The sequence below is a fragment of the Mustela erminea genome, chromosome X (assembly GCF_009829155.1).
Source record: "Mustela erminea isolate mMusErm1 chromosome X, mMusErm1.Pri, whole genome shotgun sequence".
NCBI lineage: Eukaryota > Metazoa > Chordata > Mammalia > Carnivora > Mustelidae > Mustela > Mustela erminea.
In genome coordinates this window covers 47,957,021-48,533,736 of record NC_045635.1, presented here as the reverse complement: position 1 = coordinate 48,533,736, position 576,716 = coordinate 47,957,021, and the positions used below count along the sequence as shown (strand labels likewise).

Here is a 576,716-nt window from a genome sequence, read left to right as displayed (position 1 = left end):
GTTCAATTTTGGGAGTTTATAGTTTTCCAGGAATACATCCATTTCATCTAGGTTGCTTAACTTATTGGCATATCTGTTTATAATAATTTCTAATGATTTTTTTCTATTACCTTGGTGTTAATTGTGATCTCTCTCTTTTCATTCATAATTTTATTAATTTGAGCCTTTTCTCTTTTATTTTGGATGAATTTGGCCAATGGTTTATTGATCTTATTGATTCTTTAAGTAGAAAACATCTGAGTGAATAAATGAATGAATGAATGTGCTTAGTGCCCCTGTGTTACTTGTAAAGTTGGTGTTTCATTGATGCATCTACTATATCTCTAGTTTCTATCTCATTGATTTCTGCTCTAATCTTGATTATTTTCCATTCTTGTGTGTGGAGCTTGCTTAATTTGTTGTTGATTCTCCAGGTCTTTAAGATGTAGAGACAGCTGGTGTATTCTAGATTTTTCAGTTTTTTTGAGGGAGGCTTGGATAGCTATGTATTTCCCCCTTAAGACTGCCTTTGCTCTATCCTATACGTTTTGGATAGAACTGTCTTCATTTTCATTGGTTCCATAAATTTTTTAAGTTTTCCTTTGATATCCTGGTTTATCCAAGCATTCTTAAGCAAGGTGGTCTTTAGCTTCCAGGTGTTTGCATTTCTTCCAAAGTTTTCCTTGTGGTTGAGCTCCAGTTTCAAAGCATTGTGATCTGAGAATATGCAGGGAATAATCTCAATCTTTTAGTATCAGTTGAGCCCTGATTTGTGACCCAATATGTGGTGTATTCTGGAGAAGATTCCATGTTGTTTTAGGGTGGAATGTTCTGTATATATCTATGAGGTCCACCTGGTCCAATGTGTCATTCAATCCTCATGTTTCTTTATTGATTTTCTTCTTGGATGATCTGTCTATTACTGAGAGTGGTGTGTTAAGATCCCCTACTATTAATGTATTCATCTGAAAATGGCTCTTTGTCTTGATTAACAGTTTTCTTATGTAATTGGCTGCTGCCATATTGGGGGCATAAATATTTACAATTGTTAAATCTCTTTAAGAATTATGTAGTGTCTTTCCATATCTCTGACTACAGTCTTTAGTTTAAAATCAAGTTTATCTGATATGAGAACCACTACCCCAGCCTTCTTTTGAGGTCCATTGGCATGAAAGATGCATCTTCATCTCTTCACTTTCAGTCTGGATGTATCCTTAGGTTCAAAATGGGTCTCTTGTAGACAGCATATGGATGGGTCCTGTCATGTTATCCAATCTGCAACCGTATGCCATTTAATGGGTGCATTAATGCCATTCATGTTGAGAGTGATTACTGAGAGATACCTTTTTATTGACATCGTGTTACCTGTGAAGTCTTTGTGTCTATAGATTGTCTCCATATATTTCTGTTCAATGATATTCTTGGCATTTTTTCCTTCTTTTATAAAACCCCCTTAATATTTCTTGCAGTGTTGGCTTGGTGGTCACATACTCTTTTAAACCTTGCCAGTCTTCAAAGTTCTTTATCTCTCCATCCATTTTGAATATCAGTCTTGCTGGATAAAGTAGTCTTGGCTGCATGTTCTTCTCATGCAGTGCCCTGAATACATTTTGCCAGCCCTTTCTGGCTTGCCAGGTTTCTGTGGACAGGTCTGACATTATTCTGATGGGCTTTCCTCCATACATAAGGGATTTTTTTCCCTCTACTTGCTTTCAAGAGCTCCTGTCTAAAATTATGATTCATCATTTTCACAATCAGGTGTCTTGAGGTCTTTCTAGATTCTATAATCTTGGGGGCAAACATTTCTGCCTCTAGGACTGGAACGCTGGTTCCATTTGCCAGATTTGGTAAACTTTCATGGAGAATTTGTTCAACTATATCTTCTAGTCTTCTTTCTTTCTCCTCTGCCTCAGGGATTCCAAATTTTGATGCTGGAACATTTTGTGGTGTCATTTATTTCCCTAATTCTGTTTTCATGGCTTCTAAGCTGTTTGTTCCAGGCTTTTTCCTGATTCTTTTTCATCTTTTGGTGAGACATGTCATCACCTCCAGAACTGAGGTATTGTGGAATTCTCTCATCAAGAGAGCTGTTATGGGCAGGGGTTTGTGCTAATCTTCTGGGGCAGAGGCCTTCTGCACTGTAAGTGAAATAATTATGACTGAGAGTGACAGTTCTACTGGAATGCAGGGGAGTAAGAGTTAGTGTAAGCAAATTGGTAACCAGTGTCCACTCTGTACTGTGTTGTGCAGGTACCTCTGTGTTTATTCTGAGAGGTGGGGGAGGAAAAGATCATTTGCTAACTCCTTTGTTCCCAGAGAGTTTTCTCCATGAATGGTTCCTTTCAGGGACCTACTCAGAGAAAAGTAAATAATCTCTCAAGTGTGTGCACCAGGTGCTGTTCAATTCACTGTTTACAGGGTATATGCCACCTAGGTGATTGCCTGTTTTCTATCCAGGCACAGTTAAGGTTTTATTCCAGCTAGTGCATCTGGTCTTTAATACTCCAGTATCTAAGCCATTCTGGTTGAAAGAACTCTGAAAAGTCAGGCTCTCTCACTTTCTAAACCAATGGTTATGGGGAAGCATTCTCTTTGCACATTCCTCTATGTGTTCTTCCCTCTATTGCCCTTCTTCTTGACCAAGGCTTCCTCCTCTCCGCAGTACCCAGGATCCATTTCTCCCATAAATCATTTCTTGCACTTACCACCTTCTTTGATATGGACTCTTCTCTTGTGGGGTTTGTTCTGTGAATCCTTAGGTCAATTTATGAGGTATTAGGATGTTTTGATAGTTATCTAGTTGTATTCTTTGGATGATGTGATCCTAGAATCCTCCTACTCCACCACCATCTTCCTGTGTCTTTTGGCATTTGTGATTTTTCCAGATTATTTCTTGTACTTAATTTCTGGTTTTATAGTTGCTGTGGTCAGAAAATGTGAATGATATAACTTTGGTGGTTTTGAGTTTGTTGAGGCTTGTTTTGTGGGCTAATATGTGATCTATTCCAGAATAGTACCTTTAACAAATGATTTGAAAAAATTGGAAGTCCACTTGTAGAAAAATGAAACTGGTTCCTCAAAAAGTTGAAAACAGAGCTACCCTATGACCCAGCAATTGTACTATTAGATATTTATCCCAAAGATACAAATGTAGGAGCAGGGGCAAGGTGGTGGAGAAGTAGGAGATCCCATTTCAACTGATCTCCTAAAGTGAGCTAAATATATACCAGAACACTCTGAACACCCATGAAATCACCCTGAGATGTAAGATTATGCACTTCTGGATCTCTATGGGAGCAGAAGACATCAGTGGAGAGGTAAAGCAGAGTGGGAATGCTTGGACTGATATTGGAGGATAAGCAGAAGGGAGAGGGAACCACCAGAAGTGACCTTTGGAAATAACAACCCAACACAAAAGTGCCCTGTGATTGTGGACCAGCATTAACTTAAAGTCTGGTTGAAGGCACTCTAAAAGAGCAAAAGAGCTTAAGGGGTAACTGGTGGAATTGGGCAATCATAGGCATGGCCTATGGGTCCATGGACCCAGCTAGGCCACCACTGGTGACCACCTGTGCCAGAGAGTGCAACAGAGCATTTGTGGTCCCTGAGCTCACAGCTTTCAGATGCTTGCACCTCTGCTGGGCTGGGCCCACTCCTGCCCATGTTTGAGAGAGTCTGTGCTCTACATATCCTGTGCTACCTCAGGTTGTGAGCACACACCCCTCCCCACCCCCCACCCACCCTGTCCCTGAGCAGCCTATGGCTGAGAGAACCCGGCGCAATCTCTGGTAGGGATCCCTCGGGGGTGGCAGCCTTCTGTGACCTGCACAACCATGAAGTCTGGACTCCAGACAGCAGTCGCCGCAAAGGCAACCATGGGAAGTGGGCTTCCTGGACCAATATCACTCATGGTTTTAGTGGCATGGGAGTACAGAGACAAGCAGGCGCTTTGGGCGACCCCTGGAACAGTGGCTGGGGGCACGCACAACCTGTGGGAAGTTGTGGTGTTCAGTGGAGTTTGCAGACGGGGATTCTGTGTGTTCTGGACCACCCAGAGGAGAGTGGCCTGAGGCTTCTCTCTGAGGTGGAGGTCTGGGTGCAATGTGCTTTCCACTAAACCTCTGAAAAGCCAAGCCACAAAAAGCCACCAAAGAATAACGAACTTCAGAGAACAGAAGTCTGAATAACCAGTTTCCACAGAGCCCAGCCCCTTGATAGGGGGCAGAATGACTCAACCCAAGTAAGACTGATTGAAAAACAATGAAGCAGCACCCCCACCAAGGCAAGCAAAAAGAATGAGAGGACTACCACAGGATCCCCATTAAACTGTAAAACCCCAACATCAGGGGAAAACAATATATTAAACTCCCAGTATTGCCCTAAAACCTGTATATTTCATAGATACAACTTTTTTTAAAATTCGTTCTCACAATTCTTGTTATTTTTAATTGTTTTACCTTCTTATATTACAACTAGAGGTTTAATACAGCATATTCCAGAATAACCCTTTTTTTTAAGATTTATTTATTTATTTGACAGACAGAGATCACAAGTAGGCAGAGAAGCAGGCAGAGAAAGAGAGGGGAAGCAGGCTCCCTGATGAGCAGAGAACCCGATGCGGGGCTCGATCCCAGGACCCTGAGATCATGATCTGAGTTGAAGGCAGAGGCTTTAACCCATTGAGCCACCCAGACACCCCTCAGAATAACCTTTTAACTTGAATTTTTTTCATACATATGCCTGTGTTTTTCTTTTTCTTTTATATTTTTTAAATATACATATAGATATAAGCTTCAAGGTAATCCTTTTTTCCTAATCAATACTACCCCTATATATAAACCAGTTTTAATCTCCCTTTATCTCTGGAAAGTTGAGTCCTTTAACAAAGATATCAAGATACACCCAGGAAGAACCAAAGATACAAATGTAATGATCTGACAGGGCACATGCATGCCAATGTTTATGGCAGCAATGTCTGTGGACAATGTATGTAGCCAAATTATGGAAAAGGCTGGGATATACATGAACAGATGAATGGATAAAGATGTGATTGAGATATATATACATATGTATACATATGTATATATATATGTATATATATACACACAGACACGATGGAATATTACTGAACTATCAGAAAGGATGAGTATATACCATTCACAATTACTTGGATGGCGCTAGAGGTTATTTTGCTGAGAGAAATAATTTAATCAGAGAAAGACAATTATATAGTTTCACTCATATTTGGAAAATAAGAAACAGTTCAAAGGATCATAGGGGAAGGGAGGGAAAACTGAACAGAAACTCATCAGAGAGGGAGAAAAAGCATGAGAGACTCTTAACTATAGAAAACAAACTAAGGGATGTTGGAAGGGAGGTAGGTTAGGGTATGGGATAATTGGGTGATAGGTGTTAAAGGGGGTACATGATTATGAGCCCTGGTTGTTATATGCAACTGATGAATTATTGAACTCTACACTGAAACTAATGATAAGATTAAAGTAATTAATTGATCAGTGATGATAATGATATTCACTGGACTTCAGAAAAGGGTACAAGACATCAGTGAAACCCTTGACAAAGATAAATAATAATACATCAGAGATGAAGAACTCAATAAATAAAGTTAAAAATATTAAAATGGAATAAAAAGTAGGCTACAAGAAACAAAAGAATGTAACAGTGACTTGGTGGATAGAATAATGGAAAGCAACCAACTTAAATAGGTGAGAGACAAACAAATACTGCATAATGAGAATAGACAGAGTATTCAGTGACTACAACAAATGTAATAATATTTGCCTTGTAGGAATCCAAGAGGAAGAAGAGACTGTCATTTTTCCATTGGACATTCTTTCCTACTTTGTTGAAGATTAGTTGACAATAGAGTTGAGGGTCCATTTCTGAATCTATTCTGTTTCATTGATCTATGTGTTTGTATTTGTGCCAGTACCATAATATCTTGATGATTATAGCTTTAAAATACATCTTGGTGTCCAGCATTGTGATGCCAACAGATCTGGTTTTCTTTTTTCTTTTTTTTTAAGATTTTATTTATTTGACAGACAGAGATCACAACTATGCAGAGAGGCAGGCAGAGAGAGAGGGAGGAAGCAGGCTCCCTGCTGAGCAGAGAGCCCGATGCGGGGCTCGATCCCAGGACCCTGAGATCATGACCTGAGCTGAAGGCAGAGGCCTTAACCCACTGAGCCACCCAGGCGCCCCCAGATCTGGTTTTCTTTTTCAGCATTCCTCTGGCTATTCAGGGTTTTCTCTCCTCATGTACAAATTTTGGGATTATATTTTCCAGCACTGTAAAAAAATGTTGATGGTATTTGGATAGAGATGGCATTGAAAATGTAGATTGTTCTGGGCAGCATAGACATTTTAACAATATTAATTCTTCCAATCTATAAGCATGGAACATTTTTCCAACTCTTTGTGTCTTCCTTAATTTCATTGATGAGTGTTCTGTAGTTTCTAGAGTACAGATACTTTACATCTTTGTTTAGGTTTATTCCTAGGTATCTTAGGAATTTGGGCGCAACTGTAAATTGATCAGTTCTTTCTCTTTCTCCTGTCTCTTTGTTAGTGTAAAGAATGCAACTGATTTCTGTGAATTGATTTTGTATCTTGCCATGTTGCTGAATTCTTGTACGAGTTTTGGAAGGGTTTTTAAAAATTTTTTTAATTTTTAAAATAAATATATAATGTATTATTAGTCCCAGGGGTACAGGTCTGTGAATCGCCAGGTTTAAACACTTCACAGCACTCGCCATAGCACATACCCTCCCCAATGTCCATAACCCCACCACCCTCTCCCTACCTCCTCTCCCTCTGGTCACCCTCAGTTTGTTTTGTGACAGTAAGAGTCTCTTATGGTTTGTCTCCCTCCCGATCCCATCTTGTTTCATTGATTCTTTTCCTACCCCCCCAAACCCCCATGTTGCATCTCCACTTCCTCATATCAGGAAGATCATATGATAGTTGTCTTTCTCTGATTGACTTATTTTGCTAAGCATAATACCCTCTAGTTCTATCCACGTCATCACAAATGGCAAGATTTCATTTCTTTTGATGGCTGCATAGTATTCCATTGTATATATATGTACCACTTCTTCTTTAACCATTCATCTGTTGATGGACATCTAGGTTCTTTCCATAGTTTGGCTATTGTGGACATTGCTGCTATAAACATTCGGGTGCACGTGCCCCTTCAGATCACTACATTTGTATCTTTACGGTAAATACCCAGTAGTACAATTGCTGGGTTGAAAGGTAGCTCTATTTTCAACTTTTTGAGGAACCTCCATGCTGTTTTCCAGAGTGGTTGCACCAGCTTTCATTCCATCCAACAGTGTAGGAGGGTTCCCCTTTCTCTGCATCCTCGCCAGCATCTGTCATTTCCTGACTTGTTAATTTTAGCCATTCTGACTGGTGTGAGGTGGTATCTCATTGTGGTTTTGATTTGTATTTCCTTGATGCCAAGTGATGTGGAGCACTTTTTCATGTGTCTGTTGGCCATCTGGATGTCTTCTTTGCAGAAATGTCTGTTCATGTGCTCTGCCCATTTCTTGATTAGATTATTTGTTCTTTGGATGTTGAGTTTGCTAAGCTCTTTATAGATTCTGGACACTAGCCCTTTATATGATGTCATTTGGAAATATCTTCTCCCATTCTATCAGTTGTCTTTTGGTTTTTTAACTGCTTCCTTTGCTGTGCAAAAGCTTTTGATCTTGATGAAATCCCAATAGTTCATTTTTGCCCTTGCTTCCCTTGCCTTTGGCGATGTTCCTAGGAAGATGTTGCTGCGACTGAGGTCGAAGAGGTTGCTGCCTGTGTTCTCCTCAAGGATTTTGATGGATTCCTTTTGCACATTGAGGTCCTTTCTCACATTGTGTCTATTTTCATGTGTGGTGTAAGGAAATGGTGCAATTTCATTTTTCTGCATGTGGCTGTCCAATTTCCCCAACACCATTTGTTGAAGAGTCTGTCTTTTTTCCATTGAGTTCTTGCAGTTTTGAAGTGGAGTCCTTTAGGTTGTCCACATAAAGTAACATGTCATCTGCAAAGAGTGAGAGTTTGACTTCTTTGCCAATTTGAATGCCTTATATTTCTTTTTTTTTTTTAATTTCTTTTTTTGTTGTCTGATTGCTGAGGCTAGGACTTCTAGTACTATGCTGAATAGCAGTGGTGATAGTGGGCATCCTTGCTGTGTTCCTGACCTTAGGGGAAATGCTCTTGTTTTTTTTTTCCTATTGAAGATGATATTTGCTGTGGGTCTTGTGTATATGATCTTTATGATGTTGCAGTATTTTCCCCCTATCCCTACACAGTGGAGAGTTTTAATCAAGAAAGGAAGCTGTGTTTTTTCAAATGTTTTTTCCACGTCAATTGAGAGGATCATGTTTCTTGTCTTTCTTTTGTTAAATGATGTATCATGTTGTTTGATTTGTAGATGTTGAACCTCCCTTGGTCATGGTGATGAATTTCACTGGATTGTAGTGAATAATCCTTTTAATGTACTGTTGGATCCTGTTGACTATTATCTTGGTAAGAATTTTGGCATCCATGTTCATCAGGGATATTGATCTGTAATTCTCCTTTTTGATGGGGTCTTTGGTTTTGGGATCAAGGTAAAGCTGCCCTCACAGAATGAGTTTGGAAATTTTCCTTCCATTTCTGTTTTTCCAAAGAGCTTCAGAAAAAATAACTATTAGTTCTTCTTTAAATGTTTGGTAGAATTCCCCTGGGAAGCCATCTGACCCCATACTCTGTCTCTGGGAGATAAAAAAAAATTATGTTATTGTAGTCATCATACATGCGTCATCATTAGTTTTTTTATGGGCATGTTCAGGTTTTCTATTTCTTCGTGTTTCAGTTTTGGTAGTTTGTTTCTAGGAATGCATCCATTTCTTCTAAATTGCCTAATTTGTTGACATATAGTTGCTCATAACATGTTCTTAAAATTGTTTTTTTATTTCCTTGGTGTTTGTTGTGATCTCTCCTGTTTCATTCATGATTTTATTAATTTTGATCTTTTTTTTTCTTTTTGATGATTCTGGCTAGGGGTTTATGAATCTTAGTCATTTTTTTTTTTCAAAGAATCAGTTTTGTTGATTAGTTCTACTGTTATTTTGTTTTTTATTTTATTTATTTCTGTCCTAATCTTATTATTTTTCATCTCTTTCTTGGTTTAGGCTTTGCTTGATGTTCTTTCTCCAGCTCCTTTAGGTGCAAGGTTAGCTTGTGTATTTGAGACTTTTCTAGTTTCATGAGAAAGGTTTGTAGTGAAATGTGCTTCCCTCATAGGAGTGCTTTTGTTGCATCCCAAAGGTTTTGAACAGTTGTTTTCATTTTTATTTGTTTCCATGAATTTTTAAAGGATTTTTTTTTAAATTTGAGAGAGAGTGAATTATAGAGTGAGCACAAGCTGTACAGGGATATAGGCAGAGGGACAATCAGTCCCCCCATTGACCAAGAAACCTGATGTGGGGCTCAATCCCAGGACCCTGAAATCATGACCTGAGCCAAAAGCAGACACTTAACTGACTGAGGTACCCACATACCTTTGTTTCCATTAATTCTTAAAATTCTTCTTTAATTTCCCAGTTGACCCATTCATTCTTCAGTAGAATGCTCTTTAAACCCCAAGTTTCTGAGATCCTGAAAAACAGATTTCCTGTTGTGATGGAATTCAAGTTTCAAAGCATTGGTACCTGAAAATATGCAGGGAATAATCCTAATATTTTAATACCAGTTGAGACCTGATTTGTGACCTAATATGTGACCTATTGTGGAGAAAGTTACATGTGCACTTGAGAGGAACATGTATTCGGTTGCTTTAGGATGCAATGTTCTGTATATATCTCTGAAGTCCATATGGTCCAGTGTGTCTTTCAAAGCCCTTGTTTCCTTGCTCATGTTCTCCTTAGATGATCTGTCCCTTGCTATGAGTGGGGTGTTAATGTCCCCTACTATTCTTTGTATTATTATCAATGTATTTCTGTACTTTCAGTATTGATTGGTTTACATAATTGGCTGCTCCTATGTTAGGACCACACATATTTATAATTGTTAGGTCTTCCTGTTGGATATACCCTTCGGATATTATATCCTCTTCTTCTGTTACTACAGGCTTTGGTTTAAAATCTACTATGTTTGATATATGCATTGCTACCTCAGCTTTCTTTTGAGGTCCATTAGCATGATAAATTTTTCTTCACCCTCTTACTTTCAATCTGGAGACATCTTTGAGTCTTAAATGAGTCTCTAGTAGACAGCATTTGGAAGGGTCTTGCTTTTTTATCTAATCAGATACCCTCTGCCTTTTGATTCAGGCATTTAGCCCATTCACATCAAAGTAACTATTGAAAGATACAAATGTAGTGTCTTGTATTACCTGTAAAGTCACCGCTTGTGTAGATTTTCTCTGTTCCTTTCTGCTCTATGTTACGTCTCTTTTTGCCTACAGGATCTCCTTTAATATTTCTTGCAGGGCTCACTTGGTGATCATAGATATTTTTAGTTTATTTTCTTTTTCCTGGAAGCTCTTCATCTGTCCTTCCATTCTGAATATCAATCAGCCTTGCTGGATAAAGTTTTCTTGGCTGGATGTTTTTTCTCATTTAACACCCAGAATATATCATGCCAGACATTTCTGACCTGCCAGATCTCTGTGAATAGGTCTGCCAATCTAATGTTTCTACACTTATAGGATAAGGACCTCTTTTCTTGAGCTGCTTTCTGGATTTACTCTTTATCTCTGAAATTTTCAAGCTTCAGTATTATGTGTCAGGGTGTTGATCTATTTTTATTGATTTTGAGTGGAGTTCTGTGTGCCTCCCGGACTTGAATGTCTGTTTCAGTCCTCAGATTAGGGAACTTCTTATCTTTGATTTGCTCAAATACACCTTCTGCCTGTTTGTGTATCTGTCTGTCTCCTTCATCTGGGACCCTAATTGTTCTAATATTGATTCATTTTATGTTATCACTGATTTCCTGACACCTCCTTTCATTATCCATTAGCTGGTTTTCTCTTTTCCTCAGCTTCCTTCATTTCCATCATTTTGTCTTCTATGTCCCTGACTCTCTCTTCTGCCTCATTTACCTTAGCCACTAGAATGTCCATTTTAGGCTGCATCTGAGTTAAAGCATTTTTAACTTCAGCCTGATGAGATTTTACTTCTGTTATTTGTGCACTCTGAGATTCTCTGGTATCCTTTATGTTTTTTTCAAGCCCACCTAGTATTTTATAGTCATTCTTCTGAATTCTAGGTACAACATTTTCCTTATATCTAGATCAATACAAATCTATGGCAGAGAGTTTTCCTCTGATTCTTTCTTTTGTTGTGAATTTCCCCTCCTAGTCATTTTGTCCAGAGAAATAGATGAGGGAGAGAACAGAATCAAAAGTATCTACTACAACCCCAGCAAAATACACCCTAGGAAAATCTGAAGAGATCTAAAACAAACAAACAAAAAAAAAAAAAAAAAGAAAAAGGAAAAGGGAGAGGAAAAAAAGAGAGAGAGGTTATAATTTCACAGGTGGCCATAACAGGGTGATCCAGTTGATCTTAGGTGTATTTTGTTCTTTTGTTGCAGGACACTACATCCCAATATTGTAAATAAAGAAAAAAATATATATATATAAATAAATATATATATATATACAAACATAAAATGACTACTTGAAAGGAAGCCAAAAATGAAGAATATATCTATAAAATGTAAATGTAAAAATGAAAATTAAAAATGACTCAAAATCAAGTTGATAAAATAAGAAACTAGTTGAAAAGGGACAAAAAGAAAAAAGAGAAGTAAAAGAAAATATTAAACTGAAAGACTAGACTCATGAGGAAAAAAATCTCAAATCCCATGTAGTATTTTCCCCTAGTGCAGGAGTTTTTCAGTTCTATGTGATCCATAATCTTATTATTCATCTGATGTTCCTGTTGGTCTTCTGGGGGAGGAGACTGTTGTTCTGATTCTTTGGTCTCTTTGTCTAAGCAGAATTACACTGCTCCTTGTCAGGGTGCCTGGCTCAGTGTAAGCTGCTTTGTGTTGCTTTTTGTGGCTCTAGATCCCTGAAGCCTTCCTGAACCACTTTAGAGGATGGAAAAATTGAAAATAAAAATGGTGGCACCCCAATCTCCAGCACCAGAGGTGAATGATCCTGACCCCCAGTCCAGTGCACCTTCAGCAACAAACTTTCATTCCCTTTTGTGTTTGTCATACTCTGCAGACTCCTGTGGTGCACACTCATGCTGATATATTTGGGAGAAGGAGTTTCTCCATGGTTCTGTCACTAGCTGGGCCCCTGCTTGGAAAGTAGTCGCTCCATTGAGGCTTGGCTGGTGGTTTATGGGAATCTTAGGAACTCTGCCACAGTCAGACACCCCCATTATTTCTGTGACTCTGGGGATGCCAAGACCATACATTTCCACCTAAAATTCTGTCCCTCTTTGCCATCTAAGCAACTTTCAGGCACGAATGTCCCTCACACAGCAGACCTCTAATAGTTCTGTGCTCTTTCTTGTAGCCAGCTTACAGAAGCTCCCTCCCTCTGTGGTTTATTTTGTGATATATTCCCTCAGATTCACTCTCCACACCACTTACCTTGTAAAAAGTGGTCACTTTCCTATTTATAGAGTTGCAGCAATTCTTTTCTTAGATCTTAGATCTCAGGTTGAATTCACAGGTGTTCAGAATTGTTTGATAGGTATCTCCCTCAATTCAAGGCGCCAGATGAAACGAGGGTCCCCTACTCTTTTGCGATCTTCCCTCTGACTCATCATCATTACTTTAAGTTCCATATTGGGCATATTATTTGTTTCTCTTCCTCTTTGATTTCCTGCTGTGATTATGCCCTTTTCTTTAATTTTGGACACATTTTGCTGTTTCCTCATTTTGTCTATCTATTTGTGCCTTTTTCACAAGGCACAAATTTGTTAGGAAAGTCAGCTACATCTTCTGCTCCAGAATGTAATTGCTTTATGAAAAAAATTTCCTATTGTTCCCCACAGTGCAATGTCCCCTGTCCACCAGAATCTGGCACTTATCTGGAATCTCTGATGTGTTTTTGCATCCTACTAGTGTGTCTGCATTGTTTTTACTTTCAATCCAGATGGATACATTAACTAAGTTCCTGTTTTATGCTTTCTCTCTGTGATGGTAGTGAGACACAGGCAGGCTGACTCTCAGTGGGTATAACCACAGATGGTTTTGGGGGTGGGGTGGCCCTGTTAGTGAAATTTGCACTGAGCCTCTCATCCTAGGACTGGTGGCTTCATGGGACTGAGCACATATGTGCAGCAACTCAGCAGGGCAAGTGAAGCATTAATAAAATTTGTGCTAAGCCCAAGGCCAAGGCCAAAGCTAGCAGAATTAGAGTGGGCAAGTCCTTGGGCACACTATTAGTAAGTTAAGTAGCAGCTGTCTGTGCAACATGGCCTGTCAAAGGTGGTCTGTGTTTATACCGGAGTTCAGTAGAGGAAAATGCTGTCTTCCAGCTCCTTCATTCCCAGAAATCCTCAAATAATCTCTGAAATCAATATAAACAGCTCTCCTTCTCATAGTGCAAGCTTTTACTTCTAAATTGCCTCTCCTTGGCCTGTTGTTTCCCTATAGGCAGGGACCTATCACTTGTCCTCCAGTCTCACACAGTGTTGAATCAGCTAACTTTAATACTTCAGGCTCTACGACCTGCTGGTTATACAAATTGCACAAAATTAAGCCCCCTTTTATTTCATGGTCAGACCTTATGGGGCTTTGTTTTCCATGTCTGGGGTCACTGGTGTTTTCCAGTCTCTGAGACAGCTGCTCCCTCCTTCCTTCAGGCTGTTCCTCACCACTATTTCTACCTTTCCTAACATGTCCCATGAACCTACTACTCTACATTTAGTTGTGGAGTTTGTTCTGCCAGTGCTCCTATCCTTCTCCTGTTTATTTTCTCAAATGTGAGTGATGTATAGTTGTAAATCTAGGAGAAAGTGAGTTTAGTGTCCTCTTAATCTGACATATTCTCAAAATGTAAACAAAACTTTTATTTTGATGAGGTCCATATAACCTATTTTTGCTTTTGTTTTTGTCATTTTAGGGATATATCTTGAGAAATGTTGCTATGGCCAATTTCAGATAAGTTACTGCTCATATTCTCTTCTAAAAATTTTATGATTTCAGATCTCACATTTAGGTCTTTAATACATTTGGAGTTTTATTATTTTGTACAGTATAAGAAAGTGGTCCAGTTTCACTCTGCATTTTTTCCAGTTTTCTCAAAAGGATTTTTAAAAGAGACTCTTTTTTTCCCTATTGCATACTCTTGCCTTCTTCATTGTAGATTAATTGATTGCATAATCAAGTGTTTATTTCTGGGCTATTCTTTTCCACTGGACTATGTGTACATTTTTGTTACTGTACCATATTGTTTGGGTAACTACCATTTATTAGTACATCTTGAAATATGAGATTTTGATATTATAATTTTGTACTTCTTTTTTTTTTAACTTAATTTTATTTTTTCAGTGTTCCAAGATTTGTTGTTTATGCACTACAGCCAGTGCTCCATGCAATACATGCCCTTCTTAATACCCACCACCAGGCTCACCTATCCCCCCACCCCACCCCCTCCAAAACCCTCAGTTTGTTCCTCAGAGTCCATAGTCTCTCATGGTTCATCTCCCCATCTGATTTCTCCCAATTCACTTTTCCTTTCCTTTTCCTAATGTTCTCTGTGTTATTCTTTATGCTCCACAAGTAAATGAAACCACAAGATAATTGACTTTCTCTGCTTGACTTATTTCACTCAGCATAATCTCCTCCAGTCCTGTCTATGTTGATACAAAAGTTGGGTATTCTTCCTTTCTGATGGAGGTGTAATATTCCGTTGTATATAAGGACCATATCTTCTTTATCCATTTATCTGTTGAAGGGCTTCTTGACTCTTTGTACAGTTTGGCCACTGTGGCTATGAAGATTGGGGTACAGATGGCCCTTCTTTTCACTGCATCTGTATCTTTTGCATAAATAACCAGGAGTGCAATTGGAGGGTCATAAGGTAGCTCTACTTTTTTTTTTTACTTTTTTATTTTTTATAAACATATGTTTTTATCCCCAGGGGTACAGGTCTGTGAATCACCAGGTTTACACACTTCACAGCACTCACCAAAGCACATACCCTCCCCAATGTCCATAATCCCACCCCCTTCTCCCAAACCCCCTCCCCCCAGCAACCCTCAGTTTGTTTTGTGAGATTAAGAGTCACTTATGGTTTGTCTCCCTCCCAATCCCATCTTGTTTCATTGATTCTTCTCCTACCCACTTAAGCCCCCATGTTGCATCACCACTTCCTCATATCAGGGAGATCATATGATAGTTGTCTCTCTCTGCTTGACTTATTTCGCTAAGCATGATACGCTCTAGTTCCATCCATGTTGTCGCAAATGGCAAGATTTCATTCCTTTCGATGGCTGCATAGTATTCCATTGTGTATATATACCACATCTTCTTGATCCATTCATTTGTTGATGGACATCTAGGTTCTTTCCATAGTTTGGCTATTGTGGACATTGCTGCTATAAACATTCGGGTGCACGTGCCCCTTTGGATCACTACGTTTGTATCTTTAGGGTAAATACCCAATAGTGCAATTGCTGGGTCATAGGGCAGTTCTATTTTCAACCTTTTGAGGAACCTCCATGCTGTTTTCCAGAGTGGCTGCACCAGCTTGCATTCCCACCAACAGTGTGGGAGGGTTCCCCTTTCTCCGCATCCTCGCCAGCATCTGTCATTTCCTGACTTGTTGACTTTAGCCATTCTGACTGGTGTGAGGTGATATCTCATTGTGGTTTTGATTTGTATTTCCCTGATGCCGAGTGATATGGAGCACTTTTTCATGTGTTTGTTGGCCATCTGGATGTCTTCTTTGCAGAAATGTCTGTTCATGTCCTCTGCCCATTTCTTGATTGGATTATTTGTTCTTTGGGTGTTGAGTTTGCTAAGTTCTTTATAGATTCTGGACACTAGTCCTTTATCTGATATGTCGTTTGCAAATATCTTCTCCCATTCTGTCAGTTGTCTTTTGATTTTGTTAACTGTTTCCTTTGCTGTGCAAAAGTTTTGATCTTGATGAAATCCCAATAGTTCATTTTTGCCCTTGCTTCCCTTGCCTTTGGCGTTGTTCCTAGGAAGATGTTGCTGCGGCTGAGGTCGAAGAGGTTGCTGCCTGTGTTCTCCTCAAGGATTTTGATGGATTCCTTTCGCACATTGAGGTCCTTTCTCACATTGTGTCTATTTTCATGTGTGGTGTAAGGAAATGGTGCAATTTCATTTTTCTGCATGTGGCTGTCCAGTTTTCCCAGCACCATTTATTGAAGAGGCTGTCTTTTTTCCATTGGACATTCTTTCCTGCTTTGTCGAAAATTAGTTGACCATAGAGTTGAGGGTCTATTTCTGGGCTCTCTATTCTGTTCCATTGATCTATGTGTCTGTTTTTGTGCCAGTACCATGCTGTCTTGATGATGACAGCTTTGTAATAGAGCTTGAAGTCCGGAATTGTGATGCCACCAACGTTGGCTTTCTTTTTCAATATCCCTTTGGCTATTCGAGGTCTTTTCTGGTTCCATATAAATTTTAGAATTATTTGTTCCATTTCTTTGAAAAAGATGGATGGTACTTTGATAGGAATTGCATTAAATGTGTAGATTGCTTTAGGTAGCATAGACATTCTCACAATATTTATTCTTCCAATCCAGGAGCATGGAACATTTTTCCATTTCTTTGTGTCTTCCTCAATTTCTTTCATGAGTACTTTATAGTTTTCTGAGTATAGATTCTGTGCCTCTTTGGTTAGGTTTATTCCTAGGTATCTTATGGTTTTGGGTGCAATTGTAAATGGGATTGACTCCTTAATTTCTCTTTCTTCTGTCTTGCTGTTGGTGTAGAGAAATGCAACTGATTTCTGTGCATTGATTTTATATCCTGACACTTTACTGAATTCCTGTATAAGTTCTAGCAGTTTTGGAGTGGAGTCTTTTGGGTTTTCCACATATAGTATCATATCATCTGCGAAGAGTGATAATTTGACTTCTTCTTTGCCGTTTTGGATGCCTTTAATTTCCTTTTGTTGTCTGATTGCTGGGGCTAGGACCTCTAGTACTATGTTGAATAGCAGTGTTGATAATGGACATCCCTGCCGTGTTCCTGACCTTAGCGGAAAAGCTTTCAGTTTTTCTCCATTGAGAATGATATTTGCGGTTGGTTTTTCATAGATGGCTTTGATGATATTGAGGTATGTGCCCTCTATCCCTACCCTTTGAAGAGTTTTGATCAGGAAGGGATGCTGTACTTTGTCAAATGCTTTTTCAGCATCTATTGAGAGTATCATATGGTTCTTGTTCTTTCTTTTATTGATGTGTTGTATCACATTGACTGATTTGCGGATGTTGAACCAACCTTGCAGCCCTGGAATAAATCCCACTTGGTCGTGGTGAATAATCCTTTTAATGTACTGTTGAATCCTATTGGCTAGTATTTTGTTGAGTATTTTCGCATCTGTGTTCATCAAGGATATTGGTCTATAGCTCTCTTTTTTGATGGGATCCTTGTCTGGTTTTGGGATCAAGGTGATGCTGGCCTCATAAAATGAGTTTGGAAGTTTTCCTTCCATTTCTATTTTTTGGAACAGTTTCAGGAGAATAGGAATTAGTTCTTCTTTAAATGTTTGGTAGAATTCCCCCGGGAAGCCGTCTGGCCCTGGGCTTTTGTTTGTTTGGAGATTTTTAATGACTGTTTCAATCTCCTTACTGGTTATGGGTCTGTTCAGGCTTTCTATTTCTTCCTGGTTCAGTTGTGGTAGTTTATATGTTTCTAGGAATGCATCCATTTCTTTCAGATTGTCAAATTTGTTGGCGTAGAGTTGCTCATAGTATGTTCTTATAATAGTTTGTATTTCTTTGGTGTTAGTTGTGATCTCTCCTCTTTCATTCATGATTTTATTTATTTGGGTCCTTTCTCTTTTCTTTTTGATAAGTCGGGCCAGGGGTTTATCAATTTTATTAATTCTTTCAAAGAACCAGCTCCTAGTTTCGTTGATTTTTTCTATTGTTTTTTTGGCTTCTATTTCATTGATTTCTGCTCCGATCTTTATGATTTCTCTTCTCCTGCTGGGCTTAGGGTTTCTTTCTTGTTCTTTCTCCAGCTCTTTTAGGTGTAGGGTTAGGTTTTGTACCTGAGACCTTTCTTGTTTCTTGAGAAAGGCTTGAACCGCTATATATTTTCTTCTTAGGACTGCCTTTGTTGTGTCCCACAGATTTTGATCCGTTGTATTTTCATTATCATTTGTTTCCATGATTTTTTTCAATTCTTCTTTAATTTCCCGGTTGACCCATTCATTCTTTAGAAGGATGCTGTTTAGTCTCCATGTATTTGGGTTCTTTCCAAACTTCCCTTTGTGGTTGAGTTCTAGCTTTAGAGCATTGTGGTCTGAAAATATGCAGGGAATGATCCCAATCTTTAGATACTGGTTGAGTCCTGATTTAGGACCGATGATGTGATCTATTCTGGAGAATGTTCCATGTGCACTAGAGAAGAATGTGTATTCTGTTGCTTTGGGATGAAATGTTCTGAATATATCTGTGATGTCCATCTGGTCCAGGGTGTCGTTTAAGGCCTTTATTTCCTTGCTGATCTTTTGCTTGGATGATCTGTCCATTTCAGTGAGGGGAGTGTTAAAGTCCCCTACTATTATTGTATTATTGTTTATGTGTTTCTTTGATTTTGTTATTAATTGGTTTATATAGTTGGCTGCTCCCACGTTGGGGGCATAGATATTTAAAATTGTTAGATCTTCTTGTTGGACAGACCCTTTGAGTATGATATAGTGTCCTTCCTCATCTCTTATTATAGTCTTTGGCTTAAAATCTAATTGATCTGATATAAGGATTGCCACTCCTGCTTTCTTCTGATGTCCATTAGCGTGATAAATTCTTTTCCACCCCCTCACTTTAAATCTGGAGGTGTCTAAGGGCTTAAAATGAGTTTCTTGGAGGCAACATATAGATGGGTTTTGTTTTTTATCCATTCTGATACCCTGTGTCTTTTGACAGGGGCATTTAGCCCATTCACATTCAGGGTAACTATTGAGAGATATGAATTTAGTGCCATTGTATTGCCTGTAAGGTGACTGTTACTGTATATTCTCTCTGTTCCTTTCTGATCTACCAATTGTAGGCTCTCTCTTTGCTTAGAGGACCCCTTTCAATATTTCCTGTAGAGCTGGCTTGGTGTTTCCAAATTCTTTCAGTTTTTGTTTGTCCTGGAAGCTTTTAATCTCTCCTTCTATTTTCAATGACAGCCTAGCTGGATATAGTATTCTTGGCTGCATGTTTTTCTCGTTTAGTGCTCTGAAAGTATCATGCCAGCTCTTTCTGGCCTGCCAGGTCTCTGTGGATAAGTCAGCTGCCAATCTAATATTTTTACCATTGTATGTTACAGACTTCTTTTCCCGGGCTGCTTTCAGGATTTTCTCTTTGTCACTGAGACTTGTAATTTTTACTATTAGGTGACGGGGTGTGGGCCTATACTTATTGATTTGGAGGGGCGTTCTCTGAACCTCCTGAATTTTGATGCTCGTTCCCTTTGCCATATTGGGGAAATTCTCCCCAATAATTCTCTCCAGTATACCTTCTGCTCCCCTCTCTCTTTCTTCTTCTTCTGGAATCCCAATTATTCTAATGTTGTTTCGTCTTATGGTGTCACTTATCTCTCGAATTCTCCCCTCGTGGTCCAGTAGCTGTTTGTCCCTCTTTTGCTCAGCTTCTTTATTCTCTGTCATTTGGCCTTCTATATCACTAATTCTTTTTCTCCCTCACTTATCCTAGCAGTGAGAGTCTCCATTTTTTATTGCACCTCATTAATAGCTTTTTTGATTTCAACTTGGTTAGATTTTAGTTCTTTTATTTCTCCATAAAGGGCTTTTATATCTCTCGAGAGGGTTTCTCTAATATCTTCCATGCCTTTTTCGAGCCCGGCTAGAACCTTGAGAATTGTCATTCTGAACTCTAGATCTGACATATTACCAATGTCTGTATTGATTAGGTCCCTAGCCTTCAGTACTGCCTCTTGTTCTTTTTTTTGTGGTGAATTTTTCCGTCTTGTCATTTTGTCCAGATAAGAGTATATGAAGGTGCAAGTAAAATACTAAAAGGGTGGCAACAACCCCAGGAAAATATGCTTTAACCAAATCAGAAGAGATCCCAAATCGTGAGGGGGGAGAAAGGGGATAAAAAGAGGTTCAAAAAGGAAGAAAGAAAAAAAAAGAAAAGAAAAGAATTAAAAAAAAAAAAACGAATAAAGAAAAATATAAAAGAGAAAAAATATATATATTAGATAAACTAGTTAAAAAACGTTAAAAAAGAAAAGGGTAAAAGTTAAGAAAAAATTTTACCAGAAGGCGAGAAAAAAAAATGAAATAGAAAAAAATTAAATTAACTGCAAGACTAAAAAAAAATCACAGGGAGAAAGCCATGAGTTCCGTGCTTTGCTTTCTCCTCCTCTGGAATTCTGCTGCTCTCCTTGGTATTGAAACCGCACTCCTTGGTAGGTGAACTTGGTCTTGGCTGGATTTCTTGTTGATCTTCTGGGGGAGAGGCCTGGTGTAGTGATTCTCAAGTGTCTTTGCCCCAGGCGGAATTGCACGGCCCTTATCAGGGGCCGGGGTGAGTAATCCGCTCGGGTTTGCTTTCAGGAGCTTTTGTTCCCTGAGCGCTTTCCGTAGAGTTCCGGAGGACGGGAATACAGATGGCGGCCTCTTGGTCTCCGGCCTGGAGGAGCCGAGAGCCCAGGGCCCCACTCCTCAGTAGGCCCTCAGAGAACAGCGCCCAGTTACTCCAGTCTGCCTGACCTCCGGCTGCGCTCCGAGCTCACCGAGCCTGTGACCGGTTCCAGATAACACCGAGCTGTGAGCTTACTGTCGGCTCTGTCTCTGTAGCCGGCTTTCCCGTTCCAATACCCGCAATCTCTGCGACACTCAGACACCCCCGATCCTTCTGTGACCCTGCGGGACCTGAGGCCACGCTGACCCCACGTGGGCTTCGCCCCGGTTTAGCCTCTGGAGCGATGTCCGTCAGCGGAATAGACTTTTAAAAGTCCTGATTTTGTGCTCCGTTGCTCTGCCGCTTGCCGGGAGCCAGCCCCTCCCCCCGGGTTCTATCTTCCCGTTGCTATGGATTCACTTCTCAGCTGGTCCTACCTTTTAGAAAGTGGTTGTTTTTCTGTTTCCAGAATTGCTGTTCTTCTTCTCTTCGATCTGCCGATGGATTTTCAGGTGTTTGCAATCTTTAGATAAGCTATCTAGCTGATCTCCGGCTAGCTGAAGTAGTCTCAGCCTGCTACTTCTCCGCCATCTTGACTCCTCCCGTTCGGGTAGCTCTACTTTTAATATCTTAAGGAATCTCCACAGTGTTTTCATTTTATACTTATTTTTCAAGATGACTTTGGCTATTCAGGGCTGTTTGTAGTCTCATACAACTTTCAACTATTTGTTCTACTTATATGAAAAAATTCTGCTGATAGTTTGATAGAAATTACATTAAATCTGTAGATTTCTTGAGGTTGGTATGGATATTTTAGCATTATTTGTTCTTCCAATTCACAAGCGTGGGATATCTTACCATTTCTTTGTATTATGTTCAATCTCTTTCATTAATATTTTCTAGTTTCAGTCTAGTCTTTTAACTTTTCCAGTCTAGTTGTTTTTAACTCCTTGATTAAGTTCATTCTTGGTATTTTATTTGTGTGTGATTGTAAATAAGATTGTTTTCTTAATTTCTCTTTCTCTTATTATTTTATAGAAATGCAACAGATTTCTGCATATTGAACTTGTGGCCTGTGACATTACTGAATTTATCATTTCTAGCTTTTTTTTTTAAATAGATGTTTCAGAGTTTTCTATATTTAGTATCATGTCACCTGCAAATAATAATCATTTCCTTTTCCTTACCAATTTGTGTGCCTTGTTTTATTTTTCTTGAATGCATGCAGTGGCTAGAACTTCTAGTACTATACCGAATAAATGTGGTGAGATTGGACATTCTTGTATTTTTCCTGTCCTTAGGGGAAAAGCTTTCAGTTTTTCACCACTGAGTACCATGTAAGCTGTGGGTTTTTTATACAAGGCCTTTATTATTTTGAGTTATGGTTCCTCTAATCCAACTTTATTGAAGGCTTTTTTTCACGAATTGAGTTTGCACTTTGTCAAATTTTTTTCCTACATTTATTGATATAATCATATGGTTATTATTCTTTCTTTTATTGATATGGTGTATCAAGTCGATTGATTTGTGAATATTGAGCTACCTTTCCAGCTCAGGGATAAATTTCACCTTATCATGGTGAATGATTTTTAATGTATAGTTGGTTTCCATTTGTTAGTATTTTTTAAGGATATTTGAATCTGTGTTCATCAGAGGTATTGGCCTATAGTTCTTTTTTAAATGTTTTTAATCTGGTTTTATTGTAATTGTTCTCTTAGAAGAGAAACAGCAAGGAATATCACAGAAAGACAAATATTATAACAGCATATTATGAAAAATTGCATGCAAATAAATTTCACAAATTAGAAAAGGATAAATTCCCAGAAACATTATACCCTCCTAAAACAAAAACAGGGAAAAATGGAATATTTGAACAGACTGATAACCAGCAGTTAAGTGGAATTAGTAATCAAAAAATTCCCAACAAACAGTAGTACAGACGCAAATGGCTTCACAGGTCAATTATATTAAACAATGAAGAATTAATACCTAGCCCCTAAAACTGTCCCCAAAATTATAAAAGAAACAAAAACTTCCAAATACATTGTATAAGGGCAGCATTACCCTGATAACAAAACTGGACAAGCACAGTACAGAAAGAAAGACAATGAAAAGAAGAAAACAACAACAATAACAACAGCACAGTATCCCTAATATTCCAAATATTTCCAACCAAATATCAGCAAACAACATTCAAGGAAACCTTAACATGTTTATTTATGTCTATGATGTTGGATTTCTTCTGGGAATTCATATATGTTAATCATCCAACATGATAAACCATGTTTAAAAAGTGAAGGATTATCAGGATACATGCATAAAAAAGCATTTGATGATATTCAGTATCAATTCATGATAAAAGCTTTTGACAAAGGGCATTTAGAGGGAACATATCTCGCCATGATAAAGGGCATATATGGGAAAACAGGACAACTACATGTCAGAGAATGAAACTGGAATTCCTTGCACCATACAAAAAAAAATAATGATCAAATGAATTAAGGACCTAAATGAGGGACACAAACTAATATAATCCCTAGAGGAAATTATAGGCAGTAATTTCTTTGACAACAGTTGTAGAAAGATTTTTTTCTAGATATGTCTCCTTAGGTAAGGGATACAAAAACAAAAATAATCTATTGGGATTTGATCAAAATAACAGTTTTTGAAGAAAAAGGGAACCTTCAATAAAATGACATGGTAATCTATTGAATGGGAAAAGATATTTGAAATGATACACCTGAGAAAGGGCTAATACAAAAAATATATTAAAAAGTCATGTAACACTATACATCATAACACAAGTAATGTAATTTAAAAATGGATAGGTGACCTTAGTAGATGTTTTTCCACTGGTAATGGGTCAACAAAAATAGATAAAGGTTCTCAATATCGCTAAGCATCAGGGAAATACAAATTAAAACCACACTGTTATATCCCCTTACAGTAGTCAGAAAGGTAGTATCAAAAAGGGTAAGAAATAACAAGTGTTGGTGAGGAAATAGAGAAAAAGGAATTAATGTAGTGATTCTCAGAAAGCAAATTGGTGCAGGTATTGTAGAAAACAGTATGGAAGTTCCTCAAAAAATTAAAAATAGAAATAACATATGATCTAATATTTCCACTTCTGGTTATATACCTACAGAAAATGAAAACAGAATATTTCACATATGTAAGATATTTTATATATTGTGGAATATTACTCAGACATAAAAAGGAATGGAGCCTTGTCACTTAATACAAGATGAATGGACATTAGAGGGTATTATGTTAAGTGAAATAAATCAAATAAAGACAAATTGCATGTGGTTACATTTATATGTGAAATATGGAAACAAAACAAACAAAATAAAAAATAAAAAGACTCATGGACAGTCTCTTCAATAAATGGTACTGGGAAAACGGGACAACTATAAGTAGAAGAATGAAACTCGACCATTCTCTTACACCGTACACAAAGATAAACTTAAAATGGATAAAAGACCTCAATGTGAGACAGGAATACATCAGAATCCTAGAGGAGAACCTAGGAAGTAATCTCTTCGATATCAGCCACAGCAACTTCTTTCAAGATATGTCTCCAAAGGCAAAGGAAACAAAAGCGAAAATAAACTTTTGGGACTTCATCAAAATCAAAAGCTTCTGCACAGCAAAGGAAACAGTCAAAAAAACAAAGAGGCAACCCATGGAATGGGAGAAGATATTTTCAAATGACAGTACAGACAAAAGGTTGATTTCCAGGATCTATAATGAACTCCTCATACTCAACACACATGAAACAGATAATCATATCAAAAAATGGGCAGAAGATATGAACAGAGACTTCTCCAATGAAAACATACAAATAGCTATCAGACACATGAAAAATTGTTCATCATCACTAGCCCTCAGGGAGATTCAAATTAAAACCACATTGAGATATCACCTTACACCAGTTAGAATGGCCAAAATTAACAAAACAGGAAACAACATGTGTTGGAGGGGATGTGGAGAAGGGGGAACCCTCTTACACTGTTGGTGGGAATGCAAGTTGGTGCAGCCTCTTTGGAGAACAGTGTGGAGATTCCTCAAGAAATTAAAAATAGAACTTCCCTATGACCCTGCAATTGCACTCCTGGGTATTTACCCCAAAGATACAGATGTCGTGAAAAGAAGGGCCATCTGTACCCCAATGTTTATAGCAGCAATGGCCACGGCCGCCAAACTATGGAAAGAACCAAGATGCCCTTCAATGGACGAATGGATAAGGAAGATGTGGTCCATATACACTATGGAGTATTATGCCTCCATCAGAAAGGATGAATACCCAACTTTTGTAGCAACATGGACGGGACTGGAAGAGATTCTGCTGAGTGAAATAAGTCAAGCAGAGAGAGTCAACTATCATATGGTTTCACTTATTTGTGGAGCATAACAAATATCATGGAGGACAAGGGGTGTTAGGAGGGAGTTGAGGGAAATTGGAACGGGAGGTGAATCATGAGAGACTATGGACTCTGAAAAACAATCTGAGGGGTTTGAAGTGGCAGGGAGGTGGGAGGTTGGGGTACCAGGTGGTGGGTATTATAGAGGGCATGGATTGCATGAAGCACTGGGTGTGGTGAAAAAATAATGAATACTGTTTTTCTGAAAATAAATAAATTAATTAAATTTTAAAAAAAGACTCATGGATATAGGAAATTAAAGGCTCATTACCAGAGAGGGAAGATTAGTGGCTGAAGAAAGAGTTGAAGGTGATTAACAGGTACAAATAAATGTCCAGTTATAAAATAAATAATCCATAAGTATGTATTATACAACATACTCTATATTGTCAATATTATTGTAATAACTGTGTGTGGTTTCTCATATTAATTAGACTTATCATGGGGATCGTTACATAATGTATGATAACATCAAATAATATATATACATCATATATTAATATATGTTAATATATTGAATATTAATTATACTTCTATAAAAATATTGACAAATCCACAGGTAGATAGGCCAAGAAGTGAAGAGATTCAAATTAAAAACTATATACAGGGGCGCTCAGATCATGATCCCAGGGTCCTGGGATCGAGCCCTGCATCGGGCTGTCTGCTCCGCGGAGAGCCTGCTTCCTCCTCTCTCTCTGCCTGCCTCTCTGCCTACTTGTGATCTCTGTCTGTCAAATAAATAAATAAATCTTAAAAAAACCCTATATACATATATAAACAAATATATGTATATTTGATATGTATACCTATATAAATATGTGTATTTATTTGTATATATATATGTGTGTATATATACATATATATGTACAAATAAAAGAGGGACATAACCATTACCATGGAAACATGAAGTCATATAATTCTACTTTTTAAATATTCAGAAGGGTACAAAATGGATAGAAAGAAGAAATGGATTTTTTTTCCTTTAAATATAACTGGCCAAGATGCAATTTGAGAAATTAGGTAAAGAATCAGGAATAAAACAAAATATCTACTCTCTCTATTTTCTTAAAATTTTATTTGTTCTTCTTTTATTTATTTTAATTAATAAATTAATTAATAATTTATATTTTCAGTGTTCCAAGATTCATTGTTTATACACCACACCCAGAGCTCCATGCAATTCATGCCCTCCTTAATACCCACTACCAGGCTCAACAAACACACACACGCCTCCTGAACAAAACCCTGTTTGTTTCTCAGAGTCCAGTCTCTCATGGTTTCTCTCCCCCTCTGATTTCCCCAAACTCACTTCTCTCCTTCTCTAAATGTCCTCCATGTTATTCTTTATGCTCTACAAGTAAGTGAAACTATATGATAATTGACTCTCTTTGCTTGACTTATGTCACTCAGCATCATCTCCTCCAGTCCTGTCCATGTTGATACAACGATGTGTATTCATCATTTCTGATGGAGGAACAATACTCCATTGTGTATAATGACCATATCTTCTTTATCCATTCATCTACTGAAAGGCATCTTGGCTCTTTCCACAGTTTGGCGACCATGGCCATTGCTGCTATGAACATTGGGGGTGCAGATGGCCCTTACTTTCACTCCCTTTGTATCTATGGGGTAAATACCCAGTAGTGCAATTGCAGGGTCATAGGGTAGCTCTATTTTTAATTTCTTTTTTTAATTTTTTTTCAGCGTAACAATATTCATTGTTTTTTCACCACACCCAGTGCTTCCTGCAATCCGTGCCCTCTCCAATACCCATCACATGGTTCCCCCAACCTCCCACCCCCACCCCTTCAAAACCCTCAGATTGTTTTTCAGAGTCCATAGTCTCTCATGATTCACCTCCCCTTCCAATTTCCCTCAACTCCCTTCTCCTCTCCATCTCCCCATGTCCTCCATGCTATTTGTTACGCTCCACAAATAAGTGAAACCATATGATAATTGACTCTCTCTGCTTGACTTACTTCACTCAGCATAACCTCTTCCAGTCCCGTCCATGTTGCTACAAAAGTTGGGTATTCATCCTTTCTGATAGAGGCATAATACTCCATAGTGTATAGGGACCACATCTTCCTTATCCATTCGTCCATTGAAGGGCATCTTGGTTCTTTCCACAGTTTGGCGACCGTGGCCATTGCTGCTATGAACATTGGGGTACAGATGGCCTTCCTTTTCACTACATCTGTATCTTTGGGGTAAGTACCCAAGAGTGCAATTGCAGGGTCATAGGGAAGTTCTATTTTTAATTTCTTAAGGAATCTCCACACTGTTTTCCAAACTGGCTACACTAACTTGCATTCCCACCAACAGTGTAAGAGGGTTCCCCTTTCTCCACATCTCCTCCAACAGTTGATTACTGTTTTATTAATTTTGGCCACTCTAACTGGTGTAATGTGGTATCTCAGTGCAGTTTTGATATGAATTTCCCTGATGCCTAAAGATGATGAACATTTTTTTTTTCATGTGTCTGTTAGCCATTTGTATGTCTTCATTGGAGAAGTGTCTGTTCATGTCTTCTGTTCATTTTTTGACATGATCATCTGTTTTATGAGTGTTGAGTTTGAGGCGTTCTTTATAGATCCTGGATATCAGCCCTTTGTCTGTAGTGTTAATTGCAAATATCTTTTCTCATTCCGTGGGTTGCCTTTTTGTTTTGTTGATTGTTTCTTTTGCTTTGCAGAAGCTTTCGATCTTGATGAAGTCTCAAAAGTTCATTTTTCTTTTTGTTTCCTTTGCCTTTGGAGACGTGTCTTGAAGGAAGCTGCTGTGGCTAATGTCGAAGAGGTTACTGCCTATGTTCTCCTCTAAAATTTTGATAGATTCCTGTCTCACTTTGAGGTCTTTCATTAATTTTGAATTTATCTATGTGTATGGTGCAAGAGAATGGTCAAGTTTCACTCTTCTATACATAGCTGCCCAATTTTCCCAGCACCACTTATTGAAGAGACTCTTTCTCCACTGGATATTTTTTTTCTGCTCTAACAGAGATTATTAGACCATAGAGTTGGGTCCATATCTGGACTCTCTACTCTGTCTCACTGGTCTATGTGTCTGTTTTTGAGCCAGTACCGTGCTGTCTTAGTGATCACAGCTTTGTAGTAAAACTTGAAACCAGGCAACGTGATGCCCCCAGTTTTGTTTTTCTTTTTCAAAACTTCCTTAGCAATTCTGAGTCACTTCTGGTTCTATACAAATGTTAGGATTGTTTCTTCCAGCACTTTGAAAAATGCCTGTAGAATTTTGATCAGGATGGCATTGAAAGTATAGATTGCCTTCAGCAGTATAGACATTTTTACAATGTTGATTATTCTGATCCATGAGCATGAAATGCATTTCCATCTTTTGTATCTTCTTCAATACAATTCTGTAGTTCTTAGAGTATGGATCCTTCTCCTCTTTGATTAGGTTTATTCGCAGATATCTTATGGTTCTTGGTGCTATTGTAAATGGAATTGATTCTTTGATTTCCCTTTCTATAGTTTCATTGTTAGTGTATAAGAAAGCAGCTGATGTCTGTGCATTGATTTTGTATCCGGCCTCATGGCTGAATTGCTGTATGAGTTAAAGTAGTTTGGCGGTGGACTCTTTTGGGTTTTCCATATAAAGTATCATGTCATCTATGAAGAGAGAGAGATTGACTTCCTCTTTGCCAATTTGAATACCTTTTATTTTTTTTTTGTTGTCTGATTGCTTTTGCTAGGACTTCTAGTACTATGTTGAACAAGAGTGGTGAGAGTGGGCATCCTTGTTGTGTTACTGATCTCAAAGGGAAGGCTGTCAGCGTTTGTCAGGATGATATTTGCTGTGGGTTTTACATAGATTTTATGAAATTGAGGAATGTTCCCTCTATCCCTATACTTTGAAGTGTTTTAATCAGGAATGGATGCTGCATTTTGCCAAATGCATTTCTGCATCAATTGAGAGGACCATGTCATTATTCTTTCTTCTCTTATTGATTTGTTCTATATGAATTGATTGGTTTGCTAATGTTGAACCACCCTTACATCCCAGGGATAAATCCCACCTGGTCCTGGTGGATAATCCTTTTAATATACTATGGGATCCTATTAGCTAAGATCTTGTTGAGAATTTTAGCATCCATATTCATCAGGGTTCTTGGCCTGAAATTCTCCTTTTTGATGGGGTCTTTGTTGGGTTTGAGGATCAGGGTAATGCTGGTTTATTAAAAAGAGTCTGCACATCCTCTCCAACACATGTTGTTTCCTGTTTTGTTAATTTTGGCCATTCTAACTGGTGTAAGGTGATATCTCAATGTGGTTTTAATTTGAATCTCCCTGAGGGCTAATGATGATGAACATTTTTTCATGTGTCTGATAGCCATTTGTATGTCTTGATGGGAGAAGTGTCTGTTCATATCTTCTTCCCATTTTTTGATATGTTTGCCTGTTTCGTGTGTGTTGAGTTTGAGGAGTTCATTATAGATCCTGGATATTAACCTTTTGCCTGTACTGTCATTTGCAAATATCTTCTCCCATTCCGTGGGTTGCCTCTTTGTTTTTTTGACTGTTTCCTTTGCTGTGCAGAAGCTTTTGATTTTGAGGCAAAACAGGAAACAACATGTGTTGGAGAGGATGTGGAGAAAGGGGAACCCTCTTCCACTGTTGGTGGGAATGCAAGTTGGTGCAGCCTCTTTGGAGAACAGTGGAAAATTCCTCAAAAAATTAAAAATAGAACTTCCCTATGACCCTGCCATTGCACTCCTGGGTATTTACCCCAAAGATACAGATGTCGTGAAAAGAAGGGCCATCTGTACCCCAATGTTTATAGCAGCCATGGCCATGGTCGCCAAACTGTGGAAAGAACCAAGATGCCCTTCAACGGATGAATGGATAAGGAAGATGTGGTCCATTACACTATGGAGTACTATGCCTCCATCACAAAGGCCTCCTCTTGATCCTTTTTCTCTATCAGTTTGTCCTCTAGATCACTAATTCTATCCTCTTCCTTGGTTACCATAGCTGTTTATTTAGATAAGTTAATTAGCTGAGTATTTCGATTAGGTTGGATCTCATTGATTGCATTTTCAACTTCTACCAGGTCAGCTTTCATGTCTGACCTTAGAGATTCTATGTTGTCACCAATGGTTTTCTCTAACCTAGCCATTGCCTGGATAATTGTTACCCTGAACTACTTTTCCAACATACTGTTTATGTCTATATTCAATCGTTCTGATGGAGAAGGCATAGTTTCTGAATTTTTCCTCTCTTGTGTGTTCCTCCTCCTAGTCATTTTGGTGACAGGTGGTTGAGGGGATGTATAGCTGAATATATCAACCATGATCCAGGCAAGGTGCACCCTGGAACATTTTGGAGCAATCAGAAGTCACCACCAAAAAGAAGGAAAAAAGAAAAAAGAGATAAAGAAAGAGAGACTGTGGGGAAAAGAAGAGAATACCAAGCCAGAATGAAACACTAAAGTAAGATTTATAAGGTATATAAACAAAAACGGACAAAGAAAAAGACCAACAAAAATAAATGACAAGAAAAAAAAAACAGCCAAAATCAACCCCATGAATAAAATTTATATAATACCAAAACAGAAACAAATACACAGAAACACTGACAGAAGAAAAAGTTGGGAGGGTCGTTATAAATCCTTGATGTCAACGAACAAGGTTGTTTTTTGTCTTCTTGGGTGTGTCTTGCTATCTGTTTTAATGGACTCAACTTTCCAGAGATAAGGGGGATTAAAACTGGTTTATAGATAGGGGTAGTATTGATTAGGTAAAAAAAGATTATCTTGAAGCTTATATCTATATGTATATTTTTTTTTAAAAAAAGAAAGAACAATAAAAAGATATCCAGGTATATGTATAAAAAAAGTTCTAATTAAAATGTTATATGGAATATGTTTTATTAAACATCTACTTGTAATGGTAAGTAGGGTAAAAAAATTAAAAGAACAAGAATAATGAGAATAAATTTTTAAAAAGCTGTATCTATTAAATATACAGGTCTTTGGGCAATACTGGGAGGTTAATATATTTTTTCCCCTGTTATTGGGGTTTTACACTTTAATGGGGACCCTGTGTTTGTTGTCCTCTTGTTCTCTTGGCTTGCCTTCTGGGGTAGAGCCTGACCCATTGTTTTTCAGTCAGTCTGCTTGGGTTGATTTTTTTCTGCCCCCATCAAAGGTCTGAGCTCTGTGGAAACCATTTTTTCAGGCTTTTGTTCTCTGCAGGCTTTTGTACTTTGGGGGCTTTTTAAAATTTTTTTTGGCTTTTTGGAGGTTTAGTGGAAAGTGTACTGCACCCATATCTCCACCTTAGAAAGAAAGCTCAGTTTGCTCCCCTCTGGGTCCAGAAGACACAGACTCCCCCCTCTCCAAGCTCCTCTGTTCAGAGCAAAGTGCCATAGGTGATGCACACCCCCAGTCACTGTTTCAGTGGTCGCCCGAGGTGCCCGCCTGTTTCTGCACCCGTTTGCCACTAAAACCATGACAAGTTTTGGTCAAGGGTGCCTGCTTCCAGTGGCTGCATTTGCTGGGACTGCTGTCTGGGTCCAGGCACACAGCTTGTGCTCAAAACCCATGTTCACACAGGTCACAGAAGGCTGCACAGACAGATCCTGACCAGAGATTGTGCTGGGCTGTCCCAGGTAAGGGCTGGGAGCATCCAGACCCTCAGCTGGTGGCAGGAGGCCGTGGTTCTAAAATGTGCTGGTTGGCACCCATATGAAGCTCTCTCAGGTGGAGGTGGGAATGGACTCAAACCTTGTGGTCATGCAGGACTCACAGGGTGCAGAAGACAGTGAACCTAAGGAGTGCTTGTTGGTGCCCACAATAAACTCTTTCAGGCACAGTCAGGAGTGTGCTCAGACCCCACAGTTGCACAGGGTGCACAGAGTGCAAAAGGCCATGGACCTAGAGAGCAGGGGCTGGATCCCGCACCAGACTCTTTCAGGTGTGAGTGAGAGTTCACCCAGCTGAGTGGTGGTGCAAGCAGCAGAAAGCTGGGGTCTCAGGGACCATGGACTGATGTCTCCACCACAATCTCTCTGGCATGGGCATTCACCCGTGGGGGCTGTCCTGGGTCTGTGAGCTGAGGCCTGTGCCCATGAATGCCCAATCCCACCAGTTTACCCCCAATATCTTTTACTCTTTATGAGTGCTTTTACCCAGTCTCCAAGTTAATGCTGGTCCCCAGTCACAGGACACTTTCATATTGGAATTTTACTTTCCAGTGTGTCACTTGTGGTAGCTCCCTCCCCATTCTGTATACTCTTATATCATTCCAGGCATTCCCACTCTCCTTTACCTCTCACTGACATCTTCTGCCCCTGTAGAGATCCAGAAGTGTATAATCTTACATTTCAGGCTGATTTTCTGGGTGTTCAGAGTGTTCTGGTAGCTATTTAGCTCACTTGAGGGCACCAGTTGAAACAGTGTCTCCTACTTCTCCACCATCTTGCCCCATCCCCCCACAATCTCCAAATGTCTACTCTCCTTACTTGTAGTTCACATAGTATTGAACTGTTCTAATCAGAAAAATTTAAATGGAAAGGAAATACACGTATTCACATTGGAACAAGAGAAATTAAGTGGCTTCTGTTTGCAAGAGGCATGATTTTATATGTACAAAACTATAAGGCAATTAAAAAACTGTTAAAAGTAATAAATTTAGGAAATATAACACAGTAGGAGTATCCTAAGCATACCTTGCCCCACTAATAACCCTAGATAATGGCCACACCAATGTAGTAACCTAGAAAACAAGCTAAAAGCTGTCAGAAAAGACTCTCCATACTTAATTATACATAAGAGGCCAAATTGAAAAAGGTAGGAAAAGTGGAGACATAGCCAGAAACCAAACTCCCAGGAGACTAATCACAAACAGATGGACTCCACAAGCCCAGAGAAGGAGGATTGAAACCCACATTAGGCCTTCCAGAAATGAAGGATCAACACTGGGAAGAGGTGTCCCTATAACTTTGATTTGCATACTAAGGGTATAACTTTACAGGGTTTTACAATCAATGGGGCTTAATTCTAGGTACTTTAAAAATCAGGAGCATTTGCGCTGTGAGAGTCAGAGGGCAGTAGGTGATAGAGCTCCACCATTCAAAAGAAAAAATATATATAATAATCCAAGCTGCAGAGATACAGAATTGAAACAGCAGTTTGGTGGAGGAAGAGCAAGATGGTGGAGAAGGAGACCCTATTTCAACCAGTCCCCTAAAGTGAACTAAGTGTCTACCAGAACATTCTGAATACCCATGAAATCAGCCTGAAATGTAAGATTATACACTTCTGGATCTCTATGGGGGCAGAAGACATCAATGGAGAGGTAAAACAGAGTGAGAATCCTCAGATACATATTGGAGGATAAACAGAAGGGGGAGGGAGCTACCAGAAGTGACCCACTGGAATATAATACTCCAATAAAAAAGTGACCTGTGATTGGGGACCAGCATTAACTGGGAGTCTGGTTAAAAGCACACAAAAAAGAGCAAATGATCTTAAGGGGCAACTGGTGGAATTGGGCAGTCACAGAAATGGGCTGAAGTGCATGTGTCCAAGACAGTCACTGCTGGTGACCATCCATGCCAGAGGCTGTCCTGTCGGGCCTTCAGTCTGTGGTCCCTGAATCCGTAGCTTTCCACTGCATGCACCACCATTCAGTGTGGGTGCACTACCATCCCTACCTGAGAGAGCTTGTTTGGGCTGATGCCAGCAGGCATTCTCTAGGATCCAAGCTTCCAAGACCTGTGCGACCATGGGGTCAGAGCACAGCTGGCATGGGCATCCACTCCAAAGAAGAGTCTCAGGAAATGCAGCCCCTGGAAGTGGGCTCCCTGGACTAATATTGCTCGTGGTTTTAGTGGCACAGGGAGCAGAGACAAGCGAGGACCTCAGGTGACTAGTGAGACTATGGCTAGAGGTGTGCACCTGGGGTGGTTGTGCTGTTCAGTGGAGCTTGCAGTGGGGGAATCTATGTCTTCTGGACCACCTAGAGAGGAAGAGTCTGAGGCTTCTCTCTGAAATGGAGATCTGGGTGCAGACAGATTCTTTCTTTGCTCTGACCCTCTGAAAAGTCACAAAAAGCCACCAAAGAACAAAAACCTCCAGAGAACCAAAGCCTGAAAAACTGGGTTCCACACAGCCTAAGTCCATGATAGTGGGCAGGGCGACTCAACCCAAGCAAGACTGATGGGAAAACAATGCAGCAGGCCCCTTCCCCAGAAGACAAGTCCAGAGAATAAGAGGACAACCACCACAGCATCTCCATAAAACTGTAAAATCCCAACATCAGGGGAAAACAATATATTAAGCTTATTGCCCTAAAACCTGTATATTTCATAGATACAACTTTCTTTCATTCTCTCTTTTTAAAATTCATTCTCATGATTCTTATTCCTTTAATTTCTTTAATCTGTTTACCATTGCAACAAGAAGTTTAATACAACAAATTCCATATCTTTTTAACTCGAAGTTTTTTTCATACATATACTTGTGTTTATTTTTCTTTTCTTTTTTTTTTAAATATACAGAAAGATATAATCTTCAAGGTAATCCTTTTTCCCTATTCAATACTACCACTATATATATATGTGTTGCCAAAGCGAGCACAATACTACCACTATATATAAACCACTTTTAATCTCCCTGTGTCTCAGGAAAGTTGACTCCTTTAACAAAGTTAATAAGATACACCCAGGAAGAACTGAAATAACATTCCTCACCCACATTGAGGATTAATAACCCCCCTCCCATCTTATTCTTCAGTCACTGTTTCTGTGTATTTGTTTTTGTTCTGGTATTACATAAATCTAATTATTGGGATTATTTTGGCTTGGTTCTTCTACTTTTTTGTCATTTAGTTTTGTTGGTCTTTTTGTTCATTCATTTTGTTTATGTACCTTATAAATCATACTTTGGTCATTCATTTTGGTTGATTTTTCTCTTTTTTTTCTGTTTCTCTCTTTTTTACTTTTTTATTTCTTTTTGGGGGTGACTTCTGATTGCTCCAAAACTTTCCAGGGTGCCCTTTGCCTGGATTCTGGTTGATCTATTCAGCTATTCATTTCCTTAGCCACCTCTCACCAAAATGACTATGAGGAGAAACACCCAACAGAGGAAAAATTCAGAGACTGTGCCCTCTACCAGAGTACTATAGGATATGGACATAAACAATATGTTGGAAAGGTAATTCAGAGTAAAAATTATCCAGGCAATGGCTAGGCTGGAGAAAATCATTGGTAACAACACAGAATCCCTAAGGGTGGACATGAGAGCCTACCTGGCAGAATTTTAAAATGCTATCAATGAGATCCAGTCTAACCTAAATACTCTAACAGCTAGGGTAACTGAGGCCGAAGATAAAATTAGTGATCTAGAAGACAAAGTGATAGAAAAGAAAGATTAGGAGAAGGACTTGAACAAACAGCTGAAAAGCCATGAAAAGAGAATTAGGAAAATATATGATGCCATGAAACATTTCAATGTTACAATTATTGGGATCTCTTGGCGGGGAGGAGAAAGAGAGTAGACTAGAAGATATAGTTGAACAAATTCTGGATGAAAATTTCCCCCATCTGGGGAATGGAACAATTGTTCATGACCTAAAGGCAGAAAGGACACCCACCCACCAAGATCAATGAATATAGACAGACCTCCAGACACTTAGTTGTGAAATTCATGAATCATTACTTTGGACAAGAGGTCTTAAGGGCAGCTAGGGGGAAGAGATTTTTTTATGTACAGAGGAAGGTCCATCAGAATAATGTCAGATGTGTCCACAGAATCCTGGCAAGCCAGAACGGACTGGCAAGACATATTCAGGGCAATAAATAAGAAGAACATGCAGCCAAGAATACTTTATCCAGCAAGCCTGAATTCAGAATGTATGGAGAGATAAAGAGCTTCCAAGACAGGCAAAGTATAAAGCATTAAAGTGACCACCAAGCCGGCACCACAAGAAACATGAAGGGAGGCTCCATAAAAGAAGAAAGGACGCCAGAACAACATAGAACAGAAATTTACAGAGACAATCTATAGAAAAAAGGACATCGCAGGCATCATGATGTCAATAAAAACATATCTTTCAATAATTACTTTCAACATGAATGAACTAAATGCTCCCATAGAAAAGGACATGGTTGCAGATTGGATAAAAAAGTAGGACTCATCCATATGCTGTTTACAAGAGATCCATTTGGAAGCTAAGGATACAGCCAGACTGAAAGTGAAGGGATGGAGAATCATTTTTAATGCCAATGGGCCTCAAAAGAAAGCTGGAATAGTGATTTTCATATCAGATAAATGAGATTTTAAACTAAAGACTGTACTCAGAGATACAGAAGGACAATACAACATTCTTAAAGTGCCCATCTACCAGGAAGATCTAACAATTGTAAATATTTATGCCCTCAATATGGGAGCAGCCAATTACATAAGAAAACTGTTAATCAAGATAAAGAGTCATATTGATATGAATACATTAATATTAGGTGATCTTCACACACCACTCTCAGTAATAGATCATCCAAGCAGAAATATCAAAAAAGAAACAACAGCTTTGAATGACACATTGGACCAGATGGACTTCATAGATATATGCAGAACATTCCACCCTAAAACAACAAAATACTTATTCATATCAAGTGCACATGGAACTTTCTCCAGAGAAGACCACATACTGGGTCACAAATTAGGCCTCAACTGATAGCAAAAGATTGAGATTGTTCCCAGCATATTCTCAGACCACAATGCTCTGAAACTGGAACTCTACCAAAAGAAAAAGTTTGGGAGGAATTTAAGCAGTTTGAAGTTAAAGACCATCCTGCCCAAAAATGTTTAGGTTGACCAGGAAATCAAAGAAGACCTTAAACAAATCATGGAAACCAATGAGAATGGAGACACATCAGTTCAAAACCTATGGGATATGGGAAAGGCTGTCCTAAGGGGAAAATACATAGCCATCCAAGTTTCCCCCCCAAAACTGAAAAATCCCAAATATACCAGCTCTCTTTACAGCTTAAAGAACCTGAAAATGAAGAATAAATTAAAAGAACCCAAAACAGAAGAAGGGAAATAAACAAGATTAGGGCAGAGATTGATGAAATAGAAACTAAAGATACAGTAGAACATATCAACAGAAATAGAAACTTTTTCTTGAACGAATTAATAAAATCAATAAACCACTGTCCAAACTAATCCAAAAGAAAAGAAAGAAGACACAAATCAGTAAAATTATGAATGAAAGGGGAAAGATCAGGACTAACACCAAGAAAATAGAAGCTATCATCAGAAATTATGATCAACCATTATATGCCAATAAGTTAAACAACCTAGAAGAAATGAACGCATTCCTGGAAACCTATAAACTTCCGAGACTGAGTCAGGAAGAAACTGACATCCTGAATAGGCAAATACCTAGTAACAAGATAGAAGCAGTGATCAATAACCTCCCCAAAAACAAGATCCCAGGACATGATGGATTCCCTGTGGGATTCTCCAAACATTCCAAGTAGACGTAATAGCTATTCTCCTAAAGCTGTTTCAAAAGAAACAGAATGAAAACTTCCAGACTCTTTCTATGAAGCCAGCATTACCCTCATCCTCAAACCAGGCAAAGATCCCAACAATAAGGAGTTTTCCAGACCAATATCCTTGATGAATATGGATGCCATGATTCTCAACAAGATCCTAGCTAATAGGATCCAAGAGTACATTAAAAAGATTATCTATCATGACGAGGTGGGATTTATCTCTGGGTTGCAATGGTGGTTCAACATTCGCAAACCAATCAATGTGATAGAACAAATCAATAAGAGAAGAGAGAAGAACCATGTGGTCCTCTCAATTGATGCAGAAATGCATTTGACAAAATATAGCATGGACCCATTCTTGATTAAAATGCTTCAAAGTATAGGTATAGAGGGAACATTCCTCAATTTCATAAAATCCATCTATGAAAAACCCAGTGTGAATATCATTCTCAATGGGGAAAAGATGACGACCTTCCCTTTGACATTACGAACATGACAAGGATGCCCTCTCTCACCACTCTTGTTCAACATAGTATTAGAAGTCCTAGCAACAGCAATCAGACAACAAAAAGAAATAAAAGGTATTCAAATTGGCAAAGAAGAAGTCAAACTCTATCTCTTCGCAGATGACGTGATACTTCACTTGGAAAACCCCAAGGACTCTACCCTCACACTATTAGAAATCATATATCAATTCTGTAATGTGGCAGGATACAAAATCAATGCACACAAATCCATCGCTTTCTTATACACTAAAAATGAAACTATAGATAGGGAAATTAAATAATTGACTCCATTTACTACAGCACCAAGAACCATAAGATATCTGTGAATAAACCTAACCAAAGAGGTAAGGGATCTGTACTGAAGGAAGTACAGAACACTCATGAAAGAAATTAAAGACAAAAAATGGAAAAGCATTCTATGCTCATGGAATGGAAGAACAAACATTGTAAAAATGTCTATACTGCCGAAGGCAGTCTTTACTTTCAATGCCATCCTGATCAAAATTGCACTACCACTTTTCAAAGTGCTGGAAGAAACAATCCTAACATTTGTATTTAACCAGAAGGGACCCTGAATTGCTAAAGAAATGTTGAAAAAGAAAAACAAAACTGGGGGTATCACGTTTCCTGGTTTCAAGCTTTACTACAAAGCTGTGATCACCAAGACAGCTTGGTACTGTCACAAAAACAGAGAAATAGTCCAGTGGAACAAAGTAGAGAGTCTAGATATGGACCTGCAACTCTATGGTCAACTAATCTTCGACAAAGCAGAAAAAGTACCCAGTGGAAAATAGATAGTCCCCTTCAATAAATGATGCTGGGAAAATTGGGCAGCTATGTATAGCAGAATGAAACTTGATGATTCTCTTACACCACGCACAAAGATAAACTTGAAATGGATAAAAGACCTCAACGTGAGGCAGGAATCTATTGAAATCCTAGAGGATAACATAGGCAGTAACCTCTTTGGCATCGGCCACAGCAACTTCTTTCAGATGTCTCCAAAGGCAAAGGAAACAAAAGCGAAAATGAAGTTTTGGGACTTCCTCAAGATCAAAAGCTTCTGCACAGCAGAAGAAACAGTCAACAAAACAAAGAGACAACACACAGAATGGTAAATGATATTCACAAATGACACTACAGACAAGGAGCTGATATCCAAGATCTATAAAGAACTTCTCAAATTCAACACCCCAAAAAACAGATAATCACATCAGAAAATGGGCAGAGAACACGAACAGATACTTCTCCAAAGAAAACATACAAATGGCTAACAGACACATGAAAAAATGTTCATCATCTTTAGCCATTCGGGAGATTCAAATCAAAACCACATAGAGATTCTACCTTACACTGTTTAGAATGGCCCAAATTAACAGGACAGTAAACAACAAATGTTGGGGAGGATATGGAGAAAGGGGAACTCTCTTACATTGTTGGTGGGAATGCAAGGTGGTGCAGCCACTTTGAAAAACAGTATGGTGATTCCTTAAGAGAATAAAAATAGAGCTAACCTATGACCCTACAATTGCACTACTGGGTATTTATCCCAATGATACAGATGTACTGAAAGGAAGGGTCATCTGTACCCCAATGTTCATATCAGCAATGGCCACAGTCACCAAACTGTGGAAAGAGCCAAGATGCCCTTCAACAGATGAATGGATAAAGAAGATACGGTCCTTATATACAATGGAATATTATGCCTCCAACAGAAAGGATGAATACCCAACTTTTGTATCAGCATGGACGGAACTGGAGGAGATTATGCTGAGTGAAATAGGTCAAGCAGAGAAAGTCCATTTTCATATGGTTTCACTTACTTGTGGAGCATAAGGAATAATATGGAGGACATTAGGATAATAAAAGGAGAAGTGAATTCAAGGAAATTGGTGGGGTAGGGAGCATGGGAGACTGTGGACTCTGAGAAACACTAAGGTTTTACAGGAGAGGGTTTGGGAGAATGTGTGAACATGTTGGTGGGTATTAAGGAGGGCAGGTATTGCATTGAGCACTGGGTGTGGAAAAAATAAAAAAATAAAAATAATAAAAATAAAAATAAATAAATATAAAATAAAATTGAATTACTGAAAAAATAAAATTAAATTAGAGAAAAAATAAGAAACATCAGTTTGGAAAACAAATCTCAGGTATATGGGAAGGAGATTTATTTACTAATCTGTGAGTAAGCTCCGGAGGAGCAGGGATCTTTGTATTTTTCCTTAGAAGAAAAAATATGGTGGGTTCCACTTCTCTCCCCCATAGGATACCAGACATCTGTGGGAACAAGATAAATCCCCTCCCACATAGCTTGTTAGCAAGACATGCCTTGCCTTTATGTTCCATTGCAAAGTTGCTCCATCCAACTCACTCAACTAGAGGAATTCCTATAAAGTTGCTCCATCCATGGCTCATTGTGCACACAGCTACAACAGCAATCAATGCCGTTCCAAAATGCCTCTTGCCTTGCGGAGAGGCAAACACAATCAGATACACCAATTTGACTGCATCCCCAGAAGTGAGGTCAGGGAAAGCATGTCATCTTACTGCTGGCCTCATCCATCAACAAAAGCATTTCATGGACAAATAGAAAGACTGACTATCACTTGTTATCACCACAACCCTGGCAAACAGGTTGAGAGCAAGCATCTGCTCTGATCTGACTACAATTTTAAGATGGCCCCACAATGGCTCCTTAACAGCAATATCCCAGCCCACAACAGGCAAAGTGGAACTTTGCAGCTGACTGAACAGAAGGCAAATATGGTTCAAACACAATATTAGGGCACACACTAAATTTACATAGGAGATGCCCCTGTAGGGCCTGATTCTGGCAGACATGGAACATTGCACTACATAGCATGAGAGGACCTCTTCTTCATAAGACTGCTACTTTCAAACTCAGGAGATGTAGAAGACTTTCCTAATACACAGAAACAAACACAAAGAATTAGACAAAATGAGGAGACAAAAAATATGCTCCAATGAAAGAATAGGACAATATTACAGCAAAGAGATAAATGAAAGAGAGATCCGCAATATGATTCACAGAGAATTTGAAGTGATGGTCATAAAGATACTTATGCAACTTGAGAAATAAGAGGAAGATCTCAGTGAGACTTTCAACAAAGCTAGAAAATTTATATTACAAAATGAATCAATTAGAGATGAAGAATTCAATAACTAATATAAAAAATACACTAGGTGGATTTATTAGCAAATTAGAGAAAACATAATAATATATCATTGATCTGGATAACAGAGTAATGAAAAGCTACCAGGCTGAAGACAAACAAAAAGTCTTAAAAAATGAGACTAGTTTAAGGGAACTAATTGACATTATCAAACAAAATAACATGCACATTATAGTGATCCTTAAATGAAAAGAGAGTGAAAAGAGGATAGAATATTTATTTTAAGTAATAATCTCTGAAAAGTTCCCTAATCTGGGGAGGAGAACAGACATCTAGTTCCAAGAGGCACAAAGACTCTAATCATCCAAAGGAGGTACGCGCCAAGACATAAAAATGGCAAATGTCATCATAAAGAGAAAAATTTTGAAGTAGCAAGAAAAAGATAACAATTATATACAAGGAAAATCCCAGCAGGATATTAGCTGAATTTTCAGTAGACAGTTTGTAAGTCAGAAGGGAGTGGCATAATAGATGCAAAGTTCTGAAAGGAAAACAAACAAACAAAAAAACCCACAACAACCCTGTAACCAAGAATACTCTATACAGCAAGGCTATGATTCAGAGTAGGAGATAAGGAGTCTCCCATGTAAACAAAAGTTAAAGGAGTTTATCACCACTGAACCGGACTTATAAGAAATGTTAAAGGAACTCACCTGTGTGCAAATGAAAGACAATAATGAGGAGTAAGAAAGCTAGGAAAGGAAAATTCTTAACAGAAAAATAGAAACACAATAAAGATAATAAATAGGACACTAAACTTACCTCGCTGTCACGGATAAGACTAAGTAACACTCATATCACAACATACTACCCAGAAAAGGACACAAATACTGACAAATTCCATACCTAAATGTAGAGAAAAGGTCACATTAAAAATAGTAAGAAGACTATGGACTCTGAAAAACAATCTGAGGGGTTTGAAGTGGCGGGGGGGTGGGAGGTTGGGGTACCAGGTGGTGGGTCTTATAGAGGGCACAGATTGCATGGAGCACTGGGTGTGGTGAAAAAATAATGAATACTGTTTTTCTGAAAATAAAAAAAATAATTAAAAAAAAAGAGTAAGAATGGCAAGGACTCAGTGGGAAACTAGTTCCCTCACTCTACATTGGTCTGCCTGCCAGAAGGAGGGGGCTGCATGTGTGGGTACGGGTGAAAAACAGATTATCATACCTGTGAGACTACAAAGGGAAGAGAAATTGCCACAGCATTTGACTTTGATAATCAAAGGGTCAAATTTCATTACTGCTTGCAACCAGCAAGACTGAAATATTAGAGCTTTAAAAATCAGAAGACGTGGCTCTGAGAGAGGCTGGAGGGGGTAATAAAGATGAATTCCTGCCCTTAAGAAAACAGCACAGAAAAGAACCCATAGAGATACAGTTTGGAAATAGTAGGTTGAAAAATCCCTGGGGATTATGGGATATGGGAGTTAGTTACTAGTCTTAGATTCCTGAGTGATTTTCCTGGAATAAAGGAGCTGTCAGGCACCATTTTCTACCCTGACCCCTCATCATAAACACACAATCACCCATGGAATCAAGCACAGCACTCACATTCATACACTACCTAACTTACTTACACCAAGTTCTGTCCCCTTCACCCAGGCTTGCCTTAGACCTAGTACTGTGGATCCCTTCCACAGAACTCCTGTACAAAGCCTGTCAACACTGTATCTTTCTCCCACAGAAGGGGCTCTTACCTTAATAAAACTGCACCCACTGCCAGAATGTGCTTTGTGGGGCAGTCACCAATGAACCCAGTATCTGTACTGTCTGTGTGCCCACACCAGATGAGGAAGCAGGTGTACAATTTCAGGCACCATGCCCCCACCTACCCCATGCACTTTGCAAAGTGGTCTCTACCAGACAGGTCTTGTACATTCCATGTGGAGGAGGACCTGCAATATCTAGTTAAAAATGCATCTATCACACACGACTTTTAACATCAGATATAGCTGACTAACATACAGAAACATACACAGAGAGGCAAAATGAAAACACAAAGGAATATGTCACAAATGAAAGAACAAGAAAAAAGCACAGCAAGATACTGTACTTTGTAAATATATCAAAACAAATCGTACTTGGTACTTATCAAAAACAAATAGTACTTGGAAAATGGTACTTGCAAAATGGATATAAGTGAAATGGCTCATAGAGAATTTGAAGTAATGATCATAAAGATACTCACTGGACTTGAGAAAAGAGTGGAGGATATCAGTAAGATCCCTAAGAAAGAGATAGAAAACACAAAAAAAGAAGAACTCAGAGATGAGGAACACAATAAATCAAATTATGAATACATTGATGGAATCATTAGCACACTGGAAGAAGCAGAGTAACAAATTAATGACACAGAAGACAGAGTAAATTGAAAGTAATCAAATTTTAAAATCGAGGGAAAGAGGATTATGCAGAGTGAGAATAGACTTAGGGAAATCAGTGACTCTGTCATGTATAATAACATTTACATTAATGGATTGAAGAGAAAAAAAAGTGGGCAGAAAATTTAATGAAGAAGTAATATCTGAAAACATACTTAATTTGCAAAAGGAAACAGATATCTGGATCCAAGAGGCAGGGATACCTTATAAAAAAAAAAAAAGAATGTAAAGAGGTCCACTAAAAGACACATAGTAATCAAAATGGCAAAAAGTTCTGATAAAGAGAGTACTTTAGAGGAAGCAAGAAAAAAGAAAACAGTTACATACAAGGAAAACCCCATGATGCTATAAAAATTTTAATAAAAAAATAAAGTATTTTTAAGAAAGTGGAAAGGAAAGACCATTAGTGAGATTATGAAAAGTAGGAAAAACATGGGTAATTAAAGTAAGTATTTCTGTAAAAGAATAAACCAATCAACCAAAACCAAAAGGCTGTTCCATTAATCTATACATCTGTTTTTTTTTTTCTGCCAGTACCATACTATCTTGATAATTACAGTTCAGAACAGAGAACTCAGAAATAGACCCTTAACTCAATGGCCAACTAATCTTTGACAAAGCAGGAAAGAATATACAATGGAAAAAAGTCCCATCAACAGATGGTACTTGGAAAATTGGACAGCCACACATAGAAGAATGAAACTGGACCATTTCCTTAAACCACACACAAAATTAAACTCAAAATGTATGAAAAATCTAAATGTGAGAGAGGAATCCGTCAAAATCTTAGAGGGAACACAAGCAGCAAACTCTTCCACCTCAGTCACAGCAACTTATGGCTAGACACATCTCCAAGGGCAAGAGAAACAAAAGCAAACATGATCTTCTGTTACTCAATCAAGATAAAAAGCTTCTGCACAGCAAAGGAAACAGTCAACAAAACAAAGAGACAACCTACAGAAAGCAAGACTATATTTGCAAATGTTTTACCAGATAAAGGGCTAGTATCAAAGATCTATATAGAACATATAAAACTCCACACCCAAAAAACAAATAATCCAGTCAAGAAGTGGGCAGAAGATATGAACAGATATTTATCCAAAGAGGACATATGAATGGCTAACAGTCACATGAAAAAAATGTTCAACATCACTCAGCATCAGGGAATTACAAAACAAGGTAGGAGTATGGAAAGATGGAGGAGGAGTAGGATACCTTATTTCAACTGGTCCCCTGAATTGAGGTGGATATCTACCAGACCACTTTGAACACCCATTAAATCAGCCTGAGATTTAAGATATACCTGGATCTCTACAAACAGAATATTTCCAGCAGTTGGTTTAGAGGTATGAAGCAGGGAGCCTTGATTCTGTGGGCAGAATTGGAAGGCAGTGTCTTGGATATGGGGAGGGGCTGTCTTGGCTCCTGCACCACCAGAGCACAAAAGCCTCTTACACCAGGGACTGGGCACAGACTTGCAGACCGGTAATAGCAGGGAAAAGACTTTAGGGCAGCCCCTCAGACTGAAACCTGGAGCTGTGGGGGCACATGTGCGAACTGGGGGTGGCTGGTGGTTTTCGAAGTACAAAGGGCAGAGACATACCTGGACCTGGAAGCAAGGGCTGGGAGTGTTGCTGTGGGACATACAACCCAGGACACTGTGGTTTATAGGAGCACAGACAAAAATGAAGTCAGTGTGGCCTGGAGGGCTCTCTGGAGACCAGACTGCAATCTCTCTGTTCTAAGACAAAAGTTTGGATACAGTTACTTCTGCTCTGACTCTTGGAAGAGATATGCAAACCTATCAGGGAAAGCCCACAGAGAACAAAAGCCCTAAAAAAACCCCAAAAAACAAAAAATGGCTTTCACTAAGCTAATCCCCCCACAGCGGGTAGGGCAACTGCCCAAACAGGGTTGCCTGAGTAACAGTGCAGCTTGCCCCTCCTCCAGAAGATAGGCTGGAAGAACAAGAGGCCAACAACTCTAACGTCCCTATAAAACAGCTGCATCTTGCTTAGATTGCGGTTAATAATCTGGAAAATACACAACCCCTCTATTACCCATTAACAGAATGACTATGAGTAGGAACCCCCAACAGAAGAAAAATTCAGAGACTGTGACATCTGCCACAGACCTAATGGATATGTGTATAAGCAAGATGTTGGAAATAGTCTTCAGAGTAACAGTTATGCAGACAATAGCTAGGATAGAGAAAACCATTAATAGCAATGTGGACTCTTTAAGGGCAGAAACAAGAGTAGATCTGGCAGATCTTAAAAATGCTATCAGTGAGATCCAATATAATCTAAATACTTTAACAGCTAAGGTAAATGAGGCAGAAGAACGAATTAGTGATCTAGAAGAAAAACCAATAGAAAAGAACAACAACAACAACAACAGGAGGAAACCTAGAGCAAACAGCTTAAAATTATTGAAAACAGAAATAGAGAAATAAATGACACCATGAAAGTTTACAATGTCAAAACTATTGGGATCCTTGAGGGGGTGGAGAGACAGAGAGGGAGAAGTAGAAGATATCTCTGAGCAAATCGAAGCTGATAATTTTCCTAATCTGAGGAATGCAACAAGCATTCATGTTCTAGAGTCAGAGAGGACCCATCCCAATCTCAAGGAAAACAGACCAACCCCTAGAAATGTAATAGTGAAACTTGTAAATCTTAAAGCTAAGGAAACCATCTTAAGGGCAGTCAGGGGAAGAAATTCCTTTTGTACAGAGAGAGGAACATCAGAATAACTTCACACTTGTCCACAGAGACCTTGAAAACCAGAAAAAAGTGACAAGAAATATTCAGGGTACTTAATGAGAAGAACATGAGGCTAAGAATACTTTATCTATCAAGGCTGTCATTCAGAATTGATGGAGAGTTAAAGAGCTGCCAGAACCAGCAAAGACTGAAAGAATATGTGACCACTAAGCCAGCCTTGCAAGAAATATTAAATGGGGTTCTATAAAAGGAGAAAGAACCCAAGAGTGATAAAGAACAGAAATTTACAGAGAAAATCTATACAAATAAGGACCTCACAGGCAACATGATGACAATAAAATAATATCTCTTTCAATAATGACTCTCAAAGTGAACAGCCTAAATGCTCCCATGAAACACCACAGGGTTGTAGAGTGGAGAAAAAGACAGGACCGATACATATGCTGTCTAAAAGAGATGCATTTTGAACCTAATGAAACATCCAGACTGAAAGTGAAGGGATGAAGAACCATCTTTCATGCAAATGGGACTCAAAAGAAAACTGGGGTAGCAATTCTCATATCAGATAAATTAGATTTTAAACTAAAGACTATTCAGAGATACAGAAGGACACTGCATCATTCTTAAAGGGTCTATCCACCAAGAGGATCTAACAATTGTAAATACCTATGCCCCCAATATGAGAGCAGCCAACTACATAAACCAACTGTTAAAATAAAGAGATGTACTGATGTGTGTGTGTGTGTGTGTGTGTGTGTGTGTGTGTGTAACATTTATATAAGAATATAAGAATATAACATTTATATAAGAATAATTGTAGGGGGGCGCCTGGGTGGCTCAGTGGGTTAGGCCTCTGCCTTCGGCTAAGGTCATGATCTCAGGGACCTGGGATCAAGCCCCGCATCAGGCTCTCTGCTCAGCGGGGATCCTGCTTCCCTCCCTCTCTGCCTGCCTCTCTGCCTACTTATGATCTCTCTCTGTCAAAAAAATAAATAAAATCTTAAAAAAAAGAATAATTGTAGGGGATCTGCACACATCACTCTCAGCAATAGACAGATCATCTAACCAGAAAATCAACAAAGAAACAAGAGCTTTGAATGACACATTGGACCAGATGGATCTCATAGATATATACAGAATAATCTACCCTAAAATAAGAGAATACTCATTCTTCTCAAGCACACATGGAACTTTCTCCAGAATAGACCACATACTGGGTCACAAATCAGGTCTCAACCAATACCAAAAGATTGAGATAATACTCTGCATATTGTCAGACCACAGTACTTTGAAACTGGAACTCAATCACAAGAAAAAGCTTGGAAAAAAATCAAACACTTTGAAGGTAAACACCATCCTGCTCAAGAATGTTTGAGTCAACCAAGAAATCAAAGAATATCTTTTAAAAAATCACAGAAACAAATGAAAGCGAAAACACTTCAGGCCAAAACCTATGGGAGATGGCAAGGGCAGTCCTATTCTGGAGAATGTTCCATGTGCACTAGAGAAGAATGTGTATTCTGTTGCTTTGGGATGAAATGTTCTGAATATATCTGTGATGTCCATCTGGTCCAGGGTGTAGTTTAAGGCCTTTATTTCCTTGCTGATCTTTTGCTTGGATGATCTGTGCATTTCAGTGAGGGGAGTGTTAAAGTCCCCTACTATTATTGTATTATTGTTGATGTGTTTCTTTGATTTTGTCATTAATTGGTTTATATAGTTAGCTGCTCCCACGTTGGGGGCATAGATATTTAAAATTGTTAGATCTTCTTGTTGGACAGACCCTTTGAGTATGATATAGTGTCCTTCCTCATCTCTTATTATAGTCTTTGGCTTAAAATCTAATTGATCTGATATAAGGATTGCCACTCCTGCTTTCTTCTGATGTCCATTAGCATGGTAAATTATTTTCCACCCCCTCACTTTAAATGTGGAGGTGCCTTCGGGCTTAAAATGAGTTTCTTGGAGGCAACATATAGATGGGTTTTGTTTTTTTATCCATTCTGATACCCTGTGTCTTTTGACAGGGGCATTTAGCCCATTAACATTCAGGGTAACTATTGAGAGATATAAATTTAGTGCCATTGTATTGCCTGTAAGGTGACTGTTACTGTATATGGTCTCTGTTCCTTTCTGATCTACTACTTGTAGGCTCTCTCTTTGCTTAGAGGACCCCTTTCAATATTTCCTGTAGAGCTGGTTTGGTGTTTGCAAATTCTTTCAGTTTTTGTTTGTCCTGGAAGCTTTTAATCTCTCCTTCTATTTTTCAATGATAGCCTAGCTGGATATAGTATTCTTGGCTGCATGTTTTTCTCGTTTAGTGCTCTGAAAATATCATGCCAGCTCTTTCTGGCCTGCCAGGTCTCTGTGGATAAGTCAGCTGCCAATCTAATATTTTTACCATTGTATGTTACAGACTTCTTTTCCCGGGCTGCTTTCAGGATTTTCTCTTTGTCACTGAGACTTGTAAATTTTACTATTAGGTGACGGGGTGTGGGCCTATTCTTATTGATTTGGAGGGGCGTTCTCTGAACCTCCTGAATTTTGATGCTCATTCCCTTTGCCATATTGGGGAAATTCTCCCCAATAATTCTCTCCAGTATACCTTCTGCTCCCCTCTCTCTTTCTTCTTCTTCTGGAATCCCAATTGTTCTAATGTATCGTCTTATGGTGTCACTTATCTCTCGAATTCTTCCCTCGTGGTCCAGTAACTGTTTGTCCCTCTTCTGCTCAGCTTCTTTATTCTCTGTCATTTGGTCTTCTATATCACTAATTCTTTCTTCTGCCTCATTATCCTAGCAGTGAGATCCTCCATTTTTGATTGCACCTCATTAATAGCTTTTTTGATTTCAACTTGGTTAGATTTTAGTTCTTTTATTTCTCCAGAAAGGGCTTTTATATCTCCAGAGAGGTTTCTCTAATATCTTCCATGCCTTTTTCGAGCCCGGCTAGAACCTTGAGAATTGTCATTCTGAACTCTAGATCTGACATATTACCAATGTCTGTATTGATTAGGTCCCTAGCCTTCAGTACTGCCTCTTGTTCTTTTTTTTGTGGTGAATTTTTCCGTCTTGTCATTTTGTCCAGATAAGAGTATATGAAGGTGCAAGTAAAATACTAAAAGGGTGGCAACAACCCCAGGAAAATATGCTTTAACCAAATCAGAAGAGATCCCAAATCGTGAGGGGGGAGAAAGGGGATAAAAAGAGGTTCAAAAAGGAAGAAAGAAAAAAAAAGAAAAGAAAAGAATTTTAAAAAAAGAAAACGAATAAAGAAAAATATAAAAGAGAAAATATATATATATTAGATAAACTAGTTAAAAAACGTTAAAAAAGAAAAGGGTAAAAGTTAAGAAAAAATTTTACCAGAAGGCGAGAAAAAAAAATGAAATAGAAAAAAATTAAATTAACTGCAAGACTAAAAAAAAATCACAGGGAGAAAGCCATGAGTTCCGTGCTTTGCTTTCTCCTCCTCTGGAATTCTGCTGCTCTCCTTGGTATTGAAACCGCACTCCTTGGTAGGTGAACTTGGTCTTGGCTGGATTTCTTGTTGATCTTCTGGGGGAGGGGCCTGGTGTAGTGATTCTCAAGTGTTTTTGCCCCAGGCGGAATTGCACCGCCCTAACCAGGGGCAGGGCTGAGTAATCCGCTCTGGTTTGTTTTCAGGAGCTTTTGTTCCCTGAGCGCTTTCCGTAGAGTTCTGGAGGATGGGAATACAAATGGCGGCCTCCTGGTCTCCGGCCCGGAGGAGCCGAGAGCCCAGGGCCCCACTCCTCAGTGCGCCCTCAGAGAACAGTACCCAGTTACTCCTGTCTGCCTGACCTCCGGCCACGCTCCGAGCTCACTGAGCCTGTGGCTGGTTCAAGGTAACCCCGAGCTGTGAGCTTACTGTCGGCTCTGTCTCTGTAGCCTGTTTTCCCGTTCCAATATCCGCAAGGTCTGCGACACTCAGACACCCCCGATCCTTCTGTGACCGTCCAGGACCTGAAGCCACACTGACCCCGCATGGGCTTCGTCCCGGTTTAGCCTCTGGAGCGATGTCCCTCAGCGGAACAGACTTTTAAAAGTCTTGATTTTGTGCTCCGCTGCTCCGCCGCTTGCCGGGAGCCAGCCGCTCCCCCGGGGTCTATCTTCCCGTCGTTTTGGATTCATGTCTCCACCGGTCCTACCTTTCAGAAAGTGGTAGTTTTTCTGTTTCCAGAATTGCTGTTCTTCTTCTCTTCGATCTGCCGATGGATTTTCAGGTGTTTGCAATTTTTAGATAAGCTATCTAGCTGATCTCCTGCTGGCTGAAATAGTCTCAGCCTGCTACTTCTCCGCCATTTTGACTCCTCCGGCCAGCAAAGGCAGTCCTAAGGGGGAAATACATAGGCACCCAGGCTTCACTAAAAAAAAAAAAAAAAAAAAATAGAAAAAACCTAAATACACAAACCCTTTTTACACCTTAAAGAACTGAAGAATGAAAAAGAAATGAAGCTTAACCCATGCATGAAAAGAGATATTATTAAGATTAGAGGAGAGATCAATAAATTAGAAAACAGAAATACAATAGAGAAGATCAATGAAACTAGAAGCTGATTCTTTGAAAGAATTAGTAAGATTAAAAAAAAAAAACACTGGACAGACTTACCCAAAAGAAAAGAGAAAGGGCCCAAATTAATAAAATTATGAATGAAAAAGGAGAGCTCGTGATTAACACCAGGGAAATAGAAATAATCATCAGAAATTATTATCAACAGTTCTATGACCATAAATTAGGCAACCTGGAAGAAATGGATGCATTCCCGAACCCTCTAAACTACCAGGAGTGCAACAGGAGGAAACTGACAAACTGATTAGACCAATAACCTGTACAAGATTGAAGCAGTGGTCAAGAACCTCCCAAAATTAAGAGTCCAGGACCTGATGGATTCCTTAGAGAATTCTACCAAACATTCAAAGAAGAAATAATACCTATTTTCCTGAAAGTGTTTCAAAAAATAGAAACAGAAACAAAACGTCCAAACTCATGCTATGAGGCCAATTTTACCTTGATTTCCAAACCAGGCAAAGACCCCATTAAAAAGGAGAATTTCAGACCAATATCCCTAATGAATATGGATGCCAAAATTCTCAACAAGGTCCTACATAATAGGATCCAACAGTACATTAAAAATATTATCCACCATGACCAGGTAGGATTTATCCCTGGGATGTGAAGCTGGTTCAACATTTGCAAATCAATCAATGCGAGAGAACACATTAATAAGAGGAGAGAGGAAACATTTGATCCTCTCAATTGATGAAGAAAAAGCATTTGACAAAATACAGCATGTGTTCCTGATTAAAACTCATCTGAGTATGGGGATAGAAGAGACCCTCCTCAATTTCAGAAAATTCATCTATGAAAAACCCACAGCGAATATCATTCTTTTTTTTTTTAAAGTTTTTATTTATTTATTTGACAGACAGAGATCACAAGTTGGCAGAGTCAGGTAGGGAGGTGGGAAGCAGGCTCCCTGCTGAGCAGAGAGCCCAATGCAGGGATAAATCCCAGGACCCTGGGATCATGACTTGAGCTGAAGGCAGAGGCTTTAACCCATTGAGCCACCCAAGCACCCCCCTACCTCATATATTAATGGCAGATGTCTTACTTCAGACTGTCAAAGGCATTATGGATGAAATAATATCACAAATCTATCTATGAAAGACCCACAGCAAATATCATCCTCAATGGGAAAAAGCTTGCAGCCTTCCCATTGAGATCAGGAACAAGACAAGGATGCCCATTCGCACCACTATTGTTCAACATAGTACTAGAAGTCCTAGCAACAGCAATCGGACAACAAAGAGAAATAAAAGGTATCCAAATTGGCAATGAAGAAGTCAAACTCTCTCTATTCACAGATGACATGATACTTTATGTGGAAACTCCAAAAGTCTCCACACCCAAATTACTAGAACTCATACAGCAATTCAGTAATGTGGCAGGATACAAATCAAGGCACAGAAATCAGTTTTCTTCTTATACACTAACAATGAAACTGTAGAAAGAAAAAATAAAAAATCGATTCCATTTACAATAGTGCCAGAAACAATAAGTTGCCTTGGAAAAATCCCAACCAAAGAGGTAAATGAACTATACTCTAGGAACTATAGAAAACTCATGAAAGAAATTGAACAACACACAAAAAGGTGGGAAAACATTCCATGCTCATAGATCGGAAGAATAAATGTTAAAATGTCTATGCTGCCCACAACAATCTATACTTTCAATGTCTTCCTGATCAAAGTACCAACAGCAGTTTTCAAAGTGCTGGAACAAGCAATCCTAAAATTTGTATAGAACCAGAAAAGACCCCAAATCGTCAAGGAAATGTTGAAATAGAAAAACAAAGCTGGGGGCATCACATTGCCTGATTTCAAGCTCTATTGCAAAACTGTGATCACCAAAACCTCATGGTACTGTCACAAAAAAGACACAAAGATCAGTAGAACAGTGAGCCCAGATAAGGACCCTTGACTCTATGGTCGAGTAATCTTTGAGAAAGCAGGAAAAAATATCTGATAGAAAGTCTCTTCAATAAATGGTTCTGGGAAAACTGGACAGCTATATGTAGAAGAATGAAACTCGACCATTCTCTTACACCATAAACAAAGATAAACACAATGTGGATGAAAGACCTCAATGTGAGATAGGAATCCATCAAAGTCGTAGAGAAGAACATAGGCAGGAACAACTTTGACTTTGGCCACAGCAACTTCTTTCAAGACACATCTCCAAAGGCAAGGGAAAGAAAAGCAATAGTGAACTTTTGGGACTTCAAGATAAAAAGCTTCTGCTCAGTAAAGAAAATAGTCAACAAAACAAAGAGTCACTTCACAGAATGGGAGCCAATGTTCGTGAATGACACTACTGACAAAGGGTTGATATCCAAGATCTATAAATAACTTCTCAAACTCAACACCCAAAAAACAAATAATGAAGTAAAACAAAAACAAAAACAAAAATGGGCAGAAGACATGAACAGGCACTTCTACAAAGAAGACGTAGAAATGTCCAACAAACATATAAAAATTGTTCATCATCACAAGGGGCGGCTGGGTGGCTCAGTGCGTTAAAGCCTCTGCCTTCAGCTCAGCTCATGATTCCAGGGTCCTGGGATCAAGCCCCGCATAGGGCTCCCTGCTCAGCGGGAAGCCTGCTTCCTCCTCTCTCTCTCTCTGCCTGCCTCTCTGCCTACTTGTGATCTCTGTCTGTCAAATAAATAAAAAAAATAAAATAAAAATGTTCATCATCACTAGCCATCAGGGAAATTCACATCAATACCACAATGAGGTACCACCTTACACCAGTTAGAATGGCAAAACATGAAAAAGAAATAAGCAATAAATGTTGGAGAGGCTGTAGAGAAAGGGCAACACTTGTACACTGTTGGTGGAATTGCAAGTTGGCACAGCACTTTGAAAAACAGTGTGGTGATTCCTCCAAAAATGAAAAAAATAAAGCTACCCTATGATCCAACATTTGCATTACTAGGCTTTTACCACAAAGATACATATGTAGTGAAAAGAAAGGACATGTGCATCCCGATGTTCATAGCAGCAATGTCCACAATAATGAAACTGAAGAAGGAACCAAGGTGCCATTCTACAGATGAATGGATAAAGAAGATGTGACCTAAATATATAATGAAATATTACTCAGCCATCAGAAATGATGAATACCCAACTTTGCATCACCACGGATGGGACTGGAGGAGATTATGCTGAGTGAAATAACAAGCAGTGGAAGTTATTTATCATGTGGTTTCACTTACTTGAGGAACATAAAGAATAGCATGGAGGACATTAGAAGAAGGAAGGGAATATTGAAGGGGGGAGGTCTCATGAGAGAATGTGGACTCTGAGAAACAAACTGAGGATTTTAGAGGGGAGGGAGGAAAGGGGATGGTTTGGCCCAGTGATGAGTGATGATGGCATGGATTGCATGGAACACTGGGCGTTATATGCAACAAGAATCATAGAACACTACATGAAAACTAATTATGTATTGTATGGTGACAAACATAACATAAAGAACAAAAAGAAACAAACATCAAAACCACAATAAGGTACACCCTCACTCCAATCAGAATGGCTAAAATTAACACATCAGGAAACAATGGATATTGGAGACGATGTGGAGAAAAGGGAACCCTCTTACACTGCTGGTGAGAATGCAAGTTTGTACAACCACTCTGAAAAACAGTATGGAGTTTCCTCAAGAAGTTTTAAAAAGATCTATCCTATGTCTCCGCAATTGCACTACTAGATATGACCCAAAGTTACAGATGCACCCCAATGTTTATAGCAACAATGTCCATAATAGTCAAACTATAGAATAAGCCCTGATGTCCACTGACAGATGTATGGATAAAGAAGATGTGGTATACATATACTGGAATATAACTCAGACATCAAGAAAACGGAATCGTACCATTTGAAATGACATAGATGGGATTAGAAGAGGGCATTATGGTAAGCAAAATAAGTTGACCATGGAAAGTCAAGTATTATATAATTTCAATTATATGTGGAATTTAAGAATCAAATCAGAAGATCATAGGAGAGTGGAGGGAAACATAAAATAGGGTGAAATCAGAGAGTGAAACAAACTATAAGAGACCTTAACTATAAGAAACAAACTGAGGGTTGCTAGAGGGAAGGTGGGTGGGGGTGGGGTAACTGGGTGATGGGCATTAAGGAGGGAATATGATATAAGGAACACTGGATGTTATAAGCAACTGATGGTCTCTCAACTCCACCTCTGAAGCTAATAATACATCATAAGTTGATTAATTAAATTTAAATAATGTAAAAAAATTTTAAAAACCATAAAATATGACAACATATACCTAAAACATTAGGATAAAGGAGTTAAGAATGGGTTTGAAAATAAGCAATCATTAACTTCATATAGACTGGAATATGCAGGAGATATCATATACAAACCTAATGGTAACAAATCAAAAACCATTAATAGATATATAAAGAATAAAGAAACCCCAATATATCAGTAAAGAAAAGTAAAAACCATGAAAGAGAAGAAGAGAAGAAAGTAGGAGAGAAAAACTACAAAAACAACCACAAAGCGAAAAATATGAGCAAATTAACATATCTATTAATAACTATTTCAGGTATTTTTTTTAAAAGATTTTATGTATTTGACAGAGAGAGAGCACAAGCAAGCAGAGAGAGACAGGGAAGCAGGCTACCCGCTAAGCAGATAGCCCAATGCAGGGCTCGATGGAGGACCCCAAGACAATGACCCGAGCTGAAGGCAGAGGCTTAAACCACTGAGCCACCCAGGTGCCCATATTTCAGGTATTTTTAAGATTCTATTTACTTATTTGACGAATAGAGAGACAGAGGGCTTGAGTGCACAAGCTGGGGGAATAGCAGGCAGAGGTAGAGGGAAAAGCAGACTTCCTGCTCAGCAGAGAGCCAGAAGACATGGGCTTTGAACCCAGGGTTCCAGGATCATGACGTGGGCCAAAGTCAGGTGCTTAAAAGACTGAACTGGCCAGGAGCTCCTATCAAACACTACTTTGAGTGCAAATAGACTAAATACTCCAATTAAAAGAGAGAAAGTGAATGAGTGCTTAAAAAAAAAATCTATATGCTGCCTACAACAGACTCATTTCACACCTAAAGACACCTGCAGATTGAAAGTGAGGGGATAGAGGGGCACCTGGGTGGCACAGTGGGTAAAAGCCTCTGCCTTTGGCTCAGTTAACGGTCTCATGGTCCTGGGATTGAGCCCTGCATTAGGCTCTCTGCTCAAGAAGAAGCCTGCTTCTTCCTCTCACTCTGCCTGTCTCTCTGACTATGTGTGATCTCTGTCTGTCAAATGAATAAATAAAATCTTTTAAAAAAGGAGGTGAAGGGATAGAGAAATAGCATCATGCAAATGTATGTCAAAAGAAAGCCAGACACAAAAACAGATACATAGACTAATGTAGAGTAGAGACCCCAGATATGGATCCATAACACTATGGTCAAATTATCTTCGACAAAGCAGGAAAAAATATCCTGTGTGTGTAGGGGGGAAACATTATCTTCAATAAGTGATACTGGGAAAGTTGGACAGCTATGTATACAAAAATAAAACTCGAACACTCTCTGATAGCATTCACAAGGATAAACTCAAAATATATGAAAGACCTCAATGTGAGACAGGACTCCATCAACATACTAGAAGAGAAGATAGGCAGTAACCTCTTCGACATCAGCCACAGCAGCTTCTTTCAAGACACATCTCCAGAGGCAAAGGAAACAAAAGCAAAAATGAACTTTTGAGGCTCCATCAGGATCAAAAGCTTCTGTACAGCAGAGGAAACAGTCAACAAAACAAAGAGGCAACCCACAGAATGGGAGAAGATATTCACAGATGACACTACAGAAAATGGGCTGATATCCAACATCTATATAGAACTTCTCAAACTCAACGCCCCCCCCCCAAAAAAAAACCAGATAATCCAGTCAAGAAGTGGGCAGAAAACATGAACAGACACTTCTCCCAAGCAGACATACAAATGTCTAGCAGACATATGAAAAAAATGTTCATCATCATTCAAATCAAAAGCACATTGAGACACCACCTTATGCCAGTTAGAATCGCAAAGATTAACAAGACAGTAAACAACAAATGTTGGAGAGGATTTGGAGAATAGGGAACACTCTTACACTGTTGGTGGGAATGCAAGTTGGTACAGCCACTTTGGAAAACAGTGTGGACATTCCTCAAAAAAGTAAAAATAGAGCTACCCTGTGACCCAGAGATTGCACTACTGGCTATTTACGTCATCGATACAGATGCAGTGAAAGGAAGGGCAAGTGAACCCTAAAGTTCATAGCAGTGATGGCCACAATTGCCACGCTGTGGAAAGAGATGAGATACCCTTCAACAGAAAAATGGATAAAGAAGAAGTGGTCTATATATACAATGGGATATTAGTCAGCCATTGGAAAGGATGAATACCCAACTTTTGAATCAATATGGATGGGACTGGAGGTGATTATTCTGAGTGAAATAAGTCAAGCAGAGAAAGTCAATTATCATACAGTTTCACTTACTTGTGGAACATAAGGAAAAACATGGAGGACATTAGGAGAAGGAAACCCAAGGGGAAGGGATGGAAATTAGAGGGAGAGAGGAACCATGAGAGACTGTGGGCTTTGAGCAACAAACGGAGGGTTTTAGAGGGGAGTGGGTGTGGGGATGTGTGAACCTGGTGGTGGCTATTGATAAAAAGCAAATAATACAATCAAGAAAGGGGCAGAGGACATGAACAGACATTTCTGCAAAGAAGACATCCAGATGGCCAACAGACACATGAAAAAGTGCTCCACATTACTCGGCATCACAGAATTACAAATCAAAACCTCAATAAGATACCACTTCACACCAGTCAGAATGGCTAAAATTAACAAGTCAAGAAATGATAGGTGTTGGCGAGGATGCAGATAAAAAGGAATCCTCCTACATTGTTGGTGGAAATGCATACTGGTGCAGCCACTCTGGAAAATAGGATGGAGGTTCCTCAAAAAGTTGAAAATAGAACTACCCTATGACCCAACAATTGCACTGCTGGGTATTTATCCTAAAGATACAAATATAATGATCTGAGGGACATGCTCACCCAAAGGTTTACAGCAGCATTGTCCACAAGAGCCAAACTACGGAAAGAAGCTAGATGTCCATCAAGAGATGAATAGATAAAGAAGATAGAGTATATATATTCACAGTGGAATATTATACAGCCAACAACAACAAAAAACCATGAAATCTTAGCATTTGCAACAATGTGGCTGGAACTGGAAAGTATTATACTAAGCGAAATAAGTCAATCAGAGAAAGACAATTATCATGTGATCTCTGATATGTAGAATTTGAGAGGCAGGGCGTGCAGTTGGGTGGGAATAGGGAGGGCAAAAAATGAAAAAAGATGGGACCGGGGAGGGAGACAAACTATAAGAGACTCCTAATATCAGGAAACAAACAGAGTTGTTAGGAGGTGGGTAGGGAGGGATAGGGTGGCTGAGTTATGGATATTAGGGAGGATATGTACCATGGTGAGTTCTGTGAATTTTGTAAGACTAATGATTCACAGACCTGTACCCTTGAAGTAAATAATACATTAAATGTTAATAATAAAAGTATAAAGAAAGAAAGAAGGAGAGAAAGAAAGAAAGACGTAAAATGGATGCTCTAACAGCTAGAGCAAATGAGGCAGAAAAGAGACTTGGTGCCATACAAGACAAAATGATGAAAAGGAAGCTGAAGAAAAAAGAAAAATAACAGATGGAAAATTAGAAGGGTTTTCAAGAATCAGTGATACCATAAAGTGAAACAATATTAGAGTAATTGGGGTCCCAGAGGAAGAAGAAAGAGGGGCAGAAGGTATGTTTGAGCAAATCATAGCTGAGAACCTCCCTAATCTGGGGAAGAAAACAGACCTTAATTTCAAAAAGGCATAGAAAACCCACCTCAAAATTAATTCAAACAGATCAACACCCCAGGATCTAAAAGTGAAGCGTGCAATATTCAGAGATAAATAGAAAATCATGAAAGTGACTTAAGAGAAAAGGTCTTTAACATGTAGGTGTATAAACATCAGACTGGCAACAGACCTATCCACAGACACCCAGTACTTGTAAACAATGAAGAAAAAAAAAAGAATAAAAAGGAAAACTAAGAAATAAATAATGTATGTAGAATAAAAGAAAATGGATGAATAAATAATTTATTGTTTATTTGAATGAATGAATGAACAATTAAATATTTAAATAAAGATTTTTTAACTACTTATTAAAGTCCCCCTCTCTTGCCACAAAAGTAGTGATAGTCAAACTTTTAAGCCATGAACACTAATCACTTAAAAAAGTGAGAATTCCTTGTTTAAACATTTATTGAGAGTCTACTGTATCACTGAGGAACCAATGATGGAGAAAATGGGCAGAGTCTGTGCCTTCGTACATTGGTATTGTAATGGACAAAACAACCAATGGGCAGATAAGCTAATGCATACATGTGCTTTGAATAAACAAAAATTAAGGTAAGGTGATGAATCTGTCAGGAGTTGCTATTTCATAGAGGATAGTTCAGAAAGCCTTTTGGGGGAATGCAATCTGAGTTGAGACCTAAATGAATTGAGGGAATGAACTAGAAGAAGATCTAAAATGTGTCCCTTTCACACAGAAGAAACAGCAAATGCAAGGGTCCTCAAGAATGCATTTCTTGGGGCGCCTGGGTGGCTCAGTGGGTTAAAGCCTCTGCCTTCCGCTCAGGCCATGATCCCAGGACCCTGGGATCGAGCCTCACATCGGGCTTTGTGCTCCGCAGGGGGCCTGCTTCCTCCTCTCTCTCTGCCTGCCTCTCTGCCTACTTGTGATCTCTGTCAAATAAATAAATAAAATCTTTTTTTTTTAAAGAGTTACAGAAGAGTTGGAAAGGTTTAAAAAAAAGAATGCATTTCTTATGCTCAAGGAACAATAAGGAGGGCAGGCTACCTTCAGCTGAATGAGCAAGGGAGAAAGTGATAAAAAGCATATGTCTACAATATATGATCATTTATGTATAAATTACATACAATGTAACTATATTTTTGTCTATTATAAAATATTCTCAGAAATATAAATTGTATAAACATTAAATAAAGTAATACAAACAAAGTTTTTAGTATTTTCTTCCCACAATCTAGCAGATAACCTTGTGCCTCCACAACTGAGGGACACCCACCCCACACTGGAGAGCTTTGCTCTGTTGGAAACAAAAGATATAACTTAAAACCATGGAGTTGCATCTCAATCAACATAAAAATACAGGCATCCTTCATTTTATTGCACTGTACTTTATTGAATTTTGCAGATACTGAGTTTTTCACATATTGAAGGTTAGTGTCAAGGCAGCATCAAGCAAGTTTATCTGCACCATTTTTCCAAAAGCATTTGTTCATTGTGCTTCTCTGTGTCACATTTCAGTAATTCTCACAGTATTTTAAACTTCTTAATTATTATTATATCTAGTATGGAGATCTGTAATCAATGATCTTTGATGTTATTATTGTAATTGTTTTGGGGACACCAGAAACCACATCCATGTACGATGGTAAACTGAATCAATACATGTTCTATGTCCTGACTGCTCTACCAACTGACCATCTCCACATCTCCCTCCCTCTCAGCAGGCCTCCCTATTTCTTATGATACATCAGTATTAAAATTAGGCCATTTAATAATGGCCTCTAAGCATTCAAGTGAAAGAAAGAGCTTTACATACCTCACTTTAAATCAAAAGCTAGAGAGTCAAGAATGGTCAAAACCTAGGCCTCTTATATCAGTTAGCCAAATTGTGAATGGAAAGTGAATGTCCTTGAAGGAAATTAAAAGTACTACTCCAGTGAAAACACAAATAATAAGAAAGCAAAACAGCCCTACTGCTAATTTGGAGAACGTTTTAGTGGTCTGGATAGAAGATCAAATGAGCCACAACATTCCCTTAAACCAAAACCTAATCTGGAGAAAGACCTTGACTCTATGCAGGTCTGTGAAGGCCGAGAGTGGTGAGGAAACTGTAAAAGAAAAGCTTGAAGCTAGCAAAGTTTGGTTCATGACATTCAAGGAAATAATCTATCTCCATAATATAAAAGTGAAAAGTGAAGCAGCAAGTGCTGATGTAGAAGTGGCAGCAAGTTATCCAAAAGATCTAGCTAAGAAAACTAATAAAGGTGGATACACTAAATAAAGTCTCAGTTTAAATGAAGCAGCTTTCTAGGAGAAGAATTTGCATCCAGGACTCTCATCGCTGAAGAGAAGTCAATGCATGGCTTCAAAGATTCAAAGGAGAGGCTAACACTAATTTTTTTGTTTGGTTTGGTTCTTTGGCTTTTGTGGTTTCTTAAAATTTTCACTGTGTTATGTTAGTCACCATAAAATACATCGTTAGTTTCTGATGTAGTGTTCCAAGATTCCAGTTTACATATAACACCCAGTGCTCCATGCAATACATGCCCTCCAGGCCTCCAGCCAACACCAGGGTCACACATTCCCACCACCAGGTTCACACATCCCCTCTAATACCCTCAGTTTGTTTCTCAAAGCCCACAGTCTCTCATGGTTCCTCTCTCCCTCTGATTTCCATCCCTTCCCCTTGGGTTTCCTTCTCCTAATGTCCTCCATGTTTTTCCTTATGTTCCACTTATTTCACTCAGAATAATCACCTCCAGTCCCATCCATATTGATTCAAAAGTTGGGTATTCATCCTTTCCAATGGCTGACTAATATCCCATTGTATATATAGACCACGTCTTCTTTATCCATTTTTCTGTTGAAGGGTATCTCATCTCTTTCCACAGCGTGGCAATTGTGGCCATCACTGCTATGAACTTTAGGGTTCACTTGCCCTTCCTTTCACTGCATCTATATTGATGACGTAAATAGCCAGTAGTGCAATCTCTGGGTCACAGGGTAGCTCTATTTTTACTTTTTTGAGGAATGTCCACACTGTTTTCCAAAGTGGCTGTACCAACTTGCATTCCCACCAACAGTGTAAGAGTGTTCCCTATTCTCCAAATCCTCTCCAACATTTGTTGTTTACTGTCTTGTTAATCTTTGCGATTCTAACTGGCATAAGGTGGTGTCTCAATGTGCTTTTGATTTGAATGATGATGAACATTTTTTTCATGTGTCTGCTAGACATTTGTATGTCTGCTTGGGAGAAGTGTCTGTTCATGTTTTCTGCCCACTTCTTGCCTGGATTATCTGTTTTTTTGGGGGGCGGGGTTGAGTTTGAGAAGTTCTATATAGATGTTGGATATCAGCCCATTTTCTGTAGTGTCATCTGTGAATATCTTCTCCCATTCTGTGGGTTGCCTCTTTGTTTTGTTGACTGTTTCCTCTGCTGTGCAGAAGCTTCTGATTTTTTTTTTTTTTTTACCAAACTCAGTGTTCCATGCCCTCTATAATACCCACCACCTGGTACCCCAACCTCTCACCCCCCCCCCCGCCACTTCAAACCCCTCAGATTGTTTTTCAGAGTCCATAGTCTCTCACGATTCACCTCCCCTTCCAATTTGCCCCAACTCCCTTCTAACACTTCTTGTCCTCCATGATATTTGTTATGCTCCACAAATAAGTGAAACCATATGATAATTGACTCTCTCTGCTTGACTTATTTCACTCAGCATAATCTCTTCCAGTCCCATCCATGTTGCTACAAAAGTTGGGTATTCGTCCTTTCTGATGGAGGCATAATACTCCATAGTGTATATGGACCACATCTTCCTTATCCATTCGTCCGTTGAAGGGCATCTTGGTTCTTTCCATAGTTTGGCGACCGTGGCCATTGCTGCTATAGACATTGGGGTACAGATGGCCCTTCTTTTCACGACATCTGTATTCTTGGGGTAAATACCCAGGAGTGCAATGGCAAGGTCATAGGGAAGCTCTATTTTTAATTTCTTGAGGAATCCCCACACTGTTCTCCAAAGAGGCTGCACCAACTTGCATTCCCACCAACAGTGTAAGAGGGTTCCCCTTTCTCCACATCCTCTCCAACACATGTTGTTTCCTGTTTTGTTAATTTTGGCCATTCTAACTGGTGTAAGGTGATATCTCAATGTGGTTTTAATTTGAATCTCCCTGAGGGCTAATGATGATGAACATTTTTTCATGTGTCTGATAGCCATTTGTATGTCTTGATTGGAGAAGTGTCTGTTCATATCTTCTTCCCATTTTTTGATATGTTTGCCTGTTTCATGTGTGTTGAGTTTGAGGAGTTCATTATAGATCCTGGATATCAACCTTTTGTCTGTACTGTCATTTGCAAATATCTTCTCCCATTCCGTGGGTTGCCTCTTTGTTTTTTTGACTGTTTCCTTTGCTGTGCAGAAGCTTTTGATTTTGATGAAGTCCCAAAAGTTTATTTTCGCTTTTGTTTCCTTTGCCTTTGGAGACATATCTTGGAAGAAGTTGCTGTGGCTGATATCGAAGAGATTACTGCCTATGTTCTCCTCTAGGATTCTGATGGATTCCTGTCTCACGTTGAGGTCTTTTATCCATTTTGAGTTTATCTTTGTGTACTGTGTAAGAGAATGGTCGAGTTTCATTCTTCTATGCATAGCCGTCGGATTTGCTCAGCACCGATTATGGAAGAGACTCTCTTTTTTCCACAAGATATTTTTTTCTACTCTGTCGAAGATTATTTGACCATAGAGTTGAGGGGTCTGGGGTCTCTATCTCCAGTCTCTACTCAGTTCCACTGGTGAATGTGTCCTTTTTTGTGCCAATACCATGCTGCCTTGGTGATCCCAGATTTGTAATAAAGCTTGAAATCAGGCAATGTGATGACTCTAGCTTTGTTTTTCTTTTTGAACATTTCCTTACTGACTCAGGGTCTTTTCTGCCTCCATACAAACGTTAGGATTGTTTGTTCCAGCACTTTGAAAAATGTCATTGGTATTTTGATTGGGGTGGTATGGAAAGTGTAGATTGCTCTAGGCAGTATAGACATTTTAACAATGTTTATTATTCCGATCCATGGGCATGGAAAGACTTCTATCTTTTTGTATCTTCAGTTTCTCTCAGGAATGTTCCGTTGTTCCCCGAGTACAGATCCTTTACCTCTTTGGTGAGGTTTATTCCAAGGTGCCTCAGGGTTCTTGGTGCTATAGAAAACGGGATCGTTTCTTTAATTTCATTTTCTATATTTTCATTGTTATTGTATAAGTAAGTGAGTGATTTCTGTGAATTCATTTTATTTCCTGCCACTCTACTAAGTTGCTGTATGAGTTCTACTAGCTTACGTGTGGAGTCCTTTGGGTTTTCCATATAAAGTATCATGTCATCTGCAAAGAGAGAGAGTTTGACTTCTTCCTTGCCAGTTGAATACCTTTTATTTCTTTTTGTTGTCTGATTGCTGTTGCTAGGGCTTCTAGTACTATGTTGAACAACAGTGGTGAGAGTGGGTATCCTTGTCATGTTCCTGATCTCAGTGGAAGGGCTCTCACCTTCTCCCCATTGAGAATGATATTTGCTTAGGATTTTTCATAGATAGATTTCATGACGTTGAGGAATGCTCGCTCTATATATTCTTTGAAGAGTTTTAATGAGGAAAGGATGTTGTATTTTGTCAAATGCTTTTTCTGCATCCATTGAGATGACCATGTGGTTCTTCTCTATTCTTTTATTGATTCATTCTATCACATTGATTGATTTGAGAATGTTGAACCACACTTGCATCCCAGGGATAAATCCAACCTGGTCATCGTGGATGATCTTTTTAATGTACACTTGAATCCTATTAGCTAGGATCCTGTTGAGAATCTTAGCATCCATATTCATCAGGGATATTGGTCTGAAATTCTCCTTTTGGATGGGGTCTTTTCCTGGTTTGGGGATCTGGGTAATGCTGGCTTCATAGAAAGAGTCTGGTAGTTTAGCTTATGTTGCTATTTTTTGAAACAGTTTCAGGAGAATAGCAACTATTCCTTTCTTGAATGTTTGGTAGACTTTCCCAGGGAAGCCATTAGGTCCTGGACTCTTGGTTTTGGGGAGGTTTTGGATCACTGTTTTAATATCATTACCATATATTGGTCTACTTAAGTTGTCAATTTCTTCCTGTTTCAGTATGAGAAGTTTATAGGTTTCCAGGAATGCATCCATTCCTTCTAATTTGCTTAACTTATTGGCATATAACTGTTGATAATAATTTATGATGATTGTTTCTATTTTCTTGGTGTTAGTCATGAACTCTCCCCTTTCATTCATAATTTTATTACTTTGGTTCTCTCTCTTGTCTTTTGGATTAGTTTGGCCAGTAGTTTATTCATCTTATTAATTCTTTCAAAGAACCAGCTTCTAGTTTCATCATTCTACTATATCTCTAGTGTCTAAGTCATTGATCTCTGCTCTAATCTTAATTATTTTTCTTGATTTGTTGTTGATTCTCCAGTTCTTTAAGGTGTAAAGAGAGCTGGTGTATGCTGGAGTTTTCCTTTTTTTAAGGATTTTATTTATTTATTTTACAGACAGAGATCACAAGTAGGCAGAGAGGCAGGCAGAGAGAGAGGAGGAATCAGGTTCCCCACTGAGCAGAGAGCCTGATGTGGGGCTCAATCCCAGGACCCTGGGATCATGACCTGAGCCGAAGGCAGAGGCTTTAACCCACTGAGCCACACAGCCCCCCCCCTTTTTTTTTTGATTGAGGCTTGGACCAATGTGTCTTCATTCTCATTGGTTTCCATGAATTAAGTTCTTCTTTGATTTCCTGGTTGATCCAAACATTCTTGACCAGGATGGTCTTTAGCTTCTAAGTGTTTTAATTCCTTCCAAAGTTTTGCTTGTGATTGAGTTCCAATTTCAAACCTTGTGTTCTGAGAATATGCAGGGAATCATCTCAGTATTTTGGTATCAGTTGAGCCCTGTTTTGGGACCCAGTATGTAGACTATTCCAGAGATAGTTCCATGTGTGCTTGAGAAGAAAGAGTACTCCGTTGTTTTAGGGTGGAATGTTCTGCATATATCTATGAGGTCTATCCGGACCAAGGTACCATTCAAATCTCTTGTTTCTTTGTTGATTTTCTGCTTATATGATCTTTCTATTGTTGCAGTGACATGTTAAGATCCTCTACAATTAATGTATTCATATCAATAGGACTCTTTATTTATAAGATTAACTATTGGCTTATGTAGTTGGCTGTTCCCATGTTGGGGCATAAATATTTACAACTCTCTGATCTTCTTGGTGGATAGACCCTTTAAGAATGATTTAGTGCCCTTCTGCATCTCTGACTGCAGTCTGTAGCTTAAAATCTAGTTTGTCTGATATGAGAGTCACTACCCCAGCTTTCTTTTGAGGCCCATTGGCATGAAAGATGCTTCTCCATCCCTTCGCTTTCAGTATGGATGTATCTTTATTTTCAAAGTGTGTGTCTTGTACAGCATATGGATGCGTCCCGTCATTTTATCCAATCTGCAACCCTGTGCCCTTTTATGAGAGCATTTAGGCCATTCATGTTGAGAGTGATTATTGAAAGATAAGTTTTCATTGTCATCATGTTGCCTATGAAGTCCTTGTTTCTATAGATTGTCTCTGTAAATTGTCTCTTGGGTTCCTTCTTGTTTTATAGAACCCCCTTAATATTTCCTCTAGTGCCGGCTTGGTGGTCACATCCTCTTTTAAACCTTGCTGGTCTTGGAAGTTCTTTATCTCTCCATCCATTTTTGAATGTCAACCTTGCTTGATAAAGTATTCTTGGCTGAATGGTCTTCTCATTTAGTATCCTAGTATGTCTTGCCAGCCCTTTCTGGCTTCTCAGGTTTCTGTGGACAGGTCTGACATTATTCTGAGTGTCCTCCCTCTGTACATAAGGAATCACTTCCCCCTAGCAGCCCTTAGGAAATGTTCTCTGAATTTATGAGTCATGAATTTTACAACCAAGTGCCTGGATGTCTTTCTGTCCTCATTGATCTTGGGGTGGAGGTGTCCTCTCTGCTCCTAGGACACAAACACTGGTTCCATTCCCCAGATTAGGGAAGTTTTCACCTAGGATTTGTTTAACTATGTCTTCTATTCCTCTCTCTCTCTCTCTCCACCTCCTCAGGGATCCCAATAATTCTGACATTGGAATGTTTTATGGTGTTATTTCCCTAATTCTGTTTTTATGCCTTCTAAGCTTTTTGCTCCTGGCCTCCTCTTGATCCTTCTTTTCTACCAGTTTGTCAACTAGATCATGCATTCCTTCTTCTGCCTTATTTACCCTAACTGTTAGAGTATTTAGATTAGATTGGATCCCACTGATAACATTTTTAAATTCTGTCAGATCAGCACTCACTTCTGTCCTTAGAGGTTCTATATTGTCACTAATGGTTTTCTGCAACCTAGCCATTGCCTGGATAATTGTTACTCTGAATTCCTTTTCCAACATACTGTTTATGTCCATTTCCAATAGTTCTGTGGTAGAGGGCACAGTTTCTGAATTTTTCCTCTGTTGGATGTTCCTCTTCCTAGTCATTTTGGTGAGAGGTGTTTGAGGAGATGTTTGGCTGAATATATCAATCACGATCCAGGCAAGGTGCACCCTGGAAAGTTTTGGAGCACTCGGAAGTCACCATCAAAAAGAAAGGAAAAAGAGAGAAACAGGAAAAAAAAATGAAAAGAGAGAAAACCCCACAAAAATGACTCCCCAGTGTGAGATTTATAAGGTACATAAACAAAAACAAAGACAAAGACCAACAAAATAAATGACAAGAAAAAAAGAAGAACCCAGCAAAAATGAACCCCAGGAATAAGATTTCTATAATACCAAAACAAAAGCAAATACACAGAAACACTGACAGAAGAATTTGCTGGGAGGGTGGTTATAAACTCTCGATGTGGGTGAAGGAGGTTATTTTGGTTCTTCCTGGGTCTATCTTGTTAACTTTGTTAAAGGAGTCAACTTTCCAGAGATGCAGGGAGATTGAAAGTGGTTTATATATAGGGGTAGTATTGAACAGGGGAAAAGGATTACCTTGAAGCGTATATGTATATGTATATGTATATGTATATGTATATGTATATGTATATGTATATATAAAAAAGAGAAACACAGGTATATGTATAAAAAAAAGTTAAAGTTAAAATGTTATTAAAGAATATCTTGTATTAAACTTCTAGTTGTAATGGAAAGTACATTAAAAAATTAAAAGAACAAGAATCATGAGAACAAATATTAAAAAAGAGAAGTTGTATCTATGATATATACAGGTTTTAGGGCAATACCAGGAGCTTAATATATTGTTTTCTTTTGATGTTGGGGTTTTACACTTTTATTGGGACCCTGTGGTGGTTGTCCTCTTGTTCTTTTGACTTGTCTTCTGGGGGTGGGGCCTGCTGCACTGTTTGCCATCAGTCTTGCTTGGGCTGATTCGCCCTGCCCACCATCAAGGGTCTGACCTGTGGGACCTATTTTTTCAGGCTTTTGTTCTCTGGAGGTTTTTGTTCTTTGGTGGTTTTTTGCGACTTTTCAGAGGGTCAGAGCAAAGAAAGAATCTGTGTGCACCTAGACCTCCGCCTGAAAGAGAAGCCTCAGACTGTTCCCCTCTGGGTGGTTCAAAATATACAGACGCCACCTCTGCAAACTCCGCTGAACAGCACAACCTCCCACAGGCAGTGAGCACCCTAGCCACCATCCCAGTGTTCTCCCGAGGCCCTTGCTTGTCTCTGAACCCCCATGCCACTAAAACCGTGAGCTATATTGGCCCAGGGAGCCCACTTTCTGGTGGCTGCCTTTGCCGGGACTACTGTCTGGAGTCCGGGGCCATGCTGGGTGTGCTCAGGCCCTGCAGTCACGCAGGTCGCGGAAGGCTGTGAGCCAAGGGATTCCGACCAGAGATCATGCCAGGTTCTCTCAGGAGCGGTCTGGGTGCACTCAGATCCCTCAGCCAGTCTCAGAAGGTGCAGTCCTAGAGAACGCCAGCTGGAGCCCACACCAGTCTCTCTCGGGCAAGTGCGGATGTGCACCCAGCTCGAGTGGTGGTGCATACAGTGGAAAGCCATGGGCTCAGGGGCCATGGACTGGAGTCCTCACTGGACTCTCTCTGGCATTGGAGGCCACCAGCGGTGACTGTCCTGGGAACATGGGCTTAGGCCCACGCCCATAACTGTCCAATTCTACCAGTTGCCCCTTAAGATCTTTTGGGTTTTTTTGGAGTCTTTTTAAACCGGACTCTAAGTTAATGCTGGTCCCAAATCGCATGACACTTTCCTATTGGGGTATTACTTTCCAGAGGGTCACTTCTGGTGGCTCCCTCCCCAGTCTGTTTATCCTCCAATATCAATCTGAGTGTCCCCACTCTGCTTTACCTCTCCATTGATGTCTTCTCCCTCCATAGAGATCCAGAAGTGTATAATATTACATCTCAAGCTGATTTCCTGGGTGTTCAGAGTGTTCTGGTAAATATTTAGCTCACTTCAAGGGACTGGATGAAACAGAGTCTCCTACTTCTCTGCCATCTTGCTTGCCCCTCCTTCTGAAAACAGACTGATAAGTTCTTTATAAATTTTGAATACTAGCCCTTTATCTGATATGTCCTTTGCAAATATCTTCTCCCATTCTGTCAGTTGTCTTTTGGATTTGTTGACTGTTTCCTTTGCTGTGGAAAAGCTTTTGATCTTGATGAAGTCCTAATAGTTCGTTTTTGCCCTTGCCTTTGGTAATGTTTCTAGGATGAAGTTGCTGCAGCTGAGGTCAAATAAGTTGCTGTCTGTGTTCTCCTCATGGATTTCAATGGATTCCTTTCTCACATTGCAGTCTTCCATCTGTGTTGAGCCTATGTTTGTGTGTGGTGTAAGGAAATGGTACAGTTTCATTCTTCTCCATGTGGCTGTCCAATTTTCCCAACACCACTTGTTGTCTTTTTTCCACTGGACATTCTTCCCTGCTTTGTCGAAGATTGGTTGACCATAAAGTTGAGGGTCTATTTCTGGGCTCTCTATTTTGTTCCATGGATCTATGTCTCTGTTTTTGTGCCAGTGCCATACTGTCTTGTTGATTGCATCTTTGTAATGAAGCTTGAAGTCTGGAATTATGATACCACCAACGTTGGTTTTCTTTTTCAACATTCCGGTGGGTATTCAGGGTCTTTTCTTGTTCCGTATAAATTTTAGGATTATTTGTTCTATTTCTTCGAAAAAAGTTGATGGTATTTTGATCGGTATTGCATCAAATGTGTAGATTGCACTAGGTAACATAGACATTTTCACAGTATTCCTTCTTTCAATCCATGAGCATGGAAAATTTTTCCATTTCTTTGGGTAGTCCTCAATTTCTGTCATGAGTACTCTATAGTTTTCTGAGTACAGATTCTTTGCCTCTTTGGTTAGCTATATTCCTAGGTATCTTATGGTTATGGGTGCAATTGTAAATGGGATTGATTTTTTAATTTCTCTTTTTTTCTGTCTTGTTGTTGGTGTATAGAAATGCAACTGATTACTGTGCATTGATTTTATATCCTGACATTTTACTAAATTCCTGTATTAGTTCAGCAGTTTTGATGTGGAGTCTTTTGGGATTTCCACATAAAGTATCATATCATCTGCAAAGAATCAGTTTTGCTTCTTTGCCTATTTGGATGCCTTTTATTTCTTTTTGTTCTATTGCTGAGGCTAGGACTTCTAGTACTATGTTAAATAGCAGTGGTGATAGTGGACATCCCGCCATGTTCCTGACCTTAGGGGAAAGGTCTCAGTTTTCCCCTATTCAGAATGATATTTGCTGTAGATTTTTCATAGATGGCATTGATGATATTGAGGCATGTATCCTCCATCCTTATGCTGTTAAGAGTTTTAATCAAGAAAGAATGCTGTGTTTTGTTAAATGCTTTTTCAGCATCTATTGAGAATATCATATCATTCTTGTTCGTTCTTTTATTAATGTATTGTTTCACATTGATTGATTTGTGATGTTGATCCAAACTTGCAACCCAGGAATAAATACTACTTGGTCATGGTGGATAATCCTTTTAATGTACTGTTGGATCCTATTGGGTATAATTCTGGTGAGGATTTTTGCATCCATGCTCATCAGGGATATTGGTCTATAACTATCCATTTTAGTGGGGTCCTTGTCTGGTTTTGGGATCAAGGTAATGCTGACCTCATAAAATGAGTTTGGAAGTTTTCCTTCCATTTCTATTTTTTTTTTTTTTGGAACAGTTTCTGGAAATAGGTATTAATTCTTCTTTAAAGGTTTGGTAGAATTCCCCTGGGAAGCTGTCTGGCCCTAGGCTCTTGTTTGATGGGAGATTTTGATGGCTGCTTCAATCTCCTTACTGGTTGTGGGTCTGTTCAGGTTTTCTATTTCTTCCTGGTTCAGTTTTGGTAGTTCATACTCTCAAGAATGCATCCACTTCTTCCAGATTGTCAAATTAACTGGCCTATAGTTGCTCATTATATGTTTCTATAATTCTTTGTATTTCTTTGGTGTTCATTGTGAGCACTCCTCTTTCATGATTTTTAAATTTTAGTCTTCTCTCTCTCTCTCTCTGTTAAGTCTGGCTAAGGGGTTATCAATCTTATTAATTCTTTCAAGGAATCAGGTCCTAGTTTTGTTGATATGTTCTACTGTTCTTTTGGTTTCTCTTTCATTGATTTCTGCTCTGATCATTATGATTTCTTTTCTCCTGCTGGGTTTAGGCTTTCTTTGCTGTTCTTTCTCCAGCTCCTTTAGGTGTAGGGTTAGGTTGTGTGTTTGAGTACTTGTTTCTTGAGAAAGTCTTGTATTGATATATACTGTTCTCTCAAGATCACCTTTGCTGCATCCCAAGGATTTTGAACCATTGTGTTTTCATTTTCACTTGTTTCCATGAATGTTTTTAATTCTTCCTTAATATCCTGGTTGGCCCATTCATTCTTGTATAGTATGCTCTTCAGCCTCCATGTATTTGAGTTCTTTCCAACCTCCCTCTTGTGGATCAGTTCTAGTTTCAAAACGTTGTGGTCTGAAAATATGCAGGGAATGATCTCAATCTTTTGTTACCAGACCTGATTTGTGATCCAGGATGTGATCTATTCAGGCGAATGTTCCATGTGCACTGGAGAAGAATGTGCATTCTGTTGCTTTGGGATAGAATGTTCTGAATATGTCTGTGATGTCCATCTGGTCCAGTGTGTCATTTGAAGTGTTTATTTCCTTTTTGATCTTTTGGTTAGATGATCTGTCCATTTCAGAGAGGAAGATGTTAAAATCCCCTACAATTATTGTATTATTGTCCATGTGTTTCTTTGATTCTGTTATTAATTGGTTTATGTAATTGGTTGATCCCATGTTACGGGTATAGATGTTAAAATTTTTAGATTGTTTTTTGTTGGAGAGAACTTTTAGGTATGATATGGTGTCTTTCCTCATCTCAAATTATGGTCTTTGGTTTAGAATCTAATTTGTCTGATATAAGGATTGCCACCCCAGCTTTTTTTATTATTATTATTATTTTTTTATATCCATTAGCATGGTAAAGTGTTTTCTGCCCCCTCACTTTAAATCTGGATGTGTCTTTGGGTCTAAAATGAGTTTCTTGCAGACAGCATATCGATAAATCCTATTTTTGTTTTGTTTTGTTTTAATCCATTCTGATCTCCTGTATCTTTTGAGTGGGGCATTTAGCCCATTTAAATTTAGGGTAACTATTGAAAGATATGAATTTAGTGTCATTTTACTGCCTGTAAGGTGAGTGTTACTGTATATTGTCTCTGTTCCTTTCTGGTCTGTTACTTTTATGCTCTCTCTATTCATAGGGGACCCCTTTCAATATTTCCTGTAGGGTTGGTTTGGTGTTTGCAAATGCTTTTAGTTTATGTTTGTCCTGGAAGCATTTTCTTCCTCTTATTTTCAATGACAGCCTAGCTGGATATAGCATTTTTGGCTGCATATTTTTCCCGTTTAGTGCTCTGAATACATCATGCCAGTCCTTTCTGGCCTGCTAGGTCTCTGTGGATAGTGCTGCTGCCAATCTAATATTTCTACCATTGTAGGTTATGGACCTCTTGTTCAGAGTTGCTTCCAGGATTTTCTCTTTGTCCTGAGACTTGTAAGTTTTACTATTAGATGATGGATCATGGGCCTATTTTTTATTGATTTCAGGCGGTTCTATATGCCTCCCGTTTTGGATTTGTTTTGTTTTAATTTGGCAGAGAGAGATCACAAATAGATAGAGAGGCAGGCAGAGAGAGAGAGAGAGGGAAGCAGGCTCCCTGCTGAGCAGAGAGCCCAATTCGAGACTCGATCCCAGGACCCCGAGATCATGACCTGAGCCGAAGGCAGCAGCTTAACCCACTGAGCCACCCAGGCACCCCTGCCTCCTGTATTTTGGTGTTTGTTTCCCATCCCAAATTAAGGAAGTTTTCTGCTATAATTTGCTCCAATGTACCTTCTGCCCTTATTATTCTTCTGGAATCCCAATTATTCCAATATTGTTTCATCTTATGTTATCACTGATATCTCCAATTCTCCCCTCACTATCCATTAGATATTTATCTCTCTTTTTTCTCATATTCTTTACTTTTCCTCTTTTGGTCTTCTGTATCACAAATTCTATCTTCTGCCTCATTTATTCTAGCATTAACAGCCTCCATTTTTTATTGTACCTCATTAATAGCCTTTTTCATTTCAACTTTGTTAGATTTTAGTTCTTTTATTTCTTCAGAAAAGAATTTTATTTCTCCAGAAAAGGATTCTCTAGTTTCCTCTATGCTTTTTTCAAGCCCAGCTAGCTTCTTTATAATTGTCATTCTGCACTTTAGTTCTGACGTCTTATTAATGTCTGTATTGATTAAGTCCCTAGCAGTTGGTACTGCCACTTGTTGCTTTTTATGAGGTGAGTTTTTCTGCCTTATCATTTTGTCCAGAGGTGAATAGACAAATGAGGGAGTGAAATGCTAAAAGGGTAACAATGACCCCAGTAGTATGTACACTAACCAAATCAGAAGAGACCAGCAGCCAAGGAGGAAAGAAAGCAGAAAAAGAAAATAAAAAAGAATATGATCACACTGGTGAAAAAGACAGAGCCACATGCTACTTGATTTGGGGTGTATTTTGCTTTGTTAAAAGAAACTGCCTCCACAATTATTGAGGAAAAAAAAATATGTGTGTGTGTGTGTGTGTGTGTGTGTGTGTGTGTATACCTGATTTTTAACTTTAATGAAAGTTAAAAATGATTTAAAAAAAGGAATATGCTCAGACTGGAGACTAGAACAAAGCTAAATGTTAGATTTAGGATGTATTTTGGTCTGTTAGAAGAAACTGTACCCCAAAATTTTAAAGAAAGAAAAACTTATATGTGTACAAGAAATAAGGTTAAGTAGAGTGAAGGGATAGAATAAGAGTATAAAATGAAAATTGAAAATGATTTTTATTTTATAAGATAGAATAGTTAATATAGGAAAGAGAAAAAACTTCACAAAATAGAAAAAGAGAAAATACCAAAAATTTAAAAAAAAAATTTGAAATACTAAAGAATCATTGGGAAAAAGCCATGAATTCTATGTGCTGTATTCCCCTAGCTTTGGAGTTTTGCTGTTCTCACTGATCGGTAAAAGGGGTCTTGGCTGAATGTTCTTGCTGATCTTCTGGGGGAGGGGACTGTTGTAGTGATTCTCAAATGTCTTTGCCCAAGGCAGAATTGCACTATTCTTGCACGGGGCAGGCTAAGGTATCTGTTCTGGTTAGCTCTCGGCAGCTTTTGTTCCCTGAAATGTTTCTGTACAGCTTTGGAAGATGAGAATGATGATGGCGGCCTTCCAATCTCCAGCCCCAGAGGAGTCAAGAGCTCAGGGTGACCCCTCTTCAGTGTGCCATCAGAGAAAATAATCACTCCTGTCTCCTTGGTCTCCAGGCATGCTCCATGCTCAACTGGCCTGTGATGGAGAATTTCTATCTCTGGCACATGGCCCCATTTGGAGTCTCAACACCCAACAGATTCCTGCAGCATGCTCCCATGCCACTCCTGGTGGTGCAAGGGAATTCTCCCTAGATCTGCCACTTGAGGGAACCTTGCTCAAAGAATAGTGGTCTGGCTTTGTATCTGCTCATGGTTTATGGCAACCCTGAGCTGAGAGCTCCCCTCCTCAGCTCCATCTTTGCAGCCAGCTGCCCCATTCAGATACCTGGGAGCCCTGCCGCACTCAGGTACCCTGGTCGTTCTGTGATCCCCGAGTCTCCTGAGACCACACTGACTCAGTGAGGATCCCACTCCACACATAGCTACTGGAACGATATCCCTCCATGGGGCTGACTTCTGAAGGTTCTGATATCGTGTTCCACTGCTCTCTCACTTGCCAGGAGCCAGCTGATGGAGGCTCCCTAACCCCGCATTCTATCTTCCCATACTTCACCTAGGATTCACTTCTCTGAACATCCTGGTGTCCAGAAAGTGGTTGCTTTTCTGTTCATAGAATTGTTGTTATTCTCCTCTTTGATCTCCTGTTGGGTTTGTAGGTGTTCAGAATAGTTTGATAACTATTTAGTCGAATTCCTGGGACAAGACCGAATTTAGGTCTCCTACTCCCCCACCATCTTGCTCCTCCCTTCTATTTAAAACAATTCTAAACAAGGGAGAGGAAGACGGCCACAGAGTAGGTGGACACTTGTCTCACCTCATCCACTAACACAACTAAATAACTATCAAATCATCCTAAAACCCAAGAGATAGACCTTGTGCCTGAAAGGAAAAAACAAAACAAAACAAAACAAAACAGACTTAAAGAGAGATCAGGGGAGAAGGGGCAAGATGGCAGAGTGCAGGCATGTCAACCGGTTTCCTGAATTTAGCTGGATATCTACCAAGCCAGTCTGAACAAATGAAATCAGCCTGATATGTAAGATTATACATCTGGATCTCTATGGGGGAAGAGGATATTCAGACCAGAGGTACAAAGGATGGAGTTGTGATTGCATGAGAGCTAATCAGACCGAACTTAAAAATGTTATAAATGAGATACAGTCAAAACTAGATATTCTAAGAGCTAGGGTAAATGAGACTGAAGAATGAATTCGTGATCTAGAAGACAAACTGATAGAAAGGAAGGAAGAGGAGGACGACTGGAACAAACAGCTTAAAATCCATGAAAACAATGTTAAAGAAATAAACAACACCATGAAGTGTTCTAATGTCAGAATTATTGGGATCCCTGAGAGGGTAGAGAGAGAGAGAGGACTAGAGATATATTTGGAATAATCATAGCTGAGAACATCCTTAATCTGTGGTATGGAATAAGCCTTCATGCAACCAGGAGTTCTTTACCCAACAAAACTGTCATTCAGAATGGATGGAGACATAAAGCACTTCTAGGACTGGCAGAGAATGAAAGAATGTGTGGCCAATAACTAAGTTGGCCCTCCGGGAAATAAGGAGAGTTCTATAAAAGAAGAAAGAACCCAAGAGTGATATAGAACAGAAATTTACAGGACAATCTATAGAAATAAGGACTTCACAGGCAACGTGAGGACAATAAAATCACAACTTTCAATAATCACTCTCAATGTGAATGGCCTAAATGCTCCCATGAAACAGCACCGGGTTGCAGATTGGATAAATTGGAAGGACCCATCTATATGCTGATTCATTTTGAACATAAAGGTACATCCAGACTGGAAGTGAGAGGATGGGGAATGATTTTCATACCAATTGACCTCAAAAGAAAGGTGGGGTACCAATTCTCATATGAGAAAAATTAGATTTTAAATTAAGGACTGTAGTTAGAGATACAAAAGGATACTACATCATTCTTAAGGGGTCTATCCAGCAAGAGAATCTAAGTATTATTAAATGCATGCCGCCAACATGGGAGCAGCCAAATACATAAGCCAACTGTCAACCAAAATAAAGAGAAATATTGAAAAATAATATGTTAATAGTAGGAGACCTCAACACCCCACTCTCAGCAGTACACAGATCATCTAAGCCGAAAATCAGCAAAAGAAGAGCTCTGAATGACACACTGGGTCAAATGGACCTCATAGATATATACAGAACATTCCACCCTAAAAACAGACTACTGATACTTCTCAAACACATATGGGACTTTCTCCAGAATAGACTACATACTGGGTCACAAATCAGGTCTCAACTAATACCAAAAGACTGAGATGATTCCCTGCATATTCTCAGACCACAGTGCTTTGAGACTGAAACTCAATCACAAGAAAAAGTTAGGAAGAAATTCAAAGATTTGGAAGCTAAGGACCTTCATGCTTCAGAGTGCTGGGGTAAACCAGTAAATCAAAGAAGAAATTAAGATTTCATGGGAATCAATGAGAAGTCCAAAACCTATGGAATATGGCAAAGGCAGTCGTATGGAGGAAATACATAGCTATCCAAGCCTCACTCAAAAAAATAGAAAAATTCTGAATTCACCAACCGACTTTATGCCTTAAAGAACTGTATTTAAGAAAAAAGAAAAGAAGAAGAAGAAGCCTAAGCCATGCACAAGAAGGGGAAAAAAATTAAGATTAGAGTAGAGATCAATGAATTAGAAACCAGAAGTATAGTTGAGCAGATCAATGAAACTTGAAGATGTTTCTTTGAAAGAATTAATAAGATAGTAAACCACCGGTGAGACTTATCCAAAAGAAAAGACAAAGGACCCAAATTAATAAAATTATGAATGAAAGAGGAGCTATCATTAGTAATATCAAGAAAATAGAAACAATTATCAGTAACCATACACTAATAAATAAAGCAACCTGGAAGAAATGGATGCCTTCCTGGAAACCTAGAAACTACTAAGAAACAGGAAGAAATTGACAACATGAATAGACCAATACCACTAACGAGATGGAAGCTGTGATCAACCCCCCTCCCCAAAAGGAATCCAGGACCTGATGGATTTTCTAGGGAATTCTATCAACATTCAAAGAGCAAATAATACCTATTCTCCTGAAGCTGTTTCAAAAAATAGAAAGAGAAAGAAAGCTTCCACACTCTTTCTATGAGTCCAGCATTACCTTGATCCCAAAACCAGGCAAGGACCTAATCAAAAAGGAGAATTTCAGACCAATATCCCTGATGAATATGGATGCCAATATCTTCAACAAGATCCTAGCTAATAGAATCCAACAGTACATCAAAAGGATTATCTACTACGACCGGGTGGCATTTATCCCTGGGATCCAAGTGTCATTCAACATTTGCAAATCAATCAGTGTGATAGAACACATTAATAAGATGAGAGACAGGAACCATATGGTCCTCTCAATTGATGCAGAAAAAAGCATTTGACAAAACACAGCATCCTTTCCTGATTAAAACTCTTCAGAGTGTACGGATAGAGGGAATATTCCCCAATTTCATAAAAAGGAAATCCACGAAAAACGCACAACAAATATCATTCTCAATGGGGAAAAGCTTAGAGCTTTTCCCTTAAGATCAGAAACACGACAAGGATACCCACTCTCACCACTGTTGTTCAACATAGCACTAGAAGTCCTAGCCTCTGCAATCAGACAACAAAAAGAAATAAAAGGTATTCAACTGGCAAGGAAGAAGTCAAGCTCTCTCTCTTCACAGATAACATGATACTTCATGTGTAAAACCCTAAAGCTCCACCCCCTAATTCCTAGAACTTGTACAGCAATTAAGTAATGTGACAGGATGGAAAAAAATTCAATGCACAGAAATCAGTTGCTTTCCTATACATTCACAATGTCACTGCAGAAGGGGAAATTAGGGAATTGATTCCATTTACAATAGTACCAAACCCACAAGATTCCTTGGAATAAAACTAACGAAAGAGGTGAAAAATCTATACCCTAGAAACTGCAAAACACTATGAAAGAAACTGAAGAAGAGACAAAAGGATGGAAAAACATTCCATGCTCATGGATTGGAAGAATAAACACTATTAAAACACTATTAAAATGTCTATGATACCCAGAGCAATCTATACTCTCAATGCCATCTTGATCAAAATACCAACAGCATTTTTGAAAGTGCTGCAAAAAACAATCCTAAATCTTGTATAGAACCAGAAAAGACACAAAATTGTCAAGGAAATGTTGAATACTAAAAACAAAGCTGGGAGCATCATGTTTCCTGATTTCAATCTCTACTATAAAACTCTGATCATGATGACAGCATGGTACTGGCACAAAAACAGACACATAGATCAGTGGAACAGAGCAGTGAGCCCAGATATAGACCCTCAAGTCTATGGTCAACTAATCTCCCACAAAGCAGGAGAAAACATCCATAGGAAAAAAAGGTAGTCTCTTCAATAAATGGTGCAAGAAAAATTGGACAGCTATATAGAGAAGAAGGAAACTCAACCATTTTCTTGCATCGTAACAAAGATAAACTTGAAGTGGATGAAAGACCCCAATGTGAGACAGTAATCCATCAAAGTCCTAGAGAAGAACATGGGCAGTAACCGCTTAAATATCGGTCACAGAAACTTCTTTCCAGACACGTCTCCAAAGGCAAGGGAAAACAAAGCAAAAATGAACTTTTGTGACTTCACCAAGAGAAAAAGCTTCTGCACAGTAAAGGAAATAGTCAACAAAACAGAGAGCCACCCATGCAATCGGAGAATATATTTGCAAATGACACTTAAGACAAAGGGCTGATAGCCAAGATCTATAACGAATTCCTCAAACTCAACCTTCCAAAAACCAGATAATCAAGTAAAAAAAATAGGCTGAAGACATGAACGACACTTCTCCAAAGAAGACATACAAATGGCTAACAGACACATGAAAAAATGTTCATCATCATTAGCCATCAGGGAGATTCAAATCAAAATCACATTGAGATACCACCTTACACCAGTTATAATAGCAAAATTTGACAAGGGAATAAATAAAAGATGTTGTAGCTGTGGTAGAGGAGTGAGAACCCTCTTACACTGTTGGTGGGAATCATGTTAGTCCAGCACTTTGGAAAACCGTGTGGAGTTTCCTCAAAAAGTTAAAAATAGAGCTACCCTATGGTCCAGTGATTGCACTACTAGATATTTACCCTAAAGGTACAGACATAGTAAAAGGAAGGGGCACATGCACCCTCATGTTCATAGCAGCAATTTCCACAATACCCAAACTGTGGAAGGAGCCTAGATGCTCTTCAGCAGACAAATGGAGTAAGAAGATGTGGTCCATACATAACAATGGAATATTACTCAGACATCAGAAAGGAAGAGTACCCGACTTGTGCAAGAACATGAATGAGACTGGAGGAATTATGCTAAGTGAAATAAGACAAGCAGAGAAAGTCAATTATCAAATGGCTTCACTGATTTGTAGAATATAAGGAATAGTATGGAGGACCTTAGGAGAAGGAAGGGAAAAATGAAGAGGGGGAATAAGAGGGATGGGGACAAACCAAGAGAGACAATGGACTCTGGGAAACAAACTGAGGCTTTTAGAGGGGAGGGAGGTCGGGGATTGGTTACCCTGGTGATGGGTATTAAGGAGGGCATGTATTGCACAGAGCACAATGAATCATGGAACACTACATCAAAAACTAATGATGTCCTCCATGTTATTCCTTATGTTCCACAAGTAAGTGAAACCATATGATAACTGACTCTCTCTCTGCTTGGCTTATTTCACTGAGAAGGAAGGGATAAGTGAATTGGGGAGAAACTGGAGGGGGAGATGAACCATGAGAGACTGTGGACTCTGAGAAATAAACTGAGGGCTTTGGAAGGGAGGGGGAGGGGGGTTAGGTGAGCCTGGTGGTGGGTATTTAGGAGGGCAAGTTTTGTATGGAGCACTGGGTGTGGTGCATAAACAATGGATCTTGGAACACTGAAAATGTTTAAAAGAAATTAAAAAAAAATAAATTGTTTTTAAAAATCAAAAACAAAAACCCTTGATGATGTACTGTCAGGTTATTAACATAACATAATAAAAAATAAGGAGAGAGAAGAGGTCACATTGAAGTATCTCAAGTGTGGAGATGTGGCTAAGGAGAGAAATGGATTGTGTGTGCTGCTGAGGGGAGGGAGCTGTGTGTCACATAGCAGGGTGGGGAAGAGAAGCAAATAATGGATTGCAGAAGGAGAACATTTCCCCAAAGCCACTGGCTTGGGAAAGAAGAAGGGCTGAATTTCATGAGTTCTTGCAAATAGGAGGGCTTAAAGCCTGAAACCTTAAAGGTCAGTAGGTTTGTTTAGTGGGGATAGAGCACAGAGGACACTGTCCTGTTCCAGTAGAGAAGGCCGGCAAAGACAGGGACAGACACCAAAGAAACAACGATCTGAAGAGTGACTGTATGACATAGCAGGGAGATTATTTACTCTTCTTGGAGTGCATCCCTGATAAGCAACATGCACAAAGACACCTTTCTAGGAATAAAGGATCTGGCTGGCACTGTTTTACTCCCCTGCTCTCAGCATAAACACAGAGCCACTTGTGGGAAGCAAGAAAGCACTGAAGCAGATGCTGGCTACCAAACTTGCTTACACCAAGCCCCACACCCCTGTGCTCAGGTGGAAGTGCCTTCTCAGTCTTACTTTCCTCAGTCCCAGGGCAACAGATCCTTATCACAGATGACCAACACAAAACCCTACCCACACCACATATGCAGACCAGAGAGTTCTGCAGGGCCTCAGTTCTGGTAGAGGTGGTGACAGATCTCATTTCAAAAACAGATCAGAGCAAATCTAGTTAAAGCTCAGTACATTCAAGTCAGAGACCAAACTGTCCACAGCAGGAGACGAGACCTTTTGTAGACCAATAGCATGAAGCATATAGCAGACAAAACAAAACAACAGCGTACATGCAGCACACACCACACTACCTGAAGTGCCAAGCCCTAGACAGTACATGACCTCTTCTACAAAAGGCCATTTCCTTCAGAAGCATAAGACATAACTGGCTTTTCTAACAGAGAAAAAGGCAGAGACTTAGATAAAATGCAATATTGGAGGAGATTATTCCAAATGAAATAACCAGATAAGGCTACAGACAGAGATGTAAGTGAAACAGTTATAAGTAACATCCCTGATGGAGAATTTACAGGAACAGTCCAAAGAAACACTGGGCTTGAGAAAGGAAGAGAAAACGCCAGTGAGACACTTACACAGAAATAGAGTTTTAAAAAAAGAACCAATCAGAGATGAAGAATAAAATAAATGAGATTAGAAACAAACTTGATGCAATGAACAGCAGGCTGGAAGAAGGAGAGGAAGGAAATAATGACCCAGAAGACCAAGTAATGGAAAGCAATGAAGTTGAACAAAAGAGAGAAAGAAGAGTTATGAAATAAGAGAATATTATTTCATTCATTCACTTAGGGATCTCAGTGACTCCATTAAATGTAACAACATTAAAATTATAAGAATCCCAAAGAAAAGGAGAGAGAAAAGGAGGCAAAAATTTATTTGAAGAAAGAAGAACTGAAAATTTCCCTAATCTGGGCAAGAAAACATACATCCAGAACTAGGAAACAGAGAGAACTCCTTACAAAATCAACAAAAACAGGACAACACTAAGACATATTGTAATTAAATGTGCAAAATATAGTGGTAAAGAAGAAATCTTAGAAACAAAAAGGCAAAAGAAGTCTTTAAATTACAAGAGAAAACACGTACCTGTACCTGGAGATTTCTCAACAGAAACGTAGCAAAACAGGAGGGAGTACCATGATATTTCCAAAGTGCTGAATGGGAAAAATCTGCAGCAAAGAATACTCTATTCATCATGGCTATTATCCAGAATAGAAGAAGAAATAGATTCTCTGATAAACAAAAATAAAGGAATAAAGGAGGTCATGACCACTAAACCAGTCCTGCAAGAGTATTATAGGGGACTCTTTGAGGGTCGAGACCACAAAAGACAAAAGAAGAAAGGATCAGAGAAAATCTCCAGCAACAATGACAAAACTACTAATAAAATGACAGTAAATACATACCTACCAATTACTTTGAATGTAAATAGATTAAATGGCCTAATCAAAAGCCATAGGGTGTCAGAATGCATTAAAAAAAAATACCTATCTATAAACTCTCTACAAGAGATTGATTTTAGACCTTAAGACTTGTGCAGATTGAAAGTGAGGGGATGGGGAGAAATTTTCATACAAATGGATGTTAAAAAAAAAAAGTATAGCAGTACATATATCAGACAAGCTAGACTTAGAAATGGGCTGTAACAAGAGACAAAGAAGGGCACCATATAATCATAAAGGGGACAAAACAATAAGAAGATGTTAACAATCATAAATATTTATTTACACAACATGGCAACCTGCCAATATATAAAATAATTAATAACAAGCACAGGGGAACTAACTGATAATAATACAATAATCATAGGAGACTTTAACACCCCACTTTTGTCAGTGGACAGATGATCTAAGGAAAATTAACAAGGAAATGTTCCTTTGAATGACACTGGACTAAATAAACTTAACAGATATATTCAGAACAGTCCATCCTAAACCAGCAGAACACACATTATTTTCAAGTGCACATGGAACATTCTCCAAAACAGATCACATATTAGACCACAATATAGGTCTCAACAAATACAACATGATAGCAGTCATGCCATGCATCTTTTCTGACCACAGCTCTGTGAAGGCAGACATCAACCACAGGAAAAAATCTGGAAAGACCACCAGTATGGGCAAGTTTTATATCATTCCACTAAACAATGAATGGCTTAACCAAGAAGTCAAAGAAGAAATAAAAAGTACATGAAAACAAATGAAAATGAAAACACATCAGTCCAAAATTTGGGGGATGTAGCAAAATGGTCCTAAGAGGAAAGTATATAGCAATGCTGGCCTAACTCGATAAGAAAGAAAAATCTCAAATAAACAACCTAACCTTATACCCAAAGGACATAGAAAAACCTATAACCAGCAGAAAGAAGGAAATACTACAAATTAGAGCAGAAATAAATGATACAAAAACTAAAAAGAAAAAAGCAAAAACAAAAACAAAATGGAACAGATCAATTAAACCAGGACCTTTTTTTAAAAAAAGTTTTAATTAACTAACTAACTAACTAACTAACTAACTAACTAACTAACTAATTTAATGCGGGAGGAAGGGGGAGGGAGAGAGTGCACACTGGGGGAAAAGAAGAAGGAAAGCAAAAGGGACAGGTTGATAATCTCTAGCAGACTCTGCAATGATTGGAAAGCATGATGCAGGGCTTGATCCCAGGACCCTGTGATCACAACCTGAAGTGAAATCAAGGGACAGATGTTCAACTGACTAAGCTACCCCCAGGAGCTGGGTTTTTTAAAATTTTATTTTCATATAATTTATAAACCTCTAGACAGATTTATTGGAAAGAAAAGAGAAAAGATCCAAATAAATAAAATCACAAATAAAATAGAAGTAACAATATCACAGAAATACAAACAATTCTAAGAGAATATTGAGAAACTGTGTGCCAACAAATTCAACAACCTGGAACAAATGGGTAAATTCCTAAAATCATATAAGCTGCCACAACTGAAAACAGAAGGAATAGAAAACTTGAACAACCTGATAACTAGCAAAGAGCAACCAAGAAACTCCCAACAAAAGGAAAGGACCAGATGTCTTTACAGGCAAATTCTATGAAACATTTAAAGAAGAGTTAATACTTATTCTTCCCAGCTATTAAAAAAAGCAAAATCAAAAACAAAAAGGAAAAAACAGAGAAGGAAAGAATAATTCCAAATCCATTCTGTGAGGCCCTGATATCAACAGCAGATATAGACACCAAAAAAGCAGAGCAGTAGTCCAATATCCCTGATGAACACAGATGCAAAAATTCTCAAAAAAAAAAAAAAAGCTAGCAAATCGAATCCAACAATACATTTAAAAAGTCAGTCACCACTGTCAAGTGGGGTTTATTCCTGAGTGGTAAGGCTTGCTCAGTATTTGCAAATCACTCAGTGTGATACACCACATTAATAAAGTGAAGGATAAAAATCATATGATCTTCTCAGCGGATGCCAAAAAAAAGCACTTGGCAAAGTACGGTGATCTTTCATGATAAAAACCCTCAACAATTTAAGGATAAAGGAACATACCTCAATATCATTAGGGCTATCTATCAAAAGCCCATAGCTAATATCCTCAATGTGGAACAACTGAGAGCTTTTCCTCTATGGTAAGGAACAAGGCAGGGATGTTCACTCTCACCACTGTCATATAAAATAGTACTGGAAAGACTTAAAAAGAAAATAATACTGGAGGTCTTAGCCAAAGTAACCAGACAACAAAAAGAAATCAAATGAATCCAAATCAGCAAGGGAAGAAGTCAAACTTTCACTATTCACAGATGACAGAACACTATATATAGAAAACCTGACAGACTACACACACACACACACACACACACACCTGTTAAAACTTATATAAAAGCTCAGTAAATTCTCAGGATACTAATTAATGTAGAGAAATCTGTGCCATTTTTGTACAATAATATAACAGCAGAATGATCAATTAAGGATATAATCCCATTTACAATTACACCAAAAATCACAAGATTCCTAGGAATAAACTTAATCAAAGAAGTGAAAGAACTGTATTCATAAAGCTATAAAACACTGATTAAAATTTTAAAGTTCTTTCCATAGTTTGGCTATTGTGGACATTGCTGCTATAAACATTCGGGTGCACGTGCCCCTTTTGATTGGGGCATCTGGGTGGCTCAGTGAATTAAGCCTCTGCCTTTGGCTCACATCATGATCTCAGCATCCTGGGATCGAGCCCCACATCAGGCTCTCTGCTCAGCAGGGAGCCTCCTTCCCCCACTCTCTGCCTGCCTACTTGTTATCTCTCTCTCTCTCTGTCAAATACATAAATAAATAAAAGCTCTGAAAAAATCAAAGTTGACACAAAGAAATGGAAAGGCATTCCATTTTCATGGATTGGCATAAAAAATAAAAAACACTGTTGAAATGTCTATAGTAGAGGGCCAGCAAGATGTTGGCAGAGTAGGGGACCTCATCTCATCTTGTCCCTGGATCAAACTATTCGTGCCACACACAAATTCACCCTGAGATATAAGAAAATATATCTGGACCTGTACAAGCAGAGAAATGAGTACTTTTTGAAAAGTAGGAGGTGCAGAATTGTAAACCTGCAGGGAAAGAGCAGAAGACAAATGAATGGGGGAGGGGGCCTCCATAAGTCAGTTACAGGAAAGTGATATAACACCGGAGAGCAAAACCAGAATCTTTAGAAATCTGCTCCAGTGAGAGACATCCCTTTCTGAGGAGGGTGCAGGGGATGAATAGGGCAGAATTCAAGGTGAGTCTTTGTGGTCTTAGGATCCCAGGACACTCTAAAAGAAAGGGGGAGACTGAACTGCTAAACTGTCCAAACAGTGGAGCATAGAAACTGGTTATGTTCAGCAAGCCCAGAAGGAATTCTGAGATCTGGACACCATAAACCATGAGTAGGGCCAGTAGGGAGATTGCTCTTTGCCTGAACACCCCGAAAAGGTCTGGAATGTGGGGGCCTTTTACCATCCCCTGGCAGAGATGAAATGGCTGGGACCATGACTGGACAACAGCTCTCAGGGGGGCAACAGTCCCAAAAAGGACAGTAGGGTGGCACCTAGCTGTGACCTGGAAGCATCAGAGTGAGGTTTGCCATAAGCCCAGAACCACCCCCAGCTGCAGAGACAGGAGGTGCAGCGACTCTCATGGGCCCCAGGGATTCCCACTGGGTGAGTTGCACTGGGGGCGACGCACATGAGTCTGTGGAGTCTAGGATGTGCCGAGGTGGAGACGGTTTGTTCTGGCAGGTTTATTGAGAAGGGGGAGTCTGCAATCTTGTGGCTCCAGAATGGAGATCTTTAAGTGACCATATTTGCTCTGACCCTCTGAAAGGGTAAGGAAAGCTGCCAGGGAACAAAAGCCACAGTGATGATCATCTCACTTAAGGGCCATCCCTGACAAGGGGTGGGGCAATTACAAGCAGTCAAGGATGCCTGAGAAGCTGAGCAGCAGGCCCTTCCCCCAGAAGACCGGCTGGAAGAACGGGTGAATGATGAGCTTATGGATCCTACAAGACTATAAAACTCCTACATCAGGGGAAAATATATTGTGCTCCAAGTGTTTCTTAACAACTCAACTTTCAGGATAAAATGTTGTGTTTCTTCTTATTTTTCACTTTTCCTTTTTTATTTCTTCAACTTTTTCTCATTTGAAATACATTCTTATTAAGTCGCTTTTTAACTTTGTTTTTTTTCACATCTACATTTTACTTTATTTTATTTTATTATTATTATTTTTTAAAGAGGACACACAAGCAGGGAGAGTGGGAGAGGGGAAGCAGGCTTCCTGCTGAACAGGGAGCCTGATGTGGGGTTTGATTCCAGGACCCTGGGATCATGAGCTGAGCTGAAGGCAGATGCTTAACCAACTGAGCCACTCAGGCGCCCCCACAACTAGATTTTATAGATTCTAGTGCCCCATTCTAGTCCCCTTTCCCTTCTATTCTATATATATATATATATATATATATATATATATCTCCCATTCTAGTGACCCCATTCTAGTCCCTTTTTAATTATATTCTTTATATATACATATATACATATACATATACATATACATATACATATACATATACATATATATTCTGATTTCTTCACAATTTTGAGATACAGTGTTTTCTAACACAGAGGTCAAAGACCAATTAACTGAGAGATCACCCTACTTTGTCCACAATCTCTCTCTACTTTGTTGTACTTTCTCTCCTCTAACCTTTTTTATTGTTTTGGATTTTGTTGGCTTTGTTAACCTATCTGTGGTAGCTTCTAATCACTTCAGATTTTTTCTAGGGTGTATTTTGCTTTGATCTTGGTGGATATCAGAATAACATTAGACCTATCAAGAAAACTGGGAGGACAGAAAAAGCTGGAAAGATATATTCAGGATACTAAATGAGAAGAACATGTAGTCAAGAATACTTTATCCAGCAAGGCTATCATTCAGAGTGGAAGGAGAAATAGAGTTTCCAGACAGACAGAAACTGAAAAAATTATTTGACCGCCAAGCCAGCCTTGCAAAAAAATATTACCAAGGATACTGTAAGTGAAGAGAGAACTGAGGACTAACATAGACCAGAAAGAAACTGACAATCTACAGAAACAGGGACTTTTCAGGCAATACAATGGCACTAAATTCATATCTTTCAGGAGTTACTCTGAATATAAATGGGCTGAATGCCTCCATCAAAAGACACAGGGTGTCAGATTGGATAAAAAGGAGGATCTATCCATATGCTGTCTATAAGAGACTCATTTTGAACCTAAAGATTTCTCCAGTTTGAAAATGGATGGATGGAGGACCACTTACCACACTAATGGATCTCAAAAATACCTGGAGTAGCAATCATCATATCAGACAAATCATATTTTAAACCAATGTCTATAGTAAGAGAGGTAGAGGGACACTATATCATACTTAAAGTGTCTATCCAATGGAAAAATCTAACAATTGTAAATATATGTGCTCCCAGCTTGGCAGTAGACAATTATATAAACCAACTGATATTGAAGGTAAAGAAACACATTGATTATAATACATTAGTATTAGAAGACTTCAACACTCCACTTACAGCAATGGACAGACGGACAGTCTAGCAGAAGATCAACAAAGTACCAAGGGCTTTGAATGACACCCTGAACCCCATGGACTTCGTAGATATATGCAGAATATTCCCTCCTGTAACAACAGAATACTCATTCTTCTTGAGTGCACATGGAACTTTCTCCAGAATAAATCACATACTGGGTCACAAATCAGGTCTCAACTGATACGAGAATATTGAGGTTATTCCCTGTGTAATTTTGGACCAGAATGCTTTGAAACTGGAACTCAATCACAAAGAGAAATTTGGAATGAACCCAAATGCTTGGAGGTTAAAAAGCATCTTGCTAAGGAATGAATGGGTCAATCAGGACATTAAAGAACTTAAACAACTCATGCAAACTAATGAAAATAAAAACACATTTCTTCAAAATCTTGGGGTACTGCAAAGGCAGTCCTAAGAGGGAAATACGTAGCCATCCAAGCTTTCTCAGATAGTTAGAAAAATCCCCAATACACAAGTTAACCTTGCTTCTAAAGGAGCTGGAGAAAATAGCAAAGGAAACCTAAACCAAGCAGGAGAAGAGAAATAATAAATATTAGAGCAGAAATCAATGAAATAGAAACAAACAAACAAAACCAGTAGAAAGGATCAACAAAACTAGAAGCTGCTTATTTGAAAGAATTAATAAGATCAATATACCTCTGGCTAGATTTATCCAAAAGAAAAAAAGACCCAAATCTATAAAATCATGAATGAAAGGGGAGAAATAATGATGAATACCAGGCAAATAGAAGGAATCATTAGAAATTATCAGGAACTATATGCCAACAAGTTAAGCAATCTTGAGGAAATGGATATGTCCCTGGAAATTTATGAACTACCAAGACTGAAAGAAGAAGAAATAGGCAATCTAAACAGACTCATAACCAGTAAGGGAATTGAAGTGGTAATCAAAACTCTCCCCCACCCCCAAAGAAAAAAAGACTCCAGTGCCAGATGGCTTCCAAGGGAATTCTACCAAACACTTAAAGAAGAAATTATACCTATTCTATGGAAGCTTTTTCAGATAAAAGAAATGGAGGAACACTTCCAACTCGTTTTATGAGGCCAGAATTACTTGGATCCCCAAACTATGCAAATACCCCCATCAAAAAGAAGAATTAGAGAACAATATCCCTGATGAACATGGATGCCAAAATACTCAACAAGATACTAGCCAATGGGATCCAACAATTCATTAAAAGGATCATTCACATAGGGAAGTTCTATTTTTAATTTCTTGAGGAATCTCCACACTGTTCTCCAAAGAGGCTGCACCAACTTGCATTCGCACCAACAGTGGAAGAGGGTTCCCCTTTCTCCACATCCTCTCCAACACATGTTGTTTCCTGTTTTGTTAATTTTGGCCATTCTAACTGGTGTAAGGTGATATCTCAATGTGGTTTTAATTTGAATCTCCCTGGGATGCCTGGGTGGCTCAGTTGGTTAAGCAGCTGCCTTCAGCTCAGGTCATGATCCCAGCCCCCTGGGATCGAGTCCCACATCGGGCTCGGTCCCACATTTGCTCGGCAGGAAGCCTGCTTCTCCCTCTGCCTCTGCCTGCCATTCTGTCTGCTTGTGCTAGCTCTCTCTCTGACAAATAATTTGAATCTCCCTGAGGGCTAGTGTTGATGAATATTTTTTCAAGTGTCTAATAGCCATTTGTATGTCTTCATTGGAGAAGTGTCTGTTTATATCTTCTGCCCATTTTTTGATATGTTTGCCTGTTTTCATGTGTGTTGAGTTTGAGGAGTTCAGTATAGATCCTGGATATCAACCTTTTGTCTGTACTGTCATTTGCAAATATCTTCTCCCATTCCGTGGGTTGCCTCTTTGTTTTTTTGACTGTTTCCTTTGCTGTGCAGAAGCTTTTGATTTGATGAAGTCCCAAAAGTTTATTTTCGCTTTTGTTTCCTTTGCCTTTGGAGACATATCTTGAAAGAAGTTGCTGTGGCTGATATCGAAGAGATTACTGCCTATGTTCTCTTCTAGTCTGATGGATTCCTGTTAAGGTCTTTTATCCATTTTGAGTATGTCTTTGTGTACGGTGTAAGAGAATGGTCGAATTTCATTCTTCTACATATGGCTGCCCAGTTTTCCCAGCACCATTTATTGAAGAGACTGCCTTTTTTCCACTGTATATTTTTTCCTGTTTTGTCAAAGATTAATTGACCATAGAGTTGAGGGTCCATATCTGGGCTCTCTACTCTGTTCCACTGGTCTATGTGTCTGTTTTTATGCCAGTACCATGCTGTCTTGGTGATCACAGCTTTGTAATAAAGCTTGAAATCAGGTAACGTGATGCCCCCAGTTTTATTTTTGTTTTTCAACATTTCCTTAGCGATTCGGGGTCTCTTCTGATTTGATACAAATTTTTGGATTATTTGCTCCAGCTCTTTGAAGAATACCGGTGGAATTTTGATCAGAATAGCATTAAAAGTATAGATTGCTCTAGGCAGTATAGACATTTTAACAATGTTTATTCTTCCGATCCAAGAGCATGGAATGGTCTTCCATCTTTTTGTGTTCTTCAATTTCTTTCATGAGTGTTCTGTAGTTCCTCAAGTACAGATCCTTTACCTCTTTGGTTAGGTTTATTCCCAGGTATCTTATGGTTCTTGGTGCTATAGTAAATGGATTCGATTCTCTAATTTCCCTTTCTGTATTTTCATTGTTAGTGTATAAGAAAGCCACTGATTTCTGTACATTGACTTTGTATCCTGCCACGTTGCTGAATTGCTGTATGAGTTCTAGTAGTTTGGGGGTGGATTCTTTTGGGTTTTCCATGTAAAGAATCATGTCATTGTACTCCTGGGTATTTACCCCAAAGATACAGATGTCATGAAAAGTAGAGCAATCTGTACCCCAATGTTTATAGCAGCAACGGCCACGGTTGCCAAACTATGGAAAGAACCAAGATGCCCTTCAATGGACGAATGGATAAGGAAGATGTGGTCCATATACACTATGGAGTATTATGCCTCCATCAGAAAGGATGAATACCCAAGTTTTGTAGCAACATGGACGGGAATGGAAGAGATTATGCTGAGTGAAATAAGTCAAGCAGAGAGAGTCAACTATCATATGGTTTCACTTATTTGTGGAGCATAACAAATATCATGGAGGACAAGGGGTGTTAGGAGGGAGTTGGGGTAAATTGGAAGGGGAGGTGAATCATGAGAGACTATGGACTCTGAAAATCAATCTGAGGGGTTTGAAGTGGCAGGGGGTGGGAGGCTGGGGTACCAGGTGGTGGGTATTTTAGAGGGTATGGATTGCATGGAGCACTGGGTGTGGTGAAAAATTAATGAATACTGTTTTTCTGAAAATAAATAAATCAATTTAATTAAAAAAAAAAAGGGTCATTCACCTTGACCAGGTGGGATTTATTCCTGGGATGCAAGTGTGGCTCAACATTCACAAATCAATCAATGTGATAGAGTACATTAATAAAAGAAAGTACAATAACTGTATTCTCCTCTCAAGTGATGCAGAAAAAGCATTTGAATAAGTATAACATCCTTTCTTGATTAAAATTCTCCAAAGTGGGGCACCTGGGTGGCTCAGTGGGTTAAGCCGCTCCCTTCGGCTCAGGTCATGATCTCAGGGTCCTGGGATCGAGTCCTGTGTTGGGCTCTCTGCTCAGCAGGGAGCCTGCTTCCTCCTCTCTCTCTCTCTGCCTGCCTCTCTGCCTACTTGTGATCTCTCTCTGTCAAATAAATAAATAAAATCTTAAAAAAAAATCTCTCCAAAGTGTAGGGATAGAGGAAACATACCTCAATATAATAAAAGCCATGCATGACAAGCCCATAGTGAATAATATTCTCAATTGGGAAAAACTGATATCTTTTCCCTTATGTTCAGGAGGATGATAGGGATGCCCACTCTCACCACTGTTGTTCAATACAGTACTAGAAATTCCAACCTCAGCAATCAGACAACAAAAAGTAATAAAATGTATGAAAATTGCAAAGAAGAAGTCAAATTCTTACTCCTCACAGATTATGTTACTTTATGTGAATGGAAAAATGGACCACTGGGACTGCATCATGATTAAATGTTTATGCACAGCAAAGGAAACTGTAAACAAAACTGAAAGTCAACTGATGGACTGGGAAAAGACATTTGCAAATGACATATCAGATTAAAGGACTAGTATCCAACATCTATAAAGAACTTATCAAACTCAGCTCCCAAAAAACAGATAATCTAGTCAAGAAATGGGCAGAAGACATGAACAGACATTTCTACAAAGAAGATGTAAAAATTCCTAACAGACACATGAAAAACATCACTTTGCATCAGTGAAGCACAATTCAAAACCACAATGAGATATCACCTCACTCCAGTTAGAATGGCTAAAATCAAACAGACTGGAAATAAAAAGTGTTGGCGAGGATGAGGAGAAATGGGTATCCTCTTACACTGTTGATGAGAGTGCAAGCTTGTAAAGCCATTCTGGAAAAAACGTATGAAGCCCACTGGGTCCTCAAGAAATTAAAAATAGATCTACCTTATGATCCAAAAATTGCACTGTTAGATATTTACTCAAAAGATACAAATGTAGTGACTCAAGGGATACCTGCACCAAGTATTCATAGTAGTAATGTCCACCATAGCCAAACTGGAATGTGTCGAGATGTCCCTCAACAGATGAATAGATACAGAACGTATGGTGTATATGAATGTATATGTATATGTGCAATGAAATATTACACAACCATCAGGAAGGATGAAAACTTACTGTTTACATCAATGTGGACAGAAATGGAGGGTACTATGCTGAGCAGAATAGGTCAATCAGAAAAAGACAATTATCATATGGTTCACTCTTATGTGGTATATAAGAAACAGCACAGGAGATCATAGGGGAAGGGAGGGAAAACTGAATGGGAAGTCATCTCAGAGGGAGAAAAAGCATGAGAACTCTAAACTATAGGAAACAAACTGAAGCTTGCTGGAGGGGAGGTGGGTCGGGGATGGTGTAATTTGTTGACGGGCATTAAGCAAGGTATGTGATATGATGAGCACTGGGTGTTATACAGAAATGATAATTTATTGAAAAGTACATCTGAAACTAAGGGTGTACTATCAGTTGGTTAATTGAATTTAAATAAAAATAAATAAAGAAAGAAAATGATTCCTCCCTGGCAGCATATAGATGGGTGTTTCTTTTTTTTTAATCAAATGTGATGCCCTATGTCTTTTGATTGAAGTGTTATTCCATTTACATCCAAAATAATTATTTATAGTTACATATTTATTGCCATTTTGTTACTTGTTTTCCCATTGTTCCTGTAAATTCTCTGATCCCTTCTTGTCTTTGTCAGTTTGGATTATTTTTTGTTTGGTTGGTTTTTTAAAGATTTTATTTATTTACTTCAAAGAGAGATTGAGATAAAGCCCAGTAGCTGGGGGGAGGGTCAGAGGGAAAGAGAGAAGCGTCCGTTGTGGAACTCCATCCCAGGAGCCTGGGATCATGATCTGAGCTGAAGGCAGATGATTAACTGACTGAGTCACTCAGGCATTCTGAACTCTCTTTTCATTCAAAGATTAGTCTTTAATATTTCATTCAGTGCTGGCTTATTGCATATGACCTCACTTAGGTTTTTTTGTCAAGGAATTTATTTATGTCTCCTACTTTCCTGAGTGATAGTGGTCCTGAAGAGAGTATTCTTACTGCAGATTTTTCCCACGTAGCATTTTGATTATATCATGCCACTGGCTTCTGTCTCACTAAATTTCTGTTAAGAAACTTCCAACTAGCCCCATGTGTTAAGAACTTCCTTTTAAGTTAAGGACTTTTTTTGCATTGCTCTTTTAAAGATTTTTTTTGCAGCTATGTTTTACAAATTTAATTATAATATATCTTGATGTTGGCCAGCTTTTGTTGATTTTGATAATTCTTTGTGCCTCCTGGATCTAGATGTCTATTTCTTTCCCAAAATTGAGGATGTTTTCGGGTATTATTTCCTGAAATACATTTTCTTCTCATTTTTCCCTCTTCTTATACTGGGGTTCCTATAATCTGACTGTTACTACATTTAATGGAGGTACTGAGTTCTCTGTCTGTTCTCTTGTTCCATGATTACTACTCTTTTTTGTTCAGCTTCCTCATCTTCCATTATTTTGTTTTTTTTTTTTATATAATTTTTTATTTTTTATAAACATATATTTTTATCCCCAGGGGTACAGGTCTGTGAATCACCAGGTTTACACACTTCACAGCACTCACCAAAGCACATACCCTCCCCAATGTCCATAATCCCACCCCCTTCTCCCAACCCCCCTCCCCCCAGCAACCCTCAGTTTGTTTTGTGAGATTAAGAGTCACTTATGGTTTGTCTCCCTCCCAATCCCATCTTGTTTCATTTATTCTTCTCCTACCCACTTAAGCCCCCATGTTTCATCACCACTTCCTCATATCAGGGAGATCATATGATAGTTGTCTTTCTCTGCTTGACTTATTTCGCTAAGCATGATATGGTCTAGTTCCATCCATGTTGTCGCAAATGGCAAGATTTCATTTCTTTTGATGGCTGCATAGTATTCCATTGTGTATATATACCACCTCTTCTGGATCCATTCATCTGTTGATGGACATCTCGGTTCTTTCCATAGTTTGGCTATTGTGGACATTGCTGCTATAAACATTCGGGTGCACGTGCCCCTTTGGATCACTACGTTTGTATCTTTAGGGTAAATACCCAATAGTGCAATTGCTGGGTCATAGGGCAGTTCTATTTTCAACCTTTTGAGGAACCTCCATGCTGTTTTCCAGAGTGGCTACACCAGCTTGCATTCCCACCAACAGTGTAGGAGGGTTCCCCTTTCTCCGCATGCTCGCCAGCATCTGTCATTTCCTGACTTGTTGATTTTAGCCATTCTGACTGGTATGAGGTGATATCTCATTGTGGTTTTGATTTGTATTTCCCTGATGCCGAGTGATATGGAGCACTTTTTCATGTGTCTGTTGGCCATCTGGATGTCTTCTTTGCAGAAATGTCTGTTCATGTCCTCTGCCCATTTCTTGATTGGATTATTTGTTCTTTGGGTGTTGAGTTTGCTAAGTTCTTTATAGATTCTGGACACTAGTCCTTTATCTGATATGTCGTTTGCAAATATCTTATCCCATTCTGTCAGTTGTCTTTTGATTTTGTTAACTGTTTCCTTTGCTGTGCAAAAACTTTTGATCTTGATGAAATCCCAATAGTTCATTTTTGCCCTTGCTTCCCTTGCCTTTGGCGTTGTTCCTAGGAAGATGTTGCTGCGGCTGAGGTCGAAGAGGTTGCTGCCTGAGTTCTCCTCAAGGATTTTGATGGATTCCTTTCGCACATTGAGGTTCTTCAACCATTTTGAGTCTATTTTTGTGTGTGGTGTAAGGAAATGGTCCAATTTCATTTTTCTGCATGTGGCTGTCCAATTTTCCCAGCACCATTTATTGAAGAGGCTGTCTTTTTTCCATTGGACATTCTTTCCTGCTTTGTCGAAAATTAGTTGACCATAGAGTTGAGGGTCTATTTCTGGGCTTTCTATTCTGTTCCATTGATCTATGTGTCTGTTTTTGTGCCAGTACCATGCTGTCTTGATGATGACAGCTTTGTAATAGAGCTTGAAGTCCGGAATTGTGATGCCACCAATGTTGGCTTTCTTTTTCAATATCCCTTTGGCTATTCGAGGTCTTTTCTGGTTCCATATAAATTTTAGAATTATTTGTTCCATTTCTTTGAAAAAGATGGATGGTACTTTGATAGGAATTGCATTAAATGTGTAGATTGCTTTAGGTAGCATAGACATTTTCACAGTATTTATTCTTCCAATCCAGGAGCATGGAACATTTTTCCATTTCTTTGTGTCTTCCTCAATTTCTTTCATGAGTACTTTATAGTTTTCTGAGTATAGATTCTGTGCCTCTTTGGTTAGGTTTATTCCTAGGTATCTTATGGTTTTGGGTGCGATTGTAAATGGGATTGACTCCTTAATTTCTCTTTCTTCTGCCTTGCTGTTGGTGTAGAGAAATGCAACTGATTTCTGTGCATTGATTTTATATCCTGACACTTTACTGAATTCCTGTATAAGTTCTAGCAGTTTTGGAGTGGAGTCTTTTGGGTTTTCCACATATAGTATCATATCATCTGCGAAGAGTGATAATTTGACTTCTTCTTTGCTGATTTGGATGCCTTTAATTTCCTTTTGTTGTCTGGTTGCTGAGGCTAGGACCTCTAGTAATATGTTGAATAGCAGTGGTGATAATGGACATCCCTGCCGTGTTCCTGACCTTAGCGGAAAAGCTTTCAGTTTTTCTCCATTGAGAATGATATTTGTGGTGGGTTTTTCATAGATGGCTTTGATGATATTGAGGTATGTGCCTTCTATCCTTACACTTTAAAGAGTTTTGATCAGGAAGGGATGCTGTACTTTGTCAAATGCTTTTTCAGCATCTATTGACAGTATCATATGGTTCTTGTTCTTTCTTTTATTGATGTGTTGTATCACATTGACTGATTGGCGGATGTTGAACCAACCTTGCAGCCCTGGAATAAATCCCACTTGGTCGTGGTGAATAATCCTTTTAATGTACTGTTGAATCCTATTGGCTAGTATTTTGTTGAGTATTTTCATATCTGTGTTCATCGAGGATATTTGTCTATAGCTCTTTTTTTGATGGGATCCTTGTCTGGTTTTGGGATCAAGGTGATGCTGGCCTCATAAAATGAGTTTGGAAGTTTTCCTTCCATTTCTATTTTTTGGAACAGTTTCAGGAGAATAAGAATTAGTTCTTCTTTAAATGTTTGGTAGAATTCCCCCGGGAAGCCGTCTGGCCCTGGGCTTTTGTTTGTTTGGAGATTTTTAATGACTGTTTCAATCTCCTTACTGGTTATGGGTCTGTTCAGGCTTTCTATTTCTTCCTGGTTCAGTTGTGGTAGTTTATATGTTTCTAGGAATGCATCCATTTCTTCCAGATTGTCAAATTTATTGGCGTAGAGTTGCTCATAGTATGTTCTTATAATAGTTTGTATTTCTTTGGTGTTAGTTGTGATCTCTCCTCTTTCATTCATGATTTTATTTATTTGGGTCCTTTCTCTTTTCTTTTTGATAAGTCGGGCCAGGGGTTTATCAATTTTATTAATTCTTTCAAAGAACCAGCTCCTAGTTTCGTTGATTTGTTCTATTGTTTTTTTGGTTTCTATTTCATTGATTTCTGCTCTGATCTTTATGATTTCTCTTCTCCTGCTGGGCTTAGGGTTTCTTTCTTGTTCTTTCTCCAGCTCCTTTAGGTGTAGGGTTAGGTTGTGTACCTGAGACCTTTCTTGTTTCTTGAGAAAGGCTTGAACCGCTATGTATTTTCCTCTCCGGACTCCCTTTGTTGTGTCCCACAGATTTTGAACTGTTGTATTTTCATTATCATTTGTTTCCATGATTTTTTTCAATTCTTCTTTAATTTCCTGGTTGACCCATTCATTCTTTAGAAGGTTGCTGTTTAGTCTCCACGTATTTGGGTTCTTTCCAAACTTCCTTTTTTGGTTGAGTTCTAGCTTTAGAGCATTGTGGTCTGAAAATATGCAGAGAATGATCCCAATCTTTTGATACTGGTTGAGTCCTGATTTAGGACCGAGGATGTGATCTATTCTGGAGAATGTTCCATATGTACTAGAGAAGAATGTATATTCTGTTGCTTTGGGATGAAATGTTCTGAATACATCTGTGATGTCCATCTGGTCCAGTGTGTCGTTTAAGGCCTTTATTTCCTTGCTGATCTTTTGCTTGGATGACCTGTCCATTTCAGTGAGGGGAGTGTTATAGTCCCCTACTATTATTGTATTATTGTTTATGTGTTTCTTTGATTTTGTTATTAATTGGTTTATATAGTTGGCTGCTCCCACGTTGGGGGCATAGATATTTAAAATTGTTAAATCTTCTTGTTGGACAGACCCTTTGAGTATGATATAGTGTCCTTCCTCATCTCTTATTATAGTCTTTGGGTTAAAATCGAATTGATCTGATATAAGGATTGCCACTCCTGCTTTCTTCTGATGTCCATTAGCATGGTAAATTATTTTCCACCCCCTCACTTTAAATCTGGAGGTGTCTTTGGGCTTAAAATGAGTTTCTTGGAGGCAACATATAGATGGGTTTTGTTTTTTTATCCATTCTGATACCCTGTGTCTTTTGACTGGGGCATTTAGCCTGTTAAATTTCAGGGTAACTATTGAGAGATATGAATTTAGTGCCATTGTATTGCCTGTAAGGTGACTGTTACTGTATATTCTCTATGTTCCTTTCTGATCTACCACTTGTAGGCTCTCTCTTTGCTTAGAGGACCCCTTTCAATATTTCCTGTAGAGCTGGTTTGGTGTTTGCAAATTCTTTCAGTTTTTGTTTGTCCTGGAAGCTTTTAATCTCTCCTTCTATTTTCAATGATAGCCTAGCTGGATATAGTATTCTTGGCTGCATGTTTTTCTCGTTTAGTGCTCTGAAAATATCATGCCAGCTCTTTCTGGCCTGCCAGGTCTCTGTGGATAAGTCAGCTGCCAATCTAATATTTTTACCATTGTATGTTACAGACTTCTTTTCCCGGGCTGCTTTCAGGATTTTCTCTTTGTCACTGAGACTTGTAAATTTTACTATTAGGTGACGGGGTGTGGGCCTATTCTTATTGGTTTGGAGGGGCATTCTCTGAACCTCCTGAATTTTGATGCTCATTCCCTTTGGCATATTGGGGAAATTCTCCCCAATAATTCTCTCCAGTATACCTTCTGCTCCCCTCTCTCTTTCTTCTTCTTCTTCTGGAATCCCAATTATTCTAATGTTGTTTCGTCTTATGGTGTCACTTATCTCTCGAATTCTCCCCTCGTGGTCCAGTAGCTGTTTGTCCCTCTTTTGCCAGCTTCTTTATTCTCTGTCATTTGGTCTTCTATATCACTAATTCTTTCTTCTGCCTCACTTATCCTAGCAGTGAGAGCCTCCATTTTTGATTGCACCTCATTAATAGCTTTTTTGATTTCAACTTGGTTAGATTTTAGTTCTTTTATTTCTCCAGAAAGGGCTTTTATATCTCTCGAGAGGGTTTCTCTAATATCTTCCATGCCTTTTTCGAGCCCGGCTAGAACCTTGAGAATTGTCATTCTGAACTCTAGATCTGACATATTACCAATGTCTGTATTGATTTGGTCCCTAGCATTTGGTACTGCCTCTTGTTCTTTTTTTGTGTTGAATTTTTCCTTCTTGTCATTTTGTCCAGATAAGAGTATATGAAGGAGCAAGTAAAATACTAAAAGGGTGGCAACAACCCCGGGAAAATATGCTTTAACCAAATTAGAAGAGATCCCAAATCGTGAGGGGGGAGAAAGGGGATAAAAAGAGGTTCAAAAAGGAAGAAAGAAAAAAAAAGAATAAAGAAAAAAAGGAGAAGAAAAGAATTTAGAAAAAAGAAAACAAATAAGAAAAATATAAAAAAGAAAAAATATATATATTAGATAAACTGGCTAAAAAAGTTAAAAAAGAAAAAGGTAAAAGTTAAAAAAGAAATTTAACCGGAAGGTGAGAAAAAAAACAAAAAATGAAAAAGAAAAAAATTAAATTAACTGCAAGACTAAACAAAAATCACAAGTAAAAAGCCATGAGTTCCGTGCTTTGCTTTCTCCTCCTCTGGAATTCTGCTGCTCTCCTTGGTATTGAAACCGCACTCCTTGGTAGGTGAACTTGGTCTCGGCTGGATTTCTTGATGATCTTCTGGGGGAGGGGCCTGTTGTAGTGATTCTCAAGTGTCTTTGCCCCAGGCGGAATTGCACCACCCTTATCAGGGGCCGGGGTGAGTAATCCGCTTGGGTTTGCTTTCAGGAGCTTTTGTTCCCTGAGCCCTTTCCGTAGAGTTCCGGAGGACGGGGAATACAAATGGCGGCCTCCTGGTCTCCGGCCTGGAGGAGCCGAGAGCCCAGGGCCCCACTCCTCAGTGCGCCCTCAGAGAACAGTACCCAGTTACTCCCGTCTGCCTGACCTTGGCCGTGCTCCGAGCTCACCGAGCCTGCGACCGGTTCAAGGTAACACCGAGCTGTGAGCTTACTGTCAGCTCTGTCTCTGTAGCCGGCTTTCCCGTTCCAATACCCGCAAGCTCTGCGACACTCAGATACCCCTGATCCTTCTGTGACCCTGCAGGACCTGAGGCTACGCTGACCCCACGTGGGCTTCGCCCCTGTTTAGCCTCTGGAGCGATGTCCCTCAGCGGAACAGACCTTTAAAAGTCCTGATTTTGTGCGCCGTTTCTCCGCCGCTTGCCGGGAGCCGGCCCCTCCCCCCGGGGTCTATCTTCCCGTCGCTTTGGATTCACTTCTCCGCCGGTCCTACCTTTCAGAAAGTGGTTGTTTTTCCGTTTCCAGAATTGCTGTTCTTCTTCTCTTCGATCTGCCGATGGATTTTCAGGTGTTTGCAATCTTTAGATAAGCTATCTAGCTGATCTCCGGCTAGCTGAAGTAGTCTCAGCCTGCTACTTCTCCGCCATCTTGACTCCTCCTCCGCTAGTAATTTTTTAAGGATATGTTTTTATTGACTTCATGTTGCCTGTGAAGTCTTTGTTTCTGTAAATTTTCTCTGTAAATTTATGTTCTATGTTACTCTTGGACTCTTTCTTCTTTTATAGACCCCCCCTTAATATTTCTTGTAGTGCCAGCTTGGTGGCCACCTACTCTTTTAAACTTTGCCAGTCTTGGAAGTTTGTTATCTCTCCATCTATTATGAATGTCAGTCTTGCTGGATAAAGTATTCTTGGCTGCATGTTCTTCTCATTTAATTCCCTGAATATGTCTTGCCAGTCCATTCTGGCTTGCCAGGTTTCAGTGGACAGGTCTGACATTATTCTGATGTACTTTACTCTGGAAGTAATGAGTCTCTTTCCCTTAGATGCCCTTAGGACTTCTTATATAATATTAGATTCATGAAATTGACAATTAAGTGTCTGGAGGTCTTTGTAGACTTGTTGGTCCCGGGAAGGTGTCATCCCTGCCTCTAGGACATGAACACTTGTTCCATTCCCCAGATTAGGGAACTTTTCATCCAGTATTTTTCCAACCATATCTTCTAGTTTTCTCTCTCTCTCCACCCCGTCAGGGATCCCAATAATTCTGACACTGAAACACTTCATGGCATCATTTATTTCCTTAATTCTGTTGTCATGGCTTCCAAACTGTTTGTTCTGGGCCTCCTCCTGATGCTTTTTCTATCAGTTTGTCTTCTAGATTATGAATTTGATCTTCTGCCTCAGTTACCCTAGGTGTTAGAGTATTTAGATTAGGTTGGATATCATTGATAACATTTTTAAGTTCTGCCAGATCAGCTCTCACTTCCGCCCTTAGAGATTCTATGGTGCCCTAATGGTCTTCTCCAACCTAGCCCCTGGCTGGATAATTGTTACCCTGAATTCTATTTGTGACATATTGGTTATGTCCATATCCAATTGTTCTGTGACAGAAGTCACAGTCTTTGAATTTTTCCTGTGTTGGGGTTTCCTCCTCCTTATCATTTTGGTGAGAGGTGGTTGAGAGGATGTATAGCTGAACATATCAACCACAATCCAGGCACGGTGCACCCTTGGAGGTTTTGGAGCAATTGGAAGTCACCACCAAAAAGAAAGAAAAAGGAAAATAGAGAGAAAAACAGAGAGAAAAAATGAGGAAAAACATCCAAAATGATCACCCAAAGTAGGATCTGTAAGATACATAGATCAAAATGAAAAATCAAAAATACCAACAAGTATAAAGTAAACAAAAATTAAGGGAAAACCCAGCCAAAATGAACCCTAAGAATAAGATTTATACAAAAATATAATACACAGAAAAACAAAAAATACACAGAAACAGTGACAGAAGAATAAGATGGGCAATGGTTATAAACCCTTGATGTGGGCACGAATGCTTATTTCAGCTCTTTCTGGATGCATCTTGTTATCTTTGTTAAAGGAGTCAACTTTACAAAGATACAAGGAAATTAAAACTGTTTTATTTATAGGGGTAGTATTGAATAGGGAAAAAAGGATTACATTGAAGCTTTTATGTGTATATATATATATATTTTTTTAAAGGAACCCAGGTATATGTATGAAAAAAGTTCAAGTTAAAAAGTTATTATGTAATAAGTTGTATTAAACATTTATTTGTAATGGTAAGTAGGTTAAAAAAATAAAAGAAGAAGAATGATGAGATCACAGTTTTAAAAAAAGTTGTATGTATAAAATATGCAGGTTTGGGGGCAGTACTGGGAGCTTAATATATTGTTTTTCCCTGATGTTGGGGTTTGGGAGTTTTATGGGGACCCTGTGGTGGTTGTCCCCCTTGTTCTTGTGGCTTGTCTTCTTGAGGAGGAGCCCCCCGCATTGTTTTTCAGTCAGTCTTGCCTGGGCTGAGTTGCCCTGTCCCTTTCAAGGAGTTGGGCCCTGTGGAATCCAGTTTTTCAGGCTTTTATCCTCTGGAGGTTTTTGTAGCTTGGTGGCTTTTGTGGCTTTTCAGATGGGTAGTGCAAAGTAAACTGTCAGCACCCAACCCTCCATCTCAAAGAGAAGTCTGCTCCCCTCTGGATGGTCCAGAACACACAAACTCCCCCTCTTCAAACTGCACTGAACACCACAATCTCCCACAGGTGGTATGCACTCCCAGCCACCATTTCAGTGGTAATCTGAGGCCCCTGCTTGTCTCTGCATCCCCGTGCCACTAAAACCATGAGTCATACTGGTCCAGGTGAGTTGCCTGGACTGCGTCTGGAGACCATGCCGATGCTGGTTGCATTCAGACCATGCCATGGCCCAGGTCATGGTTGACTGAGGGTCCAGGGACCTTCAGCAGGAAACTGCACTGGGTTCTCTCAGGTGCGGGCAGGGGTGCCTGCAGCCCTGGTGGTGGTGCAATCAGTGGAAAGCCATGGCCTCAGAGACCACCTACAGGAGCTCCAACCAGGTTTTCTCAGGCACTGGCGGGCACTGGCTTTGATCACCTGGGATGGTGGGCTTATGTTCGTGTCTGTGGCTGCCTGATTCCACCACTCGCCCTTTAAGACCCTTTGTTCTTTTTGAGTGCTTTTAACCAGACTCCAAGTTAATTCTGGTCCCCAAGCACAGGATACTTTTGTATTGTGGTGTCACTTTCCAGTGGGTCACTTCTGGTGGCTCTCTCTCCCTTCTGTTTATCCTCTGATATCAGTCCAAGCACTCCCACTCTGCTTTACCTCTCCACTGGTGATTTCCTGCCCCCGTAGAAATCCAGACATGTATAATCTTACATCTCAGGCTGATTTCATGGATGTTCACAGTGTTCTGGTAGATATTTAGCTCAATTCAGGGGACTTGTTGAAACAGGGTCTCCTACTTCTCTACCATCTTCCACCTCCCCCTCTTTCTTTCCTTTTAAATTACTTTTTATTGCTTCTTATTTTTTATTGATTTTATATATTTACTTATTTATTTGAGAGAGTGAAAGACAGTATGAGCAGGGGGAGGGGCAGAGAGAGGAGCAGACTCCCCGCTGAGCAAGGAGCCAAGTGTGGTTCTTGATCTCAGGGTCCCGGGATCCCAGAGCAAAAGACAGACACTTAACTGACTGAGTCACCCATGTTCCTCACTTTCTTTCTTATTTTGGGATATAGTTTCTCTTTACAAACAGGCCAATACACCCCCAATATCTAGTTATTTTGTTTCATTGTTTTTGTTCTTGTTCTTGTTATTTTTGTTTTGTTTTGCTTTTTATTCTGTTTTGTTTTTCATTCTTTTCTTTTCTGGACATAATATGAAGACAGAGAAATTCACTCCAAAAGAAAGAACAAGAGGGAATACAATCATCTAGGGATTAATCAATACAAATGTAAGTACGATGTCTAAACTTGAATTTAAAACAATAATTATAATACTAGATGGACTTGAAAGAAAGCATAGAAGACACTGGAGAATCTACCAGTGGAGAGTTAAAAGAACTAAAATCTAGACAGAACAAAATTAAAAATGCTAAGAACCAAGATGCAGCTCTAAGTGGAAGACATAAGAGTGAGAATGTAGGAAGCAGAAGAATAAATCAGTGACATATAAGATAAAGTTATGGAAAATAATGAAGCTAAAAAGAAGAGGAACAGAAAACTATTAGATCACAAAGGTAGACTTAAGGAACTCAGCATTTCCATAAAATAAATTAATACTTGTAACAGAGGAGTCCAGGAAGAAGAGTGGGAATGATAGGCAGAAGTTTTATTTGAACAAATTATTGTTCAGAAATTTTCTAATCTAGGGGGGGAACAGGCATTCAAGTCCAGGAAGCACAGACAATCCCCCTCAAAATAATCAAAAACAGGTCAACACCATGACATATTAGAGTAAAATGTACAAACTACAAAGATAAAGAGAGAATTCTGAAAGCAGCTTGGGAGAAGTCCTTAACTAGAAGTCCTTACCTAGATGCATAAGCCTGGCAGAAGACCTGTCCACAGAGTTGTGGCAGGCAAGAAAGATAAGCAGCCAAGTATAAGTTATCCAGTGAGGTTGTCATTCAGAATACAAGGAGATAAGGAGTTTCCCAAACAACAAAAGGGGTTCATGAACACTAAACTAGACCCACAAGAAATATTAAGGGGACTCTTTGAGCAGAAACAGAAACCAAGTGTAGCAAAAGCTAGAAAGCAACAGAGACAATCTATAGGAACAATGGCTTTACAGGTAATACAATGGCACTAAATTCATATCTTTCAGTAATCACTCTGAATGTAAATGGACTAAATGCTGCAATCAATGACATATGGTATAAAAATGGATTTTAAAAAGACTGATCAATATGCCACTTTGGAGATTCATTTTAGAGCCAAAGATACAACCAGATTGAAAGTGAGGGGATGGTTAACAATTTATTATGCTAATGGACATCAATAGAATGTTGGAATAGTTATCTTTATATCAGACAAATTTGATTTAAACCAACGACTGTAATAAGAGATGAAGAAAGACACTATATCATAATAAAAGGATCTATCCAACAAGAGGATCTAACAGTTGTAAATATTTATGCCTCTAACTTGGGAGCAGCCAAGTATGTAACTTAATTAATAACAAACATAAAGAAACTCATTGATAACACAATAATACTATGGGACATTAACACCCACTCACAGCAATTGACAGATATCTAAACAGATCAATGAGGAAACAAAGGCTTTGAATGATGCACAGGACCAGATGCACTTAACAGATATATTCAGACCATTTCCTCTGAAATCAGCAAAAGGCACATACTTTTTGAGTGGACATGGAATATTCTTCAGGATAGATCACTCTAACTTGGGAGCAGCCAAGGTTATATATGAAAGTCCCATAGGTAATATTATCCTCAAAGCAGAAAAATCTAGAGTTTTTCTTGTAAAGTCAGGAATACCATGGGGAAGTCCTCTCTCTTCACTGTTATTTATTATAGTGCCTGAGTTCCAGCCTCAGCAATAAGACAGTAAAAAAGAAATAAAACACATTCAAATCAGCAAAGAAGAATTTAAACTTTCAGTTTTTGCAGATGACATGATTTTCTATGTAGAAAACCCAAAAGACTCCATCAATAAATTGCTAGAATGGATAAAGGAATTCAGCAAAGTAGCAGGATATAAAATCAATGCGCAGAAGTCTCTTGAATTTGTATACACCAACAGTGAAGCAGTGGGAAGAGAAATCAAGGAATCGATCCCTTTTACAATTGTACCCAAATCTATATTTTACCTAGGAAGAAACCTAACCAAAGTGCTAAATGTACTCTGAAAACTTTAGAACACATATGAAACAAATTCAGGAAGAAACAAAAAGAATTAATAAACATTCTATGTTCATGGATTAGAAGAATAAACATTCTTAAAATGTCTATACTACCCAAGGCACTCTACACATTCCATGCAATCCTTATCAAAATAACACCAGCATTTTTCACAGAGCTGCAACAAACAATACTAAAATTTGTGTGGAATGAGACAAGACCCCAAATAGCAAAGAAATGTTGAAATATAAAAACCAAAGCTGTGGCATCACAATTCTAGACTTCAAGCTGTATTACAAAGCTGTGATCAAGACAGTATGGTACTGGCGTAAAAACAGACACATAGATCAATGGAACAGAATAGAGAATCCAATTATGGACCATTGACTCTGGTTAATTAATATTTGACAAAGCAAGGAAAGAATATCCAATGTGAAAAAGACATTCCCTTCAACAGATTATGTTAGGAAGATTGAACATTCACATGCAGAAGAATGAAACTGGACCACTTTCTGCCACCATACACAAAAATAAACTCAAAATGGATGAAAGACCTAAATATGAGACAGGAAGTCATCATAATCTTAGAGGATAACACAGGCAGTAAAATTTTTGACCATGGCTGCAGCCATTTCTTACTAGAGATATCTCCAGAGGCAAGGAAACAAAAGGAAAAGTGAATTACTGGGACTTCATCAAGATAAAAAGCTTCTGTATAGTGAAGGAAATAATCAACAAAACTAAAAGGCAACCTATGGAATGGGAGAAAATTTTTTTTTTAAGATTTTATTTATTTATTTGACAGAGAGATATCACAAGCAGATGGAGAGGCAGGCAGAGAGAGAGCGAGAAAGGGGGAAGCAGGCCCCCTGCTGAGCAGAGAGCCCGACACGGGACTCGATACCAGGACCCTGAGATCATGACCCGAGACAAAGGCAGCGGCTTAACCCACTGAGCCACCCAGGCGCCCCGGGAGAAAATATTTTTAAATGACATATCAGATAAAGTGTTAGTAGTCAAAATCTATAAAGAACTTAACAATGTCAACACCTAAAAATGAAAAAACCCATTCAAAGAATGGGCAGAAGACATCAACAGATATTTGTACGAAGAAGATGTACAGATGACTAATGGACACATAAAAGAATGCTCAGTATCATTCATCATCAGTGAAATACAAATGAAAACCATGATGGGATATCACCTTACAGAGGTAAGAATGGCTAAATTTAACAAATCAGAAAACAACAGGTGTTGGCAAGGATGTGGAAAAAGGGCAACCCTCTTACACTGTTGGTGGGAATGTAAGCTGAGGCAACCACTCTGAAAAACAGTATAGAAGGTTTCTTGAAAAGGTAAAAATAATACTATTCTACATGTCAGCATTGCACTACTAAGTATTTACCCGAAGGATACATAAATACTGGTTTGAAGGGACATTGCACCCTGTTGTTTATGCCAGCATTATTAACAGCAGTCAAATTATGGAAAGAGCCTAAATGTCCATCAGCTGATGAATAGACAGTGAAGATGTGATATGTATGTGTATATTATACACACATGCATATACATATATATGTCTGTGTGTATGTATGTATATGTATATGTACATACATACATACATATAGCAGAATATTACTCAGCCATCAAAAAGAATGAAATCTTGAATCTTGTCATTTGATTTGTGATGATGTGGGTTGAGCTAGAGAGTATTATGCAAAGCAAAATAAGTCACTCAAAGACAAATACCGTGTGATTTCACTCATGCAGAATTTGAGAAATGAAACAGATGAACATAAGGGAATAATGAGAGACATAAACTGTAAAACAGACTCTTAACTATAGGGAATAAACTGAGGGTTACTATATAGAAGATGGGTAGGGTAATAGGTTAAATGGGTGATGGGTATTAAGGAGGGCACATGTGGTGATGAGCACTGGGTATTATACATAAATGTTGAATCACTAAATTCTACTTAGGAAACTAATATTAAGCTATATGTTAACTAACTAGAATTTAAATAAGAACTTGTTGCAAAAAATTATAATGTTATATACTATGTATTAGAAATGAATTATGTAAAATAAATAATCTAAGGGTTTTTTTAAATTTTTTGGAAACTAAAAAAAGAAAAAAAAATAAATTCAAAATATGGAAAGCCACACAAGATGGTGATATACAAGCCTCCCGAACTCCCTTCATCCCATGAACACATCAAATGTACAGTTACACATGGTACAATTCCCTGTGAAGGAGATCTGGAACCTAGCTAAACAACTCTTACACATTGGACAAATGTGAAAATACCCATATTGAATTGAGTAGAAAACCTGAGATACATTTTTACCATAAACCCCACCCCAGGCATAATGCTATACAATTGGGAAAGAACTACCAACTCTTATTTTCTTTATTAGAACCAAAGAATTTGGACCCCACATATAGCACTATAATTTGTAAAGCTCTCTCCAAAAGGATGGGTTCCCAAATCTACCTTTGAAAACCAATGAGGCTTGTCTCCACGAGTCTCACAAAAGTATAGCAAACAAAGAATAAATGTTGTGGATATTTGAACATTCACCATGGTTTCCTCTCCAGGGCTTTATGCATAGGGAGCATGTAAAAATCACCTTTCTCCCAGTCTTTCCTTGAATGAAGCTTATCTGCATATTTCAAATCTGCCTGAGAAGCAGGCTTTTAATTTAGCAAGCAGTAGATGTTGAATGTGATCTTCTCCAGAGACTGGGAATGCTGGTGTACAGGACTCCTGCTTTCTTTCTCCAGATTGTTCCAACTCACAAGTATCTCTCTGGAAGGATCGGTGCACTGGTCTGTGCTTCTGTATTTTCAGATTCTACCTAAGAGATGGGTCTCACAATTTTCTGGCTCTCAGAGACAAAATGGCTTCCATTCACAAATTCCATAAGACTATACCGAACAAACAATTAACTGGCTATTCCCTGATCCCCAGGGCTATGTGCAAAGGAAACAGGAAAAATTACCTTTCAGTCTTTCTCAAAACAGATTTATCTGCGTGCTTTAAAAGCTGCTGCCTGGTTGCCTGGGTGGCTCATTGGGTTAAGCCGCTGCCTTCCGCTCAGGTCATGATCTCAGGGTCCTGGGATCGAGTCCCACATCGGGCTCTCTGCTCAGCGGGGAGCCTGCTTCCTCCTCTCTCTCTCTGCCTGCCTCTCTGCCTACTTGTGATCTCCCTCTGTCAAATAAATAAATAAAATCTTTAAAAAAAAAAAAAAGCTGCTACCTGTCAGAATAGGCTTCTAATTTAGCAGGCACTTAGGGGATGGCTGCAATCCCCTTGAGCCTTGGGAAGCTGTCAGTGTTAGGTCCGTTATCAAACGAACGAGACTGAGACAAGGTGAAAGTTATTTAAAGCTTTATTTTATGCCAAGTATTAGAAGTCAGACTGATTGGCCAGGGGAACGAGACTGAAACAAAGTTAAAGTTATGCAAACTTTATTCTATGCCAAGCATTAGAAGTCAGACTAATTGGCCAGGGCCGCCTCCAAAGAGAGCAACCACCCCCAGCTTACAGTCTCAAGAATCGACTGACTGACTGGTCAGGGCTGCCTCCAAAGACAGCGACCCCTCCCAGCCTCACAGACTAACTTTTATAGAACAAAAGCCTGACCACACATAGGTGGCCAATGAGATTGTAACATTGTATAGTCATGTTAGGCCACATGCAGGTGGCCAATTGAATTTCAATTTACCCTTTAGTAGCTGTTTGAACTAACCTATTACTCTGGTCAGAATTGGTGCTCAAGTTTGGCACCCAAAAGGCGGGGATTACATTTTTTGGTGGTTAGGGAGATAGTATGTGTGCTTTACTGATTGGATGTATCCACCTGGCCTGACTCGTCCTTGTATTCTGGGCTCTGTTTTCAGGAAATGGCCGACCTGGCCTTGTATTCTGGGCTCTGTTATTAGGAACTGGCTGACCATATTTTACTGGTTTCCCAGACTTGCTTCTAAGTAAGTTTCTCTGGGTGGGGTGGGGGGAGGGGGTCAGTTTAAGTTTTACTGCACAAACAACAAAATGGCTTTTAACCAAGATGGAGTCACTCTGGCTAACTAGGTACTTACAGTCAGACACCAGTCTCACCTTCTCCCTCCAGCCCTCTGTGATAATAAAATCAAATCATCAGTATCTCTCTGGAAAAATCTTCTACATGCATCTGATGCTCAAGCTTTTGCAGCAGCTAACCAAGGAATGGATCCCCACCTTGCCTGGCTCTAATAATCAATGGGGCTTGCATTCACAAGTCTCCTAGAACTGTAGCAAAAAACAAACAGTTCACAATGGATAGAAGAGCACCCCCTCCATTGCCATATATTTGGGCTCAGCAGAAAAAGACCATGCAAAAATTCCCATCTCCAATTTTCCTCAAGAATGGTGCTTAAATACATAATTTCCCTCTGCTACCTGAGGCTTCAGCATCTATTCAGTCTCAGTCTAGATATCAGCAGTGATTCTCCTCTGGGATAATGACAAGTCTTGGAATACCCTCAAATCCTGTGAGTAGTAAGAACAAAGAAGACATTTTGAACAGTCACAAATGTTTGAAGGAAAAACAGGGTCAAGAGCTGCACTGATCAACAAGATTCATCTTCTACACAAGATTATTCTTATTTTATTTTATTATTTTACACAAGATTATTCTGTCAAGATTGGGAGAAGTGGCAGTTTTAACCACTATGGAGAAAACATGACAGAGTTTGAAGGAAAATGAAGAAACTGAAGAATATTTTGCAAATAAAAGAGCATGATAAATGTCTAGAAACAGATCTTAATGGAATGGAAATAAGTTGTTTACCTAGTAGAGAGCTCAAATTAATGGTCGTAAAGATTATCACAATGGTCAGAAATGCAAAGCAAGAAGAAAGAATTCCAACCAAGAAATGCAAAGTATAAACAAGTACCAAACGGAAATAACAGAGATAAATAATATAATGACTGCATTAAAAAATAACAGTTTTAAAATCAGATAAAATGTAGGAAAGGTTCTGTTAATCTGAAGACAGTGTGGTAGAATTAATTAAATCAGAGGAGTAAATACAAATGAACAAACAAAAATCTATACAAAGAATGAAGATAGCTTAGGGAACTTATAAACACAACCTTACACTAGTTAGAATAGCAGAAATCAACAGTACAGGAAACAACCAGTGTTGGCAAAGATGTGAGGAAAGTAGAACCCTTTTACACTGTTGGTGGGAATGCAAGCTGGTATAGCCACTTTAAAAAACAGTATAGAGGTTCCTCAAGATTTTCAAAATAGAGCTACCCTATGATCCAGGAATTGCACTACTAGGTATTTTTTCCAAAGATACAGATGTAGTGAAAGGAAGGGGCACATGCACACCAATGTTCATAGCAGCAATGTCCACTGTGGAATGAGCCAAGACATCCTCAACAGATGAATGGATAAAGAAGATGTGGTTCATATATACAATGGAATAATATTCAGCCATTAGAAAGGATGAATATCCATCATTTGCATTGACTTGGATGGAACTGGAGGGATTTATGCTAAGTCAATTAGAGAAAGTCAATTAGGAAGGGTAATTATCATATGGTTTCACTCATATGTGGAATATAAGCAATAGCTTGGAGGACAATAGGGGAAGGGAGAGAAATCTGAAGGAGGAGAAATCAGAGAAGGAGGCGAACCATGAGTGACTATAGAATCCAGGAAACAAATTGAAGGCTTTGGAGGGAAAAGGGGTAGGGGATAGGGTCACAGGACGATGTGTACTAAGGAGGGCACGTGTTGTGATGAGCACTGGGTATTATATGTTACTGATGAATCATTTAATACTACATCAAAAACTAATGATGTACTATACAGTGGCTAACTGAACATAATAATAAAAAAGAACTTATGTTATAAAAATCAAATAAAAACTTGAAAAAACCCCAAAACCAACAAAAACATAACCCCACCCACCCAACAAACTAATACACATATTGTAATAGTCACAGAATGAGAAGAGAGACAGAAAGCGGAAGAAATCTTTTTTTTCTTTTTTAAATGGTTGCAAATTTCCCTAACCTAAAAAAAGAGATAGATACTCACATCAAGGAAAGCCAGAGAATTCCAAATAATATAAATTCTAAGAGACTCACACTAGGACACATTATTAATAGTCAACAGTTAAAGAGAATTTTCTTAGTTTTTATTTAAATTCCAGTTAGTTAACAAAGTGAAAAGACATTTGTCCAATGAAAAGATACAAATGGCTAACAGACACATGAAAAATTATTCATCAGCATTACCCATCAGGGAAATTAAAACCAAAACCACATTGAGATACCACATTACACCAGTTTGAATGGCAAAGACTAACAAAGACAGGAAACAATAAATGTTGGAGAGGGTGGGGAGAAAGGTGAACCGTCTTACACTGTTGGTGGGAATGCAAGTTAGTGCAGCCACTTTGGAAAACAGAGTGGAGATTCCTCAAAAAATTGAAAATAGAGCTACCCTATGACTCTGCAATTGAACTACTGGGTATTTACCCCAAAGATATAGATGTAGTGACAAGGACAATCTGTACCCCAATGTTCATAGCAGCAATGGCCATAATAGCCAAACTGTGGAAAGAGCCAAATGTCCTTCAACAGACGGAAGGATAAAGAAGATATGGTCCATATATAGACTGGAATATTACACATCCATCAGAAAGGATAAAGGCCTAGCTTTTGCATCAACATGGATGGGACTGGAAGAGATTATGCTAATAAGTCCAGCAAAGAGGGTCAATTATCATATGGTTTCACTTGTGGAGCATAAGGAATAACACAGAGGACATTGGGTGAAGGAGAGAAGTGAGTTGGGGAAATTGGAGGGAGAGATAAACCATGAGAGACTGTGGACTCTGAGAAACAGACTGAGGGTTTTGGAGGGGGAGTGGGGGTTTGGGTGAGCCTGGTGGTGAGTATTCAGGAGTGCAGGTATTGCATGGAGCACTGGGTGTGGTGCATAAACAATCAATCTTGGAATACTGAAAAAATAAAATTAAATTAAAATACATAAGTAAATAATAAATAAAATCACTAAAAACATTCAGTGTAATATCAGTTTCAAGTGTACAATAGATTAGAAAAAAGAGAATCTTTAAAACAGCAAGAGAAATACAATATGCTGCATAAAAAGACCCTCTCCATAAGACCATAAACAGATTTTTCATCAGACATCTTGCTGGCCAATAAGGAGGGGATGATGAACTTCATGTGGTAAAAGAGAAAAAATGCCAATGAGTAATACTCTACTCAGTAAAGTTTTCCTTCATAATTCAAGGTCATATAATGTTTTTCAGAGAAATCAAAGCTGAGGGAGTGTATCACCAGTGGACTTAGGCTGTATAAGAAATGTTAAAGGTAGTTCTTCAAGCTGAAAAATAGGACACTACCTAGTAAAAGAAAATATATATATATATATATATATATATATATATATATATATATATGCATAAAACCCATTGGTAAAAGTAGATCTATATTTAAATATCAGAATGTTTTTAATATTATAGTTGTAGTGAGTAAATAATATTTAACATTAACATGAAATTTAAGAGATAAAGTATTAAAAATAACTATACTATAGGGACACCTGGGTGGCTCAGTGGGTTAAGCCCCTGCCTTCAGCTCAGGTCATGATCTCAGGGTCCTGGGATTGAGCCCCACATGGGGCTCTCTGCTCAGCATGGAGCCTGGTTGCTCCCTCTCTCTGCCTGCCTCTCTGCCTACTTCTGATCTCTCTCTCTGTCAAATAAATAAATAAAATATTTTTTAAAATAACTATACTATAACTAGTTAATGGATATACAATATAAAAAGATTCAAAATGTTAAAACTACAAAATGTTGGTGTGGGGGATCTCTTCTATGTATCCAAAGTGGTTATAAGCACCCTGACATTATATACGTTTTATCTCAACCTCGTTATAAGCACAAACAAAATTCTATTGTAGATATACAAAGGATGGATATAAACGAATCAGAGCATAACTTTACATTAAATCTTCAAATCACAAAGAAGAGAGCAAGAAAGTGAGGGAGTAAGGAATTATAATACATCTAGAAAAGAATTAACTAAATAGCAATAGTTAAGTCCATACCTCTCAATAATTATGCTACATGTCAAAGGACTAAATTCTCCAATGTAAAGGCATAGAATGGTTGAATGAATTTTAAAACAAAAATAAGAATAAACATTGTTAAAATGTCTATAGTGACTAGAGCAATCTATACTTTTAATGCCATTCCGATCAAAATTCCAACAGTATTCTTCAAAGAGCTGGAGCAAATAATCCAAAAATTTGTATGGAATCAGAAGAGACCCCGAATTGCTAAGGAAATGTTGAAAAACAAAAATAAAACTGGGGGCATCATGTTACCTGATTTCAAGCTTTATTACAAAGCTGTGATCACCAAGACAGCATGGTACTGGCATAAAAACAGACACATAGACCAGTGGAACAGAGTAGGGAGCCCAGATATGGCCCTCAACTCTATGGACAATTAATCTTCGACAAAACAGGAAAAAATATACAGTGGAAAAAAGACAGTCTCTTCAATAAATGATGCTGGGAAAACTGGACAGCTATATGTAGAAGAATGAAACTCGACCATTCTCTTACACTGTACACAAAGATAAATTCAAAATGGATAAAGGACCTCAACGCGAGACAGGAATCCATCAGACTCCTAGAGGAGAACATAGGCAGTAATCTCTTCGATATCAGCCACAGCAACTTCTTTCAAGATATGTCTCCAAAGGCAAAGGAAACAAAAGCGAAGATGAACTTTTGGGACTTCATCAAAATCAAAATCTTCTGCACAGCAAAGGAAACAGTCAAGAAAACAAAGATGCAACCCACGGAATGGGAGAAGATATTTGCAAATGACAGTACAGACAAACGGTTGATATCCAGGATCTATAATGAACTCCTCAAACTCAACACACACGAAACAGGCAATCATATCAAAACATGGGCAGAAGATATGAACAGACACTTCTCCAATCAAGACATACAAATGGCTATCAAACACATGAAAAAATGTTCATCATCACTAGCCCTCAGGGAGATTCAAATTAAAACCACATTGAGATATCACCTTACACCAGTTAGAATGGCCAAAATTAACAAAACAGAAAACAACATGTGTTGGAGAGGATGTGGAGAAAGGGGAACCCTCTTACACTGTTGGTAGGATTGCAAGTTGGTGCAGCCTCTTTGGAGAACAGTGTGGAGATTCCTCAAGAAATTAAAAATAGAGCTTCCCTATGACCCTGCCATTGCACTCCTGGGTATTTACCCCAAGGATACAGATGTTGTGAAAAGAAGGGCCATCTGTATCCAATGTTTATAGCAGCAATGGCCATGGTCGCCAAACTATGGAAAGAACCAAGATGCCCTTCAATGGACGAATGGATAAGGAAGATGTGTTCCTTATACACTATGGAGTATTATGCCTCCATCAGAAAGGATGAATACCCAACTTTTGTAGCAACATGGACGGGACTGGAAGAGATTCTGCTGAGTGAAATAAGTCAAGCAGAGAGAGTCAATTATCATATGGTTTCACCTATTTGTGGAGCACAGCAGATAGCATGGAGGACATGGGGAGTTAGAGAGGAGAAGGGAGTTGGGGGAAATTGGAAGGGGAGGTGAATCATGAGAGACTATGGACTCTGAAAAACAATATGAGGGGTTTAAAGTGGCAGGGGGGTGGGAGGCTGAGGTACCAGGTGGTGGGTATTATAGAGGGCATGGATTGCATGGAGCACTGGGTGTGGTGAAAAAAATAATGAATACTGTTATGCTGAAAATAAATAAATTTAATTAAAAAAAATAAGTTTGCTTTAAAGAATCTCACTTTAGCTCTGAGCGCACACATAGACTGAAAGTAAGGGGATGGAAAAATATATCCCACGCAAATGAAAACTAAAAGGAAACAGAGGTAGCTACACCTATCTCAAACAAAATAAACTTTAAGATGGTATTAATAGACAAAGAATGTCATAATATAATGATAAAGAGGCCAATTCCTTAAGAGGACAATACTAAATATTTACACACTTAAATAAGATCAGATTGGCCAGATCAATCCAAAGAGGTGCCACATGCCTGGAAGTGTGCAAGTATCCCTGACAAGATAGGTGACAAGAACCAACATCATTCAACTGTGACTCCTGCCTTGCGGGGAGGAAAATGGAATTGATTCTCTAATTTCCCTTTGTATTATTTCGTTGTTAGTGTATAAGGAAGCTACTGATTTCTGTGCTTTGATTTTTTAGCCTGCCACATTACCGAATTGATGATTGAGTTTTAGTAATTTTGGGGTGGAATCTTTTGCGGTTTCCTCATAAAGTATCATGTCATCTGTGAAGAGAGATTTTGACTTCTTCTTTGTCAATTTGAATAAATTTATTATTATTATTTTTTTGCCTGATTGGTGTTGTTAGGATTTCTAGTGCTATGTTGAACAATAGTGGTGAGAGTGGGTATCCTTGTCATGTTCCTCATCTTAATGGAAAGGCCCTCAGCTTTTCTCCGTTAAGAATGAATTCACTTTGGGTTTTACAGATGGATTTTATGAAATTGAAGAATTTCCTGTATTTCTATACTCTGAAGAGTTTTAATCAGGGAAAGGTGGTGTATTTTTCAAATTACTTTTTTTTGTATCTTTTGAGATGATTGTTTTGTAATTTTCTCTTCCCTTATGTGTTCTATCACATTGATTGATTTAGGAATTTTGAACCACCTTTTCATCTTAGGGAAAAATCCCTGCTGGTGGTGGTGGATAATTCTTTCAATGCACTGTTGGATCCTATTAACTGGGTTTTTGTTGAGAAGAAACTTGGCATCCGTATTTATCAGAGGTATTGGAATTCTTTTTGATGGGGTCTTTGCCTGATTTTGGGGTCGGAGAAATGCTAGCCTCATAGAATGAGTATTAAAGTTTTCTTTCTGCTTGCATTTTTTGAAGCAGGAAAATAAGTATTATTTCTTCTTCGAATGTTTAGTAGAACTCCCCAGGGAATCCATCAGGTCCTGGATTCTTGTGTCTTGGGAGATTTTTAATCACTGCTTCAATCTTATTACTGGTTTTTGGACTATTGAGGTTGTCAATTTCTTCCTGTTTCTGTCTTGGTAGATTATAAGTTTCCAGGAATCCATGTACTTCTTCTAGGTTGCTTAACTTATTGGCATGTATCTGTTGATAATAATTTCTGATAATTGTTTCTATTTCCTTGGTATTAGTAGTGTTCTCTACTCTTTTATTCATGATTTTATTATTTTTGGGTCCTTTTTGATTTCTTTTGAATAAGTCTGGCCAGTGGTTTATTGATTGTATTAATTATTTCAAGGAACCAGCCTATAGTTTCATTTATGTGTCCTACTGTATTTCTGGTTTCAAATTCATAGATCTTTACTCTAGTCTTAATTATTTCCATTCCTGTATGTTGGTTAAGTTTAATTTGTTGTTGATTCTCCAGTTCTGTAAGGAATAATGTTAGTTTGTGTATTAGGGATTTTTCTATTTTTCTGAGTGAGGCTTGGATGGTTATGTATTTCTCCCGTAGGGCCGCCTTTGCCATATCCAATAGGTTTGGTTTGCTATGTCTTCATTCTCATTTGTTTCCATGAATTATTTAAGTTCTTCTTTGATTTCCTGATTGACCCAAACATTCTCAAGCAGGATGGTCTTTAGCTTCCTAGTGTTTGAATTTCTTCTAAACTTTTCCTTGTGATTGGCTTCCAGTTTCAAAGCATTGTGGTCTATTCTCTTACACCATACACAAAGATAAATTAAAAATGGATAAAAGACCTCAATGTGAGACAGGAATCCATCAGAATCCCCAGGGACTGCAACTCGAAACCTGCTCTGCCAGCAGCCAAGGGGAAATTTATATGGGCTCTGTAGCCAGACTGAGGCTTCTCTCTGAGAGGGAGGTCTGGGGGCAGTTTACTTTCCTTAAACCTTCAAAAAGCATCCAAAGCTGCCAAGGCAAGAGAAAACAAATGAACAAACAAACAAAAAAACTTCCAAAGGACAAAAGCCTGAAAAACCGGTTTCCTCAGAGCCCACCCACTTGATGGGGGCAGGAGGACTTAATTCAGGGAACACTGCCTGAAAAACCACAAGGCAGGCCCCTCCCCCAGAAAGCCAACCAAAAAACGAAACAAAACAAAACAAAAAAACAAGACAAGAGAACAACCACCACTACTTCATAGATGTAACTTTTATTTTAATTCGTTCCCACTATTCTGGTTCTTTTATATATATATATATATATATATATATATATATATATATATATATATATATAAATTTTTAACCTATTAACCATCACAGTGAGATGTCCAGTACATCAAATTCCGTAATAACCTTTTTTTTTTAAAATTTTTTATTTTTTATAAACATATGTTTTTATCCCCAGGGGTACAGGTCTGTGAATCACCAGGTTTACACACTTCACAGCACTCACCAAAGCACATACCCTCCCCAATGTCCATAATCCCACCCCCTTCTCCCCAACCCCCTCCCCCCAGCAACCCTCAGTTTGTTTTGTGAGATTAAGAGTCACTTATGGTTTGTCTCCCTCCCAATCCCATCTTGTTTCATTGATTCTTCTCCTACCCACTTAAGGCCCCATGTTGCATCACCACTTCCTCATATCAGGGAGATCATATGATAGTTGTCTTTCTCTGCTTGACTTATTTCGCTAAGCATGATACGCTCTAGTTCCATCCATGTTGTCGCAAATGGCAAGATTTCATTTCTTTTGATGGCTGCATAGTATTCCATTGTGTATATATACCACATCTTCTTGATCCATTCATCTGTTGATGGACATCTAGGTTCTTTCCATAGTTTGGCTATTGTGGACATTGCTGCTATAAACATTCAGGTGCACGTGCCCCTTTGGATCACTACGTTTGTATCTTTAGGGTAAATACCCAATAGTGCAATTGCTGGGTCATAGGGCAGTTCTATTTTCAACATTTTGAGGAACCTCCATGCTGTTTTCCAGAGTGGCTGCACCAGCTTGCATTCCCACCAACAGTGTAGGAGGGTTCCCCTTTCTCCGCATCCTCGCCAGCATCTGTCATTTCCTGCCTTGTTGATTTTAGCCATTCTGACTGGTGTGAGGTGATATCTCATTGTGGTTTTGATTTGTATTTCCCTGATGCCGAGTGATATGGAGCACTTTTTCATGTGTCTGTTGGCCATCTGGATGTCTTCTTTGCAGAAATGTCTGTTCATGTCCTCTGCCCATTTCTTGATTGGATTATTTGTTCTTTGGGTGTTGAGTTTGCTAAGTTCTTTATAGATTCTGGACACTAGTCCTTTATCTGATATGTCGTTTGCAAATATCTTCTCCCATTCTGTCAGTTGTCTTTTGATTTTGTTAACTGTTTCCTTTGCTGTGCAAAAACTTTTGATCTTGATGAAATCCCAATAGTTCATTTTTGCCCTTGCTTCCCTTGCCTTTGGCGTTGTTCCTAGGAAGATATTGCTGCGGCTGAGGTCGAAGAGGTTGCTGCCTGTGTTCTCCTCAAGGATTTTGATGGATTCCTTTCGCACATTGAGGTCCTTTATCCATTTTGAGTCTATTTTTGTGTGTGATGTAAGGAAATGGTCCAATTTCATTTTTCTGCATGTGGCTGTCCAATTTTCCCAGCACCATTTATTGAAGAGGCTGTCTTTTTTCCATTGGACATTCTTTCCTGCTTTGTCAAAGATTAGTTGACTATAGAGTTGAGGGTCTATTTCTGGGCTCTCTATTCTGTTCCATTGATCTATGTGTCTGTTTTTGTGCCAGTACCATGCTGTCTTGATGATGACAGCTTTGTAATAGAGCTTGAAGTCCGGAATTGTGATGCCACCAACGTTGGCTTTCTTTTTCAAGAAAAAGAGGTCTTTTCTGGTTCCATATAAATTTTGGCATTATTTGTTCCATTTCTTTGAAAAAGATGGATGGTACTTTGATAGGAATTGCATTAAATGTGTAGATTGCTTTAGGTAGCATAGACATTTTCACAATATTTATTCTTCCAGTCCAGGAGCAGGGAACATGTTTCCATTTCTTTGTGTCTTCCTCAATTTCTTTCATGAGTACTTTATAGTTTTCTGAGTATAGATTCTGTGCCTCTTTGGTTAGGTTTATTCCTAGGTATCTTATGGTTTTGCGTGCAATTGTAAATGGGATGGACTCCTTAATTTCTCTTTCTCCTGCCTTGCTGTTGGTGTAGAGAAATGCAACTGATTTCTGTGCATTGATTTTATATCCTGACACTTTACTGAATACCTGTATAAGTTCTAGCAGTTTTGGAGTGGAGTCTTTTGGGTTTTCCACATATAGTATCATATCATCTGCGAAGAGTGATAATTTGACTTCTTCTTTGCCGATTTGGATGCCTTTAATTTCCTTTTGTTGTCTGATTGCTGAGGCTAGGACCTCTAGTAATATGTTGAATAGCAGTGGTGATAATGGACATCCCTGCCGTGTTCCTGACCTTAGCGGAAAAGCTTTCAGTTTTTCTCCATTGAGAATGATATTTGTGGTGGGTTTTTCATAGATGGCTTTGATGATATTGAGGTATGTGCCCTCTATCCCTACACTTTGAAGAGTTTTGATCAGGAAGGGATGCTGTACTTTGTCAAATGCTTTTTCAGCATCTATTGAGAGTATCATATGGTTCTTGTTCTTTCTTTTATTGATGTGTTGTATCACATTGACTGATTGGCGGATGTTGAACCAACCTTGCAGCCCTGGAATAAATCCCACTTGGTCGTGGTGAATAATCCTTTTAATGTACTGTTGAATCCTATTGGCTAGTATTTTGTTGAGTATTTTCATATCTGTGTTCATCGAGGATATTTGTCTATAGCTCTTTTTTTGATGGGATCCTTGTCTGGTTTTGGGATCAAGGTGATGCTGGCCTCATAAAATGAGTTTGGAAGTTTTCCTTCCATTTCTATTTTTTGGAACAGTTTCAGGAGAATAAGAATTAGTTCTTCTTTAAATGTTTGGTAGAATTCCCCCGGGAAGCCGTCTGGCCCTGGGCTTTTGTTTGTTTGGAGATTTTTAATGACTGTTTCAATCTCCTTACTGGTTATGGGTCTGTTCAGGCTTTCTATTTCTTCCTGGTTCAGTTGTGGTAGTTTATATGTTTCTAGGAATGCATCCATTTCTTCCAGATTGTCAAATTTATTGGCGTAGAGTTGCTCATAGTATGTTCTTATAATAGTTTGTATTTCTTTGGTGTTAGTTGTGATCTCTCCTCTTTCATTCATGATTTTATTTATTTGGGTCCTTTCTCTTTTCTTTTTGATAAGTCGGGCCAGGGGTTTATCAATTTTATTAATTCTTTCAAAGAACCAGCTCCTAGTTTCGTTGATTTGTTCTATTGTTTTTTTGGTTTCTATTTCATTGATTTCTGCTCTGATCTTTATGATTTCTCTTCTCCTGCTGGGCTTAGGGTTTCTTTCTTGTTCTTTCTCCAGCTCCTTTAGGTGTAGGGTTAGGTTGTGTACCTGAGACCTTTCTTGTTTCTTGAGAAAGGCTTGAACCGCTATGTATTTTCCTCTCCGGACTCCCTTTGTTGTATCCCACAGATTTTGAACTGTTGTATTTTCATTATCATTTGTTCCCATGATTTTTTTCAATTCTTCTTTAATTTCCCGGTTGACCCATTCATTCATTAGAAGGATGCTGTTTAGTCTCCATGTATTTGGGTTCTTTTCAAACTTCCTTTTGTGGTTGAGTTCTAGCTTTAGAGCATTGTGGTCTGAAAATATGCAGGGAATGGTCCCAATCTTTTGATACCGGTTGAGTCCTGATTTAGGACCGAGGATGTGATCTATTCTGGAGAATGTTCCATGTGCACTAGAGAAGAATGTGTATTCTGTTGCTTTGGGATGAAATGTTCTGAATACATCTGTGATGTCCATCTGGTCCAGTGTGTCGTTTAAGGCCTTTACTTCCTTGCTGATCTTTTGCTTGGATGACCTGTCCATTTCAGTGAGGGAAGTGTTAAAGTCCCCTACTATTATTGTATTATTTTTTATGTGTTTCTTTGAATTTCTTATTAATTGGTTTATATAGATGGATGCTCCCAAGTTGGGGGCATAGATATTTAAAATTGTTAGATCTTCTTGTTGGACCGACCCTTTGAGTATGATATAGTGTCCTTCCTCATCTCTTATTATAGTCTTTGGCTTAAAATCTAATTGATCGAATATAAGGATTGCCACTCCTGCTTTCTTCTGATGTCCATTAGCATGGTAAATTATTTTCCACCCCCTCACTTTAAATCTGGAGGTGTCTAAGGGCTTAAAATGAGTTTCTTGGAGGCAACATATAGATGGGTTTTGTTTGTTTTTTTTTTTTAATATATATATATATTTTTTCCAGCATAACAGTATTCATTATTTTTGCAGAGGGTATGTGGGTTTTGTTTTTTTATCCATTCTGATACCCTGTGTCTTTTGACAGGGGCATTTAGCCCATTAACATTCAGGGTAACTATTGAGAGATATGAATTTAGTGCCATTGTATTGCCTGTAAGGTGACTGTTACTGTAGATGGTCTCTGTTCCTTTCTGATCTACCACTTGTAGGCTCTCTCTTTGCTTCGAGGACCCCTTTCAATATTTCCTGTAGAGCTGGTTTGGTGTTTGCAAATTCTTTCAGTTTTTGTTTGTCCTGGAAGCTTTTAATCTCTCCTTCTATTTTCAATGATAGCCTGGCTGGATATAGTATTCTTGGCTGCATGTTTTTCTCTTTTAGTGCTCTGAAAGTATCATGCCAGCTCTTTCTGGCCTGCCAGGTCTCTGTGGATAAGTCAGCTGCCAATCTAATATTTTTACCATTGTATGTTACAGACTTCTTTTCCTGGGCTGCTTTCAGGATTTTCTCTTTGTCACTGAGACTTGTAAATTTTACTATTAGGTGACAGGGTGTGGGCCTATTCTTATTGATTTTGAGGGGCGTTCTCTGAACCTCCTGAATTTTGATGCTCATTCCCTTTGCCATATTGGGGAAATTCTCCCCAATAATTCTCTCCAGTATACCTTCTGCTCCCCTCTCTCTTTCTTCTTCTTCTGGAATCCCAATTATTCTAATGTTGTTTCTTCTTATGGTGTCACTTATCTCTCGAATTCTCCCCTCGTGGTCGAGTAGCTGTTTGTCCCTCTTTTGCCAGCTTCTTTATTCTCTGTCATTTGGTCTTCTATATCACTAATTCTTTCTTCTGCCTCACTTATCCTAGCAGTGAGAGCCTCCATTTTTGATTGCACCTCATTAATAGCTTTTTTTATTTCAACTTGGTTAGATTTTAGTTCTTTTATTTCTCCAGAAAGGGCTTTTATATCTCTCGAGAGGGTTTCTCTAATATCTTCCATGCCTTTTTCGAGCCTGGCTAGAACCTTGAGAATTGTCATTCTGAACTCTAGATCTGACATATTACCAATGTCTGTATTGATTACGTGCCTAGCCTTCGGTACTGCCGCTTGTTCTTTTTTTTGTTTTGAATTTTTCCTTCTTGTCATTTTGTCCAGATAAGAGTATATGAAGGAGCAAGTAAAATACTAAAAGGGTGGCAACAACCCCAGGAAAATATGCTTTAACCAAATTAGAAGAGATCCCAAATCATGAGGGGGGGAGAAAGGGGATAAAAAGAGGTTCAAAAAGGAAGAAAGAAAAAAAAAAGAAAAAGAAAAAAAAAAGAAAAGAATTAAAAAAAAAACCAAATAAGAAAAATATTAAAAAAATATATATATATATTAGATAAACTGGTTAAAAAACGTTAAAAAAGAAAAAGGTAAAAGTTAAAAAAAAATTTTACCAGAAGGTGAGAAAAAAAACAAAAAATGAAAACGAAAAAATATTAAATTAACTGCAAGACTAAAAAAAATCACAGGGAAAAAGCCATGAGTTCCGTGCTTTGCTTTCTCCTCCTCTGGAATTCTGCTGCTCTCCTTGGTATTGAAACCGCACTCCTTGGTAGGTGAACTTTGTCTTGGCTGGATTTCTTGTTGATCTTCTGGGGGAGGGGCCTGGTGTAGTGATTCTCAAGTGTCTTTGCCCCAGGCTGAATTGTACCGCCCTTAAACAGGGGCAGGGCTGAATAATCCACTCGGGTTTGCTTTCAGAAGCTTTTGTTCCCTGAGAGCTTTTCGTAGAGTTCCAGAGGACGGGAATACAAATGGCGGCCTCCTGGTCTCTGGCCCGGAGGAGCCGAGAGCCCAGGGCCCCACTCCTCAGTGCGCCCTCAGAGAACAGCGCCCAGTTACTCCCGTCTGCCTGACCTTGGCCGCGCTCCGAGCTCACCGAGCCTGCGACCGGTTCAAGGTAACACCGAGCTGTGAGCTTACTGTCGGCTCTGTCTCTGTAGCCGGCTTTCCCGTTCCAATACCCGCAAGCTCTGCGACACTCAGACACCCCCGATCCTTCTGTGACCCTGCGGGACCTGAGGCCACGCTGACCCCACGTGGGCTTCCCCCCAGTTTAGCCTCTGGAGCGATGTCCCTCAGCGGAATAGACTTTTAAAAGTCCTGATTTTGTGTGCCGTTGCTCCGCCGCTTGCCGGGAGCCGGCCGCTCCCCCCGGGGTCTATCTTCCTGTCGCTCTGGATTCACTTCTCCTCCGGTCCTACCTTTCAAAAAGTGGTTGTTTTTCTGTTTCCAGAATTGCTGTTCTTCTTCTCTTCGATCTGCCGATGGATTTTCAGGTGTTTGCAATCTTTAAATAAGCTATCTAGCTGATCTCCGGCTAGCTGAAGTAGTCTCAGCCTGCTACTTCTCTGCCATATTGACTCCTCCCCCCTCCATAATAACCTTTTAACCTGAACTTTTTGATACATATACCTGTGTTTTTCTTTTGCTTTTCTACTTTTTAATTTAATTTAACTAAGTTTAGTTTAGTTTTTTTAAATTTTTATTTTTTAATATTCATATAGAATTAAACTTCAAGGTAATCACCTTTCCCCAATCAACGCTACCCCTATAGGTAAATCAGTTTTTAATACCCCTTTATCTTAGGAAAGTGGAGTCATTTAAGATAGATAACAAGATACATCCAAGAAGAATCAAAATAAACTTCATCACCCACACTGAGAATTTATAACCATTCTCTCATCTTTTCTTCTGCCAATGTTTCTGTGTATTTCTGTTTGTCCTGGTAGTATATAAATCTTATACTTGGGGTTCTTTTTGATGAGGTTCTTTTTGTTTTGGTTTGTTTTTAGATATTTATTTTTTCTCTCTTGTCATCTACTTTTATCAGTCTTTTTATTTGTCTGTTTTTGTTTGTATACTTCATTAATCTTACCTTGGAGCCCATTTGGGCTGGGCCTTCTCTTTTATTTTATCTTTCTTTTTTTTCCTCTCTCTCTCTCTCTCTATTTTTTTTTTCTTTTGTTTGGGTGGGGACTCTTGATTGCTCAGAAGCACTAGAGGGTGAACCTTGCCTGCACCACTACTGATACATTCAGCTACATCGACTCAGCCATCTCTCACCAAAATGACTAGGAGGAGGAATGCCCAACAGAAGAAAAATTCAGAGGATGGGCCTTTTGCAACAGAGCTAATGACTATGGACATAGAAAATATGTCGGAAAGGGAGTTCAGGCTAACAATTATTCAGGCAAATAGCTAGGATGGAGAACGCCATGGATGAAAAAATGGAATTGATTAGGGAAGAAGTGAAAACCACCAGGGATGATGTTCACAATGTTCTCAAAGAGTTCCAATCGAATCTAAATTCTCTAAAAGCTACGGTAACTGAGACAGAAGATAGAATTAGTGATCTGGATGACAAACAGATAGAGATAAAGGATCAGGAGGAAGCCTGGAACAAACAGCGTAGAAGCCACGAAACCAGAATTAGGGAAATAATGATGCCATGAAACATTCCAATGTCAGAATTATTGGAATCCCTGATGGGGAGGAGAAAGAAAGAAGACTAGAAGATATATGTGAACAAATTCTCCATGAAAATTTTCCCAATCTCACTAATGGAACCAGCATCCATGTACTAGAGACAGAACTGACTGCTCCCAAGATGATAGAATCTAGAAAGGCCTCAAGACACCAGATAGTGAGAATGATGAATCATAATTGTAGACAGGGCCTCCTGAAAGCAGCTCGAACAAAGAAGTTCCTTATGTACAGAGGAAAGCCCATCAGAATAATGTCAAAACTGTCCACAGAAACCTGGCAAGCCAGAAAGGGTTGGCAAGATGTATCAGGGCACTAAATGAAAAAAAAAAAAAACATGCAGCCAAGAATACTTTATCCAGCAAGACTGACATTCATATTGGATGGAGAGATAAAGAGCTTCGAAGACTGGCAAGGTTTAAAAGAGTATGTGACCACCAAGCTGACACTTCATATTAAGGGGGGCTCTATATAAAAGGAAAAATCCTAAGAATATCATTGAACAGATATATATGGAAACAATCTACAGAAAGAAAGACTTCAAAGGTAACACGATGTCAATAAAAACATATCTCTCAATAATCACTCTGAATATGAATGGCCTAAATGTGCCTATAAAATGACACAGGGTTGTAGATTGGATAAAACAATAGGACCCATCCATATGTTGTCTATAAGAGACCCATTATGAACCTAAGGATAAACCCAGACTGAAAGTAAAGGGATGGAGAAGCATCTTTCATGCCAATGGGCCTCAAAAGAAGGCCAGATTATCGATTCTCATATCAGATAAATTAGATTTTAAACTAAATACTGTAGTCAGAGATACAGAAGGACACTACATCATTCTTAGAGGGACTATCCTCCAAGAAGATCTAACAATTATAAATATTTATGCCCCCAATACGGGAGCAGCCAATTACATAAGAAAACTGTTAATCAAGATAAAGAGTCACATTGAGATGAATACATTAATAGTAGGAGATCTTAATACGCCACTCTCAGTAATAGATCATCCAAGCAGAAAATCAATAAAGAAGCAAGAGCATTGAATGACACATTGGACCAGACGGACCTCATAGATATATACAGAACATTCCACCCTAAAACAACAGAATACTCATTCTTCTCGAGTGCACATGGAACCTTCTCCAGAATAGACCACATACTGGGTCACAAATCAGGACTCAACTGATACCAAAAGACTGAGATTATTCCCCACATATTCTCAGATCACAATGCTTTAAACTGGAGCTCAATCACAGGGAAAAGTTTGGAAGGAATTTAAGCACCTGGAAGCTGAAGACCACCTTGCTTAAGAATGCTTGGATCAACCATGAGATCAAAGAAGAACTTAAACAACTCATAGGAACCAATGAGAATGAAGACACTTTGGTCCAAAACCTATGGGATACAGCAAAGGCAGTCATAAGGGGGAAATACATAGTCATCCAAGCCTCCCTCAAAAAAATTTAAAAAATCCAGAATACACCAGCTGTCTCTACACCTTAAAGAACTGGAGAATCAACAGCAAATTAAGCCAACTCCACACACAAGAAGGGAAATAATCAAGATTAGAACAGAGATCAACGAGATAGAAACTGGAGATACAGTAGAACGCATCAATGAAACCATAAGCTGTTTTTTTTTTTGAAAGAATCAATAAGATTGATAAACCATTGGCCACACTAATCCAAAAGAAAAGATAGAAGGCCCAAATTAATAAAATTATGAATGAAAAAGGAGAGATCACAACTAACGCCAAGGAAATATAATCAATCATCAGAAGTTATTATCAACAGTTATATATACCAATAAGTTAAGCAACTTAGATAAAATGGATGCATTCCTGGGAAACTATAAACTTCCAAAATTGAATCAGGAAGATACTGACAAGCTGAATAGACCGATATCTAGTAATGAGATTGAAGCAGTGATCAAAAACCTCCCAAAACACAAGAGCCCAGGACCTGATGGATTCTGGGGGAATTATACCAAAGTTTCCTAGAAGAAATAACACCCATTCTCCTGAAGCTATTTCAAAAAATTGAAGCAGAAGGAAAACTTCCAGACTCTTTTTTATGAAGCCAGCATTACTCTGATCCCCAAGCCAGGCAAAGACCCTACCAAAAAGGAGAATTTCAGACCAATATCACTGGTGAATATGGATGCTAAGATTCTCAACAAGATCCTAGCAAATAGGATCCAACAGCACATTAAAAAGATTATACACCATGACCAGGTGGAATTCATCCCTGGGTTGCAAGGATGGTTCAATATTTGCAAATCAATCAATGTGATAGAACAAATCAATAAGAGAAGAGAGAAGAACCACATGGACCTCTCAATTGATTCAGAAAAAGCATTTGACAAAATCCAGCATCCGTTCCTGATTAAAATGCTTCAAAGTATAGGGATAGAGGGAACATTCCTGAACTTCATAAAATCTCTCTATGAAAAACCCACAGCAAATATCATCCTCAATGGGAAAGAGCTCACAGCCTTTCCATTAAGATCAGGAACATGACAAGGATGCCCACTCTCACCACTCTTGTTCAACATAGTATTAGAAGTCCTATCAACAGCAATCAGACAACAGAGGGAAATAAAAGGTATTCAAATTGGCAATGAAGAACTCAAACTCTCTCTCTTCGCAGATAACATGATACTTCATATGGAAAACCCAAAAGACTCCAACCCCAAACTTCTGGAACTCATACAGCAATTCAGTAATGTGGCAGGAGACAAAGTCAAGGTACAGAAATCAGTTGCTTTCTTATACACTAACAATGAAAACACAGAAAGGGAAATTAGAGAATCGAATCCATATACTATAGCACCAAGAACCATAAGATACCTGGGAATAAACCTAACCAAAGAGGTAAAGTATCTGTACTAGAGGAACCACAGAACACTCATGAAAAAAATCGAAGAAGACACAAAAAGATGTAAGACCATTCCATGCTCTTGGATCGGAAGAATAAATATTGTTAAAATATCTATACTGCCTAGAGCAATCAATCTATATTTTTAATGCCATTTTGATCAGAATTGCACCAGTATTTTTTAGAGTTGCAGCAAATAATCCTAAAATTTGTATGGAATCAAATGAGACCCTGAAATGTTAAGAAATGTTGAAAAAGAAAAACAAAAGTAGGGGGATCAGATTACCTGATTTCAAGCTTTACTACAAAGCTGTGATCACCAAGACAGCATGGTACTGGCATTAAAACAGACACATAGACCAGTGGAACAGAGTAGAGAGCCCAGATATGGCCCTAAACTCTATGGGCAAATAATCTTCGAAAAAGCAGGAAAAAAATATACAGTGGAAAAAAGACAGTCTCTTCAATAAATGGTCCTGGGAAAATTGGGCAGCTATATGTAGAAGAATGACACTTATCCATTCTCTTAAACCGTACACAAAGATAAACTCAAAATGGATAAAAGACCTCAATGTGAGACAGGAATCCATCAGAATCCTAGAGGAGAACATAGGCAGTAACCTCTTAGATATCAGCCACAACAACTTCTTTCAAGATGCATTTCCAAAGGGAAAGGAAACAAAAGCGAAAATGAACTTTGGGGACTTCATCAAGATCAAAAGCTTCGCACAGCAAAGGAAACCGTCAGCAAAACAAAGTTGCAACCCATGGAATGGGAGAAGATATTTGAAAATGACAGTACAGACAAAAGGCTGATATACAGGATCTATAAAGAACTTCTCAAACCCAACACACACAAAACAGATAATCATATCAAAAAATGGGCAGAAGATATGAACAGACACTTCTCCAATGAAGACATACAAATGGCTATCAGACACATGAAAAAATGTTCATCATCACTAGCCTTCAGGGAGATTCAAATCCAAACCACATTGAGATACCACCTTACACCAGTTACAATGGCCAAAATTAACAAGACAGGAAACAACGTGTTTTGGAGAGGATGTGGAAAAAGGGTAACCCTCTTACACTGTTGGTTGGAATGCAAGTTGGTGCAGCCACTTTGGAGAACAGTGTGGAGATTCCCCAATAAATTTAAAAATAGAGCTTCCCTATGACCCTGCAATTGCACTCCTGGGTATTTACCCCAAAGATACAGATGTAGTGAAAAGAAGGGCTTTGTGTACCCCAGTGTTCATAGCAGCAGTGGCCTCGGTCACCAAACTGTGGAAAGAACCAAGATGCCCTTCAGCAGATGAATGGATAAGGAAGATGTGGTCCATATACACTACGGAGTATAAGGCCTCCATCAGAAAGGATGAATACCCACCTTTTGTGGGTGGTGTGTGACGGGACTGGAAGAGATTATGCTGAGTGAAATAAGTCAAGCAGAGAGAGTCAATTATCATACGGTTTTACTTATTTGTGGAGCATAAGAAATAACACAGAGGACATGGGGAGATGGAGAGGAAAAGGGAGTTGAGGGAAATTGGAAGGGGAGATGTACCATGAGGGACTATGGACTCTGAAAAACAACCTGAGGGTTTTGAAGGGGCAGGGGGTGGGAGGTTGGGGGAGCCTGGTAGTGGGTATTATGGAGGGCACATGTTGAATGGAGCACTGGGTGTGGTGCATAAACAATGAATTCTGTTGCACTGAAAAGAAATTAAAGAAAAAAAAATTATATCGTATCCTTCTGTATCTCTGACTATAGTTCTTACCTTCATATCTAATTTTCTGATATTAGAAGTGCCACCCCAGCTTTCTTTTGCAGTCTCTTGACAGGAAAGATGGTTCTCATCCCTTCACTTTTAGCCTGGATGTATCTTTAGGTTCAAAATGAGTCCCTTGTAGACAGCATGTAGATTGGTCCTGTCTTTTTCCAATCTGCCACCTTGTGCCATTTTATGGGAAAAACCATTCGTGTTGAGACTTATTATTGATTTTATTATTTTATGACTTTATTGTCATCATGTTGCCTGTGATGTCCTTATTTCTATAGATTGTCTCTGTGTATTTCTGTTCTCTATCATTCTTGAGGTCTTTTCCCTTTTATAGAACCCCCTTAATATTTCTTCCAGGCCTGGCTAAATGATCACATATTCTTTCAGTCTCTGCTGGTCCTGGAAACTCTTCATCTTTCCATCCCATCCATTCTAAATGAGAGCCTTGCCAGGTATAGTATTCTGGGCTGCATATTCCTCCCATGTCTCATGAAGATGTCTTGCCAGTCTTTTCTGGCTTACCAGGTTTCTGTAGACAGATCTGATGTTATTCTGATGTTCCTCCACTGTACGTAAGGACTCTCTTCCCCCTAGCTGCCCTTAAGATGTTTTCCCTGGTTTTACGAGTGATGAGTTTCACTATTACACGTCTGAGGCACAGTCTGTTCTCCTTAACCTTGGAGAGTTTCCTCTCTACCTCCAGGATGCAAATACTTGTTTCATCCCCCAGATTAAGGAAATTCTCCACTAGGAGAAATTGCTCAAATATATCTTCTTGTCCTCTCTCTCTCTCTCCACTCCCTCAGGGAGCCCAATAATTCTGACATTGGAAGCTTTCATGGCATCATTTATTTCTCCAATTATTTTTTCATGGATTCTAAGTTGTTTGTTCCAAGCGTCCTCCTGATCCTTCCTTTCTATCAGTTTGCCTTCAGGATCATTAATTCATTCTTCTGCCTCATTTACCCTGTTAGTGTATCTACATTAGATTGTATCTCATTGATAGAATTTTTATGTTCTGCCAGGTCTGCTCTCATTTCTGCCCTTACTCTGTGGTGCCTTTATTGGTTTTCTGCAACTTAACTATTTTCTGCATAATTGTTACCCTGAAGTCTATATCTGACATCTTGCTTAGATACATATCCATCAGATCTGCAGGAGAATCCATCATCTCTGGGTATTTTCTTTGTTGGTAGTTCCTCCTCCTATTCATTTTGTTGAGTTGTGGCTGAGGGAATGTATAGCCAAGAATATCAACCAGAATCCGGGTAAAGTGCACCCTGGGAATGTTTGAAGTAATTGGAAGTCGCCACCAAAAAACAAAAAACCACAAACACAAACACAAACAGCCAAAATAAGGCCCAAGGGTAAGATTTATAAAGCACAAAAACAAAGAAACAAAAAGATGACCACCACCACCAACAAAAAGGAACCCAAAATAAAAAGGTGGAAGTGACAGGATGGTAGGTATAAACCCTTGATGTGGGCGAGAAAGGGTGTTTCAACTCTTCCTGGATGTTTTTTGTTCTCTTTGTTATAAAACTCTACTTCCCAGAGATACAGGGAATTTAAAACTGGTATATATATAAAGGTAGTATTAAATTGGGGGGGGGAAAGGACTACATTGAAGCTTATATCTATATATATAAAAAAAAGAAAAAGAAAAAAGTGCATGTATAAAAAAGCTCATGTTAAAAAGCTACTATGGAATACATTGCATTAAATATCTAGTTGTAATGAGAAGTAGGTAAAAAGAAAATAAGAAACATGAGAATTAAAAAATTTTAAAAAGAGAGAGAGAAAAGTTGTATCTAAGAAATATACAGGCTGTGAGACATCACCAGAAGCTTAATATATTGTTTTCCCCTGGTGTTAGGGTTTTACAGTTTTATGGGGACCCTTTGGTTGTCATCCTCTTGTTCTTCCAGCTTGTCTTCTGTTGGAGGGGCCTGCTGTGTTGTTTTTCAGACAACCCTACTTACACTGAATTGTCTTGCTCCCTATTAAGGAGCTAGGCTCTGTGGAAACTGTTTTTTTGGGCTTTTGTTCTCTGATAGCTCTTGTTCTCTGGCAGCTCTTAATGCCTTTTGTGAGGGTCACGGCAAAGAAAAATGTCTGCACCCAGACCTCTGCCCCAAAGGGGAGAAGTCACAGTCTGTTCTTAACTAAATACTCCAGAACACAAAGTGTCCCCCTCTGTAAGTGATCCTGAGAACTGAAGTCTCCCATAGGCAGGGCACACCCCAGTAATCCTCTCAGTGGTCAACACAGGCCCCCACTTGTCTCTGTCCCCTGTGTCCCCAAAGTGCAAGTGATTCCAGTCTGGGTGGTGTGGGTGGCAGCAGCGGCAGCAGTGGCAACAGCCAGCCCCCCTGGTCTGCAGGCAGTCTTGCACAAGTGACTGCACCGGTCCTGCTGTTTTCCCCTTAAGCTCTTTCTGCCCAGTCACAACTCCATCCTTTGTACCTCTCAACTGAAGATCCTCTGCCCCTGTAGAGATCCAGATGTATAATTTTACATGTCAGACTGGTTTTGTGGGTTCTCAGACTGGCTTGGTAGATATCCAGCTACATTCAGGGTACAAGTTGAAAGAGTCCTGCATTCCTCCACCATCTTGCCCCTCCTTCTCCCTCTTGATTCTTCTCAAACTATTTATTAAAGTGGCTGTCTTTTCCCCATTGAATATTTTTTTCCTCCTTTGTCAGAAATCAATTGACCATATAATCGTGGGGATCTTTTTGGGGGGCTTCCTATCCTGTGGCATTGACCTATATGTTTATTTTTGTGCTTGAACCATCTTATCTTGATTACTGCGGACTTGTCATGTATTTTGAAATCTGATATTGTGATACACCTGTTCACCATACCCAGGTGTTCCAGTGGTGTGTTCTATGTTGGCTTCATATACCCTACAGCTGTGGATGAGATTTGTTTGTCTTTTATCCAATCAGCTGCACTGGCAGACTTTGCCTATTGTATGTTGACTGAGCAGATTTTGGTCCTTGTGTTGTTTAGGGACCTGTCTAAGGCTACTATGTGTTTGTCATTGGGTTTTCTCAACAGTCATGCTGCCTGTCTTCTCCCAGTCCATCTGTTGCAGTTGTCTGCATGTCATACTGAAGGACACTTTCCTCCACTATCCCCTGCAAGGCTTTCATTAGTCAACTGGGTTAACAGTAAGACCATATGTGTACCCCAAGTCTGAATGCTGGGCCCATAGCACAATGATCGGCAGATACTTTGTCTCTACTGACTGCGATAAACTTTGGTTTCTGGGACTGTAAACACACTTATATGTGGTTATCTCTTACTCTCTCCGGGGCCGGAGTCACTTTGGTATGGCAGCTAACCATGCCAGGATTACTTATAAGGTGCTTCAGTGCAGGAGTCACTTTGGAGTGATGCCTGTTGGATGGAGCAGATTTAATGGTGTGGATTCACAGGGTAACATGGGATCAGGGCACAATTTGCTAGCAAAACTGGGGGGAGGATGTTTGAACTGGTTCTGGCTATTTATGCTTAGAGTGTTCTCAAGTGTCCAGCAACTTATACTTCGGAACAGAAATAGAAATGGTACCCACCAGCACTTTTGTTCTTGTACAAATCCAAAAGCTTCATCTCTCCAGCACATGTTTTAAGTAAGGGTAGTGAATAGATCTATTTTACATATACCTGAGGCTCTATTAAAACTGCTGCTTCTATGCTGTGTGTCAACCTGGTATTACGTTAGCTCTTTACTTTTGGGATTCAGTTTCCTTTTGCCTTCTGGCTCTCCCATATCTATGCCCACTGATTTCTTTTTTAAGTACCCAGGATTAAGACGTGCTGATTATAAAAAACTCTCAAAGTTAAGCCTCACTATTTTTCAAAGCAAATTATATCGAGACTCATCTTTCCAGTTTGAGTTTCCCCTGCCTGGAGACCAGAGTTTGAGGTCTGATCTTCTGTTCTCTGTGTCTGTGGTGTTTCTCCCATTTATGGTTAGTCTTGTCAAGGGTATGATTCCTTACTTCATCTCATCCCCTCTTATCCTACTTGATGTGGTCTTGTCTCTATGAATAACTGTGGAAAGTCTTTTCTTCCAGTGTTCAGGTCATTTTCAGTGTTAGTAGTACTGATGGAGCTGTTATCTCAGTGTGTATGGGATAGTGTGAGTACAAGATCTTCCTACTCTGCCATCATCCTAACCTATTTTCTTAATTAGATAATATAAATAAACACCATGAGAACAGAACTTGGCCAATAATGTTAAGTACTATTATTAATGGTTATTATTGTTTATCTATATAATTTAGCAAATATTTTATGCATATAATCTTTTGTACATAGTAGGAAATAATGATGGTACACAAAGTAAGTCATTGGTTTTGTAAATGGTTGCAGAATACTCCATTATATGGGAGTGCCAAGATTTATTTCACCAGTCCCTTCTCAATAGATATTTGTGTTGCTTCCAGTTTTTGTTAACTTTAATATCAATAATTTATCTGATGAATATGCTGTTGCATATATGTTCAGTCCCTATGTTATTGGATAGTGATTTATTTTTTTCATTTTTTAAAAGTGTTTGTTTTAATTCCTGTTAGAGCATACAGTGTTATATTAATTTCATTTGAACAATATAGTAATTCAAAACCTCCATATATTACCCTGTGCTGTTCATGAAAATTGCAATCCTCAAATCCCCATTACTTATTTAACCCATTCCCTCACAAACCTCACCTCTGATCAATATCATTTTTTCTGTATAATTCACAGTCTTCTCTCTCTCTCTCCTTCTGTCATTTTCTTTTTTCCTTATTCCTTTGTTTTGTTTCTTGAATTCCACATACAAGTGAAATCATATATTTGTGTTTCTCTGACTGACTTATTTCATACAGCATGATACTCTCTAGCTCCATCCTTGTTATTGCAAATGGCAAGATTTCACTTGTTTTATGGGTCTATAATATGCTATTGCATATTTATATACCACATCTTCTTTATACATCCATCAGTTGATAGAAACTTCAGCTGTTACCATAATTTGGCTATTGTAGATAATGCTGCTATAAACATCAGTGTTCCCATATCCCATTTAATTAGTAATTTTGTATTCTTTGTGTAAATACCTAAGAGTGTGAACGCTGGATTGTAGGATTTATTCTATTTTCCTTCAAGTTTTTATTTAAATTCTAGTTAGTTAACATATCTGGTGAAATTGGTTTCAGGTGTAGAAATTAGTAATTCATCATTTACATAAAACACCAAGTGCTCATCACAAACACCCTCCTTAACACCCATCAACCATTTAACCCATCCTCCACCCACATCTCTCTAGCAACCATTAGTTTGTTCTCCATAGTCTGAGGCTCTTACAGTTTGCATCCATCTCTCTTTTTTTGTTCCTCCCTCTATGTTCATCTGTTATGTTTCTTAACTTCCATATATGAGTGAAATAGTATGGAATTTTTCTTTCACTTATTGATGTATGTGCATTAGAATAATAAACTCTAGCTCCATCGGCATCATTGCAAATGGAAAGATTTCATTATTTTTGGTGACTGAGCATTATTTTTTGTGACTGTACACACACACACACACACCACTTCTTTGTCTATTAATCATTCAATGGACAACTGGGCTCTCTCTACCATTTAGCTATAATTAATAATGGTGCTATAAATATCAGGGTGAATGTGCCCCCTTAATCTGTGCTTTTTTATCCTTTGGTTAAATACCTAGTAGTGCAATTCCTGGATCATAAGATATTTGTATTTTTAACATTGTAAGGAACCTCCATACTGTTTTCCAGAGTGGCTGCCCCAGTTTGCATTCCCATTAACAGTGCAAAACTGTTCCCATTTCTCCACGTCTTGGCCATGATCTGTGGTTTCATGTATTGTTTATCATGGTCATTCTGACAAGTGTGAAGTGATATCCCATAATAGTTTTGAATTGTATTTTCCTGATAATGAGTGATATTGAGCATTTTTTCATGTGTCTCTTAGCCCTCTGGATGTCTTCTTCGGAAAAATGTCTGTTCATGTCCTCTGCCCATTTCTTAGTTGGGTTAATTGTTTTGGGGGTGTTGAGTTTGATAAGTTCTTTATATATTTCTGGATACTAGTCCTTTATCAGATATGTCATTTGCAAATATCTTCTCCCAGTCTATAGGCTGCCTTTTAGTTTGTTGACTGTTTCCTTCACTGTGCAGAAACTATCTTGATGAAGCCCCAATAGTTCATTTCTCCTTCTGTTTTTCTTGCCTCTTGAGACATGTCTAGTAAGAATTGCTATGGCTGATGTCAAAGAGGTTGCTGCCTGTGTTCCCTCTAGGATTTTGATGGCTTCCCTCTCACATTTGTGTCCATCAATTTTGAATTTATTTTTCCATATGGTGTATGAAAGTGATCAAGTTTAATTTGTCTGTATGTGGCCATCCAGTTCTCCAAACACTATTTGCTGAAGAGACTGTCTTACTTCCAATGGATATTCTTTCTGGCTTTGTGGAAAATTAGTTGACCATAGAGTTGTGGGTCCATCCCTAGGTTTTCTATTCTGTTCCATTGATCCATGTGTCTGTTTTTGCACCAGTACCATACTCTCTTGATGACTACAGATTTGCAATACAGCTTGATGTCCAGAGTTGTGATGCCTTCAGCTTTGCTTTTCTTTTTCAGAATTTCCTTGGCTCTTCAGGGTCTTAATGGTTCCATCCATATTTTAGGACTATTTGTGCTAGCTCTGTGAAAAAATGCTATTGATATTTTGATAAGGATTGGGTTAAATTTGAGATTGCTTTGAGTAGTATAGATATTTTAAAATGTTTGTTCTTCCAAACCATGAGCAGGGAATGTTTCTCCATTTATTTGTGTCATCTTCAATTTCATTCATAAGTGTTCTATAGTTTTCTGAGTGCAGGTTTTTGACATTTTTACTTAGGTTTATATCTAGATATCTTATGGTTTGGGTGCAATTGTGAATGGAATAGATTCTTTGATCTATCTTTCTGATAGTTCATTATTGTTGTATAGAAAAGCAACAGATTTCTGTACATTGATTTTATATTCTGTGATTTTGGTGAATTCATGTAACACTTTTAGCAGTTATTTGGTGGAATATGTTAAGTTTTATAGATAAAGTATCATTTTATTGGCAAATAGCGAAAGTTGGACTTCTTCCTTCCTGATTTGGATGCCTTTTATTTCTTTTTGTTGTCTGATAGCTAAGGCTAAGGCATCTGGTACTACATGAAATAACAACGGTGAGAGTGGACATCCCTATATTTTTCCTAACCATAGAAGAAAAGCTCTCTGTTTTTGCCCATTGAAGGTGACATTAGATGAGGGTTTTTCATATATAGCTATTATTATGATGAGGTATGTCACCTCTAAACCTACTTTGTTGAGGGTTTTTGTCATGAATAGATGTCGTATTTTGTCAGATTTTTTTTTCTGTATCTATTGACATGATCATATGGTTCTTATCCTTTCTTTTATTAATGTGGTGTTTCACATTATTTGATTTCCAAATATTGAACCAACCTTGCAGCACAGGAATAAGTCCCACTTGATCACAGTGAATTTTTAAAAAATATACTGTCGAATTTTGTTTACTATTATTTTATTGAGAATTTTTGCATCCATTTTCATCAGGGATATTGGCCTATACTTTTGTTTTTCGGTGGAGTATTTATCTGGTTTTGGTATCAGGGTAATGCTGACCTCACAGAATGAAGTTGGAAGTTTTCTTTCCTTTTCTAATTATTAGAATATTTTAAGAAGAATAGGAATTAACTCTTCTTTAAATGTTTGATGGAATTCATCTGTGAAGCCATCTCACCCTGGACTTTTGTTTGTTTAGTTTTGTTTGTTTATTAACATTTTGATTACTGATTTAATTTCCTTAGGTCTTATCAGTCTGCAGTATGTCATTTTTCTGGATAATTTCTCATGCGCACTTGAAAACAATGTTTATCCTGCTGTTTTAGGAAGAATTGTTTGGAATATATCTATTAAATCCATCTGGTCCAGTGTGTCATTCAAAGCCATTGTTTCCTTGTTCATTTTGTTTTCATAATCTGTCTATTGTTGTACATGGGATGTTAAAGTCCCTACTATTGTTGTATTATTCTCATGTAGATCCTTTATGTTTGTCATTAATTGTTTAATATATTTGGTTGCTCTCATGTTGGGTGCATAAATATGTGGAATTGTTACATCAATTTGTTGGAGTGTCCCTTTATTATGATATAGTGCCCTCGTTCATCTGTCATTAAAGTTTTTGTTTTAAAGTTTAATTCTTCTTTCTTTTGACAGCCATTTGCATGATAAATATTTCTCTATTTCCTCACTTTCAATCTGTAGGTGACTTTTGGTAAAAATATGAGTGTCTTGTAGGTAGGCTATAGATGAGTCTTGTGCTTTTTTTTTTTTTTTTTTATCCATTCCGACTCTATGTCTTTAGGTTGGAAAGTTTAGTCTATTTACAATCAAAGCAATATTGACAGATATATATTCATTGCCATTTTATTACTTGTTTTGACATTACTTCTGGAGATTTTCTCTGATCTTTTCTTGTTTTTGTCACTTTTGGTCTCTCCTTTGTACTCAAGGAGTCCCCTTTAATATCTCCTTCAGTGCTGGTTAGGGGTCGCAAACTCTTTCAATTGTTTTTGTTTTTGTTTTTGTTTGTCTTGGAATCTTTATCTCTCCCTTTATTTTGAATGACAGCCTTGCTGGATAGAGTGCTACTGGTTGCAGATTTTTCTCATTCAGCAGTTTGAATGTATCATGACATTCCATTTCAGTTTGTCAAGTGTCTGTTGAGAGATGTGTAGCTAGCCTTGTGAGTCTTCCCTTGTAAGTTAATGACTTCTTTTCTAAGATTTTGTCTTTGTCACTATATTTTATAAATCTAATTAAAATATGTCTTAGTGTTGCCTTGCTTTTGTTGATTTTGATGGGTATTCTCTTTGACTCCTGGATCAGGATGTCTGTCACCTTGCCCAGAGTAGGGAAGTTTTTATTTATTATTTTCTTAAATTTTCTGCCCTCCCCCTTTTTTCACTTTTCTTCTAGTACTCCCATAATACAAAAGTTATTACATTTGATGGAGTCACTGATTTCCCTAAGTGTATTCTTGTGTTCCATAATATTTCTTTCTCTCTTTGGTTCAGTTTAATTATTTTCTTATTTTTTCTTCTGTATCACTAATTCATTCTTTTGTTTCTTCCAGCCTTTTGTTCATTGCATCAAGCCCATTTCTTTTTTTTTTCTTTTTTTTTTAAAGATTTTATTTATTTATTTGACAGAGAGAAATCACAAGTAGATGGAAAGGCAGACAGAGAGAGAGAGGGAAGCAGGCTCCCCGCTGAGCAGAGAACCCGATGCGGGACTCGATCCCAGGACCCTGAGATCATGACCTGAGCCGAAGGCAGCGGCTTAACCCACTGAGCCACCCAGGCGCCCCACATCAAGCCCATTTCTAATCTCAGTTATTGCATTCTCATTTCTGACTGAATCTTTTTAAACTCTTCTATAAACGTGGTAAGGATCTCCCTGAAGTCCTCCATTCTTTTCTCAAGCCCAGTTACCATCCTTATGATTATTGTCTTAGATTCTCTAATTAGGCATATTACTTATATCTGTTTTGCTTAGATCTCTAGCCATGTTCTTATTTTGTTTTGTTTTGTTTTTTTCATTTGGAATGAATGCTTCCATCTTGGCATTTGTCTATGTCTCTGCCTTCTTCTATGTGTTAGAAAATCTCATTATGTTTCCTGCTACTGAGAGTAAAGGCTTTATGAAAAAGAGGTCATATGTTGTCCAGAGCCTTGTGCTTCAGGGAGAGTCGTTGGTGTGTGTTATGTGCACTTTGCTGTTGAGTTTTGGGTGCTCTATCCTTCAGGTCAATTGTCTTCAGAGGGTCTCCTTGCCTGCAGTGGGAAATATTTGGTGTCCAGCCTGAATTTGTTGAGTGTTATCTAGGTGTGTCCTGGCCTGCTTGTTAATTGAGCCCTGACACAGCCTCCATCAGAACTGTGGCACTGCAGATCTCTCTGGTCAGGAGATGTGGTGTGGGCATGTGTTTCTGCTGATATTATGGATAAGGAGCCTGGTGTGCTTGGATTGAAGCAAGCTTGACCATGAAGGTCATTTCTGTCAGAGCACATGGGATTTGGACTTGTAATAAGCAGGCTAGGTAATCAGTGTGGGTACTGTGTTTCTTCCCACAGGTTGTTCTGTGTTTATGCTGAGGGGCAGAGGAAGAACATGTTGCCAGCAATCTCCCTTGTCCCTGGAGAGTCATGTCCAGGAATGCTGCCTCTAAGGTATTTGCTCCAAGAAGAGCAAATAATCTCCCCCTTTGTGTGCCACAGATGTTTTTAGATCACTATTTCCATGCCATCTTCCCGTGGGTGGGTTGTTTGGTTTCTTTCCAGGAGTAGGTCAGAGGCCTCAGTTCTCTATTGAAGTCCAGCCACTGACCTTTAAAGCTCTAATCTTTGATCTCTGCTGGTTGCAAGAACTCATGAACATCATTCCCTCTTGTTTTCCCAACCAGTATCTTTGGGGAAATTCTCCTTGTGGATTTCTGTGTCCCACCCCCCACCTTTCTCTGTGCCCACGGCTCCCTTCCCTCCACAGTACCCAGGATCTCTTTCTCTCCTAAACCATGTTTCTAACTTTTTTTTTTTTAATGTGGCTTTTTCTCTCCCTTCAGTTATAGAGTTTTTTCTGTCAGTCTTCAGGTTGATTTTTTGGTATTTAGAATATTTTGATGATTATATAATTGTGTTCATGGGACAAGATAGGCCTGTGTTCCTACAAAATTGTCTCTTAAAGTCTCTCTCATTTGACCCTAGTGTTTTTGGACAGTTGTATTTTTATTTGTTTCCATGTACTTTTTAATTTCTTTCATTTCCTGGCTGACCCATTCATTCTTGAGTAGAATGTTGTTTAACCTAAATTTATTTTTGCTCTTTCCAATTTTTTTTTTCTTGTGGTTGACTTCTAGTTTTATACTTTTGTGGTCAGAGAAGATGTATGGTATGACTTCTGTCCTCTATTTTGTTGAAGCATGTTTTGTGGCTTAATATGTGATCTAGTCTGGAGAGTGTTTTGTGTTTACTTGAAAAGAATGTGTGTTATGCTGTTTTAGGCTGGGTGGAAGCAGAATCTTTAGATATAGCAGCTTCCTACATCCCCACCCAGGGCTGAAATTTGTACTGAGACAGCTTTACAGTTTAAAGATGTCCCAATACCTTGTTCTTCTATGTTACTTCTTATGATAAAACAAGTAAAATGTTGAGAAGAGGAATGGGCAGGAAAACCTAGCCAACTGAGTCTGTATCTCACAAACTCTTATGGAATTCCTTATAAGAAATATATAAAAGGAGGTCACAGTCTTCATGGAGCCCCATTCAGGGAAATGTCTGAATATGTTCCCCAACATGGGGGAGGTCCTTACATGCTGAAACAGAGAAATTATTGTGTTTATACATCCCGGCTTCCTCTCTTGTCCCATGTTACTAAAATGTAGTTTCATTACAACTTTACCCAGCTAATGGAAAGATTATGATCTACTCATGCCATGCCATATTGAAGAAACATAAAATGGAGATAAAATCAAGATATTATCCATGGTTTCTAGAGTTTAAAATATTTTTATTAATAAAAAAGTACAATAATCAAACACAAGATTGCTTAGTACCCAAGCACACGCCCTGCTTGGCTGTCACAGAAAGAAAGTCCCACTGGCCTAGAACAGAGAATCCTCTAAGTGGCCATGCGATCTCAAGCAATTCTTGATATCTATCTCTAACAGGGTTGTATGTGAGACATTTCTCATGATCATGGCCTCAAAGCCATGTCTGGAGCAAGAACTAAAATAAAATAGAGGAAAACCCAGGTGTTACTCTACAACACTAAAAGAAGGAGGCACAAACACAAGAGTAATAGAGACTAAAGCTTAATATGCTGTTCTGTGATTTCTTTAAACAATGGCATAAAACTTAATCCATTCAAAGCAGTATCCTTTTCCCAGCGCACAAAAAAGGAATCAGTTTCTGAAACTGCTTTTCCGCTATGACCTCCTGTCAAAAAACAGGAATGGGCCCCACTAGGGACTTTCTTCTTATTATTCATCAATACAATGAAAACAGCACTGCATACACATAGTTATAAGGTAATGTATGACACAACTACTTGTACTGACCCTGGGAAATATCTACTGGAACGGAAGGAGAGTTTCTTCCTTCCTTCCTTCCTTCCTTCCTTCCTTCCTTTCTTTCTTTCTTTCTTTCTTTCTTGAAGGAGAGTTTCTTAACAGTTAACAAAATAGCTTCTTTCTCCCTGCCCCTGACCCACCACCAGAAAAAGGAAAGGAAGGTAGGTTTTCCTTCCCATTCCTCTTCTTTGTCTGAGAATCAAAGAAATATCCTGTCACTGGTATAAATTCTATCATCTTCCATCCCACTCCCACCCCAACCACCCTACCCCGCTTCCCTCTTTATCTACACTATTTAGAGTATAATGAGTAGGGAAAAAGAAAAAAATGTAACTGGTAAAGTTGGATTAGCCATAGTCTGAAGGGCTCTAGGAAGTTGCTATTGTGCTTTTAACAGTGTTACGCGTAATGTGGTCCAAACAAAGTTAGCATAAGGAAAGAATTCACCTTTTGAAGCAATGAATTTTGCCTACTTATTCATTTGGGCCCTTATGTACTTCAAGTCTGGAAACAGATGAGAATCCTACAGTTAATTAAGTGAATGTAGGGAGAATAAAGAGAAGAAGTAATATTACTTCCTGTGACCACTCTTCAATTATGTTTGTTATTGATTCAAATTTAGCTCTTTATGATCCAGGAAAACAAATTATCTCTTTTATCTAGGGTAAATTTAAGGTACTATAGTTATTATCATAGTGATGATTATAATACTTTGTTGTTCATTTAAGAATCTCCTGTTATTTTTGCCAACATCTGTTAATGAGAATCCTCACAACATTTCTGTGAGGTAGATTTTTGGATGCCCATTTTGTAGATGGGTTAACTGAGGCACAGAGAAGTGATGTGACTTGCCTATCATTAACCAAGTGAGAAACAGGAAAATATGGAGAGAGGCAATTTAGGGTAGCACCCTTATTGTCAGATATCCATACTAACCAGTGGGAAAAAGTAGTGCTAGGTGTTTCTTTTGATTGGGCACACCTACTTTCTTCTGTGTCCATTAACACACCATGAAGGATCAATAGTTTCTCTTCACTTATTCAACAGAGGGTCAATTCCCAATGTCTTGGTTCTTGAGAAAACATTTTTGGGGAACAGGATAGACTCCAAGTTCTTGGAACTCAGATCACAGAAATCCTGAATTGCTGAATTTTGCAGATCACTTGGTTTCAAAGAACTGTTTGAGTTCTAAAAATGTTACTATTATGTACTTAAGCACTATGCTTTAGTTGTTTCTCACAGTCATATAGGTTAACAATTGAGATACCGCTATACATGTGTATTGGAATCAAAAAATTAAGTAAATAGGTAGAGTGCAGGAGCAAGGTTTGTCACTGTTGGAATGGGAAGCGATACATAAAGAAGATAAAAATTTAGAACGAACCCTGTGGTAATGAATTAGAGCTAAAGACATCAGTATAAGCTCATATTCAGCTTAATAAAGATATGGATGATTACAGATAGAAAATTTCTAGATATGTGTATATGTGGGTTAGTGTACACACATATATTTCCTTGTTTTATCAGTTGAGATAACCTAGAAGCAACAATACCTGGTAGCAAAAGCATACTTGATGTTCAGGTCTCGGTTTCTAACGTAATTCTCTAGTAAAAGGAACAAGTATAGAAGTGGACCAAAAAATATATGATTTCACAGGATCATTCAGTAGTGCCAGAAAATAAGGATGTCTTTAAAAAATTGGTGAGATATGTCAAAAGGACTTGGGACTCAAACCAAAAGAGTGCCCAATGGCCAAACGAGGAACAATTTGAGAAACAAAATAAATTTGTATTGGATTATAACTCAAAGTATAAAATAAATATTTATGAGTCTCTACTGATACAAGTCAATGATTGCATAAATAAGTAAATGAAGGAGAAAAGGCAAATCACCCATGCAAAGAATTCCAAATAATTTATCTAGATACTCACCCTCAAGTATGTGGTGCATAATTCACCAATGCTTAAGTGTGGGCTTCACATAGTGACTTCTTTCCAAAAGGTACAGCAAGGAGGGGAAATGTACAGAGGACAAACCTAGCAAACATCATCTCAGCCATATGATCATGGTTGGCATCAAGAGTATAAGTTACTTTAATTTAATGTGATGCAAATGGAAGTTCACCTTAGCAATCATCCTCCCCCCAAAACCCATAACCTCAGTTTCATCATGAGGAAAACATCAGACAAATCTCAACTGGGGGACATACTCCTCAAAACTGTCAAGATCATAGGAAATAAGGAAAGTCTGAGAAATTGTCACAACCAAGAGTAGCCTAAGGGTGTATGACTATTAAATGTGATGTGGTATCCCGAATAAGATGTTAGAACAGAAAAAAAGATACTAGATAAAAACTGAGGCAATCTGAATGAAGTTTGGACTTTAGTTAATAATAATATTACTTGGGCGCCTGGGTGGCTCAGTGGGTTAAGCTGCTACCTTCGGCTCAGGTCATGATCTCAGGGTCCTGGGATCGAGTCCCGCATTGGGCTCTCTGCTCAGCAGGGAGCCTGCTTCTCTCTCTCTCTCTCTCTCTCTCTCTGCCTGCCTCTCTCTCTACTTGTGATCTCTCTGTCAAATAAATAAATAAATAAATAAATCTTTAAAAAAATAATATTACTTCATTACTTACAACAAATGTACTATACTGATAAAAGATGTTAATGATAGGGAAAACTAGATTTCGGTTATAGGGAAACTCTCTGTACTATCTCCACACTTTTCTGTAAATCTAAAACAGTTTTAAAGTTAAAAAAAAAGAGTTTCTTTAAAAAGATCTTGTATCATATGATTTCACTCATGTAGAATTTAAGAAACAAAACAGATGAACATATGGGGAGCAAAAAAAGAGAGGGAAACAAACTATAAAAGACTCTTAAAGACAGAGAACAAACTGAGGGTTGATGGAGGGAGGTGGGGGATGGGCTAGATGGGTGATGGGCATCTAAGGAGGGCACTTTTTTATAACATCTTAGTTTTATTTTTTTTTTCAGTGTTCCAAGATAAGGAGGGCTCTTGTTATGAGGAGCACTGGGTGTTGTATGTAAGTGATGAATCACAGACTTCTACTACTGAAACCAATATTGCATTGTATTTTAACTAACTAGAATTTAAATATTTTTTTAAAAGGAAAAATCAATGCAAATAGGTTTTACAAGTCTAAAAACAAATATCACTCTCAAAAACCTTTTTGTCTTACCATAATTCATTCCACCTCATCTACCTAACCAGTTCACATTTTTCAGTTTTTCCTGAATTTTCCAATCATAAATATCAGTAGTTATGTTCAACTGCCAGTTATTTACAGACAAAGGATTTCCACTGCAACAAATCCCAGAATATTATTCAATCTTATAAAACAAGGCCATTTTTCATGCCTTAGGCACTTGTCCACAAAATGGTGCTTTGCTAGCATGAGCACTATAAATTCAAGTAATTCCAGTTGTTATCTAAGATAGTTTCTTTCCATCTCACTGTTTATTTAGCAAAGTTCTATATGGTTTTGGTGCAGTACTGGATTGTAGTGTATTTGGATCCCTGGACTCTATGAAGTACTATAAATGCATCTAGACATATTTCCTAAAGAATATGTAAATAATTAGAAGGATTTTATCATTATTTGGAGGGGATAGGACAGTACTAATAGAGTTTGAAATGTTTTCTAACAATAAATGATGAACAAAGTCCCACATTACTTTGAAGGGGAAAAAATTGAATAAAGCCTTAAGGATGTCAGGGATAACAATATTTAGAATCTTAATCTGATCATCTTAATTAATACAACAGTATGAATGATATGATTGGTTAGTAGGTTATATGATCAATGCAAAAGGTCCTGAGGTCTAAGGGGCACGAGTCAGTTATGAGCTCTGGAAATGGGGACACAGGATAAAAGCCCTGGAGAAAATGGGTAAGCTCTTTGACTCTACTGTGAAATACCACATCAACTACTCAATTATAAGCTTGAATTAATGAGTGACTGTAGTTCACAATCTGTCTTACAGCTATAGAGAAGTTTAACAGACTGGCCCTAGATGTTTCCTAGTGCTTTATCAATTAGTTTATAGTCTGGAACTTGCACACCAAAAGTCAGGGGAAAGCCTATATCAAAATAACAATAATATTAAAAATCCAAATGTCATTTTGAAAAATACACAGCCCTTGAATTTTTTAGGGTTTTTGGTCTGGAAAGACACTGTAAGTTGAAACGAGGTAAATCACAACTGAGATATTATAGAAAGTGTTTGAGTAGAAAAATTGCTTGCCTAATGTTATATATCAATGACCATAAGCACATTTTATTTACTATTTAATCAACTGTAAATGATATACTGTGAGTGTTCTAGAGTTTTCTGAAGCATAACATGTAAAATTGGAGAAATACTGTAATCAATCATGTAAAATTTCTTCAATTTAGTTTTATAATGTGATCCAGGAGAATGGGTGTGCAGATCTATAAGGCCTCAATGAAATATCTGGAAAAAGACTCTGACCCATGTTTGTTTCATCTGTAAAATGTGAATGATGGGTAGGACTAAGATCCCTTCTTAATGCTAGAATTTTTCCATTTAGTCAGAATGGATGATCCTGGGAGGTTGTAACCTAAAGTATTCATGCAGGAATTGGTTGAATATCTGCCAAGGGAAAGGGGTTCAATATGAAGACAATCTTTAAAAGAGAGGCTGAATTTAAAATTAAGTAATGCAAAGCCCTTCCTGCCCCCAGGTAGAGGAACTAATGCCATATGGAGGTAGATCTGAGGTCCAGGGCCTGGAACAGAGGGTTTTATGTCCTAGGGACTGTTATGAAATAACCCAATTGGGTAACCAAATGTGTATATTATGTAACCTGACATAACGGCTAATGAAATGGTTAAGTGTTCATAGCACTTGCAGAACATCAAATGGCTTTTTATGTCAGTTTCCCATAAAATCCTTTTATATTCCACTTGAAATATAGGAATTCATGCTAATGCTGCCATGGAATGAACACATTTTTTTTTTCTTCCAACCCTTCACCTTAGTATAACATAGCCCCAGTGTGTAATTTCTCATCATGCAATATGCTCATAACAGTTGCCTTATGTAAACAAAAGAATAAACAGTACAGTGCAACCCCTCAAGAACTGTCTCAACAGGCTGCCATCATTTTGATACTCTATCCAAATGAAAGCCTCCATTTGTTTTCAGAATATTCCTGATTTTGCTTGTTCCCATCACTGTCCAACATATTGGAGCAATTTCCTCCCTACTGACATGTCACTGCGTGCTTTGAATATTTGTTCAAATTTAACCTAATAGAGAAGGTAACTGTGCAGCTAAATCTTTATCCTGAAGGAGGAGGAAGAAGAAGAGGAAATAGAAGTAAATAGAAGTAAGAAGAAGAAGTAGAAGTAAACGATCATTTCATTCCTTTTGACGGACTTGAAAAGAAGCACCAGCACTGTCTGAAAACTAAAATGTAAGAACAAATAAGATTGGATTTACAAAACCTTTGAGTTTGGTAAGGGACTCAGCTTATTCACTGAGAATGTGCCCTATATTCAGGACTCACATCCCTATAAATCTTACCAACCAACTAAATTATTATGCCTTTTTCTTTTTAGGAACTTAAAAAATAGTCATTTTAAGACACTACCAACCACTTTTAAGTATTGATTAAAAAAAAGGATAAACATTTTAGAAAATAAGAAAAAAAATGAAATGAGAAGCAGTGTATTTTCATTCACAGCTTTGAGTTTGATTCCTGTTTTGCTTCTTTAGAAAATGTCTTATCTCAGAACAATGGTGGAGTGGGGGAATAGGGGCAACTATGGGTGCTGCACTGAAATTCAACCCATGGGAAGCTGTAAAAACTGGATACTGGATAGTGGAGAGATGAAAGTGGACTATGAGGATTTTCCATGGGAGACCATCTATCTTTCCCTATAGTCTCATCAACCTGGCTTAGTGAGCTGTTCCCACCCCATTCGAGAGGCGAGCTGAAGTCAAAGAGGAAAAGGTGGTTATGATCTCATTGCACATACACGCACATGCACAAAAAAGACCAGTGCAGCTCTTCTAGTGCACTCTATGCTGCTCACATGGTGTCGTGGCGCCTGCGGTGCAGAGATAGGTGGTCAGAGCGAGAAAAGCTACGGTTGCAATCTGTGCACTGGAAGGGTTTGATGCCTGTGTGCTTGCGAAAATGGCGGGTGAGCTCATCTGAACGAGCAAATTTCCAGGAGCAGCCATCCCACGTGCATTTATAAGGCTTCTCTCCTAAAAAGGGGAATATGACAAAAATGAAGGGAGTCAGAGAAGAGATGTTTGGATACTGGAAAGAGAACAGCGTATATAATCATTTATCAAGGTTTTTGTCAAAACTTGTGGCAATCACTTTGAAGAAATGTTCTCTACCCTTACAGAAATACTAAAGAGAAGCCAAGATGGCAGAGTGGAAACTATGTAGGGGCTGGCTGAAACTTTGCTTGACTTCTGACTCTACTACATTCTAGCTGTGTGACCTTGAATAAGTCACTTCTCTTTAGTCCTTCTGTTTTCTTATCTCTAAAGGGGGATAAAAATACTTCAAAGGATGTTTGAAACTTTTTTTTTAATCACAGTAAGCAATAAAACTTGTATCCAAACCTAGGTCTCTGACACTTTCCACTATACCACATTATAATAACCATTACCTCTCTTCTAATAGCTCCTAATAAATATTCAAAAATAAAAATCATACACACAGGGAGAATGTGATTCACTAGAATGGGCCCTCCCCTAAAGCTACAGGCCTTCTTCTGTGTAAAGTCAAATACTCAAGGGTGTGGGATGGAGTTAGAAGAAGCTCATCAAACTTTTTGAAATAGGTCCAAGCGTGTTATCTTTAGACTGCATTGGGTTTATATATGAAATATGCTCCAGAAAGAAAGCTAAATGAAAAGAAAAGTAATATAAAAAAGCATTAATACAGTATGACTCCATTATGTTTTATGGCTCAAACACCACATATGTATATACTCAGAATAAAGGCAGTATCAATATACTTAAATGTAAATTATGAGAAATGATTAACAGTGAATGAATATATGGAAAGTGAGGATGAGAGTAGTAGGAAAATAACTTCCTTTCCCCCCACCTTTCTGTATTGTTTGAAAGTTTTAAAAATCATGATGTTGTATCTCATAATAAAAATTTTAAAATAGGCACAGGGAGATCAGTGGTTGGAAATTTGTGATGAAGTAGGAGGACCCTAGGCTCACCTTGTCCTATGAATGCAACTAGATAACTATCAAATCATCCAAAATACCCTAGAAATTGACCTAAAGAGTGGTAGAACAGAGTCCATAACTAAAGATAGAGAAGAGGCTGCATTGAAGAATGTAGGAAATGAAAAGAGTGTTTGGGAGAGAAACTGATTGTGGCTGCTGGGGTGGAGAAGGATCCATAGCTATGGAGAAAGGCAAGAGTCAGGCTAACACACAGGGGAGCACACAAAGAAAACAAAGAATTACAGCAATTGCCTTGGAAAGCAAGAGGGATTGAATTTCATGAGCCTTGCAACCAGCAGGATTTAAAACCTGGAGTTTTAAATGTCAATGGGCTTTGATGGGATAGAACCTGGAGGGTACTGGGGCTGCCCCTAGAGAGAAGGTGGGCAACCAACCAATGGACATAGAACATGGAAACAGTGACTGGAAGAGTGACTAGGGCACAGAGTGGGGAGGTTATTCACTCATCTCAGAGCCTATGCCAGAATGGTAGTGTTTATGGAGCAATCCTTCTGGTGGCTGGTGCCATTTTCCCTCCCTTGCCCCTCAGCATAAGCAGAAGACCCCTGTGGGAACCAGAACAGTGCCTACACTCCCTACTTATCCAGCTTGCTCCAAGCCTCACCACCCCATGCTCTGGTAGAACTACCCGTCTCAGTCTAGCTTGCCTCAGTCCTAGCACAGTGGACCCTTCCTCCAGAAGACTGCCTCAATAACTTGCTCACATTGTGTCTCCCATCTCATGAGTTTTGCAAAAACTTGGTTCTAGCAGCAGTGATAACAGGTCTCATTTCACAAAGAGTCTAGTGCACAACTAGTTAAAAAGCACCACATTCAGTCCATGGACAAAACACTCCCCACAACTGGTCAAAGAGTCTCTACAAACAACTAGTCTGAAGAATAAGGCAGCCAGGAAAAACAACACAGCACACAGGGCACACACTGGAGTCACTCTGGAAAGTGTGAGGACCTAGGTAACAGGAGACACTAGGGAAGAGGGCACTAGAGGACCTGTTCTTCATAAGACCATTACACTCAAGAACAGGAGATGTAGCTGACTGTCCTAATACAGAAAAACAGACACAGATACAAAAATGAAAAGATAGAGAAAATTATCCCAAGTGAAATAACAGGATTAGGCCACAGCTAGAGATCTAAGCAAAATGTATATAAACAACATGCCTGATAAAGAATTTAAAGTAATGATCATAAGGATACTCAGTGGGCTTGAGAAAAGAGTGGAAGACATGACTGAGACACAGAGAACAGGGATAAGGAATAGCACAGCAGAGATAAAGGGCTCAATACATGAAATGAGAAACTCACTCGATGGAATGAAGAGCAGGCTGGAAGAAGCAGAGGAACAAAATAGTGACCTAATATTGACAAGGGAAAACTCATAAGGCTAGCAGAAGACTTTTCAACAGAAAGCTTGCAAGTCGGAAGGCATGGTATATTCAAACTGTTGATGGGAAAAATCTGCAGACAAGGACACCCTATCCAGGGAGGCTATCATCTAGAATAGAAACAAAGAAAAAGAGTTTCCCAGACAAAAGCTAAAGAAGTTCCTGAACACTAAACTAAGCCTGCAATAAATAATAAAGGAGATACTTTGAGAGGAAAGGGGAGATCCAAAATGACAGCCTGAAGGTAAGAAACACAAAATCACTAACAAAGAATATTTTTGTAAAAAAATGAGCCAAGAACTGACAAAATAAAAGGATGTAAAATATGGTAACATTTACCCAAAATGTGAGGAGGAAAGGAGTGAAAAATGGGTTCAAATTTAAATGACAATCAACTTAATATAGACTGCTATATGCAAAAGATGTTTTACACAAACCTAATGGTAACCATATATCAAAACCCAATAAGAAGTTGGGGAAAGATAGCAATGGAGTAGGAGAACACTAGGCTCACCTCAGCCCATGAACACAACCAGATAACTATTGAATCATCCTAAATACCCAGAAATAGACCTGAAGACTGACTTTAATTGTGATGAAAAACTCCACAAATAAAGGGAGAGAAGTGTGGAGATGTGGTTTAGGGGAGAAATGGATCCCAGGGCTGTGGAGGGGAGGAACCATGGTTGCAGAGAGGACAAGAGAGAGAGAGAGAGGGGAGCACACAGGGGAATATGCAAGACATGTTTCCCAAAGACACTGTCTTGAAAAAGGAGAGGGGCTGCAATTCATGAGTTCTTGAAATCAGTGGAGCTTAAAGCATGGCGTTTTAAAGGACTGGAGGCTTCAATGGTATAGAGCCCAGAAGGCACTGCACTGCTCCAGAAGAGTAGGTGGGCGAATAACCTAGAGAGAGCATGGAAACAGTGATCCGAAGAGTCCCTGGGGCACATGTGGAGGAGACAATTCTACTCTTCTTGGAGTATGTCCCCAAGAGGCAGCATTCTCAGAGACATCTATCTGGAGAAAAGGTGTTGGCTGATGCCATTTCCCTCCTCTGTCCCTCAGCATAAACAGAGCCACCTGTGGCAAGCACTGCAGTGCCAACACTGGCTGCGTAACTTGCATACACCAGGCTTAACACCCCACACTCTGATGAGACAGCCCTTCAGAGGCATCCTTGCCTGAAAGCCAGTCAATTGAACCTCCCACCCCCACCCAGAACACCTGCACAAACCCCTGCCCACACCGCATTTCCTAACCAGAGATCTCTGCATGGCCTCAGTTCTGGTGGAGGTGGTGATGGGTCTCATTTCATAAGCAGACCAGAGCACACCAAGTTAAAATATACCAGATTCAATCCAGGGACCAAACATTGTCCCTGTACAGACAATTGAGCTGAGGGTAGAGCTGCCAAAACACAACAGCAGAATACATGCAACACACACCAGACACTCCTGAAGTGCCAGGACCTGGGCATTACATGACCTTTACATGTTTTGAGGAACAGGAGACATAACTGGCTATTCTAACACAGAGAAGGCAGAGACATAGAGAAAATGCAAAGACAGAAGAATATATTCCAAATGAAGGAACAAGTTGAGGCCATGGGCAGAGATCTAGGTGAAACAGATATAAGTAATATACCTGCTGGAGAATTTATGGCAACAATCATACAAATACACACTAAGCTTGAGAAAAGTATATAAGACACCAGTCAGACCCTTACCACGGAGATAAAAGACTTTAAAAAATCAACCAGAGATGAAATATGCAATGAGATTAGATATAAACATGATGTAAGGAAGAAAAGACTGGAAGAAGCAGAGGAACAACTTATAAACTTAAAATACAAAGTAATGGAAAATAATTAAGATGACCAAAAGAGTGAAGGAAGAATTATGCAACATAGGAATAGACAAGTCAGTGGCTCCATCAGACATAATGACATCTGTATTATAAGGAGTCCCAGTTGAAGCACAGAAAAAAAGAGAGCACAAATTTTACTTGAAGAAATAATAGCTGAAAATTCCCTAATCTAGGAAAGGAAACAGATATTCAGATCAGGAGGCACAGAGAACTCATCAAAATCAATAAAAGCTGGCAATCAACAAGACGTTTTGTACTTAAATTTGCATAATGTAGTGACAAAGAAAAAAAATCTTAAAAGAAGTATAAAAAAAAATAGAAGTCCTTAACATACAATTGAAAACATACAAGGCTAGCTGGAGATTTCTCACAGAAATGTGCCAAGGTAGAAGGGAATGGCATGATATATTGAAAGTGCTGAATGGGAAAAGTCTGTAGCCAAAAATGCTCTAATCAGCAAGGCTATCATTCAGAATATAAGGAGATAAAAATAGTTTCTCCAGACAAATAAAAACTAAAGAAATTTGTGACCATGAAACCAGCCATGCAGAAAATATTAAAGGACACTCTTTGGGTGAAAAAGAGATACCAAAAGTGATAAAGACGAAAAGATAAGAGAAAATATTCAGAAACAATGTCAAAGAAAGTAACAAAATAGCACTAAATACATATCTATCAATAATTACTTTGAATGTTAATGAAATAAATGCTCCAATCAAAAGACATAGGATGTCAGAATAAATAAAAAGAATAATACCTATCTATATGCTGCTTAACAAGAGACTCACTTTAGGCCTGAGTACACCTGCAGATTCAAAGTGAAGTGTCAGAGAAACACTTTTCATATAAATGAGGGTCAAAAGAAAGCCAGAGTAACAACACTCATATCAGACAAATTAGATTTAAAACAAAGTTTGTAATAAGAGATAAATAATACAATCAAAAAGAGTAAATCAAACAAGAAGACATAAAAGTGGAAATATGTATGTATCTAATACAATGGGCATATCAAATAAACAGAAAATAAGTCAAGCAGAGAGAGTCAAATATCATATGGTTTCACTTATTTGTGGAGCATAACAAATATCATGGAGGACAAGGGGTGTTGGAGAGGAGAAGGGAGTTGGGGTAAATTGGAGGGGGAGGTGAATCATGAGAGACTATGGACTCTGAAACACAATCTGAGGGGTTTGAAGTGGCGGGGGGGGGGGTGGGAGGTTGGAGTACCAGGTGGTACCAGGTGGTGGGTATAGAGGGCATGGATTGCATGGAGTACTGGGTGTGGTGCAAAAATAATGAATACTGTTATGCTGGAAATAAAAATAAATTAAAAAAAAAATAATGAATACTGTTTTTCTGAAAATAAATAAATTAATTTATAAAAAAATAAAAAATAAAAAATCCTGGGGAAAAAAAAAAAGAAAATCAATGAGAAATCAATGGCTTTGAATGACACACTGGACCAAATGGACTTAACAGATATGTTCAGAATGTTTCTTCCTAAAACAGCAGAATAACATTCTTTTCAAGCACACAGGGAACATTCTGCAGAATAGATTACACATTAAGTCACACAACAGGCCTCAACAAATACAAAAAGACTGAAATCACATCATGGACATTTTCCTACCACAACTGTATGAAACTAGAAGTAAATCATTAAAAAAAATCTGGAAAGACCATGGGGTGTCTGAGTAGCTCAGTAAGTTATGTGTTTGCCTTTGGCTCAAGTCATTAACCTAGGGTCCTTGGATAAAGCCCCATATTGGGCTCCCTGCGCAGTGAGGCATCTACTCTCCCTCTTCCTCTGCCCCTCTCCTCCTCTATTCTCTCAAATAAATAAATAAAATCTTAAAAAAATCTAGAAAGACCAAAATTATAAGGAGGTTATCCAACATTCTACTAAAGAATGAGTGGGTCAACCAGAAAATAAAAGAAACTTAAAAATACAGGGAAACAAATAAAAATGAAAACACAACCCTCCAAAAACTTGCAATGTTGCAAAAATGGTCCAAAATGAAACTATAGAGCAGTACACCCCTACCTCAAGAAGAAAGAAAAATCTCCAACAACCTAACCCCAAACTTAAAAAAGCCAGAAAAAGAACAACAAAGCTTAAAGGCAGTAGAAGGAACAGAGTAATAAAGATTAGAGCATAAATAATTAATGATACAGAAACTAAAAAAAAAAAACAGAAGAGCCAAAACAAAGAGGCAGCTTTGTGAAAAAAAATAATGAAACTGATGAACCCTTAGCCACAGTTATCAAAAAAAAAAGGAAGACAATGCGCATAAATAAAATCACAAAATAGAGAAGTAACAACCAATACTGCAGAAATACATTATAATTAATATAATTATTATATATTATATATAGTATATTATATAATTATATAATTATACAATTATATATATAATATATACAATATATACAATACAATACAATATATACAATACAATACAATATATACAATTATAAATTTTATAATTGTATAATTATATTATATATATAGTATATTATATAATTATATAATTATACAATTATATATATAATATATACAATATATACAATACAATACATACAATACAATACAATATATACAATTATAAATTGTATAATTGTATAATTATATAATTATATAAATTATAATGTGTAATGTATTATAATGTACTAGCATTATAAGAGAATATTATGAAAAAGTACATGCCAACAATTTGTACAACCTGAAAGAAATGGATGAATTTCTAGAAAAACTTAAACTACCAAAACTGAAATAGGAAGAAATAGAAAACTGGAGCAACCTAATAATCAGCAAAGAAAATGACAGTAGTAAAATATATATAATGCAGCCATAAAAATAAATGAAGCCTTCCCATTTGCAATGACCTGGAAGGAGCTAGACAGTATTATGCTAAGCAAAATATGTCTGTCTTAGAAAGACAAATACCAAATGATTTCATTCGTATATGGAATTTAAGAAACAAATGAGTAAAGGGGGAAAAAAGAGAGAGAAAGAGGTGAACTAAAAAACAGACTCTTAACTGTAAAGAACAAACTGATGGTACTAGAGGAGGGTTGGGGCTGGGTGAGAAAAAGGTGTAATGGTAATTAATTAAGGAGTGCACTTGTTATGATGAGACTTGTGTGATATATGTTATGTTGAATCATTATACTGCATGCCTGAAACTAATATAACACTGAATACTAATAATACTGTAATTTAAAATAAAATAAAATATATATTAAGAATATTTATTCTTCTCCTACCCACTTAATCACAGACCTGTACCCCTGGGGATAAAAATATATGTTTATAAAAAATAAAAAATTAATTAAAAAAAAAAAGAATAATTGTGGGGCACCTGGGTGACTCAGTAGGTTAAAGACTCTGCCTGTGGCTCAGGTCATGATCTCAGGGTCCTGGGATCAAGCCTGGCATCGGGCTCTCTGCTCGGGGTGGGGGGGGGTAGCCTGCTTCTGCCTCTCTCTCTGCCTACTTGTGATCTCTCTCTCTCTTTCAAATAAACAAATAAAATCTTTTAAAAAAAGAATAATTGTGATTACTAGAGGCTGGTGGGGTGTTGATAAGGAGAACAAAATATCAGTTTTGCAGGATACATAAGTCCTGGAAACTAATATAAAACAATTTCACTGTACTTAAAAATGTACTGTACACTTGAAGTTTGCTAAGAGGGTAGAACTTAGGTGTTCCCCTTACTAAAAAAGTAACTATGAAGTAAGGAATGTATTAATTAGGCTGCTTGTGGTGAATATTTCACAATGTGTACATATATCAAATTTACAGATTGCGTATATTAAATATACAATTTCATTTATTTATTAAAGTTTTTATTTAAATTCTACTTAGTTGACATACAGTGTAACGTTAGTTCCAGATGTACAATATAGTGATTCAGCACTTCCATACAACACCTGGTGCTTATCACAAGTGCACTCCTTAATCCTCATCACCTATTTAACCCATCCCCCCCCACCTCCCATCTGGTAACAATCAGTTTGTTCTCTCAAGTGTGTTTCTCTAGGGTGCCTGAGTGGCTCAGTCAGTTAAGGGTCTGCCTTCAGCTCAGGTCAGGATGGCTCTCTGCTCAGCAGGGAGCCTGCTTCTCCCTCTCCCTCTGCTTGTGGCTCCTCCTGCTTGTGCACTCTCTTACTGTTATGCTGGAAATAAAAATAAATTAAAAAAAAATAAATAATAAAATAAAAAAAAAAAAAAAGAGAGTGTGTTTCTTCATTTGCCTCCCTCTTTTCCTTATGTTCATCTGTCTTGTTTCTTAAATTCCATATGAGTGAAATCATGGTATTTTTCTTTCTCTGACTTTGTTCAATAATAACCTTTGTTTGTTTAATAACCTTCATTTAATAACCTGTTGTTTCCTGTCCATCCACATAACTGCAAATGGCAAGATTTCATTCTATTTTTAAGCTTGGTAATATTCCATTGTGTGTGTGTGTGTGTGTGTGTGTGTGTGTGTGTGTGTGTATATATGTGTATATATATATACACACAATATTCTTTATCCGTTCATCAGCCAGTGGACACTTGGGCTGTCTCCATAATGTGGCTATTGTAGATAATGCTGCTATAAACATCGTGGTGCACATATTCATTTGAACTAGTATTTCTGTATTTTTTGTGTAAATACCTAGTAGTGTTATTGCTTAACCATAGGGTAGTTTTATTTTTAATTTTTGAGGAACCTCCATACTGTTTTTCTGGAGTGGTGCACCAGTTTGCATTCCCATCAACAGTGCACGAATGTTCCTTTTTCTCCACCTCCTTGCCAATACCTGTTGTTTTCTGTGTTGTTGACTTTAGCTATTCTGAAAGGGGTAAATTGATATCTCATTGTAGTATTGATTTTCAGTTCCCTGATGATGGTAATGTTGAGCATGTTTTCATGTGTCTGGTGCTCATCTGTATGTCTTCTTTGGAAAGCTGTCTATTCATGTCTGCTGCCCATTTTTTAATTGGATTTTCACTGTTTGGATGATTAGTTTTATAAGTTACTTAGATATTTGATAGTAACCCTTTATCGGATATGTCATTTGCAACCATCTTCCATTTCACAGGTTACCTTCTGTTTTGTTTATTGTTTTCTTCATTGTGCAGAAGCTTTTGACTTTTATGTAGGCATGACAGTTTATTTTTCTTTTGTTTCCTTGTGTGAGGAGATATACTTAGAAAGAAGTTCCACTGGCCAATGTCATAGAAGTTACTCTTTGTGATCTCCTCTTTTTATGTTTTTTTAAAAATTTTTTAAATGATTTTTATGGTTTCAGGCTTCACATTTAGGCCTTTATTCCATTTTTAATTTATTTTTTGTGCTGTGAGAAAGTGATCCACTGTTATTCTTTTCCATACTGTTGTCCACTTTTCCCAACACCATTTATTGAAAAGACACTCTTTTCCCAGTTGGTATTCTTTCCTGCTTTGTTGAAGATTAATTGACCATACAGGTGCTCAGATTTCTGGTTTTCCTTCTTTTCTTCCTTCCTTCCTTCCATTTTCTTTCTTTCTTTTAATTCTTTTGTTCTTCCATTTTTTTCGTTCTTTTTCATTTCTGGTTTTTCTATTCTGTTTCATTGATCTACATGTCTATTTTTGTGTCACTATCTAATGTTTTGATTACTAATGCTTTGTAATATCACTTGAAGTTCACAGTTGTGATGCCTCCACCATTGCTTTTATTTTTTGAGATCACGTTTGTCATTCAGGGTCTTGTGTGATTCCATACAAATTTTAGGAATGTTTATTCTCACTCTGTGAAAAATGCTGTTGGTATTTTGATACTGAATTACATTAAATGTGTAGATTTCTATGGGTAGTACAGACATTTTAACAATTTGTTCTTCTAATCCATGACCATGGTATGATTTTTCATTTCTTTTCCTCATTTGTAATTTCTTTCATGAGTATTTAGTTTTCACAGTAGAGGTTTTTCACCTCTTTGGTTATATTTATTCTTAGGTATCTTATTGGTTTTGTTCAATTGTAAATGGATTGCTTTGTTAATTTCTCTTTCTGTTGCTTCATATTTATTTATTTATTCGATTCTGTTATATTAGCCACCATAAAATACATCATTAGTTTTTGGTGCAGTGTTCCAAGATTCATTGTTTATGTACAACACTCAGTGCTCCATGCAATACATTCATTCCCCCCTTAATATCTACCAACAGGCTCACTCATCCCACCACCCCCTACCCTCTAAAACCCTAAGATTATTTCTCAGCATACACAGTTTCTCGTGGTCCATCCCCCATTCAGATTTGCCCCAATTTACTTTTCCTTTTCTTCTTCTAACGTCCTCCATGTTATTCCTTATGTTCTACAAGTAAGTGAAACCATATGATAATTGACTTTTTCTGTTTGACTTATTTCACTCGGCATTATCTCCTTTGTTCCATCCATGCTGATGCAAAAGTTAGGTATTCATACTTTCTAATGGATGAGTAATATTTCATTGTATATATAGACCACATCTTCATAACCCATTCATCTGTTGAAAGGCATCTTGGCTCTTTCCACAGTTTGGCAAATGTTGCCTTTGCTGCTGTGAAAATCAGGGTACATACGGCCCTTCTTTTCACTACATCTATATCTTTAGGGTAAATGCCCAGGAGTGCAATTACAAGGTCATAGGGAAGCTCTATTTTTAATTTTTCAAGGAACTGCCACACTGTTTTTGAAAGTGGCTACACCAACTTGCATTCCCACCGACAGTGTAAGAGGGTTCCCTTTTCTCCACATCCTCTCCAACATTTGTTGTTTCCTGTCTTGTTAATCTTTTCCATTGTAACTGGTGTAAGGTGGTATCTCAATGTAGTTTTGATTTGAGTCTCCATGATGGCAAAGGATGATGAATATTTTTTTTCATGTGTCTGCTAGTCATTTGTATGTTTGCTTTGGAGAAGTGTCTGTTCATGTCCTCTGCCGATTTTTTGAAATGATTATCTGTTTTTGGGGTGTAGAGTTTGAGAAGTTCTTTATAGATATTGACTATTAGCCCTCTGTCTGTAGTGCTGTTTGTGAATATCTTCTGTCATTCTGTGGGTTGCCTCTTTGTTTTGTTGACTGTTCCTGTTGTTGTCCAGAAGCTTTTGATCTTGATGAAGTCTCAAAAGTTCATTTTTGCTTTTTCTCCTTTGCCTTTGGAGACCTGTCTTGAAAGAAGTTGCTGTGGCCAATGTCAAAAATGTTATTGCCTATGTTCTCCTCTAGGGTTATGATAGATTACTGCCTCACGTTGAGGTCTTTTTTCCATTTCAAGTTTATCTTTGTGTATGGTATAAAAGAATGGTCGAGTGTCATTCTTCTATACATGTTTTCCAAGTCCAGTTTTCCAAGAACCACTTATTGCAGAGACTCTTTTCCACTGTACATTTTTTTCCATCTTTGTCGAAGAATATTTGACCATAGAGCTGAGGGTCCATATCTGGGCTCTCTACTCTGTTCCACTGGTGTATGTGTCTGTTGATATGCCAGTACCATGCTGCCTTGGTGATCACAGTGTTTTTTTAAAGAATCAGTACGATCGATAAGGCACTGGCCAAACTAATTCAAAAGAAAAGAGAGAGAACCCAAATTAATAAAATTCAGAACAAAAAGGGAGAGATCACGACTAACACCAAGGACATAGAAACAATTATCAGAAATTATTATCAACAGTCACATGCTAATAAGTTAAGCAACCTAGATGAAACGGATGCATTCCTGGAAACCTATAAACTTCCACAACTGAATCAGGAAGAAACTGACAATCTAAATAGACCAATATCTAGTAATGAGATTGAAGTAGTGATTAAAAACCTCCCCAAAAAACAAGAACCCAGTACCTGAGAGATTACATGGAGAATTCTACCAAACATTCAAAGAAGAAATAACAGCTATTCTCCTGAAGCTGTTTCAAAAAGTAGAAATAGAAGGAAAACTTTCAGACACTTTTTATGATGCCAGCATTACCCTGATCCCCACACCAGGCAAAGACCCTGCCAAAAAGAAGAATTTCAGATCAATATTCCTGATGAATATGGATGCTAAGATTTTCAACAAGATCCTAGCTAATAGGATTCAACAGTACATTAAAAGATTATTCACAATGACCAGGTGTTATTTTTTTATGGGACACAAGGGTGGTTCAACATTCACAAATCAATCAATGTGATAGAACAAATCAATAAAAGAAAAGAGAAGAACCACATGGCCCTCTCAACTGATGGAGAGAAAGCATTTGAAAAGACACAGCATCTGTTCCTGATTAAAACACTTTAAAGTATAGGGATATAAGAATGTCCACTCTGGCCACTGTTGTTCAACATAGTACTAGACATCCTTGCAACGTCAATCAGACAACAAAAAGAAATAAAAGATATTCAAATTGGAAAAGAAGACATCAAACTCTCTCTCTCTTCACAGATGACATGATACTTTATATGGACAATCCAAAAGACTCCACCCCCAAACTATTAGAACTCATATAGCAATTCAGTAATGTGGCAGGATACAAAATCAATGTACAGAAATCAGTTACTTTCTTATACAATAAGAATGAAAATATAGAAAGGGAAATCAGAGAATAGATTCCATTTACTATAGCAACAAGAACCATAAGATACCTGGGAATAAACCTAACCAAAGAGGTAAAGGATCTCTACTCAAGGAACTACAGAACACTCATGAAAGAAATTAAAGAACACACAAAAAGATGGAAAAGCATCCCATGCTCATGGATTGGAAGAATAAACATTGTTAAAGTGTCTATACCGCCTAGAGCATTCTATATACTTTCAATGCCATTTCGATCAAAATTCCACCAGCATTTTTCAAAGAGCTGGAACAATCAGTCCTAAAATTTGTGTGGAACCAGAGGAGACCCCAAATTGGTAAGGAGATGTTGAAAAATAAAAACAAAACTGGGGGCATCACATTGCCTGATTTCAAGCTTTGGAGATGTGTCTTTCTATGAAGCCAGCATTACCTTGATCCCCTAGAGTGTCATTCAAAGTCATTGTTTCTTTGTTGATTTTCTGTTTAGTTCCTCTGTTCATTGATGTAAGTAGGGTGTTGAGATCTCTTATGGGGGGGCCTGGGTGGCTCAGTTGGTTAAACATCTTCCTTCTGTTCAGGTCATGTTCCCATCATCCTGGGCTGGAGCCCTGTGTCTGGTTTCTTGCCCAGTGGGGAGCTTGGTTCTCCCTCCCCCTCTGTTGCTCCCCCAGCTTGTACTTGGTCTCTCTCTTTGTGTCAAACAAATAAAATCTTAAAAAATAAAAAGTCTCCTACTATTGTTGTGTTAGTATCAATTAGTCCTTTTATATTTGTTATTAATTATCTTATATATTTGGTTGCTCCCATGTTAGGTGCATAAATGTCTATACAAATGTTATATGTTCTTGTTGGATTGTCATATTTATGATTATATATTGCCATTATTTCTGTCTTGTTAAAGTCTTTGTTTTAAATCTAGCTTGTCTAATATAAGTATTGACACTCTGGTTTTCTTTTGACAGCCATTTGAGTAATAAAATTTCTCTGTCTCTTCATTTTCAGTCTGCTGGTTCTCTTTAGGTCTAAAATGAGTTTCATGTAGGCAGCAAATAGATTGGTCTATTTTTTAAAAATCTATTCTGACACCTTATGTCTTTTGATTGGAGCATTTAATCTATTTATATTCAAAATAATTACTGATATGTGTGTATTTAGTACCATTTTATTACTTGTTTTGTCCTTGTTTCTGGAGATTTTCTCTGATCCTCTCTTTGTCACTTTTGCCCTCTCCTTTGCACCCAATGGGTCCCCTTCAATATTTCCTGCACATCTGGTTTGGTAGTCCTGAACTGCTTTTGTTTTTATTTTTCTGGGAAACTTTTTCATTAAGTTTTTATTAATTCCAGTTACTTATCACATATGTACCATGTGTTTCAGGGTAAAAAATAGTGATTTGGTACTTCCATACAATACCAGATGCTCACTAGAACAAGTGCACACCTTAATCCTTATCACTTAACCCATGCCCCTACTCACTTCTACTTTGGTAACAATTAGTTTGTTCTCTATAGTTAGCAGTCTGCTTCTCAGGTTGTCTCTCTTTTTTTCCCCTTCGCTGAGTTGTCTCTTAGATTCTAAATCACGTGTTATTTGTCTTTCTGTGCATGTCTCAGTTTGGTTAGCATACGCCTCTCTAGCTCCGTCCATGTCATTGGTGATGGCAAGAGCTCATTCTTTTTTTTTTTTTTTTAATAGCTGACCAATATTCCATTGTGTGTGTGAATCTATCTATCAGTATATATGTATGTATATATATATACATATATATATACACATATATCACTTCTTTTTCTTCTCCTTCTCCTTCTTTTTTTCTCCTTTTTCTCCCTCCTTTTCCTCCTCCTCCTCCTTCTTCTTCTTCTTTTTCTTGTTCATCTTCATCATCATCATCTTCTTCTTCCTTTCTTCTTCTGCTCAAATGTAAAGTTAGGCTTTATGGCCTGGGTAAGTGTATATGCCTGGTATCCTGAAGTTTAGAGAATTCTCCAGAGGTTTAGATTTAGTATTAAGGATTAAGGCTTAGGGTTAGTGTTAGGGTTAAGGTGTTAGTCATTTATATTAATAAAAGAAGATGATAGTTGAATGACAGTTTAAACACAGTGTAGTTTCAACATGTTTAAGCACAAGGTTCTTCCATTATGCTCCTATACATCCATTTACAAACACATATATATTAATAAAAAACATTATTTGAACAAGGGATTATACACAGTGTAGTTTCTATGAAGTAAGGACAGGGCTTTTCCCATATGCTTCTAACATGTTTATAAATACTTATATCTTAATGAAAGAAGGTGCTACCTGAAACATGCATTATATACCATTTAGTTTCATTAAGGTAAGAATAGGGGCGGGGAAGGGAGGTTGGGGGAACCAGGTGGTGGGTATTGGAGAGGGCATGGATTGCATGGAGCACTGGGTGTGGTGCAAAAACAATGAATGCTGTTACACTGACAAGAAATAAAAAATTAAAAAAAAAAAGACTGAAGGAATAAACTATACAGAATTCAGCCAGAAAAAAAAAGGAATAGGCATATTCTCCCTATGCTTCTACACATACATTTATAAACACACATATATATGGATAAGGTAGTTGTTAATTGAACAATGATTTATACACAGTGTATTGTCAATGAGTTAAGTATATGACTATTCCCATATCCCTCTACAGGTATGGGTAGAAACTTTTAATGAAAGAAGATGATACTTGAAAGATGGATTATGCATAGTGTGGTTTCAGTGTTAAACATGTGGATATTCCTGTACACTTCTACACATTGTCAAACACCTGCATCTTATTCAAAGAAGACATTAGTTGAGGGTGTATTATACACATGGTAGTTCCAATGAGTTAAGCATACAGCTATTCTCATATATTTCTTTTTTAAAATTTTTTCAATTTATTTATTTTCAGAAAAACAGTATTCATTATTTTTTCACCACACCCAGTGCTCCATGCAATCCATGCCCTCTATAATACCCATCACCTGGTACCCCAACCTCCCGCCATCCCCCCGCCACTTCAAACCCCTCAGATTGTTTTTCAGAGTCCATAGTCTCTCATGGTTCACCTCCCCTTCCAATTTACCCCAAATTCCTTCTCCTCTCTAACACCCCATTCTCATATATTTTTACATAACTTTATATACTCTTATACCTTAATGAAAGTAGATGCTACTTGACAAAAGGTTTAGTCACAGTATGTTTCCCGTGTTAAGCATGCAGCTATTCCCAAAGGCTTTTCTTTTTAATTTAAATTCAGGTTAGTTAATATACAGCATAACATTAGTTTCAGGTGTACAATTCAGTGATTTTGTTCTTACATATAACACCCAGTGTTCATCACAAGTTCACTCCTTAATCCCCATCACAAATTTAATCCATCCCACCACCCGCCTGCCCACTGGAAATAATTGGTTTGTTCTCTATAGCTAAGAGTCTTTTTCTTGGTTTGCCTCTCCTTCTCCCCTATGATCATTTCGTTGATTTTTAAATTCCTCATATGAGTGAAATCACATGGTATTTGTTTTTCTCTGGCTGAGTTACTTATCATTTCACAATGTGCTCTAGTTCCATCCACATCATTGCAAATGGCAAGATTTCATTCTTTATTATGATTACTATTCTAATAATCTAATATCTATGATTAATATTAATGTATTATTTTGAGATATATATCAAAGATATAAAGAATAAGTGATATCTATATCTATATCTATATCTCTATATATAGATATAAAGATATAAAGAAGTGATATATATCTAGATATATAGATATCTATATCAAAGATAAAAAGAAGTGATATATATCTAGATATATATCACTTCTTTTTATCTATATATATCTGATATATATCTAGATATATATCACTTCTTTTTATCTTTGATATATATATATCTTTATATCTTTGATATGTATATCAAAATTATATATATATATATATATATATATATATATATATATATATATATATATATATCTTCTTCTTTATCTTCATCAGTAAATGGACATTTGGGCTCTTTCCATAATTTATCTATTGCTGATAATACTGCTATAAACATCAGGGTGCATATACCCCCACTGAATCTGTATTTTTGTATCCTGTGGGTAAATACCTAGTACCGCAATTGCTCGATCATAGAGTAGCTCTAATTTTGACTTTTTGAGGAACCTCTATATTATTTTGCAGAGTGGCTGCACCAGTTTACATTCCCACCAACAGTATAAGAGGGTTCCCCTTTGTCTGCATCCTGGCCGACACCTGTTGTTCCCTGCATTACTAATTTTAGCCATTCTGACAGGTGTTGGGTGATATCTCATTGTAGTTTTTGTTTATATTTCCCCAATGATTAGTGATGTTGAGCATATTTTCATGTCTGTTGGCCACCTGTATGTCTTCTTTGCCAAAATGTCTAGTCACGTGTTCTAGGCCATGTTTTAACTGGTTTACTTGTGTTTGGGGGTGTTGAGTTTCATAAGATCTTTATATATGTTGGATTTCAACCCTTTATCAGATATGTTATTTGCAAATACCTTCTCCTATTGTATAGGTTGCCTTTTAGTTCTGTTGATTGTTTCCTTCACTGGTCAGAAGGTTCTCATTTTGTTGAAGTCCCGATAGTTTATTTATGACTTTCTTTCCCTTGCCACAAGAGACATATCTAGTCAGAAGTTGTTATGGTTGATTCAAAGAGGTTAGTGCCTGTATTCTTCTATAGGATTTTAATGTTTTCCTGTCTCACATTTGGGTCTTTCACACATTTTGAGTTTATTTTTAATTTTTTGTATGTGAAATTAAGTGGTCCAGTTTCATTCTTTTGCATGGTGTTCTCCAGTTTTTCTCTGGGCAACTCTTTCTGCCCCCTATTCTGAATGATAGCCTTCCTGGATAGAGTATTCTTGGCTGCAGATTTTTTTCCATTCAGCACCTTGAAGATATCATTACACTCCCTTCTGGCTCACCACATTTCTGTTGGGATATCCCAGCTATTCTTATGGGTTTTTGCATGTATGTTAAGGATTTCTTTTGTTTTGCTGCTTTTAAGATTTTTTTCTTTATCACTATATTTTTGAAATTTAATTACAATATATTTTTGTTCACCTGCTTTTGTTGATATTGATGGGAGTTCTCTGTGCCTCCTGGATATGGATGTCTGTTTCCTTTCCAAGATCAGGGAAGTTTTCAGCTATTAATTTTTCAAATAAAATTTCTGTCTCCTTCTCTGTGTTTCTACTGGGAATCCTATAATAGAAATTTTAGTATGTTTAATAATTACTGAGTTCCCTACATCTATTCTCATGTTGTATAATTCTTCCTCTCTTTTGTTCAGCTTCATTACTTTCCATTACTTTGTTTTCTAGGTCACTAATTCATTCTTCTGCATCTTCCATCCTACTGTTCATTGTTCTAATCTCATTTATTGAACTATTAATTTCTGATTGATTTTTTAAACTCTTTTGTCTCTGCAGTAAGTGTCTCGCTGATTATTTGTATACTTTTCTCTAGCCCAGAGTACCCTTATGATTATCCCTCTAAATCCCCCATCACACATTTTACTTATATCTGTTTCACTTGGATCTCTAGGTTTGGCCTTATCTTTTTCTTTCTTCTGGGATAAATTCTTCCACGTTTGAATTCTGTCAATGTCTCTATCTTCTCTGTGTTAGAAAAGCCAGTTATGTCTCCTGATCCTGAAAGTAACCACCCTATGAAGAGGTCGTGTAGTGTGAGGGACTGGCACTTCAAAGAGTGCCTCTGGTGTGTGCTGCATGCACACTGCTGTTGTATTTTGTCTTCTCTATCCTTCAGGCCAGTCATCAGCAGAGGATCTCCTTGCCTACTGTAGGTAGTGTTTGGTTCCTTCCTTGAATGTGGTTGAGTTTTAATTGGTTCCTGCTTTGAATATGGTTGAGTTTTAACTAGGTATGCTTTGCTTGTGAAATGAGATCTGTCACCACCTTTATTGGAACCGAGGCCCTGCAGCAGTCTCCAGTCAGATGTCATGTGGACAGGTATCTGTGCTGTTTTTCTGGGGCAGGGGTCTTCTGTTCAGGGATTGAGGCAAGTGTGACTGAAAAGGGCATTCCCACCAGTTTGTGGGGGTGTGGGACTTTGTATATGCAAGTGAGGCAGTCAGTGTGCACTGTGCCACTTTCTGCAGGTGGCTCTGTGTTTATGCTAAGGGGTGGGTGAAAAGAACAGCACCTGCCACCTCCTTTGCTTCTGGAGAGGTATCTCTGTGAATGCTGCCTCCTAGGGAAATCCTCTGAAAAGAGAAAATATTATTCCCATTGTGTGTGCCCCAGGTACTCTTGAGATCACCACTTCCATACTGTCTGCTGACATGTATTTTGTCTGCCTTTTCTCTAGGAGAAGAGCAGTGCCCTTTGTGCTATATCTCAGCCAAGGAGAGACTGTGGACTCTAAGAAACAAATTGAGGGTTTTGGTGGGGAGAGGGATGTGGGGGTTGGGAGAGCTTGGTGGTGGGTATTAAGGAGGGCATGTATTGCATGGAGCACTGGGTATGGCACATAAGCAATGAATCTTGGAACACTGAAAAAATAAAAAACAAAATAAAACAAAACAACTTCAGGCTCAAATCCCTGCTGGTTGCAAGAACTCAGGAAATTCAGGCCCTCTCATTTTCCAAGCCAATGGCTTTGGGTAAACATATTCCTTTTGTGTTCCCCTGTGTGATCTTCTCTGGATCACGGCTCCTTTCCCTTTGCAGCACTACCAATCTATTTCTCCTCTAAACCACATCTCCACACTTCCTACCTTCTTTGATGTGACCTTGCCTTTCCCTTTAGTTGTGTAGTTTGTGTATGTCTTCAGGTCTATGTCTGGGATATTTAGGATTATTTGATAGTTATCTGTTTGTATTCATGGGACAAGGTGAGCCGAGGGTCCTTCTACTCCACCACCATTGTTCCCTAGCTCAAACATATACAGTTTTAATTCTCAACTACATTCATAAAAGTTGTTGGGAAAAAGAATTAAACAAGACAAAACACTTAAGCAGGGGGTGGCAGTGATATAGAACTGATAGCACCTTAATAACAGCTAATATTTGTTGAGTGTTTCCCAGATATTATACTAAGTGTTTCACACTATTAATATCCTTAGATAAGGAAAGTGAGGCAGAAAAAAGTGAAGTAAATTTCTGCTAATTATGGTAGACTCGGCATGTCAAATCCAAACAGTGTAGCTTCGTAATATATGCTCTTGGTCATTATGTCTACATCCTCAATATAGAACTATCTGAGAATTAGAAACAAATAACCAAGGGCATAAAAGAGTGTTAAAAATAATAATACATTTTCAGCCAAAGTGACTGGGTGATGCCATTATTAAAAAATAAAACTTGGAAGTTATGCTTAGTAGAAGTTTTTATATCTGCATCTCCTGTTTGCATAATTGCAAGTTCGATGGAGATGAATGGCTGTACTGTATGCCAGAGGTGGTACCCAAATAAGTACAAACCTCATGGTTCTCTGCTGAAAGAGTGTCTACCAGAAACAGAGATATTCTCTGGTACCCATTGCAATGAACTGTAATCTTTGGAAGTCAATGAAGCAGTCATTTCTGCAGTTACCTCAGTTCCAGAGAACCTGTAAAATACCAGGAGTAGAGAAAAATATACCTTGGTTGCGCACCAATGTTTAATTCTCACTTACTGCATTGATCACTGGAAAACATTCTATCTCTGTAAATGACACCTCTGTCCATTCAGTCTGCCAAAACAAAATCTGTTATCAGTGTCCTCTCAATCATCAGTACACTTCCTTTTCTGCATATCCACTCCCAACATACTAGTCAGATTTTCATCTTTTTTTGTCTGAATCACTATAGTAGCCTCTTAAGTGTTCTTTCTCCTCCCACTCTTGCACCTGAATGCTTCTCTTACCAATCACTGTACTCAATATGCTCTAGTTATGCTGAAATTCTATCAGTTATTAAAAGAAGGCAAGATTATCCCCATATCACAACTTTTGTATCCTGCCTAGCCAAGAATATTTTCCTAAATCTTTGGCATACCTGGCTCCTTCTCCTATTGATTAAATCATTCTATGTATACTTTTGTTTAAATCTTGATTTGAACGAACATTTAAAAAATTTACTAGACAGTTGGGGGAAATCTGATATTAAATATGGTGTTGAGGGGCCAAAGTTAAGATGGCAGAGAAGTAGGGAGACCTGGGGCTTTCTTGTACCTGAACACAACTGTATTGAGGTCAGGTAATTTGGAACGCCAAGAAATATATATGAAGATTTGAAGAAGTATTTGCATGGTTGGAAAAGAAAACATGGCAGGTGTGAGATGCCTGGGAAGGAACTGGGAGAGAAAAAAGCTGCTTTGTTGTGGAGGACAGAGAACCCCTTGCATAGGAAGAGAAAGGGGATAGAGATGATGAGAGGTTGTGGGACAGGGTTTGCACAAGAAGAAAACCTCTCAGACTATAGACTGAGGAGCTAGGAGAACTGATTTGGCAGTTGTTTTTGTTTTTGTTTTTTGGAAATAGTGAATGTAGCTCAAACTCTGAACTTTGGAAGTGTTGGAATTTCACTGAAGGGGAACTGTAGCATGTGCTCCTGGAAAGAAGGAGGGCTCTGGCCCAGAAGCATACCCAAAGTGGTTTAGGGATCTCAGGGGTCACACTGTGAGAGCTATATCCCATTTCTGGAATACATTTGGAAGGGGATATATTGACTCTCCAAAGACAAAAGACCCCATAGGTGCCAGCAAACACCCTTTCATTGGCAAGTGTCCAATGCACGTGCAGAAGGTGGCTAAACTAGCCTCTCCATTTTGTGTTGCCACACTATAGAATCCAGACACTGCACAGGTGGGGTACTGTTTTTCTGGGGCAATGGGCACTAGTAAGAGCACAGCGACTCTCTAATCTGGAGTAGGGAGCAGATCAAGGCAGTGCTGGCTCCTTTAAGATCTGGAGTTTTGAATCCCAGCAGCATTTCAAAGATAAAACACAGATTTGGAGTTTTGAATCCAAGATTCACCAGAGACAAATGCAGGAGAAGTGGGCTTCAGGCATCCTGATGGCCCTCACTTTTCTGTGAGGGCTTCCTGAAAAGCTCAGACTGTGAGATCCCCTGTATAGGGACCAGAGAGTAGGGTGCCATTTTAGTCTTGATTCCAAACCAGCAGGACATCAGTGAGCAGCACAGTGGCCCCAGTGGAGGTGGAAGTTGCCCCTTATGCTTGGAAAGTGCTTTTCTTTTACCGGGACAGGACTGACTGTGAGCCAGCATGGTAAACCTCTCACCTAGAAGAACAATAAAGGCACTACTCTGCATGCACCAAGTCTATTGAATATATAGTACTCCCATATCATCTCCTTTAGTTACAGTGGAAATATGACCAGGCTGTATTACTTCTTCTCTTCTTCCTTTCTTTTCTCCTACATTTCTTTCTTTCTTTCTACTTTCTTCCCGTCCCCCCTTTGGAATCAGGCTTATAGTTTTTGTTTCTTAGTCTGTTTTTTTTTTCTCCATTTCCTTTTCTCTCTTTATGGATCAGTCTTCTTTTTCTATTTTCCATTTCTTAATTTTTTGCTCTTTATTTTTCCTTGGAATCAGCTTATGGTTTTTTTCAACTGTCTGTTTTTTCCCTTTTTTCACTTTTTCTTTTCTCTTATTTTTGAAACAGGGTTTTCTTGTCTCTTTTCATTTTCTCTCTTTCTTCCTTCCTTTATTTTTTTATAGGAATTTTAAACAAACAAATTGAAGTACACCTAGAAAAAGGTACAAACAGTCCACATTGCAAGGAAGGAGGAACTGTGCAGAGGACAGACCAGTGGGAAAGAGAGCCAAAAATACAACAGCAGAGTACACACAACATACACCCAGAAACACATCCTGAAGTGCCAAGTCCTGGACAGTGGATTACCACTTCATAATATAGCATTATTCTGAGGTGCAGAAATATAGCAAGCTTTCCTAACATGCAAAAGATAGAAACTTAGCCAAATTGACAAGATAAATAAACTCTCCCAAAAAGATAGGTCAGGAAGATATCACAGCAAAGTACATGCTCAAAGCAAATATGAATAATATATGTGAACAAGAATTTAGAAAACAGTCATGAGACTAGTCGCTGGACTTGAAAAAAAACATAAAAGATACTAGAGAAATACTTGTTGCAGAGATAAAGAATGAAACACTAGTCAGCTGATATAAAAAATACTATAAACTGAGATGCAAAACAGATTCAATATAATCATGGCAAGGAATGAAGAAGCAGAAGAGAGTATAGATGATATAGAAGACAAAATGATGGAAAATAATGAAACTGAAGAGAAGAGGGGAAAAAAACCTATTAGATAATGAAGGTAGACATAGGGAATTCAGTGATCCCATAAAGCAAAAAATGTATCTGTATCACAAAAGTCCCAGAAGAACACCAGGAAAAGGGGGTTGAAGGTTATTTGAGCAAATTATAGTTGAGAACTTCCTTAATCTGGGGAAAGAAACAGGCATTCATGTTCAAGAGGTACAGAAAATTTCTCTCAAAATCAACAAAACAAGTCAACATCATGACATATTACAGTTGAACTAGCTGAATACAAAGATAAAGAAAAGAGAGAATTCTGAAAGTAGCTCACGAGAAAAAGTGCTTAACATACAAGGGCAGACACATAAGGTTGACAGCAGACCTGTACATAGAGACCTGACAGGCCAGAAAAGACTGGCATGATATAATCAGTATGTTAAATGGTAAAAAATATGCAGCCAAGAATACTTAATCCAGCAAGGCTGTCACTCAGAATAGAAGGAAAGATAAAGAGTATCCAAGACAAACAAAGTAAAGAAGTTCATGAACACAAAACAAGTCCTACAAGAAATATTAAAGGGGAACTTTTGACTGGAAAGTGGGACCAAAAGTAACAAAAACTAGGCAGGAACAGAGATAACCGACAGGAACAGTGACTTTACAGGTAATCCAATGGTACTAAATTCTTATCTTTCAATAATTACTCTGAATGTAAATGGACTCAATGCTCCAATCAAAAGACATAGGATATCAGATGGATTAAAAAAAAAAAACCAAGATCCATTAAATATGCTGCTTACAAGAGTCTCTCTTTAGAGCTAGACACCTCCACATTGAAAGTGATGGGGTGAACAATATACGATGCTAATGGACATCAAAAGAAAGCTGGAGTAGCCATCCTCATATCAGACAAACTAGATTTTAAAACAAAGATTTTAGTAAGAGATGAAGGGCACTATATCATAGTAAAGGAGGTCTATACAAAAATAAGATATAGCAATTGTAAATATTTATGTCTCTTACTTGGGAGCAGACAAATACATAATCAATAAAAAAACTTAAAGAAACACATAATAATACTACAATAATAGACAGGGACTTCAACAGCCCCCTCACAGCAATGGACAGATGATCATCTAAGCATAAGATCAACAAGGAAACAAAGGCTATGAATGACACACTGGACCAAATGGACTTCACAGATATATTCAGAGCATTTCATCCTAAAGCAGAAGAATATATAGTCTTTTCAACTGCACATGGAATATTCACCAGAATAAGTCACATACTGGTCATAAATCAGGGGTTCAACTGGTTCAAAATGATTGAGATAATACTATGTATATTTTCAGATCACAATGCTTAAAAACTTTAACTTAATCACAAGAAAAATTTGGGAGAAACACAAATACATGAATGTTAGAAACATGCTACTGAAAAATGAGAGAGCCAACCAAGAAATTAAAGAAGAATTAAAAATATGTGGAATAAAAAAGAAAAAAAAAAGAAAACATGACAGTTCAAAATCTTTGGGATGCAACAAAGGCTGTCCTACAAGGGAAGGATATACAGGCCTTTTTCAAGAGACAAGAAGGATCTTAAATACAAAACCTAAGCTTACACCTAAATGAGCTGGAAAAAAACAACATATTAAAGCTAAGCCCAGCAAGAGAAGGGAAATAATAAAGATTAGAACAGAAATCAATGATATAACAGTTAAAAAAAATAAAGTAGAACAGATCAACAAAACTAGGAGCTGGTCCTTTGAAAGAATTAACAAAATTAATAAAGCCCTAGCCAGACTTATCACAAATAAAAGAGAAATGACCCACATAAATAAATTAATGAATGAAAGAGGAGAGATCACAACCAATACTGAAGAAATACAAACAATTGTAAGAGAATATTATGAGCAATTATAGTCTAACAAATTAGGCACTCTGGAAGAAATGAACACATTCCCAGAAATATATAAATAACCAAAACTGAAACAGGAAGAAATAGAAAACCTGACAGACCCATAAAAAGCAACAAAATTGAATCAGCACTCAAAAATCTCCCAAGAAACAAGAGTCCAGCCTGGATAGTTTCCAAGGGAATGTGATCAAACATTTAAGGAAGAATTAATACTTACTGTTTGTTTTAAACGATTTTATTTATTTTTGGCAGAGAGAGAAAGAGAGCACAAGTGGGGGGGGAGTGGCAGGCACAGGGAGAGGGAGAAGCAGGCTTCCTGGGGAGCCCGATGTGGGGCTCAATCCCAGGACACTGGGAACATGACCTGAGCTGAAGGCAGATGCTTAACTGACTGAGCCACCCAGGAGCCCAAATATTTATTATTCTGAAACTGTTCCAATACATATAAATAGAAGGGAAACATTGAAACTCTTTCTATGAGGCCACCATTACCTTGAACCAAAAACCAGACAAAGACCCCACTAAAAGGAGAATTAGAGATGAATACTCCCAATGAACATGGATGCAAAAATTCTCAACAAGATACTAGCTAATTGGATTCAAGAGTACAATAAAAGGATTATTCACCAAGACCAAGTGGGTTTTATTCTTGGGTTGCAGAGGTGGTTCAAAATCTGAGAATCAATCATCCTGATACATGACATTAATAAGATAAAAGATAAGAACGACTTGATCCTCTCAATAGATGTAGAAAAACATATGACAAAATACAGCATCCTATCTTGATAAAAACTCTGAAAAAAGTAGGGATAGAGAGAATATATCTTAACATCATAAAGGTCATATATGAAAGAGCCACAGTTAACATCATCCTCAGTGTGGAAAACCTGACAACTTTTTCCCCTAAGGTCAGGAACATGACAGGGATGTCCACTCTCACCACTGTTGTTCAACATTGTACTGGAAGTTCTAGTGTCATCAGTCAGACAACAAAAAGAAATAAAAAGCATCCAAGTCAGCAAAGAAGTAGTCAAAATTTCACTCTTCATGTGATACTCTGTAGAAAATCCAAAGATTCCACCAAAAAATTGATAGGACCATTACAGAAATTCAGCAGTCACCAGATATAAATTTAATGCACTGAAGTCTGTTGCATTTCTATACACTAACAATGAACTACAAGGAAGAGAAATTGAGAAATGGATCCCATTTACAATTGTACCAAAACCCAGAAGATAACTAGGAATAAACTTAACCAACGGGGTAAAAAAAAAAATCTGTATTCTGAAAACTATAGAACTCTTATAAAGGAAATTGAGGAAGACGTAAAGAAATGGAAAAACATTTGATGCACATGGACTGGCAAAACAAATAAAGTTAAAATATCTAGAGTATTGAACATGTTCTACACATTAAATGTAATTCCTATCAAATAAGGCCATTATTTTTCACAGAGCTTGAACAAAGAATTCTGCAATCTGTATGGTACCAGAAAATACTCTAAATAGCCAAAGAAATGTTGAAAAAGAAAACCAAAGCTGGGGACACCGATATGGTTCAGTAGTAAAGTGTGTGCCATCAGATCAAATCATGATCTCAGGGTCCAGGATCGAGCTCCACATTAGGCTCCTTGCTCAGAGGGGAGCCTGATTCTCCCTCTGTCTGCTGCTCCCCCTGCTTGTACTCCCCACCCCTGACAAATAAATAAATAAAATCTTAAAAAAGTAAAAAGAAAACCAAAGCTGGAGGCATCACAATTATGGACTTCAAGATGTATTACAAAGCTGTAATCATCAAGACTATGGTACTGACACCAAAACAGATAGATATGAGGGTTGCTGGGGGGAGGGGGTTTGGGAGAAGGGGGTGGGATTATGGACATTGGGGAGGGTATGTGCTTTGGTGAGTGCTGTGAAGTGTGTAAACCTGGTGATTCACAGACCTGTACCCCTGGGGACTAAAAATATATGTTTATAAAAAATAAAAAATTAAAAAAAAAGAAAACAAAGCAAACAAACAAATGAAAATTCAAAAAAAAAAAATAAAACCACAAACAGATAGATAGATCAATGGAACAGAACAGAGAATCTAGGACCTAGGAATGAACTCTCAATTCTATGGACAATCAATCTTCGACAAAGCAGTAAAGAATATCCAATGGAAAAAAACAACAACAGTCTCTGCAGCAAGTGGTGTTGGGAAAATTAGACAGCCACATGCAGAACAATGAAACTAGATCATTTTCTTACACTATAAACAAAAATAAATTCAAAATGAATGAAAGACCAAAGTGTGAGATAGGAATCCATCAAAGTCCTATAGTAGAACACAGAGACCTCAGAGACAGCAACTTATTTCTGGACATGCCTCCACAAGCAAAGGAAATAAAATAAAATAAAAAAATGAACTATTGGGACTTCATCAGAATAAAAAGCTTTTGCACACCAAAGGATACAATCAACACAACTATAAGGCAACCTAGGGAATGGGAGAAGATATTTGCAAATGACTTATGAGATAATGGGCTGGTATCCAAATCTATAAGGAATTTAGGGGAATATACCTGGATATCTATCAAACCATTTTGAACATCCATGAAATCAGCCTGAGATGTAAAAGTATATATCTGGATCTCTACAAGCAGAAAAACGACTTCTCCTTGAAAGGTAGGATATGTAAAGTCATTAATGTAAAGGAAGATATAGGGAGACTAACAGAAGTGGGGTAGCCTCCATAAGCTGACTTCTGGAAAGTGATATAACATGGGAGTGTTATAACATGGGACCACAAAATCAGAACCTTTAGTAAGGGACTCAGTAAGACTGAGATTATTCCCTGCATCTTCTCAGACCACAATGCTTTGAAAGTGGAATTCAACAACAAGAAGAAGTTTGGAAGTAATTCAAACACTTGAAGCTAAAGACCATCCTGCTCAAGAATGGGTCAACCAGGAAATTAAAGAAGAACTTAAACAATTCATGGAAACCAATGAGAATGAAAGCACATTGATCCAAAACTTATAGGTTACCACAAAGGCAGTCCTAGGAGGGAAATGCATAGCCATCCAAACCTCTACCAAAAAATTAGAAAAAAAAATAGCAAATGCACAAGCTTAACTTAAACCTGAAGGACCTGGAGAAAGTACAGCAAGTAAGGCATAAACGAAGTAAAAGGAGAGAAATAATAATGATTAGAGCACAGGTCAATGAAATAGAAAACAGTGAAACAGTAGAACAGATCAAAGAAACTAGAAGATGGATCAAAGAAACTAGAAATTATAAGATTGATAAATCTCTGGCCAGAATTACCCAATAGAAAAGGGAAGGAGGCAAATTAGTAAATTCATGAATGAAAGGGGAGAGATCATGACTAACACCAAGGAAATAGAAACAATTATTAGAAATAATTACCAGCAACTATATGCCAGCAAATTAATCAATCTAGATAAATCAACGCACTCCTGGAAACATATAAACTACCAAAACTGAAACAGGAAGAAATTGAGAATCCAAACAGAACATTAACCAGCAAAGAAATTGAAGCAGTAATCAAAACTTCCCAAAAACCAAGAGCAAGACCAGTTGGCTTCCCAAGGGAATTTTACCAAATATTTAAAGAAGAAATCATACCTATTTTACTGAAGCCATTCCAAAAAATAGAAATAGAAGGAAAACTTGCAAACTCATTCTATGAGGACAGCATTACTCTGATCCAAAAACCAATTCTCAAAAAGGAGAATTACAGATCAATATTCCAGATGAATATGCCTGTCCAAATATTCAATAAGATCATAGTCAATAGGACTGAACAGTATATTAAAATGATAATCCACCATGAGCAGGTGGGATTTATTCCTGGGATGCAAGGGTGGTTCAATGTTCACAAGACAAACAACATGATAGAGCACATTAATAAAAGAAAAGACAAGAACCATGTAATCCTCTCAATTGATATTGAAAAAGCATTTGACAAAACACAACATCTTTCCTGATTAAAAGTATAAAGTACTTTTTTTCCTGATAAAAATATTTCCTGATTCAAAGTATAGGGATAGAGGGAATATACCACCATATCATAAAAGCCTACAGCAAATATCATTCATTATCTATGAAAAGCCTACGGCAAATATAATTCTCAATGGAGAAAAGCTGGGAGCTTTTTCCTTAAGGTCAGAAACACAACCGTCATGCCCATTATCACCATTATTGTTCAACTAATTACTGGAGGTCCTTACCTCAGCAATCAGACAACAAAAAGAAATAAAATGTACTCAAATAGACAAAAAAGATGTCAATCTCTCTTCACAGGTGATATGATATCTTACGTGGAAAACACAAAAAACTCCACCCCCAAGTTGTTAGAATTCATACAGCAATTCAGCAACATGGCAGAATACAAAATCAATGCACAGAAATCAGTTGCATTTCTATATATTAAAATGTAACTGAAGAAAGAGTAATTAGGGAATTGATTCTATTTACAATAGCACCCAAAACCATAATATATCTAGGAATAAACCTAACCAAAGAGGTAAAGAATGTATACACTGGAAACTACAGAACCCTTATGAAAGAAATGGAGGAAGACAAAGAGAGATGGAAAAACATTCCATGCTTGTGAATTGGAAGAATAAACATTGTTAAAAATGTCTATGCTTCCCAGAGAAATCTACACTTTCAGGGCAATCCTTATCAAAATATCATTTTTCACCACACACAAAGACAAACTCAAAATGGAAGAAAGACCTCAATGTGAGACAGGAATCCATCAAAATCCTGGAAGAGAACATAGGCAGTAACCTTTTTGACATTGGCTACAGCAACTTCTTTCAAGACACACCTCTAAAGGCAAGGGAAACAAAAGCAGAAATGAGGTTTTGGGCTTTGTGAAGACTAAAAACTTCTGCACAGCAAAGGAAATGGTCAACCAAAGAGGCAATTGATGGAATGGGAGAAGATATTTGCAAACGACATTACATATGAAGGAGTGGTATCCAAAATGTACAAAGGACTTATCAAACTCACCACTCCCCCTCCCAAAATTATCTAGTCAAGAAATGGCCAGAAGACATGTACAGACACTTCTCCAAAGATGTAGAAATAGAGAGCAACAAATGAATAAATGTTTAACATCACTAGCCATCAGGGAAATAGAAATGAAAACCTCAATGAGATACCACCCAGCATAATCTCTTCCAGTTCCGTCCATGTTGCTACAAAAATTGGGTATTCATCTTTTCTGATGGAGGCATAATACTCCATAGTGTATATGGACCACATCTTCCTTATCCATTCGTCTGTTGAAGGGCATCTTGGTTCTTTCCACAGTTTGGCGACCATGGCCATTGCTGCTATAAACATTGGGTACAGATAGCCCTTCTTTTCACTACATCTGTATCTTTGGGGTAAATACCCAGTAGTGCAATTGCAGGGTCATAGGGAAGCTCTATTTTTAATTTCTTGAGGAATCTCCACACTGTTTTCCAAAGAGGCTGCACCAACTTACATTCCCAAAAACAGTGGAAGAGGGTTCCCCTTTCTCCACATCCCCTCCAATACATGTTGCTTCCTGTCTTGCTAATTTTGGCCATTCTAACTGGTGTAAGGTGATATCTCAATGTGGTTTTAATTTGAATCTCCCTGATGGCTAGTGATGATGAACATTTTTTCATGTGTCTGATAGCCATTTGTATGTCTTCATTAGAGAAGTGTCTGTTCATATCTTCTGCCCATTTTTTGATATGGTTGTCTGTTTTGTGTGTGTTGAGTTTGCGGAGTTCTTTATAGATCCTGGATATCAACCTTTTGTCTGTACTGTCATTTGCAAATATCTTCTCCCATTCCGTGGGTTGCCTCTTTGTTTTCTTGACTGTTTCCTTTGCTGTGCAGAAGCTTTTGATTTTGATGAAGTCCCAAGTTTATTTTCGCTTTTGTTTCCTTTGCCTTTGGAGACATATCTTGAAAGAAGTTGCTGTGGCTGATATCGAAGAGATTACTGCCTATGTTCTCCTCTAGGATCCTGATGGACTCCTGCCTCATGTTGAGGTCTTGTATCCATTTTGAGTTTATCTTTGTGTACAATGTAAGAGAAGGGTTGAGTGTCATTCTTTTACATATAGCTGCCCAATTTTCCCAGCACCATTTATTGAAGAGACTGTCTTTTTTCCACTGTATATTTTTTCCTGTTTTGTTGAAGATTATTTGCCCATAGAGTTGATGGTCCATATCTGGGCTCTCTACTCTGTTGCACTGGTCTATGTGTCTGAGATACCACCTTACACCAGTTAGAATGGCAAAAAATTTACAAGCCAGAAAACCAATTTTGAGATGGATCAGCTGTTGGCACAGATGTGGAGTAAGAAGAACCCCCTTACACTCTTGGTGGGAATGAAACCTGCTACAGCCACTCTGGAAAACAGTATGGAGGTTCCTCAAGACATTAAAAATAGAGCTACCCTGTGACCCAGAAATTGAACCACTAGGTATTTACCCCAAAGATACAGGTATAGTGAAAGAAGAGGTACATGCACCCCAATGTTCATAGCAGCAATGTCCACAATAGCTAAACTATGGAAGGAGCTGAGATGTCCTCAACAGATGAATGAATAAAGAAGTTGTGGTTTGTATATGCAATATAATGTTACTCAGCCATCAGAAAGGATGAATACCCACCGTTTTTGTTGGAATGGATGTTATTGAAGGAGATTTTACTAAGTGAAATTAGTCAAGCGGAGAAAGACCATTATCATATGGTTTCACTCATAATGTGGAATATTAGGAATAGTGCAGAGGGCCACGGGAGAATGGAGGGAAAATAGAATGAGAAGAAATCAGAGAAGGAAGAAAAACCATGAGAGATTCTGGACTCCATGAAACAATCTGAGTTTTACAGAAGGGAGGAGGGTAGGGGGATGGGTAACTGGGTGATGGGTATTGAGGAAGGCACATGTTGTCATGAACATTGGGTGTTATGTGTGACTAATGAATCATTGGACACTACATAAGAAAATAATGATGTAGTACATGTAGGCTAGCTGAACATAAAAAAAAGATAACTTATGAAACTCAACAGCCAAAAATCAAATAACCCAGGCAATGAATGGGCAGAAGATATGGACTGACATTCCTTCAAAGAAGACATACTCGGTTAACAGACACATAAAAAAAATATTCAACATCATTCGTCATGAGGAAAATGCAAATCAAACCATAATGAGATATCACCTCACACTGGTCAGAATTGCTAAAATTAACAACTCAAGAAACAATAAACATCAGCATGGATGTGAGGAAAGGGGGATACTCTTCCACTCTTTGTGGAATGCAAACTGGTGCAAAACTGTCTGCAAAACCAGTATAGAGGTTCCTCAAAATCTTAAAAATAAATCTACCTTATGAATCAGCTATTGCACTACTAGGTATTTATCTAAAGAATGCAAAATAGTGATTCAAAATGACATATGCACCCCAGTGTTTATAGCAGCATTGTCCATAGTAGCCAAACAATGGGAAAAGCCCAGATGTCCATCAAGATATGAGTGAATAAATAAGAGTTTACACACACAGACACACACACACACACACACACACACACACACATACACAGAGGAATACTACTCAGTCATCAAAAAGAATGAAATCTTACCATTTGGGACAACTTGGATAGAACTAGAGTGTAATATACCAAGCAAACTAAGTCAGTCAGTCAGAGAAAGATAAATACCATATGATTTCACTTAAAAAAAAATTAGGAAACAAAACAGAGGAACATAGTGGAAGGGTAGGAAAAATAAAATAAGATAAATACAGAGAGAGAGAAAACCATAATAGACTCTTCATTATAGGGCTGAAACTGAATGTTGCTGGAGGGGAGGTGGATGGGGGGGTGGGATAATTGGGAGAAGTAGGGCACTTGTTATGAGCGCTAGGTGATATACAACTAATGAATCATTAACCAGAAACTAATGAATCTACCCTGAACCTAATAATAATACAAAATAACAAATTTGAATTAAAAAAAGAAAAAATTTAAAAGAAATATGATATTGATATTATGGAAAACTGATATCAGGAATTTTTTTTTAAGATTTTATTTATTTATCTGACAGACAGAGATCACAAGTAGGCAGAGAGGCAGGCAGAGAGAGAGAGGAGGAAGCAGGCTCTCCACAGGGCAGAGAGCCAGATGCGGGGCTTGATCCCAGGACCCTGGGATCATGGCTGAGCTGAAGGCAGAGGCTTTAACCCACTGAACCACCCAGGCGCCCCGATATCAGGAATTTTAATGTGATAGTAATCTTGTGCATATCTTTAAAATTCTTTATCTTTTAAAAATATATTTTGAAGTATTTGACTATGATGATGGTGTCTGAATCTGTTCCAAAATATTACTGGGGAGAATGGAGGAGTCAGTAGGGATGTGAAAATACAAGATTGGCCATATACTGATATAATTGTTAAAGCGGGTGAAGAGTACCTGACAGTACAGTAAACTATCCCACTTTTACATTTTGAAATTTTTAGGTTAAATACTTAATATATATTTATACATGTATGTACGTATATACACACATGCATGCACATGCATACACATGCACACACACGTGTGTAATCAACCTTCACTGTACATGAAAGAGAAGCAAAGAAAACATCAATAAGAAGAGTGTCACAGGAATGTTGTGACAATGCAGCCTGGAAAATGATCACCTTCTCAGAACCTCAGGGCACAGCATCTAGAATTCTGGTTTCTTCTATACAAATCCTAATACAGCAAATGTAATGCAGTGCATGTTTACGAGAAAGGAAGGTCTCTTTCTTATCCGTGGTGTCCACAACTCAATTCTGACCTGGAGATTATTGGGGAGAAGGAGTTTCCAAAGCAGGATGTACAAACTAATAACTGAGAATCTACACCTAGCCCATAGGCAGGTTTCTTTGAGTCCATGGTGCTATAATATTTTTAAATTTTATGCCAGCATTCAAAACCTCAGACATTTCACATAAAATATTGCTTTTCTTGTTTTCCTTAAAAATGGGAAAATTTGGTAATGCTTAGTTGGATTTGAGTGACAGTTCTCTTTTAGATGGGGCAGTGCCCTCCAGTTTGGCACAATCTCCATCAGGTCTGCTTTACTTTTTCTTTCTTTCTTTCTTTCTTTCTTTCTTTCTTTCTTTCTTTCTTTCTTTCCTTCCTTCCTTCCTTCCTTCCTTCCTTCCTTCCTTTCTTCCTCTTTCTTTCTTTCTTTCTTTCTTTTTAAAATTGCCTTTGGCTCAGGTCATGATCTCAGGGTCCTGGGATCGAGTCCCACATTGGGCTCTCTGCTCAGCGGGAAGCCTGCTTCCCCCCCTCTCTCTCTCTGCCTGCCTCTCCATCTACTTGTGATCTCTCTCTGTCAAATCAATAAATAAAATCTTAAAAAAAATTTCTTTTCAGTGTACAAGAATTCATTGTTTATGCACCATACCCAGTGCTCCATGCAACATGTGCCCTTCATACTATCAAACACCAGGCTCACCCTCCTTCCCACCCCCCACCCCTTCAAAACCCTCAGATTGTTTTTCAGAGTCCATAGTCTCTCATGGTTCATCTCCCACTCCAATTTCCCTCAACTCCCTTCTCCTCTCCATCTCTCCATGTCCTCTTTTTTTTTTTTTAATATGCACCTTTTTCTTTCTAGTGAACAAAGGTATGCTATAGGTTAGTGGATTGTGCCTAGCTCCAAAAGCCTACTTTAATTTGACTTAGTTTAAATTGCCTTTGTGCTTTCTAATACTCAGTAAAACCTGTGGGAATCTGGTATCAAGGGAGGGAGTGATATCTTAGTTCCTTAATCTTAGCACAAGTGTTATTACTTCCCTATTAGAAAGACCCATGAGTGTTCAATGGGGATAATGCCTATTCAGAAGACACCAGAATTAGTATTTTCCTACATTGGTTTTATAAAAGCTACATTTGAGTAGGAACAAGACATAAGGGTAAAATCCATTAATGAAACCTGTGTCCATGAGTATAAATGGGTCAGTCTTTATTTCAAGACTTTCTTCTCTTCCTATCTCTCACAGACTCTGTGTATGTGTGTGTGTTGAGAATGAGGTGGAGGTGTGCAGACCTGTATGGATTCTGCGGTGGGCTTTCAGGTGGGAGCTCTTGGTGTACACTTTGCTGCATCCTGCAAAATCACATTGGTGAATCCGTCTTCTCTTCAACTCAAGAGATTCCTCTCCCTGCATTAAAGTCATTGCTGATGGTCTGAGCAAAGAAAGAAAAATAGCACCAAAGAACGGTTTTACTATGGAAGCTAAATAAATGGCCTTACACACAGTGGGATCACCTCATACATAGATTTAATGTATGGAAATTTAATAGTTGATCTTCAAGAGAAGAAATAATTCAATTAGTTCAAGCAATTCCCTCAACTAGGCCATTCTTCTCAGTAGGGGCAGGTCCCAGGAGGTGGTAATGTTACCTTGGGTGGTTTCTGTTCCCAATGTGAGCATTCCACTCTAACAGGAATCAATTTTGTGTTTACATAAATGTATTTTTTCATACTACATAGTTGTTAAAAGGCAATAGAACTACTTTATTAGTTCTAAGATTGGAAGCAAAGAATGCTGTAAACTTACAGAGAGAAACAGTATGCAACTGTACTTAATGTGAAATTAATAGATTTTCAAGGGCAAAATTGGTGGTCTAGACAATTAGAACGTAACTCTGTCATAACATGTATGTTCATGCACATGTGTGCATACAAACTCACACCTTCACTTGCAATGCAATTTACCTATCCATGTTTTTTGCTTTTTTATTTTTTTATGTTATGTTAGTCACCATAGAGTACATAATTAATTTTTGATGCAATGTTCCAAGAATCATTGTTTCTGTATAACACCCAGTGCTCCATGCAACATATGCCCTCCTGAATACTCATCATTGGGCTAACATGTCACTCACCACCATCCCCTCTAAAATCCTCAGTTTGTTTCCCAGAGTCCATGGTCTCTCATGGTTCCTCTCTCCCTCTGATTCTCCCTCTTTATTTTTCCCTTCCTTCTCCTAATGGCTTATATTCCAGAAATAAGTGAAACCATATGAAAATTGTCCTTCTCTGCTTGACTTATTTCACTTAGCATAATCTCCTCCAGTTCCATTCATATTGATACAAATGATGGGTATTCATCCTTTCTGATGGCTGAGGAATATTCCATTGTATATATGGACCACATCTTCTTTATCCATTCATCTGTTGAAGGGCACCTCAGCTCCTTCCACAGTTTGGCTATTGTGGACATTGCTGCTATGAACATTGGGGTGCATGTGCCCCTTCTTTTCACTACATCTGTATCTTTGGGGTAGATACCCAGTGGTGCAATTTCTGGGTCATATGGTAGCTCTATTGGTAAATTTTTGAGGAGCTTCCACACTGTTTTCCAAAGTGGATGTACCAACTTGCATTCCCACCAACAGTGTAAGAGGGTTTCCTTTCTCCACAACCTCTCCAACATTTCTCATTTCTTGCCTTGTTAATTTTTTCCCTTTCTAATGGTTTAGGGTGGTATTTCTCTTTGATTTGAATTTCCCTGAAAGTTAATGATGTTCAAAATTTTTAATGTTTGTTAGCCACTTCTATGTATTCTTTGGAGAAGTGTCTGTTCATGACTTCTGACCATTTTTTGACTAGATTATTATTTTCTTTTGGTTTTTTGGGGGTGTTCAGTTTAAGATGTTCTTTATAGATCATTAATACCAGCCTTTTATCTTGTAGTGTGATTTGAAAATATCTTCTTTCATTCTGTGGGTTGCCTCTTTGTTTTGTTGACTGTTTCCTTTGCTGTGCAGTTCTTTATCTTGATGAAGCCCAAAAGTTCATTTTTTGTTTCCCTTGACTTTAGAGACCTGCTTTTAAAAAAAAATATTTATTTTTTAAATTTCTTTTCAGTGTTCCAGAATTCATTGTTTATGCACCACACTCAGTGCTCCATGCAATACGTGTCCTCCACAATACCCACCACAAGGCTCACCCAACATCTTTTGCCTCCCAAACCCTCAGTTAGTTCCTCCCCTTCCCCTCCCAAACCCTCAGTTCCTCAGAGTCCAGAGTCTCTCATGGTTTGTCTCTCCCTCCAATTTCTGCCAACTCCCTTCTACTCTCCATCTCCCCATGTCCTCTGTGTTATTCCTTATGCTCCACTAATAAGTGAAACCATATGATAATTGACTCTCTCTGCTTGACTTATTTCACTCAGTGTAATCTCTTCCAGTCCCGTCCACGTTGATACAAAAGTTGGTTATTCATCCTTTCTGATGGAAGCATAGTACTCCATAGTATATATGGACCACATCTTCTTTATCTATTTGTCTGTTGAAGGGCATCTAGTTTCGTCCCACAGTTTGGCGATTGTGGCCATTGCTGCTATGAACATTGTACAGATGGCCCTTCTTTTCACTACATCTGTATCTTTGGGGTAAATACCTAGTAGTGCAAATGCAGGATCATAAAGAAGCTCTATTTTTAATTTCTTAAGGAATCTCCACACTTAAGACCTGTCTTGAAGGAAGTTTCTGTGGCCAGTGTTGAAGAGGTTACTACCTATGTTCTCTTCTAGGGTTTTGATGGATTCCTGTCTCACATTGAGGTCTTTCATCCATTTTGAGTTTATCTTTGTGTATCGTGTAAGAGAATGGTCCACTTTAATTCTTCTCTATATTGCCATCAGATTTTCCCAGCAGCATTTATTGAAGAGACTCTTTTTTCCATTGGATATTTTCTCCTGCTTTGTCAAAGATTATTTGACATAGAGTTGAGAGTCCATATCTGGGCTCTCTCTTCTGTTCCATTGGTTTATGTGTCTGTTTTTTACCAAGCTGTCTTGGTGATCACAACTTTGCAGTAGAGCTTGAAATCGTGCAATGTGATGCCCCCAGCTTTATTTTACTTTTTCAACACTCCCTTGGTGACTGGGGTCTTTTCTGGTTCTATACAAATATTAAGATTTTTTTTTATGGTATGTTGAAAAGTACAATTGGTATTTTGATCAGGATGGTGTTGAAAGTATAGATTGCTTTGGGCAGCATATACATTTTGACAAGGTTGATTTTTCAGATCCATGAGCATGGAATGTTTTTCCATTTTCTTGTGTCTCCTTCAGTTTCCTTCATGAGTTTTCTCTAGTTCCTAGAGTATAGAAGGTTTCCCTCTTTGGTTAGGTTCATTCCAAGGTATCTTAAGGTTGTTGGTGCTATTTTAAATGGAGTTGATTCCCTAATTTCTCTTTCCAAAGTTACATTGTTAGTGTATAGGAAAGCAATTGATTTCTGTGCATTGCTTTTGTATTCTGTCACATTACTGAATTGCTGTTTGATTTCCAGTAATTTGAGGGTGGAGTCTTTTGGGTTTTCCACATAAAGTATCATGTCATCTACAAAAAGGGAGTTTGACTTCTTCTTTTTTTTTTTATCAACTTGAGTACATTTATTTCTTTTTATGGTGTGATTGCTGTTGGTTGAAATTCTGGTACTATGTTGAAAAATAGTGGCAAGAGTGGGCATCCTTGTCGTGTTCTTGATCTTAAGGGAAATTCTCTTAGCTTTTCCCCCATTGAGAATGATAATCACTGTAGGCTTTTCATTGATGGTTTTTATGAAATTGAGGAAAGTTCCCTCTATCCCTACACTCAAGAATTTTAATCAGGAAGGATGCTGTATTATGTCAAATGCTTTTTTTTGGCATCAATTGAGAGGACCATGTGGTTCTTTTATTTCCTCTTACTAACCTGTCCTATCACATTGATTGATTTGTGAATGTTGAACCATTATTGCATCCTGGGGATAAATATCAGCTTGTTATGGTGCATAATCCTTTTACTGTACTGTTGGATCCTATTTCACTAGGATCTTGTTGAGAATTTTGGCATCCATACTCATCAGGGATTTATTGATCTGAAATTCTCCTTTTTGATGGGGTATTTACCTGGTTTTTGGATCAAGGTAATGTTGGCCTCAAAGAATGAGTTTGGAAGTTTTCCTTCTGTTTCTGTTTTTTGAAACAGCTTCAGGAGAGTAGATATTATTTCTTCTTTGAATGTTTGGTAGAATTCCCTAGGGAACCCATCAGGACTGGAATCTTGCTTTTTGGGAAGTTTTTGATCATTACTTCCATCTTGTTACTGGTTATTGGTCTATTCAGCTTGTCAATTTCTTCCTGATTCAGTCCTGATACTTTATAGTTTCCAGGAAGGCATCAATTTCTTCCAGGTTGATTAATTTATGGGCATATAATTGTTGATAATAATTTATGATTACTATTTCCATTTCTTTGGTGTTAGGTGTGATCTCTCCCCTTTTATTCATAATTTTATTAATTTGGGTCCTTTTTCTTGCCTTGTGGATAAGTCTTGCCAGTGGTTTATCAATCTTATTAATTCTTTCAAAGAAGTAGCTTCTAGTTTCATTGATCTGCTCTACTGTAGTTCTGGTTTTTATTCATTGATCTCTGCTCTAATCTTAATTATTTCTCTTCTCATGTTTGGCTCAGGCTTTATTTGCTGTTCTTTCTCCAGTTCTTTAAAGTGAAAAGTTAATTTGTGTATTTGAGATTTTTCTATTTTTTTGAGTGAGGTATGGCTGGCTTTGTATTTCCCCTTCAGGACAGTCTTTGCTGTATCCCATAGGTTTGGGGCCCATGTGCTTTCATTTCTTATTGGTTTCCATCAATTGTTTAAGTTCTTCTTTGGTTTCCTGGTTGACCCAAACATTCCTGAGCAGGATGGTTTTTAGCTTCTCAGAGTTTGAATTTCTTTCAAACTTCTTCTTATGATTGAGTTCCAGTTTCAAAGCATTGTAGTCTGAGAATATGTAGGCAATTATTGCAGTATTTTGTTGTCAGTTGAGACCTGATTTGTGACCCAGAATGTGGTCTATTATGGGCAGAGTTCCATGTGAGTTTGAGAAGAATAAATAGTCTGTTGTTTTAGGGTGGAATATTCTGTATTTACCTATGAGGTCCATCTCATCCAGTGTGTCATTCAAAGTTCTTGTTTCTTTGTTGATTTTCTGCTTAAATGGTCTGTCCATTATTAAGAATGGAGTTTTGAGGTCTCCTACTATTAACATACTATTATCAGTATGTCTCTTCATTTTGGTTAACAGTTGGCTTATGTAGTTGGCTGCTGCCATGCTGGGAGCATAGATATTTACAATTTTTAGATCCTTTTTTTGTTTATACCCTTTAAGAATGATATAGTGTCCTTCTATATTTCTAACCACAGTCTTTAGCCTAAAATCTAATTTGTCTGACATGAGAATTGGTACCCCGGCTTTCTTTTGCCATCTGTTGGCATGAAATATGGTTCTCCATCCCTTCACTTTCAGTCTGGATGTGTCTTTAGGTTCAAAATTAATCTCTTGTAGACAGCATATGGTTGGGTCATGTCTTTTAATGCAATCTACCACCTTGTGTTTTTTCGTGGGAGCATTTCAGCCATTCATTGAGAGTGATTAATGAAAAATATTATTTTATTGTTGTCATGTTACCTGTGATAAGTCTTTGTTTCTATAGATAGTAAATTTCTGTTCTATGTCACTCTTGAGGTCTTTCTGCTTTTGTAGAACTCCCCTTAATATTTCTTGCAGGGCCAGCTTGGCAGTCACATATTCTCTCAGTGTCTCCCAGTCTTGGAAGCTCCTTGTCTCTCCCTCCACTCTGAATGGCAGTCTTGCTGGATAAAGTGTCCTTAGCTGTTGTTCTTCTCATTTAGTAAACTGAATATGTCTTGCCAGCCCTTTCTGGCTTGCCATGTCTCTGTGGATAGGTCTGACTTTATTCTGATGTTCTTCTCTCTGTATGTAAGAAATCTCCTCCCCCTTGCCACTTTCAGATTGTTTCCTTGGATCTATAATTTACAAATTGTACTATGATATGATGTGGCATTGCTCTGTTCTCACTGATCTTGAATGGGGTCCTCTCTTGCCTCTTGGACACAAATGCTTGTTTCCTTCCCCAGATTAGGGAAGTTCTCAGCTAGACTTGCTCAAATAAATCTTCTAGACCTCCCTCTCTCTCCAACCCCTCAGGGATCCCAATAATCCTGATACTGGAATGTTTCATTAAGTCACTAATCATTTTCATTTTGATTCCTTGGTTTTTAATTTGTTTTTCTTATGCCTACTTGGCTTCCTTCTTTTCTATCATCTTACTCTCTATCTCACTAACTCATTCTTATGCCTTGTTTACCCTAGCAGTCTGCGTATCCACTATAGACCGAATTTCATTAACAGCATTTTTAAGTTCAACCTGATCAGATCTCACATCTGCCCTTAGAGATTCTATATTGTCATTAATATTTTTCTCAAGCCTAGATATTGACTTCATAATTGTTACTCTGAAGTCTATTTCTGACATCTTGGTTATATCCATATCCATTTGTTCCATGGCAGAGGTCACAGTCTCTGGTTCTTCCTTTTTTTGGGGTTCCTCCTTTTAGTCCTTCTGTTGAAGGGTGGTTGGGAGAATGTACAGAGTCCAAATCATTGACCACAATCCAAGCAAGATGCACATGTTTTATAGGGCTCATAGGGTTGTTGGCTTGTTGTTCTTCCACCCTATCTTCTGGAGGAAGGGCCTGCTACACTGTTACTCAGACATTCCTATTTGAGCAGAATTGCCCTGCCCCCTGTAGAGCAGTATAAACTGGTTTTGGGGGGCTTTTGTTCTCTGGTGGTTTTTCTTGGTGGCTTTCTGCATCACTTCCAAGAGTCAGAGCAGAAATGACCATATACAGGGGCACCTGGGTGGTTCAGTGGGTTAGGGACTCTGCCTTTGACTCAGGTTATGATCTCGGGGTCCTGGGATTGAGTACCGCATCAGGCTCTGCTCCACAGGGAGCCTGCTTCCTCCTCTCTCTTTCTCTGCCTTCCTCTCTGCCTACTTGTGATCTCTGTCTGTCGAATGAATAAATAAAATCTTAAAAAAAAAAGAAGTGACCATATACAAACCTGTGTCTCAGAACAGAGAGATTGCAGTCTGATCTTCACTGAGCTCTACAGGTGACACTCTTTCCATTTCTGTCTGTGCTGCTATATCCACAGGATTCTGGGTTGTGCACCCAAGAGCTGAACTCCCACCCCTCACACTCAGGGCTGGGCTTATCTCTGTCCTTTGTGCTTTTATTTATAATTTTAATTTTTTATAAACATATGTTTTTATCCCCAGGGGTACAGGTCTGTGAATCACCAGGTTTACACACTTCACAGCACTCACCAAAGCACATACCCTCCCCAATGTCCATAATCCCACCCCCTTCTCCCAAACCCCCTCCCCCCAGCAACCCTCAGTTTGTTTTGTGAGATTAAGAGTCACTTATGGTTTTAAAACTGCAAGCTGTTTCCAGTTCACACGTGTGCTCCTATAGCTCCAGGTTTCAGTCTTTGGGGCTGTCCTAAAGTTCTTTCCCCTCTGCTAATGGTTTTTAAATCTGTGCCCATTCTCCACTGTGGGACACGTTTTTGTTCCTGTGTTATTTCACCTTCCTGGCACCAGTGCTTATGGCAGCTCCCTCCCCCTTGCATTTGTCTTCTGATATCTGCCAGTGGAATCATGGCTCCCACTTCATACCTCAAGACTGACCACTGGGGATATTCTGTTTGTAAAGATCCAGATCTATCTTGTTATATCTCAGGCTGATTTTGTGGTTATTCAGAATGGTCTGGTAGATATACATCTCAATTCAGCAGACCGGTTGATATAGGGTCCCCTACTCCTCCACCATCTTTTCACTGATCTACCTATATTTTGTTATCCTTAAATGCTTACTATTGTGTCTGAGAATTTGTTTCACTTCTGCCACAGACACACACACGATTATACAGACAGACCTGAAATAAAGACAAAAGCTACTCACTCTTGCTGTAGTCCCTGAATACCTTGTAAAGCTGAAGATCCACTCTCAATTGCACTCTCCTCACTGTCACTTGGGATATCCAGTGAAGACAAGGAGGTGGTGTTAATTTTAACTAAATGTAAAGAAAAAGAGCAGTGTGGGCTACAAATATATATATGCCTCTGTGATCATTTTCAGGATTCCCAGTTTGCCCCACAATGAAAAGTAGCAACAAGATAGAGAAATAAAGAAAAGTCAAGGATGAAAGAAGTGTGTTTTTATGAAAGGAAGAGAAGAACATTTAAAATTTTCAGCATAGCTAAGACTTCTTTGAGGGAAGGTAATAGGAGCATTCTGGTACCACTGGAATGAGCTTCTCTAGGATAGCTGAGTTAAGTAGGATAGGGCCTGAGTATGATTTAATTTTCTATCTCTAGCCTCCACAACAAGGGTGTCCTGAAATGTCTGGCTCAATTTGTGTTTGTTGAGTTGAACTTTCTAAATAGTTTACTGACTGTCCAAAGATCAATGCCTAGGTTCACTTCAGAGATGAGGATATCTCTTTTGGTTTTTGTGCCCCCAAATGGAAATTGGTTAATTAGATGAAACACATACCTACTACCTAGTAGGTGTTTGACTCATATTGGCATCTTTCCCTTTCAGCTATTTTGGGAGAAGCCCACAAATATTTATTGTCAACCACTGTTGTTTCAGATCCCCACCAAAACTCAATCAAATGGTCACCTGTCTCCTATATCTAGTTAAAGCTTCAAAATTTCTATATAGGAGAAGCTTAAGCATGGCAATAAGGTTGTGGTGGGGGGAGTGGAACATTTTGCTATTGCAGTTATCTCCATACTCTGATTGTATGTACACTAAAAAGTTTTAAGCATACATTTCTGTGTATGTGTGTCTCTGCATACATGTGTGCACATATGTTACAAATGTCCTAGTATACTAAAATTTTGTATACATTGTGAAAAATAAAAGTAACATGTAAAGGGTGAGAAAATAGAAATAGAAACGTTGATACTTTCTTTTTGTGCTCCGATTGTTTTGTGTGCATTCCTCATTCACCCACATCCCAACCAAGGTGTAAGCATCCATTTTGGAGACTATCGGGCTAATGGTTTTAGTTTAAAATTACACTGAAATATTTGAAACTTATTTTGTTTATTCAGAGTGGCTCTGGATGACTGAGGGATATTACGGGGGCAATTCAAAGCCCTGTAAAATTATTGCTTAGTGTCATCACTACCTTGATATCAGCAAATTCTCAGGGAATTGTATTTTCTCATTTCCTTTTTGTTCGTCTTTCTCTTTCTATATGGGAACTGATACTGAAATTTTAATTAACCCCTCAGGGAAATCTCAAAGACAAGACTTTGTCATAAACACTTATCATTATCACAATTAACCACTAGTAGATTATTTTTTTAAAGATTTTATTTATTTATTTGACAGAGAGAAAGAGATCACAAGTAGGCAGAGAAGGAGGCACAGGCGGAGGGGGGAAGCAGGTTCCCTGCTGAGCAGAAAGCCTGATGTGGGGCTCAATCCCAAGACCCTGGGATCATAACCTGAGCCAAAGGCAGAGGCTTAACCCACTGAGCCACCCAGGTGCCCTAGATTATCATTTTTATTCAGAGAAAATACTACAGAGTCTCAACAGTTCGATGCTTAGTATGTTGTTTTTCAGTCTCCTACATTTGGTGATGATGGAATGATTACAAGGCATTAAATTTGCACTATTGGGTATTTACCCTAAAGATACAAACGTAGTGATCCAAAGGGGCACGTGCACCCGAATGTTTATAGCAGCAATGTCCACAATAGCCAAACTATGGAAAGAACCTAGATGTCCATCAACAGATGAATGGATCAAGAAGATGTGGTATATATACACAATGGAATACTATGCAGCCATCAAAAGAAATGAAATCTTGCCATTTGCGACAACATGGATGGAACTAGAGCGTATCATGCTTAGCAAAATAAGTCAAGCAGAGAAAGACAACTATCATATGATCTGCCAGGAAGTGTTTATAAAAAATAAAAAATTTAAAATTTCAATGAGAAAAGTGTTAGAAAGTGTTTTTTATACTGAGCTAAGATCTCATTTTTTTAAAGATTTTATTTTATTTATTTGACAGAGAGAGATCACAAGTAGGCAGAGAGGCAGAGAGAGAGAGAGAGAGAGAGGAGGAAGCAGGCTCCCTGCTGAGCAGAGAGCCTGATGCGGGACTCGATCCCAGGACCCCGAGATCATGACCTGAGCTGAAGGCAGTGGCTTAACCCACTGAGCCACCCAGGCGCCCCTAGCTAAGATCTCATTTTTAGTCATTTCCATCCACATATATCCCTTTGTCTTTTAAATTCATGCTAAATATTTATCAGCTCCTTTTTTGACATGTATTTGAAATCTCTCACCATCCTAACTCTCTCTTTTGATTATATTCCAATTTCCCAATGTCCTTCCTAAGGCACAACATACAAAACTGATTTTAATTCTAGAGTTGTGGTGAAGCTAAAGATTTTGAACCACATCATACAATTGTCTTTGATCATTTCCAATGACAAACTAAAGTAGACACATCTCCATGATGGGAACTGGGTGGCTGGGAGATAGTGGTGAAAGAGGGACTTAATTTATTCCTTTCTGAATTCTGAACTTATTTTTAAGATTAAATAAAAAGGAAGATTATAGCATATGAACTCTCTCCTGTACATATTTTAAAGTTTGTTTATCAAATTATTTGTTGCATGACAACTACTATCTACCATTGTGTTAACTTCTCTGAAGATGCACAAAAGGAAATAAGAGATTTTGTCCTTGAGAAATTTATAATTCATTTGGGAAGAATGTCCATATACATGTAACACAGGCAAATAAAAAAAGTAAAATGGAATGTGATAGATGCCAAATGGAGAGGAGCACAGGGAAGATGGCAATATTTCAAAGAAAACTATTTTACCTGTAGGGAAGAGAAAAGATATGGTATTGGGAGAGGCAGGTGGTAAGCATGGCTACTTATGTAGGGACAGAAATGTTCTCAACTTTTCCACAAAAGCATTCCTAGTGGCATAGACAGATAAGCACATTTTCTTAGAATGTCCCAGGGTGTGTGCCTTAACAAGCTTAAAACTATTTTTGGCATTGCAGCTTTATCTTAAAAGGTTACTCAAATTGTACATTTTTCTCTAATAAAATCATATTTTTAAAATATAAAATGCTTTAAATTACTTATTATCAAATAACACACAGGTTCCAGGAAGATACATAGTATTTCACTCAAATATATGTATGCCCCAATTTGAGAGGCCTGGACTAAACAAAAGAGCATCATTGCACATTCTTTTTTAAAAAAATTTTAATTTAATTTAATTTTTTTCATTGTTCCAAGATTCATTGTTTATGCACCACACCCACTGCTCATTGCACATTCTTAAGCACTGAAGAGACATGATAAAAAATACTATTTATAAATATTCTTGAAGCTGTGTGCACAAATAATTAAAAGGTGTGAAAAGAGATAGGAAATAGGACATTTCCAAAAGAGAATAGATGGAGGAAGTCAAGGTCCAGAAAGAGGCACACTGAAGCTTACCTGATCCAGAATTTTTACCATCTCCTCCAATGAGTGGGACTGTAATGGCTGCAGGGTCCCCATCTGCAAGCAAAGTAGTATATACCATGGGCAGTGACTGTACCACAAGTGGGATAGTCTTCAGACCACTCAATTTATTTGGTAGCCTGCCTGAAGGCATGGTGTGAATCACATGTAAGATCTGCTGGCCACCAGTGGTCTGAGAGGAGGACAGGATAGAGACTGAAGTCAGAACTGTAGGGGTATTTGCTGATGTGCCTGTGTTAGATGTTGAAGTGGACACTAAAAGTGTCTGGAGAGCAGGCTGTGGCTTGGTAGAGTGTACTGGAGCTTGCAGCAGGTTGGCAGGCTGGAGAGAAGCCTTGGGCTTGTGAAAAGAGAGGTCAACTGGTTCCATCTGGGGCAGGTTGAAATCATTATCCAGAAGTTCTTCTGGGGGCTCAATCTTGATGTCACTAACTAGTGATGAGTTCTCCATAGGATTGGCATCCAGGAATGGTGCAGACGTCATCTTCTCTCTGTTTGCTGACTGAGGAGGATCTCTGATATAAATAGAGCCAGTGACCTTAAATAAATGAATGAATGAAAGGTGCAAAATAGTCAGTACCCTGAAGAAGAGACATGTGAACCATGAAAACAAGAAATCTGTATTTTCTTCTCATGGACAGAATACATAAGGATTTGAGAGAAGTGAGGCTGGAGTATGAAGAAAAAAGAAGGGAAACTTTACTGAACACTGGTACTAACCAGGCACTGCATCAGGCAATTGATACAAATTATTTCATTTAATCTTTATAATAACCATATAACATTACTTAAAGTCAACATTTTTTTGCATATCAACTGTAAGTACTGTGCTAAGCCCAGTGAGGGCAAATGCAAGAGTTTACCCATGAAGTGCATACTAACATACTAACTATAATGATAGAATAATATGAATAGCTTAATAGTCACACCATAATAAGTGATGCAGCAGAGATATAAAGCAGGGCATTTTAGAAGAAGAAAAAAGAAAAATTAATTCTGTCTAGACAAGAAGAGAGAAGGCTTCAAGGAAATAGAGCTATTATATATGGATCTTAGAGAATTGATAAGAATTCTTTAGGCAGAGAAGGGGTAAGACATATATTGCTGTCTATAGAGATATAGCAACAGACAATGTGCTTAGGGAATAATGATACAGTATTGTCAGTTGTATTTTATGCAAAACAAAAACATCCAACTTTAAAATTTAAAAGTATGAATTAAATGACCATTTTATAGGTAACATACTTTTTAAAAACCCATAGTACCACAACCTAGTTAAAAATTCCTAAAAATTCCATTAATGTAAAGGTTAATGATACTGTGAATTGTGTATGCTATTGTCAAACAACACCCTGGACCTTGAAGATGGTCTTGGAAATAATGGTACTATTTTATCCTGTTAACAAAACAAGACTTCATTCTCTATCATAATTAGATTTGGGTTATAGGAGTTTTATTTTTTTAATTGTTTTTATTAACATATAATGTATTATTTGCCCCAGGGGTACAGGTCTGTGAATCATCAGGCTTACGCATTTCACAGCACTCACCATAGCACATACACTTCCCAATGTCCAAAACCCAACCACCCTCTCTCTACCCTTCTCCCCCTCATTAACCATCAGTTTGTTTTGTGAGATTTAGAGTCTCTTATGGTTTGTATCCCTCCTGATCCCATCTTGTTTCATTTTTTCCTCCCCTATCCCCTCACAAACCACCCCCTCCCTGCCTCTCAAATTCCTCATATCATAGAGACCACATGATAATTGTCTTTCTCTGATTGCCTTATTTTGTTCAGCATAATACCCACTAGTTCCATCCATGTCATTGCAAATGTCAAGATTTCATTTTTAATGGCTGCATAGTATTCCTGTGTGTGTGTGTGTGTGTGTGTGTGTGTGTGTACCACATCTTCTTTATCCATTCATCTTGATGGACATATAGGTTCTTTCCATAGTTTGGCTATTGTGGACATTGCTGCTATAAACATTTGGGTGCACGTGCCCCTTCTGATCACTATATTTGTGTCTTTAGTGTAAATACCCAGTAGTGAAATTGCTGGGTCATAGGGTAGCTCTATTTTCAACTTTTTGAGGAGCCTCCATGCTGTTTTCCAGAGGGATTATAGGAGTTTTAAATTATGAAAGATGCCCAATAATGCATCCCTTAAACAAAATAAAACTATCCTTTATTTTTGCATATTAGGAATATGATGGAAAGTTGAGTTTGAGGAAAGGCTGTGCTATAAAATATAATTTTTTCAAAGACCAGAGTGACATGTGCAGAGTTATTTTTGTGGGAATTAACTAGCTCCTCAATGAAGGAAAAATTGAAGAGAAAATAAGTGCATACAGAGACCAAAAAGAAAGTAAGAGGGAAAATATTGGTGACACATTTATGAGACAATTGGAAAAAATTGAATATTGACAGGATATTGGATGATATTTAAGAATTATTATTAATGTTTATAGATTTGATATAGATTGTTGGAAGATGGCAGGAGTAGGAGGACCCTAGACTCTCCTTGCTCCATGGATACAACTAGATAACTACCAAATCATCCAAAGTAATCAAGAAATTGATCTGAAGACTAGGAGAACAAACTCCATGACTAAAAGTAGAGAAAAGGCCACATCAAAGAAGGTAGAAGACTGGACATGTGGTTTGGGAGAGAAATGGATTGCGGTGGCTGCAGTGAGGAGGGAGCCACAGTCATGGAGGAGGGTGAGAGACAGACTAACACACATGGAGTGCACAAATAACAATTGGCATGGAAAGTGAGAGGGGCTGAATTTTAAGACTCCTGACAACAGGTGGAACTTAAATCGCAGAGTTTTAAAGGTCAGCGATCTGGATAGCATTGTATTGCTCTTGGAGAGAAGGCAAGGAAACAACTTGTGGAAATAGAGCATGGAGACAGTGACCTGAGGAGCACCTGAGGCACAGAGTAGGGAGGTTACTTGCTCATTTCAGAGTGCATTCCACAGAGGCAGCATTCATGGAGAGACCCTCTGGGAGCAAAGGAACTGGCTAGAGCCATTTCCCACACCTTCTCAGCAAAAGTACAGGGCCACCTGAAAGAACAAGTCCAGGACCAATGCTCACTGCCTAACTTGTTACACCAAAGCCACATGCTCCAGAAATCATCCTCTCCCAGTCATGCCCTGTCAAGGCCCACTTCTCTAGAAGACAGGCACAAATCCTTGCTTATACTGTGTCCCCCAACCCAGAAGATTTGCAAAGCCTTGGTTCTAGTCGTGGTGATGACAGCTCTCATTTCACAAGTAGACCAGAGTACACCTACTTAAAATATGTCACATTCATCCCAGGACCAAATACTTCTCACAACAGGGAAAGACAGCCTCTGGAACTATTGGCCTGAAGGATAAAGCAGCTCAGACAAAACAGCAGTGCACATGCAGAACACATACTGATGTGCCAAGCCCTGGGAAACAAAGGACACACAGCAGGGCACTACAAGTGACAGGCTGGAGGTAGGCAACATAAAAGCAGTAAAAATGAGTATTTCTGTAAAAAAAAAAAAGTCAAGGAACTCAGAAAAGAAAGGATGAAAAAAAAATCTAACAAAATTTACCTTGAACATGGAGAGGAGAAGAGTAAAGAGTGGGTTCAAATGTAAACAACCATCAACTTCACATAGATTGCTATATGCAGAAATGGTTATATACAAATTTAATGATACCCATACAACAAAAAGACTAGGTATGCAAAGAAGAGAGAGAAATAAATCAAATACACCACTACATAAATACAGAAAAGGATGAGTGAGAGAGAGAGAGACAGAGAGAAGGATCAGAGAGAAAATCTTCAGAAATAACAACATAACAAATAATAAAATGACAATAAACCACATATCTATCACTGACTGGATTGAATGTAAATGGAGTAAATGCTCCAGTAGGAAAAAAAAAATATGGTCATAGAATGGATATTAAAAAAAAAAAAAAGACCTATCTACATGCTGTCTACAAGGAGACTAATTTTAGAACTAAAGACATTGTCAGATTAAAAGTGTGAGAACTGAGGAATATCTGTCACACAGATGGATGTCAAAAGAAACCTGTAGTAGCAATATTTATATTGGAAAAGCTAGATGTTAAAACAGACACTGTAACAAGAGACAAAAAATGACACTGCACAATAATAAGGAGGACAATGAAACAAGAACATAAAACAATTGTAAATATTTATGCACCCAGTATAGGAGCACCCATATATATATAAAAATTAATAACAAACATAAAGGACCTAATTGATAATAATACAATACTGGCAGGGGCGTTTAACACCCCATTTACAACAATGGACACATCATCTAAAAAGAAAATCAACAACAAAATAATGGCTTTGAAATAGCAAATTGGAACAGAAGGACTTAACAGATATATTCATAACATATATTCAAAAAATAGAATACACATCTTTTTGAAATGCACATGGAACATTATCCAGAATAGAAAATATAATAGATCGCAAAATAAACCTCAATAAATCCAAGAAGTTCAATGACATATTATGTGACTTTTCTGACCACAACGTTATGAATCTGTAAGACAAATACAAGAAAAAATATGGAAAGAGCACAGATATATGGAGGTCAAGTAACATGTCACTAAACAATTAATGGGTCAACCAGGAAATCAAAGAAGAAATTAAAAAGTATAAGAAAATGAAAAATGGAGAGAGAAGAGGGGCAAGATGGCAGAGAAGTAGAAGACCCTGTTCCAACTGGTCCCCTAGAGTAAGCTAAATATCTACCAGAACACTCTGAACACCCATGAAATCAGCCTGGGGTGTAAGATTATACATTCTGGATCTCCATGGTGGCAGAAGACATCCGTGGAGAGGTAAAGCAGAGTGGGAATGCTCTGACTGTTACTGGAGGATAAATAGAAGGGGGAGGGAACCACCAGAAGTGACCCATTAGAAAATAATACCACAATACGAAAGTGCCCTGTGATTGGGGACCAGCATTAACTTGGAGTGAGGTTAAAGCACTCAAAAAGAGCAAAAGATCTTAAGGGGCAACTGGTAGAATTGGACAGTCATGGGAATGGGCCTAAGCCCACAGACCCTGGACGGCCACCACCGGCAACCACCCCTTCCAGAGAAAGTCTGGCGGAGTTTCCAGTCCATGGTCCCTGAGCTTGTGGCTTTCTGCTGCTTGAACAACTGCTCCACTAGGAGCACTCCCCTTCTGCCCACACCTGAGAGAGCCTGGTGTGGGAGCTAGCTGGCAGTGTCTAGGAACATGGCCTTCTGCGACTGGCTGAGGGCCTGAATGCTACCACTCTGTGCCTGAGAGAACCAGTCAGCAGTCCCAGCAAAAGCAGCCACCAGAGGCAGGCTCCCTGGAACAATATAGCTCTTGGTTTTAGCTGCATAGGGGTGCAGAGACAAGTGGGGGAATCGAGCAAATACTGATACAAGGCTGGGTGTGCACACTGCCTGTGGGAGGTTGCGCTGTTCAGCGGAGTTTGCAGAGGGGGCGTCTATGTGTTCTGGACATTGAGGAGAACAGTCTGAGGCTTCTATCTGAGGAGGAGGTCTGGGTGCAGACAGATTCTTTCTTTACTCTGACCCCCTGAAAAGCCACAAAAAGCCGCCAAAGAACAAAAACCTCCAGAGAACAAAACCCCAAAAAACTGGTTTCCACAGACTGCAGCCCCTTGATAACCTGCAGGACAACTCAATCCAAGCAAGACTGACAGTAAAACAGTGCAGCAGGCCTCTCTCCCAGAAGGCAAGCCAAAAGAACAAGAGGAAAACAACCACAGGGTTCCTATGAAACTGTAAAACCCCAGAATCAGGGGAAAATAATATATTAAGCTATTAACCTTCCTGCATTGCCCTAAAACCTGTATATTTCATAAATACAACTTTTTAAATTCGTTCTCACATTTCTTGTTCTTTTAATTTTTTTAACCTACTTACCATTACAACAAGAGGTTTCAATACAACATATTCCATAATAACTTTTTAACTTGAACTTTTTCATACATATACCTGGGTTTCTTTTTCTTTTCTTTTTCTTTTTTTCTTTTTGGTTAATATACATGTAGATATATGCTGCAGGTAACCCTCTTTCCCTACTCAATACTACCTTTATATATAAACCAGTTTTAATTTCCCCATATCTCTGAAAAGTTGAGTCCTTTAACAAAGACATCAAGATATGCCCAGGAAGAACCAAAATAACCTTCCACCCTCCCATCTTCTTCTATCAGTGTTTCTGTGTATTCGTTTTTGTTCTGATATATAAATCTTATTCTTGGGGTTCATTTTGGCTGGGTTCTTCATTTTTTTTCTTGTCATTTTCTTTGGTTGGTCATTTTGTTTGTTCATTTTTCTTTACATACCTCATAAATCTTACTTTGGGGGTTCATGTCGGCTGGGTTCTCTCTTTTTTTTCTCTTTTTCTCTCTTTTTAAATTTTTTCTTTCTATTTGGTGGTGACTTCCATCATTCCAAAACTTTCTGGGGTGCACCTTCCCTGGATCGTGGTTGATATATTTGGCTATACATCCCCTCAACAACCTGTCACCAAAATGACTAGAATAAGGAACACCCAACAGGAAAAATTTAGAGACTCTGCCTTCTGCCAGAGAACTACTGGACATGGACATAAACAGTATGTCAGAAAGGGACTTCAGGGTAACAATTATCCAGTCAATGGCTAGGTTAGAGAAACCCATAAGTGACAACAAAGAATCTCTGAGGGCGGAAGTAGGAGCCAACATGGCAGAAGTTAAAAGTGCTATCAATGATATCCAATCTGATCTAAATACTCTAAGAGATAAGGTAACTGAGGCAGAAGATAGAACTAGTGATCTAGAGGACAAACTGATAGAGAAAAAGGATCAGGAGGAGGCCTACATCAAACAGTTTAGAAGCCATGAAAACAGAATGAGGGAAATAAATGACACTATGAAACTTTCCAATGTCAGAATTATTGGGATGCCTGAGTGGGTGAGAAATGACTAGAAAATATAGTTGAACAAATTCTGGATGAAAATCTCCCCAATTTGGAAAATGGTACAAGCGTTCATATCCTAGAGGCAGAAAGCACAACCCCCAAGATTAAGGAATCTAGAAAGATGTTGAGGCACTTAACTGTGAAACTGATGCATCATAATTTTAGACAAGAGCTTCTGAGGGCAGCTAGGGGTAACAGATTAGGTACAGAGAAAGGTCCATCAGAATAATGTCAGACCTGTCCACAGAAACCTGACAAGCCAGAAAGGGCTAGCAAGACATATTCAGGGCAATAAATGAGAAGAACATGCAGCCAAGAATACTTGATCCAGCAAGGTTGACACTGAAAATGGCTAGGGAGATAAAGAGCTTCCAAGACTGGCAAGGTTTCAAAGAGTATTTGACCACCAAGCCAGCCCTACAAAAAATAATAAGGGAGATTCTATAAAAGAAGAAAGAACCCAGGAATGACAAAGAACAGAAATTTACAGTGACAATCTATGGAAACAGCAACTTCAGGCAACATGATGTCAATAAAAACTTATCTTTCAATAATCATTCTCAACATTAATGGCCTAAACATTCCCATAAAATGGCACAGGGTTGCACATTGGATAAAATGACAGGACCCATCCATATGCTGTCTATAAGAGACACATTTGGAACCTAAAGATACATCCGAATGAAAGTGAAGAGATTTAAAAAGATATTTCATACCAGTGGGCCTCAAATGAAAGCTGAGGTAGCAATTCTCAGGTCAGATAAATTAAATTTTAAACTAAAGACTGTAGTCAGAGATACATAAGGACACTACATTATTGTTAATGGAACTATTCACCAAGAAGATCTAACAATTATAAATATGTATGCCCCCAATATGGGAGCAGCCAACTACATAAGCCAACTGTTAATCAAAATAAAGAGTCATATTGATATGAATACATTAATTGTAGGGGATCTTAACATGCCACTCTCAGTAACAGATAGATCATCCAAAGAGAAAATCAATAAAGAAACAAGAGCTTTGAATGACAGATTGGACCAGATGGACCTCATAGATATATACAGAACATTCCACCCTAAACCAACAGAATACTCATTCTTCTCGAGTGCACAAGGAACATTCTCCAGAATAGACAATGTACAGGGTCACAAATCAGGGCTTAACCAATACCAAAAGATTGAGATTATTCCCCGTGTATTCTCTTACTACAATGCTTTGAAACTAGAACTCAACCACAAGAAAAGTTTGGAAGGAATTCAAACACTTGGAACCTAAAGACCACCATGCTTAAGAATGATTGGATCAACCAGGAAAACTAGGAACTTAAACAATTCATGGAAACCAATGAAAATGAAGACACATTGGTCCAAAACCTATGGGATACAGCAAAGCCAGTCCTAAGAGGCAAATACACAGCCATCCAAGATTCCCTCCAAAAAATTGAAAAATCCAGAACACCCTACCTCTCTTTACACATTAAAAAACTAGAAAATGAACAACAAATTAAGCCAACCCCATGCACAAGGTGGGAAATAATCAAGATTAGAGCAGAAATCAATGAGTTAGAAACTAGAGATACAGTAGAACACATTAATGAAACTAGAAGCTGGTTCTTTGAAAGAATCTATAAGATTGATAAACTACTGCCAAACTAATCAAAAAAGAGAGAGAGAGAGAGAGATAAAGAGAGGACCTAAATCAATAAAATTATGAATGAAAGGGGAGAGATTGAGACTAATGCCAAGGAAGTAGAAAAAATCATCAGAAATTATTATCAACAGTTATATGCCAATAAGTTAAGCAACCTAGAAAAAATGGTTGCATTCCTGGAAACTTATAAACTTCTAAGTCAGAAATGGAGAAACTGACAATTTGAATAGAGTAATATCTAGTAACAAGATTGAAGCTGTGACCAAAAACCACCCAAAAAACAAGAGCCCAGGACCTGTTGGATACCCTGGGGAATCGTACCATTATATTCAAAGAAGAAATAATACTTTCTGAAGCTGTTTCAAAATATAGAAACAGAAAGGAAACTTCCAGACTCTTGTAATAAAGCCAGAATTATGATAATCCCCATATCTGGCAAAGATTCCATCAAAAAGGAGAACTTCAGACCAATTCATCCCTGATGAATATGGATGTCAAGATTCTCAACAAGATCCTAGCAAATAGGATCCATCAGTACATTATGACCAGGTAGGATTTATCCCTGGGATTCAAGGGTGTTTCAACATTTGCAAATCAAACAATGTGATAGAACAAATCAATAGGAGAAGATAGAAGAACAACATGGTCCTCTCAGTAGATGCAGAAAAAGCATTTGACAAAATAGAGCATGGATCCGTTCTTAATAAAACTCTTTAGAGTATAGGGATAGAGGGAACATTCCTCAGCTTCATAAAATCTATCTATGAAAAACCCACAGCGAATATCATTCTCAATGGGGAAAAGCTGAAAGCGTTCCCTTTGAGATCAGGAACATGACAAGGATGCCCACTCTCACCACTGTTGTTCAACATAGTAATAGACATCCTATCAATAGCAATCAGACAACAAAAAGAAAGTAAAGATATTCAAATTGGCAAAGAAGAAGTCATACTTTCTCTCTTCACAGATGACATGATACTTTATATGGAAAACTGAAAACACTCCACCCTCAAACTACTAGAACTCATACAGAATTTCAGTAATGTGGTAGGATACAAAATCAATGTACAGAAATCAGTTGTTTTCTTATACAATAAGAACGAAAATATAGAAAGGGAAATCAGAGAATAGAATTCCATTTACTATAGCAACAAGAACAATAAGATACCTGGGAATAAACCTAACCAAAAAGGTAAAGGATCTGTACTTGAGGAACTGTAGAACACTCATGAAAGAAATTGAAGAAGAAACAAAAATATGGAAAAGCATTCCATGCTCATGGATTGGAAGAATAAACCTTGTTCAAATGTCTATACTGCCTAGAGAAATCCATACTTTCTATGCCACCCTGATCAAAATACCAGTGATATTTTTCAAAATCCTGGAACAAACAATCCTAAAATTTGTATGGAACCAGAGGAGAGCCTGAATTGCTAAGGAAATATTGAAAAAGAATAACAAAACTGGGGGCATCATGTTGCCCGATTTCAAGCTTTACTACAAAGCTGTGATCACACCAAGACAGCATGGGACTGGCACAAAAACAGACACATCAACCAGTGGAACAGAATAGAAAGCCCAGATATGGACTCACAACTCTATGGTCAAATAATCTTTGACAAAGCAGGAAAAAATATCTAGTGGAGAGAAGACTGTCTCTTCAATAAACGGTGCTGGGAAAATTAGAGAGCTATGTATAGCAGAATGAAACTTGGCCATTCTCTTACACCATATACAAAGATAAACTCAAAATGGATAAAAGACCTCAATGTGAGGCAGGAATCCATCAGAATCCTAGAGGAGAACATAGGCAGTAACCTCTTCGACATCAGCCACAGCAACTTCTTTCAAGACATGTCTCCAAAGGCAAAGGAAACAGAAGTGAAAATGCATTTTTGGGACTTCATCAAGATCAAAAGCTTCTACACAGCAAAGGAAACAGTCAACAAAACAAAGAGGAAACCCACAGAAGATATTTTCAAATGACAGTACAGACAAAGGACAAAGGGCTGATACCCAAGATCTATAAAAAACTCCTCAAACTCAAAACTCAAAAGACAGATAATCATGTCAAAAAATGGGCAGAAGACACGAACAGACACTTCTCCAAAGAAGACATACAAGTGGGTAACAGACACATGAAAAAATGTTCAACATTAGCCAAATCAAAATCAAATCAAAATCACATTAAGATACCACCTTACACCAGTTAGAATGGCAAAGATTAACAAGTCAGTAAACAACGTGTGTTGGAGAGGATGTAGAATAAGGGGAACCCTCTTACAGTGTTGGTGGGAATGCAAGTTGGTACAGCCACTTTGGAAAGTAGTGTGGAGATTCCTCAAAAATTAAAAATAGAGCTATGCTATGACCCTCTAATTGCACTACTGGGTATTTACCCCAAAGATACAGATATCATGAAAAGAAGGTCCATATGTACCCCAGTGTTCATAGCAGCAATGTCCACAATCGTCAAACTATGGAAAGAGCCATGATTCCCTTCAACATACGAGTGGATAAAGAAGATATGACCCATACATAGAATGGAATATTATGCCTCCCCCAGAAAGGATGAATACCCACATTTTGTATCAACATGGACAAGACTGGAGGTGATTATGCTGAGTGAAATAAGTCAAGCAGAGAAAGTCAATTATCATATGGCTTTACTTACTTGTGGAGCAATAGGAATAACACCCAGGAAACTAGGAGAAGGAAAGGAAAAGTGAATTGGGGGATATCAGAGTGTGTGAGGCACCATGAGAGTCTGTGGACACTGAGAAACAAACTGAGCATTTTGGAGGGGAGGGGGTGGGAGTTAGGTGGGCCTGGTGGTGGGTAATAAGGAGGGCATGTATTGCATGGAGCCCTGGGTGCCGTGCATAAACAATTAATCCTGGAACTCTGAAAAAATAAAATATAATTTAAAACAAATGTCAATCAAAAACAATGGTCCAAAGCTCTTGGGATGTAGCAAATCTGTTCTAAAAGGAAGTTTACAGCAGTACAGGCCTACCTCAAAAAGCATGAAAAATCTCAAACCAACAGCTGACCTTACACCTTAAGAAGCTAGAAGACAGAAAGCAAACAAAACCTGAAACCAGGAGAAAGAAGGAAATAATAAAGATTAGAGCAGAAAAATGGAACAGAACAATGAAACTTGGAGGTCGTTATTTGAAAAAAAAAAAAAAAAAAGATAAACTTGAATCTCTAGCCAGACTTATCAAGAAAAAAGCGAAAAGTCAAGTGAACAGAATCACAAATGATAGAGGAGAAATAACAAATAACACCATAGACATACAAACCATCATGAGAGAATATTATGAAAAACTATGTGGTAACAAATTGGACAACCTGGAAGAGATGGGCAGATTCCTAGAAACATAAAAACTACCAAGACTGAAAGAGGAAGAAATAGAAAATTTGAACTAATCAATAACCAGCAAATAAATTGAATAAGTACTCAAAAAACTCACAACAAACAAAAACCCAGAAACAGGGAGTTCAGAGGTTAATTCTGCCAAACATTTAAAGAGTTAATAAGAAAGATACCAAGGGGGAGGTAAAGATGACAACATAGTATTAGGACCCTAAGCTTTCCTGGTCCCTTAAATACAGCTAGGTAAATATCAAATCATTTTGAACTCCCAGGAAACCGATTTCAGGACTGAGAGAACAAACTACACAACTAGAGGGAGAAAAGAGGCTATGTCACAAAGGTGGGAGATGCAGAGACATGATTTGTTTGAGAAAAGAATCATCAGTGCTGTGGAGGGGGTGGAACCCTCATCACAGGGAGGGGAGACACACACACACACAGGGAGAGAGAGAGAGAGAGAGAGAGAGAAACAGAGCACCATATCTTATGGTTCTAGGTACAATTATAAATGGGATCAAATCCTTAATTTCTCCTTTTTTTGTCTTGTTGGTGGTGTATAGAATGCATTAATTTTATATACTGACACTTTCCTGAATTCCTATATGAGTTCTAGCAGTTTTGGGTTGGAGTCTTTTGGGTTTTCCACATAAAGTACCATATCATCTACAAAGAGTGATAGCTTGACTTCTTTGTTAATTCAGATAATTTTATTTCTTTTTGTTGTCTGATTGCTGAGGTTAGGAGTTGTCCTACTCTCTTGAATAGCAGTGGTGATAGTTGACATCACTGCCATGTTCTTGACCTTAGGGGGAAAGCTCTCAGCTTTCCTCCATTGAGAAAGATATACACTGGGTTTTTTAAATAGATGGGTTTTATGATATTGAGGTATGCACTCTCTATCCCTACACTGTGAAGAGTTGTGATCAAGAAAGCATACGGTACTTTGTCAAATGCTTTTTCAGCATCTATTGAGAGTATCATATGGTTCTTGTTCTTTCTTTTATTAATGTATCATATGACATTGATTGATTTGTGGATGTTGAACCAATCTTGCAGCCCAGGAATAAGTCCCACTTCACCGTGGTAAATGATCCTTTTAATGTACTGTTGGATCCTATTGACTAGTATTTTGGTGAAAATTTTTGCATCCATGTTCATCAGTGATGCTGGTCTGTAATTCTCCATTTTAGTGGGGTCTTTGTCTGGTTTTGGGATCAAGGTAATCCTGGCCTTATAAAATGTGTTTAGAAGTTTTCCTTGCATTTCTATTTTTTTTTTTGGAACAATTCAGGAGAATAGGTATTAATTCTTCTTTAAATGTTTGGTAGAATTCTCCTGAGAAGCATTGGCCCTGGGCTCTTTTTTGTTGGGAGATATTTGATTACTTCCCTTATGGGTTATAAGTCTGTTCATGTTTTCTATTTCTTCCTGGTTCAGTTTTAGGTTATATGTTTCTAGGAATGCATCCATTTATTTTTCTAAAAAGATTGTCTAATTTGCTGGCATACGGTTGTTCATAATACGTTCTTATAATTGTTTGTATTTTTTTGGTGTTGGTTGTGATCTCATGCATTCATGATTTTCTTTATTGGAGTTCTCTCTATCTCTCTTTTCTCTTTTTGATAAGTTTGTCCAGAGGTTTATGAATCTTATTAACGCTTTCAAAGAGCTAGTGTCTAGTTTGATTGATCTGTTCTACTATTTGTTTGTTTAGTTTCTATTTCATTGATTTCTGCTCTGATCTTTATTATTTCTCTTGCCTGCTCAGTTTAGGTTTTGTTTGCTATTCCTTCTCCAGCTCCTTTAGATGTAGGGTTAGGTTTTGTGTTTGAGACTCTTCTTGTTTCTTGAGAAAAGCCTGTAATGCTATATACTTTCCTCTTAGGACCAACTTTGCTGCATCCCAAAGATTTTGAACAGTTGTGTTTTCATTTTCATTTGTGTCCATGATTTTTTAAAAAAATTCTTCTTTAATTTCCTGGTTGACCCATTCATTCTTTAGTAAGATGCTCTTTAGCCTCCATGTATTTGAGTTTTTTCCACCTTTCTTCTTGTGCTTGAGTTCTAGTTTTAAAGCACTGTGGTCTGAAAACATGCAGGGAATGACCCCAATCTTTTGGTTCCAGTTGAGACCTGATTTGTGATCCAGGATGTGATCTTTTCTGAAGAATGTTGCAATGTGTATTCTGTTGCCTTACAATGGAATGTTCTGAATATATCTCTGATGTCCGTCTGGTCCAGTGTGTCATTTAAAGCCTTTATTTCCTGTTGATCTTTTGGTTAGATGATCTGTCTATTTCAGTGAGGGAGGTGTTAAAGCCCCCTACTATTATTGTATTATTGTCAATGAGTTTCTTTGATTTTATTATTAATTGGCTTATATAATTGGCTGCTCCCATGTTAGGGGCATAGATATTTAAAACTGTTAGATCTTCTTGATGGACAGACTTATTAAGTATGATATAATATACTTCCTCATCTCTTATTATTGCCTTTGTCTTAAAATCTAATTTGTGTAATACAAAGATTGGCACCCCCAGCATTCTTCTGATGGGCATTAGCGTGATAAATTGTTTTCCACCCTCTCACATTAAATCTGGAGGTGTCTTTGGGTCTAAAATGAGTTTCTTACAGACAGCATATTGATGGGTCTTGATTTTTAATCTATTCTGATACCCTGTGTCTTCTGACTGGGGCATTTAGCCCATTGACATTCAAGGTAACTATGGAAAGATATGAAGTTAGTGACATTGTATTGCCTGTAAGGTGTCTGTTACTGTATATTGTCTCTGTTCCTTTCTGGCCTATGTTACTTTTAGGCTCTCTCTTTGCTTAGAGGACCCCTTTCAATATTTCCTGTAGAGCTGGTTTGGTGTTTGCAAATTCTTTTTGTTTTTAATTGTCCTGGAAGCTTTTTATCTCTCCTTGTATTTTCAATGACAGCCTAGCTAGATATAGTATTCTTGGCTGCATATTTTTCTCGTTTAGTGCTCTGAATATATTATGCCAGTCCTTTCTGACCTTCCAGGTCTCTGTAGATTGATCTCTGCCAGTCTAATGTTTCTACCATTGTAGGTTACATATCCCTTGTCATGAGCTGCTTTTAGGATTCTCTCTTTGTCTCTGAGACTTGTCTCTCTTTGTCTCTGAGAACAGAACACCTTCTGTTCTGTTTTACTATGATAGGGTGTTGACCCCCCCTTTTTTTGAGAGGTGTACTCTGTGCCTCTTGGATTTTGATACCTGTTTCCTTTCCCAAGTTAGTGAAGTTCTCTGCTATAATTTGCTCCAATATACCTTCTGCTCATCTCTCTTTTACTTCTTCTTCTGGGATCCCGGTTATTCTATTGTTTCATCTTATGGTATCACTTATCTCTCAAATTCTCCCCTAATGATCCAGTAGTTATTTATTTTTCTTTTTCTTCGCTTCTTTAGTCTCCATCACTTGGTCTTCTGTGTCACAAATTCACTCCTCTGCCTCATTTGTCCTAGCAGTAAGAGCATCCATTTTTTATTGCACCTCATTAATAGCCTTTTTTATTTCAACTTGGTTAGATTTTAGTTCTTTTCTTTCTTCAGAAATAGATTCTCTAGTATCTTCTATGCTTTTTTCAAGCAAAGCTAGTATGTTTATAATCATCATTCTGCACTCTAGTTCTGACACCTTACTAATGTCCATATTGATTAGGTCCCTTGCAGTTGGTACTGTCTCTTGTTTTTGTTTGTTTTGGTTTTTTTGAGTGTGTTTTTGTTTTTGTTTTTTCTTGAGGTGAGTTTTTCTGTTTTGTCATTTGTCCAGAGAAGAAGAGATGCATGAGAGAACAAAATGCTAAAAGGGTAACAACAATCCCAGAAAAAGAAACACTAAATGAATCAAAAGAGACCCACAACTGGGGGAAAAAGAAAAGAAAAAAAAAAAAAACAAAAGAAAATGATCAGACTGGTGAATAGAAGAGAGCCACACATTTGATTTTTGATGTATTTTGGTCTGTTAGAAGAAATCAGCTCCCAAAATTTTAAAGAAAGAAAACCATATGTACACAAAAATAAGGGTAAATACGATGAAGGGACAGAATAGAACTGTAAAGAAGAAAATGAAAAAAATTATAAAAGAAGAATTGATAAGGTAAGAAGTTGGCTGAAAAAAGAAAGGAAAAATAAAAAAAAAAAAAGGAGAGAATGTGATTAGGCGGGAGACTAAAACAAAGCCATACACTAGATTTAGGGTATATTTGGTCTGTGAGAAGATACTGTATTTCTAAATTTTAATGAAAGGAAGAAAGAATGAATGAAAAACAAATATATATACCCCCCATGGTTAAATACAATGAAGGGACAGAGCATGACAATAAAAATGAAAATTAAAAAAGATTTTAAAACATGTATTGGTAAGATGTTGATTAAAATAGGAAGAGGAAAAATTCAAAAATAATTAGGAAAAGAAAAAATAAAGAAAATTTTAAAAATTTAACTTTGAAAGACTAAAGAATCATGGGAGGAAAAAGCCATGAATTCTATGTGCTGTATTCTCCTAGTGGAGTTTTGCAGTTCTAATTTGTAAATTTGGTAAATTTGTTCTTGGCTGGATGCTCTTACTGATCTTCTGGGGGAGGGGCTTGTTGCTTTGATCCTCAAATGTCTTTGCTTAAGGTGTAATTGCACCACCCTTGCCAGGGACAGGCTAAGTAATCCGCTTGGGTTTGCTCTGAGTAGTAGCTTTAGTTACCTGAAAGATTTCCTTATAGCTTTGGAGGACGAGAATGAAATGGCAGCCTCCCATCTCCAGCCCCAGAGGAGCTGAGAACTCAGGGTCCCACTTCTCAGTTAGACCTCAGAGAAAAGTCATCAATGACGCCTTTTTCTCTGGTCTCTGGCTGCACTCCATGCTCACCCATCCTGTGACTGAGTGTTTCTATTTTTGGCACATGACCCCATTTGGTGTTTCCAAACCCAGCAGATTCCTGCAATGCCCTCCCATGCTGCTTCTCCCAGGGGAGGAAGTGGGGAGGAGTATCCCTGGATCTGCCACTTATGGAGTCCCTTGTTGAAGAACAGTGGCCTGATTGTGCTGGAGATCATGGTTTATGGAAACTCTGAGCTGAGAGCTCACTCCTCAACTCTGTCTGTACAGCTGGCTACCCCTCTCTGATACTTGGGAGCTCTGCAACACTCAGGAACCCTCAGTCTTTCTTTGACCCTGAGGTTCCTGAGACTACACTGTCCCATCAAGGGTTTCACTGCTCCCCACCCCCACCTTAGCCACTGAAGCCACATCCTGGGGAGCAGACTTTGAAAAGTTCTGACTTTGTGCTCTGCTGTTCTGTCACTTGTGGGGAGCTGGCTGACAAGTCTCCCACCCCTATGGTCTTTCTTCCCATATATCCCCCTGGATTCACTTCTTTGCACATCGTACCTCTGGAAAGTGGTCTCTTTTCTGTTCATAGAATTGCTGCTATTCTTTTTTTGATCTCCTATTGAGTTTGTAGGTGTTCAAAATGGTTTTATAACTATCTAGTTGAATTCCTAGGACCAGATGAAATTTAGGTCTCCCACTCCTCTGCCATCTTTCTCCTCCCCCCAGGATCTAGGTTTTTTTAACATGCAGACTAGAGAACACCTAGTTAAAACTCACCATACATTGGACAAGGTCCAAACACTCCCCACAGCAGATATGGAGAAACTCTGCAGAGGACGGACCCATGGGAAACAGCAGCTAATAGAAAACAGCAGAGTAAATCAGCATATACCAGAAACATTTCCTAAAGTGCCAGGCCCTAGACAGTATAGGACCTTTTATTTACTTTCAATAGCAGGAAACATAACAAGCTTTCATAACACACAGATGACAGAGACCTAGACAAGATGCCTAGACAGAGGATCTCACCCCAAAAGAAAACAAGAATAGGTATGGCAAGGGATCTAATAAAAACAGATATAAGTAATATATCTGAACCAGAATTTAAAACAACAATCACAAAGATACTAGCTGGGCTTGAGAAGAACATAGAAACACCAGGGTGTTCTTTATCACAGACATAAAAGATCTAAAAATCTAGTCAGACCAAAACAAAAAGTGCTATAACCAATATGCAAAACCAGCTCTATGCAACGATCACAAGAATTGAGGAAGTAGAGAAAGGAATAAGTGATATAGAAGATAAAATTATGGAAACTAATGAAGCCAAAAAGAAAAGGGAGAGAAAAATATAGGATCACAAAAGTAGATGTATCAAATTCAGCACCTCCATTAAGCATAACATTCTTATTGAAGGAATATCAGAAGAAGGAAAGGGAAAACAGGGCTGAAGATACATTTGAACAAAGTGTTGCTGAAAACTACCCTAATCTGGGAAGAAAACAGACATCCAAATCTGGTAGGCACAGAGAACTCCCATCAGAATAAAAGAAAACAGGAGAATAGCAAGACATATGGTAATATAATTTGAAAAATCCACATATAAGGAAAAAATCCTGAAAACAGCAAGTGAAAAGAAATCCCTAAAATACAAAGGAAGAAAAATCAGGTTCTCAGCAGGTCTATCAACAGAAACTTAGCCAGCCAGAAGAAAATAGCATGATATATCCAACCTGCTGAATGGGAAAAGTATGCAGTCAAGAATATTTTATTCAGCAAGGATGTCATTTAGAGTAGAAGGAGAGGTAGAGAGTTTCCCAGACAAACAAAAACTAAAGGAATTCATGAACATTAAACCAGCCCTGCAATAAATATTAAAGGAGACTTTTTGGGTGGCATATAAAGGCCAAGAGCAACAAAGACTAGAGAGGACCAGAGAAAATTTCCAGAAACAATGACTTTATGTGTAATACAATGGCAATAAATACATATCTATCAATAATCACTCTGAATATAAATGGACTAAATGCTTCAATCCAAAGACATAGGGTATTAGAATGGATAAACAAACAAGGAAAAGTGAATTGAGGGAAATTGGAGGAGGAGATGAACCATGAGAGACTGTGGACTCTGGGGAATTAATTGAGGGTTTTGGAGGGGAGAGGGGTAGGGGTTAGGTGATTCTGGTGGTGGGTATTAAAGAGTGCATATATTGCATGGAGCAATGGGTGTAGTACATAAACAATGAATATTGGAACACTGAAAAAATAAAATAAAATTACAAACAAACAAATCAGGACCTGTCTATATGCTGCCTAAAAGATTCATTTTAGACCTAAGGACACATGAAGATTGAAAGTGAGAGCATGGATGTCTGTGAGAGATTAATGGATGTCAAAAGAAGCCTGGAGTAGGGATGCCTGGGTGACTCAGTCAGTTAAGTCGTTCTTTCGGCTCAGGTCATGATCTTATGGTTTGTGAAGTCAAGCCCCAAGTCAGGATCTGGGCTGGGTGGGGAGTATGCTTTAGGAATTCTCCACCCACCCACCCCACTTGTGCATGCATGAGTACTCTCTCGCTCTCTAAAATAAATGAAGAAATAAATAAGTATATTTTTAAAATATTTTTTAAATAAAAAATCCTCTAGTAGCCATAATTATATCAAATTAGATTTTATATTATTTTTTAAAGATTTTATTTATTTATTTGTGTATGAGAGAGAGCACATAAGCAGGAGGAGCAGCAGGCAGAGGGAGAAGCAGGCTCCCCACTGAGCAAGGAGCCTGATGTGGAACTTGATCTCAGGACTCTGGGGTTATAACCTGAGCCAAAGGCAGATGCTTAACTGACTGAGTCACTCATGGGTCCTGAGACAAATAGATTTTAAACTAAAGACTATAAATATAGAGGAGGGCACTATATCATAATAAAGGGGTATATCCAATAGGTGATCTAACAGTTGCAAATATTCATGCACTCAGCTTGGAGCACTTAAATATATAAATGAATAATAACAAACATAAAGAAACTCATTGATAACACAATAAGAGTAAGGGACTTTAACACCTCACTTAAAGCAATGGAAAGATAATCTAAACAGGAAATCAATAAGAAACAATGGTTTTGAAAGATACACTAGACCAGATGAACATTAGGGATATATTCTCAACATTTCATCCTGAATCACATTCTTTATTTTTTATTTTATTTTATTTTATTTTTTTTTATTTCCAGCATATATACACAATGGAATACTATGCAGCCATCAAAAGAAATGAAATCTTGCCATTTGCGACAACATGGATGGAACTAGAGCGTATCATGCTTAGCGAAATAAGGCAAGCAGAGAAAGACAACTATCATATGATATCCCTGATATGAGGAAGTGGTGATGCAACATGGGGGCTTAAGTGGGTAGGAGAAGAATAAATGAAACAAGATGGGATTGGGAGGGAGACAAACCATAAGTGACTTTTAATCTCACAAAACAAACTGAGGGTTGCTGGGGGGAGGGGGTTTGGGAGAAGGGGGTGGGATTATGGACATTGGGGAGGGTATGTGCTTATAGCAGCAATGTCCACAATAGCCAAACTATGGAAAGAACCTAGATGTCCATCAACAGATGAATGGATCACATTCTTTATTTTTTAAGTAGGTTCCACGCCCAGAATGGAGCCCCACATGGTGCTTGAACTCATGACCCTGAGATTAAGACCTAAGCTGAAATAATGAGTCAGACACTTAACTGATTGGGCCACCAGGTGCCCCACACATTCTTTTTGAGTACACATGGAACACTCTCCAGAATAGATCACATACTGGGTCGTAAATCAGGTCTCAACAGCTAAAAAATGATTCTGATCATTCATACCGTCAAACCACAACACTATGAAACTTGAAGGAAACCACAAGGACAAAGTTTGCAAAAATCACAAATACATGGAGGTGAAAGAACATCTGACCAGGGAATGAATGGGTTAACCATGTAAGTAAAGAAGAAAATTTAAAAATATATGGAAAGAAAGGAGTTCAGATGGAAGAGGAGTAGGGGACCCTAAGTTTATCTGGTCACTGGAATTCAGCTAGAGCTCACAAATCATTCCAAACACCTGCTAAATCAGAGATCTGAGAAAAGAAATGCTACGATTCCACAGATAGAAAAGCAACTATATTTTGGAAGTTAGGAGGTGTGGAAAATTAATAAGATTGATAACCCCCATCCCAGCTTATCAAAAAGAAAAAAAAATAAAATCAATGAAAGATGAGAGATCACAACCAACACCACAGAAATAAAAGCAACCATAAGACGGTATTACGAGCAATTATATGACAACAAATTAAGGAATCTGGAAGAAATGGATGCATTCCTAGAAACACATAAACTATCCAAACTGAAATGGGAAGTAATAGAAAACCTGAACAGACACATAACCAGCAAATAAATTGAATCAGTATTCAAAAATCTCCCAACAAATAAGAGACCAGGGCTGGATGGCCTCCTAGCCATCCAGAAGTCTACCAAACATCTAAAGAATAAATAGTTCAATCAAGAAATGGGCAGAAGACATGAACAAACATTTCTGCAAAGAAGACATCCAGATGGCCAACAGACACATGAAAAAATGTTCAACATCACTTGGCATCAGGGCAATACAAATAAAAACCACACTGAGATACCACCTCACGCCAATCAGAATGGCTAAAATTAACAAGTCAGGAAATGACAGATGTTGGTGAGGATGTGGAGAAAGGGGAACCCTCCTACACTGTTGGTGGGAATGCAAGCTGGTGCAACAACTCTGGGAAAAAATGGAGGTTCCTCAAAAAGTGAAAATAGAGCTACCCTATGACCCAGCAAAATAGTGAAAATAGTGAAAAGTGAAAATAGAGCTACCCTATGACTCGCACTATGGGGTATTTACACTAAAGATACAAACGTAGTAATCCAAAGGGGCATCTGCACCCGAATGTTTCTAGCAGCAATGTCCACAATAGCCAAACTATGGAAAGAACCTAGATGTCCATCAACAGATGAATAGACAAAGAGGAAGTGAGATACACACACACACACACACACACACACACACGGAATACTATACAGCCATCAACAGAAAAAAATCTTGTCATTTGCAATGATGTAGATGGAACTAGAGGGTGTTATGGTTAGCGAAATGAGTCAATCAGAGAAAGGCAATTATATGATCTCTCTGATATGAAGAAATTGAGAGACAGGGTGGGAGGTTGTTGGGGGTAGGGAAGGAAAAAATGAAACAAGATGCGACCAGGAGGGAGACAAACCATAACAGACTCTTAATCTCATAAAACAAACTGATGGTTGCAGTGGGTTGGGGGGTAGGGAGAGGATGGCTGGGTTATGGTCATTGGAGAAAGTATGTTCTATGGTGAGTGCTATGAAATGTGTAAGCCTGATGATTCACAGACCTGTACCCCAGAGCAAATAATACATTATATGTTAATTTAAAAAAAGAAGTCTACCAAACATCTAAAGAATAATTAATGCCTATTCTTCTGAAACTGTGTCAAAAAGTAGAAATAGAATGAAAACTTCCAAACTCATTTTATGAGGCCAGCATTGCCTTGATTCCAAAGCCACACTTGATTTTAGCCAAAAGGCCAAGAAGTGACTGATACCAAACCAGACACAGATCTCACTGAAAGGAGAATTATAGAACAATATCCTTGACGAACATGGAAACAAAAATTTTCAGCAAGATGTTAGCTAATCAGATCCAACAGTATATTAAAGGAATTACTCACCATGACCAAGTGGGATTTATTCCTGGTCTGCAGGGGTGGTTAAAAATCCACAAATCAATCATTGTGATAAACCACATTAATAAAGAAATATAAGAACCACATGGTCCTTCAATAGAAGAAAAAAAAAAGGATCAGACAAAATACAGCAGTTTCTTGATTAAAAAAAAAAAACAAAACTCCATGATGTAGGAAAAGAAGGAACATACCTCACAATCATAAAAGCCATATACGAGAGACCCACAGCTAATATCCTCAATGGGGAAAACCTGACAGCTTTTCTTGTAAGGTTAGGAACATGAGAGGGATGGCCACTCTCACCACTATTGTTCAACATAGCCCTGGAAGTCATAGCCTCAGCAATCAGACAGCAAAAAAGAAAAAAGAGAGAGAGAGAGAGAGAGAGAGAGAGAGAGAGAGAAGACACCAAAATTGGCAAAGAAGAAGTTAACCTTTCAATCTTTCCAGACAAGGGGATTCTCTTTGTAGAAAACCCCAAACACTCCACCAAAAAAGAATTTCTATAACTGATGCAGTAATTCAGCAATGTTGCAGGATAAAATCAATGCACAGAAGTCTTTTGCATTTGTATGCACCAAAATGAAGCTGAAGGAAGAGAAATCAAGGAATTGATCCTGTTCACAGTTGTACCCAGATTTGTAAAATAGATAGGAAGAAACCTAACCAAAGTGCTAAATGATCTATAATCTGAAAGCCTTAGAACACTTATAAAGGAAATTGAGGAAAAGACAAATAAATGGAAAAACATTTTTTTTAAAGATTTATTTATTTATTTATTTATTTGACAGACAGAGATCACAAGCAGGCAGAGAAACAGGCAGAGAGAGAGGGGGAAGCAGGTTCCCTTCTGAGCAGAGAGCCTGATATGGGACTTGATCCCAGGACCCTGAGATCATGACCTGAGCCGAAGGCAGAGACTTTCACCCACTAAGCCACCCAGGCGCCCCGTGGAAGAACATTCTTAAAATTCCTATACTATTTGCCATTGGACATTCTTTCCTGCTTTGTCGAAGATTAGTTGACCATAGAGTTGAGGGTCTATTTCTGGGCTCTCTATTCTGTTCCATTGATCTATGGGTATTATAGAGGGCACGGATTGCATGGAGCACGGGGTGTGGTGCAAAAATAATGAATACTGTTATGCTGGAAATAAAAAAAAATAATAAAAAATAAAAAAAAATAAAAAAAAAAGAAAGATACAAACCTTTTACATCTAACAAAAAAAAAAAAATTCCTATACTACCCAAGGCGATCTATACATTCCATGAAATCCCTATCAAAATAACACTAGCATTTTTCACAGAGCTGGAGCAAACAATTCTAAAATGTAGGTGGAACCAGAATAGACCCCAAACCCAAAGAATGTTGAAATGGAAAACTAAGGCTGAGGGGTGCCTGAGACACTCAGTTGGTTAAGTGTCTGCCTTTGGCTCAGGTCTTGATCTCAGGGTCCTGAGATCCAGCCCCATGTTGGGCTCCCTGCTCAGTGGGGAGTCTGCTTCACCCTCTCCCTCTATTTCTCCCCCTGCTTGTGCTTTTGCCCTCTCTCTAAAATATAAAAATAAAATAAAATAAAATAAAATAAAATAAAATAAAATAAAATAAAATGAAAATCAAAGCTGGAGGCATCAAAATTCTGGATTTCAAGATGTATTACAAAACTGTAATCATAAAGACAATATAGTACTGGCAGAAAAACAGATGCATAGCTCAATGGAACAGAAGAGAGAACCCAGAAATGGACTCTCAACTCTAAGGTCAACTAATCCTTGACAAAGCAGAAAAGAATATCCAATGGAGAAAAGACAGTCTCTTCAATAAATGGTGCTGGGAAAATTGGATGGACTCATTTAGAAGAATGAAGCTGCACTACTTTCATATATCATACATGAAAATAAACTCAAAGTTTTGTGCAAAGAAGACATACAAATGGCCAACAGACACTTGAAAAAGTGCTCAGCATCATTTGAAATCAGGGAAATACAAATCAAAACCACAATGAGGTACCACCTCTACACAAGTCAGAATGGCTAAGATAAACAAAACAGGAAGCAACATATGTTGTTGAGGATGCAGAGAAACCCTCCTACACTGCTGGTGGGATTGTAAGCTGTTACAGCCCTATGGAAAACAGTATGGAAACTTGTCAAAAAGTTGAAAATAGAGCTACCCTATGACACAGCAATTGCACTACTGGGTATTTACCACGAAGGTAGAGATGTAGTGATCCAAAGGGGCACCTGCATCCCAATGTTTATAGCAGCAATGTCCACAATAGCCAAACTATGGAAAAAGCCCAGATGTCCATTGGCAGATGAATGGATAAAAAAGACGTGGTGTGTGTGTGTGTGTGTGTGTGTGTGTGTGCATGTGTGTGTGTGTATAATTGTTATTACTCAGCCATCAAAAAGCATGAAATCTTGCCATTTGTGATTATATGGCTGGAAGTAGAGTGCATTATGCTAAGTGAAGTAAGTCAATTGCAGAAAGACAATCATCATATGATCTCACTGATATGTTGGAATTTAAGAAACAAGGCAGAGGATCTCAGAGGAAGAGAGGAAAAGGGAAACAAGATGAAATTAGGGAGATAAACCATAAGAGACTCATAATCTTAGGAAACAAACTGAGAGTTGTTGGAGGGGATGGGGTAACTGGGTGATGGATATTGGGGTGGGTATGTGTTGTAATGGGCATTGCATATTATATAAGACTGATGAATCAAAGAACTGTACCCCTGAAACAAATAATACATTATATGTTAATTAATTGAATTTAAAGTAAAACAAAACAAACAAAACAAAACTTATGGGACCTAAGCCTATGTTCTCCTCTAGGATTTTGATAGATTCCTGCCTCACGTTGAGATCTTTCATCCATTTTGAGTTTATCTTTGTGTAAGGTGTAAGAGAATGGTGGATTTTCATTCTTCTATACATAGCTGTCAAATTTTCCTAGAACCATTTATTGAAGAAATTGTCTTTTTTCCACTAGATATTTTTTCCTGCTTTGTCAACGATTATTTGACCACAGAGTTGAGGATCCATATATGGGCTCTCTATTCTGTTTCATTGATCTATGTATCTGTTTTTGTGCCAATATCATGCCATTTTGTGATCACAGCTTTGTAATATAGCTTGAACTCAGTCAATGTGATGCCCCCAGCTTTGTTTTTCTTTTTCAACATTTCCTTGGTGATTCAGGGTCTTTTCTCGTTCCTTACAAATTTTAGGTTTGTTTGTTCCAGCATTTTGAAAAATATCATTGGTATTTTAATTGGGATGGTGTTGAAAGTATAGATTGCTCTTGGCGGCATAGAAATTTTAACAATATTTATTCTTCCAATCCATGAGCATGGAATGTTTTTCCATCTTTTTGTGTCTTTTTCAATTTCTTTCATTACTGTTCTGTAGTTCCTCAAGTACAGATCCTTTACCTCTTTGGTTAGATTTATTCCAAGGTATCTTATGGGTTTTGGTGCTATTGTAAATGGAATTTATTCTCTCTCTCTCTTTCTACAGTTATATTGTTAGTGTGTAGGAAACCAACTGATTTCTGTGCATTATTTAGTATCCTGTCATATTACTGAATTGATGTTTGAGTTCTACTAATTTTAGTATATGTGCTGCCGAAGCGAGCACGAGTTGTCTACGGCCATACCACCCTGAACGCGCCCGATCTCGTCTGATCTCGGAAGCTAAGCAGGGTCGGGCCTGGTTAGTACTTGGATGGGAGTTCTACTAATTTGAGGCTGCAATCTTTTGGGTTTTACACATAAAGTCTCATGTCATCTGTGAAAAGAGAGATTTTTGACTTCTTCACTGCCAATTTGAATACCTTTTATTTCTTTTTGTTTTCTGATTGCTATTTCTAGGACTTCTAAAACTATGATGAACAATAGTGGCAAGTGTGGTCATCCTTTTCCTGTTCCTGACCTTAAGGGAAAAGGTCTCAACTTTTTCCCATTGAGAATGATATTTACTCTAAGTTTTTCATAGATGGATTTTATGAAATTAAGGAATGTTCCCTTTATTCCTATACTTTGAATATTTTTAATCAGGAAAGGATTCTGTAGTTCGTCACATGCTTTTTCAGCATCAACTGAGAGGTCTATGTGGTTCTTCTATCTCCTCTTATTAATGTGTTCTATCACATTGATTGATTTGTGAATATTGAACCACCCTTGCATCTCAGGGATAAATCCCAGCTGGTTATGGTGGATAATCCTTTTAATGTACAGTTGGATCCTATTAGCTAGGATCCTGTTGAGAATTTTGGCATCCATATTCGTCAGGGATATTGGTCTGAAATTCTCCTTTTTGATAGGGTCTTTGCCTGGTTTTGGGATCACGGTAAATCTGGCCTCACAGAATGAATTTGGAAGTTTTCCTTCTGTTTCTCCTTTTTGAAACTGCTTCAGGAAAATAGAAATAAGTTCTTTTCTGAATGTTTGGTAGAATTCTCTAGGGATTCCATGAAGTCCTGGACTCTTGTTTTTCCGGAGGTTTTTGATCACTGCTTCAATGTTGTTACTGGTTATTGGTCTATTCAGCTTGTCAATTTCTTCCTGATTCAGTCTTGGTACTTTATAGGTTTCCAGGAAGGCATCAATATCTTCCAGGTTGATTAATTTATGGGCATATAGTTGTTGATAATAATTTCTGATGACTGTTTTCATTTCCTTGGTGTTAGGCATGATCTCTACCTTTTTATTCATAATTTTATTAATCTGGGTCCTTTCTTTTGTCTTGTGAATAAGTCATGCCAGTGGTTTATCAATCTTATTAATTCTTTTTTTATTTTTAAAATATTTTATTTATTTATTTGTCAGACAGATATTACAAGTAGGCAGAGAGGCAGGCAGAGAGAAGGAGGGGTAAGCAGGCTCCCCGCTGAGCAGAATGCTGGATACGGGGCTCCATCCCAGGACCCTGGGATCATGACCGGAGCCAAAGGTAGAGGCTTTAACCCACTGAGCCACCCAGGTGCACCTATCTTTTTAATTCTTTCAAAGAACCAGCTTCTATTTTTTTGGTCTGCTCTACTGTAGTTCTGCTTTCGAATTCATTGATCTCTGCTCTAATCTTAATTATTTCTCTTCTCATGTGTGGCTCAGACTTTATTTGTTGCTCTTTTTCCAGTTATTTATGGTGTAAATTTAATTTATGTAATGGAAATTTTTCTATTTTTTTGAGTGAGGCTTGGATGACTTTGTATTTCCCCCTTATGACAGCTTTTGCCATATCCCATGGGTTTTGGACTGATGTGTTTTCATTCTCATTGGTTTCCATGAATTGTTTAAGTTCTTTAATTTCCTGGTTGATCCAAACATTCTTAAGCAGGATGGTCTTTAACATCCAAGTGTTTGAATTTCTTTCAAACTTCTTGTGATTGAGTTCCAGTTTCAAAGCAATGTGGTCTCAGTATATGCAGCGGGATAATCTCAGTCTTTTGATATTAGTTAAGACATGATTTGTTACCCAGTATGTGGTCTACTCTGGAGAAAGTTCCAAGTGCGCTCAAGAAGAATGAGTATTCTGTTGTTTTAGGGTGGAATGTTCGGTATATATCTATGAGGTCCATCTGGTCCAATGTGTCATTTATTTTTTTAATTTAATTTAATTTTTTTAGTGTTCCAAGATTCATTTTTCATGCACCCCACCTAGTACTCCATGAAATACATGCCATACTTAGTATCTAAAGCTCTTGTTTCTTTTTTTTAAGACTTTATTTATTTATTTGACAGAGGGAGAGATCACAAGTAGGCAGAGAGGCAGGCAGAGAGAGAGGGGGAAGCAGGCTCCCCACTGAGCAGAGTCCGATGTGGGGCTTGATCCCAGGACCCTGAGATCATGACCTGAGCCGAAGGCAGAGGCGTAACCCACTGAGCCACCCGGTGCCCCTAAAGCTCTTGTTTCTTTGTTGATTTTCTGCTTAAATGATCTGTCTATTGCTGAGAGTGGAGAGTTGAGGTCTCCTACTATTGGTTTATTCTTATTAATATGTCTCTATTTTGGTTAACAGTTGACTTATGTAGTTGGCTGCTCCCATGTTGCAGACATAGATATTTACAATTGTTAGATCTTTTTGGTGGATAGACAGTTGAATAATAATAAGTGTCCTCTGTATCTCTGACTAGTCTTTAGCTTAAAACTGAATTTGCCTGATATGAGAATTGCTACCCCAGCTTTCTTTTGTAGTCCGTTGGGATGAATGATGGTGCTCCATTGCTTTGCTTTCATTCTGGATATAACTTTTAGTTCAAAATGAGTCTCTTGTAGGCAGCATATGGATGAGTATTGTCTTTTTATCCCGTCTGCTACCCTGTGCTATTTTATGGGAGCAGTTAGGCCATTCGTGTTGAGAGTGATTATTGAAAAATAAGATTTTAGTGTCGTTATGTTGCCTGTGAGGTCTTTGTTTCTATAGATTGTGTCTATTACTTTCTGTTCTATATCACTCGTGGGGATCTTTCTCCTTTTATAGAACCTCCCTTAATATTTCTTGTAGTGCTGACTTAGTAGTCACATATTCTTTCAGTCTCTGCCTGTCCTGGAAGCTCTTTATCTCTCTATCTGTTCTGGATGACAGCCTTTGTGGATATAGTGTTCTTGGCTCCATGTTCTTCTCACTTAGTGCCCTGAATATGTCTTGCCAGCCCTTTCCAGCTTGCCAAGTCTCTGTGGACAGGTCTGATGTTATTCAGATGTTCCTCTCTCTGTATGTAAGGAATCTCTTTCCTGTAACTGCCCTTAAGTTGTTCTTCTTGGTTCTATGATTCACATGTTTTACTATTTCATGCCAGGGCATTTGTCTGTTCTCCTTGATCTTGGGAGGGGTCTGCTGTGTCTCTAAGATAAGAATGTTTGTTTCATTCCCTGATTAGGGAGGTCATCAGTTAAAATTTTCTCAAATATACCATCTAGTCCTCTCTCTCTCTTCACCCCTTCAGGGTTCCCAATAATTCTGACATTGGAACATTTCATGGTGTCATTTATTTCTCTAAGTCTGTCTTAATGGAGTCTAAGCTGTTTGTCCCAGGCCTCCTCCTTTTCCTCATTTTCTATCATTTTGTTTCTTGATCATTAATTTGTTCTTCTGCCTCCTTTACCCAGCTGTTAGAGTATCTAGATTATATTGTATCTCATTGATAGTATTTTTAAGTTCTGCCAGTTCAGCCTTCATTTCTGCCCTTAGAAAATCTATGTTGCCATTAATAGTTCTCTCCAATCTAGCTATTGTCTGCATAACTGTTACCCTGAAGGTATATTTCCAATGTCTTGCTTATATTCATATCCATTAGTTCTGTGGCAGCGGTCACAGTCTCTGAATTTTTCCTGTGCTGGGGGTTCCTCCTCTTAATCATTCTGTTGAGGGGTGGTTGAAAGAATGTACAGAGTCTCAATTATTGATCAAAACCCAAGCAAGATGCACCTTTTTTAGAGGGACCTTAGGGTTGTTGCCCTCTTGTTTTTCCAGCTTTTCTTCTGGGGGAAGGATCTGCAGCACTGTTACTCAGGCAACCCTTTTTGAGCAGAGTTTCCTTGTCCTCTGTGGGGGGAGGATGGGCTTAATGAAAACCATTTTGGGGGGACTTCTGTTCTCTGGAGGCTTTCTTCATCTCTTTCAAGAGTTAGAGCAGAAGTGACTGTTTCAAAACTTCTGCCTCAGAACAGAGAGATCACAGACTGTTCTCTAGTGAGCTCCCCAGGCCACATTGTCTCCATTTTTTTCTGTGCTGCTATAATCTGCAGAGCCCTGAGTTGTGCACCCCACAGAAGCACTCCCAGCCCTCACTTCCAGGTCCAGGCTTGTCTCTTCGCTTTGTGCTTTTAAAACCGCCAGCCACTACCTCCCCCCCCCCCCCGCCCCATTCACACGCATGCCTCCATAGCTCCAGGTTTTGGTCTAGGGAGCTGCCCTCAAGACCTTTCCCCACCACTACTGGTCTATGAATCTTTGCCCAGTCCACTGCATGGGTGTATTTTGCATGCTAGCAATAAAGGATCTCAGAGGCTCCCTCCCCCTTCCATTTATCTTCTGATATCTTTAGAATCATGGCTCCCCATTTCATACCTTAAAACCAACCACCAGAGATATTCTGTTTGTGGGAATCCAGATATATCCTCTTACATCTCAGGCTAATTTTGTAGGTTTTGAGTGGTCTTTTAGATGTCCAACTCAGTTTAGGGAACCTGTTGAAATAGGGTCCCCTATTCCTCTGCCATCTTTCATTTTGACTTAGGTTACTTTCATTTATGCCATTCTTATTGCCTTGATGAGGTAAGACATTGCAAGACCTTGTTTCAGCACCTGTCATGAGTTGTGCTTGTGTAGAGTTGTGTAGACTGCCTTGTGGTCTATCAGTTCTTAACAAAATCTTTTCCATAATAGGGCTTCAATAATTCTCCTCTTCTGTCATCATTATAAGAATTTGAAAGTAATGTTGGAAGGTGAGTTGTTTGGGTTTTCTGGTTTTATTATTATTTTTTTAATATTTTGTTTGTTTGAGAGAGAGTGTGTGAGTGGAGGAGGAGCAGAGGGAGAGGGACAAGCAGATTCCACACTGAACACAAAGCCCAACATGAGGCTTAATTCCCTGACCTTGAGATCATGATCTGAGCCAACATCAAGAGTCATACACTTAATCAACTGAGCAACCCAGGAACCCCTGTTTTGTTTTTTCCTGTTTTAACAGTAAGTTCTTCACAATATATCATCACATATTTATTTTCTTTCACTTTCAAGTGTACCTGTTATACCTATGTGAATCCAGTCTGTGGAAGGATTTTCTGATTTGTGAATGCTATATTATGCAAGGAAGTTTCCTCAAGAAAAACTATGCTCAAAAGCAGCTCTGAAGGTTGAATTTACTGTTTCTCACTTTGTAGCATGAAGACATAATAGGACAAGTACTTCATATCTACACATTACGATTGTGAATAATTTTTGTGTGCACTGAGAATTTTCTTTCTGTATGGTCAAATAATTTTAGTAGTAATTCTAATATACATTCTAATTTCTTTCATATTTTGAATATAATTACACCTATTGTTAAACAACAAAACCCAAACACCACCTGCTTTGCCTTCTCCTTGCTCATGACATACTATACTTAAGAATTCTGAAGAGACATAATGTAAGGAGTAAATGAGTTTTTAGCCCTAGGGTTTTGGTGATTTTTAAAAATTCTTACTGAGATGACTAAAAATGGTTTCCTTTTCCTCATATTGAATATAATTATCACAGTTTTAATAGTTCATGTAAGGATTAATTTAAAGCTGTGCCATCAGATTTTTCTCTTTAAATAACCTATTTTCTTCTTCAACATTGTGTGATGGCTTCAGTTTTTAAGTGTTCTGTAGTTAGTCACTATTACTTTTCAAAGAAGGAGAATAGCTAATTTACCCATTTGCTATTTTAGAACTTCAGGCTGCAGCTTCCTCAAATTTCTGAGTCTATGAAGAAGGTTGGGTATGGAAAAAAACACAGACATGTCTGGGGGTTCAAAGAGGAATTTTTTTTTTATTATTTACACAGTCCTTCTAAAATGTCCAGAATCCTAACCAGATTTTAAGTCAATTTGAGTTGACAAAAAAGTTATTTATTGATATATCATCGAAAATGGTTGATAAACCTGGTATCCTCAATTCTAGAAAGAAATCCAGGGGGGAAAAAGTGGCCAACTCAAAATATATAAGCTCTTGAGCGTTTGTTGAAGATAGGTAGAATGCCTTGGGAGGTCAAAGGTCATGGCAATCAACTGTCTAAAATAACTCTTTTTTTTTCATTTTAATTTTTTCCAAGTTTTTATTTAAATCCAGTTAGAATACAGTATGATATTAGTTTCAATTGTAGGAGTTAGTGATTCAACACTTTCATACAACACCCAGTGCACTCACAACAAGTGCATTCCTTAATCCCCATCACCATTTAACCCATCCCCCACATACCTACCCTCTGGTTACCATCAGTTTGTTCTCTGTAATTAACAGTCTGTTTCTTGGTTTGTCTCTCTTTCTCTTTCTCTCTCTCTCTCTTTAAGATTTTATTTACTTATCTGACAGAGAGATCACAATTAGGCAGAGAAACAGAAAGAGAGGGGGAAGCAGGCTCACTGCTGAGCAGAGAGCCTAATGTGAGGCTCTATCACAGGACCCTGAGACCATGACCTGAGACAAAAGCAGAGGCTTAACTCACTGAGCCACCCAAGCACCCCATGCCTCTCTCTTTTTTTTCCCCTCTGATCTTTTTTTGTTTCTTAAATTCCACATATGAGTGAAATCATATGGTGCTTGTCTTTCTCTGACTGACTTACTTTGTTTAGCATACTTTTCTAGCTCCATCCATGTCATTGTAAATGGTAAGCTTCCATTTTTTCTATGGTTGAATAATATTTAATTGTATTTATGTGTACTGCTTCTTCTGTATTCATACAGTGGTCGATGGACACTTGGGGAAAAATAATACTGGGAGTAAAAATGCAGAGTAGACGTATGCTACTTTCTTTTCTATTTTGAAAGAGTTTTCTGAAAATGTAATTTGCTGTCACAAATTCACACATTTAAATATAAAAAAATAAAATAAAACAGCTCTGATTTAGAGCTTGAAAGTGGGAAGGCAAGACTAGAAATAAAATGAAAGAACAAAATAATCCAGACAGCACAACAGGTGTAAAAGAGAGAAAAGAGTATTTTTATGGTAGTTAAGATAAAACCTAGTCTCCCTTTTTTTTTAATTTTTTATTTTTTATAAACATATATTTTATCCCCAGGGGTACAGGTCTGTGAATCACCAGGTTTACACACTTCACAGCACTCACCAAAGCACATACCCTCCCCAATGTCCATAATCCCACCCCCTTCTCCCAACCCCCCTCCCCCCAGCAACCCTCAGTTTGTTTTGTGAGATTAAGAGTCACTTATGGTTTGTCTCCCTCCCAATCCCATCTTGTTTCATTTATTCTTCTCCTACCCACTTAAGCCCCCATGTTGCATCACCACTTCCTCATATCAGGGAGATCATATGATAGTTGTCTTTGTCTGCTTGACTTATTTCGTTAAGCATGATACGCTCTAGTTCCATCCATGTTGTCGCAAATGGCAAGATTTCATTTCTTTTGATGGCTGCATAGTATTCCATTGTGTATATATACCACATCTTCTTGATCCATTCATCTGTTGATGGACATCTAGGTTCTTTCCATAGTTTGGCTATTGTGGACATTGCTGCTATAAACATTCGGGTGCACGTGCCCCTTTGGATCACTACGTTTGTATCTTTAGGGTAAATACCCAATAGTGCAATTGCTGGGTCATAGGGCAGTTCTATTTTCAACATTTTGAGGAACCTCCATGCTGTTTTCCAGAGTGGCTGCACCAGCTTGCATTCCCACCAACAGTGTAGGAGGGTTCCCCTTTCTCCGCATCCTCGCCAGCATCTGTCATTTCCTGCCTTGTTGATTTTAGCCATTCTGACTGGTGTGAGGTGATATCTCATTGTGGTTTTGATTTGTATTTCCCTGATGCCGAGTGATATGGAGCACTTTTTCATGTGTCTGTTGGCCATCTGGATGTCTTCTTTGCAGAAATGTCTGTTCATGTCCTCTGCCCATTTCTTGATTGGATTATTTGTTCTTTGGGTGTTGAGTTTGCTAAGTTCTTTATAGATTCTGGACACTAGTCCTTTATCTGATATGTCGTTTGCAAATATCTTATCCCATTCTGTCAGTTGTCTTTTGATTTTGTTAACTGTTTCCTTTGCTGTGCAAAAACTTTTGATCTTGATGAAATCCCAATAGTTCATTTTTGCCCTTGCTTCCCTTGCCTTTGGCGTTGTTCCTAGGAAGATGTTGCTGCAGCTGAGGTAGAAGAGGTTGCTGCCTGTGTTCTCCTCAAGGATTTTGATGGATTCCTTTCCCACATTGAGGTCCTTCCTCCATTTTGAGTCTATTTTTGTGTGTGGTGTAAGGAAATGGTCCAATTTCATTTTTCTGCATGTGGCTGTCCAATTTTCCCAGCACCATTTATTGAAGAGGCTGTCTTTTTTCCATTGCACATTCTTTCCTGCTTTGTCGAAGATTAGTTGACTGTAGAGTTGAGGGTCTATTTCTGGGCTCTCTATTCTGTTCCATTGATCTATGTGTCTGTTTTTGTGCCAATACCATGCTGTCTTGATGATGACAGCTTTGTAATAGAGCTTGAAGTCCGGAATTGTGATGCCACCAATGTTGGCTTTCTTTTTCAATATCCCTTTGGCTATTCGAGGTCTTTTCTGGTTCCATATAAATGTTAGAATTATTTGTTCCATTTCTTTGAAAAAGATGGATGGTACTTTGATAGGAATTGCATTAAATGTGTAGATTGCTTTAGGTAGCATAGACATTTTCACAATATTTATTCTTCCAATGCAGGAGCATGGAACATTTTTCCATTTCTTTGTGTCTTCCTCAATTTCTTTCATGAGTACTTTATAGTTTTCTGAGTATAGATTCTGTGCCTCTTTGGTTAGGTTTATTCCTAGGTATCTTATGGTTTTGGGTGCAATTGTAAATGGGATGGACTCCTTAATTTCTCTTTCTTCTGTTTTGCTGTTGGTGTAGAGAAATGCAACTGATTTCTGTGCATTGATTTTATATCCTGACACTTTACTGAATTCCTGTACAAGTTCTAGCACTTTTGGGGTGGAGTCTTTTGGGTTTTCCACATATAGTATCATATCATCTACGAAGAGTGATAATTTGACTTCTTCTTTGCCAATTTGGATGCCTTTAATTTCCTTTTGTTGTCTGATTGCTGAGGCTAGGACCTCTAGTACTATGTTGAATAGCAGTGGTGATAATGGACATCCCTGCCGTGTTCCTGACCTTAGCGGAAAAGCTTTCAGTTTTTCTCCATTGAGAATGATATTTGCGGTGGGTTTTTCATAGATGGCTTTGATGATATTGGGGTATGTGCCCTCTATCCCTACACTTTGAAGAGTTTTGATCAGGAAGGGATGCTGTACTTTGTCAAATGCTTTTTCAGCATCTATTGAGAGTATCATATGGTTCTTGTTCTTTCTTTTATTGATGTGTTGTATCACATTGACTGATTTGCGGATGTTGAACCAACCTTGCAGCCCTGGAATAAATCCCACTTGGTCGTGGCGAATAATCCTTTTAATGTACTGTTAATTCCTATTGGCTAGTATTTTGTTGAGTATTTTCGCATCTGTGTTCATCAAGGGTATTGGTCTATAGCTCTCTTTTTTGATGGGATCCTTGTCTGGTTTGGGGATCAAGGTGATGCTGGCCTCATAAAATGAGTTTGGAAGTTTTCCTTCCATTTCTATTTTTTGGAACAGTTACAGGAGAATAGGAATTAGTTCTTCTTTAAATGTTTGGTAGAATTCCCCCGGGAAGCCGTCTGGCCCTGGGCTTTTGTTTGTTTGGAGATTTTTAATGACTGTTTCAATCTCCTTACTGGTTATGGGTCTGTTCCGGCTTTCTATTTCTTCCTGGTTTAGTTGTGGTAGTTTATATGTTTCTAGGAATACATCCATTTCTTCCAGATTGTCAAATTTATTGGCGTAGAGTTGCTCATAGTATGTTCTTATAATAGTTTGTATTTCTTTGGTGTTAGTTGTTATCTCTCCTCTTTCATTCATGATTTTATTTATTTGGGTCCTTTCTCTTTTCTTTTTGATAAGTCAGGCCAGGGGTTTATCAATTTTATTAATTCTTTCAAAGAACCAGCTCCTAGTTTCATTGATTTGTTCTATTGTTTTTCTGGTTTGTATTTCATTGATTTCTGCTCTGATCTTTATGATTTCTCTTCTCCTGCTGGGCTTAGGGTTTCTTTCCTGTTCTTTCTCCAGCTCCTTTAGGTGTAGGGTTAGGTTGTGTACCTGAGACCTTTCTTGTTTCTTGAGAAAGGCTTGAACCGCTATATATTTTCCTCTCAGGACTGCCTTTGTTGTGTCCCACAGATTTTGAACCGTTGTATTTTCATTATCATTTGTTTCCATGATTTTTTTCAATTCTTCTTTAATTTCCCGGTTGACCCATTCATTCTTTAGAAGGATGCTGTTTAGTCTCCATGTATTTGGGTTCTTTTCAAACTTCCTTTTGTGGTTGAGTTCTAGCTTTAGAGCATTGTGGTCTGAAAATATGCAGGGAATGATCCCAATCTTTTGATACTGGTTGAGTCCTGATTTAGGACCGAGGATGTGATCTATTCTGGAGAATGTTCTATGTGCACTAGAGAAGAACGTGTATTCTGTTGCTTTGGGATGAAATGTTCTGAATATATCTGTGATGTCCATCTGGTCCAGTGTGTCATTTAAGGCCTTTATTTCCTTGCTGATCTTTAGCTTAGATGATCTGTCTATTTCAGTGAGGGGAGTGTTAAAGTCCCCTACTATTATTGTATTATTGTTTATGTGTTTCTTTGATTTTGTTATTAATTGATTTATTTTTTTTTTATTTTTTTTTTTTTTAATTTTTTTTCTTTACCCAATACAACAAGTGCCCTCCTTCATCATACTTTTATAGTTATTTTCTTTTTTTTTTTTTTTTTTATTTCCAGCATAACAGTATTCATTATTTTTGCACCACACCCCGTGCTCCATGCAATCCGTGCCCTCTATAATACCCACCACCTGGTACCCCAACCTCCCACCCCCCGTCCCTTCAAAACCCTCAGATTGTTTTTCAGAGTCCATAGTCTCTCATGGTTCACCTCCCCTTCCAATTTCCCCCAACTCCCGTCTCCACTCTAAGTCCCCATGTCCTCCATGCTATTTGTTATGCTCCACAAATAAGTGAAACCATATGATAGTTGACTCTCTCTGCTTGACTTATTTCACTCAGCATAATCTCTTCCAGTCCCGTCCATGTTGCTACAAAAGTTGGGTATTCATCCTTTCTGATGGAGGCATAATACTCTATCCCCAGGGGTACAGGTCTGTGAATCACCAGGTTTACACACTTCACAGCACTCACCAAAGCACATACCCTCCCCAATGTCCATAATCCCACCCCTTTCTCCCAAACCCCCTCCCCCCAGCAACCCTCAGTTTGTTTTGTGAGATTAAAAGTCACTTATGGTTTGTCTCCCTCCCAATCCCATCTTGTTTCATTGATTCTTCTCCTACCCACTTAAGCCCCCATGTTGCATCACCACTTCCTCATATCAGGGAGATCATATGATAGTTGTCTTTCTCTGCTTGCCTTATTTCGCTAAGCATGATACGCTCTAGTTCCATCCATGTTGTCGCAAATGGCAAGATTTCATTTCTTTTGATGGCTGCATAGTATTCCATTGTGTATATATACCACATCTTCTTGATCCATTCATCTGTTGATGGACATCTAGGTTCTTTCCATAGTTTGGCTATTGTGGACATTGCTGCTATAAACATTCGGGTGCATGTGCCCCTTTGGATCACTACGTTTGTATCCTTAGGGTAAATACCCAATAGTGCAATTGCTGGGTCATAGGGCAGTTCTATTTTCAACATTTTGAGGAACCTCCATGCTGTTTTCCAGAGTGGCTGCACCAGCTTGCATTCCCACCAACAGTGTAGGAGGGTTCCCCTTTCTCCGCATCCTCGCCAGCATCTGTCATTTCCTGACTTGTTGATTTTAGCCATTCTGACTGGTGTGAGGTGATATCTCATTGTGGTTTTGATTTGTATTTCCCTGATGCCGAGTGATATGGAGCACTTTTTCATGTGTCTGTTGGCCATCTGGATGTCTTCTTTGCAGAAATGTCTGTTCATGTCCTCTGCCCATTTCTTGATTGGATTATTTGTTCTTTGGGTGTTGAGTTTGCTAAGTTCTTTATAGATTCTGGACACTAGTCCTTTATCTGATATGTCGTTTGCAAATATCTTCTCCCATTCTGTCAGTTGTCTTTTGATTTTGTTAACTGTTTCCTTTGCTGTGCAAAAGCTTTTGATCTTGATGAAATCCCAATAGTTCATTTTTGCCCTTGCTTCCCTTGCCTTTTGCGTTGTTCCTAGGAAGATGTTGCTGCGGTTGAGGTCAAAGAGGTTGCTGCCCGTGTTCTCCTCAAGGATTTTGATGGATTCCTTTCGCACATTGAGGTCCTTCATCCATTTTGAGTCTATTTTTGTGTGTGGTGTAAGGAAATGGTCCAATTTCATTTTTCTGCATGTGGCTGTCCAATTTTCCCAGCACCATTTATTGAAGAGGCTGTCTTTTTGCCATTGGACATTCTTTCCTGCTTTGTCGAAGATTAGTTGACCATAGTGTTGAGGGTCTATTTCTGGGCTCTCTATTCTGTTCCATTGATCTATGTGTCTGTTTTTGTGCCAGTACCATGCTGTCTTGATGACGACAGCTTTGTAATAGAGCTTGAAGTCCGGAATTGTGATGCCACCAACGTTGGCTTTCTTTTTCAATATCCCTTTGGCTATTCGAGGTCTTTTCTGGTTCCATATAAATTTTAGCATTATTTGTTCCATTTCTTTGAAAAAGATGGATGGTACTTTGATAGGAATTGCATTAAATGTGTAGATTGCTTTAGGTAGCATAGACATTTTCACAATATTTATTCTTCCAATCCAGGAGCATGGAACATTTTTCCATTTCTTTGTGTCTTCCTCAATTTCTTTCATGAGTACTTTATAGTTTTCTGAGTATAGATTCTGTGTCTCTTTGGTTAGGTTTATTCCTAGGTATCTTATGGTTTTGGGTGCAATTGTAAACGGGATTGACTCCTTAATTTCTCTTTCTTCTGTCTTGCTGTTGGTGTAGAGAAATGCAACTGATTTCTGTGCATTGATTTTATATCCTGACACTTTACTGAATTCCTGTATAAGTTCTAGCAGTTTTGGAGTGGAGTCTTTTGGGTTTTCCACATATAGTATCATATCATCTGCGAAGAGTGATAATTTGACTTCTTCTTTGCCGATTTGGATGCCTTTAATTTCCTTTTGTTGTCTGATTGCTGAGGCTAGGACCTCTAGTACTATGTTGAATAGCAGTGGTGATAATGGACATCCCTGCCGTGTTCCTGACCTTAGCGGAAAAGCTTTCAGGTTTTCTCCATTGAGAATGATATTTGCGGTGGGTTTTTCATAGATGGCTTTGATGATATTGAGGTATGTGCCCTCTATCCCTACACTTTGAAGAGTTTTGATCAGGAGGGGATGCTGTACTTTATCAAATGCTTTTTCAGCATCTATTGAGAGTATCATATGGTTCTTGTTCTTTCTTTTATTGATGTGTTGTATCACATTGACTGATTTGCGGATGTTGAACCAACCTTGCAGCCCTGGAATAAATCCCACTTGGTCGTGGTGAATAATCTTTTTAATGTACTGTTGAATCCTATTGGCTAGTATTTTGTTGAGTATTTTCGCATCTGTGTTCATCAAGGATATCGGTCTATAGCTCTCTTTTTTGGTGGGATCCTTGTCTGGTTTTAGGATCAAGGTGATGCTGGCCTCATAAAATGAGTTTGGAAGTTTTCCTTCCATTTCTATTTTTTGGAACAGTTTCAGGAGAATAGGAATTAGTTCTTCTTTAAATGTTTGGTAGAATTCCCCCGGGAAGCCGTCTGGCCCTGGGCTTTTGTTTGTTTGGAGATTTTTAATGACTGTTTCAATCTCCTTACTGGTTATGGGTCTGTTCAGGCTTTTTATTTCTTCCTGGTTCAGCTGTGGTAGTTTATATGTTTCTAGGAATGCATCCATTTCTTCCAGATTGTCAAATTTATTGGCGTAGAGTTGCTCATAGTATGTTCTTATAATAGTTTGTATTTCTTTGGTGTTAGTTGTGATCTCTCCTCTTTCATTCATGATTTTATTTATTTGGGTCCTTTCTCTTTTCTTTTTGATGAGTCGGGCCAGGGGTTTATCAATTTTATTAATTCTTTCAAAGAACCAGCTCCTAGTTTCGTTGATTTGTTCTATTGTTTTTTTGGTTTCTATTTCATTGATTTCTGCTCTGATCTTTATGATTTCTCTTCTCCTGCTGGGCTTAGGGTTTCTTTCTTGTTCTTTCTCCAGCTCCTTTAAGTGTAGGGTTAGGTTGTGTAACTGAGACCTTTCTTGTTTCTTGAGAAAGGCCTGTACCGCTATATATTTTCCTCTCAGGACTGCCTTTGTTGTGTCCCACAGATTTTGAACCGTTGTATTTTCATTTTCATTTGTTTCCATGATTTTTTTCAATTCTTCTTTAATTTCCCGGTTGACCTATTCATTCTTTAGAAGGATGCTGTTTAGTCTCCATGTATTTGGGTTCTTTCCAAACTTCCTTTTGTGGTTGAGTTCTAGCTTTAGAGCATTGTGGTCTGAAAATATGCAGGGAATGATCCCAATCTTTGGAACCGGTTGAGTCCTGATTTAGGACCGAGGATGTGATCTATTCTGGAGAATGTTCCATGTGCACTAGAGAAGAATGTGTATTCTGTTGCTTTGGGATGAAATATTCTGAATATATCTGTGATGTCCATCTGGTCCAGTGTGTCGTTTAAGGCCTTTATTTCCTTGCTGATCTTTTGCTTGGATGATCTGTCCATTTCAGTGAGGGGAGTGTTAAAGTCCCCTACTATTATTGTATTATTGTTGATGTGTTTCTTTGATTTTGTTATTAATTGGTTTATATAGTTGGCTGCTCCCACGTTGGGGGCATAGATATTTAAAATTGTTAAATCTTCTTGTTGGACAGACCCTTTGAGTATGATATAGTGTCCTTCCTCATCTCTTATTATAGTCTTTGGCTTAAAATCTAATTGATCTGATATAAGGATTGCCACTCCTGCTTTCTTCTGATGTCCATTAGCATGGTAATTTATTTTCCACCCCCTCACTTTAAATCTGGAGGTGTCTTCGGGCTTAAAATTAGTTTCTTGGAGGCAACATATAGATGGGTTTTGTTTTTTTATCCATTCTGATACCCTGTGTCTTTTGACAGGGGCATTTAGCCCATTCACATTCAGGGTAACTATTGAGAGATATGAATTTAGTGCCATTGTATTGCCTGTAAGGTGACTGTTACTGTAGATGGTCTCTGTTCCTTTCTGATCTACCACTTGTAGGCTCTCTCTTTGCTTAGAGGACCCCTTTCAATATTTCCTGTAGAGCTGGTTTGGTGTTTGCAAATTCTTTCAGTTTTTGTTTGTCCTGGAAGCTTTTAATCTCTCCTATTTTCAATGATAGCCTGGCTGGATATAGTATTCTTGGCTGCATGTTTTTCTCATTTAGTGCTCTGAAAATATCGTGCCAGCTCTTTCTGGCCTGCCAGGTCTCTGTGGATAAGTCAGCTGCCAATCTAATATTTTTACCATTGTATGTTACAGACTTCTTTTCCCAGGCTGCTTTCAGGATTTTCTCTTTGTCACTGAGACTTGTAAATTTTACTATTAGGTGACGGGGTGTGGGCCTATTCTTATTGATTTTGAGGGGCGTTCTCTGAACTTCCTGAATTTTGATGCTCGTTCCCTTTGCCATATTGGGGAAATTCTCCCCAATAATTCTCTCCAGTATACCTTCTGCTCCCCTCTCTCTTTCTTCTTCTTCTGCAATCCCAATTATTCTAATGTTGTTTCGTCTTATGGTGTCACTTATCTCTCGAATTCTCCCCTCGTGGTCCAGTAGCTGTTTGTCCCTCTTTTGCTCAGCTTCTTTATATTCTGTCATTTGGTCTTCTATATCACTAATTCTTTCTTCTGCCTCATTTATCCTAGCAGTGAGAGCCTCCATTTTTGATTGCACCTCATTAATAGCTTTTTTGATTTCAATTTGGTTAGATTTTAGTTCTTTTATTTCTCCAGGAAGGGCTTTTATATCTCTCGAGAGGATTTCTCTAATATCTTCCATGCCTTTTTCGAGCCTGGCTAGAACCTTGAGAATTGTCATTCTGAACTCTAGATCTGACATATTACCAATGTCTGTATTAATTAGGTCCCTAGCTTTCGGTACTGCCTCTTGTTCTTTTTTTTTTGTGTTGAATTTTTCCGTCTTGTCATTTTGTCCAGATAAGAGTATATGAAGGAGCAAGTAAAATACTAAAAGGGTGGCAACAACCCCAGGAAAATATGCTTTAACCAAATTAGAATAGATCCCAAATCGTGAGGGGGGAAAGGGGATAAAAAGAGGTTCAAAAAGGAAGAAAGAAAAAAGAAAGAAAAAAGAAGAAAAAAAGATAAGAAAAGAATTTAAAAAAGAAAACAAAGAAGAAAAATATAAAAAAGTAAAAAATATATATATTAGGTAAACTAGGTAAAAAATGTTAAAAAGGAAAAAGGTAAAAGTGAAAAAAAAATTTTAACCAAAAGGCGAGAAAAAAAAACAAAAAATGAAAAAGAAAATAATTAAATTAACTGCAGGACTAAAAAAAAATCACACGGAAAAAGCCATGAGTTCCGTGCTTTGCTTTCTCCTCCTCTGGAATTCTGCTGCTCTCCTTGGTATTGAAACCGCACTCCTTGGTAGGTGAACTTGGACTTAGCTGGATTTCTTGTTGATCTTCTGGGGGAGGGGCCTGTTGTAGTGATTCTCAAGTGTCTTTGCCCCAGGCGGAATTGCACCGCCCTTATCAGGGGCCGGGGTGAGTAATCCGCTCGGGTTTGCTTTCAGGAGCTTTTGTTCCCTGAGCGCTTTCCGTAGAGTTCCGGAGGACGGGGAATACAAATGGCGGCCTCCTGGTCTCCGGCCCAGAGGAGCCGAGAGCCCAGGGCCCCACTCCTCAGTGCGCCCTCAGAGAACAGCGCCCAGTTACTCCCGTCTGCCTGACCTCGGGCCGCGCTCCGAGCTCACCGAGCCTGCGACCGGTTCAAGGTAACCCCGAGCTGTGAGCTTACTGTCGGCTCTGTCTCTATAGCCGGCTTTCCCGTTCCAATACCCGCAAGCTCTGCGACACTCAGACACTCCGATCCTCTTGTGACCCTGCGGGACCTGAGGCCACGCTGACCCCGCGTGGGCTTCGCTCCGGTTTAGCCTCTGGAGCGATGTCCCTCAGTGGAACAGACTTTTAAAAGTCCTGATTTTGTGCTCCGTTGCTCCACCGCTTGCCGGGATCCGGCCCCTCCCCCCGGGGGTCTATCTTCCAATCGCTTTGGATTCACTTCTCCGCTGGTCCTACCTTTCAGAAAGTGGTTGTTTTTCTGTTTCCAGAATTGCTGTTCTTCTTCTCTTCGATCTGCCGATGGATTTTCAGGTGTTTGCAATCTTTAGATAAGCTATCTAGCTGATCTCCGGCTAGCTGAAGTAGTCTGAGCCTGCTACTTCTCTGCCATCTTGACTCCTCCCAAAACCTAGTCTCCTAAATAGAAAAAGGAAACCTGCTTCTGTACATAGGTCCCCTCTAGCTTTACTCTAGGTTTAAACTAATCATTTTCATGCCTGTTTGGATGAGTATTTATATCAAGACACATATGTGCACATTCATTAGGTCAAAAAGTCAGTTTTACTTTCTGAATCTCCAATCCATCTCCAATGAGGACATCAGGTGTTTATGTATTCAGAGAAAGGAGAGGTGATTGGAGTTGAGTATTATTAAAAGTAGAGCTAAACTAAACCTAGAAGGATTTCAAATTTTACATCACCACCATCTTCATAGCATCTGGAAATGTAGCACTATGAGATAAATGAATTCATATGTTTGTACAAACTAATGAATTAGGCAATCCTACAGGCTTTGGAGATAGCATCAACTAGTGGCAGCTGCATCCAGGCAAAATAATATTAGAAATGTATACATGTGCATTGTATGCATAAATGTATGTATGTATGTGCATATATTGACTCATTAGGCATTTGATTATTACCTAGTATGAAAATATGGAAAAATTACCTAGCATGAAACTATGAAAAATTTAAACTATAATATAGCAAAGCACTTTTTCTTTCTCAAAGCATCTAAGATTGTTTTGGGGTGCTGTGTTATTTACTGTATGTTAGAAATATATGTATAACACATAGTACTGGACTGGATGATGTTCCCCCAAAATATATGTCCACATCCTTATCCCCAAAACCTATGAATATTATTTTATTTGGAAACAGTCTTTGAAGATATTATTAAATTAATGATCTTGAGGAGATAATCCTGGGTTATTTGGGTGGGCCCTAAATTTAATGACAAGTGTCCTTAAACAGGTACACAGAGCAGAGACACACACAGAGACACAGAGGAGAAAATGATGAGAAGATGTAGGTAAATACTGGAGTGCTGAGTCTACAAACCAAGGAACACCCACATCCACCAGAAGGTGGAAGAGACAAGAAACAGATTCTTCCCTAGAACCTTGGAAAGGATCATGGCAATGATATAATTTTGGACTTCTGGACTCTAGAACCATGAAATAATACACTTGTCTTGTTTTCAGCCACCCAATTGATGGTACTTTCTTGCAGCAACCCTAGGAATCCAATACCCCACATCAAACCCAGAATATATGTATTTATTTATTTTTAACTGCACTAATCTAAAAGTAAGTATATAATATTCATAATAAGAATATGTGCATAGCACATAATAACAAGTTTCAGAGACAAAAAATATCATTGTAAAAGATATTTACATAAAGTAGTTGATGACTAGAGAATAAGTAATAAGGAGAGCCATACAAGTAACTGGTACAGATAATCAAGCATTCCAGGGATTCAAGTGCACTAAAGATTAGTAAGAAGAGTTATCAGTGGAAATTTTATGAAACAGATGGAATTAAAATTTGGGCCCTAAGAAAAGCTGGGATTTGGTAAATTAGACAGGCTTATTGAAGGATATTACAGGCAGAAAGAATGTTGTGGGAAAAGGTGTCACTGAGAATGTTTTAGAAATACATTACCCAATTAAATAATATTATAAAATACTGTTAATTACTTGGGCATAATATGGTTCATGTAATTACACATGAGAGTATCATTTGTGGGTGATGCATGTTTAATTACTTATGGGTGAAGTTTCTCAATGCAAATTACTTTCAAAGGTAAAAAAAAATGAGAGAGAAAGAGACACAGGGAGTTGGAAGGGGTAGAGAAAGAGCATGTAAATACCTGCAATTATGTGACAATATGTGTAAAATGTTAACAATATTAAACTGGAGGGGGGAGAAATGTATGATACAGTATGAGTCCTAAAATTGATCATACATGTTGTTCAAGAAATCCTATTTCTATGAAATAATCATAAACTAAGAACAAAAAGCACTGACAACCAAGTGTATTCATTATATTGTATATGGTGATAAAGGAATTCAAAGACTGTTGAGCAGCATGTGTGTACTGAACTAGACAGCCACACTAATCCCATCTCATGACATAAACAAATCATATAATGAGCCAAACCAGTAGGTTTCTGCCCATGAGGATGTTGCCAACATTGTATTTTTATAGAACACAAGTTCTGAGCCTTTGTTCCCTGGGACATGGCCAGTGTTCTGTGGCCATGAAAGCACAAAATTACTTTACTAAACCTAGCTTTACTAAAAACAAGATTGCTTGGAGAAGTCAAGAAACAAAAAAGTTCTTAGATTATCTGTTATCCAGAATTTTCTACACATTGAACCAATTTCAAAGTGTCTTCAAACTTTGGAAACTTAGTATACTTAAACAATGCATGGACATTGGGAGTTGGAGAGGAGAAGTGAGTTGGGGGAAATTGGAGGGGGAGATGAACCATCGGAGACTGTGGACTCTGAGAAATAAACTGAGGGTTTTGGAGGGGAGGGGGGAAGGGGTTGGGCGAGCCTGGTGGTGGGTATTAAGGAGGGCACATATTGCATGGAGCACTCGGTGTGGTGCATAAACAATAAATCTTGGAACACTGAAAAAAAATTAAATTAAAAATAATAATAATTTTGGAATTGTACTTAGGTGTACCGAGATTTCAAAATAAGGTAGCTATGCATGCTTCACAATATTTCAATGAGTATTTTTTTATTACATGTCCAATAGGCTTTTGTCTAACCCTTATACTCAGCTGCTTTTTATTATTAATTATGACTTATACCAGAAACCAACAGATGTTTTACAACAATTAGCAAGTGTTAATATATGAATAGTCCTTAAATGGCAACAGCTACAAGTAAGGTAAATAAAATACTAAGTTGGGTTTGGCATTAACACAATACAAAGGAAAATCCCCCCTATGTGCATGAAAACATGCACATAGGTGCATGAAACTTAAATTCAATTGTACACCAAAGGCAAAACATTTAATGGTTAAAAACTATTTTTGGTCAAATATGACTCTTAAATGTAAGCCAGATGCTTAATCTGGTGACTTAAATAAAGAAACAACGCACGCCTGGGTGGCTCAGTTGGATAAGTGTCTGGCTGGGCTCAGGTCATGATTCCAGTGTCCTGGGATCAGGCTCAGTGGGGAGTCTGCTTTTCCCTCTCCCTCCGCCCCTCCCGCTCTTTGTGCGCTTTCTCTCTCTCTCAAATAAATAAAATCTTTTTATTTATTTTTTATTTTTTTATTTTATTTTATTTTATTTATTTATTTGACAGAGAACACAAGTAGGCAGAGAGGCAGGCAGAGAGAGAGGAGGAAGCAGGCTCCCTGCTGAGCAGAGAGCCCGATTCGGGACTCGATCCCAGGACCCTGAGATCATGACCTGAGCCGAAGGCAGCGGCTTAACCCACTGAGCCACCCAGGCGCCCAATAAAATCTTTTTAAAAAAGAGAAACAGATAGTTACTGGATACACAAAATTTCATACTCAACTTTATAGACAGTTTAAAGGATTTTCAAGGGTAATTTTGACAGTATTTGCATTTTACTCATGGAATGACTTTAAAATTTAAACCTGAGCAAAATCAGACTTCTACATCTAACACAGACTGCTTGCCTGTTTAAGAAGAGAAATCCTTGTTCTGGGGTGTGCCCAAAGTTATAATATTCTTATCTGTAGGATGGGAATATTAATAATACCTATCTGTGATGATTAATTTTGTATCAATTTGGGAGACTCACAGTGCTCAGCTATTTGGTCAAACATTATTCTGAATGTTTCTGTGAAGATGTTTTTGGGTGAAATTAACATTTAAGTCACTGGACTTTGAGTAAAGCAGTTTACCCTGCATAATGTGGGTTGGCCTCATTCCATCACTTGGAGGCCTTAATAGACAAAGGCTGAGCTCCTTCAAGCAGGAAAGAACTCTTCTACCCAACTGCCCTTGAAACTGCAACTCTTCCCTGGCTCTCCAATCTGCCAGCCTACCCCCTATTAAATTTTATATTCATTAGAATTCTACAGTCATGTGAGCCAATTCCTTAGAATCTATCTCTCTCTCTCAATAGCTAGGTAGATAGATATATATTTTATTTTATATATAAAATTTTTATATATTTTTTATATATATTTTATATATAAAATAAAATATATACATAAATATATATGTATATATGTGATACATATATTGTTATTTATACCTATATATATAGTATATACTATATATACTATATATAGTATATATATGTATGTATGTATATATATGTAGATAGATGATAGATGATGATCGACAGCTAGATAGATAGGAGGGGGAGAGAGAGAGAGGGAGAGACTGAGACATACACATTCTGCTGGTTCTGTTTCTTTGGAGAACCTTAATACAGTATCCAACAGAGATATAATGAAGATTAAATAAGACAATGTATTTAATCTTCAGAGTGCCTTAAATGTGGAACAGTGTTAGGTAAATGATTGCTATTGTCTACCAAGTGTCTAACTTGCCTCTATGCACTTGACCCCAGAAGATATACTTCTTTTGGGCCGGATCTATTCTGGCCTGGGTTTCACAGTTGAAACCCAGGCTTACAGGTACTTCCTAGAAACCTTCCTTCCGTCACTCCCTTTCAGTTCCTAACATGTTGTTAGAAATAAAAAATGAGATTTAGCTCTACAATGATTTACCAGGCACTCAGCACTGTTAAAGCTCAATATTAGTATCTAATTTTCCTGATAACTGACCTGTTTGAAGACATTCATTGAGCCACCTTCTGAATTAAGTTGGACTTCCAAGTTGTTTATGAGTTGATCCATATCTGGAAAAAAGACAAGGGACACACAATGTTAGAATAAGATTAATCCACTATATGCATACAGTATGCCATTTACCCTTGGTTATACCTGTTTGCATTCAATGAACATCACTTTTTCAACACTTACTAGATATTGAGAAGTCAGTGTTTGGACAACATTCTAATTTGTATATTCTACTCATCAAGATGGCCCTGGCTTGTCCCCAACAATATTAGCTGCCCCCCACTACAATTCCTATATACATGAGAATCTGCTTCTTCCAACCACTCCAACCAGCCCTACCTACAAAAGATCCTCTATGGATATTTACCCTAATGAGCTTCTAAACACATTAGCACTAAATCTCTCTAAGGAAGTATTTCCTGTCTATCTCTCTTAAACACACAAGCTAGATGGGGTTAATATGAACAGTCCTCTATTTCCCTGTTCATTTGTCTTTCTATAAAAAGGGAGACTTGGTGGCCTCATTATGCTGCCCTACATAAACCATCATAACCATTCCTACCAGAAGCACCAACCAGCACTTATTTAACCAGATTTCCTTTGATCTATCTACAGTTTAATCTCACTAAAGAGGAAAATATAGGGCAAGGAAGATTAATCCACAGATTGCTTATAATTTAGTTGGTCAAATTTTGGATTATTCTAAGTGTCTCCAAATCAATTACAGTTAGTTTCTTCATTTAAGACCTGATTGTGTTTCAAAAGGTAGTCTATAAATCAGTTAATTGTTTTTGATGTCAAATATATTCACCCATAAAATATTCATTTTATAGGTCACTTCATAATAACCATTTAATATCTAATGCAGTTAAAATACAACAAACACACAATGAGCAAAAATACAAAATTATAATATAGTTGCACAAAAAAGCAAAAAATAAACCTCAAAATAATTCCTTTATTTTTTGAATGTCAGGAATTGAGGAAACCAGTCCTAATTTGATGGCAATAACATACAAAGAATATCCTATTAAGATGATGAGTTACGGGGTGCCTGGGTGGCTCAGTGGGTTAAAGCCTCTGCCTTCGGCTCAGGTCATGATCCCAGGGTCCTAGGATCGAGCCCCACATCGGGCTCTCTGCTCTGCAGGGAGCCTGCTTCCTCCTCTCTCTCTCTCTGCCTGCCTCTCTGCCTACTTGTGATCTCTCTCTCTGTCAAATAAATAAATAAATAATCTTTAAAAAAAAAAGATGATGAGTTAAACTTTTGTGCCACTACTGAAGAATTTGGAGAATGTTGACACATTAAAATAGTTCCAATTTAGGTAGAGTGTGTTATGCTAAGAGAAATAAATTAGTCATTGAAAGACAAATACCATGACTTCACTCATATGTGGAATTTAAGAAATAAAACAGCTGAACCTATGGGAGGGGAAAAAAGAGAGAGGGAAACAAACCATAAGAGGATCTTTGTAATAGAGAACAAACCGAGGGTTGATGGAGGGAGGCGGGTGGCAGATGGGTTAGATGGGTATTGAGGAGGGCACTTGTAATCATGAGCACTGGACATTGTATGTAATTGATGAACCACTGAATTCTGCTCCTGAGCCAGTATTACACTGTATGTTAACTAACTATAATTTAAATATACATTTGGAAAAATAAAATAAAAAATAAAATAGCCTAAATTTTATCTCAAAACACATGAATTTTCTTTTCTTTCATCCAAGTGTATGGATAGAACAAATCACATTTACATCCATAATTTACCAAATATTTATTGCATAATGACTGCATGTCAGAGGTTATGTAAGGTACATTGTTATCAGTTTGGGATCTGAATCAACCAGACATAGAGTTAGCAAGTATAGCAGAGAGCACTGACCTGAGAGTTAAATGCCCAGGGGTTATATCCTATAATCTTTGCCAAGGTCTTTTTATGTAAGCCTCAACATCTCCATCTAGAATTAAAAGATTTCACTGTTTTCTGCAGAGTCCTAAGCCTTCTATGAAGCCTTTTGGAGGGTTAGGTCAGCATTGATGGAGGAAAAAGCATATTTTTTTAATTATTTATTTTTATTTATTTATTTGACAGAGAGAGTGCACAAGCAGGGTGAGCAGGAGAGGGAGAAGCAGGCTTCCTGATGAGCAGGGAGCCCAATCCGGGGCTCCATTCCAGGACCCTGTGATCATGACCTGAGTGGAACGCATATGCTTAACGAACTGAGCCACCTAGGTGCCCCAAGTAAGAAGAGTATTAAGGAATAAGCACAGAAATCAGACACAGAAAAATCCAGTTTCCATTAGACTCAAAGCTCTTTGCAGGCAGAAATTTTCATCTTTGATATTTTTTTCTACTGATGTATTTAAGGGGTTAGAACAGTACCTGGCACATGATAGGTGTTCAAACACATATCTGAAAGTTTTTGATGAATGGCAGAAAAGGAAAATGAGGAAGTGTGTTTTCCCAAGTACAGGAACAGGACAAGAATGAGAAAGAATGAAAGAAAATTGTAGACATTGTGTATAAGAGATGTTTGAAGTATAATTAACTACGAAGTATGAGGAGCCAGAGAGGGCAGCTTTTTCTGATTTCAAGGCTGGAAAAAGAGGGTGTGATGGGGGGCACCATGGAGCCACAAGAGTTTGTTTGGTTGCTGCCAGAAACATTTGTAGGAGAGAGTGGAGTGATTTTGGTTCTTTCCAGTCACATATCCTTTCACTAGATCTCATCAATTTTAGCCAGACCAACTTACAAAAACCATCTCCTATCTGGTCTTTTTTAATTTCTATGGCTTATAAAACAACAGGGCTGAGGAAGCAGAATGACTTTGACAAGATATTTATTCCCTATAAACCACAGACTTTTCACCTGCCAGGGTCAGGGTGGTGGTGATAGTACTGATTTAATTGGGTTAATAGGATGATTCTTTGAATTAGCACCTGGAGATACACTCAAAACAGTTTTTGTCATATAAAAAGTTCTCAATATACTTAGCTATTTTATCATCACTACCGTTATTATTGTTGATGGCCAGAATCTTTAGCCTTAGCCTGGAAGTTCATCTTGTCGGCATCAAGCAAGTTTTTCCTATACAGTGTGCTCACAAACCTCTCCACATCTGAACATTTAGGTTTCTTTTTTTTTTTATCCTTCTTCATTTAAAAGATTTTATTTTATTTATTTAAGAGAGATAATGAAAGAGAGAGAGAGTATGAGAGGAGAGGGTCAGAGGGAGAAGCAGACTCCCCACTAAGCAGGGAGTCCAATGCTGGACTCAATACTGAGACTCCAGGATCATGGCCTGAGCTGAAGGCAGTTGCTTAACCAACTAAGCCACCCAGGCACCCGTATCTCATATATGGAATCTCAGTTTTTACCACCACCATCAACCTAGTCTCAGTCTAAAAACTTGAGAGTCATTTACCTTTGACTTTATTCTCATTATCTTCAACCAACTGATTATCCATTGCAATTAATTCAACAACAGAAATATCTTTTAAAAGTAGCCCTTCATCATGTAGTCACTTCTCCTTCTAGCCATATTCCACATTGCTACCTAAGTATGGTAAAAAGGCATGGACTCTAGAGTGAGTGCCTAGAGTCATATCCTGGCTCTGTAACTTTTTTTTTAAGATTTTATTTATTCATTTTAGAGAAAGGCAGGGAGAGGGCAGAGGGAGATGGAGAGAGAGAATCTTGAGCAGATTCCCTGCTGAGCATACTGCCCCAAGTAGGGTTCAATCCCATAGCCCTGAAATCAAGAGTGAAGAGTCCCATGCTTAATGGACTGAGCCACCCAGGTGACTCCTGCCTCTGTAATTTCCTAACAATAAGACTTTGGACAAGTTTTTTTCCACCTTCCTGTGTCTGTTTCCCCATCTACAAAATGGGAATACCTTATAGAATTGTCATAAGGACTTATCAAGTTGATATGCATTCAAGTATTTACAACATTTCCAGGCACAAAGAGGCATTTTCTGTTTCCCTGACCATCAGGTGAGTTCCTCAGTAGTTAACTAGTGACTATTACCTACCTTCCCTTGTATCTTTTAGCAGAGTATCTCCTCTGCTAATTAATGTGCTATTTGTGTCCAATGTGCTAATTAATGTCCAATGAATTAATGATAGTGGGAGTAAGGAGGGTTATTTAGCAGATATTATAATAGTAAATAATACCAATATTGTTTAATAGCAATAATCAAGGAGTCTGGGTAATACATATTGTTCCACCCGTACTGCCAATATTTTAGTCAAATGACATAAGGGAGATAGCCGAAAATTAGGAATGTAAGCAATTTCTGCTTAGTATCCTCACACTTGAAGAACAGCCAAATTGGAATAGCCAATAGGTAACTCATAGATAACTCTGGACAATATTCTAAATGTTGGGGAATATACAGGGAAAGCTGTCTAAACTCTTCCTTAAAAAAAATAATATTTGGTCAGCCAAAACTTAAAATTGTAGGAGATTTGGACCTACAGAATGGTCTTAAAGAAAGCTCAGTATGTATGTATGTGTGTGTGTGTGTGTATATATATATACACACACATATATGAGGACTTTTTAAGTCTTTTAAGTCTTTTAAAAGACAAAAGTCTTTTGCTTTTGTCTACAGTTGGAGCTTCTGCTCTGTGTCTGGGACCAGACAGTTGCACAGAAGCTGTGAAGAAAGTGGTGGGGAAATGTCCAGAGGTATTTAAGGTATGTCCTGAGCCACTGAGATGTGAATTATACAGTCAGGAGGGCTTCAGAAATACAAATGATCTACTTGAGATAGTAACCATCTTTCTGCCTAGATTGGCTCTCTAAGCATCTGTGCCTGGAAGCTGGACTTTTTGGTCCTTCTCTGGAGGGAATACTAGAAGGGGAAACAGAGGAGGAGATAGGGAGGACTGAGCCTCATCCACAGCAGGTCAATGTCTCATATATGCAAAACATCACAAACCACATTCCAGGGACAATAATCACAGAAATTTGATATGATTACTTTATCTTTGTCACATTCCCAGGTTTATTTTGTTACCAAAGTGGCATTTTCCCCAATCATCTATTTGTTTTATAAAAATGAACAGATTGTTTAAGGTAGAGGAATAGATGGCTTGCTAATAGACCATATCTCACTCTCCAGTTAGCCCTATGAGGGAAAAAAAAATGTTTAGGGATAAAAGTGAGCAGTTAAACCTTCAAGGTGGAAATCAAGGAAGAATCATTGGGGTGTACAACTTCAAAATCAAGCAAAACACGGGGGACTCTAAGAGACTTAAGAGATACGTAGTATCTAGGGAGACAAAATGGCAGAGAAGTAGGGAGGAGGCACCGTTTCAACCTGTCCCCTAAAGTGAACTGATTACCTACCAAAGAACTCTGATAACCCATGAAATAAGCCTGAGATTAGAATTATATACTTCTGGATCTCTACGGGGGCAGAAGATGCCAGTGGGCAGGTAAAGCGAATATCAGACTGATATTGGAAGACAAACAAAAAGGAGCCACCAGAAGTGACCCATTGAAAAGTAATACCCCAATATGAGAGTGCCTTGTGATTGGAGACCAGCATTAACTGGGAATCTTGTTGAAAGCACTCAAAAAGAGCAAAGGATCATAAGGAGAAATTGGGGGAATCTGGCGGTTAGGGACAGGGGCTTAAGGCTGCCAACCCAGGACAGCCACCGCTGGCTCTGAGCAACAGAAAGTGCAGTGAAGAAGCCAGGTCTTAGTCCTTGAGCTGCAGGCTCTCCTGAAAGCATCTGAGGGAGCCTCACCAGCCAGCAGAACCACAGCCTTTTGCACTCTGAACGCGTGCATGCTGCTTGACCAGAGTCTGAGTCGCTATTGAGCCCTACACTCTTCCCTGAGAGAGGTGCATGCAGGTGCCAGCCAGCGGGTGCTCTCTAGGAGAGTCTGAGCACTCCAAGCCCTGGCCAGCAGGAAGATCTCAGAGCACTATCTTTGCTTGGGATCTCTCTGGTGGTCTGGACCTGCCCAGACAGCTGCAGCTAGTATTTCTTGTGGTTTTGGGTACAAGCTGGAGTTCCTCTGACCCCAGAGACCATGATTGGGAACGTGCTCTGCCAGTGGCAGAGGGGAAATTTATGTGCTCTGGAGCACCCAGAAGGGAAGAAACTGAGGCTTCTCTCTGAGAGGGAGGTCTGGGTGCAGTTTGCTTTCCTCTAAACCTCCAAAACCCATCAAAAGCTGCCAAGGCAAGAGAAAACAAACAAACAAACAAACAAAATCCCTCCAGAGAACAAAAGCCTGAAAAACAGGTTTCCTCAGAGCCCAGCCCCTTGATGGGGGCAGCAGGACTTAACTCTACCAACACTGTGTGAAAATCCACACAGCAGGCCCCTCCCCCATAAAACCAGCCAAAAAAAAAGACAAGAGGACAACCACCACTACTTCATAGATACAACTTTTATCTTTAATTCGATCCCACTTTTCTGGTTCTTTTCATTATATATATATATATATATATATATATATATATATATATATATATATATATAACTTTTTAACCTATTTACCATCACAATGAGATGTTCAGAACATCAAATTCCATAATAACCTTTTACCCTGAAATTTTTTGATACATAACCTGTTTTTCTTTTGTTTTTCTTTTTTTTAATGGTTTTTAAATTTTTTTAAATATTCATATAGAGATAAGCTTCAAGGTAATCCACTTTCCCCAATCAATGCTACTCCAATAGGCAAACCAGTTTTAAACCCCCTTTATCTCAGAGAAGTTGAGCCCTTTAACAAAGATAGAAGATACATCTAGGAAGAATCAAAATAACCTTCCTCCCCCACACTGAGAATTTATAACCACTCTCCCAGCTTTCTCTTATGTCACTGTTTCTGTGTCTTTGTTTTTGTCCTGGTAGCATATAAATCTTATATGTGGGGTTCATTTTGACGAGGTTCTTTTCTTTCTTTCTTTCTTTCTTGATTTATTTTTCTCTTGTCATCTACTTTTTTTATTATTAATTAATTTATTTTCAGAAAATCAGTATTCATTATTTTTTCACCACACCCAGTGCTCCATGCAATCCGAGCCCTCTATAATACCCACCACCTGGTAAACCAACCTCCCCCCGCCCCCACCACTTCAAACCCTTCAGATTGTTTTTCAGAGTCCATAGTCTCTCATGATTCATCTTGCCTTCCAATTTACCCCAACTCCCTTCTCCTCTCTAACACTCCTTGTCCTCCATGCTATTTGTTATGCTCCACAAATAAGTGAAACCATATGAAAATTGACGCTCTCTGCTTGACTTATTTCACTCAGCATAATCTCTTCCAGTCCCATCCATGTTGATACAAAAGTTGGGTATTCATCCTTTCTGATGGAGGCATAATACTCCATAGTGTATATGGACCACATCTTCCTTATCCATTTGTCCATTGAAGGGCATCTTGGTTCTTTCCACAGTCTGGCGACAGAGGCCATTGCTGCTATAAACATTGGGGTACAGATGGCCCTTCTTTTCACGACATCTGTATCTTTGGGGTAAATACCCAGGAATGCAATTGCAGGGTCAAGGGAAGTACTATTTTTAATTTCTTGAGGAATCTCCACACTGTTCTCCAAAGAGGCTGCACCAACTTGCATTCCCACCAACAGTGTAAGAGGGTTCCCCTTTCTCCACATCCTCTCCAACACATGTTGTTTCCTGTTTTGTTAATTTTGGCCATTCTAACTGGTGTAAGGTGGTATCTCAATGTGGTTCTAATTTGAATCTCCCTGAGGGCTAGTGAAATTATTCCCTGCATATTCTCAGATCACAATGCTTTGAAATTGGAGCTCAATCACAAGGAAAAGTTCAGAAGGAGCTCAAACACCTGGAAGCTAAAGGCCACCTTGCTTAAGAATGCTTGGATCAACCAGGAGATCAAAGAAGAACTGAAACAATTCATGGAAACCAATGAGAATGAAGACACTTCAGTCCAAAACCTATGGGATACAGCAAAGGCGGTCCTAAGGGGGAAATACAAAGCCATCCAAGCCTCCCTCAAAAACACTGAAAAATCCAGAATACACCAGATGTCTCTATACCTTAAAGAACTGGAGAATCAACAACAAATCAAACCAACTCCACACATAAGAAGGGAAATCATCAAAATTACAGCGGAGATCAATGAGGTAGAAACCGGAGATACAGTAGAACGTATCAATGAAACTAGAAGCTGTTTTTTTTTTTTTAAAGAATCAATAAGATTGATAAACCACTGGCCACAATAATCCAAAGAAAAGAGAGAAAGCCCAAATTCATAAAATTATGAATTAAAAGGGAGAGATCACAACTAACACCAAGGAAGTAGAAACAATCATCAGAAGTTATTATCAACAGTTATATGCCAATAAGCTTAGCAACCTAAATGAAATGGACGCATTCCTGGAAAACTATAAACTCCCAAAATTGAACCAGGAAGAAATCGACAACCTGAATAGACCGATATCTAATAACAAGATTGAAGCAGTGATCAAAAACCTCCCAAAAAACAAGAGCCCAGGACCTGACGGATTCCCTGGGGAATTCTACCAAACTTTCAAAGAAGAAATAACACCTATTCTCCTGAAGCTGTTTCAAAAAATTGAAGCAGAAGGAAAACTTCCTGACTCTTTCTATGAAGCCAGCATTACCCTGATCCCCAAACCAGGCAAAGACCCTACCAAAAAGGAGAATTTCAGACCAATATCCCTGACAAATATGGATGATAAGATTCTCAACAAGATCCTAGCAAATAGGATCCAACAGCTTATTAAAAAGATTATCTACCATGACCAGGTGGGATTCATCCCTGGGCTACAAGGTTGGTTCAACATTCGCAAATCAATCAATGTGATACAACAAATTAATATGAGAAGAGAGAAGAACCACACTGTCCTCTCAACTGATGCAGAAAAAGCATTTGACAAAATCCAGCATCTGTTCCTGATTAAAACGCTTCAAAGTATAGGGATAGAGGGAACATTCCTGAACCTCATCAAATCTATTTATGAAAGACCCACAGCAAATATCATCCTCAATGAGAAAAAGCTTGCGTCCTTCCCGTTGAGATCAGGAACAAGACAAGGATGCCCATTTTCACCAGTCTTGTACAACATAGTATTAGAAGTCCTAGCAGCAGCAATCAGACAACAAAGAGAAATAAAAGGTATCCAAATTGACAGTGAAGAAGTCAAACTCTCTCTTCGCAGATAACATGATACTTCATATGGAAAACCCAAAAGACTCCCCCCCAAAACTACTAGAACTCATACAGCAATTCAGCAACGTGGCAGGATACAAAGTCAATGTACAGAAATCAGTGGCTTTCTTATACACTAACAATGAAAATACAGAAAGGGAAATTAGAGAATCGATTCCATTTACTATAGCACTAAGAACCATAAGATACCTGGGAATAAACCTAACCAAAGAGGTAAACGATCTGTCGTTGAGGAACTACAGAACACTCATGAAAGAAATTGAAGAAGACACAAAAAGATGGAATACCATTCCATGCTCTTGGATCAGAAGAATAAACATTGTTAAAATGTCTATACTGCCTAGAACAATCTATACTTTTAATGCCATTCTGATCAAAATTCCACCAGTATTCTTCAAAGAGCTGGAGCAAATAGTCCAAAAATTTGTATGGAATCAGAAGAGACCCCGAATCGCTAAGGAAATGTTGAAAAACAAAAATAAAGCTAGGGGCATCATGTTACCTGACTTCAAGCTTTATTACAAATCTAAGATCACCAAGACAGCATGGTACTGGCATAAAAACAGACCCATAGACCAGTGGAACAGAGTAGAGAGCCCAAATATGGACCCTCAACTCTATGGTCAATTTATCTTCAACAAAGCAGGAAAAAATATACAGTGGAAAAAAGGCAGTCTCTTCAATAAATGGTGCTGGGAAAACCGGACAGCTCTATGTAGAAGAAGGAAAGTCGACCATTCTCTTACACCGTACACAAAGATTAAACTCAAAATGGATAAAAGACCTCAACGTGAGGCAGGAATCCATCAGAATCCTAGAGGAGAACATAGGCAGTAATCTCTTCGATATCAGCCACAGCAACTTCTTTCAAGATATGTCTCCAAAGGCAAAGGAAACAAAAGCAAAAATAAACTTTTGGGACTTCATCAAAATCAAAAGCTTCTGCACAGCAAAGGAAAAAGCCAACAAAACAAAGAGGCTACCCACGGAATGGGAGAAGATATTTGCAAATGACAATAGAGACAAAAGGTTGATATTCAGGATCTATAATGAACTCCTCAAACTCAATATACATGAAACAGGCAAACATATCAAAAAATGGGCAGAAGATATAAACAGACACTTCTCCAATGAAGACATACAAATGGCTATCAGATACATGAAAAAATGTTCATCATCTTGTCATCTACTTTTGTCGGTCTTTTTGTCTGTTTTTGGTTGTATACTTCATAAATCTTACCTTGGGGCCCTTTTGGGCTGGGCCTTCTCTTTTATTTTATCTTTTTTTTCCCTCTCTCTCTCTCTCTCTTCATTCTTTTTTTCTTTCTTTCTTTCTTTCTTTCTTTCTTTTTTTTTTTTTTTTTTGGTGACAACTCTCGATTGGTCAGAAGCATTCCAGGGTGCACCTTGCCTGCACCATGGTTGATACATTCAGCTACACATCCGTTCAGCCATCTCTCACCAAAATGACAAGGAGGAGGAATGGCCAACAGAAGAAAAATTCAGAGACTGGGCCCTCTCAATCAGAGCTATTGGATATGGACATAAACAGTATGTTGGAAAGGGAATTCAGGCTAACAATTATCCAGGCAATAGCTAGGTTGGAGAAAGCCTTTGATGACAAAATGGAATTGATTAGGGCAGAAGTGAAAGCCACCAGGGATGATGTTAACAATGCTCTCAATGAGTTCCAATCTAATCTAAATCTCTAAAAGCTAGGGTAACTGAGGCAGAAGATAGAATTAGTGATCTGGAGGACAAACTGATAGAGAAAAAGGATCAGGAGGAAGCCTGGAACAAACAGCTTAGAAGCCATGAAAATAGAATTAGGGAAATAAACATCACCATGAAATGTTCCAACATCAGAATTATTGGAACCCCTGAATGGGAGAAGAAAGAAAGAAGACTAGAAGATATAGGTGAACAAATTCTCCATGAAAATTTTCCCAATCTCGCAAATGGAACCAGCATTCATGTCCTAGAGGCAGAAAGGTTTCCCCACAAAATCATAGAATCTAGAAATACCTCAAGATGCCTGATTGGGAAAATGATGACTCATAATTGTAAACAAGAGCTCTTGAAAGCATCTAGGGCAAAGATATTCCTTACATACAGAGGAAAGCCCATCAGAATAATGTCAGACCTGTCCACAGCAACCGGGCAGTCGAGAAAGGGCTGGCAAGATGGATTCAGGGCACTAAATGAGAAGAACATGCAACCAAGAATACTTTATCCAGTAAGACTGACATTCAAAGTGAATGGAGACATAAAGAGCTTCCAAGAGCCACAAGGTTTAAAAGGGTATGTGACCACCAAGGTGGCACTGCAGGAAATATTAAGTGGGATTCTATAAAAGAGGAAAAACCTAAGAATATCATTGAACAGAAACATATGGAGACAATCTATAGAAACAAAGACTTCACAGGTAACACGATGTCAATAAAAATGTATCTCTCAACAATCACTCTCAACATGAATGGCCTAAATGCGCCCATAAAATGACACAGGGTTCCAGATTGGATAAAACGACAAGACCCATCCATATGTTGTCTACAAGAGACAAATTTTGAACCTAAGGACACATCCAGACTGAAAGTGAAGGAATGGAGATGCATTTTTTATGCCAATGGGCCTCAAAAGAAGGCTGGAGTAGTGATTCTCATATCAGATAAATTAGATTTTAAACTAAAGACTGTTGTCAGAGATACAGAAGGAAACTACATAATTCTTAAAGGGACTATCCACCAAAAAGATCTAAGAATTGCAAATATTTTTGCCCCCAATATGGGAGCAGCCCATTACACAAGAAAGCTGTTAGTCAACATAAAGAGTCATATTGATATGAATACATTAATAGTAGGAGATCTTAACATGCCTCTCTCAGTAATTGACAGATCATCCAAGCAGAAAATCAATAAAGAAACATGAGCATTGAATGACACACTGGACCAGATGGACCTCATAGATATATACAGAACATGCCACCCTAAAACAACAGAATACTCATTTTTCCCGAGTGCACATGGAACTTTCTCCAGAATAGACAATCAACTGGGTCACAAACCAGGTCTCAACCGATATCAAATGATTGAGATTTTTCCCTGCATGTTCTCAGACCCCAATGTGTTGAAATTGAAACTCAACCACCAAAAAAAAAAAAAAAAAAAAAAAAAAAAAAAAAAAAAAAAAGTTTGGAAAGAATTCAAACACTTGGAAGCTAAAGACCACCTTGCTGAAGAATGTTTGGATCAATCAGGAAATCAAAGAATAACTTAAACAATTTATGGAAACCAATGAGAATGAAGACACTTTGGCCCCACACCTATGGGATACAGCAAAGGCGGTCCTAAGGGGGAAATTCATAGTCATCTAAACCTCCCTCAAAAAAATTGAAAAGTCCAGAATATACCAGCTGTCTCTACACCTTAAAGAACTGGAGAATCAACAACAAATTAAGCCAACCCCATATACAAGAAGGAAAATAATCAAGATTAGAGCAGAGATCAATGAGATAGAAACTAGAGATACAGTAGAACGCATCAATGAAACCATAAGCTGATTTTTTGAAAGAATCAATAAGATCAATAAACCATTGGCCACACTAATCCAAAGGAAAAGATAGAAGGCCCAAATTAATAAAATTATGAATGAAAAAGGATAGATCACAACTAATACCAAGGAAATAGAAACAATCATCAGAAGTTATTATCAACAGTTATATACCAATAAGTTAAGCTACTTAGGTAAAATGGATGCATTCCTGGGAAACTATAAACTTCCAAAATTGAACCAGGAAGAAACTGACAACATGAATAGACCAATATCTAATAATGAGATTGAAGCAGTGATCAAAAACCTCCCAAAACACAAGAGCCCAGGACCTGATGGATTCTGGGGGAATTATGCCAAAGTTTCATAGAAGAAATAAAACCTATTCTCCTGAAGCTATTTCAAAAAATTGAAGCAGAAGGAAAACTTCCAGACTCTTTTTTATGAAGCCAGCATTACCCTGATCCCCAAACCAGGCAAAGACCCTACCAAAAAGGAGAATTTCAGACCAATATCACTGGTGAATATGGATGCTAAGATTCTCAACAAGATCCTAGCAAATAGGATCCAACAGCACTTTAAAAAGATTATCCACCATGACCAGGGAGGTTGCAAGGATGGTTCAACATTCGCAAACCAATCAATGTGATAGAGCAAATCAATAAAAGAAGAGAGAAGAACCACATGGTCCTCTCAATTAATGCAGAAAAAGCATTTGACAAAAACCAGCATCCATTCCTGATTAAACACTTCAAAGTATAGGGATAGAGGGAACATTCCTGAACTTCATAAAATCTATGAAAAACCCACAGCGAATATCATCCTCAATGGGAAAGAGCTCACAGCCTTCCCGTTAAGATTAGGAACACAACAAGGATGCCCACTCTCACCACTCTTGTTCAACATAGTATTAGAAGTCCTATCAACAGTAATCAGACAACAATGAGAAATAAAAGGTATCCAAATTGGCAATGAAGAAGTCAAACTCTCTCTTCACAGATGACATGATACTTTATATGGAAAACTGAAAAGACTCCACCCCCAAACTACTACAACTCATACAGCAATTTAGTATTGTGGCAGGATACAAAGTCAATGTAGAGAAATCAGTTGCTTTCTTATACAATAACAATGAAAATACAGAAAGGGAAATCAGAGAATCGATTCCATTTACTATAGCACCACGAACCATTAGATACCTGGGAATAAACCAAACCAAAGAGGTAAAGGATACGTACTTGAGGAACTACAGAACACTCATGAAAGAAATGGAAGAAGACACAAAAAGATGGAAGACCATTCCATGCTCATGGATCAGAAAAATAAACATTGTTAAAATATCTATAATGCCTAGAGCCATCTATACTTTCAATGCCATTCCGATCTAAATTCCACCAGTATTTTTCAAAGAGCTAGAGCAAACAACCCTAAAATTTGTATGGAATCAGAAGAGACCCCGACATTTGCCAAGGAAATGTTGAAAAAATGAAACAAATCTGGAGGCATCACGTTGACTGATTTCAAGCTTTATTACAAAGCTCTGATCACCAAGACAGCATGGTACTGGCATATAAACAGACATATAGACCAGTGTAACAAAGTAGAAAGCCGAGATATGGACCCTCAACTCTATGGTCAAATAATCTTCGACAAAGCAGGAAAAAATATACAGTGGAAAACTCTTAATCTCACAAAACAAACTGAGGGTTGCTGGGGGGAGGGGGTTTGGGAGAAGGGGGTGGGATTATGGACATTGGGGAGGGTATGTGCTTTGGTGAGTGCTGTGAAGTGTGTAAACCTGGTGATTCACAGACCTGTACCCCTGGGGATAGAGTATTATGCCTCCATCAGAAAGGATGAATACCCAACTTTTGTAACAACATGGACGGGACTGGAAGAGATTATGCTGAGTGAAATAAGTCAAGCAGAGAGAGTCAATTATCATATGGTTTCACTTATTTGTGGAGCATGCTTTTCTTATTTTAGAAAATAAGAGAGATTTAAGATTCCAGATCTATGTGATGAGATAAAACTAAGAATAAAACAATAGCAACCAAATGTCACAAGATAATAGATGGTGCAGTGCTGGATTTTGATTTTAGGCCACGAGTAGCAATTAGAAGAGGAGACAGCTAAAAGTGGACTAGTAAGAAAAAATTCCAAAGAAATGACCTGTGGCGAGATGCCTTAAGGATCTAGAATTGGTCAAGAAAAGACAGAAAGGAAATCCAATGAGAGAAGAGTAAGTAGACTATGCATTCTGTGAAGGCAAGGGTCCCATCTAAATTATTCACAACTCTAACTACAGCTTCTAGCATGATGCCTAGAATTCTGTAGGCATCCAGTAAATGGTTGCAAAGTGAAGGATAATGGCATAATTTTTTAAATGTGTTTTAAGGAAGATAGCCTGTCAGCGGTCTACAGAATATAGAAGGCAATAACAATCAAGGTAGAATTAGAAGCTATTAGAATATTCTATTTGTATCATGGTAAGAGCTTACAAAAGTGTCACAAACTCAATACGTATAGGAGTCAGGCAGGTTAATTAAGGTTACCTAAGCCAGATGGAGAATATGATGAACTGAGAATACATGTCCTGTCCAAAAGGGGAGGGAGGGAGTAGTTCATCAACTCCATATAAATCTTGACAAGAGGGAATGTTGGTGTAGTATCTTCTGATTATTCAAGAGAAGCTGAAATTCTGAGTTTAATTAAAATATGGTTTTGAAATTCTGGTAATCAATCTTTTCTTTTCAAAATATGGGTCTGAGCAAACTGACATACTGGTGCTATAGACTGAATTGTGTCCCTCACCCCCAAATTCATATGTTGAAGCTCTAACCCCAAATGTGACTATATTTGAAGACAGGGCCTTCATGGAAGTAATTAAGGTTAAAAGAGGTCATAAGGGTAGGGCCCTCATCGAATGGGATTATGGTCCTTATATGAAAAGACACCAGAGAGCTCACTCTTTTTCTCCAGAAGCACAGAGAAAAGGTTACATGAGCATACAAGGTTAACACAGCCTTCCGCATGCCAGAAAAAGTGTTCTTACCAGAACCTGTTCATGCTGGCACCTTGATCTCAGACTTCCAGCCTCCAGAACTGTAAGAAAATAAGCTTCTGTTGTTTACGCCTCTTAGTTTATGGTATTTTGTTATAGCAGCCCTAGAAAACTAATAAACATACTCTCTTTTCCTCTAATAAGTAAATAAATAAATCTTTTAAAAATCCAAAACCTGAAAACATTATTATATGAGCATCAGAAAGTAGTTAAACAAGTTCTCATACTTTCGAATTTACTTTTTTGTAAACTGGTTGAACTTGGTATGACAGTTACTCATTCCCACTGTACTTAGTAATAAGATGGTGATTGTACTAGATGATCATCTAGATCAGTAATCCCAATCAAAATTTCCTTCATTGACAAAAACATGACTTTTTGTAGCTAAATCTTAGGAGATTATCTAAAAATATGTACCAAGTGCTTACACTGGAAAGATAATTGGGTGTTTTGAAGATACAATCATAGTACTGGTCCTTTTTCTGTCTGAAAAGGGGGTAGAGGCTCAGACATGTATACAAGTGACCATAATACAGGGAAGAGAGTAGTGCACATTTCAGATAATGCAGGTAAAGTGATATGGAAACTCAAACGAGTTTATTTCTATATGCAAGGATCAGGTAAAATTTCATATGAATGGCATTTGATTTGGGATTAGTAACTGAAGGAATAATATAAATATTGTTTTAGGGAAAAAGTGATGAATATAAGTACATTATAAGTTCATTTATGGTAAATATCAACTGAGCAGAACAGTGATGTACAATGTCTAATGAACAGCTGAGGAGATAAGGAAGGCTTGATGTGGGGGCCAAGGACTAAAATAGGACCTGAAGGAAAACTGTGGTTTAAATGGGAGGGAGCAGGCAAAAAAGACACTATAGACATTTAAGACTTAAGACATTAAGATATTTAACAAGGAATAGACAATGAATTTTTAACAAACTTTATAGTGCCTGACACATAGTATGCCAACACATATTTGCCAAATGAATTACATAGCCAAAAGCAATCTTCTCATTGGTCATTAAAACGAAGTAATAGACTACAACTGACTCAAGACAAGGGTGAATATATAAATGTGTCAAATAATAATGATGCCCCTGCCAGAAAGATAAAGAATAAATGGTTGATCTTTCCCACCATCAGACATACAATCTGGAGAGAGAAATGATGACTGGACCAGGCTTGGTTTGCTTGGTTACTGAAATTCAATTAGCTGAACCAACAAGGGCCCCATCTCAGAAATGCATATACTAAAAAGATGTGGGGAAGAAAGTGGTAGTGGTGATCTAGTTCACATTTTTTAACCAATTTTCTTTCCAATGTATCCTGAATGCCTAAATAAGAGGGATCTATAGCTCTCCAGAGCTCTGAAAGTAGAGCCATTAGTTAACCAGTTTGGTCTTGAGATGTACACGTCACTTTTACTTCAGTTTATATTTCTCTCCTTCCTGTTATCTGCTGTTTGTCCTCCAAGCTAACCTGAAGACACTATTCCCAGCCCATTCTCTGTGTCCCCAACAGTCACCAAAGATTAACAACCCTCATATACAAGAGTTCCCTCTAAATTCTGAAGAATGGAAAGAGGTCATTTGTAAGTTACTGGATTCTGCTGTCCAAAGGTGCTGTTACTTATATCATCCTGATTAAGTTGCCAGAAGAATGAGGGTGAAAGGCAGGCTAGTGGCCCTTTCTCTCAAAGTTACTGAAGCCCAGTGGGGGGCACCTGGGTGGCTCAGTTGGTTAAGCCTCATGATCCCAGGGTCCTGGGATTGAATCCCACATTGGCTCCCTGCTCAGTGGGGAGTCTGTGTCTCTCTCTGCCCCTCCCCTTGCTTATGTTCAAGCTCTCTCTCTCTCTCTCTCTCTCTCTCTCAAAAATAAATAAAAATAAAGTCCAGTGGAAACAATGTTAAATCAGAAGCAAATAAAATCTGTGCTCTAGTTGCAGCCTTAGGGCAAACTAAATCAATCTTCTGAGGTCTCCTTTCATCCCATCTGCAAGTTTTTAAAACAAGGAAACAGAGGATTGCTGGGTCCGGGGAGGCATAGGGTGGCTGGGTTATGGACATTGGGGAGGGTATGTGCTAGGGTGAGTGCTGTGGATTGTGTAAGACTGATGATTTACAGACCTGTACCCCTGAAGCAAATAATACATGATATGTTAGTAAAACAAAACAAAACAAAACAAACAAACAAAAACCCCGGTAAACACTAATTCTATCAGTAGTGCTCAAACTGTATAGGAAAATGAAGTAAGACTAAGAGGTACATGCAGGCTCTGTCACATACACTATGTTATTTAATCTACTCAAATATCTTTTGAGATAAAATGATTATCAATCTGCATTCTCTAGAGGAGAAAAGCAGTGTCTAGGGTCCTGCAGCTAGTAAGCAGTGGTAAATGGATTTCAAATCAGATCTGTCTGTTACCCAAAACTATCACAGTCTCTATCAGTATTAAACTCAAATGTAGAGATTATTCCCTTGGTCCAGTTATTATCAATGAGTGACCTTAGATAGGTGCTTAATATTTTCCTTTATAATAAAGGCAATACCAGAGGAAATAGGGGGCCTTTCCCCCTTTTTTAAAAACGATTTTATTTATTTATTTGAGAGAGAGAGAGAGCATGAGAAGGGGGAGGGTCAGAGGGAGAAGCAGACTCCCTGCCCAGCAGAAGCCCCATGCCAGCCTCCATTCTAGGACTCTAGGATCATGACCTGAGTGGAAGGCACCCACTTAACCAAATGAACCATCCAGGCACCCCAGGGGGCCGATCCCTTGACTGTTAGGATTTTTTTCCCCCAAAGAATAAATTTTATTTATTTTGCGATTTATATTTCTTCAAATCCTTAGAATAATAATTTTTTAAAAAACATAAAAAGAACAGCTCTTCCTAGTGACTATTGCAAGTCGATTTGTAACAGCAACCTCAGCAGTACAGCTGAGGTTGTACAATCTTCCACTTAGAGAAAGCAACTCCTTGGTCCAGTCTTAAAGAGTCCGGGCAGGATCTAGGCTCCTCCTCTAACCAAGCTCAGCCCCTCATTAAAGAGCCGCACACCCAAAGCAGCTCCAACCCAGGGGCTGCATCCAAGCCCCCCGCCAACCCCGCGCCCCACTCAGTATTCCCGGTAGCCTCTGCTAGAAACTTAAGCCCCTGCCCTCTCCTCTTTCCTTTTTGAAGCATCTCTAGGTACCTGCTACTGTTTAGGGGTGTTACTTAGGAGCTTCGACCTTCTGAACTCTATTATCTCCGGCTGCAACTTGGCTGTGTAGGGTTAAGTCAAATACAAACCTCTCTTTAAAGAGGAATGAGAGCGCTGAGCCAGGGACGGATTAAATTGGACAAATCCATCCACTCTTGCTCCCCACTCATTTCTACCTCGAGTCTCCCTCAAAGTGCTTCTCCCCCTCCTAGCCCCTCTTTGCTCGGCCCTTTAGCAAAGTCATTTCTTCATTGAGTTTCATTTGATTCCATATAGTGTTCATATCCTTCGTTCCCCAATCCTCCTCCCAGTTGCTAAAACCTAAAGAGGTATGGGGATGCGGGGTAGAATTAAGATCCAGGAGACAGGAAGGAGTGCGTGAGTTCTAACCCTGGAGTCACTTAACCGTTCATGTCGCTAGCTGGTGACTCCTGAAGTGTCCGGAGTTCATGCTGTCCTCTGGGAGGCTAGTGCTCCTGAGCCGGTCGCAAGACAGCTGTTCCCCTGACACCCGCCCCTGTCAGCTCACCGGGGGGACTAGCTCTTGCCTTCTCTTTCCTGAACCCCCACCTTCACTTTTTCTCCCGGCCGGAAAATGGGGAGGAGGGTCAGAGCAGAGGGAATCAATTCAGACACAGCTGGACTAGCCTGGGCGGGGGGGGGGGGGGGCCGGGGGGAGCGAGAGAGAGAGAGAGAGAGAGAGAGAGAGAGAAACAAAACCCTCAAGCATTCAACCCCAAACTCGGGGCATGGGGGTAGGGTAGCAAAGCAGTTTTCCTAAAAAGAATCTTCCCCCTGCTTCCAATGCAGATATTTTCCTTGGCTAAAAATAAAGTGAGTTCGCCAGATCCAAGTGGCCAAGGCTGAGGATCCCCCGTTTCCCTTTCACCTCTGCTAATTCAGTTCGGGACGAGCCCACTCTCCACCCATCTCTGAACTCCGCAAACCCTTTGAAAGAGGACTGGGGTAGGAGCCAAATACTACTTGAATGCGAAGTTGAGGCAGAGAAGGACTCTTTCAAAACAGGAATCCACGAGAAGATACTTCAGGGAGATCCCTTTACCGTGGCAGTTGATGCCAAAAGCCCGGGGAGAGGGGCGGATAGCAAATGTCTATGTTTGGTTGAAACATACAAGAGTACACCCAGCTCAGGGGAGAGGCTTCAGCGAAAAACGGTAACAATTCTTGCGGGTTCTCTGCGGCGAGGTTTCTTAAAGGCATCTCAATTGTCCCATTAGGGACCTCGTGCTCAAGAAGGTCAGAACCTAAAGTGCTCGCTGGGCGACCTGAATGAATGGGGTGATTCTGTCTCTAGTCCAGCTAGACCCAGAGGAGAGAGGTGCGACTGTCGCGAGGGTAGAGATCCTTAAATGGGACAGGCAGGCAGCTATAGGAGAGTGAAATGCGAGAAGGTGGAGAAGGGCGGGGCTGAGAAGAGGAAGGGAGGGGGCGGGGCGCTGCGCTGGGAGCTCTGGCCTTGCGCTTGGCGCCCGCCTGAATCTCTAGAAGCAGTGGGTATAACTAGAATCAATTTCACTTCCTAATCGGTCCCAGGAAGAGGCTTACAAGCACACTGCTTAGTCACCTCCTTCCTTTCTGGTTAAGCTAACTCACCTGGGGAAAAAGGAAAAAGGTTTGCGGGGATTTTGGGTGGGGGTTCTCTAGGAAGAGAGGAATGGGGAAAGGGAAGAGCAAGAAAGCTGGCAACTGTAAGCGATAATTACCCCTCCCCGCTCTCCATGGTAACAGTATGACAACACCAAGGACAGAGAGGTTACAGTATCTTCCAAGAGAGAAAATAAGAGCAAAGGAGAAGGGAGCTGGAGTATTCTCTCATACGAGAAAAGGGATGAGGGTGAGGGTGAAAGAGTGGGTGGAGAAGGAAGGATTGAAGAATTGGGAAACAGAAAACTCTTTTAGTATCTCAGATAACTAGACCTCTTAGAGTTCTCAACCCCCTGAGACTGCCTCTCAGCCAAGCATTGGTCAAGATCGCTATAGAGCTGAATCCATAGGATAATAGCCACATTTCTAGGATTTCTGTGTCCTTGCCTGAAAGCCCTTCTCTAGCTCATTTTAATAGGAGGCCAGGAATTCACAAGTATCCACAGGCTCTTTTCACTGCCTCCTCTCCACCACAATTCTTTTAAAGGTGAGGGAAGAGCAGAGAGACAAGAAACAAAGCAGAGGTAGGTAGGGAGAGAGTAGAGGAACAGAATAAATAATGATAGCTACTGTGTATTCAGCACCTAATATGGGCAAGTCACTGGGCCATGTACTTTTACATTCATCATTTCTCATTTCTTTCCTTTTTTTTCCTCTAAGATTTATTTATTATTTTATTTATTTATTAGGGAAAAAGAGAGAGAGAGAGAGAGAGAGAGAAAGCGCATATAAGCAGAGGGAGTGGCAGGCAGAAGAAGAGGGAGAAGCAGGCTCCCCGCTGAGCAAGGAAACAGATGTGGGACTCATCCCAGGACCCTGGGATCATGACCTAAGCTGAAGGCAGAAGCTTAACCAACTGAGCTACCCAGGCATCCCATTTCTCATTTATTTCTGATAACAACCCTGGAAAGTAAGTAGTATTACACTCTCCAAGTTTATTTTTTTTTCAAACAAGGAAACTGAGATTCAGGGCCCAGGACTTCCCAACACATATATATATGCCCACTTGCTTAATATTTCTACCTGAACGTCTTCTAATCATCTTATCTTCTTTTAGTGTGTCCCAAATTCTCTGTTCTCCCTGCTATAGTTCACCTGCTAACTACTTGAATGGAATCAACATGCACCTTGACATCTAAAGCAGCACACTGAGACTTATCTTTAATTTGCTGTGATCTGGAATCTACCTACCTCTTGCTTTCTTTGTCTGAAATGGCCTAAGATTTCTATCCACCTCCTTGAAAGGACTAATTGAAGATCATCTCCTTTCCTTTCTTAATTCCTTCATGCAAAACTAACCATTACTGCTTCTGTGCTCTTCTCTACCTCATGGCACATATTTGTTGATATAATTGCCTCCCTCTACTAGACTATAAAGTTCCTGAGGTTAGGCATCATCATTTCCATAACCTGGGTACCCAGTGTTATTATTCACAATAATAATAGTTATTGAGGATTAACTATGTGCCAAGCTCTATTCTAAGCATAGTCTCTCTCTCCCTTTCTCTCATACAGGTATATGTAGACATGTATATACATATATATTTTATATACACATATAGTCATTGAATCCTTCTCACCACCTATAGGTAGGTATCGTTACTATCCCCATTTTACAGATGAGGAAACTAAGGGACAGAGATTAAGTAACATGAATATGGCCTTGTTGAATGAAACATATCCCTATTGAACAAAAGAATATCCCTGTGGTAAGGGTTTTATAAAGAACTTCCTATCTTGCTATACCGTATTTTTCCACCATCTGCTTAGCTGACAAGGTAAGATGTTTTGACATGGAACCATGTAGACAAATGTACAACTCTCCACACACATTCTTTAAAAATTAATCACTTGGGCGCCTGGGTGGCTCAGTGGGTTAAACCTCTGCCTTTGGCTCAGGTCATGATCTCAGAGTCCTGGGTTGAGCCCCACATCTGGTTTTCTGCTCAGTGGGGAGCCTGCTTCCCCCTCTCTCTCTGTCTGCCTCTCTGCCTACTTGTGATTTCTCTCTTTCTGAGTCAAATAAATAAGTAAAATATTTTTTTAAATAAAATAAAATAAAAATTAATCACTTTATCCCATGGAGATTTAGTATCTCATTGTATAAAATTTGGGGAGTTCTTGACGTAGGATTCCTACTACTCCAAGTAATGATATTTTCAGCAACACTAGAAAGTTTCTCTTAGATTCAAGTGCATGAAAGGACATTGAACTGTTTATAGCAAGAATTCATGCATTTTTGTGATGTGCAGATGAAAATCAGCATATAACTGAAGAAAAATTTCAGAGTAGCCAATAAAATTCCCAGTTTAAGCTAGGTGTGCCTCAGGGTCATAAAGAGTTCCTTGTGGAATCTGGAAAAACTTCTCAATAAGCCATATTCATTTGCAGATAGCTAAATAGTTTATATTCTTAACAATCTTTCTATAATTTATTTTAAGCCCAAGCTTTTTGTTTGCTTTTTAGTAATACTGCCTCAACTTTATTTGTGAGGAAAACTAAAACCGCAGATGGCAAATTCAGTTTTTGTAAAACATAAGTTATTGAAACTTGGAAAACAAACCCAATATTTTTCCCTATCCATTCTTCTATCCATTTAGTCAACAAAATGGGTATTGCAGATATTTTTGTTATATCAAGAACCATGCTATTAGGAGGAGAGAGAAGAACATTTGTCTTTGCAAGATCCTCCAATAAAGGAACACTTAGTTCACCAAACAGCACATTAGTCCATATTTCCCTCTAGTCTTTTAGAACTGGCTTCTGTCTCAAATTAGGACTCAAAGATAGCTCACAGGGAGCTGTGTACCTCATGACCATAGTTAAGGGCAAAGGCAAAACTTTGCGTTTATACTTTGCCTCTTGACATGTCAGTAATTGCCATGTGGCTGGTGTTGTATAAGTCACAGGAAAGGATGTGGGAGAGGAGGTATGAAGAACTAGAAGTTGTGATCAGTTTCCCTCTCCTAGGAAGTACCACAGGCTCTCTTTTGGATTAGATGTCTTAAAAAATAAACCAAATAGTGACTTGCAATATCTTCAAATCCTTCCATCCCATCCTAAGCCTTAGGGAGAATGTATGCTTAAAGTAACAGCCTGTGCTTTCCTCTATACCCAAAGAATCAGATGAGGAATATAAGAGTTAAATTAAGCAAGGAACCTAATGAATAACAGCTAAGAGATATGCAGATACCCCATGTGTAAGGGCCCACAAGATGCTCTTCTTGCTTTTCCCTCCTCTTATCCTCCTGCTTCTCCTTCCTTTTTGGGGACGGGGGAAGCCAGCTGACAAACTACTAGGGTGGAGCCCAGTCTGAGGGCTGGAGAGAGGAGGAAATGCCTCAGAAAGTGGACTCCACCCTCCCAGCTTATAGTAAAACAAAAGCACCAAAGAAGGCTTAGGAAGCTGTGGTTGAGAAAAATACAGGGTAAACTGAAGGAAGTTTACCCTATTAGCAGAATAGGGTAAACTGAGGAAGTATGGGGCTAGTGAGGGGAATCAAGGGGCTCAGCAGGATGGAGGTGGTCTGAGGACAAGAGGAAGTCAAGCAATATATAACCAGAAAAGTCTGAATTCTTAACTACTGTTGTTCATGGAACAACAAAATTGTAACTAAAACCAATGCATAGTTCAAATCTAATGGGAACTGTTGGGCTGGCAGGAAGGGCTACCAAAGATGGCGAAAGTTCCCGCCACAAGACCTGAGCTCGGACAGGAGAACAAAGGCCCAAGCAGGAATCTGAGACCCTGCCCCGGGCTCCTGTGGACCAATGGGATCCTGATGAGCAGGCGGGATATCCAAATAAGGGAAACTTGCCAAAAGACCCCTGAGCTTTCCCCAAGACCCCTTAAAAGCCCCCTCCTCCCTGCCTTGGGCGCGACTTCCCCCACTCTGCTTTCCAGAGTTGCGGAACCTCGCCCGAGGGTGCCCACCTCCTCCCGGTGCAACTTTCTTGGCTCCCCTTCACCTGGGCCCTGAAACTTCACCGGAGAGAACCTTTAATAAACCTTGCCTTACACCCACTTCGCCTGGTGTGTTTATTTCGTCGGAAAACCTTACATTTGGTGCCAAAACCCGGGAAGGAGATTGAGTCCCCACCCCAGTGGGGAGACTCTCTCCTTTCCCTAGCCGGACTGGACCTGCCTTTCCCAACGCCACTTCTGAAGCCGTGGTGAGTTTCCCCGATTCTGCGCCCCCTTCCGGAAAGCCCTGCCCTAATCGCGGCTGTGTCAGGGCGGACCCCGCCGGTCACCAGGTGACCTCAGTGACTCCGAGAGGCTGGGAGACGTCCCAACCTCTACGGCAGTGGACACAGTTTTTCCTCAACCCAGTGGTGGACGAGGGGACGCCTTCCTCCAGCCCTCGGGTTGCCTGGCAACGAATCATGGGGACCTCCCAATCCAAATTCGAATCTAAAACACCCCTAGGTTGCCTGCTGGCCAATCTTAAGACCCTGGAACTGGACCAGGACTTGCGTAGGCGACGTCTCATACATTATTGTACCGTCGCTTGGCCACAATACCAATTAGACAATCGGTCCCAGTGGCCTCCGGAAGGCACATTTGACTATCAGATTCTCATGGACCTAGGCAATTTCTGCAAACGCCAGGGCAAATGGGTCGAGGTCCCTTATGTCCAGGGTTTCTGGACCCTGCGCTCTCGCCCCTCCCTCTGCTCTCACTGCTCCACCTCTCAGGTCCTCTTGGCAACCAACCGCACCCCCCCCCCCGGGGGCCTGTTTCAAATGCGGGGCCGAAGGACACTGGGCTCGCCAGTGCCCCAATCCAAAGCCGCCAACTTGGCCTTGCCCTCAATGCCATTTGATGGGCCACTGGAAATCCGACTGCCCTAACCTCTGGGTATCTTCGGCGCCTCAACGTGGGGGACCCCCCCAGACAGTAAGTCCGGCCTTTCAACTGCTTGGATTGGAGGACGACTGACGAAGCCCAGACTTGGCCACCCCTCTCACCCAGGCTGAGCCCAGGGTTATGCTCCAGTTAGCAGGTAAGTCCATCTCTTTTTTGCTGGACACAGGGGCTACCTACTCTGTTCTTCCTTCCTACTCCGGACTTACTCGAACCTCACCAGTTACTGTTATGGGGATCGATGGGACCTCCTCCAACCCTAGGGTGACCCTTCCCCTTACCTGTAGCCTGGATGGGTTCCCCTTCTCCCACTCGTTCCTAGTCATTCCTTCCTGCCCGGTCCCTGTACTGGGTAGGGACATTCTCCAGAAACTGAGGGCAACTATCTGCCTCTCTCCTTCTCCTCCCTCCACCTCAACCCGTCTCATCCTACACCTCTCCACTCCCTCAACCCCCGCTCCAGATGAACTACCTACTGTAGACCCTCAGGTGTGGGACATCTCAGAGCCCATCATCGCTTCCCACCTTACCCCGGTTAAAGTACAGCTTAAGGATAACTCTAAGTTTCCCTCTCGAGCTCAGTTTCCTATTTCCTTAGCCCACCGCCGGGGCCTGAAACCTATCATAGAACGGCTTAAATGTCAGGGACTCCTGATCCCCATCAGTTCTCCCTGTAACACCCCTATCCTCCCAGTACGCAAGCCCTCAGGGGCTTATCGACTGGTGCAAGACCTTAGGCTTATTAATGAGGCCATGGTCCCCCTCCACCCAATTGTTCCTAACCCCTACACCCTATTGTCTCGCGTTCCCCCAAACACCTCTCACTTTACTGTACTGGACCTAAAAGACGCCTTTTTCACTATCCCCCTGCACCCTGATTCTTATTTTCTCTTTGCCTTCACCTGGGAGGATCCCAACACACACGTTTCTGGACAACTAACTTGGACTGTCCTACCCCAGGGGTTCAGGGATAGCCCCCACATTTTCAGCCAGGCCTTGACTATAGATTTACAGCAGTGCGCCCTTAAGGCCAGCACTCTACTACAATATGTGGATGACCTCCTCCTCTGTAGCCCCTCCCTCTCGGTCTCCCAAGACGACACTTCCACCCTACTTAATTTCCTGGGGGCCAAGGGATATCGAGGCACCCCCTCTAAGGCCCAATTGTGTGCCCCTTCGGTTACCTATCTGGGCATACTTCTGACTCCCACTTCTAAGTCCCTTACTGGGGACCGCATAAGACTCCTCCAAGAACTCCAACCTCCCCAAACGGCGGATGAAATACTATCTTTTCTTGGGTTGGTCGGGTTCTTTAGACATTGGATTCCAAATTTCTCTATCCTGGCCCGTCCTCTGTACCAGGCAGCTAAAGAGACCCCCCAGGGTCCCCTGACTAATCCCACTTCAATCCGCCAGTCATTCCTTAAGCTGAGAGACCGCCTTACCACCGGGCCAGTTTTAGCCCTACCTGATCTCTCTAAACCGTTCCATCTCTACACCGATGAGCGCTCCGGCTCTGCCACTGGCCTCCTAACACAACAGGTGGGGCCTACGCATAGGGCTATAGCCTACCTATCCAAGCAACTGGATGCCACCGCCCAGGGATGGCAACTTTGCCTCAGGGCCCTAGCGGCAGCCGCTTCTCTTACAAAGGAGGCCCTTAAACTTACCTTAGGGCAGCCTATCACGGTCTACTCTCCCCACCGACTCACAGACCTCCTTAGCCACCGATCTCTGGCCCATCTGACTCCTTCTCATCTCCAGCTATTCCATCTGCTATTCCTAGAAAACTCTCATATCTCTCTCTCTACCTCCCCCCGCTTAAACCCCGTGACTTTACTGCCTAAACCCTCACCCACCCCGGAACCTGTTCACTCCTGCCTACAACTTATAGAAGACCTCACTCCTCCCCATCCTGGTCTCTCTGATCAACCACTATCCAATCCTGACCGCGTGCTCTTTGTAGATGGCAGCTCCCTCCTGGCCTCAGATGGCCAGAGGCACGCTGCTTATGCTGTGGTCACTATGGATGCAGTATTAGAGACAGCTCCCCTCCCAATTGGAACCACTTCCCAGAACGCTGAACTCGTAGCTCTCACCAGGGCATTACACCTGTCGAAGGGACAACGAGTCATCATTTACACTGACTCTAAATATGCCTACCTCATAACTCACACACACTCTGCTCTTTGGCAAGAACGGGGGTTCCTAACTACCAAGGGCACCCCTATAGCTAATGTGCCCCTCATTGCCAAGTTGCTTGAGGCCCTTAGTCTGCCCACTGAGGTAGCAATTGTCCACTGTCGAGGCCACCAAACAACCAGGGATCTGGTTTCCCTAGGCAACAACAGGGCAGACTCAGTGGCCAGACAAATGGCCCTAAATACCCCTGCGTCTCCTATCCTCTTTCTTAACACCCCTCACCAGTCTTCCTACTCTACAGAGGAAACACAAGCCCTCCAGGCACGGGAAGGAAAAATTGGAGATAAGGGGTGGATCTACATTCAGGACAGGATTGCCCTGCCAGGCAATCTGGCGCACACTCTGATTACTGACATCCACCGATCCCTCCATATTGGCCCAAAGGCTCTCCACCAATTTCTTCAGCCATTGTTCTATCATCCTTCCTTATCTAAAGTAATTGAAGTTGCCCACAGGGCTTGCAAAACCTGTTCCGCTGTGAATTCACAAGGAGGAATCCGCAGACTGGGGCCTAACCATCAGCTCCGAGGGCATCAGCAGGGGGAAGACTGGCAACTGGACTTCACTCACATGCCTCATCATAAAACCTTTTGCTACCTATTAACCTTGGTTGATACGTTCACAGGTTGGATCAAGGCATACCCTACGGCTCGGGAAACAGCAGACATAGTGGCTACAATACTCATCGAGCACATCATCCCGAGGTTTGGATTGCCCCAGACCCTCCAGTCAGACAACGGACCTGCCTTCATCTCCAGTGTAACCCAACAGGTAGCAGAGAGCCTCAACATAACCTGGAAACTTCACATCCCATACCACCCACAGTCATCGGGTAAGGTAGAAAAGGCCAACGGGTTGCTCAAAGCCCAACTCACCAAACTTACCCTAGAGACCCGTCTTTCCTGGCCCACACTTCTGCCCCTAGCTCTCACCAGACTCCGGGCTACGCCCCGTGGGCCTTCGGGCTTAAGCCCATTCGATTTACTGTACCGCCGGCCCTTTCTTATAAATCATAGCCTTCCGGCCATTTCCCCACCTCTTTTATCCTATCTACCTTACCTTACTCTCCTCCGAGCTCTCTTAAGGGCTCACGCCAACACTGTCATCCCAGCCCCTAGCGACCATGCTTCTGAAGGGGGTATATGAGATCTATCCCCTGGGGACCAGGTCCTCCTCAAAAGCTTGCGGCCAGACTCCTTACAAACTCAGTGGACTGGGCCTTATACAGTCGTCCTTACCACCCCAACTGCTGCGAAACTGTTGGGGCACTCTGCATGGGTACATATCAACAATCTCAAACGGGCACCCACAGAGACTAATTGGACTTCCCAGATGGCAGACCCCACCAAACTCCGCTTGGTTAGGGCCCCTTCTCATATTCCTTCTAATCCAGACAAGCCAGGTGGAATCATGTGAGTCTAGCTGCATGAGGGGTTCAGGTACTTCTCGCTATTTTTCAGCCTTTACTTATATGCCTGCAACCTGCTACCGGGGAAAGGAACCGACAACCTGTACGTATGACCAGAAAACCTATTGGGTCTCTGACCTTGTGATAGCCAAACGAGGTATTGCCCCCTGCAACATCTACCCCAGGTCTGGAAAAGTTTGCTGGACCTATCTGGGTCAGGTCGGCCTCTCCGATGGGGGGGGTGTCCAGGACCAGGCTAGCCATGAGCACATTAAAACAGCAGTCACGGACCTAACTAAACGACTCCAACCCATCAACGACCTGGTCTATAAGGGCATTAATGTCGGTAGCATCCAAAAATCCCCTACCACTGAACAACTGACAGTGGCCCTCCTGAACTCTAGTTACAACCTATGGCGAAATGTGTCAAAAAACGGTGACAGTGACTGCTGGATCTGTTTCCCTTTTTCAACACGTTCTAACATTGTAGGGATACCCCTCCCTATGGATTGGCCATTCCCCAACTCCACGACCACAAATAGTACGGTTCATATTGGCCCCATTGGGGAAAACATACCTATTATTAATGTGTCCTCCCCCCTTACCACTGCAGCTGCCAACATCACTAACTCCTCCCTCCCGTATTGTACTCCCTCGGGAATATTTCTCTCGTGCCCTCAGGGAATCTATCGCTGCCTGACCACTAATGACTCCCTGGGCTGTATATTCATCCTACTATCTCCTTCTACCACCATTTACTCTGAATCCCAGCTGCTGTCCATCCTATTCCCCCAACACCATGAAGAAAGGGCCGTCTTCTTCCCATTCATAATAGGGGCAGGAGTAGCCATAGGGGTGGCAACTGGAACAGCAGGGATAGGAACCTCCATAGACTTTTATTACAAACTCTCCCAAGCCCTGAATGATGATATGGAATGGGTTGCTGACTCCCTCACAGCCCTAGAGACCTAAGTCACCAGCCTGGCAGCCTTAGCTCTACAGAACCGACGGGCCTTAGACCTTCTGACCACCGAAAAAGGGGGGACCTACCTATTCTTAAATGAAGAATGTTGTTACTTTGTTAACCAATCAGGTATAGTTACTTCCAAGATCAAAGAACTCAGGGATCGGATCCAAGCACGGCGGCGAGACACGTCCTCCTGGGGCCTGGACCCCTACAACTGGGTAACCTGGCTGCTCCCTCTGGTGGGACCTGTATGCATAATCCTCCTTCTAATCTCAGTTGCTCCCTGTCTTTTCCCGTACTTGCAGGGTCGCCTACAAGAACTTGCCGGAGTATCCGTCAATCAACTCCTCCTCCAGCCCTACTCTCGCCTGCCCACTTCCGACTACCCCTGTGACGATGCCCCCTGTCAGCAGGAAGTAGCCAGAACCGAGTTGATGCCCCTGACACTATTATATTAAGCAAAAGGTCGGAATGTTGGGCTGGCAGGAAGGGCTACCAAAGATGGCGAAAGTTCCCGCCACAAGACCTGAGCTTGGACAGGAGAACAAAGGCCCAAGCAGGAATCTGAGACCCTGCCCCGGGCTCCTGTGGACCAATGGGATCCCGATGAGCAGGCGGGATATCCAAATAAGGGAAACTTGCCAAAAGACCCCTGAGCTTTCCCCAAGACCCCTTAAAAGCCCCCTCCTCCCTGCCTTGGGCGCGACTTCCCCCACTCTGCTTTCCAGAGTTGCGGAACCTCGCCCGAGGGTGCCCACCTCCTCCCGGTGCAACTTTCTTGGCTCCCCTTCACCTGGGCCCTGAAACTTCACCGGAGAGAACCTTTAATAAACCTTGCCTTACACCCACTTCGCCTGGTGTGTTTATTTCATCGGAAAACCTTACAGGAACAAAATTGTCCTCCTAACCCACTTTATTCTTGCTCTGCAGTTCCCCAGAGGGAACTTCCTCCTGAGGGCTCAGCTAGGAGAGTTTTTACCCTTCTGCTAACATTGAACAAGTATTAAGTTCCCCACACATGCCAGAGGACAGTGCTAAGTTTATTGCCAGAAAAAGATAAATGATATTTTGGAGAAGGAATCTAGTTAGATGTGGAGGAGAAAACCAAAAGGTGATTGTGAGAGAAAAACGATGACAACTTAAAAGCTATAAAACCTTGAGTAAGTGACTGTACTTCTATATAAGTCCATTTCCTTGTCTATCTTTTTTAAAGGTATACAGCTAGTACCAGTACTTCTTTCTCAGAGTTGTTAAAATGATTAAATGAGATGCAGAAGTGGCTTTACAGTGAAATTAATGAAGCTTGAGCTTCAGGACCCCTCATTTGAATGAGCTCTTTTCAAGATTCTGGGATGGACCATTGTGTTTTTCTTAAAGAGGGTCTCCAAGGTTATATAAGCTTCCAGCCTCACAAAACCTGGAGCTGCTGCTGATGAGATTATAGCCTACAAAGCACAGTGGCCAGCATAAAGAAAGAAAGCATTCAATAAGGGATAATCATTATTCTTAGCAATGGCAGCTCTTAAATCTACTAGCCATGGCATCTCTTTCTGGCCATTGGTATTGGGAACATGTCTCCATGTTTCCCATAACTCCCATCCTTGCATATATGAATAAACCAACTTATAAAAATTAATAGCTAAACTGCTTAATTGAGACATTCAGAGATGTGATTAAATTCAGCTTAGGAATGGCCAATGGGCATGCAGCAAATGAACATGGTATGAAATTCTCCTGGCAGAGCACAATCCCAGGCAAGCTTTAGCAGGCCTGCTAACTTTCACAAGTTTGGTTGTACTCAGGCTGATAATTTTATGAGCAAAGACCTTGACTAGTGGTGTGTGTGTGTGTGTGTGTGTGTGTGTGTGTGTGTGTTGGGGCTAGGAGGTGTGTATACATGGATTTTTTGCACTAGATCTAGATGATATCACCTAGAGGAGAGAAGAGGCTTTATAATTAGCAAACAAGCCAAACCAGAAAAACTGGGAGTCTCAGCCTCATCTGCAGGAAAAGAATAACATGCTTGGCCTGCTTCCCAAAATGTATATTATGTATATTCCTGAGTCAGGGAAGGATCCTATTTAGTGTGAAAGAAAAATATTTGCATTCTTGCTTCATATTAAACAGATAAATATATGATTGTCTAAGGAAATGTGTAAAGAAAACATGAACTTTTTTTTTTTTTTTTTTTTTTTTTTTTTTTTTTTTTTTTTTTGAGAACAGAGACTTCTTAATCACTGGGCTACTTAATCATCAGGCCCTGCAGGTCACCAAAAGACAGGTTCGTGCTTATCATCCTTGCATTATCACAAGCAGCTCTCACATCCCTAACAGAGGAGCTGTGTCCATTTCCCACTGCTACCCAAACCAATGGGAGATTGGTTTTCACCCTTCTGCCCATTGTAGTCTCATCAATTCCCTCAGAAAATAAAATGGAAAAAAGAAAGAAGTAGGGCATTGTGTCTTTGGTGCTTTCTTAAAATCTTTCCACTAACACACATAATGAAATGCTACACCCTTATTCTTTCCTTCCTCTGCTTCTGTGATTTAGTAGTCCTTCCCTTCAGGTCAATCTCACAACTATAGCTGGAACATTTAGCCATGAAGCTACAATGACAGTACCTCAGGCTAGCAGTGAATTTAAAACACTAAGGCAGAGAGATTAGCAGTAGTAATTCACTTCTTAAGGTGAGATAAATGATTTGATCTGGCAAGAAAGTCCAATTAGTGTATAATGGGAATATACTCAATTACACCTATTTACATGGTCAAAACACAAATCTGAAATTATTAGACAATGTGAACAACAGGTTGAAACAATATACACAAAGTGAAAAAAATACACACAAATATGCTGAAAATAAGACATTGGATACAAGAGATATTCACCTAAGGACCAAATGTTGTGGGAAGGGCCTGAAGAGCTTATATCATCTAGTATTTTTCAACATGTGGTATGCATACTAATAGTGGAATAAGGATTATCTTGGTGCACAGATAAGTATTTTCTAATAGTATGCATTTATTTTAATTCTTGTCTTCTATTTATAGAAAGTAAACTTACTTTCTATTTATGATAGTGCTATTATTTATTTATTTTTAAGACTTTAAAATTTTTTAAATTTTTTTTAAAATTATTTATTTCTTTTCAGCGTAACAGTATTCATTGTTTTTGCACCACACCCAGAGCTCATTGCAATCTGTGCCCTCTCTAATACCCACCACCTGGTTCCCCCAACCTCCCACCCCACACCCCTTCAAAATGCTCAGATTGTTTTTCAGAGTCCATAGTCTCTCATGGTTCACCTCCCCTTCCAATTTCCCTCAACTCCCTTCTCCTCTCCATCTCCCCTTATCCTCCATGCTATTTGTTATGCTCCACAAATAAGTGAAACCATATGATAATTGACTCTTTCTGCTTGACTTATTTCACTCAGCATAATCTCTTCCAGTCCCGTCCATGTTGATACAAAAATTGGGTATTCATCCTTTCTGATGGAGGCATAATACTCCATAGTGTATATGGATCACATCTTCCTTATCCATTTGTCTGTTGAAGGGCATCTTGGTTCTTTCCACAGTTTGGCGACCGTGGCCATTGCTGCTATAAACATTGGGGTACAGATGGCTCTTCTTTTCACTACATTTGTATCTTTGGGGTAAATACCCAGGAGTGCAATGGCAGGGTCATAGGGAAGTTCTATTTTTAATTTCTTGAGGAATCTCCACACTGTTTTCCAAAGAGGCTGCACCAACTTGCATTCCCACCAACAGAGGAAGAGGGATCCCCTTTCTCCACATCCCCTCCAACACATGTTGTTTCCTGTCTGTTTAGAGCAGCATTATCTGCAAGAGCCAAAGTGTGGAAACAGCCCAAGTGTCATCAACTAATAAGTGGGTAAAGAAGATGAGGTACATTTATACAATGAAATATTACTCAGCCATAAAAGAATGAAATCTTGTCATTTGCAGTGACATGGATGGAGGTGCTACTTTAGATAATTTTAGTAAAATAAATTAGTAAATTATTATAAATTATAATTTTAGTAAAAAAGATAAATTTAGTAAAATAAATCAGTTTATTTAAGGAACCATATTAAGTATGTAATGGTACAAGTGACACATAGATAAAGTCATGAAGGTGAAATATAAGTAATTAAACTTTAGGAAACAAAGACTGAATGCAATTCTCCTCCCAATTTAGGAGTTCCTTTATTAGTCACCTTGGCTTAGAGAAGTTTTAACCCATGAATCAATAAATATATAGCATGCCTTCCTCCTCCTCCTTGTTCCTATGGCAGAATCACTAATAGTACAAAGAAGTTGTCCACTGGGCACACATGAAATTTTATACTCTTTCTGAAACTACTTCAACAGGAAGTTTTCCTTGAACTTCCATTTTGGGCAGAGGGGACCTTTTCTAGTCCTTATAGCACTTTGATATATTTCTGTCATGAAGCTGACCACATTATAGTATACCTATCCTTTTATATGGCAGTCTCATACATTTGACTGTCAGTTCCTTAAGGTCTGGAGTTCAATCATCAGTAGTTCCAATCATCTTTATACGTTTAACTCTCAGCATAGTGCTTATTGTATGATAAGTACCCAATAAAAGTTTGTAGAATGGCATACTTTAGAGACATAATGGCTGGGTGCACATATTGGCTTTACCATTTACTAGCTGTGTGACTTTGGACAAGTTATGTAACATATCTGAGGTTTGGTGTCTGTATAATATAGGAATAATAATTGTACCTATGTCATAGGATATTCAGAGGATTATGTTTAACATAGTAGATGGACATGCAACATATTTGGAACTGTGTTTGATGCAGAGTAAGCAGTATATAAAAATAAGCTTTAATTATTTTGAACTGTAAAATGACTCCTTAAGAATTCTACCTATTAGTCCTGGGACTGACCTCTGGAGAAACACAAAACAAGGCTATTCCTTCCATGTCATGGCCTCTCAAATATATTACTTCTTTTTCTCTCCTATAAGCATCCCTGTTTAATCCATACACTCTACTGCCGGTTTTCTTGGTTAATCAGAGCAAAATGATAAGGACTCCCAGGTTAGGGATGTTATTTCACAGAGGCCAAGGTGCTTTCCCATACTGATAACCAGGTAAAAAGTGCAAATGTGAGTATAAATATCTTTATTACCAGAAAATCAGAGATTGGGCAAAGGTCATCCCATATTTAAATATAACAATGAAAAGCAGAAATAATCTAAACAGAAAATATTGGAAAGCTAAATTATAGTGTGTATATATATATATAATATATATAATATATGATACTTAAATATTAAAATTTAAGTTTTTCAATAATTCTCAGTGGCCATGAAAAATATTTATGTAATAATGTTAAGTGTAAAAACAAGACAGATAAATACATTTATACTATAATAAATTTTGCTTGACATAAGTGTCACACATTTTTAACAGGAAAAAAAGATATTTTAGTATTAACAAAGGAGAGCAGAAGAGTTTGGAAGATGGCAGCAAAGGAGGAGGACCCTAGATTCACCTTGTCCTATGAACACAACTAGATAACTAACAAAACATCTGAGCCAACAAGGAAATCAAAGAAGAAATTTTTAAAAAATATATGGAAACAAATGCAAATGAAAACATCATGGTCCTAAAGCTTTGGGATACAACAATAGAAGTCCCGAGATGGAATTATTTAGCAATACAGGCCTACCTCAAGAAGCAAGAAAAATATCAAATAAACTACTTAAGCCTACACCTAAAGAAGTTCAGAAAAGAGCAACAAATGAAGCATAAAACTAGAAGAAGGAAGGAAATAATAAAAAATAGAGAAGAGATAAATGACATTAAAACTAAAATAAACAACAATAGATAAATGAAACCAGGAGCTGGATCTTTGAAAAAATAATAAAATTGAAAAGTGTCTACTCATACTTAGCAGAAAGAAAAGAGAAAGGACCAAAATAAATAAAATCACAAATGAGAGAGAAGAACTTACAACCAATACCACAAAAATAAAATAAATTAAGAATTGTAAGAGAATATTATGAAAAACTCTAAGCTGACAAATTGGACAACCTGGAAGAAATTGATGAGTTCCTTGAAACATATAAGCTACCAAAACTGAAACAGGAAGAGATAGAAAATTAGAACAGACTAATAACTGGCAAGAATATTGAATCAGAAATCAAAAAAAAAAAAAAATCCCAACAAACTAAAGTCCAGGGCCAGATGTCTTCACAGGGGAATTCTACCAAACATTTAAAGTAGAGTTAATACATATTCTTTTCAAACTATTCTGAAAAGTAGAAAGGGAAGGAAAACACCTGAATTCATTCTATGAGGTCAGCATTACACTGATACTGGTCCAGATAAAAACTACATTAAAAGAGAGAACTATAGGCCAATATCCCTGATGAAAATAGAAGCAAAAGCCTCAACAAATACTAACAAGCTGAAGCCCACAATACCTTAAAAAAAAATCATTCACTACAATCAAATGGGATTAATTCCTGGGCTGCAAGGGTGGTTCAGTATTCACGAATGAATCATCAGACACCACATTAATGAAAGAATGGACATTTCAATGGACACAGAAAAAAAATTGACAAAGCAGAACATCCACTCATAATAATAATTTTTAAAACCCTCAACAATTAGACTTAGAGGTAACATACCTCAACATAATAAAGTCCGTATATGAACAACCCATGGAAGACATCATCCTCAGTGGGGAAATACTGAAAGATTTTCCCTCCAGGTCATAAACAAGACAAGGATGTCCACTATCACCACTTTTTAAAAAGATTTTATTTATTTATTTGACAGAAAGATTCAATAAGAGTAGGAATATAAACAGGGTGAGCAGGAGAGGGAGAAACAGGCTCCCCACTGAGCAGGGAGCCCACTGTGGGGCTCCATTCCAGGATCCTGGGATCATGACCTGAGCCAAAGGTAGATGCTTAATGACTGAGCCACCCAGGTGGCCCACACCACTATTATTTAACATAATACTGAATGTCCTAGCTACAGCAATCAGACAAAAATAAGAAATAAAAGGCATCCAAATTGACAAGGAAGAAGTCAAAATTTCACTATTTAATATGACATGATACTCTATATGGAAAACCCAAAAGCTTCACCAAAAAACCCTGCTAGAAATGAAAAAAATAATCAATAAAGTCACAGGATACAAAATCAACATACAGAAATTTGTTGCATTTCCATAAAGAGAAATCAAGAAATCCATCCCATTTAGAACTGAACCAAACACCATATAACACCTATGAAGAAACCTAAACAAAGAGGTGAATGACTGTACTCTGAAAACTATAAAACACTGAAGAAGTACTTGACGACACAAAAAAATGGGGAGACATTCCATGCTAATGGGTTGGAAAAGCAAATGTTGTTACAAAGTCTATATCCAAAGAAATCTACAAATTTGATGCAATGTGTATCAAACTACCAACTGCAAAGGAGGAGTGAAGATGGCAGAGGAGTAGGGGACCTTAAGTTCCACTGTCCCTGGAATTCAGTTAGAGAGTTATCAAATCATTCTGATCACCAGCTAAGTCAACTGGAGATCTGAAAAAAGAAATGCTGCAATTTTATAAATAGAAAAGCAACCACTTTCTGAAATGAGGGAGGTGCATAGACTTGAATCCAGGGCGATATATTGGAGAATAGGCAGCAGGGAGGGAGTTGACTTAAGGAGGTTACTGCAAAATATAAGCAGTGGAGCACAAAATGCAGACTTTTAAAAGTTATCTACAGTGGGGGACATCCCTGGCTTAATGGTGTTCCTTTCTGATCTTTGTTACTTTTGGACTCTCTCTCTGCTCAAAGGATCCCCTTTAATATTTTTTGCAGAGTTGGTTTAGTGTTCACAAATTCCTGTAGTTTTTGTTCCTTCTTGGAAACTTTACCTCTCCTTCTATTCTGAATGACATTGATGGATAGAGTATTCTTGGTTGAATATTTTCCCATTTAGCATGTCAAAAATGTCATGCCAGTTCTTTTTAGTCTGCTAAAGCTCTGTGGACAGGTCTGCTGCCAGCTCTATGTGTCTGCCCTTGCAGTTAAGCACCTCTTGTCCTGAGCTGCTTTCAGGATTTTCTCTTTATGGTTGCAATTTGCAAGCTTTTCCTTAATATGTCAAGGTGTTTATTTATTTTTGTTGATTTTGATGGGGGTTCTCTGTGCCTCCTGAACTTGAATGCCTGTTTCCTTCCCCAGATTAGGGAAGCTCTCCACTATAATTTGTTCAGATAAACTTCTGCCCCTTTCTCCTGTTCCTCATCTTCTGGGACTCCTATAATAATGATATTTTGCTTTATGGAATGCTGAGCTTCCTCAGTCTACCTTTGTGATCTAATAGCTTTCTTTACCTCTTCTTTTCAGCTTCCTTATTTTTCATCATTTTACCTTCTATATCACTGCCTCACTCTTCTGCCTCATTCATCCTCATTTTTATGGCCTCCTCTTGGGACAGAATTTTGGTAATAGCATTTGTAATTTTTCCTTGGCAAGACTTTTTTTTTTTATTTGTACAGTAAAGGATTTTCTAGTGTTTACTATGAGTTTTTCAAGCCCAGATTGTATTTCTATAATTGTTCAATTTTGGTTCAGACATCTTATTCGTATCTGTATTGATTAAATCCCTGACAATATTACCTCTTATTCTTTCTTTTGGGGGTGAATTTCTCTGTCTTGTCATTTCGTCCAGAAAAAAAGAGGAAAAAAAAAACCCAGAAATCCAGAACAACAGTAAGAACAACAACAGAAAACAAATGAAAAAACTCATTCCTGGATGTGCTTTGGTCCACTTGTTTAAAAAACAAAAACAAAAACAAAACAAACAAACCAAAAAAAAAAAAACTAGGTTTCAAAAGAAGAAAGAAATAAAAACATATATATGTATATACACATATGTATACATATACAGATATATAATAAGCTTAAATATAATTGAAGGAAACAAAAATATATATAAAGTGTACATAAAGATAAAAAAGGAATAAAAATGATTAAAAAATTAAAAAGCTACTGAAAAAACAATACTAAGCACTACATAATAAATATGCAAATAATGTTGTATTCTGTTTTCCCCAAGCACTGAAACTCTGTAGCTTTCTGTGTTCTGTTAACTTGGTGAAAGTGAGATAAGATTTGATGTGGGGCAAGATGGTGGAGGAGTAGGGGACCCTGATTCAACTGGTCCCATGAATTTAGCTGAATATCTACCAGACCATTCTGAAAAGCCACGAAATCTCCCTGAGGTGTAGGAATATATATCTGGTTCTTCACAAGCAAAAAATCCAAGGTTTTGAGGTATGAAGGATGGAGTTGTGATTCTGTGAGCAGATATCAGAAGATAAAGAGAAGAGGAAGGGGCCACCCTACTGGCCCCTGGAAAGTGATAAAGGACCAGAGCGCAAAGGTGTTCTGTGCTGGACCAGTGACAACTTGAAAAGCAGTAGTGTCAGGATGGGAGGGGACTGATGACAGTGCTCAAACTGGATCCAGGAGCTGAGGGGGGCACATGCCTGGAAACAGGGCCGGCCACCCCCCTACACTCCACTGCTGCCCTGGACCCAGGACAAAACCTGGGTTTTAGAAGCAGAAAAGACAGAGACATGTGGGGGTCTGAGTTGACCACTGAGAAGGTCACTGGGGCCGTGCACTGCCCATGGGTGGCTGTGGTTTTCAGCAGCACTTATAGAAAGGGAAACTGTGTTTTGGAGGGTTCGGTGAAGAGAATACTGTGATTTCTCTGCCCTGGGGCAGAGGTCTGGGTGCAGTCATTTTCTTTTGCTCTGACCCTCCAAAAAGGCATAAAAAATTGTCAGAGAACAAAAGCTCAAAAAACCAGTTTCCATAGAGTCCAGTCCCCTGATAAGGGGCAGGGCAACTCTGCTCAAGTAGGGCTGTCTGAAAAACAGCATGGCAGGCTGCTCCCCCAGAAGATAAGCTGGAAAAACAAGAGGACAGCAACACTAGGGTCCCCATAAAACCATAAATACCCAACACCAGGACAAAATAGTATATTGAGCTCCAGGTGTTGCCTCAGGGCTTGTGTATATCTCAGATACAACTTTTTTTCTCTTTCTCATGTTTCTTTGTTTTTTTTTTCCTTTTTACCTTTTTCACTTTCAACTAAATGTTTAATGCAGCTTTTTAACTTGTACTTTTACACACCTGTATATATATTTTTATACATATAAGCTTCAATGTAGTCTTTTTTTCCCTTTTCAGTACACCCTTTTTATGTGTTCCAACTATATATTCCTTGTAACTCTGGGATGCAGTGCCTCTGACAAAGAGAAAAAAATACACCCTCCCTTTACCCCCCTTTTTAAAAATTTTATCTTTAATTTTTAAATTTTTTTCATTTCATAAATTTTATTCTTGGGTTTCATTTTGGCTTAGTATTTTGGTGGTGTATTCCAACCACTCCAGATTTTCCCAAGGAGCATCTTGGCTGTATTGTGATTGATGTTTTGGAGGAACTCCCAACAAAGAAAACAACCAGAGACAATGGCCTCTCCCACAGACATAATGGATATGGATATAAGCAATATGTCAGGGATAGACTTCAGGACACCAGTTATGAATTCAATAGCCAGACTTGAGAAAACCAGTAGCAGCAATATAGAATCTTTAAGGGCAGAAATGAGAGTTAGTCAGGCCAAATGATCAGGTAAAATAATATGAGTGAGATACAATCTAAATTGGATACTCTAACAGCCAGGGAAAATGTGGCAGAAGAACAAATTAGTGATCTAGAAGATAAACTGATAGGAAGGAAGAAACAGCAGGAGGCCTGGAACAAACAGCTTAAAATCCATGAGAACATACTTAGAGAAATTAACAATGCCATGAAACCTTCCAGTGTCAGAATTCTTGGGAAACCTGAGGGGGTGGAGAGAGAACTAGAACATATATTTGAACAAATTGTAGCTGAAAACTTCCCTAATCTGGGGGATGAAACAATAATTTCTTTCCAAGAGGCAAGGAGAACAGACCAGTGCCCTGGCATGTAATAGTAAAACTCATGAATTGTAGAACCAAGGAAACCATTTTAAGGGCAGTTATGGGGAAGAGGTTCCTTACATACAGAGGGAGGAACATCAGAATTACATCAGACTTATTCACAGAGTCTTGGCAAGCCAGAAAGGGCTGGCAAGACATGTTCAGGGTAGAAATAAGAAAAACATACAGCCAAGAATCTTTCCAGCAATGCTGTCATTCAGAATGGATGGAGAGATAAATAGCTTCTAGGATTAACAGAAACTGGAAGAATATGTGACGACCAAGCAAGCCCTGCAAGAAATACTAAGAGGGATTCTATAAAAGAAGGACCCCAAGACTAGTATATACCAGAAATTTACAGAGACAATGCATAGAAACAGACAATAGGACAGCAATAAATATGTATCTTTCAGTAGTAACTCTCAACATGAAAGTCCTAAATGCTCACATGAAATGAATGGCACAGGCTTGCAGATTGGGTACATATACAGGACCCACCCATCCATATGCTGTCTACAAGAGACTCATTTTGAACCTAAAGACACCTCGAGGCTGAAAGTGAGGGGATGGAGAACAATTTATCCTGCCAGCAGACCTCAAAAGAAAGCTGGAGGAGTAATTCTTATATCTGACAAGTTACAATTTAACCAAAGATTGTAATAAGAGATCCAGAGGGATACTATATCATTCTTAAAGGGTCTATCCAACAAGAATATCTAATGATTATAAATATCTATGCCCCCAACATGGAAGCAGCCAATTATACTAGCCAGCTGTTAACCAATATAAAGAATCAGATCCACAGTAATACATTCATAGGAACAGATTTTAACACTCCACTCTCAGCACTGGAGAGATCATTTAAACAGAAGATCAACAAAAGAACAAGGGCTTTGAATGACACATTGGACCAGATGGACTTTGTAGATATATACAGAACTTTCAACCCTAAAACAACAGAATACTCATTCTTCTCGAATGCACACAGAATTTTTTCCATAACAGATTGCATATTGGGTCACAAATCAGGTCTCAACCTATACCAAAAGATTGAGATTATTCCTTACATGTTATGAGACCACAATGCCTTGAAACTGGAACTAAATCACAAGAAAAAAAAATTGGAAGGAATTCAAACACTTGTAATTTAAAGAGCATCTTGCTAAAAATGATTGGATCAATGAAAAAATTAGAGAAGAATTTAAACAATTCATGGAACCTAGTGAAAATGAAAACACTTCAGTCCAAAACCTATAGGATACTGAAAAGGCAGTCCTAAGTGGGAAATATATAGCCATCTAAGCCACTCTCAAAAATTTAGAAAAACCCAAACACACAAGCTAACCTTATACCTAAAGGAGCTGGAGAAAGAACAGCAAATAAAACCTAAAGCCTACAAGAGAAGCCAAATAATATAGATTAGAGCAGAGATCAATGAAATAGAAACCAGAAAAAACAGAGAACAGATCAATGAAACTAGTAGCTGGTTCTTTGAAAGAATTAATACAATCAATAAACCACTGGCCAAATTACCCAAAAGAAAAAAGAAAGGACCCAAATTAATAAAATCATAAATGAAAGGAGAGAGATCATGATTAACACCAAGAAAATATAAACAACTATTAGGAATTATTACCAACAACTATATGCCAACAAATGAAGCAACCTGGAAGAAATGAATACCTTCCTGGAAACTTACAAATTACTGAGACTGTAAAAGGAAGAAACAGACAATCTGAATAGACCAATAACCAGTAACGGAATTGGAGCAGTAATCGAAAACCTCCCCAAAAAACAAGTCTAGGGCCAGATGGCATCAGGGCAATTCTATCAAATAGTAAAGAAGAAATAATACCTATTCTCCTGGAGCTGTTTCAGAAAATAAAAACAGAAGGAAAACTTCCAAACTCCTTCTATGAGGCCAGCATCACCCTGATCCCAAAACTAGTCAAAGACCTCATCAAAAAGGAGAAATATAGACAAATATCCCTGATGAACATGGATACCAAAATACTTACCAAGATCCTAGCTAATAGAATCCAACAGTACATGGAAAGGATTATTCAACATGACCAAGTGGGATGTATTCCTGGGATGCAAGGGTGGTTCAACATTCACAAATCAATCAATGCAACAGAACACATTAACAAAAGAAAAGACAAGAACTATATGATCCTCTCAATTGATGCAGAAAAATCATTTGACAAAACGCGACATCTGTTCCTGATTAAAACTCTTCAGAGTATAGGGATAGAGGGAATGTTCCTCAACTTCATAAAAATCATCTATGAATAACCCAAGGCGAGTATCATTATCAATGGGGGAAAGCTTCAAGCTTTTCTATTAAGATCAGGAACACAACAAGGATGACCACTCTCATCACTATTGTTCAACATTGTACTAGAAGTCCCAGTAACAACAATCAGACAACAAAAAGAAATAAAAGTTATTCAAATAGGCAAAGAAGTCAAATTATCTCTTTGCAGAAGACAAGACACTTTATATGGGAAACCCAAAAGACTCCACTCCCAAATTACTAGAAGTCATACAGCAATTCAGCATTTTATCAGGATACAATATCAATGCACATAAATCAGTTTCTTTTCTATACACTCACAACGTAACTGTAGAAAGATAAATTAAGGAATCAGTTTCATTCACAATAGCAACAAAAAACACAAGATAACTAGAAATAAACCTAACCAAAGAAGTAAAGGATTTATACCCTAGAAACTACATAACACTTATGAAAGAAAGTGAGAAAAACACTAAAAGATGGAAAAAAATTCCATTTTCATGGATTGGAAAAATAAACATTGTTAAAATGTCGATCCTGGCCAGAGCAATCTATGCTTTCAATGTGTCGCTATTAAAATGTCACTGGCACACTTCACAGCACTCACCAAAGCACGTACCCTTGGGGATAAAAATATATGTTTATAAAAAATAAAAATTTAAAAAATAAATAAATAAAATGTCACTGGCATTTTTCAAGGAGCTGGAGCAGACAATCTTAAACTTTGTGTGGAACCAGAAAAGACCCCAAATCACCAAGGGAATGATGAAAAAGAAAAACAAAGCTGGGAGCATGACGTTGCCTGACTTCAAGCTCTATTACAAGGCTGTGATCACCAAGACAGCATGGCATTGGCACAAAAACAGATACATAAACCAATGGAACAGAATACAGACTCCAGGAATGGACCTTCAACTCTTTGACGAATCAGAAAAAAATATCCAATGGAAAAAAGACAGTCTCTTCAATAAGTCGTACTGGGAAAATTTGATAGCTATAGTTACATGTAGAAGAATGAAACTGGACCATTCCCCACAAAGACAATCTGAAAATGGATGAAATACCTCAATGTGAGACAGGAATCCATCAAAATCCTAGAGGAGAACATAGGTAGTAACCTTTTTGACATCAGCCACAGTAACTTCTTTCAAGACATGTCTCTAAAGGTAAGGGGTACAAAAGCAAAAATGAACCTTTGTGTTTTCATCAAGATAAAAAGCTCTGCACAGCAAGGAAAGAGTCAACAAAACTAAGGGGCAACCCACAGAATGGGAGAAGATATTTGCAAAGGACATTACAGATAAAGATCTGATACCCAAGATCTATAAAGAACTTCTCAAACTCAGCAGTCAAAAAACAAATAACCCAGTCAAAAAATTGGCAGAAGACATTTCCAGACACTTCTCCAAAGAAGACATACAAATTGCTAACAAACACATTAAAAAACGCACAACATCATTAGCCATCAGGAAAATGCAAATCAAACCACAATGAGATACCACCTTACACGGTTAGAATGGCAAAAATTAACAAACAGGAAACAGCAAATGTTGGCGAGGATGTGGAGAAAGGAGAACCCTCTTACACTGTTGGTGGGAATGCAAGCTGGTATAGCCACTCTGGAAAATAGCATGGAAGTTCCCCAAAAAGTTGAAAATAAGGCTACTATATGACCCAGCAATTTATCTAGTAGGTATTTACCCCAAAGATACAGATGCTGTGAAAAGAAGGGGCACATGCATCCCAGTGTTCATAGCTGCAATGTCCACAATAGCCGAACCATAGAAGGAGCTGAAATGCCTTTCAACAGATGAATGGATAAAGATATGGCCCATATATCCAATGGAATATTATTCAGCCATCATAAACAATGAATACCTACCATTTGCCTTGACATGGATGGAACTGGAGAGAATTTTGCTAAGTTAAGTAAGTCAAGCAGAGAAAGACAATTATCATATGGTTTTACTCATATGTGGAACATAAGCAATAGCTTGGAGGATTACAGGGAAAGGGAGGGAAATCTGAATGGGGAGAAATCAAGGAAGGAGATGAATTATGAGAGACTATGGACTCTGATAAATGAACTGAGAGTCTCAGGGAGAAGGGTGTAGGGGTATACCCTCTTCTGAAGGTAACAGGGGGGTGGTTATCAAGGAGGGCATGTGTAGTGATGTTCACTGGGTGTTATGTGTAACTGATGAATCATTGAACACTACATCAAAAACTAACAATGTATATACAGTGGCTAACTGAACATAATAAAAATAATATAAAATAAATAAAAATAAAAGTAATGTACTAAAAAATGTTTGTGCTGGTCTTCTGGGGGAAGGGTCTGTTGTGTTGGTTCTTAGGTGTTCTTGTCCTAGTTCAAATGCATGTCCAGTGCAGTTGAGTGGTTGTGCTTGGTGTAAGCTCTCAGGACTCCACTATGGGACTCTGTTTTGCTCTCTGAGTGCTGTCAGCATTGATGGGCAGGATGAATATGATTTTGTTCCCCTATCTATCTCTGGAGCTGAAAATTTGTATCCCCCCCTTTTCAGTGAGCCCTTACAGAAAAGCAGTCAATCACTCTTGTCTCCCCTGTTTCCACCAGAACTTTGTGTTCACCCAGCCCATGACCAAGTGTTTTTATCTCAGGCATGCAACTGAGTTTCAAAACTCCAAATTTTATGAATTTCTGTGGTGTGGACACACACTCTTCCTCCCAGGGGAAGAGAGGGGCTTCTCACCAATCTTCTGCTTGTTTCTGGGCCCCTTCCAGGAAAGAGGCCATAAGACTGTGCTGCAATTTGAAGTTCATGGCAACACAAAGCAGAAAGCTGGCACCTAGACTTGCTGTTGGATATTAAATCTTTAATCAAATATATAATTTGCAAATATCTACTCCCATGCCATGGGTTGACTTTTAGTTTTGGTGTTTCCTTCACTGTGCAGAAGCACTTTGCTTTGATGTGGTCCCGATAGTTTATTTTTGCTCTTGTTTCTCTTGTTTCATCAGACGTATCTAGAACAATCAGCTACAGCTGATGTCTGAGAAATTACTGCATATGTTCTCTTCCAGGATTTTTATGGTCTCAGGTCTTATATCTAGGTCTCTGATCCACTTTGAATTTAGTTTTGTGTATAATGTAAGAACCTGGGCCAGTTTCATTCTTTTTCATGTAGATGACCAGATTTCCCAACATGATTTATTGAAAAGACCCTTTCCCATTCAATATTCTTTCCTCTTTTTTTGAATATTTTGACCATATAATTGTGGGTTTATTTCTAGGTTTTCTATTTTGTTCCAGTGTTCTATGTGTCTATTTCCATGCCAGTACAATACTGTTTGGCTACTACATTTTTATAGTATAACTTGAAGTCTAGTATTGTGATACCTCCAGCATTGTGGGGTTTTTGTTTGTTTGTTCATTTGTTTGTTTTTGTTTTTTTAAGACTGCTTCAGTTATTCAGGTTCTTTTATGGTTTCATACACATTTTAGGATTATCCTATCTCTATGCAAAATGCTGTTGATATTTTGACAGGGATTAAATTAAATTGTTAGATTCCTTTAGGTAATAGAGATATTTTAATAATGTCTATTCTTCCTATCCATGTGCTTGGAATATCTTTCCATTTTTTGAGGTCATCTTCAATTTCGTTCATCAGTATTTTATAGTTTGCAAAGTACAGGTCCTTCACCTCTTTGGCTAGGTTTATTCCCAGGTATTTTATTATTTTTGGTGCTATTGAAAATGGTATTTTCTTTTAATTTCTCTTTCTGCTGCTTCATTATTAGTATGTAGTAATGCAACAGATTTCTGTACATTGATTTTGTATTGTGAGACTTTACTGAATTCATTTATCACTTCTAGCAGTTTTCTTTGGTGGAGCCTTTGGGGTCTTCTATGCATAGTATCATGTCACTTGCAAATAGTGGAAGTTTACTTCATCCATATCAATTTGAATGCATTTTATTTTATTTTATTTTATTTTATTTTATTTTATTATTTTATTTTATTTGTTTTCTGATTGCTGTGGGTAGGATTTCCAATACTGTATTTAATGAAAGTGTTGATAGTGGACATTATTGTCATGTTCTTGACCTTACAGGAAAAATTCTTTGTTTTTCCCCATTGAGTATGGTGTTCACTGTGGTTTTCTCACATAAAGCCTGAACTATGTTGAAGTATGTTCCCACTACATTTATTTTGTTTGTGGCTTTTATTATGAATAAAATTATTTATTATGAATTGATGCTTACTTTGTCATATGCTTTTGCACCTATTGAAGAGCTCATATGGTTTTCATTCTTTATCTTATTGATATTATGTATCACATTGATTGATCTGTGAACATTCAACCAATTTTGACACTCAGGATTAAATTCCACTTCATTGTGGTGAATATTTTTTTTAATGTATTGTTGTATTTGATTTTTTCCCCTTTTTTTTAAATTTTTTTAAAATTTTTTTTATTTTTTATAAACATATATTTTTATCCCCAGGGGTACAGGTCTGTGAATCACCAGGTTTACACACTTCACAGCACTCACCAAAGCACATACCCTCCCCAATGTCCATAATCCCACCACCTTCTCCCAAACCCCTCCCCCCAGCAACCCTCAGTTTGTTTTGTGAGATTAAGAGTCACTTATGGTTTGTCTCCCTCCCAATCTCATCTTGTTTCATTGATTCTTCTCCTACCCACTTAAGCCCCCATGTTGCATCACCACTTCCTCATATCAGGGAGATCATATGATAGTTGTCTCTCTCTGCTTGACTTATTTCGCTAAGCATGATACGCTCTAGTTCCATCCATGTTGTCGCAAATGGCAAGATTTCATTTCTTTTGATGGCTGCATAGTATTCCATTGTGTATATATACCACCTCTTCTGGATCCATTCATCTGTTGATGGACATCTAGGTTCTTTCCATAGTTTGGCTATTGTGGACATTGCTGCTATAAATATTCGGGTGCACGTGCCCCTTTGGATCACTACGTTTGTATCTTTAGGGTAAATACCCAATAGTGCAATTGCTGGGTCATAGGGCAGTTCTATTTTCAACATTTTGAGGAACCTCCATGCTGTTTTCCAGAGTGGCTGCACCAGCTTGCATTCCCACCAACAGTGTAGGAGGGTTCCCCTTTCTCCGCATCCTCGCCAGCATCTGTCATTTCATGACTTGATGATTTTAGCCATTCTGACTGGTGTGAGGTGATATCTCATTGTGGTTTTGATTTGTATTTCCCTGATGCCGAGTGATATGGAGCACTTTTTCATGTGTCTGTTGGCCATCTGGATGTCTTCTTTGCAGAAATGTCTGTTCATGTCCTCTGCCCATTTCTTGATTGGATTATTTGTTCTTTGGGTGTTGAGTTTGCTAAGTTCTTTATAGATTCTGGACACTAGTCCTTTATCTGATATGTCGTTTGCAAATATCTTCTCCCATTCTGTCAGTTGTCTTTTGATTTTGTTAACTGTTTCCTTTGCTGTGCAAAAGCTTTTGATCTTGATGAAATCCCAATAGTTCATTTTTTCCCTTGCTTCCCTTGCCATTGGCGTTGTTCCTAGGAAGATGTTGCTGCGGCTGAGGTCGAAGAGGTTGCTGCCTGTGTTCTCCTCAAGGATTTTGATGGATTCCTTTCCCACATTGAGGTCCTTCCTCCATTTTGAGTCTATTTTTGTGTGTGGTGTAAGGAAATGGTCCAATTTCATTTTTCTGCATGTGGCTGTCCAATTTACCTAGCACAATTTATTGAAGAGGCTGTCTTTTTTCCATTGGACATTCTTTCCTGCTTTGTTGAAGATTAGTTGACTGTAGAGTTGAGGGTCTATTTCTGGGCTCTCTAGTCTGCTCCATTGATCTAGGTGTCTGTTTTTGTGCCAGTACCATGCTGTCTTGATGATGACAGCTTTGTAATAGAGCTTGAAGTCCGGAATTGTGATGCCACCAACGTTGGCTTTCTTTTTCAAGAAAAAGAGGTCTTTTCTGGTTCCATATAAATTTTGGCATTATTTGTTCCATTTCTTTGAAAAAGATGGATGATACTTTGATAGGAATTGCATTAAATGTGTATATTGCTTTAGGTAGCATAGACATTTTCACAATATTTATTCTTCCAATCCAGGAGCAGGGAACATGTTTCCATTTCTTTGTGTCTTCCTCAATTTCTTTCATGAGTACTTTATAGTTTTCTGAGTATAGATTCTGTGCCTCTTTGGTTAGGTTTATTCCTAGGTATCTTATGGTTTTGGGTGCAATTGTAAATGGGATGGACTCCTTAATTTCTCTTTCTCCTCCCTTGCTGTTGGTGTAGAGAAATGAAACTGATTTCTGTGCATTGATTTTATATCCTGACACTTTACTGAATACCTGTATAAGTTCTAGCAGTTTTGGAGTGGAGTCTTTTGGGTTTTCCACATATAGTATCATATCATCTGCGAAGAGTGATAATTTGACTTCTTCTTTGCCGATTTGGATGCCTTTAATTTCCTTTTGTTGTCTGATTGCTGAGGCTAGGACCTCTAGTACTATGTTGAATAGCAGTGGTGATAATGGACATCCCTGCCGTGTTCCTGACCTTAGCGGAAAAGCTTTCAGTTTTTCTCCATTGAGAATGATATTTGCGGTGGGTTTTTCATAGATGGCTTTGATGATATTGAGGTATGTGCCCTCTATCCCTACACTTTGAAGAGTTTTGATCAGGAAGGGATGCTGTACTTTGTCAAATGCTTTTTCAGCATCTATTGAGAGTATCATATGGTTCTTGTTCTTTCTTTTATTGATGTGTTGTATCACATTGACTGATTTGCGGATATTGAACCAACCTTGCAGCCCTGGAATAAATCCCACTTGGTCGTGGTGAATAATCCTTTTAATGTACTGTTGAATCCTATTGGCTAGTATTTTGTTGAGTATTTTCTCATCTGTGTTCATCAAGAATATTGGTCTATAGCTCTCTTTTTTGATGGGATCCTTGTCTGGTTTGGGGATCAAGGTGATGCTGGCCTCATAAAATGAGTTTGGAAGTTTTCCTTCCATTTCTATTTTTTGGAACAGTTTCAGGAGAATAGGAATTAGTTCTTCTTTAAATGTTTGGTAGAATTCCCCCGGGAAGCCGTCTGGCCCTGGGCTTTTGTTTGTTTGGAGATTTTTAATGACTGTTTCAATCTCCTTACTGGTTATGGGTCTGTTCAGGCTTTCTATTTCTTCCTGGTTCAGTCGTGGTAGTTTATATGTTTCTAGGAATGCATCCATTTCTTCCAGATTGTCAAATTTATTGGCGTAGAGTTGCTCATAGTATGTTCTTATAATAGCTTGTATTTCTTTGGTGTTAGTTGTGATCTCTCCTCTTTCGTTCATGATTTTATTTATTTGGGTCCTTTCTCTTTTCTTTTTGATAAGTCGGGCCAGGGGTTTATCAATTTTATTAATTCTTTAAAGAACCAGCTCCTAGTTTCGTTGATTTGTTCTATTGTTTTTTTGGCTTCTATTTCATTGATTTCTGCTCTGATCTTTATGATTTCTCTTCTCCTGCTGGGTTTAGGGTTTCTTTCCTGTTCTTTCTCCAGCTCCTTTAGGTGTAGGGTTAGGTTGTGTAACTGAGACCATTCTTGTTTCTTGAGAAAGGCTTGTACTGCTATATATTTTCCTCTCAGGACTGCCTTTGTTGTGTCCCACAGATTTTGAACCGTTGTATTTTCATTATCATTTGTTTCCATGATTTTTTTCAATTCTTCTTTAATTTCCCGGTTGACCCATTCATTCTTTAGAAGGATGCTGTTTATTCTCCATGTATTTGGGTTCTTTCCATACTTCCTTTTGTGGTTGAGTTCTAGCTTTAGAGCACTGTGGTCTGAAAATATGCAGGAAATGATCCCAATCTTTTGATACCAGTTGAGTCCTGATTTAAGACCGAGGATGTGATCTATTCTGGAGAATGTTCCATGTGCACTAGAGAAGAATGTGTATTCTGTTGCTTTGGGATGAAATGTTCTGAATATATCTGTGATGTCCATCTGGTCCAGTGTGTCATTTAAGGCCTTTATTTCTTTGCTGATCTTTTGCTTGGATGATCTGTCCATTTCAGTGAGGGGAGTGTTAAAGTCCCCTACTATTATTGTATTATTGCTGATGTGTTTCTTGGATTTTGTTATTAATTGGTTTATATAGTTGGCTGCTCCCACGTTGGGGGCATAGATATTTAAAATTGTTAGATCTTCTTGTTGGACAGACCCTTTGAATATGATATAGTGTCCTTCCTCATCTCTTATTATAGTCTTTGGCTTAAAATCTAATTGATCTGATATAAGGATTGCCACTCCTGCTTTCTTCTGATGTCCATTAGCATGGTAAATTCTTTTCAACCACCACCCCCACTTTAAATCTGGAGGTGTCTTCGGGCTTAAAATGAGTTTCTTGGAGGCAACATATAGATGGGTTTTGTTTTTTTTATCCATTCTGATACCCTGTGTCTTTTGACAGGGGCATTTAGCCCATTAATATTCAGGGTAACTATTGAGAGATATGAATTTAGTGCCATTGTATTGCCTGTAAGGTGACTGTTACTGTATATGGTCTCTCTTCCTCTGATCTACCACTTGTAGGCTCTCTCTTTGCTTAGAGGACCCTTTCAAGATTTCCTGTAGAGCTGGTTTGGTGTTTGCAAATTCTTTCAGTTTTTGTTTTTCCTGGAAGCTTTTAATCTCTCCTTCTATTTTCAATGATAGCCTAGCTGGATATAGTATTCTTGGCTGCATGTTTTTCTCGTTTAGTGCTCTGAAAAGATCATGCCAGCTCTTTCTGGCCTGCCAGGTCTCTGTGGATAAGTCAGCTGCCAATCTAATATTTTTACCATTGTACGTTACAGACTTCTTTTCCCGGGCTGCTTTCAGGATTTTCTCTTTGTCACTGAGACTTGTAAATTTTACTATTAGGTGATGGGGTGTGGGCGTATTCTTATTGATTTGGAGGGGCGTTCTCTGAACCTCCTGAATTTTGATGCTCGTTCCCTTTGCCATATTGGGGAAATTCTCCCCAATAATTCTCTCCAGTATACCTTCTGCTCCCCTCTCTCTTTCTTCTTCTTCTGGAATCCCAATTATTCTAATGTTGTTTCGTCTTATGGTGTCACTTATCTCTCGAATTCTCCCCTCATGGTCCAGTAGCTGTTTGTCCCTCTTTTGCTCAGCTTCTTTATTCTCTGTCATTTGGTCTTCTAGATCACTAATTCTTTCTTCTGCCTCATTTATCCTTGCAGTGAGAGCCTCCATTTTTGATTGCACCTCATTAATAGCTTTTTTTATTTCAACTTGGTTAGATTTTAGTTCTTTTATTTCTCCAGAAAGGGCTTTTATATCTCACGAGAGGATTTCTCTAATATCTTCCATGCCTTTTTCTAGCCCGGCTAGAACCTTGAGAAATGTCATTCTGAACTCTAGATCTGACATATTACCAATGTCTGTATTGATTAGGTCCCTAGCCTTCGGTACTGCCTCTTGTTCTTTTTTTTGTGGTGAATTTTTCCACCTTGTCATTTTGTCCAGATAAGCGTATATGAAGGACCAAGTAAAATACTAAAAGGGTCACAACAACCCCAGGAAAATATGCTTTAACCAAATTAGAAGAGATCCAAAATCGTGAGGGGGGAGAAAGGGGATAAAAAAAGGTTCAAAAAGGAAGAAAGAAAAAAAAAGAAAATAAAAAAAGAAAAGAAAAGAATTAAAAAAAAAGAAAACAAATAAGAAAAATATAAAAAAGAAAAAATAAATATATTAGATAATGTAGTTAAAAAACGTTAAAAAAGAAAAAGGTAAAAGTTAAAAAAAAATTTACCAGAAGGCGAGGAAAAAAAACAAAAAATGAAAAAGAAAAAAATTAAATTAACTGCAAGACTAAAAAAAATCACAGGGAAAAAGCCATGAGTTCCGTGCTTTGCTTTCTCCTCCTGTGGAATTCTGTTGTTCTCCTTGGTATTGAAAGCGCACTCCTTGGTAGGTGAACTTGGTCTCGGCTGGATTTCTTGTTGATCTTCTGGGGGAGGGGCCTGTTGTAGTGATTCTCAAGTGTCTTTGCCCCAGGCGGAATTGCACCGCCCTTGCAGGGGCCGGGGTGTGTAATCCGCTTGGGTTTGCTTTCAGGAGCTTTTGTTCCCTGAGCGCTTTCAGTAGAGTTCCGGAGGATGGGGAATACAAATGGCGGCCTCCTGGTCTCTGGCCTGGAGGAGCCGAGTGCCCAGGGCCCCACTCCTCAGTGCGCCCTCAGAGAACAGCGCCAGCTATTCCCGTCTGCCTGACCTCTGGCCGCGCTCTGAGCTCACCGAGCCTGCGACCAGTTCCAGGTAACACCGAGCTGCAAGCTTACTGTCGGCTCTGTCTCTGTAGCTGGCTTTCCCGTTCCAATACCACAAGCTCTGCGACACTCAGACACCCCCGATCCTTCTGTGACCCTGCGGGACCTGAGGCCATGCTGACCCCGCGTGGGCTTCGCCCCTGTTTAGCCTCTGGAGTGATGTCCCTCAGCAGAACAGACTTTTTAAAGTCCTGATTTTGTGCGCCGTTTCTCCGCCGCTTGCCGGGAGCCAGCCCCTCCCCCCGGGGTCTATCTTCCCGTCGCTTTGGATTCACTTCTCCGCCGGTCCTACCTTTCAGAAAGTGGTTGTTTTTCTGTTTCCAGAATTGCTGTTCTTCTTCTCTTCGATCTGCCGATGGATTTTCAGGTGTTTGCAATCTTTAGATAAGCTATCCAGCTGATCTCCGGCTAGCTGAAGTAGTCTCAGCCTGCTACTTCTCTGCTATCTTGACTCCTCCCTCTCAAATTTTTATTTCTTTATATTTTATTTTATTTTATTTTATTTGCTTTTTTTGTGTGTGTTATTCTGTTTTATCCCCCCTTTGGTACCAGGCTTATAGCTCTTTGTTTGTTTGTTCATTATATCCTTGTCTCATTTTTTAGATCAGCTTCTTTTCCTTTTTTTTTTTTTTCTGTTTTCCTTCCTTTCCTTTTCTTTGGAGTCCGGCTTATGGCTTTTTGATTCTCTGTCTGTTTGATTTTTGGTTCATTTTCTTTGTCTCTCTTCTTCAATCAGGACTTTTTTTCCCCAGGATTATCTCAAAATATCAAAGCACACCTCATAAAAGGTCCAAACACTAGCCACTACGAGCAAGGAAGAAATCTGTAGAATACAGACTTATGGGAAAGAACAGTCAAAAGACAGCAACAGAATACACACAGCATACACCATAAACACTTCCTGAAGTGCCAAGTCCTGGACACTGTATGACCCCCTCTTAATATAGCATTACTTTCAGGAGCAAGAAACATAACAAGCTTTCACAACATGAAAGAGGCAGAAACCTAGATATAATGATAAGAGGAAACTCAGCTAGGGATTTGCTCAAAACAAATATAAGCAATATATCTGAATAAGAATTTAGAACAGTAATAAGAAAATTTCCTGGGCTTGAAAGAAGCATAGAAGACACCAGAAAAACCCTGGCTATAGAGATAAAATCCTAAAAACTAGTCAGGCCAAAATAAGAAATATTATAACTGAGATGCAAAATCTATTGGATGCAATAACAATTACAATGGAAGAATCAGAAGAATGAATATGTGACATAAAAGATTAAATTATGGAAAATAATGAAGCTGAAAAGCATTGGGAAAGAAAACTATTAGATCATGAATATAGACTAAGAGAACTCAGAAATTTCACAAAGCACAGTAATATCTATCATCCTAGAAGAAAAGCAGGAAAAAGGGGGGGGGTTATGGTTTATTGGAATAAATTATAGCTGAGAGCATTCCTAATCTGGAGAAGAAACTTGGCATTCAAGTCCAAGAGGCACAAAGAACTCCCCTGAAAATCAACAAAAACAGGACCACATCAAGACATATCATACTGAAACATGGAAAATAAAAAAAAAAAAAGAGAATTCTGAAAGAAGCAGGGGACAAAATGTCCTTAATGTAGAAGGTTAGACACGTAAGATTAGCAGGAGACCTGTCCACAGAAACTTGACAGGACAGAAGGCAGTGATGAGACATATTCATGTCATAAATGTGAAAAATATGCAGCCAAGAATACTTTATTTTAAATTTGAGAAGACCACAAATACATGTAGGTTCAAGAACATCCTACTAATGAATGAAAGGGTTAACCAGGAAATTAAAGAATAAAATTTAAGAAAATACATAGAGTCAAATGAAAATGAAAACACAACAGTCCTCTGAGATACAGCAACGGCAGTCCTAAAAAGGAAGTATATATCATGTGCCTTCCCTAAGAAGTAAGAAAAATCTCAAATACACAACTTAACTTTAAAACTCAAGAAGCTTGAAAAATATCAGCAAATAAAGCCTAAATTGAGCAAGAGAAGTGACAGAATTGAGATTAGAGCAGAAATAAATGATACAGAATTTTTTTAAAAAGTTGAACAGATCAGTGAAAGTGTGATCTGATTCGTCGAAAGAATTAGCAAAATTGATAACCCCCTAGCCAGAATTATAAAAAAAATCAAAAAGGAAAGAGAAAGGACCCAAAGTCATGAATGTAATCAGAGATACCACAACCAACAGCACAGAAATATAACCAATTTTAAGAGAATATTATGAACAATTAGATGCCGACAAATTGGGCACTCTGAAAGAAATGGATAAATTCCTAGAAACATACTAAAACTGAAAGAGGAAGAAATAGAGAACTTGAACAAATCCATATTCAACAAAGAAATTTCTTCAGTAATCAAAAATCTCCCAAGAGAGGAGTCCAGGTCTGGATGGCTTCCCATGTGAATTCTAGAAAACATTTAAAGAAGAATTAATACCTATTCTTTTGCAACTGTTCCAAAAATAGAAATAGAAGGAAAACATCCAAACTCATTCTATGAAGCAACATTACATTGATTCCAAGACCACACTCCACTAAAAGGACCCCACTAAAAAGGAGAATTACAGACAAATATCATTGATGAATATGGATGCAAAAAAACCCTCAAACATGGTATTAGCTAAATGAATCCAACAGTACACCAAAAGGATTATTCACCAGTATCAAGTAGGATTTACTGCTGGTCTGCAGGCATGGTTCAATAACTGCAAATCAAGCAACGTGATACACTACATTAATTAAAGGATGAGAATGACATTGTCCTTTCAACAGATGCAGGAAAAAATTTGACAAAACACAGCATCCGTTCTTGAAAAAAACCCTCAAAAAAGTAAGGATGGATGAAACATACCTCAACATCAAAAAGGCCATATATGTGAGACCCAGAGCTAAATTCATCCATCATGGGAGAAAACTGAGAGCTTTTCCCCTAAGGTCAGGAACAAAACAGGGATGTCCTCTCTAACCACTGTGTTCAACTAGTATTGGAAGTCCTGGCCTCAACAGTGAGAAAACAAAAAGAAATAAAATTCATCAGAATTAGCAAGGAATAAGTCAAACTTTCACTTTTTGCAGGTGGCATGATATTCTGTGTATAAAACCCAAAGATTCCATAAAAAATTGCTAGAAGTGGGGTGCCTCGGTGGCTCAGTGGGTTAAAGCCTCTGCCTTCGGCTCAGGTCATGATCCCAGGGTCATGAGATCGAGCCCCACATCGGGCTCTCTGCTCAGCAGGGAGCCTGCTTCCTCCTCTCTCTCTGCCCACCTCTCTGTCTACTTGAGATCTCTGTCTGTCAAATAAATAAATAAAATTTTTTTTAATTTAAAAAGTGATAAATTTAGCAGTCACAGAATATAAAATTAGCCTAGAGAAAACTGTTGCATTTATATATACTCATAATGAAGTAGTGGAAAGAGAAATCAAGGAATTGATCTCATTTACAATTGCACCAAAAATGATAAGGTACCTAGGAATAAACCTAACCCAAAGAGGTAAAAGATCTATGTGCTGAAAAATGCAGAATACTTACGAAAAAAAAAAAAAGAAGAAAGAAAAAGATACAAAGAAATGGGAAAACATTCCATATTCTTTGATTGGAAGAACAAATATTGTTAAAATATCTTCACTACCCAAAGCAATCTATGCATTTAATGCAATCCTTATCAAATTACCAAAAGCATTTTTCACAGAGTTAAAACAATCCTCAAATTTGTATGGAAATAAAAATATCCCAAAGAGCCAAAGTAATGTTGTAAAAGAAGAACAGATTGGGGGGCATCAGGATTTCAGACTTCAATCTGTATTACAAAGCTGAAATCATCAAGACAGTATAGCACTGGCATAAAAACAGACACAGAGATAAATGGAATTGAATAGAGAACCCAGAAATGGACTCACAACTGTACATCTGACTAATCTTTGTCAAGGTAAGAAAAAAATATCTGGTGGAAAAAAAAGACAGTCTCTGCAACAAATGGTGTAGTAAAGCTGGACAGTAAAATGCAGAAGAATGAAACTGGACCATTTTCTTACAATATACACAAAAACAAATTCAAGATGGAATATAGACCTAATGTGAGTCAGGAAACCATCAAAATCCTAGAGGAGAAAGAAGGCAGCAACCTCTCTGACTTTTGGCCACAGCAACTTCTTACTAAACACACCGCTAAAGGCAAGGAAACAAAGGGAAAAATAAACGCTTGGGACCTCATCAAGACAAAAAAATTTCTGCACAGTGAAGGAAATAATTTAAAAAAAATCCTAAAAGGCAAGCAATGGAATGGGAGAAGATATTTGCAAATGACATATTGGATAAAAGGTTAGTTTCCAAAATTTATAAACATCAAAATCAACACCAAAAACCCCCAGATAATCCAGTTAAGAAAGGGGAGGTGAACCATGAGAGACTATGGACTCTGAAAAACAATCTGAGGGGTTTGAAGTGGCGGGGGATGGAAGGTTGGGGGAGCCAGGTGGTGGTTAGAGAGGGCATGGATTGCATGGAGCACTGGGTGTGGTGCAAAAATAATGAATACTGTTATGCTGAAAATAAATTTAAAAAAAGAAAAAAAAAAGAAAGTAAAAAAAAAAAAAAGAAATGGGCAAAAGACATTAATAGATACTTTTCCAAAGACATCCAGATGACTAACAGATACATGAAAAGATGCTCAATATCACTCATCATCAGGGAAATACAGATCAAAACCACAATGAGATACTACCTCATACCTTTAGAATGTCTAAAATTAACAACTCAGTAAACAGCACATGTTGTTGAGGATGTGAAGAAAGGGGTACCTGCTTATACCAAGGAAACACAAAGAAGTTTACGAACATATTATGAGAATCTATATGCCAAAAAATTAGACCATCTAGAATAAATGGATGCATTCCTGGACACCTGCAAACTACCAAAACTGAAACAGGAATAGAAAATCTGAAATGACCAGTGAGGAAATTGAAGCAGTAATCAAAAATCTCCCAAAAAACAAATGTCCAGAGCCAGATGGCTTCCCAGGGGAATTCTACCAAATATTTAAAGAAGAAATAATACCCATTCTACTGAAGCTGTTTCAAAAAATAAAAATGGAAGGAAAACTTCCAAACTCATTCTATGAGGCCTGTGTTAACTTGTTCCCAAAACTAGAGGAAGACCTTACCAAAAAGGAGAATTACAGACCAATATCCTTGATGAATATTGATGCCAAAATATTCACAAGATACTAGCCAATAGGACCAATATTAAAAAGATTATTCACCATGAACAAATGGGATTTAGTCATAGGTTGTAGGGAAATAAAAATCAAAAGCACAATGAGATATCACCTTACACCAGTTAGAATGACTAAAACTAACAAGACAGGAAGTAACAAATTTTGGAGAGAATGTGGAACCCTCTTACACTGTTGATGGGAATGCAAGCTGGTGCAGTCACTCTGGAAAGCAGTATGGACATTCCTCAAGAAGTTAAAAATAGAGACTGGAAGAAGGAAAGATGACAGAGGAGTAGGGGACCCCATTTAAACTGGTTTCCTGAATTCAGCTGGATTTCTATCAACCTGAAATGTAAGAATATATATAGGATCTCTATAAACAGTAAAGTGTTCGTGTAGGTAGGAAGGGCGGAATTATGAATCTGTGGGTGATATTGGAGGATAAACAGAAGAGGGAGGGAACCGCCACAGCTTGGCACCTGGAAATTGACATAACACTGGAGTGCAAAACATGACTCCTTGGAAATATGCTCTAGTAAGAGATATCCCTCCCTGGAGGCGGGGGGTGGAAATGAAAATGCAGAATTCTAGGTAGGACATTGTGGTCACAGGATACAGGGGACCACAGAGCAAAAGGAGATTCCTGAAATGGTGGAGGGCCCAAGTGTTGAAACCAAGAAGCAGGGTGTGGCCAGTGAAAGAAGGAGAGGACTCTCAACTAGGATTGACAGAAAATGAACCAGGTAGGTCAATAGCCACTCTTTCGTTGAACAGCCTGAAAAAAAATCTGGAAACAGCATCCACAAAAGGGGAAAAACTCAAAGAACAGTAGTGGCCAGGAAGGGGCTTTAGTGCAGAATCAGACGAGATTCTGGAGCTGCAGGTGCACAAGCAAGCCCACAGACCCTCACAGTTTTAAAGCCACAAAGGGCAGAAACAATCCCAGGCCCCTGAAAACACTTCTGAGAATAGCTGCAGGGGCACACTGTGGGGAAATGAGGTTTTCAGCAGTGCAAGCTGAAGTGGTGACTGTTTGTTCCGCAGAGATTATTAAACAGGGAAGACTGCAAATTTTCTGCTCTGGGCCAGAGGTTTGGGTGTGACCATCTTTGCTCTGATCTCCTGAGGAGGTCCACAAATGCCATGGGCAACAAAAGCCAAAAAGAGGTCTCGTTTCCATGAAGCCCATCCTGCTACACTGTGGGAGGCTACAGTATTCAGCAGTGCAAGTAAGAGTGGAGGCTGTTTGTCTTGCAGAGTTTATTTAAGAGGGAAGACTGTGAATTTTCTGCTCTGGGCCAGAGGTTTGTCTGTGGCCATTCTTGCTTTGACTCCTTGAAGAGGCTAAGAAAGGACCCAAGGTACAAAAGACACCCAGAAGTCTGGTTTCCACTGAGCTCATCCCCCAGACAGAGGGTGGGGGACGTCCCACAGGCAGGATAACCTGAGAAACAGAGCAGCAGTCCCCTCCCACAGAAGACAGGCTGGAAGAACAGGAAGATTATAATCCTATGGCCCCTATAAGACTGTAAAATCTCAACCTAAGGGGAAAATTGTATATTGAGCACTCAGGACTTGTTTACTTTTCAGATATAGTTTTCCTTTCCTTTTCTTTCTTTTTATTCCCTTTCTCATGCCATTTCCCCTGCTATATTCTTTCTTATAACTTCTTTACATTCCAACTAGATATCTATTATACCAAATCATTTTTTCATAGGCACTTTTTAAATTTTATTTTTACATGCCTATATTTTTTATAGATATATGCTCTAAAATTTAGCCCATTTTTTACTCTACCAGGTTTTACCATTTTATATATACAAGTTTTACTTCCCTAATGATTTTTGGATGTAGTGTTCTGAATGAGCTGCCATCTAAACAGGATATTCTAATAGCCAGGGTAAATGAGGCATAACGAATTAGTGATCTAGAAGATAAGCTGATAGAAAGTAAGGAAATTGAAGAAGAAAGGTATAGGCAGCTAGTAGCACATGAGATTAGACTTAGAGAGATCAATTATGCCATAAAACCCTCCAAAGTCAGAATTATTGGGATCTCGGAGGAGCTGGAAAGAGAGAGGACAAGAAGGTATATTTAAGCAAATCCTAGCTGAGAACTTCCCCAATCTGGTGAAGGAAACTAGCATTTGAGCCCAAGAAGCACAGAGGACAGCTCCCAAAAGCAATAAAAATAAATCAACACCCCAATACGTTACAGTGAAGCTAGAAAGTCTTAGATCCAAGGAAACTATCCTTAGAGGAGCTAGGGAGAAGATATTTCTTATGTACAGAGTTAGGAACATCAGAATAATATCAGACCTGTCCACAGAGACATGGCAAGCCAGAAAGGGCTGGCAGGATATATTCAGGATACTAAATGAAAAGAACATGCAACTAATAATATTTTACACAGCAAGACTGTCATTCAGAATGAATGGAGAGATAAAGAGCTTTCAGGACAGGCAGAAGCTGAAAGAACATGTGACAACCAAGCCAGCCATGGGAGAAATATTAAAGAGGATTCTTTAAATGAAGAGAAACCCCAAGAGTCACATGGACCACAAAGAAACAGAAAAACTACAGAAAAAATGACCTTACAGGCAATATAAGAACACTAAATTCATATCTTTCAATAGTTATTCTCAGTGTGAGTGGGCTGATTGCTCCCATTAAAAGACACACGGTATCAGATTGGATAAATAAAGCAGGACCCATCAATATGGTGTCTACAAGAGTTTCATTTTTAACCTAAAGACACTTCCAGATTGAAAGTGAGAGGATGGCCATGCCAACAGATTTCAAAGAAAAAAAAATTTACAGTAGCAATTATCATACCAGGCAAATTATTTTTAAACCAAAGACTGTAGTAAGAGATGTAGAGGAACATTATATCACACCTAAAGGATTGAGCCAACAAGAAGAGCTAACAATTGGGGGGGAGGAGTCAAGATGGCGGAGAAGTAGCAAGCTGAGACTACATCAGCTAGCAGGAGATCAGCTGGATAGCTTATCTAAAAATTGCAAACACCTGCAAATCCATTGGCAGATCGAAGAGAAGAAGAACAGCAATTCTGGAAACAGAAAAACAACCACTTTCTGAAAGGTAGGACCGGTGGAGAAGTGAATCCAAAGCGACGGGAAGATAGATCCCGGGGGGAGGGGCTGGCTCCCGGCAAGCGGCGGAGCAACCGCGCACAAAATCAGGACTTTTAAAAGTCTGTTCCACTGAGGGACATCGCTCCAGAGGCTACACCGGGGCAAAGCACACGCGGGGTCAGCGTGGCCTCAGGTCCCGCAGGGTCACAGAAGGATCGGGGGTGTCTGAGTGTCGCAGACCTTGCGGGTATTGGAACGGGAAAGCCGGCTACAGAGACAGAGCCGACAGTAAGATCACAGCTCGGGGTTACCTTGAACCGGTCGCAGGCTCGGTGAGCTCGGAGCGCGGCCCGAGGTCAGGCAGACGGGAATAACTGGGCGCTGTTCTCTGAGGGCGCACTGAGTAGTGTGGCCCCGGGCTCTCGGCTCCTCCGGGCCGGAGACCAGGAGGCCGCCATTTGTATTTCCGTCCTCCGGAACTCTACTGAAAGCGCTCAGGGAATAAAAGCTCCTGAAAGCAAACCTGAGCGGATTACTCACCCCGGCCCCGGGTAAGGGCGGTGCAATTCCGCCTGGGGCAAAGACACTTGAGAACCACTACACCAGGCCCCTCCCCCAGAACATCAACAAGAAATCCAGCTAAGACCAAGTTCACCTACCAAGGAGTGCGGTTTCAATACCAAGGAGAGCAGCAGAATTCCAGAGGAGGAGAAAGCAAAGCACGGAATTCAGGGCTTTCTCCCTGTGATTTTTTTTTTTCCCGTGATTTTTTTAGTCTTGCAGTTAATTTAATTTTTTTTCTTTTTCATTTTTTTCTCTTTTTCTCCTAAAATTTTTTTAAACTTTTACCCTTTTCTTTTTTAACGTTATTTAACTAGTTTATCTGATATATATTTTTTTCCTTTTTATATTTCTCATTATTCATTTTATTTTTTCAAATTCTTTTCTTTGATTTTTTATTTTTTTAATTTTTTTTACTTCTTTTCTCTTCTTTCTTTCTTTTTGAACCTCATTTTATCCCCTTTCTCCCCCCTCACGATTTGGGATCTCTTCTGATTTGGTTAAAGCATATTGTCCTGGGGCTGTTGCCAACTTTTTAGTATTTTACTTGGTCCTTCATATACGCTTATCTGGACAAAATGACAAGGTGGAAAAATTCACCACAAAAAAAGAACAAGAGGCAGTACCGAAGGCTAGGGACCTAATCAATACAGACATTGGTAATATGTCAGATCTAGAGTTCAGAATGACAATTCTCAAGGTTCTAGCCAGGATCGAAAAAGGCATGGAAGATATTAGAGAAACCCTCTCCGGAGATATAAAAGCCCTTTCTGGAGAAATAAAAGAACTAAAATCTAACCATGTTGAAATAAAAAAAGCTATTAATGAGGTGCAATCAAAAATGGAGGCTCTCACTGCTAGGATAAATGAGGCAGAAGAAAGAATTAGTGATCTAGAAGACCAAATGACAGAGAATAAAGAAGCTGAGCAAAAGAGGGACAAACAGCTACTGGACCACGAGGGGAGAATTCGAGAGATAAGTGACACCATAAGACGAAACAACATTAGAATAATTGGGATTCCAGAAGAAGAAGAAAGAGAGAGGGGAGCAGAAGGTATACTGGAGAGAATTATTGGGGAGAATTTCCCCAATATGGCAAAGGGAACGAGCATCAAAATTCAGGAGGTTCAGAGAACGCCCCTCCAAATCAATAAGAATACGCCCACACCCCATCACCTAATAGTAAAATTTACAAGTCTCAGTGACAAAGAGAAAATCCTGAAAGCAGCCCGGGAAAAGAAGTCTGTAACGTACAATGGTAAAAATATTAGATTGGCAGCTGACTTATCCACAGAGACCTGGCAGGCCAGAAAGAGCTGGCATGATATTTTCAGAGCACTAAACGAGAAAAACATGCAGCCAAGAATACTATATCCAGCTAGGCTATCATTGAAAATAGAAGGAGAGATTAAAAGCTTCCAGGAGAAACAAAAACTGAGAGAATTTGCAAACACCAAACCAGCTTTACAGGAAATATTGAAAGGGGTCCTCTAAGCAAAGAGAGAGCCTACAAGTGGTAGATCAGAGGAACAGAGACAATATACAGTAACAGTCACCTCACAGGCAATACAATGGCACTAAATTCATATCTCTCAATAGTTACCCTGAATATTAATGGGCTAAATGCCCCAATCAAAAGACACAGGGTATCAGAATGGATAAAAAAACAAAACCCATCTATATGTTGCCTCCAAGAAACTCATTTTAAGCCTGAAGACACGTCCAGATTTAAAGTGAGGGGGTTGAAAAGAATTTACCATGCCAATGGACATCAGAAGAAAGCAGGAGTGGCAATCCTTATATCAGATCAATTAGATTTTAAGCCAAAGACTATAATAAGAGATGAGGAAGGACACTATATCACATTCAAAGGGTCTGTCCAACAAGAAGATTTAACAATTTTAAATATCTATGCCCCCAATGTCGGAGCAGCCAACTATATAAACCAATTAATAACAAAATCCAAGAAACACATCAACAATAATACAATAATAGTAGGGGACTTTAACACTCCCCTCACTGAAATGGACAGATCATCCAAGCAAAAGATCAGCAAGGAAATAAAGGCCTTAAACGACACACTGGACCAGATGGACATCACAGATATATTCAGAACATTTCATCCCAAAGCAATGGAAGGAAAACTTCCAAACTCATTCTCTAGTGCACATGGAACATTCTCCGGAATAGATCACATCCTCGGTCCTAAATCAGGACTCAACCGGTATCAAAAGATTGGGATCATTCCCTGCATATTTTCAGACCACAATGCTCTGAAGCTAGAACTCAACCACAAGAGGAAGTTTGGAAAGAACCCTAATACATGGAGACTAAACAGCATCCTTCTAAAGAATGAATGGGTCAACCGGGAAATTAAAGAAGAATTGAAAAAAATGATGGAAACAAATGATAATGAAAATACAACGGTTCAAAATCTGTGGGACACAACAAAGGCAGTCCTGAGAGGAAAATATATAGCGGTACAAGCCTTCCTCAAGAAACAAGAAAGGTCTCATGTGTGACCTAAAGGAGCTGGAGAAAGAACAAGAAAGAAACCCTAAGCCCAGCAGGAGAAGAGAAATCATAAAGATCAGAGCAGAAATCAATGAAATAGAAACCAAAAAGACAATAGAGCAAATCAAAGAAACTAGGAGCTGGTTCTTTGAAGGAATTAATAAAATTGATAAACCCCTGGCCCGACTTATCAAAGAGAAAAGAGAAAGGACCCAAATAAATAAAATCATGAACGAAAGGGGAGAGATCACAACTAACAGCAAAGAAATACAAACTATTATAAGAACATACTATGAGCAACTCTACGCCAATAAATTTGACAATCTGGAAGAAATGGATGCATTCCTAGAAACATATAAACTACCACAACTGAACCAGGAAGAAATAGAAAGCCTGAACAGACCCATAACCAGTAAGGAGATTGAAACAGTCATTAAAAATCTCCAAACAAACAAAAGCCCAGGGCCAGACGGCTTCCCGGGGGAATTCTACCAAACATTTAAAGAAGAACTAATTCCTATTCTCCTGAAACTGTTCCAAAAAATAGAAATGGAAGGAAAACTTCCAAACTCATTTTATGAGGCCAGCATCACCTTGATCCCAAAACCAGACAAGGATCCTATCAAAAAAGAGAGCTATAGACCAATATCCTTGATGAACACAGATGAGAAAATTCTCACCAAAATACTAGCCAATAGGATTTAACAGTACATTAAAAGGATTATTCGCCACGACCAAGTGGGATTTATTCCAGGGCTGCAAGGTTGGTTCAACATCTGCAAATCAATGTGATACAACACATCAATAGAAGAAAGAACAAGAACCATGTGATACTTTCAATAGATGCTGAAAAAGCATTTGACAAAGTACAGCATCCCTTCCTGATCAAAACTCTTCAAAGTGTAGGGATAGAGGGCACATACCTCAATATCATCAAAGCCATCTATGAAAAACCCACCGCAAATATCGTTCTCAATGGAGAAAAACTGAAAGCTTTTCCGCTAAGGTCAGCAACACGGCAGGGATGTCCATTATCACCACTGCTATTCAACATAGTACTAGAAGTCCTAGCCTCAGCAATCAGACAACAAAAGGAAATTAAAGGCATCCAAATCGGCAAAGAAGAAGTCAAATTATCACTCTTCGCAGATGATATGATACTATATGTGGAAAACCCAAAAGACTCCACTCCAAAACTGCTAGAACTTGTACAGGAATTCAGAAAAGTGTCAGGATATAAAATCAATGCACAGAAATCAGTTGCATTTCTCTACACCAACAATAAGACAGAAGAAAGAGAAATTAAGGAGTACATCCCATTTACAATTGCACCCCAAACCATAAGATACCTAGGAATAAACCTAACCAAAGAGGCACAGAATCTATACTCAGAAAACTCTAACATACTCATGAAGGAAATTGAGGAAGACACAAAGAAATGGAAACATGTTCCCTGCTCCTGGATTGGAAGAATAAATATCATGAAAATGTCTATGCTACCTAAAGAAATCTACACATTTAATGCAATTCTTATCAAAGTACCATCCATCTTTTTCAAAGAAATGGAACAAATAATTCTAAAGTTTATATGGAACCAGAAAAGACCTCAAATAGCCAAAGGGATATTGAAAAAGAAAGCCAACGTTGGTGGCATCATAATTCTGGACTTCAAGCTCTATGACAAAGCTGTCATCATCAAGACAGCATGGTACTGGCACAAAAACAGACACCTAGATCAATGGAACAGACTAGAGAGCTCAGAAATAGACCCTCAACTCTAGGGTCAACTAATCTTCGACAAAGCAGGAAAAAATGTCCAATGGAAAAGAGACAGCCTCTACAACAAAAGGTGTTGGGAAAATCAGATACCAACTTACATCAGTTAGAATGGTAAAAATTAACAAGACAAGAAACAACAAATGTTGGTGAAGAGGTGTAGAAAGGGGAAACCTCTTACACTGTTGGAATGCAAGCTGGTGCAGCCACTCTGGAAAACAGTATAGAGGTTTCTAAAGATGTTAAAAATAGAACTAAAGTATGACCCAACAATTGCAGTATTAGGTACTTACCCCAAAGATAAAGATGTAGTGAAATGAAGTGGCACCTGCACTGCAATGTTCATAGCAACAATGTCCATAATAGCCAAACTGTAGAAGAAGTTGAGATGTTCTTCAACAGATGAAAGGATAAAGAAGATGTGATCCATATATACAATGGAATACTAGTCAGCCATAAGAAAGGATGAATACCTACCTTTTACATCAACGTGGATGGAACAAGAGGGTATTAGGTTAAGTGAAATAAGTCAATCAGAGAAAGATAATTATCATATAGTTTCACTTATATGTGGAAAATAAGAAATAGTGCAAAGGATCATAGGGGAAGGGTGGGGAAACTGAATGGGAATAAATCATAGAAGGACACAAACCACGAGAAACTCCTGACTCTGGGAAACAAACTGAGGGTTTTGGAAGGGGAGGAGTGTAAAGGGATGGGGTAGCTGGGTAGTAGGCATTAAGGAGGACACATTAGGTGATGAGCACTGGGTATTATATGCAACTGATGAATAATTGAACACTACATCTAAATCTAATGATGTACTATATGGGGGCTACTTGAATTTAAATTAAAAAATAATAATACCTACCATTCTCATAATATTCAAAATAATGAAAACGGAAGGAAAACTTCCAAATTCATTCTCACAGGTCAGTTTTACTCTGATTCCAAAACTAGACAAAGACTCCTAAAATGGAGAACTACAAGCCAATATCCCTGATATTTAGTTGCAAGAATTCTCAGCAAAATAGTAAAAAACAACAGTACACTAAAAGAATCATTCATCACAATCAGGTAGAATTTATTCCTGGGATGTAAGTGTGGCTCAATATTCACTAATCAATCAACACAATACAGCACATAAATAAAAGAAAGGTTAACAACCATTTGAGCCTTATCACAGATGCAGAAAAGAATTGACAAAGTACAATATCTATTCATGAAAAATACCCTCAACAAAGTAGGGATAGAGGGAACATATCTCAACATCATAATGGCCATATATGAAAAACTCACAGCTAATATTATCCTCAAGAAGCAAAAACTGACCTTTTCCTCTAAAGGCAGGAATAAGATAGGGATGTCCATTCTCAGCAGTGTTATTTAACACAGTACTTAAAGTCCTAGTCTCATCCATGAGACAAAAAAAAAAGTACTGAAAACATCCAAATTGGCAGGGATGAAGTCAAAATTTTTGTATTTGCAGATGATTTGATACTCTATATAGAAAACCCAAAAAACTCCAGCCAAAAACTGCTAGAACTGATATGTGAATTCAGTCAGTTGAAGGATAGAAAATCAATGTACAGAAATCTGTTGCATTTCTAGACAACAGTAAGGAGCAGCAGGAAGATAAATGAAAGAATCAATATCATTCAGAATTTCACCAAAACTGTAAGATCTGTAGAAAAAAAAAACTGAAGAGCTAAAAGATCAATACTTGAGAACTATAAAATACTTATGAAAGAAATTGAAGATGATACTAAGAAATGGAAAAGCATGCCATTTTCATGGATTGGATGAAGAAATATTGTTAAAATGTCTATAGCATCCACAGCAATATACACATTTTATGCAATCCTTATGAAACTACCACCATCATTTCTCACAGCACTAGACTAAACAAAGCAAACATTTGTCCAGAACCACAATAGAGCCTAATTAGACAAAGCAATCTTCAAAAAGAAAAACAAACCTGGAGATATCAAAATTTCAGACCTCAAGCTGTATTAAAAAGTTGCTGTTATCAAGAGAGTAGGGTACTGTTTTAAGTCCCTGGATGACTCAGTTGGTTAAGCATCTGCCTTTGACTCAGGTCATGATCCTGGGGTCCTGGTATCGAGCCTCACACTGGGCTGTCTACTCAGTAGGGACTTTGCTTCTCCCTCTCCTTCTGCCCACCCCCTCAAGCTTGTGCTCACTCTCTCTTGCTCTATCTCAAATAAATACAATCTTAAAAAAAAAAAAAACTACCCAAACAGACTTATATATCAGTGGAACAGGATAGAAATCCTGGATATGAACCCACTACTATATGGTCAACTAATCTTCCAGAATTGCAGGAAAGAATATCCAATGAAAAAAAGAGACTGTTCAACAAATGGTGTTGGGAAACCTGGATAACAACATGCAAAAGAATGAATCTGGACCTCTTTCTTTCTTTCTTTCTTTCTTTCTTTCTTTCTTTCTTTCTTTCTTTCTTTCCTTCTTTCTTTCTTTCTTTCTCTTTTTTAAAGATTTTATTTATTTATTTGACAGAGAGAGATCACAGGTAGGCAGAGAGGCAGGCAGTGAGAGGAGGAAGCAGGCTCCCTGCTGAGCAGACAGCCTGATGCAGGGCTCGATTCCAGGACCCTGAGATCATGACCTGAGCTGAAGGCAGAGGCTTAACCCACTGAGCCACCCAGGCACCCCCTCTGGACCATTTTCTTATACCATACACAGAAATGAATTCAAAATGGATGAAAGATCTAAATATGAGACTGGAAACCATCCAAATCCTAGAGAAGAACACAGGCAGCAACCTCTATGACAATAGCCCTACCAACTTTTAGTAGATACATCTCTGGAGGCAAGGGAAACAAAAGCAAAAATGAAAAATTCTAGGACTTCATTAAGAAAATGTCTGCAAAGTGAAGGAAACAATCAACGAAACTAAAAAGCAACATACAGAATTGGAGAAGATACTTGTAAATGACGTATCTGATAAAGGGTTAGTATCAAAAATGTATAAAGAACTTATCAAACTCTATATACAAAAAACAAATAATCCAGTTAAGAAACGGGGAGAAGACCTGATGAATAGATTTTCTTTTCCCCAAAGACAAACAAACAGCTAAAAGACACATGAGATATTCAACATCACTAATCGTCATGGAAATACAAACCAAAACTACAGGGAGATATCACCTCACACCAGTCTGAATGGCTAAAATTTACAACACAAGAAATAACAGGTGTCAACTAGGATGTGGAGAAAAGGTAACACTCTTACACTTTTGGTGGGAATGCAAACTGGTGCAGCTGTTCTAGAAACTAGTATGAAAGTTCCTCAAAAAGTTAAAAATAGAACTATCCTACTAGCCAGCAATTGCATTACTAGGTATTTACCAGAAAGATACACAAATTGATTTGAATGGATACATGTGCCCTGAAACTCATAACAGCATTATCAACCATGGCCAAATTATGGAAAGAGCCCAAATGCCCACTGACATCAATATATATATATAACTCAGCCACAAAAATGAATGTTTCTAAGAATTTATCTATTTCTTTCCAGGTTGCCTAATTTTTTGGCATATAATTGCTCATAATATTCTCTTATCATTGTATTTCTGTGATGTTGGTTGTGATCTCTCTTTCATTTATAATCTTATTTGTTTGGATCCTTTCTCTTTTTAGTAAATCTGGCTAGTGGTTTATCAATATTATTAATTCTTTCATAGAACCTGCTCTTACTTTCATTGATCAACTGTGGTTTTTATAATTTCCACATGATTGATTTCTGCTCTAATCTTCATTATTTCTCTTCTCCTAAAGGATTTAGGCTTTATCTGATGTTATTTTCCTAGCTCCTCTAGGTGTATGTTTAGGTTGTGTACTGGAGACTTTCCTTGCTTCTTGAAGAAGGCCTATATTGCTATATGCTTCCCTTTCAGGACCACCTTTGCTGTATGCCAAAGGTTATTAATTGTTGTGTTTTCATTTTCAATTCCTTCCACATATTTTTTAATTCTTTAATTACCTGCTTGGCCCATTCTTCTTTAGTGGGATGCTATTAACCTCTATGTATTTTGTGATCTTTTCCAAATTTCTCCTTGTGGTTGACTTCAAGTTTCATATGCATGGTAGGATCTTAATCTTTTTCTACTGGTTGAGAACTGATTTGCGACTCAGTATGTGATCAGTTCTTGAGAATGTTACACATGCACTCAAAAAGAGTACTGTCTTAGGAAGAAATGCTGTGAATATATCTGTGAAGTTATCTGGTCCAGTGTTCATTCAAAGCCCTTGTTTCCTTGTTGATCTTCTGCTTAGATTATCGGTGCATTGCTGTGAATGGGGTGCTAAAGTACCCTACTATTATTGTATTATTACCAAAGAGTTTCTTTAAGTTTGTTAGTAATTGGTTTATATAACTGGCTGCTCCAAAGTTAGGGGCATAAATATCTACCACTGGTAGATCTTGTTAGATAGACACTTTTATTATGATATTGTGACATTATCATCTCTTATTATGATCTCTTGTTTAAAATTTAGTTTGGCTATTCCAGCTTGCTTTTGATGTCCATTGGCATGATACATGGTTTTCCACCCCTTCACTTTCACTCTGGAGGTGTCTTTGGGTCTAAAATGAGCCTCTTTTAATTGACATATTGATGGGTCTTTTTGTTATCCATTCTAATATCCTATGTCTTTTGATTGAAGCCCTTAGTCCATTTTCATTCAGAGTAATTATTTCTTTTTAAGACCTTGATTTCCTTGTTTTTATTTTGTTCAGTTAGCCACTGTATAATACATCATTAGTTTTAATGTAGTGTTCAGTGATTCATTGGTTGCATATAACACCCAGTGCTCATCACAACATGTGCCCTTCTGAATACTCACCACCCTCTTACCCCATGACCCCCCCCAAACTCTCATGTTGTTTCTGGGGTCCATAGTCTCTCATTTTTCGTCTACCTCTCTGATTTCTCCCCCCTTTAGATTTCTCTCCCTTCCCCTATGGTCCTCCATGCTATTGCTTATGTTCCACATATGAGTGAGACCATATGATAATTGTATTTCTCTGCTTGACTTACTTCACTTAGTCCATCCATGTCAATGTGACTGGCGGGTACTTATCCTTTCTGATGCCTAAGTAATATTCCATTGTATATATGGACCAAACTTCTTTATCCATTCATCTGTTAAAGGGCATCTTGGCTCCTTCCAGAATTTGGTTACTGTGGACATTGCTGTTATGAATATTGGGGTGCATGTGCCCCTTCTTTTCACTACATCTATATCTTTGGGGTAAATACCTAGTAGTGCAATTCTGGGTCATAGGATAGCTCTATTTTTAACATCTTGAGGAACCTCCATACTGTTTTCCAGAGTGGCTGTCTCCGCTTACATTCCCACCAAGAGTGTAAGAGTGTTCCCCTTTCTCCAAATTCTTGACAACATTTGTTGTTTCCTGTTAATTTTTGCCATCCTAACTGGTGTAAGGTGGTATCTCATTGTGGTTTTGATTTGTATTTCCCTGATGGCTAGTGATGTGGAGCATTTTTTTCATGTGTATGTTAGCCATTTGTAGGTCTTCTTTGGAATGTCTGTTCATGTCTTCTGTCCATTTATTGACGTGGTTATTTGTTTCTTGAGTGTTGAGTTTGAGAAGTTCTTTAAAGATCTTGAATCCTAGCCCTTAATCTCTAATGTCATTTGCAAATATCTTCTCCCATTCCATGGGTTGCCTCTTAGTTTTGTTGACTGTTTCTTTTTTTTTTTTTTAAGATTTTATTTATTTATTTGACAGAGAGAGATCACAAGTAGGAAGAGAGGCACGCAGAGAGAGAAGGGGAAGCAGGCTCCCCGCTAAGCAGAGAGCCCAATGCAGGGCTTGATCCCAGGACTCTGATCATGACCTGAGCTGAAGGCAGAGGCTTAACCCACTGAGCCACCCAGGCACCCCTTGTTGACTGTTTCTTTTGCTGTGAAGAAGATTTTTAACTTGATTAAATCCCAAAAGTTCATTTTTGTTTCCCTTGCCTTTGGAGACGTATCTTGAAAGAAGTTGCTATGGCCAATGTCAAAGAGGTTACTGCCTGTGTTCTCTTCCAGGATTTTGATGGATAACTGTGTCACACCGAGGTCTTTCATCCATTTCGAATTTATCTTTGTGCATGGTGTAAGAGAATGGTCCAGTTTCTTTCTTTTGTATGGCTGTGCAATTTCCCCAGCACCAGTTATTGAAAAGATGGCCTTGTTTCCATTGATTTCTTTTTCAATTTGTCAAAGATTAGTTGATGTAGAGCTGTGGGTCCATTTCTGGAGTCTCTATTCTGTACCACTGGTCTATGTGTCTATTTTTGTGCCAATACCATGCCGTCTTGGTGATCACAGCTTTTCAGTATAGCTTGAAATCAGGCAGTGTGATGCCCCCAGCTTTGTCTTTCTTTTTCAAAAATCCTCTGGCAACCTGGGGTCTTTCCTGTTTCCATACAAATTTTAGGATGGTTTGCTCCAACTACTTGAAAAATGCCAATGGTATTTTGATAGGGATGGCATTGAAGGTATAGATTGCTCTGGGCAGCATAGACATTTTAACAATATTTATTCATCCAATCCATGAGCTTGGAATGTTTTTCCATCTTTTTGTCTCTTCCTCAATTTCTTTCATAAGTGTTCTGCAGTTTCTAGCATATAGGTTGACCTCTTTGGTTAGGTTTATTCCTAGGTATCTTACAGGTTTTGGTGTTATTGTAAATGGAATCAATTTCTTAATTTCTCTTTTTTCTGTCTCATTGTTACTACATAGAAATTAAACTGATTATGTATCCTGCCACTTTGTTGACTTTCTGTATGAGTTCTAACAATTTAGGGGTGGAGTCTCTTAGGATTGCCACATAGTATATCTTGTCATCTGCAAAGAGTGACAGTTACTTTATCTTGGCTGATTCAGATGCCTTTTATTTCTTTTTGTTGTCTGATTGTTGAGGCTAGAACTTCTAATACTATGTGGAACAACAGTAATGAAAGTGGGCATCCTTGCCATGCTCCTCACCTTAGGGGCAAAGCTCTCAGTTTTTCCCCTTTGGGAATGATATTATCTCTCAGCTTCTCATATATGATTTTTATGATATTGAGGCATTTTTCTGCTATCCCTACACTGTGCAGAGTTTTCTCAAGAAAGAATGCTATACATTGTCGAATGATTTTCTTCATCTATTGAATCATGTGGTTCTTGTCCTTTCTTTTATTAATGTAGTGTATCACATTGATTGACTTGAGGACTTTGAACCACATTTGCAGCCCAGGAATAAATCCCACATGGCCATGGCAAATAATCCTTTCAATTTACTGTTGGATACTATTGTCTAGTATCCTGGTGAGAAATTTTGGATCCTTGTTCATCAGGGATATCGGTAGGTAATTTTCCTTTTTTGTGGGATCATTGTCTGGTTTGGGGTTCTAGGTAATGCTGACCTCATAGAACGAGTTTGGAAGTTTGCCTTCCCTTTCTATTTTTTTGAAACAGCTTCCTGAGAATAGGTATTAATTCTTCTTCAAATGTTTGATAGAATTCTTCTGGGAAGCCATCAGGCTCTGTACTCTTGTTTGTTGGGAGATTTTAGATTATTGCTTCCATTTCCTTGCTAGTTATAGGTCTGTTTAAGTTTTCCATTTCTTCCTGTTTCAGCTTTGGTAGTTTATATGTTTCCAGGAAGGCGCCCTTTTCTTACAGGTTGCTTAATTTGTTGGCATATAGTTTCTGGTAATAATTTCTAATAACTGTTTCTATTTCCTTTGTGTTAGTCGTGATCTCTTTCCTCTTTAATGTGGGTCCTTTCTCTTTTCTTTTGGATAAGTCTCGCCAGTGGTTTATCAATCTTATTACTTCTTTCAAAGAATCAGATTCTAGTTTCATTGATTTGTTGTACTGTTTTTTGGTTTTTTGGGGTTTTTTTTTGTTTCTGTTTCATTGATTTCTGCTCTAATTGTCATTATTTCTCTTTTCCTGCTTGGTTTAGATTTTATTTGTTGTTCTTTCTACAGCTCCTTTAGGTGTAAGGTTAGCTTGTGCATTTGTGATTTTTCTAAGTTTTTGAGTTAGGCTATGATAATTATGTATTTCCCTTTTAGGACTGCCTTTGCAGTATCCCATAGGTTTTGGTCTGAAGTGTTTTTGTTCTCATTAGTTTCCATGAATTAAGCTCTTTTTTAGTTTCCTGGTTGACCATATCATTCTTTGGCGGGATGCTCTTTAACTTCCAAGTGTTTGAATTTCTTCCATTTTTTTTTTCTTGTGATTGAGTTCCAGTTTCAAGGTACTGTGGTCTGATAACAGGCAGTGAATAATCCCAATCTTTTGGTATTGGCCGAGACCAGATTTGTAACCCAGTATGTGCTCTATTTTGTATAAAATTCTGTGTGCATTGGAGAAAAATGAGTAACCTGTTGTTTTAAGTTTGAATATTCTGTATATCTATGAAGTCCATCTGGTCCAATGTGTCATTCAAAGCCCTTGTTTCTCTGTTGATCTTCTGTTTAGATGATCTGCCCAATGCTGAGGGTGGAGTGTTAAAATCACTTAGGATTAATGTATTATTGTTGTTATGATTATTTTGGTTAACAACTGGCTTATGCAGTTGGACGTTCCCTTGTTGGAGGCATAGATATTTACAATTCTTAGATTTTCTTGTTCAATAGACTTTTTAAGAAGGATATAGTGTCCCTCTGTATCTCTTAATATAGTCTTTGGTTTAAATTCTAATTTGTGCGATATGAGGATTGCTACCCCAGCTTTCTTTTGAGGTCCTTTGGAATGAAAAATGGTTCTCCATTGTCTTATTTTCATTCTGGAAGTGTCTTTCTTTAGGTTCAAAATGAATCTCTTACAGAGAGCATATTGCTGGGTCTTGTCTTTGAATCCAGTCTGCAGCCCTATGCCCTTTCATGGGAACATTTAGGCTGCTCATATTGAGAGTAACTATTGGAAGATACATATTTATTGTTGTCTTATTGTCTGTACAGTCCTTGTTTCTATTGATCATCTCTGTAAATTTCTGGTTTATATTACTCTTGGGGTCTTTTTCCTTTCATAGAATCCCCCTTAGAATTTCTTGCAGGGCTGGCTTGGTGGTCACATATTCTTTCAGTTTCTTCCAGTACTGGGAGCTCCTTGTCTCTCCATCTATTCTGAATGACAGTCATGCTGGATAAAGTATCCTCGGCTCCATGATCTCATTTAGTACCCTGAATATGTCTTTCCGTCCCTTTCTGGCTTGCCAGTTCTCTGTGGAGAGGTCTGATGTTGCTCTGATGTTCCTCCTCTTTATGTAAAGAAGCTCTTCTTCTTAGCTGCTCTCAGGATTGCTTCCTTGGTTCTAATATATGCAAGTTTTACTATTATATGCAGAGCATTAGTCTGTTCTCCTTGATCTTGGGAGGGGTCCTCTCTGCCTCTTGGACATGAATGCTTGTTTTCTTCCCCAGATTAGGGAAGTTATCAACTACAATTTGCTCAAATATACCTTCTAGTCCTCTCTCTCTGAGATCCCTGAGGGATCCCGGTAATTCTGACACTAGAACATTTTTGTGGCATCGTTAATCTCTATAAGTCTGTTCCCATTGGCTTTTAGCTGTTCGTCCCAGGCCTCCTTGGCTTCCTTCCTTTCTATTAGCTCATCTTCTAAATCTCTAATTTGTTCTTCTGTCTCATTTACCCTGGCTTTTAGAGTATCCGGTTTAGTGTGCATTTTATCCATAAGATGAATAGTACTTTTAAGTTTGGCCTGATAAGCTCTGATTTCTGCCCTTAGAGATTCTATTTTGCCACTAATGGTTTTCTCAAGCTTAGGTCTTGACTTCATAATTGCTACTATCTCTGACATCTAGCTTATATCCATATCCATTTGGACTGCAGGAGAGGTCATTGTCTCTGTTTCTTTTATTTGATGGGAGTTCCTCCTTCTATTCATTCTCTTGAGGTGTGGTTGAATGTACAAATTCCAAAGTATCAACCATGACCCAGGCAGGATGCACCCTAGGAATATCCTGAGTGGGTGGAGCCACCACCAAAGAAACAAAGCCAAAATGAAAACAAAGAATAAAATTTATAAAATTTTAAAATTTTAAAAAATAAAATGGGGGATGAGAGGACTATAATATCTCAGTGTGGGCAAGGTAAGGCATTTCAGTCCTTCCTGGGTGTATTTGGTTCTCTTTGTTAGGTGACACTAATTCCCAGAGTTACAATGAAAATAAAACTACATATATAAAGTTTGTATTGAATAAGGAAAAAGGACTACATTGAACTATATATCTATATAAAAAATGTAAGTGCCAAAAATACAAGGTAAAAAGCTCTTATAAAATGTATTATATTAAACATTGAAATGAGAAAAAGGTAAACAAAAATAACAGAAAAGAAAAATAGGAGAAAGAATAAAAAGAAAAAAAAAACAGAGTTGTATCTGAAAAATACACAAGCTGTGAGGCAATGCCTGGAGATCAATATACTATTTTTCCCTGGTTTTGGGATTTTACAGTTTTATGGGTACCCTAGGATTGCTGTCCTCTTGCTCTTCCAGCCTGTCTTCTGGGAGAGGGGCCTGCCCCATTGTCTCTCAGGCAACTCTGCATGGGTGGAGTTGCTCCATCCCTTGTTAGAGTGCTGGGCTCTGTGGAAATTGGTTTTTGAGCTTTTATTCTTTGATGGCTTTCTGCATCTTTTCTGAGGGGCAGAACGAAAGCAATGTCTGCACCCAGACCTCTGACCCAGAGCAGAGAAATATGTCTGCTCTTCTCTGAATCCTCCATAACACAGTCTCCATTCTTGTAAGTGCCACTGAAAAACTGCAGCCTCCTACAAGTGGTGTGCACCCAGAGTGACCCTCTCAGTAGTTGATTCAGGAGCCCCACTTGTCTCTGTCTTTTGTGCTTCTAAAACTTCAAGTGGTCCTGGGTTTGTGTGCACATGCCCTCAAAGCTCATGGATCCTGTTTGAGCACTGTCATACAGCCCTTCCTGGCTGCTACTGCTCTTCAAGTTATTGAGTTATCACCCAGTCTCCTGGTGCAGGATGCTTTTTTGTTCCAGTGTTATATCACTTTCCGAGGCCCACTTATGGTAGCTCCTTCCTCCTTCCATTTATCTTCTGATATTTGCCTGCAGAATCACAACTCTGTCCTTCATACCTCAGGAAGGTGGTGTTTTTCTGCTTGTAGAGATCCTGATATATATTCTTATATCTCAGGCTGACTTTATGGGTGTTCAGAATGGTTTGGTAGATATCCGGCTAAATTCAGGGGACTGGTTGAAATGGACTCCTCAGCCATCTTGCCTCCCCCTTCAGAGTAATTATTGAAAGATATGAATTTACTTCCATTTTATTACCTGTAAAGTTAATGTTCCTGTAGATTGGCTCTCTTTCTGGTGTTTGCTACTTTGGGACTCTCTCTTCTGAAAGATCCCCTTTAATATTTCTTTCGGGGCTTGTTTAGGCTTTCATTTTGTTTGTCCTGGAAAGCCTTTATCTTTCCTTCTATTATGAATGATAGCTTTTGTGGATAAACTAATCTTGGCTGCATATTTTTCCCATTTATCATTTTGAATATATCATGTCATTCCTTTCTTGCCTGCCATGTCTCTGTGGACAGGTCTGTTGTCGACCTTATGTTTACCCTTGCAGGTTAAAGAGCTCTTGTCCTGAGCTGCTTCCAGGATTTTTGCTTTATTTTTGTAATTTGCAAGCCTCATTATAATATGTTGGATTGTTGACCTATTTTGGGGGGGTTTGAAGGGAGTTCTCTGCAACTCTTGGAGTTGAATGTCTTTTACCTTCCCTGGATTAAGGAAGTTCTCAGCTTTGTTTTGTTTAAATAAACTTTCTGCCCCCTTTCCCTAATCCTCATCTTCTGTGACTCCTATAATGCAGATATTATTTCACTTTATGGAATCATGGATTTCCCTAAGTGGACCTTCATGGTCTAATGGTTTTCTTTCCCTCATTTTTTGAGCTTCCTTATTTTCCATAATTTTATGTTCTATACCATTGATTCACACTTCTTCTTTCATTCTTTCTTTATGACCTCCACTTGAGACTGCATCTTGATTTATAGCATTTTTAATTTTGGCCTGACTAAATTTTAGTTCTTTTATGTATACAATAAGAGATTCTCTGGTGTGTTCTATGCTTTTTTTTTCACACCTAGCTAGTATCTTTATAATTGTTGTTCTAAATTCTAGTTCAGACATTGTACTTATATCTGTATTGATTATATCCCTGGTGGTAATACCTCCTGTTCTTTCTTTTAGGTCGAATTTCTCTGTTTCACCATTTTTTTCCAGAAAAGAAGCAAAGAAAGAAATAAAAAGAAAAAGAATAACAACATAACAACAGAAACAAACAAACGAACTAGATACTTTGTTTTGGTCTGCTTATTAGTAGAAACTGGTCCCAATATAAGAAAGAAAAACATGCATCCATTTTATGTATATATACATACATACAATATAGTTGTCAAATCATTCTGAACAGCTGAGAAATCATACATACATATATAACATATATATTATATATACATATATACAATATACACATACATATATACAATATATATATTGTATATATGTATGTATGATTTCTCAGCTGTTCAGAATGATTTGACAAATATCTAGTTGTATTTGAGGGACAGACAAACTTAGAGACCCCTTACTTCTCCACCATCTTAACTCTTTCTTCAGGTCAGCTATTAAAAAAAAAATGAAATCTTGCCACTTTCAACAACGTGGTTGGAGTGAGAGAATATTAAACAATGTGAAATAATTCAGTCAAACACAAATGCCTTATGATTTCACTCATAGATGGAATTTAAGAAACTAAATAGATAGACATAGTGCAAAAAATAAAATAAAAAAGAGGTGCAAACCAGAAAATAGACTCTTAGATATAGGGACCAAACTCAGGGTTACTGGAGGATAAGTGGGTGGAGGGATGGGTTAAATGGGTAATGAATATTAAAGGGAGTACTTGTGATAAGCACTGCATTTTTATGTAAGTGATGAACCACTAAATTCTACACCTGAAACTAATAATACACTGTATGGTAATTAATTGGAATTTAAATAAAAACTGTAACAGGGAAACATAAAGAACTATATGCTAATAAAGTGAACAACTTTGCATCAATGCATAAATTACTACAAACATGATATCATTTAAAATTGAATCAGGAAGAAATAGAAAATCCAAACTGAGCAATTACTAGTAACAGAATTGAATCAGTAATCAGAAAATGTACAAAAAACAAAAGTCCAGAGCTAAAAGGATTCACTAGTAAAATCTACCAAACATTTAAAGAAGAGTTAATACCACTTCTCTTTATTCCAAGAAAGTTGAGAGGAAGGAAAGCTTTCAAATACATTGTATGATGCTAGGATTACCCTGATACCAGAGCCAGATAGGAGCACTATGAAAAAGAAAATTAAAGGTAAATATTCATGATAAACATGTACACAAAATTCCTCAACAATATATTAACAAACTGCATTCAGTAATTGAACACCAAACAGTAAAAGGATTATTCACCATGATCAAGTTGGATGTATTCTTGGATGGAAGGAGGGTTCGACAACCACAAATAAGTGAACTTGATATACCACATTAACATGAGAAAAAATAAAAATTTTATAATCATCTTGATGTGTGCAGTTAAAGTACTTAACAAATTTCATCACCCATTGATGATAAAAACTCTCAATATACTGGGTTTCAGTAAACATACCTCTGCATAGTGAAGACCATATATGAAAATTCCATAGCTAGCATCATACCCAATGATGAAAAAACCGAGAACATTTCCTATGAGGTCAGAACCAGAATAAGGATGTCCATTCTTTCCATTTTTATTCAACACAGTAATGTAAGTCCTAGTCATGGCAATCAAACAAGAAAAAGTTTCCAAATTGGCAAGAAGTGGAATTTTCATTGTTTTCTGATAACAGGATAATAAATACAGAAAATCCTAGTTTCTGTCAAAACACTACTAGAAGTTACAAATGAATAAATAAGTTTGTTGGATAGGAAATTAATATACAGATATCTGTTGCATTTCTATACACTAATCACAAATTAGCAGAAAGAGAAATTAAGAAAGCTATTCTATTTATAATTGCCCCTAAGAATAAAATACCTAGGAATGAACTTAATTAAGGAGGTGAAAGACCTATACTCTGAAAACTATAAAACATTGGTCAAAAATATTGAAGACAACATAAACAAATAAAACCACATTTCATGCTCATTAATGGGAACAAATTAATATTGTCAAAATGTTCATACTACTCAAAGCAACCTATACATTTGTGCAATCCCTATCAAAATACAAATTGGAGGGGGAAATGAACCATGAGAGACTGTGGACTCCGAGAAACTGAGGGCTTTGGAGGGAAGGGAGGTAGGGGGTTAGGTGAACCTAGTGGTGGTTATTAAGGAGGGCACGTATTACATGGAACACTGAGTGTGGTGCATAAACAATGAATCTTGGAACACTGAAAAAATAAAATTAAATTAAAAAAATACAAATGGTATTTATCACAGAACTTGAACAAATACCCCTAAAATTTGTATGGAAACAGGAAATACCCCGAGTAGCCAATCTGATCTTAAGAAGAACAAAGCTGAGGGTATCACAATTCCAGACATCAAGATATACTATAAAGCTATAATAATTAAAACTGTGTTGTGCTGGCCTTAAATAGACACATAGATCAATGGAACAGAGTACAGAACCCAAAAATAAACTCAATACGGTCAACTCATCTATGACAAAAAGACAGTAATATAAAGGAGAAAAGACTTTCTTCTATAATTGGTGCTGGTGAGACTGGTTACCTACATGGAAAAGACTGAAGCTGAACCACTTTCTTACACAATACACAAAATTAAACTCAAAATGGATTGAAGTCCTAAATGTGAGACAGAAAACCATAAAACTCCAAGAAGGAAACAGGGAATAATCATATTTATATGCAACATTACATTAGCAACATTTTTTTAATGCATGTCTCTTCAGGCATCGAAAACAAAAATGAGTATAAATTGTTGAGACTATACCAAAATAAAAATCTTGGCACAGTGATTTTGGCATAGTGAAGGAAACCATCAACAAAACAAAAAGGTAACCTACTTAATGGGAAATGATATTTGCAAATGATATATCTGACAAGGGGTTAATATAAAAAATATATAAAGAACTTATACAACTGAACGAAACCAAAACCAAACCAAAACAAAAAAATTATCTGATTAAAAAAATGAAGAAAGTACCTGAATAGACGTTTTTCCAAATGCGTATAAAGAGCCAACCGACACATGAAAAGATGTTCAACATCACTAATCACCAGGGAATGTAAATCAAAATTAAGAGGTATCACCTTATACCTGTGAGAATGGCTACAAGCAAAAAGACTCTAAGACTTAACAAGTGTTGAGGAAGATGTGAGGGAAAAGAAACCCTCTTAAACAATGGTTGGGAATGTAAATTGGTGCAGCCACTAGAAAACCGCACAAAGATCCCTCAATAAATTTTAAAAAGGAAAAATGCAGAAGAAATGATCCAGTAATTTCACTACTGGTTATGTATCCAAAGAAAATAAAATAAAAATTTTAAAAGATAGATGCACCCAAATACATGGAGACTAAACAGCATCCTTCTAAAGAATGAATGGGTCAACCAGGAAATTAAAGAAGAATTGAAAAAAATCATGGAAACAAATGATAATGAAAATACAACGGTTCAAAATCTGTGGGACACAACAAAGGCAGTCCTGAGAGGAAAATATATAGCAGTACAAGCCTTTCTCAAGAAACAAGAAAGGTCTCAGGTACACAACCTAACCCTACACCTAAAGGAGCTGGAGAAAGAACAAGAAAGAAACCCTAAGCCCAGCAGGAGAAGAGAAATCATAAAGATCAGAGCAGAAATCAATGAAATAGAAACCAAAAAAACAATAGAACAAATCCACGAAACTAGGAGCTGGTTCTTTGAAAGAATTAATAAAATTGATAAACCCCTGGCCCGACTTATCAAAAAGAAAAGAGAAAGGACCCAAATAAATAAAATCATGAATGAAAGAGGAGAGATCACAACTAACACCAAAGAAATACAAACTATTATAAGAACATACTATGAGCAACTCTACGCCAATAAATTTGACAATCTGGAAGAAATGGATGCATTCCTAGAAACATATAAACTACCACAACTGAACCAGGAAGAAATAGAAAGCCTGAACAGACCCATAACCAGTAAGGAGATTGAAACAGTCATTAAAAATCTCCAAACAAACAAAAGCCCAGGGCCAGACGGCTTCCCGGGGGAATTCTACCAAACATTTAAAGAAGAACTAATTCCTATTCTCCTGAAACTGTTCCAAAAATAGAAATGGAAGGAAAACTTCCAAACTCATTTTATGAGGCCAGCATCACCTTGATCCCAAAACCAGACAAGGATCCCACCAAAAAAGAGAGCTATAGACCGATATCCTTGATGAACACAGATGCGAAAATACTCAACAAAATACTAGTCAATAGGATTCAACAGTACATTAAAAAGATTATTCACCACCACCAAGTGGGATTTATTCCAGGGCTGCAAGGTTGGTTCAATATCCGCAAATCAGTCAATGTGATACAACACATCAATAAAAGAAAGAACAAGAACCATATGATACTCTCAATAGATGCTGAAAAAGCATTTGACAAAGTACAGCATCCCTTCCTGATCAAAACTCTTCAAAGTGTAGGGATAGAGGGCACATACCTCAATATCATCAAAGCCATCTATGAAAAACCCACCGCAAATATCATTCTCAATGGAGAAAAACTGAAAGCTTTTCCACTAAGGTCAGGAACACGGCAGGGATGTCCATTATCACCACTGCTATTCAACATAGTACTAGAGGTCCTAGCCTCAGCAATCAGACAACAAAAGGAAATTAAAGGCATCCAAATCGGAAAAGAAGAAGTCAAATTATCACTCTTCGCAGATGATATGATACTATATGTGGAAAACCCAAAAGACTCCACTCCAAAACTGCTAGAACTTATACAGGAATTCAGTAAAGTGTCAGGATATAAAATCAATGCACAGAAATCAGTTGCATTTCTCTACACCAACAGCAAGACAGAAGAAAGAGAAATTAAGGAGTCCATCCCATTTACAATTGCACCCAAAACCATAAGATACCTAGGAATAAACCTAACCAAAGAGACACAGAATCTATACTCAGAAAACTATAAAGTACTCATGAAAGAAATTGAGGAAGACACAAAGAAATGGAAACATGTTCCATGCTCCTGGATTGGAAGAATAAATATTGTGAAAATGTCTATGCTACCTAAAGCAATCTACACATTTAATGCAATTCCTATCAAAGTACCATCCATCTTTTTCAAAGAAATGGAACAAATAATGCTAAAATTTATATGGAACCAGAAAAGACCTCGAATAGCCAAAGGGATATTGAAAAAGAAAGCCAACGTTGGTGGCATCACAATTCCGGAGTTCAAGCTCTATTACAAAGCTGTCGTCATCAAGACAGCATGGTACTGGCACAAAAACAGACACACAGATCAATGGAACAGAATAGAGAGCCCAGAAATAGACCCTCAACTCTACAGTCAACTAATCTTTGACAAAGCAGGAAAGAATGTCCAATGGAAAAAAGACAGCCTCTTCAATAAATGGTGCTGGGAAAACTGGACAGCCACATGCAGAAAAATGAAATTGGACCATTTCCTTACACCACACACAAAAATAGACTCAAAATGGATGAAGGACCTCAATGTGCGAAAGGAATCCATCAAAATCCTTGAGGAGAACACAGGCAGCAACCTCTTTGACCTCTGCCGCAGCAACATCTTCCTAGGAACAACGCAAAAGGCAAGGGAAGCAAGGGCAAAAATGAACTATTGGGATTTCATCAAGATCAAAAGCTTTTGCACAGCAAAGGAAACAGTTAACAAAATCAAAAGACAACTGACAGAATGGGAGAAGATATTTGCAAACGACATATCAGATAAAGGACTAGTGTCCAGAATCTATAAAGAACTTAACAAACTCAACACCCAAAGAACAAATAATCCAATCAAGAAATGGGCAGAGGACATGAACAGACATTTCTGCAAAGAAGACATCCAGATGGCCAACAGACACATGAAAAAGTGCTCCATATCACTCGGCATCAGGGAAATACAAATCAAAACCACAATGAGATATCACCTCACACCAGTCAGAATGGCTAAAATCATCAAGTCAGGAAATGACAGATGCTGGCGAGGATGCGGAGAAAGGGGAACCCTCCTACACTGTTGGTGGGAATGCAAGCTGGTGCAGCCACTCTGGAAAACAGCATGGAGGTTCCTCAAAATGTTGAAAATAGAACTGCCCTATGACCCAGCAATTGCACTATTGGGTATTTACCCTAAGGATACAAATGTAGTGATCCAAAGGGGCACATGCACCCGAATGTTTATAGCAGCAATGTCCACAATAGCCAAACTATGGAAAGAACCTAGATGTCCATCAACAGATGAATGGATCCAGAAGAGGTGGTATATATACACAATGGAATACTATGCAGCCATCAAAAGAAATGAAATCTTGCCATTTGCGACAACATGGATGGAACTAGACCGTATCATGCTTAGCGAAATAAGTCAAGCAGAGAAAAACAACTATCATATGATCTCCCTGATATGAGGAAGTGGTGATGCAACATGGGGGCTTAAGTGGGTAGGAGAAGAATAAATGAAACAAGATGGGATTGGGAGGGAGACAAACCATAAGTGACTCTTAATCTCACAAAACAAACTGAGGGTTGCTGGGGGGAGGGGGTTTGGGAGAAGGGGGTGGGATTATGGACATTGGGGAGGGTATGTGCTTTGGTGAGTGCTGTGAAGTGTGTAAACCTGGTGATTCACAGACCTGTACCCCTGGGGATAAAAATATATGTTTATAAAAAATAAAAAATTAATTAAAAAAAAAAGATAGATGCACCTCAATGCTATTTGGAGCATTATATCTAGTAGCCAGGATATGGAACAAACTCAAGTGCCTATTGACAGATGAGTAGATAGAGAGGTGGTGAAACACACACACACACACACACACACACACACATACACACACACAGAAGAATATCACTTGGTCACAAAAAGAAGAGATTCTGCCATCTGTGACAACATGAGTGTACCTAGAGGATATTATACTAAGTGTACTAAGTGAGATATGCTACACAGAGCAAGATAAATATCACTTGATTTCACTTATATATGGATTCTTAAAAAAATAATAATAAAATGAACAAGCAAACAAAAACATAAACAGACCCATAAATATATAGAACAAATTGATGGCTACCACAGAAAAAGAGGGGAGGGGATGAGAAAAATACTTCAAGGGGATTGTGAAGTATAGGCATCCAGTTATGAATGAATAAATCATAAGGATGAAAGATACAATATAGGATATAATGTTAATAATATTTTAATGGTGTTGTATGGTAATATATGGTAGCTACACTTTTGTTGAACATAGCATAACATAAAGTTGTCCCATCACTAAATAGTATATTTGAAACTAATGTAAGAATGTATGTCATACTTCAATAAAAAGGTCTTTTCCTGACTTATTATAATTAAAATTATATGCTGTAGATCCTTTCTTGTTGTTGCTAATGGAATTCATTCTTTCTCATGGCTGAGTAATACTACATTCTATGTATATACACCACATCCCTTTATCAATTCATCTATGAATGGACACATAAGTTGCATGCATATCCATGCTATTGTAAATATGTTGCAATAAACATAGGAGTACATCTATCTTTTAGAATTAATGCTTGTTTTCCCACCAACAGTGCATGAGGGTTACTTTCCTCCTTCTCCATGCCAACACTTGTTTCTCATGTTTTTATTTTACACATGCTGACAGGTGAGAGGTAATATCTCATTGTGGTTTTGATTTGAAATTTGTTAGTATTTAATGATATTAAGCATCTTATCATATAAAGGGACTGCAAGTACATTTATCATCATAGAAGACAAGATGGCAGTGGAGTAGGAGGAAACTTGGCTGGCCTCATCTTACAAATACAACAAAGATAGCTATGAAATCACCCTAAATACCCCATAAATTGACTTGAAGACCAGCGGAACAAATTTCACATCTAAAGGTAGAGAAGAGACCACATCAAAGAAGGTAGATACTGTGGAGCATGCTTTAGGGGACAAATAGATCCTGGCTGCTGTGAGGTGGAGGGAGCCATGGTCATGGAGAAAGGTAAGAAAGAGGGGAGCAGATAGGGGAATGTGCAAAAATAATGTTTCCCACTAGACACTGGCTTGCAAAGTGAGAGGGGCTGAATTTCATGAGTTCTTGCAACCAAAGGGGTTTGAAGCCTGAAGTATTAACTGTCAGTAAGCTGGGCTCTGTGAGAGTCCAGAAGCATTGAAGCTGCTCTTGGAGAGGAGGCAAGCAAACAACCCGAGGACATGCAGCATGGAAACAGAAATATGAAGAGCACCTGGGGTACACAATTGGAAGATTATTTGCTCTTCTCAGAGTATTACCATGAGAGGCAGAATTCATGGAGGGACCTCTATGGCCACAAAGGATCTGGGCAGGGCATTTACCTCCACTGCCTCTCAGCATAAACAGAGTCACCTGAGGAAAGCAGTGCAGGATGGAAACTAGCCTAACTTGACTACATTAAACCCACCTTGCTGCAATAAAGTGGAACTGATACTCAGTCACATTGACCTCAGTCCCAGCACAGCAGGCTCCTCTCCCAGACCAGCACAATCCTCTGCGCACATTTCTTTCAACCAGAGTTTTGCAGAGCCTCAGTTCCATTAGAGGTGGTGACAAGTCTCATTTAACAAGTGGACAAGAACACACCTACTTAACTCACCATATTCAGGCCATTGAACAAATAATGTTCACAGCAGGCAAGGAGAGCCTCTGAAGAAGATTAGTCAGAAGGACCGAGGAGCCAGAACACAACAGCAGAGTGCATACAGCACACACGGGATGCACTCACTGATATGCTATAGGCCCCGGCCACTATTTGACCTCTTCTTCATGAGACCAAGAGTTTCAGGAGCAGGACACATAACCGGCTTTTATAACACACAGAAGCAGGCAGATACTTAGACAACATTGAAAGACGGAGGAATTTATCACAAATGAAAGAAGAAAAGGCCATGGCCAAAGATCTAAGCAAAACAGATAGAAATAACATACCCGATGGGGAATTTAAAATAATGTTCATAAGGATATCGACTGGACTTTAGAAAATAATGGAAGACATCAGTGAGTCCCTTCCCAAAGAGATAAAAGAGTTTAAAAGGAGCCAATCAGAGAGGAGGAATGAATGCGTTAAATAAGCTTAGAAATATGCTTGATGCAATGGACAGGAAGCTCAAAGAATCAGATGAATGAATTACTGACCTAGAAGACAATGTAGTGGGAAAAAATGAAGTGTAAGAATAGAGAGAAAGAAAATTTATGCTAAATGAGCATATACTTAGAGAACTCAGTAACTCCATGAAATGTAATAACATTCCCATTATAGGAGTCCCAGAAGAAAGAGAAAGAAAAGGGAGCAGAATATTTATTTGAAGAATAATAGCTGAAAACTTCCCTAATCTGAGAAGGATACATATATCCAGATCCAGGAGGGACAGAAAACCCACAACAAAAACCAATAAAAGCAGATTCATATTAAGACACATTATAATTACACTGGCAAAACACAATGATAAGTAAAAAAAAAAATCTTCAAGCAACTAGACAAAAGAAGAAAGCTAATTACAATGCAAAATCCATAAGGCCATCACCAGATTTTTCAGCAGAAACACTGAAAATCAGAAGTGATTGGCATGATATTCAAAGTATGGAATGGAAGAAATATGTAGCCAAGGATACTCCATCCAGCAAGACTAAAATTCAAAATAGAAGGAGAAAGAGTTAAATAGATAAACAAAGTTAAAGAGGTCATGACCACGATATCAGTCCTACAAGAAATACTCTGTGAGTGATACTCTGTGAGTGGAAAAGAAAGATAAAAAGTGTATGAAGGAAGAAAACACAAAAACAGCAAAAATATTTCAATAAACACCAGTCAAGGTGCCCACAAAATAAAAGGATGTAAAGTATGACAAGACACACCTAAAACGTGGGGAGGACAGGAGTAAAGGATAGATTCAAACTTAAAAGACCATAAATTTAATATAGACTGCTATATGCAGAAGACATTATATGCAAACTTAATGGTAACCATTTTAATAAAGAGAAAAATCTATACATATGACAAAAGAAAGCCAGGAAACCATGAAAAAAAAATAAGAAAGAATCAGAGAAAATCTCCAGAAAGAATGAAAAAATAATACAATGGTAATAAATACATATCTAACAATAATTAGTTTGAATGCTAATGGGCTAAATGTTCCGATCGAAAGACATAGTGAGGGTGACTGGGTGGCTCAGTTGATTGGGCAACTGCCTTCGGCTCATGATCCTGGAGTCTCGGGATCGAGTCCCACATCAGGCTCCCTCCTGCTGACCTCTCTCCTCTCATGCTCTCTCTCTCTCATTCTTTCTCTCAAATTTAAAAAAAAAAAACATAGTGAGCATTGATATGCTGCCTACAAGAGACTCATTTTAGACACAAAGACACCTGCAGATTGAAAGTGAGGGAACTGAATAACAATTATCATGCAAATAAATGTCAAAAGAAAGTGGGAGTAGCAATTCTTATGACAGACAAACTAGATTTTAAAACAAAGACCATAACAAGAGACAAAGAAGGGCACTACATAATAATAAAGGAAACAATACAACAAGAAGAAATAACAATTATAAATATGAATCCAACATGGGAGCACCCAAATACATATAAAAATTAATAACAAGCATAAAGGAACTCATTGATAGTAATACAATAATAGTAGGGGATTTTAACACCCCAGTCACAGCAATGGGAAGATCATCTAAGCAGAAAATTAACAAGGAAACAATGGCTTTGAATGACACTCTGGACCACATGGACTTAACATATATTCATAACATTTCATCCTGAAGTAGCAGAATATTCATTCTTTTCAAGTGTACATGGGATATTCTCCAGGATAGATCACACACTATGTCAGAAATCAGGACTCAAGAAGTACAAAAAGACTGAGATCATACTACACATATTTTCTGATGACAACACTAAAAAACTAAAAGTCCACCATAAGAAAATATCTGGAGACCACAAATATATGGAAGTTAATTAATATGCTACTAAACATGATGGGGGTCAATGAGGGGGAAAAAAAGAATTAAAAAAACACACACACACATATGGAAACAAATAAAAATCATAAATGAAACACTGAGAACTTTCCTCCTATGGTCAGAAACAAAACAGAGATGATTACTCTCACCAATTTTATTCAAGATTTTATTGGAAGTTCTAGTCATAACAATCAGACAACAAAAGGAAATAAAGGGCATTCAAATCAGCAAAGAAGAAGCAAAACCATTTGCAGATGACATGACGCTTTATAGAGAAAACCTGAAAGACTCCACCAAAAAACTGGCAGAACTGGTGATCAAATTTAGTAAAGTCAAAGGATATGAAATCAACATAAAGAAATCTGTTGCATGACTATACCCCAATAACAAGCAGCAGAAAGAGAAATCAAGGAATGAATTGCATTTATAATTTCACCAAAACCATAACATACATAGGAATAAACCTGACCAAAGAGGTGAAAGGCTTGTACTCTGAAAACAATACAACACTGATGAAAGAAGTTGAGGATGACACAAAGAAATGTAAAGAAAAATCTGTGTTCATGCATTAGAACAAATATTGTTAGGACTTCTATAATACCCAAGGTAATCTACACATTTAATGCAATCCTAATCAAAATGCCACCAGTAGGGGCGCCTGGGTGGCTCAGTGGGTTAAGCCGCTGCCTTCGGCTCGGGTCATGATCTCAGGGTCCTGGGATCGAGTCCCGCATCGGGCTCTCTGCTCAGCAGGGAGCCTGCTTCCCTCTCTCTCTCTCTGCCTGCCTCTCCGACTACTTGTGATTTCTCTCTGTCAAATAAATAAATAAAATCTTAAAAAAAAATGTCACCAGTATTTTTCACAGAGCTGGAACAAACAATCCTAAAATTTGTATGGAACCATAAAAGACCCCAAATAGACAAATCAACCTTGAAAAAGAAAAGCAAAGCTGAAGGACTCACAGTTCCAGACTTCAGGTTGTACTATGATGCTCTAATGGTCAAGAAAGTGGCATATGAAAGATAGACACATAGATCAGTGAAACGGAATAGAAAACCTAGAAATAAATCCAAACTATATGGGAAATTAATCTTTGACAGAGAAGGAAAAGAATATCCAAAGGGAAAAAGACAGTCTCTTCAACAAATGATGTTGGACAAACTGGAGAGCTACATGCTGAAGAAAGAAGCTGTTCCACTTTCTTATATCATACATAAAAATAAATACAAAATGGATTAAAGACCTAAATTTGAAGGAAAGGAAAATTGAATTGAGGGAAATTGGAGGCGGGAGACAAACTATGAGAGACCATAGACTGTGAGTAACAAACCAAGGGTTTTGGAGGGGAGGGTGGTGTAGGGTTAGGTGAGCCTGGTGGTCGGTGATAAGGAGGGCACGTATTGCATGGAGCACTGGGTGTGGTGCATAAACAATGAATCCTGGAACACTGTAAAAAATAAAATTTAAAAAAAATAAAATAAGGGCACCTGGGTGGCTCAGTGGATTAAAGCCTCTGCCTTCGGCTCAGGTCATGATCTCGGGGTTTTGGGATCGGGCCCCACATCGGGCTCTCTGCTCCTCGGAGAGCCTGCTTCCTCCTCTCTCTCTGCTTGCCTCTCTGTCTACTTGTGGTCTCTGTCTGTCAAATGGGTAAATAATGTCTTTATAAATAAATAAATAAATAAATAAATAAAATAACCTCATTTGAAACTGCTATGTTAAATTTATTTTGCAAATATAAAAAAAGAGAGACCTAATGTGAGAGGGGAATCCATCATAATCCATGAGGAGAATACCTGGCTATAACATTTTCTGACTTGATATATCCCCTGAGGCAAGGAAAACAAAAGCAAAGAAAAATTATTGGGACTATATACAAATAAAAATCTTCTGTGCAGTGAAGGAAATAATCAAACCTAAAAACTAAAAAGCAACCTACAGAATGGAAGAAGATATTTGCAAATGACATATCTGATAAAGGGTTAGTATCCCAAACCTATAACAAACTTATCAAACAACACCTAAAAACAAATAATCCAGTTAAAAAATGTGCAGAAGACATTAATAGATATTTTTCTAAAGAAGATATACAGATGGCCAAGAGAAACATGAAAAAATTCCCAACATCAGTCATCACCAAGAAAATACAAATGAAAACTACAATGAGATATCACTTCACACCAGTCAGAATGGCTAATATTAACAACATAAAAAAACAGTAAGTGTTGGTGAGGATGTGGAGAAAGGGGACTCTCTTGCACTGTTGGTGGAAATGCAAACTGGTGTAGCTACTGTGGAAAAGAGTATGGAAGTTCCTAAAATGTTAAAAATAGAAGTACCCTATGGCCCAGCAATTGTACTATTTGGTTTTTACCCAAAAAGATACAAATATACTAACTTGAAGGGGTACATGCACCCCAATGTTTATAGCAGCATTATCAAAAATTGCCAAATTATGGATAGTGCCCAAATGTCTTTGACTGATGAACAGATAAAGAAGATGTGATATATAAATACAATGGAATATAATTGACCCATAAAAATAATGAAAACTTGGGGCATCAGGGTGGCTCAGTGGGTTAAAGCCTCTGACTTTGGCTCAGGTCATGATCTCAGGGTCCTGGGATCAAGCCCCACATTGAGCTCTCTGCTCAGCAGGTAGCCTGCTTCCCTTCCTCTCTCTGCCTGCTTATGATCTCTGTCAGCCAAATAAAAAAATAAAAAATCTTAAAAAGAAAAAATAATGAAACCTTGCCATTTGCATCAGCATGGATGGAACTAGAGAGTATTATACAAAGTACTATAAGTCATTCCATGAAAAACGACTACCATCTCTTTTCACATATGTGGAATTAAGAAACAAAACAAATGATCATAGAGGAGGAAAAGAGAGAGGAAAACCATGAAACGGGATCTTACTAGAGAGAACAGACTGATGATTACCAGAAGGGAAGTGGGTAGAGTGATGGGTTTAATAAGCAATGGAGATTAAGGAGTGGAATTTGATGAGCACAGGGTGTTGTAGGTACTTGTTGAATCACTAAATGGTATACCTGAAACTAATATTACACTGTATGTTAAGTAACTGGCATTTAAATAAAAACTAAAAAAGAACAGAAAGGAAAGAGAAAAAAGAAACAGAGAACAATAGGAATACAAAATTCAGAAAAAAATTTTTTTTAAATAATAAAGAGATGTTGGGCGCCTGGGCAGCTCTGTGGGTTAAGACTCTGCCTTCAGATCAGGTCATGATCTCAGGGTCCTGGAATTGAGTCCCACATTGGACTCTCTGCTTGGCAGGGAACCGGCCTCCTCCTCTCTCTCTCTGCCTGCCTCTCTGCCTATTTGTGAGCTCTCTCTGTCAAATAAACACATAAATTCTTTAAAATAATAATAATAATAATAAAGAGATGTTATATCTTTCAAATTTTGCAAATTGTTTGCTCATTACTAAACAATCTCACCCAAACTAAAATCAGAATACTTTATAAAATTTAATGTATTTAGGGGGCACCTGAGTGGCTCAGTGGGTTAAGCCTCTGCCTTCGGCTCAGGTCATGATCTCGGGGTCCTGGGATAGAGTCCCACATCGGGCTCTCTGCTCAGTGGAGAGACTGCTTCCTCCTCTCTCTCTCTCTCTCTCTCTCTCTGCCTGCCTCTCTGCCTACTTCTGATCTCTCTCTGTCAAATAAATAAATAAAATCTTTTAAAAAATTTAATGTATTTAGTGTATACAACACTGTAGTTTATTCAAATGAAATGATTGTGTTTGAATATTTGTTGAATATTACCAGTTCACAGTCATGTAGAATAGTCATTAACTTTATAGATATTTGATAAGTGGAAGGATATATTTCTACATTATTTTGTGGTAGCAAGAAAACAAAAGATGTATTGCAATTAGTGGATTAAAAATGATTTTTTTTAATTTTTTAATTTTTAAAAATTTTTTTATAAACATATAATGTATTTTTATCCCCGGGGTACAGGTCTGTGAATCGCCAGGTTTACACACTTCACAGCACTCACCATAGCACATAGCCTCCCCAATGTCCATACCACCACCCCCCTCTCCCGAAACCCCTCCCCCCACAAACGCTCAGTTTGTTTTGTGAGATTAAGAGTCATTTATGGTTTGTCTCCTTCGCGATCCCATCTTGTTTCATTTATTCTTTTCCTACCCCCCAAACCCCCCACATTGCATCTCCACTTCCTCATATAAGGGAGATCATATGATAGTTGTCTTTCTCTGATTGACTTATTTCGCTAAGCATAATACCCTCTAGTTCCATCCATGTCGTCGCAAATGGTAAGATTTCTTTCTTTAGATGGCTGCATAGTATTCCATTGTATATATATACCACTTCTTCTTTATCCATTCATCTATTGATGGAAATCTAGGTTCTTTCCATACTTTGGCTACTGTGGACATTGCTACTATAAACATTTGGGTGCACGTGCCCCTTCGGATCACTACATTTGTATCTTTAGGGTAAATACCCAGTAGTGCAATTGCTGGGTTGAAAGGTAGCTCTATTTTCAACTTTTTGAGGAACCTCATGCTGTTTTCCAGAGTGGTTGCACCAGCTTGTATTCCAACCAACTGTGTAGGAGGGTTCCCCTTTCTCTGCATCCTTGCCAGCATCTGTCATTTCCTGACTTGTTAACTTTAGCCATTCTGACTGGTGTGAGGTGGTATCTCATTGTGGTTTTGATTTGTATTTCCCTGATGCCGAGTGATATAGAGCACTTTTTCATGTGTCTGTTGGCCATCTGGATGTCTTCTTTGCAGAAATGTCTGTTCATGTGCTCTGCCCATTTCTTGATTGGATTATTTGTTCTTGGGATGTTGAGTTTGCTAAGCTCTTTATAGATTCTCGACACTAGCCCTTTATCTGATATGTCGTTTGCAAATATCTTCTCCCATTCTATCAGTTGTCTTTTGGTTTTGTTAACTGTTTCCTTTGCTGTGCAAAAGCTTTTGATCTTGATGAAATCCCAATAGTTCATTTTTGCCCTTGCTTCCCTTGCCTTTGGTGATGTTCCCAGGAAGAGGTTGCAGTGGCTGAGGTCGAAGAGGTTGCTACCTGTGTTCTCCTCAAGGATTTTGATGGATTCCTTTCTCACATTGAGGTCCATCATCCATTTTTAGTCTATTTTCGTGTGTGGTGTAAGGAAATGCTCCAATTTCTTTTTTTCTGCATGTGGCTGTCCAATTTTCCCAACACCATTTCTTGAAGAGTCTCTTTTTTCCACTAGACATTCTTTCCTGCTTTGTCGAAGATTAGTTGACCATAGAGTTAAGGGTCTATTACTGGAATTTCTATTCTCTTCCATTGATCTATGTATCTGTTTTTGTGCCAGTACCGTGCTGTCTTGATGATGACAGCTTTGTAATAGAGCTTGAAGTCCGGAATTGTGATGCCACCAACATTGGCTTTCTTTTTCAATATTCCTTTGGCTGTTTGTGGTCTTTTCTGGTTCCATATAAATTTTAGGATTATTTGTTCCATTTCTTTGAAAAAAATGGATGGTATTTTGATAGCAGTTGCATTAAATGTGTAGATTGCTTTAGGTAGCATAGACATTTTCACAATATTTGTTCTTCCAATCAGGAGCATGGAACATTTTTCCATTTCTTTGTGTCTTCCTCAATTTCTTTCATGAGTACGTTATAGTTTTCGAGTATAGATTCTTAGCCTCTTTGGTTAAGTTTATTCCTGTATCTTAATTTGGGGTGCAATTGTAAATGGGATTGATTGAGTCTTTAATTTCTCTTTCTTCTGTCTTGTTGTTGGTTTATAGAAATGCATCTGATTTCTGTGCATTGATTTTATATCCAGACACTTTACTGAATTCCTGTACAAGTTCTAGGAGTTTTGGAGTGGAGTCTTTTGGGTTTTCCACGTATAGTATCATATCATCTGTGAAGAGTGATAGTTTGACTTCTTCTTTGCCAATTTGGATGCCTTTAATTTCCTTTTGTTGTCTGATTGCTGAAGCAAGGACTTCTCGTACTATGTTGAATAGCAGTGGTGATAATGGACATCCCTGCTGTGTTCCTGACCTTAGTGGAAAAGCTTTCAGGTTTTCTCCACTGAGAATGATATTTGTGGTGGGTTTTTCATAGATGGCTTTGATGATATTGAGGTATGTGCCCTCTGTCCCTACCCTTTGAAGAGTTTTGATCAGGAAGGGATGCTGTACTTTGTCAAATGCTTTTTCAGCATCTATTGAGAGTATCATATGGTTCTTGTTCTTTCTTTTATTGATGTGTTGTATCACATTGACTGATTTGCGGATATTGAACCAACCTTGCAGCCCTGGAATAAATCCCACTTGGTGGTGGTGAATAATCTTTTTAATGTACTGTTGAATCCTATTGACTAGTATTTTGTTGAGTATTTTCGCATCTGTGTTCATCAAGGATATCGGTCTATAGCTCTCTTTTTTGGTGGGATCCTTGTCTGGTTTTGGGATCAAGGTGATGCTGGCCTCATAAAATGAGTTTGGAAGTTTTCCTTCCATTTCTATTTTTTGGAACAGTTTCAGGAGAATAGGAATTAGTTCTTCTTTAAATGTTTGGTAGAACTCCCCTGGGAAGCCATCTGCCCTGGGCTTTTGTTTGTTTGGAGATTTTTGATGACTGTTTCAATCTCATTACTGGTTATAGGTCTGTTCAGGTTTTCTATTTCTTTCTGATTCAGTTGTGGTAGTTTATATGTCTCTAGGAAAGCATCCATTTCTTCCAGATTGTCAAATTTATTGGCATAGAGTTGTTCATAATATGTTCCTATAACTGTTTGTATTTCTTTATTGTTGGTTGTGATCTCTCCTCTTTCATTCATGATTTTATTTATTTGGGTTCTTTCTCTTTTCTTTTTGATAAGTCTGGCCAGGGGTTTATCAATCTTATTAATTCTTTCAAAGAACCAGCTCCTAGTTTTGTTGATTTGTTCTATTGGTTTTTTTGGTTTCAATTTTTTGATTTCTGCTCTAATCTTTATTATTTCTCTTTACTGGGGTTAGGCTTTCTTTGTTGTTCTTTCTCTAGCTCCTTCAGGTGTAGGGTTAGGTTGTGTTTTTGAGACCTTTCTTCTTTCTTGAGAAAGTTTTGTACCGTTATATATTTTCCTCTCAGGACTGCCTTTGCTGTGTCCCACAGATTTTGAACCATTGTGTTTTCATTATTATTTGTTTCCATGAATTTTTTCAATTTTTCTTTAATTTCCTGGTTGACCCATTCATTCTTTAGAAGGATGCTGTTTAGTCTCCATGTATTTGTGTTCTTTCCAAATGTCCTCTTGTGATTGAGTTCTAGCTTCAGAGCACTGTGGTTTGAAAATATGCAGGGAATGATCCCAATCTTTTGATACCGGTTGAGTCCTGATTTAAGACTGAGGATGTGATCTATTCTGGAGAATGTTCCATGTGCACTAGAGAAGAATGTGTATTTTGTTACTTTGGGATATAATGTTCTGAATATATCTGTGATGTCCATCTGGTCCAGTGCATCATTTAAGGCCTTTATTTCCTTATTGATCTTTTGCTTGGATGATCTGTCCATTTCAGTGAGGGGAGTGTTAAAGTCCCCTACTATTATTGTATTATTGTTGCTGTGTCTCTTTGATTTTGTTACTAATTGGTTTATATAGTTGGCTGCTCCCATGTTAGGGGCATAGATATTTAAAATTGTTAGTTCTTCTTGTTAGACAGATTCTTTGAGTATGATATAGTGTCCTTCCTCATCTCTTGTTATAGTCTTTGGCTTAAAGTCTAATTGAGCTGATGTAAGTATTGCCACCCCAGCCTTCTTCTGATGTCCATTAGCGTGGTACATTGTTTTCTACCCCCTCACTTTAAATCTGGAGGTGTCTTCGGGTCTAAAATGAGTTTCTTGTAGGCAGCATATTGGTGGGTTTTGTTTTTTTATCCATTCTGATACCCTGTGTCTTTTGATTGGGGCATTTAGCCCATTCACATTCAGGGTAACTATTGAGAGATATGAATTTAGTGCCATTGTATTGCCTGTAAGGTGACTGTTACTGTATATGGTCTCTGTTCCTTTTTGATCTACTACTTGTAGGCTCTCTCTTTGCTTAGAGTACCCCTTTCAACATTTCCTGTAGAGCTGGTTTGGTGTTTGCAAATTTTTTTCAGTTTTTGTTTGTCCTGGAAGCTTTTTATCTCTCCTTCTATTTTCAAAGATAGCCTAGCTGGATATAGTATTCTTGGCTGCATGTTTCTCTCGTTTAGTACTCTGAATATATCATGCCAGTTCTTTCTGGCCTGCCAGGTCTCTGTGGATAAGTCCACTGCCAATCTAATATTTTTACCATTGTATGTTACAGACTTCTTTTCCTGGGCTGCTTTCAGGATTTTCCCTTTGTTGCTAAGACTTGTAAATTTTATTATTAGGTGATGGGGTGTGGACCTATTCTTATTGATTTTGAGGGATTTTAATGCTTGTGCTCTTTGCCATATTAGGGAAATTCTCTACAATAACTCCAATATACCTTCTGCTCCTCTTTCTCTTTCTTCTTCTTCTGGAATACCAATTATTCTAATGTTGTTTTGTCTTATAGTGTCACTGATCTCTCGAATTCCCCCATCATGGTCCAGTATTTGTTTGTCTCTCTTTTGCTCAGCTTCTTTATTCTCTCTCATTTGGTCTTCTATAGAAGATATAGAAGGTCGTCTATAGTGATATATCACTAATTCTCTCTTCTTCCTCATTTATCCTATCAGTAAGAGCCTCCATTTTTTATTGCACCTCATTAATAGCTTTTTCTATTTCAACTTGGTTAGATTTTACTTCTTTTATTTCTCCAGAAAGGGCTTTTATCTCTCCAGAGAGGGGTTCTCTAATATCTTCCATGCCTTTTTCAAGCCCGGGTAGAACCTTGAGAATCATCATTCTGAACTCTAGATCTGGCATATTACCAATGTCCATATTGATTGTTCCCTAGCCTTCGGTATTGCCTCTTGTTCTTTTTTTTTTTTTTTTTTTTTTTTTTGTGGTGAGTTTTTCCGCCTTGTCATTTTGTCCAGATAAGAATATATGAAGGAGCAAATAAAATACTGAAAGGGTGGCAAAGACCCCAGGAAAATGTACTTTAACCAAATCAGAAGAGACTCCAAATCATGGGGGGGTGGCAAGAAAGGAGATAAAAAGAAGCTCAGAGAAAAAAAAATTAAAAAAGAAAACAAATAAAGAAAAAATATAAAAAAGAAAAATAAATATAGACTGGTGACTAGAACAGGGCCACTCACTTAATTTTGGGAGTATTTTGGTTTCTTAGAAAAAACTACCTCCCAAAATTTTAAAGAATGAAAAACATATATAAGGGTAAACACAATAAAGGGATGGAATATGCCTATAAAGATAAAAAAAATTAATTTATAAAAAAGGAGCTGATAAAGTAAGTTGGTTGTGAGAATAAAGAAAAGAAAGTGGAGAGATTTTTCTCAGGCTGGAGACTAGAACAAGCCCAGAGCTAGATTTAGGGTATATTTTGATCTATTAGAAGTTGTACCCCAAATTTTTTAGAAGAAAAAAACACTATGTGTATACAAAAAATAAAGTTAGATACAATGAAGGATAAAATATGACTATAATAATGAAGCTTCAAAAACGATTACTATTATTTTCTATGAAAGTTATTGTTAAGATAAACTAGTTAAAATATTAAAAGAGGAAAGGGTAAAAGTTAATAAAATTTAGAAGAAGAAGAAGAAATTTAAAAAAATATTAAATTAAATTCAAGACTAAAGTATCATGGGAAGAAAGCCATGAATTCCATGCTTTGCTTTCTCTTCCTCTGGAATTCCGCTGTTCTCCTTGATAAGTAAACTTGGTCTTGGTTGGATTTCTTTCTTTTTTTTTTGTCTTTTGTTTTTTGATTTTTTTTTAATTTTTTTTAATTTTTATTTTCAGCATAACAGTATTCCTTGTTTTTGCACCACACCTAGTGCTCCATGCAATCTGTGCCCTCTCTAATACCCACCACCTGGTTCCCCCAACCTCCCACACCCCCGCCACTTCAAACCCCTCAGATTGTTTTTCAGAGTCCACAGTCTCTCATGGTTCACCTCCCCTTCCAATTTCCCCCAACTCCCTTCTCCTCTCTAACTCCCCTTGTCCTCCATGCTATTTTTATGCTCCACAAATAAGTGAAACCATATGATAACTGACTCTCTCTGCTTGACTTATTTCACTCAGCATAATCTCTTCCAGACCTGTCCATGTTGCTACAAAAGTTGGGTATTCATCCTTTCTGATGGAGGCATACACTGTGGAGCCATAGTGTATATGGACCACATCTTCCTTATCCATTCATTCGTTGAAGGGCATTTTGGTTCTTTCCACAGTTTGGCGACCGTGGCCATTGTCGCTATAAACATTGGGGTACAGATGGCCCTTCTTTTCACTACATCTGTATCTTTGGGGTAAATACCCAGGAGTGCAATTGCAGGGTCATAGGGAAGCTCTATTTTTAATTTCTTGAGGAATCTCCACACTGTTCTCCAAATTGGCTGCACGAACTTGCATTCCCACCAACAGAGGAAGAGGGTTCCCCTTTCTCCACATCCCCTCCAGCACATGTTGTTTCCTGTCTTGTTAATTTTGGCCACTCTAACTGGTGTAAGGTGGTATCTCAATGTGGTTTTAATTTGAATCTCCCTGATGGCCAGTGATGATGAATATTTTTTCATGTGCCTGATAGGCATTTGTATGTCTTGATTGGAGAAGTGTCTGTTCATATCTTTTGCCCATTTTTTTAATATGATTGTCTGTTTTGTGTGTGTTGAGTTTGAGGAGTTCTTTATAGATCCTGGATATCAACCTTTTGTCTGTACTGTCATTTGCAAATATCTTCTCCCATTCCGTGGGTTGCCTCTTTGTTTTCTTGACTGTTTCCTTGGCTGTGCAGAAGCTTTTGATTTTGATGAAGTCCCAAAAGTTTATTTTCACTTTTGTTTCCTTTTTGGCTGGATTTCTTGTTGATCTTCTGGGGGAGAGGCCTGTTGTAGTGATTCTCAAGTGTCTTTGCCCCAGGTGGATTTGCACCGCCCTTACAAGGGGCCAGGCTAAGTAATACGCTCAGGTTTGCTTTCAGGAGCTTTTGTTCCCTGAACATTTTCCATTGAGTTCCAGAGTACCCGAATGAAAATGGCAGCCTCCCAATCTCCAGTCTGGAGGAGCCAGGATTTTGGGGCCCGCTCCTCAGTGCTCCCTCAGAGAAAAGCGCTCAATCACTCCCATCTCCCTGGCCTCTGGCTGCACTCCAAGCTCACCTAGCCTGTGACCGGTTAAAGTTAACCCTGAGCTGAGAGCACACTCCTCAGCTCTGTCTCTGTAGCCGGCTTCCCCGCTCTAATACCTGTGAGCTCTGTGACACTCAGACACCCCCAATCCTTCTGTGACCCTGTGGGACCTGGGACCATGCTAACCCTGCATGGGCTTCACCCTAGTTTAGCCTCTGGAGCAATTCCCTCTGTGGAGCAGACTTTTAAAAGTTCTGATTTTGTGCTCCGTTGTTCCACTGCTTGCTGGGAGCTGGCCACTCCCCCTGCAGTTTATCTTCCCATCGCTTTGGACTCACTTCTCTGCCATGCTACCTTTCAGAACGTGGTTGATTTTCTGTTTCTAGAATTGCTGCTCTTCTTCTCTTTGGTCTCCTGTTGAATTTGTAGGTGTTTGCAATGGATTGATAAGCTATCTAGCTGATCTCCTGCTACCTGATGTAGTCTCAGCTTGCTACTTCTCTGCCATCTTGACTCCTTCCGTCTAAAAATTATTTTTAAGAAAAAAAATGAAACAAATAAGCAAAGGAAAAAAGAGAAATCAAGAGAAGCAAACTAACAAATAGACTCTTAACTAAAGAACACACCATGGTTACCAGTTGGGAGGTGGGTTGGGGGAATTTGTTAAATAAATAATGGGTAGGAGGAGGGGCAAGATGGCAGAGAACTAGGAGCCCCTGTTTCAACCAGTCCCCTAAAGTTAGCCAAATATCATCTAGAACACTCTGAACACCCATGAAATCAGCCTGAGATATAAGATTATACACTTCTGGATCTCTGAAGGGGCAGAAGACCTCAGTGGTGAGGCAAAGCAGAGTGGGAACACTCTGATATCAAAGGATAAACAGAAGGGGTTGGGAGATACCAGAAGTGACCCTTTGGAAAGTAACACCCCAATACGAAAGTGCCCTATGATTAGGGACCAGCACTAACTTGGAGTCTGAGTAAAAGCACTCAAAAAGAGCAAAAGATCCTAAGGGGCAACTGGTGGAATCAGGCAGTCACAAGCACAGGCCTAAGCCTATGTTCCCAGGACAGTCACTGCCTGTGACCATAAATGACAGAAAAAGTCTGGTGGGACCCCGATTCTGCGGTCCCAGAGCCCTTGGCTTTCTGGTGCTTGCATCACTATTTGGCTGGGCACACTCCTGACCACCTCTAAGAAAGCCTGCTGTAGGCGCCAGCTGGCAGTCTCTAGGACCAAAGCCTTCCACAATCAATCACACGCAGGGTCTGAGCCCTCCAGCCAGCCCTGAGAGAACTGGGGTTGATCTCAGGTCTGGATCCCTCAGCTGGCAGCCTTCTGTGACCTAAGCAACCACTGGGTCTGAGCGTAACTGAAGTCCAGACAGCGGTCCCAGCAAAGGCAGCCACTGGAAGTGGGTTCCCTGTGATGAAGTTATAGAATATAGGTGAGGTTTGGTGGGGTGAGGTCAGAGCTGATGACCAAGAAAGAATTCTTGAGACATCTTTGGTGCAAAATGGTGGTTTATTAAACGCGGGGACAGGACATGTGGGCAGGAAGAGCTGCTTCCCCAGGGTTGTGAGGGGTGGCAGGTTATGTACACTGGAGTTGGGGGTAGGTAAGGAAAAGGGAGGTTTTAGTAGAACTTTCATATGCTAATGAGGGCCTACAAGAATACCATATACCAGAGGCCTTGCCATTGCCAAGGTCAGTTTGCCCTCTAGCAAGGTATTAACATTAAGATAGATGGAAGATTACTAAAAAAATGTCACATATGGAGTGGGGGTGGGGGAAGAATGGAAGGTGTCAGCTTTTGCTTTGTCCTCAGCCAGCTGTTCTAAGCCTTCTGTTTCCTCATCACCTGGACCAATATCACTCACAGTTATAGTGGTCCGGGAGTGCAGAGACAAGCGGGGGCCTCGGGTGACCACTGGGACAATGTCTGGTTGGGTGCACTGCCTGTGGGAAGTTGTGCTGTGCAGCAGAGTTTGCAGAGGTGTAGTCTATGTGTTCTGGACCACCCAAAGGGGAACAGTCTGAGACTTCTCTCTGAGGCAGAGATCTGGGTGCAGATAGATTCTTTCTTTGCTTTGACCCTCTGAAAAACCTCAAAAATCCTCCAAAGAACAAAAGCCTCCAGAGAACAAAAGCCTGAAAAAGCAGTTTCCACAGAGCCCAGGCCCTTGAAAGGGTGCAGGGCAACACAACCCAAGCAAGATTGACTGAAAAACAATGCAGCAGGCCTCTCCCCTAGAAGGCAAGCCAAAAGAGCAAGAGGACAACCACCACAGGGTCCCCATTAAACTGTAAAACCCCAACATCAAGGGAAAACAATATATTAAGCCTCCGGTATTAACCCCAAACGTGCATATTTCATAGATCTAACATTTTTGTTTTAATTTGTTCTCACGATTATTGTTCTTTTAATTTTTTAACCTACTTACCATTACAATTAGAGGTTTAGTACAACATATTCCATAATAACCTTTTAATTTGAACTTTTTTCATACATATACCTGTGTTTTTCTTTCTTTTTAAAAAATATATATACATATATATACATACATGTATATATATACATGTACATGCATGTATGTACATACATGTATATATACATGTACATACATGTATGTATATATATGTATATATGTATATGTATATGTACATATGTATATGTATATATATGTATATATATATGTATATGGTTCAAGGTAATCTTTTTTCCCTATTCAATACTACCCCTATATATAAGCCAGTTTTAATCTCCTTTTATCTCTGGGAAGTTGAGTCTTTTAACAAAGATATCAAGATACACCCAGAAAGAACCAAAATAACCTTCCTTGACCACATTGAGAATTTATAACCACCCTCCTATGTGTTTCTTCTGTCAGTGTTTCTGTGTATTGTTTTTGTTCTATATATTGTTTTTGTTCTTTATAAATCTTATTCTTGGGGTTCATTTTGGCTGGGTCATTTTTTTTTCTTGTCATTTATTTTTGTTACTCTTTTTGTTGGTTCATTCTTGCTTGTATACCCTATAAGTCTTACTTTTGAAGCTCATTCTAGCTGGGTTTTCTCTTTTACTCTTTTTTGTTTCTTTTTGGTGGTGATTTCGATTGTTCCAAAAAGTTCCAGGGTGCTCCTTGCTTGGATCATGGTTGATATATTCAGCTATACATCCCCTCAACACCTCTCACCAAAATTGTTAGGAGGAGGAACACCCAACAGAGGAAAAATTCAGAGACTGTACCCTCTTCATCAGAACTATTGGACATGGACAAAAACAGTATGTCAGAAGGGAAATTCAGGGTAACAATTATCCAGCCAATGGCTAGGTTGGAGAAAACCATTAGTGACAACACAGAATCTCAAAGGGTGGAAGTGGGAGGCAACCTGGCAGAAGTTAAAAATGCTATCAATGAGATCCTTTCCAATCTAAAAACTCTAACAGCTAGGGTAACCAAGGCAGAAGATAGAATTAGTGATGTAGAGGACAAACTGATAGAGAAAAAGGATCAGGAGGAGGAATGGAACAAACAGCTTAGAAGCCAGGAAAGCAGAATTAGGAAAACAAATGATCCCATGAAATGTTCCAATGCCAAAATTGTTGGGATCCTTGAGGGGATGGAGAAAGAGAGAAGACTAGAAGATATAGCTGAGCAAATTCTGGATGAATATTTTCCCAATATGATTAATGGAACAAGAGTTCATGTCCTAGAAGCAGAAATAACACCCACCAAGATCAACGAATCCAGAAAGACTTCAAGACACTTGATTGTGAGACTCAAGAATCATACTCTTAGACAAAAGCTTCTGAGGGCAGCTAGGGGGAAGAGATTCCATATATATAGAGGGATGTCCATCAGAATAACATCAGTTCTGTCCACAGAAACTTGGCAAGACATGTTCAGGGCACTAAATGAGAAGAAAACGTAGCCAAGAATAATTTATCCAGCAAGGCTGAGATTCAAAATAGTTTGAGAGATAAAGAGCTTCTGAGACCAGCAAGGATTAAGAGTATATGACCACCAACCTGGCATTACAAAAAATATTAACGGGGGGGCAGGCTATAAAAGAAGAAAGACCCAAGAGTAAAATAGAACAGAAATTTACTGAGACAGTCTATAGAAACAAGGATTCACAGGCAACATGATGTCAATAAAATGTGTCCTTCAATAATCACTCCCAAAGGGAATGGCGTAAATGCTCCCATAAAATGGCACAGGGTTGCAGATTGGATAAAACAACAGGACCAGTACATATGCTGCCTACAAGAGACACATTTGGAATCTAAATATACATCCAGAGTGAAAGTGAAGTGATGGAGAAACATTTTTCATGCCAATGGGCCTCAAAAGAGAGGTAGGGTAGCAATTCTGATATCAGCCAAATTAGATGTTAAGCTAAAGACTATAGTCAGGGATACGGCATGACACTATCTCAATCTTAAAAGTTCTATCCAACAAGATGATCTAACAATTGTAAATACCTATTTCCCCAACATTGGAGCACCCAACTACATAAGCCAACTTTTAATCAAAACAAAGATTTAGGGGCACCTGGGGGCTCAATGCATTGGGCCGCTGCCTTCGGCTCAGGTGATGATCTCGGGGTCCTGGGATCAAGTCCCGCATCAGGCTCTCTGCTCAGCAGGGAGCCTGCTTCCCTCTTTCTCTCTCTCTGCCTGCCTCTCTGTCTACTGTGATCTCTCTCTGTCAAATAAATAAAATCTTAAAAAAAGAACAAAGAGTTATATTGATATGAATACATTAATAATAGGGGATCTTAACACACTACACTCAGCAATAGAGATATCATCCAAGCAGAAAATCCACAAAGAAACAAGAGCTTTGAATGATGCATTGGACCGGATGGACCTCATAGATATATACAGAACATTCCACCCTAAAACAACAGAATATTCATTCTTCTCGAGCACACATGGAACTTTCTCCAGAGTAGACCACATACTGGATCACAAATCAGGGCTGTATCACAACCCATAACAAAAATTGAGATTATTCCCTGCATATTGTCAGACCATAATGCTTTGAAACTGGAACTCAACCACAAGAAAAAGTTTGGAAATAATTCAAACACATAGCAGTGAAAGACCACCCTGCTCAAGAATGTTTGACTCAACCAGGAAATCAAAGAAGAACTTAAACAATTCATGGAAACTAATGAGAATGAAGACACATCAGTCCAAAACCTACGGGATACGGCAAAGGTGGTCCTACGGGGGAAACACATAGCCATTCAAGCCTCCCTAACAAAAATTGAAAAATCCGAATACACCAGCTCTCTTTACTCCTTAATAAACTGGAAAATCAACAACAAATGAAGAAGAAGAGAAATAATCCAAAGTAGAGCAGAGATCAATGAGTTAGAAATTAGAGATACAGTAGAACACATCAATGAAACTAAAAGATGGCTCTTTGAAAGAATCAATAAGATTGGTAAACCACTGGCCAAACTAATCCAAAAGAAAATAGAGAGGACCAAATTAATAAAATTATGAATGAAAGGGGAGAGATCATGACTAACACCAAGGAAACAGAACAATCATCAGAAATTATGATCAATGGTTATATGCCAATAAGTTAAACAACCTAGAAGAAATGGATGCATTCCTGGAAACCTATAAACTTCCAATACTGAAACAGGAAATCTATGGTCAAATAATCTTCGACAACGCAGGAAAAAATATACAGTGGGAAAAGATAGTATCTTCAATAAATGGTGCTGGGAAAATTGGACAGCTATGTATAGAAGAATAAAACTGGACCATTCTCTTACACCATAGAGAAAGATAAAATGGATAAAAGACCTCAACGTGAGGCAGGCATCTATCAAAATGCTAGAGGAGAACATAGCAGTAACTTCTTCAACATCAGCCACAGCAACTTCTTTCAAGATATGTCAACATATCTTCTTTCTAGATATGTCTCCAAAGGCAAAGGAAACAAAAGCGAAAAAAATTTTGGAACTTCATCAAGATCAAAAGCTTCTGCACAGCAAAGGGAATAGTCAACAATACAAAGAGGCAACCCACGGAATGGGAGAAGATATTCACAAACAACACTACAGATAAAGGGCTAATATCCAAAATCTATAAAGAACTTCTCAAATTCAACACCCAAAAAACAGATAATCATTTCAAAAAAATGGGTAGAAGACATGAACAGACACTTCTCCAAAGAAAACATACAAATGGCTAGCAGACACATGAAAAAATGAGCATCATCATTTGCCATCAGGGAAATTCAAATCAAAACTACATTGAGATACCACCTTACATCAGTTAGAATGGAAAAGATTAACAAAACAGGAAACAATAAATGTTGGAGAGGATGTGGAGAGATGGAAACCCTCTTATGCTGTTTGTGGGAATGCAAGTTGGTGCAGCCACTTTGCAAAACAGCGTGGAGATTACTCAAAAATTAAAAATAGAGCTACCCTGGGCACCTGAGTGGCTCAGTGGGTTAAAGCCTCTGCCTTCAGCTCGGGTCATGGTCCCAGGGTCCTCGGATCGAGCCCCACATCAGGCTCTCTGCTCAGCAGGGAGCCTGCTTCCTCCTCTCTCTCTCTGCCTACCTGTGATCTTTATCTGTCAAATAAATAAATAAAATCTTTAAAAAATAGAGCTACCGTATGATCCTGCAATTGCACTCCTTGGTATTTACCCCAAAGACACAGATGTAATGAAAAGAAGGGGCATATGTGCCTCAATGTTCATAGCATCAATGACCACAATCCCCAAATTCTGGAAAGAGCCTAGATGCCCTTCAACAGAAGAACGGATAAAGATGATATGGTCCATATATAGAATGGAATATTATACCTCTCTGAGAAAGAATGAATATCCAACTTTTGTATCAACATTAATTTGACTGGAGGAGATTATGCTGAGTGAAATAAGTCAAGCAGAGAGAGTTAATTATCATATGGTTTTGCTTACTTGTGGAGCATAAGGAATAACATGGAGGACATTAGGAGAAGGGAAAGAAAAGTGAATTGGGGGAAATCGGAGGGGGAGACAAAGCACGAGGGACTGTGGACTCAGAACAAACTGAGGGTTTTGTAGGGGAAGGGAGTGGATGAATGGGTGAGCCTTGTGGTGGTTATTAAGGAAGGCATGTACTGCATGAAGCCCTGGGTGTGGTTCATAAACAACAACAACAAAATAAAACAAACAAAGAAAAAGTAACCCGGATTCTAGTTTCATTGATGTGTTCTACTGTATCTCTAGTTTTTAATTCCTTTATCTCGGCTCTAATCTTAATCATTTCCTTTCTTGAGTGTGGGTTTGGCTTAATTTGTTGTTGATTCTCCAGTTCTTTATGATGTAAAGAGAGTTTGTATATTTGGGATTTTTCAGTCTTTTTAAGTGAGGCTTAGATGGCTATGTATTTTACCCTTAGAACCGCCTTTGCCGTGTCCCATAGGTTTTGGACTGATGTGTCTTCATTCTCATTGTTTCCCTGAACTGTTTAAGTTTTTCTTTGATTTCCTGGTTGATTCAAACATTCTTGATGTTCTTAGAACCATTCAGATTGTTCTCAGCTTTCAAGTGTTTGAATTCCTTCCAAACTTTTTCTTGTGGTTGAGTTCCAGTTTCAAAGCATTGTTGTCTGATAATATGCAGGGAATTATCTCCATCTTTTGGTATTGGTTGAGCCCTGATTTGTGATCCACTCTCTGGTCTCTTCTGGAGAAAATACCATGTGCTTTCAAGAAGAATGAGTATTCTGTTGCTTTAGGGTGGAATGTTCTGTATATATTTATGAGGTCTGTCTGGTCCAATGTGTCACTCAAGGCTCCCATTTCTTTCTTTCATTTTTAAAAAAGATTTTATTTATTTATTTGACAGATAGAGATCACAAGTAGGCAGAGAGGCAGATAGACAGAGGAGGAATCAGGCTTCCTGCTGTGCAGAGAACCTGATGCAGGGCTTGATCCCAGGACCCTGAGACCATGACCTGAGCCAAAGGCAGAAGCTTTAACCCACTAAGCCACCCAGGCGTCCCCAAAGCTTCCATTTCTTTGTTGATTTTCTGCTTAGATAATATCTCTATTGCTGAGAGTGGCATGTTAAGATTCCCTACAATTGACGTATTCTTGTCAATATGTCTCTTTATTTTCATTAACAGTTGACTTATGTGGTTGGGTGTTCCAATGCTGGGACCATAGGTATTTACAATTGTTAGATCATCTTGTTGGATAGAACCTTTAAGATTGATGTAGTGTCCTTCTGTATCTCTGACTATAGCCTTTATCTTAACATCTAATTTGTCTGATATTAGAATCAGTAGGTATCCCAACTTTCTTTTGAGGCCTGTTGGCATGAAAGATGCTTCTCCATCCCTTCAGTTTCAGTCTGGATGCATCTTTAGGTTCAAAATGAGTTTCTTATAAACAGCACATGGATGTGTCCTGTCATTTTATTCAGTCTGGAACCCTATGCCCTTTTTTGAGAGCATTTAAGCCTTTCCCATTGACAGTGATTATTGAAATATAAGATTTTATTTTCATCTATTGCCTGTGAAGTCCTTGTTTCTATAGATTGTCTTTGCAAATTTCTGTTCTGTATCACTCTTGGGGTCTTTCTCCTATTATAGAACCCCCTCCCTTAATATTTCTTGCAGAGTTGGCTTAGTGGTCATATTTTCTTTCAGTCTCTGCTGGTCCTTGAATCTCCTTATTTCTCTATGTTTTGAATGACAGTCTTGCCAGATAAAGAATTTTGGGCTTCATATTCTTCTCATTTAGTACCCTGAGTATGTCTTGTCAGCCCTTTCTGCTTGCCAGGGTGTGTGGACAGGTCTGATGTTATTATGATATTCTTCCCTCTGTATGTAAGGAATCTTCTCCCCAAGGGCACTTAAAATGGTGGACTTGTTTCTAAGATTTGTGAGTATTACCATAACATTCCTGGGCATTGGTCTGGTCTCCTTTTTAATGGGAGGAGTCTTCACTGCCTCTTGGAGAGAAATGTTTTCTTTCATTCCCCAGATTAGAGAATTCTCAGGTATTATTTGGTCAAATATATCTTTTAGTCCTCTCTCTCTCTCCACCCACTCAGGGATCCCAATAATTCTAACATTGGAAGGTTTCATAGTGTCATTTATTTCTCTAATTCTGTTTTCATTGTTTCTCAGCTGTTTGTTCCAGGGCTCTTCATGTTCCTTCTTTTGTATCAGTTTGTTTTCAAGATCACTAATTTGTTCTTCTGCCTCTTTTATCCTAACTGTTAGAGTATCTAGATTAGATTTTATCTCATTTTAGCATTTTTAAGTTCTGCCAGATCTGCTCTCATTTCTGCCCTTAGCAAATCTATTTTGCCATTAATAGTTTTCTCCAGCCTGACTATTGTCTTCATAACTGCTACCCTGAAGTCTATTTCTGTCTGGCTTAAATCCATGTCCACTAGATCTGCAGGAGAGGCCATTGTCTCTGGTTCTTTTCTTTATTGGGAGTTCCTCCTCCTACTCATTCTCTTGAGTTTGTTGAGGGGATGTACAGTAAAAAATGTCAACCGTAGTCCAGTCAAGGTGCACCCTGAGAAGTTTTGGAGCAATCAGATGTCACGATCAAAAAGAAAAAGAAAATAACAGCCAAAATGAGACTCAAGAGTAAGATTTATAAAGTACAAAAACAAAACAAAGACAGAGGAAACAGGCAGAAAAAAAACAATAAAAGGAACCCAAATAAAAGTCGGGGTGAAGGGAAGGTGACTATAATCCCTGCATGTGGGTGAGGAAGGGTATTTCAGTTCTTCCTGGATGTATTTTGTTCTCTTTGTTAGAGATCTCTACTTCCCACATTTACAGGGATATTAAAACTGGTTATATATATATATATATATATATATATATATATATGATGACTGAATAGGGGAAAAAGGACTTCATTGAAGCATTTATCTATCCATCTAACATCTATGTCTATCTATCTACCTATATAAAAGAAAAAAATATATATGTATGAAAAAGTTCAAATTAAGAAGTTACTATGGAATATGTTTATTAAACATCTGATTGAAATGATAAGTAGGTTAAAAAAATGAGAAAGAATTTTAAAAAATAAAAAAGGAAAAGAAAAGAGCAAAGTTGTGTATAAGAAATATACAGTCTGTGAGGCAACACCAGGAGCTTATTACACTGTTTTCCCCTGGTGTTGGGCTTCACATTTTTATGAGGACCCTGTGGTTGTTGTCCTCTTGTTCTTTCTGCTTGTCTTCTGGTTAGGGGCCTGCGGAGTTGTTTTTCAGTCAATCCTGCTTTGGCTGAGTTGCCCTGCCCCCCTATCAAGGGCCTGGGCTCTGTGGAAACTGGATTTTTTGGGCTTTTGTTCTGTAGAGGCTTTTGTTTTCTGGCGGCTTTTCAAACTTTTTCAGAGGATCAGTGCAAAGTAAATTATCTGCACCCTGACCTCTGCCTCAGGGAAAAGCCCCAGTCTGCTCCTCTCTGAATCCTCTATAATACAGACTCACCTCTGTAAGCACCATTGAATTCCACAGCCCCCACAGGTGGAGTGCGCCCCCAGCAACCTTCTCAATGGTAGACCTAAGCCCCCACTTGTCTCTATACCCCCGTGCCACCAAAACTATGAGTGATCCTGGTCCAGGCATGCCCAGCCCTAGCAGCTGCTATTCCTGAGACTGTGGGCTCTATTCCAAGCCAGGTCCTCTCAGGTTGGGTGGTGGAGGCTACAATGGTGGTGGCGGCAGTGGCTGCCAGTCCCAGGGACCACTGACTCAAGTCTGTGCTGGTTCCTCTCAGATGCAGGCGGGTGGTGGCTGCAGCAGGTACTGGGACTGTGGGCTTAGGTCCGTGTCTGTGGCCACTGGGTCACAGCGTTTGCCCCTTAAGTCCCTGTGTTCTGTTTCAGCACTGTTATCAATCCTTCTCTATCTCACAGCCACTGGTCTCCAAGCTATTGCTGTTCTCTGAGCACAGGGTGCTTTTGCACCAGGGTATAACTTTCCAGTGGCTAGCTTCTGGTGGCTCCCCTCCACCTTGTTTATACTCCAATATCCATGTGCAACCCCAACTCTGTCTCATGTACCTTTTGACTGATAATTTTTTTGCATAGTCTTGTCTTATAATTCCTTTTGTTTCTGTGGTGTTAGCTGTCATTTCTTGGCTCTCATTAGTGATTTAATTTATTTGAATACTTTCTGTTTTGATAAGACTGGCTAGAGGTTTATCAATTTAATTTTTACAAGTAACCAGCTCCCAGTTTCACTGACTTGTTCTATTGTTTGTTTTAGTCTCTACATCATTTATTTCTGTTCTAATATTTAGTATTTCCTTCCTTCTGGCTTTAGGTTTCATTTGTTGCTCTTTCTCTAGTTCATTTAAGTGTAAGGTTAGCTTGTTTATTTCAGATTTTTCTTCCTTCTAAATAAGCCTCTAGTTAATGTACTTCCCACTTAGCACTGCATCCAAAAAGACTGGATTTTTTTTTTTCATTTTCATTTGTTTCTATGTATTTCTTTTTGTTTTCTCTTTGATCTCCTGGTTGGCCCATTCATTGTTTAATAACATGTTGTTTAACCTCCATATATTTGTAGTCTTTCCAAATTTTGTCTTCTGGTTGACTTCATGTTTCATAGCAATGTCGTCAGAAAAAAAATGCATGGTATCATTTTGGTCATTTTGTATTGGTTGATGTGGATGGACATAATATTATGGTAAGTGAAATAAGTCAGACAGAGAAAGACAAATACCATATACTTTTATTCATATGTGGAATTTAAGAAGCAAAACAAATGAGCATGGGGTAAAAAAGTGAGTAAACCAAGAAAGAGACTCTTAACTATACAGGACAAACATGTTTATTGGGTTAAATCGGTGACGGGGATAAAGGAGTATATCTGCTGTGATAAGCACCAGGTATTGTATGGAAGTGTTGAACCTGAAACTAATATCATACTGTATGTTAACTAACTGGAATTTAAATAAAAACATAAAAAAATAGAAAGCAAATAGATAAAGAAGATGTGGTCCATATATATAATGGAATATTACTCAGCCATCAGAAAGGATGAATACCCAACTTTTGCATCAACAAGGATGGGACTGGATGAAATAATGCTGAGTGAAGTAAGTCAAGTAGAGAATGTCAATTATCATATGGTTTCACTTCTTTGTGGAACATAAGGAATACCATGGAGCACATTAAGAGAAGGAAAGGAAAAGTAAATTGGGGAAACTCAGAGGGGGAGATGAACCATGGATGAACCATGAGACTGTGGACTCTGATAAACAAACTGAGGGTTTTGGAGAGAAGGGGTGTGGAGGGTTGGGTGAGCCTGGTGGTAGGTATTAAGGAGGGCATGTATTAATGGCTATCAGACACATGAAAAAATGTTCATCATCATTAGCCCTCAGGGAGATTCAAATTAAAACCACATTGAGATATCACCATACACCAGTTAGAATGGCCAAAATTAACAAAACAGGAAACAACATGTGTTGGAGGGGATGTGGAGAAAGGGGAACCCTCTTCCTCTGTTGGTGGGAATGCAAGTTGGTGCAGCCTCTTTGGAGAACAGTGTGGAGATTCCTCAAGAAATTAAAAATAGAACTTCCCTATGACCCTGCCATTGCACTCCTGGGTATTTACCACAAAGATACAGATGTCGTGAAAAGAAGGGCCATCTGTACCCCAATGTTTATAGCAGCAATGGCCACAGTCGCCAAACTATGGAAAGAACCAAGATGCCCTTCAATGGACGAATGGATAAGGAAGATGTGGTCCATATACACTATGGAGTATTATGCGTCCATCAGAAAGGATGAATACCCAACTTTTGTAGCAACATGGACGGGGACTCGAAGAGATTATGCTGAGTGAAATAAGTCAAGCAGAGAGAGTCAATTATCATATGGTTTCACTTATTTGTGGAGCATAACAAATAGCTTGGAGGACAAGGGGTGTTAGGAGAAGGGAGTTGGGGTAAATTGGAAGGGGAGGTGAATCATGAGAGACTATGGACTCTGAAAAACAATCTGAGGGGTTTGAAGTGGCGGGAGGGTGGGAGGTTGGTGTACCAGGTGGTGGGTATTATAGAGGGCACAGATTGCATGGAGCACTGGGTGTGGTGAAAAAATAATGAATACTGTTTTTCTGAAAATAAATAAATTGAAAAAATTTTAAAAAAAGGAGGGCATGTATTGTCATGGTGCATAATCAATTAATCTTGGAACACTGAAAAAATAAAATTAAATTAAAAAATAAATATAAATGTCTTTCAAGGCAAAAAAAATGTTTTCCCCTAAAAGAACAAAATAAATAAATAAATTTTATTATTTTAAATATATTTATTTAATATTATTTATTTATTTAAATATTATTTAATTTAGTACTTTCTTTAAACATAGTCTATTGTTAATATATTATTTATTTATATATTATATATAACATATATAATATAAATATATTTTTATTATGATGATCATTTAAAATATTTTATTTATTATATTATTTAACATATTATAATATATTATTTTGCTTCTGAGTCAGAACTGGCCCTCCTTTTCTGGGCTCCAAGAGCTACAAATCTGGTCTCACATCCCCTCCTGCTCCAGATGGGGCTTGCACCCCAGAATGGAATCTGGGTGGGGGAGGGAGACACACATAGACCAAGCTCCTTAAAAATACAAAAACATAATAACATAGAAATGCAACTAGTTCTGAACTGTACATAGGCCAACAAATACTTAACTTCAAACCCTAACATTTGCTCTGCAAATATAGCCCTTATGGGGATGGTCAATTGGAAGTCTCACCTAAGGGGAGGACACTCAAGCCAGGCCTCTCAGTCAGAACTCCAGCCTGACTGTTTACACAGGGCTTCCCCAGATAATGAGGTTGGATGTTGTAAGTACTGATTTTATGTAACTTTACCTTATTCTCATTTACTGCCTACTATTACCTTTATCTGTGTCTATATTCCTTTCTTGTTCTATTATAGGTTATTATAATAATAAAAAAGTTTTCTTTCCTTTTTGAAACTGAAATATGGCTATTGTAAATCTTTTGTTCAGAACAGGTACCAGGAGGAGCTTGGAAGGAGAAGGGAGAGTATGTTGAGGTATGTATTCTCTCAGCTTCTACCCTGAAAGGTGGCTGTGGGTTGGCTACTTCCTTCAACCAAAGATCATAGCTCCTATCAAGTGCCCATTCCAATAGCTATAGCTACTCATACTGAATTCCATGAATTACTCTCTACCTGTACTCCTTTAGGCCTAGGAATGCTAATAGCAACTACTGTTATTATCCCCGTGGTATTATACTATCATTCCTGGTTTCCCTATCCCTTGCTCACAACTTTGTAACTAGTTCTACTATTAAATTCTCCTCAAATTATTCAGGATAAATGTTTTATTTATTTCTCCTGCTGGGATCTTAGAGATGCAATTATCCTTATAATTACCATCAAAATAGTAATAGTTAATGTTTACTAAGTAGTTACAGTGTGCCAGGCTTTATTCCAAATGTCTGATATTTATTTATTTACTTATTTGTTTGTTTGTTTATTTTAACAGAGCATTTGTCTGTCTCTTCCAAGTACTAGGAAACATGTTTTTCTTTTAAAGATTTTATTTATTTATTTGACAGAGATCACAAGTAGGCAGAGAGAGAGGAAGGGAAGCAGGCTCCCCGCTGAGCAGAGAGCCAGATGTGGGGCTCGATCCCAGGATCCTGGGATCATGACCTGAGCTGAAGGCAGAGCTTTAACCCACTGAGCCACCCAGGCACCCCCAAATGTCTGACATTTATTGACATACTTTAACCTTTATAACTACACCATGAGATAAGTATGTTCTTTTCTAAAAATCACTTCATCTCTCCTTTACTTCTGTTCTAGATATTTTCCTCTCCTTTATCGTGAAAAGAAACTGGAGCTGTATCTCCCTCCACAATTTAAAGGAGTAAGAAGGAATAAGGCTCAGAATGTACCAAGGTTATCAAAAATGAAAAGGGTAACAGAAGGGACACGCTTTGGTTATACTTAGAAAAAAGATAACTAAGGAATGAGTAAAAAAAAAATACACAAATTCAGTGATAAAAATTACACAAAGTCAGTAATAAAAATTTTATGAATGTAGGAAAAGTTGTTCCTCACTTTCCATTTTACTTCTTTTGTGTGTTTGTGTGTGTTCTTATGTCATGAGGAATTATTTTCAGGCTACAAAGAGTAAGGAGAAAAAAAAGGTAAAACTCAGATTGTTAGGAAAGGCAGCCACAGTCCAGAATAACCAAAACAATAGTAAAACATAAACCTGCTTTATAAAATTGAAATCAAGCTGTTCTCAGAGCCATGAACTTCCTGGAGAATGAGCTGAAGCAAATGTGAGGCTGCTTCTAGGATTTCCTGTCCACTCCACTACCTTCCCTACTACTACCATCACCACTACAATTCCCTCATGCCTCTTGAACTTTGACTAAGCCCAGTTCCCTACCCTGGAGACCTTTACCAGCTGAGACAGTGATATAAGGCAGGGGCAGAGAGAGACAAGGTTGTCACCCCTGTCCACACTATAGCAACCTCCTTCTCTCCACCTCAGTCCTCTCATCTCATCCCCTATCACAATCCTGCCACTACCAAAGGGTACAACAAGCAAAAGAAGAGAGACCAGAACAACACTTCGGGCCTGAGGTACCACCAGAGAAAGTGAGCAGAGGGGGTAGTCTGGAAATCAGGAGCTAGCAATCAGGAGCTGAGGGACCAGTCTGAGTTGGTGGAGCAGAATATATGGTGGAAAGTTCTATTTGCTAGATTGAAGATGATGGCCATAAAATTTTAACACACTTCAACTGACACTGGACTCCTTGAGGAGGTTGCAAAGATGGTGGAGTAGGGGACCCTATTTCAACCAATCCCCTGAATTGAGCTGGATATCTACGAGACCATTCTAAACAGTCATGAGATCAGCCTATGATGTAAGAAGGTACATCTTGGTCTCTATAAACAAAATATCTGAGGTGGTTGGCCTCAAGGTATGAAGTGGGGAGCTGTGATTCTGTGAGTAGATATTAGAAAATAAATGGAGGGTAGAGGGAGTTTCTGGGATCCTCTGTTACCAGAGTGCAAAAGCTTCCCATGCACAGACTCAGAGGCCAGTAGAAGCAGGGAAAGGACTTTAGGGCAGCCCCCCAGACTGAAAGCTGGAGCTGTTGGGGCATGTGGGTAAACTGTGGAAAGCTGGTGGTTTTAAGAGAACACAGGGCAGAGGCATGCCTGGACATGGAAGAGCGGGCTAGGAGTGCTGCTGTGTGGTGCACAACCCAGGAAACTGGTTTTTAGCAGCACAGACAGAAATGGAGACAGAGTGGTCTGGAGAGCTCATTAAAGAACAGACTGCAATCTCTCTGTTAGGAGCAGAGATTTGGATACAGTCACTTTTGCCCTCTCACTCATAAAAGACATGGAAAGCTACCAGGAAAAGCCACCAGAGAACAAAAATTTAAAAAAAAATGGTTTTTACTGAGCTTATTTCCCCCTCAACAGGGGGCTAGGCAACTCTGCCCAAACAGAGTTGCCTGAGTATATTGTGGCAGGCCCCTCTCTCAGAAGACAGATAGGAAGAGCAAGAGGCCAACAAACCTAAGGCTCCTATAAAAATAGGTGCATCTTGCTTGGGTAGTGGTCAATAAATTGGACTCTGTACATTCCCTCAACCACCCCGCAACAAAATAAGAAGAGGAACTCTCAAAACAGGAAAGACTCACAGACTGTGACCTCTGCCATAGAACTAATAGATGTGGATATAAGCAAGATGTCAGAAACAGACTTCAAGGTAACAGTTATGAAGAAGATAGCTAGGTTGGAGAAAGCCATTAATAGCAACATAGATTCTCTAAGGGCAGAAAGGAGAGCTGATTGGGCAGAACTTAAAAATTCTATCAATGAGATGCAATCTAATCTAGACACTCTAACAACTAGGGTAAATGAGACAGAATAATAAATTAGTGATCTAGAACAAACTGACAGAAAAGAAGGAACAGGAGGAGGCCTGGAACAAACAACTTAGAATCCATGAAAACAGTATTAGCAAAATAAGTGATGCTATGAAACGTTCCAATGTCAGAACGTTCCAATGTCAGAATTATTAGGATCCTTGAGGGGGTGGAGAGAGAAAGAGAGAGAGAGGACAAGAAGATATATTCGAGCAAATTATAGCCAAGAACTTCATTAATCTGGGGAATGAAGCAAACATTCAAGTCCTAGACATAGAGAGGACCTCTCCAAAAATCAAGGAGAACAGACCAACACCTCAGCATGTAATGGTAAAATTTGCAAATCATAGAACCAAGGAATCCATCATACAGGCAGTTAGGGGGAAGAGATTCCTTACGTACAGAGGGAGGAACATCAGAATAACATCAGAAATGTCCACAGAGACCTGGCAAGCAAGAAAGGGCTGGCAAGATATATTCAAGATACTAAATGAGAAGAACATGAAACCAAGCATTCATTATCTGACAAGGCTGTCATTCAGAACAGATGAAGAAATAAGGGCATTCCAGGGCTGTAAGACACTGAAATAATGTGTGTCCACTAAGCTGGCCTTTCAAGAAATATTAAGGGGAGTTCTACAAAAGAAGAAATGCTGCTGCCCCTCAGAACAATTTGTTACTTAAACTGTAACCCCTGGAGGATTTTACTAGTTACCAAGCACATTTAGATATAGTCTTAAGAAATACATATACTGGCAACAGGTCTTTGGGGAGGATGGCGTATGACCGTGAAACTGGGCAGCTGGGGATGCCCAGATCGCTCAGGGCAGAAGGCCACCCCTTCACAGAACCGGCTCTTCACAGAACCGGGCAGCCAGAAATGCCAGGCCCACCCAGGGCGGAATGCCACCTGCTTCAGGGAAGCCGAGCACCCGGGAACTCTGGTCAGCTCAGGGTGGAACGAAAACAGCTGGCCTCCCTTTTCTGTTATTGCTCCTTTTTCTTCCCAGAAGCACCCGTTGTTAGTTAGATGAGTCCTTTGAATGTGCTTGTTTAACTATAAACTTTATCCTCATCCTTGATTGTCTGCAAAACGGGATTAACGTTTGACCTTCATCAGGCCTTCTGTTGGCTATTGTTTCTTTCCAATAAAAGTGAGACTGTGGAGTTGCTTGTGGCAGCAGTCCTTTTCAACTGTTGTCCCCTGCTCCCAATCTCTTGCAGCTGACTTGTTTGTGCCTAATTATTCTCCCATCGCTGACTGGAAGTGGCAAAGACAGACCCCAAGAGTGATATAGGACAGAAATTTACAGAGACAATCTATAGAAACAAGGACTTCACAGGCAACATGATGACAATAAAATCTTACCTTTCAAAAAAATCACTGTCAACATGAACGGCCTAAATGCTACCATAAAACGGCAAAGAAGACGTACAAATGGCTATCAGACACTCTGTGGAGAATGGGGAACCCTCCTACACTGTTGGTGGGAATGCAAGTTGGTACAGCCACTTTGGAGAACAGTGTGGAGATTCCTTAAGAAATTAAAAATAGGACTTCCCTATGACTCTGCAATTGCACTACTGGGTTCCCCTTTCTCCACATCCCCTCCAACACATGTTGTTTCCTGTCTTGCTAATTTTGGCCATTCTAACTGGTGTAAGGTGGTATCTCAATGTGGTTTTAATTTGAATCTCCCTGATGGCTAATGATGATGAACATTTTTTCATGTGTCTGCTAGCCACTTGTATGTCCTCTTTGGATAAGTGTTTGTTCATTTCTTCTGCCCATTTTTTTGACATGATTATTTGTTATGTGTTTGTTGAGTTTGAGAAGTTCTTTATAGATCTTGGATATTAGCCCTTTGTAGTGTCATTTGGGAATATCTTCTCCCATTTCGTGGGTTGCCTCTTTGTTTTGTTGACTGTTTCCTTTGCTGTGCAGAAGTTTTGATCTTGATGAAGTCCCAAAACTTCATTTTTGCTTTTGTTTCCTTTGCCTTTGGAGAACTGTCTTGAAAGAAGCTGTTGTGGCCATGTAGAAGAAGTTACTGCCTATGATCTCCTCTAGGATTTTGATGGATTCCTGCCATGCATTGAGGTCTTTCATCCATTTCAAGTTTGTTTTTGTGCATGGTATAAGAGAATGGTCAAGATTCATTCTTCCATACATAGCTGTCCAATTTTCTCAGCATCATTTATTGAAGAGACTGTCCTTCTTCCATTGGATATTTTTTTTTCCTATTTGAGTTGAGGGTCCATATATGGGCTCTCTACTCTGTTCCATTGGTCCATGTGTCTGTTTTTGTTCCAGTATCATGCTGTCTTGGTGACCACAGCTTTGTAATAAAGCTTGAAATCAGGCAACATAATGGCCCCAGCTTTCTTTTTCTTTTTCAACATTTCCTTAGTGATTTGGGCTCTTTTCTGTTCCATACATATTTTAGGACTGTTTGTTCCAGCACTTTGAAAAATGCCAGTCGAATTTTGATCAGGATGGCATTGAAAGTATAGATGGCTCTGGGCAATACAGACATATTAACAATGTTTATTCTTCCAATCCATGAGCAAGGAATGTTTGTCCATCTTTTTCTGTATTCTTCAATTTCTTTCATGACTGTTCTACAGTTCCTCAAGTACAGATCCTTTACCTTTACCTCTTTGGTTAGGTTTATTCCAAGGTTTCTTATGCTTCTTGGGCTATAGTAAATGGAATCAATTCTTTAATTTCCCTTTCTATATTTCCGTTGTTACTGTATAAGAAAGCAACTGATTTCTGTGCATTGATTTTGTATCCTGCCACATTACTGAATTGCTGTATGAGTTCTAGTAGTTTGGGGATGGAGTCTTTTGGGTTTTCCATGCGAAGTATCATATCATCTGTGAAGGGAGAGAGTTTGACTTCTTCTTTGCAGTTTGAGTATCTTTTATTTCTCTTTGTCGTCTGATTGCTTTTGCTAGGACTTTTAATACTATGTTGAACAAGAGTGGTGAGAGTGGGCATCCTTGTCATGCTCCTGATCACAAAGGGAAGGATAACAGCTTTTTGCCATTGAGAATGATATTTACTGTGCATTTTTCATAGATGGATTTTATGAAGTTGAGGACTGGTCCCTCTATCCCTATACTTTGAAGAGTTTTAATCAGGAATGGATGCTTATCTTTTCAAATGCTTTTCCAGCATCAATTGAGAGGACCATGTGGTTCTTCTTTCTCCTTTTATTGATGTGCTCTATTACATTGACTGATTTGCAAACATTGAATCATTCTTGCAACCCAGGGATGAATCCCACCTGGTCATGGTGGATAATCTTTTTAATGTACTGCTGGATCCTATTCGCTAGGATCTTGTTGAAAATCTTAGCATCCATATTCATCAGGGATATTGGTCAGAAATTCTCCTTTTTTGATGGGGGTCTTTGCCTGGTTTGAGGATCAACTTAATGCTGGCTTCATAGCAAGAGTCTGGAATTTTTCCTTTGTTTCTATTTTTTGAAACAGCTTCCGGAGAATATGTATTATTTCTTCTTGGAATGTTTGTTAGAATTCTCCCAGGAAATTCATCAGATCCCGGCTTATTGTTTTTTGGGAGGTTTTTGATCACTGCTTCAATCTCATTACTAGATATTGGTCTATTCAGGTTGCAATTTCTTCCTGTTTTAGTCTTGGAAGTTTGTAGGTTTCCAGGAATGCATCCATTTCTTCTAGGTTGTTTAACTTATTGGCACATAACTGTTGATCATAATTTCTATGATTGTTTCTATTTCTTTGATGTTAGTCATGCTCTCTCCCCTTACATTCATAATTTTATTAATTTGGGTCCTCTCTCTTTTCTTTTGGATCAGTTTGGCCAGTGGTTTATCGATCTTATTAATTCTTTCAAAAAACCAGCTTCTAATTTTGTTGATGTGTTCTACTGTATCTCTAGTTTCTGACTCATTGATCTCCACTCAATCTTAACTATTACCCTTCTTGTGTGTGGGGTTGGTTTAATTTTTTGTTGATTTTCCAGTTTATTAAGGAGTAAAGAGAGATGGTGTATTTGGAATATTTCTTCTCTTTTCTTTCTTTTTTTTTTTTTAATTGAGGCTTGGATGGCTATGTATTTCCCCCTTAGGACCGCCTTTGCTATATCCCATAGGTTTTGGACCGATGTATTTTCATTCTCATTGGTTTCCATGAATTATTCAATTTCTTTTTTTTTTAAGATTTTATTTGTTTATTTGACAGAGAGAGATCACAAGTAGGCAGAGAGGCAGGCAGAGAGTGAGAGAGGGAAGCAGGCTCCCCGCTGAGCAGAGAGCCCGATGCGGGACTCGATCCCAGGACCCTGAGATCATGACCCGAGCCGAAGGCAGCGGCTTAACCCACTGAGCCACCCAGGTGTCCCTATTCAATTTCTTTTTTGATTTCCTCGTTGATCCAAACATTCTTGAGCAGGATGGTCTTTAGCTTCCACATGTTTGAATTCCTTCCAAACTTTTTCTTGTATTTGAGTTCCTGTTTCAAAGCAGTGGGTCTAAGAATATGCAGGGAATACTGTCAATCTTTTGGTATGGTTTGAGACCTGATTTGTGACCCAGTATGTGGTCTATTCTGGAGAAATTTCCATGTGCGCTCAAGAAGAATGAGTATTCTGTTGTTTTAGGATGGAATGCTCTGTATTTCTCTATAAAGTCCATCTGTTCAAATGCATCATTCAAAGCTCTTGTTTCTTTGATGATTTTCTGAATAGATGTTCTTTCTATTGCTGAGAGTGTTGAGAACCCCTACAATTAATGTATTCATATCAATATGACTCTTTATTTTGATTAACATTTGGCTTATGTAGTTGGCTGCTCCCATATTGGGGGCATACATATTTACAATTGTTAGATCTTCTCAGTGGGTAGCCCCTTGAAGAATGATGTAGTGTCCTTCTGTATCTCTGACTATAGTCTTTAGTTTAAAATCAAATTTATGTGTCCTGAGAATTGCTACCCCAGCTTTCATTTGAGGCCCATTGGCATGAAATATTCTTCTTCATCCCTTAATTTTCATTCGAAAGTATCTTTAGGTTCCAAATGTATCTCCTGTAGACAGCATATGGATGGGTCCTTTCGTTTTATCCAGTCTGCAACCCTATGCCATTTTATGGGAGCATTTAGGTCATTCATGTTGACAGTGATTATTGAAAGATACTTTTTATTGACATCATGTTGCCTGTGAAGTCCTTATTTCTATAGATTGTCTCTGTAAAGTTCTGTTCTATGTTACTCTTGGGTTCTTTCTTCTTTTATAGAACGCCCTTTATATATCTTGTAGTGTAGGTTTGGTGGTCACATAGTCTTCTAAACTTTGTGAGTCTTGGAAGCTCTTTATCTCTCCTTTCATTCTGAATGTCAGCCTTTCTTTATAAAGTATTCTTGGCTGCATATTCTTCTTATTAATGCCCTGATTATGTTTTGCCAGCCCTTTCTGGCTTGCCAGGTTTCTGTGGACAGGTCTGATGTTATTCTGATTTTCCTCCCTCAGCACATAAAGAATCTCTTCCCCCTAGCTGCCCTTAAGACATTTTCTCTGAATTTATATCTCATGAATTTCACAATCTCGTGCCTGGAGATCCTTCTACCCGCCTTGATATTGGGAGGTGTCCTCTCTGCCTCTAGGACATAAACACCTGTACTATTCCCCAGATTAGGGGAATTCTCAACTAGGATTTGTTCAGCTATATATTCTAGTCCTCTCTCTTTTCCACCCCCTCAGGGATTCCAGTAATTCTGAGGCTGGAACATTTCTGGCATCATTTATTTCCCTAATTCTGTTTTCATGGCTTCTAAATTGTTTGTTCCAGGCCTCCTTCTGATCCTTTTTTCCTATCAGTTTATCCTCTAGATGGCTAATTCTATCTTCTGCCTCAGTTACCCAAGCTGTTAGAGTATTTAGGTTAGAATGGATCTCATTGATAGCATTTTTAACTTCTGCCAGGTTGGCTCTCATGTCCGCCCTTAGAGATTCTATGTTGTCATTAATGGTTTTCTCCAACCTAGCCATTGGCTGGATAATTGCTACCCTGAATTCCCTTTCTGACATACTGTTTATGTCCATATCCAATAGTTCTGTGGCATAGGGCACAGTCTCTGAATTTTTCCTCTGTTGGATGTTCCTTCTCCTAGTCATTTTGGTGAGAGGTGGTTGAAGGGATATATAGCTGAATATATCAGCCACGTCCCAGGCAAGGTCCTCCCTCACCATGGATGATCTTCTGCCCCCATAGAGATCCAGAAGTGTGTAGTCTTACATCTTGGGCTGATTTCATGGCTGTTCAAAGTGTTCTGGTAGATATTTAGCTCAATTCAGGGGACCGGTTGGAACAGGGTCTCCTACTCTTCCACCATATTGCCTCTAATGCCATTCTCATTTTTTAGAAAGATTTTGAGAAGGATGGGTATTAAGTTATTTTTTGAATATTTGATAGAATTCACCAGTGAAGAATACTGGTCCAAGATGTTTGTTTGTTGACAGAGTTTTGTTTACTGATTTAATCTACTTACCATTAATCAATCTATTCTGATTTTCTATTTCATCCTGATTCAGTCTGGGAAGATTATCTGTTTCTAGAAATTTATCCATTTCTCCTATGTTGCCCAACTTGTTGGCATATGATTGTTCATAGTAGTCTCTTATAGTCCTTTGTATTTCTATGGTATCAATTGCAACTTCTTGTATTTCATTTCTAATTTATTTATGTGAGCACACTTCTTTTGTGGCCAGTCAAATTAAAGATATGTCAACTTCTTTTTCCTTTCTAAAGAACAAGCTCTTGGTTTCATTGATATTTTCTATTGTCTTTTTAGTCTTTATCACATTTATTCCCACTCTGATTTTTATTTCTTTTATTCTACTAACTTTGGGCTTTATTTTTTCTACTTATTTTAGGTGTTGCAGTTAGGTTTCTTATTTGATGCTTTTCTTATTTCTTGAGGTAGGCCTATATGGCTATGATCTTCCTTCATAGAACCACTTTTGCTGGCTCTCACAGTTTTTGGTATCTCATATTTTTGTTTTCATTTGTTCCCAGTTTTTTTTTTAATTTTCTGTTTTGAATTTTTCAATGATTCAGTGTTTTTTCATTAGCATGTTTAATCTCCATGTTTCTGTGACTTTTCCAGTTTTCTTCTTGTCATTGATTTCTACTTTCACCCCACTGTGGCAAGAATAGATGTGTAATCTGATTTTAATGTTCTTGTAATTTTTAAGACTTACGTTCTGGCTCCAAATGTGATCATTCCTGAGTGATATTCTATGTTCAGTTAAGGAAAAAAAAAAATGTGTATTCTCCTGCTTCTACTTTTTTTTTATTTTAAAAGGATTTAATTTTTAAAATATTTCATTTATTTGAGAGAGAAAGAGAGTGAGTGAGAGTATGAGTAGTGGGAAGGGTATGCTCTCCCCTGAGCAGGAATCTGATGTGGGTTTTGATCCTGGGACTCCAGGATCATGACCTAAGCTGAAAGCAGATGCTTAACCAACTGAGCCACTCAGGTGCCCCTATTCTGCTGCTTTTAGTTGGAATATTCTGCACATATGTATTAAGTGCATCTGGTCTAATATGTCATATAAGGCCAATCAATATTTCCTTATTGATTCTCTGCCTTGATAATCTATCCATTGATGCAAGTGGAGTATAAAAGCCTACAAGTATTAAAATATTGCTGTCAGGTTTCCCTTGTAGGGATGTTAATCTTTGCTTTATATATTTTGGTGTACCTATGTTGGCTGCATATATATTTATAAATGTTAAATCTTCTGGAAGGATTGTTTTATTTTTTGTGATTTCCTATCTTATCTTTTCTACACACTTTGTTTTCAAATATATTTTATCTGATATTAGTAGAGCTAAACAAGTTTTATTTTCATTTATATTTGTATGGAATATCTGATTGTATCCTCTCACTTTCAGTCTATGAGTTTATTTACTCCTGATGTGAGTCTCTTGTAGGTAGTATATAGTTGAGACTTTTTTTAAATCTATTCTGTTGCTCTATGAGCTTTAATTAGAAAATTTATTCCATTTACATTTAAAGTAAATATTGATAAGCATATACTTATATCCATTTTTAAAAAATTATTTTCTGGCTGTTTTTATAATTCTTCTCTTATTTTTCTTTTTCTCTTACTTGATGGTATAATGCATTCCTTTAGAGTTATGGCTAGATTCTTTTCCCAGTTTTGTTTGTGTATTTACTGTATGATTTTGCTTTGGACATACTATGAGGGCCAAATATATCAATCTATGTATAAAACAGTATATTTTAGGTTGATGAAAACTTTAACACATTCTAAAACTAAATTTTTACTCCCCAGGGATTCCAGAGAATTTCAAATAAAATAAACCAAAAGAGTCTGACACCAAGACATATTATTATTAAAATGTCAAAAGCTAAAGCTTAAGAGGAATCCTAAAAACAGCAAGAGAAAAGCAAATTTTTGCATACAAGGGAAACCCTATGTGCATCAGAAGATTTTTCAGCAGGAATTTTGCAGGCCAGATGAAGTGGCATGACATATCAAAGTACTGAAAGGAATAAACTTCCAACCGAGAATACTCTACTTGGTAAGCTTATCAATCAGAATTGAAGAAGAGGTAAAAAGATTTCCAGATAAACAAAAGCTAAAGGAATTAACTATCACTAATCCTGCCTTACAAGAAATGTTAAAGAGACTTTTTCTAAGCTGGGGGTATATGGAAGTAATTAAGTACATAATGAAAACATATGAAAGTAGAAATCTGACTGGAAAAGACAAATATATAATAAAAGTAGTGGACAGATCATTTATAAAGCTACTATGAAGGTTAAAGGACAAACATAATAAAATTAAAATTATAGTAATCAGTTAATGGATACATAAAATTTTTATAAAGGTAAAATGTGACGTCAAGAATCAAAGATTAATAAAAAAAAAAAAAGACTCCCAAGGGCACCTGTGTGGCTCAGTCGGTTAAGCATATAACTCTTGATTTTGACTCAGTCATGATCTCAGGGTTGTAAGATTGAGCCCTAGGTAGGGCTCCATGCTTAGCAGGAAGCCTGTTTCTGCCTCTCCTACACTCCTGCTCTGACCTTCTCCCAGCTCATGTGCTCTCTCTCTGTCTCCCTAAAATATATAAATAAAAATATTTTTAAAAAGGAATACCCAACTTTTGTATCAACATAGATGGGACTGGAGGAGATTATTCTGAGTGAAATAAGTCAATCAGAGGGAGTCAGAGATTCACTTACTTGTGGAGCATAAGGAATAACACAGAGGACATTTGGAGTTAGAGAGGAGAAGGGAGTTGGGGGAAAATTGGAGGAGGAGATGAACCATGAGAGACTGTGGAAACTGAGAAACAAACTGAGGGTTTTGGAGGGGAGGAGAGTGGGGGGTTGGGTAAGCCTGGTGGTGGGTATTAAGGAGGGCATGTATTGCATGGAGCACTGGGTGTGATGCATAAACAATGAAAACTGGAACACTGAAAAAATTACATTAAAAAAAGAATATACTATTTAAAAAAAAAAGGAATCTTAAGGCAGCCAAGAAAAAAATATAAATAAAATATTTTAATCATCATTAGGCTATCAGTAGATTTCTCAGCAGAAACCACACAGACCAGGAGTGGAGTGGAATATTAAAAATGCTAAAAGATAAAAATGCCAGCCAGGACTATCCTATGGCAAAATTAACCTTCATAAATGAAAGAGAAATACTTTTCTAGGTAAACAAAAGCTGAGGAAGTTCATCATTACTAGACTTGACTTGTAGGAAATGTAGAAAGGAATTATCAAGCTGAAATAAAAAGACATTCATCAGTGACAAGTAACCATTCAAAAGAATGCAACACACTGGAAAATGTGAAAACATAATCTGATTTAGAAAACTCCATTTCATAGGATGGTGTGTTAACCACTTGGCTCTAGTATAAACATCAAAGGAAATAAGTATTAAAAACAACTATACAGACCTAGGCAAGATGATGGAGGAGTGGGGCTTCTGTTTCAGCTGGTCCCCTGAATTTAGCTAGATATCTACCAAGTCACTCTGTATACCCACAAAATCAGCCCGAGATGTAAGATTATATGTCTGGATCTCTATGGGGGCAGCGAATCATCACTCAAGAGGTACAAAGGACAGAATTGTAATTGCATGTACAGATGTCAGAGGGTAAATGGAAGAGAGAGGGCACCACGAGAAGCTAGCCATTGGAAAGTAATACCCCAGTGCAAAAGCGTCCTGTGCCTGGGGATCAGGAAAGCTTGAGTGTGGTGGTGGTGGGATGGGAAGGGACTAATAACAGGGCTCAAACAGAACATAGTGTCTTAAGGGGCAAACACTGGGACTGGGTGGCTGCAGGGGCTGATCTGAGCCTACTGATCTGGGGTCTGGCTACCACTGACACCACCTGCATCTGAAAGGACCTTGCTTGGACCTGGGCCCACAGATCCAGGGCCAGCCACCACCCCTTCCAGGGCCCGGGCCCACCCAGACCAGGATTGCTCACAGTTTTGGTGGTACAGTGGAAAGAGACAAGCTGGGGGCAGGGGATCCACTGCTGAGAGGATCATTGGGGTGTGCACCACCTGTGGGGGGGCAGGTGGTGCTTACAGAGGGGGAGACTCTGTGTTCTGGAGAATTCAGAGAGGAGCAGACTGTGGCTTCTCTCCTCTGGGGCAGAGTTCTGGGTGCAGACATTTTCCCTTGCTCTGACCCTTCAAAAAGGTGGAAAAAGCTGCCAGAAAACAAAAGCCCTACCAAAAAAGTGGTTTCCACAGAGTCCAACCCCTTGACAGGGGACAGGGCAACTTTGCCCAAACAGGATGGACTGAAAAACAATGTACCAGTTTCCTCCCCCAAAAGACAAGCCAGAAGAACAAGAGGACAACAACCCCAGGGTTGCCATCAAACTGTAAAACCCTAACACCAGGGAAAAATAGTATATTAAGTTCCTGGTGTTGCCTCATGACCGGTGTATTTCAAAGATACAACTTTTCTCTTTTTTAAAAAAATTTTTTAAAAAATTATTTCTCATGTTTCTTCTTCTTTTTTTTACCTACTTATCATTTCAACTACGTGTTTAATACAACACATTACATAGTAACTTTTTTACTTAAACTTTTTCACACATATACTTTTTTATTTCAGTGTAGTCCTTTTTTCCCTATTCAATACTACCTGTATATAGATACCTGTTTTAATTTCCCTGTATCTCTGGGAAGTAGTATTGTCTAACAAAGAGAATAAAATACACTCACTAATAACTGAAACACCCTACCTCACCCACATCGAGGAATTATAGAAACCTTCCCTTCACTCCCCACTTTTTTTGTTTTGTTGGGGGAGATTGGGTGGCTTTTTGTTGCTGTTTTTTGTTTTTATTGTACTTTATAAATCTTACTCATGGGTTTCATTTTGGCTGGGGTTTTTTGGTGGTGGCTTCTGATTGCTCCAGACTTTCCCAGGGTTCACCTTGCCTGGACTGTGGGTGATATTTTTGGCTGTATATCGCCTCAACAACCACTCAACAGGATGAATAGAAGCAGGAACTCGCAAAAAAGAAAAGACCCAGAGACAGTGGCCTCTCCCACAGACCTAAAGGCAAAGGCAGTCCTAAGGGGTAAATAACTAGCCATCCAAGCCTATCTCAAAACATTAGAAAAATCCCAAATGCACAAGCTAACCTTACACCTAAAAGAGCTGGAAAAAGAACGACAAGTAAAATCTAAACCAAGCAGGAAAAGAGAAATAATGATGATTAGAACAGAGACCAATGAAATAGAAACCAGAAAAACAGTAGAACAGTTCAATGAAATAGAAGCTGATTCTTTGAAAGAAGCACTAAGATTGGTAAACCACCGGCCAGACTTATTCAAAAGAAAAAAGAAAGGACCCAAATTAATAAAATCATGAATAAAAGGGGAGAGATCACAACTAACACCAAGGAAATAGAAACAATTATTAGAAATTATTACCAGCAACTATATGCCAACAAATTAAGCAACCTGTAAGAAAGGGATGACTTCTTAGAAACATATAAACTACCAAAGCTGAAACAGGAAGAAGTGGAAAACTTAAGCAGACCCATAACCAGCAAGAAAATTGAAGCAGTAATCAAAATCTCCCAAACAACAGGAGTACAGGACCAGATGGCTTCCCAGGAGAATTCTACCAAACATTTAAAGAAGAATTAATACTTATCCTTATGAAGCTGTTTCAAAAAATAAAAAGGGAAGGCAAACTTCCAAACTTGTTCAATGAGGTATTACCTAGATCCTCAAACCAGGCAATGCTCTCACCAAAAAGGGTAATTATAAACCAATATCACTGATGAATATGGATCCAAAATTTCTCACCAAGATACTAGACAATAGTAGCCAACAGTAAATTGAAAGGATTATTCACCACGATCACATGGGATTTATTCCTAAGCTGAAAGTGTGGTTCAACATCCACAAATCAATCAATGTGATACACTACATTAATAAAAGAAAGGACAAGAACCACATGATCCTCTCAATAGATTAAGAAAAACATTTGACAAAGTACAGCATCTTGAGAAAATTCTGCAGTGTAGGGATAGCAGGAAAATACCTCAATATCATAAAAATCATATATAAAAAGCTGAGAGATAATATCATTCCCAAAGGGGAAAATCTGAGAGCCTTGCCCCTAAGGTGAGGAACATGGCAAGGATGCCCACTTTCATCACTGTTGTTCCACATAGTATTAGAAGTCCTAGCCTCAGCAATCAGACAACAAAAAGAAATAAAAGGCATCTGAATCAGTCATAATAAAGTCAAACTCTCACTCTTTGCAGATGGCATGATACACTATGTGGAAAACCCAAGAGACTCCACCCCCAAACTGCTCGTACTCATACAAGAAGTCAACAAAGTGACAGAATACAAAATCAATGCACATAAATCAGTTGAACTTCTATATAATAAAACAAGACAGAAAAAAGAGAAATTAAGGAATCAATTTCATTTCCAATAGCACCCAAACCCATGAGATAACTAGGAATAAACCTAACCAATGAGGTAAACAATCTATACTCTAGAAACTACAGAACACTGATGAAAGAAATTGAAGAAGACATTAAAAAGATGGAAAAACATTCTATGCTCATGGATCAGAAGAATAAACAATGTTAAAATGTCTATGCTGCCCAGAGCAATCTATACTTTCAATGTCATCCCTATCAAAATACCATTGGCATTTTTCAAAGTGCTGGAACAAACAATCCTAAAATATGTATGGAACCAGAAAAGATTCTGAATCTTCAAGGAAATGTTGAAAAAGATAAACAAAGCTGGAGCCAACACTTTGCCTGATTTCATGCTATATTACAAAGATGTGATCACCAAGACAGCATGGTATTGCCACAAAAATAGACACATAGATCAGTGGAACAGAATGGAGAGCCCAGAAATGGACCCTCAACTCTATGGTCCACTAATCTTCAACAAACCAGGAAAAAATATCCATTGAAAAAAAGACAGTCTCTTCAATAAATGGTGGTGGGAAAATTGGATAGCTATATACAAAAGAATGAAACTTGACCATTCTCTTACACCATACACAAAGATAAAGTTAAAATGGATGAAAGACCTCAGTGTGAGACAGGAATCCATCAAAATCCTAGAGAAGAACATAAACAGTAACCTCTGAGACATAGGCCACAGCAACTTCTGTCAAGACACAGCTCCAAAAGCAAGGGAAACAAAAGCAAAAATGAACTTTTGGGACTTCACCAAGATCAAAAGCTCTTGCACAGCAAAGGAGACAGTCAACAAAACAAAGAAGGTACCCAAGGAATGGGAGAAGATATTTGCAAATTCATTACAGACAAAGGGCTGATAACCAAGATCTATAAAAAAAAGTTTTTCAAATTCAACACCCAAAAAACAAATAATGAAGTAAAAAAATGGGCCAAAGTCATGAACAGACATTAAAAAGATGGAAAAACATTCCATGCTCATGGATCAGAAGACATACAAATGACTATCAGACACATGAAAAAATGTTCATCATCATTAGCTATACAAAGAAGGGCCCACCCAGACCAGGTGACATACAAAGAAGACATACAAATGACTATCAGACACATGAAAAAATGTTCATCATCATTAGCTATCAGGGAAATTAAAATCAAAACCACATTGAGATACCACCTTATACCAGTTAGCATGGCAAAAATTAACAAACAGGAAACAACAAATGTTGTCGAGGATGTGGAGAGAGAAGAACTCTCTTATCCCACTGGTGGTAATGCAAGCTGCTACAGCCACTTTGGAAAACAGTATGGATGTTCCTCAAAAAGTTAAAAATAGTGTTACCCTATGACCCAGCAATTTCACAACTCCAAAGACACAATGTCGTGAAAAGAAGGAGAACGTGCACCACAATGTTCATAGCAGTGATGTCCACAATAACCAAACTGTGGAAGGAGTCAAGATGCCCTTCAACAGATGAAAATATAAAGATGTGGTTGATATATGCAATCAATATTACTCAGCCATCAAGAAGGTGAATATCCACTATTTGCATCAACATGGATGGAACTGTAGGGGATTATGCTAAGTGAAATAAGTCAAGCAGAGAAAGACATTAATCATACGGTTTCACATATATGTGAAAAATAAGTATAGCATGGAGGACATTAGGGGAAGGAAGGGAAAAAATGAAGGAGTGAAATCAGTAGGACAGTGAACCATGAGAGACTTTGGACTCCAGGAAACAATCTAAGGGTTTCAGAGCATAAGGGGGTAGGGGGACAGGGTAGCCTCATGATGGATATTAAGGAGGGCACAGATTGTAATAAGCACAGGGTATTATACACAAATAATCAATTATGGAACACTACATCAAAAACTAATGATGTAGTATATGGTGACTAGCATAACATAATAAAAATAATTAAAAATTAAAAAAAGAAAAAGAAAATATGTTCTCTGATATTTTGGAGCAACTAATAATTTGATGTGTCCATGAGAATAAACTCCACTACCAGGGGACTCATTTACACTCTGAATGCAGAAAATCTAATCCAATGGAAAAAAATAGTTTCCTTTCTCACTGAATTAAAAGAGGAGAGAAAGATACCAAGACAGAGGCACAGAGAGACAGACACAAACCTCTCAGGTTGGATAAAAAAGCCCTACTTAAATCATAGAATTATATTCACATCTTAACTACTACCAAATACATCTTATTCTGTAGAATTCTAATATCAGAAGGGTAAACTTGATTAAGTTTTCTTTTACTTTATACTTTGTATTAAATCCAATCTTTATTAAAATGAAAGTTTTGGGTTAAAGCTAATATTGTGAAGCAATGTTTAGATACATATTTTTACCTCTTAAAAATTCACTGAATACAGTGATAAGATAGTGGCAAGATTTTCTGGCATTCTGAATTTAATTTGTTTGTGTTTTGTTTTTTTTTTTAAATGCCAAAATGGGAAAAATAAAGTACATCAAAGCAATATATATATATATATATATATATATATATATATCTCAACTCAACACCAAAACCCTCCAAGCAATCCAATTTATAAGTGGGCTGAGGGAACTGAATAGACATTTTTCCAAGGAAGACATACAGATAGCTGACACACACATGAAAAGATACTCAACATCACTCATCATCAGGAAAAATGTAAATCAGAACCACAGTGAGATATCACTTTATAACTGTCAGAATGGCTAAAATAAAAATCATGAGAAATAAGAAGTGTTTCTGAGTATGTGGAGAAAAGGACACTTTCATGCTCTGTTGGTGGGAATGGAAATTGGTGCAGCCCCTGCGGAAATCACTGTGGAGGTTATCCCCCACCCCCAAAAAATGGAATTACCACAAGATATACTAATTCTACTATGGAGTATTTATCCAAAGAAAATGAAAACACTATTTCAAAATGATATATGCACCCTTATGTTTATTGAAGCTTTATTCACAATAACTAAGATATGGAAGCAACCCAAGTTTCTATCAATAGATGAATAAGTAAAGAAGCCAGAGTACATGTATACAATAGAATATTATTCATCCATAAAAAAGAATCAGAACTTGCCACTTACCACAACATGAATCGACATAGGTAAAATGGTAAGTGAAATAAATCAGTGACAGAAAGATAAATTTCATATAATATCACTCATATGTACAATTTAAGAAACAAAGAAAAAAGAAAAAAGAAAAAAAAAGACTCTTGAATACAGAGAACAAGCTGGTGATTTTTAGAGGGGAGTTGATGGGGGGATGGGTGACACAGATAAAAGGGATTAAGAGCACACTTACCTTGATGAGCACTGAGAAATGTATAGAGTTGTTGAATTATTATGTTGTACACCTGAAACTAATATAACACTATGTGTTAATTATGCTTCAATAAAAAATCAAAAAAGTTAAAATCTTTAAAAAATATAATAGCATAAAGAGAATTTAAAAAAATACCTACTATAAAAGAGGCGGAGGTATGTCAAAAAGGCAAAGGAGCCAATCTAAAAGAGCTCTCAATAGCCAAAGGTGGAACAGTTTGAGCAACAAATAAGTAACAATAGTGTTGGAGTATAACTTCAAGAACAAAACAAATATCCATGAGTCCAAACTAATATACATGAATGATCGAATAAATGGATACTTGGGAATACAAGGACAAATATTTCTTACAGAAACAGATTCCAATTAACAAATGGAGAAAAATTTGGAAGGAGAAAAAAAAAACCCAATGGTCCTCAGAAAATGGACAGGTGGGGCGCCCAGGTGGCTCAGTGGATCAAGCCTATACCTCTGGCCTAGGTCATGATCTCATGTTCTGGGATTGAACCCCACATTTGGCTCTCTGCTCAGCAGGGAGCTTGCTTCCCCCTTTCTCCCTGCCTGCCTCTCTGTCTACTTGTGATCTCTCTATCTCTGTGTCAAATAAATAAATAAAATCTTTAAAAAAAAAGGATAGGTGAAATATATTAATTGCATAGAACGCTATGACTACTATCAAGCACTTAAATGAAAGATCTAGATTCATAAATGTCAACAGGAATAAGTCACAAAACACACTTTTGAGTAAAAACAATTTGCAAAAAGACAAGTAGAATATGATATCATTTTACATAAAGGTTTAAAACTTCAAGTAATATTACATATTTTTGTGGATACATTCATATGTAATAAAATTACCAACACATATATGAATAAACATGATGAATACAACATTTAGGATAATGATTATCTCTTTATAGGGAAACAGAGAAAATAGATGAGAAGAGTAGAGCTTTAGTTGTATCTGTAATATTTATTTATTTTTTATTTGAGAGCACTGTGGTAAATAAAGATATTTGTACTTAGGTGTTAAGATGGTGGAGTAGTAAGGGACCCCATGCTTGCCTCATCCCTTGAACACAGCCAGATAAATATCAAATAATTGTGAACACCCTAGAAATCTATCTGAGGACTGAGAAAACTCAGAACTAGAGGAAGAAAAAAGGCCACCTCATAGAAGGCAGGAAGTACAGAGATGTGATCTGGGGGAGAAAAGAATCAGGACTGTTGAGGAGGAAAAAGAGCCTTGATCACCGGAGGAGGGAGCATAGAGAAAGAGAGAGAGAGATCAGCATGCAGGGGACTGCACAAGAAAAACACTTCCCCAAAATCATTGACTTAGAAAACAAGAGGGGTTGATTATTGAAGTTTTTTTTTTTAAATTTTTGGAGCTCAGAGTCTGAAGTTTTAGAAGTCTGCACTATCACAGGGTAGAGTCTGCAGGCATAGTGGTACTCCTGTGCAGAAGGAGGGCAGAGGCCCTGGATCAGACAGCATGGCCTCAGGATCTTCTGGGTTGCAACATGAGAAACCGTTCCAAATTTTGGAGTGCATTTGGGAGAGGTGGCACTGCTTCTCAGGGAACAAAAGAGCCAACAGTTGCCATTGTGCTGCCTTAATCATTAGCATAGTCATAGAAGCATCTGATGAGGGCAGCTAACCTGAACCCTAGTTTTTTTGTTGCACTTTACCATAAACTCCAAGCCCCTGCACCTTCATGCCTTTCTGGAACAACCTGGCACCAGCCACAGTGAAGAGAGACACTCTCCCAGAGGATCACTGTGGGTCCATATCTCACCAGGTCTCTAAAATGTGGAGTTTTGAAACACAACCAGCATGCCTGAGATAAAACACAAGATCACTGCACCACTGGGTGGGCAGATGGACTGGACACAGAATGGGTAAAGGCAGGGATCTGAGGAATCCCTGAGAGGGGAGATTGTTTACTCTTCTGTGAGGGTTCCCTGAGCAGTGGGGGGTGCAAACGTCCCTCTATGGAGATGAGAGAGTGGGCTGATGTTATTTTTATCCCCCTGTACCTCAGCACAAACAGGCCTCAGTGAGCAGCAGAGCATCCAAAGTGGAAGCTTGAGCCATTTATACCAAGCTCCACCCACCAGCACTCTACAGGTGCTTTTTAATAGGGCAAGCATACCTAAGAGCTAGAACAGCAAAGGGTCCCTTCCCCAGACCAGTATAACCCCCCCAACACACACATACAAAGTCTACAGACCAAAGAATGCTGCAAAACAACAGCTCTAGTGGAAATTGGATCTAGCCCCTTTTAACAAAGAGACCAAAACCCACCTAGTTAAAACTTGTCACACAGTGGACAAAGTCCACACACTCCCCACTGCAGGCAAGGAGAAACTCTACAGAGGACTGACTTGAAGGGAAGAGCAGCCAAAACACAACAGCAGAGTGCAATCAACATACACCAGAAACGCTACTTGAAGTGTCAGAACTCAGGCAATATATGACATCTTAATAGAGTCATTACTCTCAGGAGCAGGAAACACAAGAGGCTTTCCTAATATAAAGAAGACAGAGACCTAGGGAAAATGCCAAAATGGAGGAATTGATCCCCCGAGAAAAAAGAACAAGAAAAGTTCACAGCCAGGGATCTAATGAAAACAGATATAAATAATATGCATGATCCAGAATTGAAAACAATCATAAGGGGCACCTGGGTGGCTCAGTCAGTTAAATGTCTGCCTTCAGCTAAGGTCATGATCCTGGGGTCCTGGATGGAGCCTTGCATCCATCTGCTTCTCCCTCTCCCTCTGCCACTGCCCCTGCTTGTGTGTTCTCTCTCGTTCACTCTCTCTTAAATAAATAAATAAATAAATAAATAAATAAATAAATAAACTCTTTCAGAATCAATCATAAGGCTACTAGCTGTGCTGAGGAAAGCACAGGAGACTCCATGGAGTCCCTTAACACAGAGAAAAAAGAACTAAAAAACAGTTACGCCAAAATAAAAAATGCTATAACCAAGATGTGAAAATGATTGGATGTAATGAACACAATGATGAAGAAGCAGAAGAATAAATGAGTGATAAGAGAAAATTATGGAAAATAATGAAGCTGAAAAGAAGAGGGGAAAATACTGGGTCATGAATGTAGAATTAGAGAATTCAGTGACTCCGTAAGACATAATACCATTCATATCATAGAAATCCCAGAAAAAGGAGAGAGAGAAAAGTTGGAAGAAGGTTTATCTGAGCAAATTATAGCTGAAAACTTCCCTAATCTGGGGAAGGAAACAAACATCCAAATCCAGGAGGCACAGAAGACACCCATCAAAATCAACAAAAGCAGGCTAACACCAAGACATATCATAGTAAAATTTACAAAATGCAGAGATAAGGAAAACATCCTGAGAGTAGTAAGAGAAAAGAAATATCTAAATTAGAAGGGAAGACAAATCAGGGTAACTGCAGATTTAACCACAATAATTTGGCAGGCTAAGGAGTAGCCTGATACATTCAAATGCTGCATGTGAAAAAATATACAGCCAAGAACACTCAAGGCTGTCATGCAGAATAGGAGAGATAAAGAGTTTCCCAGGAAAATAAAAATTAAAGGAGTTCATGGCTGCTAAACTAGCCCTGTAAGACATATTAAAGGGGAAACTTTGAGGGGGGGGGGCGGCAAAAGCAACAAAGACTAGAAAGGAAAAGAGAAAATCTCCAGAAACAATGACTTTACAGGTAATACAATGGCACTAAATTCATCTTTATCGGTAATCACTGTGAATGTAAATGGACTAAATGCTACAATCAAAACATGTAGGCTGTCAGAATGGATTACAAAAAGACCCATCTATATGACGCCTACACGAGACTCACTTTAGACCTAAAGACTCATAAAGACTGAAAGTGAAGGGATGGAGAACCATTTATCTTGATAATAGATATCAAAAGAAGCTGGAGTACCCATACTTACATCAGAAAAACTAGATTTTAAACCAAAGACTGTAACAAGAGATGAAGAAGGATATTATATAATAAGAAAAGGGTCTATCCAACTAGAAGCTCTAACAATTGTAAATATTTATGTCCCCAAATATATAAGCACCCAAATATATAAAAGATATAAATATATATAAATATATAATATATAAATATATAAATCAATTAATAACAAACATAAAGAAACTCATTGATAATAATACAATAATAGTATTGACTTAAACACTCCACTTTCATCAGCAGACATCATCTAAGCAGAAAATCAACAGGGAAACAGTGGCTTTGAATGACACATTGGACCACATGGACCTAACACATATATTCAAAACATTCTATCTAAAACAGTGACTGCAGATGCTTTTCAAGTACACAAATACATTCTCCAGAATACATAACATGTTACATCACAAAACATTTTTCAACAAATTCAAAAAGACTGAAATCATATTATGCATCTTTTCTAACCACAATAGTATGAAACTATAAACCAACCATAAGAAAAAAATCTGGAAAGAACACAAATACATAGAGGTTAAATGACATGCTACTAAACTGTGAATGTATCAACCAAGAAATCAAAGAGTAAATCAAAAAATACATGGAGGTACCCCTGGGGATAAAAATATATTATATGTTTACAAAAAATAAAAAATTAAAAAATTAAAAAAAAAATACATGGAGGTAAATGAAGACGAAAGGAAAATTGGCCCCAAATCTTTGGACTGCAGCAAAAGTTGTTGAAAGATTATAGCAATACAGGCACATTTTAAGAAGCAAAACAAAACAAAACTAACCAGCAAAAAAACACCTCAAATATCCTAAACTTACACATAAAAGAGGTAGAAAAAGAAGAACAAAATAAACCCAAAGCCAGTATAAGAAAGAACATAAAGGCTAGAGCAGTAATAAATGAGATGGAGACTAACAACTATACAGAACAGGTCAATGAAACCAGGAGCTAATTCTTTAAAAAGATCAACAAAATTGATAAACCTTTAGCCAGATTTATAAAAAATAAAAAAAGAGAGAGACAGCTTAAACAAACAAAAATCAGAAATTAATGAGGAGAAATAACAACCAGAACCACAGATATACAAAACATTATGAGAGTATTATGAAAAGTTATATGCCAAAAATTGGACAAACTAAAAGAAATGGATAAATTCCTAGAAACATGTAACCTACCAACCTCAATTAGGAAGAAAAATAAAATTTGAATACACTGATTACCAGCAATGAAATTGAATCTAAGGAGAAAAAAAAAAAAATTTCCAAAGAACAAAAGCCCTGACCAGATGGTTTCACTGGTGATTTCTACCAAACATTAAAAGAAGAGTTAATATCAGTCTTTCTCAAACTATTCCAAAAAGAAAAGGAAAGAATGTTTCCAAATTCATTGTAATAAGCCAGCATTACCCAGATATCAAAATCAGATAGACACTACAAAAAAGGCAAGAAAGAACACTGAACACCAATATCACTGATGAACATAGATGCAAATATCTTCAACAAAATATTAGCAAGCCAAATCCAATAATGCATTAAAAAAATCACTTACCATGGTCAAGAGAGATTTTTTTTCCTGGGATGTAAGCATGGTTCAATATTCACAAATCAAAGGAAGTGACACACTACATTAACCAGAGAAAGGATTAATGTTAAATGATCATGTCAATAGATACAGAAAAAGCATTTGACAAAGTACAACAACTATTAATTACAAAAACTCTCAACGAATTAGGTTTAGAGGGAAGATACCTCAACTTAATAAAGGCTATATGTGAAAAACCCACACTAACATCATAGTCAATGATGAACAAAACTGAGGGTTTTCCTCTAAGATCAGAAAAAAGACAAATATGTCCAGTCTCACCATTCTTACTCAGCATGGTATTAGAAGTCCTAACCACAGCAATCAAATAAGAAAAAAAAAAAGTAAAAAGCATCCAAATTAGTAAGGAAGAGGTAAAATTTCCAGTATTTGCAGGTAACAAGACACTATATATAGAAATCCTAAACACTCCACAAAAAAACTACCAGAGCTGGTAAATTAATTCAGTTAAGTGACAGGATAAAAAAAAATCAATATACAGAAATCTATAATATTTATACACACTAATAATGAATTAGCATAACATGACAATAAGGAAATAATCCCGTTACAATTGTAACCAAAAATAAAATAATTAAGAATAAACTTAACCAAGGACATGAAAGACCTGCACTCCAAAATCGAAAATACTGATGAAAGGAAGTGAACATGATACAAACAAATGGAAATATATTCTATGCTGATGGGTTGAGAGAAAAAATATTGATAAAATGTCCATATTACCCAAAGCAATCTGCAGATTTAATGCATTCCTTACCAGGATTTAACAGAACTAGAAGAACCAATGCTAAAATTTGTATGGGAGCACAAAAGGAATCATGAGCACAATAGTCAAAGGAATCATGAGCAAAAGAACAAAACAGGAAGTAACATAATTCCAGATTTCAAGATATACTACAAAACTGAGGCATCAAGTGAAGACGGTGGAAGAGTAGGGAACTCAAGTTTCATCTGGTCTCTTGAATTCAGCTAGATACCTATCAAATCATTCTGAACACCTGTGAATTCAACCTGAGATCTAAGAAAAGAATTGCTGCAATTCTACAAACAGAAAAGTGACCACTTTTTACAAGATAGGATGTGTGGAGAAGTGAATCTGAAGGGATATAGCAGAAGATAGACCATGGGAGGGAGCCTCTGTAAGCCAGCTACCGGAAAGTGATAGAGTAGCAGAGTACAAAATTAGAACTTTTAGAAGTCTGCTTCTGTGAGGAACGTTCCTGACTGAAAGGTGCCGGGCAAAGTGGGGCAGAATCCCAGGTAGGGAGAATCCCAGTGTGGGTCCAGCATCCCCAGTGTCACAGAAAGAAAGTGAGTGCCTGAGTGTGACAGAGGTCCCAACCATTTGAGTGGGAAAGCTTGGTTACAATTAGCGAGCCCTGGAGTGGCCTCTCAGCTAGGAATTACTATAGGCTGCAAACGGCAGCACAATTGGGTCACTGCTCTTCAAGCAGGGAATGAGCAAGCCACAACCTCTGTGAGATCCCTCTCCTTCCCCTGGGAAGAGCAGCACTGGAGCACTCACAATCAGGCAATTGCTCCCCAGCAGGGGCCCAGTGAGCAGTGGGGGCTTGGTAAGACACCCCTCTCTGCTTTGGGATGACTGGTGCAGGTATGCACAGCAAAAGTCTGAGGAGTTTGGTGCATACAAAAGGGACTGAATGCCTTTCCCTGAGGGAGTACTGCTAAGTGGGAGGCACAGTGTTCAGCTCAGGGGCTGGAGATCAGGGAATAGCCATTTTTTACTTCTTTTTTCCCCCTCATCCTCTAGAGCAGCCCAGGGCAAGAAAAGCCTTCAGGGAACAAAAGGGACACAGAACAACCTGAAGCAGCTTACACAAAGCCCAGCCCCCTGACAAGGGTTGGAACAACAATGTCCAGGCAAAGACACCTGAGACTCAGTGCAACAGGCCCCTTCCCCAGAAGACCAGCAGGATTCCCAGGTGAATACCAAATTTATAGATCACTGAGAACTGCAAAATTCCTGTGTAAGGGGAAAATAGTATATTTTTATTTAGAAGAAATTAGAGATTTCTTCTACATTAAGGGTTTAGTCTTTCAGTTTAATGTCCACAAAAGCCAAACTGTGGAAGGAAGCAAGATGTCCTTCAACAGATAAATGGATAAAGAAGATATGATTCATATATACTGTAAGGGCCTATTTTATATTTTTATTTTAGCCAGAGGCTTCCATTGAGGTTAAACAATATCTTTGTTGTTTGACCCTTAAACTGTCCCTGCTCCCCTTCCCCCAAGGGACCTTACTTAAAAACAAGTCCTGGAAACCAGCTCCAGGTAACAAAGCCCAGATACAAGGGTGGGTCAGGCCTGGTGGAGACATCCGACCAGTGAAGGGGTTGCATACTGTCTCCCTGGCTACCAAGGAGTATGGGCCCCCACCCTTTGGGAGCCTTTTTAGCACCAATCCTAATCAAGGTGTAATAGGCTGGTTCAAATGTCCACTAGGGTAAATTGTAATTCAATTGTTCACCTAGCATCACTGTGGAGTTTCCTGTGTGTGTTACAATCTTATTGGTCACCTGTGTGTGGCCAAACCCGACTGCATGGCCTTTGCCCTTAAAATCCAGTCCATAAAGGAGAGCGGGGTCACCCTTTCTTGTAAGAGGTGTGTCCCTGAATGTTCATTTAGATTCTTGATGCTTGGCATGAAATAAAGCTTTGCTTGACCTTCGCTTTGTATCAGTCTCACTCCTTTAATCACGGACCCATTATTGGGGCATAACATATGGGGGTTCTGTCCAGGATTAAACGATGAGGACTGAGCCAACTCAGAATTTCTGGGAAAAGCCTCAAGGTAAGATCTCACAGATTTTATTCTGTGGGATCTGCCAATCTCCAGGTGCTCTGTGAGATGGGTCTGTCTGTCTGGGTGGAGCTCCAGGTATAGCTCTCTGGGGTAAAGCCGGATGCGGCCATGCTCCCCAGGGCTGGAGAGGATGCGGGGACGCCCCTTCCCTCCATTGGTAGATCGCCAGGGGGTTAGAGTCCCTCTAGACAGTCAGGAGGCTCGAGTACCCCTAGGCGGTCACCTAGGCGGTCAGGGGGTTTGAGTCCCCCTAGGCAGCCAGGGGGTTCGAGTCCCCCTAGACAGTCAGGGAGTTCGAGTCCCCCTAGACCGTCAGGGGGTTCAAGTCCCCCTAGGCAGTCAGGGGATTTGAGTCCCCCTATGTCGGGGACTGCCTCCAGCTGGGGAAGTCCCCGCCATTACAAGAAGGTGCTTGGCTCACTGCTAGCAAAGTACGCTGCAAGTATACAATGAACTTTCTGGTGAAGCCCGCCTAAAGGAGGACATAGTTATTGGCTGTATCAAATTTAATCAGCATAGTAACAGGACTCTCATTGGCTCTCCCCATTGCTTGACCCCTTATTGGTCACCCTGCTGTATATAAGCTAAGAAAGTTGATTAAATAAACGGAAATGAAGCATTAACACCATACCAGGCTCATTGTCGTCCTTGCGGGCCGAGGGCGACACCCCTAGGCGGTCACCTAGAAGGTCAGGGGGTTCGAGTCCCCCTAGGCAGCCAGGGGGTTCCAGTCCCCCTAGGCGGTCGGGGAGCTGGAGTACCCCCAGGTGGTCACCAGGGGTTCGAGTCCCCCTAGGCAGCCAGGGGATTTGAGTGCCCCTGGACAGCCAGAAGATCAAAAAGTCCCCACCGGTGGCAGGTTCTGGGTAAGAACTGCTGGGCCTGTGGTTGTCTTTGTCTTGTCTTTTTGTTGTCTGCTGTGCTGTTTGTTGTGTTTGAAGCAATGGGGCAAACAGAGAGTAAGGGAACTCTGACTTTTAATGGCTATAACTGGAGCCAACTGGGGGTAGTCTAACTGGAGACAGAGACTTTAAGGAATATTCCCAAGCAGCTGCCAAAACAAACTTTGTTTTGGGGACATTCCTTACCTTCTCTGGCCCAATGTGGATTGCCTAGCCCCTTCCCCTTGCTGGCGGAAAAGCATGGTGTGTGCTCCTCTCTTGGAGCTGATGAGCCCTAGAACTGGGAACCCTTTCTCTGCATTCTAGTGGCATTTATTTCTGTTCTTCACTGTTGGGAAACAAGAAGAACGCCCTCTGGACCTAACACCCCCCACTCCAGATCTTCCCACCCGGGCCTCGGGTAAACATTCGAAGTGGAGTGGGCCCAGGTGCAACATAAATCAGTATCTGAACTAAGTTAAGTTTGTTGGGTTAATTAGGATAAACATGTCTTTTGAGTTAACAGTAGGAAATGTGAAACTTCAGAATTTTTACTTCAGGTCAAATAAGCTCATGTTATTTGTTAAAATCTGTTAAAATCTGTTGAAAGCTGTTAGCAAAGAGATGACTAAACTGATGGTTAGTTGTGTTAGGGTACGGAGTCGACCACCCCTCAATTAGACAGAGAACACTCTCCATAATGCAAGTCACACAGCGAGGTTTATTTCCAGCTAGCCGGGGTCCAAGTATCTGCCCGGCACAGCAGGTTTCAACAAGGACCCCGAGCACTCAAAGCCAAGGGTTTATATAGCATTTTCAAGGCACTTCTTCATAGCTACATACATATCTTGTGCCCCTTTGACAGTTTAACTTTGTTTAACCTTTTGCCACCCTGGCGTCACCCTGGAGCCATCCTGGCAGTTAAGTGAGATTTAGGTTTAGAAGAAATTTAACTTTATTTACATTTCCTTCTGCCTCAGCCTCATTCAGTTTTATGGTGCGACCTTAGGCCTTGAGAAACTGAGCCATTTGTCTCTGGAAATTGGGCCATTGAAGAGATAGCCCTTTCTGTTGTAAATCACCAGGACATTTGCAAACCAAGGGAGACTCCTGTCTTGCAGGATTGTGATCTCTGCAAGCTAACTATTTGTTTTTCTCTAACATTTGCTGTGGCACAACCACCTAACCGCCCTGGTGGTATATGATTAAGTTGTTTTTCCAGGTTTTAGCTACTTTCTCCTATCTCAAGTTACATGCGCCTTGTGGGCTGGTTAGGGACGTTCAGTAAAATGGCTTCCGGAACTTCAGGATGGCCATTCTTATACTAACCCGCTCTTACAGTACAAAGTGCCAGCTTTTGCTTTGCCAAGATGGCTGTACTTATGTCAGGGCTAGACTCGAGGTGGGTACAGCCTTGTTTTTCTTGGCCTTCACACCTGGAGCTGGTTTCTGGGACTTGTTTTTAAGTCCCCTGGGGGAGGGGAGCAGGGACAGTAAAATAGGTCCTTACAGTTGTCTCAAAGTTTTAATGCGTAATTGTTAAAGTAGCTTTCAAAATCTTTGCTCACCTGAAACTTTTAACCAAATAGGATAAAATGCTAGAGCGCTGGTTGCTGGAACTAGGTTTGTGCTTTTGAAATCTGTTGGTAAACATCTTTTGTGCTTAACCGAATTCTGTTGTAACAGTTCACAATTGGTTTATATTTAGTCTATGTAAGGGCCTACTTAGCCAGAGCGAGCCATTTTGTTGTTTATGAAGTAAACTTAGATTGACCCTGCCCCCCCGCCCCAGAGGAACTTACTTAGAAACAAGTCTGGGAAACAAGAAAAATATGACTGACCAGCCCCTGGTAACAGAGCCCATATACCAGGACGCGTCAGGTCAGGGGGAGGTAACAGAGCCCAGAACACAAGGATGAGCCAAGCCAGGTGGAGACATCCAATCAGGAAAATACCTCCGTAACCACCCAAGAATGTGGGCCCTGCCTTTTGGGCGCCAATTCTGACCAGAGTGATAGCCTAGTTCAAATAACTACTATAGGGTAAATTGTAATTCAACTGGCCCCCTGTGTGTGGCCAGGCTCAACCACATGGCCTTTACTCTATAAAAGTTAGTCTGTGAGGCTGGTAGGGGTCATCTCTTTGCAAGAGACGGCCCTGGCCAGTCAGTTTGATTCTCGATGCTTGGTGTGAAATAAAGCTTTGCTTGACTTTCGCTTTGTATCAGTCTTGCTCCTTTGACCATGGACCCAGCAGTCTTCAGTAGAGGTTAAGGTATTTCTAAGAATACAAAATTCTGCTAAGTGCAACTAAGGCTGATGGAAGTAAGGGAAGCAACTCTGTATGTAAAAAAGTAGGAGATCTGTGAAAAAGAAAAGACCAGATGCCTGATCCTGTTTGAATAAGAAAGAAAGAAAAACAGGCCCGGGGCCAGAATGGAAGGGGAGCCTCCCATTAGCCAGGGATACCCAGAGGGGAGGTGTCCAACCTATTTGAATCTGAAGAGTGCCTGACTGTGTGAATGTGTCTGTATGGCTCCACTGCTTCGGCTACGGAGTCTGAGTGGGCTGCACCCTGAGTCTTGCGGGGCGTCATACGGCAAAACAGTCATCTACTCCACGGAGTAGCCTGGTCCGGGGTTTATACAGACAGACCTTAGCTAAGATGCTCCTAAGTTCTCGCAAGGGACGCAAGCAGGACAGCATCTGAAAGATCCCCCTCCCTTTGTCTGCAACATCATTTACGATGGGAGGGAAACCCAGAAAACTCCTATCTTAAGACTGCAGGCTTAAAAATAAAAAAAGGAAAGACACTGGTATAGAAAAGCTGGTTTTCTCTCTGTTGAAAAGGGCAAAGTTTTCTTCAGTTAATTGAAATGTAAAGAGTTTTCTCTTTGCCTGCCCAGAGTTGTAAATGAGATCTCTTGGGCTCATAAGGCTTCCCTGATATGCTAAGTTACTCAGGGAGTACTGCTAAACCAATGATAAACCTTGGGTTAGATTTGGGTAAATGCTGTAGCTACTCTAGAGGTTCTATACATTTCCTAGAGTTTAATGTTTTGATAAGAGTCATCACTTGATATTTAACCATATCTATTCTGAGTTTTTGTCATTTGTAATTGTTTTAATTCTCTTGTAAGATGAATTCTGCCTTAAATTTAATTCATATGGGAAGACTTTCAGAGCAAATACAGGTCTTTGATGTGTTAAAATCCTGGGAACTGAAATGGGTAAGAATTTACAGAAGTGAGGGCTGCATTCGGACTAAACCAGAATTAGTAACATGGGACTAGATGATGAATCAAGGCATTCAACTTTTCTATCTGAACCCTCTGAAACCAAAAGGTCTCAGTAAATATTCTTTCTTCCTTGACAGTCATTTGCATAAGTTCAATAAGAATCTGTTCTCCTTGTAACAGGACACCATTGAAAACTGGTATTTTACCAAGGCTTTGACTGTAATGTCATATTTGAAAAGACTCAGAGATGACCAGACAGTTTAAAGGAATTAAGGTTGACTTTATAAAACTTGGAGCCATAAAGCCCTTTAGAACTGTTGGCCTGATACCTTGCTTACAGAGTTCCCAGCAGCCTTACCAGGTGAGTAAAGAATGTCACTCCCTCGCAGGGGCAGGACCTCAGGAAGAGTAATTTGCCCCATTGACAGGTATTGCAGGCATGTCTGATAGGAACTACGTGGCTTGGCTTCTGGCCCGGAGAGTTTACTAAAAGTTCAACCTAGAGATTCCTTATAAAAAGTTCCAGCAAAGCAGATTCTAAAAGATCTATATGATTGCTTATTGTTTTTGCTGAGCTTATGTAAATAATTAGGCCATGTTTGTTAAAACTGGACTTGTTTTTCAAATAATTAGTCCTGATTTGGCTATCTCTGGAAATGAGGGTTATTTTAGAGAGAAAAATTCTGTTTTAATAACATGCCTTGGGACGCCTGGGTGGCTCAGTTGGTTGGACGACTGCCTTCGGCTCAGGTCATGATCCCAGGATCGAGTCCTGCATCGGGCTCCCGGCTCCATGGGGAGTCTACTTCTCCCTCTGACCTTCTCCTCGCTCATGCGCTCTCTCTCAAATGGATAAATAAAATCTTTAAAAAAAAAAAAGAGGGGCACCTGGGTGGCTCAGTGGGTTAAAGCCTCTGCCTTCGGCTCAGGTCATGATCTCAGGGTCCTGGGATCAAGTCCTGCATCGGGCTCTCTGCTCAGCAGGGAGCCTGCTTCCTCCTCTCTCTCTCTGCCTGCCTCTCTGCCTGCTTGTGATCTCTCTCTCTGTCAAATAAATAAATAAAATATTTAAAAAAAAAAGAAATAACCTGCCTTTATGGGTGTTAAATTCTAGATTAGATTGTTCTTAAATGTTTATTTACCTAAGCTAGGCAGCTTAAGGTAAACTTCAGAGAAGTTGCATGATAACTCCTGTATAAATGATCTTGCTTTTGCCAGTCAGTCAGCCCCAGATATAAACAGGAAACTTCAGAAAATTGAAGGAATTAAAAGGAAGAATCTGACTGAGTTAGTGGGAATAGTAGAAATAGCCGCTGAGGACTATGGGTCATGCTGGACAAGAGCTCTCTTACAGACTCTGCAGGGAAAAGGGTATCACAGGTGTCAGCAATGAAAACACAGCTCTGTCAGAGCCATGCCACTTATTTAGGCTTTGATCTCCGCAAGGGAGTTTCTTGGGACAGTGGGCTACAGCAGGCTGTGGATACCGCGGTTCACGGAGATGGCGCAACCTTTCTATGAATTGGCTAAGGGAGGACTCACTATGGTAGAGTGGACAGCTGAGGTAGAAGGAGCATTTCAGGAATTACAAACGGCCTTACTGAGTGCCCCAGCATTGGCTATCCCAGACATTACCAAGCCCTTCCACTTGTATATGGATGAAAAGACAGGGGTGACTGAAGGAGTTTTGACTCGGACTCTGAGACCTTGGGAAAGGCCAATAACCTATCTTAGCAAGAAACTAGATCCAGTAGCGGCTAGGTTCCCCCTTGCCTCTGCATAATTGCTGTCACGGCCCTCCTGGTCAAGGATGCAAGTATATTTACAGAAATGGACTAAATTAGAATATAAAGGGGATTGGGCTAAGACTAGAAAAAATTAGTGATCCAAATACATCAGGGCACTCATCTGGGGGACACGTAAGCTTGAGGAGCTTATGGGCAAGCAGTTCCAGATTTCTAAATTAGGGCGTATGTCTCAGGATGTGGTTAATAGATGTACTCAGTGTCAGGTGGTAAATGCATGAAGAACTAAAATGGATAGAGGTTTGGATTACCTCTTGCGATCAGGTCAGACATTGACCCTGCATTTGTGAGTTCAGTCTCACAGGTATTGGCCAAAACTGTAGGCACTAATTGGAAACTACATTGTGCCTACTGGCCCCGGAGCTCAGGGCAAGTAGAAAGAATGAATCAGACTCTTGAAGAGACCTTGACAAAGTTAATTCTGGAGACTGGCGGTGGGTGGGTAGATCTCCTTCCCTTAGCCCTCCTCAGGTCGTGATGTACACCCTACTTAAATAAGGTGACCCCATTTAAAATAATGTTTGGGAGACCTCCCCACCCCCGATTACAATAGATTGCTATAGCAGAAATGACTGATCAGTCTGTACTCCAGTCACTGCAGGCATTACAATCTATCTTAAAAAGAGCCCATGCAGGGATCCGCACTGCCCACACTGGGCCAGAGACAGAGATGGAGCCACATCCTCGCCAACCCAGGGACTCAGTTTGGATGCGCTGCCACCAAGTGGGAGGCTTGGAGCCTTGCTGGAAGGGACCATTTACCGTCATCCTGAGCACACCCACAGCAATAAAAGTAGATGGCGTCATGACCTGGACTCATATGAGTCACGTCAAAGGAGCCGAGGACATCCCCCAGAGGTGGATGCCGTGCCGATGGAACCCTCTGATGGTGGACTAAAACTAAGACTCAAAAACAAAACAAAACAAAACAATGAGTTCATTAAACTCATTGTTGCCCCTGTTGTTAAGATATAGCAGGAGGTATAAGCAATTGCAAAATAAGAAAAGGGAGGGCTCTAAATAACCCCAGGAGAGAAATACTGTTTCTGGGTAAATCACACTGGAGTCATTAAAACAGTCTAGCAGCTGTTAAAAGGAGGGTATAAAACTGGCTGAAGAGTCAAAGATTTGACTAATCTCCAAAGAAAAGGGGGGAATGTAAGGACCTATTTTATATTTTTATTTTAGCCAGAGGCTTCCATTGAGGTTAAACAATAACTTTGTGGTTTAACCCTTAAACTGTCCCTGCTCCCCTTCCCCCAGGGGACCAACTTAAAAACAAGTCCCGGAAACCAGCTCCAGGTAACAAAGCCCAGATATGAGGGTGGGTCAGGCCTGGTGGAGACATCCGACCAGTGGGGGGGGTTGCATACTGTCTCCCTAGCTACCAAGGAGTATGGGCCCCCACCCTTTGGGAGCCTTTTTGGCACCAATCCTAATCAAGGTGTAATAGGCTGGTTCAAATGTCCACTAGGGTAAATTGTAATTCAGTTGTTCACCTAGCATCACTGTGGAGTTTCCTGTGTGTGTTACAATCTCATTGGCCACCTGTGTGTGGCCAGACCCGACTGCATGGCCTTTGCCCTTAAAATCCAGTCCATAAAGGAAAGCGGGGTCGCCCTCTCTTGTAAGAGGTGTGTCCCTGAATGTTCGTTTAGATTCTTGATGCTTGGCATGAAATAAAGCTTTGCTTGATTTTCGCTTTTTATCAGTCTCACTCCTTTAATCACAGACCATTATTGGGGCATAACATATACAAGGGATATTACTCAGCTATCAGAAAGGATGAATGCCCAACATTTGCATCTTCATAGATGGAACTGCAGGGCATTATGCTAAGTGAAATAAGTCAAGCAGAGAAAGACAATTATATAGTGTCACTCATATGTGGAATATAAGGAATAGAACAGAGGACCATAGGGGAAGAGAGGGAAAACTGAATGGGAAGAAATCAGGGAGACAAATCACGAGAGACTCTTGACTCTGGGAAGTATACTGATGGTTGCAGAAGGGAAGGGGTGGCAGGATGAGGTAACTGGGTGATGGGCATTAAGGAGAGCACGTGATGTGATATGCACTGGGTGTTATATGCAACTAATGCATCACTGAATACTACATCAAAAACTTACGATGTACTATATGTTGGCTAATTGAATTTAAATTTTTAAAAATTCTTTCAGTTTAAAATTTTATATTTATGTTTTCTTTTTCCCCTATTCAACTAGTTTATTTTATCAACTCTTTGTTTTTAAGTATTTTAATTTTCATTTTCACTTTTACATTTTATAGATACATTCTCATTTTTTGCTTCCTTTCACTGTATTCAATTTTATTTTTGTATATATATATATATATTTAGCTTTCTTCACAATTTTGGGATTTAGTGTCTAAAAAAAAAAATACAGATTAAAATACACCCAGGACCAAATGGATCACTCTGTTTCATCTACCTGTGAGATGTTATTTTCTTTTTGCCTTTTTTTCTTTTAATTTTGTTTTTTGGTTTCTGACCTCTGCAGAGTTACCTACTGTATATTTTACTTGGGTTGTGGTTTGTATTTTTTTATTTTGTTCACTCGTTCACCCAGTCTTCTCTGGGAAAAATGACTAGAAAAAGGAGGAATTCATAACAAATGAAAGAACAAGAGGTAAGACTGTGTCACAGATCTAATTGATATGGTTATAAGTAAAATGTCAGAGCAGGAATTCAGGGTAATGACTATAAAGTAACTAGCTGGGCTTGAAAAAAGAATAAAAGACACAAGACAATCTCCTAGTGTAGAAATAAAATCTAATCAGGCCAAAAAAAAAAAAAAAGCTTTAACTGAGATGTATCTAACCTGGATGCTCTAACAGCCAGGGTAAATGAGGCAGAAAAGAGAATCAGTGAGATAAAACACGAAACGATGGAAAGGAAGGAAGCTGAGAAAAAGAGAAAACAATTAGTGCACCATGAGGGGAGGCTTCAAGAAATCAGCAATTCCATAATATGACATAATATTAGAATTATTGGGGTCCCCAAGGTAGAAGAAAGAGAAAGAGGGAGAACACAAGGTTTATTTGAGCAAATCATACCAGAGAATTTCCCTAATCTGGGGAAAAGACATGGGCATGCAAGTCCAGGAGACAATGAGAAACCCCTCAAAATCAATAAAAATAGATTGATACCCCACCATATAATAATGAAGCTTGCAAATTTCAGAGATAAAGAATAAATACTGAAAGCAGCTCAAGATAAGAACTCCATAATGTATGGCGGTAGGAACATTAGTCCAGCAGCAGACCTATCCAAAGAGACCTGGAAGGTCAGAAAAGGCTAGCATGATATATTCAGGGTTCTAAATGAGAAAAACATGCAGCCAAAAATACTTTATCTGGAAAGGCTATCATTCAGATTGGAAATAAAGAGATTCCAGAACAAACTGAAACTAAAAGAATTTGTGTACACTAGACCAAGCCTGCCAAAAATATTAAAGGGGATCCTGGAAGCAAAGAGAGAACCTAAAAGAAAGAGCCAATATTCCCTTCAACAGATGACTGGATAAAGAAGATATGGTCCATATATATAATGGAATATTATGCCTCCATCAGAAAGGATGAATATCCAACTTTTGTATCAACATAGACAGGACTGGAAGAAATTATGCTGAGTGAAATAAGTCAAGCACAGAATCAGTTATCATATGGTTTCACTTACTTGTACAGCATAAGGAATAACACAGAGGACATTGGGAGAAGGAGAGGAGAAGTAAGTTGGGGGATATCAGAGGGGGAGATGAATGATGAGAGACTGTGGACTCTGAGAAACAAACTGAGGGTTTTGGAGTGGAGGGGGGTAAGGGGTTGGGTAAGCCCGGTGGTGGGTATTAAGGAGGGCATGTATTGCATGGAGCACTGGGTGTGGTGCTTAAACAATGAATCTTGGAACAACGAAAAAATAAAATTACATTAATGTAAACTGAAAAAAAAAAAGGATACATGTGCTTTTTTAGAAAAGGTATTCCAATTGGCAATGAAGAATTCAAACTCTCATTCTTCACACACAGATTACATGATACTTTATGCAGAAAACCCAAGTCTCGACCTCAAAATTTTTAGAACTCATATAGGAATTCAGCAAAATGGCAGGATATAAAACTAATGCACAGAAATCAGTTGCATTTCTACATGCCAACAATGTGACTGAAGAAACAGAAATTAATGAGTTGATCCCATTTACAATTTTACCAATACCCATTAGATAACTAGGAATAAACTTAACCAAAAAGGTAAAGAATATGTACTGTAAAGACTACAGAACACTTATGAAAGAAATTTAGGAAGACACAAAGTGATAGAAAAACATTCCATGTTCATGGATTAGAAGAACAAATATTGTTAAAATGTCTATGCTACCCAGAACAATCTACACATTCAAAGCAATCCATATCAAAATACCTTCAACAATTTTCACAGAGGTGGGACAATGAATCCTAAAATTTGTTTAGAACCAGTAATGACCCAAAATAGCCAAAGAAATGTTGAAGATGAACACCAACCAGAGCTGGTGGCATCACAATGTCGGACTTAAGCTATATTAAAAAGCTGTGATCATCAAGACAGTATGGTACTGGCACAAAAGCAGATGCACGGATCAGTGGAACATAACAGAGAACCCAGAAATGGACCCTCAAGTCTATGGTCAACTAATCTTCAACAAAGCAGGAATGAATATCCAATGGAGAAAAGACTGTATCTTCAATAAATGGTGCTGGGAGAATAGGACAGCCACACATAGAAGAACAAAACTTGACCATTTTCTTTAACAATACACAAAAATAAACTCAAAATGGATGAAAAACCTAAATGTAAGACAGGAATCTGTCAAAACCCTAGAAGAGAACACAAGCAGTAACTTCTTCAATCTCAGCCACAGCCACTTATTGCTAGACACGTCTCCAAAGGCAAGGGAAGCAAAAGCAAAAATGAACTATTAGGACTTAATCAAGATAGAAAGTTTCTGCACAGCAAAGGAAATAGTCAACAAAACTAAAAGGCAACCTACAGAATGTGAGAGGATATCTTCAAATGACATATCAGATAAATGGCTAGTATCCAAGGTATATAAAGGACTTAACAAACTCAATAGCAAAAATAAATAATCCAGTCAAGAAATGAATACAAGACATGAACAACATTTCTCCAAAGAAGACATACAAATGGCCAACAACACATGAAAAAATGCTCCATATCATTTGCCATCAGGGAAATACAAATCAAAACCACAAGAGACCCCCTCACACCAGTCAAAGTGGCTAAAATTAACAAGACAGAAAACAACAAATGTTGACAATGTGGTAAAAGGGAAACGTTCTTCTTCTCTTGGTGAGAATGCAACCTGATACAGCCACTCTTGAAAATAGTATGGGCGTTCCTCAAGAAGTTAAAAATAAAGCCACCCCATGACCCAACAAGTGCACTAATAATATTTTCACCAAATATACAAATGTAGTGATTCCAAGGGACACCTGTACCTAATGTTCATAGCAGCAATGTCGGCCATAGCCAAACTGTGGAATGAGCCAAGATGTCCATCAACAGATGAATGGATACAGAACACAATGGACTATTACTCAGCCATCAGAAAAGATGAATACTTACCATTTACTTCGTCATGGATAGAACTGGAGGGTATTATGCTGAGCAAAATAAGTCAGTCAGAGAAAGAGAATTATCATATGGTTTTACTCATATGTGGAATATAAGAAACAGTGCAGAGGATCATAGAGGAAATGAGGGAAAACTGAATGGGAACTCAACATAGAGGGAGCAATCCATGATAGACTATTAAGTATAGGAAACAAACTCAGGGTTGCAGAAAGGGAGGTGGGTGTGGGGATGGGGTAATTGGTTGATGAGCATTAAGGGGGGCATGTGATATGAGCACTGGGTGTTATATGCAACTGATAAATTATTGAACACTACCTCTGAAACTATTATACTATATGTTGGCTAACTGAATTTAAATTTTTAAAAAGAATAAATATATATATTATAAAACTGCAATCATTAAAACACTATCATTCTGGCACAAATATAGAGGCATAGATAAATGGTACAGAATAGAGCCCAGAAATAAATCCAAGATTATACAGTACAATAATCAATGACATGGATAACAAGAACATACTATGGGAAAAAGGGAGTCTTATCAACAAATGGTGTTGGGAAAACTAGACAGATACATGCAAAAGTATGAAACTGGACCATTTTCTTACACCATAAACAAAAAGAAACTTTAAATGGATTAAAACCTAAATGTGAGACCTGAAGCCATAAAATTCATAGAGGAAAATATAGGCAGTAATTTCTTTGACATTGGCCATAGAAACATTTTTCTAGATATGTCTTCTCAGGCAAAGGAAACAAAAGCAAAAATGAACTATTGGGACTACACTATCATTAGAAAATATCTTCTCACCTTCTATAGGTTGCCTTTTAGTTTTGTTGACTATTTCCTTTGCTGTGCAGAAACTTTTTATCTTAAGTCCTAATAGTTCATTTCCGCTTTGTCCAGCAAAGTAAACAATCAACAAAACAAAAAATCAATCCACCAAATGGGAACAGATTTTTGCAAATTATATATCTAATAGGGGTTAATACTTAAAATTTAAAAATTACTCAATTCAACACCAAAAAACAAATAATAGAACTAAAAATGAGCAGAAGACATAAACAGACATTTTTCCAAAAAAGATATATAGGTGGCCAACAGAAACATGAAAAGATGTTCAACCCCACTAATCATCAGGAAAATGCAAATCAAAGCCACAATGATATGTGACCTCACAGCTGTCAGAATGGTGAAAATCAAAACACAAAAAACAAGTGTTGGTGAGGATGTAGTGAAAAACAAACCCTCATACACTGTTAGTGGGCATGCAAGTTGTGAAAAACACTATGGACGTTTCTCAAAAATATAAAAATAAAATTAACAGAGGATCTAGTAATTCCCCCACTGGGCATTAACCCAAATAAAATGGAAACACAAATTTGAAAAGGCACATTCACCCCTATGTTTATTGAAGCATTATTTACAAGAGAAGATATGGAAGCAACCTAAGTATCCATCAATAGATAAATGGGTAAAGAAGCTATGACATATTTATACAACATTACTCAGCCATAAATGTATAAAATCTTGCCATTTACAACATGAATGGATCTATAGGGAATAATGCTAAGTGAGAAAAGTCAGTCAGAGAGAGTCAAATACCATATGATGTCACTGGTATGTGGAATCTAAGAACCAAAACAAATGAGCCAAGGGGAAAAAGAGAGACAAACCAAGAAACAGACTCTTAACTTGTAGAGAATGGACTAATGGTTACCAGAGAGGAGGTGAGTTGGGGGATGGGTTAAATAACTGATGAGAACTGGGGAGTCCACTTGTGTTGAGTACCAGGTGTTATGTGGAAGTGTTAAGTCACTGTATTGTATATCTGAAGCTAATATTGCACTTATGTTAACATACTAACTAGAATTTAAATAAAAACTTTTTAATAATATAAGAAACAAAGGAGACAAACAAAAAAAGACTCTTAAAAAAAAAACACTTAAATATATAACAAACTGGTGGTTTCCAGAGGGAGACAGGTGTGGGGTTGGGTGAAATAGGTGAAGGGTATTAAGAGTATATTTATTGTGATGACCACTGAGAAATGTATAGAGTTGTTGAATCATTATATTGCACACCTAAAACTAATATAATACTCTATGTGAACATCTTTGATTTAAATAAACAAATAAATATATATTTTAAAAAGATATATCGAGATGCTAAACACTAGTGATGAAGCCCCAGAACCTAAGTCAGGTTCGGTGGGGTGAGGAGGTTCGGAGCCGACGACTAAAGAAAGAATTCTTAAGACGTCGTTGGTGCAAAATGGTGGTTTATTAAAGCACAGGGACAGGACCCGTGGGCAGGAAGAGCTGCTGCCCTGGGTTGTGAGGGTAGGCATGTTATATACCCCACGTTTGGGGGGAGGTGGTGAAGGGATGGGAGATTTCAACAGAGTTCTCACATGTTAGGGAGGGCCTACAAGGTGCCGGGGGGAGTCCTTGCCCTTATGGCTTGATCAATGTCGTCTTTAGGTCAGGCACTAACATCAAGATAATTGGGGGATTCTTGGTGGGGTATTATGATCCAGCTATCATTCACATTCCCTTCTACCCCAGTCTCCTCCAGTTTATGGTGGGAGGGAGACATTAGGGCTTCAGGAACCGAGAGTTATTTGCCTCTGGAAATTTGTGCTATTGATAAGGTAACCTCCCTGTTTAGGTCTCTAGGACATCTTGTAGAGCAAGGGAGATTCCTGTTCTGCAGGATTACAATCCCTGCAAGTTAACTATTTATCGTTTTATGGCGGTCAGGGGTGCCTGAGGAATGCTACACATATGGAGGGGAGTGGGTGAAGAGGGGGTGCAAGGCGCCAGCTTTTGCTTTGTCCTCAGCCAGCCTCCTGCTCCCTCATCATTCCCCCCCTGAACAATTTTGACCCTTAAATCTTTAAGGTGGTTGAAGGTGGAAGGTCTCATCTTCTATAACTTCTTCCTGCTGAATAGGGGCGTAGAGCTGTCCCTGCCTACTTGGGTCAATATTGATCAGGGTAGGAATGCATAAGGGAGTTACGAAAGGCGGAGGCAGCTGAATGCAGCGCTGACAGTAAAGAGGCGTCCTCGCGTGCGACAAGGATCGTCTGCCGTGGTGTAGTCATTGTAGCAATGGAGTCTCGGCACCAAGTAGAGAAACATGGAACAAAGCAACATATTAAGATTAATAAGGCGATAAGAATGAGAAGCCCGAAAAGGAGATTTGGCCATAGCCCTCCTCCAAGCCAGCAACTTAACCAATCACTAAAAGAGAAAGAAGGAGTTTGTAGGGCCTTAATCTGGGTGTTCATATCCTTTATTATTCCTGTGACATTTTTGCGATAGTCTGGGATGTATACGCAACATTCTGTCTTGATAATTGCGCATGTGCCACCCTGGGCTGCTGTCAGGACATCTAAGGCCATCCTATTTTGTAGGACTGCCTTGCGTATTTGTGAGACTTCAGTATTAAGGAGGGAGATGCCATTTAGTGAATCATTGAGTGCCTTTGTAGTATATTTATTAAGGGTTTCTACATGCCACATGACATCCTCTAGTCCCGCAGATGGAACAAAAATGGATGCTAAGTGATCATACCATTTAAAAACAGATCGTGTCCATCTTTGTTTCAAGTTGGGGAGATTAGCTGGAGTTGTAATGGTTTTAGTAATGCGCCCATGAATCCAGGCAAATCCTAATGTACAGTGACCTATCCACCCTGGAGGAAGCCAGGGCCACAGGTTGGTTCCACATATCCAGTGGGTTCTGTTTGGAGCTGGCCATCTAATGCCAGGTCACCTTGCCCAGTCAGTAGCAAATCAGTCAGTAGTCTGGAGTACTAATATTTGGGAACACATTTCTAATGATAGCTATCCTCGATGTCATGTGTTATTTGCCCAAGTACCATATGTATGATTTCTTTTGTTCCCAGCATAAAACTGCATTTTGACTGAGCCTTCCAATCAGTGTGGGTATGAACCACGAATATGTATCCTATATTTGAGATACACCATCCTTAGTATAGCGATAAGGAGGGTTTTGTAACTCAGGCCCATATTTGATTGGGGAGTTATGGCTTGATAGCAATCCCCTTTCCTTCCAAATAGCTCCATGGGCATGTAGTACCAGGAAAGCATATTTGGAGTCAGTATAAATGTTAATTCTTAGGCTTTGGCAATTGCAAAGTGCTAGTGAGCACTATGGCATACCTAGCTTTTCTTATTCTTTCTATGAAAACTACTGTCATCAGAAAACCAACTGTCATTCGTATTTTTAACAGGGGCATCTTAAATCTGGCCATATAGAATAAGCAAGATCAATAAAAATAAAAAGAACATTTTTGCTCTATAGAGAAAGAAGTACAGTGGTCAGGTTCAGGCATACAGGTAACTAGGTTTAAAGTTTGACAAGTTTTAATTATTATTTCTGGCATATCTGTTAGTGTAGCCCAGTATTTAATAAGTCGGCCTCCATCATCCATTGGTGGCCTTTGGCTTCTAAGACAAATCTGGACCTGATGTGAAGTCATTACAGTCAGGGACTGTCCCATAGTGAGCTTTAAGGCTCTTTTTATGAGGAGGGCTGCTCTATGCTTAGCTAAAGCATCTGTTTGCAATTGCAACTCAACAGAGGTGGCCTCTAGGATAAATATGACTAAGGGATGAAACCAATAAGAAGACCTTTGAGTGGTCCAGGCTTAACAATATCCTGATTACAGAGGATCACTGGCAAGTGAGAAAATTTGTCAAGAGATAAGGGGAGTCCCCCATGCATCATTCAATCCACTCATAAAGAAAGTGGGGTCATCCATTATCTCCACAAGTCCATAGTTAATCCTATGGAGTGTGATAGGTTGGCTTTTAGGTAATTTCATTATCCCAGCCACACATAAGGTGTTAGTTAAGTTATACAATTGTAGGGGAATCAATCCCATTTTTTCAGTTGTTTAATCATGTGCCACGGGGTTCTGCTAATATCCCCACAAAATAATAAGAGCGACTAAAGAAGCTATTGTGCAACTTCTCTGAAGTTTACCTCAAATTGTTTAGCTTAGGTAAACAAACATTTAAAGACAATCAAATCTAGAATTTAACATCCATAAAGGCATTTTACTAAAACATAATTTTTCTCTCTAAAGTAACCCTCATTTCCAGTGATAGCCAAATCAGGACTAATTCACTTGTGACACAGGTCCAGTTTTAACAAACTTGGCCCATTATTTACATAATCTCAGCAAGAACAGTGAGTGTGATCAATAGATCTTTTAGAATCTGCTTTGCTGGAACTTTGTATAAGGAATCTCTAGGTTGAACTTTTAGTAGCCTCTCCAGGCCAGAAGCCAAGCCCTGTACTTGCCATCAGGCATGCCTGCAATACCTTTGGGCGAATTCCTCTTCCCGAGACTGCACCTACCAAGGAGTGACATTCTTTACTCACCTGGTGAGGCTGCTGGGAACTCTGTAAGCAAGGTATCAGGCCAACAGTCCCAAGGGGCTTTATGGCTCCAGGTTTCATAAAGTCAACCTTAGTTCCTTTAAACTGTCTGGTCATATATGTCATATATGTCATATGTCATATGTCAAATATGACATCCCAGTCAAAGCCTTGGTAAAACAACCAGTTTCCAATGGTGTCCTGTTACAAGGAGAACAGATTCTTATTGAACTTATGCAAATGACTGATTGCCGTGAAGAAAGAATACTTACTAAGACCTTTTGGTTTCAGAGGGTTCAGATAGAGAGAAAAGTTGAATGCTTTGAGCACTTTTACATCTCTGTAAGTTACAGATAACTTAAGGAAAAGTATCCCTAGTCTGGAAGAGCAAACATTAGAGAGAACCAGCAATGTTTAAAGTAAGACAAAACATTAAGAGACACAACACTATAATCTTTTAGTTCATTTAGTCCCATGTTACTAATTCTGGTGAATGCAGCTTTAGTTAGTTCTGGAAATTCTTACCCATTTCAGTTTTAGGATTTTCAAGTATATCAAATATCTGTATTTGTCCTGAAAGTCCTTTATAGGAATCTCCTTGAAGATAAAACTCATTTTACAAGAGAATTAAAACAATTATAAATGACAAAACTCAGAATGGATATGGTTAGAGCTAAAGAGACATGGGAGTTTACAATTTAGCTGCAAGGAAATCAGGTTATTTCTGTGATACATAACATTTCCATAATTACAGTATCAAGCGATGATCTCTCAAAACGTTAAAACTTTAGGAAGTGCGTAGAATCTCTAGAATAGTTATAGCATTTTCCCAAATGTAACCCAAGGTTTATCATTGGTTCAGTAGTACTTCATGAGCAACTTTGCATACCAAGGAAAAGCCTGAGTTAAAGAGATTTACAATTTAAATCTTAACATTTGCTAAAATCTTAGAAAGTTTTAAAGCACATGCCTAAGTATAATTAGGGATGTTAAACACCTGATAAACAAAACATAGAATCTGGGTTTTCTGGGCTGGCAAAGAGAAAACCATTTACATTTTCTTAACAGCTGATCAATTGATCTAAGAAAACATTGTCCTTTTGAACAGACACAATTTCAGTCTTGTACCAATGTACCTTTAAAACCCATTCATTTCAATCTTAGTCCATTCTTGACCATAGCTAAAATTCCTTTTCTGAAGATTTCCCTTCACAAACCTTCTACAACTTTCCTTTGCATTCAGGTTTTGTCCCAAGCCATTTCCTTCCAAACAACCATCTCATTTAGGACAAAATTACCTTCCTTTACCTTCAACAAAATGTATTCCCATTCCTTAAATCTTTCTTACATATCTCCTACTTTCCTATATACAGAGTTTCCCTTTATTTCCATCAGTCTTAGTTACACTAAGCAGAACTTTGTATTCTTAGAAACACCTTTAGTTATTAACCAATTGTGAACTGTTACAACAGAATTCTTCAGGTGGCAATTTATGAATCAGTTAAGTGGAAAACAAGTTTACCAGCAGATTTAAATACTCTTAGTTTCTTTGCAGTAAGAAGTCAAAAGCACAAACCTACATCCAGTAATTAACGACTTAGCATTTTATCCTGTTTGGTTAAGACCTAGATGTCCACAATTTAATTCCATTTGTCATCCAAGCAAAACTTTAAAACTTTCAGGTTACCAAAGACTTTGAAAGCTACTTCAGCAATTACCCATTAAAACTTTGAGACAGACAATTAACCATCAGTTTAGTCATTTCTTTGCTAACAAATTTTAATAAATAACATGAGCTTATTTGACCTTCAATAAACTTTGATAGAATAAAAGTTTCACATTTACTGCTGTAACTTCAAAGACGCATCTTATCTTAATTAAACCAACAAACTTAACTTAGTTCCAATAGTGATTTACGTTCCACCTGGGCCCACTCCACTTTGAATGTTTACCTGAGACATGCGTGGGAATATCTGGAGAGGGGGTGTTAGGTCCAGGGGATGCTCAAGGCACCCTGAGTTGTAGGGTCTGGTAAAACAGTTTGAAGGATTGTTCCATGGAAAGCTTTGAGTTCCATACTTCACATAGTAAATTGACATTGTCCCCACCCCACATTGGAGATGGAGGACCTCAATCCTCTCCATACAGCTGGTATGCTTCAGGCCCTGAAGTAAGAGAATACGTTGACTTCATTTACCTCTCACTCACTAACAACTCTGAACATCATTTTCAATTATCTAAATCAGACTCACTGCTCCCTTTTGAATGAATAAAAACTCTATTAATGCAGGAATCTATTGCCTCAGAGCTCTTCAAAGCTTTCATGTGCTACCTATGAAACATTTCCAGCCAAAACAACTTTAAACTCTTTTCAAGGAAATTTAAAAATATAGTAATATTTCAGCAAAACAATGCTGTAGTCAGATCAGACAAAAGCACCATGGAGATCCCCATAGGTTGAGGTGATGTAGAGAAAGCAATTCAACATCAAGGAATTGCTTCAAGAAACAACTGCTGAGGTGTAGGATATAAATACAGCATGGGAAGCAAGAGCTAGGTTTAAGACTAGACTCTACCACTTACTAGTTATACAACTCTGAGAAAATCACATAACATTTTTAAGCCTCAATTTCTAAATCTGTTAAACCAAAACAAAACAAACAACAACAACAACAACAAAACATTAGTTTCATTTACTTGTAGAGCATAAGGAATAAGATGGAGGACACTAGGAGAAGGAAAGGAAAGTGAATTGGGATAAATCGGAGGGGAAGATGAAACATGAGAGACTGTGGACTCTGAGAAACAAACTGAGGGTTTTGGAAGGGAGGGGCATAGAGGTATAGGTGAGCCTCATGGTGAGTATTAAAGAAGGCACGGCACGTATTGCATGGAGCACTAGGTGTGATGTATAAACTGAATTTTGGAACACTGAAAAAAATTAATTAAAAGAAAGCATTGGGATTAATAAACTTTGATATTCTTTAGATTTTTCCTACACAATATGTTATCCATCCAGAAGTATCTGCACACCCAGAAACCTGTTAGAAATGTAGAATCTCCTTAGGTCCCACCCCCAACTTTCTGACTCAAAATCCGAATTGTAAGAAAATCTGCAGGTGATTTATATACAGTAAAGTTTGAGCAGTGCTGACCTAGGTGAGGTAGAAGAGAAATGAGGGAATTTATATAATTATATAAATTATATATATATATACAATTTATTTATTTATTTATAATTTATATAATATAATAAATATAATATAATTATATAAATATAATATAATTATATTTATATAATTATATAATTTCATCAGGAAATCAGGAGGCCACAATTGGTGGTAGGTATGAATGGGGGCTTAGGAAGTATAGAAAAGTCTTGGATCTATTACTATAGGTTGGATGAGAGAATGGTGAAGCAGCCAAGATCTCTCCTCAGAGATTAAAAAGTCTGTATTTACAGTGAGCCTAATCCAAGTATGTATGTATGTATGTATGTATGTATTTTGAATATAATTGACACACAATATGTTATATTAGTTTTAGGTGTACAACCTAGTGAATTGACAGGTTTATAAATTATTGTACTTTTTTTTAAGGGAGAAGGAATGAGAGCAGATAGTGATTATACAAGTACTAACATTTACTGACTGAACATTATATGTTAGGTACATTTTATGTGTTATATAACCATCATAACAATTTTACTACATAGGTATTGACAAGAATTTAGAACAGTGTTTTGCATATAGAAATTGCTCAAAAAAAATGTTACCTGCTATTGTCATTTGCAATAAATGCTGTCTTGATCTGCCAACTGAAGGACCTAGAGGAAGGAGAGGAAGATCCAAAGTAAGAGACCTACTTTATTCATTTTATTGAAACATCACAGAGGGAATGTGAAAGCAAACTAATGTTTGCCCAGATTTCAAATGCTTTAAGTAAAATTCTTCTTTCTAGGAAGTTGTCTGGCTTTGGTTCTGAGTTCTTCCCACTTCACTCTGAACAGTAAAGACTCTAACCTGGAAATAAATGACTCTCAGCTTGAGGAAGATAGGATAATTCTATTTATAAAAGGCAAAGAAAATCCCAAGAAAATGCAGCAGGACCTGTACAGAGATATTGGATTCCTTTGAAAGTAATCCATCCCAGGATCTTGAGAAAGGTTTCATCCAGGACAATTATTTTGGTACTTTTGTCGGGGGGGGGGGAAGCTTCCCTCTCAATGCTTACTAGGACTAGCAATCCGTGTACCCCAAAGCTCTGGGCTGAAAGTGGAATCCTTCAATACCAACTGCCACTTTGGTCAGCAGTATCAGGAAAAGAAATTTAAAGCCACTGGGAAAAAAAAATCATTGAAACATGAAGTGTCCCAAGCCTCAACTGAGGACCACAAAATGTGGAAAGTTCCTGTGATTCAACGGAATCCAAGAAAGGAGAACACAGTAAATCGCTGTCATCCTGTCTAATTCTAAAGTACAGTCATTACATTTGTGAATGAAACTTTTGCTACTTCTCTAGTACTAGACATATTATCAGCTGCTTTACTTTAGACTGCCCCCTTTTTCATACAGGACTGTTAACTCTTTAAGAATGCACTCACTAGGCTGCATTAACTGGCTTTTAGGCCATTATATAATAATTGATTAGGTGATTTTTAAGCTCCTGGAGGAAGAAAATCCTGTGAGATCCAAAGTGCCAAAAAAAAAAAAGAAAAGAAAAGAAAAAGAAAAGGAATGGTGTTCTGGCCATTTTGACCTCAAACTGCTTTGCAAAGTAATAGGAAGAGATTTATCACAAGAAAGGACCAGGCCACTAGGGATGCACTGAACCCTGCAAACTCCCAAAATAACTGGACTTAACCTGGCAAGCAGATCAAATAGGTCAGGCTTACAGTACATTGACAGATCTCCAAGAGAATGCAGGAATCTACCACAAAATCAGTAAGGCCAAAATAATGTTTGGTACAGGGGGAAAATTTGGAAGGGTCTCATCCACATGTAATGATCCCCTTATAACTCTGCTCTGAGAACCCAGATATGGAACCTCAACTCTATGGTCAAATAATCTTTGACAAAGCAGGAAAAAATATCCAGTGGAAAAAAGACAGTCTCTTCAATAAATGGTGCCTGGAAAAATTGGACAGCTATATACAGAAGAATGAAACACAACCATTCTCTTACACCATACACAAAGATAAACTCAAAATGGATGAAAGACCTCGACGTGAGATAGGAATCCATCAAATCCTAGAGGAGAACATACGCAGTAACCTCTTCGACAACAGCCATAGCAACTTTTTCAAGACATGTCTCCAAAGGCAAAGGAAACAAAAGTGAAAATAAACTTTGGGGACTTCAGCAAGATCAAAATATTCTGCACAGCAAAGGAAACAGGAGGCAACCCATGGAATGGGTGTTGTGCACAAACGATGAATCTTGGAACACTGCATCAAAAATTAATGATGATAGTCATCATAACATAACACATTAAAAAAAGAAAATAATAATAACTCCTCTCTGATTTAAAAAGGTTTGCTTATATTGCCTGACCCTAGCCTCCTCATAAGAGCTGAATTCTTTATACCAGGCAAACTGACTTAAACCAGGTCTATCAGTGCTCAGTTTTCTACACCTTGGGAATTGGAACTAAGAGAGCTAGCCATTGCCTTCCCATATGACCAAACTGTAACATATGAACTCAGGAGATGAAGAATGTATGTCTTGCCCACTGTGTGTTTTAATCTTCTAGGAGAGAAGAAACAATCAGATATGAAGAGGGAAGTAAATATGAGACACATAAAGAAAAACAATTAATGTTCCTAAGAACTCCCCATTTGCAAAACCAGTTCATTCCCAAGATACAGTGACATTTTTCTTGCATTAAAACTAGCTCCAGATGGGTCTTATCCTTTGCAACCAAAGAAAAGAAATTAATAAACAAAATGCCTAAACGGGTAGATGCTGCTCAGTTCCTGGTAACTGTCAACAGGCAGCAGGATAGGCCTAGTAATGCCATACATTTAAAGTTTTTTTATTTTGATTAATTAATTTTTTATTTTTTTATAAACATATATTTTTACCCCAGGGGTACAGGTCTGTGAATCACCAGGTTTACACACTTCACAGCACTCACCAAAGCACATACCCTCCCCAATGTCCATAATCCCGCCCCCTTCTCCCAAACCCCCTCCCCCCAGCAACCCTCAGTTTGTTTTGTGAGATTAAGAGTCACTTATGGTTTGTCTCCCTCCCAATCCCATCTTGTTTCATTGATTCTTCTCCTACCCACTTAAGCCCCCATGTTGCATCACCACTTCCTCATATCAGGGAGATCATATGATAGTTGTCTCTCTCTGCTTGACTTATTTCGCTAAGCATGATACGCTCTAGTTCCATCCATGTTGTCGCAAATGGCAAGATTTCATTTCTTTTGATGGCTGCATAGTATTCCATTGTGTATATATACCACCTCTTCTTGATCCATTCATCTGTTGATGGACATCTAGGTTCTTTCCATAGTTTGGCTATTGTGGACATTGCTGCTATAAACATTCGGGTGCACGTGCCCCTTTGGATCACTACGTTTGTATCTTTAGGGTAAATACCCAATAGTGCAATTGCTGGGTCATAGGGCAGTTCTATTTTCAACATTTTGAGGAACCTCCATGCTGTTTTCCAGAGTGGCTGCACCAGCTTGCATTCCCACCAACAGTGTAGGAGGGTTCCCCTTTCTCCGCATCCTCGCCAGCATCTGTCATTTCCTGACTTGTTGATTTTAGCCATTCTGACTGGTGTGAGGTGATATCTCATTGTGGTTTTGATTTGTATTTCCCTGATGCCGAGTGATATGGAGCACTTTTTCATATGTCTGTTGGCCATCTGGATGTCTTCTTTGCAGAAATGTCTGTTCATGTCCTCTGCCCATTTCTTGATTGGATTATTTGTTCTTTGGGTGTTGAGTTTGCTAAGTTCTTTATAGATTCTGGACACTAGTCCTTTATCTGATATGTCGTTTGCAAATATCTTCTCCCATTCTGTCAGTTGTCTTTTGATTTTGTTAACTGTTTCCTTTGCTGTGCAAAAGCTTTTGATCTTGATGAAATCCCAATAGTTCATTTTTTCCCTTGCTTCCCTTGCCTTTGGCGTTGTTCCTAGGAAGATGTTGCTGCGGCAGAGGTCGAAGAGGTTGCTGCCTGTGTTCTCCTCAAGGATTTTGATGGATTCCTTTCGCACATTGAGGTCCTTCATCCATTTTGAGTCTATTTTTGTGTGTGGTGTAAGGAAATGGTCCAATTTCATTTTTCTGCATGTGGCTGTCCAGTTTTCCCAGCACCATTTATTGAAGAGGCTGTCTTTTTTCCATTGGACATTCTTTCCTGCTTTGTCGAAGATTAGTTGACCATAGAGTTGAGGGTCTATTTCTGGGCTCTCTATTCTGTTCCATTGATCTATGTGTCTGTTTTTGTGCCAGTACCATGCTGTCTTGATGATGACAGCTTCGTAATAGAGCTTGAACTCCGGAATTGTGATGCCACCAACGTTGGCTTTCTTTTTCAATATCCCTTTGGCTATTCGAGGTCTTTTCTGGTTCCATATAAATTTTAGCATTATTTGTTCCATTTCTTTGAAAAACATGGATGGTACTTTTATAGGAATTGCATTAAATGTGTAGATTGCTTTAGGTAGCATAGACATTTTCACAATATTTATTCTTCCAATCCAGGAGCATGGAACATTTTTCCATTTCTTTGTGTCTTCCTCAATTTCTTTCATGAGTACTTTATAATTTTCTGAGTATAGATTCTGTGTCTCTTTGGTTAGGTTTATTCCTAGGTATCTTATGGTTTTGGGTGCAATTGTAAATGGGATGGACTCCTTAATTTCTCTTTCTTCTGTCTTGCTGTTGGTGTAGAGAAATGCAACTGATTTCTGTGCATTGATTTTATATCCTGACACTTTACTGAATTCCTGTATAAGTTCTAGCAGTTTTGGAGTGGAGTCTTTTGGGTTTTCCACATATAGTATCATATCATCTGCGAAGAGTGATAATTTGACTTCTTCTTTGCTGATTTGGATGCCTTTAATTTCCTTTTGTTGTCTGATTGCTGAGGCTAGGACCTCTAGTACTATGTTGAATAGCAGTGGTGATAATGGACATCCCTGCCGTGTTCCTGACCTTAGCGGAAAAGCTTTCAGTTTTTCTCCATTGAGAATGATATTTGCGGTGGGTTTTTCATAGATGGCTTTGATGATATTGAGGTATGTGCCCTCTATCCCTACACTTTGAAGAGTTTTGATCAGGAAGGGATGCTGTACTTTGTCAAATGCTTTTTCAGCATCTATTGAGAGTATCATATGGTTCTTGTTCTTTCTTTTATTGATGTGTTGTATCACATTGACTGATTTGCGGATGTTGAACCAACCTTGCAGCCCTGGAATAAATCCCACTTGGTCGTGGTGAATAATCCTTTTAATGTACTGTTGAATCCTATTGGCTAGTATTTTGTTGAGTATTTTCGCATCTGTGTTCATCAAGGATATTGGTCTATAGCTCTCTTTTTTGATGGGATCCTTGTCTGGTTTGGGGATCAAGGTGATGCTGGCCTCATAAAATGAGTTTGGAAGTTTTCCTTCCATTTCTATTTTTTGGAACAGTTTCAGGAGAATAGGAATTAGTTCTTCTTTAAATGTTTGGTAGAATTCCCCCGGGAAGCCGTCTGGCCCTGGGCTTTTGTTTGTTTGGAGATTTTTAATGACTGTTTCAATCTCCTTACTGGTTATGGGTCTGTTCAGGCTTTCTATTTCTTCCTGGTTCAGTTGTGGTAGTTTATATGTTTCTAGGAATGCATCCATTTCTTCCAGATTGTCAAATTTATTGGCGTAGAGTTGCTCATAGTATGTTCTTATAATAGTTTGTATTTCTTTGGTGTTAGTTGTGATCTCTCCTCTTTCATTCATGATTTTATTTATTTAGGTCCTTTCTCTTTTCTTTTTGATAAGTTGGGCCAGGGGTTTATCAATTTTATTAATTCTTTCAAAGAACCAGCTCCTAGTTTCGTTGATTTGTTCTATTGTTTTTCTGGTTTCTATTTCATTGATTTCTGCTCTGATCTTTATGATTTCTCTTCTCCTGCTGGGCTTAGGGTTTCTTTCTTGTTCTTTCTCCAGCTCCTTTAGGTGTAGGGTTAGGTTGTGTACCTGAGACCTTTCTTGTTTCTTGAGAAAGGCTTGTACCGTTATATATTTTCCTCTCAGGACTGCCTTTGTTGTGTCCCACAGATTTTGAACCGTTGTATTTTCATTATCATTTGTTTCCATGATTTTTTTCAATTCTTCTTTAATTTCCCAGTTGACCCATTCATTCTTTAGAAGGATGCTGTTTAGTCTCCATGTATTTGGGTTCTTTCCAAACTTCCTTTTGTGGTTGAGTTCTAGCTTTAGAGCATTGTGGTCTGAAAATATGCAGGGAATGATCCCAATCTTTTGATACCGGTTGAGTCCTGATTTAGGACCGAGGATGTGATCTATTCTGGAGAATGTTCCATGTGCACTAGAGAAGAATGTGTATTCTGTTGCTTTGGGATGAAATATTCTGAATATATCTGTGATGTACATCTGGTCCAGTGTGTCGTTTAAGGCCTTTATTTCCTTGCTGATCTTTTGCTTGGATGATCTGTCCATTTCAGTGAGGGGAGTGTTAAAGTCCCCTACTATTATTGTATTATTGTTGATGTGTTTCTTTGATTTTGTTATTAATTGGTTTATATAGTTGGCTGCTCCCACGTTGGGGGCATAGATATTTAAAATTGTTAAATCTTCTTGTTGGACAGACCCTTTGAGTATGATATAGTGTCCTTCCTCATCTCTTATTATAGTCTTTGGCTTAAAATCTAATTGATCTGATATAAGGATTGCCACTCCTGCTTTCTTCTGATGTCCATTAGCATGGTAAATTCTTTTCCACCCCCTCACTTTAAATCTGGAGGTGTCTTCAGGCTTAAAATGAGTTTCTTGGAGGCAACATATAGATGGGTTTTGTTTTTTTATCCATTCTGATACCCTGTGTCTTTTGACAGGGGCATTTAGCCCATTCACATTCAGGGTAACTATTGAGAGATATGAATTTAGTGCCATTGTATTGCCTGTAAGGTGACTGTTACTGTATATGGTCTCTGTTCCTTTCTGATCTACCACTTGTAGGCTCTCTCTTTGCTTAGAGGACCCCTTTCAATATTTCCTGTAGAGCTGGCTTGGTATTTCCAAATTCTTTCAGTTTTTGTTTGTCCTGGAAGCTTTTAATCTCTCCTTCTATTTTCAATGACAGCCTAGCTGGATATAGTATTCTTGGCTGCATGTTTTTCTCGTTTAGTGCTCTGAAAATATCATGCCAGCTCTTTCTGGCCTGCCAGGTCTCTGTGGATAAGTCAGCTGCCAATCTAATATTTTTACCATTGTATGTTACAGACTTCTTTTCCCGGGCTGCTTTCAGGATTTTCTCTTTGTCACTGAGACTTGTAAATTTTACTATTAGGTGACGGGGTGTGGGCCTATTCTTATTGATTTGGAGGGGCGTTCTCTGAACCTCCTGAATTTTGATGCTTGTTCCCTTTGCCATATTGGGGAAATTCTCCCCAATAATTCTCTCCAGTATACCTTCTGCTCCCCTCTCTCTTTCTTCTTCTTCTGGAATCCCAATTATTCTAATGTTGTTTCGTCTTATGGTGTCACTTATCTCTCGAATTCTCCCCTCGTGGTCCAGTAGCTGTTTGTCCCTCTTTTGCTCAGCTTCTTTATTCTCTGTCATTTAGTCTTCTAGATCACTAATTCTTTCTTCTGCCTCATTTATCCTAGCAGTGAGAGCCTCCATTTTTGATTGCACCTCATTAATAGCTTTTTTTATTTCAACTTGGTTAGATTTTAGTTCATTTATTTCTCCAGAAAGGGCTTTTATATCTCTCGAGAGGGTTTCTCTAATATCTTCCATGCCTCTTTCCAGCCCGGCTAGAACCTTGAGAATTGTCATTCTGAACTCTAGATCTGACATATTACCAATGTCTGTATTAATTAGGTCCCTAGCCTTCGGTACTGCCTCTTGTTCTTTTTTTTGTGTTGAATTTTTCCGTCTTGTCATTTTGTCCAGATAAGAGTATATGAAGGGGCAAGTAAAATACTAAAAGGGTGGCAACAACCCCAGGAAAATATGCTTTAACCAAATTAGAAGAGATCCAAAATCGTGAGGGGGGGGAAAGGGGATAAAAAGAGGTTCATAAAGGAAGAAAGAAAAAAGAAAAAAAAAAGAAAAGAATTAAAAAAAAACCCTAAAAAATGTAAGAAAGAAAAAATATATATATTAGATAAACTAGTAAAAAAATCGTTAAAAAAGAAAAAGGTAACAGTTAAAAAAAAAATTTACCTGAAGGCGAGAAAAAAAAAGAAAAAATGAAAAAGAAAAAAATTAAATTAACTGCAAGACTAAAAATAATCACAGGGAAAAAGCCATGAGCTCCGTGCTTGGCTTTCTCCTCCTCTGGAATTCTGCTGCTCTCCTTGGTATTGAAACCGCACTCCTTAGTAGGTGAACTTGGTCTCGGCTGGATTTCTTGTTGATCTTCTGGGGGAGGGGCCTGTTGTAGTGATTCTCAAGTGTCTTTGCCCCAGGCGGAATTACACCGCCCTTACCCGGGGCCGGGGTGAGTAATCCGCTTGGGTTTGCTTTCAGGAGCTTTTGTTCCCTGAGCACTTTCAGTAGAGTTCCGGAGGACGGGAATACAAATGGCGGCCTCCTGGTCTCCGGTCCGGAGGAGCCGAGAGCTCAGGGCCACACTCCTCAGTGTGCCCTCAGAGAACAGCGCCCAGTTACTCCCGTCTGCCTGACCTCCGGCCGCGCTCTGAGCTCACCGAGCCTGCGACCGGTTCGAGGTCACCCCAAGCTGCGAGCTTACTGTTGGCTCTGTCTCTGTAGCCGGCTTTCCCGTTCCAATACCCGCAAGGTCTGCGACACTCAGACACCCCCGATCCTTCTGTGACCCTGCGGGACCTGAGGCCACGCTGACCCCGCGTGGGCTTCGCCTCGGTTTAGCCTCTGGAGCGATGTCCCTCAGCGGAACAGACTTTTAAAAGTCCTGATTTTGTGCGCGGTTGCTCCGCCGCTTGCCGGGAGCCGGCCCCTCCCCCCGGGGTCTATCTTCCAGTCGCTTTGGATTCACTTCTCCGCTGGTCCTACCTTTCAGAAAGTGGTTGTTTTTCTGTTTCCAGAATTGCTGTTCTTCTTCTCTTCGATCTCCCGATGGATTTTCAGGTGTTTGCAATCTTTAGATAAGCTATCTAGCTGATCTCTGGCTAGCTGAAGCAGTCTCAGCCTGCTACTTCTCTGCCATCTTGACTCCTCCCCTACATTTAAAGTTTTTCAAGAAAGCTGCTCACCTATATTTAACACAAAATCTTCTACATTTTATACACTGGTAATGAAATCAAATTTGGGGAAAAAGATAAAGTATATCTGAGACCCGAATATGGTTTGTGGGCCTTTAAATTGTGACCTCAGTCATCAAGCTACCTGCTTTACTTGCTGTTTTCTTACTTCTTTGGGTTTCCACCTGTTACTGTCTTTTTCATATGCGTCCATATGTGCAGGGCATTATACTGCTAGCAGGGTCCAGAGTTAGTGACCCATTTGGATCTATTTCCTTCTTGGTCTTGCTGACCATGATTAAAACCATGGATTTGGAGGCAAGGTACCCGGGTCCAAATTCCAAGTTCTACCAATTATTAGCAGAGTTTCCCCAGTTTCCTTATAGGCACGGTCATAGGTCTGGTGTGCTGTAATTTCTCCATTTATCACATGGATATAATAAATCCAGTCTTTAGAGTAGTACCTGTCAAATTTATTATTGGTGGTGTTGCTTTATCATTACTTATTATTAAATATTGCTTGATTAGCTGAATAGTAGCCATTTTTACCACTGTGAGCTCCCAGAAAGTAATAGGTCTCACAATTTATCACTGATCTGCAATGACTCTTAGAGCTCAATGAATGCTCATGTTTGTGTCTACTTTCTAGCACCAGTAATTCTGATGGCCTATACTGACTGACCCTCAATGTCAAATATGACTCTAGTTTCTCTGCAGCACTGCAAGCAGCTATTTATACAATCCCTAATGTTTTGAATAATGAAGAATGAATATGGGGGGAAATGCTCCTAATTTTTTTCTTTTCTTTTATTAGAGAGAGAGCACAAGCAGGAGGAGGGGCAGAGGGAGAGGGAGAAGCAGACTCCCTGCTAAGCAAGGAGCCCCGACAGGAGGCTTGATTCCAGGGCCCCAGGATCATGACCTGAGCTGAAGGCAGATGCTTAAGTGACTGAGCCACCCAGGTGCTTGGATTCTGTCTACCTCTTCAGTCTTTTTTCCTGCCACTGGTCCAGAATTTCCTTATGTTTCAGCCATAATGAAACATTCACTATTTTCTAAAGACACCATCTCTCTGGAAGCTCCATGCATTTACATATGAAATTCCTTCAATCTACAATGTCTCCTTTCTTTACTTTCCTACCTTGAAAAATCCTATTTATACTTTATGATTCAAACATCACCTTCTCCAGCAAGTCTTCTCTTACCTCTTCACCCCAGTTACCCCTCATCTTTCCTGTTCATGTTAATAATTTGCTTATTTGTCGGTTTCCCAATTTCTCTTTCCTTGAGTTTATTCAAATATCTTCTGACTTAAGCGTCTTTATTTACAAAACGGGAATAACCCTTTTGTGAGTTTAAATGAGAAGTATGTAAAGGGCTTAGCACAGTCCTTAGCATATAGGAAGTGATCAACAAACACTGGATGTTAGCTAGAACTTTCTCTCTCTCTTTCTCCCATGTGAGCTCCAGGGTAAGGCTAAAGTCTTGCATTTTTGTATTTCTAAACTGTAGCACAGAGCTAGCCAAATAGAGGATTCTCAGGGTATGCATGCTGAATGAGTAAATGAGATGAATGAATGAATGTTGTTTCTCCCTTTCAAAATCATCTGCTTTATATAAGTGGAAATGGTTAATATAGAGAGCCAGGTTTAAGTAAGTCAAAGCTGCAGATCACATTCTGCTAGAGCAAAGAGGACCAAAAGAAAAAAAAAAGCACTCTTAACATTTTAATACATTTTCTACTCTACTACCATCCCATCACTGACCAGAAAAAGTACCCACAGCTCAGGGAGCTATTAGAAAGACCAGTTTTCCAAGAAACGAAATACTGGCCATCTCAGCATCAGGTGACACTAGCTATATAATAACATTCTTTGAGACTTAGGTGTTTCCCTGAGACTCTGTGGAGAAAGAATATTGACATTACTACTTCTCCAGCAGCTGCTATTGTCCTACCTATATTATCATCACTGGCAGAGTTTGCTAGCCTTATCCCTTCCTTAACCCTACCTCATCCTCCTTTATCCCACATTATGTAGATGTACATTACCTGCCTTTGGTTATATGGTTTTTCCTGCTTAAAATACCCTTTCTTGTCTATTCAGGCAATTCAAACCCTACCTACAATTCAAGGTGCAGTTAGGCTCCACAGAGAAAATAACACTTGATTTGAATATCATGATATGAATAGGAGCTTACCAAAGAGAAGAATGGAGTAGAAGGAAAGGTGGAGGTGGGGTAGTTCATGTTGTAAGAGGAAGAAGGACAATTCTGGAAATTTTTTTTTTCAAGATATTATTTATTTATTTGACACAGAGAGATCACAAGTAGGCAGAGAGGCAGGCAGAGAGAGAGAGAGAGAGAGACAGAGAAGCAGACTCCCTGCTGAGCAGAGAGCCCAAAGCAGGGCTCAATCCCAGGACCCTGAGATCATGACCTGAGCCAAAGGCAGAGGGTTAACCCACTGAGCCACCCAGGCACCCACATTTCTGGAAATTCTAATAGCATAAATGAAGCAGTGTGTTTGTGAAAGACCATGTTATGTTCAAGAATGTGGCTCCTGTGATGAGGAACTCATAGGCAATAAACAGGAACAGTGGCTTATGACAAACTGAAACATCTTACTAAAAGGCAGGGATTTAATCCTATAAGTGATGGGGAATCTTTGAAGGATTCTGAGCATATGACTGGTAAGATAAAAACATATATTTTTAGAAACATCCTAATATATAGACCAGGGTCCTTATTAGGTTGCTAGGAATGGCACAACAAAGTACTAAAAACTGGGTAGCTTAAACAGAAATTTGCTGTCATGGTTCTGGTGGCTAGAGGTCTAAAACCAAGGGGTCAACATGGTTAATTCCTTCTGAAGGCTATGAGGGAAGAATCTGTTCTAGGTCTCTCTCTTTAATTTGTAGACGGCTTTCTCCCTATACTTCTCAAATCATTTTCCCTCTACTGTGAGTCTTTCTTTGTATACAAATTTCCCCTTTTTATAAAGACAACAGTCATACTGGATCAAGGTCTGTCCTAATGACCTTATTTTAACTTGATTACCTCTGTAAATACCCGTTCCCCAAATACAGTCTCATTCTGTGGTATTAGGAATTAAAATTGAAAAATATTTTGAGGGATGTAATTTCATCTATAACAAAAGCCATAGAGAATAGAGGCAGATCAAATGACAGTAAAAAAGCTATTTAAATAGGCCAGATCATACACGTTGAAAAACTAAGTAAAGGCACTACAAGTTGGGGTGGAGAACATACCAAGATCCAAGAAGCAGAATCTGGAAGGTGAAGAGAAGAAAGAATAGTAGATGACTCAAGACTTCATTGTTTGATTGATTATGTGACTGACAGGGATAGAAACAGGATATAGAAATAGGATAGGATATATAAACCTTCATATATATATGAAGGGTTTGATGATGAACTCAGTTTTAGACATACGAAGGATGAGGTGTCAAGATGTCCACTTAACAGATAAATGGGTAGGTCCAGTCTCAGAAAAAACATTCAGCTTGGAGATGCAATTTATCACACAGGCCATCATCAGCATATAAATGACAGTTGAAACTCTTAAGTGGATGAGATTATGCACACACATAAAAGGTTATAGAATGGCTAGAGAAGAGAAAGAAAACAACAGTCAGAGAGGTAGAAATCCAAGATAGATTATTGTCATGGAAGACAAGGAAGGGAAGGTTTTAAAGAATGATGAAATGCACAACTTCTTCAAATGTACTAGAGTCAACTATGTTGAAAACCTAAAAGAAGAGAAAGCAATGGACATGACAATTAGGAGACCTTCAGGTAAATTTAGCAAGAGCAATTTCAGTAATGATTTAAGTAGAAACTGAAGAAAAATGGAATAGTAATTTGAGTGAGTGTTGCTAAAGAAAGACTGATTTAGACCAGGGAAAAAATGTGTTTGCAAGCTGAAGAAGACAAGGCAGTATAGCACAATAGTCAAAGCATAGACTTTGTAGAACTTGGGTTCAGATCTCAGCTCCACCACTTACTATATGTGTGAACTTGGGCAAGTTGCTTGACTTTTCTGTGTCCCAATTTCTCTAACTGAAAAATGGGGAAAATAATAATACTTACTTCATAAACTTGTTATGGGCTTTATATAAACTGCTACACATTAAAGTGTTGAATAGAGGGCCTGGCACAGAGAGGATCCTCAATAAATAGGTGGGGATAGTTGGATGGGTGGTAGAACTAAAGAAGAAAAATAAATCAAGGAAGATAGGAGAGAAAGAAGCTGATGGAACAACTTCTCAGAAGGTATAGAAGAGAATGGTTCCTCTTCCACTTGGGTATAGCTCTTTACTTTTCATTAGTTTTTTTAGGGCCTTAGTTTCTTCATCTGTAAAATGGGAATGGTAATAGTGCCTATCATACTTATTATGAAAATTAAATGAAATCATACATGAAACACACTTCCCCACTGGAAAGAACTTGGGAAGAAGGATAGTGAATAACCTAGGAGAACTCATATGTGCCAACAACACTAAAAGCTTAGAAATTTTCCAAGTCAATAATTTTCACCATTTCATAATAGGATAAACTAGTACTATAAAATCTTATGATGTTTTCATTAAAAGTTTAAGCATTATTCAAGTGCTAATAAATTTATTATTGTTTTTATTAAAGTACGTGGAAAAGACTTTTAGTATTATGTGCTTGAAACTATTTTCAGATACTTCTGTTATAAAACAATGGTTAGTATGAAATTAAATTGCACTAGGTGACATAAATTCAGCAATAAGCTTTCTAAGGTTTTTTTAAAGGAGCATTATACCCAAAGCATTAAAACATAAATCATTTTGTGTTAAGATGAAAATCCATCCTCCTTACTAGAGTAGAATTTTATTTTATTTTTAAGATTTTATTTATTTATTTTACAGACAGAGATCACAAGTAGGCAGAGAGGCAGGTGGGGGTGGGCAGGCTCCCAGCTGAGCAGAGAGCCCCAGGGCTCCATCCCAGGACCCTGGGATCATGACCTGAGCTGAAGACAGAGGCTTTAACCCACTGAGCCACCCAGACACACAGAATTTTAGATAATGTAATTGCTAATTATTTATTTTCTTTAAAAATAGCTTCCTGGGATGCCTGGGTGGCTCAGTCAGTTAAGCAGTTGCCTTCAGCTCAGGTCATTATCTCAGGGTCCTGAGATGGAGCCCCACATAGGGCTCCCTGCTCTTTAGGGAGTCTGCTTCTCCCTCTCCCTCTGCTGCTCCCCCTGCTTGTGCTCTCTCACTCATGCACTCTCTCTCTCTCTCTATCTCAAATAAATAAGTAAATAAATAAAATATTTTTTAAATGGCTTCCTAAATCAGATAAAAGTCAATGTCTTTACAAGGTCCTGTAAAATCTGACCCTCTCTGTCTTTCTGTCTCTCTGACCTCATGTCCTACCACTTTCCTCTCCATTCCAGTGACATGGGCCTTCTTGCTATTTCTTTTTTCTTTTTTTTTTTTTAAAGATTTTATTTGTCAGAGAGTGAGTGAGCAAGAGCGAGCATAGGCAGACAGAGTGGAAGGCAGAGTCAGAGGGAGAAGCAGGCTCCCTGCGGAGGGCAAGGAGCCCGATGTGGGACTCGATCCCAGGACGCCGGGATCATGACCTGAGCCGAAGGCAGCTGCTTAACCAACTGAGCCACCCAGGTGTCCCCTTCTTGCTATTTCTTGAACACAGCAGGACTTTGCAAATTCTATTTCCTCTGTCTAGAACACTCTTTGCTCAGGTATTCTCATGGCTGATTCTCTCACTTCATTCAGATATATTCATAAATATCACCATATAAAAGAAGCTTTTGTTGACTGCTTTATATCAAAGAGCTTTCCCCAACTCCAGGTGCTTTATATCCTTTCTCCTACCATATCCCAGTACAACAAAGACCTTTATTGTTTGTCTTTCGCCTTCACCTACACACCCTCTGTAGAATATGATCTCTAAGAGTGCAGAGCTTTATTTTGTTTACTGCTATATATCCCCAGAGTTTTGTGCACTGATGGCACTCAGTAAATTCTCAGTATTTGTTGAAATTAATTAATTAATTAATATCACAACACAATGTATTTTTGTGTCTATCACAGCTCCCTATCCCTGAAGCTTGAGCAACAACTAGGAAGGAACTCAGACCAAAGTAAATGTAGAGAAAAAGTGTTTGAGTCTAGCCTAGCCCCCAGATCCATGCATTTATTCCAGAAGAGGAGTTGGGAGTCGAAAATCCTGTTAGTAAAATACAGAGAAAAGAGAGCATGAAAAGTGAATGTAATTATCTCTCATCAAACTCTTTTGCCTCCACATAGACAGAAGTTCTCCACAAACCGAAGAAGCAGAACAAACGACACCAAACAAATTAAATTGCTCTGAAGAAGACACTTGAAGCCCTTGGAGAAGTATTTCTATTGCTTGCCTGTAGTACTTGTTGGTGGGTTCACAAAACTTTCATTATCCTAGGAAGAGAATAGCCATATTTCAGGAATGATATTTTATGACAGCTAAGAACTGCCTAGTTCCCATATCCTGCAACTGGAAACTCAACCAAAGAAAAACAAACCAATATTAACACAAAGTGACAATCAAATGTTAAAAAGGAAGTACAACAGTTCTTAACATATTTCATGCATACCAAATGTAGGAAACTGGCTATGGAATCAACACATAGTTCCATCTCTACCTTCCATGCAAGGGTGTTGATAGTAGACTTCAGTGGGTATGACATGTACAAGTGGCTCTTGGCCCTGGGACAAGACTGTATTCCCACTGATGAAAGTTACTAGGAGAGTTCCAGCTTAATTCATGTTTCTTGTGTTTTAAGTAAGCCATAGGCCAGGGACTTTAGGGAGAAAGAATCCAGTGGGCTCAACAATACTAGCTATTCAGAATAAGGTCGTTTTGAGGTTTTGAAAACCAATTGAGGAAAAAGGGCATGGAATAATGTGCTTTAGCTAAATGTTGCCTAGAAAACTAGAACTGATACTTGCCGTTGGTGGGAATTAACACTAGGGATGCAATAAAACCTAGCACATTAAAGAAGAGAGGGGTTCTGTGCCTTGCATTTAATACCAGAGACAGCTGAACTGGTAAATTGCACAGTACTGGGAGCCATGGCATTCCACTGACCAAACAGAAACTTTAAGGATGAAATACAAGCCCTAAAATCTAAACAACATGTTTTCATTTCTTTGAACTATGGGATATCATAAGACTCCATCCAGTCCTGCTACTTTCCCTAAGCAGAAATGTGAGAGAGACAAACATGGAAGATATGTCACCGGTCTGTATGAGGCTTTCTAACAAATCACCATACAAGTTATTCTATTTAACAGCAGAAAGGAGATAGTGAAGCCCTCTTCCCCAACACAATCTTCCTTGACTGGACATGAAAATGGTAATGACAGATCACGCAAGGTAGCCTTAACTTCCCTATTGAAGTATCCAGCCTCTCTCTCTTTGCATATTATTTTGACTTGAGTTCCTATCTTTTCCAGCTGGATCTCCCAGTTACTTGGGCTTGGACATATTGATGTCTATTACTAAAGGAAAGACAATAAATGTGAACCATTGGATCTTTAACATGACAGATACTTGGTAAATGTTGGAATCAAATTCAACATTAATTTCTATATCCTAGGAAGAAAACCTGGCCACCAATCTGTTAAGAAAGGAGTCAGTAACACCATTCTACATGGTCTTGACATATTATAGACACCACTCAGCAGCAGGAACAGCCACAGGCAATAAATTTGACATTGAATAAATATTTGTAGAATGAATAAATTTTTTCAAGACATCTGCACAGCCATGTAACCTGTCAGGAAACAGAATATTTGCCTTCAGCTAAAACTGCAGATCCAATTGACTCTGCAGCTAACTAATGTGCAACTTGGCAACATTACCCAAGGTGTACCTCCTAAGAATAAACTGAGCATTAGAACCACCTCTGGAGGCTAGTGTGAGAAAGAAAAAGCTGTTCTCGCCACACAAATTCCCCTAAGACATGTAGTGACATAGTAAGGTGAGTAAATGCCATCCTTCTCCAAATTGAATTTCCAGTAGAGATTTCCTGCAGTGCAAGTGGTGCATTGTCCCTTTAAGAAGCCAGGCAAGATGGAGCCCTCCCAGCTTGTGGCAAGAGGCTTTAAGTAATATGATAGGGATGCTGCAGCGTGACACAAAGAAAATGCCTGGAGGGGGTAAATCGAGGCTCTAATGAGGGAAGGAGAAATCAAGGCTTTATTAAACTGTTAGCGCCTATCCCGTGGGTGGCAGTTCCCCTAGGCCGCAAGGCACCACCCCTCCTCCCCTCCCCTCTCCTAACCCCAACCCACTCTGCTCCACCCTCTGGATCCTCCTTGAAAGTTCCCCGTAAGAAGGCTCCTTCACTACACAGCGGGAGACCCCAGTGAGGCTGGCAAAAGTAAGGAGAGGGAGTGGGTAGGAAAAACAAAAGGGACTTACTTTGGGATTCCGCACCTCCGAAGGCATCTTCTGCTCCCCGCCGTGGGCCAGGGCCGATGGGGCGGGATCGGGGTTGAGCTGGTGCACTCAGAGTCCTCACTTCCTAGCACCACAAACCTCGGTCAGTGGAGAGTTAGGGAGAATGGGCACCGACTAGGGCCGGTGTTTACTCGATCTTAATTATCTCAAAAGGAGACAGAAGGATTTGAGAGAGTCGACCGGGGGACACGAGTGGAGGGGAGCTCTAAAAATCCTCCTTTTTTTTTGGCTAGGTTCCCGCCCGACATTAGCAACGTCAGGGTCAATGGTTTTCTTTTTCCTTCCTTTTAGTTTCTCCCAGCTGCCAGTTCTAAACCCCACCTAGCGGCTCCACCCCATCCACTGCTACACATTCTGTCAATCACCAGCCCCTTTAAAGCTGCATCGCACAACTTGGGTTTTTGTCCCTATTTGGCGGACACAGAATCACTGGGCTTCTTGCCTTTCCAACAACACCTCTGATCTTTCTGCTGAGTTTATGAAGCTGAGGTTAGTTGCTAGTAGCTGCTTCCCCTCCCCCTCTGCCTCAAGCTTGCGCAGTAGGCTCCACCCAAACTTCTTCTGGGCTACCATAGGATACCCCATCTCTCTCTTTTTTTTAAAATTTATTTTTATTTATTTTTTTTTAATTTTTTTTTAAAATATTTATTTATTTTCAGCATAACAGTATTCATTGTTTTTGCATCACACCCAGTGCTCCATGCAATTCGTGCCCTCTCTAATACCCACCACCTGGTTCCCCCAACCTCCCCCCCCCAACCGCCCCCCCTTCAAAACCTTCAGATTGTTTTTCAGAGTCCATAGTCTCTCATGGTTCACCTCCCCTTCCAATTTCCTCCAACTCCCTTCTCTCTAACTCCCCTTGTCATCCATGCTATTTGTTATGGTCCACAAAGAAGTGAAACCATATGATAATTGACTCTCTCTGCTTGACTTATTTCACTCAGCATAATCTCTTCCAGTCCCTTCCATGTTGCTACAAAAGTTGGGTATTCATCCTTTCTGATGGAGGCAACGGACAAATGGATAAGGAAGATGTGGTCCATATACACTATGGAGTATTATACCCCATCTCTTTGTAGTAAAAAGTGGTTCCTTAGGCTGCCAAATCCCCCAAGAAAGTTATTGCAGCGCCCTCATTGGTTCTGCCTACTTCCATACAGTTTCTGGACTGAAGTCCCTACAACACATCTGCTGTCCCTTGGGCCTCTCCCTTTTGCCTGTCCCAGTGTGCTCAGTCTTTTCTATCTCTCATCTGTGTAAGTCACCACGTTTCTCACTAGAATTGGGAAAGAGGGTGGGGGAAATGTGTTTTGTGCCTCTAACTCATACAGAGCCACAGTACCACACTGCTGCCTCACTCCATAACTAGGCCGCTCAAAATCAGAGGGCCCTAAAATCCCATCCACAGGTATTATTGGAACTCCAGAATGAACCATCAGAAATCATATTTAAAGCCATTCTCCATCCTAGTTAATGGCAACACTCAGATCAAAAATCTTGAAGCCATCCTTCATTCCTCTTTTTCTCTCATACTACACATTCAATTATTCAAGAAATCCTTTTGGCTCTGTTTTAAAAATGTGTCCAGAATCTGACCAGTTCTCATGATTTCCACTGCTACGCCCACCAAGCTACCACTAACTCTAGACCCAGTTCCTGCCTACGTCTTTGACTTGATTTGTTAAAGCGTATTCACTCTCCTCTAGCCATACTGATCTTTTTATCCCAGTATTCAAATATCTGTCTGAGCTAAGGGACTTTGCACTCCTTTTTCTTCCTATCTAGTTCTACTCATGGTAGGCTCCAGTGTCCTCCAGACCTTGGAGAAACTTTCCCTGACCACCCACATTAAAGTAATTCTCATAGTCCAGGCACTCTCTGTTACCTTATCTCATTTTATTTTTATATAGCACTGATTAAAATCTAAAACAATCTTATATCGTTTCTGTGATGACCCTCCCACTAGTGTATAAGCTCATTAAGAGCAGGGACTCCTATTTTAAAATTTCCCTATTGGATGTAAAAACTTATTCAAGAGAAAATCCCTGACCCATCCGGGACAGTCAGTTTCTCTTTCCAGGAAACATAAGATTTTTAATTAAAACAGATACAGGAGTTACTGGGGGAAAGTCACATTAAAGCTGGAGAGAAGATCCATAAATTCATACTGCTTTTCTGACCAGAGCTGACTTAGGTCCTGGCATTTGTGATTCAATTCTTCCCTTAACTCTGTGACATATCCCACTATTCAGTAAGTTCCCTATTCCCCTAAATTTATTTTATCTTTATAAAGTGTATTTCTATTGAGGAAAAATTAAAATATAATATTAAGTTTAAAGTGTACAACCTGTTGCTTTGATACATTTTTATTGCAATATGATCACCACCAAAGTGTTGGGTAACACCTCTATTGCATCATATAATTATTTCTTTTTTGTGGTAGGAACAATTAATATTTAGTCTCTTAGCAACTTAGAATTTTTTTTAATGTAAACTCAAGTTAGTTAACATATACTGTAGAATTGGTTTCAAGAGTAAAATTAAATGATTTATTACTTACATATAATACCAAGAGCTCATCCCATCCCAACAAACGCCTTCCTTGATATGTATCACCCATTTAGCCCATCCCCTCACCCACCTCCCTTCCAACAACTCTCAGTTTGTTCTCTTAACTATAGAGTCTCTTATGGTTTGCCTCCCTTTCTGTTTTTATCTTATTTTTCCTGTCCTTCACCTACGTTTGTCTGTTTCTTATATTCCACATATCAGTGAAATCATATGGTATTTGTCTTTCTCTGATTGGCTTATTTCACTTAGCATAATACACTCTAGTTCCATACACGTTGTTGCAAATGGCAAGTTTTCATTTATGACGGCTGAGTTATATTCCATTATACTACATCGTTTTTATCCATTTGTAGTCAATGGACATTTGGGCTCTATCCATAATTTGGCTATTGTTGAGAGTGCTGCTAAAAACACTGCGGTGTATGTGCCCCTTCAAATCAGCATTTTTGTATCCTTTCGATAAATAACTAGTATTACAGTTGCTGGCCTATAGGATAGTTCTATTTTTAACTTTTTGAGGAACCTCCATACAGTTTTCCAGAGTGGTTGCACCAGTTGCATTCCCACCAACAGTGCAAGAGGGTTCCCCTTTCTCTATATCCAACATCTGTTGTTTCCTGAGTTGTTAATTTTAGCCATTCTGCCAGGTATGAGGTGGTATCTTATTGTGATTTTGATTTGTATTTCCCTGATGATGAGTGATGTTGAACACTTTTACGTATGTTTTTTGGCCATTTGTATGTCTTCTTTGGAGAAATAGCTGTTTATGTCTTCTTCCTATTGCTTGACTGGATGTTTGTTTGTTTGGGGGAGGGTGTTGAGTTTGAGAAGTTCATTATAGATTCTGGATACTAGCCCTTTATCTGATATGATATGTCATTTGCAAATATCTTCTTCCATTCTGTCAGTTGCCTTTTAGTTTTGTTGATTGTTTCCTTTGCTGTGCAGAAGCTTTTATCTTGGAGAGATCACAATAGTTCTTTTTTCTGTTTCCCTTGCCTCCAGAGACATGTCTGGTAAGAAGTTGCTTGTGGATGAGGACAAAGAGATTACTGCTTGCTTTTTCATCTAGGATTTTGATGATCAATGATCAATTTTGAATACATTTTTCTGTACGGTGTAAGAAAGTGATCCAGTTTCATTCTTCTGAAGTCCAGTTTTCCCAACATCATTTGTTGAAGAGTCCGTCTTTTTCCATTGGCTATCATTTGCTGTTTTGTTGAAGATTAGCTGGCCATATAGGTGTGGGTCCATTTCTGGGTTTTCTAGTCTGTTCCGTTGATCTATATGTCTGATTTTGTGCCAGCAGCATACTGTCTTGATGATTATAGATTTATAATACAGCTTGAAGTCTGGGATTGTGATGCTTCCTGTTTGGGTTTTCTTTCTCAACATTATTTTGGCTATTTGTGGTCTTTGCTGGTTTCATACAAATTTTAAGATTCTTTGTTCTAGCTCTGTAAAACATGTCAGTGATATTTTGATAGAGACTGAATCAAATGCGTAGAAGTTTTGGATAGCATAAACACTTTAGCAATATTTGCTTTTCCAATCCATGAGCATAGAATGTTTTTCCATTTTGTGTCTTCAATTTCTTTCATAAGTGTTCTGTTGTTTTTAGAATATAGATCTTTTACCTCTTCAGTGGGTTCATTTGGTAGGTTCATTCTTAGATATCTTATGATTTTAGGTGCAATTTGTAAATGGGATTAATTACTTGATTTCTCTTTCTGCTGCTCCATTATTGATGTATAGAAATGCAACAGATTTCTATATGTTGATTTTATATCCTGAGATGCTCCTGAATTCCTGTATCAGTTTTAGCATTTTTTTTTTTTTTTTGGTGGAGTCTTTCAGGTTTTCTATATAGAGTATCATGTTGTTTGGGAAGAATGAAAGTTTAACTTCTTCATTGCTGATTTGAATAACTTTTATTTATTTTTATTGTCTGATTGCTGAGGCAAGGGCTTCCAGTACAATGTTGAAAAACAGTGGTGAGAGTGGACATCCCTTTCATATTCCTGAACTTTGAGGATGATATTAGCTTTGGGTCATTCATACATGGCCTTTATGATGTTGAAGTATGTTCCCTCTGTCCTTACTTTCATGAAGGTTCATGAAGGTGTTTTTTTGTTTTTGTTTTTGTTTTGTTTTGTTTTTTTTATCAAGAATGGGTGCTTTATTTTGTCAAATGTTTTTTCTGCATCTATTGAGAGGATCACATTGTTCTTGTTCTTTCTTTATTAATGTAATGTATAACATTGATTGTGTTCAATATTGAACCACCCCTGCACCCAAGGAATAAATTCTACTTGATCATGGTAAATAATCCTCTTAATGTACTTTTGAATATGATTAGCTAGTATGTTGTTGAGAATTTTTGCATCCATGTTCATCAGAAATATTGGTCTCTAATTCTTCTTTTTTAGTGGAGTCTTTGTCTGGTTTTGGAACCAAGGTAATGTAAGCCTCATAGAATGAGTTTGGAAGTTTCCTCCCATTTCTATTTTGGAACAGCTTTAAAAGAATAGGTATTAATTCTTCTTTGAATGTTTGGTAGAATTCCTCTGGAAAGCCACCCAGCCCTAATCTCTCTCTCTCTTTTTAATTTTATTTATTATTTGAGAGAGAGAGAGAGAGAGGGAGGGAGGGAGAATGAGCAGGGAAGGGCAGAGGGAGAAGCAGCCTCCCCACTGAGCAGGCAGCCTGACATGGGACTCAATCCCTGAACCCTGGGATCATGACCTGAGGCAAAAACAAATACTTAACTGACTGAGCCACCCAGGTGCCCACAGCCCTGGAGTCTTGTTTGTTGGGAGATTTTTGATGACTGATTCAATTTCTTTGCTGGTTATGGGTCTGTTTAAATTTTCTATTTCTTCCTGTTTCAGTTTTGGGAATTAATATGTTTCTTCCTGATTGCCCAATTTTTTGGTATATAATTTTTCATACTTTTATAATGTATTTCTGTAGTGTTGTGATCTCACCTCTTTCATTCATAACTTCGTTTGGGTCCTTTCTCTTTTCTTTTCAATAAGTCTCAATAGGAGATTATAATTTTATTGATAATGGCTTGAAGTTTAGAAGTTTTGAAGTCTTGAAGCAGCTTCTAGTTTTGTTCTATTCTGTTTTTTTTTAAATTTTCATATCATTTATTTCTGTTCTGACCTTAATTATTTTCCTTTTTATGCAGGATTTAGGCTTCATTTTCTGTTCTTTTTCCAGATCCTTTAGGTATAGGTTAAACTGTATTTAGAGGCTCTTTTTCTTTCTTGAGGAACACCAACCAGAATTGCTTTATATTTCCCTCTTAGAACTGCATTGGGGAGGGTATGTGCTTTGGTGAGTGCTGTGAAGTGTGTAAACCTGGTGATTCACAGACCTGTACCCCTGGGGATAAAAATATATGTTTATAAAAAATAAAAAATTAATTAAAAAAAAAAAAAAAAGAACTGCATTTGCTGCATCCCAGAGGTTTTGGACTATTGTGTTTTCATTATCATTTGCTTCCATGTATTTTTTAAATTCCTCTTTAATTTCCTGGTTAAACCCATTCATTCTTTTTTTAAAATTTATTTTCAGCATAACAGTATTCATTGTTTTTGTACCACACCCAGCGCTCCATGCAATCCATGCCCTCTATAATACCCACCACCTGGTACCCTGACCTCCCACCCCCCCACCCCTTCAAAACCCTCAGATTGTTTTTCAGAGTCCATAGTCTCTCACGGTTCACCTCCCCTTCCAATTTCCCCCAACTCCCTTCTCCTCTCTATCTCCCCATGTCCTCCATGCTATTTGTTATGCTCCACATAAAGTGAAACCATATGATAATTGACTCTCTCTGCTTGACTTATTTCACTCAGCATAATCTCTTCCAGTCCCATCCATGTTGCTACAAAAGTTAGGTATCCGTCCTTTCTGATGGAGGCATAATACTCCATTAGTGTATATGGAACACATCTTCCTTATCCATTCGTCTGTTGAAGGGCATCTTTGTTCTTTCCACAGTTTGGCGACTGTGGCCATTGCTGCTATAAACATTGGGGTACAGATGGCCCTTATTTTCATTACATCTGTATCTTTGGGGTAAATACCCAGGAGTGCAATTGCAGGGTCATAGGGAAGTTCTATTTTTAATTTCTTGAGGAATCTCCACACTATTTTCCAAAGAGGCTGCACCAGCTTGCATTCCCACCAACAGCGGAAGAGGGTTCCCGTTTCTCCACATCCCCTCCAACACATGTTGTTTCCTGTCTTGCTAATTTTGGCCATTCTAACTGGTGAAAGGTGATATCTCAATGTGGTTTTAATTTGAATCTCCCTGATGGCTAGTGATGATGAACATTTTTTCATGTGTCTGATAGCCATTTGTATGTCTTGATTGGAGAAGTGTCTGTTCATACCTTCTGCCCATTTTTTGATATGATTGTCTGTTTTTTGTGTGTTGAGTTTGAGGAGTTCTTTATAGATCCTGGATATCAACCTTTTGTCTGTACTGTCATTTGCAAATATCTTCTCCCATTCCGTGGGTTGCCTCTTTGTTTTGTTGACTGTTTCCTTTGCTGTGCAGAAGCTTTTGATTTTGATGAAGTCCCCAAAGTTCATTTTTGCTTTTGTTTCCTATGCCTTTGGAGACATATCTTGAAAGAAGTTGCTGTGACTGATATCGAAGAGATTACTGCCTATGCTCTCCTCTAGGATTCTGATGGATTCCTGTCTCACATTGAGGTCTTTTATCCATTTTGAGTTTATCTTTGTGTACGGTGTAAGAGAATGGTCGAGTTTCATTCTTTTACATATAGCTGTCCAGTTCTCCCAGCACCATTTATTGAAGAGACTGTCTTTTTTCCACTGTATATTTTTTTCCTGTTTTGTCGAAGATTATTTGCCCATAGAGTTGAAGGTCCATATCTGGGCTCTCTACTCTGTTCCACTGGTCTGTGTGTCTGTTTTTATGCCAGTACCATGCCTTTTTGGTGATCACAGCTTTGTAATAAAGCTTGAAATCAGGTAACGTGATGCTCCCCCCCCATTTTATTTTTGTTTTTCAACATTTCCTTAGCAATTCGGGGTCTCTTCTGATTCCATACAAATTTTAGGATTATTTGCTCCAGATCTTTGAAGAATACTGGTGGAAATTTGATTGGAATGGCATTAAAAGCATAGATTGCTCTAGGCAATATAGACATTTTAACAATGTTTATTCTTCTGATCCAAGAGCATGGAATGGTCTTCCATCTTTTTGTGTCTTCTTCAATTTCTTTCATGAGTGTTCTACATTTCTTCGAGTACAGATCCTTTACCTCTTTGGTTAGGTTTATTCCCAGGTATCTTATGGTTCTTGGTGCTATTCATTCTTTAGTAGGATGTTCTTTAACCTCCATGTATTTGTGGTCTTTCAAATTCTTCTTGTGATTGACTTCAAGTTTCATAGAATTGTGGTCTGAAAATATACATGGTATGATCTCAGTCTTTTTGTACTAGTTGAGGCCTGATTTATGCCCCAGTATGTGATCTCTTCTGGAGAATGTTCCATGGGCATTCAAGAAGAATGTGTGTTTTGTTGCTTTAGGTTGAGATACTCTGAATATATCTGTGAAGTCTATCTAGTCCAGTGTATCTTTCAAAGTGCTTATTTTCTTTTTGATTTTCTGCTTAGATGATCTTTCCATTGCTGCAAGTGGGGTCTTAATATCCCATACTATTATTGTGTTATTATCAATGTGTTTCTTTGTTTGTTATTGATTTATAATAGTTGAGGCATAAATATCTACAATTGTTGTTAGATCTTCTTGTTGAATAGCCCTCTTTATTATGATATAGTGTTTTTCTTCAGGTCCTATTACAGTTGTTGGTTTAAAATGTAGGTTGTATGATATAAGTATGACCACTCCAGCTTTCTTTTGATGTCTATTATCATGTTAGATGGTTTTTACTCCCTCACTTCCAATCTGGTAGTGTCTTTGGGTCTAAAACGAGTCTCTTACATAGTGTCTGAAAAGTATAGTTGGTTAAGCCCTCAATTCTTGGTTTTAGCTCAGGTTATGATCTCAGGGTCATGACATTGTGCCTAGAGTTGGGTTCCCTGCTCAGCATGGAGTCTGCTTCAGACTATCTATTCCTCTAATCCCCCCACCCCACCTTAAATAAATAAATCTTTAAAAATATAAAATAAAATAAAAAAGAGTCTCTTGTAAGCATCATTATCGATGGGTCTTTTTTTTTTTTAATCCATTCTGACAGCCTATGTCTTTTTATCATAGTAGTTAGTCCATTTACGCTCAGAGTCATTACTGAAAGATACAAACTTAGTCCCATTGTATAACCTGCAAAGTTGCTGTTCCTGTAGATTCTCTGTTCCCTTTCTAGTTTTTGTACCTATTGGTCTCTCTTACCTGCTCAAAAGTCCTCTTGAGGATTTATTGAAGAGCTGGTTTAGTGTTCAGGAACTCTTTTAGTTTTTGCTTGTCTTGGATGCTCTTTCTTTCTCCTTGTATTCTGAATGACAGCCTTTCTGGATATAGTATACATGGCTATGTATTTTTCCCATTCAACATGTTGAATATATTATACCACTATCCTCTTCCCTGCCATATTTCTGTGGACAGATCTGCTGGCAACCTTATATGTCGATCCTTGTAACTTAAGGACCTTTTGTCCCTGACTGCTTTCAGAAGTCTTTCTTTATCTTTGTATTTTGCAAGTTTCACTATTATATGTCTTGGTGTTGACATGTTTTTGTTGATTTTGAGTGGAATTCTTTGTGCCTCTTAGACTTGAATTCCTGTTTCTTTCCCCAGATTAGGGAAGTTCTCAGCTAAAATTTGTACAAATAAATCTTCTGTCATTTTTTCCTTCTCTTCTTGTTCTGGGACTCCTATAAAATGGATGATATTGTACTTTATGGTATCCCTGGGTTCCCTAAATCAATATTCATGACCTAATAGTTTTCTTTCCCTCTTCTTTTCAGCCTCATTATTTTCTATAATTTTATTTTGTATATTACCGATTTGTTTCTCTGCTTCTTCCATCCTCATTGTGATTTCATCTGGTCGATTTTGCATCTCAGTTGTAGCATTTTTTTATTTTGGCCTGACTACATTTTAGGTCTTTTATCTCTATAGCCAGGGTTTCTCTGGTGTTTTCCATGCTTCTTTCAAAGCCCAGCAAGTATTCTTAGGACTGTTATTCTAAATTATTTTTCAGATATATTGCTTATATCTGTTTTGAGCAAATCTGTGCCTGATTTCTTCTTGATCTTTCTTTTGGGGATAATTCCTCCGTCTTTTCCTTATTTCTAGGTTTCTGCCTTCTGTGTGCTATGAATACTTGTTATGTTTCCCACTCCTGAGAGTAATACTGTGTTAAAAAGTGGTCTTACACTGTTCAGGGCATGGCACTTGGAGAAATGTTCATGGTGTATATTGTGTCCACTTTGCTATTGTGTTTGGCTGCCCTTTCCCACAGGTCAGTCCTCTGCAGAGTTCCTCTTTGCTTGTAGTGGGGAGTCTTTGGACTTTTAACTAGGTGTGCATTGATTTGTTTGTTAAGATAAGCCTGATTTTTTTAAATGCCTGATCCAAGGGAAGAGTAAAGGGAAAGGAACAACAACAACAAAAAACCCAAACAGACAAACAAAATGATATAAGCCTGATTCCAAAGGAAAAGAAAGAAAGAAGGGAAAAAAGCCTGATTCAAAAAATGAGAGAAAGAATCAAATAAGCCAACAAATTAACAAAAAATTACAAGCATGATGGCAAAGAAAAACATAAGAAAAAAATGAAAAATTGAAAAAGTATATATAAAAATAATAAATAAAAGTTTAAAATAAAGAATAAAAATGAAAATGAAAAAAAAGAGAGAGGAAAAAAAAAAAAGCCTGGTCCTATTTCCATCAGAACTGAAGCTGATGCTTTGGAGCATTCTATAATCAGTAGCCTTGATGCACACATAGGGCCTCTGTTTATCTTCTGAGGAAGAGGCCAGCTGACCTGGCTCAATCAAATCTGCCCTAATAAAGATGTCCATGCTGGGCACAGGGTAGCAGGGTTTGGTGTAAACAACTCCAGCCTTCACTGGACACACTGTTTTTCTCTCTGAAGTCAGACCATGCTGGTAGGTGGATGGAGGGAGGATAAGATGGCATCACTTTTTCTTCTCATCCCAGTGGAGGGCAGCTTGTGGCCACCACTACTCAGGAAGCCCTCACAGAAAAGTGAACTCTTCTTCTGTGTTCCAGTCTTTCATCAGATCTCTGCCTTCAAACTGCCTGAGCCTCACTGTCAGCACACCTTGTGCCACAGTTCTCCTGTGTTTCATCTCTGGCTTACAGCTGGGATTCAAAACCACAAATCTTAAAGTAACTGGCATTGTGCAGATCTATTCCCTTTTCCTGGAGGAGTGCCTCCCAGCACTGTTCCTGGCACCTTTCTGTCCCAGAAAGTCAGTTGCACACTTGTGTGAGTTCTGAGAGTCTATGTGAATGTACAGCAAAAAAAGGTGGGAATAGATTAACTGTCCTCTGTGTTCACCTCTGTCCCCTGCTACTGAACAGCCATTCAAAATCCCCAGCATGCCTTTGTCCTTGGAGAGGCAAAATACCGTCTTCCAAATGTACTCCAGGAAGGGGAACATTCAATACCCATGAGACCCAGGGGATTCCCCCACACCATTGCACCTTGCACAAACCCTACACACCCCTTTCTCTCCCTCTCTCCCTGACTTCTCTCTGAAAAGGGTTCCCATCCCTCCACAGCACCCTGGGTTTTCTCTCTCTCAATTCATATATTTGAACCTTGAATCTTTCAGGTTCTCTTCCTTCTATTGTGCAGGTTGTTCCTTTAGTTCTCAGATCAATTTCCTAGTTGTTTCAAGTGATTTGATGTTGATCCACCTGTGTTCAAGGGATGAGGCAAGTCCAAGGTCCCCCTACTACTGCACCATCTTAACTCCTCCCCCCATTCCCCTAATTTAAATTAAAAAATCTTTTATTACTTATGATAGCCAGAGGCTACTTCCTATTTACTGTTATATAATCACTATGTACTTGGCATAGTGCTCAATACTTGTTTTTTATTAAGCACCAACTTTTTTTGCCAGGCACACAGGTTTACATAGCAATTAGTAGGAAGATTAATAAGCTGCATCTAACCCAAACCCTCACTTTGGTGCTTTTATTACTTCCATGCCATCTTAGAATATAGTTTTATAGCTATTGTCTTTAATTAGACTATACATACATACTTACTAGACTGGGAGTATGATCTGTATTCTTTTCATCTTAAAATGTTTTGTAGTGATGACCATAGAGCTTTGCACATAATGGACACTCCAAGTATGTTGAAATGAATTAAGCTCTGTACTACCTGTGGGACTTCAGTCAGTCCTGTAGCATACCAAAAAACCTCCTAGATAAAAAATCAACTGTGGTATAGTGGAAAGAAGACTGGATTTAGGATGATAAAACTTCCAATACCAAGTTTATCATTCTGTAGGTGTTTTACTTGAAGCAAGTTACCTAACTCCTCTAAGCTTTAACTTCATTATACAAAAACAAAATAATAATAGTACGTTTATCAAGCTCTTCTGTGCACACCCTAAGATGGCTAAGGAAGCAGACTGACAACCTTTATGTTGATAAATCGAATGGCCACTTTCCAGTCCTTAATTTACTTTATCTGTCAATAACATTTGGCATGGTTGACCACTGCTACTTTTTTGAAGTTTTCTTTTACCCTCTTCTTGGCTTCTCTGTAAAAATACTTGCATGGTTTTACTATACTTTACTGACTGCTCCTTTTTGGTCTCCTTTTCTCCTCCTCTGAATCTAAATATTAGAGTGTCTCAAGGCTTTTCTTAACCTTCTTATCTTTTCTATCTACCTCCTCTCCCTAGGTGATCTCACTCAGTGTTATTGCTCTATTATAAGCTGATGAATACTTAAATCTATGTCTCAGAACCAAACTTCTCTGAACTCTAGATACATGTATATATCCTCTCTGAACTTTAGATTCCTCATCTGTAAAATGAAGACAATAATAGCACCCACCTCAGGATTGGATTCATGCTACCTCTACCCAATCTATTCTTTAGGGGTAGCCAGATTAATCTTTTAAAATGGCAAACCAGACCATATTTTCCCCTGCCTAATACATTCCCTTACACTTAGGATAAAAGCCCAGGTCCTTATAGTGATCTACAAGGTTCTGTGTAGTCTGGTCCTTGGCTGCTACTCCTGACTCATCTTCAATTACTCTTGTCCTAAGCCTTAGTACTCTAGAATCACTGACATTCCTTTTTATAGTCCCTCAAAATTGGCATGCTTTTTCCCCTCTCAAGGCCTTAGCACATACTGTTTTTCCACCTTAAGTACTTTTGTACTCACCATTCACTTGGCTTGCTTCTATTAATTTTTTTCAAGTGAAAACTAACTATAGCCTTAGGCAACACAATGGACAAATATATTTTTTATTTACACACACACATATATATATAGATACATATATACACATATATATATACACGCACACATATATACATACATATATACATATATAAATATATATATATTTTTTATATATATATATAATTACTTTTAAGTTAAGTGAATGATAAATACAATATTTATGTTATTTCTGGGAAGGAGAAAAGAATATGATAGAGATACCCATAGATAGATACAAATTATTGGTAATATGGTAACTTTTGGGTTGAGTGGCAGGTTCAGATACTTGTTAAATAAGTAAATAAATGACATAAATAGACCAATAAAGATCGTGTGTGAAGAACCGAAGATTATCATTAATCCAATTCTACATAACTGAAGTCTATTAACGATGTTTTTAAAAACTATAAATATATTTGTAAAATCTTGGAATAGGAAAGCTATTTTAAAACATGACACCAGTGGAAAGACAAAGTAAAAGGTCAGTAGATTTGTTAACAGACAAAGTTTAAATCTTCTGCCACATACTACAAGTAAAGTTAAAACACAAAGGATGAATTGGGTGAAAGTATTTTCAGTACATGCAACAAAGGGTTAATGTCAATATATAAAGTGCTCTTACAAATATAAAGAAAAATAGCCATCAACATGAAGAAAGTCATCTTAACACAAATTTTATAATTTTTTCAAGTTTTACTGATATAATTGACAAAATTGTATATGTTTAAAGTGTACATGATGATTGATATATGTATATATTGTGAAATGATTATCACAATCAAGTTAATTAACACATCCATAAGCTCATATAGTTACTTTTTTCCAGTATAATAACACTTAAGATCTACTTCCTTAGCAAATTTCAAGTATAAAATACAGTATTTTTTAAATATTTATTTATTTATTTATTTATTTATTTATTTATATTTATTTGACAGAGGGAGAGAGATCACAAGTAGGCATAGAGGCAGGCAGAGAGGGAGGGGGGAAGCAGGGTCCCTGCTGAGCAGAGAGCCCGATGCGGGGCTTGATCCCAGGACCCTGGAGTCATGACCCAAGATGAAGTCAGAGGCTTTACCCCAATGAGCCACCCAGGTGCCCCTAAAATACAGTATTATTAACTATGGTTACCATGTTGTACATTAGATCCTCCAAATTTTACTCATCATATAACTGAAAGTTTGTATATGTTGACCAACATTTCTTTATTTCCCTCACCCCTACCCTTTGGTAACCACCATTTCTGCTCTCTTAACTTATTATTTATTTTTTTTTAGATTTCATATATATGATACCATACAGTATTTTCTTTTTCCTGTCTGATTTGTCATAATGCACTACAGTTTCTTCAATGTTGTTGTAAATAGCAGGACTTCCTTATTTTTATGACTAAATATTTTATATAAATATAACATATATGTACATATATATAATATATATAAAATCACACTTTCATTGTGCATTCATCACCAATAGAAACTTGGATCCTTTCCATATCTTGGATATTTTGAATAATGCCACAATGAACATGGAAGTGCAGATATCTTTGAGATACTGATTTTATTTCCTTTGGATATATACCCCAAAGTGGGATTGCTGGATCATATGGTACTTGTGTTTTTTGTTTTGTTTTGAGAAGAAACTCCATACTGTTTTCTTTAACAGCTATACCAATTAACATTCCGTCAACCGTGTTCAAGGGTTTCTTTTTCTCAACATTCTCACCAACATTTCTTATCTCTTGTCTTTTTGATAATAGCCATCTTAACAGATGTGAGGTTCTAACTCATTATGGATTTTATTTGCATTTTTCTGCTGATTAACAATGTTGAACATTTTTTTTCATGCACCTATTAGCCATTTGTATATATTCTGGGGAAAATTTTAGATTCCATGCCCATTTTTATTTATTTTTATATTTTTAGAGATTTTATTTATTTATTTGACAGAGAGAACAAGAGGGGAATGACAGAGAGAGAGGGCTCCCTGCTCAGCAGGGAGGCTGATCCCAGGGCTTGATCCCAGGCCCCTGGGAACATGTCCTGAGTGAAAGGCAGATGCTGAATTGACTGAGACTAACTGAGCCACAAAGGAACCCCAGATCCTTTGTCCATTTTTAAATTGGATTTTTAAAAAAAATTTTTGTTTTGTTTTGTTATTAAGTTGTATGTGTTCTTTTTTTTTAATTAATTTTTTATTTTTTATAAACATATATTTTTATCCCCAGGGGTACAGGTCTGTGAATCACCAGGTTTACACACTTCACAGCACTCACCAAAGCACATACCCTCCCCAATGTCCATAATCCCGCCCCCTTCTCCCAAACCCCCTCCCCCCAGCAACCCTCAGTTTGTTTTGTGAGATTAAGAGTCATTTATGGTTTGTCTCCCTCCCAATCCCATCTTGTTTCATTTATTCTTCTCCTACCCACTTAAGCCCCCATGTTGCATCACCACTTCCTCATATCAGGGAGATCATATGATAGTTGTCTTTCTCTGCTTGACTTATTTCGCTAAGCATGATACGCTCTAGTTCCATCCATGTTGTCGCAAATGGCAAGATTTCATTTCTTTTGATGGCTGCATAGTATTCCATTGTGTATATATACCACCTCTTCTTGATCCATTCATCTGTTGATGGACATCTAGGTTCTTTCCATAGTTTGGCTATTGTGGACATTGCTGCTATAAACATTCGGGTGCACGTGCCCCTTTGGATCACTACGTTTGTATCTTTAGGGTAAATACCCAATAGTGCAATTGCTGGGTCATAGGGCAGCTCTATTTTCAACATTTTGAGGAACCTCCATGCTGTTTTCCAGAGTGGCTGCACCAGCTTGCATTCCCACCAACAGTGTAGGAGGGTTCCCCTTTCTCCGCATCCTCGCCAGCATCTGTCATTTCCTGACTTGTTGATTTTAGCCATTCTGACTGGTGTGAGGTGATATCTCATTATGTGTTCTTTATATATATCAAATATCAGCCCCTTATCAGAAATGTGGTTTGCAATATTTTCTCCTAGTCTGTAGGTTGCCTTTTCATTTTGGTGATAGTTTTTCTGTGCAAAAGCTGTTAGTTTGTTGGAGCCCCACTTGTTTGTTTTTGCTTTTGTGGCTGTGCTTTGGATATCCATGAAATCATTGCCATGGCCTCTGTCAAAGAGATTTTTCGCTATGATTTATTCCTGGAGTTTATGGTTTCAGTTCTTACACTTCAGTCTTTTTAAAAAGACTTCATTTATTTTAGAGAAAGAGAGAGCATGGAGGAGGGGGAGAGGGAGAGGGAGATAGAATCTTAAGCAGACTCTGCACTGAGTGTGGAGCCCAATGTGGTGTTCCATCTCATGACTCTGAGATTACAACCTGAGCTGAAACCAAGAGTTGGATGCTTAACTGACTGCACCACTCAAGTGTCCCTACACTTAAATCTTTAATCCATTTTGAGTGAATTTTTGTGAGTGGTGTATTATGGGGACCAGTTTCATTCTTCTGCATAAGAATATCCAGTTCCCAGAAACATTAACTGAAGAGACTATCTTTCCCTATTGTTTTCTTTGTGCCATGTCAAATATTAATTATGAGTTTATTTCTATGCACTCTACTCTGTTTCCTTAGTCTATGTGCTTTTTATGCCAGTACCATACATTTTAAAATTTGATTACCTTTTTTAAAGATTTTTATTCATTTATTTGACAGACAGAGATCACAAGTAGGCAGAGAGGCAGGCAGAGAGAGGAGGAAGCAGGCTCCCTGCTAAGCAGAGAGATATGGGGCTCCATCCCAGGACCCTGGGATCATGACCTGAGCTGAAAGCAGAGACTTTAACCCACTGAGCCACCCAGGCGCCCCTAAATTTGATTACCTTTATAAGAATTTTGAACTCAAGAATGTAATACTTCCAGTTCTGTTCTTCTTGCTCAAAATTGTTTTGACAATTCATGATTTTGGGGGTTGCAGATGAATATTAGGATTGTTTTTTTCTATTTCTATGTAAACTGCCATTGGAATTTTGGTAGGGATTGCACTAAATCTATAAATTGCTTTGGGTAGTATGGGAATTTGAGCAGCATTAATTCTTCCAAGCCAAGATCACAGAATATCTTTCAATTTATTTTTATCTTCACCAATTCTTTAAGTGTCTTGAAGTTCTTAGTATATAGGCCTTTTACCTCCTTGATTAAAATTATTCCTAAATATTTTATTGTTTTTGATGTTATTGTAGTGGCATTGTTGTCTTAATTTCTCTTTCAGATAGTTTGTTGTAGTTTGTAGAAAGAAGCACAACTGATTTTGCACATTAATTTTGTATTAATCAACTTTACTGAATTAATTTAATAGTTCCAACAGTTCATTGTTGTTTTTGTTTGATAGAGTCTTTAGGATTTATTCTATATAAGATTATGTCATCTGCAAACAAAGACAATTTAAATTTTTCTTTCTGATTTGTGTGCCTTTATTTTTTTCATGCCTAATTGTTTCTAGTTAAAACTTCCAGTAATACATTGACTAAAAGTAGCAAGAATGAGTATCTTTTTCTTTGAACTTTTCAACATTGATTATAATGGTAGCTGTGGGTTTGCCATGGCCTTTATTATGTTGGGATACAATCTTTCTATACTTAATTTATTGAGAGTTTTTCTCATAGAAGTGTGTTGAATTTTGTCAAATGGTATTTCTGCATCTGTTTGGATGATGATGTGATTTTTTTTATCCTTAATTCTCTTAATGTGGTGTATCACATTTATTAACTTGTATGTGTTGAACCATCCTTAAATCCCAATAATAAATCCCAGCTGGGCATGGTATATAAACATTGTAATGTGCTGGTAAATTCAGTTTGCTACTGTTTTGTGGATGGATTTTGCATCTATGCTTATCAGAAATATTGGCCTGTAATTTTATTTTCTTGTAGTGTTCTTTTCTGGCTTTGGTATCAGAATAATGCCAGCCTAGTAAAATGAGATTGGAAGCATTCCTACCTCTGTACTGCATGGAGCACTGGGTATTATATGCAAACAATGAATCATGGAACACTACATCAAAAACAAATGGAGATTCCTTAAGAAGTTAAAAATAGAGCTACCATATGACCTTGCAATTTCACTACTGGGTATTTATCCCACAGATACAGATGTAGTGAGAAGAAAGGCCATCTGTACCCCAAATTCATAGCAGCAATGGCCACAGTCATCAATCTGTGGAAAGAGCCAAGATGCCTTCAACAGATGAATGGATAAAAAAGATATGGTCCATATATACAATGGAGTATTATGCCTCCATCAGAAAGGATGAATACTCAACTTTTGTATCAACATGGATGGACTGGAGGAGATTATACTGAGTGAAATAAGTCAAGCAGAGAAAGTCAATTATCATATGGTCTCACTTACCTGTGGAGCATAAGGAATAACACAGAGGACATTGGGAAAAGGAGAGAAGGGAGTTGGGGAAATCAAAGGGGGAGATGAACCATGAGATACTGTGGATTCTCAGAAACAACCTGAGGGTTTTGGAGTGGAGGGGGGTGGGGATTTGGGTAAGCCTGTTGGTGGGCATTAAGGAGGACACGTATTGCATGGAGCACTGGGTGTGATGCATAAACAATGAATTTTGGAACACTAAAAAGATAAAATAAAGTTTAAATTTAAAAAAAAATGATATACTGGGGGCGCCTGGGTGGCTCAGTGGGTTAAAGCCTCAGACTTTGGCTCGGGTCATGATCCCAGGGTCCTGGGATCGAGCCCCATGTTGGGCTCTCTGCTTAGCAGCGAGCCTGCTTCCTCCTCTCTCTGCCTGCCTCTCTGCCTACTTGTAATCTATATCTGTCAAATAAATAAATAAAATCTCTTAAAAAATTATATACTGTGTAGTGACTAACATAATCTAATAATTTTTAATAACTTAGTCACTAGGGAAATGCAATGCAAAGCACAGTGAAAAACCACTCCATACCCATTGGGGTGGTTATTATGAAAGAAAAAAAAAGAACAGAAAATACATGTTAGTGAGGATGTGGAAAATTTGGAAACCCTGTGTATTGCTGATTGGAATGTAAAATGGTTCAGTGATTTGGAAAACAGTGTGGCAGTTCCTCAAAAAAAATATGGAAAAATAATATATGATCCAGGAATTCTATTCCTGGGTATATACTCAAAAGAATTGAAAGCAGGAACTCAAATAGATACTTGTATACCAATGTTCAAAGCATCATTATTCACAATAGTCAAAACATGGAAACAACCCAAATATCCAACAATAGATGAGCAAATGAAAGATACATGTAATAGGGGCACCAGCATGTCTCAGTCAGTTATCTTCTGACTCTTGACTTTAGCTCAGGTCATGATCTCAAGGTTCTGAGATGGAGTGCCATGTTGGGCAACACTGTCAAAAAAAAGAAAAAGATGCATGGCATATACAGGATGAAAGGTAATATTATTCTGCCTTATATACGAATAAACTTCTGATACATGCTACAATGTGGGTGAATAACAAACACCAAAGGACAAATATTGGTGTTTATTTGGTGTATCTAGAAAAGGCAAATTCATAGAAAGCAGAGAAAGAGATTACCAGGGGCTGGGGGTATAGTAAATTGGGGAGGTATTGCTTAATATGTAGAGAATTCCTATTTGGGACAATGAAAAAATTTTGGAAATGTATAGTGGCAAAAGTGATGATGGCACAACATTGTGAATGTACTTAAATGTATTCTTAAAAATGATTACTAAAGGGGTGTCTGGGTGGAGCAGTTGGTTGGGTGTCCAACTCTTGGTTTTGGCTGAGGTTGTGATCTCAGGGTTGTGAGATCATCCTGTGCTGGACTTCATGCTCAGCATGAACTCTACTTGAGTTTCTCTCTCCCTCACCCTCTCCCTTTCCCACTCATGCTTGCTCTCTCTCTCTCTAAAATAAATAAGTCTCTAAAAATGTTCACTGAAAATAATAAGCTCATTCATTATTAACAAAATTTGGCAGTATCTGTCAATGTGAAAGGACTTTTTCAAGGATGAATACATAATATCTTACAACAAATCATCAATGACAGCTACCATTTAGTTGATTTTGATAATAGGAAACAATAATTTTGAAACTAAGGTAAGTGGATAAGGCAAACTTTACATTAAAATTTTAATTCTTGGAGGAAGGTTGTCAAAAATGATATATTTCCAGTTCTATATAAACAAAAATAAATAAAAACCACAGATATACAACATTATAACTATAGTTCACACTGCTCTATGATATATATGAGAGTTGTTAAGGGACTAAATCTTAAGCTCTATTACAGAGGAAAATTTTCTTTTTCTTTTTTTTCTGCTTTCTCTTTTTATCATATCCATATGAGATGATAGATTCTAACTAAACCTTGCATTAATTATTTCTGTATACATATACATCAAGCCATTATAAGGTATATATTTTCCAAATTTTTTGTTTAAGTTCAATTTGGTTAACATATAGTGTATTTTTAGTTTCAGGGGTAGAATTTAGTGATTCCTCAGTTGCATATGACACCCACGTTTTACATTACATCAAGTGTCTTGCCTTAATGACCATCACCTAATTACCCCATCCTCCCACTTACCCTCCTCCAGCAACCCTCTCTTTGTTTTCTCTACTTAAGAGTCTCTTAAGAGTCTCTACTTAAGAGTCTCTACTTAAGAGTCTTAAGAGTCTTCCTCTCCATTTTTATCTTATTATTTTTCTCTCCCTTCCTCTATGTTCAACTATTTTGTTTCTAAAATAAATAAAATAAAATAAAACTTATATATATATGAGTGAAATACTATGGTATTTGTCTTCCCCTGACTGATTTATTTGGCTTAGCGTAATACCCTCTACTTCCACCCATATCATTGTAAATGGCAAGATTTCATTCTTTTTGATGGCTGAATAATATTCAGATATATATATCTATATATGTATATAGATATATATATGCTACCCCTTCTTTGTCTATTCATCTATTTGTAGATATGTGGACTCTTTCAATATTTTGGCTATTGTAGATATTGCTGCTATAAACATTGGGGTGCATGTGCCCCTTTAAATCACTGTATTCTCTGGAAAAATACCTAGTAGTGCAATAGCTGGGCATAGGATAGCTCTATTTTTTTTAAATTTTAATTTATTTCCAACGTAACAGTATTCATTGTTTTTGCACCACACCCAGTGCTCCATGCAATCCATACCCTCTCCAATACCCACCACCTGGTTCCCCCAACCTCCCACCCCCTGCCCCTTCAAAACCCTCAGATTGTTTTTCAGAGTCCATAGTCTCCCATGGTTCACCTCCCCTTCCAATTTTCCCCAACTCCCTTCTCCTCTCACTTATTTGTGGAGCATAACAAATAGCATGGAGGACAAGGGGAGTTAGAGAGGAGAAGGATAGCTCTATTTTTACCTTTCTGAGGAAGATCCGTCTTATTTCTCAGAGTGGCTGCACCAATTTGCATTCCCCCCAACAATGTAGAGGGTTCTCTTTTCTCTGCATCTTCACCAACATCTGTTGTTTCCTGAGGTGTCAACTGTAGCCATTCTGATAAGTGTGAGGTGGTATCTCATTGTGATTTTGATATGTATTTCCCTGATGCCAAGTGTTGTTGAGCATCTTTTCATGGGTCTATTATCCATTTGCATGTCTTCTTTGGGGAGTTGCCTGTCCATGTCTTCTGTCCTTTGTTGGCTGGGTTTTTTATTTGTTTTTTGGGGGTTTATTGAGTTTGATAAGTTCTTTATATATTTTGAATACTATCCCTTTCTTTCATTTGTCATTTGTCAATATCTCTCCCCATCTCTAGGTTGCCTTTTAGTTTTGTTGTTTCCTTTTTTGTGAAAAAGATTTTTAACTTGATGAAGTCCTGATAGTTCCTTTTTGCTGCTGTTTCCCTTGCTGCTGGAGATGTCTCTAGCAAGAAGTTGCTGTGGCTGAGGTCTAAGAGGTTGCTGTGTGCATTCTCCTCTAGGATTTTGATGGACTCCTGTCTCACATTGATGTATTTCATCCATTTTGACTTTAATTTTGTGTATGGTGTATAAATTAGTGCAGTTTCATTTTGCTGCATGTGGCTGTCCAATTTTCTCGACACCATTTATTGAAGAGATTGTTTCTTCTCCATCTAATATTATTTGCTGCTTTGTTGAAGATGAGTTGACCATAGAGTTGAGGGTCTATTTCTGGATTTTCTATTCTGTTCCACTGATCTGTGTGTTTGTTTTTGTGTCAGTACCAACTGTCTTGATTAAAGTTTTGTAATATAGCTTGGAGTCTGGACTGTGATGCCACCAGCTTCAGTTTTCTTTTTCAACATACTTTGGCTATTTGGGGTCATTTCTGGTTCCATACAAATTTTAGGATTGTTTCTCCCAGCTCTGTGACAAAATGCTGATGGTATTTTGATAAGGATTGCATTGAATGTGTAGATTGATCGCTCTTGGGAGCATAGGCATTTTCACAATATTGCTTCTTCCAATGTTTTTACATTTCTTTGTGCCTTCCTCAATTTCTTTCATGAATGTTCTATAGTTTTCAGCGTACAGTTCTTTTACCTCTTTGGTTAGGTTTATACCTAGGTGTCTTATGGTATTTGGTGCAGCAGTAAGTGGGATTGATTTCTTGATATCTTATTCCACTGCTTCCTTGTTAGTGTATAGAAATGCAACCGACTTCTGTGTATTGATTTTATATCCTTCAACTAAGCTGAATTCCTGTATCAGTTCAAGCAATTTTCTGGTGGAGTCCTTCAGGTTTTCTACATACAGTATCATATTTTCTGGGAAGAGTGAAAGTTTGACTTCTTCTTTGAGGATTTAGATGAAGTTTATTTCTTTTTGTTGTCTGATTGCTGAGGCTAGAAATTCCATTACTATGTTGAACAACAGTGGTGAGCATGGACATCCCTGTCGTTTTCCTGACTGTTGGGGAAAGGCTCTGTTTTTCCCCAGTGAGGATGATATTTGCTGTAGGTCTTTCATATATGGCCTCTATGATGTTGAGGTATGTTTCTGCTACATCTACATGGTGGAGGGTTTTTATCAAGAAAGGGTGATGCGTTTTGTCAAATGCTTTTTCCGCATCTATTGAGAGCATAGTGTGGTTCTTAACCTCTCATTTATTAACTTGGTATATCACGTTGATTGATATGTGGTTGAGGAACCACTGTTGTAATGGGAATAAATCCCACTTGGTCAAGATTAATAATCCTTGTAATGTACTGTTGGATTCTTTTTGCTAGTACCTTGTTGAGAATTTTTGCATCCATATTCATCAAGAATATTTGTGTGTAATTCACCTTTGTTTTGTTTTGGGATCAAGGTAATGTTGGTCTCATAGAATGAGTTTGGAAGTTTCCCTTCTATTTCTCTCTTCTCTTTCTCTCTTTTTTTTCCTTAGTGGTTTCAGAAGAACAGAATTCCCCTGGAAAGCCATGCAGCCCTGGACTCTTATTTATTGGTAGATATTTGATTATAGTTTCAGTTAATTTCATGGTTATGGATATATTTCTTCCTAGATAAACAGATAAATGGTTTTGTATTTCTGCCTTTTCCGGTTTTGGTAGTGTATATGTTTCTCAGAATTTATCCATTTCTTCCAAATTGCCCAATTTGTTGGTTTATAATTTTTCATATAATCAGATAATTTTTCTTATAATCATATAGACATAGTATTGTCTATATAATTGTGTTTCTGTGGTATTGGTTATGATCTGTCTTCTTTCATTCATAATTGTATTTGTTCAGATCCTTTCTCTTTTCTTTCTGATAAGTATCATTAGGGGTTTAACAAGCTCCTAGTTTTGTTGACCTGTTCTACTTTTTTAAAAATTCTGTATCATTTATTTCTGCTCTGTTCTTAATTATTTTCGTTCTGTTGGATTTAGGCTTTATGTGTTGTTCTTTCTCAGCTCTTTTAGCTGTACGGTTAGACTGTGTATTGGAGACTTTTCTTGCTGCCTGAGGAAGGCCTGTACTGCTATATACTTTTCTCTTAGGACCACCTTTGCTCTATCCCAAAGGTTTTGGACCGCTGTGTTTTCATTTTTGTTTGTTTCCATGTATTTTTTTTAAATACCTCTTTAATTTCCTGGTTAACCCCTTCATTCTGTAGTAGGATATTCTTTAACCTCCATGTATTTGTGATCTTTCAAATTTTTATTGTGATTGACTTCAAGAATCATAGCACTGTAGTCTGAAAATAGGCATGGTATGATCTCAATCTTTTTGTACTGGTTGAGGCCAAATTTGTGTCCCAGTATATGATCTATTCTGGAGAACATTCCATGTGCATATGAGAAGACTGTGTTTTCTGTTGCTTTAGGATGAAATGTTCTGAATATATCTGTGAAGTTCATCTTCTCCAGTGTACCGTTGGATCCTGTTTGCTAGGATCTTGTTGAGAATCTTAGCATACATATTCAACAGTGATATTGGTCTGAAATTCTCCTTTTTGGTAGGGTCTTTGCCTGGTTTGTACCATTCAAAACCCTTCTTTCCTTGTTCATCTGCTTAGTTGATGTGTCCATTGCTCTGAGCGGGTTCTTAATATTTTGTACTATTATTGTATTATTATCAAGGAGTTTCTTTAATTTTGTAATTAATTGATTTATATATTTCGCTGGTCCACAGTTAGTGGCATAAGTATTTATAATTGTTAGATCTTCCTGTTGGATAAAAGCCTTCATTATGATATAGTATCCTTCTTCATCTCTTATTGCACTCTTTGGCTTAACATCTTGTTTGTCTAATATAGGGTGGCTTTTCTAGCTTTCTTTTGATTACCATTAGGATGATAAATTGTTCTCTATCCCTCACTTTCAATCTGTAGGTGTTTTGGGGCCTAAAATGAGTCTCTTATAAGCAGCATATAAATGAGTCTTATTTTTCTATATATTATGATACCCTGTCTTTTTTTTTTTTAAGATTTTGCTTATTTATTTGAGAGAAAGTGAGGGAGGGAGGGAGAGAGAGAGCACAAGCACAAGCAGCGTAGTGTGACAGAGGAAGTGGGAGAAGCGGACTTCTTGCTGAGCAAGGAGCCCAATGCACTGTTCAGTCCCAGGACTCAGGATCATGACCAGAGCTGAAGGCAGACACTTAACCCGCTGAGCCACCCAAATGCCCTGATACCCTATGTCTTTTGATTAGAGCATCGGGTCCATTTATGTTCAGAGTAATTATTGAAAGATATGAATTTAGTGCCATTGTATTACATGTAAATTTGCTGTTCCTATAGATCGTTTATTGTTCCTTTCTGGTGTTTGTTAATCTGTCTTTCCACTCAAAGAGTCCCCATCAATATTTCTTGCAGTGTTGGTTTACTGTTCACAAATTCCATTAGTTTTTGTTTGTCTTGGAAATTCTTTATCTCTCCTATTCTGAATGACACCATGCTGGATAAAGTGTTCTCGACTGCATATTCTCCCCCATTTAACACATTGGCTATATCTTGACCATCCTTTGTGGCCTTCCAGGTCCCTGTGGATGGGTCTGCTGGCCATCCTTATGTGTCTACCCTTGTAGGTTAAGGACCTTTTGTCTTGTGCTGCTTTTAAAATTTTCTCTTTATCTCTGTAATTTGCAAGTTTCACTATAATATTTTGTGGTGTTGGTCTATTTTTTTGATATTGATGAGACTTCTCTGTGCCTCTTGGATTTGAATGCCTGTTTCCTTCCCCAGATTACAGAAGTTCTCAGCTATATATATATATATATTTTTTTTTTTTTTCAAATAAATCTTCTACCCCCTTTTCCTACTCTTCATCTTCTGGGACCCCAATGATACATATTTTTCACTTTACAGAATCACTGATTTTCCCAAGTCTACCTTTGTGGATCCAATAATTTTCCTTCCCCCTTTTTTGAGCTTCATTATTTTTCATCAGTTTATCTTCTGTAACACTGATTCAACTCTTCTGATTTGTTCATCCTCATTTTTATGGCATCCACTTAGGACTGCATCTCAGGATTAGCATTCTTAATTTCTTCTGCCTGGCTAGATTTTAGTTCTTTCATATCTACAGTAAGATATTTTCTAGTGTCCTTTGTGCATTTTACAAGCCTAGCTAGTATCATTATAATCCTTATTTTAAATTCTAGTTCAGACATCTTACTTATGTCCATATTGATTAAATCCCTGGTTTTGAGTACTACCTCCTCTTCTTTCTTTTGGCTGAATTTCTCCATCTAATTATTTTGTTGAAAAAGAAAAGAAAAGAAAAGAAAAACAATAACAACAGAACAGAATAAAACTAGATCCTTGTGTGTTTTGGTGTACTTGTTCAAAGAAACCAAGTCCCAAAATAAGAAGGAAAGAAAGAGAAAGAAGAAAGAAAGAAAAAAAAAAAGAAAGAAAGAAGGAAGGAAAATATGTATATAATAAAAGGCAATTAAGGGAGACAAAAATACATATATATATACATATATATACATATATATACATATATATAAAAATACATATATATACATATATATACAAAATATATATATATACACATACATATATATACATATATATACATATACATACATATATATACATATATATATACAAAAATACATATATATACATATATATATACATATATACATATATATGTATTTTTGTCTCTAAAGTATATATAAAATTAAAATGAAAAAATTATACAAAGAATTGAAAAAAGAGAATAACTGAGAAATAAATAGTAAAAGACCAAAGAATAAAAATGTAAATAGTGCTATATACTGTATTCCTAAAGAGCTGAAGCTTTGCGCCTCTCTATGATCAAACTTCAAGCTAGACAGTTGTTCATGCTGGTCTTCTAGGGGAGGCACCTGTTGTGCTGAATCTCAGATGGACTTCCCCTAGGGGAAATGCACTTCCAGTGGGCATGGAAGCTCAGTGTAAGAGGCTCTTAGCTCCACTAGATGGCACTCGTTTGTTCCTAAATCCTTTCAGCACTGAAGAGCAGAATGAATGTTGGTGTCAGCTCTCTAGCTCTGGAGCTGAAATTTCACACCCCCCACTCTTCTGTGAGGCCTCACAGAAGAACAATCAATCATTCTTGTCTCACTGGTTCCATTGGAAACTTGTGTTCACCCTGCCTATGACTGAGCATATTTTATCTCAGGCACATGTCCCAGTTTCAAAATGACAAATTTTAGGGACTCCTATGGCAAAGTCTCATCATCCTTCTCCATTTGGCTGTACCCATCCCAGGAAATCAATGGAACAACTGTGTAGTCTTTCATAGTTTATGGTAACACTGAACAGAAAGTGGGAACCAAGACTCACTGTTCTCAGTTGGCTTCCATGTTCCAATGCCTAGGAACCCTGCCACACTTAGGAACCACCCATTCTTCTTGGGACTCTAGGGATCCTCAAACCACACTGTGACACATGGGATTCTGCACCACTTCCCTACCTCGATACCTTTAAGATAAGGATGTCCCCCACTGTAGCAGACTTGCAAAATTCCAAGCACTCTGCTGCTTATAATACTTTGCACTCTGCTGCTTATAATACTTTGTGGCAGCCTCTTCATTTAAATAGGATCCTTACCCACTGCGCTGTCCTGAGCTATATCACACCAGATTGAAGTCTCTGCACCTCCGAACTTCTAAGGGGTGGTTGCTTTTCTATTTGCATTTGTTTTCTCAGAACTCTGATTGAATTTCTTGGGTCTTCAGAATGACTTGATAACTAGTTGTATTCAAGGGACAAGACAAACTTAGGGTCCTCTCTACTCCTCTGTCATCTTAAATTGTCCTTATGCTGTACAATTTAAACTTATACAGTGATGTATGCCAATTATATCTCAATAAAATTTAAATACAATAAATAAACAAAAATGCCACTATTTAAAAATTTAGTTCTTTTCAAGAATAAACCTGTATTCCAAAAAATTATATTTAACTATAAAACAATAATTATAATTATATTACATTTATGATCATTATTAGAATTTCATCAATAAACTTGTGAATAAAACTAAGTGATTTGCCCTTTACATCTCTCCCTCATTTCTCTGTGGGCTCACAGGGAATATTCTACTACTCTCCTCTTTGCCATCTGATGGACAAAGTCATGCACATATAGGAGAAAACAATTTCTGTAGTGCTACCTACTTCTGAGTGACCACCAGTCACCAGAACTCTTACCATTAAAAATCTAATCTTTCATTATACAGCATAATGTCTCTAGGCATATTCTCCTAAAAATAAGAAACTGCAGAATTTCCAGTCTGTACAGGAGGAGGTAGACCTATTTCTTCTGGCCCCAACCCACTAAGCACAATTATAAACGCTCAAAATAATATGAGACAACCAAATTATTACTCTTCAGTAAGAAGATAATAAGAAAAGGGTGAATGATTTGTGATTTCAGGAGTAGAAGGAAAAACACATCAACAGACCATCTTATAGTCCACACACATACTCTCTCTCTCTCTCTCTCTCTCACACACACACACACACACACACACACACACACACCAAAAGAACATGAACTATACCCAGCAGTTCCTAACCCTCAACTTCAAAACAAAAGTCAGCTCAAGCAGGCATATTTCTTCCCTGGATTGAGAGGGAATTCCTCTGACACCACCAGCAAGGGGGAATCCACTGGGAGTTTTGCCACATATAAGATGCAGGTGAAATTTTCTCCTTCTCTGTGGGTCTTGATAATGCTAAGAGATACCAAAGTGGACAGACCAAACTAGCAAGAGAGACCCAGCCACAAGCAGTCTGGCCTGAAAGTCTTTTCTTCTGGCCTGAGAGTCTTTTCTTCTCCCACTGATCATAAAACTCTCTTCACCTTGAAATTATTGGAGGAGGCAAGCAGATCCCCTTTTAGTCCTACAGGCCTAAGAATGCCCTCACTTGCCAGAGACAGCAGGTAAAGAAAGGGACACAAATAAAAGATTACCATTGCAACAAGTGTCTGGTTCAAGAAATACTCTCCATCAGAAAGGGGAACCCTCTTACACTGTTGGTGGGAATGCAAGTTGGTGCAGCCACTTTGGAAAACAGTGTGGAGATTCCTTAAGAAATTAAAAACAGGGCCACCTGGGTGGCTCAGTGGGTTAAGCCTCTGCCTTCGGCCCAGGTCATGATCCCAGGGTCCTGGGATCGAGCCCCACATCGGGCTCTCTGCTCAGCAGGGAGCCTGCTTCCCTTCCTCTCTCTCTACCTGCCTCTCTGCCTACTTGTGATCTCTGTCTGTCAAATAAATAAATAAATATAAAATAGAAATTAAAAACAGAGCTTCCCTATGACTCTGCAATTGCACTACTCAGTATTTACCCCAAAGATACAGATGCAGTGAAAAGAAGGGCCATCTGTACCCCGATGTTCATAGCAGCAATGGCCACAGTTGCCAAACTGTGGAGAGAACCAAAATGCCCTTCAATGGATGAATGGATAAAGAAGATATGGTCCATATATACAATTGAATATTATGCCTCCATCAGAAAGGATGAATACCCAACTTTTGCATCAATGTAGACGGGACTGGAAGAGATTATGCTGAGTGAAATAAGTCAAGCAGAGAGTCAATTATCATAGTTTCACTTACTTGTGGAGCATAAGGAATAACATGGAGGACATTGGGAGAAGGAGAGGAGAAGTGAGTTGGGAGAAATTGGAGGGGGAGATGAACCATGAGAGAGAGTGGACTCTGAGAAACAAACTGAGGGTTTTGGAGGGGTGGGGGAGGGAAATTGGGTGAGCCTGGTAGTGGGTATTAGAGAGGGCACGTATTGCATGGAGCACTGGGTGTGGTGCATAAACAAAGAATTCTGGAACACTGAAAATGAATAAACTAAAATGAAAAAAGAATGCTCTCCATCATGATAGCAGTGCATTTGTTCCTACCACAGTTTCCTGCCAAGGAAACATCTTTTACCCTATGGTCATGAAACTCCTTTTCTTTCCACCTGAAATGCCAGGGAACATAGAGACACCCAGAGGCCTGGGATATGGAAATACTTTCCACCACTTTAAGTAGCACCAATGAGGTCCAGTGGATGCCTGATGTCACCAAATCAATCAAAATAAAACCAGAATGGCTATGAAATTAAACCTTCATTAAAATTTTAGCCAAAGAATACTCGACATTAATAATCATCATGGAAATGCAAATCAAAACCAAAATGAGGTGTCATTTTATGTTGATCAGAATGGCTAAAATCAGAAAGACCATGAATATCAAGTGTTGGTGAGGATGTGGAGACAAAGGAACAGCCATGCACTGTTGATGGAAATATAAATTGGCAAATCCAACGGTGAAAAACAGAATTACATTTCTTTAAGAAATTAAAAATAAAAATAATATATGATCCATAATTCAACTACTGAGTATTGACACAGAAGAAACAAAAACACTAATTTGAAGATATATGCACAACCATGTTTATTGCAACATTATTTTAAAAAGCCATGCTTTGGAAGCAACCAAGCATGTATCCATAGATAAATGGATAAAGAAGATGTCTTATATAAACAATGCAATATTATTCAGCCATAAAAAAATAATGAGATCTTGCCTTGTGCAACAATATGGATGGATCTAGAGGGTATAATGCTAAGTGAAATAAGTCAATTAGAGAAAGACAAGTACCATATGATTTCACTCATATGTGGAATTCAAGAAAGAAAACAAAGAAAAGAAGAAACAGATGAGGGAATTGAGAGTACACTTATCTTAATGAGCACTTAGTAAAGTGTAGAATTGTTGGATCATTATATTGTACACCTGAACATAAAATAAGACAGTGTGCCAATTATGCTTCAATTAAAAAAAAAGAAAATTAAAACACTAATTCAGACAGATATATGCACCCTTATGTTTATTCCAGCATTATTTGTGATAGCAAAGATATGGAAGCAAACTAAATGCCCATTATTAAATGGATAAAGAAGATATATGTATACATAACATCCATTAAAAAAAAGATGAGATCTTGACATTTGCAGTAACATGGATGGTCCCAGAGGGTATTATGCTAAGTAAAATAAGTCAATCAGAGAAAGACAAATACTATTTCACTTATATGTGGAATCTAAAAACGACAACGGCAGCAGCAACAAATAACCAAAAAGCAAAAGCAGACTGATAAATACAGAGAAAAAAAACTGGATGGTTGCCCGATGAGAGGAAGTCAGGGATGAGCAAAATGGATGAAAGGAAGTGAGAGATAGATGCTCTTATATTGTAATAGTGTTGTGTGGTGACAGATGGTAGCTATGCTAGTGGTGAGCATACATTCATGTATAGAAATGTTGAATTACTTTGTTGAACACCTGAAACTAATGTAACATTGTGTGTCAACTATACCCAAATTAAAAAAATATATATCTATATATTTTCAGCCTACCTAGGTAGGCTAAGCCCTACATACTAAACCTAAACATAGTATCTGCTTCTGAAATAAAATATTTAAAAAGACCCAGAGTCTATTAACATAATAGACAAAATTTCAGGATATAATGCAAAATCACTTGTAATGCCAGAAAATAAGAAAATCACAACTTGAATGAGAAAATGTAATCAGCTTTAACCAGCGTTAAGATTTTGAATTGTCAAAATTGCATGGCAAGGATCTGATCAAATATAAATTTTCTTGAGACAAATAAAAAAAATAGAAAACCCAGCAAATATATAGAGGTTACTAAAAATGGAAAACATAAGTGCTCGCTTTGGCAGCACATATACTAAAAATGGAAAACATAAAACTGATATTTATAATAACAACACTTAATTTTTAGAAATACTAATCTATAGGGGTGCCTGGGTGGCTCAATCGGTTAAGCCTCTGCCTTTGGTTCAGGTCATGATCCTGGGGTCCTGAGAGTGAGCCCCATATCAGGGTTCCTGCTTGGTGGGGAATCTGCTTCTGCCTCTCTCTCTGTCCCTGCTCATGGGTCCTCTCTCTCAAATCTCTCAAATAAATAAAATCTTAAAAAAAATACTAATCTCTATGGGTTCAGTAGTAGAATGGGAATGGCAAAGTATAGAATGATCGAACTTGAAAACAGGTCACTAGACTTTATCCAATATAAAAACAGATATAAAATAGAAAATAGTAACAAAACAAAAACCAAAACGAAAAACACCATAAATGGAGACACAGGGACCTGAAAGAAAATAACAAAAATATAACATTTGTATCACTACCATGCCAGAAAGAATGGAGAAGAAAACGGGACAGAAAGAGTAATTGAAGAAATAATGGCTGAACTTTTCTTGTATTTAATGAAAGAAACAAATTGATAGATTAGAATAAGTGAAACAAAAACAGGAGAAATCCAAAGAACTCCATGTAAAGACAAAATTGTGATTAAATTTCTGAAAATAAAAGACAAAAACCTTAACAGAAGCCATAAAGAACTCATTGTCTTTATTTCTTATTGTATATTTTGTTTTGTTTTTTCATTTACAAATTTTATGTTATTTTAGTCACACATAGAACTATGTATAAGTACACTCTACAGAGCTCAGGGACCACCATGGGGATGAAGACGAGGGCAAATAGAATTACAGGATTCTGTTCCCTATGTCCTACTATTTTATTTGTTATCTTTTTTATTCTATTTTTTTAATTTAAATTCAATATAATTATATATAATACAGTGTAGCATTAGTTGCAGAGGTAGAATTTAGAGATTCATCAGTTGCATATAACACCCAGTGCTCATTCCACCAAATGCCCTCAATGCCTATCACCCACTTACCCCATATCCCCACACACCTCTCCTCTACCAACCCTGTTTGTTTCCTAGAGTTAACAGTCTCTTATGGTTTGTCTCCTTCTGTTTTGGTCTTATTTTATTTTTCCATCCCTTCTCCTATGTTCATCTATTTTGTTTCTTAAATATCATATATGAGTGAAATCATATGATATTTCTCTTTCTCTTACCGACTTATTTCACTTAGCATAATACCCTCTAGATCCATCTGTGTCAATGCAAATGGCAAGAGTTCATTCCTTTTGATGGCTGAGTAATATTCCACTATATATATATATATATATATATATATATATATATATATAAAATACATCACCATACATATATATGTATACATATATACAGTGATTTGTGATATATGATATATTTAAATGCATGATATATGTAAATATATGATATATTTAAGATATGTGCTTAAAGAGGTGATATATATACATATATACATATATATCACCTCTTCTATAAATATATATATTTATAGAAGAAGATATTATATATTTTATATATATATATAATCGTTTGATGGACATCTATCTGGGTTCTTTCCATATTTTGGCTATTGTGACCATTGCTAGGGCACTGGGGTGCATGTGTCCCTTCGAATCACTATGTTTGTATACTTTTTATAAGTACCTGGTAGTGCAACTGCTGGGTCATAGTGTAGAACTGTTTTTTTTTTAAGATTTTATTTATTTATTTGACAGAGAGAGATCACAAGTAGGCAGAGAGGAAGGCAGAGAGAGAGAGAAAGGGAAGCAAGCTCCCTGCTGAGCAGAGAGCCCGATGCAGGACTTGATCCCAGGACCCTGAGATCATGACCTGAGCCAAAGGCAGCGGCTTAACCCACTGAGCCACCCAGGTACCCCAGTGTAGAACTGTTTTTAATTTTGAGGACCCTCATACTGTTTCCTAGAGTGGTTTCACCAGTTTGCATTCCTGCCAACAGTGCAAGAGGGTTCCTCTTTCTTGACATCCTTGCCCGCATCTGTTGTCTCCCAAGTTGTTCATTTAAGCCATTCTGCCTGGTATGAAATGGTATCGCATTGTGGTTTTCATTTGTATTTCTCTGATGCCAAGTAATGTGGAATAGTTTTTCATGTGTCTGTTGGTCATTTGTATGTCTTCTTTGGAGAAATGTCGGTTCATGTCTTCTCATTTCTTAACTGGATTTTTGGTTTTGGGGTGTTGAGTTTGATAAGTTCTTTATAGATATCTGATACTAGCCCTTTATCTCTAAGACATTTGCAAATATCTTCTCATATTCTTTATTTTTGTCAACTATTTCCTTTGCTGTGCAAAAGCCTTTTATCTTAATGAAGTCCCAATATTTCATTTTTGCTTTCATTTCTCTTGCTTGAAAACGTGTCTAGCAAGAAGTGCAGCTGAGATTAAAGAGGTTGCTGCCTGTGTTCTGTTCTAGGATATTAATGGATTCCTGTCTCACACTTAGGTCTTTTATCCATTTTAATTATTTTTTGTGTATGGCAGAAGAAAGTGGTGCAATTTCATTCTTCTGCATGTAGCTGTCCAATTTTCCCAACACGATTTGTTGAAGGTATTATCTTTTCTCCATTAGATATTCTTTCCTGTTTTGTGGAAGATTAATTGGCCATAGAGTTTGCAGTCCATTTCTGGGATCTCAATATTCAATTCCACGAATCTATGTGTTATGTTTTGTGCTCGTACCATCCTGTCTTGATGATTACAGCTTTGTAATACAGATTGAACTTCTGAATTGTGATGCATCAAGCTTTAGTTTTCTTATTAACATTACACTGGCAATTTGGGATCTTTTCTGGTTCCATAAAAAATTTAGGATTGTTTGTTCCAGCTTTGTGAAAAATCTTGATGGCATTCTGATAGGGATTGCATTGAATATTTAATTGTTTTGGGTAGCATAGATATTTTCACAATATTTTTCTTCCAATTCATGAGCATGGAATGATTTTCCATTTGTTTGTGTCTTTCTTTCATAAGAGTTCTATAGTTTTCAGAGTACAAATGCTTTACCTCTTGGTTAGGTTTATTCCTGGGTATCTTATGGGTTTTGGTGAAATTATAAATGAGATCAATTCCTTGATTTTTCTTTCTTCTCTCTTATTGTTACTGTACAGAAATGCAGCTGACTTCTGTGCACTGATTTTATATCTTACCACTTTGCTGAATTCCTGTATGAGTTCTAGCAATTTTGGGGTGGAGTCTTTTGGGTTTTCCCACATAGAGTATAATGTCTACTGTGAAGAGTGGAAGTTTGACTTGTTCTTTGCCAATTTGAATGCTTTTTATTTCTTTTTGGTGTCTGATTGTTGAAGCTAGGACTCCCAGTACTATGTTGAACAGTGGTGACCATGGACATTCCTGTCATGTTCCTGATCTTAAAGGAAAAGTTCTCAGTTTTTCCTGACTGGGAATGATACTCACTTTTTGAATTTTGAATTTATAATGAGGTATATTCTCTCTATCCCTATACTGCAGAGATTTTTCTTTTTTATCAAAAAGAATGCTTTATTTGGTAAATTGCTTTTTCTGCATCCATTTAGAGGATCATATGGCTTCTGTCCATTCTTTTATTAATGTAGTGTATCACACTGATTGATTTGTGGATGTTGATGCAGCACAGGACTAAATCCCACTTGATCATGGTGAATAATCCTTTTAATGTACTGTTGGGTCCTAATAGCTAGTATCCTGGTGAGAATTTTTGCATCCATCTTCATCAAGGATATTGGTCTGTAATTCACCTTCTTGGTGGGGTCTTCATCTCATTTTAGGATCAAAGTAATGTTGGCCTCATAGAATGAGTTTGGAAGTTTTCCTTCTATTTCTATTTTTTGGGGACAGTTTCAGAAGAATGTTTATTAATTCTTTAAATATTTGGTAGAATTCACCTGGGAAACCATCCAGCCCTGGACTCTTGTTTTTTGGGAGATTTTTGATACATGTTTTGATTTCTTTGCTGGTGTTTTGCTAGGTGTTTATCAATCTTATTAAATCTTTAAAGAACCAGCTCTCCGATTCGTTCATCAGTTCTACTATTTTTTAAAATTTCAATATCATTGAATTTATTGAATTAATTGAATTAAATTTCAATATCATTGATTTCTGCTCTAAAATTTATTACTTCTCTTTCCTCCTGGATTTAGGCTTTATTTGTTATTCTTTATTAAGGTATAAGGTAGCATTGTGTATTTAAGACTTTTTATGTTTTTTTTTTTAATTTTACTTTTTAAAAAATTTATTTATTTATAAAAAGACCTCTATTGCTATATACTTCCCTCTTAGGACTGTCTTTGTTGCATCCCAAAGATTCTGAACTGTCGTGTTTTCATTTTCATTTGCTTCCATTTACTTTTCAAATTATGTTCAGTTAGCTGGCATATAATAATCATTAGTTTTTGAGGTACTGTTCAATGATTCATTAATTGTGTATAGCACCCTGTGCTCATCACCACACATGCCCTCCTTAATACCCATCACCAGGTTACCCCATTCCCCCCCGCCAACCTCCCTTCTCTAACCTTCAGTTTGGTTCCCAGAGTCCAGAGTCTCATGCTTTGTCTTCCTCTCTGATTTCTTCCCATTCAGTTTTCCCTCCCTTCCCCTGTGGTCCTCCACATTATTCCTTATGTTCCACATATAAGTGAAATTATACAATAATTGTCTTTCACTGATTGACTTATTTCACTTAGCATAATATCCCACAATTCCATCCATGTTGATACAAATGAGGGATAGTCATCCTTTCTGAAGGATAAGTAATAAATACTCCATTGAATATGTGAACCACCCCTTCTTTATCTATTCATCTGTTGAAGGACATCTCAGTTTCTTCCATGGTTTGGCTATTTGGGACATTGCTGCTATGAACAGTGGGGTGTATTTACCCCTTCTTTTCACTACATCTTTGGAGTAAATACCTAGTAGTATAGTTGCTGGGTCATAAGGTAGCTCTCTTTTTAACGTTTTAAAGAAACTCCATACTGTTTTCCACATTGGCTGTAGCAGATTGCATTTCCACCAAGAGTGTAAGCTGGTCTCCACATCCTTGCCAAAATTGTTTCCTGTATTGTTAATTTCTACCATTCTAACTGTTATAAGGCACTATCTCATTGTGGTTTTGATTTATATTTCCCTGATGGCTAGTGATGTTGAATATTTTTTCATGTGTCTGTTAGATATTTTTATGTCTTCTTTGGAGAAATGTCTGTTCATGTCTTCTACCCATTTATTGAGTGGACTATTTTGGGGGGGGGGCATTGAGTGTGATAAATTCTATATAGATCTTGGATACCAGCCCTTTATTTGAAATGTCATTGGCAAATATCTTCTCCCATTCAATGGATGGCCTCTTAGTTCTGCTGTTTCCTTTACTGTGCAATAGCTTTTTATTTTCATGAAATCTCAAAAGTTCCTTTTTGCTTTTCTTTCCCTTGCCTTTAGACATGTGTCTTGCAAGAAGTTGCTGGGGCTGAGTCTGAAGAGGTTACTGCCTGAGTTCTTCTCTAGGATTTTGATGGATTCCTGTCTCAAACTGAGGCTGTTCATCCATTTTGAATTTATCTTTGTGTATGGTGTAAAAAAAATGGTCTAGTTTCATTCTTCTGCATGTGGTTGTCCAGTTTTCCCAGCAAGATTTATTGAGGAGAGTGTCTTTTTTCCATTGGATGTCCTTCCCTTCTTTCACATAGTGCTTTTTTTTTTAAGATTTTGTTTATTTATTTGACAGACAGAGATCACAAGTAGGCTGAGAGGCAAAGGAGAAAGCAGACTCCCCGCTAAGCAGAGAGCCTGACGTGGGGCTCGATCCCAAGACCCCGAGATCATGACCTGAGCTGAAGGCAGAGGCTTTAACCCACTGTGCCACCCAGGCGCCCCTGGAAGTCCTTCCCTTCTTTGTCCAAGATGAGTTTACCATAGAGTTGAAGGTCCATATCTGGGATCTCTATTCCATTCCATCAATCTATGTGTCTTATTTTGTGCCAGTAGCATACTGTCTTGATTGCTACAGCTTTGTAATATAGCTATAAGTCAGACATTATGATGCCCCCAACTTTGGTTTTCTTTTTCAACTTTCCCCTGGCATTTCAGGGTCTTTTATGGTTCCATACAAATTTTAGGATTGTTCCAGCTCCTTGGAAAATGTCCATGGTCTTTTGATAGGGATTGTGCTGAAATTGTAGATTGCTCTGGGAAGCATAGACATTTTAATGATCCTTGTTCTTCTGATCCATGAGCATGGAATATTTTCCCATTTCTTTCTGTCTTCCCCAATTTCTTTCATAAGTGTTCTGTAGTTTCTATAGTATAGATCCTTAACCTCTTTGCTTATGTTTATTCCTAAGTTATGAATTTGGGGGCTATTATAAATGGAGTTGATTCCTTAATTTCTTTTTCTACAGTTACATTGTTAGTGTATAGAAATGCAACAGATTCTTTGTACATTGATTTTGTGTTCTGCCACATCACTGAATTGCTGTATAAGTTCTAGTAATTTAGGGGTGGAATCTTTTGGGTTTTCTTTTCTTTTTTTTTTTTTAAATTTTATTTATTTATTTGACAGAGAACACAAGTAGCAGAGAGGCAGGCAGAGAGAGAGAGAGAGAGAGAGAAGCAGGCTCTGCACTGAGCAGAGAGCCCGATGTGGGGCTCGATCCCAGGGTCCTGGGATCATGACCTGGGCCGAAGGCAGAGGCTTTAACCCGCTGAGCCACCCAGGCGCCCCTCTTTTGGGTTTTCTATATAAAGTATCATGTCATCTGTGAAGAGAGAGAGAGTTTGACTCTTCTTTGCCTATGTGAATGCCTTTATTTCTCTTTGTTTTCTGATTGCTGAGACTAGAACTTCTAGTCCTATACTGAACAACAGTGGTGAGAGTGGGCATCTCTGTTGTGTTCCTGACCTTAAGAGAAAACCTCTGTTTTTTTCCCCATTGAGAATAATATTCTCTGTGGGCTTTTCATAGGGGGCTTTTAAGGCATTGAGATATGTTCTCTTTATCCCTATAGTTTGAAGAGTTTTAATCAGAAAAGAATGCTGTATTTTGTCAAATGATTTTTCTGCATTGAGTGAGAAGATCATATGATTCTTGTCTTTTTTTAATTAATGTGTTCTCTCAAGTTGATTGATTTGTGAATATTGAACCACACTTGCATCACAGGAATAGATCACACCTGGTTTTAGTGAATAATTCTTTTAATGTACTGTTGGATATTATTGGCTGGAATCTTGTTGAGTATTTTGGCATCCATGTTCATCAGGGATATTGCTCTGTAATTCTCCTTTTTGATGGGGTCTTTGTCTGGCTTGGGGATCAGGGTGATGCAGACCTTACAGAATGAGTTTGGAAATCTTCCTTCTATTTCTATTTTTTTAAAGCAACTTCTGAACAATAGGTATTATATCTTCTATAAATGTTGGGTGGAATTCCCATGGGAAGCCATCTGGCCCTGGACTCTTATTTGTTGAGAGGTTTTTGATGATTATTTCAATTTCCTTGTTATTTATTCGTCTTTTCAGATTGTCTACTTCTTCCTATTTCAGTCTTGGTAGTTCATAAGTTTCTAGGAATGCATCCATTTCTTCTAGATTTATTTATTTGTTGGCAAATATTTGCTAATAATAATTTCTTTTGTTTGTATTTTTATTTTTATTTTATTTTTTATATAATTTTTTAAAATTTATTTATTTTCAGCATAACAGTATCATTATTTTTTCACCACACCCAGTGCTCCATGCAATCCGTGCCCTCTATAATACCTACCACCTGGTACCCCGACCTCCCACCCCCCCGCCACTTCAAACCCCTCAGATTGTTTTCAGAGTCCATAGTCTCTCATGATTCACCTCCCCTTCCAATTTACCCCAACCCCCTTCTCTCTAACTCCCCATGTCCTCCATGCTTTTTGTTATGCTCCACAAATAAGTGAAACCATATGATATTGACTCTCTCTGCTTGACTTATTTCACTCAGCATAATCTCTTCCAGTCCCGTCCATGTTGCTACAAATGTTGGGTATTCGTCCTTTCTGATGGAGGCATAATACTCCATAGTGTATATGGACCACATCTTCCTCATCCATTCATCCGTTGAAGGGCATCTTGGTTCTTTCCACAGTTTGGCTACTGAGAATTTCAGACCAATATCACTGATGAATATGGATGCTAAGATTCTCAACAAGATCCTAGCAAACAGGATCCAACAGCACATTAAAAAGATTATCCACCATGACCAGGTGGGATTCATCCCTGGGCTACAAGGATGGTTTAACATTCGCAAATCAATCAATGTGATAGAACAAATTAATAAGAGAAGAGAGGAGAACCACATGATCCTCTCAATTGATGCAGAAAAAGCATTTGACAAAATCCAGCATCCATTCCTGATTAAAACGCTTCAAAGTATAGGGATAGAGGGAACATTCCTGAACTTCATCAAATCTATCTATGAAAGACCCACAGCAAATATCATCTTCAATGGGAAAAAGCTTGCATCCTTCCCGTTGAGATCAGGAACACAACAAGAATGCCCACTCTCACCACTCTTGTTCAACATAGTATTAGAAGTCCTAGCAACAGCAATCAGACAACAAAGGGAAATAAAAGGTATCCAAATTGGTAATGAAGAAGTCAAACTCTCTCTCTTTGCAGATGACATGATTCTTTATATGGAAAAGCCAAAAGACTCCACCCCCAAACTACTAGAACTCATACAGCAATTCAGCAACGTGGCAGGATACAAAGTCAATGTGCAGAAATCAGTGGCTTTCTTATACACTAACAATGAAAATACAGAAAGGGAAATTAGAGAATCAATTCCATTTACTATAGCACCAAGAACCATAAGATACCTGGGAATAAACCTAACCAAAGAGGTAAAGGATCTGTACTCGAGGAACTACAGAACACTCATGAAAGAAATTGAAGAAGACACAAAAAGATGGAAGACCATTCCATGCTCTTGGATCGGAAGAATAAACATTGTTAAAATGTCTATACGGCCTAGTAATAATTTCTAATAATTGTTTTATTTCCTTGGTATTAGTCATGATCCCTCCCCTTTCATTCATGATTTTATTAATTTGAGTCCTTTACCTTTTCTTTTCCATAAGTCTGACCAGGTGTTTATCAATCTTATTAATTCTTTCAAAGAACCATCTTCTAGTTTCATTGATCTGTTCTACTGTTCATCTGGTTTGTATTTCATTGATCTCTACTCTAATCTTTATTATTTCTCTTCTCCTGCTTAGGTTAGGCTTTATTTGCTGTCCTTTCTCCAGGTCACTTATGCGTAACTTTAGCCTGTGTATTTGGGCTTTTTTTCTAATTTTTAGAGAAAGGCTTGTATTGCAATATACTTGCCTCTTAGGACCACCTTTGTTGTATTCTAAAGGTATGGAATAGATGTGTTATCATTCTCATTAGTTTCCATGAATTGTTTAAGTTATTCTTTAATTTTCTTATTGACCCAATCATTCTCTAGCAAGATGCTTTTTAACTTCCAAGTGTTTGAGTTCCTTCCAAATTTCTTCTTCTGCTTGAGTTTCAGTTTCACTACATTGTGGACTGTAAATATCCAGGGGATAATCTCAATCTTCTGGTATAAGGTCAAGACTGATTTGTGACCCAGTATGTGGTCTATTCTGAAGAAAGTTCCATGTTCACTCAAGAAGAATGAGTATTCTGTTATTTTAGGATGGAATGTTCAGTATATATGTATGAATCCTTCTGGTCTAATGTGTCATTCAAAGCTCATGTTTTCTTGTTGATCTTCTGCTTAGATGGTCTGTCCATTGTTGAGAGTGGAGTGTTTAGGTCTTCTACTATTAATGTATTATTATCCGTATGTTTCTCTATTTTGGTTATTAATTAGTTTATATAAATGACTGATCCCAAGTTGGAGGCATAGATACTTAAAATTGTTAGCTCTTCTTGTTGGGAAGACTATGTATGACATAGTGTCCCTCTACATCTCTCCTTTTTTTTTAAGATATAGACCTGTTTTTATTAACAAAGCAGTAATTACATTAAGTTTAAGTAGACAAATTACATTAATTGTTCTAGGTGGAAGTTAAAGATAATTAGATTCGATTTCTTTTTTGTTTTTGTTTTTGTTTTGTTTTGTTTTATCACAGTCTTTGGTTTAAAATGTAATTTGTCTGAGGAGGGGGCCAGGATGGTGGAGGAGTAGGGGACCCTACTTCAACTGGTATTGTGAAATGAGGTGGAGATCTACCAGACCACTCTGAAAACCCATAAAATCAGCATGAGATATAAAAAAGATATATCAGTATCTATACCAACAGAATACCCCTTGTAGCTGGTTTAGAGGTATGAAGCAGGGAGTCACTATTCTGCTAACAGATATAAGAAGGTAAATGGAAGGGGGAGGAAGTAGCGATAACCACTGGTGCCAGGAAGGTGAAATAACACAGGAGCACAAAAGCATCAGTTCTGGGACCGGGCACAGACTCACAGACCAGAGGCCATGGGGAAAGGACTTTAGGGTAGTGCCCCAGACTAAAACCTGGAGCTGTGGGGGAATGTGTGTGAACTGAAGGTGGCAGGTAGTTTTAGAAGTACAAAGGGCAAAGATGTGCCTGGAAGGTGAAATAACACAGGAGCACGAAAGCATCAGTTCTGGGACCGGCCACAGACTCACAAACCAGTAGCCATGGGGAAAGGACTTCAGGGCAGTGCCCCAGAAAACCTGGAACTGTGGGGGAATGCATGTGAACTGAGGGTTGCTGGTGGTTTTAGAAGCACAAAGGGCAAAAACATGCTTGGACCTGGAAGGAAGGGCTGGGAGTGCTGCTGTAGGGCACATAACCCAGGATGCTGCAGTTTTTAGCAGCACAGATAAAAACAGCAGTCAATGTGTCCTGGAAGGCTTTCTGGAAAACAGACTGTGATCTCTCTGTTATGAGATAGAGGACTGGATATGGTCAGTTCTGCTCTGACCTTCAGAAGAGATGCAGAAAGCCACCAGGAAAAGCCGCCAGAGAACAGAAGCCACCCCAAACCTGTTTCACTGAGCCCATCCACCCTCACAGGGGGCAGGGTAATTCTGCCCATATAGGGTTGCCTAAGTAATATCATAAAAGTTTCCTTTCCCAGAAGACAGGCTGAAAGAGAAAGAGGCCAACAACCCAAAATTCTCAATAAAATAGGTGCATGTTGCTTCGGTTGTGGTCAATAGTTTGGACACAGTATATTCCCTCAATCACCCCTCACCAGTATGACTAGGAGAAGGAACCAACCCCCAACACAGGAAAAATTCAGAGACTGTGACCTCTTCACAGAACAGACATAGACTTCAGGGTAACATTTAGGCAGACAATAGCTAGGCTGGAGAAAACCATTAATGGCAACATAGATTCTCTAGGGGCAGAAGTGAGAATTGATCTGGAAGAAATTAAAAATACTAACAATGAGATCAAATCTAATCTAAATACTCTAACATCCAGGGTAAATGAGGCAGAATAATGAATTAGGGAACTAGAAGACAAACTGATAGAAAAGAAGGAAAGGAGGAGGCCTGGAGCAAACATGAAAACAGGATTAGAGAAATAAATTACTCCATGAAACGCTCGAATATCAAAATTATTGGAATCCCTGAAGGGGTAGAGAGAGAGAGAGAGAGGTACAGTTGAGCAAATCCTAGCTGATAATCTCCCTAACCTGTGGAATGGAACAAGCATTTGTATCCTAGAGGCAGAGAGAACATCACTGAAAATCAAGTAGGGCAGACGGACACCCAGGCATGTAATAGTGAAACTTGATAATCATAAAACCAGGGAAAATGTCTTAAAGACAACAAGGCTGAAGAGATTCCTTACATACACAGGAACAAACATCAGAATAACATCATATCTGTCCACAGAAACCTGGCAAGCCATAGAAGGCTAGCAAGACATATTCAAGGTACTAAATGAGAAGAATGAGAAGAACATGCAGCCAAGAATATTTTATCTGCCAAGGCTGTCATTTAGAATGGATGGAAAGTTAAAGAGCTTCCAATACCAGCAAAAACTGAAAGAATATGTGGCCATAAGATGGTCCTGCAAGAAATATTAAGGAGTGTTCTATAAAAGAAGAAAGACCCCAAGAGAGATATAGAACAGAAATTTACAGAGACAATCTATAGAAACGACCTCACAGGCAACATTATGGCAATAAAAACGTGCTTTTCAATAATCACTCTCAACATGAAGTCCCTAAATACTCCAATATAATGGCTCAGGGATGCAGATTGGATAAAAAGACAGGACTCAGCCATATGCTGTTTACAAGAGACTCATTTTGAACCTAAAGATAGATCCAGACTGAAAGTGAAGGGATGGAGAATCATCTTATATGCTAAAGGACATCAAAAGAAACCTGGGGTAGCAATCTTCATATCAGACCAATTAGATTTTAAGCTAAAGAATGTACTTAGAGATATAGAAGGGAACTATATAATTCATAAAGTGTATACCCAACAAGAAGATCTAGCAATTATAAATATCTATGCCCCCAACATGGGAGCAGCCAACCTCACAAGCCAATTGTTAATCAAAATAAAGAGACACACTGATAATTATATGTTAATTGTAGTGGATCTTTACACTCCACTATCAACAATAGACAGAGCATCAAAGTAGAAAATAGACAAAGAAACAAGAGCTTTGAATGACACACTGGAACAGATTATATATATATATATATATATATATATATATATATATATACATATATATTTATATATATATATATATATATATATATGAACATTCCACCCTAAAACAACAGAATACTCATTCTGCTCTACCACACATGGAACTTTCTCCAGAATGACCACATACTGGGTCACAAATCAGGTCCCAACTGATACCAAAAGATTAAGATGATTCCCTGCATATTCTCTGACAACAATGGTTTGATACTGGAACTCAATCTCAAGAAAAAAATTGTAAGAAATTCAATCACTTGAAGTTAAAGACCATCCTGCTCAAGAATGTTTGGGTCAACCAGGAAATCAAAGAAGAACTTAAACAACTCAGGTAAACCAATGAGACTGAAAACACATCAGTCCAAAACCTATGGGATATGGCAAAGGCAGTCCTAAGGGGGAAATACATAGCCATTCAAGCCTCACTCAAAATAATAATAATAATAATAATAATAATAATAATAATAATAATAATAAAATAAAAAGAAAGAAAGAAAAATACTGAATACACAAACTCTCTTTACAGCTTAAAGAACAGGAAAATTAACACCAAATTAAGCCAACCCCATGCATGAGAATGTAAATAGTTAAGATTATAACAGAGATCAATGAATTAGAAACCAGAAATATAGTAGAACACATCAATGAAAGTGGAAACTGGTTTTTTGAAAGAACCAAGAACATTGATAAACCACTGCCCAGACTAATCCAAAAGAAAAGAGAAAGGACCCAAATTATTACAATTATGAATGTAGAGGGGGAGATCACAACTAACACAAAGAAATAGAAACAATCATTAGAAATTATTATCAACAGCTATATGCCAATAAATTAAGCAACCTAGATAAAAATAGATGCATTTCTGGAAACATATAAACTTTCAAGACTGAAACATGAAGAAACTGACAACCTGTATAGACAAATCGCAGTAGCGAGTTTGAAGCAGTAATCAAAAACCTCTTCCCCAAAATAAAGAAAGAAAAAAACAAGAGTTAAAGACCAGATGGATTCCCTGGGGAATTCTACCAAACATTCCAAGAAGAAATAACATCTATTCTCCTGAAGATCTTTCAAAAAATAGAAACACAAGGAAAACTTCCAAACCCTTTCTATGAGGCCAGCATCACCTTGATCTCCAAACCAGGAAAGGACCCTATCAAAAAGGAGAATTTTGGACCAATATGCCTGATGAATATAGATGCCAAGATTCTCAACAAGATCCTAGCTAATAGGATCCAATAGTACATTAAAAAAATTATCCACCAGGACCAGGTGGGTTTTATCCCTGGGATGCAAGAGTGGTTCAACATTCACAAGTCAATCAATGTAATAGAATAGATCAATAAAAGAAGAGTGAAGAACCACATGGTCCTCCAAATTGATGCAGAAAATGCATTTGACAAAATAAAGCATCCTTTCCTGTTTAAGACTCTTCAGAGTACAGGGATAGAGAGAACATTCCTCAGCTTCATAAAATCTATCTAGGAAAAACCCACAGCAAATATCATTCTCAATGGGGAAAAGCTGAGAGTCTCTCCACTGAGATGAGGAACATGACAAGGATGCCCACTGTCACCACTATTGTCCAGTATAGTACTAGAAGTCCTAGCAACAGCAGTCAGACAACAAAAAGAAATAAAATGTACTCAAATAGGCAAGAAGAAGTCAAATTCTCTCTCCTCACAGATGACATGATACTTTATGTGGAAAACCCAAAACACTCCACCCCCAAATTACTAGAACTCATACAGCAATTCAGTAATGTGGCAGGATACAAAATCAATATACAGAAATAAGTTGCTGGGGGTGACTGGATGGCTCAGTGGGTTAAAGCCTCTGACTTTAGCTCATGTCATGATCCCAGGGTCCTGGGATTGAGCCCCGCATCAGGCTCTCCGCTCAGCTGGGAGCCTGCTACCCCCCTTTCCCACCTGCCTCTCTGCCTACTTGTGATCTCTGTCTGTCAAATAAATAAATAACGTGGAGAACAGTGTGGAGATTCCTCAAGAAATTAAAAATAGAACTTCCCTATGACCCTGCCATTGCACTCCTGGGTATTTACCCCAAAGATACAGATGTCGTGCAAAGAAGGGCCATCTGTACCCCAACGTTTATAGCAGCAATGGCCAAACTGTGGAAAAAACCAAGATGCCCTTCAACGGACGAATGGATAAGGAAAATGTGGTCCATATACACGATGGAGTATTATGCCTCCATCAGAAAGGACGAATACCTAACTTTTGTAGCAACATGGATGGGACTGGAAGAGATTATGCTGAGTGAAATAAGTCAAGCAGAGAGCGTCAATTATCGTATGGTTTCACTTATTTGTGGAGCATAACAAATAGCATGGAGGGCATGGGGAGATAGAGAGGAGAAGGCAGTTGGGGGAAATTGGAAGGGGAGGTGAACCATGAGAGACTATGGAATCTGAAAAACAATCTGAGGGTTTTGAAGTGGCGGGGGGGGGTGGGAGGTCTGAGTACCAGGTGGTGGGCATTATAGAGGGCACGGATTGCATGGAGCACTGGGTGTGGTGCAAAAATAATGAATACTGGGGCGCCTGGGTGGCTCAGTGGGTTAAGCCGCTGCCTTCGGCTCAGGTCATGATCTCAGGGTCCTGGGATCGAGTCCTGCATCGGGCTCCCTGCTCAGCAGGGAGCCTGCTTCCTCCTCTCTCTCTCTCTGCCTGCCTGTCTGCTTACATGTGATCTCTCTCTGTCAAATAAATAAATAAAATCTTTAAAAAAAAGAAGGAAGAAAGAATGAATACTGTTATGCTGAAAATAAAAAATAAATTAAAAAATAAAAATAAATAAATAAATAACGTGTTAAAAATTTAAAAATAAATAAATCAGTTGCTTTCTTATACACGAACAATGAAAGTGTAGAAATGCAATTAGAGAGTGGATTCTATTTACAATAGCACCTGAAACCATAAGATACCTTGGAATAAGCCTAATTCAAGAGGAAAGGAATCTATATTCAAGGAACTACAGAATATTCTTAAAAGAAATTGAAGAAGACACAAAAAGATGGAAAAACATTCCATGCTCATGGATCAGAAGAATATACATTCTTAAAATACTTATGCTGCCCAGAGCAATCTATATTTTCAATGCCATCCTGATTAAAATACCAATGGCATTTTTCAAAGTGCTGGAACAAACAATCCTAAAATTTGTATGCAACCAAAAAAGACCCCGAATCTTCAAGGAAAAGTTGAAAAAGAAAACCAAACTCAGGCCATCACTTTGCCTGATTTCAAGCTATACTATGAAGCTGTGATCACCCAGACAGCATGGTACTAGAACAAAAGCAGACGTATAGACCAATGGAACAGAGTAGAGAACCCAGATATAGACCTTCAACTCTATGTTCAACTAATCTTTGATAAATCAGGAAAAAATATCCAATGAAAAATAGACAGTCTCTTTAATAAATGGTGCTGGGAAAATTGGACAGCTATATACAGAAGAATGAAACTCAACCATTCTCTTACACCATACACAAAGATAAACTAAAAATGGATGAGAAACCTCAATGTGAGACAGGGATCCATCAAAATCTTAGAGGAGAACATAGGCAGTAACCTCTTCAGTATCAGCCACAGCAACTTCTTTCAAGACATGGCTCCAAAGGTAAAGGAGACAAAAGTGAAAATGAACTTTTGGGACTTCATCAAGATCAAAAGCTTCTGCACAGCAAAGGAAACAGTCAACAAAACAAAGAGGCATCCCACAGAATGGGAGAAGATATTTGCAAGTGAAACTACAGACAAAGGGCTGATATCCAGGGTCTATAAGAAACTTCTCAAACTCAACACCCAAAAAAACAATTTGTCATGAACAGACATTTCTCCAGAGGACTTACAAATGACTAATAGACACATGAAAAAATGTTCATCATCATTAGGCATCAGGGAGATTCAAATCAAAGCCACATTGAGATACCACCTTACACCAGTTAGAATGGTAAAAATTTACAAGGCAGGAAACAACAAATGTCGGAGAGGATGTGGAGAAAGGCAACCCCTGTTACATTGTTGGTGGGAATGCAAGATGGTGCAACCACTTTGGAAAACGTTGTGGCTATTCCACAAAAAAAAAAAAAAAAAAAAAAAGAGCTACCCTCTGAACCAGCAGTTGCACTCCTAGGTATTTACCCTAAAGATACAGATGTAGTGAAAAGAAGGGCCATATGTACCCCCAGTGTGCATAGCAGCAATGCCTGCGATAAACTGCAAAGAGCTGAGATGTCCTTCAACAGACAAATGGATAAAGAAGATGTGGTTCATATATTCAGTGGAATATTACTGAGCCATCAGAAAGAATGAATATCCAACTTTTGCATCAGCATGAATGGGACTGGAGAAGATTATGCTGAGTGAAATAAGTCAAGCAGAGAAAGTCAATTATCTTAAAGTTTCGCTTACTTGAGGAATAGCATGGAGGACATTAGGAGAAGGAAGGAAAAAATGAAGGGTGGGGAATTGAAGGAGGAGGACAATCATGAGAGACTATGGACTCTGAGAAACAACTGAGGGTTTTAGAGTGGAGAGGGTTGGGAGATGGGCTGGCCCAGCAATGGGTATTAAGGAGGGCATGTATTGCATGGAGTAGCTGGTGTTATGTGTAAATAATGAATCTTGGAACACTAAATAAAAAACTAATGATGTAATGTATGGTGACTAACATAACACAATATAAAATATAATAATAAAGTCTAGTTTTTCAGATATGAGAATTGTTACCCCAGCTTTTTTTGAGGTCCGTTGGCCTGGTAAATTGTTCTTCATCCACTCACTTTCAATATGAAGGTGTCTTTAGGTTCAAAATAAACTTGTCAATAGCATATGGATGGGTCCTGGTTTTTTAAAATCCAATCTGACACCCTCTTGTCTCTATTGGAGCATTCACCCTGTTCACATTAAGAGTAAATACTGAAAGATAGGAATTTAGTGAGGTTGTGTTGCCTGTAAATTGCCAGTTTCTGTATGTTTTCTGTTTTGTTTTGTTTTGTTATTTCTGGTCTATGTAATTCATGTTTTTTTCTTTGCTTGCAGAATCCTTAATATTTCTTGCACTGTTGGTCTGGTGGCCACATATTTTTCAGTTTCTACCTGTCCTGATAGTCCTCTATCTCTCCATCCATTCTGTATGATAGTCTTGATGGTATTCTTGGCTGCATTTTCTTTTCATTTAGTACTCTGAATATGGCATACCAGTCCTTTCTGGCTTGCCAGGTCTCTGTGGGTAGGTGTGGTGTGATTCTGATGTTCCTCCCTCCATAGGTAAGAAACCTCTCCCCACTAGCTTCTCTCAGGATAGCTTCCCTGGCTCTAGGATTTGTAAGCTTCACTATAACGTGTCAGGGTATTGATTTATTTTTACTGATTTTGGGAGGGGGTCCTCTCTGTCTCTTGTACATGAATGTTTGTTTCCTTACCCAGATTAAGGAAGTTCTCAGCTATGATTTAGTCAAATATACCTTCTTGTCCTCTCTCTCTCTCCACCCACTCAGGGATCCCAATAATTCTGACATTGGAAGGTTTCAGGGCATCATTGAGCTCCCTAAGTCTATTTTCATATGCACTAGCTGCTTATCCCTATATTCTTCAGCTTCTTTCCTTTCTATCAGCTTATCTTCTTTATCACTAATTTGTTCTTCTGCCTCATTTATACTGGATGTTAGATTATCCAGTTTAGAGTGCATCTCATTCATAGCATTTTAATGTTCTGCCTGATTAGCTCTCATTTTTGCCCTTGGGGATTCTATATTGTCACTAATTTTTTTTTTCAAGCCTAGCTATTGACTTCATGATTACCATCCTGAAGTCTATCTCTGACATCTTGCTTATATCCATATCCATTAATTCTGTGGCAGAGGACACTGTCTCTCATTCTTTTCTTTGTTGGGAGTTCCTCCTCTTAGTCATTCTGTTGAGGGATGGTTGAATGAATGGACAGAGTCCAAAATATAAGTCACGTCCCAAGCTATTGAACCCTAGCAATATCTGGAGTGGTCAGATGCCACTAATAAAAAAACAAAGCCAAAATGAGACACCAGAATAGAACAAAAAATAGAGGAATTTTAAAACAAACTAAAAATAAATAAAAATAATTTTTAAAAAGGGAGAGTGGCAGGGACTGTCACAAACTCTTGGTGTGTACAAAGTGGGGTATTTCACTTCTTCCTAGGTGTATTTGGTCTGTGTGTAAGAAGATACTATGTCCCAAAATTACTAGGAAAGTAAAACTTGTATATATAAAAAGGTAACATTGAATAGAATGAGACATGGGCTAAAATAAAACAAATAGCTGTTTTTAAAAGTGTGTAAAAATAAAAGTTCAAAAAGAAATGTGAGAAAAGTTTGTATAAAAGACATCTAGTTGAAAGGAGGAGAAGTTATAAATGAAGTATGCATGAGGAAAGGAGGATAAAAAGAAATAAAGAAAAGTAGAATTTCCCTGAAAAGTAAGTTATGAAACCATAACTGGACTCAATATACAATTTTACCCTTGTGTTGGGAGTTTACAGTTTTATAGGCTCCATATGATTGTCTTCCCCCATTCTTCTAGCCTGTCTTTTGGGGCAGGGAACTGCCATGTTGTTTCTCAGGTTACCCTGCCTGTTTGGATTTGCCCTATCTCCTGTCAGGGTGATGGGGTCAGTGGAAATGTGACCTCTTTTTGGCTTTTGTTCCCTCAGTTCTTTCTATGCTTCTTAAGTGGGTCAGAGCAAAGATGGCACAGCCAAACCAAAGCAGAAAATTTGCATTCTGCCCTTTTTAATAACTCGTTAGGACAAACAGTCTCCACTTCTGCTTGCACCTCTGGAAACTACAGCCTCCCATGGTGCGTGCCCACATAATCTATCAGAAATGATTTCAGGGGCCCAGGAGTATCTCTGCCCATTTGTGCTTCTAAAACCTCAAGCGGCTTTGGGCTCACATGGGCAACAGAAGCTCCAGAATCAAGTCTGGGTTCTTCCCTAAAGCACCAGCTACTATTGCTCTGTGAATTTTTGCTCAGTCACAGGGACAGGTTTCAGATTTTGCAGGCCTTTAAAAGAAAGAGTGGATATAGACCCACCTGGTCCTTGGTTTCTGGTGATCTGAGCTGAGGTTCTCTTCCTGGGGTTGCTGACCATAACCGCTTCCCGGCTCCAATGCTTGGGCCCTCTACCATATCAGGAATCTCCTTTTGCTCTGTGGTCCCTCATAACCTGAGACTACAATGCCCTACTAGAATTCTGTCTTTTCATTTCCAGAGCCCCCTTTAAGAAGGGGATGTCACTCACTAGAGCAGATTTCTACAGTTCCTGATTTTGTGCTCCAGTGTTATATCACTTTCCATGTGCCAGCTTATGACAGCTCCCAGCCCTTCCATTTATCTTCGGATATCTCCCTGCAGATTCATGACTCTGCACATCCTACCTCTCAAAGGTCACTTTTCTACTTATAGAGATCCGGATATATATTCTTAAATCTCAGGCTGATTTCGTATATGTTCAAAAATGGTTTGATAGAGAACCAGCTTAATTAGGGGACCAGTTGAAATGGGGTCCTCTGCTCCTCTGTCATCTTGTCTCCCTCCCTGTTTCCATGTATTTTTTAATTCATCTTTAATTTCCTTGTTGACTTATCCATTCTTTAGTGGGATGCTCTTTAACCTACATATTTTTTTTTTCCATTCCAAATTTTCTTTGGTGATTGAGTTCAAGTTTTAAAGAACTGTGGTCTGAAAATATACATGGTATAATATCATTCTTTTGGTAGTGGTTAGGACCTGATCTGTGACCCAATAGGTGATTTATTCTGGAGTATGTCCCATGTGCACTCAAGAAGAATGTGTATTCTGTGCTTTAGGATTAAACACTCTGAATATATCTGTGAATTCCATCTGATGAATGTATCATTCAAAGCCCTTGTTTCTTCACTGATCTTCTGCTTAGATGATCTGTCCATTGCTGTGAGTGTGGTGTTAAAGTCCTGTACTAACACTGTACTATTATAAATGTGTTTCTTTAGTTTTGCTATTCATTCTTTTATATAATTACCTGCTTCCATGTTAGGGGCATAAATACTTAAAATTGTTACATCTTCTTGTTAGATGGTCCTATTTCTTATGATACAATGTCCTTCTTCATCTTTTATTAGAGTCTTTGGTCTAAAATTGAGTTTGTCTGATATAAGGATTGCTACTCCAGCTTCAATTGATGTCCATTAGAATGACAAATGGTTCTCCATACCTCACTATCAATCTGGAAGTGTCTCTGGCTCTATAATTATTCTCCTGTAGACAATATTTTTATGGGTCTTTTTTCTTTTTAATCCAATCTTATACCTGTATCTTTTTTTTCATGCATTTAGTCCATTTATATTCAGAATAATTATTGAATGGTATGAATTTAGTGCCATTGTATTACCTGTAAGTTTGCTGTTGATATAGATTGTTTCTGTTCCTGTCTGGTGTTTGTTAATTTGGGGCTCTCTTTTCACTCAAAGGATTCCTTTTAATATTTCCTGCAGGGCTGGTTTAGTGTTCATGAATTCCTTTAGTTTTTGTTTATCCTCAAAACTCTTTATCTCTCCTTCCATTCTGAATGATGGCCTTGCTGGATAAAATATTCCTAGATGTATATTGTTCTCACTTAGCCCATTGAATATATCATGCCAGTTCTTTCTGGGCTGCCACATCTCCATGGACAGCTCTGTTGCCAGAGTGTTTCTACACTTTTAGGTTAATGACCTCTTGTCCTGAACTGCCTTCTATATTTTCTGTTTATCTCTGAAATTTGCAAGCTTCACTATTATATGTCGAGGTGTTGACTTATCTTTATTGATTTTGACAGGGATTCTCTGTTCCCTCTGGACTTGAACGCCTGTTTTGTTCCCCAAATTAAGGAGGTTCTCAGTTATAATTTGTTTAAATAAACATTTTGACTGCCCTTCATCTTTTGGGACCTCTATTATTTGGATATTATTTCCCTTTTTCATATTGCTGATTTGTTACAGCCTCCCTTGGTGATCCAGTAATTGTTTTCTTTTCTCAGCTTCCTTATTGTTCATCATTTTGCCTTCTATATCACCGCCTCTCTCTTCTGTCTCTTTTATCCTGACATTAAGTCCTCCATTTTTTACTGCGTCTCAGTAATAGAATTTTTAATTTGAGCCTGATTAGATTTTAATTGTTTTATTTCTACAATAAGAGATTCTCTAGTGTCTTCTATGCTTCTTTCAAGCACAGCCAATAACTTTATAATCATAGTTTTGAATTCTAGTTCCAACATCTCACTTATATCCATATTGATTACATGCCTGACAGCAAGTAGTGCCTCCTATTGTTTCTTTTGGGGTGAATTTCTCAGTCCCATTGTTATGTCTTGAAAAAAATAGAAGAGAGAGAAAATGCAAAAATAACAACAATGCCAGAAAAATACAATCAAAACAAACCAGAAGAAACAGAAAGAAAACAAAATAAGGGGAGAAAAATCAAAGAAGTAAAATAGAACAAAGCAGTATTTTGCAGTCTTTTGCAGTATTTTGGTCTCTTTGTTAAAGGAAACTAGATCCCAAAGCAGGAAAAAAGAAACACACACACACACACACACACACACACACACACACACACACAAAATATAATGCACAGAAATTATATATATATATATCCCATGTATATGTAACAGTAAAAATGGAGGAGGGGGGCAAGATGTCAGAGGAGTAAAAGACTCTGTTTCAACTGGTCCCCTGAGTTTAGCTGGGTATCTACCAAACCATTCTGAACACTTGTGAAATCAGCCTGAGATGTGAGAATATATGCACCCAAACCTGGGACCACTTGCGGTCTTAGAAGCACGAAGGGCAGAGACAAGCAGGGCTCCTGAGTAGACCACTGAGGGAATCGCTGGGGATCTTCACCACCTTCAGGAGGCTGAAATTTTCAGCAGCATTTACAGAAATGGATACTGTATTCTGGAGAGTTCAGAGAAGAGCAGCTTGTGAATTCTCTACACTGGGTCAGAGGTCTCAGTGTGGAAATTTTCCTTTGCTCTGACTCTCTGAAAAGCCTTGGAAAGCCACCAGAGAACAAGAGCCCCAAAACCAGTTTTCACAGAGGGTTGCCTGAGAAAGAGCATGGCAGGTACATCCCCCAGAAGACAAGCTGTAAGAACAAGAGGACAACAGCCCTAGGGTCCCCATGAAAATGTAAAACCATAACACCATGGGAAAATAGTATATTGAGCTCCTCACAATGCCTCATGGCTCGTGTATTTTTCAGATACAACTTTTTTTCCCTTTTTATCTCTTTTTATTCTTTTTTAAAATTTTTATTTTAGTTTTTCAGTGCTCCAAGATTCATTCTTTATGCACCACACCCAGTGCTCCATGCAATACGTGCCTCCTTAATACCCACCAATCAGGCTCACATAATAGCCCACACCCTCCCCTTCAAAACCCTCAGGTCGTTTTTCAGACTACACAGTCTGTCATGCTTCATCTCCCCCTCCAATATCCCCCATTCACTTTTCCTTTCATTTTCCTAATGTCCTCCATGTGATTCCTTATGCTTCACAATTAAGTGAAACCATTTGATAATTAACTCTCTCTGCTTGACTTACTTCACTCAGCATAATCTCTTCCAGTTCTGTCCATGTTGATACAAAAGTTGGGTATTCATGCTTTCTGATGGAGGCATAATATTCCATTGTATATATCGACCCTATCTTCTTTGTCCATTCGTCTGCTGAAGGGCATCTTGCGTCTTGCCTTGAACATTGGGGTACATATGACCCTTCTTATGATGACATCTATATAGTTGGGGTAAATACCCAGAGAGGAAAACTTCCAGACACTTTCTATGAAGGCAGCATTACCATGATCCCCAAACCAGGCAAAGACCCCATTAAAAAGGAGAATTTTAGACCAATATCCCTGATGAATATGGATGTCGAGATTCTCAACAAGATCCTAGCTAATAGGGTCCAAGAGTATATTAAAAAGATTATCCTCCAGGATCAGGTAGGATTTATCCCTGGGAAGCAAGAGTGGTTCAACATTTGCAAATCAATCAATGTGATCGAACAAATCAATAGGAGTTGAGAGAATAATCACATGGTCCTCTCAACTGATCCAGAAAAAACATTTGACAAAATACAGCATCCGTTCCTGGTTAAAAGTCTTCAAAGTATAAAGACAGAGGGAACATTCCTCAACTTCATCAAATCTGTCTATGAAAAACCCAAAGTATCATTCTCAATGGGGAAAAGCTGAGAGCCTTTCCTTTGATATCATAAACACGACAAGGATGAACCACTCTCACCTCTCTTGTTCAACATAGTACAAGAAGTCTTAGCAACAGTAATAAGACAACAAAAAGAAATAAAAGGTATTCAAAATGGCAAAGAAGAAGTCATACTCTTTCTCTTCACAGATGACATGATATTTTACATGGAAAACCCAAAAGACTCCACCCCAAACTGCTATAACTCATACAGCAATTCAGTAATGTGGCAGGATACAAAATCAATGCACAGAAATAAGTTTTCTTATACATTAACAATGAAACTGTAGAAAGAGAAATTAGAGAATCGATTCCATTTACAATAGCATCAAAAATCACAAGATACCATAGAATAAACCTATCAAAGAAATAAAGCATCTATACTCAAGGAACTACATAACACTCATGAAAGAAACTGAAGAAGAAACAAAAAGATGGAAAATCATTCCATGCTCATGGACCGGAATAATAAATATTGTTAAAATGTCTATGATGCCCAGAGCAATGTAGACTTTCAATGCCATCCTGATCAGAATACCGATGGCATTTTTCTAGGTGTTGGAACAAACAATGCTAAAATTTGTACAGAGCAAGAAAAGACCCAAATCACTAAGGAAATGTTGAAAAAAATAAATGAAGCTGGGGACATCACGTCCCTGGTTTCAAGCTTTACTACAAAGCTGTGATCACCAAGACAGCGTAATACTGGCACAAAAACAGACACATAGACCAGTGGAACAGATTAGAGAGCCCGTATATGGACCCACAACTCTATGGTCAAATAATTTTTGACAAAGCAGGAAAAAATATCCAGTGGAAAAAAGACAGTCTCTTCAATAAATGGTGCTGGAAAATTGGACAGCTATGTATGGAAGAATGAAACTTGATCATTCTCTTACACCATACACAAAGATAACCTCTAAATGGATGAAAGACCTCAACGTGAGTCAGGAATCTATCAAAATGCTAGAGGAGAACGTAGGCAGTAATCTCTTCGACACTGGCCACAGCAACTTCTTTCAAGATATGTCTCCAAAGGCAAAGGTAACAAAAGCAAAAATGAATTTTTGGGACTTCATCAGGATCACAAGCTTCTGCACAGCAAAGGAAACAGTCAACAAAACAAAGAGGGAACCCACGGAATGGGAGAAGATAATCGCAAATGACAATACAGACAAAGGGTTGATATCCAAGATCTATAAAGAACTCCTCAAAATCAACACACACAAAACAGATAATCACGTCAAAAAATGGGTAGAAGACATGAACAGACACTTCTCCAATGAAAACATACAAATGGCTAACAAACACATGAAAAAATGTTCATCATCACTAGCCATCAGGGAGATTCAAATCAAAACCACATTGAGATACCATCTTACACCAGTTAGAATGGCCAAAATTAACAAGACAGTAAACAGCAAGTGTTGGAGAGGATGTGGAGAAAGGGGAACCCTCTTCCACTGTTGGTGGGAATGCAAGTTGGTGCAGCCACTTTGGAAAACAGTGTGGAGATTCCTCAAGAAATTAAAAATAGAGCTACCCTATGACCCTGCAATGGTACTACTGGGTATTTACCCCAAAGATATAGATGTCATCATAAGAAGGGCCATATGTACCCCAGTGTTCATGGCAGCAATGGCCATAGTCAGCAAATTGGGGAAAGACTCAAGGTGCCTTTCAATAGATGAATGGACAAAGAAGATAAGGTCAATATATACAATGGAATATTATGCCTCCATCAGAAAGCATGAATACCCAGCTTTTGTATCAACATGGATGGAACTGGAGGAGATTATGCTGAGTGAAATAAGTCAAGAAGAAAGAGTTAATTATCAAATGGTTTCACTTAATTGTGGAGCATAAGGAATAACATGAAGGACATTAGGAGAGGGAATGGAAAATTTAGTTGGGGGAAATCAGAGGGGGAGAGAATGCATGATGGACTGTGGACTCTGAGAAACAACCTGAGTGTTTTGGAGGGGAGAGGGCTACCCTACGGTGTTATGTGAGCCTGATTGGTGGGTATTAAGGAGGCACGTTTTGCATGGAGCACTGGGTGTGATGCATAAACAATTGAATCTTGGAACACTGAAAAAATAAAATTAGGGGCACCTGGGTGGCTCAGTGGGTTAAGCTGCTGCCTTCGGCTTGGGTCATGATCTCAGAGTCCAGTGATTGAGCCCCACATCAGGTTCTTTCCTCAGCAGGGAGCCTACTTCTCTCTCTCTCTCTCTCTCTCTCCCTGCCTCTCTGCCTACTTGTGATCTTTCTCTGTCAAATAAATAAAATCTTTAAAAAAATAAAGAACACTTAAATTAAGGGCCAGTATGAGGTGCCTGGTAAAGAGAGAAATAGCAGTAAGAAAGAAAAGCATTCAAGAGCCAAAGGAGAAGAATTTCAAAGAGGGAATTATAATAAAATATAAAATTCTGCAAAGGCATTCAATGTGATAGGAACAGAAAAATGTTGATTGAATTCACCACCTATAAGGTCATTGATCCAATTTTAGAAACAAGTTAAGTGGCTGGAACAAAAGCTTAATTCCATGAAGGTGAATAAAATATAAAAGGTGTGATATTAGAAAAAAGGATAAGGATAAGGAAGATGTGGTCCATATACACGATGGGGTATTATGCTTCCATCAGAAAGGATGAATACCCAACTTTTGTAGCAACATGGACGGGACTGGAAGAGATTATGCTGAGTGAAATAAGTCAAGCAGAGAGAGAGTCAATTATCATATGGTTTCACTTATTTGTGGAGCACAGCAGATAGCATGGAGGACATGGGGAGTTAGGGAAGGGAGTTGGGGGAAATTGGAAGAGGAGGTGAACCATGAGAGACTATGGACTCTGAAAAACAACTTGAGGGGTTTGAAGTGGCAGGGGGTGGGAGGTTGGGGTACCAGGTGGTGGGTATTATGGAGGGCATGGATTGCATGGAGCACTGGGTGTGGTACAAAAATAATGAATACTGTTATGCTGAAAATAAATTAAAAATAAATTTTAAAAAAAGGAAAAAAAGGAGTATAGCACAAGGAGCTAATGTTTATTAAGAAGCTACTTTATACTTCTAAAAACTTTACATGTATAGTTGGCCCTTGAACAATGCAAAAGTTAGAGATGCTGACCCCTCTCACAGTTGAAAATCTGCATATAACTTTTGACACCCCCAAAACTTAACTACTAATATCGTATTTTTAACCATAAACCTTAGTTATAACATAGTTGATTAACACATATTTTTATGTTATATGTGTTATATATGTATTATATGCTATATTCTTACACTGAAGCAAGCTAGAGAAAAGACAGTGCTATTTTTAAAATATTAATAAATAGAAAATACATTTATAGTACTGAACTGTATTTATCAAAATAAATCTGCACATGTATGGGCCTACACTGTTTAAACCCATGTTGTTCAGGGGTCAACTGTAGTAACTCACTTAATCACCATCACAACTCTGTGAGGTGTATGTTTTTATAGCTAGTTGTAATAGTCACTAACACTTTGTATGGTGCTTTATGTATTCCAGGCATAATTTTAATTGTTCAAAATATATTAGCTCATGGAATTATCACCACAATCCAGTGAATTAAGTACTATTATTAGCCTCATTTTAGAAATGAGGAAATGGAACCAAAGGATGGGAACCATGCTTAGGGTAAAAATTCTGGGAAGTTCCAGAGCTGGAATTTGAACTCAATTAGGCTGGATTTAAAGCCTATGCTATTAATCAATAATTAGTCATGATTTTCTCAAGAAGTTTGCATAAGAAGAAAATGTGTGGGAAAAAATGAGGTCATGGGTTCAAAAGAAGGAAGAGTTGAAAGTACAAGAACTGATGGTTAAAAAAAATGAAAATCTCTGAGGAGGAAGGAAGAAGCAAATTCAAAGAGCAGTTTAGGTGGGAGAGTGTACAGTGTCATCTGTACTGTTAGAGAGAAAGTGGAGTGAATGAGTACAGATCCAGATAGATTTTTTTTACCAGGGAGGAGGAAGAAACTGAAACTGTTCCAGTCTGGTGACCACTATTTAAAAAAACAAAAAAAAAGTTTGAGTAATGTTTAATAAATACTTTCAAATAGCTGCTAAGGAAAATAGGAGAGGGAGAAGAATTAGAGATATATGTAAGGGTTTCTGGTGGAATGGAAGGCATCAACCCACTTGTTTGTGCAATTGGTACTCTGTTTCGCATTGTACCTCCTGTAGGACAGGGCCCAGCATTAACCTACAAACTATATTTTTGGTTTTTATTTCACCTCCTTAAGAGATCCAGATGTTGGCAGTGAGGGAACACTGAATAAAGAAAAGTGCTTGTATAAACTTGGGAGTCAGACAAGCCTAGACTTTCAAATCCTGACTCTTCACAGCAGGTCCTAGGTGTTCACAACAGCTCCTTCAATGCTGCAAGGTTCTCATAGCACTGAGCCCCTTCCCCACCATGCTGTACTTAGCATCTGAATGGGGAAAACGATGGAAATTTGAAAGACTGAGCCTTTACCGAATAGAGACTCAATTTTCCTAAAAAGATTACTTACAACCAGTAGGTGTGTAATATAGCACTGATTAAGGGTGTTAAGTTTAAAGTTTCCCTTAAACTGGTAGGAGTTATGATGAATTTTCATCTGTAATGGAAAATAAAGACGTGGGAGATTTTTTTTTTTCTGGGGAAAAAAATAACACCTCTGGCTGTACCACTTACTAGTTTGACGACTTTGGGTAAATGACTTAAACTCTCTGAAGTTTAATTCCTTATTTATAAAATGTAGAAAATAATATTTACGTTATAGAATTGTTGTAGGGATAAAATAAGACTCTATATATGTGGATGGCTAGAGATACAGATGATAGGTAGTTCGATAGATGATAGATAGATAGATGACAGATGACAGGTAGATAGATAAATGATAGATAGAAATATAAGATAGATACGATAGATAGATGATAGAAGATGATGATGATGATGATGATGATGATGATGATGATGATGATGATGAGAGAGAGAGAGAGATAAGACCTGGAAAATAGTATGTAATTGTTAAATGGTTTAAAATTACAGGTCTTTTTCTCTCCCAGCCTTCTCATTATGGTTCTTATACTTAGAAGTTAGAGCTAGCTTCACGGGTCTTTTTAACATGACAGAGGCAGCTTGTGAACTACCAGCTGTATAAATTGATCTTATCCTCCTGGAATGTATTACCTCCCTCTTACTAATGTGTATACTGATTCTCTCAAATATTCAGATCACATTATTCAGACAATCTTCAGAGTTTTATATTATCTAACCATACATTGTTTGGCATATAAATACAGTACTTTCACCTATAGAAAAGAATGCCTGGGACAATTTCTTTTCTAAGAGCTTTTTCTCTAACTCAGAGACTTGGGACTAATAAAATTATCCCCATCAGTCATTTATGATGACAATATAATTAATCTAAACTACAGTTTATGGGATAACTCTAGTGGGAATATCATGTATATCTCTAGCAATGGGGCCAATGTGATTTCCTACTTAATAATCAGAAGAATCCAGGATTGTGACAAATGAGAGGTGGTATGCAGAACATACAAACCTGAATACCTCCCAGACAGGCAGGAAATAAAAACCTGTGAAATGGTCATGAAAGATAATAAAGAGTAGTGTTTTCTGTGGCAAAGTGGACAGTTCTACTTCACCTAAAGGCATTCAAATTTTTAAAGAGTTTAAAACATTGTTTCACTATAACATAATGTGTCCATGGATTGGATTCAGATAAAGTGCCTAGATTTTTCATTCCAGAAGTGTAAAACAGCACCGTGGGCTTTGGAGCTAGGTGAACCTAGTTGAATCTCAGTTCTTTACTTTATTACTTTAAAATGGTCACTTAACCTCTCCATTCTTCAGCATTCTCACATATAAAAAGAGGATAATTCTATATGCTTCATAGGATTGCTGTGAAGATTAGACTTAGAACATGACACACCATAAACCCTGAATAAATGTTAGCTATAATTATTAATATATCTCTCAAGCAAACATAGGAAATAAGATTTTAGACAGTTATGCTTGTAAACCTCTGGACAGTGGGTGGATAAGACACAGAATTAACTTGCCATCCTTCCACCAAGAGTGTACCTGGGAAAACTTGATCCACTTGGTAACTGAATGACTTGGGAGCTATAACCTCCCTTCCTCCTTCTCTCTGTAATAGCACTCCAGCCCATCTTAAGGGTTAATTTGCTTCAAGTTAACACACTCCTTACTTGCTGACCTAAGGTCCTTGATCTGTAACAGAAGTAATTTACTTTCTCTGAGATTGCAAACCACTGACTTTGAGGAGGAAGAACCACAACTTTCTCAGGCCACAGAGGACAGCAAGTCTGTTTGGAGCTGCCTCAACTTTCTGATTAGGCTAGCATTTTTTTTTTAGCAAAATGTTTTTCTTTCTTTTAGGTCGCATAAATGATTTTATTGACCTCTCTTTGTGTATCTGTATAACTTGCACTCCTTTGAAGAAAGAGAGTACTCCTGTGTATCATGAAACAAGAACCAAATCCCTCACACAATCCCTGAGCACTAAGATAAGGTTTGTAGCTGGCATCATCAAGTCTGCTCATAATCAAGAACTATATGATTTCACTCATATGTGGAATTTAAGAAATAAAACAAATGAACATAGGGGAAGGGATGGAAAAAATAAGATAAAAACAGAGAGATAAAATGTAAGAGACTCTGTAGTTAAGAGAACAAACTGAGGGTTGCTGTAGGGGAGGTGGGTGGGGGGTTGGGCTAACTGGATGATGGATATTATAGAAGGCACTTGTGATGAGCACTGGGTGTTATATATAAGTGATGAATCACTAAATTCTACTCCTGAAACCAATACTACACTATATGTTGGCGCCTGGGTGGCTCAGTGGGTTAAGCCGCTGCCTTCGGCTCAGGTCATGATCTCAGGGTCCTGGGATCGAGTCCCGCATCGGGCTCTCTGCTCAGCAGGGAGCCTGCTTCCTCCTCTCTCTCTCTCTGCCTGCGTCTCTGCCTACTTGTGATCTCTCTCTGTCAAATAAATAAATAAAATCTTTAAAAAAAATAATAAAATAAAATAAAATAATAAAAATAAAATCAAAATAAAAATAAATATTGCAGGCCACTGCACTTCATTTGATGACTAACTACACTAAAACACTTGAAAAGCCCTGGGTTAGGCAGAAATTTTGGGGTTGTCTTTTGGAGAATATTCTTTCTTCTCTCCAGGTTGCTGATATCTGAATAAACCTAAAATTCATTTCCAATCAAAACTGGTCTCTTGAGTAAGAATCTTTCATGCAGCAGGCAGCCAAACTTGGATTTGATAATACCTCCTGCAGAGTATAGCCAGATTACTTTGATGATTTTCTCTTAGATTGTTGATTCCTATTCCCCACTCTAGAACCCTGTGAAAGCTATATTCTGGACCATGAGTAACAGCCCATTTAGCTGGAGCTCTGACCACAACCTACTTCCAGTAATCCCGAACTATAATTTTGACTGTCATCTAGCTCCAAGAACTGCTTAGAAGCCATTATCACCCATTCAGACCTTTGGACAATGATAGTTGTTGGAGTAATTACATTCTCATTGGACATGGTGATCTGGAGTTCTGCCATCTTCCTGTTAGTGACCAGCTCTTGCCTTCCAGCCTCTTTCTTTCCCCAGTCCCAGTAGACTTTAGTTCATTCCCTTTCCCAGCTTACTTTTTAAAAAATTTTACTTATTTTTAAATTCCTTTTCAGTGTTCCAGTATTCATTGTTTATGCAACACACACAGCGCTCCATGCAATATGTGCCCTCCATAATACCTACTACCAGGCTCACCCAACTTCCCACCACCTGCCCCTCCAAGAGAGAGGCACAGTCCACAGTCTCTCATGGTTCATTTCCCCTCCAATTTCCCTCAACTCCCTTCTACTCTCCATCTCCCCGTGTCCTCCATGTTATGCGTTATGCTCCACAAATAAGTGAAACCATATGATAATTGACTCTCTCTGCTTGACTTATTTCACTTAGCAGAATCTCTTCCAGTCCCGTCCATGTTGCCACAAAAGTTGGGTATTCATGCTTTCTGATGGAGGCATAATACTCCATAGTGTATATGGACCACATCTTCCTTATCCATTCGTCCACTGAAGGGCATCTTGGTTCTTTCCACAGTTTGGCGACTGTGGCCATTGCTAATATGAACACTGGGGTACAGATGACCCTTCACTTCACTACATCTGTATCTTTGGGGCAAATACCCAGTAGTGCAATTGCAGGGTCATATGGAAACTCTATTTTTAATTTCTTAAGGAATCTCCACACTGTTTTCCGAAGTGGCTGCACAAGCTTACATTCCCACCAACAGTGTAAGAGGGTTCCCCTTTCTCCGCATCCTCTCCAACACTTGCTGTTTACTGTCTTGTTAATTTTGGCCATTCTAACTGGTATAAGGTGATATCTCAATGTGGCTTTGATTTGAATCTCCCTGATGGCTAGTGATGATGAACATTTTTTCATGTGTCTGATAGCCATATGTATGTCTTCATTGGAGAAGTGTCTGCTCATGTCTTCTGCCCATTTTTTGACATGATTATGTTTTGTGTGTATTGAGTTTGAGGAGTTCTTTATAGATCCTGGATATCAGCCCTTTGTCTGTATTGTCGTTTGTGAATATCTTCTCCTATTCCGTGGGTTCCCTCTTTGTTTTGTTGAGTGTTTCCTTTGCTGTGCAGAAGCTTGTGATCCTGATGAAGTCCCCAAAATTCATTTTTGCTTTTGTTTCCTTTGCCTTTGGAGACATATCTTAAAAGAAGTTGCTGTGGCCGATGTAGAAGAGATTGCTGCCTATGTTCTCCTCTAGGATTCTGATGGATTTCTCCCTCACGTTGAGGTCTTTTATCCATTTCAAGTTTATCTTTGTGAATCGTGTAAGAGAATGGTCACAAGGGTGTTTCAACAATTGCAAATCAATCAATGTGATAGAACAAATCAATAAGAGGAGAGAGAAGAACCACATGGTCCTTTCAATTGATGCAGAAAAACCATTTGACAAGATACAGCATCCATTCCTGATTAAAATGCTTCAAAATATAGGGATAGAGGGAATATTCATCAACTTCATAAGATTTACCTATGAAAAACCTACAGCAAATATCATCCTCAATGGACAAAAACTGACAGCTTTCTCTTTGAGATCAGGAACACGACAAGGATGCCCACTCTCACCACTCTTATTCAACTTAGTATTAGAAGTCCTAGCAACAGCAATCAGACAACAAAGAGAAATAAAATGTTTTCAAATTGGCAATGAAAAGTCCAACTCTCTCTCTTCGCAGATGACATGATAGTTTATATGGAAAACCCAAAAGACTACACCCCCAAACTACTAGAACTCATAGAGAAATTCAGTAATGTAGCAGGATACAAAATCAATGTACAGAAATCAGTTGCTTTCTTATACACTAACAATGAAAATACAGAAAGGGAAATTAAAGAATCAATTCCATTTACTATAGCACCAAGAACCGTAAGATACCTGGGAATAAACCTAACCAAAGAGGTAAAGGATCTGTACTCGAGGAACTACAGAGCACTCATAAAATAAACTGAAGAAGACCCAAAAAGATGGAAGACCATTCCATGCTCATGGATTAGAAGAATAAAAATTGTTAAAATGTCTATACTGCCTAGAGCAATCTCTACTTTCAATGCCATTCCTATCAAAATTCCACCAGCATTTTTCAAAGAGCTTAGCAAACAATCTTAAAATTTGTATGGAATCAGAAGAGACCCCAAATTGCTAAGGAAATGTTGAAAAAGAAAAACAAAACTGGGGGCATCACGTTGCCTGATTTCAGGCTTTACTATAAAGCTGTGATTACCAAGACAGCATGGTACTGGCACAAAAACAGACACATAGACCAAATGCAACACAGTAGAGAGCCCAGATATGGACCCTCAACTCTATGGTCAAGTAACCTTCGACAAAGCAGGAAAAAATACCACAGTGGAAAAAAGACAGTCTCTTCAATAAATGGTGCTGGGAAAAATTGGACAGCTATGTGTAGAACAATGAAACGACCATTCTCTTACACCATTCACAAGGATAAACTCTTCCAGCTTACTTTTCGGGAACTTCCAGCATGCCTCACAGCTGGGTTATAACAATGCTACTAATACAATATACTGCAATTGCAATTCTACTATAACAAGTAGAATATGACAATTCTATAACAATTCTATAAATTGCTATTATTTTTATGTCATAAAGAAAAATTGACAATATAATATTGTTTGCCACCTAAAGCATTCTTGAAATGGTCTTTTTACTAAGTCACCTTAGCATGAAATTTCTTAAGCTAACTTCATAATATCTCTACTCAGCATAAAAATTTAACAAGATTTTAACTATATTGAGGCCCCTTTTTAATATCTTTTAATAAGTTCATAGTTTTCTCATATCATATATTCATTTAACAAAAAAATCAGTGAACACTTACTGTTGTAGTTATGCTAAGTGTTCATAATAAGAAAATAATTTTGAAGAGCATTTGTATAATTGTATTGTAGGATACAAGCCTCAGATGTTAATTGGTGTTCTAAGAACAAAGAATTATGTCTTCAAGTAAGCTTGCCTTTTGAAACTTCTCAATGTAAGTTAGCAAATAAAAGGTTTAAGTAGTTCAGAAATTAAAAACTATTTAATTTCAAAATTAATTTTAACAAAACATTTTCCTTTGCCTGATTATCATCCTCTCCCAAAGTTCTAATTCTCTCCAACAGTTTTTTCTTTAACAGTTGATAAGCAACTACTAGGCTTAGTAGCAAATTTTATGGTTAATTATTGTCAGAATGAGCTGTTTAGTGTCAACTGTGTTAAGATTCAAACTTGGCAGATCATCTCCATTGTGACATATACTTGTGAATGGAAGACAGAATAAGATATCTCCATAACCTTAAGAAAATGTATTGGACAAGATCAGAAGAGCAGAATTTAAAATCTGACCAAAGCATATTATAGTTGAAGCTGTAAAACAATCAAGCTTGGGGACCTAGTGTAAGTGGTAGGGCAGTCTCCATGAATAACATCTCAACAACTCAGCAGTAACAAAAACAATCTGAGGGTTGTCAGGGGGAGGGGGGAGGGAGAGGGTGGTGCGGTTATGGGCGTTGTGGAAGGTGTGTGCTATGGTGAGTGCTGTGAAGTGTATAAACCTGGCGATTCACAGACCTGTACCCCTGAGGTTAATAATACATTATATGTTAATTTAAAAAAATTTAAAAAAATAAAAAACTAAAAGGCACCTACAGAATGGGAGAAGATATTTGCCAATTACATATCTGATATATTTTTAAAATACATAAAGAACTCATGCAACCGAACACCCAAAAAGCAAACCATTTAAAAAAATGGACAGAAGACATGAAGAGACATTTCTTCAAAGAAGACATACAGGTGGGCAACAGACACATGAAATTATGTTCAATATCACTCATCATCAGGAAAATACAAATCCAAACTACAATGACATATCACCTCATACTTGTAAAGAATAGTTAAATTCAAGAATACAGGAAACAAGTGTTGATAAGGATTTGGAGAAAAAGGAACCCTCTTGCACTGTTGGTGGAAATGCAAACTGTGCAGCCATTGTGGAAAATAGTATGGGGTTTCCTCAAACAGTTAAAAATAGAATACCCTATGATCCAGTTATAACACTACTGGGTCCAACAGATTTATAACACTATAGCCAACAGATACAATAACACTAATTGTAAGGAGTACATGTATCCCTATGTTTATTGCAGCATTGTTTATAATAGCAAGCATATAGAAGCAGCGCATGTGTCCATCAATTTTTGAATTGATAAGAGGTTGTGTGTACACACACACACACACACACACACACACACACACGCACATGCACACACACACAGTGGAATATTATTTAGGCATAAAAAGAATAAAATCTTGCCATTTGCAATGACATGGATGGAGCTACACAGTGTTATGCTAAGTGAGTAAGTTACCTAGAAAAAGACAAATTACATATAATTTCACTTATATGTGGAATTCATGAAACAAAACAAAGGAGCAAAAGGAGAGAAAAAAGAGAGACAAACCAAGAAACAGACTCTTTTTTTTTAAAGGTTTTATTTATTTATTTGACAGAGATCACAAGTAGGCAGAGAAGCAGGCAGAGAGAGAGAGGAGGAAGCAGGCTCCCTGCTGAGCAGAGAGCCTGATGAGGGGCTTGATCCCAGGACCCTGGGATCATGACCTGACCTGAAGGCAGAGGCTTTTACCCACTGAGCCACCCAGGGGCCCCAAGAAACAGACTCTTAACTAGAGAACGAGATGGTTAGCAGCAGGGAAATTTGTGGGTATGGGAGAAATAGGTGATGGATTATAGAGTACACTTAGAGTACTCTATAGAGTACACGTTAATCTGTAGAGCTATATTAAAGAGTACACTTATCATGAGCAGTGAGTAATGTATAGAATTGTCGAATCACTCTATTGTACACCTAAAACTGTTTTGTGTGTGTTGAGTTTGAAAAGTTCTTTATAGATCTTGGATATCAGGCCTTTGTAGTGTCATTTGCAAATACCTTCTCCCATTCTGTGGGGTTGCCTCTTTGTTTTGTTGACTGTTTCCTTTGCTATGCAGAAACTTTTGATCTTGATGAAGTCTCAAAAGTTCATTGTTTCTTTTGTTTCCTTTGCCTTTGGAGACAGTTCTTGAAAGAAGTTGCTGAGGCCAATGTCAAAGAGGTTACTGCCTATGTTCTCCTCTAAGATTCTAATGGATTCCTGCCTCATGTTGAGGTCTTTTATCCATTTTGAGTTTATCTTTGTGTGTGGTGTAAGAGAATGGTTGAGTTTCATTCTTCTCTATATAGCTGTCTAATTTTCCCAGCACCATTTATTGAAGAGACTGTCTTTTTTCAAAAACACTGTATATTTTTTCCTGCTTTGTCGAAGATTATTTGACCATAGAGTCGAGGGTCTATATCTGGGCTCTTTACTCTGTTCCATTGGTCTGAATGTCTGTTTTTGTTCCAGTACCATGCTGTCTTGGTGATCACAGCTTTATAATATAGCTTGAAATCAGGCAACGTGATGCCCCCAGAATTCATTTTCTTTTTCAACATTTCCGTGATGATTCTGGGCCTTTTCTGGTTCCATATAAATTTTAGGATTGTTTCTTCCAGAACTTTTAAAAAGTGCCAATGGGATATTGATTGGGATGGCATTGAAAGCATACATTGCTCTGGGCAGCATAGACATTTTTAATAATGTTTATTCTTCCTATCGATGAGCATGGAAACTTCTTCCATATTTTTGTGTCTTCAATTTCTTTCATGAGTGTCCTGTAGTTTCTAGAGTATAGACCCTTTACCTCTTTGGTTAGGTTTATTCCAAGGTATTTTATAGATTTTGGTGGTATTATAAATGGAATCAATTCTCTAATTTCCCTCTTACAGTTTCATTGTTAGTGTATAAGAAATGAACTGATTTCTGTGCATTCATTTTGTAATGAATGTCTTGTGGAAGACATTACTGAATTGTTCTATGAGTTCTAATAACTTGGGGGTGGAGTCCTTTGAGTTTTTCACATAAAGTATCATGTCATCTGTGTAGAGAGAGAGCTTGAGTTCTTCTTTGCCTATTTAAATATGTTTTATTTCTTTTTGTTGTCTAAATTCTGTTCCTAGGACTTCTAGTACTATGTTGAACAATAGTGGCTAAAGTGGGCATCTTTGTCCTATTCTTGATTTGAAGGGAAAGTGTCTTAGTTTTTCCTCATTGAGAATGCTATTTATTGTGGATTTTTTATAGACAGATTTTGTAAAATTGAGGAGTGTTCCCTCTATCCTTGTACTCTGAAGAGTTTTAATGAGGAAAGGTTGCTGTATTTTGTCAAATGCTTTTTCTGCATCAATTGAGAGGATCATATGATTCTTTTCTCTTTCCTTATTGAGTTATTCTATTGTACTGATTGATTTGTGAATGTTGAACCAGACTTGCATCCCAGAGTAAATCCCACCTGGTCATGGTGGATGACCTTTTTAATATATTGTTGAATCCTATTAGCTAGGATCTTGTTGAGAATCTTGGCATTCATATTCATCAGGGATATTGGCTGAAATTCTCCTTTTTGATGGAGTTTTTGCTGGTTTGGAGATCAAGGTGATGCTGGCTTCATAGAAAGAATCTGGAAGTTTTCTTTCTGTTTCCATTTTTTGAAATAGCTTCAGGAGAATAGGTATTATTTCTTTTCGGAATGTTTGGTAGAATTCTTCAGGGAATTCTGGCTCTTGTTTTTGGGAGGTTTTTGATCACTGCTTCAATCTCATTACTGGTTATTGGTCTATTCATGTTGTCAATTTTTTCCCGCTTCAGTCTTGGAAGTTTATAGGTCTCCAGGAATGCATCCATTTCATCAACGTTGCTTGAATTATTGGTACATAGCTGTTGATAATAATTTCTGATGATTGTTTCTATTTCCTTGGTGTTAGTCGTGATCTCTCCCCTTTCATTCATAATTTTATTAATTTTGTTCCTTTCTCTTTTCTTTTTGGATTTGTCTGGCTAGTGTGGTTTATCGAACTCATTAATTCTTTCAACATTCACCTTCTAGTTTTGTTGATGTGTTGTACTGTATTTCTGGTTTCTAACGCATTGATCTCTGCTCTAATCATAATTATTTCCCTTCTTATGGATTGGTTAGGCTTAATTTGTTGTTGATTCTCCATTCTTTAAGTTGTAAAGAGAGTTTGTGTATTCAAGATTTTTCTTTTTCTTTTTTTTTTTTTTTGAGTTAGGCTTGGATGGCTAGGTATCTCCCCCTTAGAACCACCTTTGCCATATCCCATAGGTTTTGGACTGATGAGTTTTCATTCTCACTGTTTTCCGTGAATTGTTTAAGACCTTCTTTGATTTCCTGGTTTATCCAAACATTCTTGAGCAGGATGGTCTTTAGCTTCCAAGTGTTTTAATTTATTCCAAACTTTTTTCTTGTGATTGAGTTTCAGGTTCAAAGTATTGTGGTCTGACACTATGCAGGGAATAATCTCAGTCTTTTGGTATCTGTTGAGACCTCATTTGTGACCCAGTACATGGTCTGTTCTGGAGAAAGTTCCATGTTCACTTGAGAAGAATGAGTATCCTGTTGTTTTAGGGTGGAATGTTCTGTATATATCTATGAGGTCCATCTGTACAGTATGTCATTCAAAGCTCTTGTTTCTTTGTTGATCTTCTGCTTAGATGATCTGTATATAGCTGAAAGTGGAGTGGTTAAGATGCCCTACAATTGACACACTATCATCAACATGTCTCTATTTTGATTAACAATTGACTTATGTAGTTGGCTACTCGCATGTTTGGGGCATAGTCATTTAAAATTCTTAGATCTTTCTTTTGGATAGACGCTTTAAGAATCATATATTTCCCTTTTGTATATCTGACTGCAGTCTTTAGCTTAAAATCTAATTCATCAGATATGAGAATTGTTATCCCAGCTCTCTTTTGAGGTCCATTGGCATGAAAGATGGTTCACCATCTCTTCAATTTCAGTCTGGATATATCCTGAGGTTCAAAATGAGTCTCTTGTAAACAGCATATGTATGGGTCCCATCTTTTTATCCAATCTGCAATCCTGTGCCATTTTATGGGAGCATGTAGGTTGTTCATCTTGAGAGTGATTATTGAAAGATACAATTTTATTGTCAACATGTTGCCCATGAGGTCCTTTTTTCTATAGACTGTTTCTGTAAATTTCTATTCTATATCACTCTTGGGGTCTTTATCCTCTTATAGAACCCACCCTTAATATTTCTCGCAGGGCTGGCTGTTGGTCACATATTCTTTCAGTTTTTGCTGGTCTTAGAAACTCTTTATCTCTCTATCCAGTGTGAATGTCACCCTTGCCAGATAAAATATTCTAGGCTGTATGTTCTTCTCATTTAGTACCCTGAATATGTCTTTCCAGCCCTTTTTGGCTTGCCAGATTTCTCTGGACAGGTCTGATGATATTCTGAGTTCCTCCCTCTGTACATAAGGAATGTCTTCCCCCTAGCTGCCCTTAAGATGCTTTCCCTGGTTTTAAGATTCACGAGTTTCATAATCACATGTCTGGGGGTCAGTCTGCATTCATTAATCTTGGAGAGTGTTCTCTCTACCTCTAGGACATGAATGCTTGGTACATTCCCCAGATTAGGGAAATTCTCAGTTAGGATTTGCTCAACTGTACCTCTCTCTCCCTCCATCCCAATAATTCTGACATTGGAACATTTCATGGCATTATTGATTTCTTTAATTCTGTTTTCATGGATTTTAAGCTGTTTGCTCCAGGCCTTCTTCTTCCTTCTTTTCTATCAGTTTGTCTTCTAGATCTCTAATTCATTTCTCTGCCTCATTTACCCTGAATGCTATAGTATCAAGATTAGATTTGATCTCATTGATAGTATTTTTAAGTTCTGTCTGATCAGCACTCACTTCGGCCCCTAGACAATCTATGTTGCCATTAATGGTTTTCTCCAACCTGGCTATTGTCTGCATAACTGTTACCCTGAAGTCTATTTCCAATGTCTTGCTTATATCCATATCCATTAGTTCAGTGATAGAGGTCACAGTCTCTGAATTTTTCCTGAGGTGTCGGTTTTTCCTTCTAGTCATTCTGGTGAGAGGTGGTTGAGGGAATGTACAGATTCCAAACTATTGACCACAACCCAAGCAAGATGGATCTGTTTTAGAGGGGCTTTATGGTTCTTGGCCTCTTGTTCTTTCAGCCTGTCTTCTGGAGGCAGGGGCCTACCACACTGTTACTCAGGCAACCCTGTTTTGGCAGAGTTGCCTTGCACCCTGGGGGGGTGTGAGTGAGCTCAGTGAAAACCGGTTTGGGGGGCTTTTGTTCTCTGGCAGCTTTCTTTGTCAGCTTTCTGTGTCTCTCTGAGAGCAGAAGTGACCATATCCAATCCTCTGTCTCAGAACAGAGAGATTGCAGTCTGTTCTCCAGATTGCCCTCCAAGCCACACTGACTCTCTCTCTTTTTTAAAAAATTTATTTATTTGAGAGAGAGAAAGTGAGATAGCATGAGAGGGGAGAAGATCAGAGGGAGAATTAGACTCTCCACAGAGCTGGGAGCCCGATGTGGGACTTGATCCCAGGACTCCGATGTGGGACTCGATCCCAGGACTCCGGAATCATGACCTGAGCTGAAGGCAGTCAATTAACCAAATGAGCCACCCAGGCGCCCCCTGACTCTCTTTTTGTGCTGTCAAAACCCGCAGAGTTCTGGGTTGTGCAGCCCCCAGCAGCACTCCCAGACCTCATTACCAAGTCCAAGCATATCTATGCCCTTTGTACTTCTAAAACTGCCATCCTCCCCCAGTTCACATGTGTGCCCCTACAGCTCCAGTTTCCAGTCTGGGGGGGCTGCCCTAAAGTCCTTTCCCTGTGGCAATAGGTCTGCAAGTCTGTGCCCAGTCCCCAGTGTGGGATACTTTTGCACTCCTCTGTTATTTCACCTTCCCAGCATCAGTGATTATGGAGGTTCCCTCCCCCTTCCATTTATCTTCATATATCTGCCCACATAATTGTGGCTGCCCACTTCAAACCTCAAAACCAGCCACTGGAGGTATTCTGTTGGTATAGATCCTGATATATCTTCTTATATCTCAGGCTGATTTTGTGGGTGTTCAGAGTGTCCTGGTAGATATGCAGCTCAGTTCAGGGGAGCAGTTGAGAATGGGTCCTGTACTCCTCCACCCCTCTTGGCCCCCCTGTTGTTTTGTTTTTCATCTTTTCTTTTCTGGACAAAATGACAAGAAGGAGAAATTCACCCAAAAAGAAGGAATGGGAAGTAGTAGTCACTGCCAGGGATTTAATCAGTATGGATATAAGTATGATGTTTGAATTAGAATTTAAAACAAGATTATAAAGATACTAGCTGGGTTTGAAAAAATGTAAGAGACACTAGAGAATCTCTTGCTGTAGAGATAAGGGAAATAAAATCTAGTCAGGCCAAAATTAAAACTGGTATAACCGAGATGTAGTCTCAAGAGGATGCCATAAAAACAAAGATGAAGGAAGCAAATGAGCAAATTGGTGATAGAGAAGTAAAATAATGAAGCTCAAAGGAAGAGGGAAAGAAAACTATTAGATTATGAAGATAGACTTCAGGAAATCTGAGTTTCCCTAAAGCAAAATAATATCCATTACACAGGAGTCCCAGAAGAAGAGTGGGAAGGGGGGGGGCAGAAGGTTTATTTCAATAAATTACAGCTGAAAATGTCCCTAATCTGGGGAAGGAAACAGACACCCAAGTCCAAGACGCCAAGAGAACTCCCCACAAAAAATCAACAAACATAGGTCAGTACCTCAAAATTTATAGTGAAGCTTACAAACTACAAAGATAAAAAGAAAACCCTGAAAGCAGTTCCAGACAAGAGGTAGGCAAACTACAAGGGCAGACACATAAGGTTGGCAGCAGATGTGCCCACAGAGCCCTGATATATTCAATGTGTTAAATGGAAAAAAATACGCAGACAAGAATACTTCATACACCAAGGCTGTCATTCAGAATAGAAGGAGAGACAGAGAGTGTCCAGGACAAACAAAAACTAAAGGAATTTGTAAACACTAAAACAGACCTACAAAAAATATAATGTGGACACTTTGAGCGAAGAGAGAGACCAAAAGTAACAAAGACCAGAAAGGAACAGAGACAATCCACAGGAACAGCAACTTTATAGGTAATATAATGGCACAAAATTCATAACTTTTAATAATTACTCTGAACGTAAAAAAAAAAAAAACTAAAAGCTTCAATAAAATGACATAGGATACGAGTATGGATTTATCGATATGCTGCTTACAAGAGACTCATTTTAGTTTTTTTTTTAAGATTTTATTTATTTATTTGACAGAGAGAAATCACAAGTAGATGGAGAGGCAGGCAGAGAGAGAGAGAGAGGGAAGCAGGCTCCCTGCTGAGCAGAGAGCCCGATGCGGGACTCGATCCCAGGACCCTGAGATCATGACCTGAGCTGAAGGCAGTGGCTTAACCCACTGAGCCACCCAGGCGCCCCTAGTTTTTATATTTTTATTTAAACTCAATTATCTAACATAGATATTCGTTTTTGATATAACATTCAATGACTTATTACATGTTTATAACATCCAGTGCTCATCACATCAGTGTCATCCTTAATGCACATAACCCAGTTATCTATCCCCCCATTCTCATCCCTACCCACAACCCTTAATTTTTTTTCCCAGACTCAAGTGTTTCTCATTCTTTGTCTCTGATTTATTCCCATTCAGTTTTCCCTAACTTCCTCTATTGTTCTCTGCACTATTTCTTATATTCCACCTATGAGTGAGACCATATGATCATTGTCTTTCTTTGACTATTTCACTTAGTATAACACCCTCCATTTCCACCCATGTCTATGTAAACAGTAGGCATTCATCCTTTCTGATGGCTAAGTAATATTCCATTGATTATAAATACCATATCTTCATTATTCATTCATTGGTTGAAGGACATCTTGGCTCCTTCCACAATTTGGCTATTGTGGACATTGCTAATATAAACATTAGGGTACATGCGTCCCTTCTCTTCACTACATCTATGTCTTTGGGATAAATACCCAGTTTGTAAATTCTGGGTCATACATTAGCTCTGTTTTTAATGTCTTGAGGAACTTCCATACTGCTTTTCAGAGTGGCTGTACCGCTTGCATTCCCACCAACAGTGTAAGAGTTTCCCCTTTCTCCACATCCTCACTAAAATTTGTTGTTTCCTGCCCTGTTATTTATTATCACTCTAACTGGTATAAGGTGGTAACTCATTGTTGTTTTGATTTTCATTTCCCTGATGGAAAGTGATGTGGAGCATTTTATTCACATATTTGTTGCCATTTGTATATCTGCATGGAGAAGTGTCTATTCATGACTTCTGCCCATTTCTTGACTGGATTATTCGTCTTTTGGGTGTTGAGTTTGGTGAGTTCCTTATAGATCATGGACACCAGCCCTTTATTCATTATGTCATTTTCAAATATCTTCTCCCATTCATTGGGTTGCCTCTTAGTTTTACAGACTGTATACTTTACTGTGCAGAAGATTTTTATCATGATGAAATCCCAATAGTTCACTTTTGCATTTACTTCCCTGCCTTTAGAGACATGTCTTATAAGAAGTTGTTGTGGCTGATGTCAAAGAAGTTCTGGCTGTGTTCTCCTCCAATATTTTGATGGATTTCTGTCTCAAATTGAGGTCTTTCATCCACTTTGAGTTTATCTTTGTTTATGGTGTAGGGAAATGGTCCAGTTTTGTTCTTCTGCATGTAGCTCTCTAATTTTCCCAGGACCATTAATTGAAGAGACTGTCATTTTTCCACTGGATACAATTTCCTGCTTTGTCAAATATTAGCTGACTATAGAGTTGAGGGTCCATTTCTGGGATCTCTATAGTATTCCACTGATACATGTGTCAATTTTTGTGCCAACACCATGTTGTCTTGATGATCACAGCTTTGTAATATAGCTTGAACTCAGGCATTGTGATGCCCCAAGCTTTGTGTTTTGTTTTGTTTTCCAACAATCCCCTGGCGACTTGGGTCTTTTCTGGTTCCCTACAAATTTTAGGATTTTTTGTGCTCTGTGAAAAATGTCAATGGTATTTTGATAGGGATTGCATTGAATGTGTAGGTTTCTCTAGGCAGCATAGACATTTTCACAATGTTTATACTTTCAAACCATGAGCATGGAATGTTTTTCCATCTCTTTGTGCCTTCAATTTCTTTCATAAGCATTCTGGTTTCTGGAGTACAGAACATTTACCTCTTTGGTGAGCTTCATTCCTTCATGCAATTGTAAATGGGATTGATTCTTCATGCAATTGTAAATGGGATTGATGTCTTAATGTCTATTTCTTCTGTCTCATTGTTAGTGTATAGGAAATGCAACTGATTTCTGTGCATTGATTTTGTATCCTGCCACATTGCTGAATTGCTGTATGAGTTCTAGCATTTCTGGGGTGGAGTCTTTTGTATTGTCCACATAAAGCAACATGTTATTTTTGAAGAGAGAGAGTTTGAATTCTTCTTTGCCAATCTGAACGCCTTTTCTTTCTTTTTGTTGTCTGATTCCTGAGGCTAGGACTTCTAGTAATATGTTGAACACAAGGGTGAGAATAGGCATCTCTGTCATGTTCCTGACCTTAAGGGAAAACCTCTCAGTTCTTCCCCTTGAGAATGTTATTCACTGTGGGCTTTTCATAGATGGATTTTATGGAATTGAGATATGTTCCCCTCTACCCCTACACTCTGAAGTTTTGATCAAGAAAGAACTCTGTACTTTGTAAATGCTTTTTCTGCATCTATTGAGAGGATCATATGATCCTTGTCTTTTCTTTCTTTTTTTTTTTTTTTATTAATGTGATGTATCATGTTGGTTGATTTCCAAATGTTAAACCACTATTGCAACCTAGGAATAAATCCCACGTGGTCGTGGTGGATAATCCTTTTAATGTATTGTTGGAACCTATTGGCTGGTATCTTGGTGGGTATTATGACATCTATATTCATCAGGGATATTGGTCTGTAATTCTCCTTTTTGATTGAGTCTTTGTATGGTGTTAGGATCAAGGTAATACCGGCCTCATAGAATTAGTTTGGAAGTTTTCTGTCCAATTCTTTATTCCTTCTTCTTTTTTTAATACCTTTAGTAGAATAGGTAATATTTCCTTATAAATGTTTGGTAGACTTCTCCTGGGAAGCTGTCTGCCCTAGACTCTAGTTTTTTGGGAGGTTTTTGATTACTGATTCAAATTCCTTTCTGATTATTTATTGATTCAGATTTTCTACCTCTCCCTGTTTCAATATTGCTATTTTATAAGTTTCCAGGAATGCATCCATTTCTCTGAGATTGAATAATTTGTTGGCATGTAGTTGTTCATAGTATGTTCTAACAATTGCTTGTATTCCCTTGTATTGGTCATGATCTCTCTCCTTTCATTTATGATTTTATTAATTTGGGTCCTTTCTCTTTTCTCTTTTGGATATGTCTGACCAGAGGTTTATTGATCTTAGTAATTCTTTCAAAGAACTAGCTTCCAGTTTTGTTGATCTGTTCTACTGTTCTTACAGTCTCTATTTCACTGATTTCTGTTCTAATCTCTATTATTTCTCTTTTCCTGCTTGTTTTGGCATTTTTTGCTGTTGTTTATCCAGCTCCCTTAGGTATAATGTCAGTTTGTGTATTTGTGATTTTTCTAATTTTACGAAAGAGGCTTGGATTGCTATGTGCTTTCTTCTCAGGACCAACTTTGCTGTATACCATAGGTTTAGGGCCATTGTGTTTTCATTTTCATTAGTTTGTATGAAGTTTTAATTTATTCTTTGATTTCTGGTTGACCCATTCATTCTTTAGCAGGATGCATTTTTAACCTCCAAGTGTTTGAGTGTCTTCCAAATTTTCCCTTTTGATGAGTTCCAGTTTCAAATCACTGAGGTCTGAGAATATGCAGGAAATAATCTCAATCTTTTGTTATTGGTTGACAACTGACTTTTGTCCCAGTATATGGTCTATTCTGGAGAAAGTTCCATGTGTACTTCAGAAGAAGAGGTTTTCTGTTGTTTTAGGATGGAATATTCTGTATACATATGTGAATTCCATATGGTTGAGGACATCATTCAAAGCCCTTGTTTCCTTGTTGATCTTCTACCTAGATGATCTGTCCATTGCTGTGAGAGGAATGTTGAAGTCTCCTACTACTAATGTATTATTGTCAAAATCTTTCTTTATTTTGGTTATTAATTGGTTTATATAATTGGCTGCTCCCAAGTTGGGGGCATAGATATTTATAATTGCTAGAGCTTCTTGTTGGATAGGCCCTTTAGATATGATACAGTATTCCCTCTTCATCTCTTAGTACAATCTTTGGTTTAAAACTTAATTTGTCTGATGTGAGGATTGGTTCCTTAGCTTTCTTTTGAGGTCCATTAGTGTGGTAAATTGTTCTCCACCCCATCACTTTCAGTCTGGAGGTGACTTCAGGTCTAAAATGAATCTCCTGTAAACAGCATATAGTTTTTTTTTTAATCCATTCTGATACCTTCTGTCTTTTGGTTGATGCATTCAGCCCAATTGTATTCAGAGTAACTATTGAAAGATGTGAGTTTAGTGCCATTTTATTTCCTGTAAAGTCCCTTTATCTGTAGATTGCCTCTGTTATTTACTGGTCTATGTTTTTCTTGGGTTTTCTCTTCACTTACATAATCTCCCTTAAAATTTCTTTTAAGACTACCTTGGTGGTCACATACTCTTTCAGTTTATTTCTGTCCTAGAAGCTCCTTGTATCACCTTCCACTCTGAAAGATAGCCCTGCTGGACAAAGTATTTTTGGCTGCATGTTCTTCTCATTTACTATCCTGAACATATCTTGCCAGCCTTTTCTGGCTTGCCAGCTTCTGTGGACAGGTGAGTTTTTAGTCTGAAGTTCCTGCCTCCATACCTAGGGAAGCTCCTCTCCCTAGCTGCTCTCAGGACAGCTTCTTTGCCTCTAAGATTTGCAAGCTTCACTATTATATATTGGATTGATCTATTTTTATTGATTTTGGGAGGGGTCCTCTTTGCCTCTTGGATATGGTTGCTTGGTTCTCTCCCCATATTAGGAAATTTTTCAGCCAGGGTGTGCTCAAATATACCTTCTAGCCCTCTCTCTTTCTCCACCCCTTTGGAACCCTGATAATATGATATTGGTTTATTTCAAGGGATCCTTAAATTCTCAAAGCCCTTCTTCATGGGCTATTAATTGTCTTTCTCTCTTTTCCTCAACTTCCTTCCTTTTCATCAGCCTGTACTCTAGATCACTTAACCTCTCTTCTGCTTCATTGACCCTAGCTATTAGAGCATCCAATTTAGACCACATTTCATTCATTGGAATTTTAATTTTGGCATGATTCAATCTCATTTTCATTCTTAGAGATTCTCTATTGTCATGTTTTCTTTACCTCAAGCCAAGCTATTAACTTTATAAATGCTATACTGAAACGATCTCTGACATCTTACTTATAACCATATTGATACCTCCATAGCAGAGAACATTGCCTCTGGCTCATTCTTTGTTATGGGTTCCTCTTTCTAGTCATTCTGGCCAGAGAAGGATGGGTGAGTGATTGAACAGAGTCCAAAATATCAATGATGACACAAACAAAATGCACTGTAGGAAATATCCCAAGTGGTTTGAAGACACCACAGAAAAGTACACAAAGCTAAAGTGCAACAAAACTATATTTTAAAAGGCGTGGTGGTGCCAACAACAAGACAGAAGAAAGAGAAATTAAGGAGTCCATCCCATTTACAATTGCACCCAAAACCATAAGATACCTAGAAATAAACCTAACCAAAGAGGCACAGAATCTATACTCAGAAAACTATAAAGTACTCATGAAAGAAATTGAGGAAGACACAAAGAAATGGAAACATGTTCCATGCTCCTGGATTGGAAGAATAAATATTGTGAAAATGTCTATGCTACCTAAAGCAATCTACACATTTAATGCAATTCCTATCAAAGTACCATCCATCTTTTTCAAAGAAATGGAACAAATAATTCTAACATTTATATGGAACCAGAAAAGACCTCGAATAGCCAAAGGGATATTGAAAAAGAAAGCCAACGTTGGTGGCATCACAATTCCGGAGTTCAAGCTCTATTACAAAGCTGTCGTCATCAAGACAGCATGGTACTGGCACAAAAACAGACACACAGATCAATGGAACAGAATAGAGAGCCCAGAAATAGACCCTCAACTCTACAGTCAACTAATCTTTGACAAAGCAGGAAAGAATGTCCAGTGGAAAAAAGACAGCCTCTTCAATAAATGGTGCTGGGAAAACTGGACAGCCACATGCAGAAAAATGAAATTGGACCATTTCCTTACACCACACACAAAAATAGACTCAAAATGGATGAAGGACCTCAATGTGCGAAAGGAATCCATCAAAATCCTTGAGGAGAACACAGGCAGCAACCTCTTCGACCTCAGCCGCAGCAACATCTTCCTAGGAACAACGCCAAAGTCAAGGGAAGCAAGGGCAAAAATGAACTATTGGGATTTCATCAAGATCAAAAGCTTTTGCACAGCAAAGGAAACAGTTAACAAAATCAAAAGACAACTGACAGAATGGGAGAAGATATTTGCAAACGACATATCAGATAAAGGACTAGTGTCCAGAATCTATAAAGAACTTAGCAAACTCAACACCCAAAGAACAAATAATCCAATCAAGAAATGGGCAGAGGACATGAACAGACATTTCTGCAAAGAAGACATCCAGATGGCCAACAGACGGCATCAGGGAAATACAAATCAAAACCACAATGAGATATCACCTCACACCAGTCAGAATGGCTAAAATCAACAAGTCAGGAAATGACAGATGCTGGCGAGGATGCGGAGAAAGGGGAACCCTCCTACACTGTTGGTGGGAATGCAAGCTGGTGCAGCCACTCTGGAAAACAGCATGGAGGTTCCTCAAAATGTTGAAAATAGAACTGCCCTATGACCCAGCAATTGCACTATTGGGTATTTACCCTAAAGATACAAACGTAGTGATCCAAAGGGGCACGTGCACCCGAATGTTTATAGCAGCAATGTCCACAATAGCCAAACTATGGAAAGAACCTAGATGTCTATCAACAGATGAATTGATCAAGAAGATGTGGTATATATACACAATGGAATACTATGCAGCCATCAAAAGAAATGAAATCTTGCCATTTGCGACAACATGGATGGAACTAGAGCGTATCATGCTTAGCGAAATAAGTCACACAGAGAAAGACAACTACCATATGATCTCCCTGATATGAGGAAGTGGTGATGCAACATGGGGGCTTAAGTGGGTAGGAGAAGAATCAATGAAACAAGATGGGATTGGGAGGGAGACAAACCATAAGTGACTCTTAATCTCACAAAACAAACTGAGGGTTGCTGGGGGGAGGGGGTTTGGGAGAAGGTGGTGGGATTATGGACATTGGGGAGGGTATGTGCTTTGGTGAGTGCTGTGAAGTGTGTAAACCTGGTGATTCACAGACCTGTACCCCTGGGGATAAAAATATATGTTTATAAAAAATAAAAAATTAAAAAAAAATAAAATAAAAGGTGTGGTGGTGGAAGAGAGACTACAATTTCACAGGGTGGACAAAATAGGGTGATCTGCTTATCCCCGATTGAACAACGGTCTCTGTGTTAGAAAACACTACATACCGATATGGACCCTCAACTCTATGGTCAAATAATCTTTGACAAAACAGGAACAAATATACAGTGGAAAAAAGTCTCTTCAATAAATGGTGCTGGGAAAACTGGCCAGCTATATGTAGAAGAATGAAACTCAACCATTCTCTTACACCGTACACAAAGATAAACTCAAAATGGATAAAGGACCTCAATGTGAGACAGGAATCCATCAGAATCCTAGAGGAGAACATAGGCAGTAATCTCTTCGATATCAGCCACAGCAACTTCTTTCAAGATATATCTCCAAAGGCAAAGGAAACAAAAGCAAAAATAAATTTCTGGGACTTCATCAAAATCAAAAGCTTCTGCACAGCAAAGGAAACAGTCAACAAAACAAAGAGGCAACCCACGGAATGGGAGAAGATATTTGCAAATGACAGTACAGACAAAAGGTTGATATCCAGGATCTATGAAGAACTCCTCAAACTCAACACACACAAAACAGACAATCATATCAAAAAATAGGAAGAAGATATGGATAGACACTTCTCTAATGAAGACATACAAATGGCTATCAGACACATGAAAAAATGTTCATCATCACTAGCCATCAGGGAGATTCAAATTAAAACCACATTGAGATATCACCTTTCACCAGTTAGAATGGCCAAAATTAGCAAGACAGGAAACAATATGTGTTGGAGAGGATGCGGAGAAAGGGGAACCCTCTTCCTCTGTTGGTGGGAATGCAAGTTGGTGCAGCCTCTTTGGAGAACAGTGTGAAGATTCCTCAAGAAATTAAAAATAGAACTTTCCTATGACCCTGCCATTGCACTCCTGGGTATTGACCCAAAAGATACAGATGTAGTGAAAAGAAGGGCCATCTGTACCCCAATGTTTATAGGAGCAATGGCCATGGTCGCCAAACTGTGGAAAGAACCAAGATGCCCTTCAACGGATGAATGGATGAGGAAGATGTGGTCCATATACACTATGGAGTATTATGCCTCCATCAGAAAGGACGAATACCCAACATTTGTAGCAACATGGACGGGACTGGAAGAGATTATGCTGAGTGAAATAAGTCAAGCAGAGAGAGTCAATATCATATGGTTTCACTTATTTGTGGAGCATAACAAAAAGCATGGAGGACATGGGGAGTTAGAGAGAAGGGGGTTGGGGTAAATTGGAAGGGGAGGTGAATCATGAGAGACTATGGACTCTGAAAAACAATCTGAAGGGTTTGAAGTGGCAGGGGCGGTGGGAGGTCGGGGTACCAGGTGGTGGGTATTATAGAGGGCACGGATTGCATGGAGCACTGGGTGTGGTGAAAAAATAATGATACTGTTATGCTGAAAATAAGTAAATGAAAAAAAAATTAACAAAAAAACCTTAAAAAATGTCTACATAAAGGTATTGCAGAGGAAGAAAGAGAGCAGAGATGTAGAAGGCCAATGCTGAGAAAGCCTGCACTTGAAATAAATTCAGAATATCTGATTCCCAAAAAGTAAAGACACTACATACTAAAATTGTAAAAATATATATATATAAATAAATTGAACAGACAGAAAAAAGGACTAGAATGAACCATACATCTTTAAAGTGTAGAAGTGAAGAAAACTAAAAGTTAAAAAGCTACTTAAAAACATAAGGTGGGGTGTGAGTCCAAGACGACAGAGAAGAAGGAGACATTAATTTCATATGGTCCCAGGAATTCAGCTATGCAGCTATTAAATCATTCTGAACACCTGCAAACTCAAGTGGGGATCTAAGAAAAGAATAGCTGCAATAGTATGAATAGAAAACTGAGCACTTTCTGCAAGGTAGGAGGTGTCAAGAAGAGAATCTGAGGTGATATATGGGAAGATATACTGCAGGGGGAGGGAGATCCCATCAGCTGGCTATTGGTAAGTGATGTAGCAGCAACACACAAAAACAGAACTTTTAGAAGTCTGCTTCAGTCATGGACATAGTTCAGGCTGTTCAGTAGGTAAGGAACACTAGCTGGGGCTGTGTGGTCTCAGGATCTTCAGGGTCACAGGAAGCCTAGGGTTTCTTGAGTGTGTTAGAGCTCCCAGGCATTGGAGCCAGGAAGCCAGCTGTAAAGAGTAAGCCAAGAAGTGGGCTCTCGTCTTGGGGTTGCCATTAAACCACAAACTGTGGCACAGTTGGCCACCTTCTATCTGAGGAGGGTCCTAACAAGCAGCAGTACTGGGGACTCCCCGCCACCCAAGGAGAATGCATGTGGGAGTGCTACACAGGAGTCTCCAGGGTTTGGAGACTAGAAATGGGATCACATACCTGAGATGGGAACTTTCAGTCACAGCCCAGGTGGCATGGAGTGCAGCTGGAGACCAAGGAGAAAGGAGTGATTGCTTTTCTCTGAAGGCTTAGTGAGAAGTGGGAACCTGAGGTATCAGTTTCAGAGCCAGAAAGATGGGGAAGCTGCCATTTTCATTGTCATCTAAAGCTTCTCAGACAGACTTCAGAGAACAAAAGCAACATACACAGATTACTTAGCCTAGCCCTGGAGCAAAGGGACTACACCTCTGCCAGGGGCAAATATACTTGAGACTCAATGTAACAGGCCCCTCCCCCAGAAGACCTCCAAGAACATCCAGCCAATATCATCAGGAAGTGCAAAACTTCACCACTAGGGGAATGTAGCCATAGAACTCACGGCACTCTTCCCATGATTCTTAGTCTTTCTTTTTCTTTTTTTTTAAATTTTTTATTTTAAAATTTTTTTTAATTAACATATAATATATTATCTGTTTCAGAAGTACAGGTCTGTGATTTATCAGTCTTTTTTTAAAAATTTTTTAAAAGATTTTATTTATTTGCCAGAGAGAGAGAGAGAAAGAGAGAGAGAGAGTGTACACACAAGCAGGCAGAGAGGCAGGCAGAGGCAGCGAAAGAAGCAGGCTCCCTGCTGAGCAAGGAGCCCAATGTGGGACTCGATTCCAGAACCCTGGGATCATGACCTAAGCCAAAGGCAGCGGCTTAACCAACTGAGACACCCAGGTGTCCCTGTGATTTATCAGTCTTACACAATTCACAACCATAGCACATACCCTCCCCAACGTCCATCCCCCAGCCACCCCATCCTTTCCAGCCCCTTTCCCTCCAGCAACAATCAGTTTGTTTCCTGAGATAAAGAGTCTGTTTTGCTTTGTTTCCCTCTTCAGTTTGATCTTGTTTCACTTTTCTCTCCCTTCCTCTATGATCTTCTGTCTTGTTTCTTAAATTCAGCATATCAGTGAGATCAGATGATAATTGTCTTTGACTGACTTATTTCACTCAGAATAATACCCTCTAGTTTCATCCATGTCATTGCAAATGGCAAGCTTTCATCACTTTGATGGCTGAATAGTACTCCATTGTGTTTGTGTATATGTATATATATATAATCACCTCTTCTTTGTCCATTTATCTGTTGATGGACATCAAGGCTTGTCCCATAGTTTGGGTAATATGTATATTGCTACTATAAACATTCAGGTGAACATGCCCCTTTGGGTCACTACATTTGTATCTTTAGGGTAAATACCCAGTAGTGTGATTGCTGGGTCACAGTGTAGCTCTATTTTCAACTTTTTGAGGAACCTCCATGCTGTTTTTCAGAGTGGCTGCACCAATTTGCATTCCCACCAACAGTGTAGGAGGTTTCCCCTTTCAGTGCATCCTCGCCAACACCTGTCACTTGTGGAATGGCTAATTTTAGCCATTCTGACTGGTGTGATGTGCTATCTCAGTGTGGTTTTGATTTGTATTTCCTGGATGCCAAGTAAAGCTGAACACTTTTTCATGTGTCTTTTTGGCCATTCAGATGTCTTCTTTGCAGAAATGTCTGTTGATATCTTCTGCCCATTTCTTGATTGGATTATTTGTTCTTTGGGTGTTGAATTTAATAAGTTCTTTATAGATTTTGGATACTAGCCCTTTATCTGATATGTTGTTTGCAAATATCTTCTCCTATTCTGTCAGTTACCTTTTGGTTTTGTTGATTGTTTCCTTCGCTGTGTAAAGGCTTTTTATCTTGATGAAGTCCCAATAGTTCATTTTCACCTTGCTTCCCTCGATTTTGGTGATGTTTCTTGGAAGAAGTTGCTCTGGCTGAAGTCGAAGAGGTTGCTGCCTGTGTTCTCCCCAAGGATTTCGATGAATTCCTATCTTACATTGAGGTCTTTCATCCATTTTGGGTCTATTTTTGGTGTAAGGAAATGGTCCAGTTTCATTCTTCTGCATTTGGCTGTCTAAATTTCCCAACACCATTTGTTGTAGAGACTTTCTTTTTTTCCCTTGGACATTCCTTCTTGCTTTGTTGAAGATTAGTTGATCATAGAGTTGAGGGTTCATTTCTGGGCTCTCCATTCTGTTCCATTGATCGATGTGTCTATTTTTTGACCAGTACCATACTGTCTTGATGACAACAGCTTTGTAATAGAGCTTGAAGTCTGGAATTGTGATGCCACCAACTTCGGTTTTCTTTTTCAACATTCCTCTGGCTATTCAGGGTCATCTCTGGTTCCATATAAATTGGAGGATCATTTGTTCCATTTCTTTGAAAAAAGTTGATGGTATTTTGATAGGGATTGCATAAATGTGCATATTTTGTAGTAGATATGTACCATAGACATTTTCACAATATTTGTTCTTCCAATCCATGGCTATGGAAAGTTTTTAAATTTCTTTGTGTCTTCCTCAATTTCTTTCATGAGTACTTTATAGTTTTCTAAGTACATATTCGTTGTCTCTTTGGTTAGATTTATTCCTAGGTATTTTATAGTTTGGGGTGCAATTGTAAAGGGGAACCAACTCCTTAATTTCTCTTTCTTCTGTCTCTTTGGTGTATGGAAATGTAACTGATTTCTGTGCATTAGTTTTATAACATGACACTTTACTGAATTCTTGTATGAGTTCTAGCAATTTTGGAGTGGAGCCTTTTGGGTTTCCCAGATAGAGTATCATATCATCTGCAAAGAGTGAAAGTTTGACTTCTTTTCCAATTCAGATGCCTTTTATTTCCTTTTGCTTTCTGATTGCTGAGGTGAGAACTTCTAGTACTATGTTGAATAGCAGTAGTGATAGTGGACATCCCTGCTGTGTTCTTGACCTTAGGGGTCAAGAACAGTTTTCCCCAATTCAGAATGGCATTTGCTGTGGGTTTTTCATAGTAGGATTTTATGATATTGAGGTATGTACCCTCTGTCTCTACACTGTGAAGGGTTTTGATCAAGAAAGGGTGTTGTACTTTGTCAAATGCTTTTTCAGCATCTCTTGAGAGTATCATGTGGTTCTTGTTCTTCCTTTTATTAATGTATCACAGTGATTTGCAGTTGTTGAACCAACCTTACAGCCCAGGAATAAATCCCACTTTGTTGTGGTGAATAATCCTTTTAATGTACTGTTGGATCCTATTGGCTAGTATTTTGGTGAGAATTTTTGCATCCTGTTTATCAGGGATATTGTTTTGTAATTCTCCATTTTAGTGGGGTCTTTGGTTTGGGATCAAGGTAATCCTGTCCTCCTAAAATGAGTTTGGAAGTTTTCCTTCCATTTCTATTTTTTTGGAATAGATTCAGGAGAATCAGTATTAATTCTTTAAACTATAATCAGTATAAATTCTATAAATTCTTTAAAGTATAAATTCTTTGGTAGAATTACCCCTGGGAAGCCATCTGGCCAGGCTCTTGTTTGTTGGGAGATTTTTCACTACTGATTCAATTTCCTTACTGGTTATGGGTCTGTTTTGGTTTTCTATTTCTTCCTGGTTCCGTTTTGGTAGTTTATACATCTCCAGGAATGCATCCATTTCTTCCAGATTGCCTATTATGTCAGCATATATTTGGTTATAATATGTTCTTATACTTGTTTGTATTTCTTTGGTGTTGGTTGTGATCTCTTTCATTCAATATTTTGTTTGAGCTTGCTTTCTTCTTTCTTTCTTTCTTTCTTTCTTTCTTTCTTTCTTTCTTTCTTTCTTTCTTTCAAGTCTGGCTAGAGCTTTATCAATCTTAGTAATTCTTTGAAAAAGAACCAGTATCTAGTTTGGTTGATTTGTTCTACTGTTTTTTGTTTTTGTTTTTGTTTCTATTTAATTGATTTCTGCTCTGATCTTTATTATTTCTCTTCTCCTGCTGGGTTTAGGCTTTCTTTGCTGTTCTTTCTCCAGCTCCTTTAGGTGTAGGGTTAGGTTGTGTATTTGAGATCTTTCTTGTTTCTTGAGAAAGGCCTGTATTGCTATATACTTCTTTCTTAGGACTACCTATGCTGCATTCCAAAGATTTTAAAGAGTTGTCTTCATTTCCATTTGTTTTGATGAATTTTTAAGATTCTTTTATATTGTGGTTGACTTATCCATTTTTTTAGTATGATGCTCTTTAGCCTCCAAGTATTTGAGTTTTTCCCAACTTTCTTCTTGTGGTTAAGTTCTAGTTTCGCATTATGGCCTGAAAATATGCAGGGAATGACCCTGTTCTTTTGGTACTGGTTGAGAATTGATCTGTGAACCAGGATCTAATCTATTCTGGAGAATGTTCCAGTGTATATTCTGTTTCTTTGGGGTAGAATGTTCTGAATATATCTGTGATGTCCATCTGGTCCATTGTGTCATCAAAAGCCTTTATTTCCTTGTTGATCTTTTGCTTAGATGATCTGCCCATTTCAGTGAGGTGGTTGTAAAAGTCTCCTACTATTATTGTATTATTGCCAATGTGTTTCTTTGATTTTGTTATTGATTGGTTTTTATAATTGGCTGCTCCCACTTAGGGGTACAGATATTTAAAATTATTAGATCTTCTTGTTGCCCTTTAAGTATGATGTAGTGTCCTTCCTCATCTCTTATTATATAGTCTTTGTCTTAAAATCTAATTCATCTAATATAAGAATTGTCAACTTAGATTTGTTTTGATGTCTATTAGCATGGTAATTTTTTTTCCGGCCCCTCACTTTAAATCCAGAGGGGTCTTTGGGTCTAAATTTAGTTTCTTGCAGAAATCATATCGATGGGTCTTGTTTTTTTATCCATTCTGATACCCTCTGTCTTTTGATTGGGGGCATTTAGCCCATTACATTCAGGATAACTGCTGAAAGATAGGGATTTGGTGCCATTGTATTTTCTGTAGGTTGACTGCTACTGTATATTGTCTCTGTTTCTTTCTGGTCTGTTACTTTTAGGCTCTCTCTTTCCTTAGAGGACCTCTTTCAATATTTCCTATAGGGCTGGTTTGGTGTTTGCAAATTCTTTGGGTTTTTGGTTGTCCTGGAAGCTTTTTATTTCTCATTCTATTTTCAATGACAGCCTAGTGGATATACTAGCCTTTGCTGCATATTTTTCTCATTTAGGGCTCTGAATATATCATGCCAGTCCTTTCTGGCCTGCTGGGTCTCTGTGGATAGGTTTTCTGCCAGTATAATATTTCTACCATTGTTGCTTAGAGACCTCTTGTCCTGAGCTGCTTTCAGGATTTTCTCTTTGTCTCTGAGACCTGTAGGTTTCACTATTAGATGATGGGGTGTTGACCTATTTTTATTGATAAAGAGGGGCATTCTCGGTGCTTCTAGGATTTTGACACCAGTTTCCTTCCCCAAATTAGGGAAGGTCTCTGCTATAATTTACTCCTATATATCTTCTGTGCCCCTCTCTTTCTTCTTCTGGGATCCCAATTATTCTATTATTGTTTCATCTTATGGTATCACATATCCCTCGGATTCTACCCTGTGATCCAGTGATTGTTTATCTTTTTCTCTGCTTCTTTATTCTTCATCATTTGGTCTATATCACTAATTCTCTCTTCTGCCTCATTTATTCTAGCATTAGGAGCCTCCATTTTTTAATTGCACATCATTAATAACTTTTTTTAATTTCAACTTGGCTAGATGTTAATTTTTTTTTTCTCCAGAAAGGGATTCTCTAATATGTTCTATGCATTTTCCAAGCCCAGCTAGCATCTTTATAGTTCATTCTGAATTCTATTCCTGACACCTTACTAATATCTGTATTGATTAGGTCCCTAGTAGTTGGTACTCCGGCTTGTTTGTTTTTTTCCCTGTCATTTTGCCCAGAGAAGAACAAGTGAATGAGAGAACATAATGTCAAAAGGGTAAAAATGACCCCCCCAAAATACACACTAACTAAATCAGAAAAGACCCAAAACCAGGGGGAAAAGAATGGAAAAAAAATTATGCTGGTGAATAGAACAGAGCCACACATTTGATTTTGGGTGTATTTTGGCCTATTAGAAGAAACTGCATCTGAAACTTTTTAAGAAAGAAAAACATATGTATATAAAAAATAAGGTTAAATACAATGAAGGAATAAAATATGACTATAAAAAGGAAATTAAAAAAGGTTTTTTAAAAGGTATTGATAAAATGGTTAAAATAGGAATGAGGAAAAATTCAAAAAAATAGAAAAAAAACCCCAAATTTAAAAAGTTTAACTTTGAAAGACTAAAGAATCATGGGGGGGAAAGGCATGAATTTTTTATTTAATTTTTTAAAAGAATTTATTTATTCATTTGACAGAAAGAGACACAGCGAGAGTGGGAACACAAGCAGGAGAGTGGGAGAGGGATAAGAATTCCCATGAAGCAGGGAGCCTGATGTAGGGTTCAATACCAGGACCCTGGGATCATAATCTGAGCCAAAAGCAGATGCTTAACAACTGAACCACCCAGGCACCCCCAAAGCAATGAATTCTATGTACTGTATTACCCTAGTGCTGCTATTTTGCAGTTCTCATTGATCAGTAAACTTGGTCTTGGCTGAATGTTCTTGCTGATTTTCTGGTGGAGTGGCCTCTTGCAGTGATACTCAAATGTCTTTGCCCAAGTCAGAATAACACCATCCTTGCCAGGGGCCAGGGTATGTAATCAGCTCAGGATTGTTCTTGGTAGCTTTCATTCCCTGAAAGGTTACTGTAGATCCCTGGGGGATGAGAATCAAAATGGTGGCCTCGCAGTATCCAGCCCCAGGGGAACCAAGAGCTAGGGAGCCCCCTCTTCAGTGAGCCCTCAGAGAAAAGTAGTCAATGACTCCTGTCTCCCTGGTCTCTGGCTGAATTCTGAGCTCACCCAGCCTGTGACTGAGAGTTTCAATCTCTGGCACAAAGCCCTGTTTGGAGTCTCCAAATCTAGTGGATTCCTGCAATGTAATCCTGCACTGCACCTCCTGGTGGAGGAAGGAGGGGGTCTCTGCTCAAAGAGTGGTGGCCCAACTGTGCCTCAGATCACAGTTTATGGCAACCCCAAGCTGAGAGCCCACCCCTTGGCTCTGTCTTTAAACCAAGCTTCCCTGCTCCTATACCTGGGACATTTGCCACACTCTGTCACTCCTCGTCTTTCTATGACCCTGAGGGTCCTCACACTACACTAACCCAGTGAGGATTCCACTCCCTGCTTAGCCACTGGAGTGGTGTACCTCCTGGAGCAGACTTCTAAAAGTTCTGATTTTGTGTCCAATGCTCTCTCAATTGCTGGGAGTTGGCTGATGGAGTCTCCCATCCCCATGGTCTATCCTCCCATATATTACCTACAATTCCCTTCTCATACATTTTACCTTCCAGAAAGCACTCATTTTCTTTCTTTTTTAAATTTTTTATTTATTTTCAGCATAACAGTATTCATTGTTTTTGGACCACACCCAGTGCTCCATGCAATCCATGACCTAATACCCACCACCTGGTACCCCGAACTCCCACCCCCCCACCACTTAAAACCCCTCAGATTGTTTTTCATAGTCCATAGTCTCTCATGGTTCACCTCCCCTTCCAATTTCCCCCAACTCCCTTCTCCTAACTCCCCATGTCCACCATGCTATTTGTTATGCTCCACAAATAAGTGAAACCATATGATAATTGACTCTCTCTGCTTGACTTATTTCACTTAGCAGAATCTCTTCCAGTCCCGTCCATGTTGCTACAAAAGTTGGGTATTCATCCTTTCTGATGGAGGCATAATACTCCATAGTGTATATGGACCACATCTTCCTTATCCATTCGTCCGTTGAAGGGCATCTTGGTTCTTTCCACAGTTTGGCAACCGTGGCCATTGCTGCTATAAACATTGGGGTACAGATGGCCTTTCTTTTCACTAATCTGTATCTTTGCGGTATATTTACCACTTCATAAGGAAGTTCTATTTTTAATTTCTTGAGGAATCTCCACACTGTTCTCCAAAGAGGCTGCACCAACTTGCATTCCCACCAACAGTGGAAGAGGGTTCCCCTTTCTCCACATCCCCTCCAACACATGTTGTTTCCTGTCTTGTTAATTTTGGCCATTCTAACTGGTGTAAGGTGATATCTCAATGTGGTTTTAATTTGAATCTCCCTGATGGCTAGTGATGATGAACATTTTTTCATGTGTCTGATAGCCATTTGTATGTCTTCATTGGAGAACTGTCTGTTCATATCTTCTGCCCATTTTTTGATATGATTGCCTCTTTTGCATGTGTTGAGTTTGAGGAGTTCTTTATAGATCCTGGATATCAACCTTTTGTGTGTACTGTCATTTGCAAATATCTTCTCCCATTCCGTGGGTTGCCTCTTTGTTTTCTTGACTGTTTCCTTTGCTGTGCAGAAGCTTTTGATTTTGATGAAGTCCCAGAAATTTATTTTTGCTTTTGTTTCCTTTGCCTTTGGAGACATATCTTGAAAGAAGTTGCTGTGGCTGATATTGAAGAGATTACTGCCTATGTTCTCCTCTAGGATTCTGATGGATTCCTGTCTCACGTTGAGGTCTTTTATCCAGTTTGAGTTTATCTTTGTGTACAGTGTAAGAGAATGGTCAAATTTCATTCTTCTACATAGAGCTGTCCAGTTTCCCCAGCACCATTTATTGAAGAGACTGCCTTTTTTCCACTGTATATTTTTTTCCTGTTTTGTCGAAGATTAATTGACCATAGAGTTGAGGGTCCATATCTGGGCTCTCTACTCTGTTCCACTGGTCTATGTGTCTGTTTTTATGCTAGTACCATGCTGTCTTGGTGATCACAGCTTTGTAGTAAAGCTTGAAATCAGGGAACGTGATGCCCCCAGTTTTATTTTTGTTTTTCAACATTTCCTTAGTGATTCGGGGTCTCTTCTGATTCCATACAAATTTTTGGATTATTTGCTCCAGCTCTTTGAAGAATACCAGTGGAATTTTGATTGGAATGGCATTAAAAGTATAGATTGCTCTAGGCAGTATAGACATTTTAACAATGTTTATCTTTCCGATCCAAGAGCATGGAATGGTCTTCCATCTTTTTGTGTCTTCTTCAATTTCTTTCATGAGTTCCTCCAGTACGGATCCTTTACCTCTGTGGTTACGTTTATTCCCAAGTATCTTACGGTTCTTGGTGCTATAGTAAATGAAATTGATTCCCTAATTTCCCTTTCTGTATTTTCATTGTTAGTGTATAAGAAAGCAACTGATTTCTGTACATTGAGAAAGTACTCATTTTCTGTCTATAAAACTGCTGCTGTTCAGGAGGAGAGGGGCAAGATGAAGGAAAAGTAGGAGACCCTGTTTCAACCAGTCGCTGAAAGTGAGCCAAATATCTGCCAGAACACTCTGAACACCCATGAAATCAGCCTGAGATGTAGGATTATACACTTCTGTATCTCCATGGGGACAGAAGACACCCGTGGAGAGGCAAAGTGGAGTGGGAATGCTCATACTGATATTAGAGGATAAACAGAAGGGGGAGGGAACCACCAGAAGTGACCCATTTGAAAGTAATACTGCAATACTAAAGTGCCCTGTGATTGAGGACAAGCATTAACTTGGAATCTGGTTTAAAGCACTCAAAATGAACAAAAGATCTTAAGGGGAAACTGGTGGAATCAGGCAGTCACAGGCACGGGCGTAAGCCCATGGACCCAGGATGGCCGCTGCTGGTTACCACCCATACCACAGAGGGTGAGGTGTAGCCTCTATTTCCTGGTCCCTGAGCCCCCATTGTTGCGCTTCTTGCACCACTGCACAGCTGGGCCCGTTCCAGCATGCGCATGAGGCAGTCTGGTGTGGGCGCCAGCCTGTGCTCTCTAGAATCACAGCATTTTGAGTTCTGTGCACACTGCGCAACCAGGGTCTGACCGCTCTCCCGGCCCACACCTGCAAGACTTCAGGATGGGTACTAGCCAGTGGTCTCTAGAATAGGCCAAGTGTCTGGACACTCCCAGATGACACCTGAAGGAACTCGGTATGGTCTCTGTTCAGCATTCCTTGGCCACATCAGTCTTCTGCGACCTGCACAACCTAGAGGTCTGGACCCCAGACAGCAGTACCAGCAAAGGCAGCCTCCAGAAGTGGAATCCCTGGACCAATATTGCTCACAGTTTTAGTGGCACAGGGGTGCAGAGAGAAGCACACACTGTGGGCGACACATGGGACAGTGGCTGGGGGTGCACACTGTCTGTGGGAGGTTGCAGTATTCGGGCCCAGAACGGGCCCAGCTGTGCACAGTTTTTGGAGGGGAAGTCTGTGTGTTCTGGACCACCCAGAGGGGGAGAAGACTGAGGCTTCTCACTGAGGCAGAGGTCTGGGTGCAGTTTGTTTCCACTAAATTCCCAAAAGCTACAAAAAGCCACCAAAGAACAAAAGCCTGAAAAACTGGTTTCCACAGAGCCCAGCCCCTTGATAGGGGGCAGGATGACTCAACCCAAACAAGACTGAATGAAAAACAATGCTGCAGGCCCCTCCCTGAGATAGCAAGCCAAAAGAATGAGAAGACAACCACCACAGTATCCCCATAAAACTGTTAAACCCCAACATCAGGGGAAAACAAAATATTAAGCTCCCGGTATTGCCCTAAAACCTGTATATTTCATAGATAAAACTTTTTTGTTTTAATTCATTCTCACAATTCTTGTTATTTTAATTTTTTAAACCTACTTACCATTACAATAGAGGTTTAAGACAACATATTCCATAATAACGTTTTAACATGAACTTGTTTCATACATATACCTGTGTTCTTCTCTCTCCTATTTTCTTAATATACATATAGGTATAAGCTTCAAGGTAATCCTCTATCCCTAATCAATACTACCCCTATATATAATCCAGTTTTCATTGCCATTTATCTTTGGAAAGTTGAGTCCTTTAAAAAAGATATCAATATACACCCAGGAAGAATCAAACTAACCTTCCATGCCCACATCAAGGATTTATAACCACCCTCCCATTTTTTTCTTCTGTCAGTGTTTCTGTGTATTTGTTTTTGTTCTGGTAGTCTACAAATCTTTTCCTTTGGGTTCATTTTGGCTGGGTTCTTTTTATTCTACTCATTTACTTTTGTCAGTCTTTTTGTCCATTTTTGTTTATATACCTTATAAATCTTACTTTTGGGGTTCACTCTGGCTGGGTTTTCTCTTCTCTCTTCATCTCTTTCTCTCTCTTTTTAAATTTTTTCTTTCCTTTTGGTGGTTACTTCTGATTGCACTGAAGCATTTCAGGGTGCACTTTGCCTGGGTCGTGGTTGAAATATTCAGCTATACAACTCCTCAACCACCTCTCACCAAAATGACTAGGAGAAGGAACACCCAATAGAGGAAAAATTCAGAGACTGTGCTGTCTCCCTCAGAACTATTGGATATGGATATAAACAGTATGTCAGAAAGGGGATTCAGGGTAACAATTATCCAGGGAATAGCTAGGTTGGAGAAAAACATTAATGACAACATAGAGTTTCTAACAGCAGAAGTGAGAGCCATCTGGGAAGAAGTTAAAAATGCTATCAATGATATCCAATCTAATCTAAATACTCTAACAGCTAGGGTAACTGAGGCAGAAACAGAATAAGTGGAATAAAGGACAAAATGATAGAGAAAAAGGATCAGGAGGAGGTATGAAAGAAAGAGCTTAGAAGCCAGGAAAACAGAATTAGGGAAATAAATGATGTCATGAAACATTCCAACGTCAGAAGTGCAAGGATCCTTTGCGGGGGGGGGGGGGGGGTGGATAGAGAAGGCTAGAAGATAGAGTTGAACAAATTCTGGATGAAAATTTTCCAAATCTGGGAAATGGAACCAGCATTCGAGTCCTACAGAAGAAAGAACACCCCCCCCCCCAATATAAACGAATCTAGAAAGATCCTTGAGGAACTTGATTGTGAAACTGATGAATCATAATTACAGACCGGAGCTCCTGAGGGCAGCTAGGGGAAGAGATTCCTTACATACAGCAGAAGGTCCATCAGAATAACGTCAGAAGTCTCCACAGAAATCTGGCAAGCCAGAAGAGTGCTGGCAAGACATATTCAGGGCACTAAATGAGAAGAACATGCAGACAAGAATACTTTATCCAGCAAGGTTGACATTCCAAATGTATAGACAGATGAAGAGCTTCCAAGATCAGCAAGGTTTAAAAGAGTATATGACCACCAAGCCAGTACTGCAAGAAATATTAAGGAGGGTTCTATAAAAGAAGAAAGTACCCAGGAGTGACATAAAACAGAAATTTAGAGACATTTATAGAAATAAGGATTTCACAAGCAACATGATATCAATAAAAATGTATCCTTCAATTATCTCTCTCAATGTGAATGGCCTAAATGTTCCCATAAAATGGCACAGGGTTGCAGATTGTATAAAGCAACATCTATCCATATACTGTCATATCCATATGACACATTTGGAACCTAAAGATACATTCAGACTGAAAGTGAAGGGATGTGTAAGGATTTCTCATGCCAATGAACCTCAAAAGGAAGCTGGGGTAAGGATTCTATAAGAAAATTAGATTTTAAACTAAAGACTGTCGTCAGAGATGCAGAAGGACACTACATCATTCTTCAAGGGGCTACCCACCAAGAAGATCTAACAATTGTAAATATGTATGCCCCAACATGGGAGCAGTCAACTACATAAGCCAACTGTTAATCAAGATAAAGAGTCATATTGATATGAATACATTAATAGCAGGGGATCTTAACATGCTACTCTCAGTAATAGATCATCCAAGCAGAAAATCAATAAAGAAACAAGGGCACTGAATGACACATTGGACCAGATGGACCTCAGAGATATATACAGAGCATTCTACCCTAAAAAACCAGAATACTCATTCTTCTCAAACACACATGGAACTTTCCCCAGAATAGTCCACACAGTGTCACAAATCAGGACTCAACTGATAGCAAAAGACTGAGATTATTCCCTGCATATTCTCAGACCACAATGCTTTGAAACTGGAATTCAAGCTCAAGAAAAAATTTGGAAGGAATTCAAACACTTGGAAGGTAAAGACCACCCTGCTAAAGAATGTTTGGATCAACCAGGATATCAAAGAAAAAATTTAAACAATTCATGGAAAACAATGAGAATGAATACACTTTGGACCAAACCTAAGGGATATGGCAAAGGCGGTCCTAAGGGGTAAATACATAGCCCATCAAGCTTCACTCAAAAAAAAAAAAAACCTGAAAAATCCAGAATACATTAGCTTTCTTTACACCTTAAAGAAATGGAAAGTCAACAACAAATGAAGCCAAACACACACAGAAGAAGGGAAATAATCACAATTAGAGCAGAGACCAAAGAGATAGAAACTAGAGATACAGTAGAACACATCAATGAAATTAGAAGCTGTTTGTTTTTTTTTTTAAAGAATCAATAAGACTGATAAACCACTGGCTAAACTATTCTAAAGGAAAAAAGAAAGGACCCAAATTAATAAAATTATGAATAAAAGGGGAGAGATCACAATTAACACCAAGGAAATAGAAATAATCATTAGAAATTATCAACAGTTATATGTCAATAAGTTAAGCAATCTAGACAAAATGGATGCATTCCTGGGAACCTATAATCTTCCAAAACTGAATCAGGATGAAACTGAGAACTTGAATAGACCAATATCAAGTAATGGGATTGAAGCAGTGATCAAAAAACTCCCAAAAATCAAGAGCCCAGGACCTGATGGATTCCCTGGGGAATTCTACCAAACTTTCCAAGAAGAAATAATACCTATTCTCCTGAAGCTGTTTCAAAATATAGAAACAGAAGGAAAACTTCCAGACTCTTTCTATGAAGCCAGAATTATCCTGATCCCCAAACCAGGCAAAGATCCTACCAAAAAGGAGAATTTCAGACCAATATCCCAGATGAATGTGGATGGCAAGATTCTCAACAAGTTTCTAGTTAATAGGATCCAACAGTACATTAAAAAGATTATCCACCATGACCAGGTAGGATGTATTCATGGGATTCATGGGTATTTCAACATTCACAAATCACTGTGATAGGATGAATCAATAAGAGAAGAGGGAGGTACCACATGGTCCTCTCAATTGATGCAGTAAAAGCATTTGACAAGATACAGCATCCGTTCCTGATTAAAACGCTTCAAGATAGGGATAGAGGGAACATTTCTCAACTTCATAAAAACCTACCTATGAAAAACCCACAGTAAATATCATTCTCAATGGGGAAAAGCTGACAGCCTTCCCTTAGATATTAAGAACATGGCAAGAATGCCCACTCTCACCACTCTTGTTCAACATAGTATTAGAAGTCCCAGCAACAGTAATCAGACAACATAAAGAAATAAAAGGTATTCAAATTGGCAAAAGATGTCAAACTCCCTCTCTTCATGATGACATGATAACTTTTGATGGAAAACCCAAAAGACACCACCCCCAAACTACTAGAATTCACACAGCAATTCAGTAATGTGGTAGGATACGAAATCAATGCACAGAAATCAGTTGCTTTCTAATACACTAACAATGAAACAATAGAAAGGAAAATTAGAGAATTGATTCCATTTACTATAGCACCAAGAACTGTAAGATACATGGGAATAAACCCAACTAAAAAGGCAAAAGATCTGTAGTCCGGGAACTATAGAACACTCATGAAAGAAATTGAAGAACACACAAAAAGATGGAAAAGCATTCCATGCTCATGGATTGGAAGAATCAACATTGTTAAAATGTCTATAATGCCTAAAACAATCCATACTTTCAATGCCATCCTGATCAAAATTCCATCGGCATTTCTCAAAGAGCTGGAACAAATGATCCTAAAATTTGTATGGAACCAGAAGAGGCCCTGTATTGCTAAGGAAATGTTGAAAAAGAAAAGAAAACTGGGGGCATCACATTGCCTGATTTGAAGCTTTACTACAAAGCTGTGATCACCAAGACAGCATGGTACTGTCAGAAAAAAAAAAAAAAAAAAAAAAGACATAGACCAGTGAAAGAAAGGAGGGAGCCCACATATGGACCCTCAAATCTATGGTCAAATAAACTTCAACAAGCAGAAAAAAATATACAGTGGAAAAAAGTCTCTTCAATAAATGGTGCTGGGAAAACTGGACAGCTATGTGTAGAAGAATGAAATTCGATTATTCTCTTACACCATACACAAAGATAATCTCGAAATGAACAAAAGACCTCAACATGAGGCAGGAATCCATCAAAATTCTAGAGGAAAACATAGGCAGTAACCTCTTTGACATCGGCTACAGCTATTTCTTTCAAGATATGTCTCCAAAGGCAAAGGAAACAAAAGCAAAAATGAACTTTTGGGACTTCATCAAGATCAAGCTTCTGCACAGCAAAGGAAACAGTCAACAAAACAAAGAGATAATCCACAGAATGGGGGAAGATATTTGCAAATGACAGTATAGACAAAAGGTTGATATCCAGGATATATAAAGAACTCCTCAAACTCAACACACACAAAACAGATAATCATGTCAAAAATTGGGCAGAAAACATGAATAGATACTTCTCCAATAAAGACATACAAATGGCTAACAGACACATGAGAAAAAGTTCCATCATCATTAGCCATCAGGGAGACTCAAATCAAAACTACATTGAGATACCAGCTTATACCAGTTAGAATGGCCAAAATTAACAAGACAGGAAACAACATGTGTTGGAGGGGATGTGGAGAAAAGGGAACCCTCTTACACTGTTGTTGAGAATCCAAGTTGGTGCAGCCACTTTGGAAAACAGAGTGGAGATTCCTTAAGAAGTTAAAAATAGAGCTTCCATATGACCCTGCAATTGCACTACTGGGTATTTACCCCAAAGATACAGATGTAGTGAAAAGAAGGGCCAGCTGTACCCCAATGTTCATAGCAGCAATGACCACAGTCACTAAACTGTGGAAAAAAACAAGATGCCCTTCAACAGAGGAATGGATATAGAAGATATGGTCCATATACTATGGAGTATTATGCTTCCATCAGAAAGGATGAATATCCAACTTTTCTATCAACATGGATGGGAGTGGAAGAGATTGTGGTAAGTGAAATAAGTCAAGCAGAAAGAGTCTATTATATGGTTACACTTACTTGTGGAGCATAAGACATAATTTGGAGGACATGAGGAGATGGAGAGGAGAAGTGAGTTGGAGGAAACTGGAGAGGGAGACGAACCATAGGAAACTGTGGAATCTGAGAAACAAACTGAGGGCTTTGGAGGGAAAGGGGGGGGTTGGGTGAGCCTGGTGTGGGGATTATGGAGGGCACATATTGCATGGAGCAGTGGGTGTGGCGCATAAACAATGAATTCTGGAACACTGAAATAAAAACGAAGAAAAAAAAAAAGAACAGCTTCTAGTTTCATTCATGTGCTCTACTGTTTTTGTACTTTCTATTTCATTGATCTCTGCTCTAATCTTTATTATTTGGCTTCTTCTGCTTGGTTTAGGTTCTATTTGTTATTCTTTCTCCAGTTTATTTAGGTGTAAGGTTAGCTTGTACATTCAGTATTCTTTTTACTTTTTTTGAGAGAGACTTGGATGGGTATGTATTTCCCCCTTAGGCCCACCTTTGCAGTATCCCATAGGTTTTGGACCGATAGATGTCTTATCATTCTCATTGGTTTCCATGAATTAATTTCTTGTTGGATTTCTTAGTTGACCCAAACATTCTTGAGTAAGATGTTCTTTAGCTTCCAAGTGTTTGAATTCTTCCAAATTTTTTCTTGTGATTGACTTCCAGTTTCAAAGTATTGTGGATTTGAAAATATGCAGGGAATAATCTCAATCTTTTGGTATCAGTTGAGACCTGATTTGTGATACAGTGTGTGGTCTATTCTGGACAATGTTCCATGTGTGTTCAGGATGAATGAGTACTGTGTTGTTTTAGGGTGGAATGTTCTATTTATCTCTGAAGTTCATTTGGTCCAGTATGTTATTCAAAGCTCTTATTTCTTTGTTCATTTTCTGCTTAGATGATCTGTCTTTTACTGAGAATGGAGTGTTGAGGTCCCCTACTATTAAAGTATTACTATCAATATGAGTTTTTATTTTGGCTAACAGTTGGCTTATATAGTTGGCTGCTCCCATGTTGGGGGCATAAATATTTACATTGTTAGACCATCTTGTTGGACAGACCCTTTATGTATGATACTGTCCCTCTGTATCTCTTACTACAGTCTTTAGCTTAAAATCTAATTTATCTGATGAGAACGGTTACCCCAGTTTTGAGTTCCATTGGCATGAAAAATTGCTCTCCATCCCCTCACTTTCAGGCTGGATGTAACTTTAGGTTTAAAATAAGTATCTTGTAAATAGCATATGGATGGGTTACATCTTTATCCAATCTGCAACTGTGTGCTGTTTCTTGGGAGCATTTAGGCTGTTCACATTGAGAGTTATGATTAAAAGATATGATTTTAGTGCCATCATGTTGCCTGTGAAGTCCCTGGTTTTACAGATTGTCTCTGTAAATGTCTGGTCTATATTACTCTGGGGGCCTTTCTTCTTTTATAGACCCCTTTAATTTCTTGCAGGTTTGGCTTGTTTGTCACATATTCTTTCAATTTCTGCCAGTCCTTTAAACTCCTTGTCTCTCCATCCATTCTGAATGACAGCCTTGGTAGATAAACTATCCTCGGCTGCATGTTCTTCTCATTTATTACCCTGAATACGTCTTGCCAGCCCATTCTGGCTAGCCAGGTCTCTGTGGACAGGTCTGATGTTATTCTGATGTTCATCCTTCCATAGGTAAGAAATCTCTTACCCCTAGCTGCTTTCAGGACTGCTGCCTTGGTTCTAAGATTTGGGAGTTGTACTATTGTATGTCAGGGTGCTGGTCTGTTCTCATTGATTTTGGGATCTGTTCTCACTGATCTCTGCCTCCTGGAATGAATGCTTGTTTCCTTTCCCAGACTAGGGACGTTCTCAACTACGATTTGCTCTAATAATCTTCTGCTCTCTCCCTCTACCCCATCAGGGAACCCAATAATTCTGGCTTTAGAATGTTTCATGGTGTCATTAATATATCTGAGTCTGATCTCTTGTGCTTTAAACCTTTTTTACAGGCCTCCTTGGTTTCCTTCTTTTCTATGATCGTATGTTCTAGCTCACTAATTCATTCTTCTATCTCCTCTACCCTCGCTGTCAGGGTATCCAGTTTAGAGTGCATCTCATTCATACCATTTTTAAGTTTGCCCAGATCAGATCTCATTTATGTCCTTAGAGATTCTATACAGTCGCTAATATTTTTCTCAAGCCTAGATACCGACTTCATAATTGCTACCCTGAAATCTATCTCTGACACCTTGCTTATATCCATATCCATTAAGTCTGTGGTAGAGATCACAGTCTCTGATTCTTTTCTTTGTTGGGGGTTCCTCCTCCTAGTCATTTTATTGAGGGGTGGTTGAGGGAAGGTAGAGTCCAGAGTGTTAACCATGACCAAAACACGATGCACCATTTTATAAGGACCTTAGGGCTGTCATCCTCTTGTTCTTCCAGCCTGTCTTCTGGGGTGGGGGGGGCCTGCCACTCTGTTACTCATGCAACTCTGCTTGGGCAGAGTTGGCCTGCCTCCTGTCAGAGCAGGGTGGGCTCAGTGGAAACCAGTTTTTTGACCTTTTGTTCTCTGGCAGCTTCCCGTGTCTCTTCTATCTCTCCCAAGAGTGAGAGGTGAAATGAGTACACCCAAACCTCTGACCCAGAGCAGAGAAATCATAGTCCTCTTCTCACTGAGCCTTCCAGGACACACAGTCTCCATTTCTGTCTATGCTGCTAAAAACCACAGCCTCCCTCTTGGTGCACCCCACAGCAATTCTCCCAGAGGTCAATCCCAGGGCTGGGCACATCTCTGGCCTTTGTGCTTGTAAAACTTTGAGTTGCCCCTAGTTCACATGCACACAACCACCCACAGCTCCTGGATCCTCTCTGGGGCTGTACTAAAGTCCTTTCCCCGCTGCTACCACTCTGTGAGTCTGTGCCTGGTCTCCAGAGCTGGATGTTTTTGTCCTCTGGGGTTATAACACCTTCCCAGCGCCAGCTTATGGTGACTCTCTCCCCCTTCTGATTATCTTCCAACATCTGTCTACTGAATCACGGCTCTGCCCTTCATACCTCATGAACACTGGAGATTTTCTGCTTGTAGAGATCCGGATATATATTCTTACATCTCAGGCTGATTTCATGGGTGTTCAATATGGTTTGGTAAATTATCCAGCTAATTTCAGGGGACCAGCTGAAATAAGTTCCCCTACTTCTCCGCCATCTTCTGTGCTTCTCCTAAAACAGAACTTCTTGAAAAATATTTTAATATTACTTGACTAGCATAATGAAGGCATGTCCCATTAGGTGTAATGAAATATATAAAATTAACCATTTCTGGACTACAGAGAAGGAAGTTTTACATCTCATGAATCCTTTTTTCCCTCAACTTTTTATTCATTCCTTCTCTAGCTGCATCCTGGAAAAGACTTTTCAACACACCTCAGGTGTACATTACTGCCAAAGCTTCCCCAAATGCCACCAGTCAGCCCATACAATCTAGGTTAATTTTCTTTCAAAATTCCTTCCATATAATTTCCCTCCTCAAAAGCCTTTAATGGTTTCCTATTTCTTATCACATTGTATCTAAAACTCTTCTACCTAACTTTAAGGCTATAATCTACCTCCATCCTTCCTATCCTACTTTATTCTGTAATATTTCCCAACCAGCAGATCCCCTCCCCCTAGGATAACTGTTGATATTCATTTGCTCTTTCTTAGGGAAAATTTGAAGAAACAAGGAAAAGAAAAACAGACACTGAAATCCCTAACTGCAAATGTTTATTTATAGTTGAAGTTAAGTAATATTTTTAATGCATGCTGAGAAAACAGTAATATTCCAAACTTACAGATTATTATTGGATAAGGAAAACAAGATGATGTTGGGAAAGGCTTTGGCATACACAACTATTAGAACCAGTTTATCAGAACACACACTATTAGAATCTTGTTATCAGAACACTTACATATCACATAATTTTATGTCACATCAAGTCCATGAACAGCTCATCTTCTAACTTCTTACTGGCTATTTTAGTAAACAGCATTCAAGGTTAAACATTAAGACTAGAGAGTAAGAAAGAAATACAGAAGTGGTAAGCATCACAGTTCAGAGCCTACATATATGAATACCTTAAGATTAAGAAACAGTATCTCTAAGTTTTTTGAAACAACATTTGGCAATGTTTAGCGCATGAGAAGACACTGCTTTGGTCCATCCACCCTTTCCAGCTTTTCAAAGTGTTTTCTGGCATTGCGGATGTTGATCAGAGTAGCTGCAGAAGCTGAGGGTAGGGATGGAGGAGACAGCCAACAGAATAAGTACAGGTAGCCAAAGCAATGTCTGACTAATAAAAACAAATAGAAAAAAGAGAGCCAAATCTTTCAATGTATGTCACAGAGAACATACAGAAATAGGAAGTCTCAAGTTATCCATGACTTAAGTTTTCTGAATAAGTAGATGATTTGTTTATATACTAAATACTACATTTCCAAAATAAAATTTCAAAATCTTTTGGTTTACTTTTAGAATAAAACCCATTATCTTATGTTGCATTTTAATATTAACCTAAAATAGGAAAAGCAAGTGGATCAGAGATAATTTAAACTTCTGAGAAAATCCTAGATATACTCAACTAATGAATAATTGAACATTATATCAATAACTAATGATATAATTTGGCTAATTGAACTTAAATTAAAAAAAAAAAGAAATACTGCTAGAGCCTTTATTTCAGTGGTTATAATGAATATGGCTACTATGGCATGGAAGTACCAAATACCTCCCTGTATATACGCCAATAACACAGATATGGGACTATCGTACTTAAGAATATACAATGACAAAATCGTTCAATATTTAGTCGTTCAGAACTTAGATTGATTAGTCTTTTAAAAAAATGTTTACTATATGAAGCATAAATCATACATTTGGATTATCTTTTCTTTAAAATCCCTTGATTTAGTTACTAGATTTTTGAAATACCATGAAGAAAAAACAAAATACCCTAGAGTCTAAATTATTTTTAAGCTACAAAATGTAAGTCTATGAAACAAAAAACTATTTACTACTAATACTGAAATAGCTTTTTCATTGTGATAAATATACATAACAAAAAATTACCATTTTAACCATTTCAAGATATACAGGTCAGTGGCATTAAGTATATTCATACTGCTTTGCAACCATCCCCACTACAATTTTTTTTTATTATCTAATAAAGTACTACCTCTAGGTCAATTAAAGAATGTGGCTTTAAGGGCGCTTGGGTAGCTCAGTGGGTTCAGCCTCTGCCTTTGGTGCAGGTCATGATCTCAGGGTCCTGGGATCGAGGACCGCATCAGGCTCTCTGCTCAGCAGGGGGCCTGCTTCCCCACCACCACCACCCTCACCTGCCTCTCTGCCTACTTCTGATCTCTCTCTCTCTAATAAATAAATAAAATCTTTAAAAAAAGGAATGTGGCTTTAAGCCTATGTCTATGTCATTTAAGTTTAAACTTACGAATGGATGGATCAGACATCACGACCATGACATAAGTGTTGGATGTAAAGATGTCAATGAAAGCAGCAAAGTTAGAGTTCCTGACTTCCATGCTCTGAAAAGAAGCAGCTAGTTTGCTATAGGAAAAATGAGAAAAAGAATAATATAAAATAATATCAATATAAAACATTTTTACCTTTTATGTTAAAAATTTCATAGCATTATACCTTGATTCTCCACTTCATTAAGACAGTTAATCACTAACCCCACTTTGTTTTCCAAGGAAACTCTAATGCTGAATTTAGTATGTTCTGGAAAGTAACTTAGAAATAAAGTGGATTAGGACCTGATATTGACTGTAAAATGGGCTTAGAACCAGATCCATGTTAAAATATTATGTCACAAAAGATTTCTCTAATATTTAAGAAGCTTAAGTTGAACCTTTCCTATCACTGTGATTAATAACTATATTTTTGAATGTTAGTTATATTGCAATTCAAGAAATGCTCCCACTTCTTCAAAAACAAATAAGGTAATTATATTTGTATGTCATTTGCTATTTCTTCTCAAAAATGTAGGCATGGTGTGTTTACACACCATTAAGTCTCAGAGAGTGCTAAGGCATAAAAAGAGTAAACTTATACCAGTACTTAGACCTGTTCTTTTTCTGGGCATCAAAGTTTTACCAGGATAAGAAATTTGCTGATTAAATCTTTACTAAATTATACTGTTCCATCATTCTTTCTTCCTATATTCACAATGCTATGATTCAAACTTGATTTTATCAAAGGTGAGACAACATGATCAGGCATTTCTAGAATCTATCCTATACTATTCTTGAATCATTACTTATTTTAATTACTATAGTTTTATAGTAAATCTTATTATTTGGTAGGATAAATTCTTTCTTCTTTTTCAAAACTTTCTTGGACATTTTCTGTTTATTTTTTCCTAAATAGGATTAAGTATCTCAAAGGGTATTCTGCTTATTCTTCAATGCTTCTTCTCTATCAGTTGAGTTTGCATTAAAGGACAATGACTTTTACCTCAGTGAATTGCAGGCTCCCTTAGAGGTTAGCTTTCTTTTCAATTAAATGAACTTTTCTGAATACAGAAGTACAGTCTACTATAGTTATTTGAACCTCTCAAAAATGACAATAATTTCTTTCTAGACATAAATAAATCACACAAGATAGCTTACCTACAGCTCAGCTTAAACTGTTTAATAATGTTGCTGATTTTCTCAAATCTGTGGGCATCACGCTGCTCTTTACACTGATAGTGAGAAATCACCTATGAAAAAGAGCAATGCCTTTAAATATGCAATGTAGTCATATCACCCTCTGCTACTTACTCCTTGAGGCAGACCTCTGCCAGTCTCCTGGTAATTCTGATTTTCAAGGTAGACTTGGCACCTGGCTTACTGTCTCTTCTTTCCCATATTATGCCAATGTTCTGTACAATTTAAATATCCCTATAGATAACCCAAACAGTAGTGTTTCATTATAATTTTATTAGAGAATTAAAGTATTATTTATTTTGGTTCAGTGCTATTCTTCCTCACTTACTTTTAATCATTAAATATTACCTAATGTATTAATTTTAATGAAAGCTGTAACTTATAGTGGCTTTTGGTATTACATTTAAAAATCTTAAGTATGCAGTGAAGAAAGCCCCCATCTGTCCCTACCTCTTTCTTATCAGCACCCTCTCCAAACTCCTGAGTGTCCCATGGGCCTGAAGTATTTACTTTGAAACAGAGTGTTCAAAGCAGGACCATAAAGTATAAGCAAGATTTTTTCCATAGCTGCCTGGATAGGCAGCTAGTAATAATGGAATAAGACTGGCTCCATTTTGTTGGTTTTCAGAATTGAGGGCATGATTAAAAGGAACAGACAGGGCTATTAATATTGCACTGCTACAGGTCTAATTCTTGGATGGACATAGACCAGAGTGAAAACATTTGCCAAGAATGTTTTCATTAATTAAGAATGTTGGAGGTTCACTCATATGTGGAACATAAGCAATAACACAGAGGACCACAGGGGAAGGGAGGGAAATCTGAAAGAGGAGAAATCAGAAAGGAAGACAAACCAGGAGAGACAAAATAGCTGGGAAACAACTGAGGGTTTCAGAGGGGAGGAGGGTCGGGGGGATGGGATAACAGGGTGATGGGTATTAAGGAGGGCAAGTGTTGTGATGAGCACTGGGTGTTATATGCAAATAATGACTCACTGAACACTGTATCAAAAACTAATGATATACTATACAGTGGCTAACTGAACACGAGATATATACATCTATATTTATATTTATATTTATATTTATATTTATATTTATATTTATATACAGATGTATATAAACAAATGAATGTCAGAGGTTCAAAGATGATCAGATACTGTTGTAGTTCCAACCACAAATGATGCTGAATGATGATGCAGCAGCATTATAACCAAGACCTGTGAGGTAGCTTCTAGTAAACCAAAGTCTTTGGGTTCCAAAGGGAACCTTTGGGTTCTAGAGGTTACAAAGCTGCAATTTAAAGGAAATGAGGAAAGGGCACCACCCTTCCAGGACCCTGTGGCTTAATTTGATTCAACCCTGGAAACCTCACCCAGCCTGGACATGGACAGGATTGACAGTGAAAGGTCCTTCCCAGTTCTGTGCATGGTGGTACATGGCTGTTCTTACTCAGTGGAGTAATTTGCGTGGTTAATTCTGATAATGAACAAGACTTTGGCATGTTAACTAGTTACATGACTCCCAAGCTAGGAGCACCCAAAAATATAAACCAGTTAATAACAAACATAAAGGAACTAATCAATAATAATACAATAAGAGTAGGGGACTTTACATCACAGTTACATCAATGGACAGATCATTCAAACAGAAAATCAACAAGGAAACAATGACTTTCAAAGACATAATGGAATAGATGGATTTAATAGATACATTCAGAACATATCATCCCAAAACAGAATACACATTCTTCTCAAGTACACACAGAACAATCTCTAGAAAAGATCACATATTAGCCCATAAAATAAACCTCAATAAATTCAAGATTATTGAAGTCACACCATGCGTATTTTCTGGCCAAAATGCTATGAAATCAGAAGTCAACCACACACACAAAAATCGGAAAGACCACAAATACATGGAGGTTAAATAACATACTACTAAACAATTAATGGTTCAACCAAGAAATCAAAGAAGGAATTTAAAAAGTACATGGAAACAAATGAGAATGAAAACACAATAGTCCAAAACCTCTGGGATGTAGCAAAAACAGTTCTAAGAGGGAAGTTTATAGCATTACAAGACTACCTCAACAAGATAAATCTCAAATAATCAAGCTAACCATATACCTAAAGGAGGTAGAAAAAGAACAATGAACAAAACCTAAACCAGCAGAAGGAAAGAAATAATAAAAATTAGAGCAGAAATAAATGATAAAGACATTTAAAAAACAATAGAACAGATGAATGAAACCAGGAGCTGTTCTTTGAAAAAAGTTAATAAAAGACCAAAATAAATAAAATCATAAATGAGAGAGGGGAAATAACAACCGACCATACGAACATAAGAGAGTATTATTTAAAACTATATGCCAACACCTGGTACCCCACACGGATTGCATGGAGCACAGGGTGTGGTGCAAAAATAATAAATACTGTTATGCTGGAAATAAAAATAAATTAAAAAAAAAAACCTATATGCCAACAAACTGGACAACCTAGAAGAAATGGATAAATTCCTAGGAACATATAAACTACCAACACTGAAACAGGAAGAAATCGAAATCTTGAACAGACTGATAACCAGCAAAGAAACTGAATCAGAAATAAAAAATCTCCCGGGACGCCTGGGTGGCTCAGTTGGTTAAGCAGCTGCCTTCGGCTCAGGTCATGATCCCAGCATCCTGGGATCGAGTCCCACATCGGGCTCCTTGCTCGGCGGGGAGCCTGCTTCTCCCTCTGCCTCTGCCTGCCATTCTGTCTGCCTGTGCTCGCTCTCTCCCCCTCTCTCTCTCTGATAAATAAATAAAATCTTTAAAAAAAAATCTCCCAATAACAAAAGCTTAGGGCCAGGTGGCTTCACAGGTGAATTCCACTAAACATTTAAAGAAGAGTTAATGCTTATTCTCACAGTATTCCGAAAAATAGAAAAGGAAGGAAAACTTCCAAATTCATTCTCGGAGGCCAGAATTACCCGGATACCAAAACCATACAGAGACACCAATAAAAAAGAGAACTACAGGTCAATATCCCTGATGAACATAGATGTAAAAACTACCAATAAAATACAAGCAAACAAAACTCAAAAATACATAAAAAAAAAATCATTCGCCATGATCAAATGGGATTTATTCCTGGGTTACAAAAGTAGTTCAATATTTGCAAATCAGTCAACATGACACATCACATCAGTAAGAGAAAGGTAAGAACTATATGATCATTTCAATAGATGCAGATAAAGCATCTGACAAAATACAACATCCATTCATTATAAAAATCCTCAACAAAAAAAAGGTTTACAGAGAACATACCTCAAAATAATAAAGTCCATACATGAAATACCCACAGTTAACATCATCCTTAATACAGAAAAACTGAGAGCTTTCCCCCTAAAGTCAGGAATAAGACAAGGATGTCCACTCACACCAGTTTTATTCGACATAGCAATGGAAGTCCTAACACAGCAATCATACAGCAAAAAGAAAAAAAAATTATCCAAATTGGTAAGGAAGACATAAACAATTGATTACTGGCAGGGCACATGATACTATATACAGAAAACCTGAAAGACTGCATCAAAAAACTGTTAGAACTGATAAATTCATTATAGTTGCAGGATACAAAATCAATGTACAGAATTCTCTTGCCCATGTATATACCAGTAATGAAACAGCAGAAAGAGAAATTACAAAAGCAACACCACTTACAATTGCAACAAAAATACAAAGATACCTAGGAATAAACCTAACCAAAGAGATGAAAGACCTGTACTCTGAAAATAATGAAACACTGATAAATTGAAAAGGACACAAATAAATGGAAAAACACTGCATGTTCATGGATTGGAAAAGCAAATATTGTTAAAATGTTCGTAATACCCAGAGCAATCTACATATTTAATGAAACCTCTATTAATATACCAATAGACTTTTTCAAAGAACTATAAGAAACAATTTTAATATTTGCACGGAACCATAAAAGATGCCAAATAGACAAAGCAATCTTGAAAAAGAAAAGCAATGCCAGAGGTATGACAATTTTGGACTTCAAGTTATATAATAAAGCTGCGGTGATCAAAACAGTATGGTCATGGCACAAAAACAGAGAGCAATAGGACAGAATAGAAAATCCAGGAATACATCTACAATTATATGGTCAGTTAATCTTTGACAAAGGAGGAAAAAACATAATGGGAAAAAGACAGAATCTTCACCAAATGATGTTGGGAAAACTGGACAGAAACATGTAAAAGAATGACACTGAACCACTTTTGTACACCATACACAAAATGATGAAAGACCTATATGTGAGACCTATAACCATAAAAATGCTAGAAGAGAACACAAGCAGTAACTTTCTTGACATCGGTCACATAATCCTGTTGCTAGATATGTCTCCTGAAGCAAGGGAAACAGAAGTAAAATCAACTACTGGAACTATGTCAAAATTAAAAGCTTCTGCACAATAAAGGAAACAATCAACAAAACTAAAAAGCAACCTATGGAATTGGAGAAGATATCTGCAAATGACATATCTGATAAAGGATTAATACCCCCAAAATATAAAGAACTTATATAACTCAACACCCCAAAAATGAATAATCCACTTAAGAAATGGGCAGAAGACATGAACAAACATTTCTCCAAAGACATAGAGATGGGCAACAGACACATGAAAAGATGCTCGACATCGTTCATCATCAGGAAAATACAAGTCAAAACTACAATAAGAGATCACCTCACACCTGTTAAAATGCATAAAATGAACAACACAAGAAAGAACAGGTGTTGGTGAGAATGTGGAGAAAAAAGAACTTTCTTGCACTGTTGGTGGGAATTCAAACTGGTGCAGCCACTTTGGAAAACAGTATGGAGGTTCCTCAAAAAGTTAAAAATAGAGCTACCTTATGATCCAGGAATCACACTTGTGGGTATTCATCCAATTAATACAAGAACACTAATTTAAAGGGATATACATACCCACCCCTAAATTTATAGCAGTGGTATTTACAATAGCTAAGATATAGAAGCAGCCCCAGTGTCCATCAATTGATGAATAGATAGTAAGATGTCACACACACATACACAATGGAGTATTAGTCATAAAAAGAAAGAAATCTTGCCATTTGCAATGACGTGGATGGAGTTGGAGAGTACCATGCTGAGCAAAATAAGTCAGAGAAAGACAAATATATGATTTTACTCATATGTGGAATTTAAGAAACAAAACACACAAGCAAAGGGAAAAAAACAGGAGTGACAAATCAAGAAATCAAGAAACATACTTTCAATCATAGAGAACAAATTTATGGTTACTACAGGGCAGATGGGTGGGGGGATGGATTCAACAGACGATGGCAATTAAGGAGTGCAATTCATGGTGATGAGCACAGTGTGATATATGGAATTGTTGAATCACTGTATTTTATACCTGAAACTAATATAACATGTATATTAACTGGAGTTAAAATAAACATTTAGAAAATTTTAAGTAAAACAAGCACAAAAAACAATGAAAGTTTTAACTAAAGGTTTCCCACCTCAAAGGATTTACTATTTATACATGAACTTATTCATTATGGACACCCATGTTAGCTAAAAACACTTCCTCTATTTTTTGCGAAAACGTGGATGGAACTAGAGCATATCATGCTTAGCGAAATAAGTCAAGCGGAGAAAGACAACTGTCATATGATCTCCCTGATATGAGGAAGTGGTGATGCAACATGGGGGTTTAAGTGGGTAGGAGAAGAATAAATGAAACAAGATGGGATTGGGAGGGAGACAAACCATAAGTGACTCTTAATCTCACAAAATAAACTGAGGGTTGCTGGGGGGAGGGGGTTGGGAGGAGGGGGGTTGGGAGAAGGGGGGTGGGGTTATGGACATTGGGGAGGGTATGTGCTTTGGTGAGTGCTGTGAAGTGTATAAACCAGGCGATTCACAGACCTGTACCCCTGGGGATAAAAATATATGTTTATAAAAAATTAAAAATTAAAAAATTAAAAAACAAAACAGAAAAACACTTCCTCTAACACTTTCAGATTTTAATAAAACCATGTATTTCTTACAGGCTGAATATTCAGATATACAGTTTCCAGTAGGAAGCAAAAGTGAGTTGCTCACCAGAAGAAAATTCACAGGGCAATTTACTGAAACCATGTGAAACTTTCAAAAGGTAATTTCTAAATCAATGGTGGAACAGGTTCCCCTTGCTTGACTTCAAACCCCTCAGTGAAAATGGTCCATCACAAATAATCTTGGTCTTCAAGAGAAACCAAAGCCACCTGTTACTGAGGAATAGGGAGCTTATACTAGGTTAACCTCTTTGATCACATGTAATGGATAAGGCAAGAGAGTCCTGCTGAAAGGAGGATTCTGCCATGTTGTGTACACCAAGATGATCAGAATAGCTTACCTGTTTGTTGCTTTTTACATTATCAGAAAAAGAAGACACAGGGTAGTATAATTGCAAGCAAGTGACCCCTGCCAATGGGCTCAGGCAGAAAGACACTCTAGTTAGGACTCCTTGTCATAGCTGTACCACTTAGAAGGAAGTATGACTCACAATCATGGCAACAGTTACAAATAATGTTTCCACAAAGGAAGGAGTAAAAATTACAGTTTGCATTCTCTGCCCTCTGCTGTAATAACAACAGAAGGAACCAACATTTAATAGTTTGCTGACTATATGCTAAGTTTTTTTTTATAAAGATTTTTATTTATTTATTTGATAGACAGGAAGAGATCACAAGTAGGTAGAGAGAGAGGGGGAAGCAGGCTCCCCGCCGAGCAGAGAGCTCGATGCGGGGCTCGATCCCAGGACCCTGAGATCATGACCTGAGCCAAAGGCAGAGGCCTAAACCACTGAGCCACCCAGGCGCCCCTATATGCTAAGTTTTGCATTAGGGCTTAACATTACATTGTCCCATTTTAACCCATACAATAAACTTACAGATATGTGATCTCCATTTTATAGAAGGGGAACCAAGCTCGAAATTTAAAAATGTGTTTTAAAAACACCAGACAATCAGCTAATCAATCAATCAATCAATCAAATTCACCAGGCACTGATAGAGCTTAGAAGCATATTATTTACTGTGAGCTGCTCTTAGAGTTATATTTGTTAAACTGATCAGCAATTACTTAAGCAGTGCTTTGTGACATCTCAAATTAGTTTGTTATTATTCTTTAAAATTTTACTTATAAACACAATATTGCATCCCCCTCGTGCCATGTATACAGTAGGCTCCTCAGTTAAGCTGAATTTATGTAAGAAAAATAAAAATACCAAGGTGCCTCTTTTCCCTTCCACCTCTCCATCTGAATTCTTAGTTATGTCACTGAGATAACCATTACATCTCTTCCATGTTAAAAGTCTTCATATCAGTCTTTTGGAGAAAGGAGGGGGATGAGAATTTTATCAAAAGGAAAATACCCCTCATTTTACAATAAAAGTCAATAGGAAATTAGGAATTCTTTAACACAAATGAAGTATTAGCAGAAATAATCTAAACTCTATAGTAAGGCCAGCTTGTAAAAATCTAAATTTTACTAACTACTAAAGAGCTACACACCAAAGGACTTCTTTGAGGTCACCTGCTAACAATACTACTTTGTAATTAAGGTTATACATGCTGACGTAAAGACAAGAGGAGAAAAGGTTTTTCCTGAAAATAGCAACGTGTTGTTCTCTGTTGCTTGACAGAAGAAAGTTAGGCGTGAAGTATATCTGCAGAATAGAAATTTCTCACCAGAAAAGTAGCTCTTTCAAACAAAAGCACTTCATCAGCCTCAATAATTTCAGCAAAATTCCGTAGGTTCATTTCCAGCTGCTGAACATTGGGAATCAGCTGATAAACAATGCTGGACCAAGCCTAACAGAACAGAAGTACAGTGTAATATTACTAACAGGTACCCAGTCCTGGACCTCTGCAAATGAGTAAGTACACTACAACATATGGACAGCAAAATATAGTAATATGAGTCCCAAACAAACATTGGTAACAAATATGATATAACACAAATAAAATGAGAAGATGAAGCTACTATTTGATTTTTATCTTTCAGCTGGAATTTTTTAAAGTTCCAAACATTTGTAAAACTTCTTTCCATTGATAATTTTCAAAAAAATATTAATTTAGTTCCACATTTGCCTTAGGAATAATTGAAAACTCTGATTTACTGGGCCAAATAAAAAGTTTCTAATCCAGCCATTGAACAAATATTTAAGTCCAATAATGCAGACTACTCTAAAGATCAGAACTTAATAATGTTATATTTAACATAAATCTAAGAATCACTTTTGTAAAAATATCAGAGTCACACAGAAAAATGGCCCCTCCCCTCAACATACAAAAGAAATTATAAGAGAAATTAGTAGCATTATCATTTCAAAAGGCTTATTGTCAGCTATATGTTATTGATCCAACTGAATTAAAAATGGTCCAGTGGTGTGCTTCCCTAAAGTAGACTTCATCCAGAGAAATATGACTAACGTAAGGAGTTGGAATTAACCATACCCTCCCTCTATTCTCTTAAGGCTCTTTTATTTGCATTTCCATTGTAGTAATTCCTTCCAATTTGTCTAGTAAGCTGTATAATGTTCTTTTCTCCCCTACTAGAGGGCAGGAACCTGGTCTTAGTCATTCGTGTGTCCAAAAACATCAAGCAGATATGCAATGAGTGCTTGTAGAATAAAACAATATAAAAATTTAAGTCAGCTCTATGCAACATTGATGTAGAAGATAGTAGTGCTATGTCTCTGTTCCAATTAGTTTTATTACTTAAGCATGGGGGTTCAGTTTCAAGTTCCCAGGTCGGTGTTAATGTCACTGCTGAATTTACCTTGGAGAAGGCACCAAAGCTAACCACAGCAGAGACATTGTCACTCACAGCAGTGTTGTGATTAGCCAATTGTCTTTGGTCGTGTTATGTATTGCCATCCTTCACACCGCAGTTGGTTCTTATCAGTGCGTCATGTCCATCCTTATTCACGGTTACCTGTTCTATGGGAATAAGGCTTTGAGAGAAATTCGGCCCAAATTAATCTAGAGCAGTATTTCCTAGACAGGTATCTCAAAATGATCTGTTATTAGAGTGAGGCTGGGTCAACATAATATTGGGAAAAAAAAGAATTAGTTGAAAAAATAAATCAATGGCTATTTTTAAGGTCCATTGATTTTTCTCCTTGGCAAATCAGGTTTTCATGCTTCTCTGGTTGTAGATACTTGTCAGATGCAGTTGATACTGAGGCTGTAGCTACCAATGACAGAGAAGGATGCTTTCCCACTCAGAGTCAGACTTCTCAATGGATACTAGTAGCAGTCTGAAGGAAAGGTCTGACCATGAAAGGATCCCAAAGAAGCCAGTCTTTCAAATCACTAGACCTCATAGGAGAAACAGAGGAAGCAGGATAAGGAGCCTATGTGCTAATAAGGTAATTTCAGTTTTTTCCATAACACAGCTACTGTTGTAACCTCTACAACTACTGCAGGCAGTATGGTATTCATCCCAGCAATGGAAACAATCCTGGTTGAAGAATGCTAATCCCCACTTTGGCATGAAAGTTGAAGCTACCATATTCTAGGTATAAAGTATCTCATTATAAGACTCCCTTCTCCAAACTCTTCCCTAAATATTGCTATTCTAATGCCATCCAAACTGAAGCAGACTAGTTTATATCCTGAAGAGGTACCTCAATATTTGATACAGCTCCAATCAGCATTGAGATCACAACAGATCACAATGGATGATGGTCAGTGAAACCTCTGCTGTCACAAACATCAGTATCAAATTAATCATCATAAAACTGACTAATTCAGTGTGACTTGGTAGATACTGCAACACAATCTTAAGATCAAAACCAAAATCTCTTAAAGTTAAGTTTGATAGTTTTCAAACAATTTATTGTAGATTTTTTTTTTAAAATTCAACACATCTAAATGGATATGACAGAGATTAAAATCTTTTACTTTTGACAATACCCTTTTAACTTTTTCTCATGATCTTAAAATAAGGGAGCTCAGGGAAACATACACACCTTATAAAGAGTTTCATCCCAGATAGATGTTCGGAAACAAGAACATTCCAATGGGCGAGACAAACGCCTTAGATCTTCTTCTCGCTCTTTAAAAATCTGAATTAAAAAGTCCAAATATAGATCAGCATATAACAGGTCTTCTCTTTCACTGCAAAATCTGAGATGTAACTATTTCAGTGTATTTTAAACAGGACCATTTCCTCTTTCCTCAGAGGAATTTTTCAAAAATTTTTCATTACTTCATGAACTAGGATGGCAGAAATCATTTCAGGTCAGGTCTAAAAGTACAACAGCTACTAGAATTCTTCAGGTTTCTGCTGCTTCTGCCAAGTACTCACTGAGAGCACTGTGTTGAGGAAAAAAAATCACCATACAGAGGAATGTTAATAAAATATATCTAACATTCCAAATCACCTAATCTGTGTCATTTTTAGATAGTATTATTGTAAAATAAAATAGTTTTACTTTTGTAGATATTTTTCTCTCACACAAATATATGCATACACTCATACATATTACTTCTGAATGGACTTTTTATTTGGCTATATAGATATAAACCCCCACACACAAATACAAATATCTATCTTACACATATTTATGTACACACACCCAAATACACATTAAAGAATATCTATCTAATATATACAAATATGTATCTACAGATATTTTCCATGACTGGGTGGATTTGTAGTAAGCGTTATGTACACACTGTGACAGCCAATTTTATGTATCAATGTGGTTAGGCCACAGTACCCAGACATCTGGTCAAATACCAGTTTAGATTTTACTGTGAAGTGTTTTTAAGTGAGATTAATATTTATGTCAGTAGACGAAGCAAAGAACATTCCCCTCCATAATGTGGGTTGGCTTTATGCAATTAGTTGAAGGTCTTAAGAGATAAAGACTGCCATCCCACAGGAAGGGGGAATTCTGCCTCCAGTCTGACTTCTGATATGCGATACAACATTAGTCTTTCTTGGATCTCCAGCCTACTAGTCTGCCCTGCAGATTTGGACTTGCCAGTCTCAATAGCTGTGTAAGTCAATTCTTTAAAAATCCATCCATCCATCCATCGATCAATCAATCAGCCAATCCCTTTCTTTACCCCCCCCACACGCACGCACACATTCTTATTGGTTCTGTTTATCTGGAGAACCCACACACATACAGAGGGAAATATCTATCTTGAAATTGAGATTTAAGGAGGCACCCTAGCCACTCTGACTTCAAGATTCGAAAGTTTGAATCTTTAATGAAATGGGGTATACTTTGATTAATTGAGTTTAGAATCCCACAAAGAACATTAATATATTTTTGAGGATATAACATGTAAGCATGTAGGAAACAATAAGTTGATTAACAAATAATGAAAAGTAATTTAAAAAATCCATAAGGACCTCATTTGTTGGAATGTTGTTTTTCTATTGCAAACTGGGCCAGGGAATGAAATCATTTTTAAAGGAAACAGAACAGAAAACAAAACAACAGCAAGAATAATAATAACACAGCCCTCACAATCTGAAAACCCAACCTACATACATAATTTTCTGCTGAATTACAATGGAATTAATACTTAGTGAGAAAAAGAGAGGGAGAAGGAAAAAAGACTACCTACTCAAATGTAATTTTTCAAATACTGAATCCTGCCAAGTCATTTGTGAAGGCCTGTAAGCTTACTCAGAAACACCAAAACATGCCCAAACACTGAAACACTGGAGGCAATACTGCAACTAGTTATAGAAAAAAAGTATTCCTGACCACAGCTGTTACCAAAAAAGTCATTTAAATAAAGGATATCCTTAGATTCCTAGGCTCCAACCCAAAAAGGAACTGAATTCTTCTATATCACCAAAATATTCTAAAACTGCCTTTCTTACCATTATTCTTAGAGGATCTTCTCTTTTAGCTTAGAAAGAGAAAATCCTATTTTATACCATATAAACTAAAGCTGGACTATATTTGTTTCTTGGTTTAAATTTATGTATACTAATCCCCATGCTAGAAAAGAAGGCAAAGATACCACACATTGCAATTAAAAAGGACTTGGCATTGAGCTTAACACAATGTGATTGCACTTCCACTGGTGCATACATGTTTCCTAAGTCAACCCAGTGACAGCTATAATCTTTTTTCATCTCGTCCCTGGTGGGTCTTCTAGCCCGGGCAATAATTGCCTATTCTGAAGAAAAATAAAACAGGGGCAGCAAACATAAAGGTATATAAAGGAGGATATAAATGGGGAAGATGGTGGAATAGGAGGATACTAAGCTCATCTTGTCCCACAAACATACGTATAAAACAGCCACATCAGTGCCACCAACCCAGAAAATGACCCAAAGACTGGCAAAACAGACTTTCTATAGCTAATCATGGAGAGGACACACTGAAAAGGGTAGGGGGGGCAGAGACATGGGGAACCAAACTCTTCAGACAGACTAATCACAAATGAGAGGGACACCACAAGAATAAAGAAGGGAGAGAACTAGACCCCACACTAGGCACCCCAGACCTAGGTGCACTAGATGCACTAGGAAGACAAGTCCCCATAACATTTGGCTTGAAAACAAGCAGGGCTTAATTTCTTTCAGCTTTTATAACCAGGGAACTTAACTTCATGTACTTTAAAATCAGCTGGCTCAGCTCTGTGAGAGTTGGAAGGTAACAGGGAACTAAGTCTTCATCCTCAAAGAGCCAGCATATCAAACATCTCCACGAAGATACGGTATAGAAACAGCAGTGGAAAAGTGCCTAGGGTACACATGAAAGAGATTAATTTACTAATCTCAGAACACATGAAAGAGGGCAAGGGATCTTTAGGAGACTTCTCTAAGAATAAAAGAACTGGTAGGCACCATTTTTCTCTGCATCCCCAGTGTAGATAGCCGGACACTTGCAGAAAATACCACAAACACTCTCTACTTTCCATACTAGCACTATGTACCTCACCACCACAATCTCCTGCAGATCCATCCTATCCAACCTGCTCCATGCAGCAAGAGTCCTTCCAAAGCAGCTCCTGCATGTTTCATCCTGAAGGGAACCTTGGCAGGGGCTAGCGTAATTCCAAAGTTACTCCTGTCTCAGGGAAAAGGGAAGATAACAATAAACACAGCCCCAGCAGCCAAATCTTATAACTGGTAGTGAAAAGAAAGTACCCTGTCAAACAGTACCTCTGTAGCCCCTGCAGGAAACTGGCCTGACTCCTGGGCCTACACACCAACAAAAACCTCTCAGGGGACAAGGCAGGGAGAGCACCCTGCAGTTTGGTATTACTGTAGCTCCTGCAAACAAGCTGAGAGCAGGCGTCTGATCTGACTGCTGAAAGCATCCAATAATGATAAGTCCACAGCAGCCTCAGACTGACCCCTAACAGCACAGGGACCAAATCCTACCAAGTGTGGGCACAACAAGCAAAGTGGGCCATTGTAACATACTGATCTAAAGGCAAATGCAGCTCAAACAGAAGAGTATGGTGCACACAATCCACGTAGGAGCCACTCCTGAAGCACCTGGTTCTGTTAAACAGGGGACATGTGCTACAGGCCACCAAAGGAGCTTTTCTTCATAACGTCTTTACTTCCAACATCAGGAGATAAAAACAATGTTCCTAATACACAGAAACAAACACAGAAAACTAGATAAAATGAGGAGACAGAGGGATATGATCCGAAAGGAAAAAAAAAACAAACAGGACAAAACAACAGCAAAACAGCGAAATGATATGATGATAACCGATATGTGTGATAAAGAACTCAAAGTAATGGTGATAACGATACTCACAGGATTTCAGAAAAGAGTGGAGGATCTCAGTGCAACTCTTACCAAAGAGAAAGAAAAGCAAATAAGAAACGAAGAACTCAATAACCAAAATTAAAAATACACAGGAGGCGATCAACAGCAGATTAGAGGAGGCAGAAGAATGGATCAGAGAGCTGGATGACAGAGTAGTTAATAAAAAGCAACCAAACAAAATAGCAAACAAACAAACAAAAAGAATAAAAAATAAGACTAGGTTAAGGAAACTCAGCAATGTAATCAAGTGTAACAACACTTAGATTACAGGGATTCCAGAAGAGAGAAGGAGGCAGAAAATTTATTTGAAGAAATAACAGCTGAAAAATTCCCTAATCTGGAGAAAGAAATAGATATCCAGATCCTGGAGGCACAGAGAGCACCCAAAAAAACCAACCTGAAGAAGTCCACACCAAGAGACATAAAAATTAAAATGGCAAAAAGTAGTGATAAAGAGAGAATTTTAAAAACAGCATAAGAAAGTTAGACACAAAGGAAATCCCATAAGGTTACCCACTGCATTTTCAGCAGAAGCTTGGCAGACCAGAAGACAGTGGCAGGACATACTCAAAATACTACAAGGAAAAAATCTACAACCACGAATACTTTACCCAGCAAAGCTATTATTTAGAATAGAAAGAAAGACAGAGTTTTCTAAACAAACAAAAGTTAAAGGCTTTCATCACCATTAAACCAGCCTTACAATAAAAGTTAAAGGGAATTCTTTGAGGGGAAAGAAAAGGCCATAATCAGGAGAAAGAAAATTATGAAAGGAAAACATTTCATAGGTAAATAAAAACATAATGAAAGTAGTAGACTAATCACTTACAAAACCAATATGGAGGTTAAACACAAAAGGAGTATAATCAGTTATATCTATAAAAATCAGTCTATGGATTCACAAAATAAAAAGATATAAATTATGACATCATATGCATAAAACATTGTTGGAGGTGTGTAAAAATATAGTACTTTTAGAATGTGCTCAAATTTAAGGGACCATCAACTTAATATAGACTGTTATATGCATCAGATGTTATATATGAGCTTATTGATAAACACAAATCAAAAACCTGTAATAGATAACCAGATAAATGGAGAAAGGAATCCAAGAATATCATTAAGGAAAGCCATCAAACCATAAAGGAAGAGAGCAAGAGAAGAAAAAAAAAACACAGAAAAAGTACAAGAACTGTGAAATAAATAACTAAATGACAGTAAGTCCATATCTATCAATAATTACATTGAATTTAAATGGACTAAATGCTCCAATTAAAAAACACAGGGTGACTGCATGTATAAAAACCAAGACCCATCCATATTCTGCCTACAAGAGACTCATTTCACACCTAAAGACACATGGAGGTTGAACATGAAGAGATGGAAAAACATTTACCATGCATATGGGAGCAAAAACAAAGATGGGATAGCAATGTTTATATAAGACAAAATAGACTTTAAAATAAACACTGTAACAAGCAACAACGAAGCACACTACATGATGATAAAGGGAACAATCCAACAAGAGGATAGAATAATTATAAATATGCATTCAACATGGGAGTACCTAAATAGAGAAACATAAACACAGGGGTAACTGGGTAGTTCAATAGGGTGAGTTTCCAACTCTTGGTTTCAGTTCAGGTCATGATCTCAGGGTTGTAATACTGAGCTCTGTGCTCAGGCTCCACATGGAGCTTGCTTGGGATTCTCTCTCTTCCTCTCCCTCTGCAACCCCCACTAACCTACCCATGCTCTTGCTTCTCTCTTAAAAAAAAGAGAGAAACAAAAGAAACATAAACACATAAACATAAACATAAAGACAAGAATTGAGAGTAATAAAAGTCGGGAACTTTAATACCCCCACTTACATCCATGGATAGATCATCCAGACATAAAATCACCAAAAAACAGTGGACATTGGACCAGATACAACTAAGATACACTCAGAACATTCCATCCCCAAACAGCAGAATACACTCTTTTAAAGTGCACATGGAACATCCTCCAGAATAGATGATATGCCACAAAACAAGTCTCAATAAATCAAAACAGTGTGAGAGTATATCATTCATGTTTTCTGACCTCAGTGGTACAAAACTAGAAATCAATCCCAAGAAAAAAATCTGGAAAGAACCCAAATACATGGAGACTAAATGACATGGTACTAAACAATGAATGGATCAACCAAGAAATAAAAGGAAATAAAAAACTACATGAAGATAAATGAAAACACAATGATCCAAAATATTTGGAATGCAGGAAAAGCTGTTGTAAGAGGGAAGATAATAGCAACAAAGGCCCATTTCAAGAAGGAAAAATCTCTAATAAACAACCAAACTTTACATCTATAGGAACTATAGAAGTGCAGGGTGGTTCAGTTGGCTGAGCATCCAAATCCTGGTTTCAGCTCAGATCGTGATCTCAGGGATAAGGGTCAGACTCTGCACTTAGCACAGAGTCTGCTTGATATTCTTTCCCCTCCTTCCTCTCCCTCTTCTTTCCCTGCTCATACTCTCACTGAAAGAAAGAAATAAAATCTAAAAAAAAAAAAAAAGGAACTAGGAAAAAAATGCTCAAAGGCAATTAGAAAGAAATAATAAAGATCAGAGCAGAAATAAATGAAATAGAGACTAAAAAATGACAGTACAGGTCAATGAAACCAGGAGCGAGTTTTCCGAAAAGCTCAAAAAACTTGATAAAATTTTAGCCAGACTTATCTAGGAAAATAAAGAGGACTCAAATAAAATCACCAACGAAAGAGGAGAAATAACAACCAGAACTACAGAAATACAAAAGATTATAAGACATTATGAGAATTTATGTGCCAAAAGACTGGACAACCTAGAAGAAATGGATAAATTCCAAGAAATATATAACCTCTCAAAACTTAAACAGGAATAAATAGAAAATATGAACAGACCAATTACTGGCAATGCAACTGAATCTGTAATCAATTAAAATCCCAAAAACAACAACAACAAAAAAGTGCAGGGTAAGATGCTTCACAGGTGAATTCTACCAAACATTTAAAGAAGAGTTAATATCTATTCTTCTCAAACTATTAAAAAAAATAGATGAGGAAGGAAAGCTTCCAAATTCATTCTATAAGGTCAGCATTACCCTGATACCAAAATCACTTAAACTACAGAAAAGAAGACTACAGACAAAATCACTGATGAACAGAGGTGCAAAAATCCTCAGCAGAATATTAACAAACTGAATCTAAAAATACATTTTAAAAAATCACTCACTGGGATGCCTGGGTGGGCCAGTCAGTTAAGTGTCTGCCTTTGGCTTGAATCATGATCCCAGGGTCCTGGGATCGAGTCCCACACTGGGCTCCTTGCTCAGTGAGGAGCCTGCTTCTCCCTCTGCCTGTTCCCCCTACTTGTGCTCTCTCTCTGACAAATAAGATCTTAAAAAAAATCATTCACCTGGCTAAAATCAACAAGTCAGGAAATGACAGATGCTGGCGAGGATGCGGAGAAAGGGGAACCCTCCTCCACTGTTGGTGGGAATGCAAGCTGGTGCAGCCACTCTGGAAAACAGCATGGAGATTCCTCAAAATGTTGACAATAGAACTGCCCTATGACCCAGCAATTGCACTACTGGGTATTTACCCTAAAGATACAAATGTAGTGATCCAAAGGGGCACGTGCACCCAAATGTTTATAGCAGCAATGTCCACAATAGCCAAACTATGGAAAGAACCTAGATGTCCATCAACAGATGAATGGATCAAGTAGATGTGGTATATATACACAATGGAATACTATGCAGCCATCAAAAGAAATGAAATCTTGCCATTTGCGACAACATGGATGGAACTAGAGCGTATCATGCTTAGCGAAGTAAGTCAAGCAGAGAAGACAACTATCATATGATCTCCCTGATATGAGAAAGTGGTGATGCAACATGGGGGCTTAAGTGGGTAGAAGAAGAATCAATGAAACAAGATGGAATTGGGAGGGAGAAAAACCATAAGTGACTCTTAATCTCACAAAACAAACTGAGGGTTGCTGGGGGGAAGGGGGTTGGGAGAAGGAGGTGGGATTATGGACATTGGGGAGGGTATGTGCTTTGGTGAGTGCTGTGAAGTGTGTAAACCTGGTGATTCACAGACCTGTACCCCTGGGGATAAAAATGTATGTTTATAAAAAATAAAAAATTTAAAAAAAAATCATTCACCATGATCAAGTGGCATTTGTTTTGTGATTCAAAGGGGATTTAATATTTGCAAATCAATTAATGTGATATATCACATTAGCAAGAGCTTTAAAGAATAAAACCCATATGATCATTTCAACAGGTGCTGTGAGAGCACCTGACAAAGTGCAGTATCAATTCATGATAAAAACTCTCAACAAAGTAGGTTTACAGGGAACATACCTCAACATAATAAAGGCCATACATGAAATAACCAAAGCTAACATTCTCAATGGTGTAAAACAGAGCTTTCCTCTATGATCAGGAACAAGACAAGGATGCCCACTCTGACCACTTTTATTCAACATAGTATTTCAATAGTATTGAAAGTCTTGGCCAGAGCAATCAAACAAGAAAAAGAAATAAAAGGCATCCCTATTAGTAAGGATGAAGTAAAACTCTCAATGCTGATAACAAGATACTATATAGTGAAAACCCAAAAGAATCCACCAAAAACTATTAGAACTGATAAATGAATTCAGTGAAGTTGTAGGATACAAAATTAATATACAGAAATCTATTGCATTTCTATACACTAAAATGAAGTAGAAGGAGAAATTAAGAAAACAATCCCACTTATATTTGTACCAAACAGAATAAACTACATAGGAATAAACTTAGCTAAGGAGATGAAATACCTGTACTCTGAAAACTGTAATACACTGAAGAAGGAAATTGAAGATGACACTAACAAATGGAAAAGATATTCCATGCTCATGGACTGGAAGAACAAATGTAGTTGAAATGTCCATACTACCCAAAGCAATCTACAGATTTAAGCAGTCCTACCAAAACACCAATAGGATTTTTAACAAAACTAGAACAAGTAATCCTAAAATTTATATGGAACCACAGAAAACCCCGAAAAGCCAAAGCAATCTTGAAAAAGAACAAAACTGGCGGTATCAGAATCCCAGATTTCAAGATATACTACACAGCTGTAGTAATCAAAACAGTATGGTACTGGCACAAAAACATACACATAGAACCATGGAACAGAATAGAATAGCACAAATGCACCAGTGTTTATATGACCAATTAATCTACCATAACAGAGGCAAGAATATACAATAGGGAAAAGCCTCTTCAACAAATGTTGTTGAGAAAAGTGGGCAGCAACATGCAAAAGAATTAAACTGGACCACTTTCTTACATGATACACAAAAATGAACTCAAAATGGATTAAAGACCTAAATGTGAGACCTGAAACCATAAAATTCCTAGAAGAAAACATGCAGTAATTTCTTTGACATTTGCCATAGAAACATTTTTCTAGGTTTCTGGAAAAAGAAACAAAAGCAAAATCAAACTACCGATTTTATTTAAATTTTTATCTAAATTTTATTTAAAAATAAAAAGCTTTCACATAGTACAGGAAACCATCAACAAAACAAAAAGGCAATCTACCACATGGGAGAAAATATTTGCAAATGATATATCTAATGAGGGGTTAAAATCCAAAATATATAAAGAACTTGAACAAGTCAAGCCCTCCAAAAAACAAATAATCCAATTTAAGGAATGAGTAGAGGATCTGAATAGACATTTTTCCAAAGAAGACATACAGATGGCCAACACACATAAAAAGATGTTCAACATTACTAATCATAAGGGAAGTGCAAATTAAAACCAGAACACTGTATCACTTTACACCTTTCAGAATGGGTAAGCTAAAAAACCAAGACATAAGTATTGATGAGGATGTGGAGAAAAAGGGACCCTCATGCACCACTGGTAAAATGCAAATTGGTGCAGGCACTGTGGAAATCAGTATGGAAGTTCCTCAAAAATTAAAAATAGAATTACCATAGGATCCAGTAATTCCACTACTGGGTATTTACCCAAAGAAAAGGAAAATATGCATGCAAAACAATATATGGGTCCTATATTGCAGCATTATTTACAACAGCCAAGATATGGAAGCAACTCAAGTGTGCCTCCATAGATGAATAGATAAAGAAGATATGTTTATATATGTATGTTACATACATATACATATATTTTGTATGTATAAGTTATATATATATGTACATACAGTGTAGTATTATACAACCATAAAATGAATGAAATCTTGCTATTTTCTAGAACATGGATCAACCTAGAGAGTATAATGCTAAGTGAAATAAGTTAATCAAGAGAAAGATATATACCATATGACTTCACTCATTTGTGGAACTGTAGAAAGGAAACAAACCAACAAACAGAGAAAAAAAGAGAGACAAACAAGAAAACAGATGCTTAAATACAGAGAGCAAACTCCTGGTTGACAGAGGGGAGTAGGGGGGGAAATAGATGAAATAGATAAAAGGGATTTAGAGAACACTTATCTTGATGAACAGTGAGAAATGTATAGAATTAGTGAATCATTATATTGTACATCTAAAATCTAACACTATATGTTAATTTTACTCAAATAAAAAAATACATAAAGGCTGCTTAATGATATCATATTGACAAATTCCTTACCTAAATCTGAAAATTATTTGCCAAATGGATATTATATTCCCTTTACCATTTTTTGCATAGAAAATTTGCTTATGAGTGTTTTTAAAAACCTGACAGAACTTTGAGCACTAATGCTGAAATTTATTCTTCCTGAAAACAATCATACTATTTACCTATTTCTCTATAAAAGAAGTTTAGAAAGCATGTCAATCATTTCATGCAGCATCCTTTATGCTTCTTACCAGGTCCCGTTGATCCTCCTGTACCAGATCCATTTTGTGTACCAAGCAAAAAACTTTCGCATCTGGAGAATTCTGCAGAATGGCTTCTAAGCATGATTGGTAATAGTGCATGTCTTTTTCCAGTTCACGGCTTTCCACATCAAACACATATATCAGAACCTCCACATTTCGGAAGATGTTATCTCGTTGGCTAGTAAAATAATTTTCCATGAAGGTATCCTGTCTAATAGGAAAAAAAATTTGGTAATAACCAAGTCCTCAGTTTAGTCACTCCTATTTACAATTTATTTTGTGTTGGATTAATCAATGTGAAAGATAATCTTAAGGCTTCAAATTAATAGGCAAGTAAGAGTAAATTGGTACAGTTTCAACTTCTTAGTTGAGCCACACCTGCCCCACCCTTTGCTCCACCCTTTGCCCCTCTCCTTGTATTCCAAATACACTATGACCTTCCCTCAGTTCCACTGGGCTGTGATGTATCCACCAAGAAGCATTTACACATGCTATTTAATCTGTTTTACATACTATTCCCCTATTTCTACATCTAATTAACTCCTACTTGTCCCTTTAGATTTCAAATCAATCCATATTTCCTCACAGAAACCATTCCTGACCTCCCTGTCTTGAGCAAATCCAGTCACCTTAGGCCCTAATAAAATTACATTGTTTTATTTTTAGCACTTAACCACAAGCCTGGTATTACATGTGTTTGTGTATGTTTTTAATTAATGGAATTCACTTCCCTAGAGTATAAGTTCCATGAAGGCAAGGACCATGTCTGTTATTGTCCACCACTCTTTCCCAGCTTTAAGCAAAGAGCTTTCCATAGGGGTGGTGCTCAGGGGGCACCTGGGTGGCTCAGTGGGTTAACCATAGGGGTGGTGCTCAGTGTATATTTCTTGAATGAATAACTAACTAGTCAAATACTCTAAATTCTATGAAAATGACTGCAAGATAGCTTTTTAGCAGCTTTCTTCTTTGATCCTTAGGCTGTGTATGCATCCCAGTTCTCAATTACCAAGCACCCAGCAAAAAACAGTAGTTTCGTTTGAATTTAAGAAACAAAACAAATGAGCAAAGGGGAAAAAGAGAGAGATACAGAGAGACAAACCAAGAAATAGACCCGTAACTATTGGGAACAAACTAATGGAGGAGGGGTTGGGTGATACAGGTAATGGGGATTAAGGAGTGCACTTGTCATGATAAGCACTGGATATAATATAACACTATATTAACTGTACTGGAATTAAAATAAAATAAAATAAAATAAATAAAACAGTAGAGTTTGGTCATGGGGGGAAAAAAAAAACATGTACCTAGCTTTCAGTCTTGTACTTTTGCTATTAATTAGCTGTATGACCTTGGTGGATTCTTAATGTCATTGTACCTCAGCTGCCTTATCTGCAGAATTAATGATAACATCTTAGGGCCTAAAAGCAAGGAACTTGGACTAATCTCTTGAAAGAGATTACAGAATTAGAAGAATGATAAAGATGAAGGATTTGTATGGAAAGAGCTCTAGAGCACTAAGTGATCCATCTGCTAGCAATAATGGGAATCATTTTCTTTTCTTTTTTTATTTTTTATAAACATATAATATATTTTTATCCCCAGGGGTACAGGTCTGTGAATCGCCAGGTTTACACACTTCACAGCACTCACCATAGCACATACCCTCCCCAATGTCCATAACTCCACCCCCCCTTTCCCCAACCCCCCTCCCCACAGCAACCCTCAGTTTGTTTTGTGAGATTAAGAGTCATTTATGGTTTGTCTCCCTCCCAATCCCATCTTGTTTCATTTATTCTTCTCCTACCCTCTTAACCTCCCCATGTTGCGTCTCCACTTCCTCATATCAGGGAGATCATATGATAGTTGTCTTTCTCTGCTTGACTTATTTTGCTAAGCATGATACCCTCTAGTTCCATAATGGGAATCATTTTCTTATAGAATACTTGGCTATTTCATTATTCTTTCAACAAACAACTCATTGGGCACCTATCCATGATTGGTTCTATGCTAGGAGCTGGTAAACACTGAGCCAACAATAATGTCTATTTATTTTGTGAGGAACTTTACTATGCATTTGTATCTCATCTTACTTAATCATCAAAACACCCCTATGATTTAGTACCATCATTATCCTTATTATACAGATGAAGAAACTGGCTCAGAGAGTTTAAATGATCTACCCAAAGTAACACAGTTAACAGAGCTGTGTTACAAACCCCAGTCTATCTCCAGACCCTAGGTTCCTAACCACTGTGCACTACACACTGCTGCTGAAACATGGAGATGCAAATGGCCATAGGGTAAGGAGCAATACCTCCATATAAGCACAGTGAATATGCATTTATGATGGAATATTCTGGAAGTACCTCAGCCATGAAAGGAAAAATTATTTCCTACTTCTCCAACAGTTGGTAACTCAGTTGGAGAATATGAGCTTAGGGCTGATCTACAGTGCTTAGACTGCCTGGAGATTGAAATAATAAAGAATGAAAAGGTATTACGGTATGATGGCTAAGAGCTCAGCACTGATATTATGCCACCTGAGATAAAAATCCAATTTCTTCTCCTGCAAGAGAGGGGGATAATCTATCCCATACTACAGATCCCTAGACACAGCCTATGTTAGTGCTGATTAAATATGTCACACAGAGAGGGCATTTCCACAATTACATAAAAGTCAGAGATCTTTATTTAATCAAGTGCCAATTATGAAACAATTTCTATCAAATGTATCTATTACAAATGATAGTTACTGTAATGTATTTTCCATGCTGATTATACTAGGTGCCATGATTACTGCCACTGGTGCCACAAACAAGCAAACAGTACTCACCCACCACAGTCCCACAAGTTCAATACCAGGTTTCCCAGAAATCGAACATGAGAATGTTCTACATCAACTGGAAGACAAATATGACAAAGCTAGTAACTGCAGCACATGAGGTAAAATTCAAAATAAGCAAAGAACTAACCCATGGAATTTAGAAGGACCAAAGTGGAGTGAAATGCTCAAAGCTTCAACAAGAAGGTGACTTTCAGCTTAGTAATATGGTTTAGTGGCAAGGTGGGCACCTAAACTATTCTGAGCTACAGAACTGGCTCTCAGTGTAAGTAATTTTACTTTTTAGTAGTTTAGTGGTTAGAGCAGAAACAATCTCCAATTATAATATTGTTAAAATTTCAACATGTAAGACAAAGACATATACTATTTAATAACTCTTCAGTGACCCACCAACACCCTCCATAAAACAATTTTTAAAATGACAACAAATACCAAATACAAAACAAGCATAAAACATAACCCAACTTGCTCCCTCTATTGGTTTCCCTATTTCAATTAATGACCCTATTATTGTCCCATTTTGGGGAAGATGGTCATTGTTGACTCCTCTGTCTGACATTCATTGCTATTTCTTTGTAATTCCTCGATTTCACTCCTTGTTTTACAACCTGCCACTAACAATAAGGAAGGCCCTTAATTTCTCAAGCCTACACAACTACAATTGCTCCATAATTACCACCCAGCAGGAAGCCATACCCTCTTACAGGCTATTGTCAGATTCATCTTCTTAACACTACTTTGAACATGTCACTCCCCATTCAAAAAACTTGCAATGGTTCCTCCATGCCTACAGAGGGGCATGGAAGGTCCTTCAAATTTGGCTTCTAATCTACCTTTATATTCCCCATTGAGTCACATTAATAAAGACTTTTGTTCTAGTCCAATTTGGTTTATTTATAGTCCTCCCCTATCCCACTACCTCCCCAACCCCCAACATACCTTACACATCAGGGGTCGCAAACTTGCTAATATGGGCCAGGCCAGTAAATGTACAAAAGCAAAGATGATCATGTATGGAGAGTGAATATCCACCCAAGAGGGTGATAGAGAAGGTGGCAATTACACAGCTCTAGCTCATCTGTCAAGGCAGGAATGTGGGATCAAGATGATCATATCTTTACACTTTTCAATATTAGAGAGAAACCAGATTTTTATGGAAACTTTTACCTATTAGTACCTAATTCCAATTTTTCTAAGACATTGTAGAAGCCAAACAAAACATATCTATAGGCCTTATCCAGCTTACAGACTGCCTGTTTGCGACCTCTGCCTTATACTTCCCTCCCCACTCTATACTTTGCCTACTCTGTTCACCTGCCTAGAAAGTCCTCCCCACCTTTCTTTCAAAGTTATATTCATCTATTAAGACCCAGCTTAAATTCACTTTCTCTAAAGGCCCTTCCTGGCCACCCCCACTTACTGCCATCACTCCCTCTGAATCCATTCAAACATTTATTAAGCATCTACTCTCTGCCAGGCACCAAAAATCACAAGGAAAAATAATGAAAGTTCTTATCTTAAAAATTTCTTAAAGTCTAGCAATCATAATTTTTACAATTTTTGTAACACTCAATCACACAGTGATGTTGCTTCTATGACCATCTTGAATCTATTGATTATATTGACTGCTATCTAACTTTTGTGCAATTTTATCTTCTCATAACCCAGACCATAAGCAGCGAAGCATTAGAACATGGGTACTAAAAAAAACATGGGCATTGGAGTTAAACAGTTCGTCATTCAAATACCAGCTGTACCTCTTTGTGTGACCTTGGGCAAGTCACTTAGCCTCTGGGTATTAGTTTCCTTTTCTATTACAAAAGGTGGAAGGGATGTTATTGACCTCACAGGATTGTTGTGAGGATTAAAGAAGTTATATATAAAGTGCCTGGCACGTAGTAGGTGCTCAAACTACTTCCATTCTCCCCCTTACTTCCCCATCCTTGGAAAAGGAATCATATCTTACATGTCTTTGTATTTCCAACAGAGTCTACGAGAGAGTAGGTGCTCAAACTGCTATTAATTTGAAGACTATGTAAACGGTCTAGTACTAAAAAAAAAAAATGGAAAGAAGTGCTACTGAGAAAGGGAAAGACAATAACAAAAGAAGTGACAGGATTCAGTAACTGTTTAGATATGAAGCACATGGGACAGAAATCTGGTTTCTACTCCCATATCACAGAAATTGTTCTCATCAAGTGATCAATGGCCCCATTACCAAATCCACTGGACTTTTTAGTCCTTGTCTTACTTTCTGTAGCATGACACTGTTGACTACTCTCTTCTCAAAAAATTCTCTTCTCTTGGCCTCTGATATCATACCTATAACCTTTCTGGTGTATCTTCCTATTCTTCTTTCTGTCCTTTAAATGTTGGAGCACTTCAGGATTTCACCTTTGGCTACCTACTTCCCCCCAGGCAAGCTACTCTATTCATATTGTTTTAACTTAAGTGTTTATTTCTAATACAGATGTCCCTCTCCCTTTTTGAAACATATACTGGACATTTTCACTTGAATAATGCATAAGTATCCCAAACTCAGTGTATCCAAATATAACTCATCTCCCCATTTTTTCCTACAAAATCTATTCTTCTTTCAGTCTTCTCCATCTTAGTGAATTTAACCAGTTGCCTAAGCGAAAACCTTAATTTCATCCTTGAGTCCAGTCTTTCCTCCACTATTCCACCCAAACCTTTCAACAAGTCCTACTGACTCTATCTCTTAAGTATATCCCAAATGTATTTGCTTATTATATCTACTACCACTACCCTAACCCAAGTTAAGGCCCCATCATCTCTTACCTGGTCTACTAAAATAGTTTCCAAATCTGTCAATCTGTTTCTACCCTTGCCTTCCTCTAATCTATCCTCCGTGTTAGATATAATAGTCTCTTCAAAATGCAGATTTTACCCCATTATTCTTTAAAAAGAAAAAAAGTCTCTGTGTATATGACCGTATATACCCAGAAAAAAAAAGGGCCTAAAGGACAATCTCAAACTACTAACGGTGGTTGTCCCCAGGAAGCAGGCCTGAGAACAAGGGAAGGAGCACACTTTCTATACTTCTGCAATGTCTGAATTTTTCACAAGTATTACTTTTGTAATCAAAGTTGAAAATTAAAAATAATAAAATCTGATCATGTTACTTTTCTATTTAAAAACTCTCTATGGGCTGCCCTCTACCCTCAGTTCAAACTATCTGACTTGGTTTATAAGGCAGTTTATGATCCAATCCCCACATTCTACCTTCCTTTTTAGTCTTAAGTCTCCTAAGTGGCCCTGTGGCTCTCCTAGTCTTCCTGTCCTGCTGTCGTAAGAGCAACTGAAAAGAACCAGAACATAGCATTAGGAAATCACATACATTTATGGGGCAGAAAGAAGAAAATATTTTTTAAAGGGGGTAGGGATGGTTAAAGATAAAGGAAGAAAACCAGAGTAATAAAGCATTAAATAAAAGCCAAGGGAACAGAGAATTCTGAGAAGGTAGTAAATCTTGGAACTGTCAACAGTGTTTGTGACTAAAATATTTTATAATCTTATTTTTATTGAGAAGCTTACTATTCCAACAAACACATTTTAACAGCCCACAAATAAATTAATTATATCACCATGCTGTACCCTTACCACAAATTTTAAAACACAGTAGGCTCTAAGTTTAACAAAATAAAATTGGATCTTTTTTCAGCAATGCTAGACTAGAAAAACACTAAAACATTAAAGGTGATATAATATTTTAGAAGTACTCTTTTGCTACTGTTAAAGAAAATCAACTTCATAAAAAGGAAGAATAAGTAAAAATCAATGCACTATATATATTTTCAAATAGTCTGTAAGTTTAGCAATAGAACCCAGACCTTTTTTCAACAATGACAAATTAGGTAATGATACATTAAAGCATTAAGTCCAACATAATATTTTAAAGCATCCTTTTATTACCTTTAAGGAAATACAGTAATTGCTAACAAAGTATATCAAGAAAGGTCCCATTTGAGACAAAGCCTTGTCCCATTCACAGTGCCTGGCACATATGATGGTCCAGAAAAGCACTTACTGAATGAATGGGATGCTAAAATGTATAGTGTACACATAATCTGCAATATTCTGTTCATAATTTTTAATGATGCTGCTAGATTACTTCAAAACTATTTCAAGTAGCTTGAACAGTTCTGAAATTTAGGTTGTATGACTATTCACTAGACCAAGGGTAGTAAATCAACTCTGCTGATCACCTAAAAATAAAAATATTAATTGACTAGAAAACTGACCATTGCTTCAATAAAACGTATAGAACTTAAACCACACAAAGAAAGAAATCCTCCAAGAATGGTGACTGTGGCACAGTGGAGAGAGCAGGAACACAGAGTGATATTCCAGTTCTAAGGCTTGCTAGGTGAATAAGCTCACATTCTAGATCATCTATCAAAATGAAGTTAATATAAAAACTAAAGTAAATTAAAAAGCATGTAATACACAGAAGCTTCCTCTAATTTACTGAAACCATATGATTATTAGGTCCAGATCTTTAACTTGGGATAATAGAAAAAAATTAAAATTTACCAAATCAAGATAAAGAAATCTGGACTGGTCCTTTCTAGAAGGAAGCCTCTCAAGGCATGACAGGCTATAGGACCCTGTCCTGACCAAAATTTCTGATGAACAACTTAGATGAAAACTAGATGAGAGGCTTATCAAATGTACAAAATGCACAAAGTTAGGAAGAATAGCGAATCTATCAGATGAGATAATAAGCACCTAAAAAGAAAACAGATCTGATCCTCTCTTTTCTACAGATAAGGGAATTACAGCCCTGAGAAATAATGAGTGGTCCTGGACTTCACAGTTAACAAATACTGGATACAAGAAGATATGTGCTAAAATAAACAAAACTGAATAATTTAATCAAGTAAGAATTTATTCTTAGATTCAAAATATTAGCTGCACAAGAAGAAGAAGGATGGTATGTGTTTTAATAACAATGTATGTGAGAAGAAATTTGTTTTTTAGTATGACTCAGTATAATGAAAGCCACTCCACAAAATAAGAGTAGGGGACTAGACTGTGTTAACAGCAGTGTGAGGCCCAAAATAAAAGATATAATAGTCCTTCCTTGCCCTGATCAGATCACATCTATATTCAAATCTCAGCACTTTAAAAAAATGTAGATATATTCAAACAAGTCTTTAAAAATGTTTCAAGATGATGTCGCATGAGGAACAGATGAAAGAACTGGACATGTTTAACTTAAGGAAGATAAGATTTGGGAAGCAAGGATGGCTAGGAGAGATTGAGACATCAATCATACTCAAATATTTGTAGAGACTCAGTGGAACAGAAAGGATACCAGCTAAGAGAAACAAAGAGAAACAGATTCAGGGTTCTAAGAAATAGCTTTCTAACCACTAAGGCTGCTCCAATTATGAGAGAATATATAAACTCCAAGCACTTTATAAAGAAAAATACGGTTTCCTTCTTTATATCCTAGGGTCTGGAACACAAGTTGTTTTAAAAATGTTTGTTTTTTCTTGGAACCAGAGTGAGATACCTTAAAAGAAGTAGTGGGTGACTTGTCCCTAAAAGTATTCAAGATGCTAAAAACTCAGATCAGGAATCTTGGAAAGCCAGGTAGAGCAATGCTTTCATCACTGACAGGCCAAGGACCATGGCAGAATCCAGAAATGCCTGGATGCTGCAAAACAAAATAGCATTACACTCGAAACAGAAGAGGTCTCCCAGAAGCATAGATCCACTGAACGGCAGCCATGGTAGCCCAGCTAGGCCATTATTAAGAAACCAGACTTAACATTCAAATTATAAAGGGCAATGAAACATTTCTCAAGTCAGCTGGAACTCCAATGAGAACATCTATGTATATCCAGGAAGAGAAGCAGCAGAGTACACATCAGGTTAACCTTCCCCTCACAGCCCTGCCCACCCCACTCAGAATGGACCTTTTAATGAATATTAGGACTAATCTTTAAAAAAATCTTAGGAGATTTTGTTATGCTTGTTAATACGTATCAATTAATTTCCCTTTATATAAAAAATTAAAAACAAACTCTCACAAAAAATAAAAAAGCAAACAAAAGGGTCCCTATGTTTGTTTAATAAAGACCAGGATAAAAAAGCAAGTTGGACAAGGGTATCCCACTTGGTAAACAACCTAGAAAGAAGCTCCCCAGACAGCAAGCAGTAATAACCAGAATTAGGCTGTACCCCTTCGAGAAAGAACGAAAAAACAGAAAAACCTGCTCCAAAACAAATGTCTCAATTTCTGCAACCCTAAGTTACTGCAACCAAGTGTGTTATGCAGATTATTAATATTTAAGATCATCTGATTTCGGAATTAGATAAAACATCTTACTTGTTGCACCAAGGCGACGTGTGTCTCGGGCAATATAATTTGCAAAGATAATAGACCTCATGCTGGTCTTACCAGACCCACTTTTACCCATTAACAGCACCTAAGGACAAAGTAAGAAAAAAACAAACTTAGAAATCTAGAGCAAATCAAGTCTAAAAGGATCTGTTTCTCTCTTGTACTTGAAGTTTTACTGAAGTTGACAGTACCAACAACCTATTGCCGGTACTTGTAACTAATTTAGTTCCCTGACCAATGGTAAATGCAGAGATACCAAAAATTCCAGGAGTCAGGCACATATGTCACACACCTCTTAGCGATAAAATAACATGAACTTATTATGGTAGCATTATACACTATCATTCATTCAGAACTATGTTAGAGAAATAACAACTTGAGGAAATTGAACCCTGATCTCTCATAATCTAATGCTTTATGGACTGAACTACCTGACAGGAGATTTCATTATAACTGAAAGTTCTCTCCCCTGCTCAAGGTCAACCTTCCCATCTCTGCCCTTGATCTCATCTCTTCTACGTACTCTATGTTTTTTTCATTAATTACTCTGAATCTTTTTTTTAAGGCGTCCCATGGCCTACATAAAAGACCTTCCTTGATCTGGCTTATCTACTCCTCTGCCCTTACCTCCTGGCCTACAACATTTAGAGTCCAGGAATAATGAACTGAACTAAACCTCTTATAGTCCCTATGACTGCTCCCATAATTCCAGGGAGCCCAGTTCTATGTCTTTGTTTCATGCTGTACCCTCTACCAGTTATTTCCCATTCCTTTTTCTTCCTTCATCTAAGCTCCACTCATCCATCCCTCAAGACTTGGTTCAGTAAGCGTCTCCCCAAGAAGCTTCCCTGACCTCAATGACCTAGGCTGGTGTAGGTGTGTTTCACGCCTTTCCTCCCATCACACTCCTATTGTATTGTAAAGACATAACTGCACTGCAGTTATTTGGGCTGTGTGTGTTTGTTTGTTTGTTGTTGTTCTTTATGTTATTTTTGTCTGTGTCTCCCAAGACTGTGAGTTCTTGAATGGCAGGGAGAATTCCCTTTGTATCTCCAGTGCCAAATATATAACAGATGCTTAAAATATATTCATTGAAAGAATGAACAAGCTATCTAAACAAAGACAGAAGACAAATAAGTTTTTAATGATGAGAACTGTCTAATGGAAAAGGTGACCTTATGAAGGTGAATAACCTTTATGTCAATATCAGCACCTAACAAAGACAGAAAAACACCTATCAAAGATGCTATTGATTCTTGCACAAGGAGGAAACTGTGTAAGGTGACATTTTCAGAGTTTTTTCAAACTTTAACATTTATGGACTATAGTTCCAATTACCTTACTTTTCAAATGAAGGTGTTACAGGTTGTATCTTCACTCCCAAGAAATTTTTAAAAATTTTCTAATTACAAATACAGGGAATATTAATGAAAGTATACTTCACTCAGTGTCAATTTAACCTAGCTATTTAGGCACATAACTTTATTTCACTAAAAAAATGTTACTAACAAGACAGGCTAGGGTAGTTACAATTTCTTTTTTGTTTTATTCTTAGTCATGTAGAAATTTCTGGTATTTTTAGCCATCCTTGTTGATAACAACTTTAGATAACTTAGATAGGCTCATCAAGAACATTGCTTTAGGAAATTGAGTTATATAACTGAATTGTTAGATAAAGGGTAAATATGGCATATTTCTTGTGTTTTTTATTTAAGAAATCTTCAACTGCTTATGAAAGACTAACCATGCATTTACTCACTTAAACTTCATAATGACCCTACGAGATAGGTAATATTATTATCACCATCTTACAAATGAAGAAACTAAAAGTCCCAAAGGTTCAGAAATTTAGACCACAACTGTGTCCTTATTGATTCTGCCTAAACCCCAAAGTGGGGCAGAGCACAAGAGGACACTCAATTCCACCTGGAAAACTCATAAAAAGACCTTATATACGTATCATTTAAATTGGGTCCACATAAATGTGCAGGAAGAGGCCTGTGTAGTGTTTGTGCATGGCCCACAAAATGAAAATTTATAAATTTGGAGAAAAATTGGAGAAAAATAGCTTCTGTATGGCTATAATAGGGTGGTACAGGTATGGCAGATCAATTTAGTCAGGAATAGAAGGGCATTCTATATGATGAAATCATTTGGATTTTATTCTTTGAATCTTGGGAAGTTATGAAACAGTCTTAAGTATGTGAATGACCCAATTAGATTTAAATATTAGAAAAATTAAATCTGATAGCAAAGAAGAGGACAAGAGTCAAAGAGTACAGATATAAGATTCCTGCAATGGTCCAGGAAAGATGGTACATATACATCAAAAATCTATTTCCTGAATCATAACTTCTTACCTTTACTTTCATGCATTTGATCTACCTAATATGTCTTACCTTTTTCTTCATGGCTGTATTTGGTAGCACCCACCTGCAGATATAAACCAAAAGACAGTTTCCAGGATCCATTGCCTTAGAAATTGGAATTTAAAAAATACAAATAAATGTGGAGGTGCAAAAGAACATGCTTAGCACAACGGCTGAGTACAGCTGTATGTAGGAACTCAGTTAAAGAGGCCCTTGTCTTCCTAAATTATAAAACTGGGTTCAAATTCCCTACCCCTAATTACAATACTCTGGAGATGGGTCCTAAGAAGACTGGCTTACTAATATAAATGAGCAATAAAATTCAAGATTCAATTTTTTTATCATCTTAAAAAATGCATCAAAGCAACACATTCAAGTGCTTTAATAAATCAAACAATATTATCTTATTTGAATGTCCTTTATAATTTTTAAGTTAGGTTATTTTCAAAATGTGGGTATGTTTAGCCAGCTGTCCTTTCAAGTTAGATTTCACTCATTACAGGCACAAAGTATATAAAATACAAATCTCAAATTCAGGTACAAAAAGGTACTGAAATCACCTTTTAAGCCACTGATCTCTGCCCCCAGAAATACCAACCTTCTTCCTAGTCTTCTTATCCTCAACTCGATGTTAAATCTCCTTTAATGAAAATTCAAAGCAACCCAGAACTGCCTTCTCAATTAGAACACGCCCCACCCCACCCCCAAACCTCGGGATTGACATCAGGCCCATCCCAAGGGCTGTTTCTATCCAGTTACCAACCAACCAGTCTTGCCAGTTTATCCTGACACCAAAAGCATGATGCCAATCAACCTTACTGGTAAATCAAAGCAATTTATCATAGGTGGGGTGTTCTAATTCACAGTATTTTCTTAGTTAGAACTCCATCACCACCTTCCAGGTTTGACATAATAAACTTCACCCACCCAAGCGATCCTTCCGGTTCCCCTATGGGAAGATCCATTCTTGGCCCCAGATTCTCTTTCTCCATCTTTCTCTCAGAGTCAGATTCTTCCATCGTGCAACAAGTCCTTTCCAGTTCTTTCTAGACCGTAGTACTCTTTCTCTTTTTTTTTCTTTTTCCTTGTTCACACCCTCAGTCGCTTATTTTTATTGCCTGTGGCCGCGAGGCCTGCTCTATTCTTGCCTCCGCCTTTGTCCACTGGGGGGGGCTGTTTTCCCCACACCTTAACCACCTCAAACTTGGCCTCAAGGCACAGCCGAGTTGGCCACCTCAAAAGCTGAATGATGTGGTTGGTGGCGCAAAGGAAAAGACGGAGGATGAATTTCAGTGGCGAAGTGGGGATGGCAAGGGTTCGTGTCGAGTTTGGACCTCAGGCCCCAAAGTCTCGAAACGCAAAGGTGACTTCACCCGGGAAGAGGTGGGGACGGCGGAGGTGGCAAAAAGAGCAGACCCGTGCGGTACGCACTAAGTGGCCAACGCTTCCGCCAGATTATTGTTACCGAGCCTGGCCGCCCAAGAGCCTCCGCCGTTTAACAGTAGTTACGACCCAACCACCCGCCCTTCAGGAGCCCAGGTACCTCACCGCAGGCTGAGACTGCAGGCCAGGATCACGTGGGCACCTGCCGTAAACCCGGAGCCCGTCACGTGACAGCTGCTACCCGAGGGGCGGGCCGACGGGGAAGAAATACCATAGAGACTGCGCAGAGAAAGAGTGTCACCAGTCCCCGTGACGTGGCTCCAGTTCCTCCGCTTCTTTGAGACGGTTAGGGAGCACTCAGTCTATAGGCTCTTCGCTTGTGGTCCCCGTGCCCCGACCCGTCCGGCACACGGACGGAATTAAAGGAGTCGTTTTAAATTTCAGTGCTTCAATGCGTGTGTGTGTGTGTGTGTGTGTGTGTGTGTGTGTGTGTCTTCACTTAAGGCCCCCGTAGTCCGACCCGTCTGACACTGAATTAAAGGAGCCATTTTCAACTTCAGTGCTTCAACACTAGCCCGTGTGTGTGTGTGTGTTGCTGTAGTTCTTGTTCTTGTTTTTAACTATTTCACCGAACTTAACATTTTGTGGTGAGGAAGGCCAAGCATTGTTTTTGTCTTCCTGTTTTTTGCTACTAGCCCCTGTAACCGGGCTTGTAATGAAATGAGTTAATACATCCAAAGTGATTACAACTATGTGTTCCCAAATACTAAGCACACAATGGAAGTTATTATTGCTGGGAAAAGGGATTCACTGGGAATTTTAGGACACATACTCATCTCCCCCACTTGTTTAAAACTGGAAGCAAGGGAAATAAATTCTCATAGAATTTATTTAAGAAGTCAATAAATTCTACACTTGATAACTGAAGGGCTATTGATATGTATTTACATACTATATTTAGATATAGAGACCTCCAGATAAAAGGGCCCAAACAATTCTCCTTCTGGAGAGAAAGATGGGGATAGGAAGTGAGAGGACTGATGCTTTCATCTGAAGCCCCTTTGTACTGTATCTATCATCTATGCAGATAGATAGGTATATCACATGTATACTTTACTCAATGAGAAAGGAAAGGAAGGAAAGAATGATGGGAGGGAGGGAGGAAGAAAAGTAGAAAGGGAAGGGAAACTAGATAGAACTAGGGTGCTCCCTGATTCCAGATTTCCCCAACTTCTGTTCTATATGATCTCTTCTCATCACAACTGCCATACCTCAAGAAAAATTTATTTTATTCTGATCACAGCTTCCTTAGCCCTATCACTCTCTAGTCTCCTCTATCCTCCCCACCAACTCCACCCAAACAAGCCATTGGTCTAGTTTTTCTTGTATGGTGAAAAATTCTGAGTCCCAAACCAGGAAGTGACTTTAGATTCATTGCCTTCCATACCAGACAGTGATAAACAAATTCTAAGTTAAAGCATTGAAAACAGACTTTATTCAATAACTACTGACAGTAGTGGGGAAAGCTTAGTTCCATTCCAATATGTGCAGAGGTGACTAGGCTTTTAAGATTTTATTACATATTTATTTATCAGGGAGAGAGAGAAAGTGTGTGTGTAGCTTGCAGGGGGAGAATCAGAGGGAGAGGGACAAGCGGACTCTGTGGTGAGCACAGAACTCCATACCAGACTCACTCTCATGACCCAAAATCAGGACTTGAGCTGAAATAAAGAGTTGGATGCTTAACTGAGCCCCCAGGAGCCCAAATTTTTTGGCCTTTCAACGGGACAATAAAGGAGGGGAAAGAACTAGGCCTCATTTGAGTCAGAGAAGTGAAAAATTATAGAAGGTTGGTCAGTATAAATGTGATTAAGTTGTTTGTTAGCTTATCAAAGTTATCAAAGTGGTTATCAAAGTTAGAAATCTATCTTCCCACAGAGATTTCAAAACAAAAGTCCTATCCTTCCTGATGGTTACATTTCAATGGGATGGCTCTCAAGTCCTTGAAAAAGACTACTGAGTTCTAAGAGCTACATATTCACAATTGTAAGCCTTTATAGTAAATGATCTGAGAAAAGTAGGTCAGGCTTATACCATCAGGCTAGAACAAACAGTATATTATCTTTGCTGTGTTGAGTTTGCTCAGTCAGGCATTTTAATAGAACATTGGGGTCAACAGAGTATTGGGGGCCATCATAGGGGGATGGCAAATCTCTTGGTGCAGGGGTTTGGACAGAGTTCTATGCTGAGAGGTCTGCCATTCCATTAGTCCATTTTCTACAACCTATCTCCTCCTCCTTACTCTTCTGCTATTTTTGTTCCAGCTGTTATAATATCTGGTCTGGATAATTGCAATAGACTGCTAAATGATTTTTCCTATGGTGAAATTTCCAGAGTTGTTAGGAGTGGGTGGAATAATCTTCATCAGTCATCTCACCCCCCAAAAGCATTCAATGGAAGTAATACGTGCATGTTATGTAAAGGTAGCTTTCAAACATATCCTCCAATCTCCACTATGACCAGGCATCACCATCCAAATTTTTTCCTTACACTGTACTATTATAGAAATCCATTGTCTCCTTGTTGCCAGTATCCCTCTCCACCCCTCCAAACCATCACATTTATCTACCTTCAAAGTCCATGAAGAAGAGATGAAGAAAGAGAGGAGAAGGAATGAAGAAGAAAAAGAGGGGGAATGGGCGGTTGAGTGACTCAGTCAGTTAAGCTTCTGCCTTCAGCTCAGGTCATGATCTCAGGGTCCTTGGATTGAACCCCACATTGGGCTCCCCACTTAGCAGGGAGCCTGCTTCTCCCTCTCTTCCTGGCTTGTGCTCTGTCTCACAATCTCTGATTCTCTCTCTCAAATAAATAAATAATCTCTAAAAGAGCGGGGAGGGAAAAGTGAAGAGAGGAAAAAGGAGAAGGGGAAAGAGGAGAAAAAGGAGTCAGAGGACATGAGTGGAAGGAAGGGATTTGAAAAAAGATTGAAGAAATAAACCAAATTAAGAGTTCATCCCAAAGAAGTTGAGTGAGACTGTTGATACAATGCATTCCTATATGGTCTAGAGGTTGAGATTCTGATTTGCACTCAGACATCCTGGGATGCTTATTTTTACATTTTCATTGAAGAATCTTACAGAGATAAAAGATAAAACTTTTTGGTCAAAATTAACTTTTAACTTTTAATTATACATACTTTTTAAAAAAGTGTTGATTAAGCTCTGCAGAGTTATCCATGCATCCATTTGGCAAATATTTATGAAGCAGGAATTCAGTTCCAGAAACTATATTAGACACTAGATATGCAAACTTTTCTATTTCTGGTCCTATTGCATGTCAGACACTTCTGTCTGATAACTCAGCTCCACTATACTCACACACATATACACACACATACAAACACATTAGCATTCTGTTTATCCAGATCCCACACTGTATTTTTTTCAACCATCCATCTCAAAAAGAAAAAGTAATAGACTGCTAAGATCCAATGTGATACGTTCCCTTATACTCCCTAAATTCATTCCAGTCACTTTTATACTCAGCCACATGCATGGGTCTCCAATTCCCAACTGTTCCTCATAACTTCTTGTCCTTCTTTTTCGCCACCCCCTCTTTTTCCTGTGTTCTCACAGCTCACTGATATTTCTCAGAGGCCCATGAGCTTATTCCTATAACTTTATGGCAGCTCTTTCTTTTCCATTCCCACCACTTAGCTAGAATTAAGGATTTGAAGAATGAAATTCTAATGGGGGGACTTCTGGTTCCATACTCAACATGTAAGGACCTTAGGAGTTGCCACTCCATACTAATAAGTAAAAGACTGAGCAAGCTGAAAAATCAACAAATATTAGATTTATCAGAGAAGTGAAGTTACAGGACAAACTGCTGTCCCTGAAACTGGAGAGGAAAAACAAGTGGATACAGAGAATGGTAACTCTCTAGAGCAGACCTCCCACCCCCAGGAAACATCTTTAGGAACCATTATCAGGGTGGAAAAACCTAAACTGTAATTGACAATTTGTTGGAGGCTCAATGAGGACAAGTCTGAGAGTTAAAAACTCCAGGGCAGCCCAGAGAGGTCTCCACACTTTTGTGAATTTTACCTCCAGAAACTTTACTAGATCCTCAAAGTAAATATCAGAGAAAATTATCTTCCTACTACTGGAAGTGAGAGGTGAAAAGTAAACATTTTGAAATAAACTAGAACTTTCTGTTCTCCTTAAGAAGACTGGCCCATGGGAGAAACTATTTTACTAGAGCCCAACTTGCTAGGGTTTTATCAGTGCATAGGCTACCTGAGGAAAGGGAAATACCTAACTCCAGCCCACTTTAGACATCCTGTCCTAACCAGAGGAAGAAAAACTTGAGAAACACTGGTGAAGATCACAGTCTAGAGACACAGGTTCAGCAAAGATAGACAATAATCATGGGACTATGATTATAGCGCCTCAAATGCACACATAAACTCATACCATCACACTACTAAAAACCTATTTGCCAAAGTTCCTCTCACCTCTACATTATCTCTACCTTACACAAAAAATTACGAGTCATACAAAAAAAAAAAAAGCAAAAAATGCAGATTGAAGAGACAGAAAAAGAATCATAACCGGATAATGGCAGAAATGTTAGAAAAATCAAGTGTGAATTTAAAATGATTAATATGTTAAGGACTCTAAAGGAAAAATGCAGATAACATGCAATGACTGGTATGTGATATGAGCAGAAAGATGGAAATTCTAAGAAAGAATAAAAAAGAAATATATGAAATTAAAAAAATACTGTAATAGAAATGAAGAGTGCTTTAGCTGGACTCATTAGTAGACTGGACACAACTAGGGAAAAAAATCTCTGTCCTTGAGGATATGTAAAAAAAAAACCTTCCAGAACTGAAAAGCAAACATTAAAAAGACTGAAAAAAAAAACCCAGAGAAATATATGTAAGAACTGTGGGATAACAACAAAAATGTAACATATGCATAATGGGAATACTAGAAGGAGAAGAAAAAGAGAAAGGAACAGAAGCAATATTTGAAGGAATGATATTTCTTCCAACTTAATATCAAACATCAAATCACAGATTCAGGATGCTCAGAGAATGTGAAACAGGATAAATGCCAAATCTATCCATAAGCATATCATTTTCAAACAACAGAAAATGAAATATCAAGAAATAAAATCTTTAAATAAAACAATGGCACATCCAGTTTCTAGAGGCTCTATCACACCTTCCAAGAGTGTGTTCTATGTCCACCATCACCTAGCCAAGTGAGACATGTTTCTCTAACATTAGGCCCAGGGCCTAACATCCTCAAAATGGCAACTGATATGGGAGGGAGGAACCGGAGTGACTGCTTAATGGGTATGGGGTCTCCTTTAGAGATGTTCTGGAACTAGACAGGGGATGATGGCTGTACAATACTGTGAACACACTAAATGCCATTGATCTGTACACTTTAAAATGGTTAATTTACATTATGTGAATTTCATTTCAATTAAAAAAAAAAAAGGCAGCTGAAATAAGACCACGATGTCTTTCATCATGTTGTTAAAGGTCTATACCCTTTAGAATGCCCTGTGCTGTCCTGACAATTCATTCTACCTATGTCTCTCTACCTTCCAAGCTGTTCCAGTGTGCCTCTGGCACTGTCTTTAGCAATAATCTGGACATTTTGTCTTAAAACTCTTTTCTTATTGTTTCTCCTTACTTTCTCCTTAATTTAAAATAAAGTTGGCTCTCCTCTATGTACAATAAAAAAAAAAATAAGCCAGAAAATAAAACACCGTTTCCATAGCGGAGCAAAGATTAGAATTATATCTCACATCTTCTCAGAAACTATGGAAGAAAAAAACATGATGATGTGAAATATTTTAAGTGTCTAAAGAAAAATCTCAACAACTGAAAACTCAGTATTCTACAAAATTATTCTTCAAAAATGAAGAAATAAAGACTTTTAAGGGAAAAAAGTGAAAGAATTTGTGCCCAATAGACTTGCTTTGAAAGAAATGTTAAAAAAAAAAAAAGATTTTCAGGAAGAAGGAAAATTATATAGGTCAGGAATCCAGATCTAAATAAAGGAAGAAAATTTGAGAAGGAAAAGTGAAGATTTACATTTCTTATTCTTAACTGACTTAAGAGATAACAGTTTATTCAAAATAATAATAACAGCTAAGATAGCGGAGTAGTAGGAGGTCCCTAAGCTTGCCTGGTCACTTGACCACAACTACATAAATATTAAATCATTCTTAATACCCAAGAAATTGTTCGAAGGACTGAAAAATAAAATAAACAGTACAACTAGAGGGAGAGAAGAGGCCACGTCACAGAAGTTAGGAGGCGTGGAGGCATGATTTGGGGAATAAATGAATCATGACCAGGGAAGGGACCCCCTGGTCATGGAGAGAAGGGAGAAGGCCGGGGAGCACACAGGAGATCACACAAGGAAAGCACTTCCCCAAAGTGTTGGGAAAGTGAGAGGGGCTGATTTTTGTGAAGTTTTACAACCGGTGAGCCTCAAAGACTAGAATTTTAGAGGTCCATGGGCATGACTGATGTGGAATCCTGAGGGCACTGCAGTGCTCCTGTGGAGAAGGAGGGCAAAAGCTCAGGAGCAGAGAGCTGAACTGAGGTTCCCTTGAGGTGCACTGGGAGAGATGGTACCCCCTTCTTGGGCACATCTGGGAGAAGTGGCATTGTCTCTCTTGGAACAAAAGAGCCAGTGGGTGCCATTACCCTCCCCACCCCATAGCACAGATGCAGAGACACCTGCTGAGGGCAGCTAACCTGGACAACAGCTTCTTGCTACACTTTTATCCAAACTCCACGGCCCTGCCCTTTGGTGTGACTGCACTTCTGGGTTAAACCTGCATCAATCCCAGTGCAAACAGACACTACCCCCAGAGGACAAGCGCAGGTCCACGCAATGTCAGGCCCCTGAAATTTGGAGTTGTACAACTCAGCTAGCCTGAGTTATCCTAGCCTGCCTAGGATAAAACACAAGTGCACTGGGCAGGCAGACAGCCCAGACACAGACGGGGTGAAGGCAGGGATCTGAGGGATGCCTGAGACATAGGAGGTGTGAGAGTTCACTGTTCTGGGAGACTCCCCAGACAGCAGTGTGTGTGAATTCCCCTCTTCAGGAAAGAGGAGAGGGCTGGCACAATTTCCCTTCCTGTCCCTCAGCATAAACTAACTTCAGTAAGCAACACAGCACCCACAGTGGAGGCCTAAACTACTTATATCAAGCCATACCCCCTCAGTGCTCTGTAGGTGTTACTTATATCTGCAAGTGTACCTGAGAATCAGAGCAGCAAGCATGTCTCCCAGAAGACCAGTACAAATACCCTGCACACACCATGTCTACTGACTATAGAGTTCTGCAAAACTTTAGTTCTAGTGGAAATAGCATCAGGTCTCTTTTAACAAGCGACCAGAGCACACTTAGTCAACAATCATCACACTCTGGCCAAGGTCCAAACACACTCCACTGCAGACAAGAAGAAATTCTGCAGAGGACTGACCTGAGGAAAAGAGCAGCGAGAACACAGCAGCAGAGTGCATGCAGCATTCACCAGAGATAATTCCTGAAGTGCCAGGTGCTTCACAATGTAAGATCTCTTCTTCAAAAATCCATTACTCTCAGTAACCGGAAATATAACAGGTTTTCTAACACAGAGAAGAAGACAGATACCCAGAAAAAAAAAAAAAAAAAACACCAAGATGGGGGAATTCATTCCAAAAGAAAGAACAAGGAAAGATCATAGCCAGGTGGCAAAGCAATAACAGAATCCCAAGCATGACACTGTGGTCTGCGGATCCCCTGGGTTGCAAGAAGAATGGGTGGCACCTAAGGGCTGCACTGTTCCCAGGCATAGGAGTGTGGAAGCCAGCTGAGAAAAGCAAGTCAAGGTGCGGACTTTCTGCTCTGTATTACTATAAACCTTGAACCGCTGCTTGAGCACGTGACTGCATACCTGGAATGGGTACAGCAAACAGCAGAAGTGTGGCAAGACCCTCCCAGGGAGGAACAGCATGGGTCTACACAGTGGGAGTCCCTAAAATTTGCAGGCCTGATATAAAGAAGCTTGGACACAGGCAGGGTAAACACAGGGATCTGACAGAAACCAGGGAAATTAGGGGCGCCTGGGTGGCTCAGTGGGTTAGGCCGCTGCCTTCGGCTCAGGTCATGATCCCAGGGTCCTGGGATCGAGTCCCGCATCGGGCTCTCTGCTCAGCAGGAAGCCTGCTTCCCTCTCTCTCTCTCTGCCTGGCTCTCCATCTACTTGTGATTTCTCTCTGTCAAATAAATAAATAAAATATTAAAAAAAAAAAAAAAAGAAACCAGGGAAATTAGAATGACTGATTGCTCTTCTTTGAGAAATCTGAAGAAGGGAGGCTTGAATTTTCAGCTCCAGGGTTAGAGAATTGAGCACTGCCACAGTAATCCCATCCATCAATGCTGAAAGCCTTCAGGGAGCAAAACAGAGCCACCTGGAGCTGCTTACACCAATCCCTGCCTTCCAGCACCCTGGAGACACATTTCCACGAGGGCTATTCCACTTGAATGTCAGCTCCACAGGCCTCTCTCCTGGAACACCAGCACAAACAACTCACCTACACAAACTTTACTGATCATAGAGGGCTGCAGTGGTCAGCTAGAGGAGAAAATAGTATCTAGTATCTTTTGTACTTTTATTCTTTATTTTTTAATTATAACTTCTTCATTTATTTCCTTATTTTTTCAATTATTTTTAAACTTTTAAATTTTAATTTTATATACTTTATGTATACATATTTTATTTATAATTTAATTTAATTATTCTATTTTATTTTTATATATATTTTTTCCTTTCTTATTTGGGGATCTATGATTTAAGTAAGCAGACCAAAACACACCCAAGATCTAGTTTTTGTTGTTGTTATTGTTGTTGGGTTTTTTGTTTTTGTTTTTGTTTTCTTTTTCTTTCTTCTTTTCTCTTCTGGACAAAAATGACATGAAGGAGAACTTCGCCTGAAAAGAAAGTATGGGAGGTAGTACTCACAGTGAGGGATTTAACCAATACAGATATAAGTAAGATGTCTGAACTAGAATTTAAAAGAATGATTATAAGGCTACTAGTTAGGCTTGAAAAAAGCATAGAAGACACTAGAGAATCCTTTACTACAGAGATAAAAGAACTAAAATCTAGTCAAGACAAAATAAAAAATGCTGTTGTTGAGATGCAGTTCCCAGTAGAGGACATAAAAAGGATTATGGATGAAACCGAGGGGGTGAATCAGTGATATAGAAGATAAAATTATGGAAAATAATGAAACCAGAAAGAAGAGGAAAAGAAAGGTAATGGACCATGGAAGTGGACTAAGGGAAATCAGCAGCTTACTAAAATGGAATAACATTTGTATCATAAGAGTCCTGAAGATGAACAGAAGGAAAAGGAGGCAGGTTTATTCAAACGAATTATCACTAAAAACTTCCTAATCTGGGGAAGGATATAGACGTCAAAATCTAACAAGCATAGACAACTCCTATTAAATTAAACAAAAACCAACCATCACCAAGGCAAATCATAGTCAAGTTCACAAAATATACAGGCAAGGAAAGCACCCTGAAAGCAACAAGGGAGAAAAATGTCCTTAACCTACAAAAGAAGACAGATCAGGTTTGCAACAGATCTTTCTACAAAAACCTGGCAAGCCAGAAAGGAGTGGAAGGAAATATTCAAACTGCTGAATTGGAAAAATGTGCAGCCAAGAATTTTTTATCCAGCAAGGCTTTCATTCAGAATAGCAGGAGGAAAAAAGAGTTTCCCAGACAAAGAAAAACTAAAGGAGTTTATCACCACTAAATCAGCCCTATAGGAAATTTTAGGGCGGACTCTTTGAATGGGGAAAAAAAAATGGCCAAAATCAACAGAGACCAGAAAGGACTAGAGAACATCACCAGAAACACCAGCTCCACAGGTAACACTATGGCACTACATTTATATCTTTCAATAATCACTCTGAATGTAAATAGACTAACTGCTCCAATCAGAAGATACAGGATAT

At 38.4% G+C, this 576,716-nt stretch overlaps 2 protein-coding genes across 9 annotated transcripts; both read right to left on the bottom strand.

Moving 5' to 3' along the window:
* Nucleotides 1-149,007: 149,007 nt before the first annotated feature.
* KLF8 (Kruppel like factor 8) lies at nt 149,008-426,558 on the bottom strand. Of its 2 annotated transcripts, XM_032330722.1 has the most exons (6): nt 425,942-426,558; nt 244,681-244,754; nt 196,044-196,608; nt 192,457-192,568; nt 184,671-184,810; nt 149,008-149,515 (listed from the first exon to the last, which is right to left on the bottom strand). In XM_032330722.1, exons 2-6 carry the CDS (start codon nt 244,750-244,752, stop codon nt 149,334-149,336), a joined length of 1,071 nt encoding a protein of 356 aa, XP_032186613.1. In that variant the 5' UTR covers nt 244,753-244,754; nt 425,942-426,558; the 3' UTR covers nt 149,008-149,333. The 2 variants fall into 2 exon arrangements, 1 of the variants encoding a protein (XP_032186613.1); XR_004282549.1 differs by lacking the exons at nt 149,008-149,515; nt 184,671-184,810; nt 192,457-192,568; nt 196,044-196,608; nt 244,681-244,754 and adding an exon at nt 408,355-408,874.
* A 103,441-nt stretch (nt 426,559-529,999) lies between these two features.
* Nucleotides 530,000-566,923, bottom strand: RRAGB (Ras related GTP binding B). 7 transcript variants are annotated; one of them, XM_032330714.1, is made up of 11 exons: nt 566,831-566,923; nt 565,313-565,346; nt 562,899-562,998; nt 558,504-558,587; nt 556,529-556,595; nt 553,684-553,906; nt 542,996-543,091; nt 540,708-540,830; nt 532,918-533,009; nt 531,738-531,853; nt 530,000-530,519 (listed from the first exon to the last, which is right to left on the bottom strand). In XM_032330714.1, exons 2-11 carry the CDS (start codon nt 565,322-565,324, stop codon nt 530,422-530,424), a joined length of 1,011 nt encoding a protein of 336 aa, XP_032186605.1. In that variant the 5' UTR covers nt 565,325-565,346; nt 566,831-566,923; the 3' UTR covers nt 530,000-530,421. The 7 variants fall into 7 exon arrangements, with proteins under 7 accessions (XP_032186605.1, XP_032186606.1, XP_032186603.1 ...); XM_032330715.1 differs by having other exon boundaries at nt 566,826-566,915; XM_032330712.1 differs by having other exon boundaries at nt 530,000-530,301; nt 566,210-566,907.
* Between the last annotated feature and the right edge of the window lie 9,793 nt (nt 566,924-576,716).

Coding starts and splice junctions, on each gene's coding strand:
- KLF8 (XM_032330722.1), bottom strand. CDS start 244,752: ATGGATCAACTCATAAACAACTTGGAAGTCCAACTTAATTCAGAAGGT. Junction 196,609..244,680: donor CAATGAATGTCTTCAAACAG/GTCAGTTATCAG, acceptor CATTTATTTAAG/GTCACTGGCTCTATTTATAT. Junction 149,516..184,670: donor CCACCGCAGAATCCATACAG/GTCTGCACACCT, acceptor TCCCCTTTTTAG/GAGAGAAGCCTTATAAATGC.
- RRAGB (XM_032330710.1), bottom strand. CDS start 566,301: ATGGAAGAATCTGACTCTGAGAGAAAGATGGAGAAAGAGAATCTGGGG. Junction 556,596..558,503: donor TGTTGGAAATACAAAGACAT/GTAAGATATGAT, acceptor TTTGTCTTCCAG/TTGATGTAGAACATTCTCAT. Junction 531,854..532,917: donor CAGTTTAAGCTGAGCTGTAG/GTAAGCTATCTT, acceptor TTTTTCCTATAG/CAAACTAGCTGCTTCTTTTC.